This window comes from Mustelus asterias, chromosome 24 (genome assembly GCF_964213995.1).
Source record: "Mustelus asterias chromosome 24, sMusAst1.hap1.1, whole genome shotgun sequence".
NCBI lineage: Eukaryota > Metazoa > Chordata > Chondrichthyes > Carcharhiniformes > Triakidae > Mustelus > Mustelus asterias.
Window position 1 is genome coordinate 18,842,539 of NC_135824.1, and position 504,501 is coordinate 19,347,039.

Consider the following 504,501-nt stretch of genomic DNA (forward strand, 5'->3'; position numbering starts at 1 on the left):
TCAACTTCAAATATTTCTAATTGGCTGGTTCGTTTTTAAAAATTCATTCGTGGAACATGGACATCACTGGCTGGCCTGCATTTATTGCCCATCCCTGGCTGCCTTTGAGAAGGTGGTGGTGAGCTGCCTTCTTGTGAGTCTGATACAACTGAGTGGCTTGCTAGGTCATTTCAGACGACAGTACAGAGTCAACCACATTGTCCTGGTGAGGACAGCAGATTTCCTTCCCTAAAGGACATTAGTGAACCAGATGGGTTTTTGAGACAATCGACAATGGTTTCATGGTCGTCAGTAGATTCTTAATTCCAGATATTTTTTACTGAATTTGAATTCCACCATCTGTGGGATTCGAACTTGGGTCTCCAGAACATTAGCTGAGTTTGTGGATTAATAGTCTAGCAATGATACCGCTAGGCCATTGCCTCCCCTTAATTTCTGTATCATAGTTCATATTACAGTAGCTTTCAGCAGCAGGGGCCCACCAGGATAACTGACCTCTGCTAATATAACTCTTTTTTTGTTTGAGGTCGAATCTTCTTCTGAGCAATATCCTGGGCCTCGGCTCAGTACTGCGTGTGATCTGGTAATCGAGAAATTACTGGTAATGCACTAAGATGGAAGAATTCCTCTGTCTACTCTTTTGAAATAAACAAATTAAAGGACCGACGTAGAATTTCTGGGAGTTTTGACAAAGTCATCGCCCTATTTATTTTAAATGGGTTAAAAATCACACAATGCGGCCTCAGTGCCCCCGATCCATATCTTTAATAGCCAATTGGGACCTGAGCTGTAAAAGTCAAAACATCAGTCATGATTTAAAATATTACATGTGCCATTTATTAATTTTTGGTACATTTCAAAAGATTTACACAAGTGTTCACCAAAAGAACTGTTGAAGTATACACAAAACAAGTACAGAAAACAAAACCAAAATTGTACAGCTGACCCTACAGAAAAGAGGTGCTTTAACAAAGACTCTACATCGAGTCAGAAAGCCTTACTTTTTTGCCGAGATCTCAGTAATGTTGTAATATAATATTGCACTTCTTACCAAGTGAATTAAAATCTTCAAAAGTTCACAGTGCACTTAAATCTACTGCATTGGATTACATTAATCGAATTTTACAATTTACCACTTTAAACAACAATTTTTGATTAGATTTTTCTCCCGCTGTAATATGTGAAGTTCTCAAACAGTCATTGTCTATAGACCTACTACAGGTTTGTCATCTGCTATTGAACATTATTTTACAATTCTGTGTATCAAAAACAAAAGTATTTTGACAAATTGGGCATGCTGAGCTTTAACCAAAGGAGAACATTGCCACCCATATGTAGTGTACCATTTGAGCCCAATTCAAATTGCAGAATATAAAGATTGACTAGCTTAAATCAATTCTCTACATTTTTCATTACTAGCCCATTCACTGTCACACCGTAGATTTTCAATTGTGATAATTTTTCAAACATAGAATGTCAATGCTGCTTTGTAATAATCCTTCAGTCTCTCCCCTTTGTGACTACCATTCATGAAAGAAAACATTACAAACAAACACAATTACTAATTCTGGTTTGGAGGTTTTGTTTAAACGTATTTTTTTCTCAAACAGAACGGGGAATCAAACGCTTGGAAACATGAAAGTTTTAATGTCGATGTGCATAAAAAATAATATACAAATGGGAATGTTATTAGAAAGTGGGGGAAACCGTATTACTGATCAGCATTTGCACACGGCAGCATCTATTTCTAAACATTTTGTTTTGCGATAAGTTCGACTGAATTATGATACCAAAATTATAATTAACCTAATCTTCTTTTAGGATTCGTAAATAATTATATAGTCACTACAGACTCGGTTATATGTCACAATCCCAAAATATTTGTACATTTCCTAAAACAGACACAAGATTAGGAGTTGAGCCATCATACTGCAAACGCCAGGAAATCCCAGGATGGAACCTTCGATCAGAATTGGACGATCAAGTTCAAGAAACTTTAAGCCCAAATCTGCAAAACAGAGTAACAAAGGCACATTCAGTTTAATTAGTTAATGCTGCTAATGATCTCAGGAGTGCCGGTGAAGGTATCTTGGATCACTCGTGCATTTTTGAGATTTTTCACGGGGGAGATTTCCTTCATGATCTTACTCCACAGTAAGTAGTCTCACAACACCAGGTTAAAGTCCAACAGGTTTATTTCGAATCACGAGCTTTCGGAGCGTTGCCCACTCACCTGATGAAGGGGCAACGCTCCGAAAGCTTGTGATTCCAAATAAGCCTGTTGGACTTTAACCTGGTGTTGTGAGACTACTTACTGTGTCTACCCCAGTCCAACGCCGGCAACTCCACATCAGAGCTTACTCCAGCAAAACCATAAACCTGGTTATACAGAATGGGTTTATAATTTCACCAGTGCGGCACGGCGTGGGAGCAGAAATCTTGCGTCTTGGGATATATAGTGTGTGGGATGTTGCACTACCACCTCTTGCCCCTCCCCCCAACAGTAGTGGGGGCAGCCCCCCCATTTGTTGTTGGCGGAATCTCCTGGCCCTGCCGTTGTCAACAGGTTTTCCCATAGTTCACACCCTGCACCGCCAGGGAACTCATGGTGAAGAGTCCCGTCAGCAGTACCGGAAGATCCCGCTGGTGGGAACGGCTGGAAACGTTTGGCCAGTAATTCTGTATTACTAGCCAAACCACGGAGAATAATGTATGCTTGGAAACAATTACAAGGTGGCAGTTTAATTAAATGCTCCTGTGTATTACCAACTATGGGCAGTGGAGTTTACAATCTGTTTGAAGATTTTGAAAAAAAAAATGTAATCACAGTTTTGTGGTAGTTGAGTCGTCAGTAAAAACAACAACTATTAGTCGGCTCCAAGTCATCATATTGTGATCACAGACAGACTACATTTTCATGATTGAAAATAAATTAAGTTAATTTGCAGTAAATTATAGCAAAATGTTGTTACCAGTAGCATATGACAAGCAAAAATATAATTAAGCTTTGTGCCTCTATGTCTGTAATATTGAAAAAGCATAATACCATTGCAACTCTTTAATGTTATTGGTTCCTGCAAATCACATTGTGCTACAGACCAATCAGGTTGATCCATGCTAACCAGGTGATGTCACCAACCAATCATCACATTAAAGCAATGACCAACCCTAGGCTAGTCTCCTTCATCTCAGTGGGCCGCAAGATTGAAATCATGCATGTTCACTAACTATGACCCTGGAATAAGATTGAATACATTTAATACGTGCCAAATGTTTCATAACAAGAAATAAAAAATGCTTAATCATTCACATATTAACAGAACGGTCATCAACTTCAACAAAAGAAATATTTGCACTTGATTGGACGCAGAGGGAGCGCATGGCTCTCACGGTCAATGTTGTGAGCAATCAGCATGCACCTCACTTCACAGGGCGAATTTTCCCATCCCTGCCCGCCATGGGAATTGTAGTGGGTTGGGGGGATCGGGGGGGGGGGGGGGGGGGGGAGGTCTCTCATGCAAAGGTCCATTGATCTCAGGTGAGATTTTCCGGTTTTGAGGCGAGCGCGGCCAGAAAATCCCGCCCCACGTGTATCACTTCAGTTAGACCAACAGGAAATATAGCTACGTGGATGGAAACCAGTGGAATTTGGCAATGCTGCGCAAGGGCAACAGCCAACAAAATGTCTCGTGGGCCGCACTCAGGACATTGATGGGTGGCATGTAAACCCCCCCCCCAGGGCACGGGTTGCCTGCCACTGCATTAGAAATTCTTTTGGCGCCATGATAGTTTTTAAAATATCATTGATCCCTTATTAATATTACACTTCTACCTTTTTACCCACTCTGCCCATCGTCTGCTCCCTTTCAAGAGCCCGCAACAGTTCCCCGGCCTTGCGTCTCAGCTCCGGGTCTGGCTGTGGCCGGTGCTCCACACTTTTCCTGGCTGAGCACAACTGCTCTCACTCCCTCCAGAAACTCAAGTGATGATTTTTCCCTCATTTGGTGTTGGTGGATATACATTGAAGTAAAAAACAACTTCTGTGACAGAGCTTGCATTTTGACATTTTCACCAGTGCAAGTATGTCCTTCTAATGTGTGGAATGGAATGATTAGTTTTTGGGCAATTAATAGCCAGTACCTTTAGTCGGATATATTTGTGTTCATTTTAGCATCATCGTGAGCAAACCAACAAACCTTTGGTTAAAAATAAAGTAGTCAGGCCTTGAACTTGGAATTATCCAAGGCCTTCTTAGTGGTTTGAGAGTTACATTTTTAGAAGCTACAAATCAACAAAACTATCCTCCCCAACTGACTCTAATGAGCAGCAACCTACCTTTCCAACTCAATTATATAAGGGAAGAAAGCTAAGGTTGAAGTCTATGGTCAATTTTATTCTATTATATAGCAATCTCCTACAAAAGATTGAACACTATCCACATTCTGCTAGGCAGAATCAGCTTTGTTAATGTAATGGTGGAGATTTGATAACGTTGGAATAAGTGTGCTTGGAAATTCACATCTGTTCAAATGTCAAGAACACAACCTTGAAGCAGTTGCATGTGCACAGCGTACTCCCGAGATTATCTGAAAATTTATCAATCTGACCCCTGACCTCATGTCAGTGTTGGGAAAAGATCTGTACAAGTCAGCAATCATAGAATCATAGAATTCGTCAGTGCAGAAGGAGGCCATTCGGTCCATCGAGTCTGCACCGACCACAATCGCACCCAGGCCCTATTGCTATAACCCAATCCATTTACCCTAGCTAGTCCCCCTGACACTAAGGGGCAATTTAGCATGGCCAATCCACCTAACCCGCATATCTTTGGACTATGGGAGGAAACCGGAGCACCCGGAGGAAACCCTTGCAGACACGGGGAGAATGTGCAGACTCCACACAGTGACCCAAGCCGGGTATCGAACCCGTGTCCCTGGAGCTGTGAGACAGCAGTGTTAACCACTGTGCCGCCCCTGTGCAGATCACAATTACGGCCTGCATATGTGGGTTAGTTGAACTCTCAACCACCCCATTACCAGACAGAAATGGCTGACTCAATGATAAATAGTGGCATCAGCAGCCACTTTGACTTGCTGCCATGACAGTGTCACTGGTACCAATCTCCCAACTATCTCTCGTGCCCCTTAAACAGTTCCTCATTATATACTGTGGGCAGTTCTTGGAGGGGGTGTTTTAATTTAAGTGGGGCACTTGAGGAAGGGGAAGATGACTTTGTGCTGGGTGTCTCCCTCGAGTGCAAAGTAGCAAAATGTTTCTGTTCAACAGCATTAGTCCTGAGGTTCGGTGAGAAAATGCGCACACTGTGAAATATGTATGAATCTGAGTAGGTCACTCAGCTCCTCAAGTCTGTTCTGCCACTCAATAATAAATAGTGTACATAATCCACATTATGCAACAAACAATAAAAAAAATACACCAACCCTCAGAGTATGATCCCATGATCCTGAGCAGAAAGCAGTGCCATCCGGGGAAACTCGCAAAGTGCTGACTCGATTCTCATGTCCAAACAGAATTGACACTCGTGTTCCCTTCAATACATCCCACACGTTGATGGTGTAGTCGTTATAACCAGCAAATAAGAGGCGACCTGGAGAATAATCCAAGCAGATGGTTTTAGTAATCACTTTTACCTTTATAGTAGTGACTCAACCCCCAGTCCTTCAAAGATTCTGGGCTGTGGGTATTGTGATTGCAATACTATACTGGCAGAAAGGAGGCAGAATGACAAGTGTCTTCTGTCAGATGGGGCATTCTATCGTGAAACACTCTAACCTACTGGTGATACATTGGGAATAGCAGGTTTAAAGATAGATTATTCATTCACCGTGCCTGGAAAATCACCATTCCCCAGATGTAGATGTGAGGGGACTAAGACTTCACACTTTATCTAAATAGATATCCTCATGGTTATTTCTAAAATTTTAAAAACTGGACGAAGACCTTTTTAAAATGGTTGAATCTATGACAGTCTGTGACCCTTGAATAAAAGGAACTATTTATCAGTATCAAAGAAACTTGCACCTCATTATCTCTGAAGAGCCACACATTATGACAGCACAGACCAAATTCAAAAAGAGCTCTGCAAAGGCCATCTGCATTTCATAACCCAGGACTCAACAACAGCTTCTTCCCTGCTGCCGTCAGACTTTTGAATGGACTTATCTTGCATTAAGTTGATCTTTCTCTACACCCTAGCTATGACTAACACTACATTCTGCACTCTCTCATTTCCTTCTCTATGAACGGTATGTTTTGTCTGTATAGCGCGCAAGTAACGATACTTTTCACTGTATGTTAATACATGTAACAATAATAAATCAAATCAAAAAAAATAACCTTTGTCCACTAGGACAAAGGGCCCTGAAACCTTTCTTTCAAGTCTTAATGGTTGAGACATTTAAGCATCTCCGGACCCAGAGAAGGGTCTTGTCAAGGACAATGTGGAGGGGTGGGAGTCATGTCACATGGACCTCTAGCTAGTATAACATGGTGACATTACCTACTACAAAATCTCTCTCTGCTGTTTATCATCCTACAAGCTGCCTCACTGAAAAGCAGCTCTGTCCAGTTTGAATACCTGGCCAAATCTAAACTGCTTCTGCCGGAACTTCTGTACCACCGCCTACAAGACTGATTCATCTTTGCCTGTTTGTCTCATTGTGTGATGTCAACGCCATCAGAAAAATGAATTATACAGCATCAGTTTTCAACCTGCAGACCTCCATGAAGGAATATCTCGTTGGACTTTGGATTCTGGACTCTCGAACCTACGTGAAACAATATTTCCTTTCTCTGCAGCTCTACCCTGTAAATCTTCCTATTCTCTATCCCACTTTTACTGTATGAATATAAAGGAGGCAACAGTGCAACCCTCCTCCTGCACTTGTGTGTGTCCAAATAAACTAACCCTTTGAGTTCATCCCATCTCGAGTTTGCTATCGGGTTATTAATAGAAATTGGATCACAACAAAAGTGAGGGGTTGCAGAATACACCGCCGCTTATAAAGGGGAAAGTAAATACTGTTTATAGATGGATGGTGAGAGGAGAGATTGGTGCTGTTTAAATTAATCCCCGCTCCTGTTCCCCCACAGCAAAGAGAAACAAATTTTGTTATGTCAGGTATATAAATCTTACAGCACTTCCCAGGCCTTCCTTGAGATCATTTGTGAGCCCATTACTCCAATTGGTGCAAGCCCATATTTAATACTGGAAATGGGGTAGGAGGTACTTTCCAGGTCTCCTGCCCTCTAAGCCTTCTCATCCTGTGCCTCAGTGGAGAGATGCCTACAAAATCCAAGGGGCTGTTGCCTTGTGGATCCAGAACTGGCTTGCCTGCAGAAGGCAGAGAGTGGCTGTGGAGGGGTCTTTCTCTGCATGGAGGTCAGTGACCAGTGGAGTGCCCCAGGGATCTGTTCTGGGACCCTTGCTGTTTGTCATTTTCATAAATGACCTGGATGAGGAAGTGGAGGGATGGGTTGGTAAGTTTGCTGACGACACCAAGGTAGGTGGTGTTGTGGATAGTTTGGAGGGATGTCAGAAGTTGCAGCGAGACATAGATAGAATGCAAGACTGGGCGGAGAAGTGGCAGATGGACTTCAACCCGGATAAGTGTGTGGTGATCCATTTTGGCAGATCCAATGGGATGAAGCAGCAGTATAAAATGAAGGGTACCATTCTTAGCAGTGTAGAGGATCAGAAGGACCTTGGGGTCCGGGTCCATAGGACTCTTAAATCGGCCTCGCAGGTGGAGGATGCGGTCAAGAAGGCGTACGGCGTACTGGCCTTCATTAATCGAGGGATTGAGTTTAGGAGTCGGGAGATAATGCTGCAGCTTTATAGGACCCTGGTTAGACCCCACTTGGAGTACTGCGCGCAGTTCTGGTCACCTCATTACAGGAAAGATGTTGAAGCCATTGAAAGGGTGCAGAGGAGATTTACAAGGATGTTGCCTGGATTGGGGGGCATGCCTTATGAGGATAGGTTGAGGGAGCTTGGTCTCTTCTCCCTGGAGAGACGAAGGATGAGAGGTGACCTGATAGAGGTTTACAAGATGTTGAGAGGTCTGGATAGGGTAGACTCTCAGAGGCTATTTCCAAGGGCTGAAATGGTTGCTACGAGAGGACACAGGTTTAAGGTGCTGGGGGGTAGGTACAGGGGGGATGTCAGGGGTAAGTTTTTCACTCAGAGGGTGGTGGGTGAGTGGAATCGGCTGACGTCGGTGGTGGTGGAGGCAAACTCGTTGGGGTCTTTTAAGAGACTTCTGGATGAGTACATGGGATTTAATGGGATTGAGGGCTATAGATAGGCCTAGAGGTGGGGATGTGATCGGCGCAACTTGTGGGCCGAAGGGCCTGTTTGTGCTGTGGCTTTCTATGTTCTATGTTCTAAAACCTGGTGGAAGGGCTCATGCTGCCACCCAAAATATGGGGTATTCCAAAAATGAATGGTGCATGCGTTTATTTTTAATGTTGAAGTCCTCCTCCCCAAACAATGGTCTACAAATTTGGGGCTTTATTATTACCACCGCATTCAGGTTTCCCCTCACCTCCACCCATAATAGGCCTTTAAAGGAAAGCTGTATGGCATCACTTTAAGGGAAGTGTGTCATGTGATCCAGCCTCAGTTTCACTTCGGCCTGGAGCAGAACACATACAGCTCCAATGTCTTCAAGTTTCCTATTCATGTATATACATTCACATGTGCCTAGAATTAATAAAAGAACCCACAATGTGTTTGCACAATCCTTCATATGTGATTGGTGTCTTTATATCATTATTAATACGCACGATGCCACACTATCCACCGCCACCCCACCCCCCGATCCCTGCCCCCAGTACAATCCAATCTTTTGCGATAAGTCAGATGGGTGTGCACCAGAGAGCATAGAGGACATGCAAATTGCTTGGGGCAGGAGTGTCATGTGCCCCCATCCTTCAAAAGACTCAGTGCCTCCTCATATGTAACCAATGAATGCTTAGCAACAATCCATTAAAAAGAATGGCTATTTTATATAATGTAGAGATACTGTTCAAGGCTCCCAAGTCAACACAGCAATCCTCTTCTTAGTACTTAGAGGCACAGGAGCATAGTTACTGGACAAGTAATCCAGTCTCCTGCTGACATGAGTTCAAATCTCATCACAGTAGCTGGCGAATTCAAATGCAATACTTGGCACATCCATAACATTCAGGGCTATGAGCAAAGTGCTGGCAGATGGGATTGGGTGGGAGTTCAGATGTTTCAAATGTGTCATTGCGGACTCGATGGGCCTCTTCTGCGCTGTATGGTTCTATGTTTCAATTCACTAAAGAAATCTGGAATAAAAAACAGTAATGATGACCATGAAACTACATGATTGTCATAAAAACCCATCTGGTTCACCAATGTCCTTTCGGGAAGGAAACCTGCCATTCTTAGCCGGTCTGGCCTATATGTGCCTCTAGAGCAATGTGGTGAAGTACCCTATGAAATATACTCAAGAAGACAGCCCAACATTACCTTCTCAAGGGCAATTAGGAAAGGATAATCAATGCCAGCCTTATTGGCAGTGCCCACATCCCACACACAAATTAAAAAAAAATGGATGGATTGACCATTTCTACATTTTCTCTGAGGTTCTGCTGAACTGTTCATCTCTGAATAAATGACATTTCCTTTTCACTGCTGTCATCAACATGTTTTTGTTCTGAGCCACGGTTAAACTGAACAAAAATATTTTGCTTGGAAACTCCCCATAATGTTAAAATTCCTGACAGCAACCAACAATATTTTTTTATTGGATCGGTCTTTGAACATATTCTGAGAGGCCTTTTGACAGCAAGTTTTTGTTTATAGCTGTACTGGGGGACAGGGGCATAGTGCGTCATACATTTCTTTTACAGTTTCAAAGCTCTTCTACATAGCTGGAGTCCTGAACATCACAACAGTTAAACACAGGGACCTTCTTGCACTGTAAATTTCACAGTGACTTTATTGCAGTGTTAATGTAAGCCTACTTGTGACACTAATAAATAAACTTTAAACTTTACAATCACAAACCTTTTCATAGAATTCCTACAGTGCAGAAGGAGGCCATTTGGCCCATTGAGCCTGCACTGACAACAATTCCACCCAGTCCCTATCCCCACAACCCGACGCATTTATCCTGCCAATCCCCCTGATATTAATGGGCAACTTAGCATGGCCAATCGACCTAACCTACACATCTTTGGACTGTGGGAGGAAACTGGAGCACCTGGAAGAAACCTGTGCAGTCACAGGGAGAACGTGCAAACTCCACACAGTCACCCGAGGCTGGAATTAAACCTGGGTCCCTGGCGCTGTGAGGCAACAATGCTAACCACTGTGCCACCACGCCGCCCGGTTACTGGTTATTGTCTGTGACTTATAATTTCCTCAAAAGTGAGTTGTGCCATTGTTGTACCTTTACAAAAACATGCACTTGCTAATGCCCCAGGGTTTCCTGGGTTAGTTCATCCTTCTCTCATTGCGGCAGTCACTGGCGCTAAACCCATACAAATTGGGTGCAAATGGCTGACCTATGGGGCAAGTGCCGTGCAACCTTGAAAAAGACAAGTCAGCCATCACTCTTTAGCAGCAGACTACAAGAGGATTAGTGCTTGGCTCTTTCAATGCACTCTCTAATAACTTCACTGCTTGTCACAGCAATAGTCTTATTATGCCTGTAGAGATTAATAAGCGCCATCTGTGCCCAGATGGCACTAGGACAAGGCCTCATCCAGGTGAACACAAAATATTATTGATGCAAACCCCTTCTGAACGAGACTGATGACAGGCTATTGGGTGTGGATGCCATCAAAGATTTGCATTAAAGTTAATTATGCCTTCTGGAGGGAGGTGGCACTGTCTCTGGGTGCCAACTCCCTTAGCCCCAAGACTTCAGGCCAGTGCTTCGAAACAAGTTCAACAATCTCAGTAGGGTTGGCAACGTAACACAGAAGCTAGTTTCTCCTTATCTTCCTTGTCCACTTCAGGCACCAGCACAAAACTCTTCTTAAGGCAACACGAGGCAAATGGATCATTCACAGTGCACTCTGATTAGTGGTGGCTCTTGCACCACAGATGAACAGCTCCCACCAATAACTGGCATTCACAGCCCGAAAGCATCATCCTCTCCTTCACATGCCGGCGTTGGACTGGAGTGGGCACAGTAAGAAGTCTCACAACACCAGGTTAAAGTCCAACAGATTATTTGGAATCACGAACTTTCGGAGCGCTGCTCCTCCACTCGCTTGATGAAGGAGCAGCGCTCTGAAAGCTCGTGATTCCAAATAACATGTTGGACTTTAACCTGGTGTTGTGAGACTTCTTACTGTCCTCAATTTGAGGAGTGATGTTGACACACCCTTTGTTTTCAACCTTCTTTCCTGCAGGTCCACCACAGTATCAGGGTGGGGACAGGATGTTGATTATGATAATGCTAATGAGGAAAAGGACAGCAGTTGGGTAGATCTTCCTCCTGCGTGCTGCTGCTTTTTCTTGCCCCTGTCTTCCTCTGTCCCAATCCCCGCCAATTTATCATTCATTCACTTCCTCATTCCCAGACCCGACCTCAGATTCTTCCAACCAGGAGAAATGAGACTGTCACGGTGAGGGTGTGTCAGTGGGTGTTTCACTGAGGTTGAGAAAGACCCAAGGTATAGGCAAAGATATGTCACTGGCCCGGTGTAGGCAGTGAGAGCTGCCAATGACTCTGAAGTCATTGAACCCAAAACCCTTGGTCTATATTATCTGAGAAGAACAATGTTTGAGGAAGATTATATCCAAATGCAGTCAGTCTCCAAGGATTTGTGACAACTGACAGTTCATTGTGTTATTGTGGTATCATCACAGAAGCTTTTTACTTCTTGGAGTCAAGTGGCATTGGCAGTAGATTCCCATGATGACACAGCGAGGGAAGGTTAGATTGCATCTCTAGAAGTAGTTAGGGAGTAGAACACAACATGAATCACAGTTTCCAGAGTATAGCAATGCGTGGGTCTATGATGTCAGGTAATGTTGCCATTAGACCAGTCATGTTGCAGATCACTGGGGTCAGATCACTGGGGCCATGGATACAGGAAAGCACTGGAGTCCATCTTCGGGATACTGATGACACTTGGGACAGCAGCACATCCCAACCAGGCCTCTAGACTTCTCTGTCTGGGCACCACAACAATGGATTGTGGGAGACAGGACTGGGCTGCTAAGCCACACTCACCAGCTAGCAGCTCTACGGCAGATGCCATGATGGAAACCACCTCAGTTCCATGACCTTTCTGTATACCCTGATGAGTCAACCACCGCCTACAAACAGACTTTCAGGGAGCGTTTGAATAGCTGGCAGAAAGACCCATGTAAATACCCAAAGGAAGGTGTTATAAAGGAATAGGGTGATTGTTTGCAAGTTTAGTGTATTCAATGGGACTGTGTTCTGACATGTCACTTTGTTATTCATGAAGGTTACAGGTATCCAGGAAAGCATGAACTCATTGGTGCTGATGTATTCACACAGATGGTAATTATTGACAATCATGCCAGGGCAGAGAGGGCTGAAGTTATTATGTTATTATGAGTAATGCATTAAGGAATGTCTCTATTTGAGAGTGGGGAAGAAAGGGGTCAGGCCCCAATGTGAAAGAGATGGTGAGATAGAGAAGATTTTTGCCAGGGTCTGCTCTCTGAGTGCCTGTTATCTTGATAGCTTACTTGTTTCATGTGGCTCTGACTCCACTGTAGACAAAGACCTCTCCGTAGCCCTGTCTAAGACCAGTCCTTCCTAAATACACAAAAGTCCTGTTGTGTCCCCACATGCTTCAACCATATATCTGAGCACTAAAGAGGAACATCCACCCCCACCCCTAGTGTTTGCATGCTAACCAATTACTTACCAATTTGGTCTCAATCTATTTGTTATTAAACTACCATTTTAAGATAGGAAACTTATAAATAAGCTGTTAAATTTAAATAGACTACCCTGTTAAATTCCTTCAACAAGTAATGATTAGCAAAAGTGTTAACTGACTCATTCTTCAAAAGTGCAAACTACATACAGAATATTCAGCACCAAAAGCTTGAAGTGATATTTATGTAATTTTTTTTCCTATCCATTCCTCCCATTCATTATGCATTTAATTCCTTACCCTCAAACTGGAAGTATTGTACTAGTATTACACTCACAGGTCAAGTATCTAAGAACAACTTGAGGCCATTTAATGATGAAACCAAGTTCTACTGCCAAGTGACAACAAAAGTATTAACCACTGCCATTAACCGCATATCTTTCCTGGTTATTCAACTGGATAAGAAGTGGATGTGCAGCACAAAGGATTGGAAACAAGAAGGAGTTTAGATTCCATGTCATTTTTTTTCAATCTCCAGAAGGTATTTCCCATTTCCTGGAATTAGCAGCTTAAGCAATTGACTCACCACTGAGGGAAAAGTCCACACTGGAGGCTCCAAAGATGATACTGTCCTTCGAATAGATGGCCACTTCTCTGTCGGCACGGAGATCATACAAGCGACACTAAAAAAACAGGCAAAAGTCCCAAATGATTAGGATTTCCAGTATACTTTAGAGAACTATAGAAATTCTGCTGCTTTCAAATTGGTCAAGGCAGAATGGGTCTCTTTTTCATACTCATTCATGTGATATGGGCATTTGTTACCCATCTCTAATTACCCCTGAACTAGGTCACTTCAAAGGACATTTAAGAGTCAACCACATTGCTGTGGATCTAGAGCCATATGTAGGCCAGACCAGGAGAGGATGGCAAATTTCCTTCCCTGAAGGACATCAGTGAACCAAGTGGATTTTTACAACAATAGTTTTGATCTTGTTTGATTTATTATTGTCACATGTACTAGTATCCAGTGAAAAGTATTGTTTCTTGTGTGCACTATACAGACAAAGCATTACATTCATAGAGAAGGAAAGGAGAGGGTGCAGAATATAGTGTTACAGTCATAGCCAGGGTGTAGACAAAGATTAACTTAATATAAGGTAGGTCCATTCAAAAGTCTGATGGCAGCAGGGAAGAAGCTGTTTTTGAGTCGGTTGGTACATATTTTCAGTGTTTGTATCTTTTTCCCAATGGAAGAAGGTGGAAGAGTGTATGTCCAGGGTGCGTGGGGTCCTCGATTATGCTGGCTGCTTTTCCAAGGCAGGAGGAAGTGTAGACAGAGCCCATGAATGGGAGGCTGGTTTGTGTGATGGACTGGGCTTCATTTTGTGATCTTCATTAGACTTTTAATTCCATATTTTGGTTGAATTCAAATTTCACCATCTGCTGTGGTGGGATTTGAACTGAGATCCTCAGAGCATTACCCTGGCTCTCTGGATTACTCACCCAGTGACAATACCACTATGTCGCCACCTCCCAGTTTAGATTAAGTTTCAGTTCAAAATAATCCAGAAAACAAGTGATGAAGCAGTGACCCGATAGTCTTCAAAATGATTAGTGGCTTGGACAGGGGAGAGGTGGAGAAAATACTTCCATTTGTGAGAGAGTCCAAAACTAAGGACCATTAATAAGCAAAGAGTGATAAATACAAGATAGTTACTTATCAATCCAAGATGAAGATAAGGACAAATTTCAGATCATTTAGGTTTCTGAGGATTGTATATCGTTATAAAGGGCAGGTCATGCTTGGCAAATCTGATTCAATTTTGCGAAGGAATGGCTGATGTAATGGGTGTGACTATGGATGTTATTTATATGGACTTCTGGAAGGCAATTGGTACATACCCTCATACTGGACTGCTAGCAAATAACTGACCTGGTCTGGAACTCGGCTAAGTTGAAGGTGAATGAGAGTAGGGATAATGGGCGGGTAGTTTAATTGGCAGGCTGTGACTAATGGTGTTCTGCAAGGATCTGTGTTGGGACCTCAACTATTCAGAGTATTCATTAACAACTTTGATGAATGAATAGAAAGCACATATCCAACTTTACTAAAGACACAAAGACCTGCAGCACATTGCTGCCTCACTGCGCCAGGGACCTGGGTTCAATTACGGCCCTGGGTGACTGTCTGTGTGGAGTTTGCACGTTCTCCTCACGTCTGTGTGGGTTTCCTCCGGGTGCTCCGCTTTCCTCTCACAGTCCAAAGATGTGCGGTTAGATGGGTTGGCCATGCTAAATTGCCCCTTAGTGTGCCAGGATCTGTCGGTTAGGCGGATTAGCAAGGTAAATACGTGGAGTTACGGGGATAGTGCCTGGATAGGATGCACTGTTGAAGAGCCAGTGCAGACTCGAAGGGCCAAATGACCTCCTTCTGTACTGTAGGGATTCTATGAACTGTAAGCGGTGTAGATGGGAGGCTATAATCACAAAGCTAGCCATGATGTGGAGATGCCGGCGTAGGACTGGGGTGGGCACAGTAAGGAGTCTCATAACACCAGGTTAAAGTCCAACAGGTTTATTGGGAATCACGAGCTATTGGAGCGCTGCTCCTTCATCAGGCGAGTGGCTACTTCACCTGATGAAGGAGAAGCGCTCCGAAAGCTCGTGATTCCAAATAAACCTGTTGGACCTTAACCTGGTGTTGTGAGACTTTTTACTATAATCAAAAAGAGATGAATAGGTTAAATGAAGAGTCAAAACTGTGGTAAATGGATTTCAATGTAGGCAAACGTGAGGTCATCCTTTGGATCTAAAAAGAACAGGGTAGTTTGAAAATGGTGACAAGTTGGAAAAAGTTGATAGTCCAAAGAGATGTGGGTTCTATATACACAGATCATTAAAATGTCATGAACAAGTGCAGAAAATAATTAAAACGGCTAATGAAATGCTGGTCTATCTATCTAGGGGACTAGAATACAAAGGGATAGAATCATACTTCAGCCATGCAAAGCCCTGGTAAGATCACATTTGTAATTCTGTGAGCAGTCTAGGTTTCCATGCAGCCTTTATTCTGCTGCAGGTGATGTTCCCTATTCTTGTATGACACATCCTGTCCCCCAATGCAGTGGATTCGATTGAAAACCCTGTCCTCTCCTTTAAATCCCTATGCAGCCTTGCTCCAGCTTCACTTTATATTCACCTTCAGCCTAACATCGCCTCCTGTGCTCTCCAGTTTCCTGACTCTGGTCTTGTGTGGAATTCCCCCATCTGTTTGTCCCACCACAGGTAGTAAAAAGCTCAGCTACTTCCCTGCCAGTTCCTCCCTATGACCCTTCTTCTCCTCCCATTTCTCTCTTCCCCTTTACAATATCTCAAAAAAAAAATCCTGTATTTTCAACTCAATATTCAGCCATTTCCAAAACTCTGGCTTGGCACCTCTTCCTTACTCTTTTCACCTCCCCCCCTATGTCTTCGAACGATACGCCAAAGGCTTTAAATAAATGCACACTGATGTTATTGTTGGCAAAGATTCACAGACACTGAGTGACTTCCGGCTCACCCACAATTCTCAGAATGGATATCTTTGTTTATATCAGTCATTGATAGAACAAATAATCCTCGGAGCTCCCGAGTCTTTCATCACGTCGGCAGAAAACCTTGCGGACTTTCCTCAAGTGTTTCCAAAACTGAGAGCGAGTGGATTCTAGCTCGAGCGAGAAAGATCTGAATGTTTACATCATACATTTCTTCCATTACGACAGTGACTCCACTTCATAAAGTACTATATAAATGCAAGTCCTTTTTTTAATATAAATTCATTGTCGATGCACACAGTGTTCCTGTATTCTCGGACATCGGAATATGATATTGGGGAATTACATAGAACATAGAACAGTACAGCACAGAACAGGCCCTTCGGCCCACGATGTTGTGCCGAGCTTTATCTGAAACCAAGATCAAGCTATCCCACTCCCTATCGTCCTGGTGTGCTCCATGTGCCTATCCAATAACCGCTTAAATGTTCCTAAAGTGTCTGACTCCACTATCACTGCAGGCAGTCCATTCCACACCCCAACCACTCTCTGCGTAAAGAACCTACCTCTGATATCCTTCCTATATCTCCCACCACGAACCCTATAGTTATTCCCCCTTGTAATAGCTCCATCCACCCGAGGAAATAGTCTTTGAACGTTCACTCTATCTATCCCCTTCATCATTTTATAAACCTCTATTAAGTCTCCCCTCAGCCTCCTCCGCTCCAGAGAGAACAGCCCTAGCTCCCTCAACCTTTCCTCATAAGACCTACCCTCCAAACCAGGCAGCATCCTGGTAAATCTCCTCTGCACTCTTTCCAGCGCTTCTACATCCTTCTTATAGTGAGGTGACCAGAACTGCACACAATATTCCAAATGTGGTCTCACCAAGGTCCTGTACAGTTGCAGCATAACCCCACGGCTCTTAAACTCCAACCCCCTGTTAATAAAAGCTGACACACTATAGGCCTTCTTCACAGCTCTATCCACTTGAGTGGCAACCTTTAGAGATCTGTGGATATGAACCCCAAGATCTCTCTGTTCCTCCACAGTCTTCAAAACCCTACCTTTGACCCTGTAATCCACATTTAAATTAGTCCTACCAAAATGAATCACCTCACATTTATCAGGGTTAAACTCCATCTGCCATTTTTCAGCCCAGCTTTGCATCCTATCTATGACTCTTTGCAGTCTACAACAGCCCTCCACCTCACCCACTACTCCACAAATCTTGGTGTCATCAGCAAATTTACTGATCCACCCTTCAGCCCCCTCCTCTAAGTCATTAATAAAAATCACAAAGAGCAGAGGACCAAGCACTGACCCTGTGGCACTCCGCTAGCAACCTGCCTCCAATCCGAAAATTTTCCATCGACCACCACCCTCTGTCTTCGATCAGACAGCCAGTTACCTATCCAATCGGCCAACTTTCCCTCTATCCCACACCTCCTCAGTTTCATCATAAGCCGACCATGGGGGACCTTATCAAACGCCTTACTAAAATCCATGTATATGACATCAACTGCCCTACCTTCATCAACACACTTAGTTACCTCCTCAAAAAATTCAATCAAATTTGTGAGGCACGACTTGCCCTTCACGAATCTGTGCTGACTATCCCGGATTAATCCGCATCTTTCTAAATGGTCGTAAATCCCATCTCTAAGGACCTTTTCCATCAATTTACCAACCACCGAAGTAAGACTAACCGGTCTATAATTACCAGGGTCATTTCTATTCCCTTTCTTAAACAGAGGAACAACATTCGCCATTCTCCAGTCTTCTGGCACCATCCCCGTGGACAGCGAGGACCCAAAGATCAAAGCCAAAGGCTCTGCAATCTCATCCCTTGCCTCCCAAAGAATCCTAGGATACATTTCATCAGGCCCAGGGGACTTATCGACCTTCAGTTTATTCAAAACTGCCAGGACATCCTCCCTCCGAACATCTATTTCCTCCAGCCTATTAGCCTGTAACACCTTCTCTTCCTCAAAAACATGGCCCCTCTCCTTGGTGAACACTGAAGAAAGGTATTCATTCATCACCTCGCCTGTCTCTACTGACTCCATACACAAGTTCCCACTACTGTCCTTGACCGGCCCTAACCTCACCCTGGTCATTCTTTTATTCCTCACATAAGAGTAAAAAGCCTTGGGATTTTCCTTGATCCGACCCGCCAAGGACTTCTCGTGTCCCCTCCTAGCTCTCCTAAGCCCCTTTTTCAGCTCGTTCCTTGCTAACTTGTAACCCTCAATCGAGCCATCTGAACCTTGTTTCCTCATCCCTACATAAGCTTCCCTCTTCCTTTTCACAAGACATTCCACCTCTTTCGTGAACCATGGTTCCCTCACTCGGCCATTTCCTCCCTGCCTGACAGGGACATACCTATCAAGGACATCCAGTATTTGTTCCTTGAAAAAGTTCCACTTTTCATTAGTTCCTTTCTCTGACAGTTTCTGTTCCCAACTTATGCCCCCTAATTCTTGCCTAATCGTATCATAATTACCTTTCCCCCAATTGTAAACCTTGCCCTGCCGTACGGCCCTATTCCTCTCCATTGCAATAACATTGGACAAGAAACTACAAAGGGTCGTGGACGTATCCCAGTCCACCAGGCAAACCAGCCTCCCATCCATTGACTCTGTCTACACTTCCCGTCGCCTCAGGAAAAGCAGCCAGCATAATCAAGGATCCCACACTCCCCAGACATACACTCTTCCACTTTCTTCCATCGGGAAAAAGATACAAAAATCTGAGGTCACGTAACAACCGACTCAAGAACAGCTTCATCCCTGCTGCCATCAGACTTTTGAATGAACCTACCTTATATTAAGCAGATCTTTCTCTACATCCTAGCTATGACTGTAACACTGCATTCTGCACCCTCTCCTTTCCTCTTCCCTCATGTACTCTATGAACGGTATGCTTTGTCTGTATAGCGCGCAAGAAACAATACTTTTCACTGTATAATACATGTGACAATAAGAAGTCAAAAATCAAACCATTTTTCTAATATATTGTTAATCCTTTCTGGATTCCTTGTTTGTAAACTGCATCTTCCTATCCCGGATGGATCCAGTCAGAACCATCTAAATGACAAGCAAACATGAACAAAAAAGGTGCATTTCAATGTTTCTCTTCAGCAAATTAATGTTTCAAACATTGAATTCTGGATTTTCCATGCTGGGGACTAACCCATGAAATAATAGGGAAATTCTGACCTCTGCATCCAATGTCAAAACACACCCACACAGGTCTGTAAATTTCCATCTCAAAGTTTAATAACACAGCAACACGGTTCAGCTTTGATGAATCATCCTCTCATCATCAGTAAATTCTGTTTCTGACTGCACTTCTCGAAGAGATACTTACTGTGGAGATGAATGTTGCTGGACAGTTTGAGCGAAATGCCCCCATTTCTGATCATTTCAGAACATGGTGGGTCCTTGTCATCGGTTTATTCTATTAAATAACCCAATATGTGAGTCAACCTCAGTCAGGGTTGGAGAGCGGCAGAGAAAACTCACAGCCGCAGCCTCCCATCCACTGACACCTTCTACACTTCCCACTACCTCGGAAAAACAGCCAGCATAATCAAGGACCCCATATACCCCAGATATTCTCTCCACCTTCTTCCATCGGGGGAAAAAGATACAAAAGTCTGAGATCACGTACCAACCGACTCAAGAACAGCTTCTTCCCTGCTGCCATCAGACTTTTGAATGGATCTATCATATATTAAGCTGATCTTTCTCCTAACACTATATTCTGCACCCTCTCTTTTCCTTCTCCTCTATTTACTCTATGAATGGTATGCTTTGTCTGAATAATGTGCAAGAAACAAAACTTTTCACTGTATCCCAATACATGTGACAATAATAAACCAAATCAAATCAAACCATTGGGACTGACAACTTCTTGGGAACACTGCTGATCTCCAGTTTCATTGTGAAACAGATACCACAAGCAATGTGGCAAGCAGCATTCCCTATTTGATCATGCTTTCTACCTCAGAAGGATTAAAGATTAAGAGTGGGATTTTTTGGCTGCGCTCACTCCAAAACCAGCAAATCCCACCCTAGGTCAACGGACCTTTGCGTGGTCCAACCCCAGCCCGCAACAATTCCCATGGCGGGACAATTGCCCCCTCAGTCAACCTTGTCTCAGTCAAACCCAATTGTTCCAAATCTGCTACACAACCCAGTGATTTACCCCATCTTACAACTGCAGGTGGGTAGCTTAGACAGATCAATGCTTTCAAAGCATCTCTGTAAGTGAAAAGAATGATGGACTCGCATTGATATAAGAACTTTTTTTTTAACAACTTCAGGAAGTCTTAAATCACTTTACAGCCAATTAAGTGCTCTTGAAGCACAGTTAGTGTTGTAATGTGTCAGCTAATTTGTGCACAGCAAGCTCCCACAAACAGCTTTGATGATGTTGACTGAGGAACAAATATTGGCCCAGGGTCCAGTATGGGTGGCACGGTGGTACAGTTGTTAGCACTGCTGCCTCACAGCGCCAGAGACCCGGGTTCGATTCCCGGCTTGGGTCACTGTCTGTGTGGAGTTTGCACGTTCTTCCCGTGTCTGCGTGGGTTTCCTCCGGGTGCTCCGGTTTCCTCCCTCAGTCCGAAAGACGTGCTGGTTAGGTGCACTGACCCGAACAGACGCCGGAGTGTGGCGACTAGGGGAACTTCACAATAACTTTATTGTGATGTTAATGTAAGCCTTACTTGTGACTAATAATTAATAAACTTAAACTTTAAACCTCCCTTGTTTTTTGAAATTGTGGCATGGGATTTTTCATGATCACCTGAGATAACAGATCACTCATTACCTGTCCTTGAAGGCATAACCTCCATCACTGCAGCGCGCCCTCAGTACTGCACTGCATCAGTCTGGATTATGCTAGTAAGTCCCTGGAATGGGACTTGAACCCATAACCTTCTTATTCAGAGGAGTGAGTGTTACCACAGAGACATGGTTGACACCATGTATGGAAGTAACAGTTTCTCCCAAGGAACCACAAAACTCTGTTTGATTATATATTAAAAAAAACAGCTGCCTCAAAAGGATTTACTTAAATTCACTGAAATGTGAAGACTGCTTGAGAAGAGGAAGTTCGAACTATCCATCTGTTATCGTTCAATGGGGGGGGGGCAAAAAAGTGCAACATCAGCATTATACTGTGTCTAAAAGTTATTGAAATTTATCAGAAACAATCACAGAAAATGCTGCCAGTTTGTTGATCGTATCACGTTGGTCAGGAAATTTCTTGACAAAACAAAGTTCTTCTGTCTAGCACACAAAGCAAACATTATACGGACCTGTGATTAAATTTGACTTACTGTGGCATCGTCTGAACCAGAGGCAAACGCATCACCACTAGGGAAATACCTGTTGTGAGAGAGGGTACTTCAGTATCATCTATAAAACAGACCAGCATAACACTGGAAATCTTAATGCTGAATATTTTAGCTATGTGACTATAAGCTTCAATGTTGAACATGGAACCATAAGCAGTACAGAACCATTGGCCGCGATTCTCCCACTGCGACCCGCAACTTTTCTGTCGGGTGGCGGTGGGAGATGCACGTCGCCGGCGTTGAACAGGGAGTTGCGCATGCTACGGGAATGCATGCGCATCTCCCAGAGCCGGCGAACAGTCGCCAATCAGACCACGCTGGAAACCGGCAGGAAGGCAGGTAAGTAAATTAAATCTGTTTTTAATATGTTTTAAATATGTTTATTAGTTCATTATCAGGATCTTTCAGGTCCCGATCGAATCTCCCACCCTGCCAGGAGTACTTCATTCTGATGGGGTTCAGACTAGCTCCCCATGTTCGGGGAACCAGGGGGAGACCCCGCCGGAATGAAGGGGGAGCAATCAGGGTCCCCCAGGAGGTTGGGCGGTGAGGGGGTAGTGCCCCCTGGGCATGGGCACCCTGGCAGTGCCAGCTGTTGCCCCTTGGCAGTGCCCAAGGGGCAAAGTGCCCATGTCCAGGGGACACCTTGGCACTGCCCATCAGGCATTGGGCAGTGCCAAGGGGGCAGGACCTAGGGGGCGATCGGTGGGGGTGGGGGGGTCCCGCTGCCACTCTGCAGACAGGATCGGTCTGGGCTGGAGGAAGGGCAGTGATTGGGGTGGGCTGTGGGGGGCCTGCCTCCTGGGGGGGGGGGGGGGGGGGCGGTCAGTGGCGGTGGACGTCTGCTGGGGTGAGGGGGGATCGTCACTGCTGGGGACGGTGGGCTGTGCATTGGGGCGCTCCAGGACAGGGGGGCGGGGGGGGTGGTCAGGGCTGGCCCTGGAATTGTTGTGGTGGCTGCGATTGGGCCGTGGGGATGCTGGAGGGGCAGCACTGCAAGGGTCCTGGGCTGGCCAGTGATTGAGCTGGCCAGAAAACGGGGAGTCTGACAGATCAGGACCACTGCGCAGGCGCAGAGTTCCAGAACTGTCAGACTCAGGCGCAAATAGGCCCCGTACCCACCCCCCCACCACCCCCCACCGCCCCCCCCCCCCCCCCCCCCCATCCCCGGGTTTTTAATGGGACCTCTGCAGTGCACAGAGTGCGGAGATTCAGGTGAGAAGGTGAACTGACAAAACAGTCGGGATTTAGAACAGTTCTCCCAACAATTCAGCACTTTTGGGAGAATCTCCCCCATTATTTCATACACGACACGCACACACTGAGATTTCCTCAGGGGAATGGGGCATACTTGTAGCTGTTCACAAGTGATTCAGTTTGTTCAACAAAAAGAAAATCAAGAAAGTTAGTTCATAAATAGCTCCTGCAGTTTCAAGCCTGAAATAAGACTTTTACTGAAGAAATCACTAAATCCACTCACCTAACACTGTTTATGTCAGAATCGTGAGTCTCGAAGGACTGGATACACTGGCCTGAGCGCATGTCCCAAACCATTGCTTTTTTATCACAACCCTGTGAGCAAATAAGAAGAACATATAAGAGAAGAAGTTGAATTAAACTGAACAGTATTTAATTGACTTTAATAACTATTAACCACAATCAAAGCCAAAATAAATTATAGGAGATAAATGACAATATGAGTGGACACATACCCCCAATTTACTCCTGCTTACTCAAAGTCACCTATTGGAATTATCCACCTTTTCAACTTTTTGGGAGACAAAACAGGACAAGACCGTTAAGTTCAAATTATTGGGTCATTTAATTTCTTGGTGGAAAAATGGCTGAACGAATAAACTGTAATGTGAAATGTTTTAAAGGGAGCGAATTCCATAAGCACTGGTAACTCCTGGGCATCCCTCACTTTTAAATATATGAAGTCATATTCCTGCTGACTTGCATAATCATCAACTTGTGTTGGGGGGAAACGGGTGCTTGACTTGCTTCGGAAAATTGTTCACCACCTCCCCCATCTCTGGACAAGCAATTCACCCACTCACTCCGCAGGATTCCACCGAACTCACCCAGGCGCTTAGACAAGTAGATACAGGACAAAAAAAAATATGAACAATCATGAGATATCCACTGTTTTAGAAAACAGCCTGTGGAAAGAGCAAAAATAATGGCTTCTTTCTCCCACCAAGTTTTATTACTGTTTTAAAATATTTTGGGCTGATTTTCAACTCATTCAAATTCACAGTGAGTGGCACGGTGGCACAGTGGTTAGCACTGCTGCCTCGCAGCACCAGAGACCCAGGTTCAGTAAATAAACTTTAAATTAGGCCTGCTGTGCCCAAAGCACATATGTACCATGATTGTACAATATTTCTCCCCCCTCGCCCTTCATTGTATTTTTAAAAATATTTAGCTTTTAATTCTGACCCTCCCAGGAAACCACTGAATTAAGTTGAGTGCCATGATACATGTGATATGGAGCTGGCTCAGTTAGGGTAGGTGCACTAAATAAAAAAGGATGCAATATTTGAATGTTGGGACATTTTTTATTTAGTTCTGGATGGGAGGACTCACCCTCTCCGTCAACTAGGCAGGTTTTGGGGGTTTTTTTTGCAAAAGGCTAGGTGATTAAATGCCTGCTCCTGTGTTAGATTTCCACAGTAAGAGTTTTAACAACACCAGGTTAAAGTCCAACAGGTTTACTTCGTAGCGAATGGTATTTGCTACCAAATAAACCTGTTGAACTTTAACCTGGTGTTGTTAAAACTCTTACTGTGTTTACCCCAGTCCAACGCCGGCATCTCCACATTTAGATTTCCACTCCAGTGACATGATGAAGCTAAGCACCACCACTGTGTTACTGAGAAGGTCTCTCTAGACTTTCAACTGGGTCAAGGGAGTCCAATGCAAGAGCTTGTCCTTCCTCAGTATATGTTTGCCATGCACAATGGGCTAGCCAAAACAAGGACATGCTCCAGACAAAAACAAACGAATACGAGGGGAATAACCTCCGCTTTCTAATTCCATGACACTGCAGCTATGAGGAGGGATTGGGTAGGCGAGGGTTGTTTTCCTTAGAACAGAGGTGACCTAATTGAACTGTACAATAGGGACCCAGACAGGGCAGATAGGAATCACTTCATAGAATCCCTACAGTGCAGAAGGAAGCCATTTGCTCCATTGAGTCTGCACCGACAACTATCCCAACCAGGCCCTATTCCTATAATCCCACATATTACCCTACTGACACTAAGGGGCAATTTATCATGGCCAATCCGCCTAAACAGCACATCTTTGGACCGTGGGTGGAAACCGGAGCACCCGGAGGAAACCCACGCAGACACGGGGAGAATGTGTGCAAACTCCACACTGACAGTGACCCAAGCCAGGAATCGAAGCCGAATCCCTGGCGCTGTGAGGCAGCAGTGCTAACCACTGTGCCACCGTGCCACCCACAGACTTGCTTCCCTTTAGCTGAGGGGTCAATTACCAGGGGGCATAGATTTAAGATGATTGGTTGAAGGATTAAAGGGGACATGAGGGAAAACTTATTCACCCAGAGGGTGGTGGGCGTCTGGAATTCAATAAATTGGTGGTTGTGGGTGAAACACTCCACTCATTTAAAAGGTATAATTACTGTGGATGCTGGAATCTGAAACCAAAAGAGAAAATGCTGGAAAATCTCAGCAGGTCTGGCAGCATCTGTAAGGAAAGAAAAGAGCTGATGTTTCGAGTCCAGATGTCAAAGTTTTGACAAAGGGTCGTCCGGACTCGAAACGTCAGCTCTTTTCTCTCCTTACAGATGCTGCCAGACCTGCTGAGATTTTCCAGCATTTTCTCTTTTGGTTTCATTTAAAAAGTCCCTGGATCTGCATCTGAAGCGCTTGAACCAGCAAAGCAATGGACCAGGTGCTGGAAAGTGGGATTACAATGAGTGGCTAATTTATTTTTTCTCTTCTTTGGCTGTCGCAGACACGATAGGCTGAATGGCCCCTTTCTGCACTGTAACATTTCTATGGTTGTATGGTCCTTCAGAGGCTTGTGCCACTTTAACATAGGAGATGACTATTTGAATCCTGTGGCCTATGGTAACATTAGCAGCCATGTCCTCTAATGCTGTTTCCTGCTGCATTTCAAAGTGTTTCTTCCATCAAGTATTTATCAAATTCCCTTTTCAGTTTAAGTTCATTTATTAATGTCACAAGTACATTAACACCGCAATGAAAATCCCCTAGTCGCTACACTCCAGCGCCCATTCCGATAAAGCTAAAAGTAAAAGTTTATTTATTAGTGTCACAAGTAGGCTTACATTAACACTGCAATGAGGTTACTGTGAAAATCCCCTAGTCGCCACACTCCAGCGCTTGTTCGGGTACACTGAGGGAGAATTTGGCATGATCAATGCACCCAACCAGCACGTCTTTCGGAAAGGAAACCAGAGCACCCGGAGGAAACCCACACAGACCCAGGGGAGAAGGTGCAGCCTCCACACAATCACCCAAACCAGGAATCGAACCCAGATCCCTGGTGCTGTGAGGCAGCACGCTAACCATTGTGCCGCTTTTCAATATCCTGATTGAAGTGGCTTCAATCGCCACTTGTAGTAATGTAATCCATATTCAAATAATGCTTTGTACACATTCCACTTCTGGCAGTAATCCGAAATCTATGCCCCCCTTTTTTTTATTTTCACGGTTTGAATAAACAATGTTTGTCTGGTGCAGGACAGGGAAGGAAATGTTCCACTTTTTAATCCTCTTCCTCCAGAAATTCTCACTCAGAGATGAGGTCATTCCAATAATAAAAGCAGCAAAACCAGCCCGCAATATTTCAGCGAATATACTTGACGTTACCAGTAATTTCTCAGAGGTATGAATAATGAAAAAATGGAAAGTACCTGAACCAATCGACTGGGGGTGGGGAGAATCTGATTGCTCTTTTTCAAAGCAAAAGAAAAATGGACTGGAATTTTAAAAATTGAAAAGCTTGCCAGAACAAGGGAAAATCCCCATAGAATTCTTCAGAACTTTTTGATAATACGTTATCAGTTGACGTATCAAATGAGTGCAGATCAGAGTTGAATGACATTGATGGAGAGCGGGGGACAGGCTGGGAAATTGAGGTATTTTCCAAGTAGCCCTTCCTGGGGATGCAAGCATTGTTATTTCTTTTCTCAGGAGAACCCCAAACAATCCTGAGCCCCTTTGGGTTGGCTGGTCTGCCCCTTGTCGCAAGCCAGCTATCGTGGCAGTGACAGGGTTCCACAAAGCCATCGATTGTGTCGATTCCGGATGAGGACGAAAGGCAAAAGAGAAAAAAAATCAAGACTTTTTGCACAGGGTTACGCTCCAACATCAACGAGTCACACTGGCCGCCCTGTCATGTTTCAGCAGACATGCTCAGTCTCACAGATGCATGTCTATAAATGGAACCAATTATCTACCTAAAATAAAATTTGAAGTTAATTACAGATGGCAGGTCACAGCAGAAAATGGCTTTTTCTTTTGCTGCTGTTCCTATTAGGGACAAATTAAACTGATGAAAAAAGCTGGAGACAAATGTGGAACAGATGAATTTAAACATCAATATTACTTTTTGCCCTCAGCTTATGCAATGGTGAAATTGCTCCAGCATTCTAATTGCAACCATTTCTTTGGGCCATTTCTTTGTTCAAATTTCCAGCCTATCTACAGGAGGATATAGATAGGCTGGAAATTTGGGCAAAGAAATGGCAGATGGAGTTCAATCCTGATAAATGCGAAGTGATGCATTTTGGTAGAAATAATGTAGGGAGGAGCTATATGATAAATGGCAGAATCATAAAGGGTGTAGATACGCAGAGGGACCTGGGTGTGCAAGTCCACAGATCCTTGAAAGTGACGTCACAGGTGGAGAAGGTGGTGAAGAAGGCATATGGCATGCTTGCCTTTATAGGACGGGGCATAGCGTATAAAAGTTGGGGTCTGATGTTGCAGATGTATAGAACGTTGGTTCGGCCGCATCTGGAATACTGCGTCCAGTTCTGGTCGCCACACTACCAGAAGGACGTGGAGGCTTTGGAGAGAGTACAGAGGAGGTTTACCAGGATGTTACCTGGTATGGAGGGGCTTACTTACGAGGAGAGATTGGGTAAACTGGGGTTGTTCTCCCTGGAAAGACGGAGGATGAGGGGAGACTTAATAGAGGTGTATAAAATTATGAAAGGCATAGATAGGGTGAACGGTGGGAAGCTTTTTCCTAGGTCGGTGGTGACGTTCACGAGGGGTCATAGGTTCAAGGTGAAGCGGGGGGGAGGTTTAACACAGATATCAGACGGACATATTTTACACAGAGGGTGGTGGGGGCCTGGAATGCGCTGCCAGGCAAGGTGGTGGAGGCGGACATACTGGGAACGTTTAAGACTTATCTAGACAGCCATATGAACGGAGTGGGAATGGAGGGATACAAAAGAATGATCTAGTTTGGACCAGGGAGCGGCGCGGGCTTGGAGGGCCGAAGGGCCTGTTCCTGTGCTGTATTGTTCTTTGTTCTTTGTTCAACCATGTCAATGGTTAAGCAATAAGCCAGCCAATTAAAGGAAGATGATTTAGAACCATAGGGCTGGAAGTTACATTCCCTGCTGGAGTACTTGAAAGCCGGGGGGGAGGGCTCATAAAATCAAACATGTGCCCTTCCCACCCACCCCCAACCTGTCTCCCATTTTACTGTAAGCAGGGAAAGTGCCAGACACTTGCCCGCCCTTGGGTCCCTTGGAGCAGTTAAGTAGGTAATTAAAAACCATGTAAGGACTTTATTCTGCTTGTAGCCTCAGCAGAAGCCATGCTGAAAACAGGCACCGCTGGGGTGACAGAGTTGCCGTAGTTCCCTAAGATGGGACTTCCCCCACGGTGTGGCGTGGAGGGGCTGCTTTTGGGTGGGCAGGCTGACAATCGACTTTTCAGTCCGGTGGGGGGGGAGGAATTTTCAGTCGGGGTGGGAATATATCTCCCCATAAAATCCAGTCCATAGAATCTTACAGCACCCACAGAGGGAGACCTTTGGCCTATCATGCCTTGTGAAAGATTAACCAATTAAGCCTATGCCACCACCTATTTTCCCTATAACTCTGCCAAAGTGTCTTTATCAAGTATCAATCTAATTTCCTTCTGTTCCGCCACTTTTACTAGTTAAAGGGATGGTGCCACAGTCACTCGGTCCTCTTCCTGTCTCTCCACCTCAGTAATTTACCACACATTGAAATGGATGGTTGGAAAATCCCAGACTTCGAGCCCACAATTTCCTGCGCTGTGCTTCCCACAAAACGCCGTCTCCCATTGGCTGGGCGGAACTGGTCTTTATATTTACACACAGTGACGCTGACAACCGCAGAGTGAAATAAAGCAATTCAGTTGAAACCACGATGGAATCGGAAAACTGCTTTCAATGGAACACCTGATGAAACATTTTGAAAGACGGTGCTGAATATATGACAAAAAGTTTAGTTTTTATGTGGAGTAAAGTTTCGCTATTGAAGTAATAATCCAGTCCAGAAGAACCACTTTGGTTGTCACGTGTACTGCGCTTGTAAATAGGCAATGTAAATCGAGTTCATTTATTTGCACTGCCTTTGGCAACCAGAGCAATTCCCCTCCCATTCAACACTGGAATTTATGCCCAGATATGAGAGGGACAATCAAATACGCAGCTGAAAAGATTGTGAAATTTTAAGCACAAGTTCAGTAATGCCCAAATCTCTTCCACGTTTTCCAAGTGTCCTCAATACCCAAGCACATCCCTGTCCACAATAATGACCCAGTTCCCAAGTGACAATTTAATACCTGCAAAACTCAAAGGCACTCTTCAAATTCTGACCATATTTTCAGTCGCAGCTGGATAAAGATTCGTCTTCTCGGTGTTTCATAAGAAGAAACTAGGTTCCCTCAGAGGATGTTTCATTTAATGCATTTTAATGGCATCAGTATTAATCACATTTAAAATTGAAAAGCTTTCTTAATCGCAGACTGTTAAATATGCTAATTTGCGTGATCATTAAATGAGATGAAATTTCAATTTTCAGAATGAAATTCATGGTCACTTCCCTTGGGCTCCCGTTGATTTACCCCCCATTTTAAGTTCTAACGGGGTCTACAGGGGATTTGAGTACAAGTTGGCTGATAGGATGGGTGGTTTTCCGGGTCCAACTTGTAGGTTGTGCCCATGGACAAACAGTACAAAATTGGAATCCTAGCGCCCGTTTGGACGTCAAGGGTGCCATCTGGTGTAGTGTGTAGTGCTGGATGCCAGGTTGGTGAAGAGCGTTAGAGGGTGTGCAGTGAATGGCCACATCTTGACATCTAACAGTGTGAAACACTCATTTCACACCAGCTGTGCCACCTCAGAGCTGAACACTCGAGTGAATACTTTATCTTAACCTCGTTCAGCTGAGCAGGTGTTTGCAGAGAAAGGATTCCGTTGCCACCCCACCAGAGTTAAAGGGACCATCAATTACTTACAGATGATTTGCTCGTTGATTTCTTCTGGTTATTTTTATTCTGCAAGTGTTTGGTGCCTGTTGTTGTTGTCGTTTAAAGTGGCAAATGTTTACAAGGAGAGATGTGGCAAGTGCTAAAGGACTTACTACTGACTTCAAGGTCTCCCCACAACCTAGTTGTTCCCAGATATGGGTGCAGTTGTAGGTATTCCCCTATGAATACAGTAGTAACCTGAAGGCCACATAAAGCAGGGCAAGCTGCCGAGAGAGGGAGGAGGAAGGCACAGTGTACAAGGTATTCAAAAAGCAATCACCTACCAGCGAGGAACAATGGGTGAAACGGTTGCACTTCTGTTGGGACATCCTAACTGAAATCTGCCACCTGCTGCCACCATAACGGCAATCCCAGAGCAGAGAAGGATCACGTTCCAGTGGCTCCAAACGTGACGATGCTGGTGAACTTTCATAGAAATCATAGAATCATAGAAACCCTACAGTGCAGAAGGAGGCCATTCGGCCCATCGAGTCTGCACCGACCACAATCCCACCCAGGCCCTACCCCCACATATTTACCCGCTAATCCCTCTAACCTACGCATCTTAGGGGCAATTTTTTTTTTAACCTGGCCAATCAACCTAACCCGCACATCTTTGGACTGTGGGAGGAAACCAGAGCACCCGGAGGAAACCCACGCAGACACGAGGAGAATGTGCAAACTCCGCACAGACAGTGACCCGAGCCGGGAATCGAACCCGGGACCCTGGAGCTGTGAAGCAGCAGTGCTAACCACTGTGCTACCGTGCGTCTGGTCCCTTCCAGCCTGGGGCCAGAGACATTTGTATCATCTTCCAGTTTACTGTCCACTGTTGCACGAGGGAGGTCATTGACATTCTGTATTCATTGAGAGCTAGCCACATTTCACTCTCTCTTGCCAGAGAAAAGCAGGCAGAGCAAGCGTGTCATCGGGATTGCAGGCTTCCCCCATGGTGCCGAATGCCACCAGCCACACACGCACGGCTTTCTGAGTGTCATGTGTCAACTCTGTCTTATTTCGGGAACAAAAGGGATCCCACTCCCTCAACATCCAGTTGATGTGTGACAGTGGGCAGAGAATGATGTAGGTCGATGGCCTGATACCTTGCCAGCAGTCAGTATGCCTTCATTCTGTGGCAGTCTGCTGTTCCAGCTGTGTTTGAGCCAATGCAATAACTTTAAGGATGACTACTAGGCAACAAGAGCTAATCATTGACTATTGAATATCGACAGGCGCACAATCACACACACGCATGCACACACACAGGTGCATGGGCGCCATGTGCACACGCATGCACACACACAGGTGCATGTGCATCATGCACACAATGAAAGCTGTGCTATCATATAAAATGTAATAGAGCAGACGAATGGTGTGCTGAAACAATGCTTCCACTGCCTGGACTGTTCTGGGGGAGACCTGCTGTGTTCAGCAGAGCACATGTCAAGATCCATGTTGGCCTGTCATGTGCTGCATCATCATCATCATGAGGGAACAGCCCTTGTAACTGGCTAAATGGTCCGTTCAGGAACCAGAGAAGGAGCACAGGGAGGAAGAGGATGCGAGGTCTGGAATGGGGGGGTGGGGGTGAGTTAATAGGTTGTGATGAACAAAGCATCGTAGCTGTGAGGGACAGCTCGGTGGATAGGATATTAGGATGTAGATAGGCTGGAAAATTGGGCGGGGATCCTGGATTCAGGATTCAATCCTGGACCGGGGAGCGGCGTGGGCTTGGAGGGCCGAAGGGCCTGTTCCTGTGCTGTATTGTTCTTTGTTCTTTGAGGCAACCTTAGATAGCCCCTTTCTGGTCAGGGTGTCCATCAAAACCTCATCCACGTGTGATACCACTAACTGCAAGCACAATTCCCCATTCACCAAAACCATTAATTCCCCATTCATCAATATCATTAACCGTAACCGCAGTTCCCCATTCACCAACAGTCCCACACCTTCCCTTTCCTCTGTCACTCACCATCAGCAGAGGCCATGCAGAGCAGGGCAAGACACTGGATGGGAGAGGAAGAAGCCATGTTCCTGTCCAGAGTCTTCAGGAACTAACAGCCTACCTGATTATTTTGCCACAGTGAAATCAAAGCCAACACAAATTCATCATTCTGAACCAAATTTGTAAAACATATTCCATATTCTTTACAAAGATTAACTAATCACTTTGTGCAATCTCTTAGTTGCCTTTCTTGTGTCTCTCTCAGTCCTGGTGCTCCTACACCTCCTGTTCTAGTCTGCAGGGAGCGGTCGGAGGGCGGAGCAGAGCGTCACTGTGAGCATAAAACTAACTTACTTCAGGGATCCACGGCCTAGTCTGCAGGGAGCGGTCGGAGGGCGGTGCAGAGCGTCACCGTGAGTATAAAACTAACTTGCCGGCGAAGGTGATTGGCAGTTGCAGGTCACATTTGCATCAGTGCAGTCACTGTGACCAGAAGGTGGTTTGTGGAGGAGCTGCTGTGAGGGGACAGTTAAACCTCAAACACTACTTCAGTGTTTCCCTCCCTACCTCCTCCTCTAACCAGAAAGAAAAGTCAGCAGGAGGACCACAAGCAAGGGAGAGGTGAGTTGCAATTCTTTATCCTTTTATCTATGTCAGGGCAATATGGCAGCTCGGGCAGTGGCATGCTCCTCCTGCCAGATGTGGGCAATTAGGGAGCAATCTAGTCTGCCTAACAACTTTGTCTGCAGCAAGTGAGTCCAGTTGCAGCTCCTCACAGACCGCATTGTTCATTTGGAGCGGCAGGTGGATGCACGGCAGAGCATACAGGAGGCAGAGTGTGATAGACACTAGTTACAGGGAGATTGTCACACCACAGGTTCAGTCAGGTAGATGGGTGACTGCCAGGAGAGGCAGGAAGGTAGTGCAGGAGTCTCCTGTGTCTATTCCCGTTTCAAACAGGTATACTATTTTGGATGCTGTTGAGGGGGATAGCCTGTCAGGGGGAGATACCAGCAGCAGCCAGCTGGTTCTGCTGTGGGACAGGGTCGGGCAAAGAGCAAGCGAGCAGTAGTAATAGGGGACTCGCTAGTTAGAGACACAGACAGGCGTTTCTGTGGCCGCAATCGAGACTCCAGGATGGTGTGTTGCCTCCCTGGTGCCAGGATCAAGGAAGTCTCTGAGCGATTGCAGGACATTCTTAAGGGGGAGGGTGAGCAGCCAGAGGTCGTTGTACATATTGGTACAACGACATAGGTAGGAAAAGGGATGAGGTCCTGAAATGTGAATAGAGAGAGTTAGGCAGAAGGCTAATGTGCAGGACCTCGAAGGTAGTAATTTCAGGACTACTACCGGTGCCAAGTGCTAGTGAGAGCAGGAATAGAAGGATTAGGCAGATGAATGCCTGGCTTGAGAGCTGGTGCAGGGGGCAGGGATTTAGATTTTTGGATCATTGGGATCTTTTCTGGGGAAGGGCTGATCTGTTCAAGAGGGATGGGTTACATTTGAAGTGGAGGGGAGATTTGCTAGAGCCACTCGGGAGGGTTTAAACTAGTTTGGCAGGGGGGTGGGATCCAAAGCAGTAGGGAGACAGAAGAGAAGTTTGAGGACAGCATGGAAGTTAAAGAGAGCACATTAATTAGTAAAGGCAGTGTCAGTAATCCTAGTACCAGACAGATCAGACAGAAGCAAGACAGAGAGCAAGGGAAGTCCAGATTAAACTGCATTTATTTCAATGCAAGAGGCCTGACGGGCAAGGCAGATGAACTCAGGGCATTGATTGGTACGTGGGACTGGGATATTATAGCAATTACTGAAACATGGCTAAGGGAGGGACAGGACTGGCAGTTCAATGTTCCAGGGTACAGATGCTATAGGAAAGATAGAACAGGAGGTAGGAGAGGAGGGGGAGTTGCACTTTTGATTAGGGAAAGCATAACGGTTGTACTGAGAGGGGATATATCCGAGGGTTTGGCCACTGAGCCTATATGGGTAGAACTGAGAAATAAGAAGGGGGAAATCACTTTGATAGGGTTGTACTATAGGCCCCCAAATAGTCAGTGGAAAATTGAGGAGCAAATATGTAAGGAGATTACAGATAGCTCCAAGAAAAATAGGGTGGTAATAGTCGGAGATTTTAATTTTCCCAACATTGACTGGGACGGCCATAGTAGTAGAGGGTTGGATGGGGAGAAATTTGTTGAGTGTATTTAGGAGGAATTTCTCATTCAGTATGTGGATGGCCCGACTAGAGAGGGGGCAAAACTTGACCTCCTCTTGGGAAATATGGAAGGGCAGGTGAAAGAAGTGTTAGTGAGGGATCACTTTGGGATCAGTGACCATAATTCCATTAGTTTTAAAATAGCTATGGAGAATTATAGGTCTGGCCCAAAAGTTAAAATTCTAAATTGGGGCAAGGCCAATTTTGATGGTATCAGGCAGGAACTTTCAAAAGTTAATTGGGGGAGTCTGTGGGAAGGCAAAGGGTCTGGTAAGTGGCATGCTTTCAAAAGTGTGTTAACCAGGGTTCAGGGTAAACACATTCCTCTTAGAGTGAAGGGCAAGGCTGATAGAAGTCGGGAACCCTGGATGACTCGGGATATTGAGGCCCTAGTCAAGAAGAAGAAAGAGGCACATGACGTGCACAGGCAGCTGGGATCAAGTGAATCTCTTGGAGTATAGGGGGTGTAGGAGTAGAGTTAAGAGAGAAATCAGGAGGGCAAAAAGGGGACACGAAATTGTTTTGGCAGGTACAGCAAAGGAGAATCCAAAGAGCTTCTACAAATACATAAAGGGCAAAAGAGTAACAAGGGAGAGAGTAGGGCCTCTTAAGGATCAACAAGGTCATCTATGTGCGGATCCACAAGAGATGGGTGAGATCCTAAATGAATATTTCTCACCAGTATTTACTGTTGAGAAAAGCATGGATGTTAGGGAACTTGGGGAAATAAACAGTGATGTCTTGAGGAGTGTACATATTACAGAGGAGGAGGTGCTGGAAGTCTTATGGCGCATCAAGGTAGATAAATCTGCGGGACCTGATGAGGTATATCCCAGGACATTGTGGGAGGCTAGGGAGGAAATTGTGGGTCCCCGCGCCAAGATATTTGAATCATCAATAGTCACGGGTGAGGTGCCTGAAGATTGGCAAATGTTGTGCCTTTGTTTAAAAAGGGCTGCAGGGAAAAGCCTGGGAACTACAGGCCAGTGAGTCTCACATCTGTGGTGGGTAAATTGTTGGAAGGTATTTTGAGAGACAGGATCTACAGGCATTTAGAGACACAAGAACTGATGAGGGACAGTCAGCACGGCTTTGTGAGTGGAAAATCATGTCTCACAAATTTGATTGGGTTTTGTGAAGGGGTAACCAAGAAGGTAGATGAGGGCAGTTCAGTTGATGTTGTCTACATGGACTTCAGCAAGTCCTTTGACAAGGTACCGCATGGTAGGTTGTTGCATTAGGTTAAATCTTACGGGATCCAGGGTGAGGTATCTAAATGGATACAAAATTGGCTTCTTGACAGAATAAGAAGTCTCACAACACCAGGTTAAAGTCCAACAGGTTTATTTGGTAGCAAATACGAAATGGTATTTGCTACCAAATAAACCTGTTGGACTTTAACCTGGTGTTGTGAGACTTCTTACTGTGCTTACCCCAGTCCAACGCCGGCATCTCCACTTCTTGACAGAAGCCAGAGGGTGGTTGTAGAGAGTTGTTTTTCAAACTGGAGGCCTGTGACCAGCGGTGTGCCTCAGGGATCAGTACTGGGTCCACTGTTATTTGTTATTTATATTAATGATTTGGATGAGAATATAGGGGGCATGGTTAGTAAGTTTGCAGATGACACCAAGATTGGTGGCATAGTGGACAGTGAAGAAAGTTATCTCCAATTGCAACGGGGTCTTGATCAATTGGGCCAGTAGGCTGACGAATGGCAGATGGAGTTTAATTTAGACAAATGCGAGGTGATGCATTTTGGTAGATTGAACCAGGGCAGGACTTAATGGTAGGGCGTTGGGGAGAGTTACAGAACAAAGAGATCCAAGGGTACATGTTCATAGCTCCTTGAAAGTGGAGTCACAGGTGGACAGAGTGGTGAAGAAGGCATTCGGCATACTTGGGTTCATCGGTCAGAACATTGAATACGGGAGTTGGGACGTCTTGTTAAAGTTGTACAAGACATTGGTAAGGCCACACTTGGAATACTGTGTGCAATTCTGGTCATCCCATTATAGAAAGGATATTATTAAACTAGAAAGAGTGCAGAAAAGATTTACTAGGATGCTACCGGGACTTGATGGATTGAGTTATAAGGAGAGGCTGAATAGACTGGGACTTTTTTCTCTGGAGCACAGGAGGCTGAGGGGTGACTTTATAGAGGTCTATAAAATAATGAGGGGCACAGACAAGGTAGATAGTCAATAACTTTTCCCAAAGGTAGGGGAGTCTAAAACTAGAGGGCATAGGCTTAAGGTGAGAGGGGAGAGATACAAAAGTGTCCAGAGGGGCAATCTTTTCACACAGAAGGTGGTGAGCGTCTGGAACAAGCTGCCAGAGGTAGTAGTAGAGGCGGGTACAATTTTATCTTTTAAAAAGCATTTAGAGAGTTACATGGGTACGATGGGTATAGAGGGATATGGGCCAAGTGCGGGCAATTGAGATTAGCTTAGGGGTTGTTAAAACAAAAGGGCGGCATGGACAAGTTGGGCTGAAGGGCCTGTTTCCATGCTGTAAACCTCTGTGACTCTACCCTTGCCTCCTGCCATGGCTGCATGCCACTCGTGTCCGGTGCCTCACCACACATCAATCCTGCCTCTATGCTGCCCTGTGAATTGCACACTCCAGTATCTGAGAGTGAAACTTAGTGACAGGGCATCTTCAGCATCACAGTCTTCATGTTGTTCCTCCACTGCCAGTCTGGGGTGCTCTTCCTGAGCATCTAAAAGGAGAAAGGCGCGGGGGTCAGTTATGGTTCAGGGAATGGGAAATTAATTGGCGCATAGTTAGAACATCTGCAGCTTGTAAATTCAAAGAGAATGAAAGAGGAGTGGGAAGTGGAATGTGAGGAAGATGAGTTATGAAGATACCATCATCTTCAACAGGGCCAGCCCACTAGTCATGGTCTCAGCAATGGGCACCCCATAAATGGTCTACCATGGGGGTAGAGCAGGCAGGCACATGTGTCTCCTCTGGTTAGCTCCTGCCTCCTCCAGCTGTGAGCCACCTTGTCCTGTAAGAGAGAGGGATGTGAGTCACTGATTGTCATGCAATCTGAGTGATGAGGCTGTCGTGATCAGCTCACCATGCGTGTGAAAGGTGTGGGTGTGAGAAGTGCAGTAGTGCCCAGTGTTTGAGGCAATGATGTAACGTATGAATGTCAGGTATGAATTTTGACTCATAGAGATTGTTGGTTGGTGAGTGATTGGCCTGTCGGGAATGAGCAGAGTGTGAAGCTGGTCCGATATGACATTCACTGACCTTGATCGTTAAAGTTAGGCACGGCACCCACAACCTCGGGGCATTGACCTTCACGGCTATCTGCTCCCACTGTCTTCTGAACATGTATCTGGAGGATCTCGTGGCCCCGTCTGGATACAGGACGTGCCTCTCTCTTCCCATTTCCTCCACCGAAGCCTCCAGTCCAGCATCCAAAAAATCCTTGAAGCCTGCACTCTCCCATTTTATTCAACTTTACCTAGGGCAATTTTGTTTCCTGCATGGCTGCCAGCCACAACCTTTAACAGTTTGCACATTCATTTTAACTGGAGCTAGCCACGCATGATATTAACTCCTTGCACAGATGCCAGCCAATGAATAGTGCATTCGCACGAACCAGATGCTGAACCATAGCATCCCTAGAGTGCAAAAAGAGGCCATTTGGCCCATCAACTCTCCCCGAAAGAGCATCCCACCCTGGCCCAAACCCTCACCCTATCTCCGTAACCCCTCACATTGATCATAACCAATCCACCTAACCTGCACATCTTTGGACTGTGTGAGGAAACCCACGCAAACACGGGGAGAATGTACAAACTCCACACAGTTAGCCAAGGCTGGAATTGAACCCAGGTCCCGTGAGGCAGCAGTGCTAACCACAGTGCACCACTGTGCCATGCCAAAATAATTAAAAATAGCAGACAGCATGGAGTTGGCACACTGCGGGCATTTCAATCATATATCACAATCTCCCTGCCTGTTTTTAGATTCCATCATATTCAGCCCCCCTGGTGTTTTCGAATCTAATGTAATTACAGGCAGAATGAAATGACTCACTGTGGTGCTGTCAGAATGAATGGAAATGGTTGTTGGATGTAGAATATAAACACTGTGATCCAATAGAAACATGCAATTACTCCCCATTATTATCCAGAATCAACTCCACATACACAACTCACTAAGTTACCATTCTGCACCGCGCTCACTGTTCTGTACCGTGACATCTTCAAACCATCTCAGATAGGTTCATCTACTGGTTCCAGAGAAAACACTCACCCCCGACACAAACGTATGGCCAGTCTCAGATGGGGCTAAGTCAAGGCAAAGGACATCAGCACCATGCCCATGAAAGCTCTGAAGCAGCTGCCCGCTCTCAACGTCCCAGAGTGCACAGGTTCCATCGCCGCTTGATGTCAGAATCTATGGAGATAAAGGAAAAGGCAACAAAAAGGTCATCAAGATGGCAGCTCTGAGCTTTGTTGCAAGCAGGCAGTAAAGGGTCAACAGCAAGCGTCCCAGGTCAGGCGTAACATAGGCAGGTGCAGAATAAAGCTACTTTCAACACTTCCCCAATAACACTCCTCACCCTCAACAGAGCACCTGTTACTGCAATAGCGTAACGTTTGTTTTTCAGTTTTCCACAACAGCCATCTTGTGGTCTTTCTGAGTCATGCTGCCAATTAGCAACGAATTAAAAAGATTTACATTTATGTATCAGCTTTCACAAACCTCCAAAATCGTTTCACAGCCAATGAAGTGCTTCTGAAGTGTAGTCACAGTTACAATGTCAGAAATGCAACAGCCAATTTGTGCACAGCAAGCTCCCACAAATGACCATGTGATAATGACCAGGTGATCTGTTTCAGTGATGTTGATTGGTTGATAAATATTGGCCCAGACAGCAGGGAGTGCCTTCATTGCTCGTGTACAGAAGAGTGCCCTGGGATCATTTACATCCTTTTGAGCAGGCAGGTGAAGCCCAATTTTAATTCATCATTTGAAATACTTCACCTCCGACAGTGCAGCACTCCTTCAGTGTAATAAATAAAGTGGGGACTTGGACCCATCACCTCCTGACTCAGAGGTGAGAGTGTTACCCATTGAGACTCGGTAACTCGTAGAGACAGTTCTTGCAGCTGTACCCATTACAAGCTGGAATAAGACTGCCCAAAACCATCTCGCAAACTGTCCAAGAAGCAACCATTGGCATGGGCTGCATTTGACCTTAGTCGCCAGAGGGGAAAGGTCAGGGGCCGGCGGTAGTACAATGGGTTAACAGAATAGATACGCTAATATATGGCTAATATATATACCCTTAATATACTGCACCGCCCCCCAGTATACTGCACCTACCCTTAATATATTGCACCTCCCCCCCAGTATACTACACCTCTCCCCCCAGTATACTGCACCGCCCCCCAGTATACTGCACCGACCCTTAATATATTGCACCTCCCCGCCAGTATACTACACCTCTCCCCCCAGTATACTGCACCTCCCCCCAGTATACTGCACCGGCCCCCAGTATACTGCACTTCTCCCCAGTATACTACACCTCTCCCCAGTATACTACACCTCTCCCGAGTATACTACACCTCTCCCCAGGATACTACACTTCTCCCCAGGATGCTACACCTCTCCCCAATATACACCCTCCTCCCAGTATACTACATCTCCTTCCCAGTATACTACTTCCCTCATACGACACCTCCCCCCAAGTATACGACACCTCTCCCAGTATACACTTCCCCTGTATACTACATCTTCCCCAGAATACTACACCTCCCCCGATGTATACAACACCTCCCTCATACACCTCCCCTATATTCTGCACCTTCCCCAGTATACTATACTTCCTTCCCAGTATACTACTCCTCCTCCAGTAAACTATATCTCCCCCCGAGTGTACTGTACTTCCTTCCCAGTATACTACACCCCCCAGTATACTATATCTCTCCCCCCCAGTATACTATACTTCCTTCCCAGTATACTACTCCTCCTCCAGTAAACTATATCTCCCCCCGAGTGTACTGTACTTCCTTCCCAGTATACTACACCCCCCAGTATACTATATCTCCCCCCGAGTATAGTACACTTCCTTCCCAGTATACTACTCCTCCCCCAGTATACTACACCTTCCTGCATATTATCTACTTTTTAACAATAATATTACCTTGTTCAACTATTTACATAACATTTGTTTTCAAGCTTTAAAAATTGTTAATGGGATGTGGGCGTCGCTGGCTGGACCAGTAATTATTGCCTATCCCTGAGGGCATTTAAGAGTCAACCACATTGGATGTGGAGTCACATGTAGATAAAGACAACAGATTTTCTTCCCTAAAAGACAATTGTGAACCAGATGGGTTTTTACAACAATCGACAATGGTTTCATAATCATCATTAAACTTTTAATTCCTGATTTTTATTGAATTCAAATTTCACCATCTGCCATGGTGAGATTCAAACCCGGGGTCCCCAGAGCATTTCCCTGGGTCTCTGCATTACTAGTCCAGTGACAATACCGCTGTGCAACTGCCTCCCTTGTTTACATGACATTGGTTTCTTAAATGATTTACATTATTTTGGATCATCCTTCTCCAACAGCAACGGTAATTTTGATCAAATTCCCAGAAAAATGGCCTTTAAACCATTTCTCTTATGGTTCTGCCAATCTCCCGCTAAACAATTCCCATGATACTATTCCCGCTATACAATTCCTACAACAATTTCAGACAAACTTGACAATGTCTCTCCCGCACCAATCGCAAATCTGTGAAGGAAAAGATTTACAGGGTTAGGGGAAAAGGGTAAGTGAGCGGGATTCATTAGAAAGCTCTATCAAAGAGCCAGCACAGGTACGAGGGGCAGAATAATCTCCTTTGTGCTGTGCGGTTCTGTGGCATCAGTGTCATGTAAATGGCGGAGGCAGTGTTGTAGTGGTATTGTCATTGGACTAGTCAGAGAGAGACCCAGGGTAATGCTCTGGGAACCCAGGTTCAAATCCCATCAGGGCAGGTGGTGGAATTTGAATTCAATAAAAATCAGGAATTAAGAATCTACTGATGATTATGAAATCATTATCGATTGTTGTAAAAACGCATCTGGTTCACTAATGTCATTAGGAGTTCATTTGTGCAGCAACTTGTCTTAAAATTCACACTGGTGGACGGTGCAGTAGTGTCTACCATCTACAAGATGCACTGCAGAAATTCACCAAAGATCCTTAGACAGCACCTTCCAAACCCACGACCACTTTCATCTAGAAGGACAAGGGCAGCAGATGCATGGGAACACCACCACCTGCAAATTCCCCTCCAAGCTCCTCACCATCCTGACTTGGAAATTTATCGCCGTTCCTTCGCAGTCGCTGAATCAAAATCCTGGAATTCCCTCCCTAACATAGAACAGTACAGCACAGAACAGGCCCTTCGGCCCACGATGTTGTGCCGAGCTTTATCTGAAACCAAGATCAAGCTATCCCACTCCCTATCATCCTGGTGTGCTCCATGTGCCTATCCAATAACCGCTTAAATGTTCCTAAAGTGTCTGACTCCACTATCACTGCAGGAAGTCCATTCCACACCCCAACCACTCTCTGCGTAAAGAACCTACCTCTGATATCCTTCCTATATCTCCCACCATGAACCCTATAGTTATGCCCCCTTGTAATAGCTCCATCCACCCGAGGAAATAGTCTTTGAACGTTCACTCTATCTATCCCCTTCATCATTTTATAAACCTCTATTAAGTCTTAACGGCATTGTGTGTCAACCCACAGCATGTGGTTTGCAGCTATTCAAGAAGGCAGCTCACCACCACCTTCTCGAGGCAAAGTAGGGATGGGCAATAAATGCTGGCCAGCCAGCGACGCCCATGTCCCACAAATGAATATAACAAATCTGCACCCTGGAGGCTATCTTCCATCCGTTAACCTGGACAGTGAGTGTCGAGAGATGTTTTAAGAGAGAGCCATCACAACTAAGGCCAACCCTGTCCCTCGGTTGACATCCTCGGTCACGAAACCCAACTGAGAGCAGCTGGTTTCGCGCAGTCCAGGGATTGGACCTGGGAACTTCCACAGCCTGGAAAGTTCCACTCTGGACTGACTGAAGTCACTGAATCATCAGGCGAGTCCGTGACAAACATTTTCAAGATTTTCTTTCCCCCCTGACTGGCTTCAGGATCACCAGAAAATGTGCCTGTGCAATTATCTGGGAGAGGCATAAAAAAACCCAGATAAAACCTTGAAACCAATTTAGAAAAACTCTGAAACATTTTGTTCTGACACCCTGAAGGCCATTATTGAAGCTGAATGCTTCACTAAATGACTGAATGCATTGTGAAGGTTTTCTCTTCATGCAGACATGGTGAAAGGTCACGTCAGTGAGAAAAGACAGTGGTCCTTGTGGAATCAACCCCCAGAAACCTCAACAAAGGGAGGTTTAAAATAGAAATATTTTGAAAACTATAAGCAGCATGACCTTGCCGACACGACAGAGTGATAAGAGGATATTTTATGACCATCACACATGTCGTCTTTTAAAATTATTCCAGCCATGAATTTCACGCAAGTTTGTGTAACCTCAAATGCATGGGGCAATTCGTTACACTTGTACTCTACCCGTGCGGACAGCGGCGCAGCGGTTAGCACTGCTGCCTCACAGCGCCAGGGACTCGCGTTCGATTCCAGCCTCAGGTCACTGTCTGTGTGGAGTTTGCACGTTCTCCCCGTGTCTGCAAGGGTTTCCTCCGGGTGCTCCGGTTTCTTCCCACAGTCCAAAGATGTGCAGGTAACATGGGTTTGCCATGCTAAATTGCTCCTTAGTATCTAGGGGTTGGTAGGGGAAATACGTGGGGTTATGGGGATAGGTTCTGGGTGGGATTGTTGTCAGTGCAGGCTCGATGGGCCAAATGGCCTCCTCCTGTACTGTAGGGATTCTATGATTACCCAATGCTATTGATTCTTACTAAAGTGGATACAACATTAACAGGTTATCGACATGTCCAACAATACTGCAAGGATGGGATTTTCCTCTGGACAGAAGCAATAATTGAACATTGATGAAGCCACAGAGTGCAGCTTGCCAGCTGTGCTCATGTCATGACCTTGACTGCACTTTAACATGATGCATTTAGGACATCCCCAGAGATGAGACCAGGTGCTGAACAAGTCCTTCCTAACTGCTTCAGATTACAGTGTACAGGTGCCATCTAGTGAGACAAACTCATTTCCTGATCTTGCAGGATATCATTTGGACCACAAAGTTCATTTGTGCTTTTGATGTTAAATCAGAAACTGGCAGGTCATTTTCATGCTGAGGAGCTGGACTGATGGTCCAAACTTGTTTGATGTTGGGCCTGGATTAGCGAGCAGAGACCACTCGGGCTTGAATTTCAGTCCCAGAGGAAAAGAGCAGTGTATGTCCCACACTGCAGGACTCAGCCCCCGCACCCCCCCCCCCCCAACCAACTGCAGGACTCAGCCCCCGCCCCCGCCCCCCCCCCCCCCCCTACTGCAGGACTCAGCCCCCGCACCCCCCCCCCCTCCCCCCAACTGCAGGACTCAGCCCCCGCACCCCCCCCCCCCCCTCCACCAACTGCAGGACTCACCCCCCGCACCCCCCCCCCCCCCCCCCCACCAACTGCAGGACTCAGCCCCCGCACCCCCCCGCCCCCCCCACCAACTGTAGGACTCAGCCGCCACCCCCCCCCCCCCACCAACTGCAGGACTCAGCCCCCTCACCCCCCCCCCCCCCCCACCAACTGCAGGACTCAGCCGCCACCCCCCCCCACCCACTGCAGGACTAACACCGCCCCCCTCGCATTGTAGGACTCAGCCCCCCACCCCGCCCCACTGCAGGACTCAGCCGCCGCCCCCCCGCACTGCAGGACTAACCCCCCCCCCCGGCATGGTAGCACTCAGCACCCCCCCCCCCCCCCCCCCCACCACTGCAGGACTCAGCCCCCCCCCCACTGCAGAACTCAGCCCCCCATCCCCACCAATGCAGAACTCAGCCCCCCACCCCCCCAATGCAGAACTCGGCCCCCCCCCCTCCACTGCAGGACTCAGCACCCCCCCCCACTGCGAGACTCATCCCCCCTCCCCCCACTGCAGGACTCAGCCCCCCCCCACCCCCCCACTGCAAGATTCATCCCCCCCCCCTCAACTGCAGGACTCACCCCCCCCCCCACCCCCAACCGCAGGACTCACCCCCCCACCACAGGACTCACCCCGCCCCCCCCCCCCCCCCTCAACAGCAGGACTCGCCCCCACCCCCACTGCAGAACTCCTTCAGAAGTCAAACTTGCTGGGCAGAATTTTTCCGTCCCGCCTGTCACGGGAATCGAAGCGGGCGGGACATGGACCATGCAAAGGTCCGTTGACCTCAAGTGGGATTTTCCAGCTTTCTAGCGCTGCCAGAAAATTCCGTCTATTACCATCATTTTGTGAGTCTAGCTTTTAGAATGTATTTGCAAAGTTCACACCTTGGCTCCTCCTTCGAACCGCTAACATCTTATTCAAAACCCTTTATGTACCTTTCCCCATTGTTACCAGCTTGCCTTAGGTAAATATCTGTTTGCAGTGTTGCTAGGTTCATCAACACATCAAAAACACGAGTTCAATTAGCACAACCAAACTGTCCCTGCCTTAAGTAGCTTACATTTTCCAATAGTTTTGAAAAAGATATAACCAGCAGAAAACATTTCAATTTATTGGATTTGTGTGATGTATTCATGTCATCACTATTTTTGCTGACAGCAGGGTGGTGGTGGTTTGGTTAGTGGACACCCATCTCCCATGTCTGCGTCCATCAGAGAGCCAGTCGTTTCTTATTCACACCCATGCATGTAGACGTTGACTAAAAGTTGGGACATTCCTCAAAGTGGTACAGAGATCAAGGACTCAGCAGCATGTGGGGGATTGTTCCTTTCACTTTGACCCCATGTGCCATTATTATTATTAATTAGGAGCTGGGATGGGCTGTACCCACACCACATGGAACGTGGTGGTTCAAGCAAGTGGATCACTACCATCTTCTCAAGGGCAATTAGAGATAGGTGGCAAATGCTGGCCAAGCCAGCGATGCTCACATTCCATGAACAAATAAAACCAATCTCATTGTGAACATCAAAAAGATGAATGATGTGCCGACCTGTGCCAACATGACCTGTGCCAGGGGCGCAGGGGCCACGGCACTACCCAGGTATGTCCCTCTCCCAACAGGGGCTATACTTAGCTTGGTGCCCCTATCGAGATCCCCTCGACTGTTTCCCATCTTCGCAAACCTGTTGTGAATCTCACCGATGTGACGTCATGTCGGCGAGGTTTCAATATTCTGTGGGAGGGGATAATGGGGAGGCGATGGCCTCGCGGTATTATCGCTAGACTAGTAATCTAGAAACTCAACTAATGTTCTGGGGACCCAGGTTCAAATCCCGCCACGGCAGGTAGTGGAATTTGAATTCAACAAAAAATATCTGGAATTAAGAGTTTACTGATGAATATGAAACCATTGTCGATTGGTGGACAAACCTATCTGGTTCACTAATGGCCTTTTAGGTTAGGCGTCCTTACCTGGTCTGGCCTAAATGTGACTCCAGATCCACAGCAACGTGGTTGATTCTCAACTGCCCTCTGAAATGGCTTACCAAGCCACTCAGTTCAAGGGCAATTAGGGATGGGCAATAAATGTTGGCCCAGCCAGTGACGCCCATATCTCACGAATGAATAAAACAATGTGGAGGGGAGGACCTTTAAACAGATGTAAATGTGGTAAAAATTGATTTAAAGGAGGCTCCTGCCCAGATATGACAGCAGCGAGGGACGGGGAAAATCAGGAAACACAATCTTGCCAGTGAGAATCACGTTTCCCGATTTTCGTGAGATTTTCCACCTGCGTCGCTGTTGTTGCTGGTGGCGAATGAGGGCGCAAAATCGTCCCTATAGCAAAGAGGTTTTCATGAGTTACAAGTTCTGTTTTAAAAATGGAGTAACCCCACCACATTCCCTTGCAGCATGCTTTCTTTCACTGTAACTGTGCAACGTTAGCTTTGTAAACTAAACCATGAACTCAATATAGACAAGTCTACTGTCGTAAATCACTAACTTTTATTTTCACTCTTCTCTATGGTTTATCATCGATCAAAATCCATCTGCAGGACACATGGGGTTCTGGCTCTGCAATAAGTATGCATATTTTTTGACCTGTCTTCAGCTTTGACATGTCTTTATTTTATTTAGTTTCTTTAGTGTAGATACATCTTTAGATGAAAGCCTTTTACTTCGGGCCATTTTTCAACAAGTCATTTATGTAACAGCTCAGCAAGATTGTTTTTCTAAATCCGTAGGATTGATTAAATCAAACTCCCGACTGTTTGTGCCACAGTTGATCACAGCAGAGGCCTCGAGGTACATCCTGCACTTTTAACCGCTGTCACGGCAACTGGTTTTAGAGTCACTAATATATAACCGGAACCACAAGACAAGGCCAGAAATGGTTCCTAAGGAAAGTCGGACCGTATCAAAAGGAAACGTTAAACTGAGTGAGTGAGCTTGCGGGAGCAATGATCGTGTCCCACAGTAATGGGTGCACAAATATAAATATTTTATAGTGCATTCAGTTAATGTATTCGGAGGAGAGATATGTAGCATACTCAGTGGGAAACTAAAACATACAGGGAGGTAGGATGATGATTCATGAGTGATTAAGTCCCCAGAATTATTAAAAGGTTTTTTTTTAACGAGTGGGATGGTTCACTGTAGAGTTCCCCACTGACTATTCTTCTAATAGCGGTCATGTCTCACCTTGAACACTTTGTTTTCTTAATCATCAATATTCAGGCCTTAGTAAATAAACAGAATGTATTGAACTGTTCCAGGCCGTATAATTGATGAGGGGAAATTCTTGCTCTTAATTGTGACTGGCCTGATATACAATTCACAGTAAAAAAAAGCAAGTCCATTTGGCCCATTATGTCAGTGCTGCTGCTAGCTCCCAATGGAAGTTGTCCATTCAAATTAAATTTTTCTGCTCTTTCCTGTACTTTTTAAAATTTTCCTCTTTAAATATTTACATGATTGGCCATTAAATTTTGCAAACAATTCAATACCCAATCGTGGTTACATATAGTTAAGAAGATCCACCAACGCCTCTACTTTCTCAGGAGACTAAGGAAATTCAACATGTCTGCTACGACTCTCACAAACTTTTACAGATGCACCATAGAAAGCATCCTTTTTGGTTGTTCCACAGCTTGGTATGGCTCCTGCTCTGCCCAAGATCTCAAGAAACTACAAAGGGTTGTGAACGTAGCCCAGTCCATCACGCAAATCAGCCTCCCATCCATTGAGTCCATCTATACTTCCTTCTGCCTCAGAAAAGCAGCCAGCATAATCAAGGACCCCACGCATCCTGGACATACGCTCTTCCACCGTCTTCCATCAGGAAAAAGATACAAAAGTCTGAGATCACGTACCAACCGACTCAAGAACAGCTTCTTCCCTGCTGTTATCAGACTTTTGAATGGATCTACCTTACGTGAAGCTGATCTTTCTCTACACACTAGCTATGACTGTAACACTACATTCTGTACCCTCTGATTTCCTTCTCCCCTATGTACTCTATGAATGGTGTGCTTTGTCTGTATAACACACAAGAAACAACACTTTTCACTGTGTACCAATACATGTGACAATAATAAGTAATAAATCAAATCAAAATATTCCAAATTCTAATTCTAATAATCCACTGTACAACTATCATCGGTACAGGTATTCAAGCCCCATATTCACACGACATTCATTTGCCTCCGATTTTGACTTCTGATCAAAGGCCACAGTCCTGAAATATTGACTCTGTTTCTCTTCCCATAGACACTGTCAGACCTGCTGAGCATTTCCAGCATTTTCTGTTTTCCCTCGTGGGAGAGACTGGAACAAGGGGGAAGCAGTTGGGTCTCCCATTTAGGATGGAGATGAGGAGAATTTTTTTTCGCTCAGAGGGAATGCTTTTTTTTCCAGGGAGCAGTGGAGGCTGGGTCACTGGGTAACTTAGGATGTGTTAGATAAGATTCTTGACGAGGAATTAAGGAGTATCGAGGCAGTAAAGTCGAGTTGAGTCGACAATCACATCAGTCATGTTCTTAGCACAAAGCAGAGCAGGCTCAGGGGACTGAATAGAAACATAGAAGCTCGAAGCAGGAGTAGGCCATATCGCCCTTCAAGCCTGCTCCGCCATTCATTTTGATCATAGCTAACCATCAAATTCAATATCCTGATCCCCCCTTCCCTCCAGATCCCTTGATCCCTTTAGCTCCAAGAGCTATATCTAATTTCTTCTTGAAATCAGACAATGTTTTGGCCTCAACTACTTTCTGTGGTAATGAATTCCACACGTTCACCACTCTCTGGGTGAAGAAATTTCTCCTCATCTCAGTTCTAAAAGGTTGACCCCTTTTACTCAAACTATGACCCCTAGTTCTGCACTCCCCCACCATTGGGAACACGTTTCTGAATCTACCCTGTCTAACCCTGTTAGAATTTTATAAGTTTCTACGAGATCCCCTCTCACTCTTCTAAACTCCAGTGAATATAATCCTAACCAACTTAGTCCCTCCTCATATGACAGATGGCCTATTTCTGCTCCTAATTCGAGTCTGCTCCAACATTTGATAAGATCATGATTGATCTTGTTGTGGTCTCAAATCCATTTTCCTGTCTGTTCCCACATAACCCTTGATCCCCTTTGTCCATCAAAAATGTATCCAGCTCAGCCATGAATAAATTCAATTGCCCAGCCTCCACTGCTCTCTGGAGTAAGAGAATTCCACAGAGTAACATCCCTCTGGGAGAAATAAAATGCCTCATCTCCTTCTTAAAAGGGAGATCTCTTATTCTTAAACTGTGCCCCCCAGCATTAGTTTCTGCCATGAGTGAAAACAAGGGGACTAAGGAAATTTGGCATGTCTGCTACGACTCTCGTCAATTTTCACAGATGCACCATAGAAAGCATCCTTTCCGGATGTATCACAGCTTGGTGTGCTTCCTGCTCTGACCAAAACCGCAAAAAACTACAAAGGGTTGTGAATGTTGCCCAGTCCATCCGCAAACCAGCCTCCCATCCATTGTCTTTGCTACATTTCCCTTTGCCTCGGAAAAACAGCCAGCATAATCAAGGACCCCACACACCCCGGATATTCTCTCTCCCATCTTCTTCCGTCAGGAAAATGATAGAAAAGTCTGAGATCACACACCAACCGACTCAAGAACAGCTTCTTCCCTGCTGCCATCAGACTTTTGAATGGACCTAGCATATATTAAGCTGATCTTTCTCTACACCCTAGCTATGGTTGTAACATTACATTCTGCACCCTCTCCTTTCTTTCTCCCTTATGTACTCTATGTACGGTATGTTTTGTCTGTATAGCGCGCAAGAAACAATACTTTTCACTGTATCCCAATACATGTGACAATAATAAATCAATCAAATCATACCAATATGTACACTATCAAATCTCGTCAGGAACTTATATACTTCAATAGGATCACTCCTCAATCTTCTAAATTTGAATGGGTATAGGCCCAACCTGCTCAACCTTTCCTCATAAGATAAGCCTTTCACCCCAGGAATGAGTGAAAGGGATCTTCTCCTTGCTGCTTCTCACACAATTGTGTCCTTTTTAAAAATCAAATAAGGAGACCTAAACCATGCACAGTGTTCCACATGTTGTCTCACCAAGATCCTGTACAGCAGCAGTAAAACTTCCTGACTTTTATATTAAATTCACCTTTCAATGAATGGTAGCATTCCATTTTCCTTCCTAATTACTTGCCGTATTCACGTAGCAGGACGACCAGATCCCTCTCTCCCCCAGAGTTCAGAAATTGGATATTGTTTTTCTATTCCTCCTGCCACTTTGGATGATGTTTATTGTTTCCAGTGAAACTGTCAATGTGTGTATGTGTGTGGGTGTGTGCTTGTGTGCGTGCATGCGTGTGTATGTCTTCACACTTTTCTCCCTTGGAGAATGGGCATGGAATGTCTGCAGGCTAATTAATAAAATAGCCTGCTTTGAGCTGAGTTAACATGCCTCCTGCAGTCAACAAGTCCTGCAGTGGGATTTGGACCCAGGCCCTCCTGACTCGGGGGCATTGCTGGTTGTAAATTGATTTCTACGATTGCTTAAATTCTTCATTTGTTTCTTACTTTTCCTCTCTACCTCTTTTATCTCTCTATCTTCATTCACTCTTGCTTTCCCACTCTTTGTTTTCCTTTCTGTACCTCATTCACGCTACTTGCTTCTATATTCCTCGGTTTCTATCTCAATCCTAATATCTCATTGGTTAAGGAGATAGACTTTGTTCACCAATGTGTTGTTAGCAGTTTGCACTTCCAGCAACTTGTAGGGCCAACTCTTTGAGCTGAACAGTGTGGGTCAAATTTTAACTAATCGGGCATGGTGCAAGGTGCCCCATTCCCGCAAATTCTGGGTCAATAAATGGACACAAACTGACAAAAGGGAATTTGAAATGAAGTTTGAGAACAGTGGGTGACCCTTCACTTCCCAGGTTTGTACAATACAAAGAACAAAGAACAATACAGCACAGGAACAGGCCCTTCGGCCCTCCAAGCCCGAGCCGCTCCTTGGTCCAAACTAGACCATTCTTTTGTATCCCTCCATTCCCACTCCGTTCATATGGCTGTCTAGATAAGTCTTAAATGTTCCCAGTGTGTCCGCCTCCACCACCTTGCCTGGCAGCGCATTCCAGGCCCCCACCACCCTCTGTGTAAAATATGTCCGTCTGATATCTGTGTTAAACCTCCCCCCCTTCACCTTGAACCTATGACCCCTCGTGAACGTCACCACCGACCTGGGGAAAAGCTTCCCACCGTTCACACAATGGTGAGAAGCTATTACAAAAACAAAGACCACTGGGGTGTATAGTCAGAAGAGTGGAGTATCATCCGCTCCGGATAGTTCAAAGTCATTTTTTTACGCTAAGGTTTCAAATGAATTAATTGGCGCGAAAATTGCGATCGAGGCTTTAGCAATACAAGTTTGAATTGTTCAGTATTTCAGATGAAGTAACTTTGAAATATCAGGGATATGTTGGGACTGTACAATGCTTTGCACAAATCCATTTCTGTGTACTGTGTTTAATTCTGGTCAGTGCAGGGGCTGCAGGACAGAGCAAGACTAACCCCAGGTGTACTGAAAAGGGAGTGGGCTCAGAAGATGAAGTAGGGGCTGCAGTGAGTTTCACAAGATATTCAATTAGATGGTGCAAAAAAGATAAACCTTGAATATTACTCCGATACAAAGCCTAACTTAAAATGAGTAAAAAATACTTCTAAAACCACAGAGAACAATGAAGGGCTTCTTCAATCAGTGTGCTCACAGTTTGAAATAAACAAACATAAACACACAAACACACAGGCATATACACACACAGTGTTAAAACATTCTAAAGTGTTTCACAGGAGTGTCACCAGATAAAATGTGAACTGCAAAAGGGGGCATTTAGGGCTACAGAGTGGCAGAAGTATGAACCTGACTGAAAAGAGGGTTTATTCCATTGTTATTTTTTTTATTGAAGTGGGGCATTGCTGGCAAGTCCAGGGTGTGTTGCCTGTCCCTAATTGCCCCTGAGAAGGCGTTGGTAAGCTGCATTTTCTGCTGCTCCAGTCCATCTGGTGCAGGGGTATGTTTTATAATGGCAAAACCACAACATTAATGTCAATCTTTTCTTGACCTTGGCTTTAACGTCCTGATATCTTTCCCCTCGTGGTTGGAGGTGGGAGGCCAGTAAACCACATTGGATGGTATTCCGCATGCACCAGGATCATTGTTGAAGTAGGAGGATGCCGGATACGTGAGCCTTACCTGCATATCCGAATTGGTAAAGCTGCAAGCAGATAAGTAGTTTGTGTGCATCGCAACAGACTTCTTCTTGGCCGCCATGCTCTCGTTTTTATCAAAGGTCAGAGGGTACACGGAGCACTTGTTGTCCAGGCCACTAGGAAAAAGTTAAAGAATTGCCCGGGGTTACCGATTACGATATTGCAAAGACTTTTTAATGTTCTCTGGGATCTTAGCAATAACGGCACTGACTGAGACCATTCAGCCCATTAGACCCTTGGCATGCTAATTCCATTTACCCCTCCCCACCCCTAGGAGCAGTAAGCGTCCCCAACAGTGTTTGCTTTCTGGGTTTTCACACATGATAGGCGGCAAGGTGGCACAGCGCCAGGGACCCGGGTTCAATTCCGGCATCGGGTCACTGTCTGTGTGGAGTTTGCACGTTCTCCCCGTGTCTGCGTGGGTTTCCTCCGGGTGCTTCGGTTTTCTCCCACACTCCAAAGATTTGTGGGTTAGGTTGATTGGCCATGCTAAATTGTCCCTTAGTGTCAGGGGGATTAGCAGGGTAAATGCGTGGGGTTATTGGAATAGGACCTGAGTGTGGTTGTGGTCGGTGCAGACTCGATGGGCCGAGTGGCCTCCTTCTGCATTGTAGAGATTCTATGATTCTGGTGACTGCCCCACTCACCCCTAGTGGAATACCAGCAGCAGAGAGATGTGGCCCTCAAGTAGGCATTAATTACCGACTTAAAGGCTTCAATTGGTGGTGGAGCAGGAAGGCCGGGCAGAGACAGGAAGGCAGGTGTAGTAGCACCAGGCTCCAACTACTGCCCTCCCCCCTGATTAAATGTCCTCCCACCTCCAAACTCTTTCCAGGGGTGGAATTCCACCCAAAGTATGGAAAATCAGAGTCCCATCACCAGACTGACTGAGACATGTCCCAGTGGTGGGAGCCAGGGTCAAAGCTGCCCAGCCTTATTAGCCGAAGCGTAGATTCGAAGAGCAGTGAGGTTATGACGGGAACTGTATAAAACACTCATTAGGCCACAGCTAGAGTGCTGTGTACAGTTCCGGTCGACACACTATAGGAAGGATGTAATTGCACTAGAGAGGGTGCAGAGGAGATTCACTGGATGTTGCCTGGGCTGGAGTGTTTCAGCTATGAAGAGAGGCTGGTTAGGCTGGCGTTGTTTTCCTTAGAGCTGAAAAGACTGAGAGGCAACCTGATAGAGGTGTACAAGATTATGTGGGACACAGATAGGATTGATAGGAAGAAACTTTTACCCTTAGTAAAAGAGTCAATAACCAGGGGCATAGATTTAAGATAAAGGGGCAGGAGATTTAGAGGGGATTTGAGGAAAACATTTTCACCCAGAGGGTGGTGGGAATCTGGAACTCTCCGCCTGAAAGGGTGGTAAAGGCAGGAACCCTCACAACATTTAAGAAACACTTAGATGAGCACTTGAAGTGGCATAAAAAGCTACAGCCCAAGTGCTGGAAAATGGGAATAGAATGGATAGGTGCTTGATGGGCAGTGTAGACATAATGGGCCGAAGGGCCTCTTTCTGTGCTGTAAAACTCTCTGACTCCTGGCTTTTCATGGTGGGTAGCCATGAAGACATGATTAAGGCAGAGAGACAAACAGAAAATGCTGGAAAATCTCAGCGGGTCTGACAACATCTGTGGAGACAAAACAGAGTTAAAGTTTCGAGTATGGATGACCCTTTGTCAAAGCTTCATCAGACCCTTCTGCAGCTTTGACGAAGGGTCATCCAGACTCGAAACGTTGGCTCTATTCTCTCCCCACAGATGCTGTCAGACCTGCTGAGACTTTCCAGCATTTTCTGTTTCAGATTTTAGCATCTGCGGTATTTTGCTTTTAAGGCAGAGAGAAGGCAAGTCAAAAGAAAAGGATAGATTTTTCCAATCAGGCGAATGGGGATCGGGAATTGGAAAGCCGAGAGAGGAGGGTTCAGACATATTTCTCTCCTTAAACCTATCCCAATGATTTTCTGGTTGACTGCATGTTGTTTGCCAGTGCTCTTACACACCCACATTGAAGTTTCAGGATGCATGCAAAAAGTATTTAAATGAATGCAAGAAGTACATAATAAAGTAAGGCACGCAGGGGAAATCAGCAAATACACAGACCATGATGGCTACAGCTGCGATCTGAACACCATGAATATATTCAGGCCTTGCTCTGGAGGCCGCGTGCAATACCCACCCCTGGTTATATAGTGACCACCGATGTTCATTATTTCATTTGATTTCTCGCTCTCTCACCACTTTCCATATCTTTATCAACACACTGTAAATGTCTGACAGACTGAGTGAAGTTGCACTCCCGCTGGACAGAAACACAGATTAGAGAGCTGGGGCTAATTTCAGGTGAATGGGGAGGGAGGGGGGGCCAGCACAAAACTTAACTTCACAGATTGGCAATTAGGAAACTTACTGTGCCCATCCCAGTCCAACGCCGGCATCTCCACATCAGAGGAAACTTGGGCAGAGTGTAAATCTGGCTGCTGATTCGCTACCTCTCATTTGCCCTACATCCCTCCCAATCAAGCCACCATCAAACCCCCCCACCCCCATCCCCAAGGCAGGTTGCACCCCCATTACTTTAACCTTCCTTTAGCTCCAGCCTGTGCTCCTGTGCTGTCTTCTCAGGATGCACAGCCTGCCCGTGGGTCCCCCTCTAGACAACAAGCTTTCGACAACTGTGGTGTTAAGATCTAGGGGAGGACATAGTCCATGCAAACTTGCAGGAATTTCTGTTTCTCCACGGCACTTTAAAGAAGTGGGTTTACACTGCACCTGGCGTGGGTCCAAGTCATGCACGATCCACCAGCAAATATGTATTTTTTGCATTTCACTTGTGTGCATCCCGCATCCAAATGTTCTCCTTTTATTGGCCTTTACCAAAGTAGCTTTCTTGTAAGATCTGGATGAGATGCTGCAATGGGAACTGACGGCAGGGAAAACCCAGGTGCGGAAATGTCCACACTTCCCGCTGCCTCAGGAAAGCAGCCAGCTTAATCAAGGACCCCATGCACCCCGGACATTCTCTCTTCCACCTTCTTCCGTCAGGAAAGAAGTCTGAGTTCACGTACCAACTCAAGAACAGCTTCTTCCCTGCTGCCATCAGACTTTTGAATGGACCTACCTTATGTTAAGCTGTTCTTTCTCTACACCCTAGCTATGACTGTAACACTACATTCTGCACTCTTTTCTTTCCTTCTCTATGAATGGTATGCTTTGTCTGTATAGCACGCAAGAAACAATACTTTTCACTGTGTACTAATACATGTGACAATAATAAATCATACATTAAGCTGATCTTTCTCTGCACCCTAGCTATGACTGTAACACTATATTCTGCATCCTCTCCCTGCCTTCTCCCCTATGTACTCTATGAACGGTATGCTTTGTGTGTATAGCACGCAAGAAACAATACTTTTCACTGTACAAAGAACAAAGAAAATTACAGCACAGGAACAGGCCCTTCAGCCCTCCAAGCCTGCACCGACCATGCTGCCCGACTTAACTAAAATCCCCAACCCTTCCGGGGACCATATCCCTCTATTCCCATCCTATTCATGTATTTGTCAAGACGCCCCTTAAAAGTCACTATCATATCTGCTTCCACTACCTCCCCCGGCAGCGAGTTCCAGGCACCCATCACCCTCTGTGTAAAAAATCTGCCTCGTACATCTCCTTTAAACCTTGCCCCTCGCACCTTAAACCTATGCCCCCGAGTAATTGACTCTTCCACCCTGGGAAAAAGCTTCTGACTATCCACTCTGTCCATGGGCCCCTCATAATCTTGTAGACTTCTATCAGGTCTCCCCTCAACCTCCGTCGCTCCAGTGAGAACAAACCAAGTTTCTCTGACCTCTCCTCTGCTGTATACTAATACATGTGACAATAATAAATCAAATCAAATCAATCAATCAATTCAGTGAAGGACAGATAGTTGCAGCACAATGGGCTGAACGTAGACACCAAGAGGGACAAATATCCTCTTTCGCTCATTGATCTTATCAATGGAATTGACTGAGCAAAAAGGAAGGGCTTTTTGGCTAAGATCAAGAGTCAGATCAAGCCCAATATGGGGTGCAATGCCTTTTCGTGTCAGCTTGGATCTGGTTTGTCTCTCTTGTGGGGATCATGAATTGGATTCATTTAGAATTTGAATTTGGTTTTTGAGCAAGCAAGGAATGGTTTCGAGTCTGCCCGGTCCATTCTGATCGCTAGCTTTCTAACTTCAAGGATGGAGTAAAAAAAGTTTTTTAAAAAGAAGGGAGGATGGAAGGCGTATTAGTCGCCTTCCTGGAAGATCTTTAACTGGAAGTGCTGTCAGACAACTGAGGTGTGTGCGAGCTGCCTATTGAAAGAATAAAATGTAAATAAGGTATGACGGGTAACAATTAATGTAACTGTACTCACCCACATGCGATAGCACAGCCTGATGGGGCATAAGCACACGCCATCACCCAGGTGCAGGGCATGGTCACTGCGTGTTCCTACAAATGCACAGATACTAATCAGTCAACCAAGCAACACAAATTAGGATCAGTCAAAATAAACCTCAAATCTTGAATTCCACAGGTTAAAGAAAGAATCGTGTTATGTGCTGTGTGTTCAGGATTTCCGATTCACCTCAAACTTCCACTGATGCCAAGCGCTGGAGCATTGCAGGGAGAGGATTACTAAAGGATAACCTGCAGTCGATGCAATGGCAGAGTGATTTATTCTCCAGTCTCCTGAGCCTGCCCTCCAGTGTGAACACAGTAACTTTGTGAAGCAGCAGGGCTGTGAAGGCAAGTGCTGAGCCCAAACACACAACTGCATCTCGGCCTAAAGAACTGCTCTGGAGTCCAGCTGTACATCTTTCAAAATGCACCCAAAATAACACATTACTGTGTGGGTGTGAGGTGTGCGAGTGAGGGCAGTGTGCTTCTGTCTGTGAGGGAGCAGGCATCCATGATGTGTGCAAGCGCATGTGTTAGGGCATTGTGTGTGTGTGTGTGTGTGAGAGGCAGGCTTGTGTGTGATAAATTTGCGTGTGTGAGGCGTGTGTGTGTGTGCTTGAGGCATGTGTGAGTACATGTGTGTGAGGCATTTGTGTGTGAGGCTTGTATGTGTGAGGCTTGTGTGTGTGAGGCATGTGCGTGTGAGGCTTGTGCGTGTGAGGCATGTGTGTGCGAGGCATGTGTGTGCGAGGCATGTGTGTGCGAGGCATGTGTGTGCGAGGCATGTGTGTGCGAGGCATGTGTGTGCGAGGCATGTGTGCGCGAGGCATGTGTGCGCGAGGCATGTGTGCGCGAGGCATGTGTGCGCGAGGCATGTGCGTGCGAGGCATGTGCGTGCGAGGCATGTGCGTGCGAGGCATGTGCGTGCGAGGCATGTGCGTGCGAGGCATGTGTGTGCGAGGCATGTGTGTGCGAGGCGTGTGTGTGAGGCGTGTGTGCGAGGCGTGTGTGCGAGGCGTGTGTGTGTGAGGCGTGTGTGTGAGGCGTGTGTGTGAGGCGTGTGTGTGTAAGGCATGTGTGAGGCATATGTGTAAGGCATGTGTGTGTGAGGTGTGCGTGTGAGTGCATGCATGTGATGCATTTATGTGTGAGGCATGTGTGTGTGAGGCGTGTATGTGAGTGCATATATGTGATGCATTTGTTTGTGTATAAGGCATGTGTGTGTGAGGCATGTGTGTGTATATGTTCATGTATGTGTGTGAGGCATGTTTTTTGTGTGTGGCGGTGTGTGCGTCTGGCAGTGTGTATGTATGAGGCATGTGTGTAAGGCACGTGTGAGCGTGATGTGTGTGTGTGGGTGTGAAATGTGTGTATGTGTGTGTGTGCACACAGTGCGTGTGTGTGTGCGTAATGTGTGCATGGGGTGTTTGTGCCAGTGTATATGTACTGTGCATCCACCCCGTTTCTCCTGATACTGAACCAGCAGTGACAAACCCTGTGATCATTGAGTTAAAATCAGGACATTATTAAAGTCTGCTGACTTGTTTGATATCCTACGTGGTAATATCATACAACTGTAAGATTATGGAGTCAATATATTAATGTGATTTGAAACTTACCTTGTTGGTGGTGAAAGCATCCCACACAATAACCTTTCCATCCTGAAACAAAGGAGAGATCAGTCAGCACAGGCATAGTCTCTCATCCCATTCACTCAAAGCACTGTTTACAAGGGAATGCAATTCTATTCAATGGTAGCGCAGTGCGAACACTGAAACTTCCTGTCTCTGCAGGTGCCACCGAGTGTTGCTCCGGTTATTTTTTCCTCCCGAACATTTGGGACACCCAGTCCTGACACATGTACATCATCCTCACGCCCAAACACAGAGACACGCCCATTCAACAAAGCCAAACTTTTGAGCATCGCTGGTAAATTGCCCAGTCACATGGCAAAAGGCAACTTTGCGCAAAATGTTGAATGGATAGAGCTCAACAGATGAGTTGCTTCCTGTAATGGCTTCAATTGGGCCATTGAGGTCGGCCTATTGGGAGTATGAGCTCCCTGATTAAGGATCCAATTGATGGGCCAATCAGGGAGTCTTTACCTTGTACTTAACTTGGTGTGTCAGTTCCTCTGACACCCCCGGAGATACGCTGCTAGCACTCTGTGTACTGCTGTTAGAGTTTGTAAATGAAGGGATTTTGGTGAAGTGAGGCCTTCGAAGACTTATTACACCACCTACATTTTCAAAAAGTGTATCACTCAGAATGCTCCTCCAACAGACAGGAAGGATTACAAAACTGTGCATAGTAACCCTTTCTGGCTATGGCGAAGGGGAGGTTTGAGGGGAACATTCTATGGGACGCTGTCCTTACTGTTCCCACTGGAGTGCAGCTAGGGGCTGTGAGAGACTCCCATCGCACTGCTGTTATTACCAACGACCTACTTCTGCTGCAACGCAGGCTTCACTGCAGCTTATCAGTCTAAATAGATCCATGTGGGATCTTATCCAGGATTTTGGATAGTAGGGCTGTAAACAATGCGTCACGAACCTGTCACTGGATATGGATCCCACGCACGGGGGCGCAGGTGAAACAATGAAGGAAAATGTCAACCTGTTCCCCTGCACAAGAGAGGATTAATTGAGAATTGATCACGCACTGTCACGGCACAAACATTTCTAACGGATGTTTTGTTCAAAAGATGGCTTTTCCCATTTAACAAAATAACTAATAACCCAAGGGCGACATGGTGGCACAGTGGTTAGCACTGCTGCCTCACAGCGCCAGGGACCCAGGTTCAATTCTGGCCTCGGGTCTGTGTGGAGTTTGCACGTTCTTCCCGTGTCTGCGTGGGTTTCCTACGGATGCTCCGGTTTCCTCCCACACTCGAAAGATGTGCAGGTTAGGTGGATTGGCCATGCTAAATTGTCCCTTAGTGTCAGGGGGATTAGCAGAGTAAATATGTGGGTCTACGGGGATAGGGCCTGGGTGGGATTGTTGTCAGCGCAGGCTCGATAAGTCGAATGGCCTCCTTCTGCACTGTCTTCTATGATTCCTCTCTGATTCTGAGTATACTACCAGAAAATACTACTGTGCGTTTGTAAGAAATTCAACTCGTTCACATTCTAGTGGTGGCCATTCCTGGGTCATTAAGAACCCATGGTATATTCTGGCCCTCCGGTGCGGTGTTGTACATAGAGATACCCCAGAAGATGCCCCCCCCCCCCGCTATTCTAAGAAAGTCAGATGATTCTGACTTTCTTAGAATAGTTACCCAAATTAAAACCTCACTCCTGGGTAACCCCCCCCCTCCACTGATTACCCTCCCACCATTCCAACTACCCTCCCCACCACCCCCTCTGAATACCCCCCTGAACCCGCAACTACCCGCCTGAACCCTGGCTACATCCCCACCCCCTCACCTGCCTGTGAAAATGGCAGAAGGGAGAGGGGGCCTCATATTCAGGCAGGCGTGTCAATGGCCCGACAGCCTGCCCGATCACTCCTAAGGCCAAGGCTGCCTGTATTGGCAAATCATTGCCCTACCTTGTTTGAAATTCAGGTGCAAAAGTGCTCTGGGTGCAGGGCCCACAAATTTTAGTCAGAATTTGTTTTTGTGACACTGGGGGAGGAGGCAAAGCCTCTCTGAGCTCCCCAAGGATAACACCGGCCTCTCACTGCTCCAGACTCAACTCCCCTCACACCCAGATTCAAACTCTCTCCCATCACACAAACCAGCCTTCCATCCATTGACTCTGTCTACACTTCCCGCTGCCTCGGCAAAGCAGCCAGCATAATTAAGGACCCCACACACCCCAGACATTCTCTCTTCCGCCTTCTTCCGTTGGGAAAAAGGTACAAAAGTCTGAGATCACATACCAACCGACTCAAGAACAGCTTCTTCCCTGCTGCCGTCAGACTTTTGAATGGACCTACCTTATATTAAGCTGATCTTTCTCTACACCCTAGCTATGACTGTAACACTGCATTCTGCACCCTCTCATTTCCTTCTCTATGAGCAGTATGCTTTGTCTGTATAGCACACAAGAAGCAATACTTTTCACTGTATGCTAATACATGTGACAATAATAAATCAAATCAAATCACATCAAATCAGAGCTGCCTCAGTCTCAGGTGCACCATGTATCTGATGAATGGAAATGCTGATGAATAAACCTCCAGGCGCTTGACTCTAACCACTGGTCAGGATTCTAGCTCACAGATACAGCACAGCACTCCTGTGTTTTCTTTCCATTCTCTGAATGTAGGCATTTCTGGCACACCTGGCATTCTTTACCCATCTCTAATTACCCTGAGGTAATGGTGATAGGCGTATTCCTAAACTGCTGCAGCCCTTGTCTTTTAATCTCTCAGGGAATCTAGAGGAATGGGGAGAGGGCGGGAAAGTGCAGTTGAGGCTGGTGATCAGGCATGGTGGAGCAGGCTTGATTGACCCCATGGCCTGCCTGAGGCCTGCTCATACTCATATTGTTGACTGTCTCGTGCCAGGTCAAAATCCCAGAACTCTCAACCCAACCGTGCCGTGGGAGCACCCTTGCCTCATGGACTGCACCATCATCTTCATGCATCTTAGTGGGTGGCACAGTGGTTAGCACTGCTGCCTCACAGGGCCAGGGATCCGGGTTCAATTCCCAGCTTGAGTCACTGTCTGTGTGGAATCTGCACATTCTCCCCGTGTCTGCATGGGTTTCCTCCGGGTGCTCCGGTTTCTTCCCACAGTCTGAAAGATGTACTGGTTAGGTGCATTGGCCAGGATAAATTCTCCTTCAGTGTACCCGAACAGGCACCGGAGTGTGGCGACTAGGAGATTTTCACAGTAATGTCACTGCAGTGTTAATGTAAGCCTACTTGTGACACTAATAAATAAACTTAAAACTAAACTTGGTCCAAGGGCAAGTAGGGATGGGCCTTGCCAACGATGCCCATATCCCATGAAAGAATTTTTTAAAAGTCATCAGCATCCTACGTAACAGGATGCAGCATCGCTACTTTTAATGAACAGAGCCCCCGAGTCTACAGCATGGCACGCAATCACCACCCTTGGGATTCTGCCTCTTCCCAAGCACAAGGTACAAGATGGAGCAAGTCACCTCCCTGCAGTCCCTCTGCACCATCGCAGAGCCACACACAGTGCCAGAAAGATGTGAATCTGCATCGTGTACCCTGCCACACAGCCTTCCTGCAAAACACACTTCATCATCACAAGCACCACTTCACCCTTCAAACACTCTAAAATTAGCCGACACTACACCCAGCAGCCGTTACTGATTCGATATAATTGTATCTTCTCCAGTCACACAGTGGGAACTCAATATAGTTATATGTTCACATTGCACAATGGTAATAGTGTGGATTATTGCTTGGTTATGGCTGCACAGCAATCCCCATCTTAAATCACTCGCTTTACACCTCCTGTGACATTAATTAATAGTCACAGATTTCTGGCAACGCGGCTGTGCTTCCGTTTAATTAGTTATAGAAATATCAGACCTGGGAAACAAGGCTGTGATTGACAATCGAGAACCATCCAAATCGGGAGTGACAGATGCTGCTCGCTTTCTGATTAGCACGGGGAGGAGGTGTGGCACCAGGATTGACATGTCAACTGACCAATTGCAGGTGAGCAAGGGAGGGACTATTGATGGAGAGAGATCCCATGATGCAACCTCCAGAAATACTGCCAACCAGAATTGGCAACCTTCTACAACAGATACAAAAGCCTGAGGTCACATACCAACCCACTCAAGAACAGCTTCTCTCCTGCTGCCATCAGACTCTTGAATGGACGTATCTCATATGAAGCTGATCTTTCTCTACACCCTAGCCATGACTGTAACCCTACATTCTGCACTCTCTCCTTTCCTTTTCCCCCATGTACTCTATGAATGGTATGCTTTGTCTGTATAGCGTGCAAGAAACAATCCTTTTCACTGTACCCCACTACAGGGGCTTCCATTGTGAATAACATGTCCTGGTGGCCACGAGCGAGATTTGCCTTTCCCCGGGTGGAACTTAATGTCCTCCCACGAGGTGAGTTGGTGATAGGGCCGCATTAAATCAGATTGGAGGGTGGAGGTTGGGGAACCCACTGCTTTCCCATCCCTGCCACGGTTAAATCCAGGGCAGGGATGCTCATGGATGGCCATCCTGCATTGGTGCCAACTGAGGTCCTTAAGTGGGCAATTAATGGCGGAGGGCAGGAGTCCCTTGTCCAAAGGTTCACAGTCTCTGAATTAGGGATGCAGCATTAGGAAGAGGAAGGGATCAGCTGAGAGCCAGGCCCTGTCTCCGATTGGCTGAGAGCCCAGGGGCATGGCAGGATTTCTACCCAAGGGTTCTTGATTTCCACCGTAGGGCCCTCGGCTGGTTAAGTGCCTGACTGGCACAATCTGATGGCCTTCCTGAAAGGAGAGGATGTGGGGGGCTCTGCAGCTGAAGGTGGGAGGGGGCAGACCCCTCCTCCCCACCTCCTCCCCCTACCATCAAATTATCCTCCACCCTTGTGAATGAGGTCCCACAGTAGACATTTGGAAAATTATCCTGGTGCAACAACCTTACCGATTATCCTTTAACGGGCAGTACCATGAGAAGCTTTTCATTTCTTTCCAAGTTTCTCCCTTCCACCCTGGAAGGTTTGAGCTGGGCCCATTTGGTTCCCTCTAGCTGATAGCACTCAGGTATTGGACACAAGTAGCCATCTTTGTGTGTGAGCATGGACAGGATCGGAGCCGTGTTTTTTGAGTGTGGGGCGAGAAACAACAGCCAGGGGAAGATCTCCACCCTGAAACATTTCAAAAACCTACTGAGTTCAGGCAAAGTGACTGGCTACTGATCTCACAGCCCCACTGCCTCCAATGTCCAGCTTCTTTGGGTGGTTTGTCTGGTACCTGATGTGGGCGACATCACTCCCTCATCCTCTACATAACTAAAGGGCATAGGTTAAAGGTCAGAGGGTAAAGACTTAAAAGTGACCTGAGGGGCAACTTTTTTGCACAGATGGTGGTGCGGATATGGAATGAGCTGCCAGAGGAGGTGGTAGAGGCGGGTGCAATTACAACATTTAAAGACATTTGGACAGGTACATGGATGGGAATGGTTTAGAGGGATATGGGCCAAATGCAGGCAAATGGGAACTAGTCCAGTTTAGGAACCCTGGTCAGCATGGACGAGTTGGGCTGAGGGGCCTGTTTCCGGGCTGTATATCTCTATGACTCTAACATATTCACTTGCTTGGGGCTAATGCCTCCCATCTCCAAACGCCTCAGGAAATACAGGTCAAGAATCAATGGGACAGGGTTTATGGGCCTTTGGTTCTTATTCCTCACATTAGCACCTGGCAACTGGAGCACACTGGCAGCAGGAAATTGCCTCCATGGACTTTTGCATCAAAGGTGACTTAGTAGAGCTCAGGATCAGAAACACCAACAAGTGGGGAACAGAGCTGCCCCAGCTTGTACCAATGTTATCCCAAAGATTTGGAATGGGAATCACTACGGGAAAGAAATAGATTGACCATGTTCTGTAAAATATGGAATGGATTGGTACCTGATGCCTCTGGTAATAGCAAAACACAAGGTAGTCATCCACGCAAGCTACAAAGATCATTTGTTTCCAAAACAATGTTTCAACAATCTTTCTTCCCAAGGACAATCCCACAATGGAACAAGCTGCCAGAGGGAATAGGCACAGTCCCATCACTTGAAGTCTTCAAGATCCATCTTTAGATTATTTCCATGTAAAAGTTTCCACAATCAGGATTACCTCCTCAGCTGCTCACGCCTGGTTTAACTTGTGCTGTAGGTGGAACAGCTCGCAATACTTACACAACTAAAGCAGAAGCATACTCCACAAGCATTGGCAAAATTCAGGGGCGGCACGGTAGCACAGTGGTTAGCACTGCTGCTTCACAGCTCCAGGGACCTGGGTTCGATTCCCGGCTTGGGTCACTGTCTGTGTGGAGTTTGCACATTCTCCTCGTGTCTGCGTGGGTTTCCTCCGGGTGCTCCGGTTTCCTCCCACAGTCCAAAGATGTGCGGGTTAGGTTGATTGGCCATGCTAAAATTGCCCCTTAGTGTCCTGGGATGCATAGATTAGAGGGAGTAGTGGGTAAAATATGTAGGGATATGGGGGTAGGGCCTGGGTGGGATTGTGGTCGGTGCAGACTCGATGGGCCGAATGGCCTCTTTCTGTACTGTAGGGTTTCTATGATTTCTATGATTTAATACAGTCAAGGGATGGCTTTTGGAGGGTCTTGCTCTAAAAGGAAATACCAGCTGAACCTTTGCCAATGTGGAAGGTGCCGGTAGGTAGGGACGGTGCCAGTCCTGTTCTAGAAAGGGGATGAGGCTGTCCTCAAATTCCAGTGGGATCCACAGGTTTCCATTCCCAATATTCAATCCAGCCAAGCAGAGCTTGTTGTTGTGAGTACAGGGCTGGAAAATAGTCTTCTTCATGTTTCCCGCCACTGACCCCTGCAGTGCTGGGGCCAATCACAGCAATGGCTGCCAGCTTCAACCATTCCCAATTTTCAGCAGAAAATAGTTAATTATTGGCAGATTTTCTTCGGCAGCTGGACTGACTGGACTATCAGCTGCAATCTAACATGTCCCTATTGCTGTACAAGTGTACCACAGAACCATAGAAACCCCACAATGCAGAGAGGCCATCCGGCCCATTGAGCCTGCACTGACTCTCCAAAACAGCAACCAACCCATTCCCTCCCCTCCGTCCTATCCCTGTAACCAACCTTCGCTAATCCACCTAACCTGCACATCTTTGGACACCAAGGGGCAATTTAACATGGCCAATCAACCTAACCCTCACATCATTGGTCTGGGGTGGAAACTGGAGCATCCGGAGGAAACCCACACAGACACGGGGAGGACGTGCAAACTCCACACAGACAGTCATCGAACCCAGTTCCCTGGTGCAGCAATGACAACCATTGTGCCACCATGCCACCCATTACACTTGTGTACAAGTAAAGGGTTAGCAATACGAGAGCTTCCCAGAATGTGGATGGACTGGGTGCTGAGGGGTTGAGATCTCTGGGGTGATTAAATGGGGCAAAACTATCCATCCACATTCTGACATAGGGCTGTTGCAGCAAACTCAACGTGACAGCGGACCACAGTGAGTCAGGTGCTGAATTTTATGGTCACAGAATATCAACAGTGAAGTCAAAGAAGCTCTAATATTGCTAACCTTTATTTGATTCGATTTTGATTTATTATTGTCACGTATTGGGATACAGTGAAACGTATTGCTTCTTGCACACTATACTGACAAAACATATCGTACATAGAGTACATAGGGGAGAAGGAAATGAGAGGGTGCAGAATGCAGTGTTACAGTCATAGCTAGGGTATAGAGAAAGATCAGCTTAATATATGGTTGGTCCATTCGAAAGTCTGATGGCAGCTGGGAAGAAGCTGTTCTTGAGTCGATTGGTACGTGACCTCAGACTTTTGTATCTTTTTGCCAACGGAAGAAGGTGGAAGAGAGAATGTCCAGGGTCCTGGATTATGCTGGCTGCTTTTCCGAGGCAGCGAGAAGTGTAGACGGAGTCAATGGATGGGAGGCTCATTTGAGTGATGGTCTGGGCTTTGTTCACGACCCTTTGTAGTTTCTTGTGGTCTTGGGCAGAGCAGGAGCCATACCAAGCTGTGATACAACCAGAAAGAATGCTTTCTGTGGTGTATCTATAGAAGTTGGTGAGAGTTGTAGCTGACGTGCCAAATTTCCTTAGCTTCCTGAGGAAGTAGAGGTGTTGGTGGGCTTTCTTAACTATAGCTTCAGCATGGAGGGGCCAGGACAGGTTGTTGGTGATCTGGACACCTAGAGACTTGAAGCTCTCGACCATTTCCACTTCATTTCCGTTGATGTAGACAGGGGCATGGCCTCCACTACACATCCTGAAGTCGATGACAATCTCCTTCATTTTACTGATATTGAGGGAGAGATTATTGTCATTGCACCATTTCACCAGATTCTCTGTCGCTTTCCTGTGCTCCATCTCGTTATTGTTTGAGATCCGGCCCGCCAAGGTGGTGTCATTAGCAAATGTGAAAATGGAGTTGGAGGGGAATTTGGCTACAAAGCCACAAGTGTATCAGGAATATAGTAAGGGGCTGGAAACAGCCTTGCGGGAGACCAGTGTTGAGGATAATCGTGGAGGAGGTGCCGGTACTTACTGATTGCGGTGTGTACACTTGTGCAGAGGTGGAGAAGTGCTAAATTACAGCTGTTATGATGTTATGATGTTGCAATCAGTCCAGCTGAGAAGCTTGCAGCTTCTGCCAGACCATTTACACAGGGGTTGGGGATTTCCTAAGCTTGGGAGATTCTGTATTTTAACCCGAGTCAAGACCTGGCCTGGAATCGTCACAAGATGTACTTGCGCTACCAGGCACAACTCACCGAACAAGTGGGAAACTAGTGTCCATCTCGCGGCTAAGGTCAGGGCTGAGACCACCGCAGGTGAGCAGTAAAATGTTACAAGTAGCCCCCGACGCAGGAATGTTTTATGTTTGCCTTATGCCGAGCAAAGGGTTCGCTCCCAGCTGAAACATGACACTTCTACCGGGTACTAGAATTCACAAATATTTATTATGGAAACAATAGCGCTTGTAGAACTTATCCAGCAACCAATCCAAGGAGATCAATAAACTGGTAACAGAGGCCAGAGAGAAGTGCTTAAGCTGCTATTGTATCACTCTTTAACCATTTGACTCCTGCAGAATTGTTCTAATGCAGTCACATCAGCGTAACCCTAGGTGACTCTAGGTTGCTCATTCAATACCATGACACTCCATAGCTGTATACCACACATTCTCTATATACCTGACACTATCGCATGCGAGTGCGCACGCACACACACAGTTCTTTCAAAGAACCAGATATAATGGGCTGATTGGCCTCCTTCTGTGCTACATTATTTTATGATTCCATGGGATGGGCACAAGACTGGCAGGTTGGACTACCTTACCCTCATTTGAATGCAGCTAGTAAGGTGTGGGGACCAAATAGGTGCCCTGCTGCAGGTTGCTGGATCCTGGAAAGCAGGCCATCAACTGCCCCCCTCCCTCCAGCATACAGAGCTCACCCCCTGATTGGTATGGGTGGGGGGACAAAATGCTGGATGTTGGGACCTCCACCGGTCCCAACTAGATTTCTTCCCAAGAATATCCCAGGGCCTTCTCTGGAGTGCTCCCTTTAAGCAGAGCTGGTTAAAACGCCTGATACAAATGAATGTGGTAGATGTTCTGCGCATTTAAGAACATAAGAACCAGGAGCAGGAGTAGGCCATCTGGCCCCCCGAGCCTGCTCCGCCATTCAATCAGATCATGGCTGATATTTTCATGGACTCAGCTCCACTTACCCGCCCGTTCACCATCACCCTTAATTCCTTTACTGTTCAAAAATCTATCTATCTTTACCTTAAAAACATTCAACGAGATAGCTGCAACTGTTTCACTGGGCAGGGAATTCCACAGATTCACAATCCCTTGGGCGAAGAAGTTCCTCCTCAACTCAGTCCTAAATCTGCTTCCCCTTATTTTGAGACTATGCTCCCCTAGTTCTACTTTCACCCACCAGTGGAAACAACCTTCCTGCTTCTATCTTATCTATTCCCTTCATAATCTTATATGTTTCAACAAGATCCCCCTCATTCTTCTAAATTCCAATGAGTATAGTCCTAGTCTATTCAGTCTCTTCTCATAAGTCAACCATCTCAACTCCGGAATCAACCTAGTGAATCTCCTCTGCACCCCCTCCAGTGCCAGTATATTCTTTCTCATGTGAGGAGACCAAAACTGTACACAGTACTCCAGGTGTGGCCTCACCAGCACCTTATACAGCTGCGACATAACCTCGTTGTTTTTAAACTCCATCCCCCTAGCAATGAAGGACAGAATTCCATTTGCTTTCTTAATTACCTGCTGCACCTGCAAACCAACTTTTTGCAATTCCTGCACAAGGACACCCAGGTAGGTCCCTCTGCACAGCAGCATGCTGCAATTTTTTACCATTTAAATAATAGTCCATTTTGCTATTATTCCTACCAAAATGGATGACCTCACATTTACCAACATGGTACTCCATCTGCCAGATCCTCGCCCACTCACTTAGACTTTCTCTATCCCTTTGCAGATGTTCAGTGTCCTCTGCACACTTTGCTCTACCACTCATCTTAGTGTCATCTGCAAACTTTGACACACTACACTCGGTCCCCAACTCCAAATCATCAAGTAAATTGTAAACAATTGCGGTCCCAACACTGATCCCTGAGGCACACCACTAATCACTGATCACCAACCAGAAAAACACCCATTTACCCCCACTCTTTGCTTTCTGCTAGTTAACCAATCCTCTATCTATGCTAATACATTACTCTGAATGCCATGCACCTTTATCTAATGCATTAGCCTTTCGTGCGGCACCTTGTTGAAAGCCTTCTGGAAATCCAGATATACCACATCCATCGGTTCCCCATTGTCCACCATGCTCGCAATGTCCTCAAAGAATTCCGGTAAATTAGTTAAACATGACCTTCCCTTCATGAACCCATGCTGTGCCTTCCCAATAGGACAATTTCTATCCAAATGTCTCGCTATTTCTTCCTTGATGATAGATTCAAGCATTTTCCCCACTACAGAAGTTAAGTTAACCAGTCTATAGTTACCCGCCTTTTGTCCACCTCCTTCTTTTAAACAGTGGCGTCACATTTGCTGTTTTCCAATCTGCGGGAACCACCCCAGAATCCAGCGAATTTGTAAAGTACCACAAGTGCACTTGCTATTTCCCTGCCATCTCTTTTAGTTCCCTGGGATGCATTCCATCAGGACCAGGTGACGTGTCTACCTTTAGCCCCATTAGCTTGCCCAACACTACCTCTTTAGTGCTAATGATTGTTTTTAGGTCCTCACCTGCCATAGCCTTCCTGTCATCAATTTTTGGCATGTTATTTGTGTCTTCCAAGCTGTGATACAACCAGAAAGGATGCTTTCCATGGTGCATCTGTAAAAGTTGATGAGAGTCGTGGAGGACATGCCGAATTTCCTTAGCCTCCTGAGAAAGTAGAGGCGTTGGTGGGCTTTCTTAATTATAGCATCGGCATGGAGGGACCAGGGTACAATTACAACATTTAAAAGACATTTGGACAGGTACATGGATGGGAAAGGTTTAGAGGGATATGGACCCAACGCAGACAAATGGGACCAATTCAGTTTAGGAAACCTGATTGGCATGGAGAAGTTGGGCCGAAGGGCCTGTTTCCGTGCTGTGTATCTCTATGACCCTATGGCCGGAAGTTTACCATCCCACCAGCCACGGGAATCGGAGCGGGCGAGGCAGACCATGGAAAGGTCCGTTGACCTCGGGTGGGATTTTATGGTTGCGGGGTGAACGGGGACATAAAGTCCCGCCCTATGACTCTAATGGTTGGATGGAACCTGAGTGGAGGGGTGGGAGGGGCCAGGGTTAATGAGTGAATACGTCCATTTAAATTGCTTACACTTTTTAAAAAAAGAAACAGGATTCGAGAAAAATAACCAGAAACGCACAAACAATAATGGGAATTTAACCCTTCTCTCTTCCGAAAGTGGCTACTTCATCTGTGTGATGTTAATAAAACAAATGAGCTTCCGCCTGTTCCGCAGGGAGGCATCACGTTTGCTTCTCCTGATACAAGTCACACCCCTCTTGGGGCAGGGGAACAGCTGCAAAAACAGTGAATGGAATTTCTTGACTCCTGCAGCAGAGCCGGAACCCCAGCAGATTCCCACAGGGAATGCTGTCACCCTTAACTACAATCAGCGTGCCTCATTGCAATCAGTGAAGCTGCTCTTCCCTTGCCTCCACCAATTTTGAGTCAGAGACAAATATTCTGCTCAGAGCCTGGACACGGTCGCTCTCGTTGGGAAAAGCAGAAATTACATAACCCAAATCTTGCGGCAACAACATCAAATTAATTGCGAATTAATTACTTACTCGGGAAGGGGGGGGGGTGGTGCTGGGTGAGAAAGAGCGCTGGGTGAGAAAGAGCGCTGGGTGAGACAATAGATTGCTTTGAGAAAGCCACTCCAATTAAAGGGAAACTGGAGCACCATATGGGCTTCAGACAGACAGGATGGTGCACTGAGCTGTAACAGACAGGCAGGCGGTTGCAATGCACAGGCTGGTTTTGAAAGGATAAGACTGTAGATGGGGACTATGTATATGGGCTAGCATTGCTGCCTCACAGCTCCAAGGACCCGGGTTCAATATTTTTCTTCCGGGTGCTCCTGTTTCCTCCCACACTCAGAAGATGTGCAGCTTAGGTGGATTGGCCATACTAAATTGCCCCTTCGTGTCGCAAGGTTAAGTAAGTAAGTTTATTAGTCACAAGTACGGCTTACATTAGCAGAGCAATGAAATTCCCTTGGTCGCCACACTCCGGCACTTGTTCGAGTCAATGCACCAAACCAGCCCGTGTTTCAGACTGGGAGGAAACTGGAGCACCCGGAGGAAACCCACGTAGACACGGGGAGAATGTGCAAACTCCACACAGAAAGTGACCCAAGCTGGGAATCGAACCCGGGTCCCTGGCGCTGTGAGGCAGCAGTGCTAACCACTGTGCTACCGTGTTGGCCAAGTTAAATTGCCCCTTAGTGTCCCAAGATGTGTAGGTTAGGGGGATTGGCCATGGTAAATTACCCCTTAGTGTCCCAAGGTGTGTAGGTTAGGGGGATTGGCCATGCTAAATTGCCCCAAGATGTGCAGGTTAGGTAGATTAGCCATGTGAAATGAGGGGAGGCCAGAGAATCTTGCTCTCTAAATGTGTGCGGTTATAGGGATAGGGTGGAAAGAGGGTCTGGGAAAGATAGTCAGGATGTGGAGATGCCGGCGTTGGACTGGGGTAAACACAGTAAGGAGTCTAACAACACCAAGTTAAAGAACCCACGACTTTGTTGGACTTTAATCTGGTGTTGTTAGACTCCTTACAAAGATAGTCAGTGCAGAACCGATGGGCTGAATGGCCTCTTCTGCACTGTAGGGATCCTATGATTCTATGACTGTCCTCAAATATGAACAACGGCACAATTACAAAGGTTATCAAGTGTACATTTAATATATCCTTCTCAATAATGTAAAATGGTTGCTCTAAGTAGAAAATTACCTAAAAGGCTGCAGGGACTTTACATCCGTTGCTGAGCTTGGAAGTTCATTTGAAGTGACAGATGCGACTCAGTGAGTAGCACACTCAACTGTGAGTCAGCATATTTTGGGTTCAAGTCCCATCACGGAGACAAGAGCACGCAATCTAGACTGACATTCCAGTCCAGCACTGAAGGAGTGCAGCACTGGCAGAGGAGCCATCTTTCACCTAAGACTTCTAACGAAGGCTATGTCTGCTGCCAGTTGTAGGTAAAAGATCCCATGGCACTGTTTTGAAGAAGACCAGGGGAGTTATCCTCAGTGTCAAGTGTAATTATTGGTCCTCAACCATCATCACCAAAACAGATTTCCTCACCATTTTCCAATTGCTCGATGCAAATTGGCGGCCATTTTCCTACATTATAACAGTGACTACATTTCATCTTAAAGTTGGGAAAGGTGCTATATAAGTGCACATCTTTCCTTGAGTGGGCAACTCTGCAGTTTGAACATGACATCCTCCAAGTAATTTTCTACTGTTTTGGCTACATAGCAGAGAGAGAGAGAGAGAGAGACAGAGACAGAGAGAGAGATGTTGTTGCTGTTACGGAGATGTTAGGAGTTAAATCTATAAAGCTCAAAATCTCTTTCAATTTCACGCCAAGCTATTTCACCAGCATTGTATGCATGTTCCTCATCTCTCTTCCTACGTGCATCCCTTGTTTATGCTAAGTTCCACCTGCAATCTTTCTGCCAAATGCCCAATTCATTTCACACTGCTCAAACAACAACCTCCTCACAATCCAACGTACCTTCTAGTTTGGTATCGTCTGCAATTTTTAACCAACTGATATTAACTCCAAGCCATTGATGCAAATTAATTTTAATTTATTCTATCATGGGGTGTGGGTGTTGTAGGTAAGACCGGGATTTGTTGTCCATCTCTAATTGCCTGTCAAACTGGGTGGCTTGCTGGGCCGTTTCAGAGGGTAACTACATTACTGTGGATCTGCAGTCAGATGTAGGCGAGACCAGGTAGGGCTGGCAAATAGGGGGATGGTGAAATAGTTTGGCATGGAACTGAAAGAGATGTCAGGCTTTATAGATTTACCTCTTTCCTTAAAGGGCATTAGTGAACGAGTTGGGTTTTTATAACAATTGATGATAACTTCAGAGTCACAGTTATCGAGGCAAACTTCCAATTCCAGAATTTATGAATGAAATGTTTAATTTCCACCAACTGCCATGGTGGGATTTGATGCCTGGTTCCCAGAGCATTAGCGTGGGCTTCCAGCCTCCTAGTCCAGTGACATGACCCCTATGTTACTGGGGTCAGGATATTGAATTCGATGATCAGCCATGATCATAATGAATGGCGAAGCAGGCTCGAAGGGCCGAATGGCCTACTCCTGCTTCTAAGGGGGGGTTTAGTTCAGTCGGGCAGCATGGTCGGTGCAGGCTTGGAGGGCCGAAGGGCCTGTTCCTGTGCTGTAATTTTCTTTGTTCTTTGTTCGTTTCTGTGTTTCTATCCGTCATTACTACTCGTACACGGTGGCACAGTGGTTAGTACTGTTGCCTTACAGTGCCAGGGACCCAGGTTTGATTCTGGTCTTGCGAGACTGTGTGGAGTTTGCACGTTCTCCTCGTGTCTGGATGGGTTTCCTCCAGGTGCTCCGGTTTCCTCCAACAGTCCAAAGACGTGCAGGGTAAGTTGATTGGCCATGGTAAATTGCCCCTTGGTGTCAGGGGGATTAGCAGGGTAAATACGTGGAGTTACAGGGATAGGGCCTGGGTGGGATTGTTGTCTGTGCAGGCTCAATGGGCTGAATAGCCTTCTTCTGCCCTGTAGGGATTCTATAATTCTAATCCAGCGACATTGCCCCTATGCCACTATCTATCATTAGTACGAATCCAGTGACATTGCCTCTACGCCAATATCTATCATTACTACTATTCCAGTGACATCTCCCCCGATTAGAATGGCACCAGTCTCAATATTAATTCCTGGAACACCTCACTCATTACTTTCCTACATAAACATAGTTCCTTTAAGTCTAGGTAGATTTCCAAGATTTAACTCTATTCCCTCAATTTGGATACATACATGCATTTTGGAAGTCTAAATATATCACATTGTGGGACATTCCACAATGCATCTGGTGTCCCGAGCTCAACTACACACACCATTCACAAATCCAGGATGCATCGGTTTAAAAAAATATAATAAACTTTAACCATAACTTTGACCCAGGTTTTGCAGTCAGTGGCAACTGACCAGCACTCACTCACTATTCATTGTATTTCCACCCACCTACAAATTCTATGTGCAGTTGGTCTTATGCTCTGGAACTTACAGTTATTCAAGAGCACAGACAGTGGTGTGCCTTCAACTGGGGATCTGGAAAGGGTGAATAACTGTGTTTCCTTCACCTTTAAGAACAAAGAACAATACAGCACAGGAACAGGTCCTTCAGTCCATCAAACCTGAGCCGATACACAGTTCCTATCCTTCTGTTCACCTCCCATTCATGTGTCTATCAAGATACACCTTGCATGTTGCTAACGTGCCTGCTTCCACTACCTCCACTGGCAGTGCGTTCCAGGCTCCCACCGTGCTCTGAGATTAAGACTGAAGGCTGCTCACTGAGACGCCTTGAGTTTAAACCCAGAATCATAGAATCCTACAGTGCACAAGAGGACCATTCGGCCCATCAGGACTGCAATGACTCTCTGACAGAGCGCCTTACCCCGGCCCTATCCCCGTAACCCCACGTATTTACCCCGCTAATCCCCCTACACATATTGGGATACTAAGGGGCAATTTAGTGTGGCCAGTCAACCTAATCTGCACATGTCAAATTCAAATATCTAATTCAATGCAAAGAGAGCAAAATAAAGAGTGAAAGAAAGTGGAGATTAAGTGGGATGAAAGAGACAGAAAGAAAATGTTCATTTTTCTCTTGTATATCCAACAATAATTAAAATCTGAATGAATGAGACCCCACGCTTCTAAAAGTAATTTTTTAGTAAGAGAAGGCTAAATTAAGACTTATTATGGCATAAAAATGTATATACACTTAAATGGACAGCTTTCGAGGGTAACTCGTGGGTAAATATAGCAACTCACACCCTTCATATATTTGAATGCTGTGTCTCTTAGTGAGATGGTAATCTAGTGAAACATCTGACGGAGCAGTGCAACTTATGCAAAGATTTCCACGCTCAACTACACATAGAATCATAGAACCCCTGCAGTGCAGAAGGAGGCCATTTGGCCCATTGAGTCTGCACCGATCACAATTCCACCAAGATCCATCCCTGTAACCCCACGTTTTTACCCTGCTGGTCCCCCTGACACTAAGGGGCAATTTAGCATGGCCAATCAACCTAACCCACATATCTTTGGACTGTGGGAGGAAACTGGAGCACTCGGAGGAAACCCATGCAGACACGGGGAGAATGTGCAAACTCCACACAGACAGTGACCCGAGCTGGGAATAGAACCCGGGTCCCTGGCACTGTGAGGCAGCAGTGCTGACCACTGTGTTACTGTGCCTGAATTTGTCACCCAATTTGTTCCTTAATAATGGTGAACGCTGACAGCCTGACCATTACCACCATAAAATATGGACCAGTGTTACAGCTTGAGGCTGAACTGTGTCACATGTTGTGTACATAGGGCGACTGGTAGAGTTTTCCTTCCACTTAGCCGTTCAATTAGACCGACTCAAACAATGCTACATTTTGTCACTTATCCAAACCTAATCACTAACGGTTCCTTTTTCCTGACAATTGTTTTCCTTTGTTTCGGGGGCTTTGTACATTGTTGCGTAATGCTGCACAGCCGAGGTAGGTCATTGTTTTAGCAAAGTGAAAATTGAAGGTGGCAGCACAAATATAATCTTAGTTAATGCCATCTGGAGTGCAGCTCGTTCAAAGATAGCTAGTGGGATTATGCTGCTTCTGCATTCGTGCACAATGTCAATGACCTTTGGTGAAACCTCGAGCAGTGCTTTACTGCTGCGTTACATTTCTCAAAGTAGTTATGGTAAGCTAATGTAAAAAAATAAATTCTGCAAAGTTATGATATCTCAATAATAGACAGGATATTTCTTCTGTGTACATGCTCACTGCAAGTCAGCTTATGGAATATTGTCCAACCATGGTTGGGATTGGGAGCAGATTTCATTGAGGCTCAAACACACAACAAAACACAGACTACAGGGCCACACATCAGCCACTAACTCCCATAAGCGCCTCGCATAACAAAGAGCACGTGACTTTCAGTCAATGGGCGGCATGGTGGCACTGTGATCAGCACTGCTGCGTCACAGCACCAGGGACCCAGGTTTGATTCCAACCTTGGGTGTCTGTGTGGAGTTTGCATGTTCTCCCCATGTCTGCATGGGTTTCCTCTGGGTGCTCCGGTTTCCTCCCACAGTCCAAAGATGTGCGGGTTAGGTGGATTGGCCACACTAAATTGCCCATTAGTGTCCCAAGATGTGTAGGTTAGATGGATTAGCAAGATAAATAAGTGGGGCTCCAGGGAAAGGGCCTGGATAAGATGCTCTGTTGGAAAGTCGGTGCAGACTCGATGGGCCGAATGTTTTCCTTCTGCGCTGTAGGGATTCTATGATTCTAATTGTCCCATTTTCTCTCCCACAATTTTCAAGGTGGAATTGGGACCACAAGCAGATCAGCCATGATCTTATTGAATGGCAGAGCAAGTATAAGGGGCTGGATGGCCTATTCCCTAAGTTCTGTGTACCTCTGATTTGCCCAATGATGCTCAGTCATAGAATCATAGAATCCCTACAGTGCAGTAGGGCACAATCCCACCCAGGCCCTATCCCCGTAATCCCATGTATTTACCCAGCTAATCCCCCTGACACTAAAGGGGCAATTTAGCATGGCCAATCCACCTAAACCCGCACATCTTTGGAGTGTGGGACGAAACTGGAGCACCGGGAGGAAACCCACGCAGACACCTTCACCATGTTTCTCAAAATACATGGAGCAGTCCTCTTTATTTGTTTGTCATACAATGACGCAGTGCACAATATTCAGAAACCACCATCCCAGCACTAAATGGGTGATATAGAATCATAGAAACCCTACAGTGTAGAAAGAGGCCATTCGGCCCATCGAGTCTACACCGACCACAATCCCACCCAGGCCCTACCCCCATATCCCTACATATTTACCCGCTAATCCCTCTAACCTACCCATCTCAAGACACTAAGGGGCAATTTTAGCCAATCAACCTAACCCGCACATCTTTGGACTCATCATATCATCAGGACAAATGAACAAGAGGTTCTTCTCCCTTCTCAGTCATTAAGACAATGGGCGGGATTTTACAGTCTCGCTCGGGCGAAACCGAAATTCCCGCCCAAGGTGAACGGAGATTTCCGTTGTCGGACCCGCGCCCGTGTCGATTCCATGGCGGGTAGAGCTCCAGCCAATGGCTCTTCAGCAATCTTTGATTTGATTTATTATTGTCACATCTATTAGTATACAGTGAAAAGCATTGTTTCTTTTGCGCTATACAGACAGAGCATACCGTTCATAGAGATGGAAACGAGAGAGTGCAAAACGAGTGTAAAAGATAGAATTAGAAGGTATGCTGGGCACAGCTTGCAAGAAGTCGCCTCGCTCTGGGGCCATCTAGACACATCTGTTTGTGATCCGGGTACCATTTTAAAATTGCAGAAATGCATAAAGCTCAACATGGCAAGCCACTCAAAAAATCTCTTAGCACAACAGAATGTCTTCTAATTGCCCATTTCTCACTATCTCCGAATAATCAAGGACCCCACGCACCCTGGACATGCTCTCTTCTAACTTCTTCCATCAGGAAAAGATACAAAAGTTTTGAGATCTTGTACCAACCAACTCAAGAACAGCTTCTTCTCTGCTGCCATCAGACTTTTGAATGGACCTACCATATGTTAATCTGATCTTTCTCTACACCCTAGCTATGACTGTAACACTACATTCTGCACCCTCTCCTATCCTTCTCCCCTATGTACTCTATGAACGATATGGTTTATTCTCTATAGCGCACAGGGGCGGCACGGTAGCACAGTGGTTAGCACTGCTGCTTCACAGCGCCAGGGTCCCGGGTTCGATTCCCGGCTCGGGTCACTGTCTGTGTGGAGTTTGCACATTCTCCTCGTGTCTGCGTGGGTTTCCTCCAGGTGCTCCGGTTTCCTCCCACAGTCCAAAGATGTGTGGGTTAGGTTGATTGGCCAGGTTAAAAAAATTGCCCCTTGGAGTCCTGGGATGCGAAGGTTAGAGGGATTAGCGGGTAAAATATGTGGGGGTAGGGCCTGGGTGGGATTGTGGTCGGTGCAGACTCGATGGGCCGAATGGCCTCCTTCTGCACTGTAGGATTCTATGATTCTATGAAACAATATTTTTCACTATTTCCCAATATATGTGACAATAATAAATCAAATTAATTAACATTAGAAGTGGTCAAAGTCATAGCCAAAGCCAATTCACTTCTAAATCTGGAGAGATGACAGAGGATGAAATACAACAATGCCCTCACGTAGTGAATGGGTTAAGTGGAAGGAACTCTTTCCAATTCGACCCAACTGTGGTGTCATGATTCTCATATCTCTTCCTGTTCACACATCAATACTTGCATCACCTCCTTCCCCCATCCCTCAAGACTGGCACTAATTTCCATTGGGACAGTATCAGTTCTATTGAGCCTGGACCAGACGGCTGTGAGTGCTACAAATTATTCAATCAGTTTAATAAAAGGTGTCTACGCTACTGGGGCAAAGCAAGTTCCACTAATTGGCCCCGGAACATGTTACAGCATTCTTCTTTACAATCTTACAGACAAAGGTTGAGTATCTGTGGAGACGAAGCAGCAATCCATCAATCACAGTAAAGACATTTTAACTTCACAGATTGAAATAACATTACTGCCCCTTTGAAGATAAAGTGTCCTCCGAGCCACATTCATGGCTATGGTGGCACAGTGGTTAAGCACTACTGCCTCACAGTGCCAGGGACCTGGGTTCGATTTCCGGTTTGGGCCCCTGCCTGTGTGGAGTCTGCACGTTCTACCCATGTCTGCGTGGGTTTCCTCTGGATGCTCCGGTTTCCTCCCACAGTCCGAAAGAGGTTAGGTGCGTTGACCATGCTAAATTCTCCCTCAGTGTACCCAGACAGGCGCCGGAGTGTGGTGACTAGGGGGTTTTCACAATAACTTCACTGCAGTGTTAATGTAAGCCTATTTGTGACACTAATAAATAAACTGAAAAACGATGCTTCATGTGAAGGTGGATCATTATCTCCTTACCTGTCAATCAAGCAGCACGGGAGGGTTTTAAAACACATTATTTTTGCAGAGAATTCAGGGAAAATATCATAAAGTTCACTCTTTGGAAAACTTGGATTAGAGATTGAATTGCTGGTGTAATAATATTTCAAAGAGTTATTAATGTGTAAATTAAGGCTTTCTCGAAATATAAAGTTTAAAGTTAAAGTTTATGGGGTAGAGCCTGGGTGGCATTGAGGTCGGTGCAGACTCGATGGGCCAAATGGCCTCTTTCTGCACTGTCGGGTTTCTATGATTTCCTTCCCTAAAGGACATTATTGAACCAGATGGGTTTTTGCAACAATCGACAGTGGTTTCACAGTCATCATTAGACTCTTAATTCCAGATTTTTATTGAATTTGAATTTCACCATCTGCTGTGCTGGGGTTCGAACCCAGGTCATAGAATTATTGAATCCCTACAGTGCAGAAGAAGGCCAATCGGCCCATCAAGCCTGCACTGACAACAACCCCACCCAGGCCCTATCCCTGTAACCCCATGTATTTACCCTGCTGATCCCCTGGACACTAGGGGGCAATTTACCATGTCCAATGAACTTAACCCACACATCTTTGGACTGTGGGAGGAAACCGGAGTATCCGGAGGAAACCCACGCAGACATGGAGAGAACGTGCAAGCTCCACACAGACAGTGATCCGAGGCCAGAATTGAACTGGGGTCCGTGACGCTGTGAGGCGGCAGTACTAACCTCTGGGACCCCAGAGGATTACTCTGAGTCTCTGGATTACGAGTCCAGTGATAATACCACTACGTCACCACCTCCCCGTTAATTAAATAAATCTGGAATAAAAAGCTAGTTTCCGTAATGGTGACCATAAAACTACTAAATTACCCTAAAATCCATTAGAATCATGGATTTCTTTCAGGGAAGGAAATTTGTTGTCCTTAACACAGCAGTGGGATTGATTCATATTGACTCCCTGAAACAGTCGAGCAAGGCACTCAGCTGTACAGCTATTAAAAAAATGCACAAGAATGAAACCAAACAGATCAATTGGCTTTGACGTAGGCATCGATCAGGACACAACAAAGGCACGGTCCAACCTCGTCGACCTTGAAAAGTCCTTCTCACTAACATATGCCATTATTGAGAGGCTATTCAAGCAACAGCCTGACATAATCACACTCACACAAACGTCCCAGACTCCTCCATTGCCATCCCTGGCTATGTCTGGCAAGGCCACCACCCCCAGAGGTGGAGACACAGTGGTTTGCAGTCAGGAGGGAGTGGCCCTGGGAGTCATAGAATCCTAGTGTGGAAGGAGGCCATTCGGCCCATTGAGTCTGCACTGACTACAATCCCACCCAGGCCCTATCCCCATAACCCATGCATTTACCCTAGCTAGTCCCCCTCACACTGAGCATGCAATTTAGCATGGCCAATCCAGCTAACCCGCACGTCTTTGAAATGTGGGAGGAAACCGGAGCACCCGGAGGAAACCCACGCAGACATGGGGAGAACATGCAAACTCCACACAGACAGTGACCCAAACCGGGAATCGAACCCTGGCTCTGTGAGATAGCAGTGCGAACCACTGTGCCACCCATGAGGTCTGGAGTCCTAAACATTGACTCCAGACCTCATGAAGTCTTATTGCATCATGTCAAACACTGGCAAGGAAAGCTGCTGCTGATTATCAATTCCTGCCCTCCTTCGGCTGAAGTATCAATACTCCTCCATTTTGAACACCACCGAGAAGAAGTGGGCCAGCAGCATCACTACTGACTGGTTTGGCCGGGTTCTGAAGGATATATCTGCCAGACCGGGCCTGTGGCAGGTGGTGAGAGCACCGACCCGAGGGTAAATCCTACACATCCTCATCAAAGAACAAAGCAAAGTACTGCACAGGAACAGGCCCTTCGGCCCTCCAAGCCTGTGTCGATAATGATGCCCTAACTAAACTTAAAAAATCCTTCTGCCCTTACTCGGTCCGTATCCCTCTATTCCCTCCCTATTCATGTACCCATCCAGATGCCACTTAAATATCGCTAATGTGCTTGTTTCTACTACCTCCTCTGGCAGTGCGTTCCAAGCACCCACCACTTTGCGTGAAAAATCTCCCCCGCACATCTCCCTTAAACCTTCGCCCTCTCACCTTGAACCTGTGCCACCTTGTAATTGACACTTCAACCTGGGAAAAAGCCTCTGACTATCCACCCTGTCTATGCCTCTCATAATTTCGTAGACCTTTATCAGGTCTCCCCTCAGCCTCTGACTTTCCAGTCAAAACAATCCTAGTTTATTCAACCTCTCCTCATAGTCAACACCCTTGAGACCAGACCCGTCACAGCTGCATCTGTCCATGACAGTTTTCGTAGGAATGATCACTGCGCAGTTCTGTTAAGAGTCCCATCTTCACACCAAATATACCCTCCACCAAATGGTTCGGTGGTAAAACTGGGCATCCTCGAGGTGCTGCAGACCATCAGCAGTTGTACAGTCTGCAAACTCATGGCCCAACCTATTCCTCACTCTACCATTACTATCAAGGCAAGGGCCCAACTCTGCTTCAATCAGGAGTGAAGAGGATGCCAGGAGCAGTACAATCCCTAAAACTGAAGTGCCAACCTGGTGAAACGACCGCCCGGCATTGCATGTGTGTTAAACAGTGGAAGCAGCATGTTAGCAACTGAATTAAGCAATGCCACAAGCATGTGTTGTCATGCCACATCCAGTTGTGAATGCTGGTGACCAGTTGAACAATGAATGGGTGGAAGAATCACCATGAAATTTTCCATCTTACATAGAAACATAGAAACTAGAAGCAGGAGTAGGCCATTCGGCCCTTCAAGCCTGCTCCGTCATTCATTTGATCATGGCTGATCATCAAATTCAATATCCTGAACCCACCTCTCCCCCTCCCATAGCCCTCGAAACCTTTAGCCCCAAGAGCTACATCTTTCTTCTTGAAATCACACAATGTTTGGGCCTCAACTACTTTCTGTGAATCTCACACATTCACCACTCTCTGGGTGAAGACATTTCTCCTCACCTCAGTCCCAAAAGGTTTACCCCTTATCTTTAAACTATGACCCTTAGTTCTGGACTTTCCACCATTGGTAACATTCTTTCTGAATCTACCCTGGGTAATCTGGTTAGAATTTTATAAGTTAGATCCCCTCTCACTCTTCTAAACTCCAATGAATATAATCCTAAATGACTTAGTCTCTCCTCATATGACAGACCTGCCATCCCAGGAATCAGCCTGGTAAAACTTCGCTGCACTCCCTCTATAGCAAGGACATCCTTCCTCAGATAAGGATGTCAAAATTGCACACAATACTCCAGCTGTGGCCTCACCAACGCTCTGTACAACTGCAGAAAAACATCCCTATTCCTGTACTCAAATCTTCACTGATGGCAGAACCCAGCACGTGAATGCAAAAGACAAAACTGAAGCATCTGCAACCATGTTCACCGAGAAGTGCCGAGTGAATGACCCATCTCGGGCCTTTCCTCAAGCCCTCCACACAATTCAATTTACCCCACCTGCTATCAAGAAGTAGCTGGGTAACCTGGATACAACTAAGGCAATAATTCCTGACAACATCCTGGCTGATGTATTAAAAACCTGTGCTCCAGAACTAGCCTCACCCATAGTCAAGTTAGACCAGTACAGCTGGCATCCAGTCTCCTTTCCTTCTCTATGAATGGTATGCTTTGTCTGTATAGAGCGCAAGAAACAATACTTTTCGCTGTATATCAATACATGTGACAATAATAAATCAAATCAAATCAAACCAGTTGAAAAATTTGCCCAGGTGTGTCCTGTCCACAAAAAGCAGAATTTTATCCGACCAATTATTTGTCCATCAGCCTACTCTCAATCACCAGTAAATTGGTGGGATTAATAAGCTCCATACTCAGCCTGCTCATTTTGGGTTCAGTCAAGACCACTCTCCTCCAGACCTCATTACAACCTCGCTCCTAACACGGACAAACAAAGCTGATTTTCAGAGGTCAGTTGGGAGCGATTGCCTCTGACATCAAGACAGCATGCGATTGAGTGGCCATCAGAGTCCGAGTGACATTGAAGAACATGGGAACCGGGAGGAGACATTCCACTGCTTGGTGAGTCATGCCTAGCACAAAGCAAAATGGTTGGAGACTAATCGTCTCATCCTGGGGTGGGGAGGGGACATCGCTACAGGAGTTCCTCACTGCAGTGAACTGGGTCCAAACATCTTGAGCTGTTTCATCAATGACATTAGATCAGACATGGGGGGATGTTCACTGATGTCAATCCCATTCCCTCAGATATCCAATCAGTCCATGGTGCCAGACGAGTGGGCTGGAATGTGACATTCACAACACAATGCCAGGCAATAAAAATAAATTCTGTTGCACTTTTCACAACCGCAGGACATCCCAAAGCACCTTGCAACTAATTAAGTATTTGGAAGTGTTGTTGCTTTTGTAATATAGGAAACATTGCAGCTCATTTGCACACAGCAAGCTCCTGCAAACCTCAATGTGATGGTGACTGGATAACCTGTTTTTGTGATCTTGATTGAAGGATAGATATTGGCCAGGACACAGAGGACAATGCCTACTTCTTTGAAGTAATCCATTTGGAACTTATCCATCGACCTGAGATGACAGTTTTCCATTTCATCTAAAAGACAGCACTTCCAACAATGCAGCACTCCCTCAGCGCTGCACTGAAGTATCAACTGAGATTTCTTTTGCTCAAGTCATGAAGTGAGTCTTGAACCCACAACCTTCTCACTTAGAGGCAAAAGCGCTGCCCACTGAACCACGACTTACATCAGTCACCACCAACAAGAGACAGTTTAAGCATCTCCCCATGACATTCAACATCACTATCATCACTGAATCCCCCATCATCAATACTGTGGCAAACTTAACTGGACTAGCCAGATAAAGTTAAAGTTAAAGTTTATTTATTAGTCACAAGTAGGCTTACATTCACACTGCAATGAAGTTACTGTGAAAATTCTCTAGTCGCCACACTCCTGCGCCTGTTCGGGTACACTGAGGGGGAATTTAATATGGCCAATGAATCTTTGGACTGTGGGAGGAAACCGGAGCACTCGGAGGAAACCCACCCAGACACGAGGAGAATGTGCAAACTCCACACAGACAGTGACCCAAGCCGGGAATCGAACGCAGGTCCCTGGCGCTGTGAGGCAGCAGTGCTAACCACTGTGATAAACACTTCAGCTGCAAGGCCAGGTGAAAGGCTGGGTATTCTGCAGCAAGTGATGAACCGCTTGACTCCCTAACACCTCTGCAAAGCACAAGTCAGGAGTGTGACGGAATACTCCCCATTTCCTTGGATGAGTACAGCTCCAACACACAAGAAGCTTAATATCATCCAGGTCAAAGCAGCCTGTTTCATTTGCATTCTGCCCATCATCTTATGCATTCACGTCCTCCACCACAGTAGCAGCAGTGGTGAACCATCTACAAGATGTGCAGCAGCATCTTGCCAAGGCTCCTTGGACAGTAAACCTGCAATTTCTACCACCTAGAAGGATAAGGGCAGCAGTTGTATGGAAACACCGCTACCCGCAAGCTTCCTTCGCCATCCTAAATTCAAAGTATATCACAATTCCTTCACCATCATTGAGTCATAATTGTGGACCCCTCCCCCACTCCCCACTAACAGCACTGTGGAAGTATCTTCACTCTATGGACTGCAGGTGATTCCACTCTGTCTTCTCAAGGGCAATTCGGCTATGACAAGGCCAATACTATCTGGAATTTAGAAGAATGAGGGGAGATCATATTGAGGTATACAAGATGATAAAAGGTATGGATAAAGTAGACGTGGAGCAGATGCTTCCTCTTGTGGGGCATTCTAGGACGAGAGGTCATAGTCTTAGGATAAGGGGTAGCAAATTTAAAACAAACAGAGTTGAGGAGAAACTACTTCTCCCAAAGGGTTGTGAATCTGTGGAATTAGCTACCCCAAAGTGCAGTGGATGCTGGGAGGAGAATTTAAGGAGGAGTTACACAGATGTTTAATTGGCAATGGGTTGAAGGGTTATGGGAAGAAGACAGGAAAATGGGGATGAGGAGCATATCAGCCATGATCGAATGGCAGAACGGACTCGATGGGCTGAATGGCCTAATTCTGCTCCTGTATCTTATGAACTTATGAACTAAAGATTTTTACAGGAAGTTTTAATGATCATAGAGTCATAGAATCCTACAGTGCAGAAGGAGGCCATTCGGCCCATTGAGTCTGCACCGACCACAATTCCACCCAATCCCTATTCCCCATAACCCCATATGGGCTTGGCCAATCCACCTAACCCGCACATCTTTGGACTGTGGGAGGAAACCGGAGCAGCCGGAGGAAACCCACGCAGACATGGAGAGAATGTGCAAACTCCACACAGACAGTGACCCAAGCTGAGAATCGAACCGGGCCCCTGGCACTGTGAGGCAGCAGTGCTAACCATTGTGCCACCATGCCGTGCCGCCCCTGATGGGGCCTTTATGGTCCTGCCATCAGTGGTGGAGTGGAGGGAGGAGCAGGAGGAGTATAGAACAGTCCATGGTCAAAGCTGCGAATCATGGTGATGGGAGGTTGCAAAAAAGTGGAGCAAGACTATGAAAGGATTTGTAAATGGAAACGAGAATTGCAACACAAATGTGAGGTCAGGAAGGCAGCAGAGGAAATGGTAATACCTCAGTAAGACTTAGCAGAGGAAAGTGTGCAAGTGGTAGAATTCCACATGAGTTTGGCTTACTCTGCAGATCAGAAAGCTGGGTGAGAGGGAGGAGCTAAAACGTGTCCGAGGGCAGATATAGAATCAATAAATAAATCATAAAATAGAATCACAGAATACCTACAGTGCAGAAGGAGGCCATTCGGCCCACAGAACCCACACCAACAACAATCCCACCAAGGCCGTATCTCCGTAACCGTACGTATTTACCCCGCTAATCCCCCTGACACTATGGGGAATTCAGCATGGCCAATCAGCCTGACCTGCACATCTTTGGACTGTGGGAGGAAACCAGAGCACCTGGAAGAAACCCACGCAGACACGAGGAGAATTGCAGCCTCCACAGACAGTCACCCGAGGCCGGAATTGAACCCGGGTCCCTGGCACTGTGAGGCAGCAGTGCTAACCACTGGGCCATCCTCTTGCTGTGAACAAATGGGCAGCTGTGTTTCCCTACATTACAAAAGTGGCTAGAATTCAAATGTTACAGGCAGTTAGGATAAGGTTGAATCAAATCTACAATTCACCTCAAGGGTATAACCACAGTTTACTTTCAATGATGTACCCAAAAACATTGAAACATAAAAACTAGAAGCAGGTGTAGACCATTCGGCCCTTCGAGCCTGCTCCGCATTCATTTTGATCATGGCTGATCATCAAATTCAATATCCTGATTCCCCCCCCTTCCCCCATATCCCTTGATCCCTTTCGCCCCAAGAGCTATATCTAACTTCTTGAAATCACACGACATTTTGGCCTCAACTACTTTCTGTGGTAGTGAATTCCACACATTCACCACCCTCTGGGTGAAAAAATTTCTCCTCACCTCAGTTCAAAAACATTTACCCCTCATTCTCTAACTATGACCGCTAGTTCTGGATTCTCCTACCATTGGGAACATTCTTTCTGAATCTACCTTGTCTAATCCTGTTAGAATTTTATAAGTTTCTATGAGATCCCCTCTCACTCTTCTAAACTCCAGTGAATATAATCCTAGCCGAATTAGTCTCTCCTCATATGACAGATCTGCCATCCCAGGAATCAGCCTGGTAAACCTTCGCTGTACTCCCTCTATAGCAAGGACATCCTTCCTCAGATAAGGACACCAAAACTGCACACAGTACATCAGGTGTGGCCTCACCAATGCCCTGTACAATTGCAGCAAAACATCCCAATCCCTATAATCCTCTTGCTATGAAGGCCAACGTTCTATTTGCTTTTACTGCCTGCTGTACCTGCGTGCTTACTTTCGGCAACTGATGCCCAAGGACACCAAGATCTCACTGAGTATTCACCTCTCTCAATTTACACCCATTTAAGTAATACCCATTCAAGTCATAATCTGTCTTGCCATTATTGCTACCAAAGTGGATAAGCTCACATTTATCCACATTATATTGCACTCCCATACATATGCCCACACACTTCATCTGTCTAAATCACGCTGAAGCATCCCTGCATCCTCCTCACAGTCCACCCTCTCACCCAACTTTGTATCATCTGCATATTTGGAGATAGTATATTTAGTTCCCTCTTCCAAATCATTAATATATAATGTGAACAGTTGTGGTCCTAGCACAGATCCCTGTGGAACCCTACTAGTCACTGACTGCCAATCAGAAAAAGATCCATTTATGCCAACTCTTTGCTTCCTGTTTGCTAACCAGCTTTCTATCCATCAAGACATTACCTGCAATCCCATGTGCTTTAACTTTACATAGTAGTCTGTTATGTGAGAACTTGTCGAAAGCCTTCTGAAAGTCTAAATAAACCACATCCACTGGTTCTCCTCGGTCAACTGTACCAGTTAAATCCTCAAAGAATCCCAGTAGATTTGTCAAGCATGATTTCACTTTTGTAAATCCATGCTGACTTTGTCTGATTATAACACTGCCTTCTAAATGCTGAGTTATGAGTTCCAAGACACTTTGGATCATTTTGAGAAAAGACTTCCTTACATTGTGCAATAAAGAGATTCTATAACATTCATTGAAGCTGATGCATACCAATCATTGACGTTGTTCATGTGCCCTTTCCAGAGAATAAAGATTTTAAAACTTGGTAGAACAAAGATTTTTCCTTACCCAGGATTAAGAGTTCCCTGAGATGGTTGCACCATGCTTATATCAAAACAAACAGAGTTTTCCTATATCCAAAAGCCTGAGCACCCTCCATTCAATCCCAAACTTGTGTTCAAATGATTCCAATATTCCAATCACAAATTTAAAATGGGGTTATTTTCTTCAATGGCAAATGTACAAAATTACACAATTGAAAATTGGAAAGAACTTAACTTAAGCTGCTGTACAACTTGATAATTGTGATGTAAATGTACCTGCAAGAGTTTTTTTTTTAAATTAATGCTCACAGCCTTAGGTGATGTCATTGTTGGGAAGGAGAAAAAAAACTGTGGGCAGGTCAGGTGACAGGGATTTCATTTTCAGTTTGGAGTTGAGTTTTGGAAGGGACAGCAAGTTAAAAAGAAGTGTTTTCCCTCTCTCTCTCTTGTTTTGAAAATTACGTTGGTTTCCTGAAGGCTGAAAGTCTGCTGTTGCTGAGGGCTTGACCAGAGTCTCACTGGTGCTTTGGGGAAGCTGCCTTGTCTTCAAATTGTTTGGAGTGAATCCAGAGAACTGCAGACTTCAACCAAGGGACTCAAATTTCCATTATCACGTGAGTAGTCGTCTGTGCTGAGTTAAACCTGTGAAAAGGGTTTTTGTTGTCTATGGGTTTCAGTTTAATTGGAACACATCAGAGATATTGATTTGGAGTGGTTGTTATTATAGTGGCCATTTTGTTTCTCGTTTGTAATCGATAAAAGTTCTTGCTAATTTTCTTACTGTACATGTTAACTATATTCTTAAATAAACTTTGTTTGATAAAAGCTTGCTAGTGCTTTTCAAGGCAAGGATAGATAAATTTTTGAATAGTAAAGAAATTAAGGGCTATGGTGAGTGGGTGGGTAAATGGAGCTGAGTCCACGAAAAGATCAGCCATGATCTTATTGAATGGCGGAGCTGGCTCAAGGGGTCAGATGGCCTACTCCTGCTCCTAGTTCTTATGTTCTAGTGGGTCATTTGAATCATACCTGAAGTGAAACATCTCGTGCTTATCCTGGCCAAATTCAATGTGCAAAACTTATGATTTAGGCGGGCTTCAAGAAATTTCTAACCTGAACCAAAACAATAATAGTGTGGAGATTCCGGTGTTGGACTGAGGTGGGCACAGTAACTCACCCGATGAAGGAGCAGCACTCTGAAAGCTTGTGATACCAAATAAACCGGTTGGACTTTAACCTGGTGTTGTGAGACTTCTTACAATAATGCAGAGGGATATGTATATTTACTTGAATCTCCAAATTAGGACAAAGATCATTTCCTTCCCAATAGATATGTAGGGTTTTTTTTTAAACCCCATTTGAGACTTCCCAAAACAGAAGAAGACTTTATGCTCGGAATGTTGTTACGAGTTGGATGGAGGATGCTCTCAGTTTAAAATACAGCTTTACTTGTGAAGCCTCTTTAATAATGCACAGGCAATCAGATAGCGAATGGATGTACTTGAAACTAACCTGGGAGGAACTGACAATTCTTCTCTTGTCTCGGCACCAGTCCATGCATAACACTTTATTTCCGTGGCCTTTTAGAGTCCGTCTTGTCTTCATCACAAACTGCCCGAGAGCCTCCGTTCGCTCAGCTACCTGGTGAACTGGCAAGGACAGCAAAGAAAGAAAGACTTCGTTTGTAAAAGTTAGACATGGAGTGAGAGATTACAAAGTGGTTTCTACCATGCTAGTTGAAGTGGATGTTTCATATAGTGAAAGTTTATCACCCCACCATGGTGCCTCTTAGCCACGGCAAATATAAACAGCATCCCCTCGACAATGGCTGCCCACACATCAAACTCTCAATGTTGGATGGTATCAATTTAATCTTCCTTTACAGTTCAACCCACAGATGGGAATGGATATTGTGCCTTCCAACACGGAGGATCATTTAGGGAGACATCACGATAAATTCAACTCAATGGTGAATTATTCAGACAGCCTCAGGCTCGCCTTCAGCTGAAGAGGGGATGTCCTGTCCCTATCTGCGGTCTCCACACAAGTGTCAAAAACTGAACGTAGGTAATTGTTATGGTCACATTCAGAGTGGTAAACTCAGTTTGTACACATAGTATTCATATTACTACTCCAGATTAATACGCAATTTGTACACATAGTCCTACTAACATGGGTCAGCCATTATTCATCCCAGAAAATCTTTTGAATATTTGATGGCTCTTCAGTTTATTTAAGAACACAAACATAGTCCCGATTTGATGCTCCCTATCACCAGCGGTAGAAATGTGAAGATCACACCCGGGCAGTTCCACAAAGCCGGGCACAACACAATTTGATTCTAAAATTAATGGATAAAACTGAATAAGAATATCTCCGATTAGAACCCTAAGAAGGAAAATCATGTTTCCACAAGCCTTCCATTGAGGAAATCATTGTTCCATCGGAGGATAACAGCACTACTCCAGATTAATACTCAACACTATTACTCCAGATTAATACTCAGCACCATTACTCCAGATGAATACTCAACACTACTACTCCAGATGAATACTCAACGCTACTACTCCAGATGAATACTCAACGCTACTACTCCAGATTAATACTCATTGCTACTATTCCAGATTACTCAGAAGCACTACTCCAGATTAATACTGAGTGCTGCTACTCCAGATTAATACTGAGTGCTGCTACTCCAGATTAATACTGAGTGCTGCTACTCCAGATTAATACTGAGTGCTGCTACTCCAGATTAATACTGAGTGCTGCTACTCCAGATTAATACTGAGTGCTGCTACTCCAGATTAATACTGAGTGCTGCTACTCCAGATTAATATTGAGTGCTGCTACTCCAGATTAATACTGAGTGCTGCTACCCCAGATTAATACTGAGTGCTGCTACTCCAGATTAATACTGAGTGCTGCTACTCCAGATTAATACTGAGTGCTGCTACTCCAGATTAATACTGAGTGCTGCTACTCCAGATTAATACTGAGTGCTGCTACTCCAGATTAATACTGAGTGCTGCTACTCCAGATTAATACTGAGTGCTGCTACTCCAGATTAATACTGAGTGCTGCTACTCCAGATTAATACTGAGTGCTGCTACTCCAGATTAATACTGAGTGCTGCTACTCCAGATTAATACTGAGTGCTGCTACTCCAGATTAATACTGAGTGCTGCTACTCCAGATTAATACTGAGTGCTGCTACTCCAGATTAATACTGAGTGCTGCTACTCCAGATTAATACTGAGTGCTGCTACTCCAGATTAATACTGAGTGCTGCTACTCCAGATTAATACTGAGTGCTGCTACTCCAGATTAATACTGAGTGCTGCTACTCCAGATTAATACTGAGTGCTGCTACTCCAGATTAATACTGAGTGCTGCTACTCCAGATTAATACTGAGTGCTGCTACTCCAGATTAATACTGAGTGCTGCTACTCCAGATTAATACTCAGTGCTGCTATTCCAGATTAATACTCAGCAGGACGATTTCAGATAAATACTTGGCAGTACCATGCCATTGTAAATAGATGGTTCAAACAATGGAATGTATCCTATCATATTGATTTTCACCATGACCATGTCAAATACAGCAGCATAGCTTCACACTGACTGCCCACGTATTAAACGCAGTAGAATATCTGGTATCAATGTAGTCTACTTTCAAATTTACTTTGTAACCCCAAATGAGAAGTGAAAAGATGAAATACTGTGGAACGCAAAAACAAGGGAACACAGAAAATAGAAGAAATCTGGAAATAGCTGGTGGTATCAGAACAAAGAACCATTATGCTGTTGGATAGTTACAAAAACCCAACCCAACAGCACGGTGGCACAGTGGTTAGCAGTGCTGCCTCACCACACCAAGGACCCGAGTTCTTGGGTCACTGTCTGTGTGGAGTTTGCACTTTCTCCCCGTGTCTGCGTGGGTTTCTTCCGGGCGCTCCTGTTTCCTCCCACACTCCAAAAATGTGCAGGTTAGGTGGATTGGCCATACTAAATTGGCTCTTAGTGTCAGGGGGACTAGCAGAGTAAATATGGGGGTTACGGGGATAGATCCTGGGTGGGATTGTTGTCGGTGCAGGCTCGATGAGCCAAATGACCTCCTTCTGCACTGTAGGGACTGTATGTATGAACTGATTCATTAATGTCCTTTAGGGAAGGAAAGATGCTGTTACACAGTCTGAGTTTATATGTGACCACCACAAAGAATTGTGGGGCATCGCTTTCTCAGGGTAATTAAGGATGGACAGGGAACGGCAAACTAACCAGCCATGGTCACTCATGAGAATGAGTGAACAGAAATGTTCTTCTGCATTGTATCCTGTATATTAGGAAATTAGTCTTGTGCTATTCTTGAATGTAGTTCATAGTTCAAAGAAAACCTAACACATTAGATACAGGTATGGGCCAATTCTTCTTGGAGGCCCAAACAGTGTCAGATATTCTCCTGAAAGCATTGGGATTGGGATTGTAGTTCTGTTTAGTGATCTCTTATCAATCATGAACAATTGGAGCTTGCTTTGCCCATTGAAGTTTCATACCCACTTGTCTGCAACAACTAAACCACAATATCAGGTCACAAAAAGAGGAAATGCTGGAAAATCTCAGCAGGTCTGACAACATCAGTGGGCGGCACGGTAGCACCGTGGTCAGCACTGCTGCCTCACAGCGCCAGGGACCTGGGTTCGATTCCCGGCTTGGGTCACTGTCTGTGTGGAGTTTGCACGTTCTCCCCGTGTCTGCGTGGGTTTCCTCCGGGTGCTCCGGTTTCCTCCCACATTCTGCAAGACGTGCTGGTCAGGTGCATTGACCCGAACGGGCACCGGAATGTGGTGACTAGGGGAATTTCACGGTAACATCATTGCAATGTTAATGTAAGCCTTACTTGTGACTAATAAATAAACTTTATCTGTGGAGAGAATAGAGCCAACATCTCGAGACATTGGCTCTGTTCTCTCTTCACAGATAAAGTTCTCTCTCCACAGATGCTGTCAGACCTGCTGAGATTTTCCAACATTTTCTGTTTTTGTTTCAGATTCAAGTATTTTGCTTTAACCACGGTAGCAAATACCTGGTTCCTATTCAAATAGGCCAAAGCGAAGACATTTCATGCAGCCCAGTTCATATTTTGGATTTTTTTCCCCATCTTTGCAGTCTAGACGTTCCACCTTCGCTACAGCAACAAACCATTAACCTTCCATCATCATTGCAGGACAGAGAGCACAGAGATCATCCTGAACACAGCCCAGGTCACAGGTTACCTTCTCAAAGATTACATTGAGAAAATAATTCATTCTTTGTTGTTAGGCTGCACAAACATGCTGTTCTGCTATCGTCACGATCAAACAGCACAACAATAAAGGGATGTTGCCTTCATTGTTAAAAGTTATTTTAATCTACATTCCATTATTCATCTGACATATAACTGGACATTAGGATGGAATCGATAAAGAGTCCTTGAGAAAAGCCAAAAATTTTCCCTGTTCCAAAAGAGCAAAGACTTGTTTCCAATCAAATATTAACCCCCAACACCCCACCACCCTCGGAACAGAGAGACCTGAATCAAACCAAAAACCTAAATGGGTTTTAGGCGGCACAGTGGTTAGCACTGCTGCCTCACAGCGCCAGGGACTGGGGTTCGGTTCCCGGCTTGGATCAATGTCAGTGCAGAGTCTGCAATGATGTTACATCAACACTGTAATGAAGTTACTGTGAAATTCCCTAGTCATCACACTCCAGCGCCTGTTCAGGTACACTGAGGGAGAATTTAGCATGGCCAATGCACCTAACCAGCACGTCTTTCAGATTGTGGGAGGAAACCGGAGCACCCGGAGGAAACCCACGCAGACACGGAGAGAACATGCAGACTCCGCACAGCCAGGAATTGAACCCAGGTCCCTGGCAATGTGAGGCAACAATGCTAACCACTGTGCCGCCCAATTGTATCCCTCGCAAAATATCTCCAGAAATAATTACAGTGACAGACATGGAGAAGGAGAGGTGGTATAAATATGGCATAGTGCAGGGGGGATCAAAACCTTTTGGCTTCTTGTGTTTTATAAATTCCACCAGCACCCCTGCAACATAAGTATGTTTTTCTGTATAAAAGTAAGTATATTTAATACTATTTTTGTTCTGCTTACAACATGACAGCTATTTTGCCGTCTTTTCCCTCTTTGGGGTGGGCTTGTCTCTTTCTGCCACTTTCCAGCTGTCCAGGGGCATCTTGAGTAGAATCAAAGCACAAAGAGGCCATTCGGCCCATCGTGTCTGCACTAGCTGAAAACAAGCCACCCAGCCTAATCTAGCAATTGGTCCATAGCCCTGCAGCTTCTGGCACTTGAGGTGTGTATCCAGATACCTTTGAAACAAGCTGAGCGTTTCTACCTGTACTGCCCTTTCAGCAAAATGTGTAAGCTCTTTTAACCTTAAGCAAATACCTTTATTTTAAAAAATATATATATATATTAAATGTGGTACTGGACACTCCGTCTACACTTCTCACTGCCTCAGAAAAGCAGCCAGCATTATCAAGGACCCCACACACCCCGAACATTCTCTCTTCCACCTTCTTCCGTTGGGAAAAAGATACAAAAGTCTGAGGTCACGTACCAACCGACTCAAGAACAGCTCCTTCCCTGCTGCCATCAGACCTTTGAATGGACCTACCTCATATTAAGCTGATCTTTCTCTGCACCCTAGCCATGAATGTAACACTACATTCTGCACCCTCTCCTTTCTTTCTCCCCTATATGATCTATGAACGGTATGCTGTATAGAGCACAAGAAACAAAACTTTTCACTGTATCCCAATACATGTAACAATAATAAGTCAAATCAAATCAAATTGAAATTTCCAATGGAAGAGCAAACTGTAGCTCAGCGAGGGTTAAAAGAGTGAAATCTCATACATGAGGGGTGGGAAACTAAGGTGAAATTAGAAGGATGAAGAAAACATGGGACACTTGGGGAGAATTTTTCCAATTGATTTAATGCAGATAATCATGTCACTGGGCAGCCTCGAGATGAAGCTTTAAGTCACGGCACTCATCCTCAATGCTGTTTAGCCACAGTGTGTTGACCCCTTGCTGCCCTACCCCACTCCTCCATCCTATTATGTATCCAAACACTGCCAAGCTTGTTCTTCCCCTTTTACACTTCAACCAAGACCTGCGTAAATACTGAGACCCACCCCAACACTCAGACTTATTCTCATTGGATGGAATTCCATCATTGACAGAGCACCTCCAGGCTGACTTCAGTGCTGATAGGTCTATTACCATGTCAGTGTTTCTTTTCCCCACACGTACTGTGGCTATTTTAGTCAGACCCCCTTGATGGTTCCCTTATGGATCCCCAGATGCTTTGCAATCCCCTGGCACAGTGGATAGTCACCGATGTAAATACCATGTTTAACACACTGCATAAAAATAGGTGTCCGATGCCCTTTGCAGCAGGGGCATTCCGACACTGCTTCTGCCATCCTTTTAAAGCCAAAGTTGCATTTTAAAAACCAGGTGCCGGCTTGCACCCTGGCAGGAGAGAATTTGGATAGCGTGGCACCTCGCAAAAAAGGTTCTTTCACACCTGTAGGACCAATGATCCTAAAAATGGGTCTGCTAACTCCCTTTGAATGAGAGAACTTTACTGACAACAGGAGATGGAAACAAAGATGCCAATTATATATATATATATATTCGTGAAAATGTTGCATGCAAATGGCACAGAGCATCACTACAAGCTGATGAAAGCAGCCACACTAGTGCAAGATAGGGGCTCATTGAAGAAAAAATCTGCATCTACTTTTCCCCCGATGCTGCAAAGGGGATTGTGCCTTTAAGGGGAGTGCAAGGCCACAGCCATGTTCAGACAGTGGAGCCCAGGCACAGACTCTGGGCCCGGCTTTGCTGCTGATACTTACGCTCCACATCATGAAGCTTTGCCCTCTCTTCTTCCAATTTACCCTTGAGCGTCTCTGCCTCGTCTCTCAAGGATGACACGGTCTCATTCTCCTGCAGCCCCTCAGTCGCCATCTTTTTGACCAAAACAAAAAGAGAGAAAGATAACACACTCGCAAAAACAAAAGAGAGAAAGGTTTGCGGTGAATATAAAGGTGTTGTTTTGTTGACAGGCGGGGAGATGCCAGCAGCTTCAGCTGATAGAGTTAGATGGAGGCTGCTTGACGTCAGTGGGAGGGTACTGAAATTCACCAGCCTCCAATTAGGGAAACATTTCTGAAATGACCAGGCAGACACAGAGAGAGAGAGGGGGGTTCGTGAAAAACAAACCCAGAAATCAAGCAGTCACCTCTCCCCCGGTGGCTGCGGGAGATGTATCAAATCAGACAAGCCTTGTTACCTCTGCACTGTGGATGTTACTGTCTGAACCTTCCTCCGCAGGGAACCGTGAGAGCGCGTCAATTTCAAAAGTAACCACCTCCTCACCCAGACTTAAAGAATGCAAGTGCTGATTTACAGATCCATCCCTGTTTCCCCCCCCACCCCGGGACAAACATGCTATACAAAGAAAAGCATACCGTTCATAGAGAAGGAAAGGAGAGAGTGCAGAATGGAGTGTTACAGTCATAGTTAGGGTGTCGAGAAAGATCAGTAAAGTTTATTTATTAATCACAAGTGAGGCTTACATTAACACTGCCATGAAGGTACTGTGAAAATCCCCTAGTTGCCACACTCCGGCACCCGTTCTGGAAAGGGTGCAGAGGGGATTTACCAGGATGTTGCCTGGTATGGTGGGAAGGTCTTATGAGGAAAGGCTGAGGGACTTGAGGCTGTTTTCATTAGAGAGAAGAAGGTTAAGAGGTGACTTAATAGAGGCATACAAGATGATCAGAGGATTAGATAGGGTGGACAGTGAGAGCCTTTTTCCTCGGATTGGTGATGGCTAGCACGAGGGGACATAGCTTTAAATTGAGGGGTGATAGATATAGGACAGATGGCAGAGGTAGGTTCTTTACTCAGAGAGTAGTAAGGGCGTGGAATGCCCTGCCTGCAACAGTAGTGGACTCGCCAACATTAAGGGCATTTAAATGGTCATTGGATAAACATATGGATGAAATTGGAATAGTGTAGGTTAGATGGGCTTTAGATTGGTTACACAGATCGGCGCAACATCGAGGGCCGAAGGGCCTGTACTGCGCTGTAATGTTCTATGTTCTATGTTCAGGTACACAGAGGGAGAATTTAGCATGGCCAATGCACCTAACCAGCATGTCCTTCGGACTGTGGGAGGAGACTGGGGGAGGAAACCCACGCAGACACGGGGAGAATGTGCAAACTCCACACAGACAACGACCCAAGCCGGGAATTGAACCTGGGTCCCTGGCGCTGTGAAGCAGCAGTGCTAACCATTTTAAAAAAGGTATTTTTATAAGACGTATTTTGAGTCGATCTGTCCCCAAAATAGTTGCAACTGCCTCCCCCAACTCTCACTACTTTGTAAATTACCATGCTCACAGACCTGAACCCCCTCACCCCCCCATTTACTCCAACACTCCTGACTTATTCAGACATGTGCAAACTGCACCAGAATAGACTAAGTCAGAGCGGATTTTATTCATATAACATAAAGGCAAAATACTGCTGGAATCTGAAACAAATGTTTCTGTTCTTATTCCAGATTTCCAGCCTTTGCATTATTTGTTTATATTGTTTATTTCTATTTGTTGATGGAATGTGGGCATCACTGGCAAAGCCAGCATTTATTGCCCATTCCTAATTGCCCTAGAGAATGTGGCAGTGAACAATCGTCATGAGCTGCTACAGTCCGTGTTGTGTAGGTACACCCACAGTGCTGTTAGGGAGGGTGTTCCAGGATTTTAAACCAACAGCAATTAAGAAACGATGATATAGTTCCAAGTCAGGATGGTTTGTGACTTGGAGGGGAATTTTCAGGTCATGGCATTCCCATGGAATTGCTGCCGTCGTCCTTCTACATGGCAGGGTCACAGATTTTGAAGGTGTTATTGAAGGAGCGCATAGCGAGTTGCTCCAGTGCATCTTACAGCTGATATGCACCGCTGCCACTGTATGCCAGTGGAGGAAAGGGTGAATGTTTAAGATGGTGGATGGGATGCCAACCAAGCAGGCTGCTTTGTCCTAATAGTGTCAAGTTCTTGAGTGTTGTTGGGGCTACACTCATCCAGGTAGTCGAGGGGGAGGTGGTAAGTTTCTCTCTTGTTGGTGAAGGTCATTGCCTGGCAGTTGTGTAGTGTGAATGCTGCCACGAGCAGCCCAAACTGGAATGTTGTCCAGGTCTTGTTGCATGTGGGCATAAGAACATAAGAACTAGGAGCAGGAGTAGGCCATCTGACCCCTCGAGCCTGCTACGCCATTCAATAAGATCATGGCTGATCTTTTTGTGGACTCAGCTCCACTTTCCCGCCCGCTCACCATAACCCTTAACCTTTACTGTTCAAAAATTTATCTATCCTTGTCTTAAAAACATTCAATGAGGTAGCCTCAACTGCTTCATTGGGCAGGGAATTCCACAGATTCACAACCCTTTGTGCGAAGAAGTTCCTCCTCAAATCAGTCCTAAATCTGCTTCCCCTTATTTTGAGGCTATGCCTCCTAGTTCTAGTTTCACCCGCCGGTGGAAACAACTTCCCTGCTTCTATCTTATCTATTCCCTTCATAATCTTATATGTTTCTATAAGATCTCCCCTCATTCTTTTGAAATCCAATGAGTATAACCGCAGTCTACTCAGTCTCTCCTCATAAGCCAACCCTCTCAACTCCGGAATCAACCTGGTGAATTTCCTCTGCACCCCCTCCAGTGCCAGTATATCCTTTCTCAAGTAAGGCATGGACCGTTTCAGTATCTGAGGAGGTACAAATGGTACTGAACACTAATAAATAATCAGTGAACATCCCCACTTCCAACTCTACGATGGAGGGAAAGTCATTGATGAAGCAGATAAAGGAAGGTTGGGCCTAACTCACCAGCCAATTTAGAGGAAAGTGCTAAATGTTTACCTTGCCATTGACAATTCCTAATCTTACGGAAGAAATGAGGTGGCATAATGGTTAGCACTGCTGTCTCACAGTGCCAGCAACCCGGGTTCGATTCCCGGCTTGGGTCACTGTCTGTGTGGAGTTGCATGTTCTCCCTGTGTCTGTGTGGGTTTCCTTTGAGTGCTCTGGTTTCCTCCCACAATCCAAAGATAGAACATAGAACAGTACAGGCCCTTCAGCCTTTGATGTTGTGCCTAGCTTTGTCCGAAACCAAGATCAAGCTATCCCACTCCCTATCATTCTGGTGTGCTCCATGTGCCTATCCAATAACTGCTTGAAAGTTCCAAAAGTGTCCGACTCCACTATCAAAGCAGGCAGTCTATTCCACACCCCAACCACTCTCTGAGTAAAGAACCTTCCTCGGACATCCTTCCTGTATCTCCCACCATGAACCTTATAGTTATGCCCCCTAGTAATAGCTACAACCACCCGAGGAAATAGCCTCTGAACGTCCACTCTATCTATCCCCCTCATCATCTTATAAACCTCTATTAAGTCGCCTCTCACCCTCCTCTGCTCTAAAGAGAACAGCCTTAGCTCCCTCAACCTTTCCTCATAAGACCTACCCTCCAAACCAGGCAGCATCTTGGTAAATCTCCTTTGCACTCTTTCCAATGCTTCCACATCCTTCTTATAGTGAGGTGACCAGAACTGCACACAATATTCCAAATGTGGTCTCACCAAGGTCCTGCACAGTTGCAGCATAACCCCACGGCTCTTAAACTCAAACCCCCTGTTAATAAACGCTGTTCAGATGATTTAAAGATGTTCAGATTATGTAGATTGGCCATGCTAAATTGTCCCTTAGTGTCAGGGGGATTAGCTAGGGTAAATGCATGGGGTTGTGGGAATAGGGCTAGGGCGGGATTGTGGTCGGTGCAGACTCGATGGGCCGAATGGCCTCCTTCTGCACTGTCGGGATTCTGTGATAGAATTGTGGAGGTTGCAACACAGAAGAAGTATTTAGCCAATTGTATTAGCTCTCACTATCAAAATCAAATTAATTTTCCAACACTTTCCCCATGGCCTTTGATATTTCCCTTCAAGTGTTTACCGAGCTCTCGCCTAAGGCTTAATTACAATGTGAAGAAATTTCCTCCTTGTATTGATGCGAAACTATCAGTGTAAATCTGACATCACAGTGAAGTGACAGTTTGGGTTTGGAGTGTAATTCCTGAATAACCAAATATTTAGAGATTTTTTGGACCCACAGCACTTGTAGATCTACCTGTCATAGAGTTCAATACTTTGAGAGTAGGAATTCTCCTCTCTCTTACTGCACTCCTAACGTTCCAGCCAGCCAAGCCTTGTGAACCAGGTTCTGCAACCTAAACTGGTCAGTTGCACCCTCTAAAAGCAGAGAATCACTCAGCTTCCATAGACACTTATAGTCTTGCATTCCAAATCCCAATAATTCCATGTAAGTTAAAGCTTCTTAGAGCACATTTAGCCTGTTCTGTACCGTCTGTGGGAACTGTTTTCACTCTGCACTGACACTGGAATGTATTACCTGATGGGTGATGGAAGCAGAGTCAGCAGCAACTTTCAAAAGGGAATTGGATAAATATTTGAAATGGAAACACTTGCATGGCTTTGGGGAAGGAGCAGTGGAGTGGGATTTGTTGGGTAGCCCTTTTCAAAGAGCTGGCACAGGCATGGTGGGCCAAATGGCCTTCTTTGCTGTATGATTCTATGAAGGTGAAAGGAGTTTGAATCCTGTATCAAGACCTGACCAAGCACCAGAATAAAGTTCAGTAAGAGTTCCTGGAAAAGGAGGCCTCACTGAGCTTTTTGGAGTTATTAATATTCCAACATTAGGGACCTAGTGAAGGTATTTGGGATCCAGGCCTGTAGTAAGCGTGTGGAGTATTAATGCTGGTTAAATTTAATAAAACTCACATTCCCTCTGTTAACCTGTTAAAAACACATTTGGAGTCTGAATCATGTTGGTTCATTCAGTAAATCACATGGTGCCGTACCATTTCCACACACAGGGAACAGTAGTTGATCTGCTCCTCATTGATATAAAGGTTCCGCAACGGTCCCACCTCCTGGCATTTTTCACAGGGACCAAAGGTCGCTGCAGCAAACGTCTGGTCACACATCTTTCAGGAAGCCTGGCCTGGAATTATAGACAGAAGAAGGAAAATCAGGGAGGAGATAACAGATTTAATCAGTGTTGTCAAATCCACACAGCCTAATCCAATTAGATACAACTGCACACATGCAGACGCACAAACAGACACGTACAAACATGGGCAGCACGGTGGCACAGTGGTTAGCACTGCTGCCTCACAGCGCCAGGGACCTGGGTTCAATTCCAGCCTCGGGTCACTGTGTGGAGCCTGCACGTTCTCCCCCGTGTTGGCGTGGGTTTCCTCCGGGTGCTCTGGTTTCCTCCCACAGTCCAAAGATGTGCAAGTTGGATGGATTGGCCGTGCTAAATTGCCCCCTAATGTCCCAAGATGTGTAGGTTCGGGGGATTAGTGGGGTAAATACATGGGGTCACAGATATAGGTCTTTGGTAAGGTGCTCTGTCGGTGCAGACTTGATGGGCCGAATGGCCTCCTTCTACACTGTAGGGATTCTACGAACGCAAGCACACACAAACAAACATAGATAAACACAGGCACGAAAGATAAATGCACACAGTCGCCAAATTCTACCGCCCCACCAGTCACGAAATCAAAGCAGGCGAGGGGCGGACAATGGAACTGTCCATTAACCTTGGGCGGGATTTTCCAGTCTCGGGTCGAGTGAGGCTGTAAAATCCGCTCATTGCCTTCTCTTTGGCCTCATTAACAAAGATGTGGAGATGCCGGCGTTGGACTGGGGTAAACACAGTAAGAAGTTTACCTGATGAAGGGGCAGCGCTCCGAAAGCTAGTGGCTTGTGCTACTAAATAAACCTGTTGGACTTTAACCTGGTGTTGTGAGACTCCTCATTAACGCAGCCAAGCAATCCATTCAAAGGCTCAATTGCCTTTCGCTATATTTTTGTTAGTCACACGCAGTAAAAGTAAATTTAATGATATCCTGAGCAAAAGAACATCAGCCCGGATCAGACCTTCTCCTCACTCCAAGCTTCTTTACTTTGAAGGTCAATTTGCCCACCAATCCTGAAGATTTTACAAAAGTATAATACCGCGGATTCTGGAAATCAGAAATAAAAACAGGAAATGCTGCAAATACTCAGCAGGTCAGGCAGCGATGGCAGAGAGAGAAATGAATTTCACATTTCAGGTTAATGACCTCCCATCAGAACTGTTCGCTTTCTCTCGCCAGAGATGCTGCCAGACTTGCTGATAACTTTTAGCAATCCCTGATTTTCCCCAAATACAAAACAGTCTGTACTGGATGTAGTCCGTCTTTTTAACTTTATTTATTAGTGTCACAAGTAGGCTTACATTCACACTGCAGTAAAGTTACTGTGGAAGTCCCCCAGTCGCCACACTCCAGCGCCTGTTCGGGTACACTGAGGGACAATTTAGCACGGCCAATGCACCTAATCAGCACGTCTTTTAGACTGTGGGAGGAAACCGGAGCACCCGGTGGAAACCCACGCAGACACGGGGAGAATGTGCAGACTCCGCACAGACAGTGACCCAAGCCAGGAATCGAGCCCAGAACCCTGGTGCTGTGAGGCAACAGTGCTAACCACTGTGCCACATCAGATAAAGGAACATGTAAAATATCCATAGGGTTTAGAAATTGGAATTGTCATTCCGGTTCCATGAAGGTCTTCCTCACTGACGATTATTTCCTTGCTTTTAAATGCCGAAAATCAAATAACTCTTAAACATTTGCTGGAATGGGAAGATCAGAGACATTTCTTTACAGGTTAAGCTGCCAATGTTTGAGCATTGAAAGTCAAAGTCAGACATACCTGCTTGCTGTAGGAAGAATATAGATGAGAGACTGAGGTCGGGCTCTGAAAGACTGAGAATTTGAGAGCTTGATCCACTTAAAGACCCATTAATTAATCTTCTTAAAGGGTTACAGGTCATTCAGAATATTTTTCACAGACACCTTCCCACTGGACTTTATATTCACTTTAACTTTCCACTTTATTCCTGCAAACGTGAAGACTCCAAAAGAAAATTGAATATTTTCTGAATATTTCACAGCTCTCCAGGATATTGGGAACTATTAAGTGTTGAGGCAATATAAGGTTCAAGGACATCCTTAAACGGATCAAAGTATTGATCACGTGACTTAATCCCTACAGTGCAGAAGGAGGCCATTTGGCCCATCGCGTCTGCACTGACCCTCTGGAAGAGCAACTTACACAGGCCCACTCCACCCCATCCCACCCCACCCCCACCCCCACACCCACCCTATCCCGGTAACCACATTCAGAAAGAGGCCATTTGGCCTATCATTCTGGACTGACTTTCCGACAGAGCATTTTATCCAGGACCATCCCCGTAACCCCATGTATTTACCCCACTAACCCTCCTAACCTATACATCTTGGGACACGAAGGGGCAATTTAGCATGGCCAATCCACCTCACCTGCGCATCTTCGGACTGTGGGAGGAAATCAGAGCACCCGGAGGAAACTCACTCAGAACATGCAAACTTCACACTGACAGTCACCCAAGGCCATAATTGAACATAGGTCCCTGGTGCTGTGAGGCAGCAGTGCTAACCACTGTGCCGCCCTCAATACAACACCGTTCGAAAGCTGTTAAACATCCCTGAAATTTATTTAAAGTTGCATGTCTGTGGTTTAAAAAAAAAGTATGGATTTTAATTGAAATGTACAAGTTCAGACATATCAGTGAGCAGGAATTGTGGTTGAAAGTTCGGCGGAATATTTGTATAACACAACAATCACATTGAAAATGTGTTAATTAAATGTTTTATCAAGCTGCTGAACACTCTCAATGCTGGGGACAACAGAGAAAATATTAGGAAAATGTTACAGACACAGGAAATCTGAAAAGTGAAAATGCTCCAAGTGCAAGGTAGACCAGTCAGCATCTGGGGATAGGGCCTGGTTGGATTGCTGTCGGTGCAGACTCGATGGGCTGAATGGCCTCCTTCTGCACTGTAGGGATTCTATGATCTGAAAAGGTTACAATGGGTTGAGATTCACATTAGGGACGTTGAGAATGAACTAAAGGATGCTGTTTGCGTCCCTTTTTTGATGTCATATCTATTCAGCCAATCTCGTAGGCAGAAGGAACATTGTCAGGTGCTTTATGGTTTCGACTGGGAAAGAAAACAATTTTCACCCAGCCTCAACACTTGTTGTTGATTTAAAAAAAACCTTTAACATAGAACATAGAACAGTACAGCACAGAACAGGCCCTTCGGCCCACGATGTTGTGCCGAGCTTTATCTGAAACCAAGATCAAGCTATCCCACTCCTTGGTGTGCTCCATGTGCCTATCCAATAACCGCTTAAATGTTCCTAAAGTGTCTGCCTTCACTATCACTGCAGGCAGTCCATTCCACACCCCAACCACTCTCTGAGTAAAGAACCTTCCTCGGACATCCTTCCTATATCTCCCACCATGAACCCTATAGTTATGCCCCCTTGTAATAGCTCGATCCACCCGAGGAAATAGTCTTTGAACGTTCACTCTATCTATCCCCTTCATCATTTTATAAACCTCTATTAAGTCTCCCCTCAGCCTCCTCCGCTCCAGAGAGAACAGCCCTAGCTCCCTCAACCTTTGCTCATAAGACCTACCCTCCAAACCAGGCAGCATCCTGGTAAATCTCCTTTGCACTCTTTCCAGCGCTTCCACATCCTTCTTATAGTGAGGTGACCAGAACTGCACACAATATTCCAAATGTGGTCTCACCAAGATCCTGTACAGTTGCAGCATAACCCCACAGCTCTTAAACTCCAACCCCCTGTTAATAAAAGCTAACACACTATAGGCCTTCTTCACAGCTCTGTCCACTTGAGTGGCAACCTTCAGAGATCTGTGGATATGGACCCCAAGATCTCTCTGTTCCTCCACAGTCTTCAGAACCCTACCTTTGACTCTGTAATCCACATTTAAATTTGTCCTACCAAAATGAATCACCTCACATTTATCAGGGTTAAACTCCATCTGCCATTTTTCAGCCCAGCTTTGCATCCTATCTATGTCTCTTTGCAGTCTACAACAGCCCTCCACCTCACCCACTACTCCACAAATCTTGGTGTCATCAGCAAATTTACTGATCCACCCTTCAGCCCCCTCCTCTAAGTCATTAATAAAAATCACAAAGAGCAGAGGACCAAGCACTGATCCCTGTGGCACTCCGCTAGCAACCTGCTTCCAGTCCGAAAATTTTCCATCCACCACCACCCTCTGTCTTCGATCAGATAGCCAGTTACCTATCCAATCGGCCAACTTTCCCTCTATCCCACACCTCCTTACTTTCATCATAAGCCTACCATGGGGGACCTTATCAAACGCCTTACTAAAATCCATGTATATGACATCAACTGCCCTACCTTCATCAACACACTTAGTTACCTCCTCAAAAAATTCAATCAAATTTGTGAGGCACGACTTGCCCTTCACGAATCTGTGCTGACTATCCCGGATTAATCCGCATCTTTCTAAATGGTCGTAAATCCCATCCCTAAGGACCTTTTCCATCAATTTACCAACCAGCGAAGTAAGACTAACCGGCCTATAATTACCAGGGTCATTTCTATTCCCTTTCTTAAACAGAGGAACAACATTCGCCACTCTCCAGTCCTCTGGCACCATCCCCGTGGACAGTGAGGACCCAAAGATCAAAGCCAAAGGCTCTGCAATCTCATCCCTTGCCTCCCAAAGAATCCTAGGATATATTTCATCAGGCCCAGGGGACTTATCGACCTTCAGTTTATTCAAAACTGCGAGTACATCCTCCCTCCGAACATCTACTTCCTCCAGCCTATTAGTCTGTAACACCTTCTCTTCCTCAAAAACATAGCCCCTCTCCTTGGTGAACACTGAAGAAAAGTATTCATTCATCGCCTCTCCTATCTCTACTGACTCCATACACAAGTTCCCACTACTGTCCTTGACCGGCCCTAACCTCACCCTGGTCATTCTTTTATTCCTCACATAAGAGTAAAAAGCCTTGGGGTTTTCCTTGATCCGACCCGCCAAGGACTTCTCATGCCCCCTCCTAGCTCTCCTAAGCCCCTTTTTTAGCTCATTCCTTGCTAACTTGTAACCCTCAATCGAGCCATCTGAACCTTGTTTCCTCATCCCTACATAAGCTTCCCTCTTCTTTTTTACAAGACATTCCACCTCTTTTGTGAACCATGGTTCCCTCACTCGGCCATTTCCTCCCTGCCTGACAGGGACATACCTATCAAGGACACACAGTATTTGTTCCTTGAAAAAGTTCCACTTTTCATTAGTGCCTTTCCCTGACAGTTTCTGTTCCCATCTTATGCCCCCTAATTCTTGCCTTATCACATCATAATTACCTCTCCCCCAATTATAAACCTTGCCCTGCCGTACGGCCATATCCCTTTCCATTGCAATAACAAAAGACACCGAATTGTGGTCACTATCTCCAAAGTGCTCTCCCACAACCAAATCCAACACTTGGCCCGGTTCATTTCCCAGTACCAAATCCAATGTGGCCCCACCTCTTGTCAGCCTATCCACATATTGTGTCAGGAAGCCCTCCTGCACACACTGCACAAAAACTGCCCCATCCGAACTATTCGATCTACAAAGGTTCCAATCAATATTTGGAAAGTTAAAGTCCCCCATGACAACTACCCTGTGACCCCCACACCTATCCATAATCTGCTTAGCAATTTCTTCCTTCACACCTCTATTACTATTTGGGGGCCTATAGTAAACTCCTAACAACGTGACCGCTCCTTTCCTATTTCTAACTTCAGCCCATATTACCTCAGTATGCAGATCCCCCTCAAAGTGCCTTTCCGCAGCCGTTAAACTATCCTTGATTAACAATGCTACTCCTCCACCTCTTTTACCAGCTTCCCTACACTTACTGAAACATCTATACCCCGGAACGTCCAACAACCATTCCTGTCCTTGTTCTACCCATGTCTCCATAATGGCCACAACATCGTAGTCCCAAGTACCAATCCACGCCCCAAGTTCATCTACCTTGTTCCGGATGCTCCTTGCATTGAAGTAGACACACTTCAACCCACCTTCCTGTCTACTGGTACCCACCCTTGACCTTGATACCTTCCCCAATACCTCACTACCCTCAACATTGACTTCCGGACTACAACTCCTTTTCCCACCTCCCTGACAAATTAGTTTAAACCCCCCTGAAGAGCCGTATCAAATTTCCCTCCCAGAATATTGGTGCCCCTTTCTGGGATTGTGTTTGCTGGTGTGGGAATCATGGGTATTCTATGCATGATCATCTTCTTCCTGTCTGTACACACCCATTTGACACAGGGCTGCATTAAGAGACCTGGAGATAACATTGCATACGATTGGTAATTGTGTGCAGGGATCCCGATGCGCGATGAATTCGTAATTGTTTGTTGCGATGCAGGTTGCACATGAACTTTATTTAAATGATAGTGGTGTGGTGCCCAGCGCTATGCACTCTGCTGAACGGCAGGTGGGCTGCACATCTCACCCAAGATCCCAAGTCCATGTGAAGGTATCTGAAAGCCAAGGTGCACTTGTTAAAGGCAAGGTGCACTCTGACTGCAGCAGGTGTTGGAAGTGGCTGGTGAAGGGTTGATGAGCAGAAAGAGTGGAAATGGCTGAATATGGTTGCATACCCATTGCAAATTTAGCGAGTTTTGATTTGATTTATTGTTGTCACATGTATTGGAATACACGTGACAATCGTACCCGTCACAGGAATCGGAGCGGGCGAGGGGCGGACCACGCAAAGGTCAATTGACTTCAGGTGGAATTTTCTGGTTTTGGGGCAAGTGCGGCTGGAAAATCCTGCCCAATGGCCTGAATCTGACCGTCTCGCCCACCACAGGAATTGGAGCGGGCGGGAGGTTGGGGCGGGGGGGGGCGGGGGGGGGAGCGGTGGGTGGGGGTTGGGGGTGCGGGCCACGGGAAGGTCCGTTGACCTCGGGCGGGATTTTACGGTTTCGGGATGAGCAAGGCTGTAAAATCCTGCCCAATGAGTCAGGACTGTGGCGGAGAATCAGCTTTCCTACCAACACTGGGGAATTCCTCTCCTGTTTGCCTTCGCTCCTGTCCCCATATTACGCACAAAGTCTCACCCTTACAGAGTCGAGGACTAAGAGTTTAGCATTATGAAGGTTACCGCAGTCTAAACTCAGTGTTGAGCCCAATATTATCAGGAAATACGACAGTTCTTGGACCATCAATCACTGCATGATTCACCTGTAATATTATACAGCCGTCACAAACCCACTAATCGGGCAGATTCCCTCCTCTTGACTTTTTAGATTTGAAGTGGCCATCCTGGCAACAATTACCAACTCTAGGGAGGCCAATCCTCTATACTGTTCAAGTCAACAACTGATCATTAAATTAAAACTGTAAATAATTACCCATTGAGAAGGTAACTGGTTCACCTAATAAATACTTCCTTCTATTCCTGTCAATGGTAAGTCCGCACACTCTGCGACTGCAATAATTTATTGGGTTGAATTAAAGGGTAAAGAACCAGTCAGTGTAGGAGGCCAGGAGAGAAGTGGAGCCAGGTGGCCAAAAGTGGGCCACTCTTTTGTTGAAAACCAATGAAACCAAATTAAACAAACTGAGGGACAAAGTAAAAGGACAGGCCCTTGAAGGGATACAGCCTTTAACAGAAATAAAGCACAAATGGAACTTAAAACATTAAAGTAAAATGTGATTAATGGGTCGGTATGGCACCCCATTCCCTGCGATGCCCAATGGGCACAGAAAGCCTCAAGGGTGCCAGTGGAGGGGCCAGGTCCATGGAGCTTGAAACTAGATACTATCATAGAATCATGGAATCCTTACAGTGCAGAAGAAGGCCATTCAGCCCATTGAGTCTGCACCAACAACAATCCCACCCAAGCCTTATCCCCGTAATCCCACATATTTACCCTGCTCGTCCCCCTGGCACTAAAGGGCAATTTAGCATGGCCAATCCACCTAGGCCACACATCTCTGGAGTGTGAGAGGAAATCGGAGCACCCAGAGGAAACCCATGCAAAGATGGGGGAGAACGTGCAAACTCCACACAGATAGTCATCCAAGGTTGGAATCGAACCTGGGTCTCTAGTGCTGGGAGGGAGCAGTGCTAACCACTGTGCCGCCGTGCTGCCCTATCAAACTGCTTTCCAAAAGATGTGGCTAGTTTTTTACCCCAATCAATTGTCTTGCTTGACTTGTGTTGGCAATTTCCAGGAGCGTTTAATCTTTGTTTCATAAAGTGGTCAATCATCATGGCATTCTATATCTGAGACAGGGACTGATTTAATTCTCCTGCGCTATGCTTTTATTTAAAAATTATTCCTACATAGGGTGTGGGTGTTGATGACAAGGGCAACATTTGTTGCCCTTGAACTGAGTGGCTTGCTAGGCCATTTTAAAGGGCTAACAGTCAACCATAATACATAGAAACATAGAAACTAGAAGCAGGAGTAGGCCATTCGGCCCTTCGAACCTGCTCCTCCATTCGTTTTGATCATGGCTGATCATCGAATTCAATATCCTGATCCCCATCCTTCCCCCCATATCCCTTGGCCCCTTTAGCCCCAAGAGCTACATCTAATTTCTTCTTGAAATCAGACAACGTTTTGGCCTCAGCTGCATTCTGTGGTAGTGAGTTCCACACATTCACCAACCTCTGGGTGAATAAAACTTTCCTCATCTCAGTTTGCCCCTTATCCTCAAACTATGCCCCCCTAGTTCTGGACTCCCTACCCTTGGGAACATTCTTTCTGAATCTACCCTGTCTAATCCTGTTAGAATTTTATAAGTTTTTTATGAGATCCCCTCTTACTCTTCTCAATTCCAGTGAATATAACCCTAACTGACTTAGTCTCTCCTCATATGACAGACCTACCATCCCAGGAATCAGCCTGGTAAACCTTTGCTGTACTCCCTCTAGATAAAGGACATCCTTCCTCAGATAAGGACACCAAAACTGCACACAATACTCCAGGTGTGGCCTCACCAATGCCCTGTACAATTGCAGCAAAACATTCCAAACACTATACTCAAATCCTCTCACTATGAAGGCCAACATACCATTTGCCTTCTTTACTGCCTGCTGTACCTGCGCGCTTACTTTCAGCGACTTATGCACGAGGACACCAAGGTAACAAAAGCATAGTGCAGGAGAATTAAATCAGTCCCTGTCTCAGATATAGAATGCCATGACGATTGACCACTTTATGAAACAAAGATTAAACGCTCCTGGAAATTGCCAACACAAGTCAAGCAAGACAATTGATTGGGGTTTGAAACTAGCCACATCTTTTGGAAAGAGTATCCACCTATCTCAATTTACACCCATTCAAGTAATAATCTATCTTCCTATTATTGCTACCAAAGTGGATAACCTCACATTTATCCACATTATACTGCATCTGCCATGCAGATGCCCACACACTCAGCCTGTCCAAATCACACTGAAGCATCTCTGCATCCTCCTCACTGATTTCAAGATGAACACCGTGGACCTAGAATTTTATTTAGGCCAGACCAGATAAAAATGACAAATTCCCTTCCCTAAAGGACATTAGTGAACCAGATGGGTTTTTACGACAGTCAATGATAGCTTCATGGTCACCATTACTCAGGCCAGCTTTTAATTCCAGATTTATTTAATTGAATTTAAATGCCATTGGCAGCCGTGGTGAGATTTTGAACCCCCAAAGTCTTCGCCTCTGGATTGCTAATCCAGTGATGTTACTGCTGTGCCACTGTCTCCTCCTTCTGCAAGCACACTCTTTCTTACAGAGTATGCTCCCCATTGGATCCTGAGAGTGCTGAGCAAATTGCAGGCAAATTTGGCACAGTGCCAAGCTGTGTATTCATGGTGGAAACATGGGTCAAGGCCACCTGACATTGAAAAAGCCCAGGCGCAGACAGTGCAATGCTTTGGAGTTAGACTATAGCTCTTAGAAACACTCAATAGTTCTGAAAGAACATTTCAGAAATGGAGATATGTGGAGAAAAGTCTGAAGGAAATTGAAAAAAAAATGTGAACAACAGAGATTAAAATACAGTTTCAAATGATAGCTTCAACGTACTTAAGTGCCACACACTTGATTCTTTTCAATTATAAAGAGATACCGCTGATTACTGCAGACTGAGTAAGCATTGGAGGCACCATTCCTAGTTTGTGAAACAGCTATATTTAAATCACAAGCTATTCCATCAAAGGGGGTGGGGGAAATTTGCAAAGATAACAAGAGATGCTAAAGGTGCTGAACCCTATTTTCTCGTGGAGGGAAGGATAAATTCGGAGTTGCATGATCTAATTTTCAGACAGGGAATTAGCATTGGCAAAGGAAAGACCCAGGAGACACGACTCGTGGAAGCAAAGCAAGCCACGAGCTAATTTATGGAACACATTCCAGAATAAAAATGGTGCTTTCAATGGAATATACTGCCATCTAGTGCATTCAGGAAAGAAGCATAAATGTTTCAGTCTAACAAAGAGGTTCATCGCTAATCTGGGAGCAGCACGAAAACAAAATGATCTGTTGTGAGGCTGTGAATAAAGTGTACTGAATAATCATTTTGGTTCACAGTTCTCAGAATGTTTGCTGTTTATTCAGAACGGTTTGGAAGTAGATATTTTGTGGTATTTAAGTAACACATAGTTACAGTTATCTAATGTGGCAACAAGACTTCCTCCCTTCACTGGAACATAGTAAGAACAGCCGTGACAATCTGCTCGTTTGGCATTTCTATCCAACTCAACCTAGTTCTTTTAGGAATACCGGACGAAGGAAATCTTCACCAATGTGGTTACAAAGTCACGTTCCAGACACGTTCTCACCCTGTGGTGGGCGGCACGGTGGTTAGCACTGCTGCCTCACAGCACCAGGGACCCGGGTTCGATTCCTGGCTTGGGTCACTGTATGTGCTGAGTCTGCACGTTCTCCCCGTGTCTGTGTGGGTTTCTTCCAGGTGCTCCGGTTTCCTCCCACAGTCAGAAAGACGTGCTGGTTAGGTGCATTGGCCATGCTAAATTCTCCCTCAGTGTAGCCGAACAGGTGCCGGTGTGTGGCGACTATTGGATTTTCACAGTAACTTCATTGTAGTGTTAATGTAAGTCTACTTGTGACACCGATAAAGTAATAAATTTTGAGACATTTGTTAAAACTCCATTACTTTCTTTCTCAACAGTTTCTGTGTTACTGTGGATCGACAACCATTTATTCAGAAGTCTGTTTGGTGTTAAATAACACTAGAAAAATGAATATTAAGAAAGAACAATTTTAATGAAGGTCAGGTTCACGGCAGAAAATACAACTGTGTTTAGGAAACAACGAGGATTTAAATGGCATCTTTCATGAGGCATCCCAGAGCATTTCACAGCCAATGAAATATTTTGAAGTGTTACCTTTACAATGTCCAGAAATGTGCCAAATTACACACAGCAAAGTCTTACAAATAACAATGAACCAGACAGCCTGCAGAAAATGCTGGAAAAACTCAGCAGGTCTGTCAGCATCTGTGGAGAGAGAAGAGAGCCAACTTTGAGTCTGGAGGATCCTTCGTCACCCCGCTGAGATTTTCCACCATTTTTTGTTTCTGTTTCAGATTCCAGCATCTGCAGTATTTTGCCTTTGACCAGACAATCTGTTTTGGTTCTGTTCTGAAGGATAAATGTTGGTCAGGACACAATGAGAACTTCCTCTTCTTAAATTGTGTAGTAAACTTTAAACTCTTCTTAAGCCATGTAGTACCACGGAATCTGCTATGTCCACCCGAAGAGGGTAGATTGGACCTTGATTCAACATCTCACCTTGGTCCCACAGAACTGCAGGGACTTGTCTCTGGACTGAGGCTTGAATCCACAACTTTCTAACTTAAGAGGTGAGCACCGAGCTCAGGCTAACATTTAAAATAATAACAATCATTGCAGCGGTCAGGGTTTATCAGCAGATGGACAGAGAAACACCAGAAACTAACTCAATGGGCAACCGTCACCCTTGCATCACTTCTGTTAAATACTAAAGCAAGCAAAATCTGGGGAAAGCTCAGAAAGTAAAACAGATCTTCAAGTTTATGTAACTGAGCTGTTAATGTTTGTAAACTGTTGTGTTGTCCGGTATAGTGCACAGGTGAGGTGGTTAAAGTAAGTGGCGTCGTGGTGCTAGGTAATGTCTAGGTGAAAGACAGACCAGACGACCCATGGGAGTGACTGCATCATTGAAAATGATTCTTAGATTGCAGTCAATAATTAACTTGCAACTCTTTTACAAAAAAACATTATTGCATACACACAATTTGTAATTAAAATCTTTAGAGTAAAATTCTGCATTATGAAGTGATGCATTATTTGAACTATAATTTGATACAATAATTAACTTAAATACATTTTGTGGCAGCTGTATGGCTTTAACAAGTTCCAAATCTAGCTCCCTGAACTGTACATAACACTCGGGCAATTAAAACCACTTCACGTCAGTCACAAATCCTCATGTGGTCAATTTGAAGCTTTCATTGAGACAAAACCACAATGTGGACTCAGGAGAACGAGTGACTCCAGTTTGGTGCCAGTTAAGCATTTTGGAATTCAAAATGAGAAATTTCGATCGAGTTGCAGAATTCTTACAGAAACCGTGAAGCCGGCCACGTTTATCAGAGTACAACAAGATGGCTGAAATCAGGGGAGGAAACCGGCTGATCAGCAAATTGCATTTGAACTCCTTTATTTCCCTGCTCGCACACAGGGGAACAGTGTCGATTCACAACACAGGGAAAACCGTTCAGTGCAAACAGACCCACTTCTGGTAGGATGATATTTAGTAGCCTAGTGCCACATGGAGGGGCAGTTCAGATGGAATACAGTAACAGGGGACGACTATCTCACTAGGCTCTGGGCAGTCTGAAGGAAATTATATATTTCCTTAGGAAGGCCATAGGCACAGTCTATTTTTAAAAAAGTTTATAAAAAGCAATGCATTGATAATTTGAAAGTATTCTCACAACACCAGGTTAAAGTCCAACAGGTTTATTTGGTAGCACGAGCTTTCGGAGCGCCGCTCACCTGATGAAGGAGCGGCGCTCCGAAAGCTCGTGCTACCAAATAAACCTGTTGGACTTTAACCTGGTGTTGTGAGACTACTTACTGTGCCCACCCCAGTCCAACGCCGGCAACTCCACATCATTGATAATTTGTGATAAACAATAGTTAATATTCCCAATGTGCTGTGGGGCTTCACACAGAAACGAGACACTGTTGGGTATCTTTCTTTATTTTTCATTGTTGAGCAACACTTATGGTATAAAGTTAAAATATGTTCTGTACACAGAGTTCTGATAAATAGGTTGATTATCTGCCTTTCCTCTTCTCTGGTTTCTCAACATGCATTACTTTTCTAAGCACAGTTATAAAAGCTTAGCATCTTAATATCTGTACAGCCCAAACCATTTTGCTGAAACCGCTAGTTAGTAATGTTGGGAGAATAATTTCTTATCAACATGACAAAAATCATCCGCTTTCGCCCTTGTACAAAACATTATGCAATACAAGTCTGCAGCCACGTGTGAAATAATTTCATTGAACCTTTAGAAAAATATAAATACTGTACTTGTAGGAGCAGCCAATTAGTATTGAATATCACAGAATCAAGGAGTGCAGAAAAGGTTCTTCAGCCCATTGAGTCTGCACCAACGCGTGATGTGTCCAATATTTTGTAAAAATAGACGGCATTTTTAAAAAAATGCATAATATAAAAACGTACGCGCACTCAAATAATTCATTCATTTTGGCTTTTGAGGAAAAAGAAACAGTAAGAAGTCTCACAACACCAGGTTAAAGTCCAATGGGTTTATTTGGCATCATGAGCTTTCGGAGCGCTGCTCCTTCATCAGATGAGTGAAGGGTTGGGTTCACAAACAGGGTATATATAGACACAATTGCACGATAATGGTTGGAATGCGAGTTGGAATGCATTGTCTGTACCTGTAAAGACTTGATTACCTGTTAAGACTGTTTGTGAACCCAACCCTTCACTCACCTGATGAAGGGGCAACGCTCCGAAAGCTCGAACTACCAAATAAACCTGTTGGACTTTAACCTGGTGTTGTGAGACTTCTCATAGTGCCCAGCCCAGTCCAACGCCAGCATCTCCACATCAGGAAGAAGAAAAGAAGAAACATAATCCAGGCCATCAGTATCTTTGGCTTTAATTTTTAAAGTAACTCCCATCTTCAAGTTTTCCCACAGATGTTCTGTACAGTCGCATGCTTTAGATCCTAGTAAGGAAGCTTAGCTTGAAGCTGCTGGGAATCTGGATTTTCTCCAACGCCTGCTGGGATGGACTGAATGGAAAAGTCACTTGAAACCGATATTTGGGATCAATGATTAACGTTGATCCATCTCCACGACTGTTCAATTGTGACTGGAAGAAAAATAAAAACAATGAAGTTTGCTTTTTTTAATAGTTTATAACTTAACTTCTCTCTCTGAACACCTTCCTCGAGCCAGGGCTCTCCAGTGCCCTCTTCTGCAGATCATGAGAGGGGGAAAGTTTAAGGGAGACGTGCGGGAGAAGTTTTTCACGCAGAGAGTGATGGGTGCCTAAACGGGCGCTGCCAGAGGAGGTGGTGGAAGCAGGCATATTAACAACACTTAAGAGGCATCTGGATGGGTACATGAGTCGGGAGGGGATAGAGACCGAGTAAGGACAGAAGGTTTTTTTTTGGTTCAGTCAGGGCATCATGGTCGGTGCAGACTTGGGGGAGCCAAAGGGCCTGTTCCTGTACTGTACTTTTCTTTGTTCTTTGAAATTAGGTTTAATCACCAAGTATTACTTTCACTCACCTGAACTTTGCGCACAAAGGCTGGAGCCAACCGTTTCTCAAAATCGTCAATGGGTGTATAGGAATTCAAAATCTTGACAATCTGTTGAAATAAAGTACTGAAGCATGGGTAGAAATTCCACATTAAAAAATGTTCTCTTAACCATAAAGGTCACAGAATAGTTCCGGTGCAGGAGGAGGCCATTTGGCCCATCATAGCTGCACCAGTTCCCTAAACGAGCATCGTGGCTTAGTGCCATTCCCCTGCCTTTTTCCCCATACATTCTTTCAATTCAAGTGGTCATCCAACACCCTCTTGAGTGCTTCCGCCTCCACCACACTCCCAGGCAGTGCAGTCCAAACCCAAACCACTCATTGTGTGAAAAACATTTTTCTCACATCACATTTGCTTCTTTTGCAAATCACTTCAAATCTGTACCCTCTCGTTCTCGACTCTTTCACGAGGAGGAACAGTTTCTCCCTATCTACTCTATCCAGCCCCTCATGATTTTGAACATCTCTATCAAATCTCCTCTTAACCTTCTTCTCTCCAAGGAGAACAGTCCCAACCTCTCCAATCTATCCTCATATCTGAAGTTTCTCATCCCTGGAACCATTCTAGTAAACCTCTTCTGCACTCTCTCCAATGTGTTCACATCCTTCCTATAGTACGGCACCCAGAACTACACACAATATTCCAGCTGAGGTCTAACTAGTGCTTTGTATACGTTCAGCATAACCTTGCCCTTGTACTCTATTCCCCTATTAATAAATCCCAGAATACTATATACTTTATTAACTACTCTCTACCTGTCCTGCCACCTTCAATGATCTATGCATAGAAATTCCCAGGTCCCTCTGCTTCTGCATCCCGTTAAGCATTTTACCCTTTATTTATATTGTCTCTCCAAGTTCTTCCTATAAAAATGGATCACCTCACACTTCTCCACATTGAACTTCATCTGCTTCTTATCTGTCCGGTGTGGCACAGTGGTTAGCATTGCTGCCTCACAGCTCCAGGGACCCGGGCTCAATTCCAGCCTCGGATGACTGCCTGTGTGGAGTTTGCACGTTCTCCCCGTGTCTGCATGGGTTTCCTCCCACAGTCCAAAGATGTGCAGGTCAGGTTGATTGGCCATGCTAAACTGCCCCTTAGTGTCCCAAGATGTATAGGTTAGGGGAATGAGTAGGGTAAATAAGTGGGGTTACAAGGATAGGGACTGGGTAAGATGCTCTGTTGGAGAGTTGGTGCAGACTCGATGGGCTGAATGGCCTCCTCCTGCACTGTAGGGATTCGATGCCCACTCCACCAACCTGTCTATGTTCTTTTGAAGTTACACTGTCTGCTTCACAGTTTACAATACTTTCAAGTTTTGCATCATCCGCAAACATTGAAATTGTCCTCTGCACACCAAGATCTCGATCATTAATATATATCAGAAAAAGCAAGGGTCCCAATACTTGGGAAGGGTCCAAAGATGTGCGGGTTAGGTTGATTGGCCATGCTAAAATTGCCCTTAGTGTCCTGAGATGCGTAGGTTAGAGAGATTAGTGGGTAAATATGTAGGGATATGGGGGTAGGGCCTGGGTGGGATTGTGGTCGGTGCAGACTCGATGGGCCGAATGGTCTCTTTCTGTACTGTAGGGTTTCTATGGTTTCTATGACTGACCCCTGAAGAATTCAAACACAAGCCACCCTCCACACTGAAAAATATCCATTGATCATTACTCTCTGCTTCCTATTATTCAGCCAATTTTGTATCCACATTGCTACTGTCACTTTATTTCCAAGACCTATAACTTTTCTCACAAGTCTGTTCTGTGGGACTGTATCGAATGCCTTTTTGAAAGTCCGTGTACACCACATCAACTGCATTACCTTCATTGACCCTTTCTGTTACCTCCTCAAAAAACTCCAACAAGATAGTTAAACACTATTTCCCCTTTAGAAATCTATGCTGGCTCTTCCTATTCAACCCACATTTTCCCATGTGACTACTAATTCTATCCCGAATAATTGTTTCTAGAAGCTTGCCCACTAGTGATGTTAAACTGACTGCCCTGTAATTGCTGGGGCTATCCTTACAACCTGTTTTGAACAAGGGCGTAATGTTTGCAATTCTCCAGTCCTCTGGAACCTCCCCTGAGTCTAGGGAAGACTGGAAGATTATAGCCAGCGCCCCCACAATTTCCATTCTCACTTCCTTCAATATCCTGGGAAGCGTCTTATCCGGTCCCCATACCTTGTCAACTTTCAGCACTGACAGTCTATTCTACACTTCCTCCTCATCAATTTTGAACCCTTCTAGGGGCAGAATTTCATCACCTGTTACCATGTCCTGGGTAGCATCTACTCTCTTGGCAAAGTATTCACTTAATACCTCAGCTGTGCCCCCTTCCTGTATATATAAATTCCCTTTTTGATTTGATTTATTATCATCACATGTATTAGCATATAGTGAAAAGTATTGTTTCTTGTGCGCTATAGAGGCAGAGCATACCGTTCATAGAGAAGGAAACGAGAGAGTGCAGAATGTAGTGTTACAGTCATAGCTAGGGTGTAGAGAAAGATCAACTTAATGCAAGGTAGGTCCATTCAAAAGTCTGATGGCAGCAGGGAAGAACCTGTCCCTAGTCTTCCTTGATGAAGCTCTGGGTTCAAGTCCAGGGTGTGGAAATGCCGGCGTTGGACTGGGGTGAACATAGTAAGAAGTCTCACAACACCAGGTTAAAGTCCAACAGGTTTATTTGGTAGCAAATGGTATAGCTTATGGTATTTGCTACCAAATAAACCTGTTGGACTTTAACCTGGTGTTGTGAAACTTCTTACTGTGTTCAAGTCCAGGGAACAGGGTTCAATTCTGGCCTTGAGTGATTGTGTGGAGTCTGCATGTTCTCCCCGTGTCTGCGTGGGTTTCTTCCGGGTTTCCTCTTACAGTCTAAAGATGTGCAGGTTAGATGGATTGGCCATGCTAAATTGCCCCTTAGCATCCAAAGCCGTGTAGATTAGGTGGGTTAATGGGGTGGCTGCGGGGTAGGGCCTGGGTGGGATGCTCTGTCAGGGAATCAGTGCAGACTCGATGGGCCAAATGGCCTCCTCTTGCACTGTAGAGATTCTATGATTCTAAGATCAGGACTTGTTGGCCACAGAAGGAGTGTTCATGACTCTGTTCATTGAACTGAATCCTTCCCCCGCTCCCCCACTATTCCCCAAAGGGGGAAAAATGTGCGTGAAGATGTGCTAAAAATAAGGATATTACCTATTTAACTTGAAAAAAATAACTATTGAGAGCTGGCTAATTTGGTGAACTAAGATAACATCACAATATTGTGTGTCTTTCTATATATTTTGAGTGATAGTGAGAATAGTTCAGCAACAACCTTTCACAGGCTGCCCTCTGTAAAAAAAAAGAAATTATTGTGACATCTGAAGTCCTGGTAAACCAAGGGCAATTATATAAAGACATGTTGGAATACAGGCAATCAAACCAGAAACCAAACTAAAACAAATCAGGAAAATAAAATGAAGAAATATCTCTGACTGAGGGATTGAGGCAGAAGAGAGGGAACATTCGGAGACACGGAGTGGGAGACAGAGGATTGAAATCTGTCTGACAGCAATCGAGAGAGGTCAACCGAAACACAAAGCTAAAAGCAGACCTGCACAGCTGAGAGAGAAGAACATCTTTCACATATTTCTTTTACGTCATCGTCTGTTGTCTTGTTGACCTGAAGCAGCCAGGCAGCCTGAGAGAGTGGCTCCAGGGTCTCTTTTGCATTGCTACTCTGCATATTCTTATCCTTCAACCACTCTTCCAAGTAGCTAATATTACACCTGCGTCAAGAAGAAAGAAATCGTTCACTAAAGATAAACTGACATAACACATGACTGGGACAAGACGATTATGGATTCAAACCGTCACGCCAGCTTCAATTATGCTACACTAAATGTGCATTGCAAATAACTCCATTTAATACACAAAGGCTGAGATTAATAGCATCTCCATTAGTTTAGTAAAATACCATTTATATTTGCAAGTTTAATGTCCTGTACACATTTCTCCCCGTCCTTTAGTCTCCTCTCTTGATGGCAGGCATCCGTGTTGGTGGCAAAAGTGCTTTATTGCCACTTGTAAAGTATTACTTTAATTGCTTTGTGTACTACACAAATAGCTTGTGCGTTAGAATAAGTGTTTATAGAAAAATACATTCATTCTTACATCATTCACAGCCCTGGGTAATGTGGTAGGTCTCATTCAGATGGCTTATTTTTAGAACCCTGCAGTCTCCAAGTTCATCGCAAGTACATGATCCGGAACAGGACAGCACAGTTCAACATCACAAATAGAGGAACAAAGAACAAAAAAAATGAAAAGTACAGCACAGGAACAGGCCCTTTGGCCCTCCATGCCTGTGCCGATCATGATGTCTGCCTAAACTAAAACTATATGCACTTACGGAGTCCGTATCCTTCCATTCCCATCCTATTCATATATTCGTCTAGTTGCCCATTAAATGACCCTATTGTACCTGCTCCCACCACCGCCCCGGGCAGCGCATTCCAGACATTCACCACCCTCTGTGTAAAAGACTTGCCTCACACATCTCCTCTAAACTTTCCCCCATTCACCTTAAACCTATGTCCCTGAGTACTTGACTTTTCTACCCTAGGAAAAAGCATCTGATTATCCACTCTGTCCATACCACTCATAACCTTGCAGACCTCTATCAGGTCACCCCTCAACCTCCGTCGTTCCAGTGAGAACAAACCGAGTTTATCCAACCTCTCCTCATAGCTAATACCCTCCAGACCAGGCAACATCCTGGTATACCTTTCCTGTACTCTCTCCAAAGCATCCACATCCTTCTGGTAGTGTGGCGACAAGAATTGTACACAATATTCTAAATGAGGCCTAACTGAGGTTCTGTACAGCTGCAGCATGACCTGCCAATTTTTATACTCAATGGCCCGACCAATGAAGGCAAGCATGCCATATGCTTTCTTGACTACCTTATCCACCTGCGTTGCCACTTTCAGTGATTGGTGGACATGTACGCCCAGATCTCTCTGCCTGTCAATTCTCCTGAGGGTTCTACCATTTACTGTATAGTTCCTACATACATTGGACCTTCCAAAATGCATCACCTCACATTTGTCCGGATTAAACTCCATTTGCCATTTCTCTGCCCAAGTCTCCAACCGGTCTATATCTTGCTGTATCCTCTGACAATCCTCTTCACAATCCGCAACTCCACCAATTTTTATGTCGTGTGCGAACTTACTAATCAGACCAGCTACATTTTCCTCAAAATAATTGATAAATACTACTAACAACAAAGGTCCCAGAACTGATCGCTGTGGAACACCACTAGCCACAGCCCTCCATTCAGAAAAGCAAGGAATCTCTGTTTCTACTATGGCCTCAGCTTGAGCTCAGTGCTGTCACCACTTGCACCAGGAGGTCACGTGTTCAAACCAGGGATCCGGGCATATCATAGAATCATAAAATCCCGATAGTGCAGGAGGCCGCCATTCGGCCCATCGAGCCTGCACTGACAACAATCCCACCCAGGCCCTGCCCCTGTAACCACACATATTTACCCTGCTAGTCCCCCTGACACTAAGGGGCAATTATAGGCCGGTGAGCTTGACATCCGTGGTAGGGAAGTTGTTGGAGAGGATTCTTAGAGACAGGATGTATGTGCATTTAGAACGGAACAATCTCATTAGTGACAGACAGCATGATTTTGTAAGAGGGAGGTCGTGCCTTACAAATTTGGTGGAGTTTTTTGAGGAAGTGACAAAAACGGTTGATGAAGGAAGGGCCGTGGATGTCGTCTATATGGATTTCAGTAAGGCATTTGACAAAGTCCCACATGGCAGGTTGGTTAAGAAGGTTAAAGCTCATGGGATACAAGGAGAAGTGGCTAGATGGGTGGAGAACTGGCTTGGCCATAGGAGACAGAGGGTAGTGGTCGAAGGGTCTTTTTCCGGCTGGAGGTCTGTGACCAGTGGTGTTCCGCAGGGCTCTGTACTGGGACCTCTGCTATTTGTGATATATATAAATGATTTGGAAGAAGGTGTAACTGGTGTAATCAGCAAGTTTGCGGATGACACAAAGATGGCTGGACTTGCGGATAGCGAAGAGCATTGTCGGGCAATACAGCAGGATATAGATAGGCTGGAAAATTGGGCGGAGAGGTGGCAGATGGAGTTTAATCCGGATAAATGCGAAGTGATGCATTTTGGAAGAAATAATGTAGGGAGGAGTTATACAATAAATGGCAGAGTCATCAGGAGTATAGAAACACAGAGGGACCTAGGTGTGCAAGTCCACAAATCCTTGAAGGTGGCAACACAGGTGGAGAAGGTGGTGAAGAAGGCATATGGTATGCTTGCCTTTATAGGACGGGGTATAGAGTATAAAAGCTGGAGTCTGATGATGCAACTGTATAGAACGCTGGTTAGGCCACATTTGGAGTACTGCGTCCAGTTCTGGTCGCCGCACTACCAGAAGGATGTGGAGGCGTTAGAGAGAGTGCAGAGAAGGTTTACCAGGATGTTGCCTGGTATGGAGGGTCTTAGCTATGAGGAGAGATTGGGTAAACTGGGGTTGTTCTCCCTGGAAAGACGGAGAATGAGGGGAGATCTAATAGAGGTGTACAAGATTATGAAGGGTATAGATTGGGTGAACAGTGGGAAGCTTTTTCCCAGGTCGGAGGTGACGATCACGAGGGGTCACGGGCTCAAGGTGAGAGGGGCGAAGTATAACTCAGATATCAGAGGGACGTTTTTTACACAGAGGGTGGTGGGGGCCTGGAATGCGCTGCCAAGTAGGGTGGTGGAGGCAGGCACGCTGACATCGTTTAAGACTTACCTGGATAGTCACATGAGCAGCCTGGGAATGGAGGGATACAAACGATTGGTCTAGTTGGACCATGGAGCGGCACAGGCTTGGAGGGCCGAAGGGCCTGTTTTCTGTGCTGTACTGTTCTTTGTTCTTTAGCATGGCCAATCCACCTAACCTGCACATCAGCAGGACAAATCCAATCCAGTCAATTACTGCCCCATCAGTCTTTATCATCAGTAAGTTGATGGAAGGGGTCAACAACAGTGCAATCTGTGGGAGGAAACCGGAGCACCCGGAGGAAACCCACGCAGGCACGGGGAGAATGTGCAGATTCCACACAGTCACCCGAGGCCAGAATTGAACACGGGTCCCTGGCGCTGTGAGGCAGCAGTGCTAACCACTGTGCCACCATGCAATATTGAAGGGGTGCTACATTGTCAGAGGTCTCTTCGAAGGGACGTCAAACCAAAGCCCTGACCGCTCTCTTAGCAAGATACAAAATGATTAGCATGACTTGAAGAACAGGGGAGTTCTTTGGATCAGCTGGCTAACATTTATTCAGTAACCAACCCCACTAAAACAGACAATAAGATCATTTAATTGGATTGCTGCTTTTGAGATCTTGCTGGGTACAAACTGGTAGCTGTGCTTCCCTACATTGTAAAAGTGGCTAGAATTCAAAACTATTTCAATTGGTTAAAAAACATTTTGGAATATTCTGAGATTGTGAAATTTTATTTAAACAATTCTTCATTCAGAGGGTATGGACGTTATTGGCTACCTTAGCATTTATTACCCATCCCTAATTGCCCATGAGAAAGTGGTGGTGAGACTCTCTCTTGTTGGAGATAGTAAGCCTGGCAATTGTTTGGTGCAAATGTTACTTGTCAATAACCAGCTCAAACCTAGATATTGTCCAGGTCTTGCTGCATTTGCTCATAAACTGCTTCAGTTTCTGAAGAGTCACAATTGATGTTGAACATTGTGACACTTCTGATTTTATGTTGGAAGGAAAGATGAAGCAGCTGAAGATGGCTGAGCCTTGGACACTACCCTGAGGAACTCCCGTAGTGATATCCTGGAACTGAGATGATTGACCTCTAACAACCACAACCATCTTTCTTTGGGCTCCACATGATCCCAACCAGTGGAGAGCTTTCCCCTTAATTCCCATTGTCTCCAGTTTTGCTAGGGTTCCTTGATTCCACACTCAGTCAAATGTGGTCTTGATATCAAGGCTGTCATTTCACCTCCTATCTTCTTCTTTCCATTTTCCATTCTACAAACGTGTCCAGGGGAGTAATGAGATCTGGAGAGGAGTGACCCTGGTGAAACCCAAACTGAGGGTCAGAGAGTCAGTTATTGCTGAGCAAGTGCTGCTTGATTGCACTGTTGTTGATCCCTCCATCAATTTACTGATGATGAAGAGTAGACTGATGGGGCAGTAATTGGCTGGGTTGGATTTGTCCTGCTTTATTAGTGTCACAAGTAGGCTTACATTCACACTGCAGTGAAATTGCCCTCGACTGGGCAATTTTCTACATTGCTGTGTAGATGCCAGCGATGATAATGGAAGAGTCTGTGAAGTTACAGATTGTGACAATGCCCCATGAATGCCCGTTTTGAGTTGGTCAGTCTGTTCAAAGTGTATCCCTTTAGCAAGATGGTAGTGCCACACAACACAATGGAGAGTATCAGCAATGCAAAAATGGGACTTTGTCTGCACAAGGACTATGGGGTGCCAGTATTGTAGCAGTACTGGACCAGCATAGCTAGGGGTGCAGCAAGTTCTGGAGCACAAGTCTTCATTGCTATTGCTGGAGTATTGTCAGGGCCCATAGCCTTCGCAGTGTCCAGTGCCTTCAGCCATTTCTTGCTATCATGTCGGGTGAATCGAATTGGCTGAAGACTGGTATCTGTGATGCTGGGGACCTTTGGAAGAGGCCGAGATGGGTCATCCACACGGCACTTCTGAGTGAAGGTGGCTACAAATGCTTCAGTCTTGCCCTTTGCACAGATGTGCCGGGCGCCCCCATCACTGAGGGTGGGAATATGTTTGGAGCATCCTCCTCCAGTTATTTGTTGAATTGTCCACCACCATTCATAACTGGATGTGGCAGTTGCGCAGAGCTTTGATTTGTTAGTTGTGAGATCACTCATGTCTATCTATGGAATAAAAGCAAAATACTTCAGATGCTAGGATCTGAAGCAAAAACACAAAATGCTGGAAAATTTCAGCAGGTCTGACAGCATCTGTGGAGCGAGAATGGAGCCAACGTTTCAAGTCTAGATAACCCTTCGTCAGAGCGAAGGGTCTGATGGGTCTGGCTCTGATGAAGGTTCATCTAGACTCGAAATATTGGCTCTATTCTCTCCCCACAGATGCTGTCAGACCTGTTGAGATTTTCCAGCATTTTCTATTTTTGTTTCTATCTATTGCATGCTGCTTTCGCTGTTTGGCATGCAAGCAGTCCTGTGTTGTAGCTTCAGCAGGTTGTCATTTACTGGTGCTGCTCTTTGCATGCCCTCCTGCACTCTTCATATTACCAGCTTGATCCTCTAGCTTGATGGTAATGGTAAGAGTGGGGTATACGCCGGGCTATGAAGTTACAGTTTGTGATGGCCTATAGAGCCTCTTTTTTTTTTATTCGTGGGACATAGGTGTCATTGGCTGGCCAGCATTTATTGCCTAGTTGTCCTTGAACTGAGTGGCTTGCTAGGCCATTTTAGAGAGCAGTTGAGAGTCAACATGGTTGGGCGGCACAGTAGCACAGTGGTTAGCACTGCTGCTTCACAGCTCCAGGGACCTGGGTTCGATTCCTGGCTTGGGTCACTGTCTCTGTGGAGTTTGCACATTCTCCTCATGTCTGCGTGGGTTTTCTCCGGGTGCTCCGGTTTCCTCCCACAGTCCAAATATGTGCGGGTTAGGTTGATTGGCCATGCTAAAATTGCCCCTTAGTGTCCTGAGATGCGTAGGTTAGAGGGATTAGTGGATAAAATATGTAGGGATATGGGGGTAGGGCCTGGGTGGGATTGTGGTCGGTGCAGACCCGATGGGCCGAATGGCCTCTTTCTGTACTGTAGGGCTTCTATGATTTCTATGAACCACATTGCTATGGGCCTAGAGTCACATGTAGGCCGGACCAGGTAAAGACAGCGAATTCCCTTCCCTAAAGGACATTATCGATGGGTTTTTCCAACAATCAACAATGGTTTCTCGGTTATCTGCTGTGGCGGGATTCGAACTTGGGTCCCCAAAACATTAGCCGAGTTCCTGGATTGATAGTCTAGCGATAATACCACTAGGCCATCACCTCCCCATGGATGCCCAGTTTTGAGTTGTTCAATCTGTCTGAAATTTGTCCATTTAGCACGGTGCTAGTGCCACACAACACAAAGGAGGGTATCAGCAATATAAAGGCAGAACTTTGTCTCCACAAGGACTGTGTGACGGTCACTCTTATCAATATTGTCATGGACAGATGCATCTGTGACAGGTAGACTGGTAAAGACAAAATTGAGTGGGTCGCTCCCCCCCCCCCCCCGACAAAAGGCTTTGTTTAAATGCAAGTTCCTTTCTTCCTTTCAAGTCCTCTGTTCAGCTTCCAAAGTAAAAGTGACAATTCGCTGGAATTCTACTGCCCACGGAAATCAGAGCAGGAAAGAGGCGGACAACCGGAAAGTCCGTTGACCTCAGGTGGGATTTTCCAGTCTCGAGTCGAGCGAGGCCATAAAATTCCTGGCAATGGGTGAGATTTTTACTCATGCCAACCCCAATCATGGGCAGAGAGTTAAGACGGGACCCATCACAGCGCTTGGGGTTATATCGCTGACAGATTTAATGCAACTCACTCTCTGAGGAAGTACTGGAGGAAAATGCCTGCAACGTTTCCGACTTTACCTTATCTGCATTCCTTTTCTGCAAGAGCACATGTCCTTTCGCAGAAAGAGATTATTGAGGGTGATTGCTCCAATGAGGAAGAAGAGCTGCTTCACTGCCTGTTTGATCAGCTCGGAGTCCATGTCATGCTGACACATTGTGCTGAAATAGTAACTCAGCTGCTGCAGAATGGAAGAGATGGTGTACTTGTTTATTTCTTCTCGATAGCTCGAAGATCGTTTCCTCAGTCCAGTTGGCTTCATGCTCGAAATGCCTTGAAGACTCTCGTGTTCCAGCATCCCTGGTACTAAAATGGAGCAATAATAATTATGACTTAGTTTCAGTACAAGACTGGCACCACATTTGCTAATATAATCATTGACATTACACAGAAGTCCGCACAGAAACAGGCAATCTGACCATGCATACCAGAAATAATGCCATCACTTGATTACACCACTCCATGTGCTACGCACACCAGTCTATTTTCAATGGCAGTCCATAGAATAGAATCCCTACTGTGCAGAAGGAGGCCATTTGGCCCATCGAGCCTGCACCGACAACAGTCCCACCCAGGCCACATCCCTGTAACCCCAAGTATTTATCCTGCTAGTCCCCTTGACACTAAGGGGCAATTTACCATGGCCACTCCACCTAACCTGCACATCTTTGGATTTTGGGAGGAAACCGGAGCACCCAGAGGAAACCCACGCAGACACGGGGAGAACATGCAAACTCCGCACAGTCACCCGAGGCCGGAATTGAAAATGGGTCCCTGCCGCTGGGAGGCAGCAGTGCTAACCACTGTGCCACCATGCTGCCCCATATCTTACCCTATCAAATGCACTCATATCATGCACACACATCACAGTACTAGAACTAGAATCTTATCCTATTTCAACTGTAGCATTTGGCATGAACAAGTTAAAGTTTAAAGTTTATTTATTAATGTCACACGTAGGCATACCTTAACACTGCAATTAAGTTACTGTGAAAATCCCCTAGTCAACACTCCGGCACCTGTTTGGGTACACCGAGGGAGAATTTAGCATGGCCAATCCACCTAACCAGTTCGTCTTCGGACTGTGGGAGGAAACCGGAGGAAACCCTTGCAGACATGGGGAGAATGTACAGACTCTGCACAGGCAATGATCCAAGCTGGGAATCGAACCCAGGTCCCTGGTGCTGTGAGGCAGCAGTTTAAAAAAAGAAAATTCATTTGTGGGACATGGGCATTGCTGGCTGGCCTGCATCCCTAGTTGCCCGAGGACAGTTGAGAGTCAACTACATTGCTGTGGCTCTGGAGTCACATGTAGGCCAGACCAGGTAAGGATGGCTGATTTCCTTTCCTGAAGGACATTAGTGAACCAGATGGGTTTTTCCGACAATTGACAATGGTTTCATGGTCATCAGTAGATTCTTAATTCCAGATATTTTAATTGAATTCAAATTCCACCATCTGCCGTGGTCGGATTCGAACCTGGGTCCCCAGAACATGAGCTGAGTTTCTGGATTAATAGTCTAGCGATAATACCACTAGGCCATCGCCTCTCCTAAACCACTGTGCTAACCACTGTGCCGCCCCACACATTTCCTGCAAGTTAACGTTCTACCATTTCTTGATGAAAATTGAGGATGTATTTCAAATGGCACAAGACCTTCTATAAGGACATGGTTTTTTCACCTGACGAGCCAGAGTTGATTGTTGAAGATAAGAGAAATGAAAAGTAAACGGTCTTTACCGATCATTGGTTGCAGATCATCCTCCATCACCTGAATGAGTTGCTGGTAAATGTGGATCGCCAAATCACTCAGGATCTGTCTGTATTCCGACAGGTCAAAGTTTCTCAGACACTGATTATTTTGTTGAGGAGTGTTGTGCTTCATAAATTCCTTCATTAAAAGCAATAAATATCACATGTTAAAAAGTCTTAGTCGAAGAAACATCACAGACGATAGTTCCCTACATATTTATTCTCTGCGAAGTGAGAAAGACTCATTTCCCACCTGTCAAAGGACTAAAACATCCCGTGCTAAACTGCCCCTAAGTTCAACTTTTCAAACACAATTGTTTTATGAGATATGAATACATAATATATAAAACAAAATCAACAGCTCCATTCATTGAGTCATAGAGTTTTACAGCACAGAAAGAGGCCCTTCGGCCCATTGCGTCTGCACTGGCCATTGAGCCCCTATCTATTCTAATCCCATTTTCCAGCACTTGGTCCGTAGCCTTGTTTGCTATGGCATTTCAAGTGTTCATCTGAATGCTTCTGAAACATTGTGAGGGTTCCTGTCTCTACCACCCATTCAGGCAGTGAGTTCCAGGTTCCCAACACCCTCTGGGTGAAAATGTTTTTCCTCAAATCCCCTCAAACTCTCCCTCCTCCTTACCTTAAATCTATGCCCCCTGGTTATTGATCCCTCTACCAAGGGGAAATGTTCCTTCCTACCTACCCTATCTATATCCCTCATCATTTTCCTCACCTCAATCAGGTCTCCCCTTGGTCTTTTCTGTTCTAGGGAAAATATTCTAACCAGCCTCTCTCGATAGGTAACATCCTGATGAATCTCATCTGCAGCCTCTCTAATGCAATCACATCTTTCCTATCATGTGGCAACCAGAACTGCGCACAGTACTCTAGCTGTGGCCCATCAAGCATTTTATACAGCTCTATCATAACCTCCCTGCTCTTATATTCTAATAAAGGCAAATATCTCACATGCTTCTTAACCACTTTATGTACCTGTCCTGCTGCCTTCAGAGATCTATGGACATGCACCTCAAGGTCCCTCTGGTGCTCTGTACTTCCGAGCATCCCTCCATTCCTTTGCCTTGCTAGAACCCCCCCAAAATGCATCACCTTGAGCATCCACAATTTTAATAGCCCCACTATCGGTGGTCCTGCCTTCAGCTGCCTGGATCCTAGGCTCTGAAATTTCCTCCCTTAATCTCTGTGCCTCTTGGCTTCGCCCTCTTCCTTTAAGATACACCTTGAAATCTCTCCCTTAGACCAAACTTGTGGCCATTTGTCCAAATACATTCGTACATGACCTGGTGTCAAATTGTTATAATACTTTTGGTGAAGTGGTTAGGGGATATTTTATTATATTAAAGATGCTGTATAAATACAAATTGCAGTGTGCTCAGATTCATTCATAATTTTTCAAATAATAAAATACTCGATGGTCACACACAATAAGACCTGGGTGGCTTGGACTGATGGGTGGCAGGAAACACTCACCAAGACGAAGGAATGACTTCTCCCCAAGTGAAAGCCAATCAGCATCCCCTTTACATTATCATCACCAAATTCCCACCATCAATAAAATGGAGGTCACCATTAATCAGAGCCTCGATTCGGACCAGCTTAAATATTCCATAGAAGCATCATTTGGACCCAAAACCTTAACTCTGTTTCTCTCCACCGATGCTGCCAGGGCTGCTTGCAGGAATTTTACCACCTCGCCCGCCCGAGGCTGGTAAGAGCCTGCCTGCGGCCAACGGAGAATGCCGTTCTGTGAGCCTCGCCCACCCCGATTCTGGGGCAGGCCAGGGGATAAAATTCCGGCCACTGAGTTTACCCAGCATTCTCTGTTTTTATGTCAGATTTCCAGCATCTGCTGCATTTTGCTTTTATTCTCAGCTTAAATATCTGTTCCCTCTACTGCCGGTCCACTGTGGTTGCTGTATTCATTACGAAGCAGGCTGCCAAGGCTCCTTCAACAGCATTTCTCAAACCTGTGACCGCTAGAAGGACAAGGGCGGCAGATGTGTGGGAACATCATCACCTCTAACTCACACAGCAGCTTGACTTGGACATATCTTCGCCCCACTGACAGTTTTAAAACAGTTCCTTCACTGCATGGATTACAGCTGTTCAAAAAGGTGGCCTCCCATCAAGTTGCCAAGGGCAACTAGGGATAAGTAATAAAATAAAAACAGGAAGTGGTGGAAAAAATACTCAGCACGTCTGGCAGCATCTGTGGGGAAAAGTTGCGGGTCGTGATGGGAGAATCGCGGCCAATGTTTCTAGTCCATTATGAGCCTTTTTCCAATCCACCCCAAAGAGGAATCATATTGGACCCGAAACATCCACAGATGCTGCCTGACCTGCTGAGTTTCTCCAGCACTTTCTGTTTTTATTTCTGACCTCCAGAATCCAAAGTATTTTGCTTTTATTTTAATGAGCATTAAAATGTTGGCACAGATCGGCATTGGGCAGCATGGTGGCACAGTGGGATAGCACTGTTGCCTCACAGCACCAGGGACCAGGGTTCGATTCCCAGTTTGGGTCACTGTCTGTGTGGAGTCTGCATGCTCTCCCTGTGTCTGCGTGGATTTCCTCCGGGTGCTCCGAGTTCCTCCCACAATCAAAAAATGTGTGGGTTAGATGCATTGGCCATGCTAACTTATCCCCTTCTGTCCCGGAATGCTTAGGTTAGAGAGATTAGTGAGGTGAATGCGTGAGGTTATGGGGATAGGGCCTGGATAGGATTCTTGTCAGTGCAGACTTGATGGGCCGAATGGCGTCTTTCTGCACCGAAGGGATTCTATGAGATCACCACTTTCCCCAAACTGAATATTAAAAAATTGTTAAAAAAATATAGAGAGAAAAAGACATGGCTAAGAGTAAAATGCTGTGGGTATCTCAAAAGTGCTCTGTGGGTGCAGACTCCTAGGAGAGGGACTGCAGCGGTTCAAGAGATTGGTTTCTGCCACCTTCTCAAGGGCAATTTGGGATGGGCAACAAATGCTGGCGCTGCCAGCGATGCCCATGTCCCATGAAAGAAGTTAACACACAGATTGCAAAACCATGAATGCGTTTAGTAACATCGCATTGTAGATTAGCACATAGAATCCCCACAGTACAGAAGGCGGCCATTCGGCCCATCGAGTCTGCACCGACCACAATCCCACCCAGGTCCTATTCCCGTAACCCCACACATTTACCCCGCTAATCCCCCTGACACTGGGGTCAAATTAGCATGGCCAGTCAACCTAACCCACACATCTTTGGTCTGTGGGAGGAAACCGGAGCACTTGGTGGAAACTCACGTAGGCACGGGGAGAATGTGCAAACGCCATACAGTCAGTCTCCCGAGGCCGGAATTGAACCCGGTGTTGTGAGGCTACCAAATAAACCTGTTGGACTTTAACCTGGTGTTGTGAGACTTCTTACTGTGTTGTGAGGCAGCAGTGCTAACCACTGGGCCACCGTGCCGCCCATGTATATATTGTACATTCAAACTTTAAATATAAATTGAAAACAAGTGTGTTTTATAACAAAGCCTGGAGATTTGAAAAAAGAGTATTCCTGGATGAAGCTTGTCCTTACCTCCTCTCCACTATACTGTTTCAAACAATTGAGAAAGTGCACACTGTTTGAAAGCCAGAACGACAGCATTTCAAAATCTTCACTGTGATTCTGTTAAATAAGGTCAGATTTGGAAGAATTAATATGAATAACTACATGACTTTCACTTTCACAAATAGTTATTTTTCATATAAAAACACACAGGAAACTGTTACATGGTTTCGAAACACTGCTGATATCCATAAACCCCTATAACTGTATCAACATTCCCAATGTTATCTAAACTTTAAATGCGTTACGGATGTTTTCTATTATATAGTTTCTTATAAAAAAATGTTTTGGGACAGCATGGTGGCACAGTGCTTAGCACTGCTGCCTCACAGCGCCAGCGACCCGGGTTCGATTCCCGGCTTGGGTCACTGTCCGTGTGGAGTTTGCATGTCCTCCCCGTGTCTGCGTGGGTTTCCTCCGGGTGCTCCGGTTTCCTCCCACAGTCCGAAAGACATGCTGGTTAGATGCATTGGCCATGCTAAATTCTCCCTCAGTGTACCCGAACAGTGTGGTGACCAGGGGATTTTCACAGTAACTTCGTTGCAATGTTAATGTAAGCCTACTTGTGACTAATAAATAAACTTTACTTTGCAACATTCCCGATGTTATCTAAACTTTAAATATGTTACGGATGTTTTCTATTATACAGACATAACAAACGCGTAAATCACTGCAAGATACTTTACATGAAACAGCTCATATCTTAAGGAAATCATGCATTGGTTGAAGAAAGGACACGATTTGCAACTCAACATTCCGGTATATAGAATCTTCAGGCGCGATAGGGGAGGGGGTATAAGAGGAGGAGGTATTGCATTGTTAGTTAAGGAGTCAGTTACTGCAGCAAGGAGAGATGATATAGAGTCATAGAGGTAACAGCATGGAAACAGGCCCTTCGGCCCAACTTGTCCATGCCGCCTTTTGTTTTAAACCCCTAAGCTAGTCCCAATTGCCCGCATTTGGCCCATATCCCTCTATACCCATCGTACCCATGTAACTATCTAAATGCTTCTTGAAAGACAAAATTATATATTACAATATATTGGAGGGGGCATCAAATGAAGCTTTGTGGGTAGAGTTTAGGAATAAAAAAAGGGGCAACCACATTATTCGGTGTTTATTATAGACTCCCAGATAGTCAGAGGGATATTGAGGAGCAAATATGTGCTCAGTTTGTGGAGGTGTGTAAAAATAATAACAATAGGGTTATTATATTAGGTGATTTCAACTTTCCCAATATTAACTGGGATGTACATAGTGTTAAGGACTTGGATGTAGATTTCTTGAAATGTGTGCAGGAGAACTTTTAAAATCAATATATGGAGGGTCTAACAAAGGAGGGAGCTTTGCTGCACCTGATTCTGGGGAATAAAGCCAGAAGGTGGTTGAGGGGGTGGTGGGGGAGCATTTTAGTGATAGCGATCACAACATGGTGCAATTTAAGTTTGTTATGGACAAGGAAATAGACAAGCTGCAAAAAAAAGTTTTGGATTGGGGGAGAGCGGATTTTAGTAAAAGAAGACAGGATCCGGCCACGGTAGACTGGGAAAAGCTACTAATAGGGAAATCTACAGAAGAGCAGACGGAGGCATTCAAAAAGGAAATGGGGAGGGTGCCAGCCCAGCATGTTCCTTCTCGGGCGATAGGTAGGAATTACAAACCCAGAGAACCATGGATGGTTGGAGAAGGAAAAGAAAGGCTTTTAAAAAGTACAAGGGGAGCAAATCAGTGAAGGTGTTAGTGAGGTGTAGAAAGTGCAGGGTGGAGTTTAAGAAAGCAATTAGGAATGCAAAGAGGGGATATGAAAAAGCTCTGGCTGGTAAAAGTAGGGAAAATCCCAAGATATTCTATAAGTATATCAATGGGAAGAGGATAACCAGAGAAAGAGATGAATAGGGCAAGCTGTGGGTGGAGCCAGAGGACATTGGTCGAGTGTTGAATGAATATTTCACATCCGTCTTCACCCAAGAGAGTGAGGACGATGGTATAGAATTCAGGGAGAGAGACTGTCAATTTGCTTAAGAAATTCATAGCAAAGGACAGGTATTGGAGGTGTTGGCAGCCTGAAAATTGGATAAATCTCCAGGTGCAGATGAATTGTGCCCTTGGCTGCTGTGGGAGGCAAGGGAAAAGATTGCAGGGGCTCTGACCCAAATTTTCAATTTCTCTCTAGCCACAGGGGAGGTGCCAGATGACTGGAAAACAGCTAATGTGGTTCTACTATTTAAGAAGGGTTGTAGAGATAAACCAGGAAACTACAGACCAGTGAGTCTCACATCTGAAGAAGAGCATCTATCTCCACTTGGAAAGGCAAAGCTTGATCAGGGATAGTCAGCATGGCTTCGTCAGACGGAGATCATGTCTAATAAATTTGATTGAATTTTTTGAGGCGGTGACCAGGTGTCTAGACAAGGGTAGTGCAGTCGATGTACTTTATATGGATTTCAGCAAAGCCTTTACAAGTCTCCCATGAGGGACCTTGTCAAAGATGATAAATCCACATGGGATGCAGGGTAATTTGGTAAAGTGAATTCAAAATTGGCTCAGTTGTAGGAGACAGAGGGTGAAGGCAGAAGGCTGCTTTCGTAACTAGAAGCCAGTGTTCAGCAGCATTCCACAGGGATCTGTGTTGGGCCCCCTATTATTTGTCATTTATATAAATGACATTGATGACAATGTGGGTGGTAGGATTAGTAAGTTTGTGGATGACACCAAGATTGGATGGGTGGTTAACAGTGAGGCAGAGTGTCTTGGGCTGCAAGAAGATATAGATGGAATGGTCATATGGGTAGATAAGTGGCAGATGGAATTTAACCCTGAAAAGTGTGAGGTGATACACTTGGGAAGGAGTAATTTGACAAGAAAGTACTCAATGAATGGTAGGACACTAGGGAGTTCTGTGGGACAAAGGGACCTTGGCGTGCTTGTCCACGGATCTCTGAAAGTAGAAGGGCATGTTAGTAGGGTGGTGAAAAAAGGCATATGGGACACTTGCCTTTATCAATCGAGGCATAATTACAAAAGCAGGGAAGTCATGTTGGAGTTGTTTAGAACTTTGATGAGGTCACAACTCGAGTACTGTGTGCAGTTCTGGTCGCCACATTATAGGAAGGATGTGATTGCACTGGAGGGGGTGCAGTGGAGATTCACCAGGATGCTGCCTGGGATGGGAGAGTTTGGATAGTTATGAAGAGAGGTTGGATAGGCTTGGGTTGTTTTCATTGGAGCAGAGAAGACTGAGGGGCGACCTGATTGAGGTGTACAAGATTATGAGGGACATGGACAGAGTAGATAGGGAGCAGCTGTTCCCCTTAGTTGAAGGGTCAGTGACGAGGGGGCATAGGTTCAAGGTGAGGGGCAGGAGGTTTCGGAGGGATGTGAGAAAAAATCCTTTTACCCAGAGGGTGGTGATGGTCTGGAATGTGCTGCCTGAGAGGGTGGTAGAGGCGGGTTGCCTCACATCCTTTAAAAAGTATCTGGATGAGCACTTGCCATGTCATAACATTCAGGGCTATGGGCCAAGTGCTGGCAGATGGGATTAGGTGGGAGTTCAGGTGTCGATAATGTGTCGGTGCGGACTCGATGGGCTGAAGGGCCTCTTCTGCACTGTATGATTCTGTGAAATATTCCATTAAACACCTCTTCACTTTGGGAGGTCTTCATACCTTTGTGACTTTCTTGATACCACCAAGGAGGGAATCCATCAGTGATTTCAGCATTTCAGCACTGTTAATTTCATCGGTGTAACGCACACACATGTACAGGATATTTGCTGGCAGTACTGGAATCATATTCACAGCCACACCTCGCGGTTTAAGGTCTAAAAGTGAAACACAACCATATACATTACAACAGATAAGCCTCCTAAACATACTAGTTTGATTGTTACTAACCGCATTGTCTTGAGAAAGCAGAGAAATTGAAACTTTACCCAAAACTAGATTTTTGATGAGCTTTTCTTCATCCTCAATTTTACATTCCAACATTCCAAGGTATTCCTTCTTCACAACTGGACTCAGTTTTCCATTGGTTTGATTTTCTGTCCCAAATTATTAAAACATTTGGATACAAGTCAGATTCTGTTTTCAAAACCAGTTCAATCTTCAGAATCTCAAGCATTGCCACTAAAAGGTCTGTGCTATTCTTTTCCAATCTCTTTTAAACAAAGTAACACGCTGGATCAAATATCAGAGAAATGTGGTTCTTTTTTTCCCCCCAAAAAATCATATGGCTGCTCCTAAACTACAAGTGCGACACTTCCAGCTGAAAAACACTAATTTTGGACAAAGTTCGAGTGACGTACCTTTCCCGATTGTTTTGGTTAAGGCCTTAATCTGATTTTGTAACTTCCTGATTTGTTTTTCCTTCTGGTCCAGACGTTCCACAAGATCCTCCGAAACAAAACATAAACAATTACCTTTCGCTGTTCGCTCATCAGTGTTACAAAGTTCTGCCGTTGATGTAACAGCATTTCAAGCTTTTCAAATGATATTACTACAGGGTTCCTTTTAAATATAAAACTTGAAATCAAAAGCAAAACTATTCTCTTAATTTTTATTAAATGGCCAGTGTGGGTTACAAATTTCATATTGCTACTCTTGTGTCAACCAATTTAAGGCGTATTTTGAAGGGGACAGAAGGGCTTTAAGCTGCTCTTTGTAATTGCCTCATTTACAATGAACCATCTAAGCAAGATCAGGTGAAACACAATAACTATTTCATTCAAATACCAGTTAATGCTACGATGAAATTCTGGATTATCTCCGAGAGCCCTGAATTCAATTCTCCATCAAAGGAGCTTAATGATAAATTGTTCTATGTTGTTGATGGAGAAATTAAACATCCCCGTTGTGGGGAATTAAATTTGAATGTCCCCAAGGCCAGTGTCCAAACTCACACATTCCAGTCCACTTTTAAGTTAAAGTTATTGGCTAACAAACAAAGATCATATTTTGACCATATCCAATCCATTTTAGGTTTTAACACTTGACTTGTATCAATCCATCTTAAAATCAGTGTAGGACTTTAGGGATGGCAATATTCCAGCACTCACCGAGTTTTCCACTGTTAATTGCGATGCTTCTTGCTGCATTCTGTTACTGACTGCGCTATCAGTTTGGGTCCGATTCAGCAGTTGGTAATTCTCACTTTCAAGTTTTCTGACTTTAGCAAGTAATTCCACATTTTCTTTTGCACAGTTAGCTTTCTGAGTTTCTAACAATCTATATATTGTTAACAAATTGAGAACATTTCAATGGCATAACCTGTTACTGTACCGTTGTCAATTAACAGTGCTGGCTGGTTTTTTTGTATTTGAAAAAGAGAACTGGGGAACTTGCTACTCAATTTGAATAGTAAGCATCTTGTTTAAATCATAGAATCCCTACAGTGCAGAAGCAGGCCATTCAGCCCATCGAGTCTGCACCGACAACAATCCCACCCAGGCCTTATCCCCATATATTTATCCCGCTAATCCCTCTAACCTATGCATCCCGGAACACTAAGGGTCAATTTAGCATGGCCAATCAACCTAACCCGCACATCTTTGGACTGTAGGAGGAAACTGGAGCAGCCGGAGGAAACCCATGCAGACACGGGGAGAACGTGCAAACTCCGCACAGACAGTGACCCAATCCGGGAATCGAACCAGAGTCCCTGGCGCTGTGAGGCAGCAGTGCTAACCACTGTACCACCGTGCTGCCTACTGGAGACTTTCCAGTGTTATTATAATTAGTAAACAGAAATAGTAACTTTTTAGTCCTGTTAGGACCTTATTCAGTTATAAATTAATTGTAAATAAAGGGAGCTTCCTTGAACCAAGGTAATGAATTTAAACAAAATTTACATCGAAACCTTGCTGGGGTTTAGGCCAGTGGGATCTTATGGTCCTGCCGAGGGTGCAGCCCTGCCGCAAGTTACCCAATGGCGAGGGGTGAACCCCCTTGACAATGGCGGGATCATAAGCTCCCGCTGCCAGTACACCGCCTCCCGCCACCGCAAAACCCTCCGAGGAGAGGGAGAAAATATTGCACCCTCTGAACCTCTAGGATTTTATCTTTAGCATTGTCTGTTGCAAATCAAATGCAATGGGTATAGTCACATTCAAATTTATAATTAATCTTACATTAATATAAAAATAATCTATAAATTGCACTGATTTACTAATCATTGTTTCTCTGTGAAGGGTAGTGTAGCTGGTCGCCACATTATCGGATTGCACTCAAAAGGCTGCAGAGGAGATTCACTTGGAGAGTTTCAGCTAATGATGGGAGGCTGGTTAAGGCTGGGGTTCTTTCCTTTAGAGCAGAGAAGGCCGAGGGCGGACCTGACTGAAGTGTACAAAATTATGAGGGACATCGGTAGGACAGATTGGAAGAAACTTTTCCTATTTGTAGAGGGGTCAATAACCGGGGTACATAAATTTAAGATAAGGGGGCAGGAGATTTAGATGGGATTGGAAGAAAAGCTTCTTCACCCAGAGGATGGTGAGAATCTGGGACTCTCTGCTTGGAAGGCGGGTTGAGGCTAATGAGACCACCCTCAGAACATTTAAGAAGCATTTGGGGCAGTATGGTGGCCCAGTGGTTAGCACTGCTACCTCACAGCGCCAGGGACCCGGGTTTGATTCGCGGTTTGTGTCAGTGTGTGTGCACGTGTCTGCACATTCTCCCCGTATCTGCATGGGTTTCCTCCGGGTGCTCCGGTTTCCTCTCGCAGTCCGAAAGACGTGCTGGTTAGGTGCATTGGCCATGCTAAATTCTCCCTCAGTGTGTACCCGAACAGGCGCCGGAGTGTGGTGACTGAGGGATTTTCACAGTAACTTCATTGCAGTGTTAATGTAAGCCTACTTGTGACACTAATAAATAAACTTTAAAGCTAAAAAAAAAAATTGAGATGAGCACTTGAAACGCCAAAGCGTACAAAGCTATGGATCAGGTGCTGGAAATGGAATTAGAATAGGTCGGTGTTAGATGGTTGGCATAGATGAGATGGGCTGAAGGGCGTCTTTCTGTGCTGTAAAACATGGAAGCGACCTATATACTAGATTTTACTGCAGATTTACAGAAATGTGCGCTGAAATCTTAATGTAATTATCTAGCCTGGATACATTAAAAGTACTCTTTTAGTCGGTACGTTTTACTGATTATAATTCTTGGAGAAAAAAAAGCAATTGAAACGAAAGTAACGGAGTAATGCGTAGCTTTGGAGAATTCACTTTAGACGTTTAGCAAGAGCTGTACAAACAATTTAGACAACAGACTGTCTGTACCTTTAAGACTTGATTACCTGTAAAGACTCGCATTCCAACCATTCTTTGGTAATTGGGTTTGTGTCTTTATATGCCGTGTTTGTGAACTGAAATCCCATTCACTTGATGAAGGGGCAGCGCTCCGAAAGCTAGTGGCCTTTGCTACCAAATAAACCTGTTGGACTTTAACCTGCTGTTGTGAGACTTCTTACTGTGTTTACCCCAGTCCAACGCCGGCAGCTCCACATCATGGAGAATTTGGGCCTTCGAATTGTTTAGAGTTTCTCAATGGAATTCAAAAGAAACTACTGAACGACAGGCTGTCTGGCCCCCTGGACATAACGTTAACTGATTGTTCATAACTGGAATGATCATGGAATCCAGGGGATGAATCTGCATTGACTCTCTGACAAGAGTATCTTATGATGTGGAGATGCCGGCGTTGGACTGGAGTAAATACAGTAAGAGTTTTAACAACACCAGGTTAAAGTCCAACGGGTTTATTTGGTAGCAAATGCCATTAGCTTTCGGAGCGCTGCTCCTTCGTCAGATGGAGTGGAAATGTGCTCTCAAACAGTGCACAGAGACACAAAATCAAGTTACAGATTACTGATTAGAATGCGAATCCCTACAGCCAACCAGATCAGCGCTCCGAAAGCTAATGGTATTTGCTACCAAATAAACCTGTTGGACTTTAACCTGGTGTTGTTGAAACTCTTAAAGAGTATCTTACCCAGCCCCTGTCCTATCCCCATACATTTTACCATGGCTAATCCATCTAACCTACACATTTTGGGACACTAAGGGACAATTTACCGTGGCCAATCCATCTAACCTGCACACCTTTGGAGTGTGGGAGGAAACCGGAGCACCCAGAGGAAACCCACGCAGACATGGGGGAGAACGTACAAACTCCACACAGTCACCCAAGGCCGGTATCGAACCCAGGTCCCTGGTGCAGTGAGGCAGCAGTGCTAACCACTGTGCCACCGTGATGATCGTATTCAGATACAAAGTAAAAGCAGGCAGCACATTAGAAATATTTAGCTCTGGCAAAGGGTCACCCAGACTCAATGTTGGACCTATTCTCCCTTCACAGATGCTGTCAGACACGCTGCGATTTTCCAGCATTTTTGGTTTTTGTGTGAGGAATATTTAAGACCAAGGCTGCTGTAATAATGCCGATTTGCACTGTTGATTGTGTGCTCACAGGTGGATTGCGGAACACCATTCTAGATGTTGCGGCAGGGTGGCACAGTGGTTAGCACGGCTGCCTCACAGTGCCAGGGACCCGGGTTCGATTCTGGCCTTGGGTGACTGTCTGTGTCGCATTTGCACTTTCCCCCCACGTCTGCGTGGGTTTCCTCCCACAGTCCGAAGATGTGTGGGTTAGGTGAATTGGCCATGCTAAATTGTCCCTTAATGTCAGGAGGAGTAGCAGGGTAAATAAGTGGGGTTACGGGGATAGGGCCTGGGTGTGAATGTGGGCCAAATGGACTCCATCTGCACTGTAGGGATTCTATGTTAAAGTGATACAACATCACACAATCTTGATGACATTCTCCACAGGGCATTAAGATCGTGACTATAATACTCGCGTGAGACAACAGCAAGCATGCATTATAATTCAGGCAATTATCAGAAAATTGAAGCTTAACACCAGTGGTTAGGTAGCTGAAGGAGGATAATTAGTACTTTATTCATGCATTTAAGTATGCATCTCTGCCTTTCTGTCCTGGCACTGATGCATAATCTTGTCACCCGTCCTGTACCCGTGTTAGAGAGAATCTGCACCAAGAACTGCTTGCAAAGTAAGTGAGGGCCTGAGGGAATTTACTAATATTAGAGATTGCACACCTTCTCTGGAATCCTTCTTCTTCAAGATTGTCTTGCAACTGATCAGTAACTTCTTCCATTTTTTCTGTAAATTGCAGTTATTTAATGAGTGCACAGATTTTCTTTCCTGCAATATACACAGCCTTTACCCGTACAATGTTAGCTGGGGGCTAATTCACTACAACGTCAAGAGACTGTTAACAAAATAATTTATCCAAGTTTGAATGGAAATGGGTAATACAGGTGAAGCTGGATTTTTAATTATTTTTTTCTATTAATTCGTGGGACATGGGCATCGTTGGCTGGCTAGGATTTATTGCACATCCCCAGTTGCCCTTGAACTGAGTGGCTTACTAGGTTATTTCAGAGGGCAGTTGACAATCAACCACATTGCTGTGGCTCTGGAGTCACATGTTGGCCAGACCAGGTAAGGATGGCAGATTTCTTTTCCGAAAGGACATTAGCGAACCAGATGGGTTTTTCCAACAATCGACAACAGTTTCATGGTCATCAGTAGATTATTAATTCCAGATTTTTTTATTGAATTCAAATTCCACCATCTGCTGTGGCAGGGTTTGAACCTGGGGTCCCCAGAACATTAGCTGAGCTTCTGGATGATTAATCTAGCGATAATACCACTGGGCCAAAGTCTCCCTTATTATGATCAGGGGCTGGGATTTTGCACTCCTGTTCGTAACAGGCATGAAAACGATGGGAGTGTAAAATAGCACGAGAGGCCCAAAACGCTGGCGGGATGTCCCATTGTGATTCCCCCCTCCCCCCCCCCCCCCCGCAACCCACCACCACCAATGATGTCACGGGAATCCTGATGTCCAACATCGGGAAGCCCGTTACAATAAATTTACATCTCGTTATCAGGTCTCTACCTCCGATAATTCCCCGCCCCGCCGTCCCTTTACATAACCAGTCGCGTGAATTATAACTGGTCCCCTACGGCGTGCATCTGGCAAGCAGAATCCGCCAGAAGGGTTCAGGTGAGAGGAGAAAGGATCATGCCCGGGCACTGCTGGGAGCAGTGCCAGGGGGCAATGCCAGGGTGCTCTGTAGAGGGGGGGAATGTTGCATTGAGGGTTGGATGTTCTCTGGGTGGGGGTGCATTGCGTGGGGGGCTGGGGGAAATGTATTGTGTGGGGGGTGGGGGAGTGTTCTGTGGGTGTGGATACTGTGGGTGGGGGTGGATCTATGGGTGGGGTGTGTTGTGTGTGGGGGGGGTATTCTGTGGGTGGGGGTGTTTAGTATTTGTGGGGGTTGGTCTATGGGTGGGGGTGTGTTGTGTGGGAGGGTGTGTTGCATGTGGTGAATGCTCTGTGGGTGAGGGTGTGTTATGTGTGGGGAGTGTTCGGTGGGTGGGGGTGTGTTGCGTGGTGGGGTTGTGTTGTATGCGGGGGGTGTTCTGTGGGTGGGGTTGTGTTGCATGCGGGGGGTGTTCTATGGGTGGGTGTTGCATGCGGGGGGGTGTTCTATGAGTGGGTGTTGCGTGGGGGGTTCTTCTGTGGGTGAGTGTGTGTTGCGTGGGGGGGGGGGTTGTGTTGCATGCGGGGGGTGTTCTATGGGTGGGTGTTGCGTGGGGGGTTCTTCTGTGGGTGAGGGTGTGTTGCGTGGGGGAGGGTGTGTTGCATGGGGGAGGGTGTGTTACGTGTGGTGAGTGTTCTTTGGGGGGGGGTTGTGTTGCATGCGGGGGGTGTTCTGTGGGTGGGTGGGTGTTGCGTGGGGGGGGTGTTTTGTGGGTGGGGCTGTGTTGCATGTGGGGGGTGTTTTGTGGGTGGGGCTGTGTTGCATGGGGGGTTGTTCTGTGGGTGAGGGTGTGTTGCATGGGGGGGTGTGTTACATGTGGTGAGTGTTCTGTGGGTGGGGTGTGTTGTGTTGGGGGGTTCTATTTTTACTTTTTGTCTCAGGATGTCCTTTTTATAGTTGCCGGGGGAGCGAGCTCTCAGCGTTATATCATGGGACCCCCCCCCCTTCCCTTTTTTCAGCTATCAGCGAACGATACGGCAGCAAAAGCCACCGTGGGGCAACAGCTTCCATGCCGGTTCTCGCGTCCCATACACCAAAAAATGGAAAAACTCCACCCAGAGATTCCAACAACTGCAAAAAATGATATCGGAGCTGTGAAAGTCACAAGTTACACTTTACAATTTGTATGCTTTAGATAAATACGAGACAGCCTACAGAGTCACCTTTCATTTCCACAACCCGTCCCTTTAAGTGGCTCTCAATGTCCTGTTTCTGTTTTTGCAGCTCTAAGATTTGGAGTTTGAATTCTGGAATGACCTGGGTGCACACAAAAATGGTTTATACTTCAACGAATCAACATTCAACACCATCAACAACATTGAACATGCAACAGGCCCCTGGCATAGCCAAACCAAAACTCAGCACTACCGCTGGGCACTTGGATATCCCTGTGTCCTGTTGCTGGGAACATATTCAGTGTATTTAATTATTTAACCTGCTCCTGCCCATCTTGTGAGCTAACAGAGGGGTTAGGGGTTAATATCGAGGCCTGGGTGTCCAATTTTTCAACCATTACTTTCTCCTCAGATGTCAGGATATAGTTCATTTGGTAATTTTCCAATATCTAATTCAAATGGTTTGGCCAAATCTTCTGAGGAGTGTGAAACATCGTCTGATTATCACCCCATCAGTAGTTTTTTTTTTTTAACACAGCATCAGAACGCCACATTTCTACTCCAGACTTCTGAACTTGGCGTCTTCAGAGATGTAGAGCATATCTGCTGTCTGTAATGATTTCAATCAGGCCATTGAGATTGGCCTATTGGAGTATGAGCTCCCTGATTAAGGATCCAATGATGAGCCAATCAGGGAGTCTTTTCCTTGTACTTAACCGGGCGTGTCAGTTCCTCTGGCACCCCCGGAGGTATACTGCTAACTACCAGCACTCTGTGTACTGCTGTTAAGAGTTTGTAACTAAAGGGGTTTTGGTGAAGGGACTTCTGCCTCCAAAGACTTATTACAGGGTCATGAGAGAAAACCAAGCCACACTCCCCCCTTTCATAGCGCCAGCTACCATATTTTGGTAAATTTTAATTCACTAACATAGTGCTAAGCTTTGGGACATTAAAATAGCTTTTTACTGTGTTAGCAAATGGGTGTGAGTGAGGTTAAGTGGATAGGGTGCCAACTGGGTAGGGTGACAGAGCAGCTAGGGTGTGCAGGTGGCTGGGGTGGCAGGAGACAGGGTCGATAGGTTGGTGAGGTTGGTTCCGGTCGGATGGGCTGGGGAAGGGAGTTGGAGGATCAGCAGGGAGTTGGAAGGTCAGGGGGTTGGAGGGTTGGGGGGAAATCAGAGGTTGGTGTGGTGGAGTCAGTGGAGAGTTGAGGGGTTGGGGGGAATCAGAGGGTCTGTGTGGGGGAGTCAGTGGAGAGTCGAGGGGTTGGGGGGTGGAGCAGTATAGTTACCCTGGACCTAAACATGATTTTTTTTCTAACTAATATTTCCTGGTAACTATCCAGATAAGTAAGTCAGAATTGTCCAAAGTCTCTGGGTAGGATTTACCGGCCACACTCACCCCAGAACCAGAAAATCCCCCCCGAGGTCAACAGACCTTTGCGTGGTCTGCACTCCGCCCACTCCGATTCCCTTGGCGGGCGGGGCAAGAAAACTCTGGCCTCTGACTCTGAACCAGAGTGGGAGAATTTTCTGGAGGGTTCCCACCTGCAGGGAAATTTCCCATCAGAAGTTGACACTTCCCGAGCAATTCCCACGAAGTTCCTGCATTGGGACCTCCGAGTAGCCCCCGGTGCATCTTCCGGGGTACTGCCATCCGGAGCGCGGAGGATCTGGCCATTACTTTCATGGGTGAATCTAGTCAATGACACCTGGAAACGTGACAAAACTTTTCTGGAGGTTTGCCGTGGCGTTGATGGAAACCATCATTCAGCACATTTCTCAGAGTTTTCTGGCAAAATCATGGCGGGAGATCAGATAAACTGCCACAGAAATTCTATCCAGGTATCTAACAGGCTAATTAATTATGGGGCACTTCATAGTTGGGGCCAACGTTGTTGGTGCAGACTCAAAGGGCCAAATGGCCTCCTTCTGTACTGTAGGGATTCTATGATCTAAATTCCACCATCTGCCGTGGCGGGATTCGAACCCCAGTACATTAGCTGAGTTTCCGGATTAATATCCCAGTGATGGGCCATCGCCACCCTAAACAATTATTAAACAATACTTTGAAAATATGAAAATATTGAAAAGTTAGTTGGTGCCAGTAAAATGATGAAATCTGTGGTAGGAATAAATCTTTCTCTGCCATTTTCTTTCCTGCAAGTAACCATCGAGCGAAATCTTTACAGTCCAATATTCCTCCAAAGTGTAATGATTTTAATCAGGCTATTGGGATTAGCCTGCTTGAATGTAAACTCCCTGATTAAAGGCCAACTTGATGGTCCAATCAGGGAGTCTCATGCTCTGTATTTAAACAGGAGTGTCAGTTCCTCTGGCACTCCGGATGTGGACTGCATACTGAGAGCACTCTGTATAGTGTTGTTGGATCTTGTATATAAAGGAATTTTGGTGAAGGGACTTCCACCTCTGAGGACTTATTACACAATGTTACTAGAACATAGAACAGTACAGCACAGAACAGGCCCTTCGGCCCACGATGTTGTGCCGAGCTTTATCTGAAACCAAGATCAAGCTATCCCACTCCCTACTACTTTTCTATTTGAGTTGATTTCTGTCAGGTAACCTTCGATTTTGCTGGCAAATGTTGGAGGAAAACACCTTGTAAATAACAACACACAAGATCTGAGTGATTTCACTATACCAGATTTTCTTTTGCCAGTTTGGTCAGTTCCTGTCGGATGCTCTCGTTTGCGCTGTTCTCTGCTTGGACCTTACATTGGAGATGTGTTGTCTCTTCACAAAGTTGGTCAATTCTCAACCCGAGTTCCTCAACTTCCTTCTCGTAGCTTTCTTTCTGCGACTGAATATGCATTTCCATGACTCTATGTAGAATAGAAGGGCATAAATGATAGAATTGTTGCAGTCACGATGAGACACAAGGCTTTGTGTAAATACAGCAGATCATTGTAAAGTCACCAACTGTCACTTATTACTGAAATCTTCGGCAATCTTCATTTATTGAACAAAAGATAATTAAATATTTCTCTTGATCTCCCATGGTGCCGTGCAATGACAGCCCAGTGTGAGGACATGAATGGAGTCAAGCCAAGTTAGAGGGCGAGTAGACCCCAGGTGGCAGAGGGGAAGGAAGCACGTGGGAGGAGAGAGGATGAGGGGCAGTGAGGCAGAATGGGAGGAAGGGGAAAGGAGGTTGGAATGAGAGAGAGTTGTGCTGGGGCATGGATAAAGAGTGAGAGTGGGAGAGGGGCCAGGTCAGGGAAGGAAGGAAGGAAGTGGGAGAGGAGAGTGATGTGGGGAGGGAGAGTGGGACGGGGTAGTGGGGGGTGGTGAATGAGGAGAGGAAGGATAGCAAGAAAGGTGTGAATAAGAGAGGTCAGAGGGGGCAGAGAGAGAGGAAAGAAAAAAAAAGAGAAAGCCGGGGAGAAGAATTAAGACAAACTGAAGCAACAGGGATGGAGAGAGGCATCCTTACTCCAAATTCAACTCAAGATTTGGAGGGGAGGGCTTTATGGTAGAGTCATAGAGGTTTACAGCATGGAAACAGGCCCTTCGGCCCAACTTGTCCATGCCGCCCTTTTTTTTAAACCCTTAAGCTAATCCCAATTGCCCACATTTGGCCCATATCCCTCTATAGCCATCTTATCCATGTAACTATCTAAATGCTTTTTAAAAGACAAAATTGTACCCGCCTCTACTACTACCTCTGGCAGCTTGTTCCAGACACTCACCACAATGTGTGTGAAAAAATTGCCCCTCTGGACCCTTTTGTATCTCTCCCCTCTCACCTTAAACCTATGCCCTCTAGTTTTAGACTCCCCTACCTTTGGGAAAAGATATTGACTATCTACCTTGTCTATGCCCCTCATTATTTTATAGACCTCTATAAGGTCACCCCTCAGCTCCCTACACTCCAGAGAAAAAAGTCCCAGTCTATCCAGCCTCTCCTTATAACTGAAGATAGGAAAGACTTGCCAAATTTGGCTAATGCTGCATGCGGGCTGAATGGCCTTCCCTTGCCTGTTCAGCCCCCAGCTGAAGAGGAAAACCTGTTGACAGCGGAAGGTCGGAAGATTCCGCCACTGGCCCAATGGCGGGCCCCCTCCGCAAATTATACCGCGGGGGTGGGGGGGAATTCCCATTTTCAGCTTAGAATTGTAAAGGGAACGCAGGAAAGTCAGAGGGAACCATCAAAGAGAGATCAGCGCAGAATGAATGGAAGGTTAGAGACACAAGGATGACAATGGAGTTGGGGAGAAGCTATCTGGAAGATGTTAAATAGGGGTCAAGCAGCAGTCACCCTCTGGAAGGCTCAGTACGAATGGGCATTGTGAGCAACAGGCTGGAGAGATATCGACTGGAGGTGGGGGGGCGGGGGGGGAGGTGGGAAATTAGCCATGAAGAGAGCAGAATGGCTGCAAAGAGGGGGAAAGCAAACATCAGGCCGGTGTATGTCAAAGAAAGGACATCCGGCTAAAGGTCAGTTAGCTTAGGTTGTAACTTCAGGGATGGAGGAGTTCAGGTCATTCTGTGAGGTGATGGCCTCAGGAATTTCAATCGGCCTTGTAGCAATGGCTGGATTTTCCCACCCTGCTGCTGCTGGGAATGTGACGGCCTTGCCAAGAGTATGCTGACCTTCGCCAGGACTGGATGATCCAGAGGTGGGCATGCCTCTAACATTCCTCCACCCCCTCCCTCCATAGTCTGCACAATCTCACCTGATGCTATACCACTGAAACATTAAGACCACTCGCTGTCTTAATACATAAAAGGTGCAAAGGATAAAATACATTCAAGATAACTTTGTGTTCTAAGAATGATACCCAGGGAGGTACAAACCAGTCCTTAGTTTAATCTTTACAAAAATTCGATATCCATATAAACACTGGGAAAGGGACAGCATCCCTTTGCTTAATAATCTCCCAGGAAATTGTGATTGAATCTTCCCGTCTGTTCACTTCTCCAACCAAAGTGCTGGGAACTGATTCTTCATCTCCTGAGCTCATTACAGTCGAGCTTGTATGTGAAACTCAGTCATTCATACAAGCCTACCACTACGGCTTGAGAATGCAACAAAGAGATAGAAGGAGGAATTTTCCTTAAATAGTACAGGGTGTTGGATCAGGTGAGAAAAGCTGTGTGAAACTCGCAGGTTTTGCAGACAACTTTCACCTGATTTAACAACATTCTGCAATTTCACAGTGCTGGCGAGGATCATGCAGCCAGCTGGAGGGGCGGGGTCTAACCATGCGGTCAATGGCGGGATTCTGAGATCGGGATGTCAGTTTTAAAGGGTGCTCCAATCTCAAAGTTAAATTAAAGCCCCCCCCCTCACCCCCGCGGACACTGGGACCACCAATCACAGACATGGGGACCTCCTAGTGGTCAAGCGGAGAACCCTCAACCTTCACACACAGATGCACAATCCCCCCCACCACTCAAAGATCTGGGAACCAACCCCCCACACCGCAAAATAATCAGGGTCACCTCAACCCCACCCCCTCCCCTTTCATTGGCACTGGGTTGCAACCCCTCATCCCCTCCTCACTGGCATCGACCCGCTTCCACACACAGTCTCCATGCCCACCCCCTCTCACTGGCACCACCCCTCATAGTCTCCAGCTCCCCTCACCGCAATGCATACACAATCCCCGCTCCCTAATCAACCATTGGGCCCCACCAACACATAAGGGGAAGCCCCTCCCCCCACCCCCATTGGTGCTCCCCAAAGTCACACCCCTGGCATTATTTTCAAAAACCAATTGTGATTCGTGACGGCGTGACATCATGCCACTGGTGAGGCAGAGGGGAGATTGAACAGGGCCGGACACTATGGCGAAAAGACATTTAATAATATTATAATGTATTTAAAATCATAATGCATTTAAAATTACAATTCACGCCCTTTTTGGGCGTGAGCCTGATCACATCATTGGTGGATGGGGATGGAGAGGAAGTCTTGTTCTGAAATCTCGCTGGCACAAATCCCATTGTGGGCCTCTTGCGAGATTTTGTGACTATGACGGGTTTGTGCTCGAGGCTGACTGGACCTGCTAAATCCGCCCAAAGCTTTTACAACCAACTTCCAAAACGTGTCACAGTAAATTACATGAACATTAAAACAATCAGAGAAATTTAACTAAGTAATCCTGAGGACGTCATACTATACTAGCTTTATAAAGTATTATATTTAGTGGTTCGATAGCAGAGGTATTAATTAGCAGTGGTTAGCACCGCTGTCTCACAGCGCCAGGGACCCGGGATCGATTCCCGGTTTGGGTCACTGTCTGTGCGGAGTCCGCAAGTTCTCCTCGTGTCTGCGTGGGTTTCCTCCGGGTGCTCCGGTTTCCTCCCACAGTCCGAAAGATGTGCTGGTTAGGTGCATTGGCTGTGCTCAATTCTCCCTCAGTGTACCCGAACAGGTGCCAGAGTGTGGCGACTAGGGGATTTTCACAGTAACTTCATTGCAGTGTTAATGTAAGCCGACTTGTGACCCTAACTTTAAAACTTGAAACTTTATACATAATTGTAATACACCGATATAAACACTAGGCTGCTGTAGAAACACCGATACATTATTCTGCAACCTTCCACTATTAATTTAAATGAAACAAGACGTCATTTATTTTCTGTCACCTGGTAGCTCTTTTCAACCCTTCGTAAGCCAGCCAGAGCTCTCCATCTTCGTTTAGCTGCTCCATGTCCTCTGGCGAAAGTCTAAGTGAAGCATTATTTTAAAAATATGTCATGCAACCAACTGTTTATACATTTAACCTTCCTGGTAACATATCAACCGACCTATGGTGCAGGTTCACTGAACACAGTGGAGCGATAGCATAAGCACGTGGCCAAACAACAGGTTTATCTTTTAGCTACGAGGAGAGGTTGGGTAAACTCGGTTTGTTCTCACTGGAACGACGGAGGTTGAGGGGTGACCTGATAGAGGTCTACAAGATTATGAGTGGCATGGACAGAGTGGATAGTCAGATGCTCTTTCCTCGGGTAGAAATGTCAAACAAAGTGTGTGGGGAAAAGTTTAAAGGAGATGTGTGGGGCAAGTTTTTTTTTTTACACAGAGGGTGGAGAATGTCTGGAATGCGCTGCCCGGGGAGGTGGAGCAGGTACGATCACGGTATTTAAGGGGCATCCAAACGAATACATGAATAGGATGGGAATGGAAGGACTCCGTAAGTGCATGCGGTTTTAGTTCAGGCAGACATCATGATCGGCGCAGGCTTGGAGGGCCGAAGGGCCTGTTCCTGTGCTGTACTTTTTTTTGTTCTTTGTTCTTTTCTTCTTCTGAATTGGCTCTTTTTCCTAATGTTGTTAAAAACCTTTGTTTTATTTTTGTCTTCCATTTTGTACCTGCACTGTTCATTGGAAGCATCAATTTTTATTTCATGCTTTTGTATTTTAGCATCAACTTTTTTATTTCTGTTTTCTGTGTGATTTCCTTTTTTTCCCTAGCAGACTGGATTCTCCAACCTCGCCTGTGACTGGGATTCTCCAGTCCCGCTGCAGTGAATGAAGATTTGGCTGAGCACCAAATTCTCCGTTCTCGCTGGCAGCAGTGGCAGTGCGTGAACGACTGGCCTATTCACAGTCAGGAAGAGTCAGTCCAGCTCTCTGGATAGCCAGTGAGGATGAGATAGAGTAGACAGAGTCCAGAACTAGGGGTCATAGTTTGAGGATAAGTGGTAAACCTTTTAGAACTGAGGTGAGGAGAAATTTCTTCACCCAGAGAATCGTGAATCTGTGGAATTCACTACCACAGAAAGTAGTTGAGGCCAAAACAAGGGGCGGCACAGTGGCAAGCACCGCTGCCTCACAGCGCCAGGGACCCGGGTTCAAGTCCCGGCTTGGGTCACTGTCTGTGTGGAGTTTGCACGTTCTCCCCGTGTCTGCGTGAGTTTCCTCCAGGTGCTCTGGTTTCCTCCCACTGTCCAAATATGTGCGGGTTAGGTGGATTGGCGATGCTAAATTGCCCCATAGTGTCAGGGGGACCAGCTAGGGTAAATGCATGGGGCTATGGGAATAGGGCTAGGGTGGGATTGTGGTCAGTACAGACTCGATGGGCCGAATGGCCTCCTTCTGCACTGTAGGGATTCTATTCCATGATTCTAATTAGAGGAGCATGGATATTTCCGAGGATTGTGGGGCAGGCTAGATCACAGAGATAGGGGAGGAGCGTGGCCATGGTGGGATTTGAAAACAAAGGCGAATATTTTAAATTTGAAGTGTTGCTTAAATGGCAGCAAGCGTAGGTCACTAAGCACAGGAGAGATAAGTGAGTTGGACTGGGTGCAAATAAGGAAATGGCAGTATGAGGTCTGGGTGGCTTCATGAGGGGAGAATGTGAGAGCCTGGCCAGGGAGAGAGAGAAGGACAAATCTTGATGTCAAATAGAAAAAGGTATAGATGAGAACTAAGGAAATTCTCTCGTATAGATAACAAGCTGAGAGGAAAAACCCTTCCAAATGCATGTACGTGCCAGAGTGTGTTACAATGTTGCAGACAGCAATATACTGAGCCATTTTAACCATCATAGAAAGAGAGAATGTGACTGGTTTATTAATGTTACCAGCACCCAAAGACATGTTACTGATTGAAACAAGCATTATCAAGCGTTATTTTGTAAATATATGGATGTTGTTGAACAGGATGGTTTAATTAAACCACCGGAAGTCATTTTGTTTTGTTTGCAATGGGTGTTAATGTGAACAGTAACAAACAGCAAACTCTCACAGGCAAAACCTCACAATTTGAGCTAAAGTGCTGGTCTGCCATTAATTTTACTTGGGGCGAGTCAAAGTTTTATTTCACAAGGCGGCAAAGTTAAGTATTACTCCATGTCACATTGTTCAGCTCAAATACGAGCAGGCTCGATGGGCTGAATGGCCCACTCCTGTTCCATTCATTCCCCAAACCTTTCACTGTGCTTTAATGGCGTATGCAATGGTTATTGGTAATAATGCCAAATCTGAGGCAAAAAAATGTCATACCTCTTCCGTAGCTCTTCTCCCTCTAACCCTCCAAGGAGCTGTTTTGTAATTTCTTCCACTTTCTCTGTTAAAATACAAGAAGTTTGTACAATTTTATAATATTGGCTGTAGATTGCAACTGCTTGTAACTGTGCTACATGCAGTTGGAGAACCTGAGCATTCCCAATCCTGCTAAAGGATTAGTAAGACAGCTTTGCCTACATGTTTTCAATGCTCATAGACTCATAGAATTCCTACTGTACAGAAGAGGCCATTCAGCCCATCAAGTCTGCACCGACTCTCTGACAGAGCATCTCACCCAGGCCCTCTACCCCACCCGATCCCCGTGACTCCACACATTTACCATGACTAATCCATCTAACCTACACACCTTGTGCACTAAGGGGCAATTTAGCATGGCCAATGCACCTCTTTGGACTGTGGGAGGAAACCGGAGCACTTGGAGGAAACCCACATAGACATGGGGAGGACGTGCAAACTCCACACAGTCACCCAAGGCAGGAATTGAACCCGAGTACCTGGCACTGTGAGGCAGCAGTGCAAACCACTGTGCCACCTGTTGTGAATTAAAATCCTAATTTCCGAAATTCTGACCCTCCCAGCTATTTCATACTTCTATTGCCAAATCTGACGCCATCTAAATTTAAAGGGATCCAAGCAACTTGAACTTGGCAGACATTATCTTGGACTTAGTGGGGCATTAGTACTGGTGGCTGCTGTTATCCTGGTCTTCAGGACTTCTGATGATCTTCCAGGTCTTCTGATGATCCCAGTGGCTGATCATGAGGAAGACATATTTATTTTGCAGTTGTCATAGTTATGTGAGAGCTGCACAATAACATGATGCTGCACTAATGCCCCACCACTTAAAACTCAATGCAGATCAAAATCAACCTTTAATATCTCAAAAATCTTTCATCATCTTAAAGATGTCTTTGGTCACACCTCAGCCTTTTCCCAAGAGAGATGCGCCACACATCCTGTCAATCCTTTCCTGATGTCCATACCCCATGTTTTTCTCATATCATCCTTGTCAATCTTCTCTGCACCTCCATTGCCTCTATACCCTTTCTGTAACAAGGCAACCAGAACTGCACATTGTACGAATGCATAAGTTAGGGAGGGTTGTTGACTGAGCTTTACTCTGCATCCAATTGTTATCACAGGAACTGGGAAGGTTTGACGCTGACACTAGTTACAAAACTCGAGAGACATTCCATCGTTCAACATTAGTTCCCTCCCACCCACCTCCCCCGACCGCAGTGAGTACAATTTCACCAAAAAAAATCTTCTAGAAAGGTAGTTAATCTCCAAAATTATTGAGTAATGAAAACAAAAACAGGGAACTTTATTAAATTGACTTGAGCTTTCCCCCGGTGATGCAGCAAATTAATCTCCCCAATAGTGGGCCTTGCAGAACTGAAAACTCACAAATCCCTTGCTCTGTCAACGCTACATTTGCTGAGTTCATGGGAAATCACAGGGTCACCCGCTTGCTTTAGTAACAAGGGAATGCCCGGTACTGGAAATAAAGAGCTCAAAGCAGGCGAGAGAGAACAAGAAATGCATATTCAGGCTCTGCAAAGTTTTCTTCACAAAGCTCATACAGGTGGTCCCAGACAGGAACATCCCAGTGCCCAAGAATTACCACCTGGTTCCAAGTATATAATACGGAAACAGAGGATGGTGGAAAAACTCAGCGGCACTGTGGCACAGTGGTTAGCACTGCTGCCTCACAGTGCCAGGGACCCGGGTTCAATTCCCGCTTGGGTCACTGCCTGTGCGAAGTCAGCACCTTCTCTCCGTATCCGTGTGGGTTTCCTCCGGGTGCTCCGGTTTCCTTCTACAGTCCAAAGATGTACAGGTTAGGTTGATTGGCCATGCTAAATTGACACTTATTATCAGGGGATTAGCAGGGGTTATGGGGATAGGGCCTGGGTGGGATTGTTGTTAGTGCAGGCTCGCTGGGCCGAATGGCCTCATTCTGCACTGTGAGGATTCTCTAATAATGCAAAACTGTCTGGTTTGCAAGAATTCCATGATCTGACAGCATTTGCAAGGAGAAAAAACAGAGTTGGTGGCTGCAATTCTCCCATCCTGCTGCTCTAGCGTCTCCCAGCACCGCTTTTCCAGTGGTGTCTGCTCTATGCCAGAAATCAGCGGGGAGGCATGGAAGTAATTTAAATACTTATTTAAATACATTTTAAATGTGATTAGTGGGCCTGGAACTGAAGTCTCCCGACCCGCTAGCCTCTGCCTCCCCCCCCTCTCCCGCACCCCCAACCAGAGTGTTTCGCTCCTGCGGGATTCAGAATAGCTCCCCACTTGCGGAGAACTAGCCCGACCCCGCTGGAGTGAAGGGGGGCAATCGGGGTCCCCCACAGGTCAGGCGGCAGCGGGGGTGGGGGGGTGCCCCCTGGGCATGGGCACCCTGGCAGTGCCAGCCTGTACCCTCTGGCACTGTCCAATGGGGAAAGTGCCTATGGGACACCTTGACACTGCCCATCAGGCATGGGGCAGTGCCAAGGGATGAGTCATATGGGGGTGTGGCCTCGGGGACGATCAGGGGGGGTGGAGGGTCCCGCTACCACTTTGCATAGGGATCAGTGAGGGAAGGAGGGTGGCCAGCAATTGGGGCGGGCTGTCGCCACTGTGGAGGTGGTGGTTTGGTAAACTGTCGGTGGATCGGCTGGAGATCTAAGCTGGCCGGGGGGTTGCAGGGGCCGCGGGGCTGGTGAGCAATCGGGAAGCCAGCAATGCACTGACAGATCGGCATGTGCGCAATGACCCGCTCAGCGCGCCGATTTCAACCCCTCCAGCGGGAATAGGCCCCGCCTCCTGATACTTAATGATACTCTCACTGGTGGCCGCTGCAGTTCAGAGTGTGGGAGATTCTTCTCTGAACTCCCACTGAAAACACCAGCGTGAATTACTCCAGTTTTCACACATATTCGACACTTCAAATTTTTTGGGGGAGAATTTCAGCCAGTGTTTCAAGTCCGTATGACTCTTCATCAGAGCTGGAGAAGAGTCAAACAGACTGGAAACACTAACTCTGGTTTCTCTCCCTCCAGATGCTGTCAGACCTGCTGAGTTTGTCCAGCATTCTCTATCTTTGTTTCCGATTCCAGCACCCGCGGTATTTTGCTTGTTATCCGAGTATTTAATGCTCAGTTGCATGAATACTTGGGCAATTTTACCTCTCATTTCTTTTCTTTGCTTTTGCAGGCTCATTTCTAAATCTTGGCTCTTCATTTCCAGAGTCGCAATGTCCGCTTTAAGTTTTGGAATTACCTGTGAAAAGTTGTGCTACCTGTTAGTTCCTAACCAGGTTATATTAACTCTAACAGTCAGCCATCATCACACACAGATTGATAATTGGGCCAAGACTACTGATGCAACCATAAATCTAACGATGCAGATGTCTATTTTGTTTTAAAATTGCAAATTGTACAAATCTAGAACAAAATCACAAAACACTGGTCAATAAATTTCTGCAAAGAGAAAAGTTCAACATTTCAGGCAAAATTCATGGTGTTTTCCATGCCATGGTTTGTGACTATTACTCAGGCCGGCAGGGTGGCACAGTGGTTAGCACTGCTGCCTCACAGCTCCAGGGACCCGGGTTCGATTCCTGGCTTGGGTCACTGTCTGTGTGGAGTTTGCACATTCTCCCCGTGTCTGCGTGGGTTTCCTCCGGGTGCTCCAGTTCCCTCCCACAGTCCAAAGCTGTGCGAGTTAGGTGGACTGGCCATGATAAATTGTCCCTTCGTGCCAGGGGACTAGCTAGGATAAGTGCATGGGGTTATGGGGATAGGGCCTGGGTGGAATTGTGGTCAATGCAGACTCAATGGGCCGAACGGCCTCCTTCTGCACTGTCGGGATTTTATAACAGCGAGGGGTTGGGTTCTGGAATGCACTGTCCGGAAGTGTAGTGGAGGCAGGTTCAATCGAGGCATCCAAGGCAGCATTAGATGATTGCTTAAACTGAAACAATGTGCAGGGGTACGGGGAAAAGGCAGGGGAATGGCACTAAGTCACGATGCTCATTTGTAGAGCTGGCGCAGACATGAAGGACTGAATGGCCTTCTTCTGCACCGTAATAATCCTATGAAGAAAAGCTGTGGTAAAAAGTACATTTATTGTGGGAGAGCAATCAATAAAGCTGTCAGGTGATAACAAAATCATACACAGCTTTCAACCATCGAACATTACCGTAAATACCATAAATCTCACGGCCAATCATACGTCAACAGATGGACAAGTTTCACAAATCTCATCCAATGCCTGGGTAGAAGAATGTATTTGAATATTTATGATAAAGAAGCCAACACTTAAAGGTTCTAGCAAGTATGATTTGGAACTTGCATCATCTCAAATGAGTTGTTTTCCGACAAACTTCTCAAAAAGCTATTTTCCTTTAATAAATTACAATAAATTCAAGTCACAGTTCTTTCGAGTGGCAGGGCTCAGGGTTCTGACAATTATCTTTGAATGGATTCATGGTCCATAAAAATCGCCGTGTATTCTGAATTAAGACTGAAGGGAGGAGAAATTTCTTCACCCAGAGGGTGGTGAATGTGTGGAATTCACTGCCACAGAAAGCAGCGGAGGCCAAAAAGTCTGATTTCAAGAAAAAATTAGATATCGCTCTTGGGGCTAAAGGGATCAAGGGAAATTAGGTGGGGAAGGGGAATCAGGATATTGAATTCGATGATCAGCCATGATCAAAATGAATGGCGGAGCAGGTTCGAAGGGCCGAATGGCCCATTCTATAGTTTCGATCAGTTAGAATCCATACAGTGCAGAAGGAGGCCGTTCAGCCCATCGAGCCTGCACCAACAAAAATCCCATCCAGGCCCTATCCCCATAACCCCATGTAGTTACCCAGCTTATCTCCCTGACACTAAGGGGCAATTTAGCATGGGCAATCACCTTTGGACTGTGGGAGGAAACAGAGGAAACCCCACGCAGACATGGGGAGAACATGCGGACTCCGTTTAGATAGTCACCCGAAGCTGGAATCGCACCCGGGTCCCTGGCGTTGTGAGGCAGCAGTTCTTACCACTGTGTGGCGAGTTACTGAAGTGGTAAATGCTTCCTTGCATTCTAACAATTGAATTTTGTCCCTTGTACATCAGGCTGTACAGCGCAAGCGTGCAGTTCCAATCAATGATTCATTCTTCCTCTTCACTTGTCATTTTCTCTCTATGATCCTGCCTCAGTAGCTCATGTGAGCTTTGACACCACAGGGATAGGTGGCTCCATGTTCGACCAGTGAGGATCAATGGGAACCATCAGAAAGGAATCTAATTGCATCTTGGAGTGCGGCACGGTGGCACAGTGGTTAGCACTGCTGCCTCACAGCACCAGGGATCCGGGTTCAATTCCAGCCTTGGGTCACCGTCTGTGCAAAGTCTGCACGTTTTCGCTGCGTCTGCGTGGGTTTCCTCCGGGTGCTCCAATTTCCTCCCACAGTCCAAAGATGTGCAGGTTAGGTCCACTGGCCATGCTAAATTGCCCTGCAGTGTTCCAAGATGTGTAGATTAGGAGCAAATGGAGTAAATACGTGGGGTTACGAGGATAGGGCCTGGGTATGATGCTCTGTCGGAGAGTCGGTGCAGACCCAATGGGCCGAATGGCCTCCTTCTGCACTGTAGGGATTCTATGATTCACAGGAGCACCCTTCAAGACGGATCATTGAATCAACACCAAACAGAGGTCCGCCAAGTCGGCAGAAAGCAGGGCCTGAATTTTGGGACTCCGTTAAAAATAACACCTCCATCAGCGTCAATTCTCTACCTCCATCCCCCCCTTCCGCCCTCACCCCACAAGGCCATTTTGCTGGAGAATGAAATGGGTGCTGGGGGAAGGGGGAATGGTGTTGCAGCAGTAAGGATGTCTGCCTGCATCAGGTATCTCACTGAACCTGACCATTGCCACATAAGGCCAATAATCAGAGACCAACCGGGATTTCCCAGTCGGCCTCCAGGTGGCGCCAGCAGCAGTGAGGCTGGCGGGGGGGGGGGCGAATGGGGAAGAGGGCTGCTGTCTGGAGGTGGCTTCCCAATGGTAGATCAAAGGGTCAGTGTTCCACACAGTGGCCATCCTCCCCCCATCCTTCCCTGCCTGGGTGTGGCTACAGCCACAGGCTAATCTGTGGAAGGATTCTACTCTCCAGCGCTGGCTCTATTCTTTATTTAAAATTTTAAAAAGTTGGAGAGGAAACATCTCCATTTTGGGGTGTCCTTTTCCTCTCATTTATGGGTTGGTGTTTCTGAGCTGGAGCTGCTTTTTACCAGTGCTGATGGCCCACAACACCTCATGGAAGCCCAGTTCTAAGATGCTAGATCTGTTCTGCGTCTATCCCATTATACAATTAACAGATAATTCAAGCTACGCTCTTTCAAAATGTTAATCAGATTTACCAGTGCTTCATTTGCCAGTTGTGCTATATCTTTCCGTAGACCATCATTTACTAGGTACTCTTCCTGAACCTGCTCCTGCAACTGGATTCTTTCTTCTTGTAGATGCTCGACTTCATCGATCAGTGCTTTTATTTGCTTCTCATAGTCTTCCTTCTGGATCTGAAAATTATTCTCCAATTTTCTGTAAAAGGACAAGAGTTGGAATGACACTGATCAGCATCAAAGCTGCATTGAAGATTACAGAGTACTTCTCATACCCACCCAATTCCTCATTGTGCTTAATCGTCAATGGCGACACGGCAGTCAGCACTGCTGCCTCACAGCGCCAGGGACCCGGGTTCAATACCGGCCTCGGATCACTGTCTGTGTGGAGTTTGCACGTTCTCCCCATATCTGCGTGGGTTTCCTCCGGGTGCTCCGGTTTCCTCCCACAGTCCAAAGATGTACGGGTTAGGTTGATTGGCCATGCTAAATTTGACACTAGTGTCAGGGGATTAGCAGGGTAAATATGTGCGGTTGCGGTTAGGGCCTGGATGGGATTGTGGTCGGTGCAGACTCGATGGGCCAAATTGCCTCCTTCAGCACTGTAAGGATTTTATTATTCTAAGAACATCTGAAGCGCTGTTGTAGCAATGCAGCAGCAAACTCCCGCCAACCAATGACCAGATCATCTGCTTTCTGTCATCTTAATTCAAGAATACCTTTTTGGCCAGGGTATTACAATGCTGTGACAATTGGGTATGTGCTCTCGAGCAGCTGATACCAACTGCAGGAGGTCTTGTGATGCAGTGGTAGTGTCCCTTCCTCTGAGCCAGATATTCCAGCCCCACCCCAGGACTTGGTGACCTCTCAACCTAAAGCCTCTGGTGACAGACTAGTGAACTGTTCCAGGAATTACTAGTTATGGAGACTAGCCTTCGTTTATTTTTCTATTATTTGTTCATGGGATGTGGGCATTAAAGTTTTAAAGTTTATTTATTAGTGTCACAAGTAGGCTTACATCAACACTGCAATGAAGTTACTGTGAAAATCCCCTAGTCGCCACATTCCAGTGCCTGTTTGGGTACACAGAGAATTTAGCATGGCAATGCACCTAACCAGCACGTCTTATGGACTGTGGAAGGAAACCTGAGCACCCAGAGGAAACCCGAGCACCCAGAGGAAACCCACGTAGACATGGGGAGAACGTGTAGACTCCACACAGACAGTGACCCAAGCCGGGAATCGAACCCGGGTCCCTGGCGCTGTGAGGCAGCAGTGCTAACCACTGTGCCACCAACAGTGACTGGGCCAGCATTTATTGCCCAACCCTTAAAGCCTATCTGAGTCAACCCACATTGCTGTGGATCTGCAGTCACATGTAGGCCAGACCGGATAAGAATGGCAAATTTCTTTCCCTAAAAAGGACATTAGTGAACCAGATGGGTTTTTCCAACAATCGACAACGGTTTCATGATCATTGTTAAAGACTTTTCATTCCAGATTTTTATTGAATTCAAATTTCACCATCTGCCAGAGTGGGATTTGAACCCTGGTCCCCAGAGCATGATCCTGGGTCTCTGGATTACTATACCACCACACCACTGCCTCCAATGCACCACTAAGCGCAGGAAGAAGAAGATACTAATTGGGTAAGGCTTAGGACGCATCTATTAAAAACAGTTTTGATGCTGAAGGGAGAACCATTGTCTGTACTTGTACTGAGTTTTGTGAATAAACCTGTATTGAAGTCAAAACAGTAAATCTGAAGAAAAGTCATCTGGACAAGAAATGTTAGCCTGTTTCTCTCTCCACAGATGCTGCCAAACCTGCTGAGTTTTTCCGGCATTTTCTGTTCTTATTTCAGATTTCCAGCATCTGCAGTATTTTGCTTTTGTTATATTGGAGGCAGACTGGCTCGAGTTGCTTCCGTTGCCAGATGAATGTTCACTATATTAATGCAGGACACCAGGGATAAACCCCTGACCTTCTCTGTAACAGGACCATTCACTCATTTGCATCCACCTGATCAAGGAGATGGCTTATCATCTCATCCAAAAGATGGCACTTTCAGCAGTGCAGCACTCCCTCAGTACTGCAGTCTCAATCTACATTGTTATACTGAAGCCTGGGGTTGGGACTTGAGCTCTGAACCTTGTGACTCAGACACGGCAGCGCTATTCACCTTACTTGTTGCCAAGTCTCTCCCTCATGCATATCTCTATTTTTCATATGGGTAATTTACATTTCAAATAACTCTGTCACGACGTTAAACCTGGAGATACACAGATTTTGAATAGAGTGGTCCATTGCGGGAAGATATTGACCAGAATTCTCTGATGTCATTCTGTCACCGCTGCCAGCGAGAACGGAGAATCTGGCGCTCAGCCGAATCTCCATTCACTGCAGCGGGACTGGAAAATCCCAGCCACGGACGTGGTCAGAGAATCCCGACCACAATCCGTACCTCTCTTTGTTTTCTCTGTCTTGTTAGTTATTGCTGCCTGCTTACAAATCCCCAACAACCGTGCCGCCAGTACCCAGAGACAAAGGATGCCATCAATGTCTACACGTGAACTGTTCCAGTCATGTAATGGTAATGGCAGAAATCAGGGTGTTATGACAATAAAAGTAAAATGAAAATGAGCAATTTTGCTTGTCCTGTTGTGCTGAAGTTTAAACATCTATTACTATTGCCAAATCCCAAGTATGAGTGGGGAAGATTGGTATTTTTTTATAATTCAAGATGAATTATAAGCAGTGATATAGTGCTGTCATGCACAGAAATAAAATTGTCCTCATTCCTACAACAAATATTTCCCAAAATGAACATTTTGGGTATCCTAGTTTTATTAAAAACAGGAGATAAAGCAGTAAAGAAAACTGTAATAGCTCAAAGTGCAATCTATCTCTAATAGAGTAAGATTCGGGCTGTTCTCTTTGCTGTCAAATGTTATACAGAGCAATGAAACCACGTCCATATACAACAAGACCTACCGCATCAATACTGTGGCTACAGGAGCAGGTTAGAGGCTAGGAATTCTGCGGAGATTAACTCGCCCCCAAAGCCTGTCCATCATCTACAATGTGGAGATGCCAGCGTTGTACTGGGGTAAACACAGTAAAGAAGTCTAACAACACCAGGTTAAAGTCCAACAGGTTTATTTGGTAGCAAAAGCCACTAGCTTTCGGAACAGCCTGTTCCGAAAGCTAGTGGCTTTTGCTACCAAATAAACCTGTTGGACTTTAACCTGGTGTTGTGAGACTTCTTACATCATCTACACGGCAAAGGAAGAGCTTGATGGAATACTCTCCACTTCCTGCATGAGTACAGCTCCAACACCACTCAAGAAGCTCGACACTTCAAGTCAAAGCGGCTCGCTTGAGTGGCACCCCATCCACCACCTTCAACATTCGCTCTCTCCATCCAACAACACACTTTAGCAGCAGTGATCAGCATCTACAGGACGCACTGCAGCAACTCACCGAGGCTCCTTCCAAACCCACAACCTTGGCCACCTAGAAGGACAAGGGCAGCAGATGCCTGGGAATACCATCATCTGCAAGTTCCCCTCCAAGTAGCAACCATCAATGGAGACTTGACAAGTTCCTGCAGTGCATCTTTTAGATGGTACACATTACTGCCACTGTGTGTCGGTGGTGGAGGGAGTGAATGTTGAAGGTGGTGGATGAGGTAACAACCAAGTGGGCTGTTTTCCTGGAAGTTATCATAGAATTCTGACAATGCAGAAGGAAGCTATTTGGCCCATCGAGTCATCACCAACTCTGACACAGCATCCCACCCAGGCTCTATTCCCATGACTCCACGTATTTACCCCACTAACCTACACATTTTTCCACACTAAGGGACAATTTAGCACGGTCAATCCACCTAACCCGCACATCTTTGGACTGTGGGAGGAAACCGGAGCACCCGGAGGAAATCCACACAGACACAGGGACAACGTGTAAACTCCACACAGCCACCCATGTTGTCGAGTTTCTTGTGTGTTGAAGCTGAATTTAAACTAGAAAGAGAGCAGAAAAGATTTACCAGGATGCTACTGGGACTTGATGGTTTGAATTATAAGGGGAGGTTGGATAGACGGGATTTTTTTCCCTGGCGCATAGGAGGCTTTGGGGTGATCTTATAGAGGTCTATAAAATAATGAGGGGCATAAATAAGGTAGATAGTCAGCATCTTTTCCCAAAGGTAGGGGAGTCTAAAGCTAGAGGGCATAGGCTTAAGGTGAGAGGAGAGAGATACAAAAGGGTCCAGAGAGGCAATTTGTTTCATTCAGAATGTGGTGACTGCCTGGAACAAGCTGCCAGAGGTAGTAGGAGAGGCTGGTACAATTTTGTCTTTTAACAAGCGTTTAGTCTGTTACATAGGTACGACGGGTATAGAGGGATATGGGCCAAATGCAGGCAATTGGGACTAGCCTAGTGGTAAAATCTGGGCGCATGGACAAGTTGGGCAGAAGGGCCTGTTTCAATGCTGTAAACCTCCATGACTCTAACTCATCCAGGCAATTGGAGCATATTCCATCACACCCCTGACTTGTGCCTTGCAGATGATGGACAGGCTTTGGGTAGTCAGGAGGTGAGTTACTCGCCTCAAAATTCCCAGTCTGAGAGTTGCTCTTCTAACCACGGTATTTATATTGCTGTTCCATCCCATATCAGTTTCTGGTCAATGATAATACCCAGGATGTTGATAATGGGGGATTCAGTGATGGTAATGCCATTGGATGTCAAGGAGAGATGGTTAGGTTCTCTCTTGTTGGAGATGGTCGTTGTCGGGCACTTGTGTCGTGTGACTGAGAGGTATAGTGAGTAGTTTAATTTCCAGGAGATAAAACAGTTGCTGTCACTTCCCAATAATGAAAATCTAAAATGGGACTCAATTAGCTGCAGTCAGCTGTTACTGAAACCCAGCCTGCCCCAGATAGCAAGAAAACCATAATACTCCTGCTAAAACTCACAACTCAAGTTTACGAATGATATTTTTGTTCAGTACCCGTCATATAGAGAACCAACGCCATTGCTTAAAAACAGTCAGCATTTTTCTTCAGAGATTATACAGCAATTTGTTCAAGTATTTACAAATACACATATGTCTTTTTTTAAAATTCAGTCTTAGGATGGGAAGACTGGCAAGACATAACTGACATTGCCTCACTGGCGAGGCCAGTGTTTACTATCCATCCCTAATTGTGCAGGGTGGTGAGCTGGCTTGCTGGGTCATTTCAGAGTTAAGAGGCAACCATATCACTGTGGGTCAGGAGTCACATGTAGGTCAGACCAGGTAAGGATGGTAGATTTCCCCTCCTGAAGGGGATCACTGAACCAGATGAGTTATGTCAATCCGATAGTTTTGGCATGGTGGCACAGTGGTTAGCACTGCTGCCTCACAGCACCAGGGACCCGGGTTCAATTCCGTTCAATTCGGGTGACCGTCGGTGTGGAGTTTGCACGTCCTCCCCGTGTCTGCGTGGGTTTCCTCCGGGTGCTCTGGTTTCCTCCCACAATCCAAAGACGCGCAGGTTAGGTGGATTGGCGGTGTGAAATTGTCCCTTAGTGTCCCAAGATGTGTAGGTTAGGAGGATTAGCGGGATAAATGCATGGGGTTACAGGGATAGGGCAGGGTGTGGACCTGAGTAAGATGCTCTTTGAGAGTCAGTGCAGACTCAATGGACCGAATGGCCTCTTTCTGCACTGTAGGGATTCTATGATTAATGTATTGAATTTAAATTCTCCCAGTTGCATTGGCAGGATTTGAGCTCAAGTGTTTGAGGCATTAGTCCAGGCCTTTGGGTTACTGGACCAGTAACATTACTGCTGTGTTAGCGTCTCCTATGTAAATGTTTAAATACTTTCCTGTAGTCAAACAGTCCTCAGTTATATTCAGCACACATTTCTCAGAAGTGTGATAGCAGTCAGTGTTATATTAACAAAGTGTTAAAATTACAGTGTGTTTTTCCAGATTGTCTGTGATTGCACAGGTTTATATCAAGCCTTATGTAGTCTTTAATAAAAGCAGAAAATGCTGGAAAGACTCAGTAGATCTGGCAGCATCTGTGAAGAGAGAAACAGAATTGGGGGGCGGGGGGGGGAATTCACCAGCCTCCCAGCCTCCTGTTTCTCTGCAGCGGGAGGTGGCGTACTGTTCACTGGTGACGGGATTCTCCAGTCCCGCTACTGTCAATGGGATTCCCCATTGATGTCACCCCACACTGCCGTGAAAACCACGGGAGGGGGTGCGCTGCCAGCGGGACTGGAGAATCCCGCCAGCATGAACGGCCAGAAATTCCCCCTAATGTTTCGAATCCGTGGGACTCTTCGTCAGATCTCTGAAGAGTCATACAGATTTGAAACAGAGATGCTGCCAGACATGGGAAGGTGATGGCCTAGTGGTATTATTGCCAGATTATTAATTCGGAAACTCAGCTGTTATTCTGGGGACCCGGGTTCGAATCCTGCCATGGTGGAATTTGAATTCAATTAAAAAATATCTGGAATTAAGAATCTACTAATAACCATTAAATTATTGTCGATTGTCAGAAAAACCCATCTGGTTCATTAATGTCCTTTAGGGAAGTAAATCTGTCATCCTTACCCGGTCTAGCCTACATGTGACTCCAAAGCTACAGCAATGTTTAAAGTTTATTTATTAGTGTCACAAATAGGCTTACATTAACGCTGCAATGAAGTTACTGTGAAAATCCCCGAGTCGCCACACTCCGGAGCCTGTTCGGGTACACTGAGGGAGGATTTAGCATGACCAATGCACCTTTCAGACTGTGGGAGGGAACCGGAGCACCCAGAGGAAACCCATGCAGACACGGGGAGAACGTGCAGACTCCACACAGGCAGTGACCCAAGCAGGGAATTGAACCCGGGTCCCTGGCACTGTGAGACAGCAGTGCTAACCACTGAGCCACCGTGCCACCATGCTACCCAAAGTGGTTGACTCTCAACTGCCCTCGGGCAACTCGGGATGGGCAATAAATGCTGGCCAGTCAGCAACGCCCATGTCCCACAAATGAATAAAAAAGGAACTTGCTGAACTTTTCCAGCATGCTCTGTTTGTATTTCAGATTTCCAGCTTTTATTATATTCTGTAGTCCTTGTTCAGATGATCTTTTCAATGGTGAATCCACTTGAATGCTGGAGAAAACCTAACTGTTATTTAGAAAATGGAGTAAAGCTCTCGAACATGGCAGGATACAAATATCCCGTGCTGTTTGTACCTCCTTTGTCGTTCTTCTCTTTCTAAATCACCAAGATGCTGTTGCGTGATTGCTTCCATTTTTTCTGTGAATAAACACAATTGAACAAACGTTCGTGTCAGTATAGACCATCAACTTCTGCGGCAATTTGCTGTCTCAGTAAGGGACTGGATTCATATTCCAATATTAACAGCCTTGAAGTCAAGCAAAGATGTGAAAGAAAGATCCCCGTTTTCATTACGCACGGAATGTGGCCCAGTTGGCCGCACCCTCTCTCCTGAATGTGTCAGTTATCAGTTTAAATCCCACTCCAGGATTTGAGTTCATAATCTTGGTTTAACACCACAGTGCAGCATGGGGGGGCTGCATCATCAGAGGGTGCAATTAGAATTATAGAACCCCTGCAGTGCAGAAGAGGCCATTCGGTCCATCGAGTCTGCACTATTCACTGACAGAGTATCTTACCCAGGCCCTCTCCCCCGCCCTATCCCAATAACTCCACACATTTCCCATGGCTAATCCCCCTAACCTACACATCCTTGGACTGAGAGAGCAAACTGGAGCACCCAGAGGAAACCCACACACAAACGGGGAGAACAGAGTCTGCACATTCTCCCCGTGTCTGCGTGGGTTTCCTCCGTGTGCTCTGGCTTCCTCCCACAGTCTGAAAGATGTGCTGGTTAGGTGCATTGGCCATACTAAATTCTCCCTCAGTGTCCCCGAACTGGGGGATTTTCATTACAACTTCATTGCAATGTTAATGTAAGTCAACAGTGCCTCTAATGAATAAACTTTAAACCCTACAACCCTCCAAGATCTGAGAGTGGTGAATGTGCGGAATTCACTACCACGGAAAGTAGTTGAGGCCAAAACATTGTGTGATTTCAAGAAGAAATTAGATATAGCTCTTGAGGCAAAAGAGATCAAGGGATATGGGGGGGAAGGGGGGGGGGATCAGGATATTGATTTTAATGATCAGCCATGATCAAAATGAATGCGGAGCAGGCTCGACGGGCCGAATGGCCTACTCCTGCTTCTAGGTTCTATGTTTCTATGTCTCCAATCCTGGTCTCTTGTGCATGCCTGTTTTTATCTGCACCATCACAGTGGCCATGCCTCCAGCTCCTAAGCTGAAGGAGGCCCGAAGCTCACAGAATTCCCTCCCTGAACAGGAGTGCCTTGTTTTCCTCCTGTGACACACTCCTTAAAACCTCTGACCAAGCTTTAGTCACCTCTTCTAATATCTCCGTAAGTGGCTTGGTGTCAAATTCTTTGCTTGGCAACATGCCGAGGAAAATCTTTGTAAAGTTTCACTCTGTGAAGATGCCATTTCACTCAAGTAGTTGCTTCACACCGCTGATCGTAGACCAGACCCCTCACGTTTTAGATCTGCTTAGGGACCAGCAAGGTTTTGCTTCAGGTAGACAAAGTTTGAGATTAAGACACTTGCTCAGTGAATAAAGCCGCAAGATTCCATGGGTTTTGACCAAACAAAAATAAACTTTACCATATACAAGATCAGAAAGATAAAATTATTTATAATATCTCTCTTATACTCTACCATTCATTCTATTTACTGGCACAATTGCACTTTAATAACTGGCTAGCTTCACTGGGCAGGCACTGCCACTGCCCCTGAATTTCACCAAGCTCCATTCTCCCAAGCTACACAAAATGGCTCTCAGGGCTTCTTCTGAGCCCTAACCCTTTCCAGCATTGAGCCAGTGACTATCTGCCACCTTCGCAGCTCCTGAGGACTAATCGTGAGTCCTAACTGCACAAAGCAGAGAGGGGAGGGGAGGGGGAAGAGAGAGGAGAGGTGGTGAAGCTAGGAGATGAAGGGATGAAGGGAACAGACAGGAGAGAAGGGGGGAAAGAAGGGGAGAAGGGGGGAAAGAAGGGGAGAAGGGGGGAAAGAAGGGGAGAAGGGGGGAAAGAAGGGGAGAAGGGGGGAAAGAAGGGGAGAAGGGGGGAAAGAAGGGGAGAAGGGGGGAAAGAAGGGGGGAAAGAGGGGGAGAAGGGAGGAGGGGGGAGAAGGGAGGAGGGGGGAGGAGGGGGGAGAAGGGAGGAGGGGGGAGAAGGGAGGAGGGGGGAGAAGGGAGGAGGGGGAGAAGGGAGGAGGGGGGAGAAGGGAGGAGGGGGGAGAAGGGAGGAGGGGGGAGAAGGGAGGAGGGGGGAGAAGGGAGGAGGGGGGAGAAGGGAGGAGGGGGGAGAAGGGAGGAGGGGGGAGAAGGGAGGAGGGGGGAGAAGGGAGGAGGGGGGAGAAGGGAGGAGGGGGGAGAAGGGAGGAGGGGGGAGAAGGGAGGAGGGGGGAGAGGGGAGGAGGGGGGAGAGGGGAGGGAGGGGAGAAGGGGGGGAGGGGAGAAGGGGGGGGAGGGGAGAAGGGGGGGGAGGGGAGAGGGGGGGGAGGGGAGAAGGGGGGGGAGGGGAGAAGGGGGGGGGAGGGGAGAAGGGGGGGGAGGGGAGAAGGGGGGGGGAGGGGAGAAGGGGGGGAGGGGAGAAGGGGGGGGGAGGGGAGAAGGGGGGGGAGGGGAGAAAGGGGGGGGGAGGGGAGAAGGGGGGAGGGGAGAAGGGGGGGAGGGGAGAAGGGGGGGGAGGGGAGAAGGGGGGAGGGGAGAAGGGGGGGCAGGGGAGAAGGGGGGGAGGGGAGAAGGGGTGGGAGGGGAGGAGGGGGGGAGGGGGGGAGGGGAGGGAGGGGGGGGGAGGGGAGAAGGGGGGGGAGGGGAGGAGGGGGGGGAGGGGAGAAGGGGGGGGAGGGGAGAAGGGGGGGGAGGGGAGAAGGGGGGGGAGGGGAGAAGGGGGGGGAGGGGAGAAGGGGGGGAGGGGAGAAGGGGGGGAGGGGGGGAGAAGGGAGGAGGGGGGAGAAGGGAGGAGGGGGGAGGAGGGGGGAGAAGGGAGGAGGGGGGAGAAGGGAGGAGGGGGGAAGGAGAAGGGAGGAGGGGGGAGAAGGGAGGAGGGGGGAGAAGGGGGGAGAGGGAGGAGGGGGGAGAAGGGAGAAGGAGGAGGGGAGAGGGAGGGGGGGAGAAGGGAGGAGGGGGGAGAAGGGAGAAGGGAGGAGGGGGGAGAAGGGAGGAGGGGGGAGAAGGGAGGAGGGGGGAGAAGGGAGGAGGGGGGAGAAGGGAGGAGGGGGGAGAAGGGAGGAGGGGGAGAAGGGAGGAGGGGGGAGAAGGGAGGAGGGGGGAGAGGGGAGGAGGGGGGAGAGGGGAGGGAGGGGAGAAGGGGGGGAGGGGAGAAGGGGGGGGAGGGGAGAAGGGGGGGGGAGGGGAGGGGGGGGGAGGGGAGAGGGGGGGAGGGGAGAAGGGGGGGGGAGGGGAGAAGGGGGGGGGAGGGGAGAAGGGGGTGGAGGGGAGAAGGGGGGGGAGGGGAGAAGGGGGGGAGGGGAGAAGGGGGGGAGGGGAGAAGGGGGGGGAGGGGAGAAAGGGGGGGGAGGGGAGAAAGGGGGGGGGAGGGGAGAAGGGGGGAGGGGAGAAGGGGGGGAGGGGAGAAGGGGGGGGAGGGGAGAAGGGGGGGAGGGGGAGAAGGGGGGGAGGGGAGAAGGGGGGGCAGGGGAGAAGGGGGGGAGGGGAGAAGGGGTGGGAGGGGAGGAGGGGGGGAGGGGGGGGAGGGGAGGAGGGGGGGGAGGGGAGAAGGGGGGGGGGGGAGGAGGGGGGGGAGGGGAGAAGGGGGGGGAGGGGAGAAGGGGGGGGGAGGGGAGAAGGGGGGGGGGGGGAGAAGGGGGGGGAGGGGAGAAGGGGGGGGAGGGGAGAAGGGGGGGGAGGGGAGAAGGGGGGGAGGGGAGAAGGGGGGGGAGGGGAGAAGGGGGGGAGGGGAGAAGGGGGGGAGGGGAGAAGGGGGGGGAGGGGAGAGGGGGGGAGGGGAGAAGGGGGGGGAGGGGGAGAAGGGGGGGGGAGGGGAGAAGGGGGGGAGGGGGAGAAGGGGGGGAGGGGAGAAGGGGGGGGAGGGGAGAAGGGGGGGAGGGGAGAAGGGGGGGAGGGGAGAAGGGGGGGAGGGGAGAAGGGGGGGAGGGGAGAAGGGGGGGAGGGGAGAAGGGGGGAGGGGAGAAGGGGGGGAGGTGAGAAGGGGGGGAGGGGAGAAGGGGGGGAGGGGAGAAGGGGGGAGGGGAGAAGGGGGGGAGGGGAGAAGGGGGGGAGGGGAGGAGAAGGGGGGGAGGGGAGAAGGGGGGGAGGGGAGAAGGGGGGGAGGGGAGAAGGGGGGGAGGGGAGAAGGGGGGAGGGAGAAGGGGGGAGGGGAGAAGGGGGGAGGGGAGAAGGGGGGGAGGGGAGAAGGGGGGGAGGGGAGAAGGGGGGGAGGGGAGAAGGGGGGGGAGGGGAGAAGGGGGGGAGGGGAGAAGGGGGGGAGGGGAGAAGGGGGGGGAGGGGAGAAGGGGGGGAGGGGAGAAGGGGGGGAGGGGAGAAGGGGGGGAGGGGAGAAGGGGGGGAGGGGAGAAGGGGGGAGGGGAGAAGGGGGGGAGGGGAGAAGGGGGGGAGGGGGAAGGGGGGAGGGAGAAGGGGAGAAGGGGGGAGGGGAGAAGGGGGGGAGGGGAGAAGGGGGGGAGGGGAGAAGGGGGGGAGGGGGAAGGGGGGGAGGGGAGAGGGGGAGACAGGGGGGGAGGGGAGAAGGGGGGGGAGGGGAGAAGGGGGGAGGGGAGAAGGGGGAAGGGGAGAAGGGGGGGAGGGGAGAAGGGGGGGAGGGGAGAAGGGGGGGGAGGGGAGAAGGGGGGAGGGGAGAAGGGGGGGAGGGGAGAGGGGGGGGGGGAGGGGAGAAGGGGGGGAGGGGAGAAGGGGGGGAGGGGAGAAGGGGGGGAGGGGAGAAGGGGGGGAGGGGAGAAGGGGGGGGGGAGGGGAGAAGGGGGGGAGGGGAGAAGGGGGGAGGGGAGAAGGGGGGGAGGGGAGAAGGGGGGGAGGGGAGAAGGGGGGAGGGGAGAAGGGGGGGAGGGAGAAGGGGGGGAGGGGAGAAGGGGGGGAGGGGAGAAGGGGGGGAGGGGAGAAGGGGGGGAGGGGAGAAGAGGGGGAGGGGAGAAGGGGGGGAGGGGAGAAGAGGGGGAGGGGAGAAGGGGGGGAGGGGAGAAGAGGGGGAGGGGAGAAGGGGGGAGGGGAGAAGGGGGGGAGGGGAGAAGGGGGGGAGGGGAGAAGGGGGGGAGGGGAGAAGGGGGGGAGGGGAGAAGGGGGGGAGGGGAGAAGGGGGGGAGGGGAGAAGGGGGGAGGGGAGAAGGGGGGAGGGGAGAAGGGGGGAGGGGAGAAGGGGGGGAGGGGAGAAGGGGGGGAGGGGAGAAGGGGGGGAGGGGAGAAGGGGGGGAGGGGAGAAGGGGGGAGGGGAGAGGGGGGAGAGGGGAGGGGGAGAAGGGGGGGAGGGGAGAAGGGGGGGAGGGGAGAAGGGGGGGAGGGGAGAAGGGGGGGGAGGGGAGAAGGGGGGGGAGGGGAGAAGGGGGGGAGGGGAGAAGGGGGGGAGGGGAGAAGGGGGGGAGGGGAGAAGGGGGGGAGGGGAGAAGGGGGGGAGGGGAGAAGGGGGGGAGGGGAGAGGGGGGGAGGGGAGAAGGGGAGAAGGGGGGAGGGGGAGAAGGGGGGGAGGGGAGAAGGGGGGGAGGGGAGAAGGGGGGGAGGGGAGAAGGGGGGGAGGGGAGAAGGGGGGGAGGGGAGAAGGGGGGGAGGGGAGAAGGGGGGAAGGGGAGAAGGGGGGGAGGGGAGAAGGGGGGGAGGGGAGAAGGAGGGGAGGGGAGAAGGGGGGAGGGGAGAAGGGGAGAGGGGAGAAAGGGGGAGAGTGGAGAAGGGGGAGAGTGGAGAAGGGGGAGAGGGGAGAAGGGGGAGAGGGGAGAAGGGGGAGAGGGGAGAAGGGGGAGAGGGGAGAAAACAATGTTTGTGCTGAACTACTGTATAAAAATAAAACTGCAGTGAATCGTCAGAAGTCTCCTGCTGCCTTAGGGATTGCACACAATGCCTGAGCTTGCTGCCTGGATCATAGAACTATATAGTTTGGAATGTGGCCATTCAACCCACCATGTCCGTACCCACACTCAGAAAGAGCCATCCCATTTCCCCAGCAATTTATTCCCCTTGGAGAATTTATCCAATTCTCTTTGAAACGTTATTGTTGAATTATTGACCATTTCATTCCGTGTGTTCCAGATCATAAATAGCTCAAGATGTAAATGAGAAACCACCACCTCAGCTCGTTCTTCTGCCTGTTGACCCCGTTCAGGCTGTTCTAGAATTATTCCTAACCTCGCAGCTAACAAAATTGCAACTGTGAAATAATGATTGATAACAGCTGGCAAGTAGCATTTCTATCTGGAACGCACCTTTCATTTCCTGCGTCTGTTCTTGATGTTGCTTCTCCAGCTTCTGGTTTTGCGCTTGCAATGATAACGTTTGCTTTCTGAACTCCGACAATGTCTGTGTGAATTGCAAATGGAGGATTGAGTCAAGAAGATTGTGTGAATATTTTAGTGGAACATGGTAGATCTAATCCTCCCCACCTGCTTCCCCTCAAAATGGCCGCATTAGTAAATGTTGATTGAATTTGGTGTTCTACAGAGAGAAATACCTGCTCAGTTTGCCCCTTGGATTTCTTTACTTGCTCTTCGATGAATTTCCTTTGCTCCACTGTTTTCTGGAACTCTTCCTCAAGTTTCTGATATTTGCCCGTATCAGCAGAGTGAACAGAGGACAAGTGTGTCAAACGTTCCAGCAACCCCTTGTTCTCTTTGCTCTGGTTTAGGCAGAGAAACACAGATCCAATATAGTTAGAGATCACTCTCTCTGTCCTGTACATTTCTAGTATGTTAAAAAAATCCATTAAATTCAGTGCATCTTAAAAAACCAGGGTGCATCAAATCAATATAGTTTTAGAGATATTGCACAGAAGCTTGTGGAGGCAATGGGGGTCTCGGACACTGGTGAAAGCCCTCCCTCTTTCCAGGAAGGTCCACTGCAAAACATGTGTCAATTAGGCACTTGACAGGCCAATGGCAGGTGGGTGGCGGGGGAGGAATTAGAAGCAAATTAAAGGGCAGGGTTCTCAGCAGGATCTCTCCTTTGGATGGCATTCTACTCAAAGCATTTCCTCGGGAGTGTAACTAAAGTCGATTTGCTAGTTGGCAAATACTTCCATCCACAGTCATTCGTTTGCCTATTGGTGGCTTTGCTCACCTTCTTTGCCGTGTTTAATGATTTGTGATTTTGTAATCACTGTGCCATCCAAAAAGGAGATCCTTCTGAGAACACTGCCTTGACCTTGACCTCATTCAGACTCTTCATTTCCTAGGAATAGGGATCCTGGCTGGGGTTTTCTGCCCACCAGCGTGGCAATTCCTGCCGTGGCACATGTGGCAAACTAGCCAAAAGTCCATTGACTTTGGCAGGACCTGAAGATCCTGCCGGCAGGTGGAGCAGGAAAATCCCACCCCTCCTTATCCCACCCACCAAAAATGCACCACCTTAAACTTAACTACATTGCAATTAGTTTACCATTGACAGACCGATTCTGCGAGTTTGCTACCGACTTCTTAATGTCAGCCTTCCTCAGTACTAACTGTTCCCCTCAAATGAATCTTTTATTGTCGTTATATTTCTCGTATGTGCTTTAAAATGATAGAATGACCAATTTTCCTTTCTAGTGAATTGCTTTGAACAGAACATGCCCTTTCTACAGCATGGTGGCACAGTGATGATCACTGCTGCTTCACAGCGCCAGAGACCTGGGTTCGATTGCCGGCTTGGGCCACCCTCTGTGCGGAGTTTGCACATTCTCCCCGTGTCTGCGTGGGTTTCCTCTGGGTACTCCGGTTTCCTCCCACATTCTGAAAGACGTTCTGGTTAAGTGCATTGACCCGAACAGGCGCTGGACTGTGGCAACTAGGGGAATTTCACAGTAACTTCTTAGTGTTAATATAAGCCTTACTTGTAACTAATAAATAAACTTTAATCAGGAGGCAACTTGCAGGAGTTTTAACAGAAATCCACTTACACTGGCTGCTAAAGATTTCTCAAGTTTGCCACGTTTTTCTAAACATTGCCAAATTGGAAAGCCAGGCACTGGGATGTCCTTTGCATTTCCTTCTTTCATTTAGTTGGAAACATGTTTGGAATGGCTGTGGGGGATTTCCCACAGCGTTGGCAGGCTTTATTACGCAAGCCTTTGTGAATTGAAAACTTACTGAAAATATATCACCAGAAACTTGTGTTTATTTTCCAAGAGGTGGCTGATGGAACTCACCTGCTCATCCAGTTTCTTATGGAGCTGTTTGACACGGAAAGTTAGCTGGATGTTCAAAACAAACCGACGTATACTTTGATATCTGCGTCTTACCAGCCAGGCACGCACATGCTTCTGAATCACTAACGCTTTTTGATCTTTCAGCATCTGTAAGAAATATTGAACAAATGAAAGATAAGCATCTTGCAAGATTTAAAGTTTTGACTTCCATTAAATGTAGAAAAAAACTTATTCAGTCAGTTGCTTCAACTAAATAATTAATTGTTTAATTATTTTAACATTTAAAATACATTTGGACAGGTATGTGGATGGGAAAGGTATGGAGGGATATGGGCCAAACGCAGGCAAATGGGACTAGTTCCGTTCAGGAAACCTGGTTGGCATGGACGGGTTGGGCCGAAGGGCCTGTTTGCATGCTGTGTATCTCCATGACTCTGGTAGCTATATGTGGAAAAGTAGTTCATTGGGCCGGATTTTCCAACACTCCCCGCCAGTGAGATCTTCTGGTCCCTCTGAAGGCAACCTCCTGCGGTGGGTTCCCCGGAGGCGGGACGTGTGAGCCCCATGAAACGCCAAAGTCATTGGTGGGACTGAAAAATCCCACTGGCAACCAATGGCGAGCTGCCTCTGCTGCCAGAAAACATGTGGAAAACCCCTCCCACCGTCTCTGAAGCACTTCAGGCTGTTCTGAAGTGCTGTATAAATGCAAGTAGCTTTATTTCTGAGTACGGAGTTTTAATACAATTCAGAACAGAAGACAGATACAAGTGAATAACTTTATTTAACCCATTATAGCTCATTCACCAACCAGAAGTCCATTTAATCTGTTTTTATGAACTTCCTGCCATCAATCCAAAATTTACGCATCTTACTATCACAGGTTAGTTGAACTAGTGTCCTGGATTTACCTTTTCTTAACTTATTTACCATCGCTTATGCTTCCATAAGATTACTCTGCAGTCAACAATTCTGAAGGCTAAAATTGCTCTAACCTCCTCAGTGTTTCAATGGTATTCTGATGCTGCAGATTGTTCCGTTCTCCAGAACCTATATCACGGTATATCTCGATGATTGTACACATTATTGTACAATAATGAGGCCTTGAGCAGAGCATTATGAAATGTTGGCGTGATTTTCTATGAACCTAACGTTTTGGCTGTACAGCTCAGTGTTCCACTTGCAATGTTGGTCACTGCCCCACAGTATTCGAACATCTTCACTATTCAGTCTACTAAAACTCTTTCCAATTCAACCTCACCTATTCCAAGATGTTTGTTGAGTACGAGCATTGACTAATTCGTCATAGATTCTCTACAGTGCAGAAGGAGGCCATTCGGCCCATCGAGTCTGCACCGACCACAATCCCACCCAGGCCCTATTCCTGTAACCCCACATATTTACCCTATCTCATCACCTTGACATTAGGGTCAATTTAACATGATGTGGAGATGCCGGCGTTGGACTGGGGTGAACACAGTAAGACGTCTCACAACACCAGGTTAAAGTCCAACAGGTTTATTTGGTAGCAAATACCATAAGCTTTGGAGCACTGCTCCTTCGTCAGATGGAGTGGAAATCTGCTCTCAAACAGTGCAAACAGACAGAATCAAGTTGCAGAATACTGATTAGAATGCAAATCCTACAGCCAGCCAGGTCTTAAATGTACAGACAATGTGGGTGGAGGGAACATTAAACACAGGTTAAAGAGATGTGTATTGTCTCCAGACAGAACAGCTAGTGAAATTCTGCAAGTCCAGGAGGCAAGCTGTGGGGGTTACTGATAACGTGACATAAATCCAACATCCCGGTTTAGGCCGTCCTCATGTGTGCGGAACTTGGCTATCAGTTTCTGCTCAGCGACTCTGCGCTGTCGTGTGTTGTGAAGGCCGCCTTGGAGAACGCTTACCTGAAGATCCAAGGCTGAATGCCCGTGACTGCTGAAGTGCTCCCCCACAGGAAGAGAACACTCCTGCCTGGTGATTGTCGAGCGGTGTTCATTCATCCGTTGTCGTAGCGTCTGCATGGTTTCCCCAATGTACCATGCCTCGGGACATTCTTTCCTGCAGCGTATCAGGTAGACAACGTTGGCCGAGTTGCAAGAGTAGGTACCGTGTACCCGGTAGATGGTGTTCTCACGTGAGATGATGGCATCCGTGTCGATGATCCGGCACGTCTTGCAGAGGTTACTGTGGCAGGGTTGTGTGGTGTCGTGGTCACTGTTCTCCTGAAGGCTGGGTAGTTTGCTGCGGACAATGGTCTGTTTGAGGTTGCGTGGTTGTTTGAAGGCAAGAAGTGGGGGTGTGGGGATGGCCTTAGCGAGATGTTCGTCTTCATCAATGACATGTTGAAGGCTCTGGAGGAGATGCCGTAGCTTCTCCGCTCCGGGGAAGTACTGGACGACGAAGGGTACTCTGTCCACCGTGTCCCGTGTTTGTCTTCTGAGGAGATCGGTGCGGTTTTTCGCTGTGGCGCGTTGGAACTGTTGATCGATGAGTCGAGCGCCATATCCTGTTCTTATGAGGGCATATTTCAGCGTCTGGAGGTGTCTGTTGCGATCCTCCTCATCTGACACGGGACACGGCGGACAGAGTACCCTTCGTCGTCCAGTACTTCCCCGGAGCTGAGAAGCTACGGCATCTCCTCCGGAGCCTTCAACATGTCATTGATGAAGACGAACATCTCGCCAAGCCAATCCCCACACCCCCACTTCTTGCCTTCAAACAACCACGCAACCTCAAACAGACCATTGTCCGCAGCAAACTACCCAGCCTTCAGGAGAACAGTGACCACGACACCACACAACACTGCCACAGCAACCTCTGCAAGACGTGCCGGATCATCGACACGGATGCCATCATCTCACGTGAGAACACCATCTACCAGGTACACGGTACCTACTCTTGCAACTCGGCCAACGTTGTCTACCTGATACGCTGCAGGAAAGGATGTCCCGAGGCATGGTACATTGGGGAAACCATGCAGACGCTACGACAACGGATGAATGAACACCGCTCGACAATCACCAGGCAAGACTGTTCTCTTCCTGTGGGGGAGCACTTCAGCAGTCACGGGCATTCAGCCTTGGATCTTCAGGTAAGCGTTCTCCAAGGCGGCCTTCACAACACACGACAGCGCAGAGTCGCTGAGCAGAAACTGATAGCCAAGTTCCGCACACATGAGGATGGCCTAAACCGGGATGTTGGATTTATGTCACGTTATCAGTAACCCCCACAGCTTGCCTCCTGGACTTGCAGAATTTCACTAGCTGTTCTGTCTGGAGACAATACACATCTCTTTAACCTGTGTTTAATGTTCCCTCCACCCACATTGTCTGTACATTTAAGACCTGGCTGGCTGTAGGATTTGCATTCTAATCAGTATTCTGCAACTTGATTCTGTCTGTTTGCACTGTTTGAGAGCAGATTTCCACTCCATCTGACGAAGGAGCAGTGCTCCGAAAGCTTATGGTATTTGCTGCCAAATAAACCTGTTGGACTTTAACCTGGTGTGGTGAGACGTCTTACAATTTAACATGGCCATTCAACCTGACCCACACATCTTTGGAGTGTGGGAGGAAACTGGAGCACCAGCAGGAAACCCACACAGACATGGGGAGAATGTGCAAACTCCATGCAGACAGTGACGCGAGGCCAGAATTGAACCTGGGTTCCTGGTGCTGTGAGGCTGCAGTGCTAACCACTGTGCCACCGTTCCGCCCTCGAGGTATAGTACTCTACATCTGCTTGATATTGGATTTCATTTGCCTTTGTTCAACCCAAGTTCACATTCAGTTTAACGTCCTTAGTGAATCTGCGCTCTGGCCAATAATTGGCCATTTCTGGGAAAATCAACGTGGGTGGCTGTTTTTCATGCCGTGCGGGCTTCTAACCTGTCATTTGGCCATTATGTTGGAGCCCAGGTACCCCTGGGGTAAATCCTGCTCTTTCTTTCTGAATCCAAGCAATTTAGTGGGTCATCATAAGTTTGTCTCTGATTTCATTATTTATTTATTCTCTATACAGAATCAATGATCTATAGTAGCTTGGGTTTCTCTTGGCTTGCCAGCCTTTTTGGAAATAGGCACCACTTTATCTTGTATCCAATCAAGCAGGAAATCACTGGAGTTCAATGGTTCTCCCAGAATTTTTCTTGTCCCAGATTGTTAAGGATTTCCATCAGGTTTATGTTGAAGGTATTCATTCTTCATGAGTTATCACTATTTAGGGAGGTCATGGCTTGAATAGAGAATACTAATGGAGACATTCATTTAGTATACTGGTTGTCTATTGCTCCTCAGTTTTTGCCCCCATTAACATCTTGAACAGTTCTCTGCTAACTGCTCCTCTGTAATTGCGTATTGAAAGAATTCACTTCTTCTGTACTTTGTGTCTGCAGTTATTCATTTTCCAGTTCTCTCTCTAACTACTGAAAGTGGTTAGTTCGTCCCTTCTTCTGGAGCCGACATGTCCATTTTTCTGATCTAAAACTTACCTTGTTATATTTCCTTCTTGCTCGCCAGCCACGGGTGTAAGATTGAATTGTAATGGTGGCCACCAGAATGAGCTGGTACAGGCGACACACCAGATATCGCCGCCAGTGTTTTTGAATGATAACCACAGCCCAGGCTTCTTTTAGCATCCTGGCGTTCAATACGTGTCTTAAATTAAAATCACAGAGATATTAATTACACTTTAAACACTTGTAATTATTCTGAAATGAGATGAGTAATGCATTTCATCCGGAATTCTCCGACCTCGCCCGCGGCTGGGATTCTCCAGTCCCGCTGCAGTGAATGGAGTTTTGGCTGAGCGCCCAAATTCTCCATCCGCGCTGGCAGCAGTGGCGGGGCACACAAGATCGGAGATTCCCGTCCACAGTCTAACACATGCTGATAAACTACCAACTCCTGCAGCTTTCCACAATGAACAAAATGTGAGCCATGACAATGTTTTATTTTCCCCATCTCCATGAGGGGGAGCACTTGACGCAACTAAAAATTAGACAATCTTTATTTCCACCTGAAGTGATCCCTCGATTAACGAGCAATTAAGTCTAACTTAAGAAATCGGCCAACTTAACTAACGGAAATAATAACTAAACATGTGGCAAAGAAGAATCTTCTTTTTGCCTCCATTGTAGTATGAGGGAGTCTGGCATAGCAAGAGTTAATGTGGGACTGGGAAACAGTGTGAGATAAAGAGACACATGATCCACGACCTGGGTCAGTTGTGAACTGGACAGAGACCTGGGTAGAAGCAAGCATGGAGAGAGCTCATAGCTTGGGCTATACTCTGTATAGTTTTAAGTTTATTTACTAGTTCACAAGTAGGCTTACATTAACATTGCAATGAAGTTACTGTGAAAATCCCCTAGCTGCCACACTCCGGTGCCTGTTCGGGTACACAGAGAGAGAATTTAGCATGGACTATGCACCAATGCCACACTCGTCCAAGACCAGAAAATCCCACCCAAGGTCAACAGACCTTTGCATGGTCCGTGTCCCGTCCGCTACAATTCCCGTGGCAGGCAGGATGGGAAAATCTTGCTCTAAGTGTTTCTTGATATTATAGAACTGTGCGGCATGGTGGCACAGTAGTTAGCACTGTTGCTTCACAGCACCAGGGGCCTGGTTCAATTCTGGACTTGGGTGACTGTCCATGTGGAGTCTGCACGTTTGCCCCATTTCTGTGTGGGTTTCCTTCGAGTGCTCCGGTTTCCTCCCACACTCCAAAGATATGAAGGTTAGGTGGATTGGCCATGCTAAATTGCCCCTTGGTGTCCCAAGATGTGTAGGTTAGATGGATTAGCCATGGGAAATGTGGGGGGTTACGGGGATAGGGCAGGGGAGAGGGCCTGGGTAAGATGCTCTGTCAGAGAATTGGTGCAGACACGATGGGCTGAATGGCCTCTTCTGCACTGTAGGGATTCTATGAATAACATTATTTACAGTCAAATGTAGCTGCTGATTTAAAAATAAAAATAAAGCTCAAGTTTGATTGCTGCATCATACCGACGGAAAAATGAAGTTTATACCCATCGAGAATCTGCACAAGAAGTACGATGGAGCTACAGGCTAAATATGTCTCTTGGTGTCAGTGCAAAATCAACAAAAAAGAACTGTTAAGAGCACTGGACATTTCATTCACATCAGCGAGATATTCCAGCGGTTAGTAATCTGAGTTAGAACCACAGGCACAGATGGAGAACTGGATTCCAAAAATAGAATTATTGTCCCCGAAAGCCTCAGAAAATGTTCATAAAATTTGATGTTAAGTCTCCTATCCTAAAATGTCAATTCAGCTGTGAAATTACTTTCAACCTGGTTATGTGTGAAATTTGAGTACATAAATTGGTCAATAGCAACTTTAGCAGAAGAAATAAAATAACATTTCAAGGAACAGCTGAATCCACTATGTTGTGTCTAAGATTACAGCAATTAACCACTAGAAAGCAGCAGTAAATCAACCTTTTAACACAATGATGGAAATGACATCTTGGTATACTAATCCCATCTCCATCCATAGATATATTATTGCGATGGGATACTCTCCACAGTGTTGTTCTGAGATAATCAATTCTGACTGTTTTCTTGGCTGTTTGATGGCAGCATGTTCAGAGGGAAAGCCATAGACAGCATCATATCAAATCAAATCACGTGGCTTGACAGATGATCACATTGTACAATGCGACTGGCGAAGCAGATAATTATTAGATTTTGTTTACTGTGTCACGGGTGGCATGGTGGTACAGTGGTTAGCACTGCTGCCTCACAGCATCAGGGAGCCAGGTTCGATTCCCGTCTTGGGTCGCTGTCTGTATGGAGTTTGCACGTTCTCCCCGTGTCTGCGTGGGTTTCCTCCGGGTGCTCCGGTTTCCTCCCACAGTCCAGAGTTGTGCGGGTTAGGTGGATTGGCCATGCTAAATTCTCCCTTCGTGTCAGGGAGATTTGTAGGGTAAATAGATGGGGTTACGGGATAGGGGCTGGGTGGAATTCTTGTTGGTGCAGGCTTGATAGGCTGAAAGGCTTCTTTCTGCACTGCTGGAATTCTATGATTCAACTTGGTTCAGTGTGAAGAATCTCACTTCCGAGTGAGAAAGTTGGGGGTTCAAGCCCCATTCCAAAACCTAAACATATATCAAGTTTGACATTTCGGTGCAGTCACAAAGAAATTGCTGTCTTGTCAAACTGAGACCCCAATTCAAAATAAAGCAAGGATTAATTTAGTGTGTTTGTTTTGGAGTGTTTATTCACAAACATTTTCCCTTTGAGGAATAGTGGGGGAAGAATTCCTAAACTGATTCTCAGTCCATTGAACTGCATTTTGAATACTCCTTCCATGGACAAGCCCTGGAGTTGGACTTGAACCCGGAGCTTCTGCTCCAGAGTTATGGGTGCTACACATTGTGCCACACGATCCCCTCTTTAGCAACAAGAACAGCTTCTTCCCTGCTGCTGTCAGACTTTTGAATGGACCTACCCTATATTAAGTTGATTTTTCTTTAGCTATGACTTTAACACTACATTCTGCACCCTCTCCTTTCCTTCTCTATGCACAGTACACTTTATCTGCATAGCGCACACGAAACAATACTTTTCACTGTACACCAATACATGTGACAATAATAAATCAAATCAAAATCATTTATCCCTCAACTAACATCACAAAATACACATCATCTTGTCATTCGTCTCATTGTTGGAGGGTGTTGTGTTTCAGTTGAGGACAACATTTCTTTACAGAACAAGTGACAATGGGCAAGATTCTCCAGCCTCCCAGACGCGTGTATCCCGCCAGCGGGAGGTGGCGTGCTGTTTGCTAGCGGTGGGATTCTCTGGTCCCGCCGCTGTCAATGGGAATTCCCATTGATGTCACCCCACGCCGCGGGAAACCCGTGGGTGGGGGTGCGCTGCCGGCGAGACCGGAGAATCCCACCGGCATGAACGGCTGGAGAATTCCGGCCTACATTTCACTTTGGATCACTCTGAGGATGTTATACCATTGCAAATACTATTCTTACTTATAAATGCACAGATTCATTACACTTGGTAAACCGCTGCCTTGAATCGGATTGTTTAATAATTTTAAGCACTGTTGTAAATGGTAGTGTTGGAAGAAGCGTTATTACCGTATGGCGCGCTGCCCACGAACGTATTGCTGAATGATTATAGCAGCTTGTTTCATCTCGAGGAACTTTTTCCGCTGAATCCAGCAACGCAGATTCTTCTGTATAGTGACTGAAGCTGCCCGAAGTTTATCCGCCCGTAGCTTCTCCAGATACGCCACTTGCCCCGCGCGAAAGAAGATCTTCGTCTTACCAAACTGGTATTGGTTTGGATCCTGCAGACGACAGAGAAGTTAATACTTATTCACTTGTTTGCAAAATAAGGACCACAAAGCCTATGTTTCCTAACTTTTTATTAACTGACTGATGTAGAGATGAAATAATCACCACCTGTCACTTGTTCATAGAATCCCTATAGTGCAGAAGGAGGCCATTCGGCCCATCGAGTCTGCACCGACCACAATCCCATCCAGACCCTATTCCCGTAACCCCACATATTTACCCTGCTAATCCCCTGATACTAGGGTCAATTTAACATGGCCAATCAACCTAACCCGCACATCTTTGGCTGTGGGAGGAAACCGGAGCACCCGGAGGAAACCCATGTAGACCATAAGGAGCAGAATGAGGCCACTCAGCCCATCGAATCTGCTCCGCCATTCAAACATGGCTGATATTTTTCTCATCCCCATTCCCCTGCCTTTTGCCCATAATCCCGGATGCTCTTATTAATCAAGAATCTATCTATCTCTGTCTTAAAGACGCTCAATGACCTGGTCTCCAAAGTCTTCTGCGGCAAAGAGTTCCACAAAGACACAGGGGGAACATGCAAACTCCTCACAGACAGTGACCCGAGGCTGGAATTGAACCCGGGTCCCTGGCATTGTGAGGCAGCAGCACTAACTACTGTGCCACCGTGCTGCCCGCATTCTTTCATTTCGCTTTCACTGAGCATTGACCATTATTCTCCCATTAACTCGGCACAACAACTCCCTTTGCTTGGCACAACATCGTGGGCCGAAGGGCCTGTTCTGTGCTGTACTGTTCTATGTTCTATGTTCTATTAACACATTGTGATACCTTACCTTGATGCAACTATGAGCATGTCAATGAACATTTATCCAAGAGATCTAGGTGTGCAGGTCCACAGTTCCCTAAAAGTGGCATCACAGGTGGCCAAAATGATTTAGAAGGCAAATGGCATGCTTGCCTTCATCAGCCAGGGCATTGAGTACAAGAGTTGGGAAATCATGTTGCAGCTACGTAAAACTTTGGTTAGGCCGCGTTTGGAGTATTGCGTAATTCTGGTCGCCACACTGCCAGAAGGACATGGAAGCTTTGGAGAGAGTGCAAAGAAGGTTCACCAGGATGTTTCCTGGTCTCGAGGGCGTTGGCTATGAGGAGAGGTTGAATAAACTAAGGTTGTTTTCACTGGAAAGACGGAGGCTGAGTGGAGACCTGACAGAGAGGCTTAGACAGGGTGGATAGTCAGAGGCTCTTTCCAAGGGTGGAAATGTCAATTACAAGGGGCACAGGTTCAAGGTGAGAAGGGGAAAGTTTAAGGGAGATGTGTGGGGCAAGTTTTTCACACAGAGAGTGGTGGGTGGCTGGAACACTCTGCCAGAGGAGGTGGTGGAAGCAGGCACATTAGCAACATTTAAGAGGCATGTGGATGAGTACATGAATAGGGAGGGAATAGAGGGATACGGACTGAGCAAGGGCAGAAGGTTTGTTTAGTTTAGTTAGGGCATCATGATCGGCATGGGCTTAGACAGCCAAAGGGCCTGTTCCTGTGCTGTACTTTTCTTTGTTCTTCTTTGGAAAAGAGCCACACGGACTCGAAACGTTAACTCTATTTTCTCTCTCCACAGATGCTGCCAGACCTGCTGAGTTTTTCCAGCATTTCCTGTTTTTGCTTCATGTTCCAGCATCTGTAGTATGTTGCTTTTAATATACAGATGAAATAATTTGGGTTAACCAGCAATAGTAATAGTTACCTACTGAATAACATATATCCTTCATCAACTTGTTCCATATATTTTTGATTGCATAGCTTATTCCAAACAGGTATATTATCACCATAGTATCACCCTTAAAGGTATATTATGTTATTACTGATGAAACGTAACGAAGATAAGGTTAACTATTGTTATATAATTTACATTACACATCGGTGTTTCGCAGTTATTTTCTTGAACATTTCTATTGTAGGAAATAACCTACAATGTTATTGTTTGATTTCAATGTACCAAGTGACAAACTGATAAAACATATTATATATATATATTTTAAGAATATAAGAACTAGGAGCAGGAGCAATTCAGCTCCTCAAGCCTGCTCTGCCACTCAATATGATCATGGCTGATCTAATCTCAGCCTCATCTCCACCTTCCTGGCCCCTCCCCACAACCCTTCATTCCACAACTAATTAAAAACCTATCTATCTCCTCCTTCAATTTATTTAGTGTTCCGGCGTCCACTGCACTCTGGGGTAGAGAATTCCACGCATTCACGATCTTTCTGAGTGAAATAATTCCTGTTTTAATTTCTGTTTTAAATCCGCCACCCCTTAGCCTAAAACTATGATCTCTCGTTCTAGAACGTCCAACAAGGGGAAACACCTGCTCTACATCTACCCTGTCAATCTCCTTTAGCATCTTAGATTCATAGAATCCCTACAGTGCAGAAGGAGGCCATTTGGCCCATCGAACCTGCACCAACAAGAATCCCACCCCCCAGGCCATATCCCTGTAATGCCACGTATTTACCCTGATAGTTCCCCTGAGACTAAGGGGCAATTTTGCATGGCAAATCAACCTGACCCGCACGTCTTTCAGATTGTGGGAGGAAACCGGAGCACCCGGAGGAAACCGGAGCCCCCAGAGGAAACCCACGTAGACACGGGAAGAACGTGCAGACTCCACACAGACAGTGACAAAAGGCTGGAATTGAGCCAGGGTCCCTGACGCTGTAAGGCAGCAGTGCTAACCTTATAGACCTCACTTTGATCTCTTCTCATTCTAAGGCAGAGGGCAATGCTCGGTTGGACAACAGTGATCTAGCTGAAAAGTGTCTTAACATACTGACCTGAATTAAATGCTTCAAGACTTCTTTGCAAATCTGTTTTTTATCACTTATTGCAAGATCTTGTTCGGACATCAGAATGCGGTAACGGCTGAAAAACTCAAAGTAAGTCCACCTAAAAACATGGAAGAAATATTGATGCTGATGCGAGGTGATGTTCCATTAAACCTTCAGCTGTAATGGAAGAGTTGCAGAAAGATTGGGTTTACCTGGAAGGATAACTCTGTGCGCTGATCCTAATGGTTTCCAGGACACCGCAGGCCCTTAGCTGTTGAACAACTCTCTTTGAATTGTACCTAAAAACAGAAGCTAACAATGTAGCACTCTTGACACTTAAGTTATCAAGGTGACATTTTTCTCAATGCTATTATGACAAATAAATCCTTTCATATGAAAAGTTACAATGATAAAGCAATACAACTTACTCAAACGGGAGCTTAGAATCATTCGGTTTAATGCAACGTACATAGTGAGGTGTTGTAGCATTAAGGGTCTCCATGAGCAGATGCAGAGAATTACGGAACTGTAATTATCATTTAAATAGGGTCAGAAGTGCATTTTTGCTTTATAACAATGTTAAAACATCTCGACAGAGAAAATGACTCTCTGAATGATTATACCTTACTGCCGACAGTTGTCCGATGTTCTTTGTTGAAGGATTTGAACCCTGGTCTTGCAGGCCTGACTTTAATGTGTGCATTCAAATTCCCTGTAGATGATTCATTTTCTTGAAAAAACTCAGCTAGGAGATGCAACTGTGTAGTTAAAATATAAAGAAAAAACACAGAAAGATTAGATTTAGTGCAATGAGTTTAAATCTTCCATATCACAATTCCATATATCTGAGCTTTAATTTAGTTTGATTATCCGCACTAGGCCTTTGCGGCATTATGATTGCTTCACATGCTCAGTTCAAATTCTATCTGGGGCAAAGGAGTCCTGACCTTTCTGTGTGGGACTCCCACATGACCACGCGCGGCCCGGTGGCCCAGCGATTAGCACTGCTGCCTCATAGCGCCAGGGACCTGGGTTCAATTCAGGCCTTGGGTGACTGCGTGGAGTTTGCACATTCTCCCTGTGTCTGTGTGTGTTTCCTCTGGGTGCTCTGGTTTCCGCCCACAGTCCAAAGATGTGCAGATTAGGTGGATTGGCCATCTTAAATTTCCCCTTAGTGTCCAAAGATATGTAGGTCAGGGGGATTGGCCATAGTAAATGTGTGGGATTACAGGGATAGGGCAGGTAAGAGGGCCTGGGTAAGGTACTCTGTCAGAGAGTTGGTGCCACATGGCCCCATCTGCACTGTAGGGATTCTATGAGAAATCCTCCTGCACTCCTTAAAGAAAGTTTAAATATGGAAAATCACTCACCATTTGGGGTTCTTCTGGCCCAATCTCCTCTTCCCACTAAATTGGTCTGGTGGGGAAGCCACAGTTCCGTGTAGGTCTCCACATAAAATTACATTGGACTCTGAAATGATCTGCATATTTAAAGAAGGGACTCTCCCCTGCTCAGAGGAAAATTAGAATAGACGGGAAGACAAGCAAGCTGGCTGAGTGAAAGCCCGATGGGGGATTTTAATTGCCCATCCTGGTTTCTAGAACCATAGAATCCCTACGGTGCAGAAAGAGGCCATCCAGCTCATCAAGTCTGCACTGACTCTCCAAAAGAGCATCCAACCCAGGCCCTTCCCTCCATCCTATCCCCATAACCCCATGCATTTACCATGGCTAATCTACCTCACCTACACATTTTGGACACTAGGGGACAAGTTAGCAAGGCCAATCCACGTAAACTACACATCTTTGGATTCTAAGGGACAATTTAGCATGTCCAATCCACCTAAACTATACATCTTTGGATTCTAGGGACAATTTAGCATGACCAATCCACTAACCTACACATTTTTGGACACTAAGGGACAATTTAGCATGGCCAATCCACCTAATGTCTCAGAGTTCATTGGTTATTTGCCACTCATACTGTCTCTGTTAAAATTGGAAGTGGGATGTGTAAGACAGTACCTCTTCCAGAGTTTTATCTATTTAATCTCTTTTTTGGGCTTTAAAATTTCCTCGTCAGTGTGACATGGGTGGCGTTTAACTTATTGTTTAGTAAACATAGGGAAAATGCTTTTTGGGTTGGCTACTGGCTTGGAAATGAAGAGGGAGCTACACTGGGTGGTGAGGGAGGGATGATGGAGGTGACTATTCTGAGGTTGAAAGCTTAGAAATGCAGGTTTTCCGACTGTCTGATATCTTCACATTTATTTTCTGTAGCTTTGCTGCCCTCAACCTGCTTTTCTGGTCAGCAATCCTGTAACACTAGGCCTCAGCTGAACCATGTTAGAACATGTTGGCCTAGTGTGGAGGTGGGAGAGAGTGTTAACATGGGGGTTGGGGAGGATGTTGCAGCCGGGGTTTCCTGGGTAGCTTGTTGCTTGCTGATCCTGGCCCGGTGGGGGTGGGTGGGGGGGGCAACGGAATCCTTCTGCTGCTCTTGGCCCCCAAGCCATGCTGTAGAGGCACTTGCCTCATGGATTCAGCCCTTCTTGCCTCCTTTCCCCTGTCGGATTTCCAGAGGCTTGGAAATCCCAGCCAATGACGGTTAAAAATAGAACCACTGTTAAAGTGAAGGCACACATCCTCATGAGAATATTTAAATAACTAATCTATCTTCTCAGAATGTATCAGTTGTTCAACTCTTACCCTGACTCTATTAAAACTCTAACATGGTTGGAAGTGTTTCAGAGTTTTATCTTTTTAATCTCTATTTTGGGCTTTAAAATTTTCTCTTCTATGTCATTTTTTTATCTGTCATATGCTGGAGCTAAAAAATAGTTCAGTTTACCTTCACAAATACACATTTAGAAAGAAGTAACTAAAGCACGCCATTAATCTACTCTTCTATTCCAGGAGATCCATCTTGAGTAATAAGAACTTCAGCAGAGGGCATTTTACACAACATTTCCTTTGCAAAATGCCACTGTCAGTAAATGTATAAGTTACTGGTTGCTCGAGATATCAATTTGCAGATGGGCTATACGCTCAGGCTACATGAACATGTCATCCATAGGATCCATCGAATCCCTACAGTGAAGGAGGAGGCCATTTGGCCCATCAAGTCTGCACCAACTCTCCGAAAGAGCATCCCACCCAGGCCCTATCCTTGTATTTACCCCGCTCATCCTCCTAACCTACACATCTTGGGACACTAAGGGGCAATTTAGCATGGCCAATCCACCTAACCCACACATCTCTGGAAAGTGGGAGGTAACCAGAGCAGGAGGAAACCCACACAGACACGGGGAGAACGTGCAAACTCCACACAGACAGTCACCCAAAACCGGATTTGAACCTGGATCCCTGACACTGAGAGACAGGAGTGCTAACCGCTGTGCCACACTAAAGTTTTTTGCCATTGTTGGCCTATTCATGTCCTGCCCAGAAACCAGACAAAGTCCATCAAGTGCACAATTAAGTTGCAAATGTGACTATGTAGTAAATACTGCATTGGCGAAACTAGCATCTTTGCAACTATTTTAATGTTGCGTGTATTGAGAGACGGCACGGTGGCACAGTGGTTAGCACTGCTACCTCATAGCACCAGGGACCCGGGTTCAATTCCTAACCGGAGTCACCGTCTGTGCGGAGTCTGCACGTTCTCCCCCGTGTCTGCGTGGGTTTCCTCCGGATGCTCCGGTTTCCTCCCACAGTCTGAAAGACGTGCTGTTCAGGTGCATTGGCCATGCTAAATTCTCCCTCAGTGTACCCGAACAAGTGCCGGAGTGTGGCGACTAGGGGATTATCACAGTAACTTCATTGCAGCGTTAATGTAAGCCTACTTGTGACACTAAAATAAATAAACATCAAACTATTTTTTCAGCCACGGTTCAGAAACAAGTCTTGCGTTTGCAGCTGTTTAACTGTTTAATAAAAATGGGTCACTATGCAGACGCTGCGACAACGGATGAATGAACACCGCTCGACAATCACCAGGCAAGACTGTTCTCTTCCTGTTGGGGAGCACTTCAGCGGTCACGGGCATTCGGCCTCTGATATTCGGGTAAGCGTTCTCCAAGGCGGCCTTCGCGACACACGACAGCGCAGAGTCGCGGAGCAGAAACTGATAGCCAGGTTCCGCACACACAAGGACGGCCTCAACCGGGATATTGGGTTTATGTCACACTATTTCACATAAATATTTCTGCTTTTTTCCTCCTGAGTCTTTATCATGCGATCCTAGAATCAGAATTTATGTCACACTATTTGTAACTCCCACAGTTGCGCGGACCTGCAGAGTTTCACTGGCTGTCTTGTCTGGAGACAATACACATCTTTTTAGCCTGTCTTGATGCTCTCTCCACTCCCATTGTTTTGTTTCTTAAAGACTGGATTAGTTGTAAGTATTCGCATTCCAACCATTATTCATGTAAATTGAGTCTGTGTCTTATAAGTTCTGTTTGTGAACAGAATTCCCACTCACCTGAAGAAGGGGCTCAGAGCCTCGAAAGCTTGTGTGGCTTTTGCTACCAAATAAACCTGTTGGACTTTAACCTGGTGTTGTTAAACTTCTTACTGTAATAAAAATGGGACAGAATTCAGCTCCAAAGGAGCTACTGTAAAGACGCCACAGGATGTCGTGTAGCAGGAAAAGGGACATTGAAGGAAAATGAATCCCCATTTCAGCTACAATTGCACCATGCGCAGTCACCCTGCTTGGAATTAAAACACAAGGGGAGAAAGAAAAGGACTTTTATGTGGGAAACAATACTGCAAAAACTAGCTGAAGCAGGCAAACGATTACATGCAAGAAATTCTGTGCTGTCTTCATGTTCAGTTACACGGGTACGATGGGTGTAGAGGGATATGGGCCAAATGCGGGCAATTGGGACTAGCTTAGGGGTTTAAAAAAAAGGGTAGCATGGGCAAGTTGGGCCGAAGGGCCTGTTTCCATACTGTAAACCTCTATGATTCTATATGGATTAAGGTTAACAGAACAGAATTTGAAACGAGCATGTGAAGCAATTGTCTGAGTGTTGTGGAATTTGCCAGAAAGGTTTTCCTGCCCTTATCCCTGTAAGCAACCTTTTAAAATTGGTAACTTTCCTTACGTGCAGAGATGGTCACAAACCTTACTTTTCTTCAGTACATTAATCAGTTCTTCGTACAAGGTGTCCCGGTTCTTTTCGAGGAAACCGTCACATTCATATTGAACCTTGCCAAAACAATACAAGTAGCGTTTATTACAATATGCCAGCTCGGTAAACCTCAGCCTCCACAGTTCACAGCCATGCTGTTAATAACGTAGATTCTCAAGGATGCTGTGAAAACGCAGCCACTCCGGCAACCTCTTACCTTGTCAGCAAAGTGCAGGATGATGAAGGCTTTACTCAACATTCTAGGCTTCTCAAAGAGAGGAGTTTTATTTAAGTAATTATTCTCCAGTTTCTGAAGCCAGTTTTCCTCTGTCCCTTGTGGCAACTGTACGAAGAAATTTTAAAAATCAATTTGATATTGATAACCTGGAAACTGCTGTTTGCGCCAAGCTTATGAGTCACTGTATGATTATATAGACACAGGTTCATTCAGGAAACGCAACTTAACTTACACACTCCTGACATTTAAAACAAACCCATTACTGTCAAAATAATATTCACGAATTCCTCTTGATCCTCCCACCCATAGAAATCATAGAAACCCTACAGTGCAGAAAGAGGCCATTTGGCCCATCGAGTCTGCACCGACCACAATCCCACCCAGGCCCTACCCCCATATCCTTACATATTTACCCACTAATCCCTCTAACCTACTCTTAGGACACTAAGGGGCAATTTTAGCATGGCCAATCAACCTAACCCGCATATCTATGGACTGACATCTCCAACCCCTTCCTGTATTACTTATTCTGGAAAACTCCAGAGATTGTTGATCACCAAACAGAACCCACTGTGCCCCTTGGTTTTTCGAGTCCATTGGCCTCTTATCATCACCACATGGACTGCAGCGCTTCACCACCAACTTCCCAAGGGCAATTAGGGATGGGCAGTAAAATGGCCGGCCTGGTCAGCGAAGGCCACGTCCCGTGAAATAATTTTTAAAAGTTACTGCAAAATAACTCAGCAGCTAGGCAAAAAGGCCAGTGTATTTGAAGAAGCCAGATATACTGGGGGTGATTCTCCAGCCCTGCCACAGCCACCCAAGCACAAATTGCATTTTGGCTGGAGAATCGTATGAGGGGCCAAACGCGAGTTGCGTCAGTGAGAACCCCTTTTTGGGACACCCCCCACCAGCCCCCATCCCCCCACCACAGTTAGGTAATCTGGTTCACACTCTTGGCGGGTGGAAGGGGGGGTCTTTAACAATCCCATAGCAAGGTTTCACTCATTGAAGTGGGGGGGTGGGGGTAGTGCCACTGATAGCAGTGAATCGGGGGGGGTGGGGGGGGGGGGAGTCTTTGCCAGCGAGTAGCGGGGGGGGAGGGGGGAGATCATAGAATCATATAACCCCTACAGTGTAGAAGGAGGCCCATCAAGCCTGCACTGACAACAGCCCCATCCTATCTCCAAACCCCACATATTTACCCTGCCAATCCCCCTGACACTAGGGTCAATTTAGCATGGCCAATCAACCTAACCTGCACATCTTTGGACTGTGGGAGGAAATCATAGAAATCATAGAAACCCTACAGTGCAGAAGGAGGCCATTCGGCCCATCGAGTCTGCACCGACCACAATCCCACCCAGGCCCTACCCCCACATATTTACCCGCTAATCCCTCTAACCTACACATCCCAGGACTCTAAGGGGTAATTTTTAACCTGGCCAATCAACCTAACCCGCACATCTTTGGACTGTGGGAGGAAACCGGAGCACCCGGAGGAAACCCACGCAGACACGAGGAGAATGTGCAAACTCCACACAGACAGTGACCCGAGCCGGGAATCGAACCCGGGACCCTGGAGCTGTGAAGCAGCAGTGGGCCCTGGTGTCCGAGGAGCCAGCCATGCCAGCGTCTTTAGGTCCCGCACATCTCTTTCTCGACGGGAATGATTCCTAGCTCCAAATAAATGTCTAAGTGTGGGTGGATTGTAATCTGGATTGCAGCAACCCACCCAGCTGGAATCGGTCCTCTTTTCCTGCTAGGGACAACACTTAAAAATTATTTGGGAGAATTGCACCCGTTATTTTCAAATTTTAAAAAGATAAAGACCTTTAATTTTTAAGTGTGAGGATAACATAGCTAAACAAGAGCATCTTTCATTTCCTGGCTTTTAGGCTTCCCGGCTGTTAAACAGTAAACGAAAGGTGGTCCATTTCTATTAAAACTGACACAACTATAAGGTTCATGGTGGGAGATATAGGAGGGATGTCCAAGATAGGTTCTTTACTCAGTGGTTGGGGTGTGGAATGGACTGCCTGCTGTGATAGTGGAGTCGGACACTTTAGGAACTTTCAAGCGGTTTTTGGATAGGCACATGGAGCACACCAGGATGCTAGGGAGTGGGATAGCTTGATCTTGGTTTCGGACAAAGCTCGGCACAACATCGAGGGCTGAAGGGCCTGTACTGTGCTGTACTGTCCTATGTTCTATGTAACTGTCAGTGAGGACAGGGAGGCTGTTCATATCTTTCAAGGCCCTCCAAGCCCGTGCTGATCATATGCCCCAACTAAACTAAAAAAAAACCTTCTGCCCTTCCTCGGTCTGTATCCCTCTATTCCCCCCCTATTCATGCACCCATCCAGATACCTCTTAAATGTTGCTTATGTGCCTGCTTCCACCACCACCTCTGGCAGCGCGTTCCAGGCACTCACCATTCTCAGTGTGAAAAACTTCCCCCGCACATCTCCCTTAAACTCCCTCTCCCCCCCCGTCACTTTGAATCTGCGCCCCCTGGTAATTCTTCTACCCTGGAAAAGATTCTTAAATGACCAGAATACTTTTCCAGCTGTTCAGTTTTAACTTCCCTAATCTACACAACATCTACGACACAATGAAAAGGAGTGTGATCTCAGAAAAATAAAGAAACACAAAACTATCCAATATCCTTACTTATTACTGTACCTGCTCAGTAAAACGTGGACAATGAAATAAAAAGGGAACAATTTCAATTCTGGTAGAAGATGGGCCAGGATTTTGGGCGTGGTGGGGACTGGGTGCAATGATTCATTGCCGGCAACATCCTGCCCCCCTGGCTAATTTCGAGGAGGGCACCTCTCTCTCTCTCTCTCTCTCTCACTCACCTGGAAACACAATCTACTGCTTCTTGGGAGCTGGAATGTTTCCTATTGGTCCACCCTCTGACCCCCCAAATCAGCCAATTTGAGGAAAATCACCACAAGGCGACTGTATTTCCCACAATCCAGGATTGTGACCTCTACCTGACCCCGAAAGGGTCTCAACACCATGGACAAAATCCTGTCCTCGATTTCAGACGATTAATAGAATAGAAAAGCAAATAAATGTTGCAATGTGTCAATGGCAGGTGGGTCAGATTGTTCAGATACTCAGGTGAAGCAGCATTGTATAATTAAGTACTTAGGACACATACAAGAAGAGGACACAAGCTCCTAATCTTCACTCACCCAGTCCAAGGGGGGGTAGTGTGGGGTGCTTGAGGGGGTGGGGTGGGGGGGGGGTGGGCAGGGAGGGAGGAAGACTTCCTCATTAAGCCTCCACCAAGCTGACCATTAACAGATCCTGGCAACGGCCAGTCGAAGGGGTCATCCAACCTGACTGTCTGCCCCTCTGCCATGGCCATGTTCATGGCAAGGTGATGGTCATGGCGGGGGAATACGAGGTGTTCACTGGCACGCCTCAGGCCTCCCTTGACAGGTGTGCACTGAGAGAGCAGGGATGCTTCATCATCTGTGGGGGTGAAGATTTATTAAGATTCCATTTGATGTTAGTTACAGTGCCTCAACTATAGCCTCTCTTGTTAGTTTATTCAATTGATTTTCTTTAGCTTATTAAAGCATATAGAGAGGACACTGGGTTACTGGGCAGGAGGCAGATGTATGTAAACCTGCAATACAAAGTCTCAAAAAAAACAATGCCGATCTGGTTCCATACTTCACCAGCTGACTTGGTACAGGTTATCACAATGGCCTACTGCGTTTGTGATCAAATCTCCTCAGCCACAATTCCCAGGTGAATTCCCTTGCATGCTGAAGGATTTGTTTGACCTAATTTCTCATAGACAGCTATGGGGCATCGATGGCCTCGTGGTACTATCGCTGGACTATTAATCCAGAAACTCAGCTGATGTTCTTGGAACCCTGCATGGCAGATAATGGAGTTTGAATTCAATTATGAACAATCTGGAATTAAGAATCTACTGATGACCATGAAATTATTGTCGATTGTCAGAAAAATCCATCTGGTTCGCTAATGTCCTTTAGGGAAGGAAATCTGCCGTCCTTACCCGGTCTGGCCTGTACGTGACTCCAGAGCCACAGCAATGTGGTTGACTCTCAACTGCCCTCGGGCAACTAGGGATGGACAATAAATGTTGGCCAGCCAGCAATGCCCATGTATGAATAAAAAAGCTAGCAATTATTTAACCCATTTCCTTCTTGTTGTGTCACAGTTTGGTATGGCTCCTGCTCTGCCCAAGACCACAAGGAACTACAAAAGCTCGTGAATGTAGCCCAATCCATCATGCAAACCAGCCTCCCATCCATTGACTCTGTCTACACTTCCCCCTGTCTACACTTCCCCCTGCCTCGGCAAAGCAGCCAGCATAATTAAGGACCCTACGCACCCCAGACATTCTCTCTTCCACCTTCTTCCATTGGGAAAAAGATACAAAAGTCTGAGGTCATGTACCAACTGACTCAAGATCATCTTCTTCTCTGCTGCTGTCAGACTTTTGAATGGACTTTACCTTGCATTAAGCTGATCTTTCTCCACACCCTAGCTATGACTGTAACACTACATTCTGCACTCGTTTCCTCATCTATGAACGGTATGTTTTGTCTGTATCGCGCATAAGAAACAATACTTTTCACCATGTTAATACACGTGATAATAATAAATCGAATCAAATCAAATCTTACCAGGCACTCCTCGTCCAAGAGTTCCAGGATTCCCATCTTAGCTTCGATCAAATCAATGCAAGGTTGGTTGTCGTTGAATTCTATCAATGCCCATGGAATGTCTTCCTTCATATATTCATCTTGTTCCAGTTTAAACACATGCTGGAGAGATTTTATATATAAAGTGTTTAATTTGCATTTTCTTTCATTGCTGGTAAGATAAGCTTACAGATGATGATTAAGTTCACATATTGTACACTTTCATTCCACAGAACTGGTTAAAATAAGTGTCAAAATGATGAGCAGGCAATAGAATTAAAATGTCAGCGTGCAATTTAAATACTTACCAAGTTAAATTGTTGTTGCAGTTTCTCATTTGCATAATTTATACAAAACTGTTCAAAACTATTCACGTCAAAGGTTTCAAACCTAAGTGAATATAAAATAATAATTTTGCAAATTTATACAGGAAGAAATAATGATACATAGAATCCCTACAGTGCAGAAGGAGGCCATTCGGCCCATCGAGTCTGCACCGACAACAATCTCAACCAGGCCCTATCCCATTACCCCACGTATTTACCCTGCTAGTCCCCATGACACTAAGGGGCAATTTAGCATGGCCAATCCATCTAACCTGCACATCTTTGGAGTCTGGGAGGAAACCGGAGCACCTGGAGGAAACTCACGCAGACATGGAGAGAATGTGCAACCTCCACACAGACAGTGACCCAAGGTTGGAATTGAACCCAGTTCCCTGGTGCTGTGAGGCAGCAGTGCTAACCACTGTGTCACCGTGCTGTCCCCTAACTTCTCTGGAGTGGCAAATGTAGTCGGATTGTCAATTACTAACCCTGAAATGCAGCCCCACGTTTCTCACCTGCCCTTCCAAAATCAGCCCGGGTAAGAATAGTGCAGTGAAGTGAGTTCTCAAGGGGTTTGTGTCGAGTTTTTGAGAGTCGGGAGAAAGATTCCCACGCCCCCCTTTTTACAGCACTACCTTCTGTAAAGCAGGTAGGTTTAAAGGTTTAGAGGAAGGCGGGTGTTCCCGTGGGGCTTTGGCGGGTTGAGGGGGGAGTGGTCAGGTGGGCTGTGAGGGGGTATGTGGGTCTGGGGTAGGTGAGGGTCTTGTGGGGGGTGTGGTGGTGTGGGGAATACTATGGGTGTTTGGGTGGGGTCAGTACTATAGTTATCCTTACAATGCAGAAGGAGGCCTTTCGGCCCATCAAGCCTGCACTGACATCAACCCCACCCAGGCCCTATCCCCGTAACCCCAGTCACCCAGAAGTTAGAAGTGGTTTAAATTCTAACATTTTCCAGGTAACTATTGCAGTAAGACAGTCGAAAATATCCAAAGTTTGCAATTTAAATCTGAATTTCAGATGGTTCCCAGTACAGGGCATGCGAACATAAGAACAAGGAGCCCGAGTAAACCATTCAGTCTCTCAATCATGCTCCACTATTCAATAAGATCATGGCTGATCTGCTTAGAACTCCAACCCCACACTCGTGCCGACTGATAAACTTTCACCCCCTTGTTAATCAAGAATCTATCTAGCTCTGCCTTAAAATATTCATAACTCTGCTTCCACTGCCTACTGAGGAATAGAGTTCCAGACTCACCACCCTCTGAGAGAAAACATTTCTCCTCATCTCTGTCTTAAATGAGCGACTCTGTATTTTTAAGCATTGACCCTTAGTTCTAGATTCTCTGACAAGAGGAAACACCCTCTCCACACCCACCCTGTCAATACCCCTCAGGATCTTAAAGGTTTCAATGAAGTTGTCTCTCACCCTTCTAAACTCTGGTGGATACGAATCTAACCTCTCCAACCTTTCCTCAAAGATAATTCGTCCACTCCTGGAATTATTTCAGGAAAACTTCTTTGAACTGTTTCTATCACATAGAACATAGAAAGCCACAGCACAAACAGGCCCTTCGGCCCACAAGTTGCGCCGATCATATCCCTACCTCTAGGCCTATCTATAGCCCTCAATCCCATTAAATCCCATGTACTCATCCAGAAGTCTCTTAAAAGACCCCAACGAGTTTGCCTCCACCACCACCGACGTCAGCCGATTCCACTCACCCACCACCCTCTGAGTGAAAAACTTACCCCTGACATCTCCTCTGTACCTACCCCCCAGCACCTTAAACCGGTGTCCTCTCGTAGCAACCATTTCAGCCCTTGGAAATAGCCTCTGAGAGTCTACCCTATCCAGACCTCTCAACATCTTGTAAACCTCTATCAGGTCACCTCTCATCCTTCGTCTCTCCAGGGAGAAGAGACCAAGCTCCCTCAACCTATCCTCATAAGGCATGCCCCCCAATCCAGGCAACATCCTTGTAAATCTCCTCTGCACCCTTTCAATGGCTTCAACATCTTTCCTGTAATGAGGTGACCAGAACTGCGCGCAGTACTCCAAGTGGGGTCTAACCAGGGTCCTATAAAGCTGCAGCATTATCTCCCGACTCCTAAACTCAATCCCTCGATTAATGAAGGCTAGTACGCCGTACGCCTTCTTGACCGCATCCTCCACCTGCGAGGCCGATTTAAGAGTCCTATGGACCCGGACCCCAAGGTCCTTCTGATCCTCTACACTGCTAAGAATGGTACCCTTCATATTATACTGCTGCTTCATCCCATTGGATCTGCCAAAATGGATCACTACACACTTATCCGGGTTGAAGTCCATCTGCCACTTCTCCGCCCAGTCTTGCATTCTATCTATGTCTCGCTGCAACTTCTGACATCCCTCCAAACTATCCACAACACCACCTACCTTGGTGTCGTCAGCAAACTTACCAACCCATCCCTCCACTTCCTCATCCAGGTCATTTATGAAAATGACAAACAGCAAGGGTCCCAGAACAGATCCCTGGGGCACTCCACTGGTCACTGACCTCCACGCAGAGAAAGACCCCTCCACAGCCACTCTCTGCCTTCTGCAGGCAAGCCAGTTCTGGATCCACAAGGCAACAGCCCCTTGGATCCCATGCCCTCTCACTTTCTCAAGAAGTCTTGCATGGGGGACCTTATCGAACGCCTTGCTGAAGTCCATATAGACCACATCCACCGCTCTTCCTTCGTCAATGTGTTTGGTCACATTTTCAAAGAACTCAACCAGGCTCGTAAGGCACGACCTGCCCTTGACAAAGCCGTGCTGACTGCTTTTGATCATACTAAACTTCTCTAGATGATCATAAATCCTGTCTCTCAGGATCCTCTCCATCAACTTACCAACCACTGAGGTTAGACTCACCGGTCGGTAATTTCCCGGGCTGTCCCTGTTCCCTTTCTTGAATATAGGGACCACATCTGCAATCCTCCAGAACCTCTCCCGTCTCCATCGACGATGCAAAGATCATCGCCAAAGGCTCCGCAATCTCCTCCCTCGCCTCCCACAGTAACCTGGGGTACATCCCATCCGGTCCCGGCGACTTACCAACCTTGATGCCATTCAATAGTTCCAACACATCCTCTTTCTTTATGTCCACATGCTCGATCCTTTCTGTCCACCGCAAACCAGCAGTACAACCACCCAGATCCCTTTCCACCGTGAATACCGAGGTAAAGTATTCATTAAGCACCTCCGCCATTTCTAACGGTTCCGCACAAACTTTTCCCCCTTCACCTTTTAAGGGTCCTATGCCTTCACATCTCATCCTTTTACTCTTGACATATTTGTAGAAAGCCTTGGGATTCTCGTTAATCTTACCCGCCAAGGTCTTCTCATGACCCCTTCTCGCTCTCCTAATTTCCTTCAATCACATTTACATCTTTCCTTGTATAAAGGAGACCAATGCTGTACCCAATACCCCAGATGTCTTACCAATGCCCTATGTAACTGATTGTTGGACTGGTGTTATGAGACTTCTTAAAATGTAACTGAAACATAATTTCCCTATTTTTGCACAGTGATTAGCCCTGCTGCCTCACAGCGCCAGGGACCCGGGTTCGATTCCCAGCTTGGGTCACTGTCTGTATGGAGTCTGCACATTCTCCACGTGTCTGCATGGGTTTTCTCTGGGTGCTCCGGTTTCCTCCCACAGTCTGAAAGACGTGCTGGTTAGGGTGCGTTGACCCGAACAGGCGCCGGAGTGTGGCGACTAGGGGAATTTCACAGTAACTTCATTGCAGTGTTAATGTAAGCCTTACTTGTGACTAATAAATAAACTTTACTTTTCAATTCCCCCTGGCAATAAACAATAACATTCTATTAGCTTTACTAATTACTTGCTGTACCTGGATACTGCTGCTATATCCCTGCTCAATTTCTTGTGGATTTTCATTTGATTTGCCTGGTACTAACAGCCTCAAAATGGGGACATGGCAATACCACCCTGTTAACATTGACAATGCACTGGATCCCTAGCAAAGGGGGCCTACCACCAAGAATCCAAAGCGCAAGTCTGTTCCAGCAGTAGGGATTTATTAATATTCAAATAGAGGTACAATAGCTTAAATAGGACGCCATTTGCCATTTTTCATTTGAACTAATCGTGGTTTGGCTTGTACTGGGATGTCCCCACCCTCGGAGCTCCTGCGGTACACCACGGCAGCCACCAGAATTTTCCAAGCTGTGGCTGAAGTGGACGTAGATCGATAGACCTCGATCCAGTAAGTTGCATTGGGTTGTCTGTTTGGTGCACTGTAACTTATTGGCTTCACGTGAATGAAATGGGACCTCAAAATCCTGGCTGCCTCTTCACTTGCTGTGAGAAGCTTGCCATTCCATCAATCAACCACCCGAACCTCTATATTGAACTATTAACTTCACAATGTGTCTTTACCCAGAAAGGCTTTCACTTGTCGATGAGCACTTTAAATTTAAGCCAAATTTTAGGCTTCACAACTTTGGCTAAACAGATAACGGAAGCTCCCAGAACAAGTCCTGACATTTCCCTGCAACATGCATGACAATTATTTGATATTTTCATTACCCATAGATGTCCAGAACACCAATGAATGTGTGCTTTTTGCCAGAAAACCGTAAAGCCTTGTTAATGTTATCCACAATGCAGCTGAACAGATGTGCGTAGATGTGTTTTGCCAAAGCATCTCTGGCATTGATAGCTTGAACCTTGGTCATGGGTTTGATCACAGTGTCTGAGGTAGTCGCAATCTTTCTGTGGCACAGCCCATGAGCCATTTCCTCCAGCTTTATCTCCAGGAGTTGGGAAAATACTTTCAGGTGATAATCATCGTGCTGTTTGATGGAATTCAATAAACGACAGTGAGGGTTATAACAGGTTAATTCTTCAAATTACATTCTGAGTTGCTGTGTGCACTCTTATTTCTTCACAATTAATTAAAACATTATTGTGTAAAGGTTTTGCGTTGACTGCCACTTAATGACTTAGCACGAATAGTTACGGGACCGATTAATATAGCACACAAGGAGGCCATTTGGTCCATCATGCCCCCACTGACCAACACTTGGGTCTGCAATTTTTTTCCTGTTGCTGTATACAAAGGCCGGAATTCTCCGGTCGTTCACGCCCCGTCACCGCTACCAGAGAGGACGGAGAATTTAGCGTTCAGCCAAATCTATGTTCACTGCAGCGGAACAGGAGAATCCCGCTGGTGTGAATGGCCAGAGAATCCTGCCCAACTTTCCCACTGAATCCGTATCCGCCACGCTTTCAGACAGTATGGGTGAGATTGTCTGGCTTCCCTATGGCGTGATTCTTGGCGGCGGGAGGCAGTGCGCTGTTGGCCAATGGCGGGATCTTCTGGTCCTGCCGTTTTCAACAGGATTTCCCATTGATTCCAACCCACGCCACCAGGAAATCCGTGCCAGGAGTGCGCTGTCGGCGGGACCAGAAGATCCTGCCGACGTGAAGAGCCGGAAGGTTTCAGATTTAGTACAGCTTTTGAAAATTCCATCATCACCTGGAACTTTTGCTCATTATTTTAAATCCATGTCCTCTGGCAACGCTCCTATCAGTGGAAACATTTTCTCTTATCATTAATTTTGAACACCTCTATTAAATCTCCCCTTAACCATCCTTGCTCAATGGGGAAAAAAACCCAAGCTTCTCCAGTGAGTCTCTCCACATAAATCAATTCCCTAACCAGATTAAATCGGAAATCTGTAACAAAAAATGCTGGATAAGCTCAGCAGGTCTGGCAGCATCTGTGGAGAGAACCAGAGTTAACGTTTCGAGTCTAAGTGAGCCTTCTACCACTGTAGACCCTTCTGGAGAAGGGTCATTCAGACTCAACACATTGGACGGGGTTTTTACAGCCTTGCTCGAGCGAGACTGGAAATTCCTACCTGAGGTCAACGGACATTTCTGTTGTCCGCCCCTCACCCGCTCCGATTCCGTGACGGACAAGGAGGGAGAATTCCGGCAACTTAATCTGTTTCTCCCCTCATCTGGACAACCATTTTGCTAAATCTCTGCTGTACCTTCTCCCCTTTCATCATCTCAATCAGCTGTTTGTTAACGGATTCTCTGTTAAACATTTCTTCTTAAAGGACAGAAACAGAATAGTCCAGATTTTCGGAGCAGTGGCAATGATTGCTGGGCTGACATTTTGCTCTTAACTTCCCCCGACTTGGCACTGCTGTGTAGTGGGTAAAATATGTGGGGGTAGGGCCTGGGTGGGATTGTGGTCGGTGCAGACTCGATGGGCCGAATGGCCTCCTTCTGCACTGTAGGGTTTCTATGATTTCTACCAGGGTGTGCCAACCACAGCTTCCACAGAGCACCCTCCCTCAGAGTCGAGTTGGGGGCAGACAGAACATGTCCCCTTTTTAATGGCTGCCATATGTTGAGTTTAATGGTCCAGGTTCAGTGTGTGGGTGAGGGGGTGAGGGGGGTGGATAAGATAGAGGGTAAGAGGGTAGATGGTTGGAGAGTAGGAATTTGTGGGATTGGATGGTTCGGGGGTGAGGTGCGTGAGGTGGGCGAATGGGTAGCTAGGTGAGATGGGCAAATGCATCAGGAGGGTATGTGGGTTGCTGGGTAGGGGGTCAGTGGGTAGCTGGGTTGGGTCAGGAGGGTAGTCGAGTCGGATTGGGAAGGGTAATCAGTTCAGTGGGATGGTCAAGTCAGGTTGGTTATCAGGTGGGGTGGGGTGTGGTCACGTGGTAGGAGTAGTAGTTGGAAAGTTTGTGGGGGAGACAGGAGCAGGTTGGGGACGGTAGTCAGGAAGAGGGGTGTGGAGTGGTGATTGGGTGGGTCAGTAGTGTAGTTATCCCGATGTTCGAGTAAGCTTTAATCTGTCTAACATTTCCTGAGAAACTATCCAGTTAAGCGGAATTGTCTGAAGTCTCGGAGACATTGACAGAGGTTCCTGGAGAGCAGGAGAATAGGTCATTGGAAGTTGAAACTTCCTGGACAATTCCCACAAAAGTCCGGGCATCAGGATTTCCACAGAGTCCCAAGGTGGATTTCCAATCATTTGCCCAATCTCCAAGGATTCGGAGACAGGGAGACTTGGTCCACTGAATACAATCAAACACAGAGTTAAAGGACCTTCAATTGAAAAAAAATCTTAACCTGGAATGTTTATTCTTTTCAAGATGTGGAGATGCCGGCGTTGGACTGGGGTAAACACAGTGAGAAGTTTAACAACATCAGGTTAAAGCCCAACAGGTTTATTTGGTAGCAAAAGCCACACAAGCTTTCGGAGCTGCAAGCCCCTTCTTCAGGTGAGTGTAAACTTCCTAACTCCGAAAGCTTGTGTGGCTTTTGCTACCAAATAAACCTGTTGGACTTTAACCTGGTGTTGTTAAACTTCTTACTATTCTTTTCAAGTCAGGAGCTTCGCTGAAATGCAGCATACAAGAACATACTGAAGATTTGAGAGCCACAACTTACTTTGACTGAAGATTTCTCATCGCCTACAGCTCTGATTCCTACATTTCCTAAGTGCAGAATCCCTGCCAGCACTTTGAAGATATCCATCTGAAAGTCTTCATTCAAGCCTGCAACACAGATTTAATTCGGGTCAGATTTGAGGAGCACAATTATTGAAAGCTGTCGTGAGCCAAAATTAGCCAGGTGATGAAATGTCACAGAAAATAAATCTTAACGAATAAGGAAATCAGCCTGTTAAAGACATAGGGTGGGATTTTATGGCCTCGCTCGTCCCGAAACCGTAAAATCCCACCCAAAGTCAACAGACCTTCCCATGGTCCGCCCCTCACCTGCTGTGATTCTGTGGTGGACGGGCAGGTAAAATTCTGGCTGGACTCTATCTGGATTCTACTATCAACCGCAGGCTTAAACATTTTAAAGTTCAATCCGGCCTGTCTATTAACCTTTATATTGATTACTAATTATGAAGTGTTGTTGTTGAGTCTTTTTGTCTCTAACTTTAGCTTAAATTTTACTCTCACTTTTCACTGCTTTGTGTGTTCAAAAACAGACTTCTTACAAGTTTACCAGAAATACTGACCAGAGAAATATTTCCAATTTTTAGATTGTTGATATACACAGTAATTGGGTGAAAATAGTTTCACATGTTTTTTAAACGGGGAGTTGATCTAACTGCATATTAATAGTGTTTCATTATATGCAGTTGGAGAGCATCAATTGCGGTTTTACTGAGTATGAATATAGTGACAGGTGATTCACTGGTGTGGATGAGTTAGGAAGTTTACGCCTTTCATGTTCCACTCTGTAAATTAATCTAAGGGTGGAATTTTACAACCTCTCCTGCTGGCAGGATTTTCCGGTCCCGCCAAAGTCAATGGGCTTTCAAACAGCTCACCACATTTTAAGGTCCCACCCCACTCTGATGGGGCTGTAAAATTCCACCCGAAGACTGAGTAAAGATTGGCTCCAGTATCACCCTTCACCAACTGACTTTCTGGGATAGAACAATCAGCTAACCATTAGAGTCATAGCGCGGATTTTCCGGCTGCGCTCACCCATGACCAGAAAATCCCGCCCCAGTTCAATGGACCTTTGCATGGTCCATGTCCTGTCTGCCACAATTCCCATGGCGGGCAGGATGGGAAAATTCCATCCATAGTCCAAGAGTCATAGAGAAATACAGCACAGAAACAGGCCCTACAGCCCAACTCATCCATGCCGATCGGGTTTCCTAATGCCCATATCCCTCTAAACAGGGCAGCACAGTGGCACAGTGGTTTGCACCGCTGTCTCACAGCGCCAGAGACGCGGGTTCGATTCCCGGTTTGGGTCACTGTCTGTGTGGAGTTTGTACATTCTCCTCGTGTCTGTGTGGGTTTCCTCCGGGTGCTCCAGTTTCCTCCCACAGTCCAAAGACGTGCAGGCTAGGTGAATTGGCCATGTTAAATTCTCCCTCAGTGTACCCAAACAGGCGTCGGAGTGTGGCGACTAGGAGATTTTCACAGTAACTTCATTGCAGTGTTAATGTAAGCCTACTTGTGACTAATAAATAAAACTTAAACCTAAACCTTTCCCATCCATGTACCTCTCACCTTAAACCAACGCCCTCTTGTTTTGGACACTCCTATCCTGGGTAAAGACCTTGGCTATTCACCTTTTCTATGCCCCTCATGATTTTAGACACCTCTGTAAGGTCACCCCTCATCCTCCTATGCTCCAGGGGAAAAAAGTCCCAGCCTGCCCAGCCTCTCCTTATAATTCAAACCTCACATTATGTGTTATTGGTTTCTGATTTGTTTTTTCTTTGTGTCTTGTACGATAAACTTTGCTTTGTTTAAATGAAGAGGTTATGACTGCACCTGCAAGACCAGTTTATTTGCGGCAATACAGAGAAGCTGCCTCTTGTATGGTAGAACCAAAACTTGCAAGATCCTGCACTCAAGTGAGCTGTCTAACTCAATTGTGTAAATTGGCAGTGACGTCAGCCCACCAGGTTTGTGGCACTCACAATGAAACAAAGTGATTGCGGGACTGAGAACGCTGTGAGTTAGGCAGAGGGTCCTTTAACATTAACAGGGTGACTACACTTCAGAAAAGCACTTCACTGTAAAGGTTAATGTCCATAACACCATTTAGGCCGTCTGGAGGTTGTGAGAGACATGATACAAAAATTCCAAGTTCCTCTCCCTCTCTCTCTCTGATTTGTATTCCCATTTACCAATCGGAAATTGTCAATTCTCAGCACCATTATCTATCAAATGTTTAAAATATTAATCAATAAATGATGGTGAAACAGTGGTTAGTACGGCTGCCTCACAGCACCAGGGACCCGGGTTAGATTCCTGGCTTGGGTCATTGTCTGTGTAGGGTCTACACGTGCACCCTGTGTCTGCGTGGGCTTCCTCCGGGTGCTCTGGTTTCCTCCCACAGTTCGAAAGACGTGCTGGTTAGGTGCAATGGCCGTGCTAAATTCTCCCTCAGTGTAACCCGAACAGGTGCCGAAGTGTGGCAACTAGGGGATTTTTACAGTAACTTCATTGCAGTGTTAATGTAAGCCTGCTTGTGATTAAAAAATAAACTTAAACTTTTAAATTCCTCTCTACCAATGTTCTGGCAGCGAGTACAAAGGAACAATAAAGGCTTCTTGAAACATGCATTTGTAGCTTGTAACATTTCATAACAATCTGTACTGTATGACTCTATAATTCTATGATAATGGTCATCTACCAAAATCAAAAAAGCAGTCCAAAGATTACCATTTAAGCACCACAGCACCTAATGAAATTTAGATTTAGTGGAGAGCCCTGCTTTTGCTAATGCGATGCAAACCAAACATTTTAGAGAAGATTGAGATCTAGTCCAATTTAAAATATATCAGTGACAATTGCCTAGTTTAAAAAATAGTTCTACAACTATGGAAATGTACATAGGTTTTAAGCCTTGATTTTAAATATCAACTGAAAACTGTGTGGATGGGAGTTCAGGTGCATGGCAAACTGCTTGGCCTCCATGCCACAAGGAGGCTTTAACTCCCAGCGTAGACCCTGCCAGCACTCTGGCCCAAACCTTAAGGGGTGAATGTAGCCCAATCCATCACGCAAACCAGCTTCCCATCCATTGACTCTGTCTACACTTCTCGCTACCTCGGCAAAGCAGCCAGCATAATTAAGGACCCCCCCGCACCCCGGACATTCTCTCTTCCACCTTCTTCCATCGAGAAAAAGATACAAAAGTCTGAGGTCACAAACCAGCCAACTCAAGAACAGCTTCTTCCCTGCTGCCGTCAGACTTTTGAATGGACCTACCTCGCATTAAGTTGATCTTTCTCTACACCCTAGCTATGACTGTAACACTACATTCTGCACACTTTCATTTCCTTCTCTATGAACGGTATGCTTTGTCTGCATAATGTGCAAGAAACAATACTTTTCACTGTATGTTAATACATGTGGCAATAATAAATCAAATCAAAAAAGCTAGCTGGCAGGCAGGTGCGGGATACCAGGAAGCAGCAGAGCTGTAGAGGGGACCTGGAGATAAATAATCTAGAAGGGGGGGGAGGGGTTGGGAGGGCCTCATAGTCTTGGGAATGGGAGGAAGCATCTCTGTCTCAACTTGGGAAAAAGACCAACTTGGTTTTATTTAGTCTCTTCTGGTTCATGTCCATCTTGCTGTTAAGTTGGCCCAGCAGAAAAGCCCCAAGGATTCCTCGGCCAAACCTCCAGTTAAAATATATTATATATAAAATATATATTTTAAAATTTTGCCCTTTTGTCTTCAGCAGGTGTCTCACAACCATGCAGTCGGATTGTTGCATGGACCAAGTTACCAGCCTTCCAAACCTGGTTTCCCAAAGAGGGGAGCTTAAAATTATCTCATTAAGTTTCAGTACCATTAGAAATACCACACGGAAAAATGTGAAATACATTTTACTCATTCATTAAGAGACATTCATAAATCTCTGCGCTACTCCCATTTCTACATTGGATTATGGTTGCACAATCCTAGCTGCGTTTTGACAGCTCACTCAAGTGGTTATTCTTCTTTCCACAGTGAGCCTTGCTAAGGGGAGGATGGAGGTGTACATTCGCAAAGATGTGCGGGTTTAGGTTGATTGGCTATGCTAAATTACTCCTTAGTGTCAGGGGGATTAGCAGGGTAAATATGTGGGGTTACGGGGATAGGGCCCGGGTGGGATTGTTGTCAGTGTAGCCTCAATGGGCCGAATGGCCTCCTTTTGCACTGTAGGGACTCTATGATGCTTGCCGGTTTGATGCCCATCTCACTCGATATCTCGCTATATACTTTCCCGCAGGGTAGGTGAACAGGAGCAGGAATCGGAGCTGATTTTCACCTTTGTAGCTCTTAAGATGCTGACACAAATTGTCGGGTCCTAACCGATGGTGCAGCTGAGATCAGTTAACCCAGCGCGGAATCCTTGCTGAGTTTGGAACAGTTCCAAACTGGGCCATCTGGGAAGCTGCGCCTTCATGTTCACTCACCCAGCAGTAAAAACGTCTTTTGTGTTTCGATAAAGTCGGTTTGATCATTAACACCGTCAATGACAGAATCTCCACCCATGTTCACATAACTAAAGTTTTCTGCAGGACCTGTAAATAATTTAAAACATCAAATCAGAAAACGTTCATGACAACTTATGGAAGTTTTATTTCACAAGAAATTGGCCTAATTATAAAGTATCACAGAATCCCTACGGAGCAGAAGGCGGCCATTTGGCCCATTGAGCTTGCACCAACTACATTCCCACCCAGACCCTATCCCCGTAACCCCACATATCTACCCGACTAATCCCCCTGACACTAAGGGGGAATTTTCCATGGCCAATCATCCTGCACATCTTTGGAGTGTGGGAGGAAACCGGAGGAAACCCACGCAGACACGGGGAGAACGTGCAAACTCCCCACAGCCAGTGACCCGAGGCCAGAATTGAACCCAGGACCCTGGGAGGCAGCAGTGCTAACCACCGTGCCGCCCCCAAAGTTATAACACAGACCCTCATTAGTACAGTACACAGAATAATAAAGTTCCTATGATACAGATTTGTCAAGACAGTTTGCTATTAATATGCCTACCTAATTTCAGATGCTTGAACTCAGGTCGATCAGCAGAAGCACAAAGCTGGTAGAATATGTGGTAATTTCTCTCGTTTTCAGCCTAGATTCATTAAATAGAAGTTGGAATCTAATTACAATAGGCCAAGTACAAACAAGTGCACTGATATGAACTGACATTAGATATCATAAGACCGCATTTCACAATGATTTTGAAATAAGATCTTTGCACAAAAGTAGGATACAGAAGATTAACAAGTGATTTTGCACCACATTAGAATACAAAGCTGTGGAAGAAATGAGGTTATCCGGTTGGAGTTTCCTTCAATATCCTAGTTCACTCAGTGTGCTGGCCCTGTTAGATTCAGAGTGGTTCAACTAGTTAGAAGTATAGATCAATTAATTCTTTTAGAAAAAAAATGAATTAAAACTATACTAGATAGAAATGTCATCATCAACACATTAAAACCAATCATTATATGCAAAGTTCACTTTGCATTCCTTGCAAATAAAGCAGATAAGTTCAAGCCTTGTACCTTTATCAATTATCTGGGAGCTTGAGGAGCCTCTATTTCCCCAATTAGAAGTTTATTTATTAGTGTCATAAGTAGGTTTATGTTAACACTGCAATGAAGTTACTGCGAAAATCCCTTAGTGGCCACACTCTGGCACCTGTTCAGGTTTACCGAGGGAGAATTTAGCATGGCCAATGCACCTAACCAGCACATCTTTTGGACTGTTGGAGGAAACAGAAGCACCCAGAGGAAACCCACGGGGAGAACGTGTAGACTCCGCACAGACAGTGACCCAAGTCAGGAATCGAACCGGGGTTCCTGGCGCAGTGAGGCAGCAGTGCTAACCACTGTGCCACCATTACTTTCTCCTTCGCAATACTTCAGCCAGTCTGAGTCGAATTGTCAACCAATCAGCACCCTTTTGTCCTGTAGATTGTTTGAAATTTGGCATTCTTGCATTTATCCTGGTGAGTCTGGGTTGAAAGGCTTTGGCAACATGCCTTTCTTTTCAGTAATATTCTAATTGGGCGGCACGGTAGCACAGTGGTTAGCACTGCTGCTTCACAGCTCCAGGGACCTGGGTTCGATTCCCGGCTTGGGTCACTGTCTGTGTGGAGTTTGCACATTCTCCTCGTGTCTGCGTGGGTTTCCTCTGGGTGCTCCGGTTTCCTCCCACAGTCCAAAGATGTGCGGGTTAGGTTGATTGGCCATGCTAAAAATTGCCCTTAGTGTCCTGAGATGTGTAGGTTAGAGGGATTAGTGGGTAAATATGTAGGGATATGGGGGTAGGGCCTGGGTGGGATTGTGGTCGGTGCAGACTCGATGGGCCAAATGGCCTCTTTCTGTACTGTAGGGTTTCTATGATTTCTAAGCTTTAGAATGCCAACTTCTTCATTCAATTTAGTTACATAGATCCATTTTCAAACAAATCAGCTGAGACACTAGAATCTGCCTCAGCATCCTTGGCCAAGGCACTGGCCTTGGAAACAATGGCTTGGATTTTGGGGTCAGTGGCGAAGAAAGGGTACTCGCTACTGACCTAGAAAAACGTGGTCCACAAAGAGCTACTGATGATTTCTGTGGTTTTCCCATTTCCTGTTGGGGTTCGGTGGGGGAGGGGGTACACGGGGACAACTTAAATCTGGCTCCAAATCGAGGGATCACTTGGCAAGCAGCAGCCGTGATGTTAGGCCAGCTGGTGAAGTGGAAACCAAGACACAGAACTTGGTTTGGCACGGTGGGCACAGTGGCACAGTGGCGAGCACTGCTGCCTTACACCAGCCTTACAACTCCAGGGACCTGAGTTCAATTCATGGCTTGGGTCACTGTCTGTGTGGAGTTTGCATGTTCTTCCCATGTCTGCGTGGGTTTCCTCTGGGTGCTCCGGTTTCCTCCCACAGTCCAAAGATGGGTGGGTTAGGTTGATTGGCCATGCTAAATTGACTCTTGGTGTCCCGGGATGTGTAGGTTACAGAGATTAGCGGGGTAAATGTGTGGGGTTGTGGGGATAGGGCCGGGGGTGGGATTGTTGTCGGTGCAGACTCGATGGGCCGAATGGCCGCCTTCTGCACTGTAGGGATTCTGTGATCTATGAACTTGGTTTACTGAGAGAGATTTTTGCCTTGTTCAGTATCACAGCTCTGCTCCTACTCAACCTAGTATCCCAGTTATCCCCTGTTTATATTCTTTTTAATGAAACAATAATCAATAAATTGCACAAAATGAGAGGGGGGTGGGGTGGTGACAGCCCCTAGTGTAACTAAAATCAAAACGTCAAAGGAAACTTAATTCATCAAAGTATAATGTCGTTACCACCCCAGCCCTTGTAGTGCCCATCAGTCCCTGGAAACCCGATTCCTCTTCAGGGTTACCTGGCCACGAATATAGCCACGGTAGTGACAATGAGGTTGGACTGCCTGCTGCCTGGATTTGTTGATGGCATCTTGGTCCAGAATAAATGATCGACAAGCTCAAGACCCATGACCTGTTTAACCTTAACAATGCAACTGACATGAGCAAACCCCAACAATGTAATCGATGAGGCATTAACACCCTCTAACCCTAATGTCATTCTTACCTGAAACACCACCCTTGACTTTTCCAGCAGATACGTCCTCATATTCGCACCGATGATTCGATATCGGTTATCGAAACTGATCTCTGTATATTTACCAAAGCGGCTGCTATTATCATTGCGTGTCGTCTTTGCGTTTCCGATAGCCTGGAAACAAAGATATGGAGATGCCGGCGTTGGACTAGGGTGGGCACAGTAAGAAGTCTCACAACACCAGGTTAAAGTCCAACAGGTTTATGTGGTACCGCAAGCTTTCGGAGCATGGCTCCTTCATTAAGTGAGCTCGTGATACCAGATAAACCTGGTGGACTTTAACCTGGTGTTGTGAGACTTCTTATCCTTTATAAGGGCAGTTAGCCCTAATAATATTTATAGAGGGATATTTACCCTTTCCAATATCTATTACCAATATCAACTCCAAGCTTAACTTTAGCCAGTATGATGTTAATATATCGGAGGTAGATTCTGTGAAGAACCGTCTCCGGTAATATCATAATCACTAACCCCAAAAAGTGACTATCATTGTCCATCAGGCATGTAGATTATACCGATAATTAAAACTGATGGCATAAAAGGTTAGCTAAAACAAAACTTTTTAAAATTACATTGAACATAGAGGGCGGGAGTCGACGACCTCTCTTGGGTGAGATTGTAAAGTCCGGCCCGAGGCCAATGGAGGTTTCCGTTCTGGGAGCCTCGGCCGCCCTGATTCCGGGCCGGGCGAGGTGGTAGGGTTTCGGCCTGAAACTTTGAAAGCAGAAGCAGGAGTAGGCCATTCGGCCCTTCGAGCCTGCTCTGCCATTCAACATGAACATGCTGATCCTCTATCTCAATGTCATACACCTGCTCTCTCCCCATACTCATTGACACCTTTAGAGTGTAGAAATCTATCTATTTCCTTCTTAAATATATTTAGTGATTTGAAGGCCACAGCCTTCTGCGGTAGAGAAATTCACAGGTTCATCTCAGACCTAAATGGCCGACCCCGTATCCTGAGACAGTGACCCCTTGGTCTGGAGACCCTCAGCCAGAGGAAACAACCTCTCTGTATCCAGCCTGTGCGACCCAGTCAGGATTTTACACGTTTCAATTAGGTCCCTCCTCATTCTTCTCATTTCCAGTGAATACAGGCCCAGTCGACCCAAACTCTCCTCACGCCAAAACTGCACACAATACTCCAGGTGTGGTCTCACCAAGGCCCTGCAAACCTGCAGTAAGACATCCTTGCTCCTGTGCTCAAGTCCTCTTGCAATGAAAGCCAACATACCTTCCTAACTACTTGCTGTACCTGCATGCTTGTCTTCAGTGACTTGTGTATTAAGACACCCAGGTCCCTTTGGATATCAACATTTCCCAATCTATTTAAATAATACTCTGCCCTTCTGTTTCTGCATCTGACGAGGATAAATTCACATTTATCCACATTATGCTGCATCTGCCATGTATTTACCCACTCACTCAACTTGTCTAAATCACCTTGAAGCCTCTTAACATCCTCCTCATTACTCACATTCTCATCAACGGAACAATTGCGCTGTTGTAATTAACTGTGGAATGGATTGGATAATGGTAAACTCAAGGGTTATAATTTCTTCCAAGATCCTTCCCAGGTATTACCATTCTTAACTATTAGAGACACTTTGCTGCTTCTTACCTCTGTTATAGGGTTTGATGCAAGGTCTTTATATTCCACACAAGCCTTGCTACTGGACTTACTAACGGTGGCAAAGTACCTCATCGCATTTCGAACAGACACCGTCTTCCCTGCACCCGATTCTCCACTTACAATAATAGACTGGTTCCTATTCTTCAAGTTTCGTGTCATCAGCAAATTTGGAAATATTACTTTTGGTTCCCTCATCCAAATCATTGATGTATATTGTGACATGTTAATACATGTTATACATGGCATTAGGAGAGGCGGCAATATCACTGGGCAAGTGCTCCAGAGAACCAGGCTAATGCTCTCGGGGACACAAGTTCAAATCCCACTCTGGCAGCCGGTGGAATTTAAAATCAATTAATTGAAACCTGGATTGAAAGCTAGTTTCAGTAAAGATGTCGATGAAGCTATCATTGATTGTTGTTAAAACACACCTTGTCCACGAACGTCCTTTAGGGAAGGAAATGATGCCCACATCCCATCACAGAAAATTAAAAAACGGAACAATTGCGCTGTTGTAATTAACTATGGAATGGGGCGGATAATATAAACTCATGGGTTATAATTTCTTCCGAGATCCTTCCCAGGTATTACCATTCTTAACTATTAGAGATACTTTGCTGCTTCTTACCTCTGTTATAGGGTTTGATGCAAGGACTTTATCTTCCACACAAGCCTTGCTACTGGACTTACTAACGGTGGCAAAGTACCTCATCGCATATCGAGCAGATACCGTCTTCCCTGCACCCGATTCTCCACTTACAATAATAGACTGGTTCCTATTCTTCCTAACATTCGGAGACATGGGAAGACGACATTATGCAACATACCTTAATCTAATTTATACATCGCTAAAAATAAAACCACTTATTATCTTTTGATGTTGAGGTTAACAAATTAAAGATTGAAACAAACACAAACAAATAGGGCGGCACGGTGGCACAGTGGTTAGCACTGCTGCCTCATAGTGCCAGGGACCCAGGTTCGATTCCCGGCTTGGGTCACTGTCTGTGTGGAGTTTGCACATTCTCCCAGTGTCTGTGTGGGTTTCCTCCGGGTGCTCCGGTTTCCTCCCACAGTCCAAAGATGTGCGGGTTAGGTGGATTGGCTATGCTAAATTGCCCCTTAGTGTCGGGAGGACTAGCAGGGTAAATACGTGGGGTTTTGGGAATAGGACCTGGGTGGGATTGTGGTCAGTGCAGACTCGATGGGCCGATTGGCCTCCTTCTGCACTGTAAGGATTCTATGATTCTAAATACATCCAATGGCAAAACTGAGGCACGAGCAGCAGCAGCAGTAGCGGCACGGTAGCACGGTGGTTAGCACTGCTGCTTCACAGCTCCAGGGACCTGGGTTCGATTCCCGGCTTGGGTCACTGTCTGTGCGGAGTTTGCACATTCTCCTCGTGTCTGGGTGGGTTTCCTCCGGGTGCTCCGGTTTCCTCCCACAGTCCAAAGATGTGCGGGTTAGGTTGATTGGCCATGCTAAAATTGCCCCTTAGTGTCCTGAGATGCGTAGGTTAGAGGGATTAGCGGGTAATTATGTAGGGATATGGGGTTAGGGCCTGGGTGAGATTGTGGTCGGTGCAGACTCGATGGGCCAAATGGCCTCTTTCTGCACTGTAGGGTTTCTATGATTCTTAATTTAATGTCATTTTCAAATAGCTTTATAATTAGCAATGACTTCATTGTAATTTCATACAATAAACACAGTTTTTAAAATTTAAAACAATATCACAATAAAATTTTAGTCAATAACTGCTTTCTTTATCATGAAACATCATTTTTTCCTCACATAGACCTCGCATGAGATTGCCAAACAGTTCCCACCAAATAAGACAGAAGGAATTACAGAAGAAACACTTGCTACACGCAATCAGCATGTGTTTACAAATCTGTAAAACTATAGAACCATAGAATCTCTACAGTGCAAAAAGAGGCCATCCAGCCCATCGGGTCTGCACTGGCTCTCTGAAAGAGCATCTTACCCAGGCCCTCCAGTTTGCCCTATCCCCGTAACCCTACACGTTATTAAGAGCAATCCATCTAACCGACACATCTTTGGACACTAAGGGGCAAGTTAACATGGCCAATCCACCTAACCTGCACATCATTGGACACTAAGGGGCAATTTAGCATGGCTAATTCACCTAACTTGCACATCTTTGGACACCAAGGGGCAATTTAGCATGGCCAATTCACCTAACCTGCACATTTTTGGACACTAAGGGGCAACTTAGCATGATCAATCCACCTAACCTGCACATCTTTTATTTATATTTAAACAAAAAGCCTTGCTCTCTACCAACTTGCTAGGGTAAAAATTGTGATTAGCAAAGTTCAGATACAAATCCTTGATGAAGTATTTCTATCCCTGTTTCTTACATACAGGTGCATCAAGTGAATGGGTTAAAGCTGGTCTAAGAACAGTGCACGCAGGAGTGTGACAATACCTTGAAGCAGTAGACATTTAGCTAAATAAACCAAATTATCCTTTATTCACCCAGGTAGAAACGCAACATTCATCAATGCTTTTGATCCTGACACTTTTTACAAATGGTTACAGAAAGGTCAAGGACTTTAGGGACCACTAGTCATACATACTGTCATAGATGATTCTCTACATCGCAATCACTGTAAATAAACCCACAATAAATGGAATAGTTCCGATAAAATAGCAGATGCCATTTTTTAAAAACCATTTAAGGCTGCAATTAATCATCTTTGCCCAAATGTTCCCCATTTCTATCAAAATTTTCTTCTTTTTTATTCTATCTCATTGACTATGTGGGAACAAAAAGAAGGCAACAGGCACGAACCACACATCCTGCACTTCTGGTAGAAGCTGAACTGGGCGGTTCATTAAACTGAACGCTGACATTTTAAACACTTAAGCCATCCTGGAAAGGAACACCTGCAACCATTTCACTATTTCTAGCTCCAGCCTAAATCCACAAGCCATTTTATAAAGAAAAAAAAATAAAAAAATAAAATTAATTGAACTAAAGCCTAACTCTATAGCCAGAATTTTCAGACTGTTCATGCTTGTGGGATCTTCTGGTCCGACTGACAGCAAATCTCCACCACCGATTTCCCAGCAACGAGGGGCACATGCAACAGGTAACTCCCTTGACAATGGCGGGACCAGGAGATCCCACCACACTGCCTCAAAACGCACAGCGGGTTGCACAGGGCGGCACGGAGGCACAGTGGTTAGCACTGCTGCCTCACAGAGACCCGAGTTCGATTCCTAGCTGGGGTCTGTCTGCGCAGAGTCTGCATATTCTCCCCATGTCTGCATAGGTTTCCCCCTGGTATTCCGGTTTCCTCCCACAGTCCAAAGATGTTGGGGTTAGGTGGATTGGCCACGCCAAATTACCCCTTAGTGTCAGGGGGACTAGCTAGGGTAAATGCATGGGGTTATGGGGTAATGGCCTGGGTGGGATTGTGGTCGGTGCAGGTTTGATGGGCCGAATGGCCTCCTTTTGTATTGCATGATTCTATGAAGCTCCCGCCCTATGTGTACGTGTCGAGGGCATCTTACAAGCAGCAGCAGAGTTTTGGATGAAGGAGTTTATGGAGGGTGGAAGATGGGGAACAGTCAGGAGAGCATTAGGATAGAGCAATCTGGGGGTAACAGAAGCTTGGATGAGTGTTCCAGCAGCACATTGGCTGAGACAGATTGGAAACGGGTGAGATTATGGAAGTCGAAGTAGCTTTTGTGCTGGAGAGGATGTGGAGCCAGAAGCTAAGCTCGGAGTCAAACAGGGCGCCAACGCTCCAAGCAGTCTGATTAACCTGAGACAGTGGCCAGGCAGAGCAATGGGATGGGCAGCGAGGGTACAGAGTTTGTGACGGGTGCTGAAGGCTTTGGTCTTCTGAATGCTTCATTACAGAAAAGCCAGGCCTCATCCAGAACTTGATGCCAGACAAGCAGCTCGCCAACACAGAGGCAGTGGAGGGGTTGGAGAATTGGTGGTGAGGTACAGCTGGGTGCAATCAGCGTGGAAGCTGACATTCTGCCTTCTGATGAATGGCAACACTTAGTTGAGAAATAAAACAGGGTCAAGGATAGATCCTTAGGGAATTCCAGAGGGAATGAACAAAGAACAAAGAAAATTACAGCACAGGAACAGGCCCTTCAGCCCTCCAAGCCTGCACCGACCATGCTGCCCGACTGAACTAAAACCCCCTACCCTTCCGGGGACCATATCCCTCTATTCCCAACCTATTCATGTATTTGTCAAGACGCCTCTTAAAAGTCACTACCGTATCCGCTTCCACTACCTCCACCGGCAACGGGTTCCAGGCACATATTACTCTTTGTGTAAAAAATCTGCCTCGTACATCTCCTTTAAACCTTGCCCCTCGCACTTTAAACCTGTGCCCCTAGTAAGCTTCTGACTATCCACTCTGTCCATGCCTCTCATAATCTTGTAGACTTCTATCAGGTCGCCCCTCAACCTCCGTCGTTCCAGTGAGAACAAACCAAGTTTCTCCAACCTTTCCTCATAGCTAATGCCCTCCATACCAGGCAACATCCTGGTAAACCTTTTCTGTACCCTCTCCAAAGCCTCCACATCCTTCTGGTAGTGTGGCGACCAGAATTGAACACTATATTCCAAATGCAGCCTAACTAAGGTTCTATAAAGCTGCAACATGACTTGCCAATTTTTAAACTCAATGCCTCGGCCGATGAAGGCAAGCATGCCGTATGCCTTCTTGACTACCTTCTCCACCTGCATTGCCACTTTCAGTGACCTGTGTACCTGTACACCCAGATCCCTTTGCCTATCAATACTCTTAAGGGTTCTGCCATTTACTGTATATTTGCCATCTGTATTAGACTTTCCAAAATGCATTACGTCACATTTGTCCGGATTAAATTCCATCTGCCATCTCTCCGCCCAAGTCTCCAACTGATCTATATCCTGCTGTATCCTCTGATGGTCCTCATCGCTATCCGCAAATCCACCAACCTTTGGGTCATCCGCAAACTTACTAATCAAACCAGTTGCATTTTCCTCAAAATCATTTATATATATTACAAACAGCAAAGGTCCCAGCACTGATCCCTGAGGAACGCCACTTGTCACAGCTCTCCATTCCGAAACGCACCCTTCCACTGCCACCTCTGTCTTTCTTTGACTAAGCCAGTTTTGTATCCACCTTGCTCGCTCACCTCTGATCCCATGCGACTTCACCTTCTGCACCAGTCTGCCATCAGGGACCTTGTCAAAGGCCCACTGCTCTACCCTCATCAATCATCTTCGTCACTTCCTCGAAAAACTCGGTCAAGTTCGTGAGCCACGACCTCCCCTTCACAAAACCATGTTGCCTCTCACTAATACATCCACTTATTTCCAAGTGGGAATAAATCCTGTCTCGAAGAATCCTCTAAAATAATTTCCCTACCACTGATGTAAGGCTCACCGGCCTGTAATTACCTGGCTTATTCTTGCTACCCTTCTTAAACAAAGGAAATGGTGAGAGTTGGGGGAAAAAAGGCTGTTCCACAAGATTCTCTGGGTGCGGCACAGCGGTTAGCACTGCTGCCTCACAGCGCCAGGGACCCAGGTTCGATTCCCGGCTTGGGTCACTGTCTGTGCGGAGTCTGCATGTTCTCCCCATGTCTGCCTAGGTTTCCTCCGGGTGCTCCGGTTTCCTTCCAAAGTCCAAAGATGTGCTGGTTAGGTGGATTGGCCATGCTAAATTGCCCCTTAGTGTCAGGAGGATTAGCAGGGTAAATATATGGGGTTACTGGGAAAATGCCTGGATGGATCGTTGTCAGTGCAGACTCAATGGGCCGAATAGCCTCCTTCTGCACAGTCGGGATTCTATGATTCTAGACTGGATTGGTAAGAGTGAAACTAAAGGAGGGAAGTCCCAACTAGCTATACAGCAGTAGAGAGAGACTGCAGGAGCATGCAGGATGTGGTTAACCATGCCATCAGTACAGACAGCCTGGTACCTGGGTGGCAAAATAGGTTTGATAATACAATACAGTTAAATACCAAAAAAAGGAGTGCGACCCAGGAAAATGAGACCGTATTGTTGCAAAACCATTCTTGTTTCTTATATATCATTGAATTTTAATTTAATTGTATCACTATATTTTTTGATAGCAAAATGTATATGATATGGGTCATGCAATAAATTTATACACAAAACTACTGCTGACAAATAAGTATTCTACATTTATACTGAATCAATGGGTTGGAAAAATTGACCTGGCCATTTGTTTGTAAGCTTCCTCAGCCACAGCGAAGATATGAGGATCCATATCGCCCATATTCTGCCCACTGTAAGCATGGATGATGGCATCTCCATAGATTGGTATCTCTCTGTACGGGTTTATAGCCACAAGAATGATACCTAAAACAAAATCAGTGCCAACGGTTATCATTACCCAAGTTTGAGAGAGAATTTCCAAAAAGGTGTCGTGATATCTGTTATGCGGCTGCATTTCTTACCACAGTAAGTGTAGATGAGTTTGGAATCCACGAAACGCACTTTGAGGTTATGCATAACCGCCGGTTCATGCAGGTAGCTGAGTGCCGTGAGGTCATTTTCACCCACCAGTATGTCAGGGTTCCGGAGAGGTGGCAGTAGTATCTTAACTGGATCGATCGGATATTCCAATTCCTAAAATGTTCAAATTAAACGAGAAAGTCAGGGTGTATGACATTTACCTTTGCAAAGGGTTCGCAACTATTGAACACTGAAGGAGATGAAGGCTGCTCTACAATGGCTGAAGAAGCCAGTCACTTTGAGCGCATAAAGTTAAAGTTTATTTATTCGTAGGCTTACATTAACACTGCAATGAAGTTACTGTGAAAATCCCCTAGTCGCCACACTCCGGCGCCTGTTCGGGTACACTGAGGGAGAATTTAGCATGGCCAATGCACCCAACCAACACGTCTTTCGGACTGTAGGAGGAAATCAGAACACCCGGAGGAAACCCATGAAGACACGGGGAGAATGTGCAAACTCCGCACAGTGACCCAGGCTGGGAATCGAACCCGGGTCTCTGGCGCTGTGAGGCAGCAGTGCTAACCACTGTGCCACCGTGCTGCCTGAAGCATAGAATGTAGAACATTTCTTTATTACAAGTGTGGTATGTCCTACAATATAGATTTCATAGAATCCCTACCGTGCAGGGGAGGCCATTTGGCCCACTGAGTCTGCAATGACTCTTTAGATCCTTGAAAGTGACGTCACAGGTGGAGAAGGTGGTGAAGAAGGCATATGGCATGCTTGCCTTTATAGGACGGGGCATAGAGTATAAAAGTTGGGGTCTGATGTTGCAGATGTATAGAACGTTGGTTCGGCCGCATTTGGAATACTGCGTCCAGTTCTGGTCGCCACACTACCAGAAGGACGTGGAGGCTTTGGAGAGAGTACAGAGGAGGTTTACCAGGATGTTGCCTGGTATGGAGGGGCTTAGTTATGAGGAGAGGTTGGGTAAACTGGGGTTGTTCTCCCTGGAAAGACGGAGGATGAGGGGAGACTTAATAGAGGTGTATAAAATTATGAAAGGCATAGATAGGGTGAACGGTGGGAAGCTTTTCCCCAGGTCAGTGGTGACGTTCACGAGGGGTCATGGGTTCAAGGTGAAGGGGGGGGGAGGTTTAACACAGATATCAGACGGACATATTTTACACAGAGGGTGGTGGGGGCCTGGAATGCGCTGCCAGGCAAGGTGGTGGAGGCGGACACACTGGGAACGTTTAAGACTTATCTAGACAGCCATATGAACGGAGTGGGAATGGAGGGATACAAAAGAATGGTCTAGTTTGGACCAGGAAGCGGCGCGGGCTTGGAGGGCCGAAGGGCCTGTTCCTGTGCTGTATTGTTCTTTGTTCTCTTTGTTCTGACAGAGTATTTTGACCAAGGCCCTCTTCCCCAATTTCCCTGTAACCCCGTACATTCACCACGGCTAATCCCCCTAACCTACACATCTTGGGACAGTAAGGGGAAATTTAGCATGGGCAATGCACCTAACCTACACATCTTTGGACTGTGGGAGGAAACCAGAGCACCCGGAGGAAACCCTCGCAGACACAGGGATAATATGACATGACAGATGGAAGAATGGGACATTTTTAAATCACAGATGCAGGGCTGTGTTGACTAATTTGAAGCATATAATTTATTTTTCTTATTTTTACTATTTTGCATGATAGGAACACTCCTAAGCAGCAACAATATTGTATAAAGTAAAGTATATTTATTAGTCACAAGTAGGCTTACATTCACACTGCAATAAAGTTACTGTCAAAATCCCCTAGTTGCCACACTCAGGTGCCTGTTCGGGTACACAGAGAGAATTTAGCATGGCCAATGCACCTACCCTGCATATCTTTCAACTGTGGGAGGAAACCGGAGAACCGGAGGAAACCCACGCAGACATGGGGAGAACGTGCAAACTCCGCACAGACAGTGACCCAAGCCAGGAATCGAACCTGTGTCCCTGGCGCTGTGAGGCAGCAGTGCTAACCACGGTGCCGCCCCTATAAGCACTATTTACATCAGATCCAAATGTTGTTTCTGTGAACTGCATCATTACAGTGGGTACACAGATAAGCCCATGTAAGAAAAAGTAATAGGAGCTATTTACAATTCAAGTGATTACAATGAGTAAGGAATTTCTTACTGAATGGAACAGAAATTAATCTTCATAATGAGTTAAAAGATTGTAAAGAATTTCTAAAATATTTCTAATTAGTAATGTTAGCATGACTGGGAGCACTGACATTCAAATTACACTTAACCTTTCATGTCAGCTTCAAGTCCCACCCCAGGACTTGATGGTCAAGGAAGGTGCGTTCAGAAAGCAGTTGAGGTATGTTTTCAAGAAGGAGTTAGATACTGCTCTTGGGGCTCAAGGGAACAATGGATGCACAGTGGTTAGCACTGCTGCCTCACAGCGCCAGGGATCCAGGTTCGATTCCCGGTTTGGGTCACAGTCTGTGTGCCGATTGCATGTTCCCTTGTGTCTGCGTGGGTTTCATCCGGGTCTCTGGTTTCCTCCCACAGTCCAAAGATGTGCGGGTTAGGTGGGCTGGCCATGCTAAATTGTGCCTTAGTGTCAGGGGGCCTTGCTAGGGTAAATGCAGGGGGTTATGGCCTGGGTGGGATTGTGGTCAGTGCAGACTTGATGGGCCGAATGGCCTCCTTCTGCACTGTAGGATTCCATGATTCTATATGGGGAAGAATCGGGAACAGGTTACTGAGCTGAATGATCTGCCATGATCATAATGAACGGTGGGGCAAGCTCAAAGTGCCAAATGGCCTCCTCCTGCTCCTGTTTTCTATGTTTCTATAACGCGACCAAACAGGTTGAGTATCAATGTGCAAAATCCTACCAAACACACACCAACGGCTTGCCGTAAGAGTGGGAGAGATGTCTGGCCAGTCATGTTTGATGCAAAGTGGTGCCCCTCAAGCTATAAGCCTCTGGCAACAGGCTCGCAACCTGTTACAGGAATGACCTTGCTATGGGAACAGATGAAAGTCTGTCTTGTGCACCCATTGGGTGCGGGCGGAGAAACAACAACAATTCACGTGAGCTTAAAATGTTTGATAAACTAAAACATTTGAACTATGTTTCCACCCACATTGTCCATGGATGTGAAAGACTTAACTCAAATAAGAGGGAATAGGAGGAATAACTTGTTTGACTGGTAATTGCATACTTGGGTATTGATATAATCCTATACACAGGTTGAACTCATGAACAATGCTTGTTAAATGGTCAGGCATTGCTTCGGTGTTTTTTGGTATACCTTAATGATCTTAAATTACATAATAATGAGCAAACACTGCGATACATCAGAATCTATGGCCGAAAAGCAAAATACTGCGGATGCTGGAATCCGAAACAAAAACAGAAAATGCTGGAAAATCTCAGCAGGTCTGACAACATCTGTGGAGAGAGAGAATAGAGCCAACGTTTCGAGTCTGGATGACCCTTCTTCAGAATCGAGGGTCTAACTTGTTTCCTGAATTCATTTAGAAGAAATAGTAAACTGATGATAAATGAGTATCATAATGGAATTTCTCGACCCCTTTCCTTAATAAACAGTCAAATATTACGGTGACATCATAATCACCAACTTTACTTTAACTGATAGTATTCATGATTTTGAAGTTTGAACAAATGGTAAAGTAACTGCATTAACCCGTATTCAGGAGAAACCATGGAGTCTTCAAACCTGCAATAAATGCCCTATTATGTGAGATTTTGAAAATAATCCAATTAAGTAACTTCTTAATAAATTTGTATTTTATGTTCAGACACAGTCCATTCCAACTTTTATAAATTGTTATGCAACTGCTGAATTAAAAATATAACAATGCAATTTAAATTCATGGTGGCACAGTGGTTAGCACTGCTGCCTCACAGCGCCAGGGACCCGGGCTCAATTCCGGATTCGGGCCACTGATGTGTGGAGTTTGCACATTCTCCCCGTGTCTGCGTGGGTTTCCTCCGGGTGCTCCGGTTTCCTCCCACAGTCCAAAAATGTGCAGGTTAGTGGATTAGCCACGGCAGCGCGGTGGCACAGTGGTTAGCACTGCTGCCTCACTGCAACAGGGACCCGGGATCGATTCCCGCCCTTCCCGGGTCTCTGTCTGTGCGGAGTCTGCACTTTCTCCCTGTGTCTGCATGGGTTTTCTCCAGGTGCTCCGGTTTCCTCCCACTGTCCAAAAGATGTGCTGGTTAGGTGCATTGGCCATGCTAAATTTTCTCAGTATAACTGAACAGGCGCTGGAGTGTGGCAACTAGGGGATTTTCACAGTAACTTCATTGCAGTGTTAATGTAAGCCTACTTGTGACACAAATAAATAAATAAATAAAATGAAAAATAAAATAAACGTAAAATTGTCCCTTAGTATCCCAAGATGTGTAGGTTAGTTTGATTACTGCGGTAAATGCACGGTGTTATGGGGATAGGAGCAGCAAGTAATTAAGAAGGCAAATGGAATTTTGTCCTTCATTGCTAGAGGGATGGAGTTTAAAAACAGCGAGGTTATGTTGCAGCTGTATAAGGTGCTGGCGAGGCCACACCTGGAGTACTGTGTACAGTTTTGGTCTCCTTACTTGAGAAAGGATATACTGACACTGGAGGGGGTGCAGAGGAGATTCACTAGGTTGATTCCGGAGTTGAGAGGGTTGGCTTATGAGGAGATACTGAGTGGACTGGGGCTATACTCATTGGAATTCAGAAGAATGAGGGGAGATCTTATAGAAACATATAAGATTATGAAGGGAATAGATAAGATAGAAGCAGGGAAGTTGTTTCTACTGGCGGGTGAAACTAGAACTAGGGGGCATAGCCTCAAAATAAGGGGAAACAGATTTAGGACTGAGTTGAGGAGGAACTTCTTCACACAAAGGGTTGTGAATCTGTGGAATTCCCTGCCCAGTGAACAGTTGAGGCTACCTCATTGAATGTTTTTAAGGCAAGAATAGATACATTTTTGAACAGTAAAGGAATTAAGGATTATGGTGAGCGGGCGGGTAAGCGGAGCTGAGTCCACAAAAAGATCAGCCATGATCTTATTGAATGGCGGAGCAGGCCCGTGGGGCCAGATGGCCTACTCTCGCTCTTAGTTCTTATGTAGGACATGGGGTGGACCTGGGTAAGATGCTCTATTGGAGAGTCACCATCACCATCTTAGTCTTATAAGTTCTAGTAGTCCTCTTGACACACCCAGAACAGTTTGAAGTCAGAACAGTTTCCCAGAACCCCACATAGACTCTGGTCAAGCCACCAACAATAGGTTCCCCCTTCAGAAAGGCAAGACCTTACTTTCAGATGACCAGCAGAATTTCCAAAACCAGGGAGAGAGAGAGTGAGACTTCTTTTCAGCCTGCTGTCCCTTCTAAAACTCAACTCTAACTAAACAGCAACTAAACAGGAAATGAAACCTTAAACTCACTGGAAAGAAAAGAAAACTGTCCAGAAACACATGATCGTCCTCCTAACAATGCAGGATTGTAAAACAACCCAAAGTTAAGGTAAACAGACCCCTTTTAAGCTACTGAAGTAGCAATAAAAGGTCATCTGCAGTCAAGCCAGTGACATCAGCTGTGAGCTAAGAAAACACCGAAGCTGTGAGAGCTGCAGAGATCATGATTGAAAAAAAACTTTCTTAAAGGTACACTAATGTCACAGGTGGAACTATCTACCTGAATCTGATTTCTCCACATTGCTCTATCGTAGAATTACATAGAACATAAAGCACAGAAAAGGGTCATTCAGCCCAAATACCAACAAACTTCCACTCTAATTTCCGTTCAACCTTCCTCTTCAACTATAGCAGCATTACCCTCCATTCCTTTCTCCCCCTTGATGTTTATCTAGCCCCTGCTTAAGTCTACCTATGTTATTCACCTCAACCACTTGCTGTGGTAGCAAGTTCCACATTCTCATCACTCTCTGGGTAAAGAAGTTTCTTCTGAATATCGTGTTGGATTTCTTGGTGACTATCTTATTTCGATTGGAATTGGCACAAGTCAGCATAATGCCACGAGAAGCAGCACTGCGCGAGTGAATTTCTCTTGCTCAGTGCCTTACTGTGACAACGTTAGAACTGCAGGTCCATCTAAGTATAAAGCAGATCTTGCTTCAGAGTGAATTGAGAGCAAGAGATGCTCATTGAAGCCTATACTTAAGAGCTGGGGTTTTTCCCCAGTGGAGGAGTTGCTTCTGGACAGGGAGCAGATCGAGAAGGGAAGAGTGGAAACTTTCATACTGAACTATAAACAATAAAACGGTTGTGAATCATCACAATGTCATCTGCTGTCTAATTTGCGAAATGGATATTCACCTATCAAACATTTTGGACACCTTACAGAGGTAACGATGGGAAAGTGAGGGCTTGATCATCAGCACTTTGCAAGGTCTGCAGGAAGAATAGGAGGAGGGCATGAGGCTGGACAGGATGACGGGCGGGAGGGTGAGTTGGACTCTCACCCTATACCACAACATGCTTCCACCATTGGACCTCCTCCACTCGGATTTTCAGTACTGAGCCCAGGATCCTGCACACCCTCTCACTCAGTCCCTGAGCCATCCTGAACCATGGTGCTGCGTGTCAGGCAGTGCAGTCCACACCTTCAGTGGAAATGATTGGGTGGAGCTGACCTAAAGCCCTTCAGGAAAACTGGATCTAATCAGATGCTAAACCTGCAGTCCCTGTTTCAAGGCCTCCAGACAAATTCAAATGATGATAGTCAGCACTCGGGACCAAAAGTGTATTCCAAAACTAGACTTTCAAACAGATAATTTGCACAAGGCAAGATCCCCAAACAGCAATATGATGACGACCCGACAATCTGTTTTTGTGATGTTGATTAAGGGATAGATTTTGGTCAGAACGTGGGGGAAGATATTCCTTGCTGTTTTCGGAAATAGCGCCGTGGGAGCTTTGACATACACCCGGAGAAGACATGACCTCTGGTGAACATCTCATCCAAGACATCGCACCTCTGACACTGCAGCTTTTCCTCTGTACTGTGCTGGGATATCAGCTTTCATTGTTTTTGTGCTCAAGTCCTGGAGCGGGACTTGAATCCACCACAATCTTGGCAAACAAGAACGCTATCAATTGAGCGTTGGCTGGCACTACACAGCAAATATCTAATGAGAAAACTTTTGTTAAACGACTTTGCGAGCGACCTGAAAAGCCAATCAATCACTTTCGTTTTTGCATTTTTGTCAACTCACAGTGCCATCTTCCAACTGCAGATATAGTACATCAGATCCATTTTTATAGTCCTTGGTGATCTCGGCCGATTGCCAGACTTCATCAGGGTCGGGAATCCAAACACTATTGTACTGAAAAACAGAGTAAAAAAGGTCATGTTTTCCATGAATGTATCAGACACTCAACATATTCCACATCCCGCTATTACTGCCTAATCCCCACTTCACCCCTTGCGATGCAGTTTGGATCAACTACTATGTCAGAGACGCTTTATAAATATAAATTTTTGCTCGTGTTCCTGTGCACCTAGTAATGGGCAAACCAAGTGTGGATAATGGAAAGTATACTGTTAACGACTGTTGAGTTTTTACCTGCTATTATGCAGTATTGTGTTATGTAGATGTGTTAGGTTAATTCATGTCATTATAGACGTGCATATATTGAACCTTTTGAAAAGAACACATTTCCTAAGCAAAGCACACAGGCCCACACTATTGCCTTTGTGAAGGACACAAACTGCTTTATGAAGACACAGAGTCTACGGAGCTCTCGGAGACAATGGCTAAGATAGATTGGAACCAGAGACGGGGTCAAGTGATCCTGCTTTTGGTGTGTAAAATATACTGGATTCGAACCAATGGTCAGATGGAGACTGATGTGGAGATGCCGGCGTTGGACTGGGGTAAGCACAGTAAGAAGTCTCACAACACCAGGTTAAAGTCCAACAGGCTTATTTGGTAGCAAATACCATAAGCTTTCGGAGCACAGCTCCTTCGTCAGGTGGAGTGGATATCTGTTCTCAAACAGTGCAAACAGACACAGAAATCAAATTACAGAATACTGATTAGAATGTGAATCTCTACAGCCAGCCAGGTCTTAAATGTACAGACAATGTGGGTGGACAATACACATCTCTTTAACCTGTGTTGAATGCTCCCTCCACCCACATTGTCTGTACATTTAAGACCTGGCTGGCTGTAGAGATTTGCATTCTAATCAGTATTCTGTAATTTGATTTCTGTGTCTGTTTGCACTGTTTGAGAACAGATATCCACTCCATCTGACGAAGGAGCTGTGCTCCGAAAGCTTATGGTATTTGCTACCAAATAAACCTGTTGGACTTTAACCTGGTGTTGTGAGACTTCTTACAGATGGAGACTGCCACAGGAACAGGAAGGCCTCACTCCCTCTCTCTGAAACGTCTCTCATCAAAACTGAGCTGTTTGTGATTTGAAAACCCACCAGAAGGCCTCATTGCTGCAAACCAAGACTCTTAAAGCAGGATTCTGAATCAAAACCAGTCTCCAGAAGAAAGAAAAATCAACTAGCCATGACTGCTCCAGTGAGAAATCCAAATACCAGAAGCTCTTGTGGAAAGAGACCCTTTAGCTGTAAATGAGCATCCGGACAACCTGGGAATAATTCTTTCTTCTGACTTTACTTTTTACTTGGCCAAGTTTGAAGATCTGATACTCTGCAGAGTTTTATTTCTCTTTTGGATGCTTGAGGGGCAGATGGAAGGGGGTGTGGGTTGCATGTGTGTTGTTTTTGCATCAGTGGGTAGTTGGACATATTTTATACATTTTGTTAATCACTTCTGCATCGGAGTGAGTTTTAGCAATAAAACCAACTCTGTACTTGTTAAATTATTTCTGGTTTACTTCTTATACTGTATTACACTCAGTTAGAAATATAGGGGGCGATCCTCCCAAAAGCGCTGAATTGGCAAGAAAACTGGTCTAGATCACGACTGTTTTTTCAGTGGAACTTCTGACCAGAATCTCCGCACTCTGTGCACTGCAGAGGTCACAATCATGAATATCATTAAAAACAAGGGGGCGGGGCCTATTCATGTCAGAGGCTGACAGCTCTGGAGCTCTGCGCATGTGCAGTGGCCCTGGTCTGTCAGTCTCCCCGTTTACTGGCCAGCCTGGGACCCCCACAGTGCTGCCCCCCGCCGACACCATCGTGACCCCCATGACAATTCCTGGGCCAGCCCCGACCTCCCAACCCCCCGTCCCAGGGCACCCCGATGTTCAGCCAACCCCCCCCCCCCCCCCCCCCCCCCCCCACTGCAGTGGCGATCCCCCCATCCCCCTCCACCACAGCAGACACTCCCACGCTGACCCTCCCACCCCGGGGCAGACCAACCCCCCTACCAGAGGCAGAGCAACCCCCCGGCACAGCAGCCTCCCACCCCGCCCCAATCGCTGGCCTCCCTCCAGCCCAGACCGATCGCCATGCAGAGTGGCAGTGGGACCCCCCCATCCCCACCGATCACCCCGTGGCCCTGCCCACAATAGGCCCCACCCCCTTGGCACTGCCTCATGCCCGGTGGGCAGTGGCATGGTGCCCCCTTGGCATGGGCACTTTGCCCCTTGGGCAGTGCCAGGGGGCACAGGCTGGCACTGACAGGGTGCCCATGCCTAGGGGGCACCACCCGCCCACTGCCCGACCCCTGGGGGGTCCCGATTGCCCCCCTTCATTCTGGCGGGGTCTCCTGCTAGTTCCCTGAACATGGGGAGCTACTCTAAACCCCGCCGGAGTGAAGTACTCCTGGCAGGATGGGAGATGCTATCGGGCCCGGCAAGTTCCAGCTCCCCCCCCCCAGCATATACACCATTCAGTTATCTGTAAAGTGTCACTCATTTGACAGATTATAATACTGACTACAATTGATTCTGTGTTGGATTCTACCAGGCCAGGGGACACCTCCACATGTGCCTATTTCAATGCACACAGTTCCATTCCCAGGCCATTCATTTTTAATGTCAATAGAGCACATTAAAAAATCCAAACAAAAACTTGAAAAAGATTTGGACACCTTTTGAGATGACTGATTGGATGTGGACCAATGACCTTTGTCTTAATTCAAATGCACCCTCCAAACCTGTGACCTCTCCTGCCAAGAATAAGGACAGTGGGCACATGGGAACACCATCACCTCCAAGTCACACATCAGCCTGACCTGGGATATATCGTCATTCCTATATCACCTCTGGGTCAAAATCCTGGAAATTCCCATCGAACAGCACCGTGGGTGCACCCACATCAGATAAGACTACCCAGATTAAAGAAGGTGGCTCATCTCCACCTTCCTGAGGGATGAGCTACACATCTTGGTGATGCTGATATCCCATGAATAAATAAAATATAACACGGATTCACTGATCTGACCTGCAAATTAATGTCACTTCTGGTACCTTTGCTTTGAAGTACACCCAAAACTACATTGTAATGGCTGAACACTACTGGTATAAAGAAAACCTACCGGGTTCGTTTTTCATGGGACATGGGCGTCGGTGGCTAACCAACCTTGATTGCCCATCCCTAGTTGCCCTTGAGAAGGTGGTGATGGGCCTTCTTGAACAACTGAGTGACTTGCTAGGCCATTTCAGAGGGCAGTTGAGAGTCAACCACACTGCTGTGGTTCAGGAGTTACATATAGGCCAGACCAGGTAAGGATGGCAAATTTCCTGGGTTTTTCTCACAATCAGCAATGGGTTCATGGTCATCAGTAAATTCTTAACTCCAAGTTTTTTAAAAAGTTGCATTCAAATTCCACCATCTGCCGTGGTGGGATTTGAACCCGGGAATTCAGAACATTAGCCGAGTTTCTGGGTTAAATAGTGATAATACCACTAGGCCACCGCCTCCCCTTAAACATCAAGGTCAACATCAAAGTTTCTCCCTTGTTGACTTCCAGTGAGAAGTGGGTCTAGGTATTTAGTCCCAACAGCATGATGTAACAATTTACCTTGTGGGATCTCCAGATACTCCTACATTCTCCAGTTTACTGTACACACCTTTTATAAACATGCACATGATTTTTTTCTTAACAATGTGGTTAATTCCCTCCCTAAGTACAAGGCTGTTCTATTCTGAGTAAGGGTGTTCCTCAAATTTAGCATATGTATTTTCTTATTACTTCCTCTTCTCACAGCTGTGTGCAACAAAGGTGACGTGTTTTATGGATTTAGACTCCACGTTACCACGGAGTTACAGCTTTGCTGTAATTCCTAAAAGGTACCAGAAGCAAAGATACTTGATGCGATACCTTACATTCTCCTGGTACCTCGGAGTTTCAATTTCTGACCCTCCCTGATTTTCTCTGCTGGGTACTCTTTAATATGTTCATCCTTACCTGTCCTCTTTAAGACTGCATCATAGCCTCATTCACCATTAGAAGTACCAGCGCACTCGGATAAGATGTAACCTCAGTTACCATACCTTTCCATGTTTAGTCACTGACTTCTTCCGCAAACAGGAAAATCTGGCATGAACATTTTGTATCAGAGATTCCTGAACATCCATTCATTCTTGTATTACTTTATATTCTTATTTTTATTTTCCCACTTCTAAAATCTCACTTTCCGTTTTGTTTCACCGCCCCAACCCCACTAGGGCAATCTGCCACATTCCTACACTGTATCTTTGTTCTGCCATTTACACATTCCAATCTCTTAATGGATGCTCTTAGCACCATTCCTAGCCTTTATCATCATTTACATTTCCTTTGTCTATGCCATCCCTATCAATTACAGCACTCCCCCATCCCCCTCACTCTCACAGTATCCCATTCTCCTTATCTTCAGCTCTGACGCAGGGTCATCCTGACTCGAAACGTTGGCTCTATTCTCTCTCCACAGAGGCTGTCAGACCTGCTGAGATTTTCCAGCCTTTTCCATTTTGTTTCAGATTCCAGCATCCGCAATATTTTGCCTTTTTCTTAGCATCTATCACCATGGGCTCTGTAGAACCCAAAATTAAGTTTAGATTATTAATCCAGAATGCAATAGTTATTACCATTGTTCATGGTAAACATGTGATGCTGATTAACTGTTACTGTTAATCTGTGTGATTTTCTGAGTTCTCTTATTTTCACTATTAGTGTTGAGATCAAAATCTTTAGCGTCCATCAAAATCTCTACCTTTCATCTATTGTAATTACTACCTAAGCAGCAATCAATATCAGGATATCAGGAAGTTGAAGTTGGATAAGACATTGGTAAGGCCACACTTGGAATACTGTGTACAGTTCTGGTCACCCTATTATAGTAAGGGTATTATTAAACTAGAAAGAGTGCAGAAAAGATTTACTAGGATGCTACTGGGACTTGATGATTTGAGTTATAAGGTGAGGCTGGATAGAGTGGGACTTTTTTCCCTGGAACATAGGGGTAATCTTATAGAGGTCTATAAAATAATGAGGGGCATGGGTCAGCTAGATAGCCAACATCTTTTCCAAAAGGTAGGAGAGACTAAAACTAGAGGGCATAGATTTAAGGTGAGAGGAGAGAGATACAAAAGGGTCTAGAGGGGCAATTTTTGCACACACAGGGTGGTGAGTGCCTGGAACAAGCTGCCTGAGGTAATAGTAGAGGCGGGTACAATTTTGTCTTTTAAAAAGCACTTAGACAATTACAATGGTAAAATGGCTATAGAGGGATATGGGCCAAACGCGGGTAATTGGGACTAGCTTAGTGGTTTAAAAAAAAGGGGCGGCATGGACAAGTTGGGCCAAAGGGCTTGTTTCCATGCTGTAAACCTCTATGATTCTACGACTCAAAGTGGGATGTGACGTTTATGTGAAGATCTCAGCCAATCACTCTTTTCTGTTTAATTCCCTCAACGTCAGACAGGGCCCTTTGATTGATAAATTATTTCTAAGTCCCCTTTTTGTGGCCTGTCTGGCTTTGAAAAAAATCAACCAATACCTAGATTCAAACAGTGAAGATCATCTATTTCGACCACACCACACAGAGATGTTTTGCAGAAGGCTTATGTGAGATTGAACAAGCACATAACTAACACACTAAGGATGGGTGGGACATTGTGGCTGGGGGCTTTGGGGGGGGGGGGGGGGGGGGGGGGGGGGTTGTGAGCTGATTGCGATAGGTTAGACGGTCACCAGGTCAGGAGGTTTCTAACCGTCCCCAAACCTCCAAAACATTTTGACTAAATAGAACCAAATCTAATGTTGCCAACATTATTTCACTTTCACATGATAATGGCAGAGGTTAACCCATCTGCCCATGCGATCATCTGGTTTGGTGCATTGATCAATTAGCAAATGATGGGACAAAACTGACGAGAGTGGTGCACTTTGTGGTGAGTTTAAGAATATGTAGTGTACAACATTTGCTGCAAACAGATCGGAATTTCTTCATTTGGGTTACAAATACTGTAGGTAAATATCTCCATTTTATACCCAGTTTGTTTTACCAGATGCATTTATATGTCCTTTTATTTTATTGATGAACTTACATGGTTTTGCATTACTTTACATATGCGGTTAGGTTTGCAGGGCGGCATGGTGGCACAGTGGTTAGCACTGCTGCCTCACAGTCCCAGGTACATGGGTTCAATTCTGGCCTTGGGTCACTGTCTGTGTGGAGTTTGCCCGTTCTCCCCGTGTCTGCGTGGGTTTAACTTTGGGTGCTCTGGTTTCCTCCCACAGTCCAAAGATGTGTGAGTTACGTTGATTGGCAATGCTAAATTGCCCTTGACATCAGGGGAACTAGGAGGATAAATCTGTGGGGTTACGCGAAAGGTTGGGATTCTGGTTGGTGCAGACTCGATGGGCTGAATGGCCTGCTTCTGCACTGTAGGGATTCTATGGATATGTACACTTGGTTCACATGGTATTTGAAAATATATGTCCTCATTTAATTAGTTGCCACAGTCTTAGATCTTTAATGGCATTGTGTATCAGGTCGGGGAATAGGAATAACAGTTTTTAATGACTAAGGCAAAATACTGCAGATGCTGGAATCTGAAACAAAAACAGACAGCATCTGTGGAGAGAGAATAGACCAAGGTTCTAAGACATTGGGTCCATTCTCTCTCCACAGATGCTGTCAGACTTGCTGAGATTTTCCAGCATTTTCAGTTTTTAATGACTGATGCTCTTTATGAGTGGTTTGTGACAGGCTGCATTTTCTTCAGAGGTTGTATCTCTGAGTTGATAACCTTTCCGGGTACCATGGTTGGGTATACTTACTGTCTTGTTTTCCTCTCGGGGAGGTGGTGGCATAATGGTATTGTCACTAGACTAGTAATGTGGAGGCCTGAGTTCGAATCCCACCACAGCAGATGGTGAAATTCAATAAAAATCTGGAATTCAAAATCTAATGATAACCATCGTCATAAAAACCCATCTGGTTCACTAATGTCCCTTTCGGGTTGGAAATCTGCCATTCTTCCCCGGTCTGGCCTATATGTGCTTGCTTCCAGTAAATGCGAATAAGATGGGAATGCAGGGATACGGTCCCCAGAAGGGCAAGGGGTTTTAGTTCAGTTGGGCAGCATGGTCGGTACAGGCTTGGAGGGCCGAAGGGCCTGTTCCTGTGCTGGATTGTTCTTTGTTCAATGACACCCACATGAATGAATAAAAAGAAACTTCTGAGAAGTGGCATGGAGATCAATCCTGGGTTCAAACAGTGCAGATCATCATCTATTTTCGACTGCATAATACACAACAACAGCTGACCAAAAAGCTTACGATACATTTATGGTAGCAATTTTTGCATCAAGGTTTTATCGATTTTTTTTCTTAATTTATTTACAAGCAGATCAGCATTCAGTGGAGTGATAAAACTAAGCAACTGGTTTAAATTTTACCCTGATATTAATAAAAATGTATGTCATAATCTGATTGCATGCTTAATATCCAACTCAGCTTACAAAGTTAAATTGACTATGCCATCCATTGACCCTGTCTACACATCCCGCTGCCTTGGGAAAGCAGCCAGCATAATCAAGGACTCCATGCACCCCGGAAATTCTCTCTTCCACCTTCTTCCGTTAGGTAAAAGATAAAAAAGTCTGAGGTTACATACTAACCGACTCAAGAACAGCTTCTTCCCTGCTGCCATCAGACTTCTGAATAGACCTACCTAACATTAAGTTGATCTTTCTCTACACCCTGGCTGTGACTGTAACACTACATTCTGCACACTCTCGTTTCCTTCTCTACGAACGGTATGCTTTGTCTGTATAGCATGCAAGAAAAATACTTTTCACTGTATGTTAATACATGCGACAATAATAAATCAAATAAAAAAAAATAGTAAAGAAACCAACACAGCATCCAAACATCCCCAAGTGCTTCGTTCGATTAATTTATTTTTGGAGTTCAATGGTTGTTATGAGGGAGTCAAACCAGAAAGTAGCAATTCAAACTTGCATTGATATGCAAGGTATCTACAAAGACTACCTGGGGCCAGCTCTACATTATGGACTGATTTTACTACCTGGAGCAGTGTTGTTTAATTCTAATGTTCATTTATTGCAATGGTTGCTATTTGCATTGATCCAAATAAAAGGAGTCAGGAGCAGTGGGAATGGAAACAGCAGTTGTCTCTTGGCCTTTGCACTGTGTTCTTTAAACTGAGACAGATGCCATTATATACATGAGGCAACAGATGATGTCATGTTTTTACTATTTATTGCATTTACCAAACCAATTGAGAATTCAAAATAAACCTTGTCATTTTTTTAGTAAGTTACCAAGCTTTAAAATCTTTCTGTTGCAAAGTTTTAATAGATAAAGAAAAAATGAAGGAAAAAGAATGTACCGATGTATAACATTTACAGACGAATTACATTTATTTGTTTCAAAGTTTCAATGCATTTTAATAATAAGTTGCAGTAATATTAATATTAAGTTATGATAAATCCAGTGAAGTTCAGAAAAGGAAGTTTAGGTCACACCTTGCTGAGTAAACATTCTACTTTTTTCAAACAATTTATTTTTCTAAGCATTTTTTAATAAGTGTCTCTCAGTCTTATAATGATTATATTACATTATGTAACACAAGATTTTAAAATAGTTTATCGCCTGTGGATTATTGCTGACAAAAAAAAAGGGATGTTGAAGCTTTTCATTTTGGACTCATCAGGACACTTTGTAAGAATACCAATATAAGGGGAAAATGATGATCTATATTGTATGGGAAAAGAGTGCAGAATGATTGGCAAGTGGACTCTGATTGTTAAAGGCATTGTGATGAAGAATGCATCAGTTGATAGTGAATGATAGTTAGCTGCCAAGTACTGCTTGAAATTTAAACCAAGCAGCATGGCCCTGATTGATCAAGGCATTGCTTTAAGGGATGAGTCATTGAATGGCTGTCATGTATTTTGTTTAGCTGAAAAAGTGTAATTAGTGTACACATTCTTTCTGTCTGCAAAGAACAGGGTCTTGAGTATTAATATATATAGCCTCCAGTACACACAAATGTGCCACACTGTGAGCCTGAGTAACAATCTTAAATTGGCTGCCAGCTTAAATTTTAGAACACTGAAGATTACTTAACAAATGTTGTCCAATCGTGGAACCAGATCCAATGTTGGACCCTGCGTGTTAGTTTTGAAAGCAGGGGTTGGTTCGATACGATCTGTACCTTGCCCATTTCTAACAGCAGAAGAGACATGATCTGCAGCAACCCACGCTTGCGTTTAATAGAAGTTACATTATTAACACTGTGGGTCCTGTTCTTTGCTGACACATTGAGCCTTTTTTAGCTAAATAAAACAAGTGACAGCCATTCAGTGACTCATTGTTCAGGGCAATGCTTTGAACAATTAGGGTCAAGCTGCCTGGTTTGAATTTTAAATAATGCTTGGCAGCTAACTGTCAGTCACCATCAACTTGTGCATTCTCCATAACAAAGTCTGTAACAACAGAGCCCACTTTCCAATCAACGCTCTCCTCTCAGACAATACAAATCGTTGTTTTCCCCTTATACTGGTATTCTTCAAAATGTCCTGATGAGTGCAAGACAAAAAGTTTCGACATTTCTCATTTTTTCAGCTATACTCAAGGCCTGTACTACCAACCAACTCCTGTAGATTGTGCTTGAAAATGTATTTCTTATTCCTTCATCCTTTTGTGTTATCCCCGCTACATTTCTGTTCACACGGTTATCTAATTACAGTGCCTAGAAGTGTTAGAGTGAATGCTGTCATTCTGGAGGCCATTGAGGATTCAACCAAGTTCAATGTGTGCAATCCTGGTACCTTTAATGTAGAAAAACCTCCTAAGGCACTGTAGAGTTCTAATCAGAAATACACTGACATAAGAAGGAGATATTAGTACAACAGGTCAAAGATTTTATCAAAGGGGTGGGTTTAGATGGCCTTAAAGAACAAGAGGGAGATGGAGATACAATTGAGATTGGGGAGGAAATTCTGTAGGGTTATTTATTTATTTATTTCACGGGATGTGGGGGTCGTTGGCTGGGCCAGCATTTATTGCCCATTTCTAACAGCCCTCCATTTCAGAGGGCATTTGAGAGTCAACCACATTGATGTGGATCTGGAGTCACATATAGACTAGACCAGGTAAGGATAGTAGATTTCCTTCCCTAAAAGATATGAACCAGATGGGGTTTTTTTTTAAAACAACAACTGACAATGGTTTCATAGTCATCATTGGACTTTTAATTCCAGATTTTTTTATTGAATTCAAATTTCACCATTTGCCAAACCTGGGGCATTACCCTGGGTCTCTAGATTACTAGTCCAGTGGCAATACCACTAACCATCACCACCCCTAGGTGACTAAAGGCATAGCTGCCAAAGGTGGGGTAAAGAAGAATTGATGAAGTGTTGAGATACATGAAAAGCCAGCATCAGAGGAACAGAGAATTTTGTGCTCGGTCTATAGAACTGCAAAAGATTAGAGAAATAGTAGAGGGTGATGCAATGAATGGATTTGGACAAGACAATGAGAAGTTTTGATAGAATGTATTGGGTGACTAGGGAGTGAATCAAAGTCAACCAGCATTAATATCAGGGATGATATCAAGCGAGTCGAGCTTCCTGAGGAATAAGATGGAGAGGTCAGAGGCTGACGTTTGCAGGGACTGGAGGATGGCAGACCAGTAAATGAGCATTATAATAACCGGTCTGGAGGTAACAACAGCACGGACGAGGGTTTCAGTAGTTATGGGGCTGAGGTGAAATGTGGATGCAAGAAATGCTATCCAGGTTGGAGTAAACAGTTATGCTGATGGAGGGGATTTGAGGTTGAAACTCAACTCGACATTGGGTTCCCTCCCTGTACGGGTTAGGTTGCCTGGCTATGCTAAATTACCGTTAGTGTCAGGAGCATTAGCAGGATAAATGTGTGGGGTTGCGGGAATAGAGCCTGCGTGGGATTGTGGTCGATCCAGACTCAATGGACCGAATGGCCTCCTTCTGTACTCTAGGGATTCTATGATTGACCAGGAAGTCTAAAGATTACTAATGGTCTGTTCAGCCTCAAAGAGTGACAGGGAAAGAGATGGTAGCAAAGGTATGGAGTTTAGAGTGGGGAAGGAATGTGACATTGTTCATCCTCCTGATGTTTCATAGGTGGAAGATATCAGCTGAACAACCTGACATAACAGAGGCAATGGAGCGTGCTCATTTGGAGGTGGGAAGGGACAGCTGGGTGTCATCATTGTATATGTGCAGCGGAGACAATGGGTGGGATTTTCTGACCACGCTCGCCCCGAAACCAGAAAATCTTGCCAGAGGCCTTCCCATGGTCCGCCCCTCGCCTGCTCCAATTTCCATGCCAGGCTTCACCCCAACATCTGTAAATTATCCCGGCTCGGGTCACTGTCTGTGTGAGTTTGCACATTCTTCCTGTGTCTGTGTGGGTTTCCTCCGGGTGCTCCGGTTTCCTCCTACGATCCAAAAATGTGCGGGTTAGGTGGATTGGTCATGCTAAATTACCCCTTAGTGTCAGGGGGACTAGCTAGGGTAAATGCATGGGGTTATGGGGATAGGGCTTGGGTGAAATTGTGGTCGCTGCAATCTCGATGGGCCGAATGGCTTCCTTCTGCACTGTAGGATTCTATGATTCTATATTGCCAAGAAACATTATGTAGAAGAGGAAGAAGAGAGTGTCAATTAGATCCTTGAAGGATTCTAGAGGTAAAGAGAATGGCACGAGAAGTCATTCCTAAAAATACTTTGGCTACAGTCAGATAGGAAAGATCGGAATCAATCAAGGGCAGGTCTACTAAGCTGGGTAATGGAGGAAAGGCACTGCAGTAAGATGGACAATCCTGTTAAAGGCTGCAAAGAAGCCAAAAAGGATGTGCCACAGTCAGAATCACAGCGGGTGTCATTAGTGGCTTATTAGAGATTCATGACATTGTTCATCCATTGATGGGGAGGTTCTAGATATGTTCCAGAGGAAGCCTGTTGCTACTACTGCTGAGGTTTACGTTTGGAAGATTGTCCAGGCTGAATTGGGCATTGGGTCTCATTTCAATTATTTGAGTGAGCTCATGGCATTTATTGCACTGCTAGATGCAACTTGCCCATGTCAAATGTGGTCCCCTCTGACTCATGGTTTGGGGATAGTGGGCAATTGGAGTAGGGGCAATTGTGGGCAAACAGTGGCCAAATTGTGAAATCAGGAGGACTCTTTCTTTAGGCCCTAAAACAAACTGAAGAAAAGTTACTTATTGCTTCATTGGCTCCATGGAAGGCTGCAGATTCCTGAATGGAGCAACGTAGCATCTGTAGAGCTCAGTGCCACCCAATTTATCAAAAGGGGTTCTCAAACAGGCTCTAAGACATTCATTTTGATTTGTGAAGGGCAGTGTGTGTTTAGGTGAATGAACAAATTTGGAATCAAACAATCTTTCAGCCTTGAGGTATGGAAGACGGCATCATGAAATAATCAGTGCAACAGGGTCTATCAGAGAGTTGGTGCAGACTTGATGGGCTGAATAGCCTCTTCTGCACTGTAGGGATTCTATGATTCTCATGTGCCTAGCACAAAGGAAAGATGGCTGTGGCTGTCAGAGGGCAATCGATTTCGCTCCAGGACATCATTGCAACAGTTCTTCAGGGTAGTGTTCTTGGACCAGCCATCTTCAGCTGCTTAATCAATGACCTTCCTTCCATCATCAGGTCAGAAGTGGAGGATGTTTGCTGATGATTGCACAATGTTCAGCACCCTTCATGACCCCTCAGATACTGAGTCAGTCCGTACACATACGCAGCAAGATTTGGACAACATTGAGGTCTGGACTATGAGCAGCAAATTGCATTGTGCCACATAATTGCCAGTCATGGGCAAGAGAGAATCTAATCCATCTACCCTTGGATATCCAATCACATTATCATTGCTGATTACTCCACCATTAAGATCCTAGGGGTATCATTTACCACAAACTTAATTGAACCTGCCATACAATTACTGTGGCTACAAGAGCAGTCATGATGTGGAGATGCCGGCGTTGGACTGGGGTAAACACAGTAAGAGTTTAACAACACCAGGTTAAAGTCCAACAGGCTTATTTGGTAGCAAATACCATTAGCTTTCGGAGCGCTGCTCCTTCGTCAGATGGAGAGCACATTTCCACTCCATCTGACGAAGGAGCAGCGCTCCGAAAGCTAATGGTATTTGCTACCAAATAAACCTGTTGGACTTTAACCTGGTGTTGTTAAAACTCTTACAAGAGCAGGACAGAGGCTGGGATTTCTGCAGCAAGTAACTCATCTCCTGATTCCACACAGTGCAAGTCAGGAGTCTGATGAAAAACTTATCTTGATGAGCGCAGCTCCATCAACACTAAAGAAGCTCGATACCATAAATATTCACTCCCTCTACCACCAGCACACAGTGGCAGCAGTGTGTGCCATCTACATGGTGCACTGCAGCAAATCATCAAGCCTCCTTCGACAGCAACTTCCAAACCTGTGACCGCTGCCACCTCGAAGGACAAGAGCAGCAGATGCGTGGGGACACCACCACCTAACATCCTTCCACAACTAACTACGCCACATGGACTTCAACAGTTCAAGAAAATAGCTCGCCACCACCTTAAGAATGATTAGAAATGGGCAACAAATGCCGGCCTTGTCAATGATGCCCACACCCATGAACACTCCTCAAAGTTCCAAGCTTTTAAAAAAAGGTATAATTTATTATGTTTATTAGTACGCAAGACAGGATTGATCAAAGACCAAGGTTTTGATACAAGAGCTATCAGCTTAGGCGAAACAATTGACCTGAAACAATATCCTTCGAGTACAGTGCTGATTACCTCCAGAGGACAGACTTTCTGTCTTGTTTTGTCTATAACTAGTTGCATTGCTGGGAATAATTTAATGTTAGTAGACAGGACCAACATTCAATCAAAAGACAAGAAGAATGGATGACAAAAGACAGGAAATGATACTTTTTTTAAAAAAAAAACAGCCTTGGTCAGGCTCCATTCTAGTGTACAGTTTCTAGTTTTCAGAATCAAACGTCAGAAAACATATATTAGCCCTGCAGTGGGTGCAGTGCAGATTCAATGGGATGATACTGGGACTTAGAGTTAAATTATGAGAACGGTTGCATAAACCTGGTTTGCATTCTCTTGCAGGGTAATCAAAATGTTGAAAGGTTTCAGTAGGGGAGGTGGCATAGTGGCATTGTCAGTGGACTAATAATCCAGACACTCAGGGTAATGTTCTGGGAACCCAGGTTCGAAACCCACCCCAACAGATAGAGAAATGTGAATTAAAAGTCCTTTGCTAGATTGTCAATCCATCTGGTTCACTAATGCCCCTTTAGGGAACAAAATCGGCTATCTGCCCTACGTGTCCATCTCCACAACAATGTGGTTGACTCTTTGAAATGGCCACTTGAGGGCAATTAGGTATGAACAATAAAGGCTGGACCAGACAGAGATGCCCAGATCCCATGAATGAATTTTTAAAAAATCTGTTTCCTGTGGTGTGAGAGACATCATCTCATAGAATTCCTACAGTGCAGAAAGAGGCCATTTGGCTCATCGAGTCTGCACTGATCACAATCCCGCCCAGGCTCTATCCCCATAACCCCACTTATTTACCCTGTTACTCCCTGACACTAAGGGGTAATTTAGCATGGCCAATCAATCTAACCTGCACATCTTTGGACTGTGGGAGGAAACCGGAGCACCCAGAGGAAACCCACGCAGACACGGGGAGAATGTGCAAATTCCACACAGTGACCCAAGGCGGGAATCGAACCCGGGCCCCAGGCACTGTGAGGCAGCAGTGCTAACCACTGTGCCACAATTGGATATTTTGCAACAAGAGTCTCTGAAAAGTAGGAAGAAAATCAAGAAGCATTTTTTTTCCAAAGGGTAGCAGAACTCTGGAATTTTCTCTCAACTTTGGGACAATTGGAATTTTTGAGTTTTTTTATTGGATAAGGACAGGTAAATAAGGACCCCATGCACCCCAGACATTTTCTCTTCCAGCTTCTTCCGTCAGGAAAAAGATACAAAAGTCTGAGGTCATGTACCAACCGACTCAAGATTAGCTTCTTCCCTGCTGCCATCAGACTTTTGAATGGACTTACCTTGCATTAATTGATCTTTCTCTACATCCTAACTATGACTGTAACACGACATTCTGCACTCTCTTGTTTCCTTCTCTATGAATGGTATGCTTGGTCTGTATAGCGTGCAAGAAACAATACTTTTCACTATGCTAATACACATGACAATAATAAATCAATTCAAATATGAATTTGAGGTATAGATGAGTCATCATTAAATTGAATGGTGAACACGTTGGAGGGGCTGAATGGCCTTTTCTTGGTCCTCTGCTCCACACCATGTTTGTCAGTTATATATATGTAATTACAAAACAGATTTCATCGCATCCTATGGTCCCTGAAGAGTTTGCAGCAGTGTCTTAAAAATAAAATAGCAAACTACACAAGCTCCCAGGATGTTGGTATGAGGGAGGGTGTACCTGTTCCTATCAGCAACACAAAAGGTGCACATTTTAACAGCCAGGACAGTATTTCCCCTTCCCTTTGAAAGAAAAACTATTTCCTTAGGGAGGGTTAGACTGGCCTTTCATCCATTCTGGGCAAGTGTACAGAGCTACATCCTGTTACTGCATCCAGGTGATGTCATAGCTCTGAGCAGTATGTGACTGGCCCACCTCCTGGGCACACATCTCGCAAAGCCCGTGCTGGACAATATCACTGCCCCATAGGTACACCGATACTGCCCAGGAGGGATGGTCAAAGCTACCGCGTTAATATGCCTCCCTTCCGTGGACTGGCACCACCGAATCGGAAAAGGCGACTGTACAAAACCGGTTCCATATGGTTTTTGCTGGAGGCGAGAACTTGACAATGTTTTAATTCACTTGCAGGCAAATTCAACATTGTCACTTAAAAGTGCTATCATCTATACATAACATAGTCATTTCACATTAATAGCAGAGGCTGGGCGGAACAGATTTGACCATACAAGCTTCTGCCAACATGTTGCCCTTCAACAAAAGGCGCACGGTGAAGAATAAGTTGGTTACTGAGTTACCTTGGTGTATAATTCAGCTACCGCCATAGGGACGCGTTGCCTCAGTGACTGCGGGGGAACTCAGCACTGCAGTTACTCATGGTCGGGGTAATGAAAAGAAGCTCTCGGGGTTGCCTCCTGCAGATACCTTCCTCTCCAGCCACTCTCTCTGTCTCATTCACTCACTCCCTGTCTTCGTTTCTCTGCCTCTCTCACTGCGTGTCCCACCTGTTATGTACACACACACCAACTAGACTTTGCACTTTCTGCCTCTCTTCCCCTCCACTAGAGGCACCTCGTGATGAGGGAGTGTCTACAAGCAATTTATAAGACGAAATAGTTAGGGAGTCAGGTAGAAAAATTCCTCTTGGTGATAATTAGACAGTGAGGAAAAATTACTCAATCTTGGCCCTTTAAACTTCTCCGGATTCCATGTGCAAGTGTTTTTGCAAAACTTGTTCAACTTCTTTATAACTTTACAATACATTCCTCCTTTTCAAAAAAAAATCCTACAAAGTGAGGAAGGTTTTATTCTGAATGGCAAAGACATCAAAATAAAATTGTTTGTAGATTTAGGGATTACTTGAAAGTCTTCAGAAATTCACCAGATGTACCAGGAGCACACGCTTCAGAAACGTAGACAATTGTTTGTGTGCCTCTTTGGAAGAGATTACGAACTGGATGAATAAAAACTTCAATTTTAATAACAAACTTAATAATATGCAAATCTCTACAGAAATAACGGTGAGTTGCTAAATCCATTTCACCTTGGGATCCTTGCTTCGTTTGTGATTAATTTCCAGGATATTTAGAAAAAAGTTGTAAAACAAATTGCTTGTGTAACCTTGCATCAGTATAATGCAGTTTCCACACTGCACTGAGCAGTGTAATATACATGGGATCACTTCACTGGCAGTGTTGTTAGAAGGCAACTATTGTTCAAATCTAGAGACAGCCCCAAATCCTAAGTGCATTATTTGCATTAGCATCAAATCCGCTGCGGTCTTTTGGCTAAGATCTAGTATCGACATGCTGTACTTGGTTGAAGTCATTTGGTTACATTTTAGCTTCATTTGAAGCAATTTTTAAAAGCGGCAACTCGGCCTTTTGGCTAAGGTGCAAATGAGATCAAGCCTTGGAGGAGGTGCAATGCCTACTCCAATCAGCTTGGATCATGTAGATCAAGCCCAAGACAGGAGGTGAGAGCCCTGTCTTGTCAGCTTGGATCGGGAATGTCTCACTTGTCCAGACTCTGAATTGGACTTGATTTGATTGAATTGGATTTTTTTAAAAATCTGCTGTGATCAGGTGCAGCACCAGATTAGAAAGACAATTTTCCAATGCCCAGGGTCCACTTCCCATTTATAGAGTGAAGTATGTTATCATGGATTCCCCAGAGTGCAGAAGGAGGCCATTCAGCCCACTGAGTCTGCACCAACTTTGAACGAGCATCTTAACCAGGCCCAATCCCCGTAACCCTATATATTTACCCTGCTAATATCCCTAACCTACACATCTTGGGACACTAAGGGGTAATTTGGCATGACCAACCCACCTAACCTGCACATCTTTGGACTGTGGGAGGAAACTGGAAGAAACCCACGCAGACATGAGGGGAATGTGCAAACACCACACAGATAGTGACCAAAGGCCAGAATTGAACCTGGGTCCCTGGCACTGAGGCAGCAGTGCTAACCACTGTGCCATTTGCTAGTAAAGTCCGGCCTTGTATTTGATAAGTATTAATCTACTATTAAACATTTTCTGAGTTACTTCACAAACTGTTGCTTTTGCAGTTAAAGTCTCAAATTAACACAATTAGAATTTAAATTCAAATAACACCAGAACTTATGCTAACCCTGAAATAACCATTGAATGTTATATCACCTAATGGTCATCCTTTTACTCCAAAGGAGAATTTTAGGAAGTAATCTACATCTGGAGCACTGGAGAGATACATTTAGTTGTGAATGAATAATGGATCCAGGGTCACAGTGAGGGGAGGTGCTGTAAAATTGCTTTACTGTTTGCTATCCGTTAGCTAGAAGTCAGCTTTCTCCCATCCAAATTATTGCATTGCTTTATTAGGTAAAATAAAATCAGGCAGCAAATATCATGTTTAGAAATATGTTAGGGCGGCACAGTGACACAGTGGTTAGCACTGCTGACTCACAGCGCCAGGGCTTCGATTCCCAGCTTGGGTCACTGTCTGTGCGGAGTCCGCATGTTCTCCCCGTGTCTGTGTGGGCTTCCTCCGGGTGCTCTGGTTTCCTCCCAGTCTGAAAGACGTGCTGGTTATGTGCATTGGCTATGCTAAATTCTCCCTCAGTGTACCCGAACATGTACACAGGAGTGTGGCGACTCGGGGATTTTCACAGTAACTTCATTGCAGTGTTAATGTAAGCCTACTTGTGACACTAATAAATAAACAAACTTGAGAAGGGTCCTTGGAAAAGTGATCTTCTAATCTTTTGAAATATTGCACTGTTAATCTCGATACATGTTTATGTATGTTTCTCTGCAATATTAATCGCCGAGTTGTAAAAGAACATGAAAGATATTGCAATTTAAATGCTTCATTAAACCATGAAATGTTCCACACAAGGAACAGTGCAATGCATTTTTCCTAATCTTCATAGTAGCTATTTAATGTGGGTATAAAGTCAGAGGTAAAATATTTCACTTATTGAAAAGATGTCCAATATTCGTGAATTGAAAGTATTAGGTTTTTTTGCAGGGGGAGAGAAAGTCATAACCATCTTAAATGCTTCTGAAATCAAGGGCAGGATCAGTCCTGAAATACTGACCGCCTCCAATTTGGGGTAATATTTGTCCTAACTGCGGGGGGCGGGGGGAGGAATCAAATTATTTCATTCAAAAGGTACAGTCAAATGTTGATGAGATATGCTTCCAAACGTCTGAGCTGTTTCAACAGAATGACAAGACACATTGTGATTATTGTGATGACAGGATCTTTAGAAGACTCGGAAACGGGTTTGCTCTTTCTGAATCCTGGTAGCTCTGTCCTCAGTCCATCTGTAAGATGTGATCGCATCTTCTCTCTTTGAAATGTCAATCGATATGAATTAAAAGCGTAATTAGATTTCAATAAATTACTGATGTTACTGTCATTCATCAATCGCCCTGTATTAAGTTTGGATCGCGCAGCAATGAGCCCCGTCAGGAGTAACACATTATAACAATGGTCTGGAAGTACCCACCCTGTGTAACAATGGGGAGGTCTGAGAAGCCCCAGATAATGAGCCTCAGACATGACTCAAATGGGAACAATACCAGAGAATGAATGATGGAGAGGGGCTGCTAGTGCCACAGGGGTCCACAGGCCTGGTTGGTGGTGAGGGGCAGATTGTGAGTGTGGAGGGGCAGATTGTGGGTGCCAACAGCCAGCAGAATTGGCAGCAATATTTTAATGTGGGGGTTAGGAGGATCACTCCTGCTTCTCTATGTTTAGAGGTAAATAACTCACATTTTTTGTTGCAGGAATTGTGAAGGGTCGGCTTCCCTGAATACAGGCAGCAATGGTGCTGGCTGTCTCAGGTCAAACCAGTCTTGCAGTAGGGGCCTCAAACAGGCACTAAGCCCAACTGGCAAAGGTACTAACGTTTTCTTCAGGTATGGATAAGGGATGCCAGATTTGTCCTTACCCAAAATGGCAGGCAGCAAGCTTTGAGTTGGAAGCATTCATGTGTTGTTGCCCTCCATTTTGGAACAGTAGTTGACCATATCGTGTCCGTACAGTGGCAGACCGCATCGTGCCTGTTCGGTGGTAGACCGCATCGTGCCCGTACAGTGGTAGAGCGCATTGTGCTCGTACAGTGGCAGACCGCATCGTGGCCGTACAATAGCAGACCGCATCCTGCCTGTTCAGTGGCAGACCGCATCGTGCCTGTTCGGTGGTAGACCACATTGTGCCTGTTCAGTGATAGACTGATCGTGCCTGTACAGTAGCAGACTGCATCGTGCTTGTTCAGTGGTAGACAGCATCATGCCTGTACAGTAGCAGACCGCATTGTGCCTGTTCGGTGGTGGACCACATTGTGCCTGTTTGGTGGTGGACCACATTGTGCCTGTTCGGTGGTAGACCACATTGTGCCTGTTTGGTGGTGGACCACATTGTGCCTGTTCGGTGGTGGACCGCATTGTGCCTGTTCGGTGGTAGACCGCATCGTGCCTGTTCAGTGGTAGACCGCATTGTGCCTATTCGGTGGTAGACCGCATCGTGCCTGTACAGTAGCAGACCGCATCGTGCTTGTTCAGTGGTGGACCGCATTGTGACTGTTCGGTGGTAAATCACATTGTGCCTGTTCGGTGGTGGACCACATCGCGCCTGTTCGGTGGTAGACCGCATCGTGCCTGTTCGGTGGTAGACCGCATCGTGCCTGTTCGGTGGTAGACCGCATCGTGCCTGTTTGGTGGTAGGCCGCATCGTGCCTGTACAATTGGAGACCGCATCGTGCCTGTTCGGTGGTAGACCGCATCGTGCCTGTACAATTGGAGACCGCATCGTGCCTGTACAATTGGAGACCGCATCGTGCCTGTACAATTGGAGACCGCATCGTGCCTGTTCGGTGGTAGACCGCATCATGCCTGTTCAGTGGTAGACCGCATCATGCCTGTTCAGTGGTAGACCGCATTGTGCCTGTTCGGTGGTAGACTGCATCGTGCCTGTACAATTGGAGACTGCATCGTGCCTGTTCAGTGGTAGACCGCATCATGCCTGTACAGTAGCAGACCGCATCGTGCCTGTACAGTAGCAGACCGCATCGTGCCTGTTCGGTGGTAGACCACATTGTGCCTGTTCGGTGGAGACTGCATCGTGCCTGTTCAGTGGTAGACTGATTGTGCCTGTACAGTAGCAGACTGCATTGTGCTTGTTCAGTGGTAGACAGCATCATGCCTGTACAGTCGCAGACCGCATCGTGCCTGTTCGGTGGTGGACCACATTGTGCCTGTTCGGTGGTGGACCACATTGTGCCTGTTCGGTGGTGGAACACATTGTGCCTGTTCGGTGGTGGACCACATTGTGCCTGTTCGGTGGTGGACCACATTGTGCCTGTTCAGTGGTAGACCACATTGTGCCTGTTCGGTGGTAGACCACATTGTGCCTGTTCGGTGGTAGACCACATTGTGCCTGTTCGGTGGTAGACCACATTGTGCCTGTTCGGTGGTGGACCACATCGTGCCTGTTCGGTGGTAGACCACATCGTGCCTGTTCGGTGGTAGACCACATTGTGCCTGTTCGGTGGTGGACCACATTGTGCCTGTTCGGTGATGGACCACATTGTGCCTGTTCAGTGGTAGACCACATTGTGCCTGTTCGGTGGTAGACCACATTGTGCCTGTTCGGTGGTAGACCACATTGTGCCTGTTCGGTGGTAGACCACATCGTGCCTGTTCAGTGGTAGACCACATTGTGCCTGTATAGCCTAACCCACTCTTCAGGCCAAAATTTTCAACCACTTCACAAAGGCAAACAACAAGTTACTGATAATAAAAATTCATATGAACCTATGGAAGGTAAAACTCTTTATAAGACGACGAATTTGGGCAGTGGTTATATCATTGCCTTCTCAATGAATATAAAAGCATGCTTATACTGTTGAAATTTTTATTTATTTTTACAAGTTTGACGTCACCTTAGTACCTAATTCAATATACATTTGCCATGATGCACACGTCTACTAGTTGCAACAAACAGGAAATGCTACAGGATTTTCAGAACTTTTCTGTACATCAATATCATACTCATTGTTTGCTAGCTGGTTAAGTACAGAAGTAACCATCCATGGTCAACATTAGTGATCTAGATAATACAACAGCAATGTGTTTGCAGCTAATTGGTGCTGTTGATATTTTAAACATCTCCAGTTCCTTAACACTAACCACTAGTAATGTACTTACGTCTCAGAACAGTTTATGATACAAAAAAAGTAAAATACAATATAAGCGGAGAACATAGGAATCTATATACGCGTAGGATTTAACTAAAGTGCATAACCGATATTTCAAAGGAAGATTGCCTTCATATTGTCCCAACACTACTCTGGACAACGCAACTTTGACTTTGTTCTGCATGTGCTGAGATTCGTAACACAAGTTTTACTTTGTACCCTGGTTTTCGTGTTATTTTTAAAAAACAAAAGAAAACAAATACTGTTGAAGAATAGGGAGAGTATCGTGGAGCGACAACCACCAATTTGCACCATACTGATTTCCCTAGACAATCTTTCTTTAAAAAAAATTAAATCCTTTTCTGTCTGCAGCCTCTGCCCCCTTTCACAAACACACGGTTAACTAAAGCAGATTATGCTCTTATGCGTTTTGTAATGGGTTGAATTAAGCAAACCATCCGATAAAAGGGAAAAGGTAAGGCTCTGGGGACTGTGATATTTTAAGACATTTAGAGATTGAAATGTACAAAAATGCAAAAAACAGAAGACAGGCGAGGAGTGCATCACAGATTCCGTAATGTCTTTATCAAAATATTGCCCAACATTGAGTTACAAGATGATAGTTGCGGAATTTATAAACTACTCAAGTCTACAGAGTAGCTTATTAACTTTCTCTCTATGGGATCTAACGATATCATAGCTTTCTATTAAATATTGGGTATCCAATATAAATAGGCACACGTATTACACCATTTAGATATGTAAACTATCGCTCGGAAAATCAGCTTTCTGAAATTGGATGCTTGGTCAATATATTTAATAACTTAAAAGATATGTAAACAATAAGGGTGCAATGAGTATATTTTTTGGCCACCATAAAGTGATTATGAACTTAATATTGGTTCTATTTCCAGTTATAGCAGTCAATAAATTGGGCATATCCAGGTGAAGCGTTTTCAGAATTGAATCCACAGTAGACTTGCGACATTGGGAACTTGGAGAATGAGTTTGAGGCTGCCCCGATTGGGTGACGCCCGCATCTTGATCACTGCAACCTGCGTGAGGTCTGACCCCTAAGGGTCACTAAATACTGTACTGCAAATACTTGGGGGGGGGAAAAAATACACTTCTAATTCTACCTCTAGCGTTGCCCTCTTTTGTCTTAACATACACAGTAACAAACAAATTAAATAATCGAGCAGTTCCTGTATTGTAAAGTCTTACGAGATTCCAATAAGGCGCATTTCAAAGGGATATAAGCTGCTACGACCACAAATACTGAAAGAAAAAAATGCTTTTGTTCACGCTGCGATCTTTTTTTTTTATCTGCTGCCTTTACAGTCCATCTTAGAATTTAATATTTTTCCCTCTGTGTGCTTTTGTGCTTTGAGTCATATCTGGAACTTAAAATAGTGATTGCTACTTGCATAAATCAAGTTTAAAATAGGCTTTGAAACAAAGTTGGCGTGAAATACTTTTAGCGAATTGCAACTCAACACCACGGGGTGCAGTGTTAAATGGGTGTAGGTTCAGCAGAGTCAGAGGACACTGAACAGGGTAACTCTCATAATGTGGCTAAGCAAAACACCAAAAACTAACAACATAATCTCTAGTTTATATTCGACCAGACCTTTGTATTCTACATCATTTATATATTGACTTAAATAATAGATATTAGACAAATGGTGCTATAGACGCAGTCGTACTTCCCCTTAATTCAGGTTCCTAATAATTAAAGTATGACACAACTTTAATTTACAGTTGTTAAGTTCAAAGTATATTCATTTGAACGGCACTACAGCAGCCACTACCAGGTGCTGTGTGAAAGTGTTTGGCATTCTTTGTGCACATTCCTTAAAAACGCAGAAGTTTTAAACATTACTCTAGCAGTGTGTAGTGAATGGGGACGGTGATTCTCTGACCAATGGAAAATTTATATCTTCAGCGTTCCTTAGACGCGCAACAGGAATCCGAGGTTCATGCTGCCAGGAATCTGAATGCTTTCCAGTGCTAAAGACGATGGGTTGAACGGGAACGTGACCGGAAATATGTGTTTTGCATCCATTAGCAGCTGAGGAGAGTCTTTACGATTTTGTAAACGGACCTAGAGATCAAGAAAAGAAAATTGGGAGATAATTAGCACAGTTATTGTAGAATCTACAGTGCGGGAAGCCATTCGGCCCATCGACAACAAACCCATCCAGGCCCTATTCCCACGTATTTACCCTGCTGATCCCCCTGCACTACGGGGCAATTTAGCATGGCCAATCAACCTAACCCGCACATCTTTGGAGTGTGGGAAGAAAGCGGAGCGCCCGAAGGAAACCCAGGCAGACATGGGGAGAATTTGCAAACTCCACACAGACTGTGATCCGAGGCCAGAATGGCACTGTGAGGCGGCAGTGCTAATCACTGTGCCACCGTGCCACTCGGTTTAAGTGGAGTTACAGATTTAAAGTGTTTCCTTAAAGCCTGGAAATAAGGTTTATAATAAAGAAGATTCCAACGCCTCTGGGTTTTAAGGAGTACACAGCAGCGATGCAGAGCCTGCTTGACTCCGATATTTGACAAAATTATAATTGAATCATAGAAACCCTACAATGCAGAAAGAGGCCATTCAGCCCATCGAGTCTGCACCGACCACAATCCCACCCAGGCCCTATCCCCGTAACCCCACATATTTACCCTGCTACTCCCTCCAACCTAAGCATCCCGGGACACTAAGGGGCAATTTAGCATGGCCAATCAAACTAACCCGCACATCTTTGGACTGTGGGAGGAAACCGGAGCACCCGGAGGAAACCCACGCAGACACGGGGAGAATGTGCAAACTCCACACAGACAGTGACCTGAGCCGGGAATCGAACCTGGGTCCCTGGTGCTGTGAAGCAGCAGTGCTAACCACTGCGCTATCATGCCGCCCATTATGTTGCCAAAATTCTAGCTAATCACGAGGACACCCTGGAAAAAGTCTATAATTCACTTTTGAATTTTGCTGCTCACACGGGTGCTGAAAGAAACCATGATAAAAGCAACTCAAATACCAGGAGCAGTTTTATTTTTTTTTAATTCAGCCTTTCCAACTAAAGTAAATAATTGAAATATCATTTTCCAGTATTCCTATAGTTCCCAAAGTTAAAACTGTTAAACGTAAATGAATCATAGAATTCCTACAGTGCAGAAGGAGGCCATTCAGTCCCTTGAGCCTACACCGACTCTCTAACAGAGCATCTTTACCTAGGCCCATCCCTCTACCCTATCCCTGTAACCTCACATATTTACCCCATCAATCCCCCCCAGCCTACACATCTTGGGACACTAAGGGGCAATTTTGCTTGGCCAATCCACCTAACCCGCACATCTTTGGAGTGTGGGAGGAAACCGGAGCGCCCGGAGGAAACCCATGCAGACACGGGGAGAACGTTCAAACTCCACACAGTCACCTGAGGCTGGAATCGAACCCGGGTCGCTGGCGTTGTGAGGCAGCAGTGCTAACCACTGTGCCACGAAACAGTGCATGAATCTGAATCATATTTGTTATGTGGAATTAATTTAATTGTTCATACTTAATTAATTAATTATTTTACTAGATGAACTAAACATTTTTTTCCGAAGGAGAAGAGTAATTAAGAAACTCTGAAAGTTTTACCTGAATGGTGCGTATGAACGAGGCAGTTACACGCTCTTCAAATTCATTAACAGGAGTGTACAAATTTAGAACTTTCACAATCTGATGGCAAAGAAAGGAAAAAATAAAACTATTAAAAGTTCACAATTTAGAAGTCTATCACTAAGTTAATTCGATGTACCTGGACTACAGTGGAATCAAACAGTATCTGATGTTGTTGTCACTTGAACAGTATTTGCTTGTTGCCATTCTAATGCTACACCATTCCTAACATGCCATAATGTGGAGATGCCGGTGTTGGACTGAGGTGGGACACAGTAAGAAGTCTCACAACACCAGGTTAAAGTCCAACAGGTTTATTTGGAATCACGAGCTTTCGGAGCGCTGCTTCTTCATCAGGTGAATCACTTTAACCTGGTGTTGTAAGACTTCTTACTATTCCTAACATGAACTGATTAACCTACATCTCTGCCCTTCATGTCCAGTTAAGCCATTTTTAAAATATCAATTCCAATATGAAGCTAACAAATACATCGCAAGATGTTTTCTTGGATACTTGGGACAAAGGGCAGGATCGATATAAACCACTGTCAACCTCAAGGAAACATTTATTTCCCAGGGTTGTGTCCTTTACAGTGTTTTTCACCAATATATTTCTGATTCCTGGAAAGAGTGGGAAATATTTGTGACTAGAACATCCTGTGCTAAATGTCATGATATTATGTCAGTCACCACAACGAGTGTGTAGTTTCCATAGAAACTTCCAGTAGTGCTTGTGTTCACAAAGTTCTGATAATTTGTCTTCAACTACAATAAAGTTGTGCTGTTAAACATCTTTCCACACAGGTGATTCTGCCCCTATAGCCATTGCTGGGCGCATGAGAAATTGACCATGACAGCGTTGATCCATTTTACACTGGAGAATGTGTATAAACAACCACAGATCTATGAATGAACCAGAAAGCCCTTGGTGCTCTGAGATGCTTTGATTTATTAGTACTTGAGAAATCTTTTACTAATTAGCACGAAGGTCCTGGATTCACACTTAGACCCGTACTGAAGCCGGGGAAAGAAGGATTGGTACCTATTGTTGATAGCCATCTCTGTTGGAGATGTCCTTGGACTGAGGACCGGATTGGGTTCAGCTCCAATGCCTCAGCCGGACAGACAGCAAAATATTTGCTGCCCAGGCTCGGACATCAAGGCTCCAAAGGATGATCAATGTCCGAATGATATAAATTATATGGAATTGGGGAAAAAGAATTGACAAGAAAAAATAATTGAAATTGTCCATCAACGCGCAATTTCTTTTTGCAGCGTACCTGAGCTGTGGTAAGGGCATTGCACATGGAGCAAATGGCCTCTGCATCCTCATCAGTCTTCTTTTTCACCTGCAGTAGCTGTGCAGCCTGAATTAAAGGTTCTAGTGTTTCCTTTGCGCCACTAGTCTGTAGATTCTTGTCCCGTAGCCACTCCTCAAGTTGGCTCACATTGTACCTGCAGAGCCGAGAACAACACAATCGGGTTAGGTTGGTTTTCAACACGAATTGTTAAGCACAGCAGCTTATTAAAAGAATTCATTTGAAATTAGGACATAATTTCTAAACAGGTTACACAAAAAATACTTCAAGAGGTATAAACTGACAGCAACATTGAATTGGAGTTAACATATGGATTTTTTTGTGTGGGAGAGGAAGGCAGGCAGACCGGGTCGTTCGAACCTCATGTAAGATAAAAGGTACCAGGAGACGGGAGAAGAGGGCAAATAAATAATTCGCAACTGGCATAAAAAGCTAATCATATTGATATGGGAAAATATATCAAATATCTTAACTGTCATGAAATGACACTGCCAGATTTTACCACCCTGTCCCAGGTGACAATGTACCAGGCATAAGTGGTCCCTGAAATCTGCCCCAAAAGTCCAATTGGGATCCAATGATAACCCCCAGGATTTGCATGGGGAATCACTGATTGACATCCCTGTAGGACTCATAGAATACAAGCTCCCTGGGGATTGGTAATTAACTAACCAGGTGGTGCTCGTATAGTGAGTCCATTATAAAGTAGGCCCCTGAGTGGGTCCATTATTATACTGTCCCACTTGGGACCTGTTTGTGTTCACCACAGGCTTGTGGTTTTGCTTTACTTTACTTTAATAAAGCACTCTCCTTTTACAGCCAATTCTTAGAGTTATTACAGATCCAATGAGATCCAAACCCAAATCCTTAATGTCAAGATCTATTGCCAAGAGTAACGCAATGATAGACACCTTGGAATGATTGACTGGAAAATTAAATCACCACTTAAAGGCTGAAATCCGATCTAGAGTTCCAAACTCAAGTTTGTGCTAATAAGTAGTTTTAAAAATATATATCTCTTCCCCTACTTTGCTTTTTAAGAAAAAAGCTGCCTCACAGCGCCAGGGACTCGGGTTCGATTCCCGGCTTGGGTCACTATCTGTGTGGAGTCTGCACTTAGGTTTAGGTTTGTTGGAAAGTTATTTGGAAAGCTAATAGCTCAATAGAAGTTGAAGAGAATGCTACTCCTTAACAACAAAGGACATGGAACTCTTCAACTGCTTTGGTCCATGTCTGAATGTTCCATTCAATATTTTCCACAATAATGATATCAATGCTAAAACTGTTTAAATTTCAAGAGATAGCAACCTATTCGATTTTAAAATTAATGGCTTTTGCATTGTGTCATTTTTTCATGTAAATGTGTTGCCCATCCCTAATTGCCCTTGAACTGAGTGGCTTCATCAGGCCATTTCAATGGACCTGGAGTCACATGTAGACCAGACCAGAGCAGCTTTCCTTCCCTAAAGGACATTAGGGAACCTGATGGATTTTCACGGCCTTCATTAGGCTTATATCATAGAATCATAGAAACCCTACAGTGCAGAAGGAGGCCATTCGGCCCATTGAGTCTGCACCGACCACAATCCCACCCAGGCCCTACCCCCACATATTTACCCGCTAATCCCTCTAACCTACGCATCTCAGGATTCTAAGGGGCAATTTTTAACCTGTCCAATCACCAACCTAACCCGCACATCTTTGGACAGTGGGAGGAAACCGGAGCACCCGGAGGAAACCCACGCAGACACGAGGAGAATGTGCAAACTCCACACAGACAGTGACCCAAGCCGGGAATCGAACCCAGGTCCCTGGAGCTGTGAAGCAGCAGTGCTAACCATTGTGCTAATTCTAGACTTCTATTGCATTCAAATTTCACCATGGTGGGATTCGAATCCAAATCCCCAGAGCATTATTTTGGGTCTCTGGATTACAAATCCAGTGACTGGGCAGCACAGTGGCACAACGGTCAGCATTGCTGCCTCCCAGCACCAGGGACCTGGGTTCGATTCCCAGCTTGGGTCACTATCTGTGTGGAGTCTGCACATTCTCCCCGTGTCTGCGTGGGTTTCTTCCGGGTGCTTCGATTTCCTCCCACAGTCCAAAAGATGTGCAGGTTAGTTAGGTGCATTGGTCAGGCTAAATTCCCCCTCAGTGTACCCGAACAGGCACTGGAGTGTGGCAACTAGGGGATTTTCACAGTAACTTCATTGCAGTGTTAATCGCATTTGGATAGATACATGAATAGGCAGGGAATAGAGGGATATGGGCCACGTAGAGGCAAGAAAATATTAGATTAGAGAGGCATTTGTGTCAGCACAGATGGTGGGCCGAAGAGCCTGTTCCTGTGTTGTACTGTACTTTGTTGTAATGAAGGCCTACTTATGGCATGAATAAATAAACTTTTTAAACAATACCACTATCCACCGCCACCCCCAAGTAATGGTGTACATTTCCAATAACAAGTGATATTGTCTAATGGCCGTGGTTTTCTACGTACCATACCACCAGGTACCTGAGCTTGACAATGATTTCTGATGGATCACTCACCTGATCTGCATTCCTTTGCTCCATGAACACATGTCCTTGCGAAGAAGCAAGTTGTTGAGAGTGACAGATCCAATGATGTAGAACATTTGCTTGACAATCTGTTTGATGAGCTCTGGATCCATGCCATGCTGGCACATTGTGGAATGGAAGTTATTCAGCTGCCGAACGATGGAATCTAGGGTATAGGTCCCTTCGTCTGCCACACTGGAAGTCCTCTTCCGGAGACCTGTGGGCTTTAGCCCAGATACTCCCTGAATAGTCTCGTGTTCCAACATACCTGAAACTGTTTCACAATATCAGGAAGTTAGGTAATATTACTTTCAATCCAATCTTTTCTTTGGAGCAAATATGAAGATTCACAGCAGTCCTTTATGGCAAAAAAAGCTAAAAGTTTTCATGTTCATTTGATTTCCAAATACAATTTTATGCATCTCTGTCTTTGTATAATATTGTCTCTGTTATTCATTGGTCAGAACATTGAATACAGGAGTTGGGATGTCTTGTTGAAGTTGTATAAGACATTGGTAAGGCCACACTTGGAATACTGTGTACAGTTCTGGTCACCCTATTATAGAAAGGATATTATTAAACTAGAAAGAGTGCAGAAAAGATTTACTAGGATGCTACCCGGGACTTAATGGTTTGAGTTATAAGGAGAGGCTGGATAGATTAGGACTTTTTTCTCTGGAGCGTAGAAGACTGAGGGGTGATCTTACAGAGGTCTATAAAATAATGAGGGGCATAGATCAGCTAGATAGTCAATATCTTTTCCCAAAGGTAGGGGAGTCTAAAACTAGAGGGCATAGGTTTAAGGTGAGAGGGGAGAGATACAAAAGAGTCCAGAGGGGAATGTTTTCACACAGAGGGTGGTGAGTGTCTGGAAAAAGCTGACAGAGGTAGTCGTAGAGGTGGATACAATGTTGTCTTTTAAAAAGCGTTGAGACAGTTACATGGGTAAGATGGATATAGAGGGATATGGGCCAAATGCGGGCACTTGGGACTAGACCCGTACTGAAACCGGGGAAAGAAGAATTGGTACCTATTGTCGATAGCCATCTCTGTTGGAGATGTCCTTGGACTGAGGACTGGATTGGGTTCAGCTCAAAAAAGGGCAGCATGGACAAGTTGGGCTGAAGGGCCTGTTTCCATGCTGTAAACCTCTATGACTCTATTCAATTATGTTCCTACCCTTCCCTACAAATGGAGTAAATGACGTATCCAGCTTCATCAGCAACCCTGAGTTTATCACATGTTCAACATCGGAGCAGCACCTGTGCAGACTGACGGGACGCATCAATCACAAAAAAAAATTAGAGGAGGCCATTTAGCCCATCATATCTGCACCAGCTCTCCGAATGCGCAATTTACTTAGTGCCATTCTCCCACCTTCTCCCCATTACCCCGCACACCATTCCCTTTAAAATGAAAAACAGAACATTGTATTTCTATACCAGGGGCAGGATTTTCCGGCCGCACTTCTCCCAAGTCTGGAAAATCCCATCTGAGGTCAACGGGTCTTTGCATGATCCGTGTCCTGCCCGCTATGATTCCCGTGGTTCGCGGGATGGGAAAATTCTGCCCCAGTCTCAAAAGCACCGTGGGCAAACACATAGACAACATTCATTAAATGAAATACAGAATGGTATTTTGCAGTCAGGATGGTTTCAAAAAGGTCATTACAGGGCCTTATCTTAGTGCACTACTTTACTTTGCATTGTCCTTGGCATTTCAGGACATAATAAAATAACTCTCCCAAAATACACACACTTGGAAAGCATGAGAGATCACTCCAACTTAGAGATTTAACACAGGGCCAAACTAGTCAACTATCCCAAGTGAATTCTCTCTGGAATCATTAAAGGGAACTTTGAAAATAGAATAAAAACAGGACTCAATTTTTCAAAGCTTGTTATTCTAATCCATGTCCAGTTTCCGAATAAAATTGATGTGTCTGCCTTTTCCATATTTACAACGGTAACTTTATTCACACACCCATCCATTATCAGTTTCCCCAAATAGCGAGAAATCCTAAAAAGTTTTGCCAGGGTTCCCAGGAGTTTTCTTCATGGGAATAGAGGTGGTTGTATTAAGTACCCCGTACCAGGGACATGTTATTGGAAATACCTTCACTGGAAACCTTTGACCTCACCCGCAGCTGGGATTCTCCAGTCCCGCTGCAGTGGATGGAGTTTTGGCTGAGCACCAAATTCTCCGTTCTCACTGGCAGCCAGGGCAGGATGAATGGGATGGGGGAATCTCGCCTCTTGAATCCTTGTGGAGCAGAATGCTAAAATTCATTAAAGAAAATGCTAGGCAGGTGAATTTCAACTGATACTTAATTTCATAGTAAACAACCTTTAACTGGGAAATTATGCTGAGTAACCACTAGCTTCCCATGGAGGGATTCGTTCTAGTTTATGGCCATTGACTCCGTCTACACTTCCCACTGCCTGGGAACAGCAGCCAGCATAACCAAGGATCCCATGCACCCTGGACATTCTCTCTTCTGCCTTCTTCCATCGGGTAAAGATACAAAGTCTGAGATCACGTACCAACCGACTCGAGAACAGCTTCTTCCTTACTGCCTTCAGACTTTGAATGGACCTATCGTATATTAAGTGATTTTTCTCTCCACCGTATCTGTGACTGTATCACTATATTCTGCACCCTCTCCTTCTCCCCTATGTATTCTATGAATGGTATGTTTTGTCTGCAATAGCGTGCAAGAAACAATACTTTTCACTGTACCCCAAAACGTGTAACGATAATAAATCAAATCAAATCAAAAAGTTTACGGACATTGATATTCAATTCCTCATATTCTTCAAGAGGCGGTAACTTAAAAACAAAATTCTCTAAATTCAATTGGACAGAAATTCATTATTGTAGTGCCCCTTCTGCATACTTATCTCAACACCCCAGGGACAGGCAGCACTATGGGCCATTGTCTGCGTGGCATCATAGAATCTTCCCTAGAGTACAGAAGGAGGCCATTCGGCCCATTGAGTCTGTACCGACCACAATCCCACCCAGGCCCTACTTCCGTAACCCTCGTTTACCCTTCTAATACCCCCTGACACGAGAGTCAATTTAGTCTGGCCAATCAACCTAACATGCACATCTTTGGACTGTAGGAAGAAACTGGAGCACCCAAAGGAAACCCACAGGGAGAAAGTGCAAACTCCACACAGACAGTGACCCGAGGCTGGAATTGAACCCGGGTCCCTGGTGCTGCGAGGCAGCAGAGCTAACCACTGTGCCGCATTCTTCAATGATATAATTGAAGTGGGCTGTGCAGGTAGCCCATAGGAGATATTGAGGCAGGTCTGTGTAACATGAACAAATTTCTCCCCCAATATATTTTATAATTCTGTTTTTTTCCCCCCCCAGAGTTATTACCAAAAGCAGGACTGTTCTTTGCTTTAATAACAATGTGAAAAATTGGAATTTGGTTGTTCCAACCCAATAAAATTGCTTGCCGTGTATTCACTGGTTTGATGTATATTTTCTATATCACAGAGATGAAACAGGTTTAACTATGCAACAGGATAATTTACAAGAGCTTTAAAATAAATCTTCTGTCACCAAATGTCTGTACTCACATTTACAACTCAGCTTCCCATAGCCTTTCTGTTTACTCAAGCTCGGAGTCATCACCCAGACTTAACCCATCAAGCACAGTGAGCATAGATCAGTTATCAGACTCATCATCATCATCAAACACCGATCAATTAACCACTACAATGCTCACTAGCAGATTGGGTTGGCAATTGACAAAAGCAGTGGGCGTGATATTACCGCCCATTCACGCCACGCTCCCACTGCAGCGGAGACGGAGAATTTGGTGACAAGCCAAATCTCTGATCACTGCAGCAGGATGGGAAAATCCTGTTGGCATGAACGGTTGGAAAATTCCGGCCTGTATCGTCAACGTTAAAATACTGCATTGTCTTTTTTTAAAAAAAGCTATTTTGTATTGCTGTTGTTTAAAAGACTTCCTCTCTCTTTCTCCAACTTCCTGCTGGCAGGATTACTTGGGCCTCTTGTTTCAGGCTGTTCTTTTATCCCAGGTAACAATATTTTTGTTACTGTAGGAAGGATCTTCTGGCAATATTGGAATGTATCCCCCCAAAGTAATGTTCTGATAGATGAAGAGTTTCCACAATCAAAAGGTACTCATATCCCCCGTATCTCATCAAACTGAGACATTTCCTTATACAACATCTATCAAATGATCAATGCACAGGTAATTTCTGGTGGTAGGAATAGCAATCCAAGTAGAGATGGAACATTAACCCCCAACCCCATCCTATCCCACACAGTGTGCGTTTGCAACAGAACTGTTCATCAGACAATCTGTAGAGAAGCGGTGTTGCAGTTGTATAGGGTGTTGGTGAGACCACATCTGGAGTATTGTGTCCAGTTTTGGTCTCCTTATTTGAGGAAGGATGTGGTGTCATTGGAGACAGTTCAGAGGAGATTCACCAGGTTGACGTAAGAGGAGAAGTAAACGGTTTGGGCTTATATTCGCTGGAGTTTTGAAGGATGAGAGGGGATCTGATCGAGGTATATAAAATTTTAAAAGGGATTGATAAAATAAATGTAGACCAAATGTTTCCTCTCAGGGGGCAATCTCGAACAAGAGGTCACAGGTATAGGTTGAGAGGCGGTGGATTTAAAACTGAGATGAGGAGGAACTACTTCTCGCAGAGGGTGGTGAATTTGTGGAACTCGCTGTCCCACAGCGCGGTGGAGCCTGAATCATTAAATGGTTGCAAGAAGGAGATAGACATATTTCTAATTTAAAAAAGGGACAAGGGGATATGGGGAACAGGTGGGAAGGTGGATTTGAGACCAGGGAGAGATCAGCCATGATCTGATTGAATGGCAGAGCAGGCTCAAAGGGCTGAATATGTTTACTTCTGTTCCTAAATCAAAGCTTTGGCCTCAAGTGGAGTTAGTTAGGGTCAGTTCCTTCCCCTTTCACCCAAAAGCAATCTCTTTATTTCTCAAAGAACTAAGCTTCAGCAACTTCCAAATTTCACAATTTTGAGGCAATGTTTGTTCTCAATATCAAATGTACCTTCTTAATGCTTATTATTTGCAAGTACTTACCAATCATTGGCTGCAAGACATTCTCCATGACCTTGGTGAGCTGTTGGTATATCTGAATCGCCAGGTCACTGATGACCTGCCTGTATTCGGCAAGGTCAAAGTTTCTCAGGCAATGATCGTTCTGCCGAGGAGTGTTGTGCTTCATAAATGCCTAAAAGAACCCACAAACTACATTGGTAAAACAAAAACTTCTAGTGCATCACATTTCCATCAATGATATACTCAGTAGTTTGTTAGTTGGTGTAACTCACTGAAGCAAAAAGAAAAATAACCACAGGCTACATAAAACACCAAGAGAACACTCGCTGGAGTTTAGAAGGACGAGAGGGGATCTGATCGAGGTATATAAAATTTAAAAAGGGATTGATAAAGTTAATGTAGACCAAATGTTCCCCCTTATGAGGCAATCTCAAACAAGAGGTCACAGGTATAGGTTGAGAGGCGGTGGATTTAAAACTGAGATGAGGAGGAACTGCTTCTCGCAGAGGGTGGTGAATTTGTGGAACTCGCTGCCCCGTAGCGCGGTGTGGCCTGAATCATTGAATGGTTTCAAGAAGGAGATGGATATATTTCCAATAAAAAAAAACAGGTTAAAGGGATATGGGGAACGGGTGGGGAAGTGGATTTGAGACCAGGGAGAGATCGGCCATGATCTGATTGGCGGAGCAGGCTCAAAGGGCTGAATAGATTTACTTCTGCTCCTAATTCCTCTGTTCCTAGAAAAGCAGAACAAGCCTCTGATTACTTTTGATGCCAACATTAATTTAAAACTGTGGAATTTAGTTTCCACTGGTATTCCTAATGTGTGTGAAAAGTGTGCGTGCGTGCGCGTCTCGTGTGTGCGTGCATGTGTCCCATGTGCGTGTGTGTGTGTGTCTCGTGTGCGTCTCGTGTGCGTGTGTATTGTGTCTTGTGCGTGTGCGTCTCATGTGCGCGTGTGTGTGTGTGTATCCCATATGTGTGTGTATTGTGTCTCGTGTGTGTGTCTGTGTCTGTGTGTGTGTTAAATTTAAATGAATTAACTACTGGACTGAATGAACAGACCGACATTCCATGCCTAGTTTGAAAATGTGTCTAATAGGAGACTGGACATCTGGATTAATGTCCAAGGTTTTGCCTCCAAGATTATTCTAAAGCAGGGAGTTGGAAACTAACTAAACACACTGTGTACTAATTGTTCGCATATTAATGCCTGGTTGCATGTAATCTGATCAACAGATTATAAATCTAAATAGTTTATCCGGAATCAAGAACAAATTCTTAAATCATTGCAATTTAAATACAATGTTGCATCAATTTATTACAGTTTATTTATTAGTGTCGCAAGAAGGTTTACATTAACACTGCAATGAAGTTACTGTGAAAATCCCCTGGTCGCCACACTCCAGCGCCTGTTTGGGTACACTGAGGGTCAATTTAGCACGGCCAATGCACCTAACCCGCACGTCTTTCGGACTGTGGGATGAAACCGGAGCATCCAGAGGAAACCCACGCAGACACGGGGAGAACGTGCAAACTCCACACAAGACAGTGACCCAAGCTGGGAATTGAATCCTGGTCCCTGGCACTGAGGCAGCAGTGCTAACCACTGTGCCACCATGCTGCCCCTATCCTACAGCCTTTGTTCATTCTTATTAAGAGCAAAATGATTCAATGGCAGAATGAGTTTTCCAAACAATGCAAAACACATGACCATCATTTGATGCCTGTTTTGCTTTGTCTCCTTGACTGATACGTCAAGCTGCTGGCTCATTCACAACTCAATTCACTCAAGTCTTAGAGAACTTCAAAACTGCCTCTACATCTAAATAACAAAGCTCCGAAAATTGCAAATTAAAGGCTTGCACCGGTGGCAATGATGTTACGGTGAAAATCCCCTCACTGCCAAACTCCGGCGCCTGTTCGGGTACACAGAGAGAATTTAGCATGGCCAATGCATCTAACCAGCACGTCTTTCAGACTGTGGGAGGAAACTGGAGCATCCGGAGGAAACCCATGCAGACACGGGGAGAATGTGCAAACAGACAGTGACCCAAGCCGAGAATTGAATCTGGGTCCCTGTGAGGCAGCAGTGCTAACCACTGTGCCACCGTGCTACATTTTTTAAAATGTGAAAAGAACAGGAGTGCTCTGTGCAGTTGTGGTAAGGAAGGATGCGTCGTCTGGAAGCTTCCAAAAGGTTGACAGCAGTGAAACACATTTATTGAATAACAGTTGAATGACAGGATGTAGGAAATCCCACTTTACCTCTTCTCCACTGTATTGCTTGAGACAATGTAGGAAGCGACAGGTATTGGACAACCAGAATGACACAATTTCAAAGTCATCACTTCGTTTCTGCAAGAATGGTGGATGGGGAAAAAACAATAACATCAGGATAACAAGTTTAAAGTAAGCGTAAAGAAAAACATTCTGGTCTGAAAATAGCAACAGATTGCTGAGCACTGGGTTTGCCTGTTCAATATTTGCTCACAATAGTTCCAGCAAAATATAAAAGAGTTGGAATGCCACGTAATCTTTACAGTTATCCTAAATATTGAGAGAAGTTTGGCTGATGACTCACTTCATGACACATAGAAGTATTGTCCTTCAGATAATTATTGTGTAATGACTTAAATGCTTTCACCAAATACACCACTCCTTTCATACTTACATATTAAGGAACAAGGGAACACTATTCTAAAATCTGACTACCACAAGGATTAAAATTCAGTATCATAGAATCCTTACAGTGCAGAAGGGGGCCATTCGGCCTATCGAGTTTGCATCAACTCTCCAGCAGAGCATCTTACCCAGGCCCTATCCCCATGACCCCACATATTTTCCCCTCAAAAGCCCCTAATCCAACATGTCTTGGGACACTAAGGGGCAATTTAGCATAGCCAATCCACCTAACCAACACATCCTTGGGCTGCAGGAGGAAACTGGAGCGCCCGGAGGAAACCCACGCAGACACGGGGAGAATGTGCAAACTCCACACAGTCACCCGAGGCCGGAATGGAACCTGGCGCTGTGAGGCAGCAGTGCTAACCACTGTGCCGCAGAACTGCAAAAGGGTCTGATGAAGCTGTGATGAAGGGTCATCCAGACTCAAAACATTGGCTCTATTCTCTCTCCACAGATGCTGTCAGACCTGCTGAGATTTTCCAGCATTTTCAGTTTTCGTTTCAGATTCCAGCAGCCACAATATTTTGCTTTTATATGACCACAGATATTATTAAGTTCTTCATAATCATGACTACAACACTTTGGTACTCTGCAGTGATTGCAAGTAGGCATCTAGTATGGCCACAATCAGTGCTTTCAGTGTTGATTCACAATGGAACTTAGTTTGGGAATACTCTTGCAGCAAGTTATACTGGTACTTTAGAACCTTTGGTGTTACAAAATAAGCCTAAAAGCATGTTCTGCTACAACTAAGATCTTGTGATTTATTGTCAAGTTAAGTTGACTAACGGTGAAGGAAAGGTTTGTCTGAACTTTGGCCACATTGGTACCTAACATGTTGCATTTTTCTCCCGAACTAAATAGTTAACAATGGTTGACAAACCTCTCTCTTTTTGGAGCTCTTCACTCACATTCCCCAAAATTCGGCACCTACAATCTTTTTTTTTGGGGCACCGGAAAGAGACTATTGGCAAAATGACAGATCTGGCTTTGGCGCAATTGTAATCAAGAATCAAATCTGTCAGATGTTGATGTATGTTTTGTAGATTTTCCATCCCAGGCCACTAACACCTCTGCTGTAACGTCTGGAAAACCAATTCCGTGGACTGCGTTTTCAGAATACCACTGAGCAAAAGTTCTTTTCTGTCTACCCAGAGCCGCGGAATTGTGGTACGGATTTTAAGTGCTGTTTCTAAGTGACAGTTCTCTGCATGTATTGCTATATTATATGGAGCACACAAACAGTAAACTCGGGAGGACTCAAATCCTAGGGTAGCCACATTCAAATTCGGATTAAACAGAACTGCATTGAGGCCCAATCCGCCACATGAATGAGTCTGTGCGTAACCCAATATGCCTACAAATGCAATTTGAATTTGAAATGCTACATATCGAATCATTCTAAAATTCATTGCTTCCTGTTTTTCAAAGTCAAATGCCGAATAAACAGAACTCACAGTAAAAGACAAGGAAAGAGTAATAAAATGTTGAAATTCATTTGGTCACTGGATTAGTCTTCAAAAAGGCTGGGATTTAGCAGCAGAGAAATTCTTGTCATCTTTTTCTGCTCAGCTGCTGTTTTAGGACGTGCGAAATACTCCGCCATGTTGTCAATACAGTCTGGGTTATCGCGCAGTGCGATATCACAGAGCATCGCTGCAGTTTTCACAGCACTGGCCGGGGAAACAAGTGGACGACATGCAAGTATTCATTGGAATCTTCAGCTTCACTGGTCTCCTCAGCTAAAGAACATACTGCACCTACATGGCATTGTCTGTCAAGTATTCCAATGAATACTTGCATGTCGTCCACTTGTTTCCCCGGCCAATGCTGTGAAAACTGCAGCGATGCTCTGTGATTTCGCACTGCGCGATAACCCAGACTGTATTGACAACATGGCGGAGTATTTCGCACGTCCTAAAACAGCATGTTGTCTATCAGCCCCACTGTGCATTGTATGGCACCGTCCACCTTTGCATAAGTTTCCGTGGTTGTCTCGGAATTTCCATACCGTCCTCCCGCAGGCCAACAAAGAGAGCTCATCATCGGATTTGCTCACATCACCCTTCTCCTCTTCGCCCTCATTATCTGCGCAGCCATAACTTGTCTGAACCCAGCGTGCTTGAAGCAGTCTACAATTGTGGCTTCCTTCATCATTTCCCACCTGTTTTTCAGCATCAACATGGCTCCCAGTACAGACGGATTGTACTCCTGCTTCTTATTAAAGGCTTTGACAAGCTGAGAGATCAGCCATCGTCAGTCAAGTTGCTAATCACCCCCCCCCCCGATCCACTGGCTCGAGCTTGGCCGTAGTATTGGGAGGCAAGAACATCAGCTTGAGCTCCTTCAGGCCAGTGATGTTGGAGGGTATGCGGGGCACTTGTCTGCGATGATGGCTGTCTTCTTTTCCTCTCATTGATAGGTTTTGTCCACTTTCCTGACCCGTACCTCACAAATGCTGGAGATCACCCAGGTGGTTTTATTCGCCTCAGACTATGTGGGTGGAGTCACCGTAGCTTCTCGGCCTTTGCTGTCGCGGCAGCTTTTCAGTGTCATCCATGTTAGCGCAGACCACAACAACAACGTGTTCCATTCTCCGCTTTCCACCATTACACACGCTCCCCCTTAAACATCAAAAGAGTGGTCTGGCGGAAGACGGTAAAATAATCCAATTTCATCCATGTTAATTTTGTGCATACTGGGTCAAGATGTGGATATGACCACTTTGGAGCCAATTAGGAGCGTCCTTACCACTCACCGAGCAGAATGTGATGCTGTGCCTGGTCTTGAATTAATCTGTCCATCCATCACTATCACTGAACTCTATGTGCCCCAGCATCTGGGCGGCACGGTAGCACAGTGGTTAGCACTGCTGCTTCACAGCTCCAGGGACCTGGGTTCGATTCCCGGCTTGGGTCACTGTCTGTGTGGAGTTTGCACATTCTCCTCGTGTCTGCGTGGGTTTCCTCCGGGTGCTCCGGTTTCCTCCAACAGTCCAAAGATGTGCAGGTTAGGTTGATTGGCCATGCTAAAATTGCCCTTAGTGTCCTGGGATGCGTAGATTAGAGGGATTAATAGGTTAAATATGTAGGGATATAGGGGTAGGGCCTGGGTGGGATTGTGGTTGGTGCAGACTCGATGGGCCGAATGGCCTCTTTCTGTGCTGTAGGGTTTCTAAGATCTTCACCATGGATTAGGATGGAGATGGGAACGTTCACCATTCAGGCTGCTTTGAATCATGTCAGCAAAGCTTCTTCAACGTCAGGACAGGAAGCCATTCTCATCCTCTTCCTTTCTGGGGCGAATTCCCGTTTGTTGAACTGTCATAGAGGTTTACAGCATGGAAACAGGCCCTTTGGCCCAACTTGTCCATAACTGTTCCAAGATGTTCTCCTTGACTTTCAGAATGGTGGAAAACCCTTTTTTGATTCATTCATGGGACATGGGTGTCACTGGCTGGCCAGCATTTATTACCCATCCCTAGTTGCCCTTGAACGAGTGCTTGCTAGGCCATTTCAGAGGGCAGTTGGGAATCAACCACTGAGAGTCTGTAGTCACATGCAGGCCAGACCAGGTAAGGACAGCAGATTTCCTTCCCAAAAGGACATTAGTGAACCAGATGGGTTTTTCCGACAATCGACAGTGGTTTCATGGTCACCAGTAGATGCTTAATACCAAATTTCTTTTCATTGAATCCACCATCTGCCATGGCGGGATTTGAACCCGGGTCCCCAGAACATTAGCTGAGTTTCTGGATTAATAGTCCAGCGATAATCCCACTAGGCCATTGCCTCCCCTGATGGCGGAATCTCCCATTCTTTCACAATGGCCGCTCCATGCCATGACTTTTCACTGGCTCTATCACCTTCTCTCCGACCGACAATGTTTCGAATTTCCTCACAGATTTCGACAAACTTGTACACTTTGCATGTTGCTTCGCATCAAAATTCGAGCACACTTTGTTCCAAGCACTCTGCTCTGAGGGGTCGGCACATGACTCCTGGTGGAAGAGGCCAGCATGCTTTTGCCATGGAAACATTACTTTTACAAGAGGGTTTTGGTTATTTTTCTTGCCAGTGACAAACGAAAGTTCGGCTAACTCAGATCAACCACTGCAGAATTTTGGTGAACAGGCATAATTGCTTTGGCTGTTCTTCCATCTGGAATGGTTGATAACATTGATACAAGCAGAATTTTTACACTCTTCCACGTTCTTCCACCGGGAAAAAGATACAAAAGTCTGAGGTCATGTCCCAACCAACTCAAGAACAGCTTCTTCCCTGCTGCCGTCAGACTTTTGAATGGACCTACCTCGCATTAAGTTGATCTTTCTCTACACCCTAGCTATGACTGTAACACTACATTCTGCACCCTCTCTTTTCCTTCTCTATGAACAGTATGCTTTGGCTGTATAACATGCAAGAAACAATACTTTTCACTGTATACTAATACATGTGAGAATAATAAATCAAATCAAAAATGAAACCAAATCAAATTGATAATTCTATAAGGACTGTTGTATCAGAGATAACATCACAGCATTAATAATGTCTACCTACCACACGCTCAGAAAAAGTTTATTTATTTATTTAGTCACAAGTAAGGCTTACATTAACACTGCAATGAAATTACTGTGAAATTCCCCTCGTCGCCACACTCTGGCGCCTGTTCCGGTCAATGCACCCTAACCAGCACGTCTTTCACACTGTGGGAGGAAACCGGAGCACCCGGAGGAAACCCACGCAAACACGGGGAGAACATGCAAACTCCACACAGACAGTGACCCAAACCGGGATTCAAACCCAGATCCCTGGCGCTGTGAGGCAGCAGCGCTAACCACTGTGTCACTGCACCAAAAGCTCTAACCACTTTGTTTTCCCCACACCCTTTCAAAGTTTCCCTTCTGAAATCTTAACCACCTTCCTTTAGGAGGCTATCAATATGGGTTCTGCTTCTATTCTTGGTTCTGCTACAGCATGTCAAGTCCTGTATCCCACTGTATTAAAATAATTTGATTAGTTTCTCCTTTGTTACCATCTTAAATTTATGCTCTCACTCGAACAAGGGCAAATGTTTAGCCCCAATTTGATTTATCAGAACCTCGCTCTGATTCATCAAAATATCTCAGAATTTTGAACATGTTTGTTAATTTCAACCTTTTTTTTTGGAAAATTCTTGTCCCACTCCCTTCATAATTAAAGCTTCTGATTTGTGGCAGTGAATCTCTTCTGCATCCTCTCCGGCCATCACACCTTTTCTAAAGGCAGAAACACGCATCCTAACTGTAACCTACACAATATGTACAGGTGTCGTAAGATTGTAATGCAAGATATTGCACTGGTACACTGATATCAATATTGACTTTAAATTTCAGTCACTAAGCTTCACGCATAATGAGTCAACAAACTACACGTCAAGTGTCCTCCGGATACAATAAAACGAGGTTAATCCAATGACCTGGAAACTCATGACGACACCATTCATGCCAGTTCCTATGCCCTACCCTTTATATAAACACCATATTACTAAGTTCCACCATGTATCCTTTATTTACCCATTACTTGGCTCTCAGATGCAGTATCAGACGATGGTCTAGTGGTATTATCGCTAGACTATTAACCCAGAAACTCAGCTAATGCTCTGGGAACCCGGGTTCGAATCCCGCTGCTGCAGATTGTGGAAGTTGAATTCAATAAAAAAATCTGGAATTAAGAATCGATCGTAAACCATTGTCGATTGTCAGAAAAACTCATCTGGTTCCCTTTAGGGAAGGAAATCTGCCGTCCTTACCTGGTCTGGCCTACATGTGACTCCAGAGCCACAACAATGTAGTTGATTCTCAACTGCCCTCTGAGATGGCCTAGTAAGCCACTAAATTCAAAGGCGACTAGGGATGGGCAATAAAAGCTGGCCAGCCAGAGATGCCCATGTTCCATGAATGAATAAAAACAAAGTATTGCTGGATGGCGTTTGATGTGATCATTAGTATTCCTTAAAATATTGTTTCTGGTGGTCACTGCAAGTATGGAATAAATGATATCTCATTGCAGAATGTTCTCAAAACTCCTGCTGGACGGATATGACTGGTCATCATAAGGGAGCATTCATATTAATGTTCTGATTATATATTAAGGTTTTATTCAACTGGGATCAACTCGGGTAGAGAGACTAGATGATGTGACTACAGTGGTTGGCATTGTACTGTGCATCATTGAATATTATCATTATGGAGCAGTGGCACATTGCTAGCTGTATACCCGAGGTAGACTTAACTCATGGCAAAACACAAAAGGATGTCTGATGATTAAGACTAGATTTTCCCTGAGTAAATACTGGCTTTCGTCCAATAATTTCAAACCAGTTACTAATTTAGTAAATTTGGACCAAGCCCTCAAGAAATGCCAAGCAATCTTCGCAGCTTAGAAGAGTCATCTTGGACTCAACCCATTATTTTTCTCTCTTCACAGATGCTGCCAGACTTGTTGAATTTTACAACACTTTGGGCAGAACTTTCCCGTCCCGCCTGCCATGGGAATCGTAGCAGGCGGGACACGGACCAAAGCTTCGTTGACCTCGGACAGGATTTTCCGGTCTTGGGGCAAACGCAGCCGGAAAATTCCACCCCACTGTTTTGATTCCAGAACTTCCAACATCCACAGTCTTTTGCTTGAATGCTAAACCGTCGTAATTCTTTTCAGGTGTTGATGGGCCTGGCATACATTTCCAGCAGTGGCTGTCCCTACTTATTCTGCGGGCAAAGAATTAACCTGAGTACGGTGCAGCAGGTGTGTGTAGGATCGGCAAACCAAAAGCCATAAATCCACCAGGGCAAGGAATGACACTAGGGCCGGAATCCCGTGTGCCCCACCACCGCTGCCAGCGAGAATGGAGAATTTGGTACTCAGCCAAAACTCCATTCACTGTAGTGGGACTGGAGAATCCCAGCTGCGAGCGGGGTCGGAGAATTCCGGCCAATAATTCACCATGTCTGCTGATCTATTACTGATACGCTGCGCGGGTAAATAGCTTATTTTCTAGATCCATACTATCCATAAAAAGAATTTTCATACCTTCAAGATTTTCTTGATGCCATTAATAGTTGACGTCAGCAGGGATCGGACTCTTTGATCATCGTTAATGTAGTCAGCATGGCGTACACACATGAAGAGGATGTATGCCGGCAGCCCAGGGATTAGATTGACAGCCACACCACGAGGCTTTAGTTCTGTGGTTTAAACGGAGCACATTAACTTCAGAGATACCGGACAAGTTAGTGTCAGCTCAAGAGCTACAGGCCAAGCATAAGACTGAAGGAGATTGCTGATTGACATACTTAGGGGAGGTGATGGCCTAGTGGTATTATCACTGGACTATTACTCCAGAAACTCAGCTAATGTTCTGGGGACCCGGGTTCGAACCCCACCACGGCAGATGGTGGAATTTGAATTCAATAAAAAGAAATCTGGAATTAAGAATCTACTGATGACCATGAAACCATTATTGGAAAAGCCCATTTGGTTCGTGAATGTCCTTCAGGGAAGGAAACCTGCCGTTCTTACCTAGTCTGGCCTACATGTGACTCCAGAGCCACAGCAATGTGGTTGCCTCTCAACTGCCCTTAAGGGTAACTAGGGATGGGCAATTAAATGTTGGCCAGCCAGTGATGCCCATGTCCCATGAATGAACAAATGCATGTTCTTCACTGGCATAGATTCAACTAAACAGAAGACCTGGAGTTCTCCACCACATTGAGGATGATGCTATAGCCAATATGAGGGTGTTTGGCAACACATGTTCATTCTCCCACCCGCACCGCAGGGTGATTACTAACTCATGGATACCCCCATGGTGAGTTTCTCATTTCTGGATCAGGAATGAATGGACCCCACGCACCCCAGACATACTCTCTTCAATCTTCTTCCGTTGGGAAAAAGATACAAAAGTTTGAGAGCACGTTCTAACTGACTCAAGAACAGCTTCTTCCTTGCTGCCATCAGACTTTTGAATGGACCTACCATATGTTAATCTGATCGTTCTCTACACCCTAGCTATGACGGTAACACTACATTCTGCACCCTCCCCTTTCCTTCTCCCCTCTGTACTCTATGAACGGTAAGTTTTGTCTGTATAATGCAAGAAACAATGGGTGGGATGTTCCAACTGCACTCGCCCCAAAACCAGAAAATCCTTCCCGAGGTCAACGGATCTTTCCATGGTCCTTTCCCCTGCTCGCTATGATCCCGTGACGGGCAGGATGGGAAAATTGCCCCCAATACTTTCCACTGCATCCTAATACATGTGACAATAATAAATCAAATCAAATCAATAAGATAAACATCAAATGGTTCCTTGGTCGTCCCAAGTACAACTTTCTTATCAATCAACCAAGAAAACAGACTGACTCTTTGCGTCAGTCATTGACCAGGAACTGATATTGTTGCTCTCTTAAGCAGACAGCAGAAAAATATTTCACATTTCCAACGTCTGCAGTGTTTTGCTTTCGTTGTAGCAAAAACCGCTTGCCGCCTTTAAAGTTTGTTCCACTGAACTGGGAATAAGCAGAGCAGTGTTCCCCACTGAGCCACGCCATTCATTAACCCGAGTCAGAACAATTAGCCTTGAAAACAAGAAACGTTTGTAACCAACAAATAGGGGCTCGGGCACTGAGCAGTTCCATCAATCAACTACTGACTTGTATCTGCAACATGGGCTGGATTACGGTCCCCCTGCGGGGCGTGTTTTCGGCAGAGGCCACGCAAAATACAAAGGGTGGCAATCCCACCACCTTCCTGCTCAACCCTGAGCTGTCCCTCACATTAAGGTAGGTGGGTGGGCACCACATACATTTTTAACTAATTAATTAACGGCCAATGGAGCTTGCGACCAAGCCAATTGACTGGAATAATATGCTGCCCACACAGAAAGGAAGGGTACATTCTCCAGGATTGCCCTGCGCGCATTGGGGGTACATCCCTCCTTCCCCCTGGCAGAATGATACACTCCCCTTTGATCTCCCCTCTCAGTTTCCAAAACCCATCCTCCCAAGCCTCTATGACCTTTCCCCTGGGGTCCCTGATGCCTCGCCATCTGATACCCCCAACTTAACGCTCACGGGGATCCACGCCCTTCAGGCTGCTTGCAGCCCCGGCAGTGCCCAGTACCGAGCTCTGGCATTGCCAGGACTGAGCAGAGCTGCCAGCCAATCAGGGGTGCCACTGAGGAGCGGAAGTCCCACTCTCACCGATAGGAAGGCCTCCTGCAATGTGCTACTGCTGTGGGAGCGGCCTTGTTTTACATGGGTGGGTTGTCATCTGACAGCTCTTCCAGGGGTGAGCAATAAGTTCCTGTCCCCCAACTGGGAAAATTCAACACCCTCCCCCCCCTCCCCCCGAAAATTCAGCCTATGTGTTTCTTTTACCTTTAGTTTTGGCTGGCAGTATTAGCATTAGCAATTTTAGTATTGGCAATTTCTCCAATTGAGTTCATTCTTTTCCAAAGGGTTTTGAAATGTTTGTCTATTGATTCAGGTCAATCATTCCCTATCGATTTCACTTAGCTATAGTTTTCACCTCCAGTGCACTCCACAGGTCAACTCACGTTCACCCTTTCCACTTGTTCTGGATGTGGACAATGAAATCATGGTCGTATTTAGACCCCATCTCCAGTTGGGCTGAAAAGGCAGCTGAGGCAGTTCTTGAATAGCTGCAATGCTTGTCAAGAAGGGGCTACCACAATAATCCTAGGGAGGAGTTTGAGGATTTTGCTCTAGTGCTGCAAATTCAATAATAACCATGTCAGGTTGGTGTGGGAGGTTCAATGGGGAACTTGGAGGTATTGTGTTGAGGGTGCACAAAGGAGCAAATCTTGGAAAATCCAAAGTACACAGGACACTTCACCAATTTTTTCAGATGTACCATAGAAAGCATCCCTTCTGGATGTATCACAGCTTGATATGGCTCCTGCTCTCACAGAGGCCGCAAGAAAACACAAAGAGTTGCGAATGTAGCCCAGTCCGTCATACAAACCAGCCTCCCAGCCATTGACTCTGTCTACACTTCCTGCTGCCTCGGGAAAGCAGGCAGCATAATCAAGGACCCCACGCACCCTGGACATTCTCTCTTCCACCTTCTTCCTGAGTGCACATACCAACTGACTCAAGAACAGCTTCTTCCCTGCTGCCATCAGGCTTTTGAATGGACCTACCATATATTAAGCTGATCTTTCTCTACACCCTAGCTATGACTGTAACACTATATTCTGCACCCTCTCCTTTCCTTCTCCCCTATGTACTCTATGAACGGTATGCTTTGTCTGCATAGCGCACAAGAAACAATACTTTTCACTGTATACTAATACATTTGACAATAATAAATCAAATCAAATCGCTCCAGTCTAAGTAACATCAATGGAGGAAGACTGAGGCTATACTTTCTTGGTTGCTGTTCACTATCACTCCAAATTTGATTTAATCCAGAACTGGGTGCATTTCTATAAGGACTTAGAATTACATGCCAAAATATTACTATTGTGGAACAGCAGGAGGATAGGGGACTCATTTTCAAATGGTAAATGATCCAACACAACCAAGACGACACTTACCGAGTATGAGATTCTTGATAAGCTTCAGCTCATCATCTTTCTTGTACTCCAACATTCCCTGGAAATCTTTCTCTTTCCTTGGAATATTCACAGGACGGATGGGTTCATCTGCTAGCTGAGCCGGAGATACGTTCTCTGTCTGGCCCACTATTCCAAAGAAAGACGAGACGAACAACAAGTGAGCCGTCTATGTGGAGTATCCACGCAAGTTGCTTCAGGAGGAATCGGCCTTAATCACTTTACAGGGTTTTACTTTGACAATAAACCGACAACATAAATGAACTCTTTCAAAATCTGAGAGCAAAACCACACGTGCACCTTATTTAATTGGAAATCCCAATTGATACTCCCACTTTGCAGATGCTATTTTACATTTTATCAAAAATATTCATTTCCACAAAGCCTCTTAATTGAGCAAAAGACACTTAAAATCAGACAATTATATTTGATAGGATTTGGATGGTGTAACAGAATAACCTGGGATAGGAAGGAGGCAGTTTAGCATCATTATGGAACAAGATATAATGAGGGGTTTCTTCAGGGTCCGTTTGTCACGGGTGCAAATCCCATTAAGGCCGCAAACTCTCACGAGGGGGCTGGAATGGGATTAGCGCCAAGGAGATCTCGCAATGTGATCTTGCCCGCCCTCCCGCCGGCGACATCATCAGGTTCGCACCCTCCCTGGGCGCAAACCTGGTTAGCATCAGTTTTAATAGATTTAAAAGTTCTTAAATAATCTTGATGCCGTTGCTTCTGGGGCATCGAATCAATCCGGTGGGAATCACTACTGCTCTCTAAGCAGTTCAAATGACCACAGCAGAGGCAAAGAGGTCAGTGTAGGCCCCGGGTAGTCAGGGACCATGGCAGGGCAGTACCTTGGCCTCTGGTACCCTGGCAGTGCCAAGGAGCAGGCTCTGGGGTCCAGGTAAGGAGCAAGATTGCTAGGAAACCCCATTGGGTGCTTCCCAAAATGTGTGTGTGTGTGTGTGTGGGGGGGGGGGACGGGGACATTGCGTATGGCTTGTAGTGGGGGGTTCCGTGATGCCCCAATGCCAGCAATGATTATTTTGCATTACTCTGATACCTATGTGGAGGTTGAGGGGGGGAGGGGGGGGGGGGGGGGGGGGGGGGGCAGGTGACCCTCTCATTAAGTGCTGGGGTGGGGAGGACTGTGGGAGGAAACCCACGCAGACATGGGGAGAATGTGCAAACTCTGCACAGAACAGTGACTCAAGCCGGGAATTGAACCCAGGTCCCTGGCGCTGAGAGGCAGCAGTGCTAACCACTGCGCCACCATGCCTTCCCAAGCGAAATAATATCGCACAGCAAATTACTACTTGCTTTGCCTACTGTTCTACGAGATCTTTGTCATTTTATCTCCTCCGCCCTCTAACCTATCGCTGACCTTCCCTTTTGCCCCCCCGATCCTTACCCCCCTTTTCCACAGCGTAAAACTCATCACATTTTTGCCTCTCCTCAATTCCGAAGAGGAGTCATATTGAGCTGGAAATGTTGGGTAGGATCTTCTGGCCTCCCCGCCGTCTCTCTCTCTCGCGACGAGAGACGGCACACCATTCACCAGCAGCGGGCGGGATCATCTGGTCTAGCCGCCGTCAATGGGATTTCCCATTGATTCCACCCCATCCCACCAGGAAAGCCGCGGAGGGAGGGGTTCGTCGTCGAAGGGACCGGGTGATCCTGCTGGTGTGAACAGCCGTTAACTCCGTGTCTCTCTCCACAGATGCTGCCAGACTTGCTGAGATTTTCCAGCATTTTCAGCTTATATTTCTTTTTCCCAGGGTCGAAGGGTCAGTTACTCGGGGGGCATAGGTTGAAAGTACGAGGGGGAAAGTTTAAAAGAGATGCAAGGGGCAAGTTGTTCCACACTGAGGGTGGGTGAATGCCTGGAATGTGCTGCTGGAGGAGGTGGTGGAAGCAGATTCTATAATGACATTTAAGAGGCATCTGGATAGATACATGAATAGGCAGGGAAGAGAGAGATATGGACCACTGAGAGGCAAGAAAATATTAGATTAGAGAGGCATCTATGTCAGCACAGACTTGGTGGGCCGAAGGGCCTGTTCCTGTGCAGTACTGTTCTTTGTTTCATTTCTATTTCAGATCTCCAGTATCTGCTTTAATCCAGCATTTTTTTTAATTTAAAGTATTCGGTCTGAAGGGAAGTAGGTTAAATTTCTGCCAATTCTCATCACGTTTTACTCACAAGCAGCTATTTGGAAAGTCGTCTGATTTTCAACCCACGTACCTTCCAGTTCACCGATTTTCTTCGCAAATACTTTCAGCTGCTTTTTCAGCTTCCGGACAGTCTTGTCCTGTTTCTCCAGTTGTTCCATGAGATCCTGCGGGAAACAGACCCAGAGTGAACATTCGGAACCACAGAGCACTACTGAAATGGTGTTACCGCAAGTGGAGATTGCTGACACAGACAGGATTAGTCTAATAGCACAATGCAAGGAAAGTGTAGACTGCTGCCATGAGCAAGTTAGGCACATACATGTGAAGCTGGCGGTTAATGGATGCAGTTTAACAGAGCTGGAAATATGAACGACAGAAATAAAGGCCGGAATTCTCTGGGCGTTCCCCGCCCCGCCTCTGCTGCCAGCAAGAACGGAGAATTCGGCGTTCAGCCAAATCCCCATTCACTGCAGCGGGACTGGAGAATCCCAGCCATGGGCAAGGTCAGAGAATGCAGCCCAAAGTCTTTCTCTTAAAGGTTAACTTGCTGGTTTGTCACAAAGGAAAATCTTATCCAAAATGGCTGAGAGAGTTTGGACACCTTTTATAGAATCCCTACAGTGCAGAAGGAGGCCACTCAGCCCATCGAGTCTGACTGACCACAATCCCACCCAGACCCCAACCCCATATATTTACCCTGCTGATTCCCCTGACACTGGGGGGCAATTTAGCATGGCCAATTCACCTAACCCGCACATCTTTGGACTGTGGGAGGAAACCGGAGCACCCGGAGGAAACCCACACAGATACGGGGAGAACGTGCAAACTCCACACAGACAGTGATCCAAGCTGGGAATGGAACCCGGGTCCCTGGTGCTGTGAGGCAGCAATGCTAACCACTGTGCCACCGTGCCGCCCTATATCTAGAAATATAAATAATTCTTGAGTTCTAAGTATACCTGCCTAATTGACGAGTTTCGAGTCATAGATTCATAGAATCCCCACAGTGCAGAAGGAGACCATTCAGTCCATCAAGCCTGCACCAACCACAATCCCACCCAGGTCCTATTCCCACAACCCCACGTATTTACCTTGCTAATCTCCCTGACGCTATGGGGTAATTCAGCATGGCCAATCAACCTAACCCGCGCATCTTTCTCCAATTTGTTCAAGATGGACAACATATGAATGATGCAAATGTTGAAAACAAAATCTTGATTAATTGATAAATGAATTTTAAAAGCAGTACAATATTAGCAAAAAAAACCACTGAAATAAATGTCTTTTGACTTGCATTCTGAACCCATAATTTAGTTTCATTGAGATCAGGACAACAGAATTAGCAATTAACTGCTCTGAAAATACATTGCTACATACACTGTGTTAAAAGTGATGGCAGTAAAATTGCAAGTTGTTTTGTAGCCACAGTACAGAAGAGGGAAAAAAACATAGATTTGTCTTTGTAGGTGCACAGGCAAAGAGTCATTCTTCTGTTAGTGCTCCAGACAGGAGAAAGTGGAAAGAGAACGGAGGCCAAACAATGGTTTTGATCTACATACAATGATCCGTTTGTACAGCGAAATCCTGTAGAACTGATACTTCATGGGGTCATCTGCATATAACTCCTCATAATACTGCAAAAATATAGTGGTGAGATTTGTGCTATTACCCAGGTGGTTTAGAAATTGTGCCAGCAGAATGGGTAATATTCAGCAGTTACTTAACAGGAGTCCATGTCGCAGAATCCCTCCAGTGCAGAAAGAGGCCATTCGGCCCATCCAGTCTGCACCGACTCTCTGACTGAGCATCTTACCCAGGCCTGCCCTATCCCCATAACCCTGCCCATTTATCCCACTAATCCACCTAACCTGCACATCTTTGGACCATGTGCTCTATGGTCTTGACTTTACGCCCATGCATTCCTTTTTAAATTCAAACTTCATTCCTATTGCGTCAATCGAACAATTAATCTTAATTTTAAGTTTAAGTTTAGTGTCACAAGTAGGCTTACATTAACACTGCAATGAAGTTACTGTGAAAATCTCCTAGTTACCACACTCCAGCACCTGTGCGGGTACACCGAGGAGGGGTTTGTACCCCAAGTTAATCTGGTTATCACGCAGAGTTTTACATGGCCAACAGGTGCCATATTAGGTCACATGTAATGCAAGGTAAATCGAAGATAACTTGTTTTGTGGATGATTAACAAGATGCTGCCTCAACAGGATCTGAAATTAATTGCTGGATTCTGCCGCTGTTTGAAGAAATATCACTAAATTAAGTGACTGCTCAGAAGATTAACAGCGTGAAATTATAGTGTGTCCTCTTAGCTGCGTGACTAATTTGCCTCCAATACAATTCCAAGTTACCATTGTGTGAGGTACTATCATTGCTATATTGTGAAGTGCAGCAACACAGTGATTGCTTGCCACTGTACCTTCGGAATGGCCTGCTGGTAGTGTTCAAGGATCGGGCCTAAATTTACTGCTCATCCGTTTCTATGGCAGCGACTGTTAAACAATGCATTGTTGTCAACAATTGTCTGAAAACTGATATTCCATTACTTTGTCAAAAATATTTGAAGTGTATCAGGAGAATTAAGTGCAGTAACGAGCTGTAATTTGGTAAACGGAAATGTAACAAGTACAACCAGTTAACCCTTTGCTCCAATCAGAAGCACGAGGTAAAATGATGAATGTACGCATGTTTCCTACAGCCCTTTGTCCGACAATGTTAAAGTTAAGAGTTCCATTTGAAATGATGCAAAGATGGAAACCAACGGATTAAATATCATTTTCAAATATGATACGGAAGTTTAAAGGAAAAATGCTGAACGTGCAGAACAGGTCGATCAGCATTGCAAAGTGCCGAGTGACAGTTCTGGCATAAATATAGAATCCCTACAGTGCAGACGAGGCCATTCGGCCCATCGGGTCTGCACTGACTCTCTGACAGAGTATCTTACCCAGGCCATTTCCCCTACATTTCCCATGGCCAATCCACCTAACCTTGGGACATTAAGGGGCAATTTAGCATGGCCAATCCACCTAGCCTGCATATCTTTGGACTGTGGAGGGAAACCAGAGTATCCGGAGGAAACCCACACAGACATGGGGAGAACGCTCAAATTCCACACAGTCACCCGAGGCCGGAATTGAACCCGCATCCCTGGAGCTGTGAGGCAGCAGTGCTAACCACTGTGCTATCGGTGACTATAGACCTGAATTCATGTCATAACCGGTCTATTCTCTTTACAAATGCTAACTGACTTGCTCTGCAATATCACTACCTCCTATTTTATTTCAGGTTATCAGCGTTTTCAGTTCTTTTCCAGTTTGGCCTGCTGTACTTCATTTGTGCATCAACATTTGTGTTGCGATTTCACAATCTTTTCTCCTGAAGGTGATGGCTTTCTGCTGCAGGTCTCAGCAGCCATTTGGAGAGATCGCATTGCCTCTGTTTGACCATCACAGCCAAGCTTCACCCAGTCCTCACCTGACGCCCACTAAATGTACAATGTCTAGCAGAGGCTTTGGCAGGGAACGAGCAGCAGGAACTCTGGCTGAATGCGGACTAAGCGCTTCCGTCAGGAGACAAGTGCGTCTCCTGACGGAACCATGAGGCAGCCCAGACCATTAGCTTTCCCAGCCACACTTCCTTTTGTTGTCCATTTGTATAACTTATAGAGTTCCACCTCTTCAGTGTAAACATTTGAATTGGACAGGCATTGGACTGGGGTGGGCACAGTAAGAAGTCTCACAGCACCAGGTTAAAGTCCAACAGGTTTATCTGGAATCACGAGCTTTCGGAGCGCTGCTCCTTCATCAGGTGAGTGGAGAGGTGGGTTTCACAAACATGGCATATATATATATATATATAAAAGACACAATTGCAAGATAATGGTTGGAATGGGAATCTTTACAGGTACAGACTGTGCGAGTGGAGGAGGGATAATCACAGGTTAAAGAGGTGTGAATCATCTCTAGCCAGGACAGTTATTACCTGAAAAAACTCGCATTCCAACCAATATCTTGCAACTGAGCCTTTGTCTATATACGCCGTGTTTGTGAAACCTGCCTCTCTACTCACCTGATGAAGGAGCAGCGCTCCGAAAGCTCGTGATTCCAAATAAACCTGTTGGACTTTAACCTGATGTGGAGATGCCGGCGTTGGACTGGGGTAAACACAGAAGTCTAACAACACCAGGTTAAAGTCCAACAGGTTTATTTGGTAGCAAAAGCCACGAGCTTTCGGAACAGGCTGTCCCTTCGTCAGGTGGGTGGGAGTTCAGATCTCCCACCCACCTGACGAAGGAACAGCCTGTTCCGAAAGCTCGTGGCTTTTGCTACCAAATAAACCTGTTGGGCTTTAACCTGGTGTTGTTAGGCTTCTTACGGACTTTAACCTGGCATTGAGAGACTTCTTAGTGTAACATTTGAATGGATGTGGCTTTTTTTTTTATATAAAGGAATTAATTAATTTGCTATCTACCAGTCCATTATCTGCTACTTAAATTGCTAATTGATTGATTAGTGTCTTTCATTTCCCTTTGATCTATTCTTTTTGTCCTCCCCAATGCCTCTCTGGCTGAGGGCTGAAGATGACAATCTTCTCCCCTGCTTCAATCACTGCTGCTGCTCTCGAGACAACTTGCTCTTTGGTTTCCCCCATCGAGAAGAGACTCCGTTTTCACTGGAAGCCAGGATTTGTCACACAAATCCGAAATTTCTGGCACAGCATTCCGAAGCACCAACATCCTGCCACCATGTGCCACTCATTAAAAAGCTCCGTGTGGGCGACGGGTTTACGATAAATAATTGAATCAGTTCAGTTATTGAATAAGGACGGATTTACAGTGCTAAGTTGAAGCAGATGCTTTCATTTAGACTCCGTGTTATGCAATAATAATATTAATTCATTAATTTGTCGAATTGTCGCTAATGCTTTTGGAGGTTAGAGTGCAACCATCCCATTTTCCTCAGAGACAAGGAAGAGATGAAGACACCAAGCTATCCAGTGACTTTTGTTCTCATTGTATCAAATTTGGAGATATTGTCCTCCGTTTTATACGGGCGATTGGGGGTGGTGGGGGGGGGTTTTGGAATGAGATGCCACTGATTGGCACGTACCATACCTGGATTCTGCAAATTGTGACAGCAATATTTAAAATGTTAAAGGATAGATGAGAGTGTTCCTCTCTACTGCCCACAGGTACGATTATTTAGTTTAAAGTTTATTTATTAGTGTAGGCTTACATTAACACTGCAATGAAGTCAGTGTGAAAATCCCTGAGTCGCCACACTCCGGCGCCTGTTTGGGTGCACTGAGGGAGAATTTAGCACGGCCAATGCACCATCTTTCAGACTGTGGGAGGAAACTGGAGCAAATCCACGCAGACACGGGACGAATGTGCAGACTCCGCACAGACAGTGACCCAAGCCGGGATTTGAACACGGGTTCCTGGCGCTGTGAGGCCGCGGTGCTAATCACTGTGCCATCGTGCCACTCCTTGCGAAAGTGTAAAAATTTGGATGGGGTAGTCTCCCGTGGAACATTATAAATGATTTCATGAGGGAAATTCCAAAATGATAGATTCCCTCTTCATTGTGAATGGACTTCACTCTTCACCCCGTAGTTCCTGTTTAGAATCAGCATGTGTTGGCCATTTCAGTCAGAAAACTCAATGATGCAATCTAAATGGAAGATAATTCCTGCCTAGAAGGCCTTTTCAAGTCAGAATGAAAGGCTATCGAAGAGGTAAAGTTCCCGCCACCAGGATCCATTGCCAAGATGGCACACCGCAAGCAAGTGCATGCACCATCTACCACAATCCTAAAGCAAAATTAGACATTGTGCGTTGCTTGGTGTAACTGAAAACCACACAAAGAATCAAAATATGACAGAACCATTGGAAGCTAGTTCACATTCTGAGGGTAATGTCGGGTGACTGGAAGTTACCTCTATTTTCTTCTGTTGGGATGCTACATGGCCAACATTAAAAGCTCTTTCTGCTCGGGCTAAACTCTACATCTAGACCCATTACTGAACTGTAGCATTTTACAGTGAAGCATCAGCGACTTCAATAAACATGCCTTTCTCAGGTCAGAGGGTTTGAGTGATTAATTCTGCGAGTGTTGTGCATATAATTACAGTCGTCAGCAATAAGCGCCTCAACATTATGGCTTGTAGTTTGCACATGTAGAATAGTGCCAAAGGGTTTTGTTTGTCACCTACACTGACGTATTCTGCTTGGTCTGATAAAGCAAGGTGATACTTACAAGATTTTCATTGGTTAACCGAGTGATCTCATGCTGCAGACTGGCCTCAATCCGGGCTTCAGGCGGCAGCTGCAAGTTCTGGGCCAATAGCTGTTGCTGGCGATTTATCTCCTCCTTGAGATTCTGAACCTCCCCACGCAGAATCTCCAGCTCGTTCTCGTAATTCTTTTTCTGGCCTTGAAGCTGAGATTCCAGCAACCTGCAGGGGAGGGGAAAAGGGGGAAAAGGCATTAGAAAGCTGTAACCGTGCCTTTCTAAATCAACACTGCCAACTGTAGAGTGGTCAACACTCAGGGTCATGGTCGCTACTTTCTGCTGCTCTCAGGGCATCACATACTTTAATCCTCTCAGAGTGGTACAGGCAAGTGGGTGAATGAACGTTTTCAAGACTGGAACTCCAAAGTATTGCCATTTCATTTCCCAACTATTGAACACAACCATGACCTGAAGTAACTTTAATATCAACACTTGTGATGTAACACTCTGTTCAGGCCTAAATATGTAAAGTAGCAACATAATGTTAGCAACAACAGCCGCAAGAAACTAACTCCCGGATGTATTTTGAAGATCGTGTCTTGCAGTCGTTTCAGTTGGCTCAAAAGGAACGTTAACGCGGTTTTAGCGACAGGTTACTACTGCGTTTCCAGAAGAGTTGAAATGCAAGAGGAGCCCAGGTTAATTGTCTGAGAATAGATGGCATTTCTACCAGCGAGCATGAGGTTGAAAAGTCTACTTGCTTGCTGCCCTTATTCAATGACAAAAGTTTGTATTTTGTCCCCTTCATTATATGAGGTTTTGCACAAGTCAGGATAGTCTAGCACTGAGGAACTTTCTCATCATCATAACCCAGTATCTGGGTACAGCAGTCCCAGCTATAGAGCAAAGCTCCCTTTACTCCCTTTACTCTACCCAACCCATAGGTTGGGTAGAGTAAAGACCCAAAGTAGTTATTACTTTCTGTGCTAATGGAATGTTTACATTTACCACACAAGACATTGTTGTGGAGTGCCCGAGTAAAGACAGTGGGGCGGCACGGGGGCACAATGGTTAGCACTGGTGCTGCACAGTGCCAGGGACCCGGGTTCAATTCCAGCCTTGGGTCACTGCGTGTGTGGAATTTGCACATTCTTCCCACGTCTACATGGGTTTCCTCTGGGTGTTCCGGTTTCCTCCCACAGCCCAAAGATGTGCAGGTTAGGTGGATTGGCCATGCCAAGTTGCCCCTTGGCGTCCAAAGAGGTGTAAATTAGGGGGATTAACAAGGTACATATGTGGGGTTATGGGGATAGGGCAGAGGGATGGGCCTGGGTAAGATGCTCTGTCAGCGAGCTGGTGCAGACTTGATGGGCCAAATGGCCTCATTCTGCACTGCAGGGATTCTATTTAATGATTCTATGAAGATTGGTAATTTGCTATAGTTTTGTACTGGGCTCATTTCCCAGAGAACTACCAGTCTTGGCTGGATTTCAGCGCGGGAAGTGAGGGGACAGTGTGCAACACACAGCACAATCCCTCCTGTGTGTGTAAATCATGGCAGTGAAATTAATTCCCTATCAACTGATTCTTTTCTTCGCCCTCAATTTGGAAAAGGGACGAATCCGAACATGCACGAAGGTTTCAAAAACTGCCACCACCAGGTAACATTTCACAACCACCTCCTTGCTTCTGTTATTCTAGAATTAGCAATATAGAGCTGTTAAAAAGGATTATAGTGCCATCAAGCAGAAAATGTACATTAAAAACATTCCACTTTGAACTAAATGTAGAGCAGCCATTAAGAAGTTCAGTTAGAATTCACCACACATTACTAGATTTGATTTTCAATGACAAATGCCGACATTTTCTGCTTTAAGCCTTGTTAACACACAAAGTCTAATTCTACATATGTGAGTTTGAGTATTTTTCACTGTGACATTAACACTTAACATTAAACGTGCCAAAGCATACTTCTGAAACACAAGTGCAGAACAAAGACTTTTGGTTAGTGACAAACTAAAATGCAGACGGAGAAAGACCCTGGGTATAAATGTGATAACCTGTTGGTTTGTTTTAACCCTTGATAAGCCATCCAAAGCTCTCCATCCTCATTCAGTAAATGGCAGTCCTGTGATGGTCTTCAACGAGAACAAAACCGCAGACAGAGAAAGAGGAGACAAATGATGGGGATGAATGTGAAATGTTAATGACAAGACTCACAAATGATGGCAACATACAAAAGGGAGACACAATCAGAGCGTTTGAGATATCAAAGCATTAACTTATCCAATATTCATTTCACGCTTCAGTTCTCTTCAGAAATCAATAGTTTGCTCTTTGGTAATGTGCTATCAGCAACTTGCAACTTTACAGATTCTTTAACAATTACAAACAAACATGTCATTTAGAGGCATGACCAGACAAAAATGGATGCCAATTTCAAAAAAGGGGACTAAAACTGAATGTTTTTGTCCAGCACTAACTCATTGCCATGGTGATAACAGTGCTCTCTTTTAATTACACACGCACACGGACGCACGCGCACACGGATGCACGTGCCCACACGCACACACAGGCACACATGCACACACAGACGCACAGACACACACGCAGTGTTGTCCGACAGTGCCTCACCATAGGCCAGCAGCGGGACCTCCTGGTCCTGCCGAAGTCTACGGTATTTTATGTGGATCACCCGTCCTGCTGCCGGCAAACCCACTGTGGGAGGATCACCTTTGGCAGAAGCATAGATCGGGAAGGACTGGAAAACTCGGTCCTCTGTTTCTCTTTCCACAGATACTGCCAGACCTGCTGAGTATTTCATAGAATCATAGAATCCCTACAGTGCAGAAGGAGGCCATTCAGCCCATCGAGTCTGCACCGACCTCAATCCCACCCAGGCCCTATTCACGCAACCCCACATATTTACCCTGCTAATCCCCCCTGACACTAGGGTCAATTTATCATCACCAATCAACCTAACCTTCACATCTTTGGACTGTGGGAGGAAACCCACGCAGACACGGGGAGAACGTGCAAACTCCACACAGACAGTGACCCAAGGCGGGAATCGAACCCGGGTCCCTGGCGCTGTGAGGCAGCAGTGCTAACCACTGTGCCACCATGCTGTCCATTTCCAGCACTTTCTGGTTTTTATTTCAGGCTTTGTCTAACACAATGCTGAAGATATTGGTTTTTGAATGGTTGAAGCATAACGTGAAGGCCGACCATCCATCTTCTACAGAAAGTCACCCTCCTCGTCCCAATTCATGCACTGGTACAATACTCTGCAATACTGGCACAATACTCTGCAATACTCTACAATACTGGTACAATACTCTGCAATACTCTACAATACTGGTACAATGCTCTGCAATACTCTACAATACTGGCACAATACTCTGCAATACTCTACAATACTGGTACAATACTCTGCAATACTCTACAATACTGGTACAATACTCTGCAATACTCTACAATACTGGCACAATACTCTGCAATACTCTACAATACTGGTACAATACTCTGCAATACTCTACAATACTGGTACAATACTCTGCAATACTCTACAATACTGGTACAATACTCTGCAATACTCTACAATACTGGCACAATACTCTGCAATACTCTACAATACTGGCACAATACTCTGCAATACTCTACAATACTGGCACAATACTCTGCAATACTCTACAATACTGGCACAATACTCTGCAATACTCTACAATACTGGCACAATACTCTGCAATACTCTACAATACTGGTACAATACTCTGCAATACTCTACAATACTGGCACAATACTCTGCAATACTCTACAATACTGGCACAATACTCTGCAATACTCTACAATACTGGCACAATACTCTGCAATACTCTACAATACTGGTACAATACTCTGCAATACTCTACAATACTCTACAATACTGGCACAATACTCTGCAATACTCTACAATACTGGTACAATACTCTGCAATACTCTACAATACTGGTACAATACTCTGCAATACTCTGCAATACTCTACAATACTGGTACAATACTCTGCAATACTCTACAATACTGGCACAATACTCTACAATACTGGCACAATACTCTACAATACTGGCACAATACTCTGCAATACTCTACAATACTGGCACAATGCTCTGCAATACTCTACAATACTGGTACAATGCTCTGCAATACTCTACAATACTGGTACAATACTCTGCAATACTCTACAATACTGGCACAATACTCTGCAATACTCTACAATACTGGTACAATACTCTGCAATACTCTACAATACTGGTACAATACTCTGCAATACTCTACAATACTGGTACAATACTCTGCAATACTCTACAATACTGGCACAATACTCTGCAATACTCTACAATACTGGTACAATACTCTGCAATACTCTACAATACTGGCACAATACTCTGCAATACTCTACAATACTGGCACAATACTCTGCAATACTCTACAATACTGGCACAATACTCTGCAATACTCTACAATACTGGCACAATACTCTGCAATACTCTACAATACTGGCACAATACTCTGCAATACTCTACAATACTGGCACAATACTCTGGCAGTTCAACTGATATCAAAAACAAACTGTGACAAAAATCAGGACCTTTGTTTACGGGCTGGCTGAATCTTTGCTCCTGATTGATTACACGTTCAGAGATAAAGTCGCCGTGGTCCCAGATGACCAGTGACTGCACACGTCCTCAACAAGAGGCCAGCAATTAGTCTAGGGATCCGAACTTGTAAAGGCAGCACGTACAATCCAAGCTCAAATTGCTTGTGGAATTCTTTTTTTAAGTTGCCTCTTTTATCAATGTTCCTTTGAACATTCCCTTGTTTGTGTCTGAACTCCAAATAAAGTTAAAGTTTATTTATTAGTGTCACAAGTAAGCTTACATTAACACTGCAATGAAGTTACTGTGTAAATCCCTACTTGCCACACTCCGGCGCCTGTTCAGGTACACTGAGGGAGAATTTAGCATGGCCAATACACCTGACCAGCATGTCTTTCAGACTATGGGAGGAAACCCACGCAGACATAAGGACAATATGCAAACTCCATACAGATAGTGACCCAAGCGGGAATTGAACCCGGGTCCCTGACACCGTGAGGCAGCAGTGCTAACCACCGTGCCACGCACATCAAATATATCAACCTCCACATTTGCCTGTGTCCCTATATCATATGTGCCCCATCCCCCCCACCCCTTCCTGTATCGTCTTCTTCCTTGCTGAAGTCTATAGGTAGGAAAGTATGTTGTGAAGCAGACATAAGGGGCGGAATTTTCCCGTCCTGCCCGCCATAGGAATCGCAGCAGGCTGGAGGCGGACCGTGCAAAGGTCTGTTGCCTTTGGGGCGGGATTTTCCGGCTTTGGGGTGACTGTGGCCAGAAAGTCTCGCCCAAGGAGTCTGCAAAGGGATGTGAATAGGTTCAGTGAATGGCAAAATTTGGGAAGATGGAGTGCAATATGGGAAATGTGAACATGTCCTCTTTGGCAGGAAAGGGAGTCGGGCGGGTGGTTGGGGGGTGTGGAAGTATCCAATCGTCCATCGGGGGCGCTGAAATTTAGATCCACCAGGTTTCCACCCATTTGCTCCACAACCCAAATGCCAGTTTGGGCTGGCTGGGCAAAACTTCTACCCGTTCTCCCCAAGTAAGCTTGAATCTTTGCAAAGTATCCGATTGGGGGAGGTTTGCATTCCTAGAATTGTGCCCAGTGCACCATCAATTGGCCAACCGGAAGGCAAAATGAATGACTGTTAAAAAGTTAGCAATTTAACTCCTTAACTGCAGGAAAAAAAAAGATAATTTTTCCCTCAGCCCTGAGGAGGCCTCTTGTGAAGCATCTGAGTGGAATTCCGATATTTGCCAGCACACAGGTACAGGCATCTCTGAGGCACCAGCCCAAATTCTGGGAACGTTTGTGATGGGGAATGGGGTCAATGGATAGCCTGTAGGTGGCCAGAAGTCCTGTCAATTCCACCAACAGGAGAGAGAGCCCGGACTTGCACACCCGTTCAAAATGATTCACCGCCACAGTTTGTTTTGCTCTGAATTGAAATTGATAATTAATCATTAACTCAGACAAATAGTTGATGTGAAAGGAAGGCTGTTTTTCTATTTCAATAAAGGTCCCCAAAAGCTGCCGCCAATCGACAGGCTCACCTGAAACACTGGTTTGATTCCTGGCATCCCTGGTTAGGTTAGGTGGATTGGCCGTGATAAATTGCCCCTTAGTGTCAGGGGGACTAGCTACATCTTATGGTCACCTTTCTGACACCTGACCAAGTGGCAATTGACACAGGTGCCTCGACAGCTTGTATCAGTGGCTTATTTGGCTTTGGAGGAATGCACCATAGCTGAACACAATGCTGGTCTCCCTCATCACCCAGACCTGGGCACTTACAGCAGCTAGAATCAGGAGCAGGAACCCCAGCTGGTTTTGCCCCTCCCTTACCCAAGGAAATATTTTGAAATTTTCAAACTAAAAAAGTTAATAATTGCTGAGCTTTGCCCCTCTGGTTGACCTGCATGCCACTTGTATAAGTCACGACTGTCATTATCTGATTTATCAATCTTAGCTTTGATTCAAACTCTGATGAAACCCAATTCATAGCAATGCACACAATATGATGAGTCACAGAGAAAAATCGACAAGAGTTTTCCAATTACCAAATTTTGTTATTTGGGGACAAATTTGCCCTCAGTAACAGGTCCACTCATTCTAGTCTCCTTACTGAGCTAAACATTGACTGTGCCCCAAGGAACCACAGACTGGTTTCACTACTGAATATGCCACAGTGGGCCGACTCAGATCAGGGTGCCACCCTGCTATGGCATCTTCCCTTCATCCTTTGTTACTTTCCAGATTAAACACATCGCCCACACGGAAAATGGTTTTTACTGATTCCCCTGTTCCTAATGGATTGCATCAGAAAGGTGTATTTATAAAGGCTGACTCTGGAGGGTGTACAGACCAATAGCTGTCTGGAGCTCTCCAGGGAACCTATGTAAGAAGCACCATCCGATAACTTTAGAATCCATAGAATCCCCACAATGCAGAAAGAGGCCATTCGGCCCATTGAGTCTGCACCAACAGCAATTCCACCTGGGCCCTATCCCCGTAACCCCACATATTTACTCCACTAACCCCCCTAACATTAAGGGACAATTTAGCCTGGCAAATCCACCTAACCTGTACATCTTCTGCAGTGTGGGAGGAAATGGCATCAACTTCATAGAATCATAGAATCCTACAGTGCAGAAGGAAGCCATTCAGCCCATCGAGTCTGCACTGACCACAATCCCATCCAGGCACTATCCCCGTAACTCCAAGCATTTACACTAGCTAGTCTCCCTGACACTAAGGGGCAATTTAGCATGGCCAATCCACCTAACCCACACACTTTTGGTCTATGGGAGGAAACCGGAGCACCCGGAGGAAACCCATGCAGGCACAGGGAGAATGTGCAAACTCCACACAGACAGTGACCCAAGCCGGGGATCGAACCCAGGTCCCTAACGCTGTGAGGCAGCAGTGCTAACCACTGTGCCACCACACCGCCCTGGCAATTCTTAAGAGTAGCCACCATCCTGATCCTTTCCACGGTTGACATCAAACCTATCCCCATAACTCCATGCATTTACCCTAGCTAGTCCCCTGACACCAAGGGTCAATTTAACATAGCCAGTCCACATAACTCGCACATCTTTGGACTGTGGTAGGAAACAGAGCACCCGGAAGAAACCCACGCAGGCACGGGGAGAACGTGTAAACTCCACACAGACAGTGACCCAAGCCGGGAATCGAACCCCGGTTCCCAGCGCTGTGAGGCAGCAACGCTAACCACTACGCTGCCGTGCCACCCCTAATCAAACTAGTCTAAAAAACCAGAAGGACTATGAGGTATCTGCAATGTTAACTTGACCAAATTAGCTAGCAAACCCATTGGGGGAGATCTTACTGGCTTCTCCTCCCAGTACACTGGGAGATTGGGGCTCCTGCGCAATGGCGCCCCTAGAGCTCGGCAGCCAGCTTCACTGGCAAGATTAGGCACTGCCCTGTCCCCTATTGGCAAGAATCACATCCTGGCACTTTTCTTTGACTAAGTGCCATAAGATTACATTTTTTAACTCACCGAGAGGACGAGTCTGAAACTCTCCCCTTTTCTCGCTCGTTCAGAGTTTTGTTTTGGTAAGATCGCCCCCCACCTCATTAAATTTGATCACTGCAAGGTGCAAAAAGGTGTATCTGCTCGGATTCTTGAGCAGTTAACCAATATTCTCCCCATCCCATTCCATGTACAAAGCTCACACAAGACCTTAACTCCTAGACTGCAGTCTCCGATGAGTCATGCCGGTCGCAGTTAATTCCAGTTTGGCAGGATTTACAGGTACTTTGAAATACCTGAAATTCACAGCTACAGTTCTACATAACCAGAAAAACAGCTGAGCTGGTTACCAAATGGTGTTCCCAGCACCTGCTGCACAAGTAACTCTTGCATCATCTATCTGACCTAGCACCTCATTTTCTATCATTAAATTACTTTGACTACTCCCTTCTCATTTCCTTGCTTTTGACGACAGAGCTAAAACATTAACCATTATTTCTTCTCTCCGACTGGTTTATTTAGCAGCCAATTTTGGGTCAACGCTATACTGTCCCAGATTACTGAATCCAAGAGGTGGGCAGAACTTAGATTCATCTGGTTTGAAGGTTTGACCTTACACAGATATATCCTGTCACAAAAAGATGAAGAGAAAAATAACAAATACCAGATGTCAAATACCTTCTACCTCACTAGTTGTTCGTTTCTTGTTCTCAATGAATCATTTGGATTGATAGTAACATTCATGCCACACAAGTGCCAGGCAATGACCATCGCCAACAAGAGAGAATCTAACTATCTCACCCTGACTTTCGGTGGCATTACCATTGCTGATTTCCCCCTCAATCAACATCCTGAATGTTACCATTGAAACTGAACTGGACCAACCAAATAAACGCTGCGGCTACGAGAACGGGTCAGAGGCTAGGAATCCTGTGGCAAGTAACTCACCTCCTAACTCTTTGGGGAGACTTTGGGGCCTGTCCACCATCGACAAGGTGCGAGATAAAATACTCTCCACTTGCCTGGATGAACACAGCTTCAAGAACACTGCTGCCTCACAGCGCCAGGGACCTGGGTTCAATTCCAGTCCCAGGTGACTGTGTGGAGTTTATACATTCTCCCCGCGTCTGTGTGGGTTTCCTCCGAGTGCTCCGGTTTCCTCCCACAGTCCAAAGATGTGCGGGTTAGGTTGACTGGCCATGCTAAATTGCCCCTTAGTGTCAGGGTGATTAGCAGAGTGGATACATGGGGTTAGGGTTAGGCTACGGGGATAGGGCATGAGTGGGATTTTTGTCGGTGCAGGTTCAATGGGCCGAATGGCCTCCTTCTGCTCTGTGGGAATTCTATGATTCTAACAACACTCAAGAAGTGTGGCACCATGCAGGACAAAGCAGCCCACTCCATTAGCACCCCATCCACCAGCTTTCCCACTCACTCCTTCCACCACCAATGCACAGTGGCAGCAGTGTGTGCCATCTTCAAAACGCACTGTGGCAACTCATCAAGGTCCCTTTGACAGCATCTTCCAAACCCACGACCTTTAATACATAGAACATAGAACATAGAACATTACAGCGCAGAACAGGCCCTTCGGCCCACGATGTTGCACCGACCAGTTAAAAAAAAACTGTGACCCTCCAACCTAAACCAATTTCTTTTCGTCCATGAACCTATCTACGGATCTCTTAAACGCCCCCAAACTAGGCGCATTTACTACTGATGCTGGCAGGGCATTCCAATCCCTCACCACCCTCTGGGTAAAGAACCTACCCCTGACATCGGTTCTATAACTACCCCCCCTCAATTTAAAGCCATGCCCCCTCGTGCTGGATTTCTCCATCAGAGGAAAAAGGCTATCACTATCCACCCTATCTAAACCTCTAATCATCTTATATGTTTCAATAAGATCCCCTCTTAGCCGCCGCCTTTCCAGCGAAAACAATCCCAAATCCCTCAGCCTCTCCTCATAGGATCTCCCCTCCATACCAGGCAACATCCTGGTAAACCTCCTCTGCACCCTCTCCAAAGCCTCCACATCCTTCCTGTAATGTGGGGACCAGAACTGCACACAGTACTCCAAGTGCGGCCGCACCAGAGTTGTGTACAGTTGCAACATAACGCTACGACTCCTAAATTCAATCCCCCTACCAATAAACGCCAAGACACCATATGCCTTCTTAACAACCTTATCTACTTGATTCCCAACTTTCAGGGATCTATGCACACATACACCTAGATCCCTCTGCTCCTCCACACTATTCAAAGTCCTCCCGTTAGCCCTATACTCAACACATCTGTTATTCCTACCAAAGTGAATTACCTCACACTTCTCCGCATTAAACTCCATCCGCCACCTCTCGGCCCAACTTTGCAACCTGTCTAAGTCTTCCTGCAAACTACGACACCCTTCCTCACTGTCTACCACACCACCGACTTTGGTGTCATCAGCAAATTTGCTAATCCACCCAACTATACCCTCATCCAGATCATTAATAAATATTACAAACAGCAGTGGCCCCAAAACAGATCCCTGAGGTACACCACTTGTAACCGCACTCCATGATGAATATTTACTATCAACCACCACCCTCTGTTTCCTATCCGCTAGCCAATTCCTGATCCAATTTCCTAGATCACCCCCAATCCCATACATCTGCATTTTCTGCAGAAGCCTACCATGGTGAACCTTATCAAACGCCTTACTAAAATCCATATATACCACGTCCACTGCCTTGCCCCCATCCACCTCCTTGGTCACTTTCTCAAAAAACTCAATAAGGTTAGTAAGGCACGACCTACCTGCCACAAAACCATGCTGACTATCACCTATCAATTCATTACTCTCCAAATAACTATAAATCCTATCCCTTATAATTTTTTCCAACATCTTGCCGACAACAGAAGTGAGACTCACCGGTCTATAATTCCCGGGGAAGTCTCTGTTCCCCTTCTTAAACAATGGGACAACATTCGCTAACCTCCAATCTTCTGGTACTATACCAGAGGCCAACGACGACCTGAAGATCAGAGCCAGAGGCTCTGCAATCACTTCTCTTGCCTCCCAGAGAATCCTTGGATAAATCCCATCCGGACCAGGGGATTTATCTATTTTCAGACCCTCCAGAATATCCTGCACATCCTCCTTATCAACTGTAATACTGTCTATTCTACTCCCTTGCAACCCAGTGTCCTCCTCAGCTATATTCATGTCCCCTTGCGTGAACACCGAAGAGAAATATTGGTTCAATGCTTCACCAATCTCCTCCGGTTCCACACATAACTTCCCTCTGCCATCTATAACTGGCCCTAAACTTGCCCTAACCAACCTTCTGTTCTTGACATACCTATAGAACGCCTTAGGATTCTCTTTAACCCTATCCGCCAAAGTCTTCTCATGTCCCCTTTTAGCCCTTCTAAGCTCGCTCTTCAACTCCCTCTTAGCCAATCTAAAGCTTTCTAGTGCACTACCCGAGTGCTCACGTCTCATCCGAACATAAGCCTCCTTTTTCTTTTTAACCAACAAAGAAACTTTTTTGGTGCACCACGGTTCCCTAGCCCTACCAATTCCTCCTTGCCTGACAGGGACATACCTATCACAGACTCGCAGTAGCTGCTCCTTGAAAAAACTCCACATGTCGGACGTTCCCAGTCCCTGTAATCTCCTAGTCCAACCTATGTTTCCTAATTCTCTCCTAATAGCCTCATAATTACCCTTCCCCCAGCTAAAACCACTGGCCCGAGGTTCATGCCTATCCCTTTCCATCACTAAGGTGAACGTAACCGAATTGTGGTCACTATCACCAAAATGCACACCAACTTCCAAGTCTAGCACCTGGTCTGGCTCATTTCCCAGCACCAGATCCAATATAGCCTCACCTCTAGTTGGCCTGTCTACATACTGAGTCAAAAAACCTTCCTGCACGCTTTGAACAAAAACTGACCCCTCTAACGAGCTAGAGCTATAACAATTCCAGTCAATATTAGTCAAGTTAAAATCCCCCATAACAATTGCCCTATTACTTTCACTCCTAAGCAGGATTGACTCCGCAATCCTTTCCTCAACCTCTCTAGAACTTTTAGGAGGTCTATAAAAGACTCCCAACAGGGTGACCTCTCCTCTCCTATTTCTAATCTCCGCCCATACTACCTCAACAGATAAGTCCTCATCAAACCTCCTCTCTGACACTGTGATACAATCTCTGACCAATAATGCTACCCCTCCTCCTCTTCTACCTCCTTCCCTACTTCGACTAAAACATTTGAACCCCGGGACCTGCAGCATCCATTCCTGCCCCTGCTCTATCCATGTCTCTGAAATAGCCACAACATCGAAGTCCCAGGTACTGATCCACGCTGCAAGTTCACCCACTTTATTGCGAATACTCCTGGCATTGAAGTATACACATTTCAAACCCTGCTCCACCCCACCTCTGCAATGCCGTGCATTGCAGTCCCCATCCATGCATCCCTCACTTTCAGCCCCACTACTCAGGATCCCTCCCCCCCCCCGAATCAGTTTAAACCTCCTTGCATGGCCTTAGCAAATTTACCCCCCAGGATATTGGTCCCCTTCTGATTAAGGTGTAGACCATCCTTCTCATAGAGGTCACACCTTCCCCAGTACGAGCCCCAATTGCTTAAGTACCTGAACCCCTCCCTCCTGCACCATCCCCTCAGCCATGAATTCAAACCTTCCCTCTCCCTATTCCTCTCTAAACTATCCCGTGGTACAGGCAAGAGTCCAGAGATAACCACTCTGTCAGTCTTGGCCTTTAGTTTCCACCCCAACTCCATAAATCCCTGCCTAATATCCCCTTCCCCTATCCTCCCTATGTCGTGTGTCCCCACATGTACAATAACTTGTGGTTTATCTCCCTCCCCCCTAAGAATCCTGAATACCCTGTCAGACACATCCCGGACCCCAGCCCCTGGTAGGCAACACACCAACCCTGAGTCCCTACCTTTAGTTCCGACCCTCCTATCTGTCCCCTTAATTGTGGAGTCCCCAATCACAAGGCCCAGTCTTTTACAGCCCCTAACCACCTGAGCTTTCTCACTCGGCTCACCCCCAGAGATCTGCTCTCTATGCGTAGAAGGACAAGGGCAGCAGATACATAGGAACACCACCACCTGCAAGTTTCCTCTCCAAACAACTTGGAACCATATCACTGTTCCTGGGTGAAAATCCTGAAACTCCCTCCCCAACAGCACTGTGGATGTACCTACAGCAGAGGGACTGCAGCGGTTCAAGAAGAAAGCTCACCACCATCTTCTCAAAGGCAATTAGTGATGGACAATAAAGGCTAACCTTGTCAGTGATGCCTACACCCTGTGAGAAAGTTTTTAAATAGTAAAGTTATAATTAAACAAGTCTATTCTGGACATGTGGAAAATCATTACTTGCAGACATTGATACATGAGATTTGGTTGCATTGATTGAAGGAACAGGCCTGTACTCTCTGGAATTTAGAAGAATGAAGGGAGATTAAATTGAAGCATACAAGATGATAAAAGGTATGGATAAAGTAGACATGGAGCGGATGCTTCCTCTTGTGGGACATTCTAGGACGAGAGGTCATAGTCTTAGGATAAGGGGCAGCAAATTTAAAACAGAGTTGAGGAGAAACTACTTCTCCCAAAGGGTTGTGAATCTGTGGAATTCGCTACCCCAAAGTGTATTGGATGCTGGGACAGTGAGTAAATTTGAGGAGGAATTAGACAGATTTTTAAGAACAAAGAACAGTACAGCACAGGAAACAGGCCCTTCTGCCCTCCAAGCCTGTGCCGCTCCTTGGTCCAACTAGACCAATCGTTTGTATCCCTCCATTCCCAGGCTGCTCATGTGACTATCCAGGTAAGTCTTAAACGATGTCAGCGTGCCTGCCTCCACCACCCTACTTGGCAGCGCATTCCAGGCCCCCACCACCCTCTGTGTAAAAAACATCCCTCTGATATCTGAGTTATACTTCGCCCCACTCACCTTGAGATTTTTAATTGGTAATGGGTTGAAGGTTTATGGGGAGAAGGCAGGAAAATGGGGATGAGGAGCATATCAGCCATGATCGAATGGCGGAGCGGACTTGATGGGCCGAATGGCCTAATTCCGCTCCTGTATCTTATGAATTATAAGGTCACATAGTTTCTCTCCCCTTTATTGAATCATACCCTCCGAGCACCCTCCAGTGTATTTAATTTTAGTCAGCTGGGTGCCTGACATTTATGGTAACCCATGACCATGTCAGTATGACTCCCTCCCAAACTACTGAGAATTGCACACATGTAGAGTTCTGTTCAACTGTGCAGTACGCCATCGTCTCTCATAGCGACACGAGGCCGTACCCAAGTGTCGAGCATTTTGGCGTAAGAACCAGCTGAGCGATCCCCAAGTGGAATACTCACTACGAAATATTAGACTAGTCAGGCGTTGCCCAAAGTAATCCAGGATGAGTTCTTTGTGACAATAACAGGAATGAAAGACTAAGGATTCCCTTCAGCCACATTATGAAGGTTATGGGAGATAGGAAGACAAAGAGATCAGGTTTGTGACCTTGCAGGCAAATACACAATGGACTGAATGACATCCTTTTGCGTTCTAAATCTTTCTATGGTTTGATTGCATTGTGCGGCGATTACGCCATCAGTAAAGGGTCCAGCCTTTCATTATATCATTATGGAAAAGATCCAGAGGTGAAGCACATTTAACAAACATGATATTCATCGGACAGAGCATTACAAAACTAATCTAGACCATGGGGCTACTAAAAGATATTCACCACAATTGTAATTGTGCCACTAGTCCAGCATGGTGGCACAGGGGCAGCATGGTGGTTGGCACTGCTGCCTCACAGTGCTAGGGACCCGGGTTCGATTCCCGGCTTGGGTCGCTGTCTGTGTGGAGTTTGCACATTCTCCTCGTGTCTGCGTGGGTTTCCTCCGGGTGCTCCGGCTTCCTTCCACACTTCAAAGATGTGCAGGTTAGGTGAATTGGCCATGCTAAATTCTCCCTTAGTGTACCCGAACAGGTGCAACCAAGTTTACAAATCGTAGATATATATATTTACAACAGGGGTCGGTAGAATTTGGGGTATGAAGGGAACTAAAGGATATGGGGAGGGCGGATCTGAGGTAAAAGATCAACCATTCTTCTCACAAAAAGCCAGCACTGACATGACGGACCAAATGGCCTCTTTCCGAGCCAACACCTCGTGCTGTTGTGAATAATAATTACGGATATATTTTCTTTCAGGAGCAGAGATTACGGCTGGGATTATTTGCAAGGAGCCTCCCTCCGAGGCCAAAGGTTTTGTGGAGGGTGGTGGGGTGGGAGATTGTTCAACATGGATTGGCAAGCAGTGGGACCTGGGGCTGAATTTATTGGACAGCAACCAATCAGAGGGCCTGTAGCTCAGCAGCGGCACAAGGAGGTGTGGCCACTGTTGGGGTTGCACCAAGTGGATAGGAACACGTCCCTGGACACGCGTCTCTAGATAAGGCCAAGTTGAGTCTGGGGGTGCTGAAACCAGTTTGACAGGCCCTGGGGAGGTGAGGTGGTCGCTGAGGACATGTAGCCAGAGGAATGGCCATTGCCACGGGGGATGGACCAAAGAAGACGCAAAAAATGAGGTCTCCTCTCCTGGAGCCTGTTTGGGGAGTGGTGTGGTGGGGGGGCTTTGGGTTTACCTGGCAGCCTCCCCACACAGCAGAAGCAGTGGTATTGTCACTGGATGAGTAATCCAGGAGCCCAGTCTAATTCCCCTGGGGACATGGGTTCAAATCCCACCACAGCAGCTGGTGGAATTTCAATCCAATTCATAAATCTAGAATATAAAGCCAGTCTCCGTATTGGTGAGAGCCTGAAACCATTGTTGATTGTTTTAAAAACCCATCTGGTTCATTAATGTCCTTTAGAGGAGGAAATCTGTCTGATCTTCATGTGACTTCAGACCCACAGCAATGTGGCTGACCCATTATTGCCCTCTGGGATCGCTTAGCCAGCCACACAATTCAAGGACAATTAGGGATGGGCAATAAATGCTGACCATGCCACTGATGCCCACATTCCATGAAAGAATTTTTAAAAATTGGTTTCTGGGCAGGCAGGCCACCTGCTGGCAAAATAGGATGGCAGCAGGAAGGCATCTGGACACGTCTGGGCGGCACGGTGGCACAGTGGTTAGCACTGCTGCCTCACAGCTCCAGGGATCCGGGTTCGATTCCTGGCTTGGGTCGCTGTCTGCGTGGAATTCTCCCCGTGTCTGGTGAGTTTCCTCCGGGTGCTCCGGTTTCCTCCCACACTCCAAAGATGTGCAGGTTAGGTTGATGGGCCATGTTAAATTGCCCCTTAGTGTCCCGGGATGCGTAGGTTAGAGGGATTAGCGGGGTAAATATGTGGGATTGCGGTCGGTGCAGACTCGATGGGCCGAATGGCCTCCTTCTGTACTGTAGGGATTCTATGAAATTCTATGACATTTCTGTGACACGTATAGTCCTGCCTCCCGATGCCATTTTGCCAGCCTTCGTACCTCTGAACCTGTCCTCAAAGGTCTGGGAAAATTCCAGCCCACTTTTCCACAAGTGTCTTTGCCGATGCAATTATTCACCCTGACTCAAGCAGTTCTGACATTCCTTGTTTTTGTTCACAACACATTAACCTGGGGATTGTTTTCAAAGCTCGGGTCAGATCCCAGACTCATTATAACAAACATCCAGCACTGTTCAATCAACCAGGGATTCAGCCAATGGGCAAGATGGAACAGCAGCCTAATCCACATTCCTTTATCGTCAGGGCGTCAATTATACAGGGATTCCTTACACGAGGAATATTTGCTAACCGCTTCGGAAGTCAACATGAACACTGCCTTCCTTTCGCAATTACTCAAACAAATCAACACGCGAGGCCAAAATAGTCGCTCATTGAAACAGCGTTACAGATCTCTCGGTCAAGTATTCACCCTCAGTATTTCTCTCAGAGACATTAAACAATTTGGAAAGGGCAACACTTGCTTAATCACCAAGAGCAATTTAGCTGCAAACCTTATAAAGAAAAGCAATACCGAAGAAAATCCATCATTCTCAAAGTCACATTATCAAACTCCCTGATTAACCTTCAGCATAAATGAAACATTGATGCATAGAAAATAGAAGCTGTAGGCCATTCAGCCCTTCGAGCCTGCTCCACCATTCATTTTGATCATGGCTGATCATCAAATTCAATATCCTGATTCCCCCCCTTCCCCCCCCCGTATCCCTTGATCCCTTTAGCCCCAAGAGCGATATCTAATTCCTTCTTGAAATCACACAACGTTTTGGCCTCAACTACTTTCTGTGGTAGTGAATTCCACACATTCACCGCCCTCTGGATGAAGAAATTTCTCCTCACCTCAGTCCTAAAAGGTCTGGCCCTTATTCTAAAACTATGACCCCTAGTTCTGGACTCCCCCACCATCGGGAACATTCTTTCTGAATCTACCCAGTCTAACCCTGTTTTATAAGTTTATATAGAAATGCTTCAAGTCAGTCATCCAGACTTGACTCTATTCTCCCTCCACAGATGGTGTCAGACCTGCTGAGATTTTCCAGCATTTTCTGTTTTTGTGCTAAAACAAAGACTCTTACAAGTCAAAATAGTTCCTCCTCTCATTAAATCAGAGCATATTAATTCTATACCAAATGTAATTCCAAGTCGATTCATGAACCAATAGAGATAGGATAAATATCAGATCTACAAGGGGATAGGTGATAAATAGACAGGATATTCCCCAGTAGAGATCAACTTTGCAACCAGATCTTTGTTTCCATATCTTTCCTCTGTTGCAATTTTCAAACTCTGGAACTCAATTTCACACCTCAATGGCCATACATATCAGGCTCATGAGAAAGATCCCTCCACACTATGGATTGCTCACTCAAGTGTTTGAGTCATATACCCCACTCTAACAGGAGTTACACATTTATATATTATCAATTCCTGCTGCCGACAATAATAAAAGATCAAAACAGGATGAAGAGGGTGTGATGTTTGATGGGGGAACAGGAATGATGGGGAATGTTACATGGACACGCAAAAAGACATTCACTTTTCCACTAATCCCAACTGGAATGCATTGGGCTATTTATTACCTGTTGGCTTCCTTGAGTCCCACGTACGCTTGTGTTATTTCCCCTTCATCCTTCATCTTGCGTATATCCTCCAGGAAAATCATCGGCTCCGTCATCGTCTCCTGCAACAAGAACTCTTTGAGCGTTCCAGCAACGTTCACAATAAACACTTCAGGAAGCCACTGCTGAACAGAACAGTTTCTCCACTGCCCAGACAGCCAAAGCATTGAACGGCACAACTTCTTTGGGAATGAAATTCCTTCGTTAAAGTTGTAGTAATTAATAAATTTACATGTCAGAAGGTGCTTACAATGATTTCATATCACACAGAAGTAGAAACACTCAACATTGGAGATAACAGTGCGAGATAACATTGCCTGGGGCAGTTGAAACAGCATTGTGTGGGATAGCCTACTCAGGAAAACAGGAGCACAGATCCCATCATCAACAATCACAAGTATAGTTCTGAAAGGACAAAAGCTGAAATAACAGATAATGGCCCAATCGAAACATTGCAGCGTGAAATAGTGAAGAATACTGTTCAAATCCACCCAATAGAATCACTTAGAAGAGCAGCCCTGAGTTGGCTCTCTGGGTGATCTGTGTATAAAGTACAAGCTTGAATAAACTTCTTGTTGAAACTCCATGCCAGTCTCGAAGACTCCACCCGTTTGATCCCTCCAACAGTTATTGACAAAATTAAAAAGGCTGCAACACTAATCTGCTTATGATCAGATAGGAACCATCATGGAGAGTTCAAACGGCAAAAGTTCAAGTCTGCCCTATAAAGTGATGGCTTTCATAGAATCCCTACAGTACAGGAGGCCATTGGTCCATCAAGTCTGCACTGACCACAATCCCTCCCAGGCCCTATTCCCATAAACCTCATTTACCCTGAAAATCGCCCTGACACCAGGGTCAACTTAGCACGGCCAATCAACCTAACCTGCACGTCTTTGGACTGTGGGAGGAAACTGGAGCACCCGGAGGAAACCCACGCAGACACGGGGAGAATGTGCAAACTCCACACAAGCGGTGATCTGAGGTTGGAATTGAACCCGGGTCCGTGGCGCTGTGAGGCCACTGTGCCACCGTGCCGCCAAGTTTTGTCCTGGCTGAGGGCAATTTGACTTATTTGTGTTGCTGTAATGCATTCTTTAAGATTTCAATGCATTCTGCCTGCCTCTCAGTGAACACCGTGGGGTTAATTGCTTCTCACAGTCATGAGATAAGCAAAAGAAGTTTACACTTTGACACACGCACCAACAATTTTGCTCGTATCAACAAGTGGGAGGAAGTGAATTCTCACATTCTGTTTCTGGAGAATACAAGGTGCATCAACAAGGAGAACACGATTGGAAAATTGACGTTTGCAATAAACTTTAGGATGTGCAGACTGGGCACATCTGAATAAAACTTAAGTGAATAAATACAACAAACTACCACAATTGGTTTGTGTGTGAAACAATTTCACCTACATGTCCCAAGATTCAGGGTATCCTCAAATACCTTTGGATGATCATTTTTCCAAACCAGCCAGCGGCACGGTGGCACAGTGGTTAGCACTGCTGCCTCACAGCGCCAGAGACGTGGGTTCAATTACAGGCTTGGGTCACTGTCTGTGCGGAGTTTGCACGTTCTCCCCGTCTCTGCGTGCGTTTCCTCCGAGTGCTCTGGTTTCTTCCCACAGTTCAAAGATGTGCGGGTTAGGTGGATTGGCCATGTTAAATTGCCCCTTAGTGTCAGGGGGACTAGCTAGGGTAAATACATGGGGTTATGGGGATAGGGCCTGGGCGGGATTGTGGTCAGTGCCGACTCGATGGGCTGAATGGCCTCCTTCTGCACTGTTGGATTCTATGAACAACCTCATTATTTGTAGTCACATTCTTGAGTCACTTTTTCCCATCGTCATGATTCTAGGTCGCTAAATAAAATGTCACTCTGGCTTAAAATGCTTCTTTAACAGATTATTAATAATTGCAGTGATGGGAAGGCGGCAAATTCGGTCACAGTTATCGATCATCTCTGGGTTTCTCAAACCTTCACACTGTACAAGGAAACACTGGAGCCGTGAACGTACCGACCGTCCACGCCACGCACCCACTGCAGCGAGGTCGGAGAAGTCGGCGGCCGGCCGAATCTCCGTTCACTGCGGCGGGATGGGAAAATCCCAGCAACGTGAACTGTGGCAAGATTCCGGCCCCGGACTTTCCTCAGCTGCCTGACTGTGCTGCAGGAATCCCGTCCCTGCTGTTGATCTGGGGTTTCTGTCTAAGTTGCTGTGGCTCTTTAGGAGAATCCCAGTGGAAAATCCGATGCAAGCTTCTAACCTTTGCCTTCCCACACACACAAGTCTGGTGTGTGAAATGTTTCAACCTTTTCACTTGATATTTCTATTCCCCCGTCAGTCACAAAGGAACAGGAATGCGTTCAGTCAACGTCATAGAAACATAGAAGGCAGGAGCAGCAGGCGGCCATTTGGCCCTTCAAGCCTGCTCCGCCATTCATTACGATCGTGGCTGATTGTCCAACTCAATAGCCTAATCCTGCTTTCTCCCCATAACCTTTGATCCCATTTGTCCCAAGTGCTATATCTAGCCACTTCTTGAACACATTCAATGTTTTGGCATCAACTACTTCCTGTGGTAATGAATTCCACAGGCTCACCACTCTTTGGGTGAAGAAATGTCTCCTCATCTCCATCCTAAATGGTCTACCTGAATCCTCAGACTGTGACCCCTGGTTCTGGACTCCCCCACCATCGGGAACATCCTCCCTGCGTCTACCCTGTCCAGTCCTGTTCGAATTTTATAAGTCTCTTTGAGATCCCCCCCTCATTCGTCTGAACTCCAGCAAAAACAATCCTAACCTAGTCAATCTCTCCTCATACATCAGTCCCGCCATCCCCGAATCAGCCTGGTAAACCTTCGCTGCACTCCCTCGAGAGCAGGAACATCCTTCCTTAGAAAAGGAGACCAAAACTGCACACAATACTCTAGGTGTGGCCTCACCAAGGCCGTGTATAATTGCAACAACACACCCCTGCTCCTGTACTCGAAACCTCTCGCAATGAAGGCCAACATACCATTTGCGTTCTTTACTGCCTTCAATTAGACCTTTAGGTCTTACGTTTAGTCACAATGGCAGGACTTTCACTAAAGTGGCCACTGACTGTCGTGGCTGTGAGTTGTGCCAAACAGATAAGACAGGACCACTCAGCGGTGACCTCAACATCAGGTCAGGACAACATTCTTTGGAGGAACTTGACCACATGGACAACAAAGGGTCGGGGAGGTCAGCACCACCTTGAATCTGCCACAGGGGTAATTGCATGTGGACAATAAACACAGCTCCTGACAGTAATGGCCACATCACAAGATGAAATGGACAAAAAGTGTCAGGAGATGTAGGAAGTGCAAAATTCATTCTTGTTAAAACAGCAAAGTGTCAAGAGAAGGATCGGAAGACAAAAGGAACATTTACCTTGCTCTCCTGGAGGTGAGTGAGGGAGTCAGAGGAAGAACACAAAACAGTTTGTTAGCAACATTCAAACATAACTAGAACAGTAATATGAACCAAAGGCCGACTATGGAAAGCAACTCGATTGTGATAGCACAAGTTCTCGTCAATTTAAAATATGGATAAACATAAACAGGAAATATTTAAAAGTTGGTCGGTATTTTCCATCTATTGTAGGGCACGTCAGCTTCCCACATACCTTATGTGCCATCGCTTCCTTCTGGCTGACCAGTTGGGATCGCAGAATAAGAACCTCCTCTTTACGAACCTCCAGCTCCTCACTTGACGCAGTCAACTGCTCGAGTAGAACTCTGTATGCGGGGGAACCGGGAGCTATAACTTCAGGGGAGGCCTTTTCACTCAGAGCTTTATGCAGCTCATTCAGTTCATTCTTTAGCTTCTTATTCTCAGACTCCAGTTCTTGCCTCTGCAGAATACAACAGGGATCCATCAGCCAAAGAGATAAAGCTCGTCTCCACTGAATAAGCTCATGAAAGTTGAACATAGCCATTCCCCCAATATTGAAACTTGACAGTCTTCTGCTGTCCTGGGATGCAATTCTTCAATGTTCGTTTTCCCCCTCCAAAGCAAAACACTGCGCATGTTTATAGGGTGGCAGAGTGGTTAGCACTGCTGCCTCACAGCGTCAGGGACCCAGGTTCAATTCCAGCCTCAGGTGACTGTCTACGTGGAGTTCCTGTGAGTCTGTGTGGGTTTCCTCCGACACTCCAAAGTTGTGCAGGTTGGGTACTGGCCGTGCTAAATTGCCTCTTAGTGTCCCAAGATGTGTAGGTTAGATGGATTAGCCATGGTAAAGGTGTGGGATTACAAGGATAGGGTGGAGGAGAGGGGCTGGGTAAGATAATCTAACAGAGAGTTGGTGCAGACTCGGTGGGCCGAATGGCCTCTTTCTGCACTGTAGGGATTCTATGATAAATTGCACGGATTATTATTCACTTTTTACCATTTTACAGAGAGAATCGTATCAATTGGGACAGACACAAAGGATGATACTTGAAGATGAAATACAAAAAGAAACCCTATGGAATTATCAGAATGGAGAAATCCGAAATTCCACAAATATAGAATTAGTTTATCAGTGCCAGCGAGTTTGTTCAGCAGTAATTATGAATTATCTGCCATTAAAAACCTCATTCAACAAGAGGAGAGGCGGGTAAGTGGAGCTGAGTCCATGAAAAGATCAGCCATGATCTTATTGAATGGCGGAGCAGGCTTGAGGGGCCGGATGGCCTACTCCTGCTTCTAGTTCTTATGTTCTTATGTAACATTTTCAAGGGTTTTACAGTGAAGCTAACAGCGTAAAAGTTGAAGCCCCGTCAAAATTAAGTGATTGCTGAAGATTTTAATCTGTGGAGACTTCAATAACATAGCGATCCTGTCCTGTTCCTCCTCAGGCTACCTCAAGAGTTTGCAGCCCCGCTGCTATTTCCCGTTCCAACTAGCATTCATTGGCCGCAGGCAGGAGTTCCACCCCTCACTCGGGGAACAAATCCCACCAATTGGATTGGCCCACAGTTCTGTAATCCCAACAGTGGCAGAGGGACAGGAATGGGACTACACGCTGTCCCCCAATCCCAGGTCTGGGTGGTGGACAGTGGGGGGATTGGGGTGCAGGGAGAAGCTGGGGAGAGTGGTCCAGCAGTTACCAAACCTTAAAGGGATGTAGGGGAGGGAGGGGTACGCAAAGTTAAAATGGGACAAGGAGGCTTTGATGGTTGCAATCCCCAGTTTCCCATCCAAGGCCTAAACCCGATTATTTTCGAGCTTCCCCCCATACCAACGACCGTCTCCTGCCAGCCTAAATAATTTATCCTGGGAGCCCTTAAGTGGTCGATATTTGGCCACTGAAGGACCTCGATGGGGCGGGTGGGCAGCCCATTCTAGGCCTTGTCGCTGAGATGTCCCCCTCCCACAAACCTGCTGAAGGGGGGATTGTGAAATTCAGGCCTGGGAACCACCGATAGCAATTTTTAGGGATTTCTGCATTCAGCAGTGTCTGTTTGGACACCAGCAGGCTCTCAGTTTCACAGTTGCTATGACAGCGAACGCTGACAGCCTTACCATCGTTATAATCCCAAAATTGGAGCTTGGCATGTGGGTGACATGACCTGTGGAATTTGGCTTTACACCACTAGGTGGAGCTGCTAGTCACCTTTACACTGAACCTTCACCAAATCCCATTGCGTTTCTGGACACCATTGGTAGCACTTTCAGGTTGGCATCAAATACTAGAATGGCTGAAATGAACACCCTCTGCTTTGCCAGCTGAATCAGTGATAGCAAAGCAACCCGGTAGGGTCCAGACCTCCACTCTTATTACCCATAACTAAGTTGTTACCTGCAATGAAGCAATAACCATGGAACCAGAGAATCCCGACAGTGCAGAAATAGGCCATTCGGCCCTTCAAGTCTGTACCAACTCTCCAAAAGAGCATCCCACCAAGGCCCTCCCCTCCGCCCTATCCCCGTAACCCTGCATATTAATCCACCTAACCCACACATCTTTGGATTGTGTGAGGGAAACCGGAGCACCCGGAGGAAACCCATGCAGACACGGGGAGAAGTTGCAAACTCCACAGTCACCTGAGGCCGGAATTGAACCTAGGTCCCAGGCGCTGTGAGGCAGCAGTGCTAACCACTGTGCCACCGTACCACCCCGATAAACCTATGCATGTAGATAAAGGCTTGAACCACTGGGCCTCTTTTCAATGGAATTGAGAAGAAAGTTGAATCATTTTGAAATTAGAGAGCAGGATACAGGGGTGTAGATTAAATACAAGAGGTTTAGAAGGGAGAACCAGGATTCTCATAAAGCACCTTCCAAACTCTCAGCATTTAGGACAAGGGCAGCAGATACCTAGTTTCCACTCACCATCCTGACTTGGCAATATAGCACCGTTCCTTCACTGTCGCTGGGTCAAAATCCTGGAGCTCCCGCCCTAACAGCACTGTGGGTGTATCCGCACTATATGGACTGCAGTGGTTCAAGGCAGCGGCACACCACCACCTTCTGAAGGGCAATTAAGGATGGGCAATAAATGTTAGCTTGGCCAGCGATGCGCACATCCCAAATTAAATATTGGTCAACACAAAGGATTAGCGCAGGAAAATCCTCCCCCCACCCCACCTGCTGGAGATCCTGACCCAGCGGACAACAGGAACCTACAGGAATGGGTCATGCCCCATGCGCCAGCTGTACCTTCAGCGATTCATATTCCAGTTCGGCTCCCCTGGCTTTAACTCGTTGCTCCTCCGCCTCCTGCACAGAAGCACAAACAAAATGAGGAAGATGGAGTCAACTTGCCACAACCATTTGTCAAGGAGATACAATCTACGGGTGGAATTCTCCGGCCGCCCGGGTCTAAAAGCCGGAAATTCATGCCTGACTGTCAATGGGGTTTCACTTTGTCCGCAGCCCGCCCGCTAAAATTCCAGTGGCGGACGGGATGGGAGAATTCCGGCCTATATTTTTCCCGTCCCAGTTTCCTCCCAGGATTTGATACTCAGGCGTGAGGAAGGGTCGTGGCCAGTGAAGGTCGTGCAGTCCACCCCAGACAGAAACTTGTTGCCTCCCTCAAATCCCTGTCCAATTCGGCCTCAAGGGCCAAGTATCCTTTATCCATAAATCCAAACACATTCAATAACCATACTCCCTCATGGACCCTCGGCACTGGAAGTTCAGTTGCTTGACTGCACTGTTTACCTTGCGATTCTCATGGTGTTTGCATCACAAAGAAACCCATCACAAGTACCCAGTGCTCTGAAAGCTCGTGATTCCAAATAAACCTGTTGGACTTTAAGCTGATGTTGTGAGACTTCTTACGGTGCCCGCCCCCCCCCCCCCCCCCCCCCCCCCCAAGTCCAACGCCAGCATCTCCACATCATTATTTGCCTGGATCTCACCCTGGTCCATCTTGGCAGCAATGTGGACCATCTACAAGAAGCACTGGAGGAGCTCACTAAGGTACTTTAGGCAGCACCTTCCAAACTCATGACCACTACCATCTAGAAGGACATACCTGGAAGGAGATCTAGAAGGAGATACCTGGGAACACCACCATTGGAAGGAGATCTAGAAGGAGATACCTGGGAACACCACCACTTCACCATCCTGACTTGGAAATATATCGCAGTTCCTTCACTGTTGCTGGGTCAAAATCCTGAACTTCCGCTCTAACATCACTGTGGGTGCACCTGCACCTCGGGACTGCAGTGGTTCAAGGCGGCAGCTCAACACCACCTTCTCGAGGGCCACTAGGGATGGGCAATAAATGCTGGCCTTCCCACATCCCATAAATTAATTTAAAATTAACCTGCTCTATCGAGCAGACAGCAATGGCAGCAGCCTGCAATCTGCAAGTAACTGTAAACATGCTGATCAAAATCCAAAGGCATCATCGGATCCCGACTACAATTTGAACTCTAGCCTGGACAGATGGAGCCTTGCTCGAGCTCCAGCCAAGTGACAGCAGCGACAGGAAGCAATGCTTCAGCTGTACAAAGTCTCGATCAGACCCCAGGTGTCGTTCTGCAACATCACAGCAAGGGCACCCAAAATCAGGAAGCACATTAGCCACAAAAGGGAAGAGGGAATCTGGAATCTTCTCCCCGGGTACTTTGATAAATGACACTTCAAGACTGAGTATTAGGAATGGGTTAACAGACCTTCCAATGAAGTCCTAATTTGATGTCAATTATTCGATAGAAGTCACTGATAAAGGAGCTACAGGTGGCACTGGGTGTTGATGGGAGAATTGTGTGGGGAGTTGGATCAAAGAAATAACGGTATTTTATGAAGAAGCAGGATTCCTTTACAGCAACCGAGAGGCTTAAACACTGAGGCTGACAGAGGCTGTGAGAGAAGAATATGACTGGATATGTATTCGGAGGCAGGTCAGTGGAGATGAATTGCACCCAAGGTCTAACTGAATGATGGAGTGGGTGTGAGGGGCTGAATGGCCGACTTCCGTTGGTTTGTGGGAGACATTTCAGAAAGGGATAAGGGGGAAAAGTCAAACTGCTGTCCCTGTGAAAAAGAACTATTTACTCTTATAAAAGATGATTCCATGGGTAAAGCACACACAGGCAGCCAAGAGTGTGAAACGGTTTTATTGGTGGAGGGAGCGGTGCCAATCATCCTCCGCGGGAATAATAAATTGCCCACATGCGATTCTATTGTATCTGTCTGTGTGAGCCCAGTGCCCTGTTTCTGCGTGTGTATCCAATGTGGAATGCACTAAAGGAGTCCAAAAAAAAGCACCACTGAGGATAATGCTTTAACAGTCTTTCAAAGAGCTAGTCCAGGCACACTGGGCTGAATGGCCCCCTTGTGAGTGGTATAAGACCATAAGACATAGGAGCAGAATTTGACCACTCGCCCCATCGAGTCTGCTCCGCCATTCAATCATGGCTGATATTTTTCTCATCCCCATTCACCTGCCTTTTCCCCATAACCCCTGATCCCCTTATCAATCAAGAACCTATCCATCTTTGTCTTAAAGACACTCAATGATCTGGCCTCCACAGCCTTCTGCGGCAAAGAGTTCCACAGATTCACCACTCTCTGGCTGAAGAAATTACTCCTCATCTCTGTTTTAAAGGATTGTCCCTTTAGTCTGAGTTTGTGCCCTCTGGTTCTGATTTTTCCTACTAGTGGAGGCATCCTCTCCATGTCTACTCTATCCAGGCCTTGCAGTATCCTGTAAGTTTTAGAATCCTTCTAAACTCCAAACAGTACAGACCCAGAGTCTTCAACCATTCCTCATATGGCAAGCTCTTCTTTCCAGGGATCATTCTTGTGAACCTCCTCTGGACTCTTTCCAAGGCCAGCACGTCCTTCCTTAGATACGGGGTCCAAAATTGATCACAATACTCCAAATGGGGTCTGACCAGAACCTTATGCAGCCTCAGAAGTACATCCCTTCTCTTGTATTCTATGGTATGATGATATGGTTACATGACTATTTGAACCGACTACCGTCACAAAACTTGACTCAAACCACAAATCGGCCCAACTCTGGGGCATTACCTTTGCTTTGCTCCTTAGCACTTGTTCCTCCTTCCTATCCAGCTCCTCCTGCAGTGCCTGTTTCTCCTGTTCCAGCTCGGTCACTCGCTTCTGCAGTTTCAGGAACAAGGACATATCCAGAGTGCCTTTCTGGTCGGGGAATTCCTATTCCAAACAGAACAATCGTTGATGCATTTCGCAAAGCGTAAGTGAGCTGGATAAACTCTGCCGTCTCTGGCCACTGCAAGGACAACATTAATTAAATGCTATGCTGAGTTTCACTGGGTTACTAACTGTGAATGAAGAGGAATAGAGGGAGGATTTGGTACTTCAAGTCTTCAAATTCACTTTCAGCTTCAAGTAAGATAGACTGTTAGAGGATTTGTATTGATTCTCTCTTAAGTAGATTATCTTGATCCACTCACTAATTCCCCCATTTAGAACTATTTAAATTAGCACAACTGTACTTGCATTTCAAACTGGAAGGTCTGTGATCGCCTGTGCAGTGGTTATCCGGTTTCTTCATGGGCTGCTGCAATGAAATTACTGTGAAGATCCCCTAGTTGCCACACTCCGGCACTTCTTTGGGTAATCTGAGGGAGAATTTAGCATGGCCAATGCACCTAACCAGCATGTCTTTCGGTCTGAGAGAGGAAACTGGAGCACCCGGAGGAAACCCACGCAGATATGGGGAGAACATGCAGACTCCGCACAGACGGTGACCCAAGCCGGGAATGCAACCCGGATCCCTGTCTCTCCTCTGGTTAATCTACTCTTCCAAATCTGCGTTACTTTGCAAGTAATAGTTTGCTTTAGGTTAGTCAGAGTATGAAAGACATAGAGGCCTTTGGAACTCAATCACTGAGAAAGACTCCAGTGGAGATTTCAAATGGAAACTGAGTGGGCAACTGATGCAGCTCCAAGGATTGTGTGTGAAACAGGACTGACTGGATTGCTCGACAGAGAGCAGCATGAATTCGACGGGCTGAACCGCCTCTTTCTATACACGAATGGGCAGCACGGTGGCACAGTGGTTCGCACTACTGCCTCACAGCGCCAGGGATCCGGGTTCGATTCCCGGCTTGGGTCATTGTCTGTGCGGAGTCTGCACGTTCTCCCTGTGTCTGCGTGAGTTTCCTCCTCCTACAGTCCAAAAGACGTGCTGGTTAGGGTGCATTGGTCGTGCTAAATTCTCCCTCAGTGTACCCGAACAGGCACCGGAGTGTGACGATTAGGGGATTTTCACAGTAACTTCATTGCAGTGTTAATGTTAACCTACCTGTGACACTAATAAATAAAATATTTTCATGACTCTGCAAATGGCCCCTACATTGGTGACCAGCTGTTCCTTTAATGATTGCAAGGTTTTTGCTGCCACTACCATTCTAAGAACGAAATTGCACATTCTACACTTAACAATGAGCAGCAACCCATGAAGATATCGGATAATCAGAATTCCTACAGTGCAGAAGGAGGCCATTCGGCCCATCAAGTCTGCACCGACTATAATCCGACCCAGGCCCTATTCCCGCAAACCCCACATATTTACCCTACTAATCCCGACACTAGGGTCAATTTAGCATGGCCAGTCAACCGAACCCACACATCTTTGGAGTGTGGGAGGAAACTGGAGCACTCAAAGGAAACCCATGGAGACATGGGGAGAATGTGCAAACTCCACACAGACAGTGACCCAAGGCTGGAATTGAACACGGGTCCCTGGAGCTGTGAGGCAGCAGTGCTAACCACTGTGCCACCGTGCTGCCCAAACCACTGCACATGCGATCACAGACCTTCCAGTTTGGTCTTCTCCCCGCCCTCACGTGCTCAAAGCCTATTATATTTCTAATGTTGCCCAGTTCAGATAAAATATCGCAGACCTAACAAGGTTAACTCTCTTTTTCTCTCTTTCCACAGATGCTGCCCAGTCCTGCAGACTTTTTCCAGTGGTTTCTGTGTTTTTATTATCAGGGAATTCCACACGTGGGTCCTCTGACTAACTGTCCAATAAGAAGTTTAACAACACCAGGTTAAAGTCCAACAGGTTTATTTGGTAACAAAAGTCACACAAGCTTTCGGAGCTGCAAGCCCCTTCTTCAGGTGAGTGGCCACTCACCTGAAGAAGGGGCTTGCAGCTCCGAAAGCTTGTGTGGCTTTTGCTACCAAATAAACCTGTTGGACTTTAACCTGGTGTTGTTAAACTTCTTACTGTGTTTACCCCAGTCCAACGCCGGCATCTCCACATCATAACTGTCCAATATCAGTCTTAACTTTGCTTTTATAATGTCCTATCTACATTAGGGGATGTGGGTTTTAACAAAAAGAAAAGAATGTGGCTTGCACGCATAGTTTCAAACTAACAATAACAGATTTTTCCGCAGAGGTTTTGTCTGCACAGAGTACAAACTGAAAGTAAACGCAGGTGAAACACTCCAATGACATCATCATCAAAGCATGTGATCAGCTCTTAAAGCAATCATGCAACCATTTAAATATATAACAGCTTTGCTCCGAATTCACCCTGGACCCCCGGTTCTCTCTCTCTCTCTCTGGATAAAGAGTTGATGAAGGGTGGTTACCAACCTCCATTTTTCTTGTCCCATCCTCGGATTCTCCCGGCTCCGAGGAAAGCAGAGAGTTGTAGGTGTATTCCGACTCATTACTACTGTGCGTGGAGTCTGTCCGTCTGTGCCCAGGCTTTGAAACGTTCTGGAAACGGATGCGCACAACTTCCAATGAGTTACTTCAATCTGTCTACTACAACCAATCTAATCAAAGGTTATCCTTTAGTGTAGAGTTTAGTGACAAACTCTGAAACAATATCAGAGTTAGTTACCATAAAATATTAGCTATTTGTACAAACCACACTTGTCTTTTTCTCTTCAGTTTAAAGTGTGGTAATAATGTATGCAAAATAATTCAATTACTATCAATAAGTGATATTAGCATTCGCTGCCCAACACTAGTGAGGAATTAGTTACATTGTCAACCCACATAATCAGGATTAAAAATTAAGAGCAAGTTACTTACACATGCGCTGCGTTAACAAGGGAATAACAAGATCCATACAGGGATTTGTAAATCCTATCGTAGAACAAATGAAAGTTTGGAACAATGCCTTTGATCATGCTGCTGTGTATCACTGGCGGTTAACTATATGTAGGTGGAGGACATTGACCGGGGTGTTACCCTAGAGTCACAGGCTGCGATTTTACTGGCCGCTCACACCACGCTCCTGCTACAGCGAAGTCGGAGAATTTTCTGTCCAGCCAAACCTTTGTTCACAGCAGCGGGATTGGAAAATCCCACTGGCGTGAACGGCTGTTACATTCTGGCCATAGAATGTTTGCAGCTTTATAGAACCTTAGTTAGGCCGCACTTGGAATATAGTGTTCAATTCTGGTCGCCGCACTACCAGAAGGATGTGGAGGCTTTGGAGAGGGTACGGAAAAGATTTACCAGGATGTTGCCTGGTGTGGAGGGCATTAGCTATGAGGAGAGGTTGGAGAAACTTGGTTTGTTCTCACTGGAGCGACGGAGGTTGAGGGGGGACCTGATAGAAGTCTACAAGATTATGAGAGGCATGGACAGAATGGATAGTCAGAAGCTTTTTCCCAGGGTGGAAGAGTCAATTACTAGGGGGCACAAGTTTAAGGTGCGAGGGGCAAGGTTTAAAGGAGATGTACGAGGCAGATTTTTTACACAGAGAGTAGTGGGTGCCTGGAACTCGTTGCCGGGGGAGGTAGTGGAAGCGGATACGGTAGTGACTTTTAAGGGGCGTCTTAACAAGTACATGAATAGGATGGGAATAGAGAGATATGGTCCCCGGAAGGGTAGGGGGTTTTAGTTAAGTCGGACAGCATGGTCGGCGCAGGCTTGGAGGGCCGAAGGGCCTGTTCCTGTGCTGCAATTTTCTTTGTTCTTTGTAGAGTTGTACAGCGCAGAAAGAGGCCCATCAGCCCATCATGTTTGTGCTGATCCACTCCAATCCCATTTTCCAGCAATTGGCCCGTAGCCTTGTATGCTGTGGTGTTTCAAGTGCTTCTCCAACCTAACCTTACAGCTAACACTCTTCATTCTTGGAACCATTCTGGTAAAACCCCTTTGCACAGTCTCAAGGACTCTCAATGAAGAGACATTTATTAGCACTGGGGTGAGTGAGGGTTGAGTTAGGAGGTATATACATTTAATATTTGACTCTGTGAATAAATCTAAACTGAGGAAAGATTGGTTCTAGTTTCATCCTTCACCCACTGGCTCTCAGGAGTTTAACAGGGGGTCAGAGGGCTGGGAGATCATTGGCAGTGAGCCTCTGCCACCCTATTCCAAGGGATGCCATTGACACCGGCTCCCCTACCTCCTATTAAACATTTGTGTTTCTAACAAAGGCACAATCCCCAGTGACTCAACCGTTAAATGAAGTATTTAAGATTATAAGCAAGGAAGTTCCCAGCCTAATCCCCAGTCCATGCTGTGTTAGCTGACGTCTATTGGGACAGCAGTGAGGCACTATGGTTGGGAACAACGTCCTCAAGTTAGGGAGGGGGTAAAATGAAAAAGAAAAGTGGGTGCGCCTGACCCCAAATCGCGTGACAACTTGTGGGGAACGTGCAGGTGTGAATGTCAGAGTGACAACGGGATTGCATTCAACGGTGAGGCACCCCCTTCGACAGCTGTGAAGCCTGGTAACACTGACTGACTGGGATTGCACTGGAGGAGTTGGCTGCTGTACCGGGTATCACATGGAGCCTGCAGAGCCAGTCTGCTTCACAAGCTACTGGGATAGACAGCAAATTTACAGGATAGACAGACCCTTTGGACAAATAGTGTTGGATGATCAAGAACCTACATGGGGATCGACAGATTGGTTCCTGGAATGAGAGGGTTAACCCAGGGTCAGAGGTCAGGTAAATTGGGCCTATACTCTCTTGAGTTTAGAAGCAGAAGTGATTTCATTTCAGGAGGTTGCTGTGGTGGGAATGGGATGAGGCCAGGAAGCAACTTGGGTATATTAATGGAGAAGGGAACACCATAGGAGTTTGGGATGTAGGGGTGCGTGCTGTGGAAGAGGGTGGTTGTAATTTAGGGAGACTAAAGGGAATGAGGCCAGAAAAAGAGGACATCTGCAGTGAAGCCGAGAAGGGGGATACTCACGCTCAACATTTCAACTCACTGGATGAAAATTTATTCAAGATACTTACGACCAAAGATATTTCCTCCTTCAGGTTATCGTATCGTTCCTCCAGTCGACAGAACTCATTAAGCAGAGACTGGTACCTCGACCTTTCATCGTTAAGGTCTATCTCAAGCTGTTTGGTCTCTTCCTCCATCCTTTTCTCCATAGATTCTGCAATGGGATACAACAGCATTGTTACAAGATAAGAAGCACAAGGACATTAGGTGAACCAGAGAGATTTTTTTTATGACAATCAATGATCGTGCACATGGTCAGCAGGGATGATATTTATAATTCCAGATCTTATTCACCGGATTTAAATTCACCCAGCTGCGGTGGTAGGATTTGAACCCATGCCCCTCAGCCTGGGCTTCTGGATTTACTAGTCCAGTGACATTACCACTGCACCAACCTCTCTCCTGGGTTTAAAAAAGAAAAAAAAAATTTGAGCTTCTGGTTTTTCTTTTATTCATTTGTGGGACATGGGCGTTGTTGGCTGGCCACTCCTAGTTACCCAAGGGCAGTTGAGAGTCAACCACATTGCTGTGGCTCTGGAGTCACATGCAGGCCAGACCAGGTAAGGGCGGCAGATTTCCTTCCCTAAGTGAACCAGATGGGTTTTTCTGACAATTGACAATGGTTTCATGGGCATCAATAGATTCTTAATTCCAGATTTTTTTTTATTGAAGTCAAATTCCACCAGGTGGGATTCGAACCCAGGTCTCCAGAACATTAGCTGAGTTTCTGGATTAATAGTCTAGCGATAATACCACTAGGCCATCGCCTTCCCCTAGTGAAGGGCTATGCTCCCGAATGATTGGTTTATGATGTTTTTTATCCCCCCCCCCGACCTCCCTCTCGAGATCATGCGGCCATTCCAGTCAGCCTGCACTCTTTATGCCCCGCTGCTTAAGGTGACTGAGCGTTATTCTCCGCAAGGGTTGGAAGCGTCACCTGTTATCTCCTTGGCCTGTTCCTGGATTCGGCGATTCAGCTCCTCCTTCTCATTCTTTAGTAAAGCATTCTGCTCTTTAAGCTGAGACACCATCTGTGAGGAAGGATAGCAAAGGACAATCTTGATTGTTTTGCCTTTGGTCACAGTTAATACAGTGCCACGTAACCAACCGCCTTCATATTCGCCATTCAATTTTGTAATCGCCGCATTCCACAGGGCTGTCAAGTACAGTATTTTAATCTCACTCTCAGAAGAATGGAGACTGACTCAGCAGCAGCATCAGAAACTAATGTAATCTCGGAACAAATTAGGTCAACTGGAGCTGCTTGTGTTTATATAATGAAGAAAAAAAGATTACCTTTCAACATTTAAGACTAATTTGATTTTTTTTTAAAAAGGTAGTAGGGCAGCAAGGTGGCACGGTGCTTAGCACTGCTGCCTCACAGCGCCAGGGACCCGGGTTCGATTCCCGGCTTGAGTCACTGTCTGTGCGGAGTTTGCACGTTCGTCCCCCCAGTCTGCATGGGGTCCTTGATCATGCTGGCTGCTTTTCCGAGGCAGCAAGAAGCGTAGACAGAATCAGTGGATGGGAGGCTGGATTGGATTCCGGGTGCTCTGGATTCCTCCCACAGTCCGAAAGGCGTGCTGGTTAGGTGTGATGGCCATGCTAAATTCTCCCTCAGTGTACCCGAACAGGCGCCGGAGTGTGGTGACTAGGGGATTTTCACAGTAACTACTTTGCAATGTTAACGTAAGCCTACTTGTGACACTAATATATAAACTAGTAAGCTTTTTCTTAAGAAAAATTCTCACACAACCGGAATTGCACATGCAGGAAATTCTCACCAGATCGGTTTCCGTTTTGTATTTATCCGCTCCTTCTTCAAGACGTTTCTTCTGCGCCTGAGTTTCCTTGAGTTCCTTGCGGAGAATGACGATCTCCTCCAACAGGCTGGTAATCTTGTTGGAGGACACCTTGGCGTTTTCTTCATTGAGACGGAGCCGGTCCACCTCAGTCCGTAACTTCTCCGTCTCGTTGGTGTAAGTGGTCTCCAAGTTACCCAGCTTCTCCAGGAGGGATTTCATCTCTTTAGTCTACATGAAAAGAGAGGAGGGTTGAGGAGAGGGCTCAGCAGCCAAGTGAACAGCAATGTGAACTAAAGGGTCACCGTTCCATTAGCTGGAGAGTGGAATTGTGGAGCGAGGGAATGGGCTCATTGAGCAGAACACATGGAAATATGGCAAAACCAAAACACCTCCATATCGACACTATATCCACCTCTGTCAGAGAAAGGATCGGAGAATATAAAAGCAGGTATAGAATATACATTATACACACATCATTGCCTAGATAATTGACCATGGCTGTCTTTTCACTAACATATAGAGACTGTAGGGACAGTAGCACATGGCAATGTTGCTGGACTCTTAATCAGACACCCCAAAGTAATGCCCTTAAAACAGGAGTTCAGATCCTCCCACTGAGGCTGAGATGAATTTAAATATCATTATTGAGGTGGGAGGAGGGGGGACCATGCAAAGGTACGCTTACCTCAGGCGGGATTTTCCGGTTTTGGAGCGAGCGTGGCAGGAGTGAAATGCTAGTCTCATTATTAAAAATGGTCAAATTACCGGATTGTTCCAAGAACCCATTTCATTCACGACTGTCTTTCAGGGAAGAAATCTGTCATCTTTACCCACTCTGGCCTACATTAATTTCAGACTCATAGCAACATGGCTAACTTTTAGCTGCCTTCTGAAACGGCCTGACAAGTCATTGAGTCAGGGGCAATTAGGGATGAGCAATAAATGCTGGTCTTGCCGGCAAAACTCACCTCCCAAGAATAACTAATTCCTCCTCTTTTGTTTCTCAAGCATGCATTAACAGTCTCGTGTGACTAAAAAAAAAGAGTTGGTAGTAAGACCCACCCACCCCACTTCCAGTAACTTTGCTCTAATTGTCATTATTCATTAATGAGCCTCAACTTCGACAGTCCGCCGACGCTGTCATTGGGAAGGACATCACAGACAAGGCTGATCCCATTTTCACCCAGAATCCGACCAGTACATTTCCAGCAAGGATCAGCGTTAGCATTGCGGGAGGGTGGGCAGTAGCTCTGTAGCAGCCAATTTTGTCACCCGAGTTGATGAGGTTAACTCACTGTACAACAACAACTTGTACTTCCTTAGTGCCGCCTTTAGCGTTGTGAAGCAGAACCATGCAAGGAGATACCAGGGTAGATGATTGAAAGCTTGGTCAAAGAGTTGGTTTAATGTTTGTCTTAAAGCGAAAAGAAGGGTAGGTAGAGAGGTTTACGGAGGGAATGTCAGAGCTTTGGGCCTAGGCACAGGCACTCATGATGGCGTGTTTAAAATCCAGCGGCCAGGATTAGAGGAGCTCAGAGTGGGGCTGGAGGGGATTAGAGATAGGGAGAGTTGTGATGTTAGTGTACCTTTAAGAGTTTTTTTTATTCATGCTCATAGCCTTAAGTGATGTCATTGTTGGGAGGAGAAAAAAAAACTGTGGGCAGGTCACGTGACAGGATTTCATTTTCAGTTTGGAGCTGCAGGTTGGAGTTGAGTTTTAGAAGGGGCAGCAAGCTAAAAAGAAGTGTTTTCCCTCTCTCCCTGTTGTTTTCCTGAAGGGTAAAAATCTGTTGTTTTTGGGGGCTGGATCAGAGTCTCTCTGGTGCTGTGGGAAAGCTATGTTGGCTTCACACTGTTTGGTGTGAATCCAGAGAACTGCAGACTTCAACTAATGGATTCAAATACCCTTATCATGTGAGCAGTAGACTTTGCTATATTGAACCAGTTTAAAGGGTTGTTTATGGAGGTTGGTTTGATTGGAACACATTAGATATCGTTGTTAAGGGTTATACATTATCTTGATTGTATGTTTCTTGTTGCAAATTAATAAAAGTTCTTGCTAATTTTTTTTACTATATATGTTAACTTTATTCTTAAATAAAATTTGTTTGATAAAAGCTCCCTATTGGGTCTTTTGAATTGAAGTGAAGCATCTCATGCTTATCTTAACCAAATTCAAGATGCAAAACCTATGATTCAGGCGGGCTTCATAAAACACTTTGGAGTTTCTAACCTGAACCATTACAGAGTCAAGAGGGATTTGAAAGCAAGAATGAGAATGATGAGATTGAGGTTTTGCTTGCTCAGGAGTCAACGCAGGTCAGCGAACACAGGGGTGATGGGTGAACAGCACCTGGTGCGAGTAATGACACAAACAGCTGAGTTTTGGATGACCTGAAGTTTTACAGAGGGTAGAATGTAGGAAGAAGTTTAACAACACCAGGTTAAAGTCCAACAGGTTTATTTGGTAGCAAAAGCCACACAAGCTTTCAGAGCTCTAAGCCCCGTCTTCAGGTGAGTGGGAATTCTGTTCACAAACAGAGCTTAGAAAGACACAGACTCAATTTACATGAATAATGGTTGGAATGCGAATACTTACAACTAATCAAGTCTTTAAGAAACAAAACAATGTGAATGGAGAGAGCATCAAGACAGGCTAAAAAGATGTGTATTGTCTCCAGACAAGACAGCCAGTGAAACTCTGCAGGTCCACGCAACTGTGGGAGTTACAAATAGTGTGACATGAACCCAATATCCCGGTTGAGGCCGTCCTCGTGTGTGCGGAACTTGGCTATCAGTTTCTGCTCAGCGACTCTGCGCTGTCGTGTGTCGCGAAGGCTGCCTTGGAGAACGCTGCGACACACGACAGCGCAGAGTCGCTGAGCAGAAACTGATAGCCAAGTTCCGCACACACGAGGATGGCCTCAACCGGGATATTGGGTTCATGTCACACTATTTGTAACTCCCACAGTTGCGTGGACCTGCAGAGTTTCACTGGCTGTCTTGTCTGGAGACAATACACATCTTTTTAGCCTGTCTTGATGCTCTCTCCATTCACATTGTTTTGTTTCTTAAAGACTTGATTAGTTGTAAGTATTCGCATTCCAACCATTATTCATGTAAATTGAGTGTGTCTTTATAAGCTCTGTTTGTGAACAGAATTCCCACTCACCTGAAGAAGGGGCTTAGAGCTCCGAAAGCTTGTGTGGCTTTTGCTACCAAATAAACCTGTTGGACTTTAACCTGGTGTTGTTAAACTTCTTACTGTGTTTACCCCAGTCCAACGCCGGCATCTCCACAGAATGTAGGAGGCATTGGAACAATGGAGGTAACAAAGGCATGGTTCAAAGTTTCGGCAGCAGGTGAATTGAGATGTAGACATGCATAAGCACACATGCAGATGGGAGAGAGGGCAAGTACTAGCCTAGAGTGTAAGTCTAACCTTGCCTACTCCACTTTCTAATCTACCGATACAGACTGGCACTGTGGTATAACCGCTGTTGAGTTGGCTTTGAAGAGAAGTGCTACTGTACAGATGATGAAACTGATTTCATGGGCGGGATTTTCCGGCCGTGCTCATCCCAAGACCGGAAAGTCCCGCCTGATGTCAATGGACCTTTGCATGGTCAATGTCCCGTCCGCTACAACTCCCATGGTGGGTGGGAGAGGAAAATTCCGCTCCATTTGTCCGTCAGAGGAAACCTCCAAAGTACTGGATAAATACTTGGGTTTACCTGGTCGTTGACTTTGCATTGCAGCTGTACAATCTTGTTCTCCATGCCAATGTTGAGGGTTTTGTAATGCTCCACAGATCTCGCTTCAATCTTCAGCTTCTTAAGCTCGCGTTTTGCCATCATGCGACGGTAGCAACACTGCAGGTAGATGATGGCGTGGTGGGTCCTCTTGTACCTGCGTTTCGCCATCCAGCCGCGCATGTGCTTCTGGAGAATGATAGCTTTCTGTTCCCGGAGGATCTGTTTGCAAAAGAAAAGGGTTTAAATGGAAAGCCTTCATCATGCCTGCATAAGAAATGGTGCTGGCAATGGAACTAGTCCCTGAAGGAATAAATAACCTCTAAATATTAATCACCTCCACAGATTCTTCTTTAAATCCACTGAGTTACTTCTGAGATGCAGTCATGTTAGATACATAACAGCCAATTTGTGCAAATCAAGATCCCAATCCTCCCCAGCAAATTAGATAACTGATCATTTTGCCACTCATTGGTTATGTTGATTTGATGAGGACTACCATTGGAGACCCCAAAAATTATTTAAGCAGTGCCAGGGAAATTTTGGTCCGCTTCATTAAAAGGATGGTGTGCTTTAAGGTGTAGCTCATCCTCGGCATTGCATTGAGGTATTGGGATACTGCGGAGATGCAGAATTGTCAACTGAACCCACAACCTCTAACTCACGAGGTGGATGCACTAGCAACTGAGCCAAGCTGAGAATGCAGTTGCCTTATTCACTCAATAGATTCAATGCACAATTTTAGAAGCACATTTAGCATGGCTAATCCACCTAACTCGCACGTCTTTTGGATTGTGGGAGGAAACTGAAGCACCCAGAGGAAACCCACAGGAGAACATGCAGACGCTACACAGAGAGTGACCCAAGCCAGGAATCGAACCCGGGTCCCTGGCGCTGTGAGGCAGCAGTGCTAACCACTGCGCCACCGTGTCGCCCCAGTTACATTCAGTTTATTATATTTATTTAGGATTATTTCATTATAATTGCGTGTATGAGGCAGAATCCAAACTAATTTTGTTGGAGACTGGTTGGCCAAGCACTGACTGTGGGAGTGCTCCAACTTGCCTGCCACCACCCAGCACAAGTTGCACAGTGGTTTCCGTCCCCTGAGTACTCACAAGGGTTCATTTTTTAGATATCTGCCTTCATCATAGTTGCTTATTATCCCATTCTGCAACTTGCCACCTAAGGTATAAAACAATCAAGTGACAGACTTGGAGGGACATTGGACGTCAGCACCCGTGTTCAGGTGGCTGAGGAGACAGTCCCTTCAGTAAAGGTGCTCTGCCACATTAGGTTGGGCACTTGGAATACTGTGTACAGTTCTGGCCACCCTATTATAGAAAAGATATTATTAAACTAGAAAGAGTGCAGAAATGATTTACTAGGATGCTACCAGGACTTGATGGTTTGAGTTATAAGGAGAGGCTGGATAGACTGGGACTTTTTTCTCTGGAGCATAGAAGACTGAGGGGTGATCTTATAGAGGTCTATAAAATAATGAGGGGCATAGATCAACTAGATAGTCAATGTCCTTTCCCAAAGGTATGGGAGTCTAAAATTAGAGGGCATAGGTTTAAGGTGAGAGGGGAGAGATATAAAAGGGTCCAGAGGGGCAATTATTTCACGCAAAGGATGGTGTGTGTCTGGAACAAGCTGCCAGAGTAGTAGTAGAGGCGGGTACAATTTTGTCTTCAAGAAGCGTTTAGATAGTTACATGGGTAAGATGGGTATAGAGGGATATGGGCCAAATGCGGGCAATTGGGACTAGCTTAAGGATTTTTTAAAAAAGGGCAGCATGGACAAGTTGGGCCGAAGGGCCTGTTTCCATGCTGTAAACCTCTATAACTCTATGGCTTGGTGCGAACTGACAACCCTCCTAATGTGCCAGGTAGAGTGGATCACTGAGGAGGGCTGATGTGTGAAAGGAGAAGCTGGAACACATCGAGGTGAACAAGATTATGTGGGACATGGACAGAGTGGATAAGGAGCAGCTGTTCCCCTTAGTTGAAGGGTCAGTCATGAGGGGATATTATAGGTTTAAGGTGAGGGGCAAGAGGTTTAGGGGGGATGTGAGGAAAACCTTTTTACCCAGAGAGTGGTGACGGTCTGGAATGCGCTGCCTGGGAGGGTGGTGGAGGCGGGTTGCCTCACATCCTTTAAAAAGTACCTGGATGAGCACTTGGCACATCATAACATTCAAGGCTATGGGCCAAGTGCTGGTAGATGGGATTAGATGGGAGCTCAGGTGTTTCCAATGTGTTGGTGCAGACTTGATGGGCCGAAGGGCCTCTTCCACATTATATGATTCTATGAACATTGTATGGAGTATTGCGGGCTGTTCAGGCTGAGGTTCTGCTGGGGCAGAGCATCGGGGGATTTACACTCCATCTAACCATGTCACACTGGGGTATCTAGTTTCATTTACCAGCATTAACAACCTTTATCTTGAGACAGTACTTCCATTTATAACAATGAATACCAAAAGAGCAAGATTCCCATATAAAAGAAATGCACATTATTATTATTCTGTCACGATGAAGTAATGTTCCGTGGCATTTGTCCCTGGATATTCCTCTGAAGCGTTTGGAGAGAAGACAATGAAGTGAGCGATTGATGTTATTTGCTTACCGCCTTGTATTGCCGCCTTCCCCGAAAGCCTCGGACAAAAGACTGGATGACAATGGTTGCTGAGCGGATGCGCAGGAATTTCTGCCGGGCCACGTACATACGCTGGTATTTCTGGATCAGGATGGCTGCTCGGGTCATGCGGAGGAACTGAGCGTAGCTGGAGCACAATTCAAAAAGACCATGGTTATCCAAAACCTTTCAGAAGCAAAACCGCACCCTGAGACACCCCCCTAAAAAGCAGATCCATGTTGAATGTCTTTGCCAGTGGTGTTGGAGTGATAAATAATGGCCAGTTCTTAAATTATCCACATCACTACTCTTCTTTAAAAAGTGGCAAGGCATCTCGTTGATATCCGCCCACGAGGTAGTTAGTTTTACGTCTCAATTGAAAGATGACATCTCTGACAGTGCACCACTCTTCCAGTCCTTCCATGATGTATGCTTGAATCATAGAATCCTTACAATGCAGAAGGAGGCCATTCGGCCCATCAAGTCTGCACTGACTCTCAGACAGAGCATCTTACCTAGGCACTCTGCCCCGCCCTATCCCTGTAACCCCACACATTTACACTGGCTAATCTACCTAACCTGCGCATCTTTGGATTGTGGGAGGAAATCAGAGCCAGAAACCCACACAGACACGGGGAGAATGTGCAAATTCCACACAGGCAGTAACCCAAGGCCGGTATTGAACCCAGGGTAATTTAGCATGGCCAACCTAACCTGCACAGGTTCGTGGCATTGTGAAGCAGCAGTGCTAACCACTGTGTGTCCCAATGTTCCGACTCAAGCTGACGTCAATTTTTAACATTTTAAACAACATCATTGGTCTAACAATATCATGGATATAAAGCATTCAATGCTCTTGTGAATATTTGAACTATTGAAGGAGAAATCTTTCTGGAATTAACCTCTCATGCTCATTGTGTCAATTGGGAAAAGGGGTGTGCAGAGATGGAGGACAGCGCTCCGCGTTTGGCAGTCAAACCACCATGTTCACATGTCAAAATCCACCAATGCTGTAAAATACCCAATAAATGTAGAAAAGTAGACCACTGGGCGGCACAGTGGTTAGCACTGCTGCCTCACAGCACCAGGAGCCTGTGTGGGTTAGGTTGATTGGCCATGCTAAATTACCCCTTAGTATCAGGGGGATTAGCAGGGTAAATACATGGGGATAGGGCCTGGGTGGGATTGTTGTCAGTGCAGGCTCAATGGCCTCCTTCTACACTGTAGATTCTATTAACACTTGTTAAGAGCGGGTTTATTCTATACCTCAATGAGTAAAATACTACAGACTTGCTGAATGGATCAACAAATCAAAATCCTAAGACTGTAGAGCATACAGCATGATGAGTGCCTTATCAATAAAGATTTTAGATTGAAATCAGACCTTATTCCTTTAGGTCCCTTCTCCAAACAAGGAGATTCACAATGATAGGTTCCAAAGAAGGGGATATTGATTTCAAAATTTCACTCTTTATACAGATTCTGCCAAACCAGTTGAGTATTTCCAGGATTTTCTGCTTTTATTTCAGAATTCCGGTATCTGCAGTGTTTTGCTTTTAGATTCATAAGTACCCAGGCTCCGTGTGGGTAACCCTCACACTCCAACTTAATCCCATTTCTCAGTGGTAGCTCAAATGAGAACGGAGTTCCATAAAATAGAATACCTACAGTGCAGGAGGAGGAGGCCATTTGGCCCATCAAGTCTGCACCAAATCTCTCAAAGTGCAGCTTACCCGGGCCCAACCCCACCCACTGACCCCTCCTCCCCTCAGGCCACCCACTCAATTCCTGCAGCCCCACACATTTACTGTGACTAATTCCCCCCCCTAACCTGCACACCTTTGGACACTAAGGGGCAATTTAGCATGGCCAATCCACCCAATCTGCACATCTTTAGATTGTGGGAGGAAACCGGAGCACCCGGAGGAAACCCGCGCAGACACGGGGAGAATGTGCAAACTCCACACAGACAGTAACCCAAGGCCGGAATCGAACCCGGGTCCCTGGCGCTGTGAGGCAGCAGTGCTAACCACCGTGCCACCATGCTGCCCAGATGTGAGGCCTCACAACGGCCCATCAACCCTCTTTAAGGTACAGTGCAATGCACTGGTGCACCAATAGAGGTTCGCATCAAGGGAAAATCCATAGATTTGAGTGGCATCCTACCATCTGGCTTGATAGCCCCGCACGTATCTCTGAATAGTGATCGCAGCTTTCCGCATGCGCAGGTACTTCTTCCGCTGTAACCAGCTGCGGATAGTCTTCTGGATTCTGATGCAGGCGGCTCGGAGTTTGTCTGCTCGCAGCTTCTCCAGGTAAGCCACTTGCCCAGCGCGAAAGAAAATCTTCGTTTTACCAAACTGGTATTTGTCCTTGTCCTATGAACAAGCACAAAATCATTACAGAGCCAAGAGAAGAATGTACTCGCGTTAAAAATGGTCCAAAAACAGTAAACGCTGGAAAATCTCAGCAGGTCTGACAGCATCTGTGGAGGGAACATAGAGCCAACGTTTCAAGTCTGGGTAATCCAAATCTGAAATGTTGGCTCTATTCTCTCTCCTCAGATGCTGTCAGACCTGCTGAGATTTTGCAGCATTTTATGTTTTTGTTTCAGATTCCAGCATTGCAGTATTTTGCTTTAATATTTTTTTTTAAAGTTACTTATTCTGATCTAGCACTGGGTGTGACAATCTCCAATTTAACCAACCAGAGATTCAGATCCAAATGACAAAAATTCGTCAGCAGCAACATCTCAACCGTTTGAGTGGATGGGAGTTGAGAACGTTGAATCCTGTAAGATTGCTTGTGAATTAATTCTGAGATTTATTTTATTTTGGGAATCGGCACTTTAATTCCAGGTCCAATTCCGTTCCTGACTGAATACATGGAGTATAGTGTGCAATTTTGGTGGTGTCCTTATCTGAGGAAGGATGTCCTTGCCATAGAGGGAGTACAGCGAAGGTTTACCAGGCTGCTTCCTGGGATGACAGGTCTTTCATATGAAGAGAGACCAAGTCTGTTAGGATTATATTCATTGAGAGGGGATCTCATAGAAACTTATGAAGTTCTAACAGGATTAGACAGGGTAGATTCAGAAAGAATGTTCCCGATGGTGGGAGAGTCCAGGACTAGGGGTCATAGTTTGAGGATAAGGGGTAAACCTTTTAGGACTGAGGTGAGGAGAAATTTCTTCACCCAGAGAGTGGTGAATGTGTGGAATTCACTACCACAGGAAGTAGTTGAGGCCAAAACATTGTGTGATTTCAAGAAGAAATTAGATACATCTCCAGCCAAAATGTTAAGGATAGGTCACCTTCAGAAATCTGCAGTTTAAATTCATAAAGCATGCACCAAATATTGTTCGCAACTAAATATCCATTTAGAAAGGACTCATAACCACAGAAAAATGACTGAAGATTGAAGTGGTCATGAGTTAATGAATGAAACATTATTTATCATTACAGCTTGTCAGATAATATTTAGCTCATCTGTCAGCATGGCAATCTATGCAAAAAGTCAGTTTAAAGATCAAAGATTAAGAGAGTGGGTTGGATATTTCGTATTTTGAGATGTTTTGTTCACGAATGATCAAAATCAATATTTATCCACACAATCCCGTGTCTGTGGAATACAACTTGTACCAAACCAATGATTCAAATTCCTTTAAATGCCGAACATTTCACTGTGTTATCTTCCGAGCATGAACACTGATATTTACTGAAATTAAAAGGCAAAATGTGACTATCTACAAACTAAATGAACATTTGAAAACATTGGACAACATTCAGTGCAATTATAATGGAATGGAGAGTGCTACAGGGCACAACAGTGACACTTGCATGCTATAAAAAAGAGCCCTCGGTCGTCTAAAGAGAACGCATTAACTATGGAGCATTGTATCCATGTCCTTCTGAGATGGTTACAGCCATTAGAGAACGGAAAATCTGGCATTCCGGCCACTCCGTTAACTTTCATGGCTCCGGAAAATCCCAGCCACAAACGAAGGTGGAAGATTTTGGCCTCAGTCTGCACTGAGGTTAAATTGGCAGAATTCAAGTGATCACCTTTATTAACTTTTCCAGCACATTCCTGCACGTCAGCTTTTTGTCACTGAGGACGTCTTTTTGCTTCATCAGGACACGATAGCGGTTGAAGAATTCTTGATAGGTCCACCTGAAAATCCACAAACCCGATGAATCAAAGCAAGTCTTTAACTTCAAGTCTAAAGCCAAAAACGCACAGCATGTAAATGCACAACACGCAAAGGAAAAAAATACATGAATGTAAACGAAAAGACTCCACTCAAAGAGGTCTCGGACCACCTCACGTGATGAAACATTGGGGGCTTTCCGATTCCCTCTGGGCCGGCCTGCATTACCTGGATGGGAAACCTGTGGCACTTATCCTAATGGTTTCCAATACACCACAAGCTCGGAGCTGTTGTACGGCTCGCTTTGGATCAAACCTATGGAGACATATTTGGGTCAAGTTAGTGTTATATTCACAGATACAAACTTATCAAATGAAGTGGTCAAGACAAACTCTAAACTGACCAATTCAAATTCCAGAAACATACATCTAAAAGACCCAAAGAGAATTCTAGTTCCAATTCCAAATACAAGCATCTTTATTTAGCTCTATGCTTCAACTGGAAGATCTCAGAATTGGCGTCGTGTCAGTAAAGAGACCATAAATGTTGACGCACAAGACAACCTTTGAGGCCTCCAAAAATCATTCCGAAAACACTGGCCAATTTATATGCCAAGTATAAATTGAGAACCATGGGGGTGGGTGGTCACTATTTTGAAACCTACCTCTAATTCATGTTAAATTAATGCGCCTCTGTTTATTGAATGAATTAATTGTATAAAGATACTACTAACCACAGTGAAAGCATTTTAAAACCTGGTAAATTAATTGTCATCCACATCCGATGCAAAGAGTTCATTAAATTCATTCCAAATCACTTTGGCTAAGACACCACCATAAGGATCCCACTCTGGACCAGAATCACGCTTTCAGTTTTAGAATTATCCCCACTCAAGAAATCACCTTCCTCTCCACACATTGAATTGGATATTCCACATTTTTTAAACGATCAGATGACATTTGCCACAATTTATAGACAGAACCACACAGAGCATTAAGGGGTGCAAAGGTTGAACTGTGTCCTTAGACCGACCACCCCCCCCTCCCCCCCGTATAACTGCAATGCTGTTATTTATTTGCAGGCACCTCCTGATCTCGTTGGTCATATGGGATCTCAACATGTCCCTCACTAACAAGCTGCACTCTTTACGAATGGCACTGAGGCTCCTATTCTGTGCTTACCCCAGTCCAATGCTGGCATCTCCACATCATGGCTCCTATTCTACACATCATCAATCCATTCCGTCTCTCAATCCTCAACCACCCAAACATTGCCATGGACAAACACAAAACTAAGTCTCTTGAAGGGAACTTGATTTTCAGCATGGTTTTACATTTGAAAATCACCGCAGGTTTTAATTTTGTTCCGTTAGCCACGCAGGCGATTACCATCCTGAATCTTGCTTTCTCAGGTTCTGCAGTCTTCACTAGAACTGTTTTCCAACTGATGATCCACTTCACAGCTTGGCTACTGGGCATGTGGAAATGAATGGGCCTTTGGCCGTGTTGGCCAATAGCTATGCGTGTTTTTGCTGCTGTCTGATTCTGAAGAGTGAGAAATTGGTAAATTTGGCATCAGGGCCTTTTTTTTTAGTCACTGAGCGATCTTGGTCTTCTGCCCAGCAGCAGAAGACATCTTCATCTCCGAAAGCTGCCACACCGACTAGCTGTTGCACTGAAATCTTTGGATTAAAATCTAATCAGGGTTTAATTTGGCCCACTTAAGTGCATTGCGTTTCTGGTGATGATGAAACCATTCTGAAGATCCTGGGGGGGGGGGGGGGGGGGGGGGGGGGGGGGGGGGGGGGGAGAGAGAGAGAGAGAGAGAGAGAGAGAGAGAGAGAGAGAGAGAGAGAGAGAGAGATCAGGCCCGCTGCTGGTCTGTCAAGTGTCTGAGAAAACCAAGAAGCGGTGAAAGCCTTCTCGGAAAGAGGAGATACCACGATCCCACTGGCCCTCCTGCCAGAGGCCAAGAACCCCATTAGCCTCCGAAAGATTCCGTCCAATAATCCAGTCTGTGACCCCCCCCATTGCTTCAGTGAAAGAAGATACCTGGATGTTACACATCGTCCGGTCTAAGATGGAGCCAATACTGGACCCTGCTTTGTGCTAATCAGGATCCTACTCAGCACAGCACTGATGAGCAAGTGTGAATACAGATGTCGATGTAGTCCCATTGCTGGGTAGTTCAGCATTACAAATGGAGATGGAGTCAATTTAAAGCAGATGTTTGAAGACAAAACACATTCATATTAAATGTTGTCTTCTTTGAAAAAAAGAATAAATTCCTCGGGGGTGGGGGGGGGGGCGCGGCGGTGGGGGGAGGTGACTGATGTAACCTTTGTTAAACCGGCTATCCTTATCTAGCCCAGGGAGAGTTGGATCCAAAATGCAAACTGCATTCTCATTTGGCCCAACTGGCTAAAGATGCTCAGAGTCACAGCGTTAATCACCTGGTGGCTTGAGCTTGTTTAACCTTTTAATAGAGAAACTTGATTGATCTCTGTGAGGATTTCCAGAGTGGAAATCTGCAATCAATCATAGAATCCCTGCAGCGCAGGAGGAGGCCATTCGGCCCATCGTGTCTGTACCGACCACAATCCCACCCAGGCCCTATTCCTGTAACCCCACACATTTACCCTGCTAATCCCCCTGACACTAAGAGGCAATTTAGCACGGCCAATCCATCTAACCCGCACATCCTTGGGAGGAAACCGGCGCACCCGGAGGAAACCCACACAGACACAGGGAGAAAGTGCAAACTCCCAGAAGGGTAGATGGTTTTAGTTCAGATGGGCAGCATGTTTGGTGCAGGTTTGGAGGGACGAAGGGCCTGTTCCTGTGCTGTGATTTTCTTTGTTCTTTGTTCCACACAGACAGTGACCCGAGGCTGGAATGGAACCCGGGTCCCTGGCACTGTGAAGCAGCAGTGCTAACCACTCTGCCACCGTGCCGCCCAATCGTTCTTTAAGTGGTGTTTTTAGGGAGCTTAAAAAAACCATCCAGTGATATTTATAAAACCACAGTGGAGACATCTTTTTTAAAAAAGTGTCGTCACATCCCCGCCTGATCCTGAGTGAGTCAGAGAGCAGGAAGCTAGTGTTTTATTTGTGGAGGGGTAGGGACAATGAGGCATTCACCAGCACTGGCTGAAAGCACAGTAGCTCACGTCACCCAACGGTGATGTAGAATCAGACATTATGGCCAGAATTCTCCAGTCTCGCTGCCCTGCTACTGCTGTCAGCATAGAACAGAGAACTTGGTGCTCAGCCTTATCTCCATTCACTGCAGCGGGACTGGAGAACCCCAGCTACAGGCAAGATCGGAGAATTCCAGCATACATTTCCTCCTGCGATGGGAACAATTCTGATAATGGACAACCCTGAATGAATTCTGCACTGCCGTTTTACATTTCTGGTAGACAAGGGCAGCACAAACATTGGCCTGTAACACGTAGTTACAATGCTTTAACGCGTACAGCAGACTCAGTGATACACGCTGACAACAGACACAATGCCACAGATTAATGAGGAGGGAAAGAAAACACATTTTGTTTGGCTTACGTGAAAGCATATTTGTCATCGTTGGGTTTAATGCATCGTACATAGTGAGGAGTGGTAGCATTAAGTGTCTCCATCAGCAGATGAAGGGAGTTACGGAACTGCAAGAAATTCAAATAAAACCAATATCAATTCGTGAAATTGGGGGAGGACGTTCTTCAATTCTTCCCTCTCCCGCAACTTGTCAGGATTTATCTTTCCTCTTCACTTTCTCCCACCTTCACCCCCTTGTCGCGGTTTCCATGGTTACTGTGTGCCCTCCACTGCTTTAACCCAACTGACTTCAAAAGCGAGTGTCCAGGACAGAAGTTCATTTGAGCAAAGAGACTTTTGTCTTGTAGGAATGAAGTTGGAAAAATTAATGGCCACTCTTTACTAGTGTATAACCACCCCATAGCAACATTAACGTTTTTAAAGTTTATTTATTAGTGACACAAGTAGGCTTACATTAACAATGCAATGAAGTTATTGTGAAAATCCCCTAGTCGCCACAATCCGACGCCTCTTTGGGTAACACAGGGAGAATTTTGCACAGCCAATCTACCTAACTAGCACGTCTTTCAGACTGTGGAAGAAAACCGGAGCACCCGGAGGAAACTCACGCAGACACGGGGAGAACGTGCAGACTCCACACGGACAGTGACCCAAGCCAGGAATCAAACCCAGGTCTCTGACACTGTGAGGCAGCAGTGCTAACCACTTACTCACAGGATTCCTGTCAGTTCAATCGAACAAATGGCCATAGAATAAAACAGGAAGCCCTACAGTGCAGAAGGAGGCCATTCGGCCCATCGAATCTGCACCAAATTTTCAAAAGAGCATGTTACCCAACCCCCCACCGTGCCCCCACCCCTCCCAAACATCCCTGTAACCCTGTGCATTTACCATGGCTAATTCATCTAACCTATACATCATTGGACACCAAGGAACAATTTAGCATGGCCAATCCACCTAACTTGCACATCTTTGGAGTGTGGGAGGAAACTGGAGCACCTGAAGGAAACCCACACAGACACAGGGAGAACATGCAAACTCCACACAGACAGTCACTCAAGGCTGGAATTGAATTTGGGGCCCTGGCGCTAACCACTGTGCCACCATGCCGCCCTAATATAACTACATCACTAGTTCAATACAGCCGCAAATCATACATGCGGACACACTACTGAAGTCCACACTTGGGAGTTGTTCTTTTCAAAGCCACTTCAAACCAAGCACTAATCTTACCTGATGTCCCACTGACTTCTTGTGTTCTTTGCTTGGCTGCAGTGCTCGAGGCTTGGCAGATTTCACAGTCGCCCTGGCAACTGGGGGCCGTCCTTCAGTTGGGCTGGTGGCTGGCTTCTCATCTCGGAATAGCTCCGCCAACAGATTTAACTGGTTTTGTGGGAATGACAAGAGCAAGCAGAAATAATCTCACATCAGTAAAGTCCTTAACCCTTGTGCCAAAGGAATCTGATATTGTGTTTGATGTTGCCACAGGCCCCACATCCCACATTCCCCGAGACAGCGTTTCTATAGCTGGCTCCTGAGGAAGTCACGGGTTGGATTTGTGGACCTGAACTGACAACGTAAATGACGCTAAATAGAATTTACACAGAAGTTACCGTATAGAAACCCAAATCAGCCCATTGGTCCATGCCTCCTCACAGCCGACATCAACTCACCCAATCAACACATCCTTCTACTCCTTTCTCCCTCATAAACTTAAAATGAGGCTAGTCACCTGAACCACATCATGTGGCGCTGAATCCCATATTCTACCTCTCATTGGATAAGGAAGTTCCTCCTGAATTTCTTATTGGAATTATTAGTGAATATAGAGACATGGAAACACAGAAGACAGGAGCAGGAGGAGGCCATTCGGCCCTTCAAGTGTGCTCCGCCATTCATCACGATCATGGCTGATCGTCCAACTCAATAGCCTAATCCTGCTTTCTCCCCATAACCTTTGATCCCATTTGCCCCAAGTGCTATATCCAGCCGCCTCTTGAATGCGTTCAATGTTTTGGCATCAACTACTTCCTGTGGTAATGAATTCCACAGGCTCACCACTCTTTGGGTGAAGAAATGTCTCCTCATCTCCATCCTAAATAGTCTACCCCAAATCCTCAGCCTGTATGGCAGACTAGACAGCACTAGTCTGTTTAGACCTGATCCAGTTCATCTTAGCGTCTGGGTCATATCTTTAAATGACATTTAGAAACTGTAGTTTACAGGAAATTTGACACAGTATTTTCCTGCACCCAGGCTGGGGAGCGAGGGGGGGATTCAGGATAGTAATTGTAAGATTTGGGGGATCTCATAGAGACTTATAAAATTCTAACATCTCTAGTATCCTCAGACTGTGATCCCTGGTTCTGGATACCCCACCATCGGGAACATCCTCCCTGCATCTATCCTGTCTAGACCTGTTAGAATTTTATAAGTCTCTATGAGATATGAGATCCCCCAAATCATCCTGAATTCCACCCCCCCCACCCCGGCCTGGGTGCAGGAAAATACTGTGTCAAATTTCCTGTAAACTACAGTTTCTAAATGTCATTTAAAGATACGACCCAGACGCTAAGATGAACTGGATCAGGTCTAAACAGAGTAGTGCTGTCTTGTCGGCCATACATTCTGGAGAAACGAGGGCCGCGATTCTCCCAAAAGTGCTGAATTGGTGGGAGAACTGTTCTAAATCCCGACTGTTTTGTCAGTTCAGCTTCTCACCTGAATCTCCGCACCTCGTGCACTGCAGAGGTCCCAATCGGGAATCTCATTAAAAACCCAGGGGGCGGGGCCTATTTGCGCCGGAGTTTGACAGTTCTAGAACTCTGCGCATGCGCAGTAGCTCCAAACTGTCAAACTCCTGTTTGCTGGGCAGCCCGATCGCTGGCCAGCCCAGGACCCCCACAGTGCTGCCCCTCCAGCTCCCCCCCCTACCCCCCCACGGCCCAATCGCAGCCCCCACAACAATTTACAGGCCAGTCCTGATCCCCCCCCCCTGTCCCGGAGCACCCCGATGTCCAGGCCCCACCTCCCAGCAGTGGTGATCCCCCACCCCTCTCACCCTGGCAGATTCCACCCCCCCCACAAGCCCGCCCCAATCACTACCCTCCCTCCTTCCCAGACCGATCCTGTCTGCAGAGTAGCAGCGGGACCCACCCACCCCCCCCCCACCGATCACATCTAGGCCCCGCCCACCGTAGGCCTACCCCCCTTGGCACTGCCCGATGCCCGGTGGACAGTGCCAAGGTGCCCCTTGGGCATGGGCACTTTGCCCCTTGGGCAGTGCCAGGGGAACAGGCTGGCATGCCAAGGTGCCCATGCCCAGGGAGCACCAGCCCTCTGCCGCCCGACCCTCTGGGCGGCCCTGATTGAATTTCCCACCCCGCCGGAATGAAGGGGGGGCAATCAGGACCTGAAAGGTCCTGATAATTAACTCATATACATAACTAAAATACATGCAGAAAATATTTAAATTACTTACCTGTCTTCCTGCCGGTTTCCAGCGTGGTCTGACCAGCGACTGTTCGCCGGCTCTGGAAGATGCGCATGCGTTCCCCGCGCCTGTGCCAATCCCTGCTCAAGGCCGGAGAAGCGCATCTCCCACCCTGACCCGACAGAGAAATTGCGGGTCGCAATGGGAGAATCACGGCCTAGATTCTGTGCAGTTGTAACTTATTCTCCATTTTGATTATGAAAAGGCCACGATACAATAGATAAATTAAAGCTTCGTCTCATCGGCTACAACTGAAGAAGTGGCCGTCAATTTGTGCCCCTTCCTGGAGGACCATGAGTTCCTGACTGAATTCCCTCGACAGATATCTGTACGCGGAGTGGGGAAACTGGATGCCAAAATGGCAAACAGATGCATGCTGCCCTCTCAACAATGCACAAGAAAATTTATTATTTTGCACTCAAAATGCCAATAATACTCAGGTCCTGATTAATCGAACGACAGAGTGAGATTTTGATGTGTGGCCCAAATTAACCATTCCTCCCCCTCCCCACCACCCCCCATGATGGGCCCTGGACATCCATGTCAGAAAGCACATTCCTTTGATGCACGTTGTTGAAAAAGGCTTTCAACTCAGAAATAAAACCCAGTTCTTGGTAAACTTGCTCCAAAATGTTTAATCCACCCTGAATTTCCATAACCCATTAACTCAGGTTGTTTAAATTTTTTTCCTATACATCGCTAGTTCAGTCCAGTCCCGGTAGGGTGGGCATTAGCTATGAGGAGAGGTTGGATGAACTCGATTTGTTCTCACTGGACGACGGAGGTTGAGGGGTGGCCTGATAGAGGTGTTCAAGATTATGAGTGGTATGGACAGAGTGGATAGTCAGAGGCTCTTTCCTAGGGTAGAAAAGTCAAGTACTCGGGAACATAGGTTTAAGGTGCGTGGGGAAAAGTTTAGAGGAGATGTGCGAGGCAAGTTTTTGTTTTACACAAAAGATAGTGAATGTCTGGAACGCGCTGCCCGGGGAGGTGGTGGGAGCAGGTACGATAGCATCATTTAAGGGGCAACTAGACAAATACATGAATAGGATGAGAATGGAAGGATGCGGACTCCGTAAGTGCATACGGTTTTAGTTTAGGCAGACATCATGATTGGCGCAGGCTTGGAGGGCCGAACTGCCTGTTCCTGTGCTGTACTTTTCTTTGTTCTTGTTCAGTAGGTTTTCAATGAATATCTGTGGCTGTTGACCAGGTTACTGTGTCTCATTCTTACTTGAACCTTTTACCAACAGCTCACCTTCAGACAGTTAATGAGAGGCGAGCTGGAATTTCTTGTGTTAATTTTTTAACCAACATGTAGAAGCAAAGGAACAGAGCTTAAGTCTTGCAGCAATCGGAACCAGTTCTATATCAGTGCAGTCCACTTGCACTGATCCAAAGATTGGACGCCATTTGCAATAGTAGAACTGCAGCTTCCCCGACACTGGAACGGGGCAAGATCAATTCGGTGCTTTTAATGAAACGCCCTTTTCAACTTCACTGTAACTCACTTATTTCTAAGCATTAAGAAACAGAAAACACTGGAAAACCTCAGCGGGTCCAACAGCATCTGTGGAGAGAGAATAGAGCCAGCGGTTCGAGCCAGGATGACCCTTCAGGGTCAGCTTGGCATGCCTGCTGCATGGGAAGAATGAGTCATCCAGACTCGACAGGGTGGCACAGTGGTTAGCACTGCTGCCTCATAGCAGCAGGGACCCGGGTTCAATTCCAGTCACTGCCTGTGTGGAGTTTGCACGTTCTCCCCGTGTCTGAGTGGGTTTCTTCCTGGTGCTCCGGTTTCCTCCCACACTCCAAAGATGTGCGGGTTAGGTGGATTGGCTATGCTAAATTGCCCCTTAGCGTCAGGGGGACCAGCAAGGTAAATACATGGGGTTAAGGGGATAGGGCCTGGGTGGGATTGTTGTCGGTGGAGGCTCAATGGGCCAATTGGCCTCCTTTTGCACTGCAGGGATTCTATGATGAAACATTGGCTCTATTCTCTCTCCACAGATGCTGTCAGACCTGCTGAGATTTTCCAGCATTTTCTGTCTTTGTTTCAGATTCCAGCATCCGCCTTCATCATTTGTAAGCATACCTGGACTGTAAGCATAGCTATCATACAGTGTACAATTCCAGAGTGCAGCCAATTCCTGTGATGCAGCAGAATGCAAGCATTATGTTGCTGTGTTTATAGTAATTCTGCACTCAAACACCCAGTCCAGTTTAGGGACTGTATCAACCCTTCAGATCACAACTCTTCTCTACTGTAACCGCCATTGGGGTACGAGGCAGATTGGAGGTGTTGCGACTGTTCTAGCAGAGAAGGGCAAGAGGAGATTTGATGGAGGTATTTGACAAAAACATGACGGATCTGGACAGAGCAGACAGAGAAAAACTGTTCCCACCTGTAACAGGATCGAGAACAAGGGGGTCACAAATTTAAGATAGTTGGGCAAAAGAAGCAATGGTGATATGAAGGAAATCCTTTTTCTTTTACACAGCAAGTGGTTGAGGGTCTGGAATGCACTGCCTGAGAGTGTGGTGGAGGCAGGTTCAATCGAAACATTCAAAACGGGATTAGACGGTTATCTGAAAAGGAAGAATGTGCAGGATTACAAGGAGAAGATAGGGTTTGGCACTACACGAATTGCTCATTCGGAGAGCCAGTGCAAACATGATGGGCTGAAGGGCCTCCTTCTGTGGGCATGAATTCATCAGGTTTTTCCAGCGGTCTTCATTCACATCTTGGCTAGCTCCCTGACTGTGGAGAGCAGGCAGCGGGAGGCATCATCGTCAAGTTTACTCTTGCCCTCAGCTCACAACCGCACATCTTTGGCAAAATTCTACACGATCAGGTTCCAGCAACTGCAGCCACGATTTCCTCCCTAGCCTGGGGTGCTGAGGCCAGTTGTTGCCCCGTCCCACCCACCCCTGTCCTCCATACTGGATGTGCTCACACAGTTGGATCAACCTGCAGTCTTCGAGATCTGAAGAACACGGAAGTGAATCTAGAACACGGGGATATAGACCCAGGTTAAGGGGTCAAATACTTAGGATGATGATGAGGAGAAATTTCTCCACTCAGGAGGGTTGAACATCTCTGGAATTGTTGACCCCAGAGAGTTGTGAATGCTCCATCGTTGAGTATATTCAAGACTGAGATTGAATCAAGTGATAATGCAGGCGGAAAAGTAGAGATAAGGAGGCAATAGCCTAGCGGTATTATCACTCGACAATTAAGCCAGAAACTCAGCTAATGTTCTGGGGACCCGGGTTCGAATCCCGCCACGGCAGATGGCGCAATTTGAATTCAATTAAAAACATCTGGAATTAAGAACCTACTGATGACCATGAAATCCTTGTCGATTGTCGGAAAAACCCATCTGGTTCACTTTAATGTCCTTTAGGGAAGGAAATCGGCCGTCCTTACCTAGTCTGGCCTACATATGATTCCAGAGCCACAGCAATGTGGTTGACTCTCAAATGCCCTCTGAAATTATTTCAATGCAAGAGGCCTGACGGGCAAGGTAGATGAACTCAGGGCATTGATGGGTACATGGGACTGGGATATTATAGCAATTACTGAAACATGGCTAAGGGAGGGACAGGACTGGCAGCTCAATGTTCCAGGGTACAGATGCTATAGGAAAGATAGAAGAGGAGGTGAGAGAGGAGGGGGAGTTGCACTTTTGATTAGGGAAAGCATCACGGCCGTATTGAGAGGGGATATATCCGAGGGTTCGGCCACTGAGTCTATATGGGTAGAACTGAGAAATAAGAAGGGGGAAATCACTGATAGGGTTGTACTATAGGCCCCCAAATAGTCAGCGGCAAATTGAGGAGCAAATATGTAAGGAGATTACAGATAGCTCCAAGAATAATAGGGTGGTAATAGTCGGAGATTTTAATTTTCCCAACATTGACTGGGACAGCCATAGTATTAGAGGGTTGGATGGAGAGAAATTTGTTGAGTGTATTCAGGAGGAATTTCTCATTCAGTATGTGGATGGCCCAACTAGAGAGGGGGCAAAACTTGACCTCCTCTTGGGAAATAAGGAAGGGCAGGTGACAGAAGTGTTAGTGAGGGATCACTTTGGGACCAGTGACCATAATTCTATTAGTTTTAAGATAGCTATGGAGAATGATAGGTCTGGCCCAAAAGTTAAAATTCTAAATTGGGGCAAGGCCAATTTTGATGGTATCGGGCAGGAACTTTCAAAAGTTAATTGGGGGAGTCTATGGGAAGGCAAAGGGATGTCTGGTAAGTGGCATGCTTTCAAAAGTGTGTTAACCAGGGTTCAGGGTAAACACATTCCTCTTAATGTGAAGGGCAAGGCTGGCAGAAGTCGGGAACCCTGGATGACTCGGGATATTGAGGTCCTGGTCAAGAAGAAGAAAGAGGCACATGACATGCATAGGCAGCTGGGATCAAGTGAATCTCTTGAAGAGTATAGGGGGTGCAGGAGTAGAGTTAAGAGAGAAATCAGGAGGGCAAAAAGGGGACACGAAATTGTTTTGGCAGATAAGGCAAAGGAGAATCCAAAGAGCTTCTACAAATACATAAAGGGCAAAAGAGTAACAAGGGAGAGAGTAGGGCCTCTTAAGGATCAACAAGGTCATCTATGTGCAGATCCACAAGAGATGGGTGAGATCCTAAATGAATATTTCTCATCAGTATTTACTGTTGAGAAAAGCATGGATGTTAGGGAACTTGGGGAAATAGTGATGTCTTGAGGAGTGTACATATTACAGAGGAGGTGGTGCTGGAAGTCTTAAAGCGCATCAAAGTAGGTAAATCCCCGGGACCTGATGAAGTATATCTCAGGTCGTTGTGGGAGGCTAGGGAGGAAATTGTGGGTCCCCTAGCCGAGATATTTGAATCATCGATAGTCACAGGTGAGGTGCCTGAAGATTGGCAAATGTTGTGTCTTTGTTTAAAAAGGGCTGCAGGGAAAAGCCTGGGAACTACAGGCCAGTGAGTCTCACATCTGTGGTGGGTAAATTGTTGGAAGGTATTTTGAGAGACAGGATCTACAGGCATTTAGAGATGCAAGGACTGATTAGGGACAGTCAGCACGGCTTTGTGAGTGGAAAATCATGTCTCACAAATTTAATTGAGTTTTTTGAAGGGGTAACCAAGAAGGTAGATGAGGGCAGCGCAGTTGATGTTGTCTACATGGACTTTAGCAAGGCCTTTGACAAGGTACCGCATGGTAGGTTGTTGCATAAAGTTAAATCTTACGGGATCCAGGGTGAGGTATCTAAATGGATACAAAATTGGCTTCTTGACAGAAGCCAGAGGGTGGTTGTAGAGGGTTGTTTTTCAAACTGGAGGCCTGTGACCAGCGGTGTGCCTCAGGGATCAGTGCTGGGCCCACTGTTATTTGTCATTTATATTAATGATTTGGATGAGAATATAGGGGGCATGGTTAGTAAGTTTGCAGATGACACTAAGATTGGTGGCAAAGTGGACAGTGAAGAAAGTTATCTCCAATTACAACGGGATCTTGATCAATTGGGCCAGTGGGCTGACGAATGGCAGATGGAGTTTAATTTAGACAAATGCGAGGTGATGCATTTTGGTAGATTGAACCAGGGCAGGACTTACTCAGTTAATGGTAGGGCGTTGGGGAGAGTTACAGAACAAAGAGATCTAGGGGTACATGTTCATAGCTCCTTGAAAGTGGAGTCACAGGTGGACAGAGTGGTGAAGAAGGCATTCGGCATGCTTGGTTTCATCGGTCAGAACATTGAATACAGGAGTTGGGACGTCTTGTTGAAGTTGTACAAGACATTGGTACGGCCACGCTTTGAATACTGTGTGCAATTCTGGTCTTCCTATTATAGAAAGGATGTTATTAAACTAGAAAGAGTGCAGAAAAGATTTACTAGAATGCTACCGGGACTTGATGGATTGAGTTATAAGGAGAGGCTGAATGGACTGGGACTTTTCTCTCTGGAGCGTAGGAGACTGAGGGGTGACCTTATAGAGGTCTATAAAATAATGAGGGGCATAGACAAGGTCTATAGTCAATATCTTTTCCCAAAGGGAGGGGAGTCTAAAACTAGAGGGCATAGGTTTAAGGTGAGAGGGGAGAGATACAAAAGTGTCCAGAGGGGCATTTTGTTCACACAGAGGGTGGTGAGTGTCTGGAACAAACTGCCACAGGTAGTAGTAGAGGCGGGTACAATTTTATCTTTTAAAAAGCATTTAGATAGTTACATGGGTACGATGGGTATAGAGGGATATGGGCCAAATGTGGGCAATTGGGATTAGCTTAGGGGTTTTAAAAAAAAAGGCATGAACAAGTTGGGCTGAAGGGCCTGTTTCCATGCTGTAAACCTCTATGACTCGATGAAATGGCCAAGCAAACCATTCAGTTTCAAGGGCAACTTGGGGTGGGCAATAAATGCTGGCCAGCCAACAATGCCCATGTCCCACAAATGAATATTTAAAAATTAAGTAAATCACTGTAGAGAATGGCGGTGCAGGCTCAAAGGACGAACTGGTCTGCTCCATCATTTTTTTATAATGTTCTTCTGTGCCAACTGAACAGCCAGAAAATGCATGCACATTTCTAATTACTGTAGGTGGTTAAATAAGATGGATGATATGAAGGTGGGTAGAGATGAACTCCTCTCTTGGTTCATTCTACCCATGCAGCAGGCACATTAAGCTGATGGTTTTTGCTTGTTAAGTTACAGGGCCTGGGGCAGCCATGCAGCAGCAGCCAGAACTACAAACTGGAAACTTCAAAAGCCTTTACCTTCTGAGGAGTCGACGTCCACAGGCATCAAACAGAACAAAAGAAATGTCACAATCAGCATTAAAACAGAATAACACCCAACTAAAGACACAAGCAGCTGTTTCAATTCCTCTCGCTGCCCTCGGCTGCTGTGTTGCTTTTCATTTCACAAATATCCATTGCCCCTCAATGCCAATTCGACCAGTAGCCAATGGTAATGCAGGAGCCTTCACATCAAGGGCTGAATTATCCCAGCTCTGTGATGGCAGGTTTGGAGGTGGTAGTTCGGGGGGGGGCGGGGGGGCGGGGGGAGGTAGGAGGAGCAAGAGGTTTACCGGGGCGGACAAGATCAGGTACCCGCACATTGAGGCAGGCAATTTGCAGGATTCGACCTCAATGAGGGTCCATTTTCCAGCCCTGCCCTCTCTCCACACCCTCCATCACCCAACAATGTAGGGGTGCAGCCAACTCAACGGAGGGGGCCTCACTACAGCAGGTTGGGCTGGGCTTGAGGGGGGGCAGCGGGAGGTTACATCAGGCTGGGAGACTCCATCTCCCGAAGAGAGAGGCATAAAAGGCAGCCCCATAGGTTCAATGATCCAAATGGAGGGGATTTCCCTTCCTGATCCGAGGAGCCTGCTGCACTCCGCCCCCACCCCCCACCAAAATAACTATTTAATTTTCATCTCTCTATTGAGTCATTTTCAAGATCTCCTACTCGTCTCAGTTGTGCCACCTCCACCTGTAGAGCTTCCCAGGCTCGAGAGCTGCCAGCCCGCTAACTGGGCCAGCAGCATCAGGGGCCTGTCCTCCTTAATAGGATGGCAAGTTCAAGAGGTGTTCAATTAAGGGACTGCCTTTAGGAATGTCACTGAGTCAATCTCAGTGCCAGAAAGTCAGCATCAGGAACCCCATTTGGTCTCAAAGCTGACTGGGATATCCTGCTCCATCATCAGGCTATTGATTCCCAGGGCCTCATTGTGGGGAAGGCCTCAATCCTTTTTCCACCTGTGGTCCATATATTCAATTCCAGCGGGGCGTGCTAGATACTCAGCAAGAACAGGAATCCATACCCATCTTCACTCTCAGAACCCAGGACCATCACACTGCTGCCCAAGCAGAGGTAAGTTAACTCAGCATAGACAGGGTGTCAAACGTGGGACCCCCCCACCCCCCCGCTCTGTGTAACCTAGCTGGACCATGAGGTTAATAAGTCTAGAGGTTAATTTACCCATGATAAATTTATATTAAACTTCCATTAGACTATGGCCCTCCCACAGCTTTCTAAATCAACTCAGTGCCTGGAATTTAACCGCAACTTTTTCCCTCAACTGCTAACCTTGAAAACCCAAGTCTTATTGGTATCCGCCATAACCAAGATTTCATCAAATCAATTCTTCTTTTGAAAAGCACGCAAAAGTGCCGATCGGGAAGGGGCAATTGGGCTGGGGTTGGCGGGGGTGGTGATGATTGTGATTCGAGCAGGGGGTCGTAATTTGGGGCAGAACTTGGAAGGGTTAGAATTGCACCCTATTGAGGGGCAAATAGAGAAACTGTGCTCCCTTGGGTGTGGGCACTTCTTAATCCCACCCCCATGATGTGGCAGAACAACCTTTGAGGTGAAATCTGGAACAGTTCCCTGACTACCCTGGGGATTCTATCTTGAATGTTCCGCTTGCCATGATATCTACTGAGAGTAGGCAAAGCTCCCGCTGTAGGCACGGAATGAGGCCTTCAGCCCCCAGAAGGATCAATCGTCCTTGCTTCAGAAAGGCAAATATCAAACAGAGGGGATTATTTTTGACTTATTACTTTCTCACTTGGGTGGTGTCTGGATCTACGGTGGCATAGCACTGCTGCCTCACAGCGCCAGGGACCCAGGTTCAATTATGGTCTTGGGTCACTGTCTATGAGGAGTTTGCACATTCTCCCCGTGTCTGCGTGGGTTTCCTCCAGATGCTCCAGTTTCCTCCCACACTCCAAAAATGTGCGGGTTAGGTGGATTGGCCATGCTAAATAGTGTCAGGGGGACTAGCTAGGGTAAATATGCAGGGTTGGGGGGGGGGGGGAGAGGGCCTGGGTGGGATTATTGTCGGTGTAGTCTCGATGGGCTGAGCGGTCTCCTTCTGTACTGTAGGGATTCTGGAGGAGGTTGTATCGTTCTGCACATCCATCACAAATACTTATATGATTCCATCTTTCCACCCCAGTGAAGTTCAATTCCCCCAGTTTGGAACATGGGATTTTCAACTGGTTTTGGAAAAGAAAGTCAAGGAAATGCAAGAATGGCAATTGTTCACTAATGTGACTTTCATTTGCATCATTTTCAAACTACACCTGCACTGTGAATAACCCAAATCTAGGTTAAGATGTTTTCCAGATATCCCCATGCAGGACTACTGACAGATTAACAAGATAAGATCTGCCTTATGACAGGAGTGGTGGATTACCCAACATAGAATGGACCATTTACCCGCAATGAGACTGCAGATTAAAACAGGCTCCAGGTTTTCACATTTACAACTGCAAGGTGGCTCAGGTTGTGAGCAGCACTCACCTTACTCGCTTTCAGCACCGTGATCTGCTCCTCATACACCGTATCCTTGTTCTTCTCCAGAAACCCCTCACACTGGTACTCAACCTATTCAAGACCATCAGAGCAACACGGTTCATCAGAACAACATAAGGTGCACATTAATGAACAGTTGCTGCAACTTTCTGAAAGAAAGGCAAAAATTAATCCAAAACGAAATATCGTAACTTAAGACGCCCGTGTTCCTCAGACCAAAACAATAAAAGGTCAAAAGAACTGCCGGGAAGCAGGCCTGCTCGTGAGAAGCTAAAAGATGGTTAAGTGTCATTGATCATAGAGTGACAAGCATCAGAAGAGTTTTGTTAAAAATTCAAACAAAACAATTCTTTGGGAGAATTTCAAATTCAATATTTCTGACGCTAAAGGTTTCAACCTTGGAGATCCAAATATTCTCAGAGAAAAAGATTAAGGTGCATTGGCCATGCTAAATTGCCCCTTGGTGTCCCGGGATGTGTAGGTTAGAGGGATTAGCGGATTAAATATGTGGCGTTACGGGGATAGGTCCTGGGTGGGATTGTGGTCGGTGCAGACTCAATGGGCCGAATGGCCTCCTTCTGCACTGTGAGGATTCTACGATTCTATGAAAAATACAGTCCTGAAAGGCAAATTCTCCTCTAACGAGGTTGAACAAACTCAATCAGGTCCAGATTAATCTGCTTCCAGACAGCGAGGGGTCATTGATGCAAGTAAACACGGGATCGTTTCAGAATAGGAAAGTTAGCCACATAAACAAAGTATTGATATTATTTACTGACAAACAATTTTGTCACTGAATTACGGACAGTGCAGAATTTCCCTCTCTGCCAGTATAGAAAGACAGGGAGACGGGTGACCCTGTTGAAGAAGATTATCCTTGCCCTAACCCAGGCCCACACAAACACAATCACTTAAAGATTAAGAATGATTTCTACAGGCAGAAGAGCGAAATATAAAAGTTGCCTTGGCAACCAAGGATCGACTGAGAAGCTAGCAAAGGGATTCAAATCCTCATACTTTGAGACACTGCACAGTACAAATCGGCAGGACAATACAAATCATCAACATGCTTACAGACACCATTTTGTATTGTTACCAGCAAGTTTCACACTTACACCCCCCTAAAGCAGAACAACTCACGATATCTCCAAGGGACAATGCGACTGGAAAATCCTTTTACCTTGTCTGCAAAGTGCTGGATAATGAAGGCCTTGTTTGACAAGCGTGGTTTAAGAAACAAGGTCGTCTTGTTTAAGTGAGTGTTGTACAGCTTCTGAGCCCAAGTGTCATCAGATCCTCTGGGCATCTTAATGTAAAAACAAATTAAAAACACCAGTCACAACTGAGAATCAATTTGTGTTTTGTGAAGTCAGAATAAAACGACATGATCTCAGGTAAAAACTACTCTAGGGTTGACGTTGTAGGGAATATTTTATATCTGCTCTCTTGTGAGGTCTAGTTTCCCCTGAGGTCAACTCTATCCTGTCAGATTGGAGTCACTTGATTTTCATTAATGAGAAGCTATAGTCACACAGTCCTACAGCACAAAGGCCCTTCAGCCCATTGTGTCTTCGCCAACCATCAAGCACTTATCAATCCTAACCCCATTTTCCAGCACGTGGTCTGTGGTCTTGTATGCTATGGCATTTCAAGTGCTCATCTAAATGCTTCTTAAAATGTTGCAAGGGCTCCCGCCTCTACCAACCTTTCAGGCAGTGAGTTCCAGATTCCCATCACCCTCAAATCCCCTCTAAATCCCCCGGCTAATGACCCCTGCAGTAAGGGGAAAAGTTTCTTCCTATCAATATTCCTCAGATTTTTGTACACCTTGATTAGGTCCCCCCTCAGCCTTCTCTGCTCGAAGGAGAACAACCCCAGCCTAACCAGCCTCTCTTCATAACTGAAATGCTCCAGCCCAGGCAACACCCTAGTGAAGAAATTGGATTATTTTTTGTAAAACAAACCGGTGGTTTTTTGTGGTTATTTTATCTGGCACTAGCCCCAGGACGAACCAAATTCAAATTCCTAAGTTGCACACTCAGTTTGTAGTCAAGTTCTGGACTGGTTATATAAATCCCAACCAATTGGCTCCATACCCAATTACAATCTAGCCCAAATAATGGCTTACCATTCTAACATGGAGGGAAACATTTCTCAGCTGAACAGCCTGTCCAAAGCGGCTGAACAAGGATTGCTTGCTCCTGATGTCCGAAACATATTGACCCCAATATTTTTATCAATTCTGGTCAACTTGAAGCACTGAAGTTCTGTAAAGGTGGAGTCACAGGTAGATAGAGCAGTGAAGGCGGCTTTTGACATGCTGGCCTTCATCAGTCAGAGCATTGAGTACAGAAGTTGGGAAGTTATGTTGCAGTTGTCCGGGATGTTGGTGAGGCCACACCAGGAGTATTGCGTTCAGTTTTGGTTGCCTTGCTATAGGAAAGGAGTTATTAAACTGGAGAGAGTGCAGAAGAGTGCACAAGGATGTTGCCAGGACTCAAGGGACTGGAGTTATAGGGAGAGATTGGACAGGCTAGGACTTTTTCTTTGGAATGTAGGAGACTGAGGGGTGAACTTATAAAGGTGTATAAGATCATGAGAGGCATGGATAGGGTAAATGCACTCAGTCTTTTTCCTAGGGTTAGGGAATTACTAGAGGGCATAGGTTTAAGTTAAGAGGGGAAAGAATTAATGGGAACCTGAGGAGCAACATTTTTACACAGAGGGTGGTACGTATGTGGAATGAGCTGCTGGAGGAAGTGGCAGGAACATTGACAACATTTAAAAGGCATTTGGACAGATACATGGATAGGAAAGGTCTAGAGGGATATGGGCCAAATGCAGGCAAATGGGGTTAGCTTAGATGGGCTTTTTGGTCGGTGTGAACCAGTTTGGGCTGAAGGGTCTGTCTCCATGCCGTAGGATCTATGATTCTATGAAGAAGCTCACAGTGACCCGAGGAGACTAGTTACTGAATGAAAGTCAAATCGTGTATAATTGTTGAGACTTACCTTGCACTCTTCATCTAATAGGTCCAGAATGCCGAGTTTAGCTTCAATTAGATTGATACAAGGCTGATTGTCATAGAAATCTATTAGCGTCCATGGGATCTGTTCCTTCATATACTCCTCTTGCTCCAACTTGAACACATGCTGGAAAATAAATCTCGTTAGTCATCATTTGCCTCAAAAATGCTGAATGTATTAAAATTCAACCCTCCATTTAAATGCGTGAAGAGAGAGCCACTTTCTACATTGAGTACAGGCTCCATGGGCAGCAAAGTTGTTTTGGGGAATTGCAATGATGTTCAAACCTGCAGATTTCTTGAAGAGCATCTCAATTTACTGGATATTTACATCAAGACTCTTCCAGTTTCCAACACTTATTCCAAGCAATTTTTAAGACTCAGTCGAGATGGCAGAAATCAGAACGCGTTCTCTTGGTGACACGCAACCATCATTATTTGTCCACGTACTACATCTAGTTTGAACTTTATACTTTCTCTTTCCGATCATGAGTAAAGGCACTAAGCTTCCTCAGCTCTTGAGGGTGAGATATTCAATTCCACTGAATTGACCTGCCCAGTGAAGACTCCACAACCTTGCTTAGAGTCATAGAGCAATACAGACCCTTCGGCCCAACCGGTCTATGCCGACCATGGTGCCCTCCCAGCTATTCTCAATTGCCAGCATTTGGCCCATACCCCTCTAATCCTTTCCCATGCATGTACTTATCCAAATGCTTTTTAAATGTTGCTGTTGTACCTGCCTTAACCACTTTCTCTGGCAGCTCATTTCATATATGCACCACCCTCTGCGTGAAGAAGTTGCCCTTCAGGTCCCTTTTAAATCTTTCCCCTCGCATCTTAAACCTATGCCCTCTAGTTTTCAATTCCCCTTCCCTGGGAAAAAGACTATGTGCATTCATCCTATCTACGCCCCTCATAATTTTATACACCTCGATATGGTCACTACTCATGCGCCTACCTTCCTAGGAATAAAGTCCTAGCCTGGCCAACCTTTCCCTGTAACTCAGGCCCACTCGTGCTGGCAACATCCTCATAGATCTTCTTTGCACTCTTTCCAGTTTATCAATGTCTTCCCTATAAGAGGGTGACCAAAAGTGTACACAATACTCCAAGCATTTGAGAAAGGTGTTAGAATTTTCACCTTTACAGACTCTTGCATCAATCTACAGTTTACTATGCAACCTGATGCAGGAATACATCGATTGGTCACAAATTCTACCCAAATTAGCATTTAATAAACTGTCAGTGTGAGGGGGAAGAAATTAGTCAGGGCCCGTTTTCACAAACAAAGCGAGAGGGAGTGGAGAGGCAAGAGGCCTTCCCAAAATTGGTCCTCATCGATATTTCTGAGGGAGCTGTCGGCACCGGTTGTGCCCCCAAAAGCAACTCCAGCCAATAGACCCCCAGCAGCCAGTATGGGGGGAGCTCAGGGAGAGGAGGTTGGATGAGGCAATAGAATGGAGGTTGCTCTCCAGAACTGTGGGGTGGGTCAGAGAACTCCTGCTCCTTCTGGGTCCACAGGAAGACATTTCTTACTTTTAAAATTAAACTTGTCTTCAGTTGGTGATCGCGGAAGTGATAAAGAATTCTGAGGCAAGACGAGACAAACGCCTGCCCCCTTCATCAGTGACATATCTTTTAGAGAGTTCCTTCAATGCCTATTGGGCATATTAAAAGGGCCTAACACCTGGATGATGTGTCTACCTTTATCGTCAAAACATGGCCTCCCAGACTGAGCGGCAGAAACCTAGTGCTGTTTGGACCCAGACCATACCATTTCTAAACTCCGCACTTTTGCCGGAATTTTACCGCCTCGCCCACCTGAGGCCACCGGAGAATGGTGTTCTGCGAGTCTCGGTGCAGGCGTGCCGGTACAATTCTGGCATTCCAAAAGCAGACGCACCACATAACAAATTCTAGTTCATGACCTCGCACATCTTAATTCGACCATTCATAACACCGCACTTGCCCAGCACGTGTTCAGTTCCTTTTATATTCCCACACTGCTTTTATTGGTAACATTGGCAGCTTCTCAGACACACTAACAATTAAAAAGAAAGTCCCCCAAATGCTTCAATACTGATGAATTGCTAAATTTTGTAATCCAAGCTGCAAGCTAAAAATCAATCAAATTCTTCCATGCAGAGAGCACAATAATATCCATTGAGCTTAAATTAGTTAGCGTGTGACTTTTCCTAATTTGGCTCAGTGCTTTCAGTGTAGAGGTATGAGCTGTAGGAAGAATGCAGCCCGGAAAGCCCTCCCAACTTTGAAGCAAAGAAATACCTGGGACAAAGACGACCTTGTTGCTCCGACAGAGACTGTAGCTAGAGACTAAAATAATTCATGGAATTTGGTCATTGGCGCCCAATGTGATCTCAATGTGTGTGTTTTCAATCTACTCTGCTCAGCGCAGGATAATGAAGAGGGAACTACCATAATAGTATGAGGCTATTTAGCCCCATTGGCCGCAAGTCAATGATGCCAAGGCTGATCAGAGTCCTGGTTCCACACAGTCACATGGAAACATAACAAATTTGAGGAGGAGGCCATTCGGCCCTTCAAGCCTGCTCCACCATTCATTATGATCATGGCTGATCATCCAACTCAATAGCCTGATCCCCCCCTCCCCCCACGACAAAAGTCATTTGTCATCATTGCTGTTGCATGAAAATAAATCCCTGATCAAATCTTTCCAACTGCTGAGGGTCTAATTATTTATTTTTAACGCACAATACGACTTCCACTGACATCTCCTTTCCGAGGGCGGCACAGTGGTTAGCACTGCTGTCTCACAGCGCCAGGGACCTGGGTTCGATTCTGGCCTTCAGTGACTGTGCGGCGTCTACACTTTCCCCCCGTGTCTGCGTTGGGTTCCTCCGGGTGCTCTGGTTTCCTCCCACACTCCAAATATGCGCAGGTTAGGTGGATTGGCCATGTTAAATTGCCGCTTAGCGTCCCAGGATGTGTAGCTTAGGGGGATTAATGGGATAAATATGTGGGGTTATGGGGATAGGGCCTGGGTAAGATGCTCTGTTGAAGGCTTGGTGCAGACTCAATGGGCCGAATGGCCTCCTTCTGCATTGTAGGGATTCTAGGACTCTATGGAACCCAGGCAACAGCAGTAGCTGCCTTCAGCACGTGTGGCGCCCTTTTACCCCAGTTAGTCAAGCTGACTACTTCTTTGGGAATCTCCTGATGATGCAAATCACTCAAACATCACAGGAGTAGAAATTAGTTGGGGGTGATTGCACAAAATGGAGTCAGCCAGACATTACATTCCCTGACCAATGACCAATTCCATTGACCTCTACAGAACCTAACAGCTGCATGATGGGCGGCCAATGAAATATCACCTGCTTAAGGTGGATATCTTACTGCATGGGAACCAACTGCGATTTAAAAATTTTTTTTACTCCATTCTTAAAGCCAATGCTCAGAGTGGGCCGGGCAAACCCAAATCCATTCTTTGCTTGCTTTGCTCCAAAAAGACAAATTTTTTAATTTCAAAATCCAATGGAATCCAATTCATGGTCCCCATGAGAGAGACAAACAAGATCCAAGCTGACAAGATAAGGCATCGCGCCCCAACTTGGGCTTGGTCTGTCGCTTGATCTTAGCCAATATATTTTTTTATACTTTTCCAATTCAATCAAATCAAATCTAATTCAGAGTTTCAACAAGTTGAGACATTTCCGATCCAGGCTGACAAGACAGGGCTTTCACACCTGTCTTGGGCCTGATCTACATGAGCCAAGCTGATTGGAGGAGGGGGAGGTTTCCTCCTCCAAGGCTTGATCTCATTTGCATCTTAGCCAAAAGGCCGAGATGCCGTTTTTAAAAATTGCTTCATATGAAACATATGAAGCTCAAATGTGACCCAATGGCCTCAACCAAGTGCAGCATCCTCTTCATACTACACTTGATCTTAGCCAAAAGGCCGAGAAGCCAATATGCATAGAGACACAAAATGACTAAATTCTAAACGCTGATAGAGATGCACAAACTCAAAAGGTTTCACCCTTCACTTACCATATTAAACTGCTGCTGTAATTTTTCATTGGCGTAATTGATGCAAAATTGTTCAAAACTGTTTACTTCAAAAGTCTCAAACCTGTATAAAGATTAAGAACATGAACTGCACTTAAAATATGACCAAAGCTTCTTACATAAGAACATAAGAAATAGGAACAGGAGTAGGCCATCTAGCCCCTCGAGCCTGCCCCGCCATTCAATAAGATCATGGCTGATCTGAAGTGGATCAGTTCCACTTACCCACCTGATCCCTATAACCCCTAACATTCTTCTCAAAATGAAATGAACAAATCGATTTCTGGAATCATGCATACTCTGCCCCTGGGTTGCTGGTCTCCTCTCTCTGGGTAATTAAGTCTGACAGATCAGCTATTCAAGAAATTGCCATGAAATTTTCATGCTGCCCAAAACGAGATAGCTGTAAATTCTAACGCTGATAGAAATGGTTCGACTCTTCACTGGCCACATTCTGCTTTTAATAATATGGGGAGAGGAATGGGAAGCATTGGCAGTGCTGGGTGATGGAACATTATCTCGGTCCTGCCACGTGCTTGAGAGCATGCTGATTCGAGCTCACCCGACACTTAAATAAGTGCCATATGAATGGGCAGATGCCAGTGTCTCAAGCTGGAATATGTTAGCAAGATGGCAATCCCACAGCTCCCAGTGGTTCACACAAAGAAGGCAACGTTAGAAATTAAGGAGCACTCCATCATGTATGCTCTCAACAGTTGATCATGAATCCTGTCAGACTGAGGAAGGCAAGTTCATAGTGGAAGAAAGAGATTTAAAAGTATTCTGTCATGGACTTTAATAACTATACTGACCCACAAAACTTGTAAACTTTAGAATTTAGCAAAGTCTTCGGAATATTTGCTGTGTTAAAAGCACTTGTATACAAGATAGTTGACAGTACAGAGAAAGTTAGTTGGGCAAACTACCTTCAACTAAATTGCAAGAGTAACTTTCGGACAGAAAGCCAAAAGCACTTCTTACAAAGAGAGTGATCAAATCATGGATTGAGCTCCCAGAGTTTGTATTGGAGACAAAAAAGCCTGGAAGCATATCTGAAAGAATTAGATTCCACAATGGAGCAACTAACAGGAGTTTTTGAATTGGATGAGTCAGGAAGAAGTGGCAATTCAGAGGTGGTTTACTAAATTGAAGCCTTATGAGGGCCGGTTGGGCTTGTTTCTACTTGAATTTAGAAGAGTGAGGAGCGACTTGATTGATGTATAGAAGATCCTGAACGATCTTGACAAGTGCACATGGAAAGGATGTTTCCTCTTGTGGGTGAGTCCAGAACTAGGGGGCACTGTTTTAAAATTAGAGGTCACTCTTACAGGACAGAGACGAGGAGAATTTTATTTACTCAGGAGGGTTGTGCAACTTCGAAACTCTCTGCTTCAGAAGGTGTGGAAGTGGGGGTCACTGAATATTTTTAAGGCAGAGGTAAGTAGATTCTTGCTGGGCAAAGGAATCAAAGGTTACTGGGGGTCGACGGGAATGTGGAACTCAACAGAAACACACTAGCCACGATCCTACTGAATGGCAGTGCAGACCAGAGGGGCCGAGTGGCCTACTTCTATCCCTACTTTATACGTTCTTAAGAATAATATCAGGCCTTTCTGGATGGATGAACGAAGATGACGATGAGTGGTCACCCCAATTAATTTCACTTTCTTCAAAAACGTTCCTTCTTTCTTCAGTCCGCCAAGATTTAAAGGCCTACATTTCATGCCACCTAACCAAGGCTTCTTAATCTTTTTCCTTCGCTCTCCTCACTTTTCCAAACTTGGGAATGTCACGTGGTATTTTTCTCGACTCCTCATTCGTATCCTGAAGGGGTGCAGGATTTATTTGAAATGTAGATCCCAGTGTGTGCTGTCTAAAACCAAAAGGTCATTCCAAACCAAATCTGGTGGCACAGTGGTTAGCACTGCTGCCTCACAGAGCCAGGCACCCAGATTCAATTCCGCCTCGAGTCACTGTCTGTATGGAGTTTGCACTTTCTCCCCGTTTCTGTGTGGGTTTCCTCCGGGTGCTCCAGTTTCCTCCCACAGTCCAAAGATGTGAGGGTTAGGTTGATTGGCCATGCTAAATTGACCCTAGTGTCAGGGGGACTGGCTAGGGTAAATACTGGGGTTTGCGGGGATAGGGCCTGTGTGGAATTGCTGTCGCTGCAGGTTTGACGGGCAAAATGGCCTCCTACTGCACTGTAGGGATTCTATGAAACTTAAATTGTAGGAACGTAGGCAGCACACTGGCACAGAGGGTGGCACAGTGGTTAGCGCTGCTGCCTGAGTGCCAGGGACCCGGGTTCAACTCTGGCCTTGGGTGACTGTCTGTGTGGAGTTTTCACATTCTCCCCGTGTCTGCATGGGTTTCCTCCGGGTGCTCCCATTTCCTTCCACAGTCCGAAGATGTGCGGCTTAGGTGAATTGGCCATGCTAAATTGACCCTAGTGTCAGGGGGATTAGGAGGGTAAAATATGTGGGGTTACGGGGATAGGGTCTGGGTGGGATTGTGGTCGGTGCAGACTCGATGGGCCAAATGGCCTCTTTCGGCACTGTAGATTCTATGATTCGATTCTATTGCAAACCGTTAAATCTGATCAGAGATCACCGATGCTGGATAAGTGGCCTTATCCATGGTATTTTGGGGAGCCTATTCTCTAATGTGTAACTTAGCACAAGTTGCAGGACGGTGCAGTGGAAGAAGCTCACCATTGGTCCATATGTGCATCCAATTCCCTGAAAGTTAAGGCAGTGCAGCTAACTCACCCATATATGTCCAGCACTCCGATGAATGAATGTTGCTTGACTGAAGCATGCAGAGCCCGGTTGACATGGTGAACGATCCAGTTGAAGAGGCTGGCGTAGATATGCTTCGCCAGGGCATCCCTGGCATTGATGGCCTGAAACTTGGGCATGGGTTTGATGTAGGTCTCTGAGCCAGTGACAATCTTTCGATGGCAGAGCCAGTGGGCCATCTGCTCGTAGTCCACGCCCAACAGCTCACAGAAGATGATCAGGTGTTCAGTGTTAGGCTGCCAGAGACAAGAAAGCCACATCACTAATCAATTTGTGTCACTATCCAATCAGCTCACTACTTGTTAAAAATCAGTCAGGTGGCACACAAAATAGCATTGGTTTTAAATCCGTGTGTGATCCAACCATATCGCAAGGAGCCTGAATGCATGTGATGCTTTATTCAGTTCCTCCAATTATATCACACGTACGCAAAGAGCTCTTCTTTAAAAATTACTTACTCCATCCTTAAATTTACAAAGCCAATGCTCAGAGTGGACTGGGCAGACCCACATCCATTCCTTACTTGCTCCAAAAACCAAATTCCAAATCTAATTGAATCATGGTTCCCACAAAAGAGTCAAACAAGATCCAAGCTGACAATCACAGAATAGAATCCCGACAGTGCAGAAGGAGGCCATTCAGCCCATCGAGTCTGCACCGACCACAATCCCACCCACGCCCTATTCCCGTAACCCCACATATTTACCCTGCTAATCCCCTGACACTAGGGGCAATTTAACATAGCCAATCAACCTAACCTGCACAACTTTGGAGTGTGGGAGGAAACCGGAGCACTCAGAGGAAACGCACGCAGACACGGGGAGAACGTGCAAACCCCACAAAGACAGTGACCCGAGGCCCGGAATGGAGCCCGGATCCCTGGCGGTGTGAGGCAGCAGTGCTAACCATTAGATAAGGCATCGCACCCCATCTTGGGCTTGATCCGACGCTTCTGATTTTTTTTGATACCTTTCAGTATTTTTATTCCAACCAAAAAACTCAATTCAAATTGAATCCAATTCATGGTCCCCACGTGAGGGACAAACAAGATCCAAGCTGACAGGATGAGGCATTGCACCCTCTCCTGGGCTTGATCTAATGCTTCTTCTTAGCCAAAAGGCCGAGATTGCTTTGAAAAATTGCATCAGGTGAAGCCTCGGTTTAACCACATTGGCTACTCTGATTCTTCACTGTACCCGAGCCAAGGCAAACCACCATCGCAGGGGTCAGCACACTCCCAGTGCAATGGACTTGTTCGTCACCTGCCCGATCATGGTTTCACCCCTGCCAGGTAAGTACATCTGACACTTGATCTTAGCCAAAAGGTCGAGTGGGAGAGAGCCTTCCATCCATTGACTCTGTCTACACTTCCCGCTGCCACGGAAAAGCAGCCAGCATAATTAAAGACCCCACGCACCCCGGACATTTTCTCTTCCACCTTTTTCCTTCGGGAAAAAGATACAAAAGTCTGAGGTCATGTACCAACCGACTCAAGAACAGCTTCTTCCCTGCTGCTGTCAGACTTTTGAATGGACCTACTTTGCATTAAGTTGATCTTTCTCTATGACTAGCTATGACTGTAACACTACATTCTGCACTGTCTCATTTCCTTCTCAATGAACAGTATGCTTTGTCTGTATAGAGCGCAAGAAACAATACTTTTCACTGTATGTTAATACATGTGACATTAATAAATCAAATCAAAAGAATCACTGCTGCGATTGCTGAGTTGATCCTCAAGCATTATCATTTTCCTGCCCTCATCCTTAGCAACTTGACGAGTGACTGCGTAGAAATACTTTGTTTTTGGAACACATGGCCTGCTTCCTGTACATGAATGAAATGGAAGCAAAGACAAGCCACTTCGCTAAGTACAGTCCAGGTCACAAGCAAATTGGGGACTAAGCAGATTTTTCTGCTTTGTTAAAAATAAAATCATCAATTGGTGTTATTATGAGTTGAAATCCCACTCCTGACATTTACATTTAGGGACGGCATGGTGGCACAGTGGCTAGCACTGCTGCTTCACAGCACCAGGGTTCAATTCTCACCTCGGATCACTGTCTGTGTGGAGTTTGCACATTCTCCCCGTGTCTGCGTGGGTTTCCTCCGGGTGCTCCGGTTTCCTCCCAAAGTTCAAAAATGTGCGGGTTAAGTTGATTGGCCATGCTAAATTGCTCCTTAATATTAGGGGGATTAGTAGGGTAAATGTGTGGGGTTACGGGGATAGGGCCTGGGTGGGATTGTTGCCGGTGCAGGCTCGATGGGCCGAATGGCTTTCTTCTGCACTGTAGGGATTCTATTCTATTCTAAGATTCTATGAAACACTCCAATAGGAGGTGCCAAAGCTCAGAAATGTCCAGCATCCCCGTGATAAATATTATTGGCATTGAAACTGTGCCCATAATGATGTAAATTGATCATCTATTTGTCTTATCCGTGGTGGTTTTTTTAAGGATTCATATCAATGCTCAGTTACAACAGACAGACTCATTATTGTGCCTTCCCTACATCAACCAACAGAGGGCACTTCTAACATGCCGGTATTAGAGTATTGTATTCAGAGACTGTGGCGGCCTTGTTGATAAATCATCAGTGAAGCAGCCTGCAAATCAAATCTCCAGTTGAAGTTTTATTTCTGGGAGGATTACAATCCAAGATAGATTTGGAAGAGGATAATCTGAACATTGAGATTAAAGGAGAAACTATTTAATAATTTCACAAACAGTTCCCCCCCCCCCCCCCCCCCACACCGTCGCTGGGTAAAAATCTCTCCCTAAGAGCACGGGATGGGTGGGGTGGAGGGGGTACCAACACCACATGGACTGCAGCGATTCAAGAAGACAGCTCACCACCACCTTCTCAACGGCAATTAGGGATGGGCAATAAATGCTGGCCGAGCCAGCGACGCCCACATCCCATTAAAGAAATAAATATATTTTTTAAAAAGCAATAAAACATATTGAAACTTTAGCTGGGAGTTCAGCGCATATACATCGGAAATCTGTCTTTTGCAGTGTGTCACCTGACATTACTGCTTTGCATAAATGACCTGTTTACGAATCTTTAAAGATCGTGAGTTACGGGACGGAACTAGGTGGATTGACCATGATAAATTGCCCCTTAGTGTCAGGGGGATTAGGACTGTAAATATGTGGGGTTACGAGATAGGGATCTGGGTGGGATTGTTGTAGGTGCAGGCTCGATGGGCCAAATGGCCTTCTTCTGCACGATAGGGATTCTATGACTATTCAACACTTCGGGGTAACAGCTCGTCATGAGTTAAATCTCAGGGCATGAGGTCGGATGAGTGAATGTTGTTGCGTGTCTTTGTTATTTGTGTCAAAACATTTGATTCGACCAATTTGGGCCTGTACAAAAACAGGAACAAAATCCAGAACAGAAAGAGGCCGAAACAAATTAAGGCAATTTGATTACCCTGCTCTATGCTGCCACTTAAAACAAATATTTTATCAAGTTACAATAAAGTAAAGTTTATTTATTCATCACAAGTAAGGCTTATTTTAACACTGCAATGAAGTCACTGTGAAAATCCCCTAGTCACCACACTCCTGCGCCAGTTTGGGTACACCGAGGGAGAATTTATCATGGCCAATTCACCTAACCAGCACACCTTTGGACAGTGGGCAGAAACCAGAACACCCAGAGGAAACCCATGCAGACATGGGGAGAACGTGCAAACTCCACACAGACAGTGACCCAAGCCGGGAATCGAACTCGGGTCCCTGGCGCCGTGAGGCAGCAGTGCTAACCACTGTGCCACCGTGCAGTCTGGGCTTCTGCAAGGAAACTTATTTTTATCATGAGCACTTTATTTAACACATATATCGTTAACTTAAAGAAGACAAGCTTCTAAGTATTTTGTGAACACATCCATTCTCAAAGTGCTCGATAGACAAAAGGGGTGCACTGGCAGGAGGTCTCGGTAACCCCAGGACACAGGCAGCACGGTGGCACAGTGGTTAGCATTGTTGCCTCACACCGCCAAGGACCCAGGTTTGATTCCGGCCTTGGGTGACTCTCTTGTGTGGAGTATGCACATTTGCGTGGGTTTTCTTCGGGTGCTCCGGTTTCCTCCCACAGTCCAAAGATGTGAAAGTTTAGGTGGATTGGCCATGCTAAATGTGAGGGATTATGGGGATAGGGCAGGGGAGTGGGCCTAGGTAGAGTGCTCTTTCGGAGGGTTTGTGCAGACTTGATGAGCCGAATAGCGTCCTTCTGCATTGTAAAGGTTCTATGGTATTCTATAGAATTCTATGGCATGGTCTTCACTGCCTGAAATGTTGATGGAAGGAGATTCAGTAAAAAATTCCAAAGGGCATTAGATAAATACTAATAAAGGAAACTCTGCATGGTTAAGCAAAATAGGAGTTTGGGACTAATTAGATAGTTCTACCAAACAGAGGGTACACACATGATGGACCAAATGGCCTCTTTTTGTGCTGTAAGAGTCAATGATATCATATTGCCTACTACACATTGTTACTAAAGGTGCACTTGGCCACCATTTGATACATAGCAGAATCACACAAACGGTGATTGGGTAGATACTTGGGCTCGAGTTGAGGATTCAGGTTGGCCTGGGTTTCAGGGTGATTTACTGCTGCTTCTTTGGATGGCGCAATAAGTTTCACAACATGTACCTGCTCAGAAGGTGACGATCCTGAATGATGATAGCTTTGACAGTGCAGCACTCCCTCAACCTAAGATCATCATGCACTCAGAGTCTGAAGTGGAGCTTGGACAAACAGCTGGCTGGCTAAGAGATGATCATAACCATCTAAAGCAAGCTGACATTGTTTGGAAAATGGAAGTGTCTTTCTTCCTGTTGGCTAATTTTAGTGAAATGGCTGCCGCTTTATTATTGCCTCTGACATTTTGCATCAAACACTGAGGGGATTCTTCTCCTCTCACTTGGAGATGGGAAGGGTATTTGATTAGGCGGAATGGTGGCACATCAGAACCTTGACAAGTTCCAATTTCCACCAGAATTAAGTTATAGGAGGGAGGAAGATGTCAGACCTCCCTGCCCCACCGTCAAGGGAGGCCCTTTTGGCCAATTAATGACCACCTAAGGGCTTCATCCCTTAAAATTAAATATTTCAAATTATATGCAGAAAAATAATTGCATTAAAAAAAACAAAAAAATAATATTAAGGCATATATAGTAGAATTATAGTGCAGCCAACTAAGTCATAACTAGATGATTTAAGTGTTAAGATGACCCCATTTATGTATGTACACATCACAGTTATCTGGCTTGATTCAGTCTCACCTGAGGTGTGATGTTCCATTCTCAGCCTGTACAGTGATTGCTATTGCTATAACCATGTCTGCATTACATTACACTGCTCTCTACATCCAGTTCATGTGATGGGATTTATGTTCCTGTATTTTCCAGTGGCATCGCTTGGTACAAATATCATCTATATTGCACTGCCCAATGCTGGTGCTGTGATACCTGTTTAATAGTCTTGTAAATTTAAATAAAAGGAAAAGTTGGGTCTGGAATCCTTGGAAAACATTAAGAGTTACAGGTGCTTTTTAGACATACATATCCTTGCCAGTCTAAAGTTGCTGCAGTTTATTTGTGTATAGTCTGCAATTTGTGGGGAAAAAAGGGGCAACCAGGATTGGACCAATTCAATTTGAGTTACTGTCTTATATGACAGCTAATTTTGTTTTAACTGGGGAGGTCTCAAGCGAAGTCTGTGGTTTGTACTCAGGTCTGTATGTGCAGCAATGTGGTGTCACACTTCAAGGAGCTCTTTCATTGCGAGGTGCATAGCTTGTATGAATGTTTGTGCTGGTTTGTAAAGTTGGGTTAAGTTAGAATCACATTGTGCAACATTGATCATGAATGGATGGACAGTTTCACTGGAAACTGATGTGTCTGATATTTTTTTTAAGGAAGTCCCTAACTTACGCAAAGGTAAACGATGTTATACCATCAGTAGAATCATAGAATCCTACAGTGCAGAAGGAGGCCATTCAGCCCATCGAGTCTACATTGACCACAATCCCACCCAGGCTCTATCCCCATATAGGCATAGCCAATCCACCTAACCTGCACATCTTTGGAGTGTGGGAGGAAACCGGAGCACCTGGAGCAAACCCACAGAGAGAATGTGCAGACTCCACACAGACAGTGACCCAAGCTGGGAATCGAACCCGGGTCACTGGCGCTGTGAGGCAGCAGTGCTAACCATCGTGCCGAGAATCAACCACATGGCTGTGGCTCTGGAGTCACATGTAGGCCAGACCAGGTAAGGATGGCAGATTTCCTTCCCTAAAGGACATTAGTGAACCAGATGGGATTTTCCGACAATCGACAATGGTTTCATGGTCATCAGTGGATTCTCAATTCCAGATTTTTTTTTATTGAATTCAATTTCCATCATCTGCCGTGGCGGGATTCGAACCCGGGTCCCCAGAACATTAGCTGAGTCTCTAGATTAATAGTCCAGCGATAATACCACTAGGCCATCGCCTCCCCCTAGGTTTGGTGATTTGACAATGAAGAGTACATTCTCCACCCAATTACAAACAAAAAAAGATTGATCATGTGAGGATGATGCTGACTCCTTTTAAACCACACAGAACTACTTGATTTTTTAGATCAGTTATAGAAACATTGAAACTAGAAGCAGGCGTAGGCCATTCGGTCCTTCCATTCATTTTGATCATGGCTAACTATCAAATTCAATATTCTGATCCCCCCCTTCCCCCAGTCCTGGCTTGATAAAATGTCTGTTAATAAATATAAAAAACAAAAGCTTCACCAGTATTAGAATCATAGAATCTTAGAATCCCTACAATACAGAAGGAGGCCATTCGGCCCATCAAGTCTGTACTGACCACAATCCAACTCAGGCCCTACTCCCGCAACCCCATACATTTACCCTCCTAATCCCCGTGAAACTAGGGTCAATTTAGCAAAGTTAATCAGCCTAACCCACACATCTTTGGAGTGTGGGAGGAAACCGGAGCACCCGGAAGAAACCCACGCAGACACGGGGAGAACATGCAGACTCCACACAGACAGTGATCCAAGGCTGGAATTGAACTTGGGATCCTGACACTGTGAGACAGCTGTGCTAACCACTGTGCTACTGTGCCATCATCTGAAGGGAGCACCTTATTGCAAAATGTCAGGACTCGGTTAGATTTTTTGCTGGTGGACAGTTGGTTCGTGATGCAGAGCAATCAATGCCCACAGCGCGGATTTAATCCCCGTACCGGCTGAGGTTACTCATGAAGGCCCCGCCTTCTCAACCTCGTCCCTCGCCTGAGGTGTGGTAATCCTCAGGTTAAATCATCACCAGAAGCTCTCCCCCCTCAAAGGGGGGAGCAGCCTATGGTCATCTGGGTTTATGGTGACTTCACCTTTTATTGAAAAATGGCTATAGGTGAATTTCAATGTAACATTTTAATACTAAGTGAGTTTAGTGTAGATACCTATCGTCAATAGATGGCCACTCGGAAAACCACATTCGGATATGCTGCTGAAATCTTGTGGAGTAAGGTTTATTGTTAAAACATTTCATTATCACCATCGAGATTGGGGCTGATAGAAAGTGCTGAGGCCTTTCACCCAAACCTATCCCAGGCCAACCACATCATTCAAACAATTCTTCAAATCGCACAGAAAATGTGCTCTTTTTTGACTTAAAATGATTTAATTGTGGGTGGAATCACAGCTGCAGCTACAAGGGAGGGTCAAGCACGTACTTCAATTGTTGAAATGAGTGAAGACGATATCATTTGTGTGAGTCACTAGATCATCAAACCCCAATCACATCACAAATACTTATATATCTGAGGTCATTGCGAATGTAAGCCTGTTGTGACACTAATAAGTAAACTTAAACTTAAAAGAGCAGATATTCACCTCTGCCTACTGTTAATGCAAAATATCTGAAGATAAATCTCTGATACATGTAGAAGACACTCATAAACCACTGTGGCTGTACAAATAGGGGCAGTTTGGTTTTAATGCAAGACATTTGGCACCACTGCATACAGAGATGGAGAGAGACTGGGAACCTGACGAGGGGAGTTCCAAATAGACAGGAGAGTGGTACCCAGCAGAAACAGGAATTTGCTACTCAGAGCGACTATAGCAAGAGAATCACCAACATTTCTTTCCCACCCCTACATAGATCAACCCCTGGTCTCATCCTCTTGGCCATCTATTAGCCGTTCCTTAGCCAACATCCTTCACAGACATGGGCTGTGTTTCCACCTATATGCTGAAGACAGTTACATATCTCCATCATCTCCCTTGACCCCTCCGCTCTCTCTATGCCAGCATACTGGTTGGTCAATTCCGAATGAGCCACAATTTCTTCCAATTAATCATTGGGAAGACTAAAGCCATTGTCCTTGGTGCCCACCACAAGCGGCTTTCCAAGTCACCCAATCCATCCTCTGGATGGTATCTGTCTCGGGCTGAACAAGGCTGCCCGATACTCGGCATTTTATTGCAGTCAATTTGAGAGTTTATTCCGATCTTGCATATTGAGCTCATATATTTCAATCACAAAGACATCCTCCTGTAAAAACACATGCCTCTGTCCCTACCTCAGGCTGCCAACTGCTGAAAGCCTCATTCATGTCACCTCCAAGCTACACAAATCCAATAAACCCTTGAGTTGACTTCCATTCCTTCGCCCTTCACAATCAATCCAAAGCTCTGCCATCCAATTCCCCATTAGCTCCCACTCATCCATCAAACCTACATTGGCATTCTATTCCCCAGTGCCGCAAATTCCCAACCTAATGTTGAATCGACTCATGCCCTCACCCCTCTCCATCTCTGTAACCTTTTCTCACCCCACAACCCTCCCCTCATCCCTCCCATCACCCAACCTTGGCTGTGTTTTCAGCCATGCGCATCCCACACTTTATATCCCTCCATGAACCCCTTCACCAATCCATCTCTTCCTTTAAGACCACCTTTCGGTCACCTCCTTTCATATTTTGATCATTGGTTTGGTGTCAATTATTTTGATCACGCCTCTGAAATGCTCTGGAACAAATTTTCTATGCTGCAACAACAACTTGTACTGACATAGCACCTTTCGTGTGGTAAATCGACCCAAGGCACGTCACAGGAACATTGTCGAATAAAATTCTGATACCAGCCACACTGGGGAAATACTAGTGAAACTGAACAAAGGTCGGTTTTAAGAAGTGTCTAGGGAAGGTTGGAAAGGGGGAGAGAGAGTTCTAGGGAGGGATTTCCAGAGTTTAAGGCTTTGACAGTGAGTGATTAAAGTCAGGGATATTCAAGAAGGCAGAATTGGAGGAGCACAGATATCACTGAGAGTTGTAGAGCTGGTGGAGATTGTGAGGATATACACACAAGCCCAAATTGTTGTTGTCACTACTAAATAACTGAACATTGTCGAGCTAGTGTAGAGTCATACGGCATAGAAAAGGCCCTTCGGCCCATCAAGTCTGCACTGACAATAACTACCGCTAAGGGCGCGCTTATCCCATTTTCCTGCACTTGTCCCATATCCTCAAATGTTACGATATTTCAAGTGCTCACCCAAATACCTTTTAAAGGTTGTAAGGTTTCCAGCCTCCACTACTTTCCCAGGCAGTGTATTCCAGATTCTCATCACTCTCTGAGTGAAATTTATTTCCTCAAATCCCCTCTGAATCTCCTGTCCCTTGCCCTAAAACTATGCCCCTCAACCAAGGGGAACAACTGCTCCCTACTCACCCTGTCCATACCCCTCATGATCTTATACACCTCAGTCAGGTTCCCCTACCCACCCCCCCTCCCTTTAGCTTCACTGCTTTAGAGAAAACAATCCAAGCCTATCCAGTCTCTCCTTACAGTTCATATGCTCCATCCCAGGTAACATCCTGGTGAATCTCCTCTGTACGCCCTCTAGTGTTACCACATCCTCCCTACAGCAGACAGGGATTTGTCATTACTGTTTAATGGAGGGTCATGTGATCAAGATTCTTTTTGTTTGGCTTGGTCCTGGGACATGACTAAGTGACTCAAACACCACTGAGGTAAAAGAAAATTCTCATATATTCCGCTGTCTACAATGGTGGACAGATTTCAAGCCCAAGTTGTCATTTTAAAAGTGGAGTGTAGCACCCTCCTTCCTTCTGGAGTTCTCGTCAATCCAGTGAGGTTGTGGTTGGACACTCCCTGGGTGTAGACACCTGCTCATGCACCAATTATGCCACAGGCATGATATCATATTGGGAATGCTGTGTATGAAGTTGCTGGGGCTTCAAGGGATTGGAGCTGATTGGATTTCAATATCAAACACCACGGAAGTCTAACTTGTAACCTCTAAAGTCTAAAATATTCTTTTATGCCATGTCTATATTTCAATATATAAACTGCCTGAGAGAGGACACAAGCATTTTAACTACTTTAAGGCATTTTACCCTAACCTGAGCAGACTTTCAATCACTCACTATGCAATATTATTAGTCCGATTGGTGTTATTAAGTCTGAGGTCACATACCAACCGATTCAAGAACAGTTTCTTCCCTGCTGCCATCAGACTTTTGAATGGACCTACCTTGCATTAAGTTGATTTTTCCCTACACCCTAGCTATGACCATTTAAGCTGAGAGGGGAGAGATACAAAAGTGTTCAGAGGGGCAATTTTTTCACACAGAGGGTGATAGGTGTCTGGAACAAGCTGCCAGAGGTAGTAGTAGAGGCGGGTACAATTTTGTCGTTTAAAAAGCATTTAGATAGTTACATGGGTACGATGGGTATAGAGGGATATGGGCCAAATGCGGGCAATTGGGATTAGCTTAGGGGTTTAAAAAAGAAAATGGGCGGCATGGACAAGTTGGGCCGAAGGGCCTGTTTCCATGCTGTAAACTTCTATGACTCTCCATTCCTTCTCCCCTGTGTACTCTATGAACAGTATGTTTTGTCTGTATAGCGCGCAAAAAACAATATTTTTCACTGTATCCCAATACATGTGACAATAATAAATCAAATCAAATCTTAACATTTTTCTTTCCATATTTAAATTTGTCATAGATCATAGGTTTTATTACACTTTTATCAGGTAAGATTGAAGAGGTTCAGAATGTTTTCCCTAAAAAAAGAGACAAAGGGACTTGAAAGAGATTTACATTATGAAGCTGCTCAGAGCAGCGAGACTATTGCTGTTCCCAGGGAAGTATATGGAAATAAACATCAATTCCTGCTGGAGGATCATTATCTCAATGAAGGATGTTCTTTGCTCTGCCTGAAACTTGCTGTTGTTTGGTGCAAAGAGCTGTTGTGGACCAAGTGTTTCAGACAGACACACTCTCAGGTCCAGGGCAACACGCTGAGGGACACAACAGCCCAATGGGGAACAGCCAGCATCTAAAGCCCTCCTGCCACTAACGCTGAGGGGCCGAAACCCGTGTAAAACCTCTCGGGTTGTATGCGCCAGAGAATGCTTGACACTAAGTATAAATGTTCTCTGTAAGTATAACCAAAAGTGGCAAGTATAGTGAAGCCCCTCTGTATTGCACTTTATGTATTGTCAAATATGGGCTGTTATGTACTGTACCATAACAAACTTGAGAATCCCTACAATGCAGGGAGAGGCCATTCGGCCCACTGAGCCTGCACCGACTTTCCAAAAGAGCATTCCATCCAAGCTCTTCCCTCTGCGCTATCCCCATAACCCCGTGCATTTACCATGACTAATCCACCTAACTAACATCTTTGGAACTAAGGGGCAATTCAGCATGGCCAATCCACCTAACCTGCACATCTTTGGAGCGTGGGAGAAAACTGGAGCACCCAGAGGAAACCGGAGCACCTGGAGGAAACCCACGCAGACATGGGGAGAACGTGTAAACCACACGGACAGTCACCCAAGGCTGGAATTGAACCCGGGTCCCTGGCGCTGTGAGGCAGCAGTGCTAACCACTGTGGCACCCTGCCGGTATATTTCTGACAAAGTCTTTAGATTATGAATGACTTGATAGGGTATACACAGAGAAAGTTTCCTTTTGTGGAGAGTCCAAAACTAGGAACTGTACGTGTAAGATAATTTAATAAATTCAACAGAGAATTTAAGAGGAATTTACCCAGGGAGCGATTAGAAAGTGGGATGTGCTATCATTAGGAGTAATTGTGGTGTATAGCATAGATATAGGGGAAGCTGGATGAACGTGGTAAAGGAATACTGTTGGGGTTAGGTGAAGAAAGGTTGGCTCTTTTGGATTATAAGGGCTGACAGTTGACCAAACGCTCAGTCTTTATGCTGTAAACTCTATGCTCCAATTTTGTCTTTAGGAAGGACACCCCCCCCCCCGCCAATTTGGGCCCAAAATCAAGCAAGTAATAAAAAAAAGTCTGGAGGGAAACAACTTCAAACAAAATCATTTCCTCACTTCTCACTCTACACCAGTGGTTCCCAAACTGTGGTCCGTGGAGCACTAGTGGTCTGTGAGAGTACTGCAGGTGGTCCATGGAAAAAATAATAATATAATTACGCGTACCTCATATGTGTCATAATCGATGTTACGTTATTCTTCACAATATAATTTGCTGTACAAACATCATTGTGTGATATAATCTGCAATGTATTTGTGAGTGAGCACCATAAACTATTAGAAATAGCGATGTTTTTAATTCCTTGTTGATACTTAAGTTTGATTCTAGTCAGCCACAGGCGGTGAAAAATCTTTAATAAACCTTGTGTGCATTGAGGTCCTCAAAAGCTTTTGATGACCATCTAGTGGTTCACATAAAAGGAAAAGGTTGGGAACCACTGTTCTACACAAAATACAAGTGGGCGGCATGGTGGCTCAGTGGTTAGCACTGCTGCCTCACAGCGCCAGGGACCCGGGCTTGATTCCCGGCTTGGGTCATTGTCTGTGGGGAGTTTGCACGTTCTCCCAGTGTCTGCTTGGGTTTCCTCCGGGTGCTCCAGTTTCATCCCACAGTCTGAAAGACGTGCTGGTTAGATGCATTGGCCGTGCTAAATTCTCCCTCTGTGTACCCGAACAGGCGCCGGAGTGTGGCAAAAAAGGAATTTTCCACAGTAACTTCATTGCAGTGTTAATGTAAGCCTACATGCAACACATAAATAAACCTAAAAAAAAGTCCGAGCTTGTGATTCCGTCAGGAGGGAGATGGACCAGAAACTCGAATCACCAATCCCGACATTTATAAAATACAGGGAAGCACCATCAGAAAATTACAGCCATCACGGTGAATGAAACCAGTGAACCATGTGCGGGTATTAGTTTGACCTGTGTGGCAGTAATAGCTGAATTTATTGTGTTCTGCTATTACGAGAGACCATGTGGGTGGAGGTCCTTATTTCCTTCTCTCTGAAGTAGGGTAGGGTTGTCACATAGCCCTTTTGCCACGTCTATCCAATTCTGATCACTGCCATTCGTAGCAAAATAAATTTAATTTAAACCTGAAACAAAGTCAGATTTGTTTGCATGATACAAAAAAACACTCGAGTGAACGATTCGAGTGGAGAAGCACCCATGTGGAAGTAAATGAACAAATCGACTGTCAGTGACTTCAAATTCACACCTTCGTTGTTCAAATTCACACCTTCGTTGCACACAAGCCCAGAAGTGAGATCTTTTGTGATTGAAAGGCAACTTTAGGGATGACAAGCCCAGTACTGCGAGGATTTCACACCAATTTCATCATTGCTGTTGAATCGTTTCTGCTTCAATTCTGAGGTTAGTGTGCAAACATCAGTTGAGCATTAATGACTGCCCTAACCAGTCCTAGAAGCAGGGGATAAAAGCAAAATACGACGGACGCTGGAATCGGAAACAAAAACAGAAAATGCTGGAAAATCTCAGCAAGTCTGACAGCATCTGTGGAGAGAGAACAGAGCTAACGTTTCAAGTCTAGATGACCCTTCATTGGAACTGGGAGCAAAGAGAATCAGCGGAGATTTATACGATGTGGGGAGGGCGTGGAATGGGACAAAGGGAATGAAAATGAGGATACAGAAGGCTGAGAAGGTGCTAAAAGTGTTCATTAAGTGATCAGAATGCGTGAATGACAGAACAGAGGTAGAGATTGATAAAGGACTGCCTGAGGAATGTGGCAGTTGCCCTGAAAGGGTGAAAGGGTTGGGGGGAGGGGGGATCAAACAAAACAAAATGAAGTAAATGGAAATGGAGTGAAGATGGAGGAAGAGTTCATGCTCTAAAGTTGTTAAACTCAATGTTCAGTCCAGAAGGCTGTAAAGTGCCCAATCGGAAGACGAGGTTCTATTCCTCCAGATTGCGTTGGAAGGACGAGGATTCATCCTGCTACACCATTCCATTAGATCCCAGCAGATCTACATCTCAACACCAACTACCCACCTTGGTTCCTAAATCTTTAATAGTCTGGTCCAAAACAAAAAAAAATCTTCAATTCCGGTTCTGCCATTTTCAACTGGACTCGCTTCAACCGCAGGTTGGGGAACAGAGTTCCAGATTTTCACCACCCTTTGTGTAAATAAGTGCTTCCCAACATCACCCCTGAGCATCCTAGCTCTAAGGTTAAGACTATTCTGCCTTTGCTCTGGAGTTCCCCACCAGAAGAAATTCTCTCTCTCTATCTGATCAAATCTTTTAAATCATCTTGAAAATCTCAATTAGTTCATCCCTTAATTTTCTAAACTCATTTGCCCCTTTTCTGTGCTAGGAAGGGATAAATTATCCATCATTCCTACTCCAGGCTCCTGTACAAAGATATTTTTCAGTGGATGTTGGGTGAAACGGTGGCACAGTGGTTAGCACTGCTGCCTCACATGTCAGAGACTCGGGTTCAATTCCGGCCTTGGGTCACTGTTTGTGTGAAGTTTGCACATTCTCCTCGTGTTTGCGTGGGTTTCCTCCAGGTGCTCCGGTTTCCTCCCACAGTCCAAAGGTGTGCGGGTTAGGTTGATTGGCCATGCTAAATTAATACTAATATCAGTGGGATTAGCAGGGTAAATATGGGAATATGGCCTGGGTGGGATTGTGGACAGTGCAAACTCAATGGGCCGAATGGCCTCCTTCTGCACTGTATAGATTCTACAATTCTATGAAAATGGGATTGCATTCATTATGATCTTCCTCCCTTCATTCCATGGTTGATTCACATGCCAACACTTACTTACATCTCATATGAAGAAACATACATAGAAACTAGAAGCAAGGGTAGGCCATTCGACCCTTTGAGCCTGTCGCCATTCATTATGATCATGGCTGATCATCAAATTTAATATCCTGATCCCCCCTTCCCCCCATATTCCTTGATCCCTTTAGCCCCAAGAGCTATATCTAATCAGATAACGTTTTGGCCTCCACTACTTTGTGTGGAAGTGAATTCCACACATTCAGCACCCTCTGAGTGAAGAAATTTCTCCTCACCTCAGTTCTAAAAGGTTTATCCTCAAACTATGAGCCCTAGTTCTGGACTCCCCCACCATTGGGAACATTCCTACTGAATCTACCTTCTCTAACCCTGTCAGAATTTTATAAGTTGCCCACTACTCCATTGTGAGGCTTATGCTGACTGCAAATCAACACATAAGCCACATACTTAAATCATGCCTGATTTCATCTCTGGATAAGTGAAGTTTAAAGTTTATTTATTCGTGTCACAAGTAAGCTTACATTAACACTGCAATGAAGTTACTGTGAAAATCCCCTAGTCGCCACACTCCGGCGCCTGTTCGGGTACACTGAGACAGGAGTTAGCACGGCCATTGCACCTAACCAGCACGTCTTTCAGACTGTGGGAGGAAACTGGAGCACCCAGAGAAAACCCACGCAGGAGAACGTGCAAACTCCACACAGACAGTGACCCAAGCTGGGAATTGAACCCGGGTCCCTGGCGCTGCGAGGCAGCAGTGCTAACCACTGTGCCACCGTGCCGCCCTATGCTCTCCTTGCAGTATCAGCGGAAAGAGCATTCAGAAGAACCACAAGCAGCCGTGAATGCAAAAGCTCAGAAGATACAGGACAGCAGCTGTCCTTCACATCAAGGCAGCATTCAACTGAGTGTGGCACCAAGCAGCCCACAATGAATATCCATCTGCTCCACCACCAGTACACTATGTGTACCACCTCGTACACCATCAATACACTATGGCTGAAGTAAGTACAACAAGCACGGCAGCAACTTGCAAAGTTCATTCTGATAGCACCTTCCAGCCTCGTGACCTGTACCACCAGGGAGAAGAGTAACCTCCAAGTTGCCCTCCAAGTCACAAACTGCCCAAATAGGGTAGGATTTTCTGGCCTCACTCGCCCTAAAACCGGAAAATCCTGCCCGAGGTCAACGGGCCTTTCCATGATCCACCCACCCCTCACCCGCTCCGATTCCTGTGGGGGGCAGGACGGTAGAATTCGCCCCATAATCCCGGTTCCATCATAACTCCAGGGTCTATATCTTAGCTCTGACGAAGGGTCATCCTGACTTGAAACGTTGGCTCTATTCTCTCTCAGTAAGAAGTTTAACAACACCAGGTTAAAGTCCAACAGGTTTATTTGGTAGCAAAAGCCACAAGCTTTCGGAGCCTTAAGCCCCTTCTTCAGGTGAGTGGGAATTCTGTTCACAAACAGGGCATATAAAGACACAAACTCAATTTACGGAATAATGAATAATCGGCATCTCCACATCTATTCTCTCTCCACAGAGGCTGTCAGGCCTGTTGAGAATTTCCAGCATTTTCTGTTTTTTAGTTCTATATCTTGGTTTTTTAGTTCTATATCTTCTCCTTCCCAAATACCATTGTGGGAGTACCACTGCCCTATAGATTTCCCAAGTTCAAGAAAACAAGTCCATTAAAGCCTTCGCAGAGATGCTAGAGATAACAAATGGTTGCAACTTTCACTTTGGTACATCCAAAACAAATTTTTAAAACTCCACAGATCAGATGTTCACGGATACTCACCAGGATAAAGCAGTTTTCCGCATCACGCTCATTCGATTTAATTGTCACATTCCCCAAGTGAAGAATAGCTGCTAAAATATGGAAGATACCCATCTGGGAGGATTCATTAATACCTGCAAAATGTTTAATATTGTTAAACTGGATACTTTGAAAGCAAGCATCACTTTCAAGGTGAAATCCTACTCAATGATATTAGCATACAAGTGAATATGTTGGTTAGGGGCATTGGCCATGCTAAATTCTCCTTCAGTGTACCCGAACAGGCGCCGGAGGCTAGAAAAGGATATAGATAGATTAGGTAAGTGGGCAAAGATCTAGCAAAGCAGTATAATGTGGGAAAATGTGTGGTTGTCCATTTTGGCAGGATGAATAAAAAGTATTGAATCACACCTGGACTGCTGTGTACAGTATTGGTCTCTTTATTTAAGATGTAAATGCATTGGAAGCAGTTCAATGAAGGTTTACTAGATTAACATCTGGAATGAGTGGGCTGTCTTATGAGGAAAGGCTGGACAGGCTAGACTTGTATCTGCTGGAGTTTAGAAGAGTAAGAGGTGACTTGATTGAAACATATAAGATCCTGAGGGGGCTTGACAGGGTGGATATGGAGAGGATGTTGCCCCTTGTGGGAGAATCTAGAACTAGGGGCCACTGTTTAAAAATAAGGGGTCGCCTATTTAAGACCGAGATGAGGGGGAAAGATTCTCATAGAATCATAGAAACCCTACAGTGCAGAAGGAGGCCATTCGGCCCATCGAGTTTACACCGACAACAATCCCATCTAGGCCCTATCCCCGTATTCACACATATTTACCCCACAAATCCCTCTAACCTACTCATCCCGGGACACTAAGGGGCAACGTAGAATGGCCAATGCACCTAACCTGCACATCTTTGGACTATATTCTCTCAGTGGGTTATGAGGCTTTGGAATTCTCCTCCTTCAATAGTCTTTGAATATCTTTAAGGCAGATGTAGATAGAATCTTGATTAACAAGGGGGTGAAATGTTATTGGGGGGAGGCGGGAATGTGAAGTTAACGTTAAAATTGGATCAACCCATGATCTTACTGAATGGCAGAGCAGGCTCGAGAGGCCGAGTGGCCTCCTCCTACTCCTAGTTTGTGTGTTCATACTTTGAAGGAACAATTTCAAATAACATGATAGCACCACTTTCTGGATTGCTGTAAAGATTGGCAATCTCTCCCTGGGAATGCACACAATTTTAAAAAGCAATCTGCATCGATCTTGGCTCAAACCTTGCTGGGAAAGTGCCATGATTTATTCCAATTATGTAGCCTGCCTGAGTCATTAAACAAACACTGAGTACAAGAGAAGCCCAAGGAAATGAGTATGACTGGAAAGTTAAGCATTTGAGGAAATTATCTAGAGCCTTTCTTTTGGTTTAAAATATTTTAAAACAAGAAGCAGTTCATGCACGGAAAAATGTCGATTGTTATTCATTTTCCCAATCGGAATCATTGACCAAAACCCCTGCCACATAAATACTGCGGCTGCCAGACCAGGTCAGAGGCTGCGGGTTTTGTAGTGAGTAACTCACCTCCTGATTCCTCAAAGCCTGTTCCTATCCACAAGTCAGGAGTGTGATGGAAAATCCCCACTTGCCTGGGTGAGTGCAGCTCCAACATTCACCACCCAGGACTTAGCAGCTCACTCGAATTGTATCCCATCCAGCATCGTAAACCTTCACCCCTTCCACCACTAACCCCGAGAGGCAGCCATGTGTACCATCCACAAGGTGCACTGCAGCAACTCACCAAGGCTCCCTCAACAGCTAACCCCCTAACCTCTCCCGCCTCGAAGGACAAGGGCAGCAGATGCATGGGAACATCACCACCTGCAAGTTCCCCTCCAAACCACACACCGCCCTGGCTTGAAGATATATCGGCCATTCCTTCACTGTCGCTGAGTCAAAATCCTGGAACTCCCTCCCTAATAGCACAGTGGGTGTACCTACACTACGTGGACTACAGCGGTTCAAGATGGCTCAACACCACCTTCTCAAGGGCAATTAGGGATGGGCAATAAATGGTCTGCGATGTCCACATCCCATGAACATATATATTAAAAAGGAATTCTATCTAGTTATGTTAAAAAAAATGAGCTCAGAAAGGCATTGTTAGCCAAATCTGACTCTTTAAAATCCTGAAGCTTAAATGGGAGATTAAAGGCAATGAAACAGTTTAGATATTTACCTAGTAAAGTACAAGCGTGCCTTGTGTTCATCATTTCTTTGGCATCATCTATTCCCTCAATCACAGGACTGCCTCCTAAATTCGTGTAGTGAAAGTTTTGAGCGTGGCCTGAAAGCAAAGAGATGTCAACAGTACAATTAGTTAGCGTGATGTTTTTCTACTGAAGACAAATAAAGATCATGCAAACAGCATTGCTCCCAACATCCCAAGTTAAAACTGATCTGTCAATGCGGATCAATGGGTGGGATGAGGTGTCATTGGAGCAGCTTCCTAAACAAGCTGTAAGGACAACAGTTTTGTGTAGCGACCATGATGTGGATGCCAATAATCCACAACGGCGAATGGGAAGCAAAAGCCTTTTCCTCGTGATATTTGGTACTCGGAAAAAGTCAACATCTTGGTCCACTGCCCCATACAGACCAGTCCAATGGTGGATTCTCCTTATAAAACAACTCAGAGAGGACTATGTAGCGACGGTAATCAAGTTGCTTGTGGCAAGGCCCACATTACTGCTTTCAGAGACCGGGGCTTGCACACTGCTCGGGGAGTGTTTAAGCGAATTGGGTAGCAAACAGCAGGAATTTGCAGAATCCATTACAAGACATCACCCCACATCAATGTGTTTGCCCTAGTTATAGTTTCTCAGTAATGAGGGAGTCTAAATTGTGCAGTCATGATACATGAAACTAGATTGGGAAGGATTCTGATGTGGGACATTACACTGGACCATGATGTCTAAAGTGCGATTAAGTTTTGAGAAGATGAGTCTCAAAGTGTTTCTGCTCTTTGTTTTGGGTTGAGTTGAGAAAGCAGTGATAAACATACTCAGCCTGAGAGCTTTGAATTCTGGTAAATGTTTGGAGGCACACAGCTGGTAGAGAATATGATAATTTCTTTCATCTTCAGCCTGAAAGGGAGGACAGACGACAATTTCAAACCTCACGTGCGCAGTTTTGCAGTAGAATTGAAAGTATCATTAACACCGTGTCTGGATTCCTGTATAACTAGTTGCAATTAATATAGTTAAACATGGGGTGTCTCCCACCCCCAGTGGATACCTTATTGCTACCACCCATGATGAGGTATACAGGGCAGTCTGGCCATCATTGCCATTGCCAAAGTGGATGAAGAGAAGTCCAGCTTTAGAGACCAGCACCAGCCTGGAAAGGATGTCATCCATCACTCCCATTCCCCATAATGGAAGGTTCTATTCCCTCGAGGCACTATACTCAACAATTCAGGTAAGAGGTTACGTGTCTTCAACGGTGAAAGCTGAACCCATGAACCGTGAACGAGAAATCCAGGAGGCTATTGACACTCAACACTTAATAGGTGGAGTCCCTAATTCAGTACTGCAAAGGGTTGCGAACATAGCCCAGTCCATCACGCAAACCAGCCTCCCAGCCATTGACTCCGTCTACACTTCCTGCTGCCTCGGAAAAGCAGCCAGCTTAATCACACCCTGGACATTCTCTCTTCCACCTTCTTCTGTTGGGAAATAGATACAAAAGTCTGAGATCACGTACCAACCAACTCAAGAACAGCTTCTTCCCTGCTGCCATCAGACTTTTGAATGGACTTAACATATATTAAGCTGATCTTTCCCAACAGCCGAGCTATGGCTGTAACACTACATTCTGCACCCTCTTCTTTCCTTCTCCCCTATGTACTCGATTAACGGTATGTTTTGTCTGTATAGCGTGCGAGAAACAATACTTTTCACTATATTCCAATACATGTGACAATAATAAATCAAATCAAAAATATTATATCCCGTTTCCAAGTCATCCTACCAAGTGGCTCCAAAGCCCCATCAAAGTTTCCCATATATGTGATGTTAAACTATCTCAAATGATTATTAGAAGCTGTCACACTGTGCGTACATTGTGCAAACTATTTACATGCTTTTGAAGATCTTATACAGGATAGCACTCACCTGAAACACAACTCTCGACTTTTCCAACAGGTAGGTTCTCATGTTTGCTCCAATGATGCGATATCTCTTGTCAAACCCAATTTCAATGTACTTCCCAAAGCGACTACTGTTGTCATTTCTGGTGGTTTTTGCATTTCCAATTGACTGCCAAGCAAAGAGAGATAAAGGTTTCGACGCTGCACCATTAAAAAATAGTCGAACCAATGCTCATATCGATAGGCTCAGTCATGCCGCACTGACAGAACTGGTCAGGCCTGCAGTGTCTAACTGGAAAAAAAACATCTCAGCAGAAGTGGAGTTAATCAGAACAGGATTTACTAACTCTTCAAAGAGTTTGGCTCTTTACAGAAATTTTAGGTCCAGTTTAGTCTGCAAAGACCCAAAATAAATCACTAAAAATAGGAATAAAATATTTGAAAACAGACAAAGCGATGTAGAAAACATTGCTCAATGTTGTGTTTGCACAATCTAATCTAAAGCAGCTGGTAAAGGAAATCAGTTTGAGAGGACAACATTCGCACATTGTCATTTCAATTCTGCGAACTAGGCTTAAATCAAGCTCAGAAGATGGGATAAATGTCTATTAGCTACAAGTGATAAGGGCAGCGCGGTGGTTAGCTCTGCTGCCTCACAGCGCCAGGGACCCAGGTTCGATTCCGGCCTCGGGTCACTGTCTGTGTGGAGTTTGCACATTCTCCCCGTGTCTGCGTGGGTTTCCTCCGGGTGCTCTGGTTTCCTCCCACAGTCCAAAGATGTGCGGGTTAGATTGATTGGCCATGTTAAATTGACCCTAGGGTCAGGGGGACTAGCAGGGTAAGTATTGTGGGGGTTACGGGAATAGGGTCTGGGTGGGACTGTGGTCGGTGCAGATTCGATGAGCTGAATGGACTCCTTCTGCACTATGGCGATTGTATGATTCCATATGTAGTTGGTCATGACATGCAGCACAGAACTGCCGACAATCCAACACAACTGGTACATACAAAATCTCAGTCATTCCACATCCCTGGTTGCAGCGAGAAGTGCAGAAACATACACACTCTCACCAGGCTAGAGATTGCAGATTGATGAGGGAGTATTTCCTTATTGCTTTAATAGACTGTGCAAGTTCGATTGGGATAACTAGAAATGAATTTAGTGGATTCAGGTAAGAAAAGCAAACATGAGCCCAGGAAAACGCTCATGTTTTACAACCATCACTCTGCCTCCATTTAACAACGTGCTTTTGATAAAGATGTGCAATTCTCTGTCCCTCCCTGTATGTGTACCCATTTCCTAGACAGACACACAGCCCGGAATTCTACCGCCTTGCCTGCCACGGAATCGGAATGGGTGAGGAAATGTTCGTTAACCTCGGACAGGAATTTCCGGTCTCGCTCGAGCGAGGCCATAAAATCCCACCAAAAGCTTCTGCTAATTCCACTTCAGGTAAAGAACAGAACCATTCCCCAATTTATTTCTCCTCCCCGAAAGGCAGTGCCTGCTACAGCTCTGCATCTCCCGCATTCCCATTGGGAATTAGCCACATGGTACCAATCAAATTCCTGGCAGTGCGCCATTCTTGGTGTGTGAACTGGCAGAACATTGATGAGCCTTCGCATGCAAGTCGAGTCCTGTCCTTACATGCACTTTCAAGCAGGGCAGGGAGTGTAGTCTGCTTGGTGCTTCCCCTGCCTTGCCCAGAGGTACGGACCAGAGCTGTAATGTCCCTAACGCTACACTGACTGAGATCAACAATCGCAACACAGTCCCAGGACTGAACTGGAGACGTCTGGATCCATGCAGAGAGGATTATGTGGGTGTTTAAATGTTTCTAATGTGTCAGCATGGACTAGATGGGCCAAAAGGCCTCTTCTGCGCTGTACGATTCTACGATTCTACTCAAGACGGGAGCTATCTAGAACATAGAACATTACAGCGCAGTACAGGCCCTTCGGCCCTCGATGTTGCGCCGACCAGTGGTACCAATCTAAAGCCCCTCTAATCTACACTATTCCAATATCATCCATATGTTTATCCAATAACCACTTGAACGCTCTCAACGTTGACGAGTCCACCACTGCTGCAGGCAGGGCATTCCGCGCCCTTACTACTCTCTGAGTAAAGAACCTACCCCTAACATCTGTCCTATATCTCTCACCCCTCAATTTAAAGCTATGTCCCCTCATGCTAGCCAACACCATCCGAGGAAAAAGGCTCTCACTATCCACCCTATCTAATCCTCTGATCATCTTGTATGCCTCTATTAAGTCACCTCTTAACCTTCTTCTCTCTAACGAAAACAACCTCAAGCCCCTCAGCCTTTCCTCATACGATTTTCCCACCATACCAGGCAACATCCTGGTAAATCTCCTCTGCACCCTTTCCAACACTTCCACATCTTTCCTATAATACGGCGACCAGAACTGTACGCAATACTCCAAATGCGGCCGCACCAGAGTTTTGTACAGTGGGGTGCTGTAAACATTGCTTCAAGCAAACTTTAAACTTCCTTGGCTTTGAATTGTATCATGGGATTTTTAAAAATATAAACATAAAGACTTTGGGTCGAGAGTAAACAAGGAATCATTTTCGAGGAATCATTTGTCAAACGCAAGAGAGAGGAACTGAGTTGTTGGGGAACATGCATGATATGGGTGTCAGTTCCTTAAATCCATTACAAGGGGCTCTCAAATCTCAATTAACTTTCTCTCAATCCTCCAAGTCATCTTCATGACCCTCAGCTCTTCCTACTAAAGCTTTTAGCGGCACAGTGGCTCAGTGGCTAGCACTGCTGCCTCACAGCGCCAGGGACCCGGGTTCGATTCCCAGCTTGGGTCACTGTCTGCATGGAGTCTACACGTTCTCCCCGTGTCTGCGTGGGTTTCACCCGGGTGCTCCGGTTTCCTCCCACAGTCCAATAGACGTGCTGGTTAGATGCAATGGCCACGCTAAATTCTCCCTCAGTGAAGAAGTTTTTGAAGTTTCTTTATTAGTCACAAGTAGGCTTATAATAACACTGCGACAAAGTTACTGTGAAAATCCCCTAGTCGCCTCACGCCGGCGCCTGTTCGGGTACACTGAGGGAGAATTTAGCATGGCCAATGCACCTAAACAGCACGTCTTAGGACTGTGGGAGGAAGCCGGAGCACCCGGAGGAAACCCACGCAGACACTCCAGACAGTCAGTGACCCAAGCCAGGAATTGAACCCGGGTCCCTGGCGCTGTGAGGCAGCAGTGCTAACTATGCTACCGTGCCGCCCCAATCAGTGTACCCAATCAAGCACCGGAGTGTGGTAACTAGGGGATTTTCACAGTATCTTCATTGCAGGGTTAATGCAAGCTTACTTGCGACACTAATAAATAAACTTAAAACAGTAAAAGAGGGGAACCCCTCCATGTAATTCTCTTCAGCCACTCCCCTTTGGTGCAGTGTTGCTGGCATTTAAAAAAATTCTTTCATGGGATGTGGGCATTGCTGGCTGGGCCAGCATTTATTGCCCATCCCTAATTGCCCATTTCAGAGGGCAGTTGAGAATCAACCATATTGCTGTAGGTCTGGAATCACACGTCGGCCAGAACCTGTGGATGTGGCGAATCTGGATTTCCAGAAGGCATTTGACAAGGTGCCGCACCAAAGACTGCTACATAAGATAAAGGTGCACGGTGTTACGGGTAATGTATTAGCGTGGATAGAGGGTTGGCTAACTAACAGAAAGCAAAGAGTGGGGTAAATGGATGTTTTTCTGGTTGGTGATCAGTGACTAGTGGTGTGCCTCAGGGATCAGTGTTGGGACTGCAATTGTTTACGATTTACATAGATGATTTGGAGTTGGGGACCAAGTGTAGTGTGTCAAAATTCACAGATGACACTAAGATAGGTGGCAGAGCAAAGTGTGCAGAAGACGCTGAAAGTCTGCAAAGGGATATAGATAGTCTAAGTGAGTGGGCGAGGGTCTGGCAGATGGAGTACAATGTTGGTAAATGTGAGGTCATCCATTTTGGTAGGAATAACAGCAAAATGGACTATTATTTAAATGGTAAAAAATTGCAGCATGCTGCTGTGCAGAGGGACCTGGGTGTCCTTGTGCAGGAATCTCAAGGAGTTGGTTTGCAGGTGCATCAGGTAATTAAGAAGGCAAATGCAATTTTGTCCTTTATTGCTAGAGGGATGGAGTTTAAAAACAGCGAGGTTATGTTGCAGCTGTATAAGATGCTGGTGAGGCCACACCTGGAGTACTGTGTACAGCTTTGGTCTCCTTACTTGAGAAAGGATATACTGACACTGGAGAGGTTGCAGAGGAGATTCAGTAGGTTGATTCCGGAGTTGAGAGGGTTGGCTTATGAGGAGAGACTGAATAGACTGGGACTATACTCATTGGAATTCAGAAGAATGAGGGGAGATCTTATAGAAACATATAAGATTATGAAGGGAATAGATAAGATAGAAGCAGGGAAGTTGTTTCCACTGGCGAGTGAAACTAGGACTACGGGGCATCGCCTCAAAATAAGGGGAAGCAGATTTAGGACTGAGTTGAGGAGGAACCTCTTCACACAAAGGGTTGTGAATCTGTGGAATTCCCGGCCCAGTGAAGCAGTTGAGGCTACCTCATTGAATGTTTTTAAGGCAAGGATAGATAAATTTTTGAACAGTAAAGGAATTAAGGGTTATGGTGAGCGGGCGGGTAAGTGGAGCTGAGTCCACAAAAAGATCAGCCATGATCTTGTTGAATGGTGGAACAGGCTCGAGGGGCCAGATGGCCTATTCCTGCTCCTAGTTCTTATGTTCTTATGTAGAACAGGTAAGATTTCCTGCCCTAAAGGACATTAGTGAACCAGGTGGGTTTTTACAACAATCGATAATGGTTCCATGGCCATTAAATTCCAGATTTTTTATAGAATTCAAATTTCACCATCTGCCGTGGTGGGATTCAAACCCGGGTCCCCAGAGCATTACCCTGGATCTCTGGATTACTAGTCCAGTGACAATGCCACTGCTTCCCCATACCAATGCACCACTGCCTCCCAAGGGGTGATGGTTAGAGCTTGCAGAATTCTTGTCAATTCTTATAAAGTGGTTTGCAGGGGAATTTTTTCCTGGTTTAGAATGAGCAACTTTTCATAGAATCATACAGTGCAGAAGGAGGCCATTTGGCCCATTGAGTCTGCACTGACCACAATCCCACCCAGACCCTATCCCGCTCACCCCATGTATTTACCCCAGCTAGTCCCGTCTGACACAAATGCACTGACAACAATTCCACCCAGGCCCTATCCTGTAACCTTAGTATTTACCTCACTAATCCCCCTGACACTAAGGGGCAACGTAACATGGCCAATCAACCTAACTCGCACATCTTTGGAGTGTGGGAGGAAACCGGAGCACCCGGAGGAAACCCACGCAGACACAGGGAGAACGTGCAAACTCCACATGGACAGTGACCCGAGGCCGGAATTGAACCCGGGTCCCTGGCGCTGTGAGACAGCAGTGCTAACCCACTGTGCCGCCCTTCAGAAAGATACCTCCAACAATGTTGGAGAAAGATACCTCCAACAATGGGCGGCACGGTAGCACAGTGGTTAGCACTGCTGCTTCACAGCTCCAGGGTCCTGGGTTCGATTCCCAGCTCGGGTCACTGTCTGTGTGGAGTTTGCACATTCTCCTCGTGTCTGCGTGGGTTTCCTCCGGGTGCTCCGGTTTCCTCCCACAGTCCAAAGATGTGCGGGTTAGGTTAATTGGCCAGGTTAAAAAAATTGCCCCTTAGAGTCCTGGGATGCGTAGGTTAGAGGGATTAGTGGGTAAAATATGTGGGTGTAGGGCCTGGGTGGGATTGTGGTCGGTGCAGACTCGATGGGCCGAATGGCCTCCTTCTGCACTGTAGGGTTTCTATGTTTCTATTTTCTATGTACCATTTCAGTGTGGTTTGCGCACACTCTTCATTGCAACTTCCAACTGAGGTTCATGTGCAATAAACTCAGGGAGTTCCACACTGCAGTTCCTCCAACTTGTACAGGAAGTTAACTTTCACCACACAGGCAGAACTTGCAATTTAACCCGAGTGTTTAATTTCTGGAGAAACTACGGGTATTAATTACTTGCGAGGGAGGATTCATTTCACTCCCACACTCTGAAAAGGCTCCCAATCTCTTCGACTGATCTCGACTCTAGTAGCTGAGCGACTGTAGTTACTTTGATACAAAGGTCACTTATTGTCCTTCATTGGCACGAGTTTTTCCGTTAGGAAGAATTTAAGAATCTCCACAGATAACTGCTCAGACCTTGATCAAATGCAGACTTACTGTTTTGCCGTTTCAAAGGTCCAACTGGAGTCCTCTAATCAGCTATTCTTTTGAGGAAACAGTTAAAACAAACTGAGGTGATGACAGCCATCCAGCTTTCTTCGAGCATAGGCGCTCATTATTGGAGTGTCAATGTGATTTGCCTCTTTCTGAGGATCAAAGGGAGTTTGCCATCCCAAAGATTTTCTGGAGCGTATCAAAGCATTCACATGATCATACTTTGGAGAGTGTCCAAGGGAATTCTCTTCAAAAGCAACAATCAAATGCATGAGGTTCAACAGGTCAAGGCAAAAACATTTGTTCTATTAGTAATGGCGTCAGAGGATGCTATAATATTGCTGCTCATGTCACCTCTCAGGTATTATTAGGTGCTGTCCCTGGCAGTTCAAAGACTTTGGACTAACCAAGGCCAGGCAAGTCAACTGATATCTGGATATGGATGAACTACAGTGCTCAATCATATTGACAGTTAAAAGAACGTATTTGACCCCTCCACCTTACTAGTGATTGGATCTAGCAAAGTAATGATGGAAAAGCAATGAAGGATCATGGCTAGTCTTTGCTCTTTCTAGGTGGTGTGTATTTCCGGCATTTTCTGTTCATATTTCAAGGGTCCATGTGTCAGCAGGTCAGACAGGCTGCAATCCTCACAACAGCGCAAACTATCTATTTGGAGTTTGCATTAAATCTGATCAAGCAGGTTGAGAGAAACCTTTTATCTCTTGATCAATGCAAAACAAAGTGAGTTGGATCAATTAATTCACTCACGCAGGCCATGTTTAAAGGGAGTTGTATTTTTAGTAGAACGCAGGGACAGTTTGGTGAGTATTTTCTTGGATATTAGCAAGCAACCTCTGGACATCCCCAATATCTTTCGGATTTAACCACTGGGTAAAGAGCCGTTTAATTAAATTGCCTTTCCAGCATCAAATCTCACCTCCATGATGGGGTTGGAGGCCAGAACCTTCTCCTCCACATTAGCCTCACTGGCAGAACCACTGACTGTCGCAAAGTATCGCATGGCATACTTAGCCGATACGGTCTTTCCAGCTCCAGACTCTCCGCTTACAATGATAGACTGATTCCGCTCATCCCTGAAACACAGATTATAAATTGTTGTACGCTCAGTAAGCAGTTAGCACAGCGCAAAAAAAAAACAAAGAGGCACAGAGATACCACAACCTTCGCTTCCTGCAGAAACATTAGCAACATCTTTAGACCAAAAAGTGGAAGAGAAACTTAGATAATGCTATTTTTGCTGCTGGGGTTAACCAGTGAGTCAAAGGAGACGAATATCAGTCGCTTGGTAGCACAGAACTCAAATGTTGCTAAAAAGAGACACGGGCCTCGGGTCACTGTCTGCGTGGAGTTTGCACGTTCTCCCTGTGTCTGCGTGAATTTCCTCTGGGTGCTCTGGTTTGTTCCCTCCCACGCTCCAAAGATGTGCGGGTTAGGTTGATTCGCCATTTACCCTTAGTGTCAGGGTGACCAGCAAGGTAAAGAGGTGAGGCTACAGGATTAGGGCATGAGTGGGATTGGTGACAGTGCAGGCTCGATGGGCCGAATGGCCTCCTTCTGCACTGTAGGGATTCTATTCTATGATTCTAAAGCATTTATTTTCATGCATTCATGAGGATAAATGCAAGAATGTCAAATTTCAAGCAACCACAACCACTTATACTACTGACTGGGAACAATATCAGTGGCTGTGAGGGCAGATGTTATTAAACTGGAAATGCTCCATACATTTTGTATTTTTTTTAAAAAAGAGTTATGCTTTTTCCCGAATCAAGATTGGAAATTCGATTTTTATTTTAAATTTCAAGTAGGCAGGCTTAAGGAGACCAGTTATGTATCGTATGGATCTTTTGAATCACTTTTCTAATGTGAGGGACATCCTTTTCAGGGTCCTAATCCCAGTTCTCCAGTACAGCAAAAAGCTCAAAACCAGTTGGGATCGCTAATCTTTGTACTGCATCTGTATCAAATTGATTAAGTGGCAAGTATGACAGAAATGTATACAAGGAGTGGGATTTTCCAGCCCTTCCCACTGGCGGGATCTTCCAGTCCCCTGCATTGGCAATGCTCCCCCTCCCCGCTGCTGATTCCCTGATGACAGGACAAGCGAACGACGCAAAATGCCAATGTCATCAATGGGACCAAAAGCTCCCACGGGCAGCCAATCATGGGCCACCTTCACTGCCGGAAAATACTGCCCAATGTCTTGTACCCCCATGAGCATCATTCCCCTCACCGACTACAACACACTACTCCCAAATCACTTGCATTTATAGAACACTTTTAATGTGTTCAAGCAAGGGGAGGCGATGGCCTAGTGATATCATCACTGGACTATTATTCCAGAAACTCAGCTAATGTTCTGGGGATGCGGGTTCGAATCCCACCACGGCAGATGGTGGAATTTGAATTCAATAAAAACTCTGGAATTAAGAATCTACTGATGACCATGAAACCATTGCCGATTATCGGAAAAACCCAACTGGTTCACTAATGTCCTTTAGGGAAGGAAATCTGCCGTCCTTACCTGGTCTGGCCTACATGTGACTCCAGAGCCACAGCAATGTGGTTGACTCTCAACTGCCCTCCAAGGGCAATTAGAGATGGGGAATAAATGCTGGCCCAGCCAGTGACGTTCACGTCAAATGAATGAACAAAAAAAAAAGTATTTCAAAGTGCTCGGCATTAGTAGAAGAGGTCGGAGAGTAGTCGACAGAAAGCACAGTAAGATTTTGATTAGAATTCAGTTTGCAAGAGAGGGAATTGGGAAGGGACTTCCAGAGGGTAGCCCTAAGGTAGCTGAAGTCTCTGCCATCAATGGGACATTGAAGAGGGTGGAGGGAAACTAGAACGTGAATCGCAACTCAAGGTCAAATAAAGTACCAATAAAGCCTTTGAATTCAGCCTGACTGACCGGCCGTGGAGAAGATGGAGTCGGGGCGCAGAGTGGAGGAAAACTTTAGCAGCTTCAATTTAACAAATGTTGGGAAGAGTCCTGGCTCATTCACAACATTATCACAGTGGACAAAGACAGCATGTTTCAATATCTTAGTGCTGAGGAAGGGGATGGCAGATAGAGCGGAATCTCGGGGGGGGGAGAGACACGACTTAATTTAGCAGGAGACAAAAATCAGTTTCCTAACGGCAGGGTGAAATTCCAGAATCAGGTTCTTGGGATTTCACAGACTGGTCCAAAGATGTGTAGGTTGGGTGGATTTGCCATGGTAAATGCACAGGGTTACAGAGATTGGGCAGATGGGAAGGCCTGGGGAGGATACTCTGTCGGGGAGTCAGTGCAGACCCAATGGGCTGAATGGTCTCACTCTGCACTACAGGGATTTTATCGGTTGAAGGCAGGTGGAGATTTCCGAGGAATAATGTTGGGAAGCCCTTTTGCCTGCATTAGGAAGTGCTCATTAAAAGATCACATCACTGGAATTAAGTTTCTCGCCAGTGAGAAATTAGAACATTTACTATATTTACTTACATGACTGCACAGAAGGTAGACTGAAACAGGACAGGACTTACTCAGTTAATGGTAGGGCACTGGGGAGAGTTACAGAACAAAGAGATCGAGGGGTACATGTTTATAGCTCCTTAAAAATGGAGTCACAGGTGGACAGAGTGGTGAAGAAGGCATTCGGCATGCTTGGTTTCATCGGTCAGAACATTGAATACAGGAGTTGGGCTGTCTTGTTGAAGTTGTACAAGGCATTGGTAAGGCCACACTTGGAATACTGTGTGCAATTCTGGTCACTATTATAGAAAGGATATTATTAAACTAGAAAGAGTGCAGAAAAGATTTACTAGAATGCTACCGGGACTTGATGGATTGAGTTATAAGGAGAGGCTGGATAGACTGGGACTTTTTTCTCTGGAGCTTTGAAGGCTGAGGGGTGACCTTATAGAGGTCTATAAAATAATGAGGGGCATAGATAAGGTAGATAGTCAATGTCTTTTCCCAAAGGCAGGGGAGTCTAAAACTAGAGGGCATAGGTTTAAGGTGAGAGGGAAGAGATACAAAAGTGTCCAGAGGGGCAGTTTTTTCACACAGAGGGTGGTGAGTGTCTGGAACAAGCTGCCAGAGGTAGTAATAGAGGCGGGTACAATTTTATCTTTTAAAAAGCATTTAGATAGTTACATGGGTACGATGGGTATAGAGGGATAGGGGCCAAATGCGGGCAATTGGGGTTAGCTTACGAGTTTTTTTAAAAAAAGGCGGCATGGACAAGTTGAGACGAAGGGCCTGTTTCCGTGCTGTAAACCTCTATGACTCTAAGTGGTGTGCATCTGGTGAGGTAGACCCTTGCCATAATTCTATAGTTGCAGCTTCTTTGGGAAGATTTTTTCATGAGATTTGGGCATTGTTGGCTGGGCCGGCATCTATTGCCCATCCCTGAGGACATTTAAGAGTAAAGAATGATTATAAATTAAGAGAGAGGAATGTGCAACAAGACCTGGGTGTCTTCATACACCAGTCATTGAAAGTAAGCACGCAGATGCAGCAGGCAATAAAGGTGGCAAAAAGTACATTGACCTTTATAGCGAGAGGATTTGTGTACAGAAGCAGGGATATCTTGTTGCAGTTATACAGGGCCCTGCTGAGACCACACCTCGAATATTGTGTGCAGTTCTGACCTCCTTATCTGAGGAAGGATGTTCTTGCAATAGAGGGAGTGCAGCAAAGGTTTACCAGACTGATCCCTGGGATGGCAGGACTGATGTATGAGGAGAGATTGAGTCAGTTAGGATTGTATTCACTGGAGTTCAGAAGAATGAGGGGGGAATCTCACAGAAGCCTATAAAATTCTAACAGGACTAGACAGGGTAGATGCAGGAAAGATGTTCCCGATGGTGGGAGTGTCCAGAACCAGGGGTCATTGTCTAAGGATATAGGGTAAACATTTTAGGGCTGAGATGAGGAGAAGGTTCTTCACCAAGAGAGCAGTAAGCCTGTGGAAATCACTACCACAGAAAGCAATTGAGGCCAAAACAAAAGTTTCCAAGAAAGAGTTAGATATAGCTCTTGGGGTGAAAGGGATCATAGGATATAGGGAAAGACAGGATCAGGCTATTGAGTTGGATGATCAGCCTTGATCATAATGAATGGTGGAGCAGAATCAAAGGACTTCTGCTCCTATTTTCTATGTTTCTAACCACATTGCTGTGGATCTGGAGTCACATGTTGGTCAGACCAGGTAAGAACGACAGATTTCCTTCCCGAAAGGACATTGATGAACCAGATGGGTTTTTACAACAATCGACAATGATTTCATGGTCATCATTAGACTTTTAAATGCAGATTTTTATTGAATTCAAATTTCACTATCTGCCACGGTGGGATTCGAACCTGGGTCCCCGGAGCATTTCCCTGGGTCTCTGGATTACTAGTCTAACACTGCACCACTGCCTCTCCGGCAACGCTAGCCTCTGCTCCAGACCCAGTGGTGGCAGCGCAAGTTGTGCGGAGGAAGATCAAGAAAGGGAGGAAGGGCTAGCCAGGAAGAGTGAGGCAGTGGCCAGGCAAAGGTGGAAGGGCGAGTGCAGGCTGTCCGGTTACCCTTCAAATATGGCACTCAGACCTTTGACCTGTCCCCACTCATCGACCGAACAGCGCAACATCACTCCCAATTCCACACCCACCACGGGACCTGGACTCCAGAATGGAAGATTCCAGACCCAGTATTTGCTGCCTTTCAATGTATTGGAAACATTTCGTCATATTTGGGTCTTGTGAGATTCTTTCAAAATCATCTGAGCATTGCTCTTTAACCATGGTGAAATTATTTCAACTCAAAACAGGACAACATTTTCAAGAACTGGATTAACCATATGGTCAGTCAGTTCCTTAGCAATTCCCCAAATACATCTAGAAATATCGATAAATGATTTGTGTAATAATGGCTCTTAGTCATATCCAGAAACAAAAATTATTTCCCAATTCAAAGGAGTTTGATATGAAACAGACCCTACACAGTATTACAACTGCAACTGTGCGAAATCTCGATGATTGCAATTGTGCCAAAAAGAATCCTTGAATAAAACGGATTTGGTTCCATCTTGTAGAAGTTTCCTTCTCTTTTGAAGAATTGTAATTTGATATTGATACGAGTAAATTCTCAAAGCAAAGACAACACACCAATGAAACACTATTCGGAAACGATTGCTTTGAAGATCCCATCAATCTCCCAGCTAACCCATGACAACCAAAATGGGCGGCACGGTAGCACAATGGTTAGCACTGCTGCCTCACAGCGCCAGGGACCCAGGTTCGATTCCTGCCTCGGGTGTCTGTCTGTGTTGAGTTGGCACATTCTCCCCATGTCTGCGTGGGTTTCCTCCGGATGCTCCCGTTTCCTCCCACAGTCCAAAGACGTGCAGGTTAGGTTGATTGGCCATGCTAAATTGCCCTTAATGTCGGGAGGATTGGCAGGGTAAATATGTGGAGTTACGGGGATAGGGCCTGGGTGGGATTGTTGTCGGTGCAGACTCGATGGGCCGAACAGCCTCCTTCTGCACTGTAGGGATTCTATGAAACCATATCTTGACCCCAATTGGCTTCACGATACCATCGACTGATGGTCTCAACAGAACAAGGCTCTGCTGTATCACAGGGTCACCAAGTGCAGCATGCTCCAATGCCCTGTGCACCCATGTGTTGCGTCAACATTGCTGAGTAGATGACAGACCAAGAGTCTCTCAGTTGAATATCCTCAGCAGTATCACTGCAGGATAAATACTGTGTCCTTACTGATAGAGCACTGCTCCATACTGACAGTGTTCAGAAAATGATGTTGTCTTTAAAATATGTATTTATTTACATAAAGGAACAGCCTACTTCGCATTTTTCCCACTGATAATTTAAATTCTCTTTTCACATTTCCACACTCGAGTCTGCTCTGTGAAGCATCAATTCCAATCCTTCGTTCCAGGCCACTCTGAAAGGGCTTTACAGGACTCGGCCGAGACCAACGAAAACCCAGCCCAAGAATAAACATACTTACACTTTTTTTTACTCGTTCATGGGATCCGGACATCACTGTCAAGGCTTAATGCCCTTCAACTGCAAGGCTCGGCCAGAGGGGATTTTTGAAGATACCCAGGTCCCTGGATTGCCAGCCCAGTGACAATACCACTGGGCCACTGCCTCCCCTTAAATGTACCAGCCAAGTGCCAGGCAATGCCCATCTCCAGCAAGAGAGAATCTAACCATTGCCCTTGACATTCAATGGCAATGCCATCACTCAATCCCCCACTATCAAAATCTGGGGTTACCTTTGACCAGAAGCTGAACTAGAATAGCCATATAAATGCTGTGGCTACAAGAGCAGGTCAGAGGCTAGGAATCTTGCGGGGAGTAGCTCACCACCTGACTTCCCAACGCCTGTCCATCATCTACAAGTCACAAGTCAGGAGTGCGATGGAATATTCTCCCCTTGCCTGGATGGGTGCAGCTCCAACAACACTCAAGAAACTCGACGCCATCCAGGATAAAGCAGCCCCGCTTGATTGGCACCCCATCCACATTCACCCCCTCCATCACCGACACACAGTGGTAGCAGTGTGCATCACCTAGAAGATGAAGTGCGGGAACTCACCAAGGTTCCTTAGGCAGCACCTTCCAAACCCACGACCACTACCATCTAGAAGGACAAGGGGGGCAGCAGGCACATGGGAATACCACCACCTGCAAGTTCCCCGCCATCTCACCATTCTAACTTGGATATAAATCGCTTTTCCTTCACTGTCTCTGTGTCAACATCCTAGAACTCCCTCCCTAACAGCACTGAGTGTGCCTACACCACATGGACTACAGCGGTTCAAGAAAGCTTACCATCACCTTTTCAAGGGCAATTAGAGATTGGCAATTAGGGATTTTTTTTCATTCATTCGTGGGACAGGAGCATCGGTGGCTGGCCAGCATTTATTGCCCATCCCTAGTTGCCCCTGTTCTGAGTGGCTTGCTCAGCCATTTCAGAGAACACACTGCTGTGGCTCTGGAGTCACATGTAGGCCAGACCAGGTAAGGACGGCAGATTTCCTTCCCTAAAGGACATTAGTGAACCAGATGGGTTTTTCTGACAATCGACAATGGTTTCACGGTCATCAGTGGATTCTTAATTCCAGATATTTTTCATTGAATTCAAATTCCACCATCTGCTGTGGCGGGATTCGAACCAGAACATTAGCTGAGTTTCTGGATTAATAGTCTAGTGACAATACCACGAGGCCATTGGCTCCACTTGAATCAGTCCTAAGAGATAGACGAGCACCAGCCGAAGGGAGAGCGTCGGGCCCATACCCGGCCATCGCTGGCAGTGGAAAGCCCGGGGGGGGGGGGGATACGCCGCGAGGAGTAGGCAGGCTGCTGCGGTGAGCCCGGAAGTCCAGGGCGCGGGCCCAGGTGGAGTCGCCCACCGCAGGTGCAGATCTTGATGGTAGTAGCAAAAAGATTAGGGATGGGCAACAAATGCTGGCCCAGCCACATCCCATGAATGAATTTTTAAAGATTGGGCATCATGGAGAAAAATACTTTTAGATTACATCAGGATTAAGCAGGTTAATATATTCTTGTATTTATTTAGTGAATTTGCCAATCAGGTAATCATAAGGCAAGGTATAGATGAATTCTCAACATTTAGTGAGGTATTAAAAATGTATGACAAGTATTTGAACCTCCAAGTTGTGGTGAGCACAGACCTTAGAAAGGTCTAGAACACCCGAATGAAGCTAGGGTAAGGGTAAGGGAGGCAATGCCCCATTAAAACACAGATGGGTGTAGAACATGTCAGCACAATGAAGTGAATGAGCTAAAGAGTTCAGTGCAGAGGAAAGGGGCTGAGAAACAGCCAAAAGCCTTAAGTATGGAACTTTTGGAAAATGCAGACGCAGTACCCAAAGTGCAACAGCAAGTGGCAGCCTAGAGTGAGCAGGTGGCTGTGAATGAAGGGAAGTTAAAACAACAAAACCGGCAAAGGGAAAATGAAACAACTCCACAGGGAAATGCTGATCTCGGAGCTGAATTCGAAGACTCGAAACGCAAGATTCAGACTGAGTGGGTACCTTTGAAAATGTACGATAAGCTGAAGTCTTCAATGAACCAAACTGTTCCAAGATCTGACTAAACATATTTCTGAGGTGCCACATAGGTACAAGGAGAAAACAAAAAAGGTTTAAATGTTGAGAAGAATACAAATGAGCAAAAACCTGAATCGTGTGCAGATTCAGCATTTAGCTCCAGGAAAGCACAAGAAAGAAAACAGCAATTCCATTGTTCATACGTTCATAGGATATAGGAGCAGAATTAGGCCATTTGGCCCATCGAGTCCGCTCCACCATTCGATCATAGCTCGTCAACATTAAGGGCATTTAAAGGGTCATTGGATAAACATATGGATGATATTGGAATAGTGTAGGTTAGATGAGCTTTAGATTGGTTTTACAGGTCGGCGCAACATTGAGGGCCGAAGGGCCTGTACTGCGCTGTAATGTTCTATATGCTCTTCATCCCCATTTTCCTGCCTTCTCCCCATAACCCTTCAACCCATTACCAATTAAAAATCTGGCTAACTCCTCCCTAAATTTACTCTCTGTCTCAGCATCCAACACACTTTGGGGTAGCGAATTCCACAGATTCACAACCCTTTGGGAGAAGCAGTTTCTCCTCAACTCTGTTTTAAATTTGCTACCCCTCGTCCTAGAATGCCCCACCAGCGGAAGCATCCGCTACATGTCTACTTTATCCATATCTTTTATAATCTTGTATACCCCAATTTGATCTCCCCTCATTCTTCCAAATTCCAGAGAGTATAGGCCCAAACTGTTCAATCTCACTTCATACAACAAACTCCTCAATGGAAACAATCGAGTGAACCTCCTCTGAACTGCCTCCAATGCCACTACATCTTTCCTCAAATAAGGGGACTAAAACTGTGCACAGTACTCCAGATGCGGCCTCACCAATGCCTTGTATAGTTGCAACAATACTTCCTTACCTTTATATTTTATTCCTTTAGCTATAAATGCCAACATTCCATTTGCTTTCTTTATTACCTGCTGTACCTGCATGCTAGTTTTCTGTGACTCATGAACGAGGACACCTAGATCCCTCTGTACCGGGCAAATCGAAGAGGGAGTTTGAAGAACTCAACATGTTGTACAGGCAGAAAATGTACTCGAAGAAACTGCTGCCTTGAAAGACTCAATGAAGAATCAATACATGCCCCTGAAAAATTATGAGACATTAAAAAAGGCACTGAATACTACCTTCATAAAAAGCTGTGTTGGAACTATCAGTAGCGAGAATGCTGTTTACTGAAGCGCAGAGTATGATGGCAAAAGCCGAACAAGAAAATAAACAGCTGACGAACATCTAATAGTCGTCATGTTCAAATGTGAAAGGAGTACATAGAGGAAGACTGCCTTGAATGGCAGAATGAAGAACAGCAGAACATAGTTAAGGAGACTGTTGAATTATGAGGAAACATGCGAAGAAAACAATTGTACTTCACAAAGAAAAAGGAAACATATTGAATGAGCTTCACACATTCCAAGGGTCCCTCAGTTTACAATTTGTTCCTCTGGAAAATTATTAAGAGAAGCAAAATGAATTTAATGGCACTCTGAAAGAACTGAAGAACCAGTTGGCAAAGACTCAGCAATGTTCAATATTCCTGGAGGAAGGCAAGAGGTACAAGAAAGAGATGGCAGGGCTGAAGAAATTGGATGTGAAGGCTGGGATCTGCCAGAAAATAGATCCCTTTCTCTTAAGTTCTGCTGCTTGAAAGTAGATCGTTCTCTGGAAAATGCTTTTTGCGAGTCAGAAGGCAGGTGTCTGTCTGGATCTCTGTTGAGAGGTGTCAAAAAGCTGGAAATCTAGCATCCACGTGAGCATATATGTTTGTAGTGCTAACTAGTTCTATGAGGATATTGCTTAAATTGAAACTATAGAGGTAGCTAGCTGTTATGAATTATAACTTGTCATGTTTAAGTGTTTAAATTGGTAAAAGTTATACTAAGTCTTTTTGTTACATTCTAACTGTGTTCTTAAATAAAGTTTGTTTCAATGAAAGCTTCCTTGTGGATTAATAGAATCATACCTGGAGTGAAATATCTTATGCTCACCATAATGCCAAAATCAAAAAAAGTTGGGGTGTTGGCTAACTTCATAACATACCTTGGAGTTTCTGATCTGGTCTCCAACACAGGTGAAGTTGTTAAGCTTGTACAAGGGTTCCACAGAAAATTCAAACAGAAAGAACTGAACTCACCAGAGTAGTTGCTGAGCTGAGTGAAAAGATTAATAACTTGAAAAGGAAGCAGAAAATATGAGAATAAAGAAATGTTTGACTAAAATTGTGAAGCAAGTGGAAATGAAGGTTCCATTGTATGGAATGTCAACGTTCCATGGCGGATCCCACGGAAGACAAAAACCAGAGTGAATGATCAGAGTGAACATTCTCTCGGGAAGGAATGGGATCTCTCTGGAAGGAGTGGGATAAGCTCATGGTATCCAATCAAAGGCGACGATGGTCAACAAAGAAAATTATAACACTAACCAGTGCAAGAAGTGAGGCAGATGTTGAAACTTGAGTCTTTGGAAACACCAAGTATGACAATTTCAACTCCAAAGCAATAAAGTTAGCCCAGAGCAACTGAGACTATCACTCCTCCCAGTGAAGAGAATGAGAGCTGGAAGAGTCATCAAGCCTCCAAATCACTTGAATTTGGAAAGTTAGAGACTTGGGAGTGGAGAAGGGTCAGCATGGAAGAATTATATTGTAAACATATTTGAATATGAACTTGGGGGAGGGGTGGGGGGCAGGTGTCATATTAAATATCGTAAACGTATTTGATTATGGACTTAGGGGGCGGTGTTTAAGACTGTTCAGGTTAGTAAGGGCTAATGTGTGTCTGGGGAGACAGTGCCGCCCACATAATGATGAAGAGAGGCACATGATGGTGGACTGCGCTTAATCTGAGAGAAGTTGACATGAAGAGAGCAGCCAGACAGGGCAATACTTAGAGATATGGATACAGTTGTATGTTAACAACAAACAGTTTATGTTCTACCACACCAGCCTCCAGACCTCTTACTGAGACACCAAACAACCTTTCAGCAATTACATTTAAATAAAGATGTCAGTAAGAGGGCTTTTCCACAATGACCATCTTTTTGCTGTGAAACTGTTGGGAGATAAATGGTCTTTTTAAAAGCCCCAGATCTCAACATTGTAGTAATTGAGTCCAAGGATTATACATCAACATAGCGATTAGCCCCAGTCTGTTGGTAGTATTACCCATGGCAACTAATAACCTCAGAATGAAATCTAATGTACTGCTGTTATCTACTAAACATGGGAACACTTGACCTAATTGGTTTTAACTCAATTCTCTAAACCTTGTCCATTGATTGAGTCGAATATAGCAGTAAACCATGTGAATACAGACTTGAAAATACTCAGCTTCCAACCTGCTTTACACTTTAGAGAGCGATCACTGAACAAAGTGCATGTCAGTGCCAGGCATCAAACAGTGAACTGGTGTCAGAAAGCTTTCACTAACAAAGACTCTACCTCCTGAAGTGTAAAATTGCTTGCTGCCTCTTGAAACTCTACCCAATTCACATGTGAAATGGGAGAAAAGGCAGCAATTATTAATACCAATGGTTGCATTTCCTTTTACAAATCTCTGCGCCCATACTCTGCTGATCATTTATCTGTAATAAAAACAGTTGCTGCAACATCGAGCCGCTGATGACTGCTTTTAATCATCAGCCTCACTTTGAAGGTCGCGGTGTTGTCAGAGATGCAGTGTACGTGAGTGTGTCAGTCTGTCTCCTTCCTGAAGCATAGAGCTGAAAGAAATCACCATTCAAGACTAAAGGGAAGCGTGCAGGAAGCTTGTTCATACAAAGAAATCTCTCTGAATCTTGTACATTTTGCTTTAAGTGGTGAGTAATGCTAGGATTACTGCAGAACGCAAAATGGTACTGGTATCTAAAGAACCTAACTCTGTGTGTGTGTGTGTTTGTGTGTGTCTCTCTCTGTCTTGGTGTCTGTGTATGTCTCTCCCTGTTGCTCGCTCTTCTTGTCTCTCACTCGCTCTCAGTGTGTGTGTGTCTGTGTGTCTGTCTGTCTTTCGTCTCTCCCACTCTCTCTCTCTCACTATCTCTCTCTCACCATCTCTGTCTTTGTGTGTGCGCAACCACCTTACAAACAGGGCTCAATGTCAGTGCAGGCAAGGAAGGCTGAATGGCCGCCTCCTGTGCTGACATATATATGCAGGTCCGTGCGAATACTCCCAGGACAGGAACCTGTATGCATTCAGTCTTTCAGCACTTTCTTATCCAAGGCTTGTCTGGCCCGCCCTGTACACTTGGCTTTCAAAGCAAGCCAAAAGATATTGGGACTACAATTTGGCTGGATTTTCCCAGGAATTTTGTTCCAACAGAGATTAACTTCCCGACGCGATGAAATCCAAACCAAACAGGTTTGAAACAATTTGTTGCCGGATATTTGAAAGCCTTTCCTGGTGCATTACAGAGAAGGGGATAGGTGAAAAACAGCACTAAATATTGGAGCAAGTGACTTGCTGATTCACACAGAAGGTAACAAGGCCAACTGATGGTTTCCAAAATTGCCTACTCTAGCAGTTTCTCCTTCTGGACAACGTTATATTTCAACGAATAATTAGTCCATCAATTCATGGATTTACTACACTATAACAGGCTTTACATTGGACAAGTGACTCAAAACAACAGAGACAGTGATGAGCTACAAAGGCCCTTGTGCCTGAAGTCTGACTAATGAGAAAGGAAAATGATAAATGTGACCTTTACAGCCTTGAAAGGAAACATAAGAACATAAGAAATAGGAGCAGGAGTAGGCCATCTAGCCCCTCGAGCCTGCCCCGCCATTCAATAAGATCATGGCTGATCTGAAGTGGATCAGTTCCACTTACCCGCCTGATCCCTATAACCCCTAATTCCCTTACCGATCAGGAATCCATCTATCCGTGATTTAAACATATTCAACGAGGTAGCCTCCACCACTTCAGTGGGCAGAGAATTCCAGAGATTCACCACCCTCTGAGAGAAGAAGTTCCTCCTCAACTCTGTCCTAAACTGAACCCCTTTATTTTGAGGCTGTGCCCTCTAGTTCTAGCTTCCTTTCTAAGTGGAAAGAATCTCTCCATCTCTACCCTATCGAGCCCCTTCATTATCTTATAGGTCTCTATAAGATCCCCGCTCAGCCTTCTAAATTCCAACATGTTGGAGTAAAAGTAAATGTTGGAGATATCGAAGATTGTTAACGACACAGATGATGAAAATTCTGAAAATTGAAGCAAGTTGTGTGAATCGGACAGGGGAAATTGAGCTGTTAGGAACCAGATCAGAAACTCCAAGGTATATTATGAAGTTAGCATAGAGCCCCAGCTGTTTTTGATTTTGGCATTAGTGACAGCACAAGGTGTTTCACTCCAGGTATGATTCTATTGACCCACTAGGAAGCTTTTATTAAAACAAACTTTATTTAACAACACAGTTAAAATATAACAAAAGAATTAGCATAACTTTTACCAATTGAAATACTTAAATGTGACAATTGTGACAATTAACTACCAGCTATTTCTATTAGCTCCAATTTAAGCAAACCCTCATACACATAGAACCCTCTTCAGAATCAGTTAGCAAAATACACAGACTTATGTGAATTCCCACTCCTCCAGCCTTGTAGCCCCTATGGACAGAGAGGTGAAGATGCTCTAACTTGAGTTACTGAGAACTTTTCTTTCTCCTGCTCAGTGTACCATTTCCCTTGATAGAGGCCAAGAGACTGATGGAGGGAAATCCTTCATTAAGATTGAATGGAATAGGCACATCTAATTGTTCCCGATGAAGGCAAGAATGGAGGTATCGACAGATGGGATGATGTAAGGGAGAATGTTACAGAGGTGGAAATAGGAAGCCTTAGTGATGGCACAGATAAATGATCGGAAGCTCAGCTCCAGGTATGTTTTGATGCCAAGGACACCCAACTCCGTATCTTTCTTTTACAACAATTCACAAGCATGCTAGTTTCCATTTAGCTAGAAAGAAAGACCCAGCCTCCACTCTTTTCTGGGGAAGAGAATTCCACAGACTAACATCCCTCAGAGATAAAAATTCTCCCAATCTCCGTCTGGAAAGGGAGACCTCTTATTCTTAAACCATGTTCCCTTAGATCTAGTCTCTCCCATGAGGGGGAATATCCTCTCAGAATCCACTCTATCATGATTCCTCAGGATCTTGTGCGTGTCATTAAGACCGTCTCTCATTCTCCTAAACCCCAATGGGTATAGGCCCAACCTGTTCAGCCCTCTTTACAAGATATACCTTCTTTCTAGGTATAAGCCGAGTGAACCTCCTCTGAATTATTCCTAACATAACTGTATACTTTTTCAAACAAGGAGACCAAAACTGGACACCCCATAGCCCAGGTGTGGTCTCACCTGTACAGCTACAATAAAACATCCCAAATTTTATATTCCATCCCCCTTGCAATAAATGCCAATATGCCATTTGCCTTCTTAATCACTTCATGCCTAACTATTTGTGATACATGTACCAGGACACACTGATACCAGCTGAAGTGACCTTCTGAAGAAAGGTCATAAATCGACAGATTAGTTTTCTGTTCTTATTTCAGATTTCCAGAATCCGCACTTATTTTGCTTTTGGAACAGCTAAACCTCAACTGTTTAAACACTTTCAGTAAAAGCATAACAGCTCCTTTCAAACAGAGATATTTATCTTCACAAATTTCGATTTCATTTCCCACAGTCTAGCTGGGTAAATGGTTAAAAATCAGTAGCATTGCTGCTACCATAAATTAAGAATAAGCCAACAGCAATCTATTTAAGTCACAAGTCCAACCCAACAGGTTTATGTACAATAGGTTAAAAATTTTGAAAATTTAATTATTTTCAGTAGTTCATTACATACTGGGTAATGAGATTCAAATGATTCATAATACGATGATGTAAATGTGTTACGCAAGAGATCAAGAGGCCTCTGTCTTCCAAATATAGAGCTGAGTGCAAGTCAACATAGGTTGATGGAACTAAATGGAAAAAAATGGAATGGTGATCTGGACTTTTTTTTTTAAAAAGAAAGTGTGTGTACAATACATGGTTCATGTTAATGAGGCAATATTGAGTGAGAGTGCGTTCATGTGCAAGTGCAGGGCGTACACAGCCAGTGATGCATCCAGAAGTCACTGTGCCATTGTCCACAGCAGTTGGACATCTGCCCTTCTCCTCAGATGTAACTACAGAAGTTGACGAGACGTTTAAAAGAATTATTAGATTTTTCGTTCACTTAAAGACTGTTATAAATAAATGTTCTTGGACTTGTTATAATTTATTTCCATTCCATAATTCAGCACTCGAGACTTTCAGAAGCAAAATAATCATTTCATTCATGACGTAACCCACACATTTTTGGAAGCCATAAAAATGGTGCGTTCTCAAGAGTCTTAAACACCGTCAGAGCACAATGCTAAATATATTAAATGATGCAGCAGTGAAGCAACTAATCCACTACAAAAATCGCACACTGTTTTAATGGGACACGGGACTGAATGAGCAAATGCACAGACCTGGCCATTTGCTTGTACGCCTCCTCAGCCACAGCAAAGATATGAGGGTCCATGTCTCCCATGTTTTGCCCACTGTAGGCATTGATGATGTCTTCTCCATAGATAGGTAACTGTTCGTAAGGATTGATGGCCACCAGAACAATACCTGGGCAATAGAAAACAATCATAAGTACAGTGCCACGTCAAATACAACAAGAGTTTAAATCCTGCTGTCACTATTTTCAGTTGCTACTCATGTTTCTCTCAATGCCACCAATGCATGCAATTGGTCCATCATAGAAAACTCTAACCTCGGAATAACATAGGCTACATGTTACAGATCCATTGATGCTCAGGGAAAATGGTCCCTATTTTCAGGAGGACTAAGGAAAAGTAAACTCAATTTAATTTTTTGTGTCTTGTTACAAGTCTGGCTGGCATTACCTCAGAGTAATATCAAGCATGAAGAATCAAGCTCAAATGTCAAATTAAAACTTCAATTTTTATTTCAATACATATGCACACATTCTACCAGGCTAGAGCATCAGAACTGCATTGTGGAGCCACTGATCCCTATTCAGTAGCACAGTGGGAATTAGCAATGCACATCATTAGAGCTAAGGCTTTTCAATCATAGTCAATGCTACAAACAAATTGCCCTTACTTACATTTCAAAACCTTGTCAGCAATCTATCAACACAAACGATCTACTTCCTAAACTCTCTCGCCTCCTCCAAGTCACTCTTTAAAACCTACCTCTTTAATCTGATCAGCTGCTCAATATCACTTTATTGGGCTCACTGTCAAAACTTGTCTGATAATCCACCTACGAGGCTCTTTGCAACATTTTACTACGGTACAAGTAAAATGTAGTACCGTATTTACCAATCAAAGTCATTGTTGTCCATACAGCTTCATAGGGAAGCAATTCCTTCTATAATAAAGCATGATTTCCGAGTGCAATAGCAAGAGCCTTATGACAAGGTGCAGTGCAGTGGTATGGTCACTGGACTAGAAATCCAGAGACCCAGGTTATTACTCTGTGGACCCAAGTTCAAATCCCGCCACAGCAGATGGTGAAATTTGATTTCACTCAATAATCTGAAATAAAGAGTTCAATGATGACAATGAAACCATTTTCAATTGTCATAAAAACACATCTGGTTCACGAAGGTCCTTTGGGGAAGGAAATCTGCTTGGTCTGGCTACGTGACTCCAAATCCATAGCAATGTGGTTGATTCTTAAATGCTCTCAGGGATGGTTAATGCCCAGCCAGTGACACACACATCCCATGAATGAATAAAACATTTTACACATTCCCTTCAGCTTTCCCCAACTTCTATTAACATCGGTGCAAGGCACAAAGAGTGAAGTTAGAATTTATTTTTTGGGCACAGGATTATTCGAACATGTCACACGCCTTTTGAAACAGAGATGGATTAAAAAGCTGCATTAGCATACAGAGGGATCTAGGCATACAGGTCCACAGTTCCCTGAAAGTGGCAACACAAGTGGATAAGGTGGTCAAGAAGGCATAGGGCATGCTTGCCTTCATCAGTCAGGGCATAGAGTATAAAAATTGGCAAGTCATGTTGCAGCTGTATAGAAGTTAGGCCACATTTGCAATACTGCGTACTGCTCTGGTTGCCACACTACCAGAAAGACGTGGAGGCTTTGGAGAGGGTACAGCAAAGATTTACCAGGATCTTGCCTGGTTTGGAGGGTATTAGCTATGAGGAGAGATTGGACAAGCTTGGTTTGTTTTCACTTGAACATTAGAGGCTGAGGGGTGACCTGATAGAAGTCTACAAAATTATGAGAGGCATGGATAGAATAGATAATCAGTCTTTCTCAGGGTAGAAATGTCAATTACTAGGGGACATAGGTTTAAGGTAAAAGGGGGAAAATTTAAAGGAGACATGACAGGCAAGTTTTTTTTTACAGAGAGGGTGCTAAGTGCCTGGAATGCACTGCAAAGGTGGTAGAAGCAAATAAAATAGCAACCTTTAAGAATCATCTTGACGGATATGTTGTGATGTTAGTGCATCTTTAAGAAACTTTTTTAAAATCATGTTCTCTGCAGTTTGTAAGCAGGTTTCTTTTAATTGTTGCTGAGCTGTCTACTTAAAGTCCTTTTATTGCTGCTACAATGGTTTAAATGGGGTTTTGTTTATTTTTACTCTGGGCTTCAGGCAGTGTCTGGGATTTTACGACCTTTTGCATTGTTAGGGGGAGGGTTGATTGACAGGTCAGGTGACAGCAGTTCTTTCACTTTCAGTTTTGGGCTCCTGTTTTTTCAGAAGGTGTTTGGGCATCAGACTGAAAAGCAGTGTTTCTCCCTCTCTCCCCGGTATTGTAATTTCTGCTGGCTAGCTCGAAGCAGGTCTTCTTGCCTTCCTGGGGAGATAATGTTGTCTCTTGCAGTGGTTTGCTGGCCGAAAGCTGGAGGCCAGTAGTGGCATTATCTCTACCTCAAGGGCTACTGAAAGTTACAAGGCTAGAAAGTCAGCTTTTCAATTCTCCAACCAAAGGACTCAGTACCAGCATCACATGGGCATTCATATTTTCTGTGCTAAACCTGTGGCAAGGGTATATTTTAAGACTTTTATTTAGTTGGAACATTTCATATATTTGTCGAGGGTTATACAATATTATGTTTGGTTTTTTTTCTTGTTTGTAATTGGTAAAAGTTATTGCTATATATTAACTTATTCTGAAATAAACTTTGTTTGATAAAAGCTCTCTAGTGGGTCATTTGAATCATACCTGAAGTGAAAGATCGCGGCTGGAATCTTACCGGCACCGGGGCGGGCAAAGCTGAGTGAACAGAATTCTCCGTTGGCCTTGGGCAGGATTTACGAGTCTCGCCTGAGCGAGGTCATAAAATACCGGCACTCGCGTTTAGCCAAATTCAAATTGCAAAACGTATGATCCAGGTGGACTTCATAAAACACTTTGGAGTTTTTGACCTGGATTATAACAATGTGAATAGGCAGGGAATAGAGGGATATGGACCACGTAGAGGCAAACGGTCTTTAGCTTAGAAAGGTGCCGTGTATCAGCACGGGCTTGGTGGGCCGAAGGGCCTGTTCCTGAGCAGTACTGTTCTTAGTTATTTGAAACTCTTAAAAGGGCACAGAGGAAAAAGCAGAGAAACGGGCGGTAACCCCAACAGCTACACAATATTAGCACAAGCATGATGGGCCAGATCCATGGTATGATTTCTACGGTTCTAAGTGACTCATCAATGTTTTATTGCCAGCAGCTTCATTAAGATTGGGAGTTGATGTTGGTTTTGGTCTATAACAGAGGGAAGTGCCACTCCCTTTTGTTCTGTTGACCCTAAACAGATTAAGGTTATGCTTGCCTTGGGTGCAAGAGTGATAGGACATTCCCAGGAAAACAACTGCTGCAACATGATCCTTACTTTAGAAAAACAACCAAACGTCTGTCAAAATAAATCAATGTGCCACGGTCAGATAAATTGTGCACTAGTTATGAAGCAATTAGCTGCACACCCAGCTGGAGGTGAATGTGTGGAATAAAACAGGGAAAAAGGAACATTCTAAAATCAGAATAAATATTGACGTTCAAATTGGAATCACTGATCTAATCATTCCCTCTCAGCAACAGAAGGGATTGTGATTATAAACTTCCCACTGAATGATGACAGATAGGTGGATTCAATAGGTTCCTTTACAGCTGCAGTTAGTGGAATCCACAGTGGTTAGCACTGCTGCCTCACAATGCCAGGAACCCGGGTTCAATTCTGGCCTTGGGTGACCGTGTGGAGTTTACACATTCTCCCCGTGTCTGCCTGGGTTTCCTCCAGTTTCCTCCCACAGTACAAAGATGTGCAGGTTAGGTGGATTGGCCATGCTAAGTCGCCCCTTAGTGTCCCAAGGTGTGTAGGTTAGAGGGATTAGCGGGGTAAATGTGTGAGGTTACTGGGATGGGCCAAGACGCTCTCTGGGAGAGTCGGTGCAGATTCGATGGGCCGAATTGCCTCCTCCTGCACTGCAGGGATTCTATGATGTTGGCTGCAGCAAAATGATTTGCTGAAAGTCAGTTGCAATTCTGTCTGAAGTATTGACTTTGCAGATTGCCAAATGCAAGGGGAACTGTGATCAACACCAGGGCTTTCTCAAATAAATATCACGTCCCGAAAGCAATGTACTTGATCGCCAAAGTGAGAAGTTACACAATAGACCGAATGAGATTTCAGAGCAGCTCAACCATCTGTGATTAAAGCACAAGAGACAACAATTTCCCCATTGTCATCGAGAGTGGATTCAGCGGGATTCCTTTAGAGTCAAATGAAAGGAAAATAGTGCAGCTGCCACTGAAGTTCCTGGGTGGTTGGCATTATGGCTGGGCAATACGCACCTGGCAGTGCCAACACGGCAGTGCCAACTGGCACGCTGACACTGCCAGGTGAGCACAATCAGGCAGGGCATTGGGGTAGTGCCATGGGGTGGGCCTGAAGGGGTCATGGGGGATGATGAGGGTACAGGGAGCCCCCTCTGGAAGGGGAGGGGGGAGGGGATCATGCCGGGGATGTGATTATGCTTGGGTTTCTTGCGGGAGGGGGGGGGGGGGCCCATGCAGGATGGGGTCATGAAGAGGGGGCCCATTGCGAGGGCCCCGTCGTTGGGGATCCATCCCTTCAACGTGGGGAGAGGGGGATGAGTCCCGGATGTCCCTGGGGGACGGAGGGGGAGGGGGTTCTTCAGTTTCACTCTGAGATCGGGACGCCCTTTTAGATCGGTACTCGATCTCGGAGAGGCTGGGCCTGCTGGCGTGTTTAGGCCCTACCCCTCTCAAAACCAGGGCAAAACTCACTGCTTCCCGAAAAATGACTTCCGTGTGGGAATGTTGTGACCCGATTCCCGCCAGACATGGTTTCCTCACCCAATCCAACGGTAATTTTTGGGGATAATTCTGGCCTATATTTTCGTATCTAAATGCTCCTGCTGCAGAAACCCTGTGGAAGGATCGTTTAGATCCACAGCCTCAACACCTGTTTCTCTTCCCACAGATACTGCCAGGCCTGTTGGGTAACGAGCAGCCTACACAGCGGAGATTGGAATCAAAACCTGAATATTCAGCAGGAGTTTGCACAGGGGTAATGAGTGAAAATCGATTTATTCCACGTGTCAGAATGGATACAAACACTGACCATACACACAGTGGGACTGGATAGAGTTCTTTGGGAATCTTTACAATGGAAATGCAGTGATCGAGTTGCAGAGGCCAGCAGCAAGTGGCTGACTAGTCCACCCCAGCAGTGCGATTATTGGAACTCTCTCCTTAGTTTTAAGCTAAGTCATTAGTGAGGCCACTTCATAGCAACATACATTCCGCAGTTAAATTAAGATTTTTGAGGAAAGAGTGTTTCGACAAGGAATATCGACCCATTCCTATTGCTACACTGACAAAAAAAATGTAACTTATGACAAATGGCAGCAGAAGTCCAGAGTAACCTTTTCAAAAGGGTCCTGTGTCCAACTGACGTGGGTGGCACAGTGGTCAGCACTGCTGCCTCACAGCGTCAGGAACCCAGATTTGATTCCCGGCTTGGGTCACTGTCTGCGTGGAGTTTGCACGTTCTCCCCGTGTCTGCATGGGTTTCCTCTGGGTGCTCCGGTTTCCTCCCATAGTCCAAAAGACATGCTGGTTAGGTGCATTGGCCATGCTAAATTCTCCCTCAGTGTACCCGAACAGGCGCCGGAGTGTGGCGACTAGGGGATTTTCACAGTAACTTCATTGCAGTGTTAATGTCAGCCTACTTATGACACTAATAAATAAACTTTAAACTTCTGATTATATTGCCTCATATTACCTTCTACCAAAGTTCGATCTTCCTATGACGGTAAAGCGAAATCACGCGATATTTACATCAACAGAACCACAAATATATGCAATCGGTTTACCGCTTCCAGGAGAGAAAACAACAGCTTTGCTTCGACCATAGCAGGGCACAATATCAGTGCCAGTAAGTGGGCATTGCCTGATTACCCAAAGTAGAATCAGACGCAGTATTATGACCTAGTTTCAAACTTCCAGCTGCGAGCGTCAGATGCTGGAATCCAACACGGCTATAATGACAAGTTCGCTACAACTTACGTACAACTAGGTTAGCCATACCCACTGCAATTATAGGAGAACTATCGTAATTAAAATGAATTTGGTATCTTTTTATTGAGATCCATTGGTATTTCTCAGAGAGTGGGAGAGAGAGAGAGAGAGAGAGAGAGGCGGGGTGATTGAATTTTTTTTAAGGCAGTGGTAGATTGATTCCCTTTGATTAATTAAGAATCTAAGGGTATCGAGGGGGTAAGCAGGACAGTGGCATTGAGGCCATAATCAGATCAGCCATGATATTACGGAATAGCAGAGCAGGCTTGTAGGGCTGAATGGCCCACTCCAAAACTTAATTTGTATGTTTCTATATTTGTATGTATGGATGTACCACCCAATATGAAATGGCTCACTGCTCGAGTGAATGTTCTTTGTGACCTCTAGTCTAAACTGACAAAAATAAAATCTTTTTTAAAAATTCATTCATGGGAGATGGGTGTCACTGGCTGGGCCAACATCTACTGCCCATCCCTAATTGCTCTTGTTCAGAGAGCAGTCGAGAGTCAACCACATTGCTGTGGCTCTGGAGTCACATGTCGGCCAGACCAGGTAAGGATGGCAGATTTCCTTCCCTAAAAGACATTATCATCATAGAAATCATAGAAACCCTACAGTGCAGAAGGAGGCCATTCGGCCCATCGAGTCTGCACCGACCACAATCCCACCCAGGCCCTACCCCCACATATTTACCCGCTAATCCCTCTAACCTACACATCCCAGGACACTAAGGGGCAATTTTTTTTTAACCTGGCCAATCAACCTAACCCGCACATCTTTGGACTGTGGGAGGAAACCGGAGCACCCGGAGGAAACCCATGCAGACACGAGGAGAATGTGCAAACTCCACACAGACAGTGACCCGAGCCGGGAATCGAACCCGGGACCCTGGAGCTGTGAAGCAGCAGTGCTAACCACTGTGCTACCGTGCCGCATTAGTGATGAGTTTTTTCCGACAATGGTTTCATGGTCATTTGTATATTCTTAATTATAGATATGTTTTTTTAAAATTGAATTCAAATTCCACCATCTGCCATGGCGGGATTCGAACCCGGGTCCTCAGAACATTCGTGAAGTTTCCGGATTAATAGTCTAGCGATAATATCACTAGGCCATCACCGCCCCTTTACCAATGTTTAATCCACTCAATGAGTTTAAATTATCCTTTGGCTTCAAGTGACAAGGGCAGAGCGACGTTCAAATAGCTTCTTACTTACCACAGTAAGTATAGATGAGTTTCGAATCCATGAAGCGTACTTTGAGGTTGTGCAGAACCGCAGGCTCGTGGAGGTAACTGAGTGCCGTGAGATCATTTTCGCCCACGAGAATGTCAGGGTTCCGTAGAGGTGGAAGTTCCTTGGTTTGTGGATCAATCTTATATTGCGTCTCCTAGAAAAAATATAATGAGGGTACAGGTCATTGTGTAGCTGTGAAGGTCGGGATATCATGTGTCAGTTAATCTTCCCACCGGGCAAGATGTCTTGATGCTTCAACTGATGCTGTTACTTCAACTAGTGACATATTTGAGTTTTGTTTAAAAACACTCCTGTGAAGGGCCTTGGGAAGCTTTACGGTGGTGGTGATGCTCTACAATTGCGAGTTGTCATTGTTAGATAAGTCAAGGCACAACAGAAATTGTCAAAAATGGGCACTCTTGCCGAGTTAGTACACAGTAATATTCAAATATTCCCACAAAGTTAAAACAAAACACAATCTAGAAAAAAACTTGCACCCATCACAAATGCGGGACATTCCAAAATGCTTTACAGCCAATGAAGTACTTTTGACATGGAGTCACTTGTATAACAGAGGGAACTTGGCAGCCAAATTGTACCAATGAGGTCCCCCAAACAGCAATGTGATCATGACCAGACAGGCTGGTTCTCTCACGTTAATTGAAAAATAAATATCGAGAACCCTTCTTTAAATAGCGCCATGCGATCTTTTACACCCCCCTGAAACAGCAGACTTAAATTCTCATTTAAAGGCAGTTACTCCTGCAGTGCGGCACTCCCTCAGTAACTGCATTGGAGTGCCAGCCTAGTCTCCAAGTCTCATGATTTGATCTATTATTGTCACATGTATTGGTATACAGTGAAAAGTATTGTTTCTTGCATGCTATACAAAGCATACCGTTCATAGAGTACATAGTGGCGAAGGAAAGGAGAGGGTGCAGAATATAGTGTTACTTTCACAGCTCAGGTAGAGAGAAAGATCAGCTTAATATATGGCAGGTCCATTCAAAAGTTTGATGGCAGTAGCAAAGAAGCTGTTCTTGAGACAGTTGGTTGATGATCTTACACTTGTGTATCTTTTTCCCGACGGAAGAAGGTTGAAGAGAATATGTCTGGGCTGTGTGGGGTTGCTGATTATGGTGGTTGCTTTTCCGAGTCAGCAGGAAGTGTAGACGGAGTCAAAGGATGGGAGATTGGTTTGCGTGATGGACTGGGCTACATTCACAACCCTTTGTAATTTCTTGTAGTCTTGGTCGGAGCAGGAGCGATACCAAGCTGCGATACATCCAGAAAGGGTGCTTTCAATGGTGCATCTGTAAAAATTGGTGAGATTTATACTGGACATGCCAAATTTCCTTAGCCTTCTGAGAACGTAGAGGCGTTGGAGGCTTTCTTAACTATAGCATCAGCGTGGAGGGACCAGTGATCTGGATACCAAGAAACCTGAAGCTTTCGACCATTTCCACATCATCCCCGTTGATGTAGATAGGGGTATGTCCTCCATGGACTTGAACCCTCAACCTCCACCTGACCTAGGGACAAAAGAGCTACCCACTGAGCCAAGAGCATAAAAGTTAACAAAGTCAAAAGTCAGCTGATATGTCATCCTCTTTATCCTTACTTCCCTCCCCCCTCATCAAATTAGCAACGAAAGAAATAAACCATTATGGATCTATATTTGGACCAGTGGGGGGGAGAAAAGGTTATTGTCCTCACTGCCAATTTTTAATTCATATTTATAGTTCACTGAGATTTCTACTAAATTGTATTTCATTTTCTGTCCTGATATCGACAGTATTCAATGGCAATGTTAGAGGTGACTGAGCTTACACAGTGACTTCAGTGCGGTGTTAATGTAAGCCTTACTTGTGACTAATAAATAAACTTTAACTTTAAGCTTAAGCAGAACATGATTTGGAAAAATGGCTCAATGAAGGCTCGGGAGAATAGCGCACCCTCCTCAGCCAGACAGAGTTCTCACATGCCACAGGTTCACTTGGGGACAAAGGTACATTGGAACAGAAATGTTTGTGCTGGACCAAACAAAGGGGGAAAGTTTAATTTGTTGTGCATTTCTAAGGGCAAGTTATAACGGACACAGAGCTCAAGCAATGATTTTTCTACATTTTACCCGCATCCCCTGTTTGCTCCACGCTTTCACGTTGTGGTGAACCATTGTTGGTTACCACCAGGAGTGCTGAGCCATTGTCTGGCCAGTACTATGAGTCTGTAGATATGTTACTGTTGGGGTTAGGGTTGGGCTGTTCTACCTGTTAATATAGTCCTATGGTACACTCCAGTTGGCTCCGCCTTCCGGGAGAGGTATAAAGGTCACTGCTCTGCCTGGTGACCCTTTAGTCTGGGATTGTATACTGTATATAGTAGCTCCGTTATTGTTGGTAATAAAAGCCTTTATTTCCCGGGTACATCCAGCCTCCCGTGTGATTTATCGCGCATCACACGTGACCAGGTAAATAATGAAAATACTTTCTTTTCTTAAAAAACTACGGTGAAAATGTAAGCGGCGAGCAGCAGGAACTTTTCATCTGCAGATTATGCCACAATGCAATAGATTTGTTTTAGGACAACAACTTGTTTACGATAGACAAAGGCCATTTTTACTTCAAAGCTCATATCAAACACTAAAAATAACTCTGACAAAGGGTTTAATGGCTGATTCAATGACTTGTGGCCTCTTGGTTGTCGGCAGACTTGTCGAGTGTTGTCGGTTTTGAGTTCCAATTCCAGTATCTGCTGTATTTTGCTCTTATTCATGAAGAATAAGGCACGGTGGCACAGTGGTTGGCACTGCCGCCTCAGCACCAGGGACCCGAGTTCAACACCAGCCTTGGGTCACTGTCTGTGTGGAGTTTGCACGTTCTCCCCGTGTCTGCGTGGATTTCTTCCGGGTGCTCCGGTTTCCTCCCACAATTTGAAAGTCGTGCTGGTTAGGTGCATTGGTTATGCTAAATTCTCCCTCAGTTGTATCCGAACAGGTGCCGGAATGTGGTGACCAGGGGATTTTCACAGTAACTTCATTGCAGTGTTAATGAAAACCTATTTGTGACTAATAAATAAACTTAACTTAAGAGTTTGCGGGTCAGGTGTCAAAGACAAAGAGACCATGTTCACCCCTTGTTTCCTCCACATTCGGCGTGTGGGGTATCCTCGAAGTCTGGTCATTGAGAAGAATTGCTTTACTGCTGCCACCGTGTGTTAACATCACAACCGGACTCTGGGTGCCTTCCACAGAAGAGGGCTGGAAATTCTGCTGTTGCAAAGTAGTGAATATTGATTGACTATTTACAGAGACACACTTCAGCAGGACTCCATTAGAAACTTCTTCCCTCGGGCTTCTGTTACAGGTGATCTGACATCACTCTAGTGCATCTTAACAATTAGGCTAATGGCTATTAACCCTTCAGTTACTATTAACCCCCTTGCACCACACTCACCACTTGGTCTTTGAGGAAAATTATTTTATTCTTTGGCGATAAAATCTGTCTCAGGACTACAATTGACGAGTTTAGTTTTTCACTCCAGTCTTTTGTTCCCACACTGCACGGAGGTATCACCCAGTTAACATTTTACCAGTTGGAAACTTTTGTTAAATTATTCAAAAAATTGTTTTTTTTCCCTCATAAAACCATAAGATGTAGGAGCAGAAATTAAGCCATTCAGTCCTTGAGTCTGCCCTGCCATCCAATCATGGCTGATAGATTTCTCAACCCCATTCTCCCGCCTTTTCCCTGTAAACTTTGATCCCCTACCAATCAAGAACCTATCTATCTCTTTCTTAAATGCACTCAATGACCCGGCCTCCACAGCCTTCTGTGGTAATGACTTCCACAGATTCACCACTCCCTGGCTGAAGAAATTCCTCCTCGTCTCGGTTCTAAAGGGTTGTCCCTTCACTCGGAGACTGTGCCCTCAGGTTCTAGTCTCTCCTACTAATGGAAACATCTCCCCCACATCCACTCTATCCAGACCTTTCATTATTCTGTAAGTTTCAGTGAGGTCCCCCCTTCATCCATCGAGTCCAGAGCCTACAAAAGCTCATCGTACGTCAAGCTTTTCATTCCCGAGATCTTTCCCATAAACCGCCTCTGGAGCCTCTCCCAGGCCAACACATCCTTCCTTAGATAAGGGGCCCAAAATTGCTTGCAAATTTTTTTTGAGTATTTAGTGTTTCAAACCACATGCTGTTGGTTGTCAGCTACTGTGTAATTCTAACTCTTGTAAATAAATCCGTCTGTGTGGGAAAAGTTTTAATGGGGGCAATAAATGACCCGAGTGGATCGACTGCCTGTTATACACTTGTTTCCAACTTTCCTTCATCAAAATTACTCGGAAGGGTGGGGGGGCGGGGGAAGGAGGAGACAGGAATTTCCACTGGAGTTCTACCCCATTATGTATCGAGGAAAGAGTCTTGATTAATGGTCTCACCTTAATAAATTAAATAAATTTTACATTTTTAAATTAACAGGTCAAAGTTACTGGAATAAAATATGTCATTAGGAATGGCCTGTGTAGTCATGCTACATTTAGAATGGGGTTAAATGCAGACACAATGTCACAGTAAATGGCAGTGCCGACTGCACTTGTTGTCGATGGGGAACCAATTAGCAGCTACTCAGGGTGAAACTTTGCCCCAGATACCAAGTCCAGCTATTGATTAGGATGAGGGGGGCAGTGACTCAACAAAAGTCCAGGTCACACTATTGGACAAACAAGAGTATTTTGTGCTTCAAACTATTGTACTGTTGTTTGGGGCGACACGGTGGCACAGTGGTCAGCACTACTGCCTCAAAGCGCCAGGGACCCTGGTTCAATTCCAGTTTCGGGTCACTGTCTTTATAGAGTTTGCACGTTCTCCCCGTGTCTGCGTGGGTTTCTTCCTCCATGTGCTCCAGTTTCCTCCCACAGTTCAAAAATGTGCGGCTTAAGTGGATTGGTTGTGCTAAATTGCGCCTTAGTGTCAGGGGGACTAGCTAGGGTAAATACATGGGGATAGGGCTTGGGTGGGATTGTGTTCGGTGTAGACTCAATGGGCCGAATGGCCTCCTTCTACACTGTAGGATTCTATGGGAGTAAAAGGCAATGGAATACATGCAGGTTCAGTCGGCAGTTAGGAAGGCAAATGCAATGTTAGCATCCATGTCAAGAGGGCTAGAATACAAGAGCAGGGATGTACCTCTGAGGCTGTATAAGGTTCTGGTCAGACCCCATTTGGAGTATTGTGAGCAGTTTTGGGCCCTGTATCTAAGGAAGGATGTGCTGGCCTTGGAAAGGGTCCAGAGGAGGTTCACAAGAATGATCCCTGGAATGAAGAGCTTGTCGTATGAGGAACAGTTGAGGACTCTGGGTCTGTACTCGTTGGAGTTTAGAAGGGTGAGGGGGATAGCAGGATACTGCGAGGTCTGGATAGAATGGACGTGGAGAGGATGTTTCCACTAGTAGGAAAAACTAGAACCAGAGGGCACAACCTCAGGCTAAAGGGACAATCCTTTAAAACAGAGATGAGGAGGAATTTCTTCAGCAAGAGAGTGGTGAACCTGTTGAACTCTTTGCCGCTGTGGAGGCCAGGTCATTGAGTGTCTTTAAGACAGAGATAGATAGGTTCTTGATTAATAAGGGGATCAGGAATTATGGGGAAAAGACAGGAGAATGGGGATGAGAAAAATATCAGCCATGATTGAATGGCAGAGCAGACTCGATGGGCCGAGTGGCCTAACTCTGCTCCTATATCTTATGGTCTTATTTTAAAAAGATGTCAAACTTACTCCCTAACCTTCTTCAGAAGTTTATGGTTCTCCCTCCTCAATGACTACTGCATTGAACCCACATTAAATAGGCCCATTCTACTCCTGTTTTTACAGAAAGGAAACAGGGAACTAAGAGAGAGCTTGTTGCAGACACAACCAGATTACAAACTCAGCCATGTGGGGGCATGTGGGACAGTATTGGGCAGCACGATGGCACCGTGGCACTGCTGCTTCACAGTGCCAAGGCCCCAAGTTTGATTCCTGGCTTGGGTCATTATCTGTGCGGAGTCTGCACGTTCTCATCGTGTCTCCGTGGGTTTCCTCCGGGTGCTCCGGTTTCCTCCCACGGTCCGAAAGACGTGTCTCCCTCAGTGTACCCGAACAGATGCCGAAGTGTGGCATCTAGGGGATTTTCACAGTAACTTCATTGTAGCGTTAATGTAAGCCTACTTGTGACACTAATAAATAATATTAAAATAATATTACCATTCCCTTCACTGTTGCTGGGTCAAAACCTGGAACTCCCTTCCTTAACAGCACTGAGTGTACCACATGGACTGCAGCAGTCGAAGGCAATGCCACACCACCCTGAGGGCAATTGGGGTTGGGCAATAAATGCTGGCCTTGCCCGCAACACCCACATCCTACAAATTGTTTTTTAAGTAGTGGGCTGTTCTTTCATCTCTCCGAGGCTTGTTTTTAAATTGAGCCCAAACCAATTGGGTGAAAATGTGCCTCATGGCAGCAAAGATTCCAATTAAATAGGCTTGGCCAGTCAATCTAATTCCTAATGGACATGGTCCACAGCTCAGAACTGACCATAATGAGGCAATCTGACTGAGAGAACCTTATACAATAGCCAATGTGAGAAATGGAAAAGTTATGCCAGTGCAGTGGGAGATACAGTTCTGCAATGAGGTTTAGATACATGATTGGGATAGAGTAGAGGGAATTTTACTGTTGAACCAGATCCTGTGAGAACTTGAAATATAGACAAATTTCTATTTCCCAGCAGTGACGTATACACAAAAAATTAACCCAGTTCCCCTGCAACAAAAAAAGGGAACTATTTCAGGCCCCAAGATTAACTTACAAGTTTGAAATTGGTTCTTCAGGAATAAAGCATACTGGGGGAACCCAGGGCTTGGGGAGGGGGGGTTCTCATTGTCAGCGGGACTGGAAGATCCTGCCGATGGGAATAGAACATAGAACATTACAGCGCAGTACAGGCCCTTCGGCCCTCAATGTTGCGCCGACCAATGGTACCAATCTAAAGCCCCTCTAATCTACACTATTCCAATATCATCCATATGTTTATCCAATAATCACTTGAACGCTCTCAATGTTGACGAGTCCACCACTGCTGCAGGCAGGGCATTCCACGCCCTTACTACTCTCTGAGTAAAGAACCTACCTCTAACATCTGTCCTATATCTCTCACCCCTCAATTTAAAGCTATGTCCCCTTGTGCTAGCCAACACCATCCAAGGCTCTCACTATCCACCCTATCTAATCCTCTGATCATCTTGTATGCCTCTATTAAGTCACCTCTTAACCTTCTTCTCTCTAATGAAAACAACCTCAAGCCCCTCAGCCTTTCCTCATATGATTTTCCCACCATACCAGGCAACATCCTGGTAAATCTCCTCTGCACCCTTTCCAACACTTCCACATCTTTCCTATAATACGGCGACCAGAACTGTACGCAATACTCCAAATGCGGCCACACCAGAGTTTTGTACAGTTGCAGCATGACCTCCTGGCTCCCAAACTCAATCCCTCTACCAATAAAAGCTAACACACCGTACGCCTCCTTAACAACCCTATCAACCTGGGTGCCAACTTTCAGGGATCTATGCACATGGACACCCAGATCCCTCTGTTCATCCACACTACCAAGTATCTTACCATTAGCCCAGTACTCTGTATTCCTGTTACTCCTTCCAAAGTGAATCACCTCACACTTTTCCGCATTAAACTCCATTTGCCACCTCTCAGCCCAGCTCTGCAGCTTATCTATGTCCCTCTGTAACCTGCCACTTCCCTCCGCACTGTCTACAACTCCACCGACTTTAGTGTCATCCGCAAATTTACTAATCCATCCTTCCACGCCCTCATCCAAGTCATTAATAAAAATGACAAACAGCAGTGGCCCCAAAACAGATCTTTGCGGTACACCACTAGTAACTGAACTCCAGGATGAATATTTCCCATCAACCACCACCCTTTGTTTTCTGACAGCTAGCCAATTCCTGATCCAAACCACTAAATCACCCTCAATCCCATGTGTCCGTATTTTCTGCAAAAGCTTACCATGGGGAACCTTATCAAACGCTTTGCTGAAATCCATATACACCACATCAACCGCTTTACCCTCATCCACCTCTTTGGTCACCTTCTCAAAAGAACTCAATAAGGTTTGTGAGGCACGACCTACCCTTCACAAAACCGTGCTGACTATCCGGAATGGCCGGAAAATCCTGCCCACTGCATATTTTTACGAGGGTCGTTCATTTCACACTAAGTTTTGTCCATGGCCCTCTGTTTGGAGTCTGCAGCAGTCCAAAGGATTTGGACCAGGCACAGTCTGGCAGTCTGCTGTTCATCGAGACTATGTCACTTCAGGCTTCCTATTTGGAGGGTTTCCACAGCAACTCAACCGCAGACAGACACCTTGCAAGCTTATCAGAGCAGAGTCTTAAAGGATCATTTTCTTCTGACACTTCATAACTCTTATTTGTTTCGGGATGGGGTGGAATTCCATTGATCAGTGACATTTCTCACCACACTTGCATTGAGTTCATCAGCAGACATAAGCCGCTTTGCTAAAACCCCTCGCCAGTCAATTTTAAAGAGATCTGTAACATAATTACTGCAACATAATTTTACAGTGAAATAATCTGCAGTCGGTCATAGGAATTGAAAATGCCAGAAATGCACTTGAGCTTACTACATGCTTTGAATAAATTATCTGCGGCAGCTTCCAAGTTAATCTCTGGGGCACCTGGCCTGAAAGAGCGGTGACGGTTGATTGGCTTGTTTCCCCATTTAAGACTCAAGACTAAAATGGAAACTCAGTGGAGGGATGCGATTGGATCTCAAATGGATGCTTTTTAAATACTGACGCTTGCCAGTGTTCAGAGGACCTTGGTTATGTTCATGTGCGAGACCAGCTTGTGTTATAAATTGGCAAAAAAAAACTGACCACAGCATCTGAAACGAAAGGCAAAATCTGTTGCGGTAGAGAGCAAATGGCAATTAGGACCCAAATGGTACATGTTGTCCCAAAGTGATGTTACAGATGACCTTTCACTCAAACTCATTGACGTAATGACAAACGTAAGATCTTCCATGAAGCAAGCAATAATCGAGAGCGCAATTGTTTTTCTTCTTGCATTAAAACATTGCGATATATTTAAGAGTGGCAACCTGAGGTGCCGTTTTAATAATACAGCTGAAAATGGGTTAAGCTCAAAAGCAAGATGTTCAGATCTTCATCTGGGAGTGATTTGCAACAAGTTGAACAACTCTGAACAACTTTGAGTCCATTACTACCTACAATGACAACCAACTGAGCTCACAGCGTCATGCATTGACACTCGCTAGAAGTGACATATATTCATACACAGGGATCCTCTCTTCTAACAAAAGGAATATGTTCAAGCCCCACACCCTTTTTTAAAAATTTACTCAGGAACTTGGGGAACCCATAGTCCCCCGTTATTTTCTCCATGCCAATCAGAGTTAACCTGCCAATCAATCTGCACCCTTTTTTTTAAGCATAAATTGTTGCGATGGTATGAGATTTGGCATTCTTGATGGATGCGAGACATTGAATACAGGAGTTGGGACCTCTTTTTGAAGCTGTACAAGACATTGGTAAGGCCACACTTGGAATGCTGTGTACAGTTCTGGTCACCCTCTTATAGAAAGGATATTATTAAACTAGAAAGAGTGCAGAAAAGATTTACTAGGATGCTACCAGGACTTGATCATTTGAGTTACAAGGAAAGGCTGGATAGCCTGGGACTTTTTTCCCTGGAGCTCAGGAGACTGAGGAGTGGTCTTATAGAGGTCTATAAAATAATGCGGGGCACAGATCAGCTAGATAGTCAACATCTTTTCCCAAAGGCAGGGGAGTCTAAAACTAGAGGACATAGGTTTAAGGTGAGAGGGGAGAGATACAAAAGGGTCCAGAGGGGCAATTGTTTCACACAGAGGGTGGTGAGTGTCTGGAACGAGCTGCCGGGACAGTAGTGGAGGTGGATACAATTTTAAAAAGCGTTTAGACAGTTACATGAGTAAGATGGGTATAGAGGGATATGGGTCAAACGCAGGCAATTGGGACTAGCTTAGCAGTTAAAAAAAGGGTGGCATGGACAAGGTGGGCCGAAGGGCCTGTTTCCATGCTGTAAATCTCTATGATTAAGTAGTTTTGGAAAACTGCCTGCCTTTTCAGCAATCGGATTGTAAATAACTGAAGACGTCTTTAAAAGAGTCGTGTTGAATTGAACCATTGGCTCTATTCTCTCTCCACAGGTGTTGTCAAGAGCTGCTGAAATTTTCCAGCATTGTAATAATTTTGGTGCTCTGCCTGTGCGTTGCGGTATCTGCCAGTTCCCGTTCCATCGCAGGTTTAAAGCACAAGAATCCAGTTTACCTTCTCATCTTCCAATTTCAGATGAAGCACTGTGTCTCCTGGTTTGTAGTCTTTGAGAAGTTCGGCAGATTTCCAGACATCCTCCGCGTCGGGGATCCACACCCTGGCAAACTGCAACACACAAGAGAACAGGGACAGTTTGTGAATAAGCTGCCTGCAGTGAGGGGAGTTGGCATTACTGTTAAATAGGCCCCAGTTCTATCAGCTGCACCATGTTACATCCTGCACACCCTTCCCGAGGCAGGTTGGGAAAACCACCAGAGGGCCTGGCAAAACCACCGCAGCTGTCCCATATGTCATGGTTGCCGTGTGCAGAAAGCGATTCTTTCAGCATGACCCTCATCCTACTTAGTTCCACCTGAAGCGAGTTTTATTTTTATTCATTCATGGGACATGGGCGTCACTGGCTGGCCAGCATTTATTGCCCATCCCTAGTTGCCCTAGTTGAGAGGCAACCACATTGCTATGGCTCTGGAATCTCAGGTAGGCCTGACCAGGTAAGGACGGCAGATTTCATTCCGTAAAGGACATTAGTGAACCAGATGAGTTCTACGACAATGGTTTCATGGTCATCAGTAGATTCTTAATTCCAGATTTTTTTTAAAAATTGAATTCAAATTCCACCATCTGCCGTGGAAGGATTCAAACCCGGGTCCCCAGAACATTAGCTGAGTTTCTGGATTAATCGTCTAGCGATAATACCACTAGGCCATCGCCTCCCTAATTGTGACAGTTGCTTTGTCCACAATCCATAAACTTGGTGGAACTGATTGTTTGGGCTGGTCATTGCAATGGCCCACATCACTGAGGTAGTCTGAAGATTAGAAATAAGGTCATGAGAGGTTTAATTTTCCCTTTAGTGAAAAGAACATTAAACTTCCCACACAACACAGGGTTCTTAAACGAGACAGCAATCAGTCTGCACAGCTTTATACAACATGAGGCATTTCAAAGGAACCTTCTGGAAGGTTCAGCACAGTTGGTTTCACCAAATGTTGGAAACAGAGCATGAAGCTGACAGGAAACAGTTGGGACTGTGCGAAAGAGTTCATTATTAAATCAAAATCGCTGAATTCAAACTCAATACTTCAGCACAAGAACCTGAATGTTTAAAGAATTAATTTGAATTTGTTTGATTCAACAATAAAACCAACTTTGAAGTGACAGGAATAGATTGCTTTGTCCTTGTTTCAAACTGATCTGCACCAGAGAGATGGAATTTTCCTTTCTGTACTTATTGTTTTTCTTTATCCTTTCAGGGGATTTAGGCATTGTTGGCAGGGCCAGCATTTGTTCCCCATCTCTAATTGCTCCTGACCTGAAAGGCTTGCTAGGCTGTTTCAGAGAACAGTTATGAATCAAGCACATTGCGCTAGGTCTGGAGTCACATGCAAGCCAGACCAGATAAGGACAGCAAACTTCCTTCAATAAAGGATATCAGTGAACCTCATGGGGCAGCACGGTGGCTCAGTGGTTAGCACTGCTGCCTCACAGCACCTGGGACCCGGGTTCGATTCCCAGCTTGGGTCACTGCCTGCGTGGAGTTTGCATGTTCTCCCCATGTCTGCGTGGGTTTCCTCCCATAGTCCAAAAAACATGCTGGTTAGCTGCATTGACCATGCTAAATTCTCCCTCAGTGTACCTGAGCAGGCGCCAGAGTGTGGCGTCTAGGTAATTTTCACAGTAACTACATTGCAGTGTTAATGTAAGCCTATTTGTGACAATAAAGAAACTTATGACATTGATAATTTCGTGGTCACCATTACTGAGACTGGCTTTCAATTCCAGATTTAATTAATCGAATTTGAATTCCAGCAGCGACCATGGTGGGATTTGAACCCATGTCTCCAGAGCATTGGCCGGAGCCCTAGGTTACTAGTCTAATGACGCTACCACAACACCAGCATCTCCCTTCTATACCCGAGAGAGTGGTAGAGAAGTCCTCTATATCATAGACAGACCCCATTTTGATTTCTGGTGCCCCAAGAACCAGAAACTTGGGTTCAACCACACAACTGAAGGCAACAAATATGCAAAAAATGACAGATTTACAAACTGAAATGAAAGACTCATCAGCTCCAACCGGTCCAAAACTCTGCCACACAGACTGAGGCAGGAAAGGCAATTGCATTTGAATAACATACCGTTAATACTGTACAAACCAGGCAATAACTTGTAGTGGGGAAGAGATGATCGATGAAATGCCAAAATCACCAAGAATTGCAGCACACACAGTATTTCTCCGCCATTAGCTTTGCAACAATGGTATCTTACCCCTCATGCCCGCCCCCCCCCATCAGTTTCGTGAAGTTGTTGCATTTCAACAATAGAATCATACAGTGCAAAAGAGGCCCTTCGGCCCATCGAGTCTCCACCGACATACGAAAGACACCTGAACTGCCACTAAGTCCAGCACTTGCCCCCATAGCCTTGACTATTATGATGTGCCAAGTACTCATCCGGGTACTTTTAAAAGGATGTGAGGCAGCCCGCCTCCACCACCCTCCCAGGCAGCACATTCCAGACCGTCAACCCCCTCTGGGTAAAAAAGGTTTTTCCTCACATCCCCCCTAAACCTTCTGCCCCTCACCTTCAACTTATATCCCCTTACGACTGACTCTTTAACTAAGGGGAACAGCTGCTCCTTACGCACTCTGTCCATGTCCCTCATGATCAGGTCGTCCCTCAGTCATCTCTGCTCCAATGAAAAAAACCCAAGCTTACACAACCTCGCTTCATAACTTGAATGTTCCATTCCAGGCAGCATTTTGGTGAATCTTCTGTGCACCCTTTCCAGTGCAATCACATCCTTCCTAATTAAGCTTTACCACAGAAAGCCAAGTCTAGTAACCAGATGGTGGACTTTGAATTCAATTTTTTAAAAATCTGGAATTAAGAATCCACTGGTGACCATGAAACCATTGTTGGAAAAACCCATCTGGTTCACTAATGTCCTTTAGGGAAGGAAATCGGCCATCCTTACCCGGTCTGGCCTACATGTGACTCCAGAGCCACAGCAACATGGTTGACTTGCAACTACCCTCGGGCAACAAGCGATTGGCAATGAATGCTGGCCAGCCAGTGATGCCCTAGTTCCTCGAATGAATGAACAAAAATGTGATGATTGTTAACGGTTGCCAATCAAACACTCTTGCCCAGAAAGTGAACAGTTGTACGTTCACAGACTCATCCCTTCAGGTTGTGAACTGTTTCTATTAAAAAGATGCTGTTATAAATGCAACTTATTGCTGTATTTCATTATTCACACTACAAAGGTTTTGACTGTGGATACTTCCGCTTCTACCAAAATCATATTGAAGGAACCACTGAAAGACACGTGCTTGATCTCAGCACTCGATAACCTTGGATTCAACTGTAGCTTAATGGAAGGAAGCATTGCCGTGATTGTTAATGTGATGATGGTCAGACCTGTCTACAGGTTCCTTGTCAGTAGCAGGATAACACTGACTGCTTCATTATTACTGATAAACCAACTTGACTATCATCTCCAAATAGCTTTATGGAGATCTGAGATTTTCTTTGAGAAGGTGACCAAAGAGGTGGATGAGGGTAAAGCGGTTGATGTGGTGTATATGGATTTCAGCAAAGCGTTTGATAAGGTTCCCCATGGTAAGCTTTTGCAGAAAATACGGACACATGGGATTGAGGGTGATTTAGTGGTTTGGATCAGGAATTGGCTAGCTGTAAGAAAACAGAGGGTGGTGGTTGATGGGAAATATTCATCCTGGAGTTCAGTTACTAGTGGTGTGCCGCAAGGATCTGTTTTGGGGCCACTGCTGTTTGTCATTTTTACTAATGACCTGGATGAGGGCGTGGAAGGATGGATTAGTAAATTTGCGGATGACACTAAAGTCGGTGGAGTTGTAGACAGTGCAGAGGGAAGTGGCAGGTTACAGAAGGACATAGGCTGCAGAGCTGGGCTGAGAGGTGGCAAATGGAGTTTAATGCGGAAAAGTGTGAGGTGATTCACTTTGGAAGGAGCAACAGGAATACAGAGTACTGGGCTAATGGTAAGATACTTGGTAGTGTGGATGAACAGAGGGATCTGGGTGTCCATGTGCATAGATCCCTGAAAGTTGGCACCCAGGTTGATAGGGTTGTTAAGAAGGCGTACGGTGTGTTAGCTTTTATTGGTAGAGGGATTGAGTTTGGGAGCCAGGAGGTCATGCTGCAACTGTACAAAACTCTGGTGCGGCCGCATTTGGAGTATTGCGTACAGTTCTGGTCGCCGTATTATAGGAAAGATGTGGAAGTGTTGGAAAGGGTGCAGAGGAGATTTACCAGGATGTTGCCTGGTATGGTGGGAAAATCGTATGAGGAAAGGCTGAGGGGCTTGAGGTTGTTTTCATTAGAGAGAAGAAGGTTAAGAGGTGACTTAATAGAGGCATACAAGATGATCAGAGGATTAGATAGGGTGGATAATGAGAGCCTTTTTCCTCGGATGGTGTTGGCTAGCACGAGGGGACATAGCTTTAAATTGAGGGGTGAGATATAGGACAGATGTTAGAGGTAGGTTCTTTACTCAGAGAGTAGTAAGGGCGTGGAATGCCCTGCCTGCAGCAGTAGTGGGCTTGTCAACATTAAGAGCATTCAAATGGTTATTGGATAAACATATGGATGATATTGGAATAGTGTAGATTAGAGGGGCTTTAGATTGGTTCCACTGGTCGGCGCAACATCGAGGGCCGAAGGGCCTGTACTGCGCTATAATGTTCTATGTTCTAAGTGCATCATTGCAGTCAGATCCAAAACATCTGGAAAACAGCACTTGTTTTAATATCTGTTTGACAAAGATATCCATCAGCATCTTGATGGGCGGCACAGTGGTTAGCACTGCTGCCTCACAGTGCCAGGGACCCGGGTTCGATTCCAGCCTTGGAATCTAGCCTTGGGTGACTGTGTGGAGTTTGCACATTCTCCCCGTGTCTGCGAGGGTTTCCTCCGGGTGCTCCAGTTTCCTCCCACAGTCCAAAGATGTGCACGTTAGGTGGATTGGCCATGCTAAATTGACCCTCCGTGTCCAAAGATGTGTAGGTTAGCAGGGATTAGCCATGGCAAACGAGCAGGGTTACCGGGATGGGTGGGGGAAATCCAGGTAAGATACTCTTACGGAGAGTCGGTGCAGACCCGATGGGCCGAATGGCCTCTTTCTGCACTGTAGAGATTCTATGATCTTCATCAGGCTCATTGGCCTGGATTTTGTGCGGGTTGGGGGCTGGTGGTGAAATTGTCAGCGATCAATTTGATAACCCCTCTGAAACTGACCTGAACCTCAGGATGTTGGACAAGCGCAGATTGGCTTGGAAACCCTGAAATTGCAGCCCATCACTTAGTGCAGTGGACACTCATGCCCCCTGCCCTGGCACCTCCACCCTAACCCCCAATAACTACAGTGCCAGCCACCACTGAGAAAGGTGAGAATTTCAACCCTCCAATCTCACATTGCTGACAGAAACTCTATAGTCATGGTTCGTTCAGTCAGGTGTATGAATTCTTCACACTGATGTGAGTAATAACATTTGATGAATAACAGAGCTGGCTCTAAAAAAGAGAGTTTATATTCGCAGAGTGCTGTAAAACGTCACTTTTTGGTTAATTAGTAGAATTTTTAAACCAGACTTTGTTGAAAAAACAACTTTTTTTGTCCAGAATATTTTTTCTTCTACCTTCACCCTTGGTATACATTCTGGTCTTTAATTTGCTCTTTATAAAAAAAAAATTAAAAACGATTTTAGTTTATTGTTTTATGTTTTGTGGTTGGATGTCTGTGTAAATCCTTTAATGTTATTGGTTGCTTGGACTCCCCGATGACATCACTCCAGCTCCAGGTTGGGAATGTCCAGTAGGGGGTGCTGCAATCAGTTGCAGCATCACAGCACGGGGAGAGAGGTAACGTTCCTCACCAGAGAAATCACTAGATCTCCCAGCAAGGCATGTTCAGAGGTAAGAATCCTCGTTTCACTGCCCAAATCCGGGCCATTTGTTTAACACTTCTGGTATAAAATTTCATGGACTTCTAAATCACATTAGGTAGGTCAGAGTCATTCAATCCTTTCTCCCTCTTATTTAGGATTTATACATCAATACGGTAACACAGTTTTAAAAAATAACCCATTCCAAGCTCCCCGCAGACCTAGAAAATTTAAATAGAATAAAGCAACATCAAGAAATCCAAGCACAAACTGCACAGAGATTTCTGACTTTCAACACTAGCAGGAAGCTTACATGGCCCACTGATTACAGTCTGGCAACCTGAGCCAGACTCAAATTAAACAGGAGATAATTGGGCACAGGACTCGGTTAGTGATCTGTGTTCAAACTGATTGGAGCAGTCCAGCTCTAACTTCTATCTGAAGCAATACATAAGTGGGTGTGCTGCCAATGTCCTCCCTTGGTGGATGTATTAATCATCATCATCGAGCAGAACAAAGATGTCGTGTTCCTCCAATAGTGAGGCAAAGCTCTTGCTAATCTGAGTACCCATGTATAGAATCATAGAATCTACGGCATGGAGACAGGCCCTTCAGCCCAAACTGGTCCATGCTGCCCAAAAAGCCCATCTAAGCTAACCTTATTTGCCTGCATTTGGCCCATATCCCTCTAGACCTTTCCTATCCATGTATCTGTCCAAATGACTTTTAAATGTTGTCAATGTCCCTGCCTCAACCACTTCCTCCAGCAGCTCATTCCACATACGTACCACTTTGTGTAAAAAAGTTGCTCCTCAGGTTCCCATTAATTCTTTCCCCTCTTAACTTAAATCTACGCCCTCCAGTTCTCAATTCCCCAACCCTGGGAAAAAGACTGAGAGCATTCACCCTTTCCATGCCTCGTATAGAAATGGGATGACCACAACGAAGACTTTCACAGGACCAAAGGAAGTCATGGCACAGTGGTTATCACCGCTGCCGCACAGCATCAGGGACCCGGGTTCGATTCCCGGCTTGGGTCACTGTCTATGTGGAGTTTGCACATTCTCCCTGTGTCTGCGTGGGTTTCCTCCCACAGTCCAAAGATGTGCAGGTTAGGTGGATTGGCCATGCTAAATTGCCCCTTAGTGTCAGGGGGACAAGCTGGAGTAAATGCATGGGGTTATGGGGATAGGGCCCCAGTGGGATTGTGGTCGGTGCAGACTTGATGGGCCGAATGGGCTCCTTCTGCACTGTAGCATTCTATGATTCTACGTCTTGACTGGTCTGGGTAAAATGGCTCCTGATCTTGTCACCGCCACGTTTCTGGAAGAGTTGATTTCAACCCCAGCTTTAGTTTGGGGATTCAGAAAGCCCCGAGTTATCTCATTTAGGAAATTAAATGTAATGTTTTCTCACTCTGTTTTTCAGATAGAAAAAAGAGGTAAACAGGTGTAATGACCTCAACGAGGTCCATAAGGTTGGCCTCTTGGAGTATGAGCTCCCTGATTGAGGTAATGATTGCCTGCCCAGTCAGGGAGTCTCACCTGTATATATCTTGAGGAGTGTCAAGACAGTCTGGATTCTGACTTTGTAGCTGAAGCACTCTTAGGAGTGAAGATGAGTTTGTAAATAAAGGGAATCTGGTGAGGAGACACTGGCCTCTGAGGAGTTATTCCACGGTATTTCAAAAATGTGGGGACCAACAAAGGAAATGGGCTAGGGAATGGTGCACAACCTTTCATAGAGAACAGTCAGGTAATGCACAAAACATGTAAAAAAGGTGGAAAGGAAATGGCTTGGGCTGCGATTGTTGAACATTTCTTGACGATTTTCAAGTCAACATGAATTGGTGATTAACAACATGCGAGGGCATGGGTCCAGGTACCTAAGCTGGATGTGCTTATGTGTGGGCACATTAATATAAAGTAAATGTAAAGTTTATTTATTCGTGTCACAATAGGCTTACATAAACACTGCAATGAAGTTACTGTGAAAATCCCCTAGTCGCCACACTCCAGCGCCTGTTCGGGTACACTGAGGGAGAATTGAGCACGGCCAATGCACCCTAACCAGCACATCTTTTGGACTGTGGGGGGAAATTGGAGCACCCAGAGGAAACCCATTCAGACACGGGGAGAATATGCAGACTCCGCACAGACAGTGACCCAATCCGGGATCGATCCCAGGTCCCTGGCACTGTGAGGCAGCAGTGCTAACCACTGTGCCACCCTGCTGCCCCAGTGTGTGTGCCCCTTTCAAAGTTTAATGATGCAATGGTTGAACGCAGTTCAGGGAAGGGTGACACATGACCCTAGGCTCCAAAGGAGGAACAGAGCTGAATTTCAGAGCAGGTGAAACTACTGATCAAAGACAATGTAGACAAATGGATTCCAAACAGCTCATTAACAATGACCTCCCTCTGCTTCCACAAATCATCATCGAGTGGAAGACACAACAGACATAACGTTGACATACTAAAAACGCTCATTTCTGCACTTGTTAGGAAAACATTTCAGTCTAGTCAATGTGGAAACACCCAAACTAGTTTCTTGAAGAATGCGCCACAAAAGAGAAGCAATTGCCTCACACATCAGTTAATCTCTATCCATTCACTGTCTGCTTCTATCAGTAATTCAGAAACAGCAGGACTCCAAACCTCGCAATTACATCGACATTTACACAGAACTGCAGCGTGCTCAGACAGCAATCCGCAGTCGACAGAATCTTGTGCATTCCCTTGAGGCCATGAACGGGAAAAAAAAGAGTTTTGGAAACTGGTGGGGATCTCCAAGGCAACCAGTAAATGGGTTTATCAGCAATAACCCGATGAGATGGAGGGATGCATCATTAAACATCAAACTTTGGCTGGGTTAAGACGTACAACAACAAAAAACAATTTGTAATAAAAACTTGAGATAAGATTGTTGGATTTTTTTTATTTGTTTGTGGGACACGGGTGTCGCTGGCTGGCCAGCATTTATTGCCCATCCCTAGTTGCCTGAGGGCAGTTGAGAGTCAACCACATTGCTGTGGCTCTGGAGTCACATGTAGGCCAGATCAGGGGGCCGCTCCAAAATGACGCTGGTAATCTAGTGATGGGAGACAAGGAAATAGCTGAGGAACTTAATAAGTACTTTGCGTCAGTCTTCACAGTAGAAGACACAAGTAATATCCCAACAATTCAGGAAAGTCAGGGGGCAGAGTTGAATATGGTTGCCATCACAAAGGAGAAAGTGCTAGAGAAACTAAAAGGTCTGAAAATTGATAAATCTCCGGGCCCAGATGGGCTACATCCTAGAGTTCTAAAGGAGATAGCTGAAGAAATAGTGGAGGCGTTAGTTATGATCTTTCAAAAGTCACTGGAGTCAGGGAAAGTCCCAGAGGATTGGAAAATCGCTGTTGTAACCCCACTGTTCAAGAAGGGAACAAGAAAAAAGATGGAAAATTATAGGCCAATTAGCCTAACCTCAGTTGTTGGCAAAATTCTAGAATCCATCGTTAAGGATGAGATTTCTAAATTCTTGGAAGTGCAGGGTCGGATTAGGACAAGTCAGCATGGATTTAGTAAGGGGAGGTCGTGCCTGACAAACCTGTTAGAGTTCTTTGAAGAGATAACAAATAGGTTATACCAAGGAGAGCCAATGGATGTTATCTATCTTGACTTCCAAAAGGCCTTTGACTAGGTGCCTCACAGGAGACTGCTGAGTAAAATAAGGGCCCATGGTATTCGAGGCAAGGTACTAACATGGATTGACAATTGGCTGTCAGACAGAAGGCAGAGAGTTGGGATAAAAGGTTCTTTCTCAGAATGGCAACCGGTGACAAGTGGTGTCCCGCAGGGTTCAGTGTTGGGGCCACAGCTGTTCTCTTTATATATTAACGATCTAGATGACGGGACTGGGGGCATTCTGGCCAAGTTTGCCGATGATACAAAGATAGGTGGAGGGGCAGGTAGTATTGAGGAGGTGGGGAGGCTGCAGAAAGATTTAGACAGTTTAGGAGAGTGGTCCAAGAAGTGGCTGATGAAATTCAACATGGGCAAGTGCGAGGTCTTGCACTTTGGAAAAAAGAATAGAGGCATGGACTATTTTCTAAACGGTGACAAAATTCATAATGCTAAAGTGCAAAGGGACTTGGGAGTCCTAGTCCAGGATTCTCTAAAGGTAAACTTGCAGGTTGAGTCCGTAATTAAGAAAGCAAATGTAATGTTGTCATTTATCTCAAGAGGCTTGGAATACAAAAGCAGGGATGTACTTCTGAGGCTTTATAAAGCACTGGTTAGGCCCCATTTGGAGTACTGTGAGCAATTTTGGGCCCCACACCTCAGGAAGGACATACTGGCACTGGAGCGGGTCCAGCGGAGATTCACACGGATGATCCCGGGAATGGTAGGCCTGACATACGATGAACGTCTGAGGATCGTGGGATTGTATTCATTGGAGTTTAGGAGGTTGAGGGGAGATCTAATAGAAACTTACAAGATAATGAACGGCTCAGATAGGATGGACGTAGGGAAGTTGTTTCCATTAGCAGGGGAGACTAGGACGCAGGGGCACAGCCTTAGAATAAAAGGGAGTCACTTTAGAACAGAGATGAGGAGAAATTTCTTCAGCCAGAGAGTGGTAGGTCTGTGGAATTCATTGCCACAGAGGGCTGTGGAGGCCGAGACGTTAAGCGTCTTCAAGACAGAAATTGATAAATTCTTGATTTCTCGAGGAATTAAGGGCTATGGGGAGAGAGCGGGTAAATGGAGTTGAAATCAACCATGATTGAATGGTGGAGTGGACTCGATGGGCCGAATGGCCTTACTTCCGCTCCTATGTCTTATGGTCTTAGGTAAGGATGGCAGATTTCCTTCCCTAAAGGACATTAGTGAACCAGATGGGGCTTTCCCGACAATCGACAATGGTATCATGGTCATCATTAGATTCTCAATTACAGATACAAGAGTCACGAGTAACATTCCCCTTACTCTACCCCCAAAGGATATACTTGGAAGGGTCCCAACCCACTTCAGAATTCAAAACTGCTGACCATGCATCAAATCTCAACCTATAGTCTATATACTCAACAAGTTATTGCAGCAACAGAGACCAAAAGAGGGGTTAGTCAACTAAGTTATTGCAGCATCTTATCAGTAATGGAATAACCTCACGCCTTCAAACTCGCTCCGTTTTAACTAGAGAATGCCTGTTTATAAAGCTGTCAATTGCTGGGTACTGTTGTGCTCAAGCTGTTTAGCAACTGAGTGTGGGTTAACACAGATATCTTCATCGTCACACCCTGTGCAAAGCAAATAGAAAGCAACTGGACAATGAGAGCAGGCAGTGAGACCGTCAAATGATCAATTTTTCAAGTAAATCCCATTTTTAAATTCACAAGTGACAGTTTCCAGTTTTCACAGGCTTGTTCAACGTAATGATAAAGACAATATCAGCTGACACAAAGCAATATGGAAATATTTGAAACTTAGCTACTTTACAGGACAGCACGATGGCACCGTGGTTAGCACTGCTGCCTCACAGCGCCAGGGACCCAGGTTCAATTCCAGCCTTGGATCACTGTGTGTGTGTGGAGTCTGCACGTTCTCCCCGTGTCTGTGTGGGTTTCCTCCGGTTGCTCCGGTTTCCTCCCATAGTCCAAAAGATGTGCTGTTTGGGTGAATTGGCCATGCTAAATTCTCCCTCAGTGTATCCAAACAGGCGCCGGAGTCGTGCGATTAGGGGATTTTCACAGTAACTTCATTGCAGTGTTAATGTAAGCCTACTTGGGATACTAATAAATAAACTTTAAACTTTTTTTTTAAATGTGCAACTAGATGGACGATCATTCCATAATCAACCCTACAACACCCAACCAATAGGTTACCAGCCACTCACATTTCACACCCAGTTATGATGATCCTGTATCAGACCCCCATGTTTTTGGTGTGATCCAGTTGGGAAACTTTTTGATTGACGTCAACAACATTTGAAGTCCCAGGTATTTACTAAGAGAATAAAGCCACACGATTCCAGGGTTCTCGAACAAAATTAAAATTCACTGTTCAAAGTGAGAAAAGTAAAACAATTTACAATATCTATCCCTACTCTAACATTCAGAGTTAACACAGAAGTTACTCTGAAAATCCCCTAGTTGCCACACTCCGGCGCCTGTTCGGGTACAGAGAGAGAATGTAGCATAGTCAATGCACCTAACCAGTACGTCTTTCAGCCTGTGGGAAACCAGAAATCCACACAGGCACGGGGAGAACATGCAGACTCCACACAGACAGTGACCCAAGACCGGAATTGAACCCGGGTCCCTGGCACTGTAAGGTATTTGAAAATTAACAGGCCACTGTGGTTGAAAGCACTACCCTTCACACTACATGACAGATGCAACCAAAACAGATCCCATGGATTTCTTAACAACCCACCCATATTATATTTAATATTTATGGCATGGTTAGTGAGTTTGTGGATGACACCAAAATTGATGGTGTAGTGGACAGTGAAGAAGGTTATCTAAGACCACTATAGGATCTTGATCAACTGGGCCAGGGGGCCGCACAATGGCAGATGGAGTTTAATTCAGATAAATGCAAGGTGTTGCATTTTGGTAAGACAAACCAGGGCCGGACTTGCACAGTTAATGGTAGGGCCCTGGGGAGTGTTGTCGAACAGAGAGACCCAGGGGTTCAGGAACATAGTTCTTTGAAAGTGGTGTCACAGGTAGACAGGGTGGTGAAGGTGGCGTTTGGCACACTTGTCTTCATTGGTCAGAGCATTGAGTACAGAAGTTGGGACATTATATTACAACTCTACAAGACATTGGTAAGGCCACATTTGGAGTACGCGTAAATTCTGGTTTCCCTGCTATAGGAAGGATGTTATTAAACTGGAAAGGGCGCAAAAAAGATTTACAAAGATGTTACCAGGATTGGAAGGTTTGAATTATAAGGAGAGGCTGGATAGGCTGGGACTCTTTTCCCGTAGGAGGATGAGGTGTGACCTATAGAAGTTTATAAAATAATAAGGGGCATTGAAAAAGTGAATAGCCAAGGTCATTTCCCCGGGGCAGGGGAGTCCAAAACTAGAGGGCATAGGTTAAAGGCGAGAGGGAAAAGCTTTAAAAGGGACCGGAGGGGCAACTTTTTCCACACAGAGGGTGGTGCGTATATGGAATGAGCTGCCAGAGAAAGTGGGTATAATTACAACATTTAAAATACTTTTGGACAGGTACATGGTTGGGAAAGGTTTAGAGGGATATGGGCCAAATGCAGGCAAATGGGACTAGTTCAGTTTAGGAAACCTGGTCGGCATGGACGAGTTGGGCCGAAGGGCCCGTTTCCGTGCTGGATATCTCTATGACTCTGTTACATTAAATGGAGAAAATTGTAGAGTTCACAAATACTTAAATTTTGCTAATTACTCGGAATCAATACTCAACATAATGCCTCTGGACTGTGGAGTTTAGTCACTGAGGGAAGCTTTTCAAACTGTGGTGCATTGAAGTATTCTGACCTCATTTATATTCCCCAAGTATCGTTTCTCATTATCCAGGCTTCAGCTAATGCAGCAGCCACAATACAAGAGTGACATAAGACCACGTGCCTTCATTATTTTCCTGTCACTTTGTGATCAAATGTTTTTGCATCTGCTGTGGGGACCCCTACCCCTTCCCCGAACCTGGCAGGCAGTGAGCGAGTGGGTCCTCATTATGTGAGGATAAATGGGCATGAGCCGCCTGTCTGCCCCTGCGTGGCACCTTGGTACAATAACACATCCTCTAAGGAAATAGCAGCTGATCTGTCGAACATAGCAAGCCGCAGCTGTTGCTGCAAACTCGGCAATTCCTTCTGCCGCAGACAGATAGATAAAGGCATCAATGTGAATGTGAAGGGGGATAGAGAGCATATTCAAAAAACACAAGCAGCATTTCGGTGAGGATGGTCTATAACTTGCTTCTTTCCCTCTGGATGGAGGGACCTTGCGAGACCAAATGTGATCAATGGTTCCGTTGGATAACGCTATTGTAGCCTCCACCACATTTCATGCTAATTCATTGCTTGGGGACATTGGACAGACGTCATAAGGTGTTCCTTAAATAGGAGTTAATCTCTTAAATATTTACGGTTATGGTTATGATGAAAGGGACCATTATTGTGTAGCATAAATAACAGATCATTTAGCAATGTAGCATAATTTGTTAAAGTGAGGCCCAATGAATTTTTATTCAGTTAATAAATCAGTATTTGAGTTCAGGAGTATGGATGGAGAGAGAAGCGTGAGAGAGGAGGAAAAAAAATCAATCTACAGTACATCTAATTTCATTTACGATATTAAGCGCTTTAACAGAATGACCAGTGTTTACGAAATATAAGCTTACAAATAAGCCATTTGGTGGTCGAGGACTTGCTGAAACAGTATTGCTAAAAAAAGACACGTCGAAGCTTTTCATCCTGCAGTCATCAGGACGTTCGCAAGAATATCAAGTGGAAAAGGAAACAATAACTTACACTTCGTGAGAAGAGTGTGATCATCATTTGGCAAGTGGACTCTGATTGGTAGAGGCATTGCCATGGAGAATGCATGTGTTAACTGAAGACTGACAGTTAACTGTCAAGCTGTGTTGAAATTCAATCCAGGCAGGTTGACATTGATCAAGGCATTGCCCTGGGGAATGAGCCAGCATGTGGCTGTCACCTAGTTTGTTCAGTTGAAACAAACACACATTCTTTTTGTCTGCAAACAACAGGGCTCTTATATTCACGTATGCAGCTTGCAGCATGCACAAGTGCACCATACTGAAAGCCTGACTGATAATCTTAAATTGGTTGCCAGCGTAGTTCTCAGCACGGTCAGGATTGTTCAGTAAATGTTGTCCAATTGCACAATGTTGGATACTGTATTTTGCATTTTGCAGGCACTGGTTGGTTGGGTACGGTCTGTACCTTGCCCATTGCGAACTGTGGCTGGGACATGCTGTTTGATCTGATCCGCTGGTCTTTGGGAGGTACAGCCGACATCACACCGGCACTGAAGTTGATCTACCACATTACTCATTTAGACGATAGACAGAACACCCATTTGGCTTGATGGCAGCATCCTGGTTGTGGGGAGGCGATGGCCTAGTGGTATTATCGCTAGACTATTAATCCAGAAACTCAGCTCATGTTTGGGGGACCTGGATTTGAATCCCGCTCCGGCAGATGGTGGAATTTGAATTCAATTTTTTAAAAATCTGGAATTAAGAATCTACTGACGACTATGAAACCATTGTCAATTGTCGGAAAAATCTGGTTCACTAATGTCCTTTAGGGAAGGAAATCTGCCGTTCTTACCTGGTCTGGCCTATATGTGACCCAGAGCCACAGCAATGTGCTTGACTCTCAACTGCCCTCCAACAGCAACTAAGGATGGGCAATAAACGCTGGCCCAGCCAGCGATGCCCATGTCCCACGAATGAATAAAAATAAATCCATATCATTACTGTTGCTACTGCATAGTAGCAGCATGTAGTGGCTAAGCTTCACCTGTTCCTCCATGACAACGCCTCTACCAGAGTCCACTTACCAACCAATTTGTGCTCTCTTCTCACAAAGTATAAATTGTTGTTCCCTTTACGTTTGGTGTTCTTGCGAACGTCCTGGTGAGTGCAGGACGAAAAACTTCGACATTTTTCAGTGATACTCAAATACAATCTTGTTTTGACCCAGATATTCTGATGTGTCCAATAATACACGTCCTTCCCCATGAAATGTTAGCAATCTAAAGTCAGTGGCCTTGCATCAGTTTTTAAATTCCATCAGTGACCAATTAAGAATTAAGCCAACCCCTTGAATCGTAATTGCAATTACTTATTTTTTTTTAAAGTCTATTACAAATTGTGATGTTCAGGATTTGGGTTCATCCCGATTCCATTCCCAAACTGCTCAGAGTACTCCTTCCTCCACGTGGCCATTTGAATGACGTTGTTCCCAGTGTTTAAAACCATCCATCTATCCCCGGGTCTGATACTGGGTGACACAGTGGCACATGGTTAGCACTACTGCTTCATAGTGCCAGGGACCTAGGTTTGATTCCGGCCTTGGTCACTGTCTGTGTGAAATTTGCACTTTCTCCCCGTGCCTGCGTGGGTTTCCTCCGGGTGCTCCGTCCCACAGCCCAAAGATGTGTGGGTTAGGTTGATTGGTCATGCTAAAAAAAATTGACTCTAGTGTCAGGGGGATTAGCAGGGTAAATGTTGGGACTATGGGAATAGGGCCTGGGTGGGACTGTGGTCAGTACAGACTCGATGGGCCAAATGGCCTCCTTCTGTGCTGTAGGGATTCTATGACTATAGTTAAGCCTTCTCTATTAAGAGCACAAATAATTCTGAACTGCAGGCAACAAGCAGTGAATTTATAGACCAGGTACTATGTAGTGTCAGGGGTGACCTTAGCAACGGGGGAAAGAAATAGGTCTTTTTTCTCAAATTATTACAATGTGTGGTGTGATATGGCATGTGCGCTCTCTGCCTGATGCTCCATCTTGAGCCATTCTCAATTACATCGTAGAAAAGGAAAAAAAGATAAAACTTGCATTTATTTAGCACCTTACACATCCCCATGACATCCCTAACTGCTTTAGGCCGAGGAATTGCTTTTGAAATGTAGTCACGGTTTTAACATGGGGAATATGGAAATCAATTTCTGCACAGCAAGATCCCACATACAGCAATGTAATCATGACTAGATTAAATGCTTTAGTGATGTTGAATGATGGGTAAGTATTGGTCAGATGGTGGCACAGTGATTAGCACTACTGCCTCACAGTGCCAGGGTTCAATTCCAGCCTTGGGGCGACTGTGCAAGTTTCACACAGACATTCTCCCCGTGTCTGCGTGGGTTTCCTCCGGGTGCTCCAGTTTCTTCCCACAGTCCAAAAGACATGCAGGTTAGGTGCATTGGCCATGCAAAATTCTCCCTTAAGTATCGGGGGCTAAATTTTCCCTCAGTGTACCCGAACAGGCACCGGAGTGTGGCGACTAGGGGGATTTTCACAGTAACTTCATTGCAGTGTTAATGTAAGCCTACTTGTGACACTAATAAAATAAACATTTAAACAGTTCAGCCGGTCGGTGTACCAAACATCGATCAGGATAGCTCCAATTAATTGATCTCAGTTGGGGCAGAGGTTCAGGGTGAGAAGGCAAAAACTGGCCCCTCTGCCCATGGGCTATGGAGGGGGGGGGGGGGGGGGGGGGGGAGCAAAACCACATCAGGCAGAACACCGGCTCCCGATTCAACCCACAAAGCCTTGCTGAAAAAGGCTTAGATGGGTGGGTAAAGATTGGTGAACACACGGGTAATATGTGAAGGGGATTTGCTATGAATGTAGAAAGGGTCAGCAGAGTTTTGGATGACAGAGGGTAGTGTGTGGGAGAGACGTAACAAAGGTGTGCAATAGGGTTTCAGCAGCAGTTCGGCTGAGATGGGACCAAGTCGAGCGATGTTACAGAGGCGGACATCAGTGGTCTTTCGTGGTGCCACCAATGCGAGATTGGAATCTCATCTCGGATCAGCCGCGACACTGAGGTCGCGAACTGACTGTCAGACTGTCGCCAGGGAGAGGGACGGAGTCGGTGGTTAGGGAACGGAGTTTGGAGCCGGGACCAAAAACAATGCCTTCAGTCTTCCCAATATTTAACTGGAGGAAATTTCTGACCCGCCACCAATGGGTGTCTATTAGACAGTCTGATAATTCAGCAACAGTGGATGGAGGCAGTGAGGTGGAGCTGGATACAATCAGCATTCCTGTGAACCTTTCACACTCGGTTATTAATCTTCCAAACATGCCAACTTATTAAACATGCCAAAAATTGATGACAGGAAGGCTAGGACAGGCGAGAACCTAGAAACTATCATTATCACGAAAGAGGTAGTGTTGGGCAAGTTAATGGGGCTAAAGGTAGACAAGTCTCCTGGTCCTGGTGGAATGCATCCCAGGGTACTGAAAGAGATGGTGGGAGAAATAGCAAATGCACTAGTGGTAATTTACCAAAATTCGCTGGACTCTGGGGCGGTTCCCGTAGATTGGAAAACAGCAAATGTGACGCCGCTGTTTAAAAAAGGAGGTAGACAAAAGGCGGGTAACTATAGACTGGTGAGCATAACTTCTGTAGTAGGGAAAATGCTTGACTGTATCATCAAGGAAGAAATAGCGAGACATCTGGATATCTGGCACTGTAGCACAGTGGTTAGCACTGCTGCTTCACAGCTCCAGGGTCCCGGGTTCGATTCCCGGCTCGGGTCACTGTCTGTGTGGAGTTTGCACATTCTCCTCGTGTCTACGTGGGTTTCCTCCGGGTGCTCCGGTTTCCTCCCACAGTCCAAAGATGTGCGGGTTAGGTTGATTGGCCAGGTTAAAAAAATTGCCCCTTAGAGTCCTGGGATGCGTAGGTTAGAGGAATTAGTGGGTAAAATATGTGGGGGTAGGGCCTGGGTGGGATTGTGGTCGGTGCAGACTCGATGGGCCGAATGGCCTCCTTCTGCAATGTAGGGTTTCTATGATTCTATGAAATTGTCCCATTGGTAAGATGCAGCATGGGTTCATGAAGGACAGACTGGGAATAGAGGGTTACAAATGGATGGTCTAGTTAGGAACACATGATCGGTGCAGGCTTGGAGGGCCGAAGGGCCTGTTCCTTTACTGTATTGTTCTTTGTTTCTTTGTTTGTTTGTTTGACAGGACTAATTTGGTGGAATTCTTTGAGAACATTACATGTGCAGTGGACAATGGGGAACCTGTGGATGTGGTGTATCTAGATTTCCAGAAGGCATTTGACAAGGTACCGCACCAAAGACTGCTACATAATATAAAGGTGCATAGTGTTATGGGTAATGTATTAGCATGGATAGAGGATTGGTTAACTAACAGAAAGCAAAGAGTGGGGGTAAATGGGTGTTTTTCTGGTTGGCAATCAGTGACTAGTGGTGTGCCTCAGGGATCCGTGTTGGGACCGCAATTGTTTACGATTTACATAGATGATTTGGAGTTGGGGACCAAGTGTAGTGTGTCAAAATTCACAGATGACACTAAGATGGGTGGAAGAGCAAAGTGTGCAGAGGACGCTGAAAGTCTGCAAAGGGATATAGATAGTCTAAGTGAGTGCGCGAGGGTCTGGCAGATGGAGTACAATGTTGGTAAATGTGAGGTCATCCATTTTGGTAGGAATAACAGCAAAATGAACTATTATTTAAATGGTAAAAAATTGCAACATGCTGCTGTGCAAAGGGACTGGGTGTCCTTGTGCAGGAATCTCAAGGAGTTGGTTTGCAGGTGCAGCAGGTAATTAAGAAGGCAAATGGAATTTTGTCCTTCATTGCTAGGGGGATGGATTTAAAAACAGCGAGGTTATGTTGCAGCTGTATAAGATGCTGGTGAGGCCACACCTGGAGTACTGTGTACAGTTTTGGTCTCCTTACTTGAGAAAGGATATACTGGCACTGGAGGGGGTGCAGAGGAGATTCGCTAGGTTGATTCCGGAGTTGTGAGGGTTGGCTTGAGAGGAGAGACTGAGTAGACTGGGGCTATACTCATTGGAATTCAGAAGAATGAGGGGAGATCTTATAGAAACATATAAGATTATGAAGGGAATAGATAAGATAGAAGCAGGAAAGTTGTTTCCACTGGCGGGTGAAACTAGAACTACGGGGCATAGCCTCAAAATAAGGGGAAGCAGATTTAGGGCTGAGTTGAGGAGGAACTTCTTCACACAAAGGGTTGTGAATCTGTGGAATTCCCGGCCCAGTGAAGCAGTTGAGGCTACCTCATTGAATGTTTTTAAGGCAAGGATAGATAAATTTTTGAACAGTAAAGGAATTAAGGGTTATGGTGACCGGGCGGGTAAGTGCAGCTGAGTCCACAAAAAGATCAGCCATGATCTCATTGAATGGTGGACAGGCCTGAGGGGCCAGATGGCCTACTCCTGCTCCTAGTTCTTATGTTCTCAACGACTGCATTATCTACAAGTGTTCAATGCTTCGCTGCAGAGATACTGCACTGGGGACATGCATTCACAGACAGACAGACGGGGGCGTGCATTCACAGACAGACAGACATCCTTCAGCGCAGCATCAGACCCCAAATGTACAACCCCAACATACTGAAGTGGGAACACAGCACCGTGAGAGAAAGAACAATGAAATCCCACATCACCCGCAGAATTCAGTCATATCTGCAGCCTCGTGAGGAAGTGGAATCCCTTTTGTCGAGATGCTGAGGGAAAATACCAAGGTGATGAAATCTCATTTTACTCAAATACCCAACTTTGTTGCTAAAATTCATCAAATCAAGCGGTTTGCACCAGCCCCTCCCCCCGGAACACACAACTCTTACAGTCATTGGATTCAAAACTTGGAGAGAGCTTCAGATTGTGACTTTCCGAAGCACTACAACTGAGACAGTTCCAAGGGCACAGGGACGACTGAGACAGTGCCAGAGAGTGAAGACTTCTTTTCAAGCCATGGAGCAGAATTTCATGCACTTGCTGTGGACAGTTTGGTGTTGGGGGATTTTTAATAGGCATTCTTCATTCAAATATATAGAGTGGCACAGTGGTTAGCACTGCTGCCTCACTGCGCCATGGACCAAGGTTCAATTCCACCGTCTGTGTGGTGTCTGCGTGGGTTTCCTCCAGATGTTCCGGTTTCCTCCCATACTCCAAAGATGTGCAGGTTAAGCGGATTGGCCAAACGTATTTGTTCCTTAGTGTCCCAAGGTGTCTGGATTAGGTGGAATGGCCGTGCTAAATTACCCCTTAGTGTCCCAAGATGTGTAGGTTAGGGGGATTAGCGGGGCGAATACGCGAGGCTTTGGGGATTGGGCCTGGGTGGGAGTCAGTGCTGACTCAAATGGGCCAAATGACCACGTTCTACACTGTAGGGATTCTATGACTCAAAGGCACCAGGTGCCTGATTTGGGAAGTGGGGGAGGAAGGGCGGCACCCTGCTGACAGCTACCCTGCTGCCAACTCTCTCCCCAATTACCCCCCACCCCAATAAAGAGATGCTATATTCTGATTGGCCAGCCAAATCTCCGCCCTCTGGGTTCTTGGTTCGGGGGAAGGACCACTGCTGTCCAGTTTAGATGCCCGATTGCCACTTAATGCTGCAGTCCTTCCAGAAAAGGGGCAACTCGGACTCTCGGGGGAAGACTCCCATCGCCTACATTAAATAGTGCCTAGGTAACATATGAATGTGCTTCTATGTAATTTATACATATTTGTCTGCAAACGTATAGTTGCTCATGAACACTGCTCTACTCCAGGTTAATGTTCCAGTCAAAAGAGACAGATTCAAGAAATTAAAGTTTGATCATTCATCTCTGATCTGATATTCCTCAAGCATCCCTCATGCTCAATAATTGAAAAGGAAGTCAGGGAAACCTGTTACCAAGGATCTGCCAAAGTCAATCCCACATTAACCCCCAGTGCATTGCATTTCCATTGCTCATGCAGTGCAGTGCATCACTAACCCACTGTATCTTGCAGAATGAACCAAACTGGCAGGTTTATACATAGCATATCCTACTTGGTGCGTAGAGTCAGACGTACACATGGGACAGTGAACCATCTCCACTTGCACTCAGCACAACGACCACAGGTGGAGAATGGAGGAAGCCAAAATAGCAGAAGGGAATGGTCTTCATAAAAACAGTGTATCGTCCAATGCAACTGTCCCTATTGATTCTGGGAAACTAAAGATCAGTTTGCCACAAGCTGCAGTGAGGTTTCTAGCTGAGGAGTCCCATTAGGTTACGTGGTGGAACCTCCGAAAAACACACCCAGAGTTGGCAATCCTAATAATGGCTGGTTTTCCTACTCACCTCAGGGCATCAGCTGGCATTGCCCCAGAGATAAGTTAATTACCTACGGAACCAGGAATTAAAATTGGGACTCATATTCTACATGATTTATTCCTGCACAACGCAGTGCATCTTAAATAAAATCAAATTACTGCAGATGCTGGTATCTGAAACCAAAAGAGAAGATGCTGGAAAATCTCAGCAGGTCTGGCAGCACCTGTAAGGGGAGGAAAGAGCAGACGTTTCGAGTCCAGATGACCCTTTGTCAAAGCTTCGAAACATCAGCTCTTTTCTCCCCTTACAGATGCTGCCGGGCCTGCTGAGATTTTCCAGCAGTTCATCTTAAACCCCCCCTCAACCAGCATCCCACGCTGAGTCATGTTTACACTGGAGTATTTTGCAAAAAATTATAGGTTTAATTCAATAACTAAATACTTTCTGTCGGGTAGAGACGTCGATGCTGTTGCCATGGTTTCCTTCCTTAGCCTAAGCTCAGGTAGGCCAAATCCTTCCAGATTTGCACTGATTCAGTCCCTCCCATTTCTATCACACTGCCTGACTTTATGTCTAACTCAATTGGATCAGAACGGGCTCTAACATGCAGAAGTTAGAATTTTCCACTCTTAAGCAGAGACACATTTAACCATAACCAAGACTAATCTTGATTTTGGCACAAGGTTGCCCAAGATGAACTCCATTTGGAACAGGCAGTCTGTTGGCCTGACGCCCTGTAAAACAAATATCTACTGTGGTAATACAGCTGAGAGAAATTCAACATTCTTTGCTGAACTTCAAATACACACCCAAGATACTGCATAATATGACCATATTGTCCAAATTCCACGTTGGATTGTTAATCATATTCTTGTGGTCAGTAATGGGGGGGGGGTGATGAATCTAAAAACAAATGGGCTTGAGCATCTTCTGAAACAGAAAGACATAGACATATAGAAAATAGGCGCAGGAGGAGGCCATTCGGCCCTTCGAGCCTGCTCCACCATTCAGTATGATTATTGCTGATCATGCACTTTCAGTATCACACTCCTGCTTTCTCTCCATACCCCCTGATCCCTTTAGCCGCAGGTTATTGCTTCCAATAGGAACTTTGTGACAGATCTTTAAATTGCTGACTTTTCCCAAATTCAGTTTTTAAACTGTTGTGTCAAAGAAAGATGCCTGTTTGTGAGGAAACACTTTCTATTCTACAATTAATTTAAACATGAAAAGCAGGGACCGAGAAAATAACCAATCAATCAGCAATGATCAAATCTCTGAGCTGACTCTTAATACTTAAAAGGGAGTCAGGATGGCCGAGCGGTCCAAGGCATGATCGGTGGCACACTGGTTAGCACTGCTGCCTCACAGCTCCAGGGACCCGGGTTCAATTCCGTCCTTGGGTGACTGTCTGTGTGGAGTTTGCACATTCTCCCCATGTATGTGTGGGTTTCCTCCGGCTGCTCCAGTTTCCTCCCACAGTCCAAAGATGTGCAGAGTAGGTGCATGCTGAATTACCTTTTAATGTCCCGACTTGTGTAGGTACGAGGGATTAGGGGGGTAAACATGTGGGGTTATGGAGGTAGGGCCTATGTAGGATTGTTGTTGGTGCAGACTCGGTGGGCCGAATGGCCTCCTTCTGCACTGTAGGGATTCAATGATTCTACCAGATTGTACATCCTTATTCATAATAAACCAGCCAATATACAGCAGAGATTTTAAGACTCTCTCTAAAAAGCATCTACTCTTATTGCTCTCAGACCACATTCATTGAGAACTGGCTGATAGGGCAGTCATCACCACAATTTCATTTAATGTTTCCAACCAGGCGCTAGGTAATGCTGGAGGATGACCTCAGGTGACTCATGCTTCCATCCCGCCGTACGCACCTGCCTCCAATGAATAATGTGCCAAAGCAATCAGCAACTCGTCATTGGTGTGGGAAGGGAACTCTTGTTTTAACATGTCTAGGCAACTGTCCAATATATACAAGAGCCAAATTTGTATCCATTGCAAAGCTGGCCAAAGAATTCCAAAAGAGAAGTAGGTTCCTGTGACTAAAACTATCCCCGTGATGTTTACGAGTGCTTGCCCTTCAATAGGCGATGTCTGCAGTGACCTGAATGAAGACCTCTCCTCTTAGTTGGCAAGCTATTACATGGTTAAAAACATCAAGCAGGTACGGGAGAAGAAAATAATGCAGAAAGCAAAATTTTGAAAAGCAGATGGGCACCACCCACGCTATGGGGCAGCGAGTTCCACAAATTCACCACCCTCTGCAACAAGTCGTTCCTCCTCATCTCAGTTTTAAATCTGCAGCCTCTCCACCTATACCTGTGACCTCTCGTTCTAGATTTAAGAGACTAACTAAATGGTGGCACAGTGGTTGGCACTGCTGTCTCACAGCGCCAGGGACCCGAGTTCGATTCCAGCCTCGGGTAACTGTCTGCGTGGAGTCTGCACATTCTCCCCGTGTCTGCGTGGGTTTCCTCCGGGTGCTCCAGTTTCCTCCCGCACTCCAAAGATATGCAGGTTAGGTGGATTGGCCGTGGTTAATGCGTGGAGTTATGGGAATGGGGGCGAGGGGTGGGTTGGGCCTGGGTAAAATGCTCTTTTGGCGAGTCAGTTCAGATCGATGGGCCGAATGGCCTCTTTCTGCACTGTAGAGATTCTATGGTAAGAAGTAGTAGCCCTGAATATATCAGATATGATAGATATTCACAGTAGATGTTTGTCATCTATATCAATGATCTGGATGATAATGTGGTAAATTGGATCAGCAAGTTTGCTGATGATACAAAGATTGGAGATGTAGTGGACAGTGAGGAAGGTTTTCAAAGCTTGCAGAGGGATTTGGACCAACTAGAAAAATGGGCTGAAAAATGGCAAATGGAATTTAACGCAGACAAGTGTGAGATATTGCACTTTGGAAGGACAAATCAAAGTAGAACGTACAGGGTAAATGGTAGGACTCTGAAGAGTGCAGTTGAACAGAGGGATCTGGGAATACAGGTACAGAATTCCCTAAAAGTGACGTCACAGGTGGATAGGGTCGTAAAGAGTGCCTTTGGTACATTGGCCTTTATAAATCGGAGTATCGAGTATAAAAGTTGGAGTGTTATGGTAAGGTTATATAAGGCATTGGTGAGGCCGAATTTGGAGTATTGTGTACAGTTTTGGTCACCTAGTTACAGGAAGGATGTAAATAAGATTGAAAGAGTGCAGAGAAGGTTCACAAGGATGTTGCCGGGACTTGAGAAGCTGAGTTACAGAGAGAGATTGAATACGTTGGGACTTTATTCCCTGGAGCGTAGAAGATTGAGGGGAGATTTGATAGAGGTGTATAAGATTTTGATGGGTATAGATAGAGTGAATGCAAGCAGGCTTTTTCCGCTGAGGCTAGGGAAGAAAAAAACCAGAGGGCATGGGTTAAGGGTGAAAGGAGAAAAGTTTAAAGGGAATATTAGGGGGGGCTTCTTCACACAGAGAGTGGTGGGAGTGTGGAATGAGCTGCCGGATAAAGTGGTAAATGCGGGGTCACTTTTAACATTTAAGAAAAACTTGGACGGGTTCATGGATGAGAGGGGTGTGGAGGGATATGGTCCAAGTGTAGGTCAGTGGGACTAGGCATAAAATGGTTCGGCACAGACAAGAAGGGCCAAAGGGCCTGTTTCTGAGCTGTAATTTTCTATGGTTCTATGGTTCTATGTGCATGACTCAGCGAAGCAGTTCAACAGCAAGTACAGACTTAACTCAAAATTTGGTGATGAATCATGGATTGTATTAAAATGAGATTCCTTCACCAATCTCACTTTTATAGGTCGCAACAAGGTGAGGCTTTGTGCAAACCACACCTTGAAATTCTTCTCATGATGGGTCCCACCCATTTTCTTTCAGCTGCTGACTGACTGTTCACTTTTTAACTTCAGATTCGTGGTGTTGACGGCATTCTTTGAATCTATCTTTGAAACCAATAATTGAAAACAAAGATTCTAAGTAAGCAAGAAACCAAACAAGATTTAAAACAGAAAGAATGTGAGGCCTTCCCTTCAACTGCATGTGTGTACTAGTCAGTGCTACTGCCAAAAAAATTATTCTCGGTCAACTCCACTCTGGAAAGAGTTGAGAAGGTGGGTAACTGTTGGGGACATTACCCATACAAAAATCGATTGGGGCACATAAGCCCCTTCCCTCCAGCTTTCAGGAGGGCATGTATCAGCTTGGCTCAAACTGATTTCTAAATCTTAAAGTCAGAGTTCAATCCCTACTCCTGGACTTAAGCTCACAATCAAAGGGTGACATCCAGTATCCTGAGATGCACTGTTGAAGGTGATAAATACGTTGAAGACCTTGTTTCCAAAGAGTAGCGAGTTTTTCAATAGTCTGGCTAACATCCCTCCCTCTACTAAGACCAAAGTAAATTAACCAGTTTTAGGAACACAGGGATTAGAAGCAGAAGTCGGTAAGTTCAGCCCTTCGAGCCTGCTCCGCCATTCAATCAGATCACGGCTGATCTCTCCCTGGTCTCAAATCCACCTCCCCACCTGTTCCCCATATCCCTTTAACCCGTTTATTTAACAGAAATCTATCTATCTTCTCCTTGCAACCATTTACTGATTCAGACTCCACCTCGCTATGGGACAGCGAGTGCCACAAATTCACCACCCTCTGCGAGTAGTTCCTTCCTCATTTCAGTTTTAAATCTACCGCCTCTCAACCTATACCTGCGACCTCTTGTTCTAGGTTGCCCCACAAGGGGAAAACATGGTCTACATTTACCATATCAATTCCATTTAGTACTTTATATACCTCGATCAGATCCCCTCTCATACTTGCTGGAGTTTAGAAGATAAGCCCAAACTGCCCTCCCATCCCATTGCAGTTTAAAGGGTCTCACTCTGCAAAAAGGAGCCGCTGTTTTACCTACATATCAGCAATGTCAGGGAAGACCTTGTGTTTTTATATTAATTTTCACAACCAGAGACATCCCAAACACGAGCTTTTGGAATGGAAGCTTTGCAGACAAATGGAGAAACCAGTTTGCATGGTGAGATGAGCAACCAGTTAATCTGTTATCGGAGTTGTTAACTGAAGGTGAAATTGTCTTCCTATATTCCCAATGTGAACTTTGAGAGCCTCAAATCAGAAGTTCTGAAGGCTTTTCTTTTCGAGCTTTCCTCTTGGGAGGTTATGACCCCACAGTCTATCCTCTTTCTAACGGAGCCAACACTTGGGCGAATGTCTCGCAAGTTGTTCGGGACACTTCAATGTGAAACGGCAAATCAGTGGAGGCATCTGTTGAGGCAAAGATCTATCTGAGCTGGTAGCAAACTACACCATCAATAGACTGCTTACCTGCTTGGTCCCTGCAGTTGTCTAAACTACCTAGCATCGGAGACAACAATCAGCCTTGCAGAACCAGAAATGTTGTGTTACAACATTTTGAGGGGATGAGAGCGGCACGGCAGCACAGTGGTTAGCACTGCTGCCTCACAGTGCCAGGGACCAGGGTTCAGATTCCAGCTTTGGGTGACTATATGGAGTTCGGACATTTTCCCTGTGTCTACATGGGTTTCTTGCTACCAGCTCAGATAGATCTTTGCCTCAACTGATGCCTCCACTGATTTGCCGTTTCACATTGAAGTGTCCCGAACACCTTGCGAGACGTTCCCCCACGTTGGCTCCGTTAGAAAGAGGATAGACTGTGAGGCCTTAATCTCCCAACAGGAAAGCTCGAAAAGAAAAGCCTTCAGAACTTCTGAGGCTGCTTATCTCACCATGCAAACTGGTTTCTCCAAAGATGTGCGGGTGGATTGGCCATGCTGAATTGCCCCTTAGTGTGAGGGAAATTAGCTAGGGTAAATGCAAAGGGTTACAGGGATAGGGACAGGGATAGGGCCTGAGTTGTCAGTGCAGAATTGATGGGCCGAATTACCTCCTTCTGCACTGTAGGGATTCGATGTTCCCACTAATTTCAAGACATTGGAGCTGTTTCGCTTCTACAGATTGGTGGGGTTGCAAACACTCAAGGTCGCCTGAAATCGACCCTTCATCCACACCCTCTGGCTAACTGAAGCTGCATTGGTGACTATTGTTCTTGTTAATTTGGGCCAAGCCATCCAGCCCATAACCACTCCATCCCAGTTTGGGAACATCTGAGCTACTGTACAAATCCCTGGAGTGGAGCTTAAACTCTCAGCCTTCCGAATCAGAGCCAGGAATTCTACCTCCAGGCCTCGTTAATGCTTTTGACTGCGCTTCAAAAGTCCGTCAACAGTAAACTGAAGAACCACCTTAATCACAAGTCTGCCTTTGCACCCCTCCCTCGCCCTTCAAGGTGTCAATGTTGAATTTTGCAGATTTGTCACAGGATGTTACATAACATGAAGTCATACATCCCATGAGTCGGAAGTATCACAATCTGCGCTGTAAATACTGCCCCATAAAGCATACGGCACAAAGGCCCCGTTATACCTGCAATAAATTTGCAGTGTGCAAAACGAGCTTTTAAAAAGCAGTAAATATGCAAATATTGAACTGAGTACAATATGAGCTGGCTGCGGGCAAAGTGCCAGTTAACATTCTCACTGGCATTCATCTGAATACGGTTCAGGAGGCTGCAGTTAAGCATGTGCCCAGAGTACAGGCTCGATAAATAAGGTGCCCTATTTGCACCTCGCTTGCAATCCACCCCAAGGGGCGGCACGGTAGCACAGTGGTTAGCACTGCTGCTTCACAGCTCCAGGGTCCCGGGTTCGATTCCCGGCTCGGGTCACTGTCTGTGTGGAGTTTGCACATTCTCCTCGTGTCTGCGTGGGTTTCCTCCGGGTGCTCCGGTTTCCTCCCACAGTCCAAAGATGTGCGGGTTAGGTTGATTGGCCAGGTTAAAAATTGCCCCCGAGATGCGTAGGTTAGAGGGATTAGCGGGTAAATATGTGGGGGTAGGGCCTGGGTGGGATTGTGGTCGGTGCAGACTCGATGGGCCGAATGGCCTCCTTCTGCACTGTAGGGTTTCTATGATTTCTATGAAGGCCACATTAACTTACATATTGATTGCAGGCACAGGGATTGTCAAAACACAGCAAGAATCAGGCAACAGATTCACAAGTCTTTTCATGCTCACTATTTGTTTTTACTTCTGCAACGAGGCCATCTAAGCAACATCAGCCTTCTCTTTGTCAATGGGAGTGGTACCAGCTGTGGGCTGTTGCATGGACTTGCCTACCTGTTATGACTGCATTTTTGGAAGAGGTTGGGCTTTAAAGTTTGGACGACAGAAGTCAGAAGAGATATTTTGCATCTTACAGCAGAAATTGGATTCTACAACCCCGCCCGAGAGGATTACTACGTAGAGCAGTGCGTTACAGTGAAGCAGCAGTCCCCCATTCACCTGTGTGCATAGAAGGACCAGGACTGAAGAGGAAACGAGCTGAAATCCAGTACGTACTAAGGTACAAATTAGGAGCAGGAGTAGGCCCTTCAGCCCCTTGCTCCTGCTCTGTCATTTTAATAAGATCATGGCTGATCCAATTGTAACCTCAACTCCACATTCCCACCTACCCTCGATAAACTTTCATCCCCTTATTTATCAAGACTCTATCCAGCTCTGCCTTTAGAATTTTCAAAGACTCTGCTTCCACTGCCTTTTGAGGAAGAGAGTTCCAAAGGGTCACGACCCTCCGAATAAATTTCTCCTCATTGCTGTCTTAAATGGGCAACCCCTTGGTTCTAGATTCTACCAGAAGAGGAAACATCCTCTCCGCACCCATCTTGTTTAAGACCCCTCAGGATCTTGCACAACTCAACCAAGTCGCCTCTTACCCTTCTAAACTCTAGTGGACACAAGATTAGCCTGTCCAACCTTTCCTCCTAAGATAACCCATCCATTCCAGTAGGCATTCTCGGAACCGCTTCCAACAAATTTGCATCCTTCCTTAAGTAAAGGAGACTAATTCTGTACAGGATAGCAAGACAACAGAATTAAAACCTCAAGCACATCAACTGTTCTGCAACAGAAATAAATTCTAACTCTACTTACACTTGATCTATTATTTTATATGTTACACTGAAAAGGTGCATGGTGTGTTAAATCTACATGGACTGCTCAATCATAGAATCCTACAGTGCAGAAGGAGACCATTCTGCCCATCAGGTCTGCACCGACCACAATCCCACCCAGGCCCTATCCCCATAACCCCAGATATTTACCCTGCTAATCTCCCTGAGACGAAGGGGCAATTTAGCATAGCCAATCCACCTAGCCCGCACATCTTTAGACTGTGGGAGGAAACTGGAGCACCCGGTGGAAACCCACGCAGACACGGGGAGAACGTGCAAACTCCACACAGACAGTGACCCAAGCCGGGAATCGATCCAGGTCTGTGGTGCTGTGAGGCAGCAGTGCTAACCACTGTGCCACCCCAATGACGAATGTGTACCATTATTCAACCACTCCCTTCAAATGTTGTTTTATGACAGTTTAGTTTCAAGCATTTCAGATTCCACAAATAAACATGGGATATGCATTTGCTTTTGGCTCAATGGCCATTGCCCGCATTGTGAAATTGTCACTGTACATTTGCCATTATGACAATTCTTCCTTCATGGTGTCAAATAAGCTATTACAGTGAGGGCAATCTATGAGGGAAACATTAGGTAACTTACTTCAAGCCTCATCTCCTTTGAACATAATCGGAGCTGAGGACAATGAGTTTGAGTCTGATACTGAGCTTTCGGAGGGGTCTGACATGTATTCCACATAGCCAAGCTTTGAGCCTTTCCATTTAAAATTCTTAACTCTGTAAACACTCACCGACTCACTTTCCCCACACAACACAATGCAGAAGGTGAGAAGGAGCTAAACATAATCCAAGCAGTCAAGGAAGTTCCTGGGTGTAAGACAGCTGGTGTATCTGCAGTAAGAGTTAACCTCAGAAAGGCAAGGGAAGGCCGCAAATAGGAAAAGTAGGCAATGAAATTCTGAAGTGGCAACAGCAATAAGGTAATGGATGTAACAGAGCGGAGACCTCAGAAAGCGAGCCAGAGCAGGACTGAAAGCAATACATCCACACGTAACAGGCAGCCATGTGGCTTCCCATCGCAACACCATTAAATCTGAATGAAGGAGTGGAGAAGCTGATCAGGATGGGACCAAGTCAAACCAGGCCAAGTAGGGCAATGGTGGATGGAGATAGGCTGGATCACTGCTTGAGGGGGCAGGGGAATTCATAGACTATGCCTCTAAAGGACAATGTGGAGAAGGACTGTGGAAGTTAGGTTATAACAATTGTGAAAATTAGAGTTCCATTAAAAAAAACTCTGTCAAGTAATGAAAAATGATTATTTGCCAAACTCGGCCTTCAGTAAGGCCAACGCTGACGTACGCAGGATAAAGTATATCTAAAACCTTGTTCCACAAACACTGCTTTCCAAGTTAGGACAGCAGGATGAAAACAAAGAACAAGTTACCATGGCGATTACCAAATATCAAGATATGGGGACATATTATGCTAATGAAGGATTGGTTTTCTATTGGATAAGAAAGGGCAAAAGGCTATGCTATGATTGGTGGATATGTAGGTCAATGAAAGATGTGAAAAAATCTCTTGCTCCTGATTTGCTGTAATTGACTATAACTGCTGAGCTTTCTCTGTAACCTCAGAACCGCTCCGGCCATTCCATGTTGGCCATAGAGAGTTCTCCTTATGCACAATTAAAGACCTTGCATTGGATGCATGGTGTCCAGCACTGTTTGTGTAAGGAGTTGATTGAGTGCCTTTAGACTGCTGTTACCCAAGAGAACTCTAACAGGACCACTCTTAGTGAAAGGATAACAATTCCAGGCTCTCAAGCCCCACAGTGAAGCTTTTTTTGGTAAAGAACGAAGACATCACTGGACAAAAATAGGAGATGGGGGGGAAGGTAGAGTCAAGAGGAGGTTAGTGGTTCAGTGAGACAGGAGTAAGACACTCTTGTCTGTTGTGTCTGGCGGAGATGAAATAATTGGATGGTGAAGGGTCAGGAAACTAAGGTGTTGTGGTTAGGTCATTGGATAGGTTGGAAGATTTGCAATTTGGTTTTGAGTAGAACCTTCCTCCACACAATAAGGCTTTGTGGATAGGCTTGCTGATGTCAAGAGTTGGAAGCACTCAGTCAGAGAGCAAAGGTTTCAGGGGAGCGGCATGGCGGTGAGTCTGGGGGAAGAATTCAGACAGCAGAATATCTCAGCAGCAGTTTGCAATGACAAAACTGAAAGACAAAGCACAGGAGTAACGGTTCAGAAGGTTCAAGAGGTTGGGGATGCTGAAAAGCATCCGGAGGAGGAGCCTGACCACAACGGATAGCACTGAGATGGAGATGGTGGAAGAAGCATTCAGCATATCAGGCCTGGAGTTCCCTAAAGTGGAACATGTCTTTGACAAGTGAATAAGATGAATGAAGACACCACACTTCAGTGACAGGTTGAGTGTGAGATTGACAATCATGAATTGATCCAAAAGAAATGAAACTTCAACTGGAACCCATGTGGAAAAGCAGAGAGCTCTGCTCAGAGATGAGGATACAACACTGCAGGCTCAATAACTGTGTTCCCTCCCAATGCGACTTGATGCAAGGATTGTGTATTTACCCCATAAATGAAGACAAACAAGCGGACCCCAGCACCCACTCCCGCTCTTGGTGGGTGCTGCAGCCAAGATACAGTCAATAATAGTATTTCAACAGTTATAGAATCCCTATAATGCAGGAGGAGGCCATTTGGCCCATCGAGCCTGGACCGACAACAGTCCCACCCTATCCTTTTCCAAAACCTGGAAAAGATCTCACACTGGCGGCCAGCTGGTGACTGATTTCACTACTTTCTGCGTGCTTTAAGATCTTTTGAGCATCTTATCTTCACATGCACATCTCCAGAAGTAGAGACCATTCTTCATGTCGACCAAGCTGGTTCCCGTTAAGGGTGCAGCTGTGATCAAGTACTGGCACTCACCGGTTACATCAAAAATGGCTTCCAGGAGAACTCCAAGACAGGTAGAGTTCTACTGCACCTCACAGATAATCCTCAGATCAACAAACCAGAGGGAAAGGGGAGAGGGGGATATGTCAGGAAAAGGACAACTTTAATGCAATAGACATTGCAGGGTTTCAGAAACAGTAACAGCATACAGTGAGGCACACTGGCCTACTCTTTCAGCTGCCTAGGACGTTTCCAATCTGGGTCAGGACTGTTGTTGAAACACTCCTTCACAATAGACGATTCAGAATCCGCTTCGGGCAAGGCAGAAGCGCATGGTGAAGCGAGACCAACACAGACTACCACCGGGCTCAGAGCTAGCCCCCACTCTCTTCAGCATGTATACAAATGACCTTTCAACAACCACATCCCACAACTCCATCTCTCTGATGGTGCCTCTTGGGCCACCCAAGCTCTACCCTTTTGCCCTCTGGACCAGATCCTTAACAAAAACGTTACAAGTTGCAGCACATGTCTCTCACTCAATCCCGCCAAAACCATATCCGATATATTTCATCTCCCCAATGCCAAAAGGGAATTGCATATCCACATGGATAACCAGCGATTACCGCATGATCTGAACCCACACACATGGAAGTGACTCTAGATAGGGCTCTGTCCTTCCAGGAACATCAGAAGAAAACAGCAGCTAAGGTGAAAATCAGAAACAACCTAACCTAACTGCAACAATGCCCTTTTAAGTGGGTTAAATAAGCCTAATTCTATACTTGTTCAAATCTCGTTCTATCTATGCTATAGTGATTAAATGGCAAAATTACATCTAAATGTTGTATCCCAGGCATGGTTCAAATTCTTTGAAAACAACCCTCAGAGCAACAAAACACAGAAGGAGATGGGGTGGGTGGGCAGTGGCAGAACTGGATGAGTTTAATGCAATATATACTGTGAGGTTTCATGAACAGCAACTTTCAATTTCCAGGGATTTATTGTACTGTTACGACTTTTAACACATCAGCAGTAAAAGATGTTAATCTGCTGTTCGTAAAATGCTCCAATTTTACCAGTTTACATTATTGATTAGAACGCATTCTGTCAGAGTTGAAAGCATCTTCTCATAACTTACAATCATTGCAAAACACAAGCGGGCTTGTCAGCCAGCGCAAAGGCAGAGGGGAAGAATCTTGCTGGGACTGAGCATTTAACGAAATCAGATTTTTGTCCACCTTTCACTTTGGTCCTCAGCCTATTACACGGAGTCAGCGTCTCCATTTCATTCCGTTATTAGACTATTCTGAAATTATTAGACATCTGCTCTCTGTTTTTCCACATGGGTTCCAGCTGAAGTTATTAGACATCTGCTTTCTACGTATCCAACCACCTCAAAAGGGCAGCAGGCTCAGATTTTGAAGCGTACACCCGAGACGTCTATCCGTATTCATCCATACATACAATGCAGAAAGAGACCATTCGACCCATCGAGCCTGTACCGACAACTATCCCACCCAGGCCCTATCCTCGTAATCTCATGTATTTAACCTGCCAACCCCCCTGACACTAAGGGGCAGTTTAGCATGGCCAATCCACTTAACCCGCACATCTTTGCACTGTGGGAGGAAACCGGAGCACCAGGAGGAAACCCACGCGGACACGGGGAGAATATGCAATCTCCACACAAACAGTGACCCAAGCCGGGAATCGAACCCAGGTCCCTGGCGCTGCGAGACAGCAGTGCTAACCACTGTGCCACCATGCCCGCCCCTCTAACCACTGCACCACCGTGCATATTCACAGTTTTTTGTAAGACTTCTGAATGATTTTGTTCCAAAGTTCATTCTTTGCTTTGTCTGCAAGTGGAGAGAGCTTCCATAGAATAACTGTGGCATGGTCCCTTTCATTTAGGGATTAAATGTCCACATCACCAGCCATGTGTCACATGTAGCCTGACAGCACTGGCAACTCAACCCTCAAAACCCAGCCACCTCGATCTGTTTTGCATTTGTATTTTTTACTTGCTGCTTTGTACAATTTGAATCTTGCTCTCCTGAAGGTTTGAAAAGTGTGCAAGCACACAACTGAGAGCTAATCAACATCTTTTCCCCAAGGTAGGGGAGTCTAAAACAAGAGGGCATAGGTTTACTGTGAGAGGGGAGAGATACAAAAGGGTCCAGAAGGGCAATTCTTTCACACAGAGGGTGGTGAGTGTCTGGAACGAGCTGCCAGAGGTAGTAGTAGAGGCGGGTACAATTTTGTCTTTTAAAAAGCATTTAGACAGTCACATGGGTAAGATGGGTATAGAGGGATATGGGCCAAACGCGGGCAATTGGGACTAGCTTAGTGGTTAAAAACTGGGTGGCATTGACAAGTTGGGCCCAAGGGCCTGTTTTCATGCTGTAAACCTGTATGACTGTGAGAGAGGGGAAAGCAAAGAGAGCAAACAATAAAGCGAGTAAAAGAGATCGAGAGAGAGATAGAGAGAGGTGTGCACAGAGAGAGAGAGAGCAAAGGAGAAGTTTTCATTTGAATGTCAGAGGCTTAGAGGTGATCTGATGGAAGTTTACAAAATTAAGGTAGGATAGAATCGATAGTCCTTTTTCCCAGGGGAGAAATGTCAATTATTAGGGGAGGTAGGTTTAAGGTAAAAGGGGGAAAGTTTAAAAGGAGATGTGAGAGGCAAGTTTATTTTACACAAAGGATGGTAAGTGCCTGGAATGCACCGCCAGAGGAGCTGGTAGAAGCAGATACAATAGCAGTGTTTAAGAGGCATCTTGACAGATACGTGAAGTAAGAAGTCTCACAACACCAGGTTAAAGTCCAACAGGTTTATTTGGTAGCAAATACCATAAGCTTTCGGAGCACTGCTCCTTCGTCAGATGGAGTGGTCTCGATACGTGAATAGGCAGGGAACAGAGGGATACAGACCACGTAGAGGCAAAAGGTCTTTAGTTTAGATAGGCGTCATGTGTCGGCGCAGGCTTGGTGGGCCGAAGGGCCTGTTCCTGTGCTGCACTGTTCTTTGTGGAAAAATATCAAAGAGATAGTGAAGAAGAGTGGAAAAATATTGTATGTGGCAGTGAGAGGGGAGAGAAGGAACTTGTATATCACATTCCATGAACTCAGAGTAATGGAATGCACTTCCGGACCTATTAATTGCTTTTGAAGTTTACTCAGTCTTGGTTCTTTGGAAGTCCAGAAGTAGTGGGGTCCCACAAACAGTCCTGAGGTAACAGGCAAGTTAACTGAAAACACTTCTTTTTTTGCAGCTGCTCCATTGGTGGATAAATTCTAGGTCGTGTATTAATGTCAACAACTTGAAATAAATTATTTGTGTCTCTGGGGCTCCACAGTACATGAAGCTCACAAAGGGCTGGGACACATTGGAGAAATAGTGAATTCGATAATACATCTTCACTGGGAGGCTGTCCATGCCTGTTCAAGGCAGCTTTCAATTACACTGAGGGGGGCTGGCATACTAAATATGTGGGATCATGGGGATAGGGCTGGGTGGGATAGTCGTCGGTGCAGGTTCGATGGGCCGAATGGTCTCCTTCTGCACTGCAGGGATTCTATGAATCTACCACAATAGTAAACATTCCTTCATGGGATGTGGGCGTCACTGACAAGCCCAGTTTTTAAAGCCCATCCCTAATTGTTCTTGAGAAGGTGGTGGCGAGCCACGTTCGTGAACCGCTGCAGTGCATGTGGTGTAAGTACATCCACAGTGCTGGTAGGGAGGGCATTCCAGGATTTTTGACCCAGTGACAGTGAAGGAAAGATGGAAGTACTCTTTGCCATCCTGCTGAGTGTTTACCTTCTCCACTGAAATTGCCCTAAATAATGCTTCTGATTTTAGTTCACCCCATACTTGTGTACCCATGCCTCCTCCGCACTCCTTAGTCCCAGGTCCCTCTTTGACCAACTCTCCGATCCGGTTAACAAACTGGGCCAGAAGATTTTGCTTTGAATCATCAAAACATTCCCATACCCAAGAAACATTTTCCCTAGTCTGTTCCCACCTACAAGTTTCACTCGGCCCTGTAATTTCTTTCCCCCCCCCCCCCCCACAAAACGTGGCAAAATTGTCACACCTTCCAAGGGCACCCACATCCCAGGACCTCTCCCACAACTCTTTCTCACCCCACGCCCAGAGAAGGATCTCTCATTCGCAGATAATTCAATGCCGTCCGCTGCGGAACCGAATGCAATTCACGAAAACTTCCAACAAAAGAGAGACAGGAAAAAAATTAGCATCTCACAATATGCAAAGCATCAGGGGCCCCGTTCTCCACAACGAAAACCAGACTATGCTATAAAATGTTTGATAAAGGATACTATACACGAGGAAATACAACATATCAATTTCCAACTAACCTAGGTCCGAGGAGAAATCATACGCTATTATTCTACAATCCTGGAGAATGAAGGGGTTAATGCAACAGAGGTAGCACAGAAAATATTGGCAAGTGGTTAAGAAGCAGAGGTACCTCCTGTGGGAGTCACCACAGATCCATTAGTCACACAGCGTTGCTTAGAAACCAGCCTTCAGTAAATGTAGAGAAAGCTATGTCCTTGTGTATCACACTGAGACATCTCAGATAGCACGCGCAGCCACCTATTTATTCACTGATCTACAGCTGGCCGAGCTGACATTTTACAGTAATATGCTGATTTATTTCACATATCAGGCAGCTTTGAAGGTAGAAGACCAAGAACACGTTGTCAGCCAGCAAGATGTAAGGAGCATTAAAAGGTTTGAAAAGATTGCATAAAGGGCAAAAGAAACTTCCTATTGTCTAACGTATCCTCGTAGCATCCAGATTCAGCAAGTAAAAGATTATCTCACAAGATACACATCACATATCTTTACTTTCAACTGAGCAAATCGCCCAATGTTCCTGCTCGCTCATGTGTTACAAGCTAAATCTTCCCCCACCTAGGACAGAAGACATTTAGCAACGTTATCAATGAACATTTACGTAGCGCCTTAAATATAGAGAACACCACCCCCAATACAACTCACAGAAGCATAGTAAAAAGGGGAATTAAGGAATTCCAGAGTACTTTAAAGTTTATTTATTCATGTCACAAGTGGCTTTACATTAACACTGCAATGAAGTTACTGTGAAAATCCCCTAGTCGCCACATTCCGGCCCCTGTTCGGCTACACTGAGGGAGAATTTAGCACGACCAATGCACCTAACCAGCACGTCTTTCGGACTGTGGGAGGAAACCGGAGAACCCGGAGCAAACCCACACAGAATCCGCACAGTGACCCAAGCCAGGAATTGAACCTGAGTCCCTGCCGTTGAGAGGTAGCAGTGCTAACCACTGTGCCACCGTGCCACCATATGAAATCTAAGTGGTTGAAGACGCGACTGCCAAAGTTTGGACAAACAGGAGGGAGGGGATACAAAGAGGCACGGTGATTTCAGCAAAGGATGTAGTCAGAGATAGCGATGAGGCAAAGCCAAGAAAGGATTTTAAACATCAGAGTTTTTAATTTTGAGATGCTAAGCGTACAGGTGAACACAGATCAGTGAAGGCAGGGCCGGCACGGTGGCACAGTGGTTAGCACTGCTGCCTCACAGCACCAGGGTCCCAGGTTCAATTCCGGCCTCAGGTCACTGTCTCCCCGTGTCTGCGTGGGTTTCCTCCCACAGCCCAAAGATGTGTAGGATAAGTGGATTGGCCATGCTAAATTGCCCCTAGTGTCAGGGGGATTAGCTGGGTAAATGTGTGGGGTTGTGGGAATAGGGCCTGGGTGGGATTGTGGTCAGTACAGACTCGATGGGCCGAATGGCCTCCTTCGTTATTGTAGGGATTCTATGATTCTAAAGCAGCTACAGCATGTTATAATTAACTTCCAGAGAGAGTGAAAAGAAGATAGAAATTACTATCATCAGTGAACATGAACCAATCAGTGCCACTTCTCGATCTGTGATATTAAAGTGGCCAATGACCCATTTCTGTTCATTTTCCATTCATAAATGAATCTTCCAAATGAAATGAGCTGGACCCTGTCAAGTGGCATTGAAATCCTTATAACTATATTATTTTAGAAATACAGATAACCCTTCCAGCAGAAACTACTTTTGGCTTTTAAGCAGCATTTCAGTAGAATGCAGCAAGTGTCAAAAGCTCCAACTTGTCAAAGGGATGCAAGTTTCTGAACCGGCCTAGAAAAATAAACTGCATACCTTCAGCAGACACATATCGCTTCAACAACTGACACAGCCAAACAGAGATATTGGGGCAGAAAGAGCCTCTTATAAAGGGGTTAAGCATACCAGAGAAGGCAGGGAGGGTTAGGAACGGAATTCTGGAGCGTAGAGTCTGGATATCACAGCCCTAGTGACGGGTCAGTTGAAATCAGGGATGCTGAAGGAGCCAGAATTAGATGAGCACAGATATCAGAGGGTTGTAGATCGGGAGGAGATTACAGAGGTAGGGAAGGGGAAGGGTCATGGCGGAATATGAAAACCAGGAAGTGAATTTAAAAATCAAGGTTTCTTAAAAATTCTTTGATGGGATGTTAGCCAGCAATCAGTGACTCCGTCAGAGAGAGTCGGTGCAGATTTGATGGGTGAAATGGTCTCTTTTGCACTCTAAGGATTCTACGATTTAATGCCCATCCTTAACTTCCCTTGAACCGAGTGGCTGGCCAGGCCATTTCTGAGGGCATATTAGCATTAACCACCATGGATCTGGAGTCACATGTAGGTCAGACCTGGTAACGACAGCAGATTTCCCTCCCTGAAGGACATTAATGAACCAGATGGGTTTTTATGCCAATCAACAATGGTTTCATGGGCATCACTAGACTTTTAATTCCAGATTTTTTTGTTAAACTTGAATTTCATCATCGGTCATGGTGGGATTCGAACCCGAGTCCCCAGACCATCACAGTGGTCTCTGGATTACTAGGTCCAATGACAATACCACTACACCACTGCCTCCCTATTAAATTTGGAGATCATATAGGTCAGCAAGTACAGAGTGATGGGCAAACGAGACAGAGAGAAAGTTGGGGCACAGGCAAAGTTTTGGATGACCTCAGGTTTATGGAGAATGGCATGGCATTTTGGAATTCACCAATGCTACAAATTATACAATGCATACATTTGTTGTTATTGTCCTTCATTGAAAGTGATCAAATGTTGTAGATGGCAGCAACTTACGCTTGGCGAAGCATATATCCCCTGGCACTGTCAATCCAACTCCTTTCCATATACTAGTCCGCTGTGACATCAAACTTCATTCATAGTTTGCAGATGTCACTTATGCCAGTATGTATTGCCCATCCCTAATCGCCCTCATCACCACCTTCTTGAGCTGTTGCAGTCTACATGGAGGTACACCTACAATGCTGTTAGAATCTTCGAATCCTTACAGTGCACAAAGAGGCCATTCTGCCCATCGAGCCTACACCAACAACTATCCCACCCAGGACCTATCCTAATAACCCCATATTTACCCTGCTAATCTCTCTGACACTAAGGGGCAATTTAGATGGCCAATCCACCTAACCCACACATCTTTGGACTATGGGAGGAAACCGGAGCACCCGGAGGAAACTCACACAGAGAATGTGCAAACTCCTCACAGACAGTGACCCAAGACTGGAATTGAACCCGGATCCTGGTGCTGAAAGGCAGCAGTGCTAACCACTGTGCCACCGTGCCATTAGGAAGGGAGCTCAAGGATTTTGAATACATTTCCAAGTGTGAACTTGCAGATGATGGTGTGCCCATGCATCTGTTGCCATAGGTGGTAGAGGTCACAGATTTGGAAGGTGTGATCAAATGAGTTGCTGTAGCGCATCTGATGGCACACACTGTTGTGACTGTGCATCGATGGTGGAGTGGGTGAATGCTTAAGGTGGCAATCACAGACAAATTTGTTCTGGATAGTGTCGAGCTTCTTGAGTGTTGTTGGAGCTGCAGTGTTCCAGGCAAGTGGAGAGCATTCCATCATACACTGGGAAGATTCTGGTTCAGGAGTCACTGATTACCAAAAAGGAAGTCAAGCTTATAAGCGATTTTAAATTAGTTTATTCAGAGGCGCCAGTTTAACACTGATGTATAATCTAAATAGATTGGAAAAGCACACAATACATGACAGGCAAAAATGGTTTATTGGTCCCATCGGACAAATGGATGGATGACACCGAGTGAGTATTGATCTGTAGCTGGATGAGGCAGCCTTTAGCTCTCCAGCTGCAGTGTTTAGAAGCTCTCCCTCAGCTTTCCTCCGTCTGAAGAAGACCAAAGCCAGCACGGATCACTACTTCGGAAAGCTCTTCCCTGTGCAAAGCGACTTTCTTTCCCCTCTCCAGAGAACCCACTTTTAACTTTTCCTCAGGTGATTGGTTTACATTTAGGAAGGACTGTGTTACATGGGGCGGCACGGTGGTTAGCACTGCTGCTTCACAGATCCAGGGACCTGGGTTCGATTCCTGGCTTGGGTCACTGTCTCTGCGGAGTTTGCACGTTCTCCCCGTGTCTGCGTGGGTTCCCTCTGGGTGCTCCGGTTTCCTCCCACAGTCCGAAAGACATGCTGGTTAGGTGCATTGGACATGCTAAATTCTCCCTCAGTGTACCTGAACAGGCAACTAGGGAATTTTCACAGTAACTTCATTGCAGTGTCAATGTAAGCCTACTTGCGACACTAATAAATAAAATAAACATGTCTTGCGCAGAGATAACAGGCCTCGCCTGTGTTTTTCAGCCAGCTAGCTGCTATGGAAATTTCATTTGTAAGATTTTTATGATAATCATTAAATTTATCAAGATTTTATAGATTATTATGCGGCACGTGGCACAGTGGTTAGCACTGCTGCCTCACAGTGCCAGGGACTTGGGATCAATACTGGCCTTGGGTCTTTTTTTTTATTCATTCATGAGACATGGGCATCACCAGCTGGCCAGCATTTATTGCCCATACTTAGTTGCCCAAGGGTAGTTGAGAGTCAACCACATTGCAGTGTAGGTCAGACCAGATAAGGACGGCAGATTTCCTTCCCTAAAGCACATGAGTGAATCAGATGGGTTTTTCCGACAATTGACAATGTTTTATGGTCATCAGTTGATTCTTAATTCCAGATATTTTTATTGAATTCAAATTCCACCATCTGCCGTGGTGGGATTCGAACCTGGGTCCCTAGAACATTAGCTGAGTTTCTGGATTAATAGTCCAGCGATAATACCACTAGGCCATCGCCTCCCCTTGGTGACTGTCTATGTGGAGTTTGCATGTTCTCCCCATGTCTGCTTGGGTTTTCTCCCACAATCCAAAGATCTGCGGGTTAGGTGGATTGGACATGCTGAATTGCCCCTTAGTGTCAGGGGGACTAGCAGAGTAAATACTTGGGTCAGGGGGATAGGGCGTGGGTGGGATTATTGTCGGTGTAGGCTCGATGGGCCAAATAGCCTCTTCCTGTACTGTAGGAATTCTATAAAAATTCTCCCAAGACTAATTTGTGACTATCTGATGGTGGACAGTCTTTGGGAAGTCAGGAGGTAAGTTACCCATCACAGGATTCCCAGCCTGTAACTTGCTCTTATAACCATGCTATTTATATGGATGGTCCAATTAAATCTCTGGTCAATGGTAACCCTCAGGATGTTAGTGCTGTGTGATTCAGTGATGGTAAATGCCATTGAACATCATGGGAAGATGGTTAGTGTTGTGTTTCTATAAAGGCGCCAATCACTCATAAGGGATTGTGTAAACATGTTGTGGGTTCACTTAGAAACTAGGCACATAAGAACGGATATACATGGATAGAAAGTTTGAAGATATCAGAGCTGTGATGTGTGCGCCATGTTCTGCTCACAAACCAAAGTGAAACTGAAGCTGGATCACTCTGCACACTCTCCTTCTGGTAATGGCATCCAGCTATCCTAATAAGACATATTACAACAGATAGATTCTCAGTTGGAGATGGTCGTCGCCTGGCACTTGTGTGGCACAATTGTTACTTGCCACTTATCAGCCCAAGCCTGAATGTGGTCCAGGTCTTGCTGCATACAGACATGGACGGTATCAGTATCTGGGAGTCGCCAATGCTGCTGAACATTGCACAATCGTCCACGAACATCCCCACTTCTGACCTTATGATGGAGGGAAGGTCATTGATGAAACAGCTGAGGATGGTTGGGCCTCGGACACTACCCTGAGGAACTTGTGGATTGGGAACAGAGACAATTGGCCTCCAGCAATCACCACTATCTTCCTTTGTGCTAGGTATGACTCCAATCAGTGGAGAGTCCCACCTGATTCCCACTGATGCCAGTTTTGCTCGGACTCCTTGATGCCACACTATCGTTAAATACTGTTTTGATGTCAAGGGCAGCCATTCCCACCTTCCCTCTTAAATGCAGTTCTATTGGCCATATTTGGACTCAGGAACTAAATGGCCCTGTCAGAACCCAAACTGAGCGTCAGTGACCACCTTATTGTTGCGTGGGTGCCACTTGATAGCACTGCTGCTGGCACCTTCCACCAGTTCGCTGATGATCAAGAGTAGACCGATGGAAGTTAATTGGCCGGATTGAATTTGTCCTGCATTTTGTGGGACAAAGCTGGGCAATTTTCCACATTGCCAGGTTGATGTGTTGTAGCTGTACTGGAACAGATTGGCTGGTGGTGGGCATACTCTCTTCCACCTTCTTCCATCAGGAAAAAGATACAAAAGTCTGAGGTCACGTACCAACCGACTCAAAAACAGCATCTTTCTTGCTGCCATCAGACTTTTGAATGGACCTATCTTGCATTAAGTTGATCTTTCTCTATACCCTAGCTATGACTGTAACACTGCATTCTGTACCCTCTCCTTTCCTTCTCTATGTACGGTATGTTTTCTCTGTATAGCACGCAAGAAACAGTACTTTTCACTGTATATTAATACACGTGACAATAATAAATTAAATCCAATCAGAACGGTGTGGATCTCAGGATGAGGTCAGGATGAATCACCCACTCGACACATCTGGCTAAAGATGGGTGGTTGCAATTGCTTCAGCATCTGGACAAAGTTGCTGGTCTTCCCCATCATTGAGAAGCTGTCCATGGAATCTTCTCATGTTAAGTGATCACAACTGGATGCATCAGAACTGTACCGGGTGGATGCTGAAAGGGTATTGTGGGGGACACTAGAACTAGGGGACACAGTTTAAAAATAAAAGGTCTCCCACTTAAGACAGAGACAAGGAGATTTTTTTGCTCTTGGAGAGTCATTAGTCTGTGGAATTCCCCGGAGAGCAGTGTTGGCTGGCTCCCTGAATATTTCTAAGGCTGAGCTAAAAGATTCTCCATTAACAACGGAGTCAAAGGTCATCGGGGATAGACAGGAAAGTAGAGTTGAGGCCACAGTCAGATCAACCATGATCTTATAAAACAGCAGAGCAAGCTTGAGGGGCCAAATGGCCTGCTCCTAATTCATGTGCATGTGGAAATTCAGAACTTTGATCCAATATGGTCAAATACAATTCTGCTGCTCGTGGCTCATAACACCTGAAGGTGCCCGGTTTTGAGCTGCTCGATCTGTTCTGAATCCATCACATTTAGCAAAATGGTCGTGCCACAGAATGCGATGGAGGCAGTCCTCAGCAAGAAGAACGTATTTTGACTCCACAAGGAAGGTGCGGTGGTCACTCCTGCAAATACTGCCAGGCTCAGGTGCATCTGCAACAGGTAGATTGGTACGAAAGTCGTGTAGGTTTTTACTCTTGTTGGTTTTCTCACTATCTGCTGGAGGCCTTGTCTGGCAGATACGCCCTTCACATCTCAGCTAGCTTGGTCAGTAATGATGCTAACCAAACAATTTTTGATTATGGACATTGAAGTCCCCACCCAGAGTATCACTGTGTGTCCAGGCTATCCTCAGTGCTTCTTCCAAGGGCTGTTCAACATGGAGCAGCACTGATTTATCAGCAGTGGGAGGGCAGTCTGTCATTATCAGCAGGAGGTTTCCTTGCCCATGGCTGGCTTAAGCCATGGCACTTCATGGAGTCTGAAGTCCATCATTGCGCTGCCACCTCTGGTGGGTTTGCCCTGCCAGTGGGACAGGATATGTCCAGGAACTGTGACGGAGGAATTGTGTGTAAGGTACAATCACTGAGTGTGACTATGTCAGACTGCAGCTTGGCTAGTCTACGGAACAGCTCCCCCAATTTTGGAGCGACTCCCCAGATGTTACTGAGGAGGACTTTGTATGTTCAACTGGGTAGAGAATCATAGAATCCCTACAATGCAGAAGGAGGCCATTTAGCCCATTGAGCCGGCACTAGCAGCAATTCCACCCTAGCCCTGTAACCCCACGCATTTACCCTGCGAGTCCCCCTGACACTAAGGGGCAATTTATCATGGCCAATCAGCCTAACCCGCACATCTTTGGAGTGTGGGAGGAAACCAGAGCACCCGGAGGAAACCAACGCAGACATTGGGAGAACGTGCAAACTCCACACAAAGTGACCCAAGGCCAGAAATGAACCTAGGTCAGTGGTTAGTACTGCTGTGAGGCAGCAGTGCTAACCACTGTGCCCCAAAGAAGCCTTTGTCATTTCCGGTGCCATGGTCAATACCACGTGATCCATCCAATTTTCATCTTATTCAGTTATTCTGTAGCAGTTGGATATGACCAGGTGGCTTGCCAGGTCCTTTCAGAGGGCAGTTAAGAGTCAACCACATTGCTGTGCGTCTGGAGTCACATGTAGGCCAGACCAGATAACGATGACAGATTGCCTTCCCTAAAGTACATAGCAGGCGGACCTTTACGATGAAGTGCCATGCACATCATTAAGGAGGAAATCTTTTTTTTAAATTCCAGCTTTATTAATTAGAACAAAGAATGGAGAAAAGTACAGCACAGGAAAAGGCCCTTTGCCTCTCCAAGCCTGTGCCGATCATGATACCCTAACTAAACTAAAGAAAAAACCTTCTGCTCTTACTTGCTCCATATCCCTCTAATCCCTCCCTTTTCATGTAGCCATTAATTGAATTTTAATTCCATCAACTGCCTTGGTGGGATTTGAACTCATGTCTTTGGGGCATTAGTCTAGGCATCTGAAATCACAGTCCAGCAACATTACCACCATCCTACCATTCATCTTGAAGTGAAGAAGCAATGTCCGGAAATGACCTTATCTATTTGCCTTTTATCTTCTTTACTTGTGTATTTTTGTTAGAGAATTGCCTGTGCCTGAAGGAGTATTTCCTCCAAACTCTCCTCAGTCTTCCTGCCTTAAGTCACAAACCATCACATTGATTAGTATACATGTGACTTGGCACAAACTTATTTTTAGCTGGGCGTTTTAAGGTCCTTTGCTGATCTGAGTTCTTTTGGCTACTGTAAACATAGGCTTGCTTCTATAATCAGCTGACAAATAGTTTCCCCAATGCCACCCCGCCCCGCCTCATCCAAACAGTTCCAACTGGGAGACACTGACCACCTTTCCCACTTGGAACCTGGCAATATTTTTATTCATTCATGGGATGTGAGCTTAGCTGGATAGGCCAGCCTTTATTGTCCATTCCGAATTAAACATTTATTTATTAATCACAAATAGGCTTACATTAACACTGCAATGAACTTACTGTGAAATTCCCCTAGTTGCCACACTCCAGCGCCTGTTCAGGTCAATGCACCTAACCAGCACGTCTTTCAGAATGTGGGAGGAAACCGGAGCACCCGGACAGACAGTGACCCAAGCCGGGAATTGAACCCAGGTCCCTGGCGCTGTGAAGCAGCAGTGCTAACCACTGTGCCACCATGCCGTCCCATGAGAAAGTGGTGGTGGTGAGCTGTTTTCTTGAACCGCTGCAGTCCAGATGGTGTAGGTACACCCACAGTGCTGTTGGGGAGGGTGTTCCAGGATTTTGACCCAGTGTCAGTGAAGGAACAGCAATAGAGACCCAGATAGCTGTGGTTGCTCAGTCATCAAGCACAGTCAAGGCTAAACTCAATAGATTTTTGAGTATGAATGAAATAAAGGGATACAGGGATAGAATGAGAAGATGCAGTCGAGGAACAAGATCAGGCGCAGCCATATTGAATAGCGGAGCAGGCTTGAGGGGTCAAATGGCCTATTCCAGCCTCTATGTCTTCTGTTCTTAATTAATTTGGGGACAAAAAATGAGAATTCAATTTAAGGGATTATTTCAAAAAATATCCCTGAAGACATCAAAAATTATTGTACAAATCCAAACACACTTTATTGGCATGATTCTTGTTAATGTCACTCACTGTTCAAATAGCTTCATCTGCCTCCTTTACGCCGGGGACGGCATGGTGGCACAGTGGTTAGCACTGCAGCCTCACAGCACCAGGGACCCGGATTCGATTCCCGGCTTGGGTCACCATCTGTGCGGAGTCTGCACGTTCTCCCCGTGTCTGCGTGGGTTTCCTCCGGGTGCTCCGGTTTTCTCCCACAGTCCGAAAGGCGTGTTGGTTAGGTGCATTGGCCATGCTAAATTCTCCCTCAGTGTACCCGAACAGGCTAGTGTGGCGACTAGGGGATTTTCACAGTAACTTCATTGCAGTGTTAATGTAAGCCTACTTGTGGCACTAATAGATTAAAAAAGTATATCAACAGATTTTTCACTTTGTCCAGAGAAATACCGGTTAGATATTTGTGTGACATTCCACACAACACTCCGAGGATACATTAGTCAAAGAGTTTCAACCATTATATTGTTTCCAATTGAGGTCAAATAAAACAAAAGGTTTTGAATAAGCACCAGACGTGCGCTGTCCAGAAATTACGCAGCTCAAATCGGGAATTTCACGCTCCATTTTCTTTCTGTAGAACTTCTGTTTTAAAAAAGTCTCAATAGGATTGATTGGATGAGGAAGACTATCTGATCTGAATTTGTCCATCCAGATGAAATTTGCACGGTACTTTCTCACGCCACAACATCAAATCTCTCTTCAATGGAACCCATAGATTGTGTCTCCGCGGTCGTGGCCACCCAGCCAGCCCAAACGCGGATCGCAGCTTGAATGAAGAATGAAGAATCTCCTTACGTCAAACCTAAATTTGCCTTCCGTCAATGTGAACTTGTGCTTCTTGTACACAGACATGGAGGCTCCCTCTCGACCCCAGTATTCTAACCCCGCGAACAATAAGAAATCAACCTAATGGCCCTTTACTGCACTGCTCCTAATCCTGAAGCCCCTAACCAAATGGGACACTGGACTCGTATTGTGGTTTGAAGATGGTGGTGATGATGTTACTCAGTCCGAGTTTCTGTGGCGACGCACACGTTTGCACGCATGTGATAGGCTGGAACTACAGGTTGTGATGGGAGAGGCCCCAACGTTCCTCACATCACATGGTTGCCCAGGATTCTCTCCTGCTTTGACCACTTGCCATTGCTGTGTAGCTGAAGGATTTTCAGGTGGATGCTCAATCTGTTTGACCAGATTGCGAACACTCTTTCCTCGGCCACCAAGCTCTGGAATGGGGCTGGAACCCAGAGCTTCCGGCTCAGAGACAGGGTCGCTACCCACTGTGACACAAGGCCTCCTTGATTTGAAGATTACACCGTCCAATTTTATCATGACATCCTCTGACTTGCACATCACTAATCTAATTTAGTTCAGCATTGCTTTTTTTTGTTTATTGCTGTCAGCCAGTGTCTAATAAGTATATGTGGTTTCTCCATCCAAAATGGGTAGGTATCCCTTATAAGCATCTGTTCAGCATTGTAAATGCACTGTAAAGTCCACACATTGTAAGATGTGTGCATTGTAAATGCACTGCAAATGTGCTATAGAAACATAGAAAAACGACAGCACAAAACAGGCCCTTCGGCCCCACAAGTTGTGCCGAGCATATCCCTACCTTTTAGACCTACCTATAACCCTCCATCCTATTAAGTCCCATGTACTCATCCAGGAGTCTCTTAAAAGACCCTATTGAGTTTGCCTCCACCACCACTGACGGCAGCCGATTTCACTCGCCCACCACCCTGTGTGAAAAACTTCCCCCTAACATTTCCCCTGTACCTACCCCCAAATTCATAAATTCATTGTAAATGTATTTTTGAATTACATAAAAACGTACATAAAAACTAGAAGCAGGAGTAAGCCATTTGGCCCTTTAAACCTGTCCCGTCATTCATTTTGATCATAGCTGATCATCAAATTCAATGCCCAGATCCCTGCTTCCCCCCCTATCCCTTGATCCCTTTTGCCCCAACAGCTATATCTGATTTCCTATTGAAATCACACAAGTTTTTGGCCTCAGCTACTTCCTGTGGTAGTGAATTCCACACATTCACCACTCTCTGGGTGAAGAAATTTCTCCTCATCTCAGTTCTAAAAGGTTTACCCCTTATTCTCAAACTCTGACCCCTAGTTCTGGACTGCTCCACCATCGGGAACATTCTTTCTGAATCTACCCTAACCCTGCTAGAATTTTATAAGTTTCTATAAAATCCCATCTCACTCTTCTAAACTCCAGTGAATATAATCCGTTCCTCCCACAGTCCAAAAGACATGCTAGTTAGGTGCTTTGGCCATGTTAGATTCTCCCTCATTGTACCCGAATTCTCTGGAGTGTGGTGACTAGGGGATAGAATCATAGAATCCTACAGTGCAGAAGGAGGCCATTCAGCCCATCGAGTCTGCACTGACCACAAACCCACCCAGGCCCCACCCCCATAACTCCATGCATTTACCCTAGCTAGTCCCCCTGACACAATTTAGCATGGCCAATCCACCTAACCCGCACATCTTTGGACTGTGGGAGGAAACCGGAGCACCGGGAGGAAACCCACGCAGACACGGGGTGAATGTGCAGACTCCACACAGACAGTGACCCAAACCGGGAATCGAACCCAGGTCCCTGGCGTTGTGAGGCAGCAGTGCTAACCACTGTGCTACCGTGCCGCCCCATTTTCACAGTAGTTAAGTTGCATTGCAGTGTTAATGCAAGCCTACTTGTGACACTAATAAAATGAACTAGACTGGCTTCTAAGAACAGGGACCATACTGGTAATCTGGAGGTCACGCAATAGAATACAGCAGAATGTCTCTCATCTTATTAACCATTGTATGCTGCAAACCGAATATTCATCATTAAGAAACACAAAGATTGACATCTAAGCAATATTGGGCACTTTTCAGAGAAGCAGGGACTGAAAGATGTGTTGCCTGAACACCGAATATTTTGGAAAATCCATTCCAATAATGCATGAGAGAAATATTTTAGCCCCAACAACAATTAAAAAAACAAAACAAGTACTTTTTAAGCAGGGAATCAAACGCAATGGAAACTGGGAAAGACTAATAGGCTTATTCTACAGGCTAGCTGTGTTTCTCAGCATTACCGAGCAGGCCTTTCGACTGGAAGGCGTCTGTGTCCTGACATTAATCTCATGATCTTCTGAACACTAGTCATATGAATCAGCAAACAAGTCACTCCTTTTCATTGCAGCCCAGTGCTATCATGAGACCAGCACACAGCACCCCACAAGGAGCCACCAAAAATCGTTAAACCATGATGTGCAAGCTCTATATCCATGCGTGACTAATGCTGCCCTGAAAGCAGTCTGTCTTCATCAACTCGTTCCCGTACATCACCGCAGGAGCAGCTCTGATCTTGCTATACTGTTAATAAAATGGAAGGAGCTGTTGTTATTTTTTTGGGAGGTCCCACAAGTGGCAACATTCACTGCAGCCCAAACACGCAGATGTTTGTTAAGGGATGAAGTGGATTGTGATAAGCGAGTTATGATTGAAGCAGCCGAGACATTTTCAGATGAATATTTGACAAAAGGTTATGTTCTGCTTATGTGGGGTTTTTTTTAAACTTGACGGAGAAAGAAAACATCACGGTTTTTAAAAAAATAAATGTCCCTCACACACAAGTCGATGTTCAAAAATTCTGCAACCTTCTCCTCTCACAAAGATGGCCGCTGATTGATGTGGTTGGCACTGCTGCCTCACAGTGCCAGGGACCCGGGTTCAATTCCCGGCTTGGGTCGCTCTGAGGAATCTGCATTTTCTCCCCGAGTTTGTGTGGGTTTCCCCCGGTTGCCTCCCACATTCCGAAAGATGTGCTGGTTAGGGTGCATTGGCCATGCTATATTCTCCCTCAGTGTACCCGAACAGGCGCCGGAGTGTGGCGGCTAGGGGATTTTCACAGTAACTTCATTGCCGTGTTAATGTAAGCCTACTTGTGACACTAATAAATAAACTTTAAAAAAACTTTAAATCCTGCATTATCTGCAAAGAAAAGGGCGGCGGTCCCAAAAACACCGACGTATTCCCATGGCCTGACGATCAGCATCCTAGAATTTCAAAAGAGGGGGTTGCAGAGATTGTGGATACACTGGCTTTGTTCTCCCAGAATTCCTTCGAGCTAGATTGGAAAGTAGTAAATGGAACCTTGCCGTTCAAGAAAGGAGCAAAAAAATACAAAAGTCTGAGATCAGCGATCAACCGACTCAAGAACAGCTTCTTCCCTGCTGCCATCGACTTTTGAATGGACCTACCTTGTATTAAGTTGATCTTTCTCTATACCCTAACTATAACTGCAACACTACATACTGCACTCTCTCCTTTCCTTCTCCCCATGCACTCTATGAACGGTATGCTTTGTCTAGGTAGCGCACAAGAAACAATACTTTGCACTGTACCCCAATACATGTGACAATAATAAATCAAATTGTAAAGGTGCAGTGGAGTAAATGGGGAACTGGCATCAAGTAATGGGAACTGCTGGAATCTAGGATTAGGGGAGTGAGAATAGGGGTGTCACCGAATAACTAAAAGGGATATAACATTCAGAATCCTCAACCACAGAGAGCTCTGGATGCCCAGAATATATTCAAAATAGAAATTGATAGAATGTTAAATATTTAAAGAGTCAAGGAAAGAGCAAGAAGCTGCAGCTCAGGTGCAATATCTTATTGCATGACAGAGTGGGCTTGAGGGGCCGAATAAGACCGTAAGACATAGGAGCAGAATTAGGCCACTCAGCCCATCGAGTCTGCTCCGCCATTCAATCATGGCTGATATTTTTCTCATTCCCATTCTCCTGCCTTTTCCCCATAACCCCTGATCCCGTTATTAATCAAGAACCTATCTATCTCGGTCTTAAAGATACTCAATGACCCGGCCTCCATAGCCTTCTGCAGCAAAGAGTTCCACAGATTCACCACTCTCTGGCTGCAGAATATTCCTCCTCATCTCTGTTTTAAAGGATCGTTCCTTTAGTGAATGCCCTCACCCAGCTCGTGTTTATTTCACAATGTTCTAATTTATCCCAGAAAAAATAGAAACATGACCAGGCTGTCATGGGTTTATTGTGTTGTAACCTCCAACCGGCAGTACCTAAACAGGTGCAATGCCTGGACATATTCCTTTTGCCTGCAGAGGGTAGGCACTGCCCATCACTAAATGTAGCTTCCAGCAAGCATAGACAAGCTACATTGCGAGCTCGACTGGCAATTTTAAATTGGTTGTTAGTGTAATTCTTAACACACTCAGGATTGTCCAGCAAGTGCTGCCCGATCAAAGCTCAGATGCAACAGCTGAGGTTGGATGGTGTTTGTCAAGCGCCCCTCTGCCTGAAAACCAATTCTCCCAATCTCTTCAGTCCTTCGATGGCAATTTTAAAAGCCGATATCAACTGTTACCAACGACAAAAACTCAGCGATACATTTTGTTAATGAAATTCTGTGTGTGGCGTTACACTCAAATATAGCCAGCTTGCAGAACAGGTTTTCCAAGGCCACTCTGGGAACAATATAACATTACATTAAAAAAACAAAACAAGACATGTAACAAAGTATAAAAATAACGCAGAAAACTGCTGATGTACTTTAAAATCGCCAGTTATTTGCTTAGGTGTAAAGATCTGCAAGAAAGGGGAGATTTATTTTTATCCATCAAACATGTTGATCCTTGGCAAAATGAAAGTTACTGACACAAGCAACTTAATCCAACAAGCAAGAGTCTAATCATCAGTCCCCACTTAATCGACATTCAATGATATTACCATTATAGATTCCCCCACATTACCATGAACTGTACCAGCTACGTGAATATCATTGCTACAGGAGAAGGTCAGAGACCGAGAACTCAATTCCTAACTCCCCAAAGCCCGCCCACCATCTTCAAGTCAAGACTGTGATGGAATACGCCCCACTTGCCGAGATGTGTGCGGCTCCAACCAAACTCAAGTAGCTCAAAACCATCAAAGACATAACAGCCTGCTTCATTAGCATCCCATCCTGTGTACTTGCTGCAAAATGCAACAAATTGCCAGACTTCTTTGACAGCAGCTCCGAAAACCTGCAACATCTACCACCTCGAGGAAACGGGCAGCAGGTGCAGGGAACCACCGCTACCTCAAAAGTTCCCCTCCAGTTTATGCACCATCCCAATTGGGGGTACACAGTGGTTAGCACTGGTGCCTCACAGCGCCAGGGACCAGGGTTTGATTCCCGGCTTGGGTCATTGCCTGTTTGGAGTTTACACATTCTCCCCATGTCTGCGTGGGTTTCCTCCGGGTGCTCCAGTTTCCACCCACAGTCTGAAAGACATGCTGGTTAGGTGCATTGACCCGAACAGGCACCGGAGTGTGGGAATTTCACAGTAACTTCATTGCAGTGTTAATGTAAGCCTTGCTTGTGACTGATAAATAAACTTTAACTTTAGATTGAGGTGGGGAAAGTGTTTAAAACTTAGATCAGACCTTTCAGGAGTGAAAATGGGAAACATTTCCACACACTAAGAGCGGTAGAAGTTTGGAACATTCTTCCACAAATGGCAATACTTAAATTTAAACCTTAAAAGTGCTAAGAGATACGGGGCAGAGGCAAGTCTCACTGAAAGGTGGAACTTTTATCATTATTCTTTCATCATCACTGGATGAACATCCTGGAACGCCCTCCCTAACAGCACAACAGAAGGGAGTACCTTCAGAATAATGACTGCAGGAACTCCCCATTGCATTCTCCAGGCAAATTAGAGATGGGCAATAAATGTTCACCTTGCCGGCAACACCCACGTCACATGAATGAATCTTAAAAATATCAGTTTAGAGTTAGGAAAGCCAACAAAACTTGCATTTATATAATTGCGGCATGGTGGCACAGCGGTTAGCACTGCTGCCTCACAGCACCAAGGACCTGGGTTCGATTCCAGCCTTGGGTGGAGTCTGCACATTCTCCCCATGTCTGCGTGGGTTTCCTCCGGGTGCTCCAGTTTCCTTCCACATTCCGAAGATATGTGGTTGAGGTGATTTGGCCATGCTAAATTGCCCCTTAGTGTCACAAGCTGTGTAGATATGTGCGGGACCATGCGGATGGGGCCTGGGTAAGATGCTCTGTCAGAGAGTCGGTGCAGACTCGATGGGCCAAATGGTCTCCTCCTGCAGGATTCTACGATGCTTTCACATCTATTACACACCATTCAAGCTGCGAATTATTTTTGAAGTGAGCTGAATGACTGCTGAATCCATCCGAATAACGCACAGCAAGATCTCACAAACAGCAGTGAGATCAATAGGCTGTTGAACAGTTTTGGTGATGTTGAAGAGGAACAGATGAAATCCCAGGAACCCAGAAAGCTCCTGGATATGTTTTGAATAACAGCATGGGCACCTTATGGTAAAGAGTAGTAAAGGGAGAGCTGATCAAGGTGTGTAATATGATTAAAAGGGTTGATCGGGGAGATAGGAAGAAACTATTTCCCCCTGGTGGGGGGAGGTCGAAATTGAGACCCCTTCGATTCCAGCCTTGGGTCACTGTCTGTGTGGAGTTTGCACGTTCTCCCCGTGTGTTTCCTCCCACAGTCCAAAGATATGCGGGTTAGATTGATTGGCCATGCTAAATTGCCCCTTGGTGTGAGGGAGATTAGCAGAGTAATTACATGGAGTAGCGGAGATAGGGCTTGGGTGCGATTGTTGTTGGCGCAGTCTCGATTGACCGAATGGCCTCTTTCTGCACTATAGGGTTTCTATCAGCCATGATCCAACTGAATAGTGGAACAGGCTTGATGGGCTGAATGGCCTACACACCTATTCCTGCATAAAACACATCTCAATCATTAAACAAGCAGTTTCAAGAAAAATATTAACTGCGACAAATTAGAATGCAAATGATGGGAATGGCAATTCTCCAAATCACATTTATACTCTTCCCACACCGAGTTATAAATGGAATGTGTAATGTTCAAAGAGGTAGGCAACTTGTCGAGACAGCTTCAAACCACTGATTTACTGCAGTGGATAGAATAGAACTGGCTGGATATTTAACTACGGTTCTCGACAATCAGAAAATAGAACTTTTCTACTAGGATCCTAATGTCATGCCTCAGAAACTGAAAAACCTTGCACATACCGACCCCAACAGATAAAATAAATCTTAAGCAGGATTGCTATGCAAAAAGCTTCAATACCCAATTACTTAAGCACATTATTTACATACTGGAATCCCTGTGCACCCCGCTTAGTGGGGCGGCCGTGGTATAGTGGTATTGTCACAGGCCTAGTAATCCGGAGACCCAGGGTTCGAATCCCACCACAGCAGATGGTGGACTTTGATATTGGAAAAGTCTGGAATTAAAAGTCTAATGATGACCATGAAACCATTGTCGATTGTCGTGAAAACCCATCTGGTTCACTAATTTCCTTTAGGGAATGAAATCTGCTGTCTTTAGCTGGCCTGGCCTACATGTGACTCCAGAGCCACAGCAATGTGGTTGATTCTTAAATGCCCTCAGGCTGGCCTGGGCAACAAATTATATAAAAAAGACTTCCTGATGCTCCACACCCAGGGCAAGTGTCATATCATAAAAACATTGTCAGACACACGCCTATTCCAGTTTAGCTCAAATATTGTTAAAGGTGGGTTACGTTTCTTGGGGTCAAGAGAAGATGATTGTGTTTGCCCCTCTTTCCAATACCATGGGGTTGTGGGCCTGTGTTGCTGCCTTTAGGAAGAGCACGGGTCCCCTGGTACATTTCACCTGTGTCTTTTGCCAACCCACAGGTTAAAATCTGTCTGCAGAGGATATCCCAGTGAATCAGTGGCTCCAAATTTCAGCCTCAGCAGTAGTGGGGCACAGTGCACAACAATAAGCATTTAAATAGCACCTTTACCATAGTAATACAAATCCAAAGGTACTCCACAGGGGCAGGATACAGGCGGATATAGGTGTCATAGCTTTCTTGCATGAACAATTGCTACAGAGAATGGTCATTTTGTCCAATTATCTTGGCTTTGTTTGGGGTGTGGCAATGGGTATTTAAACCTTAGTTAACTTTTTAGTCATGGTTTTAATTATGATTTAGCAACATTCTTTTTGGTTCACAAAATTACAGGTTTAAAATGGGAATCTGCACACTGCCAGTCTTTAGAAAACTGAATACCGTACAAGCTAACGAGTTGCTTTGCAGACTGATGTCTACTTGCAATGCATCAATACCGTCCTGGGCCAGTGCAGTTTGGCCGCATTAGTCCCACTCTGCCCGCAGCCCATCTCCTCTACAATACCTTGGATGTGTCAATATTGGCTCAGTGGTAGCACTCTTGTCTGAGCCAGAAGGTCATGAGTTCAAACCCCCCCCCCACTCCGGGACTTGGCCACATAATGTAGGCTGATGTTCCAGTACGGTATTGAGAGGGAAGTGCTACATTGTAGGAGGTACAGTCCTTTGTGTGAAGTGTATTTATTAGTGTCACAAGTAGGCTTACATTAACACTGCAATGAAGTGGAAATCCCTTAGTCGACACACTCTGGCACCTGTTCGGGTAAACTGAGAAGGAATTTAGCATGGCCAATGCACCTAACCAGCACGTCTTTCAAATGGAGGAAACCGGAGCACCCAGAGGAATCCCATGCAGACACGGGGAGAACGTGCAGGCTCCTCACAGACAGCGACCCAAGCCGGGAATCGAACCCAGGTCCCTGGGGCTGTGAGGCAGCAGTGCTATGCCACTATGCCACAGTTTGGGTGAGATATTAAATGCCTGCATTTGCAGGGAGCTGTAAACAATCATATGGGACCATTTCTAGAACAGGGGAATTCCTGCCTCTGGACTGGCCAATGTTTATCCTGGATTAACATCACTAAAACAGATTACCAGGTTGAGTATCTCATTGTGGGATCTTCCTGTGCATTAATTGGTGGCCAGGTTTGCCAATATTTCAAAAGAATAGCTTTGGCTGTAAAGCAGTTGGAACATTCTTGAGGACATGATAGGCAGGGTGTAAATGCAAGTGTTGTCCTTTCATCTGATTATCCTGCCACTTTGCTGAGGGATTGAACGATGCTGCATGTTGAGAGAAACTGACAGCCGAGATCAAATTCTAAAATAAGCTGATACCTGGAACTAAATTTAATCCCTCAGTCATCAGATAACTCCTAGAATCGAGCATGTTGAGCAGACTATGCCATAGAGTGGGGAAACAGAGAAAATGTTAGAGAGCAGCACTGATTTGTTCAAACGCTCTCTGATTAAGGACATGTCACAATGCCATAGAGTGGGGAAACAGAGAAAAGAGCGCAACAGTGAACCAAGCTTGATGGGGGTGCGGACGGAAAGGGAGGGTTACTGGGTAGAAAACTGCCTTCATTTCTACCACTGTCAATGAAAAACTGTTTTAGCATTATATCAGACTTGATAATGGAGAATCCCAAAAACGGGCGGCACTGTGGCACAGTGGTTAGCACTGCTGCCTCACAGCGCCATGGACCTGGGTTCAATTCCAGCCTCAGGTCACTGTCTGTGTGGAGTTTGCACATTCTCCTCGTGTCTGCGTGGGTTTCCTCCGGGTGCTCCGGTTTCCTCCCACAGTCCAAAGATGTGCAGGTTTGGTTGATTGGCCATGCTAAGTTAACCATTAGTGTCAGGAGGATTAGCAATCAGCAGGGTAAATACTTGGGTTATGGGGATGGGGCCTGGGTGGGATTGTTGTCCATGCAGGCTCATTAGGCCGAATGGTCTCTTTCTGCACTGTCAGGATGCTACGAAATCCTAAATAAATCTGTAATCCCCGTGTGAAAAATGAGTCAAACCAACCACTAGACAAGCAGTTGAATGTAACTAAACGTGAAAGACACACACCAAAGGTTATAGGAGATGTTTTCTCCTTGCGGTCCATGGTCAGTCTTTGCTCATTTTCGAGGCTAGCGCACATGACAAGAGAGGTCCAGGCAGCTTTCTATTTAGCCAATTCCAAGTCGAGCATGTTCCAAACTTTAATCCATGCACTTTCGGCAAGAAATGGAAGGAAAGGAAATGAAAGCTTTGCCAGTTCAAGGGAATGCAAAGCAGAAGATAGGAGAGAAGGAATCTATATTCCAGGCAGGGCTAAGGGTTCTTGTCCAAAATGGTTGGATTTGAGGACGTAACTAAATTTGCACAAGTACATCTGTCTAAGACTGGTTGGACAGATGGTGAAATCTATGGAGCTCTTGCAGAGGGTGGTCCATGCAATGTACAAAAATAAGGCCACTTAAGTGGAACCAAAAGGACACAATGGGATTTGCATAGAAGCACATTTACTAAGCTTCCCTTGAAATAATACCCATTTCCAATCCATTGTAAATTGTTGAAAACTACGCCTGTCCATTCGCCCGGCTCTGTACACAACATGATTAATAATGTAATGCAGTATTACATAAAGAGTACCATTTTTTGCTTGGAAGACCTGTGGACAGTGTTTCAGTGCATGTGATAACTTATCTGCAGTAATCCTCTGCTGCGTTCTTAATAATTAGTGCACGACAGACCACACGTCGCTTTGTAGAATTATTAATGCTTAGCAGCTCCCCTGTGGATGTGCCAAAGTGTTCAAAGCAGCTGTCCATTGTTTTCTTTGATATTTACAGGAAAATGTTAGAGAGCAGCACTGATTTCACCCTGTTCAAACGCTCTCTGATTACGGACATACCAGGAGTCCAAATTTTTACTGAAGAATTTCTAAGTAATTGCAAGTTGGTAGGAACCCCACAAGTTGGTGCTCTTAATCAAGCTGAAAATGTGGTCAAGTATTGCATTTGCCACTTTGGAAACTTGAGCCCAGAATAAAAACAGATGCACTGCCCATAAAAGTTGGGTGTCATTGTAATACTCTAGTTATAGCACACAAGCAGCCTGAACCAGGGATTTAGGGTCCCAGGGAACAAAGCCAAGTTAGATTCCCTGGAGGAGGTGGTCACACTACAATCCAGAACGCATTTGATCCTTACATTCCCCAAGTTTAGCGACAATACAAAGCCAGAACCAATCTTCAATCGACACTAAGTATACAAACGCAGCGTTGGAAACCGTACTGTAAAATCAGTTTTTCACCTCCAAGAGACTCAAAACCAGGTCTATTATTTTCAGTTGCTGAATTTATTGGAAAGTGGAAGAAATCAATGTGATTTAGCTCCCAGCAGAAAGGTCCGTAGTACCCAAAGAGCAGGCAATGCATCGAATACAATTTATAGCATAGGAGCATTGTCAGAGACCTGTGCCACTGGTCAGTGTAATTTCTCATTCAGATAGAATATTGGAAAATCATATAATGCCAGGGACAAAATAGTTCACAAGAAACGTTTCATCTATGGACCACACTGATCGCTCTGCCATTTACAACTATAGTCACAAGGAGTCAAGTATCAGATACACGATGATATGTATTGGTTTATGATCCGTGCGGGCAACCAAAAGGCGAATTCATTTAGTTATAAAGGGAGGTTACTTTGTGTGCGTGCTAACAGGGAACTGCTGGCCTCTATTCCTTTATCCTAGAATAATAACTAGCCAGTTGGAGGTTCACGTCCAATCGTTTATGGAGTACTTTAAATGCCAATATGTCAATTCGCTGAATCTGTAGGGGGTTGTATACCATGTACAAGGAGAGATTGTGACTGCACTATTTCGTTGCAAGATAGAACTTGAATTTATGCAGGACCTTATCACATACTAGGGCTATTTTAAAGTGCTTCACATCCAAATCAATTACTGTTGCGATGAAGTCACTGATGTTATATTGGTAATGTCGCGGATAATTTACACAAAGCAAGATCCCATGAACAGTAAGCGAGTTAAATATCCAATTAATCTCTTTCTGCTTGTATTGATTGGAGGGGGAAATTAGCAGGCCACTACGAAGACTCTTAGAATAGAATCATTACAGTGCATTGAGTCTGAACCAACAACAATCCCACACAGGCTCTATCCCCGTAACCCCACATATTTACCCTGCTAATCCTCCTGATTCTAAGGGGCAATTTAGCATGGCCAATCACCCTAACCCGCACATCTTTGGGAGGAAACCGGAGCACCCGGAGGAAACCCTTGCATTCACAGGGAGAATGTGCAAACTCCACACAGTCACCCAAGGACCGAACTGAACCTGGGTCTCTGGTGCTGTGAGGCGGAGATGGTTTTGAGTTTTCTGCGTTGGACTGGGGTAAACACAGTAAGAAGTCTCACAACACCAGGTTAAAGTCCAACAGGTTTATTTGGTAGCAAAAGCCACTAGCTTTCAGAGCGCTGCTCCTTTGTCAGGTAAGTGGGAGTTCTGTTCACAAACAGGGCATATATATGCTGCCTAATGGAGAGTATACAGATATGAACATTACTGTCTTTTTAATAAAAGGGAAGGTGAAAATAAGGTTTCCTCTGCAATATATCATTGTTATCTAGACAGCAAAGTGTCTGGTTATTCGACAAGCCATGTTTATCTTCCCCACATACTCCAATTGACATTTCTGAAGCTAATTTTATTACAGTTTGGCTGCACTGGATTGGGAGACTGACAAAACTAAATTATATCTGGAAATTTAAAAAACCCCACTGCGGATCCAATTTTTAAATCAAGCTTTGTTTCCTGACAGTACAGAAAATGATAGAACAAGTACTTACTTTCGCATATACAAAATCCCAATCCATCTCTTAATCCCCTCAGTCACGTAACAGACCCAAAATGTGAGCTTGGAACTATGTTCTGTTCATAGGGATGACTGCTACCTCTGAGTCAGATTAAGTGATGTGTGGACTGCAGCCTCCCCACCAACTAAATGGAACAATTACTCGTGAAATAGTGGAAGTACATGGTAAGCCCTCCTCCTTAAACATGCAGGAAATCTTGACAAGGTCACAGTCCTGATGCAAGTAGGGAACGTGATATTTCGAGGTGAATGAGATCTTTTATGCATTTTTTTTTTGCATAGCCCCAGAACAACATTCCCATCGTCCATTTGAAGACAAGGGTCTGGCTGTTCGCGGAGAAGTGATAAATTCATCTTTGTGTCCGTTTGATGACAACAACAGGATTACGTGCTGCAGGAAGGCAGAATAATCTTTGCTCTCTTTGCTAACGCTCAACCCTGGAGCTTGCATAACCCTCCCAGAGCATCACTGTGGTGATCAAGGCAGGATTTCACAAGCTGTTCAGCCTGGTAGCAGGCCACAAAGCCTGCCTGGTGGTTACGTCATTTCCCAGAAGACAGGCTCAGCTGGTACCACGCAAGTAAATGACCCCGTAAGAAACACATCAAGAGTCTAAGTCTCTGCAGATATAAGATTCCCCTTCCCGAGCATCACAATATTTAACTGTTAAATTTATCGCTGCTAAAAATAAACTGAAATCGAGAATTAGCTCAAAACTAGTCTTCACCTTTCTTAATTTACCTTTTTTTTTCCAATGTATTCCTACAACAAAACTCCAATTGTCCTGCTGGCATAAGAGGGAGAGGAAATTAATTGAACAAGTCACTGTGTAGCAATGCAAAGAGCTCAGAAAACATACAATACACAGTATTGCACTGTGCGCTATTTTAATTCCAAAACAGAGTCGATTCAAAAGGTCGTTTGTTTAGCAGAAGTTTAAAAAAATATTTTACAGGAAGACTCCGGTCCACAAAATGCCAATCATGAATTCATCCTTTAAATATCGGATTTGAAGAAAAGGATTTGAAAAGTGGCTGCAAAAGCACAAAGCGAATTGAATCATGGTACGTTCATTAGACAGGGGTTTTATATCATTTTGATAGGTTTGGGTTGATAGAGTTGTGATGATTGGTCCGGCGATGATCTATATACCTTTTGGCCAACTGCCTCCACTCCTCTTTCGAAGGCATGAGCCCTCTTATTTAGTTTAGGTTGCAAAGGCAGTTGTTGACCTTCGGTACATTGCCCAAGTGGCTTGTGAGCCCAAGGGTGACAGGTATCACAGCTGAGCCCACATATGTCATCTCCTGATGCCCAGATTGGTTTACTTCTTGGGATTGGCATCCATTTAGGAATTGGAAGCCAGAATATGGAGAATTTTCTGTTTCCCTATTGTCAGTGTCACAGTTTCTAATTTTAGCATCCTTTATTGTGTGGCACAGTGGCAAGCACTGCTGCCTCACTGCGCCAGGGATCCAGTTCAATTCCCGGCTTGGGTCACAGTCTGTGTGGAGTTTGCAGATTCTCCCCGTATCTGCGTGGGTTTCCTCCGGGTGCTCTGGTTTCCTCCCATTGTCCAAAGATGTGCTGGTTAGGTTGACTGGCCATGCTAAATTGCCCCTTAGTGTCCCAGGGTGTGTAGGTTAGAGGGATTAGCGGGGTAAATATGTGGGGTTATGGGATAGGGCTTGGGTGGAATTGTTGTTGATGCAGAGTCAATGGGCCGAATGGCCTCCTTCGGCACTGTCGGGATTCTATGGTTCTACTGATAAGTAACCTGGTCATGTGTGCATGGTGTAAAAAACACTAGGTTTGGCCTCAATGCCACCTGCCTTGGAATGACCTGCTCTGTAATTGTGAAAGTTCAAGATTAGAACCATAGAACCATAGAAAATTACAGCTCAGAAACAGGCCTTTTGGCCCTTCTTGTCTGTGCCAAACCATTTTATGCCTAGTCCCACTGACCTGCACTTGGACCATATCCCTCCACACCCCTCTCATCCATGAACCCGTCCAAGTTTTTCTTAAATGTTAAAAGTGACCCCGCATTTACCACTTTAAACAGACCTGCTGAACAGGAATAGCAAAGACAAGCAGAAAACACAAAACCATCTTTGAAACGTACAGCAGCCTCCTTCTGGACCTAAAATCCATCAGGTTCCTTTTGTGCCCAGAATATCACATTTCGACGCACATTATCACAGGATGTTTGCGACAATCACACTCTCCTTCCCCACAAAAGCACATGCCAATCAGCTTTATCTAGGTCCCGGCTATATAATAATTCAAAGCCCTTTTTTACCCAGAGAACCCTGCAGAGAAATTGTCCACTTGACAATATTAAACGGATTATGTAAAAAGTCATGAACAATTCTCCCAATGATTCCCTGGTTAAATACTCCGATTGGAGATAATGGCCGGAATTCTCCAATATCACATGCCCCGTTACCGCTGCCAGTGAGAATGGAGAATTTGGCACTCAACCAAATCTCCATTCACTGCAGCGGGACCGGAAAATCCCAGCCACTGGTGAGGTCGGTGAATTCCCGCCATTAGCAGGGCGGTTATGAGGGCAATACTACATTCAGGTTCAATGTCCTCAGGCTTAGGACAGGCAAAGAAAATCAATCTCTTTTGTATGTGCAGCTCTGATGTCCACATCATTCATGGGGTGTGGACATCACTGGCAGGACCATCATTTGTTGCCCATCCCTAATTGCCCTTGAGCTGAGCAGCCTGCTAGGCCATTTCAGAGGGCAGTTAAAAGTCAAAGTCAACTACATTGCTGTGGGTCTGGAGTCAAATGCAGGCCAGACGGGGATAAGGAAGGCAGATTTCCTTCCCTGGAAAGGACATTCGGGAATCGGATGGGTTTTTAAAACCAGAATCAATGATAATTGCATGGTCACCATTACTGAGACTAGTTTTATATTCAGATTTATGAACTGAATTCAAACTCCTCCAGCTGCCATGGGTTGATTTGAACTCATGTTTCCAGAGCATTAGCCTGGGTCTCTGGGTCCCTAGTCCAGCAACATCACCACTATGCCACCATTATAGCTGTAGCCCTTCCGCTTTCCCTCCATGGTCAAGTGGGTTGACAATGCTTACTGTCTAGTCCTCACTTGGTTAAGTTACCGCAATTCTCTGCTAACTTAGTGAGTAAAGTCCACTGAGCAGAGATGCTTGATAGCATTTTCATAAATGACCCTTGGGCTAAAGGGATCAAGTATATGGAGGAAGTGGGGGGGGGGGGGATGATCAGCCATGATCAAAATGAATGGCGGAGCAGGCTCTACGCGCCAAATGGCCTCCTGCTTCTAGTTTCTATGGCCCAAAAAGTTGACATTACAGCACTAAGTGATCACACAATAAAATATAGAGTGGTTAAAGAGAACTGCACTCAGGTAAGATCGAGAGATTAGAGTTAACGTGAAAACAATTATCAGAACTTTAAAGATTTCTTCCCTGTAATCTTTGACATGTATCTCTCACCCTTACACTTTAATATAAACAATATTACAACATTGACAAAGTTCCGGAAGTCCAAGGCAAAAAAAAAAGCAACAGCAACCCTCTGAAACATCAGTTTCTCACCAGCACAATGCACCAATAACAGAATTCAAAAGAAACAATACTGAACAAAGTCCCTGAGCTGCTGTTACAGAAACATTACAAAATATGTTATCGCCAGCATATGTAGCAGTGTGACAGATGTAAAAAATGGCACAAAAATGAATCACGGATCAAAGCAAGTCAGCCACACACATTGCGTCATTAGTTGCCACGTGCGCCAGTTTTTGATTGAGCAAAGGGCGAGGCCTCCATTTCCAGCTCTTGTCTCCAATTTATAAACACTCCCTGTCACCGCAAGTTGTAGTGAATTTTCAGAAGATGAAAAGAGCAGCTGGAATGCAGTGTTGGGCAACCCAATGGGCTCATCCCCTCAGAGCACCACTTATTTCCACTTGGTAAGGCCAACCAGAAAAGTTTACTGGGATGCTACCGGGACTTGATGGTTTGAGTTGTAAGGAAAGGCTGGATAGACTGGGATTTTTTTCCTCTGGAGCGTAGGAGGTTTGGGGGTGATTTTATAGAGGTCTATAAAATAATGAGGGGCATAGATCAGCTAGATGGTCAATATATTTTCCCAATGGTAGGGGAGCCTAAAACTAGAGGACATAGGTTTAAGGTGAGAGGGGGAGAGATACAAAAGTGTCCAGAGGGGCAATTCTTTTACTGAGAGGGTGGTGAGTGTCTGGAATAAGCTGCCAGAGCCAATAGTAGAGGCGGGTACAATTTTGTCTTTTAAAAAGCATTTAGACAGTTACATGGGTAAGATGGGTATAGAGGGATATGGGCCAAACACGGGCAATTGGGACTAGCTTAGTGGTAAAAAAAAAGGGGCGGCATGGACAAATTGGGAGAAAGGGCCTGTATCCATGCTGTAAACCTCTATAACCATATTCATATATCATATGTGCATAATATGGCCAATTCATATATTATATGAATTATTACCTATGAAGATCAGAACCATGGCATCTGGCCTCCAACCGTTTTACTCATTTTCAAGGCCATCATTCAGCACTTTTCATAGAAAGTGACCAAAATTGTGAAATGTGGTTCCCAAAGCATGTTCATTTAAGAAAAAGCTCAAAAATCCTGTTATCCTACCTAATGCAACAAAGTTTAACCTATTCTATCACCATAACCCAACAGACCTGTCAATTCATGAATAAGATAACCAACTCCCCTTTGAGAAGAAAATTGCAGTGTTGTGTAGGACTGGGTACTGCATGAATCTAGAACTGTGAGTTTCCTCCCACAGTCCAAAGATGTGCGGGTTAGGTTGATTGGCCATGCTAAAATTGTCCCTTCGTGTCCTGAGATGCGTAGGTTAGAGGGATTAGTGGGTAAACGTGTAGGGATATGGGGGTAGGGCCTGGGTGGGATTGTGGTTGGTGCAGACTCGATGGGCAACTGCTGCATGTAATTACCAAAGTTAATAGAATATATTATTTATTGCAAGGGAACCGAAGACAAGAGTAGGGAGGTTATGCTTCAGTTGTACATAGCATTAGCAAGACCACACCTGGAGTATTGTGTACAGTATTGGTCTCTTTATTTAAGAAAAGATACATATCCCTTGGAAGCAGTTCAAGGAAGGTTTACTTGATTAATACCTGGAAAGGGCAGGTTGTCTTATGAGGGAAGGCTGGACAGGCTAGACTTGTATCTGTTGGAGTTCATAAGAGAGTGAAACATACAAGATCCTGAGGAATATTGACAGGGTGGATGTAGAGAGGGTATTTCCTCTTGTGGAAGAATCTAGAACTGTTTGAAAGTAAGGGGTCGCCCATTTAAGACCGAGATTAATAAAATTATTTTCTCCCAAAGAGTTGAGAGACTTTGGAAATCTCTTCTGCTTGAGGCAGAGTCTTTGAATATCTTTAAGCAAGGGGGTGAAAGGTTATCATGAGTGGACAGGAATGTGGCGAGGTGAAAATTAGATCTTACTGAATGGCATTGCAGGCTCAAGGCCTACTCCTGCTCTTAGATCGCATGTTCTCAGTGGATTTAGGAAAGAGGAAACTCCAACTGTTGGGGGACAGGGTACACTTAATGCTGTGGCTAAGGTAAATTGTTGGAGCAAAGTCGAAGGATGTTCAAACTCACTCTGTTTGCCTCAAAACAGCTGGGAGCTGCTTTTGTTCTAAATGGTGCCACTGACAAAAACATTTTGATGAGCAGAGAATTAATCCCATCACACTTGTCCAACCAAAACGCAAGACCTTGCAAAGTGTGCTAAACATGGAACTATCCCCCTTTCCCCAAGAACTCAGCAAGTTAATTCACTGAGGCATTGAGGGATGAGCAGGAAACCAGAAAGATCCCAGCATAAAATTGACCTCAATTCCCCATTTACTAAGGCAGAAAAGAGAAAATAGCTCATGTTTTCCCTCAGACATCCATACTGAAAGCACAAGTGGATGGAAGGCAAGGGCAGGATTAAACAGGCTATGATGCCTTGCAGTTGACTTGTCTATCAACACACACCATCGCTGCTCATTGGTGAGTAATGTACAATGAGGCGAGATACCAGAAGGTGCCTGGCATCCACAGAATTATAGCGCAGGGAAAAGAATTACACTATATCAATCGTGAAACTGGTGTGGGGTTGGAGAGGAGATATTAATCTGCCTGCTCAGGGAAATGGAAAAGATCACACGATACTAGTTCAAAGAAGAACTCAGTCTCTCCGGTGTTCTGACCAATACTTAACCCCCACTGAACATCACAAAATCAGATTATCTGGTCATTATCAAATTGTTGCTTGTGGGTGCTTGCTGCTGCTTATTGGTTGCTGCGTTTTCAACATTATCACAGTGACTACACATCAAAAAGTGCTTCATTGGCTTTAAAGCACTTTCAGATGTCCAGTAGTTATGCAAAGGTGCCACATAAATGCAAGTCTTTCTTTGTATATATGCTCTGTCTTTTGCTTATTTGTCTGGCAATTCATTGAATCATAAAAACCCTACAGCGCAGAAGCAGGCCATTTGGCCCATCGAATCTGCTCTGACTCTCCGGTAGAATATCCCACCCAGACCCTATCCCCGTAACCCCATGTATTTACCCCACTAATCCCCCCTAACTTACACATCTTGGGACACTAAGGGGCAATTTAGCATGGCCAATGTCAATCAACCTAACCCAAACATCTTTGGACTGTGGGAGGAAACCGGAGCACCGGGAGGAAACCCACGCAGACACAGGGAGAACATGCAGACTCCATGTAGACAACGATCCAGGGCCGGAATCGAATCCGGGTCCCTGGCACTGTGAAGCAGCAGTGCTAGCCAGTATAATGCCAACCAGTGATAGTTTAGTCAGTCATTAGGCCATTGGATATTCATGTTTTATTGTTTTAGGTTTTCATAAACATTTGGTCAAGTGACATTGTGAATTTCAACTGCCACATTGTCACATCTACGGTGTGAATTTCATCATGAACTCTGCAACGCTTACTATTCGATATGATCTTGACCACACATTTAACAAAAGTATTTTACTATTTGAATGGATGCATGATTTGCATGTTCCAGCAATCATTTCTGCAAAGGATGGACTAAACTGATAAAAGTAATGAATGGCAGCCTTGCAAACATGAATATCCACCCTGAAATGTGAGGATCAGCTTCTTACTGCTCAGTGGTTAGCACTGCTGCCTCACAGCGCCAGGGACCCAGGTTCACTGCTGCCTCACAGCGCCAGGGACCCGGGTTCACTGCTGCCTCACAGCGCCAGGGACCAGAGTTCGATTCCCAGCTTGGGTCACTGTCTGTGTCGAGTTTGCACATTCTCCCCGTGTCTGCACGGGTTTTCTCTGGGTGCTCCGGTTTCCTCCCACAGTCAAAAGATGTGCAGGTTAGGTACATTGGCTATGCTAAATTGCCCCTTAGTGTCAGGGGGACTAGCTAGGGTAAATGTATGGGGTTATGGGGATAGGGCCTGGCTGGGACTGTGGTCAGTGCAAATTTGATGGGCTGAATGGTCTCCTTCTGCACTGTAGGATTCTATGTCTGCGTAGTTCCCTCTGGGTGCTCCGATTTCCTCCCACGGCCCGAAAGATATGCTGGTTAGGTGCATTGGCTATGCTAAATTCTCCCTCACTGTACCCGAACAGGCACCGGAGTGTGGAGACTAGGGGATTTTCACAGTAATTTCATTGCAGTGTTGATGTAAGCCTACTTGTGACACTAATGAAATAAACTTAAAAATGTATCATGAACTGCTGGGAACCTAATGATTGACAAACTCATAGAAATCATAGAAACCCTACAGTGCAGAAGGAGGCCATTTGGCCCATCGAGTCTGCACCGACCACAATCCCACCCAGCCCTACCCCCACATATTTTACCCGCTAATCCCTCTAACCTACGCATTTTAGGATTCTAAGGGGCAATTTTTAACCTGGCCAATCAACCTAACCGGAGCATCCGGAGGAAACCCACGCAGACACGAGGAGAATGTGCAAACTCCACACAGACAGTGACCCAAGCCGGGAATCGAACCCAGGACCCTGGAGCTGTGAAGCAGCAGTGCTAACCACTGTGCCACCGTACTGCCCCTATTACTGGTTGGCATTATACTTTATTAGGGTGAGCTCTGAGACACATTGCCTAATTGCAAACTTGATCCAACACCTTTATGGGTGCTTTGCTTCGATAAGGTGTGTCCAGAGCATTAATTGAAACGTTTTTAGCAAGAGCCAGTTCAGTGGAGCTGCGATTAAATGATGGGAGGATTAACAAATGATTTAAACTCGATGGCCAGAATGGGGAGACAATGTTGTCTGATCAGATGGGGAATACAAGATGTGAGCTGCATAGAAATCCTGTCATTGGGTTGGTACAGATCTCAGTCCATGAAGCTGGCTTTCTGTAAAGATCATTTCCCTCCCTCCCTCCCTCTCTCTGTCAGTGAGTCAGGTTACAGGCTTCATGAAGTGGTTTCAAAATGGCCCGGCTAAGCGGTTACAATTTGGTTTAAGAAAAGCAAACACTGCAACGTGTAAGAGTTCGAGCAGCAATCGGGGAACCGACACGATGGAAAATCTCGCCCCCAGCGCTCGCCCAACAATGGGAGCCGCCAGAGGCGAGGCTCCGGCTCCCATTCATTCGACAGCCCGTCTCAATGTGTCTCCGCGGGTGACCTTAGGAAGTGGCGATGATGCAGAGAGCTCCGAAATGCTTTCCTCTTCCTGCTTTCACTTCTTAGCTCAATAAATCAGCTGTTTGACCTCCCAGTAATGGGGAGGAGGGCTTTATTTTTTTGTGGGGGGGATGAATTAAAATCTCTGCTTCCAGTGCTGCCAGATACAGAACCTCAACAATTCCACACCCTGGGGGCAATCCGAATGGATCCATTTTACTCCAGAGCTCCATTGGATATGGAATGAATCGCATCTCACTCTCTTCCCCCCAGTAAAATGCAATAACACCATGGCCAGAACTGCTCTCCAGCCCAATCATCATTCAATCTGAAAATATTTCCAAATCGCACTGAATCTGCAATAAATATCTCACAATCAGTCTCTCTCCAACCATTCATTATTCTCTCTCTCTCTTCCTCTAACCATGTATTCTTCTCCCTTTCTCTCTATATATTATCTCTCTCTTTAACCATTCATTATTATCTCTCTCTAACCATTCATTATTCTCTCTCTCTCTCTTCCTGTAACCATGTATTGTTCTAACCATTGTTCTTTCTCTCTCGAACCATTTATTGATATCTCTCCCTTTCCCTCTAACCATTTCATGTTCTCTCTCTCTCCCCCTCCCTCTAACCATTCATTATTCTCTCTCTCTCTCCTGGCAATTCTTGTCTTGATCCTCCCTGCATCACTAGCTGTACAGTCAAATGAGATGCAAAAAAAAAGACCCAATCATTTCTCCCAGCCCTGCCGCACTCTGCTCCACAAGCCGGGATCGCGTTACCGGCTCCAACACATCTGAGTGAAAGGTTTAAAAAGCTGTACCTTGGTGAAAAGTTCAGATGCTGCCATTCTCTCTCTCTGGTCCCTGCTCCTCTAACAGCGTCCGGAGCAGCTTCTCCTCCCCTCTGCACAGCGGCTGCAAAGGGAACGGGGTGAAAGTCAACAGCCACGAAATAATGTCTTTCCGAGGGAGGGGAAAGAGAGAAAAAAACTGCTTCACTGCACCCAACACTCCTGCCTTCTCTCCTTCCCTCTCTCCCTCCCTGAATCTCAGCCCAAGGTACCAAACGCCATGTTACCTGTGTTACTGAAATGTTACCCGGCTGTGCATTCTGGGTATGAGAGAGATAGACCCAAAGATGCTTTTCCTGCAAAAAAAAAATCCGTGCAGAATGTGCCTGCCCTCAGCAGCAGCAAGTCCCAGAGCAAGTGTCAGAAAGCAGCCTGGAAAGACAGCGCCACCGCAAGGCAGCTCAACCTGGCCCCAGCATCAAATCCTGAGAGAGAGAGAGAGGGGAGAGGTAGGCAGACACAAAGAGAAAAATAGACAGAGATAGGCAGATAGAGAGATAGGAAACAGAAAGATAGACAGAGAGGGAAGAGGCAGAGAGAGAGAGAGACAGATAGAGAGAGGCGAGAGAGAGCAGACAGAAAGATAGATAGACAGAGAGATGACAGACAGAGAGATAGGAGACAGAAGGATAGGAGTCAGAGAGATAGACAGAGAGATATGAGGCAGAGAGAGAAAGATAGACAGAGACAGAGAGAAATAGACAGCGATAGGCAGAGGGACACAGACAGAGAGATAAACAGACAGACAGACAGATAGAGAAATAGGCAGAGAGACAGGCAGACAGAGAGAGAGCGATAGACAGATAGGCAGACAGACAGACAGGCAGACAGAGAGAGATAGACAGACAGAGAGATAGGCAGACAGACAGTCAGAGAGAGAGATAGGAAGACAGTGAGATAGGCAGACAGAGAGATAGAGAACAGCAGACAGAGAAAGAAATAGGCAGACAGATTGGAGACAATGAAAGAGATAAACAGACAGATAGAAGACAGAGAGATAGGAAACAGAGAGAGCTAGGGGAGACAGAGAGAAATAAGCAGACAGACTGAGAGCAAGGAGACAGACAAAGAGATGTGAGACAGACAGAGAGAAAAGAGAGGCAGACAGAAAAAGGAGACAGACAGAGAGATAGGAGACAGGCAAAGAAGAGAGACATACAGAGATAGGAGGCAGACAGAGAGAGGAAACAGACACAGAGAAAGGAGACAGAGAAAGGTGACAGCAACACATGTACAGAATGGATGGGTCAGCAACCCCAAGGACAGGACCAGTCCGTTGTGTTTGCCTAACCTCCAGCCACAGAAATGTGTCTGTATTAAAATTCTGACTCCACCCAAAACGTTTGCAGAGAATTGACACATATTAACGCAGTTAAAGTTTGTCCTGGGAGTTTATTTATTTTTTAAAATAGCTCACATCCCTCCTTGTAATTGACAAATCATTAAAAAAATGAGTTGGGACATTGAAAAGAACTCGTGTTCACTCAAAATTTGGCTTCAGAGATTCCTCCAAATCAAATGATTTCCAGAATTACTGATTTGATTGGGGGGGGGGGGGGGAGATGGTCACTGATTCATTTTTGTTAATATTCCAATCTTAAACTTACAAAGCCGATGCTCAGTGTGGACTGGGCAAATCCGAATCCATTCCTTGCTTACTCCAAAAACCAAATTCAAATTGAATCCAATTCATGGTCCCCTCAAGAGAGACAAACAAAATCCAAGCTGACAAGATAAGGCATTGCACCCCATTTTGGGCTTGATCCAATGCTTGATCTGAGCCAAAAGGCCAACTAGATTTGTACGAGGTTAGTTGTTATTGCATTGTTCATTAAATCCTTTGCCATGCATGTGTGCAGTTCTTTGAGTCATAGGGTTTTCCAGCACAAAAAGAGTCCCTTTGGCCCATGTATCGATGGCACAGTGGTCAGCACTATTGCCTCACCAGGGACCCGGGTTCGATTCCCGGCTTAGGTCACTGTCTGTGCAGAGTCTGCATGTTCTCCCCGTGTCTGCGTGGGTTTCCTCCGGGTGCTCCGGTTTCCTCCCACTGTCCTCCCACAGTCCGAAAGATATGCAAGTTAGGTGCATTGGCCATGCTAAATTCTCCCTCAGTGTACCCGAACAGGCTCCGGAGTGTGGCAACTAGGGGATTTTCACCGTAACTTTATGGCAGTGTTAATGTAAGCCTACTTGATACACTAATAAAATAAACTTTAACTTACAAACTTTTCGTGTCTGTGCCGTGTTATGGTTCAGGTCAGAAACTCCAAAGTGTTTTATGGAGTCCGCCAGGATCATAAGTTTTGCATCTTGAATTTGGCTAGGGTAAGCATGATATGTTTCACTTCAGGTATGATTCAAATGACCCACGAGGAAGTTCAATCAAACAAAGTTTATTTAAGAATATAGTTAACACGTATAGTAAGAAAATTAGTAGGAAATTTTCTCAATTACAAACAAGAAACAAAACAACCACTATGATGTATAACACTTAACAAAAATATCTAATGTGTTCCAATCAAACCAATCCTGTAGACAAAAGACCTTTTTCACAGGTTTAACACAGCAAAGAGTAATGCTCACATGATACTGGACTTGAGTCCTTTGGATGAAGTCTGCAGTTCTTTGGATAGACTCAGAACAGTTTGAAGTCAGAACAGCTTCCCAGACCACCAGGGTCTCTAGACAAGCCACCAACAGCTGATTCCCCCCTTTAGAAAGGCAAGACCTCGCTTTCAGCTAACTAGCAGAATTTGCAAAACCAGGGAGAGAGAGAGAGACTTCTTTTCAGCTTGCTGTCCCTTCTAAAACTCAACTCTACCAGCAGCTCAAACTGAAAACAGAAGAACTCCTGTCACCTGACCTACCAACCAGTTTTTTTCTAACAATGCAGAGCCATAAAAGATCCCACAGTAAAAATAAATAGACCCCATTTAAGCTATTGACGTAGCAGTAAAAGGACATCTCCAGACAAGCTGGTGCCATAATGACATCAGCTGATGCTGTGAGCTGAGAAACACTGACTGTGAGAGCTGCAGAGATCATGATGTTAAAATAAACCTTTCTTAAAGGTTCATTAACGTCACAGCCAGCCACCAAACACTTATTTATTCTCATCCCATTCTGTAGCACTTGGTCTGTAGCCTTGTATGCTTCGGCATTTCAGATGCTCAAAGTTAAAGTTTGTTAATTAGTCACAAGTAGATTTACATTTACTGTGAAATTCTCCTAATCACCACACTCTGGCACCTATTCAGGTACACTGAAGGAGAATTTAGCATGGCCATTGCACCTAACCAGCACGTCTTTCAGACTGTGGGAGGAAACCGTAGCACCCTGAGAAAACCCACGCAGACACGGGGAGAACATGTAAACTCTGCACAGACAGTGACCCGAGCCGGGAATCGAACCTGGGTTCCTGTGAGGCAACCACTGTGCCACCGTGCCACTCAACTAAATCCTTCTTAAATATTATGAGGCTGTAGTTTTATGTTTAAATGCAAGATGAATAAGTCAACTAATAGCGACAGTTGGAACTATATTAGCACATTACTAATCTCAGACTTATTAGCTGACCTGGTAATTATTTTTGTAAAATTAATTTGTCAAACAATAGTAACAATGAATTGCTTATTGCAGCTTTTGCGTTTGAAGCACAATTAAACAGCTGAAACCTATTAATGTGTGTCAGCATTATCAACATAGAGACTCCAAAAATCTGAACGTGAATTTGCATTGCAAATTTAGTGCTGGTTTTGAGTACACACTTGCTTAAACCTGTATAATAACCTCAGATATTAGAGTCAAAACCTCTTTGATCAGACCCTGTTGTTACTCAATTCAGGTTGCAACTATCAGAGGTGACACAAGGTGGAAAATCCAAAGGGAGTTGTTGGGGCGGCACGGTGGCACAGTGGTTAGCACTGCTGCCTCACAACGCCAGGGACCCAGATCTAATTCCCGGCTTGGGTCACTCTCTCTGTGGACATTCTCCCCGTGTTTGCGTGGGTTTCCTCCAGGTGCTCCGGTTTCCTTCCCCAGTCTGAAAGATGTGCTGGTTAGGTGCATAGGTCATACTAAATTCCCCCTCAGTGTACCCTAACAGGCGCTGGAGTGTGGCGACTCGGGGATTTTCACAGTAACTCCATTGCAGTGTTAATGTAAGCCTACTTGTGACTAATAAATGAACTTTACTTTAGGATCTGGAATGCGTTGTCTGAAAAAAAATGATGGAAGTGAATTAAATAACTTGCAACAGAGAATTGGATAAATACTTTGAAATTAAAACATGCTGAGCTGCGGCGAAATGAGACTGAATAGTCTTTTCAGGGGTGGTGCTTCTTGCAGGGGGGGGAAACCCACGCAGACACGGGGAGAATGTGCAAACTCCACACAGACAGTCACCAGAGGCCAGAATCAAACTCGGGTCCCTGGCGCTGTGAGGCAACAGTGCTAACCACTGTGCCGCTATGCTGCCCCCAGTTTACAAGGCGTCTCTGGGAATGTGTGGTGTTTACCAGTCCGTGCAGGCTTGATGGACTAAATGGCCTCGTTCTGCATTATAGGATTCTATGATAAGCTGAAAAGCATTCTAAGGTACTGGCTTTGTGTCCTAAGGAATAATTCACATTCAACAATTTATCATTGTTGTGAAGCTGGGCCCACTGCGTATCAATCTTCAATAATTGGATTGTTAATCAAGTGCCTTGGCCATGGGGAGAAAGATTCCTTTTCTCCAGGGAACCTAAACAAGCTCCATGTTGGTGTCACGTCAGGTTCAAATGCCAGGCTGCATTTACACAGTAACTGCTGCAAACTCAAATTCTTCATACTGAGACGACTAAAGTATGGAACTGAAGAGGGTGGTAAACTGACAGAGGCTGAATGAAAAATACTGACCAAGCAAGTTGAATAAGGGACCATCCCATGCAGCGAGAGTTATACTGATAGAGACTCAAGGAAGGAACTGAAGGAAAAAAACTGAAACTGATCCCAATGAGGATAGAGTTCGATTAACACAATGAGCTGAAATTGACCAGAGACACATTAAGCCTTTGCACTCCCATTGGGATATCTGATAATAGGAACAATGTAAACTAACTTCACAGTCAGAGGATATTCAGTCAATCTTGTCTGTGTTAGCTTTTGGAAGGGTAATCCGGTGATAATCCACTCCTCTCAATCTTACATCTTCCTGTATTTCCAATGTTACCAACATAGAAATTAGGAGTAGGCCCTCGAGCTGCTCCACTGTTCAATAAGATCATGGCTGTTCTGATTGTAACCTCAACCCCACATTCCTGTTTACCCCCAATAACCTCTCACCCCCTTATTAGTCAAGAATCTATCTAGCTCTGCTTTGAAAAATATTCAAAGACTTTAGTTTCACTGCCTTCCGAGGAGGAGTTCCCTTTACACTACCTTTGTCTATCTGATATTTCCAATTTATATGTAGATGAAAATCTCTCATGATTATCACTGTACCTTTCTGATAAGCTCCCATTATCTTCTCTTTTATACTCTGTCCTAAAGTGTAGTTATACTACACTACTGCAGCACTACATTCTGCACTCTCCCCTTTCCATCGCTATGTACAGTATGCTTTGTCTGTATAGCACGCAAGAAACAATACTTTTTACTCTATACTAATACATGTGACAATAATAAATCAAATCAAGTCAGTTACAATTAGGGGGTCTGCACATCACACACACAGGTGACTTCTTGCCTCCAAGGCGGCCTTCACGACACACGCCTTGGAGAACGCTTACCTGAAGATCCAAGGCTGAAGATCCAAGGCTTCGTCGTCCAGTACTTCCCCGGAGCAGAGAAGCTACGGCATCTCCTCCGGAGCCTTCAACATGTCATTGATGAAGACGAACATCTCACCAAGGCCATCCCCACACCCCCACTTCTTGCCTTCAAACAACCATGCAACCTCAAACAGACCATTGTCTGCAGCAAACTACCCAGCCTTCAGGAGAACAGTGACCACGACACCACACAACACTGCCACAGCAACCTCTGCAAGACGTGCCGGATCATCGACACGGATGCCATCATCTCACGTGAGAACACCATCTACCAGGTACACGGTACCTACTCTTGCAACTCGGCCAACATTGTCTACCTGATATGCTGCAGGAAAGGATGTCCCGAGGCATGGTACATTGGGGAAACCATGTAGACGCTACGACAACGGATGAATGAACACCGCTCGACAATCACCAGGCAAGACTGTTCTCTTCCTGTGGGGGAGCACTTCAGCAGTCACGGGCATTCAGCCTTGGATCTTCAGGTAAGCGTTCTCCAAGGCGGCCTTCACGACACACGACAGCGCAGAGTCGCTGAGCAGAAACTGATAGCCAAGTTCCGCACACATGAGGACGGCCTAAACCGGGATGTTGGATTTATGTCACATTATCAGTAACCCCCACAGCTTGCCTCCTGGGCTTGCAGAATCTCACTAGCTGTTCTGTCTGGAGACAATACACATCTCTTTAACCTGTGTTTAATGTTCCCTCCACCCACATTGTCTGTACCTTTAAGACCTGGCTGGCTGTAGGATTCGCATTCTAATCAGTATTCTGTAACTTGATTTTGTGTCTGTTTGCACTGTTTGAGAGCACATTTCCACTCCATCTGACGAAGGAGCAGTGCTCCGAAAGCTTATGGTATTTGCTACCAAATAAACCTGTTGGACTTTAACCTGGTGTTGTGAGACTTCTTACTGTATTCCTAAATGTCACATTCAACATTCAGGTCTCAATCTTTGTCATCCTGTAGCTATGAATCTCTAATAGCTAAATAGGGAGGTGTTGGCATAGTGCGGTTGTCACTGGACTACTAATTCAGAGACCTAAAGAAATGCTCTGGGATCATAATTCCAAATCCTGCCACTACAGAGGGTGAAATTTGAATTCAATAAAAATCTGAAATTAAAAGTCTAACAATGACCATGAATGAATTGTTATTAAAACCCACCTGGTTCACTAATGTCCTTTAGGGAAGAAAATCTACCATCCATTTGCATGGTCTATATGTGACTTCACATCCACAGCAATGTGGTTGACTCTTAACTGCCCCTTCAAGGGCAATTATGGATGAGCGATAAATGCTGGCCCAGCCAGCAATGCCCACATCCCATGAGCAAATAAAAAATACAATCATACTTATTAATTTATATATACAGAAAAGACCGGCAAATATCATTACAATTGGTTTGGAATATCAATTACAATTCATTGTAATTGCTGCCTCCCTTCACATGGATAATTAATAAATTGCCCCTTAGAGTCCCAAGACATGTAGGTTAGGGGGATTAGCGGGGTAAATGCATGGGGTTACGGGGATGGGGTGGCAGGGGAGTGGGACAGGGTAATGCTCTGTTGGGAAGTTGGTGTAGACACGAAGGGCCAAATGGCCTCCTTCTGCGCTGTAGGGATTCTATGCTTCTATGATATTGCACAGAGTTTGGGGATATCAGGATAACAGGGTAAGCCATGAGCACATGGCACAATGATGCACACCCTCGCCCACAGGATAACAAGGACTGAGTGACATAGCATAAAGGAGATCAAATACAACCACTTAGAGTCTAAAACAGTAGCTCAAAACCTGCAAACAATTAAAAGATATGCCATAAAGAGGAGAACATCATGATACAACCCCAAACCCAAGATGTGATATTATAGTGTACACCCTCACACACAGGATAATAGGAGCAGAGCTACACAGCCTCACGGGAAGACTACAGATAAAACAGAGCCCAAGGTATCTAAACTTAGCTCTGGGTCCCACAGATAACAGGATACCTTCCACTAGAGAAACGTAAGCTCAACAGCTGGCCAGTGCCCTCCCAAAGGGGAGAATCACAGGGGAAAGGACAGACTACTCCCCTTATAGAATAATCTCCACATCTTCCAATACAAATTTTCAAAATAGCTCTTGCTGCCTACACAGTCTAAGAAAATAAGAGTTATTGAGACAGATAAAAGAGCCAATAAGCCAAGGATTCTCACACCATGCTTGGGCCCACAACAAAACAAGTCTCCACCCACACTGGAGATGCCGCTCAAGCTCCACGATCAGCTGGAAAGTTTAACCCACCAAGGAGTCCCCACGACTTGGAAGCAGAATTGGCAAGACACCCACAGACAGGATATCTCAGGGAGATACAGTCCGCCTCCTCCTGGGAAACCCTGTAGGACTAAATATAACAAGTCGGAGCTCCCCACTGACTCAGATAATGAAAGGATACCTCAGAGAGAGAGGAAAACCAGGATAAGACCATAGACACAAGATGGGGTTTGACAGTGTGTCCAGTCTCGAATGCTGGATATCAAGAACAGAGCAACATAAGCTCATAGGAGAAGCTCAGATAATGCAGAGCCCCAGTATTTGGGTTCAGACTCAAGCCCCGCAAACAACAGGACACCACCCCCAGCCAGGAGAATCTGAACCTCAAGAAGGAGAGTTGTCCAGAAGTCCCTCTTAGGGGAGGATAGCCTACTCCCCCATCTAGTTTATTCTCCACAAGGTGTCAGACTACTGCCTCACAGAGCCAGGGACCCAAGTTCGATTCCCGGCTTGGGTCACTCTCTGTGCGGAGTCTGCATGTTCTCCCCGTGTCTGCATGGGTTTCCTCCGGGTGCCCCGGTTTCCTCCCACAGTCTGAAAGACGTGCTGGTTAGGGGCATTGGCCTTGCTAAATTCTCTCTCAGTGTACCTGAACAGGTGCCACAGTGTGGCAACTAGGGGATTTTCACAGTAACTTCATTGCAGTGTTAATGTCAGCCTACTTGTGACACTAATGAATGAATATTTTAAAATATAAAGGATGGATAATCAAAATCGCTACTGCCCTCACCTACCCAGCCAAGATAAACATAGAACAATGACAAAGTTAAAAGAAGGGCTGACAGACCAGAAGTAGTCATGTCACCCCAGGCATCAAACTGCACAAACTTCCCCATCTCCAGTCACACCTGAGATGCTATTCAGACCCTGCCATCAACAAGGTTCTACCCATTCTCCCCCATCAAGGAAACTCTACCAAAAGGAGGAGTTGTCCAGACATCCATATTTGGGATATCTCGGGGAAGGACATGAATTGTTCCTGCCAACAGGATGATGTGCTCACCGTACATTCCAGGAGCTAAACTACCCAGTAGCCCCCTGTCACAACCTGCGCAGCCAAGAAAAATATAGGAAACCAACCCAAAAAAGGCTAGGCAACCAAGGATTCCCCGACCATGCTCAGGCGTGCACCAGTAAATATTTCCCCCCAACTTCAGCTAGGACAGAGTGGCCAACGACAATAAAACTCAGTCAGACGGTTGGTCTAGCTAGGACAACGTGATTGGCACAGGGTTGGAGGACCGAAGGGCCTGTTCCTGTGCTGTACTATTCTTTGTTTGTTCTTTGTTCTTTTTCCAGGGTACATAATCTGTCTGTACCTTCACAGGAGACCAACAAGGATTTTTTAACCCGAGAATAACGAAAATATAAAAGAGAAACGCAACACCGTTAATTCTAAAGGGGGTTTTCCTCACCCACTATGAAGAATCATAAGGCCATACCCACCACCTCTTGTGGCACTATATTATCCATAATTAAAGTAAAGGATGCCATATAGTATAAACCTCCATTACAAATGCCAGGATTACAATACACAAATAAACAGATAAATATTGCACAATCCTGATACCCTTCAACCATCCCAACGCACTCCCCAAAAGAGCTGTTGGAGCTAAAAAGATATTTGGACACAGCGTTCATGAGTGATGGATCCTTTATTGCCTTCTTATCGATAAGGAGAGGAGAAGTGAAGAATTCCTAAGGCTTCCTCAGTCTGCCCTCCTCAATTGTGTAGTCAGCCTTTTTATAGGGCAATTCTTACAACTTCTACTGAAGATAATTGTTTCTAGTCACGCACACTGGTAAATTATAGATAGGCTGTCTCTGCATATACATGAAATAGTCAGCACAGACGAAGGGGATGTTCCACTATATCTATCAACAGGACACAGCTGAATGTCCTTGCTAACAGAATCAAAACTGTAATAAAAGACATGAATAAGTGACCATTGTCTGAACGGACATTCCATCCATCAACCACTAAAGATTATGACATTACTGATGGGACGCGATTAAACAGTTATTGTCTCGGGCCTACCTCGAGATTATAAACATATGATACAAAGAGGTAGGCCCGAGACAATAACTGTTTAATCGCGTCCCATCAGTAATGTCATAATCTTTAGTGGTTGATGGATGGAATGTCCGTTCAGACAATGGTCACTTAATCATGTCTTTTATTACAGTTTTGATTCTGTTAGCAAGGACATTCAGCTGTGTCCCGTTGATAGATATAGTGGAACATCCCCTTCGTCTGTGCTGACTATTTCATGTATATGCAGAGACAGCCCATCTACAATGACGGTGCTGCTGCTGATGTGCTAATTTTCCTGATCACCTGGACGGCCCCCCTGCTGGTGTCAGTTCTCCTCTCCCACAGAACGATGAAGACCCATTATCAGCCCACGAGCAAAGGAAATATCTTTGTTCTACAAACATGAGACGCCAGGAGTTTGAATTTGATACAGGGCCAGAAGCAGGCTGGACAGGCCCCCTTACCCACCCCACTCCAGCATCTCCACATCATGGCCACAGGGAAAAGCCAAGATTTAATGTAAACGGTAACATAATTTAAACTGAGGTCTCCCTTGAGACCGATGGATGAATTTCATTATAAATAAAAGGATATCCCCGGCTTTCAAAGATTAACAGGGTAACAGGATATAAACACCTCAGTGCTCATATATTAAACATCCTTGTCAGGATAAAAGACATCACAAAATCAGGATTATAATCTCAGGGGGAGTAGTTCAGGATTAATGATGAACTGCAATATAATATAGCCATCCACAAAGCTTGAAAAGGCAAAAGCATTGACTGGGAATGTTGAGCAACATCAAGGATCCATCGATAGTTTCACAGAGGTCTCCACACCTCTGTTGTGTCATCACTCAGAAGCCCCAGAAGAGACTTAGGTCCTGGCAGGTGGCGAGGTCCCATCGCATCCAGCCACCTGCAGCTCTTCCCGATGACCACCGTGGTCAAGACAATATAAGACCAGCAATCAAGGTATATAACCAACACCAGATCTCAAAGACCGGACACACTATGCCTCTTTATGAACTTGAAACACCTAGCCTTCAAAGTGAGATTATGAAAACTTAGCAGCTAGTTCTCAAATTCAGTCGGGAATTTATCCTCAGATCCGCTTGGGAGATTAGGTGCACAGACATGCCTTTTACGGCCCCCTCGCTCTGAATTAGCTAGGATGTCCGACATAACATGCAGCAGGACTCCCAAGGAGGATGAGCCTCTGCCCAGGAAACTGTCCACTCAACTGACAGGAATCTTTCCTCCACTTCATCTATTTTCTTTCGGATATCTTGCAATTCATCAAGCTGATCACCAATCATAGAACACTACAGTGCAGAAAGAGGCCATTCAGCCCATCGAGTCTGCACAGACCACAATCCCACCCAGGCCCTACCCCCATATCCCTACATATTTTATCCACTAATCCCTCTAACCTACGCATCTCAGGAAACTAAGGGGCAATTTTATCATGGCCAATCAACCTAACCCGCACATCTTTGGACTGTGGGAGGAAACCGGAGCACCCGGAGGAAACCCACGCAGACACGAGGAGAATGTGCAAACTCCACACAGACAGTGACCCGAGCCGGGAATCGAACCCAGGTCCCTGGAGCTGTGAAGCAGCAGTGCTAACCACTGTGCCACCGTGCCGCCCATGATTTGTGTCAGGGAGACAAGACCGTCACCCACAACTTTACCCACAATGGCAGCCATCATCTTGATGTAACATCGCTAGAATGTGAGCCTGTTAAACCATCACTGCGAACAAGACCCCACTGCGAGTGTCTCTCACCATCTTAATCAGGTGAGGATTTTCTTGACTTTGCTCAGCCTCCACATCACCCAAACCTAACCACAATCTTCCAGGAACATAGCAAGGAGTATATCCTCCAGGATTGGATAATTATGGATTGTATATCAGGATAAATAAAAGGATTAAAAGTAGCACCAGGGCTTGCAAAAAGGCAGCCATTCCTGCGTTTACACCACGTGACCCCCTTCTTAAACAGTATAACATTCATCACATTTCTCCCTTTTAGCTCTGAAGAAGTCAAACGGACTCTAAACATGAACTCTGTTTCTCTCGCCACAGGTGCTGCTGGATCTGCTGCGTTTTTCCAGCATTTTTTGTTTTTAATTCCAGTATCCACAGTAGTGGTGGCACAGTGGTTAGCACTCACGGGTTCAATTCCTGGCTTGAGTCACTGTCTGTGTGGAGTCTGCACATTCTCCTCGTGTCTGCGTGGGTTTCCTCCGGGTGCTCCCGTTTCCTCCCACAGTCCGAAAGACATGCTGGTTAGGTGCATTGGCTGTGCTAAATTCTCCCTCTGTGTACCCGAACAAGCGCCAGAGTGTGGCGACTAGGGGATTCTCACAGTAACTTCATTGCAGTGTTAATGTAAGCCTACTTGTGACACTAATAAAAATATATATATTTTGCTTTGATGTTGGTGCGTGTAGGTGTTCATTTATGAGACTATTTTATTTCAAATAACCCGTGCAATGCACTACAATTTAGCTGGTACAGTAGGCAGATCTTATTCAACCTCTATGATTTGGTGTTGAACTTGCTCAGTAGGCAGTTTCCATCAAAACTCAATTGCATCCAATCAGACCAACAGTGAGTGCCTCAATCCAAGTCCGCATGGATGTAAAGGCATGGCACAAAAGCTTGACGCACATCAGTTACTGAATCATCAGTGTTGACTGGGGTTAGCAGGCAAGTATACCTGACGCAAGATCTGAAACATTTGAGTATTTCCAGCGTTTTCCACTTTTATTTTGAATATACTTCTTGCATTCTGCTTAAAGAGAATGCAGAAAGTATACTGCAGATTACATTTATTAGTATCTGGCCTAAAAGAATTGCTGCCATCAATAAATGTAGAATTCATACATTTTGCAGCACTGCTGACATTTATCTCGGTAGTTTATACAGCTTTTTAATTATACGAAAGCATTAGCCTCATGCATAGTATTCAATTCCTCAACGTGGCATCCAACGAAGGCCTTTAGCAGTCTTTCCCATTGAAAAAAAGGGCTATAAAAACTATCAATATTGCACATTGAAATTAGTGCATTTAAAATTCGTTACAATCTTCTTGTCTCCATGAAATATTTTGGATCAAATATTGTACAAGACTTGCACTGCATTGCTATCTGTTTTGATCACTTACAGTAGGAATCATTGATATTAATGTAATAAATTCCAATGAAAATTCTGATTTAAAATCATGTAATTTGGGAAATAGAAATGGTATAAAGAACTGGCGGTGGTGTAGTGGTATTGTCACTGGGCTAGTAATCCAGAAACCCAGGGTCTGCTCTGGGGACCCATGTTCGAAATTTACCATGGCAGATGTTGAAATTTGAATTCAGTAAAAATCTGGAATTAAGCCTAATGATGACCACGAAACCATTGTCGATTGTTGTAAAAACCCATCTCATTCACTAGGGTAGGAAATCTCCTGTCTCTACCTGGTCTGACCTACATGTGGCTCCAGATCCACAGCACTGTGGGGTTGACTCTTAAAATGCCACTCAGTTCAAGGGCAATTTAAGGTCGGCAACAAATGTTGGCCTTGCCAGCGGTGCCCCATCCCATGAAAGAACGTTTCTAACCAGCTAATAAATTTATAGGCAGAATGCAGTCTTTTAGAGGGCAAGGAATCAATAAAGATTTAAATGATTATTGGGCAAACAAACACAAACAGCTTACACATACGTGGATGCAGTGAGTCAAAATAAGTAATTAAGATTTTAAAACAGACATACTGATATTTTAAATGTATTTCAATGTAATGTATGCGTTAGTCAAGCAAAGTTACCGAAAGGCATGATTGTTGGAGTCAATAGTTAAAAGCCAAATGTCTGCCAATAAGTGTAGTCATTGCTATGATTTAGAATCATAGAATCCTGCAGTGCAGAAGGAGGTTATTTGACCCATCGTGTCTGCACTGACCACAATCCCATCCAGGCCCCATCCCCATACATTTACCCTAGCTAGACCTCTGATGCTAAGGGGAAATTTAGCATGGCCAATCCACCTAACCCGCACATCTTTGGACTGTGGGAGGAAACTGAAGCATCCGGAGGAAACCCATGCAGACACGAGGAAAAAGTGCAAAGTCCACACAGTGACCCAAGCTGGGAATTGAACCCGGGTCCCTGACGCTGTGAGGCAGCAGTGCTAGCCACTGTGCCACATGCCACCCACAACAGAAGGGTAACTTTCGTCTCTGGATGGTCTCAAACCACTAACCTTTCGATTAACAGCCGAACGTGCTAACCAATTGCGCCGCAGGGATTGCCAGATTAGTCAGCAAGTCTTGTGTGGCATTCCTAAGAGGGGATGCATTATGCAACATTATGAATAGATGTATTTATTGCCTAGACATGAAATAGATATGAACCTATACTCAGGAACATATGCCTATCAACTTGGCAGTGAACTGGTGGGAATGTCCATTGTGGTAACGTCTGCCATTACCAAGCGGCAGGGAGTTAGTGCCAAAGGGAGACTACGTCCAGAATCAGTTGGGCAAATAAGATATCATTATGCTATTAAGTATCTTATGATTGGCTGAGGTATTTATATTGATGTATACCTGTTAAATAGAATTGATTTTAATCTAATGAAAGGCAGAATTATTGATTACAAAAAAGTATAGTTGACCTGTATTTAATTCTGTAATCTAGTTCTTTCAGAGGTTCCGTTACTCTGTCCTCAGGGCTATTTAACCCTTTGAGACTCCGGTCGGTTGTACGTTTGTGTTGCATTGTCTTACGTTTAATAAATTTGTTAGGTCTTTTATAGAGATATTTGCCTTGCAAGTTTTGAATTGTCTTAGCTTAAGACACAATTGGCCACCTCTTAAATTTCCCCACAATAAAGCAAAATAAATTTTTTTTCGCATTATTCAGACTCCAGCTTGCCAGTCTCGACAGCAGAAATGAAGGTCAGTTAGTGATAGCTGCATACATTTCCTGTGATCTTTGTACCTGGACATCGCAACCTGAAGGAATTTAGAAAGTTCAATTTATGTCTTAATAAGTTTACAACTTTAAATTTTAATATTGAACTTCTAGCATTTTGTTAGATTAGTACACAGGATTCTATCACCTACATTCGTGTCATTTCAATACATCATAATCAATTGCAGATTGTATTTCAATGCTTTAGATGAAATCAAACCTTTTGCATTTTACACCCAGAAAAGCAAGGTTTACAGAATATGATTTTATAAATGTTGAATTTCACATCAGATGTTCTTCCAGTTTTTATAAATGTGGACAATTTTGTGCAAGTTACTGATCATTTTTTAAACACGCTGTTGCAAAAGCTAATCCCAGCACTGATAAGCCTTGTGGAACATCACTTTCCCACCTCTTGCCAATGAGTAACTGCTCTTCTAATCCCAAACATTTTCTGTTTTGTAATATTTGAACCTGATCAAGAAACCTCTCAGTTGGGCACCAACCTGCCCTTATTCTAGGCCCACAAGAATAATCACGTGACAAGCAGAATTGGGAACGCTAGCTACTGCCATTGATTTGTATCAAAAAATAAATGCTCCTCTCCTCCCGCTTTGCAAGTGGCAAAAATCTTTGCATTATTTGACAATTTAGGTAATACTATCATGCTAATAAAAAGTTGAATAATTAGTGTCACAAGTAGGTTTACATTAACTGTGAAGAAGTTAGTGTGAAAATCCCCTCGTCACCACACTCCAGCACCTGTTCAGGTACACCAGTGGAGAATTTAACATGGCTAATGCACCTCACCAGCATTTCAGACTGTAGGAGGAAGCCAGAACAGCCAGAGGAAACCCGTGACACAGGGATAATGTGCAGACTCCACACCGACAGTGACCCAAGCCCAATACTAAATTTGGCCCAGTATTAAGATTTCAATGTTGATTTCCAACCAAGGATGTTGTGTCTAAGTGCCATTCTTCCTTGTCCATTCTTGGTATGGGCGAGGGCTTCTCCTGTATAGTGGAACCATCCAGTCAGCCAGTAACTCAAAAAAGGCTGCAGTTCTCGAAATTAGCCAGTAATCAGCATAGGAAAGCTTATACAAAACTAACTATAAAGAACTCACTGCAATTCCAAATAGATTATTCAGAAACCAATTAGTGAGCACTAACAGTACGTAGTTGATAAGGTTGAAAGCATGCCATGCAAATGTTCAATTATAATTACTACTTTAGCATTGAAATAAAAAGGTATAAATTATGCCAAATTGTTTTTTAACCAACATTAAGCAACTTGCGATGTAGAACAGACCAAGAAACTTGCTGAGTGAGATTAGAAAAGTTGCACTGTCTCAGTGTCACACATTGATTGGGTAACTAGATAAAAGTTGGGGTCATGAACAGATTAACTTTGATGTGGTACAGAAGGCAATTAAATTTAGGTTATAATGAAAATCTTTAAGGAAACTAGCCTAACTTCCTTAAAAGAAATGGGTGATCCTTGAAGCTCAAGGTAAGTGACCACCCTTAGAGCTCTGTTCTGATGAAAAGTCATGACCTGAAATATTAACTCTCTGATGCAGCCAGGCCTGCTGGGTATTGCCAGCAATTTTTGTCCAAGTTCAAATTGGTTATCATTATAAATCTCCAGATCAATGCAAGCCTCATGACTGAATTAGTAAAATGCATCCATGCAAATAGATGATTGCTCTTATCTGGTACTTAATTAAAGCCAGGTCGAATTTCACTCAAATTTAACATTGGGAAAGGCTCCTAAAATAAACAGTGAAAGTTCCCTCCTGTTCCCCAAAGCCTGGCCAATCTATGAGATAGGGACTTCTCCTGATCCCAAAAAAGATTCCAATGGCAAGTGATAGTATCCTGGCCTATTAATGCGTTTGGTTGCTACTAATCCTAAAATTACAAAAGGCCAGAATAAAAAATTGGAAATTCAAACACGTGTCTCTTTCTCAAGTGAAGGTAGCATATTCAGTCCCAAACATATCTAATGTCATGAAATTGTATCTACCCGACATTAAAATTGGATTAGTCACCACATTGGAGACAAGACTATTTTCTTTATAATTCTCCAAATAGGTAAGTCCCAAAAGAGATGTAGCCCTTTTTAAAGCTTTCGCTCACAGAACCCTCCACATCAACATGATAATCCATTGCATGTCTGTCCGACAGTCAAAATCCCATTTCTTGGGAGAAGCAGCCTGCAGGGTGAGCTAGACTTTCATGGAGGAATTCAATTTTGAAAAGTACTGTTCTGAGGATAAAAACAGTACTGTCTGACCTATATAAAATTTAATCATTATTTACAAGAAAGTTTTTATAGCTAGTATTTAACTTTTATTGCAATATACAACATACTACTCCCACTTCAGGGACAGTATGGTCACATGGTGCTTAGCACTGCTGCTTCACAGTGCCAAGGACCCAGGTTTAATTCCAACATTGAGTGAGTATTTGCAGTTTGCATGTTCTCCCCATGTCTGTGGGGGGTTTCTGACAGGTGCTCTGGTTTCCTCCCATTCTTCAAAAGATGTGGGTTAGGTTGATTGGCCATTTCAATTGCCACTTAGTGTAGCAGGGTCAAAACATGGGTTATAGGTACATGGCCGAGGTGATGTTGTCGTCAGTGCACGCTCAATGGGCTGAAAGGCCTCTTTCCACACTAAGGATTCTATGAACCTGCTATCAAATCAGCTAATCTTACCTCTTTACCACATTCATCAGGTCAGTGCAAACAACTTGACCAGTCAACATAATGCCCATTCTGCCTTTTGGTGGTTTACAATTTGGAATTAACTAATTTAATTATTACCCTAAACTTGACCACAATCTGGATTGGTTGTAAATTTATATAGGAATTGGTCAATTTGGCACAGCTGCAGACTTGGCAAATGAATGCAACTGGCGAATGCTAGAACAAGTCTGTAACCACGATATTCACATACACTTTGAACAGAGAAATTATCTGGACATTC

The 504,501-nt window shown here is 45.4% G+C and overlaps 3 protein-coding genes across 5 annotated transcripts; all 3 read right to left on the reverse strand.

Annotated features, from left to right (window-relative positions):
• Positions 1-817: 817 nt before the first annotated feature.
• gnb5b (guanine nucleotide binding protein (G protein), beta 5b) lies at positions 818-96,264 on the reverse strand. Its single transcript, XM_078241366.1, has 11 exons — positions 96,005-96,264; positions 89,583-89,719; positions 58,407-58,448; positions 56,762-56,838; positions 52,334-52,466; positions 38,723-38,866; positions 23,249-23,340; positions 21,751-21,799; positions 13,451-13,547; positions 5,442-5,608; positions 818-2,008 (listed from the first exon to the last, which is right to left on the reverse strand). The coding sequence occupies exons 1-11, from the start codon at positions 96,114-96,116 to the stop codon at positions 1,997-1,999; spliced, it is 1,062 nt and encodes a 353-aa protein (XP_078097492.1). The 5' UTR covers positions 96,117-96,264; the 3' UTR covers positions 818-1,996.
• Positions 96,265-114,320: 18,056 nt separating this feature from the next.
• myo5c (myosin VC) lies at positions 114,321-242,737 on the reverse strand. Of its 2 annotated transcripts, XM_078241360.1 has the most exons (41): positions 242,540-242,737; positions 226,238-226,348; positions 218,975-219,146; positions 218,732-218,876; positions 213,134-213,290; positions 210,843-210,986; positions 208,272-208,353; positions 207,681-207,788; positions 203,179-203,285; positions 200,290-200,555; positions 195,692-195,773; positions 195,366-195,506; positions 190,666-190,791; positions 190,442-190,525; positions 185,932-186,066; positions 185,737-185,834; positions 185,521-185,607; positions 185,315-185,426; positions 182,291-182,502; positions 178,655-178,820; positions 174,164-174,310; positions 172,493-172,657; positions 172,248-172,341; positions 165,995-166,058; positions 158,763-158,943; positions 155,535-155,628; positions 152,335-152,398; positions 149,969-150,049; positions 146,016-146,196; positions 143,400-143,493; positions 141,223-141,286; positions 137,170-137,338; positions 136,420-136,507; positions 136,048-136,155; positions 135,782-135,936; positions 132,087-132,176; positions 128,487-128,637; positions 126,766-127,051; positions 119,674-119,848; positions 116,036-116,116; positions 114,321-115,613 (listed from the first exon to the last, which is right to left on the reverse strand). In XM_078241360.1, exons 1-41 carry the CDS (start codon positions 242,564-242,566, stop codon positions 115,461-115,463), a joined length of 5,247 nt encoding a protein of 1,748 aa, XP_078097486.1. In that variant the 5' UTR covers positions 242,567-242,737; the 3' UTR covers positions 114,321-115,460. The 2 variants fall into 2 exon arrangements, with proteins under 2 accessions (XP_078097486.1, XP_078097487.1); XM_078241361.1 differs by lacking the exons at positions 213,134-213,290; positions 218,732-218,876; positions 218,975-219,146; positions 226,238-226,348; positions 242,540-242,737 and adding an exon at positions 212,494-212,620.
• A 5,395-nt stretch (positions 242,738-248,132) lies between these two features.
• myo5aa (myosin VAa) lies at positions 248,133-486,684 on the reverse strand. Of its 2 annotated transcripts, XM_078241368.1 has the most exons (42): positions 486,584-486,684; positions 486,327-486,420; positions 416,151-416,261; positions 405,708-405,879; positions 398,373-398,517; positions 382,652-382,808; positions 375,436-375,579; positions 374,325-374,406; positions 373,500-373,607; positions 371,285-371,397; positions 354,327-354,592; positions 351,541-351,622; positions 347,492-347,632; positions 345,661-345,786; positions 344,469-344,552; positions 332,906-333,055; positions 331,682-331,779; positions 328,348-328,434; positions 328,034-328,142; positions 326,136-326,347; positions 323,961-324,117; positions 321,312-321,551; positions 317,557-317,805; positions 316,710-316,803; positions 315,781-315,926; positions 313,163-313,288; positions 310,601-310,744; positions 307,772-307,831; positions 304,751-304,978; positions 301,054-301,154; positions 284,861-284,938; positions 282,825-283,023; positions 278,106-278,180; positions 276,617-276,710; positions 274,351-274,497; positions 270,822-270,976; positions 263,332-263,421; positions 261,085-261,235; positions 255,970-256,252; positions 253,381-253,555; positions 252,080-252,160; positions 248,133-250,534 (listed from the first exon to the last, which is right to left on the reverse strand). In XM_078241368.1, exons 2-42 carry the CDS (start codon positions 486,351-486,353, stop codon positions 250,382-250,384), a joined length of 5,640 nt encoding a protein of 1,879 aa, XP_078097494.1. In that variant the 5' UTR covers positions 486,354-486,420; positions 486,584-486,684; the 3' UTR covers positions 248,133-250,381. The 2 variants fall into 2 exon arrangements, with proteins under 2 accessions (XP_078097494.1, XP_078097495.1); XM_078241369.1 differs by lacking the exons at positions 278,106-278,180; positions 284,861-284,938.
• Positions 486,685-504,501: the final 17,817 nt, after the last annotated feature.

What these genes read in the sequence shown, in the direction of transcription:
- gnb5b (XM_078241366.1), bottom strand. Translation starts at nt 96,116, where the DNA reads ATGGCGACTGAGGGGCTGCAGGAGAATGAGACCGTGTCATCCTTGAGA. An exon ending in TCTGACATAAACAGTGTTAG is followed by an intron (nt 21,800 to 23,248) that starts GTGAGTGGATTT and finishes CTCTCACAACAG; the next exon opens with GTATTTCCCTAGTGGTGATG. An exon ending in CTGGTTCAGACGATGCCACA is followed by an intron (nt 13,548 to 21,750) that starts GTAAGTCAAATT and finishes CTGTTTTTTTAG; the next exon opens with TGTCGCTTGTATGATCTCCG.
- myo5aa (XM_078241368.1), bottom strand. Translation starts at nt 486,353, where the DNA reads ATGGCAGCATCTGAACTTTTCACCAAG. An exon ending in ACTCATCTATACTTACTGTG is followed by an intron (nt 398,518 to 405,707) that starts GTAAGTAAGAAG and finishes TCTATTGCCCAG; the next exon opens with GTATTGTTCTGGTGGCCATC. An exon ending in AGGAAGCGATGGCACATAAG is followed by an intron (nt 301,155 to 304,750) that starts GTATGTGGGAAG and finishes TTCTTGTTGCAG; the next exon opens with GAGACGATGACGGAGCCGAT.
- myo5c (XM_078241360.1), bottom strand. Translation starts at nt 242,566, where the DNA reads ATGGCGGTAGCTGAATTATACACCAAG. An exon ending in CATCAAACCCTATAACAGAG is followed by an intron (nt 210,987 to 213,133) that starts GTAAGAAGCAGC and finishes CTTTGTTTCCAG; the next exon opens with GCTATCGGAAACGCAAAGAC. An exon ending in AATTAACAGTGGAAAACTCG is followed by an intron (nt 136,508 to 137,169) that starts GTGAGTGCTGGA and finishes TTTGTTTCGGAG; the next exon opens with GATCTTGTGGAACGTCTGGA.